Below are 576,716 nucleotides of genomic sequence, written 5' to 3'. Positions count from 1 at the left end.
GTATGGAGAGAAGGCAGGTACGGGATACTGAGTTGGATGATCAGCCATGATCATATTGAATGGCGGTGCAGGCTCGAAGGGCCGAATGGCCTACTCCTGCACCTAATTTCTATGTTTCTATGTTTCTAAGGTCAAGCTGAGAACCTACTAGGGCGAAGTTTTGGAGACAAGTGGACAAATGAACTGTAAAGTTCAGCATAATGGTCAGTCAGTAACACTGCCCATCATAGTGGCCTGCTACAGAAATAAACCAACCCTCCTTGGAAAGGATTGGCTGAGTAGAATAGACTGGAAGAACATTTTCAGCGTCGATTTGTCCAAATCACGTCTTGAAAACGTCATAAGCAAACATGCAAACATTTTTGCTGACAGTTACACGGGAATAACAGGGTGCTCTGCACACATTTGACAAGCAAGATGTGAGACCTGTGTATTGTCGACTAAGACCTGTACCATATGCACTAAAGCAACAAGTGGAGGAAGAACTCGACAAGTTAGAGCGTAATGGAGTACTCGTGAAGACAGACCAGAGTAACTGGGCAACGCCAATTGTGGCCATACCCAAGGCCGACAAAACTGTTCGACTATTTGGTGACTACAAAATCACAATCAACCAAGCCGTTGATGACGAACAATATCCGTTACCAACCTCGCAAGATCTGTACGCAGAACTTAGCGGAGCAAGAGTCTTCACTAAACTGGATTTGTCTCACGCTTACGCCCAACTCAATGTCGACAAGGAAAGTCAGCGGTACTTGACTATCAACACACATAAGGGCTTGTATTCATATACAAATCTGCCGTATGGTGTGAAATCCTCCCCAAAAATCTTTCAGTCTGTCATGGACAAAATGTTACAAGTCATTCCGCACTGTGTGTGCAACCAGGATGACCTACTGATATTCACAGAGGGCATGGTAGAACATTTGGAAATCCTCGAGCAAGTTCTCACACGACTCAACTGCCACAATGTCAAACTGCGACAAAGTAAATGTGCATTTGCGCAGTCAGAGGTGGTCTATCTTGTACTCAAAGTAGACGCCAACGGACTTCGCCCTGTGAAGGCGAAAGTTGAAGCAATAGTGAATGCTCCAAAACCCAACAACGTGTCAGAGCTACGATCATTCCTTGGGATGGTGCAGTTCTATGCACGATTCCTTCCAGATTTAGCAACTGTGTTAAAGCCGCAACATCATCTGCTACAAAAAGAAGTGAAATGGACGTGGGGAAAGGAGCAGCAACATGCATATGACATCTGCAAGGAAAACTTGACAAGTGACAAACTCCTTGTTCACTACGATACGGCACGTGAGTTGAAACTTGCGTGTGATGCTTCAAGTTAGGGTGTAGGTGCAGTGATCTCCCACGTAATGAATGACGGACAGGAAAAGCCTATTGCTTTTGCATCCCGCACCCTATCACCGAGTGAACGCAATTATGCACAGATAGAGAAGGAAGCACTCAGCAATGTGTTCGGAATCAAGAAATTCCATCAGTTTCTTCTCGGCAGACCATTCACCCTAGTGACTGATCACAAGCCACTACTAGTGATACTTGGTCCCAAGTCAGCTATACCTTCCATGGCAGCATCAAGGATGCAGCGCTGGGCAATTTTGCTGTCCCAGTATGACTACAAGGTTGAGTACAGAAGCTCCAAGTGCAACGCAGTTGCAGATGCGTTGTCCCGTTTGCCCCATGAGAACTCTGACGTGGGAAGTGAGAACTCAATCTACATACTGCAAGTTGTAGATGAAGACTTTCCAGTGACTGCAACATAAATTGCAGCAGAAACAGAGAAAGACACTGTGCTGAAGTGGGTCTATGAACAGACATTGAACGGTTGGACTGAAATCGATAGTGGATTGAACTCAGTTCTGAACTCAGAGCTGAAGCCTTTCCATAATCAACGCCATGAATTATCATGTGAGCAGGGATGCAATAAGTGGGGTTACAGAGTGGTTGTACCAGAGTCTTTGACAAACAAAATTATGAATGAACTTCATGCCGAACATCCTGGCATAGTAAAGGGCCTGTCCCACTTTCACGACCTAATTCACCACCTCTGCTGAGTTTGCCCTACTCATACTCGCAGCATGGTCGTCACGAGGTCGTAGGAGATCGTAGGAGGTCGTAGGTAGGTCGTAGGTAGGTCGTGATGCTAGTTGTAGGTACTCGTGGCATCAAGTAGGTCAGGGCATTTTTCTAGCCTGATGAGAAATGTCCATGAGTAAAAAAAGGTCGTGAATTAGGTCATGAAAGTGGGACAGGCCCTTAAGCATGAAGTCAATTGCCAGAAGTTTTGTGCATTGGCCTGGTATTGATAGTGACATCGAGTCACTGGTGAGCAAATGTAGCGTCTGCCAAAATTGCCAGAGTAAACGATCAAAAACACCACTGCAACCCTGGTCATGGCCAAGTAGACCTTTTCAGAGAGTTCATGTAGATTTTTGTGAAAAGGTTAATGATCACTTTCTGGTACTAGTAGATAGTCATTCCAAATGGATTGAGGTTAAGCATATGGGGTCAAGCACTACTACTGAGTGTACCATAGATGAATTGAGATCCATTTTAGCATGCCATGATTTACCGGAAGAAATTGTTTCTGATAACGGGCCTCAGTTTCATTCAGAACGGTTCAAAGAGTTCATGCAGCGGAATGGTGTAAAACACACACTTGTTACCCCTTACCATCCAGCCTCCAACGGGGCAGCGGAAAGGTTTGTTAGAATAGCCAAACATGCTCTCAAGAAACAGGTTTTGCAGGGTAGTTCAAAGCTCAGCATGAAACATCGTTTGGATAGTTTCTTGCTGAAGTACAGAACCACACAACACACAACACACACAACAACAGGTTACTCACCTGCAGAACTGTTGATGAAGAGAAGGCTAAGAATACGCCTAAGCCTAGTACAACCCAATTTGGCCTTGAGAGTTGAGCAAAAACGCTATTTTGACTCCCACAAAAAGGAGAGGTACTTCGAGCCAGATAAGCAGGTTCATGTTCTCAGTTTTCCCAACGTCCTGTCAAGACAAATGGGATGTTGGGAAAATAGTGGAAGTGTGTGGAACAAAAAGATACTTAGTTGAAATTGGAGAAAGGATCAAAAGTGTTCAAGTTGATCAAATGATTCCAGCCAAAGATGAACCTAAAACTGAGCATGAAGTCCTAATCCCTGAGTTTTTATCTGAAAGTGAGTTGGAAGAGACCACTGTGATTGAAACACAAAGTTCAATTAGTACAGACAAAGAAACAGATTCCTCTGGTCAAAGTCAGGGTACTAAAACAGAGCCCTACAAGCCTACAGTTGAGTCAACACCTAAACCTGTTACACCTGTTACTGTTAGACGATCAGGCAGGATCCGTAAACCAGTAGTCAGATTAGGTTTGTAAGTTAAGTAATTCACTGTATAGGTAAAATGAAAATGTGTAGATATGTAAAATAAATATATTATGTTATCATTTAGAATTTCATGAAAACTGGTTTAAATCGAGTATCACAACAACAAAATTGTAACTGAGGGCACCCTCCTGAGGGCAATTACAGATGGACAATAAATACCAGCTCTACCAACAAGATCCCAATCCTGTAAAATGAATAAATATAAAGAGTTTGAAAGGGGTTTGATTCCAGAACCTGCTGAGTTGAAAGCAAGATTGCTATTGCCGAGTCAAGTCTAACTGGAGATTTGATGCTTAATTTGATGTTGGCTTATTCGTACCGGATCCATAACTGATTAAGTGCATGAATCTGGGAAGTTTGTTTCTCCATCTTTAAGTACATTCTCTGATGTTCACTCTCACCCATCTCCACTCGAAACTCAATAGGTATACCAATGGGCCAGGCATTAGTCAATCAGGTAACGCCAATGTACAGACCACCATCTCCTAATGCCCAGGCACCAGCCCTCCTTTCTTCCAATGCCCCAGTTTTAGGGGCGGCATGGTGGTGCAATGGTAGAGTACTGCCTCATACTGCCAGACCCCGAGTTCGATCCTGATTACAGGTGCTGTCTGCATGGAGTTTGTACGTTCTCCTCATGACCGCTTGGGTTTTCCCCGGGTGCTCTGGTTTCCTCCCACACTCCAAAGACGTGGAGGTTTGTAGGTTAATTGGCTTCGGTAAAAATTGTAAATTGTCCCTAGTGTGTAGTATGTGCAGTGCCGGATTTACGTATAAGCTAAACAAGCTATAGCTTAGGGCCCCCACTTTCTAGGGGGCCCCCCGAAAAAATTGATGGGCCTCGAGGTCTAGGGGGGCCTCCGGCCAAGGCAGAACACCTACCGTTCAACTCTGGGCGGCCCCCCTCTCTATCTCTCTCTTTCTCCATCTCCCCCCGCTATCCATGTCCGGGCCGCCGGGCTCCGCTCGCTCCTCATCCGCCGACACGGCAGGCCGTCTTGCACATGCGCACAACCACGGCCAGCACATCATCGGCCGCCCTGCGCATGCGCACTGCAACGGCAACTGGTCGGCGCTGGGCACTTTCTCCCTCGCTTTGAATTGTGGGAGATTTGGCCGCCATGGCTGTCCAGTCGTTGGGGGCCTCACAAGTGGAACAGCTTAGGGCCTCTCTTCATCTAAATCCGGCACTGAGTATGTGCTAGTGTAATGGGGATGCTAGTCAGTTGGACGGTGGGCCGAAGGACCTTTTTCTGTATCTGTAAACTAAACTACGATCATGACACTTACTTTCAATGATGCTCAAAACTTCAGATCCACTCTGAACCACTGATCCATAACTTGCCTAACTTCCCGTACCTGCTTTGAAAGGGTTTTAGTGTAGTATCTTTTCTATTGCAAACAATGTACCAGATTTCAAGTGGAATAGATTTTAAAAAACAACAAAATACATTTGTTGGCAAAAGCACAAAACTATCTAGATGCAGAAATATATTAAACAACACAACTATGAAGAAAAATAGATTTGGGCCCATTATCATGTTGTATGGAACAATATATAGGCCAGCCACCTCATATAAACATTGTGCTACCTAAATACTTTTTTCTTCTTTCTTCTTTAATCATTTTAGATAGCCCCATCAAAAAAAACAATTCCAATTCCAATTCTGGGTAAAAGACTGCATTTACCTCATCTACTCCTCTAATAATTTTGTAATCACTATATGATCACCCCTCATCCTCTAATAATTTTGTAATCGCCATCTCAATATAAGAACATAACCTTAATTCCTTTAGCTTTAATTTTAATTTATAACGTAAAATTCTCAGCATTGGTCTCACTTGTTAAGCCTGCATTGCCTTTTTTCTGAGCCTATTATATAGAGGAATTTTAAACTGCTCATAAAAAATGGGCATCTTTTGATTACCAAGTGAATGGTAACAATGACTTATTAAAGCAGCTATGAAATAGAAGGAAATCCCTCGACCACTGTATTGTTCCATACATAATCATATTGAACCCAAATCTATTGGGCTTCAAAGCTGTGTAGTTTAATATATTTCTGCATCTGGGTATTTTTTGTGCTTTTGCCAATAAATGGCTTTTTTTTTTAATTCTTCCCAAAACTTGTTAGTTGTCTTACTATATAATTATCCTGGCCAGGAAACATCCTTTATAGAATTCTGCATTTCTCCATCAGTTTAATATTCCTTTTTTTTGACATCATGCCCTCCTCATTTGTAATTCACATTTGTTAATTATTTAAATTGTTCCTAAAATGTCTTTCTGGCTAAATACTGAGAAATCATTATTAATTGTAATTTATTGCTGCCTGCCTTTAATGCCTAGGCTACAGTATTTAGAATACCATCTTCCTCAATGTTGACAACGATTTTTGACCCTTTCCTCTGTGCTCCAGAACTGCCTCTTTACAGAGCTGCTGTTAGCTGGAACTGTGTTTAGAAACTGAATATTTTTGCTCTGACATGAATGTATTGACATGATACATGAATGCTTTTGTTATGTGTAAACCTTTGAACTGAAAAACTATTGTTGCCTGAATCTACAAATTGTTTAAAGCAGCTTTGCATTGTGTTCAAAAAAGCTATTGGATTTGACTGACCTATTGTTTGTGACTCCTGGAAGTACATGCAATGTCTGGGGCTGGTGCAGGAATGGGGAATCATTTGATGATGCTTAACCTTTATTAGGCATGCAATGGAACTAATGATATAACGTTAGTCTCCCATCCCCTTCCTCTTTGTTTTATCTAATATACTCGAGTTTGACTTGATTGTATTTGGGATTCGATCTTGACTGTAGGTGCTGTCTATACAGAGTTTGTATGTTCTCCATGGGTTTCCTCTCACACCCCAAAAGAAGTACAGGTTTGTAGATTGATAGGCTTCTGTAAATTGTAAATTGTCTCCAGTGTGTAGGATAGTGCAAGCGTACTGGGTGATCGCTGGTCGGTGCAGACTGGGTGGGCCGAAGGGCCTGCTTCCACGCTATATCTCTAACGTCTAAAGTAAAGCATTTATGCATAGTATTATTATCTGATCAGATTGGATAAAATGCAAAACAAAGCTTTCCACAGTACCTCAGAACACATGATAATAATAAACCTAAACCTGAACTTAGTCACCTGTGATAGTCACTACTGGCCTAACCTTCAAATGACTGGCTCCTTTCAAGGTGATTTGGCTCGGTGTTCTAATTCAGCTGGTCCACTACATGTGTTGTATCATTGATTTATTGTTTGCTTGGCCAGTTCCCAGCACATCAGAATTTGGTGACTTGGGTTCTTTCTCTGGCTCAGGTCCACACCAGGATTTGGAGTCTCGGGCCCAGCCACACCCCTGAGTTTGGTGCTTCAGACACTCCTTTGACCCAGTTACATCACCTGGCAGGATCATCTACTAAGATCAGTCTGCGAACGACCCCAACCAGAAACATCATCTATTCATGTTCTCATGGGATGTTACCTGACCCAGCACTTTGTGTCTTTTTTTTTATCTACCGGGAAGTAGACTAGGAAAATAATTTCTGGTAGTGTACAGCATTGACAATGGCCTCTGAATGATGATCTAAGTATGGTAACGATAAATTATCTTTATTAGGGGCAACACAGTGGCGCAGCCGTAGAGATACTGCTTTCCAGCATCAGAAAACCGGGTTCAATCCTGACTAGGGGTGCAGTCTGTACGGAGTTTGTACATTCTCCCAGTGACCACGCGGGTTTTCTCCGGGTGCTCTGGTTTACACCCATAACCCAGAGACGTACAGGTTTGTAGATTAATTTGGTTCTGTAAATATTGTAAATTTTCTCTAGTGTGTAGGGTAGTGCAAGTGTATGGGGATCACTGGTAGGCATGGCACGGTGGGCCGAAGGGCTAGTTTCCACACTGTACCTCTAGTCTAAGTCTAAAGTCTAGAGCAGCCATGAGGTAGAAAGAAGCTTTTCAAGCACTTAACTGAGGTGTAAATAATGTTACTAAGCCAACGCATAAGGAAGAAACCAGAATATTTAATGCAAAATATAATCTGTGTAGGTTTGACCCTGCAGCATCACAGGTCCCTGCATACCCATTCCCGATATGATTTTGAGGTATGAAACCAGATAATAGAGCAACATTGCAGAACACACTCTAATGTACATTCTCACATGAACAAAACTTAACTATATTCTCTTGGAAAAGCAATAGTGTTGTTGTTGTTGTTCCTCCTCCTCTTCCTCTTCCCCTCCCTCCTCCCTCCTCCCTCCTCCCTCCTCCCTCCTCCCTCCTTCCTCCTCCCTCCTCCCCCCCTCCCTCTTCCTCTTCCTCTTTCTCTTCCTTACCAGCTTGCTACATATGTCAGCAGGCAGATGGAGATGACTACATCCATCTTCCTTTGTGCAAAGCGTGCTCTCCTCTTCATTGTGGTGACTTCTGCTGTATTGGGTGTCCTTGCTACACAAATTTGCCACAGTGTTTTCTGAATTACAATGACTACTTTATGTTGTGCTTTCACTGTGTTCATTTATCCATTTTTGGGTTGTGGATGCTACAGGCAAAGACAGCATTTGTTACTTGACCCTAATTGCTCTTGAGATGGTGCCTCAGCAAATATAATTATGTGGATGGTACACAATGCAGCCCAGTGCACCAGTAGAGAGTGAGAGAGTGAGAGAGTGAGAGAGTGAGAGAGTGAGAGAGTGAGAGAGGGAGATTGAATGAAAATAAAAAAACCCTGTAAATGCTAGAAACACTCAGCAGGTCAGCAACATCACTGGAGATAGAAAGAGATTTAATATTATTTAATGTATCAGAGCAAGGATCCTTCATCAAAACCAGAAGAGAGAGTAAATGATTTGTGTGGTGGAATGAGTACTAATCAAACACGCTGCTTTGGCCTGGATGATGTTGAGTTTGTTGATTGTTATTGGAGCAGTATTCATCTAGTTAGTTGAGGTATTCCACTAAACTGAGTTATGCCTTGCAGATAAAGGTAAACCGTTGCGGATGTGGAAAAGGAACACACAGAGTTAATTTGCACATCATAATTAAACATATATAACAAGACGACAACATTTCCACACCACGAGCTAGTTTTTGTTCGTATAGTTAGAGGTATAAATAAGGAATAAATGGCCTATTGGAAAATTCTCAGAGATAATCTAAGGTCATTGGATTTACTGCAAGGCTGTCAAGGGGCTGGTTCAGTTCAAGAAAATGTTGAGCAGGAAATCCAAATAGAGATATATAGGAAAAAGTTAATTGATCTATTGTATCAAAAGAAGTAGCTATGGGGTTGCTACAGTTGGAAAAGGAATACAGTGGCCTAAAAGAATAAGGGAAAAAATGACTGCACCCTCTGGAAAATAAAGCAGCTACAAGGCAGAGAAATTGAGGCTCTGATTAGGAAAAAGAAGGAAGCATGAATAATGTATAGGCAGCTGGGATCAAGTGTATGTCTGGAGGAATATGGAGGATTGAGGAGCCTACCTAAGAAGAATGTCAGGAGGGCAAAAGGGGGTGCATGAGATAGCTCTGGTAGATAAGATTTAGAAGAATCCACAGAGATTTTTTGTATATTAAGGGAAAAAGGGTAACGAGAGAGAATAAGACTCCTCTGAAACCAAAGTGGTTGCCTATATGGGGAGCTGCAAGAAATGGGCAATTAATATTTATCCTCTTTTTGCACCACATAGAAAGGCATGAAGACCAAGGCACTTGGTAAAGTTAATGGAGATGCCTTGAGGAAGTCTGTCAAGGAGGTGCTGGATATCCTAAGACTATGAAGATAACTAATTCTCTCAGGTCAGACCAGATATATCCAAGGAGACTGGGAAGCGAGAGAAGAAATTGCAGGTGCCCTGGCTGAGATCTATGAATCATCATTCGACATGGGTGAGGTGCCGGATGACTGGAGGGTGGCTAATATAGTGCCTCTATTTAAGAAAAGCTGCAAAATGAAATGCTGAAGACTATAGACCAGTAGGCCTAACATCTGTGGTAAGCAAGTTACTGGAGGGAATACTGAGGGACAAGTTCAAGAAGGGGAAGGATGGGGGCTAATTAGGAATACTCAGCATGTTTTAATGTGTTGGAGATCCTGTCTCACAATTTGAGTATTTTGAAGATGTAACCAAGCAGGTTGTTGAGGGCAGGGCCATATACATTGTCTATAAAGCCTTTGATAAGGTTTGGAATTTTGGGAGAGTTAGCTAACTGGATGCAGAATTGACTTTGTGGTATGAAGTAGAGGGTGGTGGTGGAAGCTTGTTTTTCAGACTGATAGTCTCGGGCTAGTGGAGTGCCTCATAGGTCAGTATTGGCCCATTAGTGTTTGTCAACTATATAAACAATTTTGATGAGAAATTACAAGACATGATTAGTATTTTGCTGATGGCACTAAATATAGGGGTATTGTATATAGTGAAGATGATTTACATGAATTACAAAGGGACCTTGATCAGCTGGGCAAGTGAGCTGAGGGCTGGCAAATGGAATATAATTCAGATAAGTGTGAGATGTTGCATTTTGCAAAGTTGAACCAGGGCAGAACCTTCACAGCGAACAGTAGGGTCCTGGGGAATGTCGTAGAGCAGAGCGATCTAGGAGTACAAGCTTCCTGAAAGTGGCAATGCAGGTAGATAGGGTGGTGAAGAAGGCTTTTGGCACGCTGGCCTTCATTAGTCAGGTAACCGAGTAAGAAATCGGGACATTATGTTACAGTTGTACAAGATGTTGTTGGTGAAGCTGCACTTGGAGTATTGTGTTCAGTTATGGTTACCCTGATATTGGAAAGATGCCAATAAACTGGAAAGAGTGTAGAGAATATTTATAAGAATGTTGCCAGGTCTCGAGGGACAAGGGAGAAATTGGCCAAGCTAGGACTTTATTCTTATTAACGCAGGAGGTTGAAGGGTGATTTTATAAAGCTATATAAATCGAGATGGATAGGGTGAATGAATGCACTGTCTTTTCCCAGGGTAAGCGGTTTAAGATGAGAAGGGAAAGATTTAATAGGAACCCGAGGGGGAACCTTTTCACACAGTGGGTGGGTATACAGAGTGGGTTGCCTGTTAATAATTTGCTGAATGTTGACTTCATGATGATGGAATGGTCTGAATAAATGACTTGGAAATTGTGGACAACAGTGTGCAAAACATAAAAAATATTATTAATAGGGTAGTAGGTATATGGAGCGAGCTGCCAAAGGTGGTAGTTGAGACAGGTACTATGAAAGCATTAAGAGTCACTTGGACAGGTGCATGGGTAGGGAAGTTTTAGAGGAATATGGACAAAATGCAGACGAATGGGACAAGCGTAGATGGGACACCTTGGTTCGCATGGACAAGTTGGGCTGAATAATAGGTTTCTGTGCTGTATGAATATTACATTTTGTAATTTTCTTTGGGGGGGGGGGGATTTCTGAGAACAAGATATAACCATCAAAACCATCAAAGCTGATAATCCAGCAAATGAAAGAGGCTAGCTCCCAGGCAGCAAGACATGTTCTTAATTAAGACTTTGGTATGACAATCCAGTCCAGGAGGATCCACTCCGCTGTACTAGTGACAAATCCGGTCCGATCCAAAGCCCTGTACTCCAGGTCCTGTGTTGCCTGCTGTCTGCCAGTCGCTCAGTCTCACTGCAGGGAGGAGTGAGTGAATGGGTGGGTGGATGGATGGTTGGATTGCAGCACATCATCGTTTCCCGGCACTACGGGGCTGTGCGCCGACTGAGAGTCGTTATTCAGCCGTGAAGAGGCAGAAGCCGGTGGATGCAGCAAGACCTTCGGTTGCAGCGTGCAGTTGATCTGGACTGATCACCACGAGCAGCGGCCGTGTGTGGTAGGTGCGTTTGCAGCAGCAGCGGAGGCAGTGCCGGCTGCCGCTTCCCCATGGGCTGTGTGTGGCCTGTCTTACACCTTTAAATGCCGCTATATGTCAGCCGCTGTCATTGTAAACTTGATGTCCATTGTTTGCCTGAAGGAAAGGCTGATTCTACGCCGCAAAGTTTCGCGTTACGTTGTGTGTGAAGCCGTGGAGCAAGGTGAATGTAAAGGTTACTGGAGGCTGCAAGTAGGATGCTGGATACAGCAAAACTAAGAGAGTACGGAGACAGCAATGCAGATGCGGTAACGACAGGTTAAATGCGAAATTTCTTCTAGGATAAAATGCTGGCACTGTAACAGAAGCAAACACTGCTTTATGTGGACATTTTACAACATGCAACACGACCCTTTAAATATTTAGTTTAATTTGAATCATGCTAAAATGTAAATCAAATTAAATGCACTAAATATGAGTGACCAAAGCTCAATGTAAAGTCTGAAAAGTGGAGTCATTAATTACAGATTGAAATCGGCCTTGCAACTTTGATAAACGAGTGGCAGTTTAAATTCATCAAGAATCTTGTGCAATTGACTTCTTAATCTTTTAATATCGTTCTTCTTAGCAAAATAAGAAAAGTCAAATGTCAAACAGTCAGAAGCCATATTATGTTAAGTAAGATATTGAGCTCTGAATCTGATTCTAGTTATTGTCCTGTTTAATACATGTTTTCCCTGTATTTACTTACTTTAGCTAAACAGTGACTTTGATATGGCATGTGTTGTGATGTCATCATATTAAAAGAGGATGGTCTAATATTAAGATTTATTTTTAAGCCATGAAGGTTAGCCAAAAATCTAATGGAAGGTTGCTGAGAAAAAAATATTTATCAATAAATCCTGGAAAATATTATTAGAAGAACAAATATATAATTAATACTTTACAGCAAACATGGTGTATTACATCAACAAATTTGTGTGTTAAGAGAGTACAAAACGAAATAGATGTTACTTGTATCATGTACTTTACTTAGCAATTGTCTTGTGCATGTTCTCATAAGTAATCCGGTACCTGCAATACAGTTTCCACACTCCTGCATTGCCCAAATGCAACAGCAATTCATTTAATGCAGTGATACTGCACATTTACTGAGGCAGTGCACTATATATGGTGACATCCCCCAGGGATTCATTATCAGGTTCTCTGCTTTTTTTGGTGACATATGGATTTGGATTTGAACATGCAGGATATAGTTGCACAATTTGCAAATTACACAAAATTCAAATGTATTTAATTGACTTTAAGAGATTTGGAAGGATTGGTGAACTGGACAGACCACATGACAAATGGTGATGGACACAAAATGCTGGAATAACTCAGCTGGTCGGGCTGCATCTCTGGAGAAAAGGAATGGATGATGTTTCAGGTCAACACCCTTCCTCAGTCTTGTGTGTGAGGAAATATCTCAACCTGAAATGTCACCTATTCCTTTTTGAGTTAATCCAACATTTTGTGTCTATCTTCGAGGTAAACCAGCATCTGCAGTTCCTTCCTACACTTAACATACAGAAGTGATTTATATTGGTAGTGGAAAGCCATGGTGGTAAGGTAAATGATACAACTTTAGGAGTACTGGGGCAGCAACAAAGAGAAGCAGGAGAAAGCACTGATTGGCTCTAGCCCGAGTGGGAGGAGAGTTAGAAGTGAGTCAGAGGGGGAAAACAGTTTGAAGCTGAGGAATTTGGTTTGTAAATTGGTAAATTAGCCAATTTATCAGTCAATATAAGCAAGACGGCTCTTAGGGAGCGGCATTGAGGGAACGGCCTTGTGAGAAAAGTGTGAGTCTTTGGCTCGAGAGTCTTCGGCGAGGAGGCTGAGGTGAGGAGGCTACACATAAAGCTATGAGAGGACGGAATGTGGTGAACACATGTCGGGGCAGATGAGACAGTGAGGCTTGCAGATTGTGGGAGCCCAGGGACACAGATGGAGCCTCTGGCTGCTACAACTGTGGCAAGTGCGTCCAGCTTCAGCTCCTAATGGATCGTGTTGGGGCACTGGAGAAGCAGCTGGATGACCTCAGGGCCATCCGGGAAAACGAGAGTTTTCTGGACAGGACCTACAGTGAGGTAGTCACGCCGAGGTTACGGGAAGAACCAAGGTATGTGACGGAGAGAAAGGGTGGAAATCGTGGAGTGCAGAAGACTCGGGTGGCTGTGCCTAATGAAAACAGGTACGCCCTCTTGGGAACTGTCCGGGGAGACAATGTTTCCAGTCCGAGCGGCGGACACGTCGGTGGCTCCGATCCTGGAGATGAGACTCGACCGGCGAGACCGACGTTGGGCAGAACCCCAGTGGTGGGTGACTCCATTGTTCAAGGAGCAGACAGGAGATTCTGTGGCGGCCGACAAGATGCAAGGATGGTCTGTTGCCTCCCTGGTGCCAGGGTCCATGATGTCACGAGCCGAATTCTGAACATTCGAGAGAGAGAGAGCGAAGGTGAACAGCCGGCAGTAGTTGTGCATGTAGGCACAAACGACATCGGGAAGAAGAGGAAGGAGGTTCTCCAACATGACTTCAGAGAGTTGGGAAGAAGACTGAAAGGCAGCACTTCTAGGGTGGTTATCTCTGGATTGCTTCCAGTACCTCGTGCTGGTGAGGACAGGAACAGGGAGATAGGGGATCTGAATGTATGGCTGAGGGGCTGGAGCAGGGAGCAAGGATTTAGATTTATAGACCACTGGGATCTCTTCTGGGGTAGGGGTGACCTGTACAAAAGGGACGGGTTACACCTTAACTGGAGGGGGACCGACATTCTGGCAGGCAGGTTTGCTAGGGCTACACGTGTGGGTTTAAACTAAATAGTGTGGGGGAGGGATTGACAAATTGGGAGTATAAAGATGGAGTTGAAGGGGAAGTGGCTACAGGAAAAATTACAAAAGATTCTCGAATTAATGGGAAGGAAAGCTTGAGAATGGACAACAGAGTAAGGTCAGGGCCAATTGCGAGGGGGGAAGTGACTACGGAGGTCAAAGTACTGTATATGAATGCGCGAAGTATAAGGAATAAAGTGGAAGAGCTTGAAGCTCGGTTAGAAACTGGCAAGTATGATGTTGTGGGAATTACTGAGACATGGCTGCAAGAGGGCCAGGGCAGGGAACTGAATATTCAAGGGTATACATCATATTGAAAAGACAGACAGGTGGGCAGAGGGGGTGGGGTTGCCCTGTTGGTGAGGAATGAAATTCAGTCCCTTGCAAGGGGTGACATTGAAACAGGAGATGTGGAGTCAGTATGGATAGAACTAAGGAATTGTAAGGGTAAAAAGACCCTAATGGGACTTATCTACAGGCCCCCAACCAGTAGCCTGGACATAGGGCGCAAGTTGAGTCAGGAGTTAAAATTGGCATGTAGTAAAAGTGATGCTGTGGTTGTTATGGGAGATTTCAACATGAAGGTAGACTGGGAAAATCAGGTTGCTACTGGACCCCAAGAAAGGGACTTTGTAGAGTGCCTCCATGATGGATTCTTAGAGCAGCTTGTATTGGAGCCTACCAGGGAGAAGGCAATTCTGGATTTAGTGTTATGTAATGAACCGGATTTGATAAAGGACCTCGAGGAGCCATTAGGAGGCAGTGACCATAACATGGTCAGGTTTAATCTACAATTGGAGAGGGAGAAGAGTAGATCGGAGGTGTCAGTGTTGCAGTTGAATAAAGGGGAATATGGGGCCACGAGGGAGGAGCTAGCCAAAGTTGACTGGAAAGATACACTAGCAGGGATGACAGTGGAACAAAAATGGCAGGTGTTTCTAGGAATAATACAGAAGGTGCAGGATCAGTTCATTCCTAGGAGGAAGAAAGATTCCAAGGGGAGAAAGGGACGACCATGGCTGACAAGGGACGTCAGGGACAGTATAAAAATTAAAGCGAGGAAGTACAACGTAGCAAAGATGAGCGGGAAGCAAGAGGATTGGGTAATGTTTAAAGAACAACAGAAGATAACCAAAAAGAGAATACGGGGAGAAAAGATGAGGTACGAAGGTAAGCTAGCCAAGAATATAAAGCAGGATAGTAAAAGCTTCTTTAGGTATGAGAAGAGGAAAAAATTAGTTAAGACCAAAGTTGGACCCTTGAAGACCGAAAAAGGTGAATTTATTATGGGGAACAAGGAAATGGCAGATGAGTTGAACAGGTACTTTAGATCTGTCTTCACTAAGGAGGACACAAACAATCTTCCTGATATAGTAGTGGCCAGAGGATCTGGGGTGGCAGAGGAACTGAAGGAAATCCACATTAGGCAGGAAATGGTGTTGGATAGACTAATGGGACTGAAGGCTGATAAATCCCCAGGGCCTGATGGTCTGCATCCCAGGGTACTTAAGGAAGTGGCTCTAGAAATCGTGGATGCATTGGTGATAATTTTCCAATGTTCTGTAGACTCAGGATCAGTTCCTGTGGATTGGAGGGTAGCTAATGTTATCCCACTTTTTAAGAAAGGCGGGAGAGAGGAAACGGGGAATTATAGACCAGTTAGCCTGACATCGGTGGTGGGGAAGATGCTGGAGTCAATTATAAAAGATGAGATAGCCGCACATTTGGATAGCAGTAACAGGATCGGTCCGAGTCAGCATGGATTTACGAAGGGGAAATCATGCTTGACTAATCTTCTGGAATTTTTTGAAGATGTAACTAGGAAAATGGACAAGGGAGAGCCAGTGGATGTAGTGTACCTGAACTTTCAGAAAGCATTTGATAAGGTCCCACATAGGAGATTAGTGGGCAAAATTAGGGCACATGGTATTGAGGGTAGAGTGCTGACATGGATAGAGAAGTGGTTGGCAGACAGGAAACAAAGAGTAGGGATTAACGGGTCCCTTTCAGAATGGCAGGCAGTGACTAGTGGGGTACCGCAAGGCTCGGTGCTGGGACCGCAGCTATTTACAATATACATCAATGATTTGGATGAAGGGATTCAAAGTAAAATTAGCAAATTTGCAGATGACACAAAGCTGGGTGGCAGTGTGAACTGTGAGGAGGATGCTATGAGAATGCAGGGTGACTTGGACAGGTTGGGGGAGTGGGCAGATGCATGGCAGATGCAGTTTAATGCGGATAAATGTGAGGTTATCCACTTTGGTAGCAAAAACAGGAAGGCAGATTACTATCTAATAGTGTCAAGTTGGGAAAAGGGGAAGTACAACGGGATCTGGGGGTCCTTGTACATCAGTCTATCAAAGTAAGCATGCAGGTACAGCAGGCAGTGAAGAAAGCGTTGGCCTTCATAACAAGAGGAGTTGAGTATAGGAGCAAAGAGGTCCTTCTGCAGTTGTACAGAGCCCTGGGGAGACCACACCTGGAGTATTGTGTGCAGTTTTGGTCCCCTAATTTGAGGTAGGACATTCTTGCTATTGAGGGAGTGCAGCGTATGTTCACCAGGTTAATTCCCTGGATGTCATATGGTGAAAGAATGGAGCGGCTGGGCATGTATACACTGCAATTTAGAAGGATGAGAGGATATCTCATTGAACTATATAAGATTGTTAAGGGCTTGGACACGCTAGAGGCAGGAAACGTGTTCCCGATGTTGGGGGAGTCCAGAACCAGGGGCCACAGTTTAAGAATAAGGAGTAAGCCATTTAGAACGGAGACGAGGAAACACTTTTTCTCACAGAGAGTGGTGAGTCTGTGGAATTCTCTGCCTCAGAGGGCGGTGGAGGCAGGTTCTTTGGATGCTTTCAAGAGAGAGCAAGATAGGGCTAAAAATAGCGGAGTCAGGGGATATGGGGAGAAGGCAGCAACGGGGTACTGATTGGGGATGATCAGCCATGATCACATTGAATGGCAGTGCTGGCTCGAAGGGCCAAATGGCCTACACCTGCACCTATTGTCTATTGTCTAAACCTTGAGTTTATGTTCATTGAAGGTGACAAGACAAGTTCAGAAGGGTGATTTTTGTTGTTGTTGTTGTTGTTGTTGTTGTTGTTGTTGTTGTTGTTGTTGTAAAGAAAAGCAGACAAAGTCCTCATTGTTAACCCACACTTGCCTTCTATGTAGGTATCTGCAGTTCCTTGTTTATCTTTCCTTGGTGTAGAGCACACAAACAAAGAATCTTTGGTTAAGAAGTTGTAAATACTGGTTTGGCCATTATACTATATACCACACTATTTGGAAAGATGTTCAGACCTTAGAAAGTTTGCAAAAAGAATATATTAGAATGCAATCTGAGATGAGGTTCTAAGAGTTGTTAAGTAGAAACCAGACAGGATGGAAATGTTCTTGGATCAGATTGATAAAGAAGAGATTTGACAGAAGGTTTCAAAAGAGTACAAAGGGACACAAAGTGCTAGATTAACTCAGCAGGTTAGGCAGCCTCTCTGGAGAACATGGATAAGTGATAGGATCAGGATCTCAAAAGAATGGTAGGATTTGATAAGAAGCAATGATTTGCAGTAGCAAAACTGTTTGCCAAGGGTTGTGGATTTAAGGTAAACACTAGAAAAGCAGAAATAAATTACACAGAAGTTTATGATTTGCAATGCACTGCCTGAAAGCAGATTCAGGATGAAGTTTAAATAAAATAATTCGGATTAATTATTTAAAGGGAAGTTCTAGCTGTACTATAGCTGGAAGAAAGCTGTGGAAATAAGTCCCATGGCCACAGTAGCCTCTAATTCCATGACATAAGGTAAAAAGGTATTAAACACTTTACCGTTCCAGAAACATGGATATTTGAAATATTGATGATTTTCAAAACTTTCACAATATTCTTTCTGTTGACCTCTTAGTTGCCAATAGGATTGTTTGGGTATTTACATAACTCTGACATTTTTTAGGTAGTATCTCTCCATCAAATTCATCTGAGAAAAATATTTGTAATTCATTGCTTCCTGATTTGGCCAGAATAACAGTGAACAGGTTTATTTTCAATCAAATGAACAGGTTTATTTTCAGGAATGAACGAGTAATTTTTTATGAGGATGTTGCCAGGACTGGAGGTCAGGACTGGGAGAGGTTGGGCAGGCTAGGATTTTATTCCATGGAGAGCAGGAGGATGAGATCGTATAGAGGTGTATAATATAATGAGGGGAATAGATAGGGTAGATGCACAGTCTTTTACCCAGAGTGGAAGAATTACGAACCAGAGGTCATACATTTCAGGTGAGGGGGTAAAGATTTAATAGGAACCTGTGGGGTAACATTTTCAACACATGGGTATATGGAACAAGCTACCAGAGGAGGTAGTTGAGGCAGATATTATATCAGAATTAAAAAAAGCATTTGGACTGATACCTGGATAGGAAAGGTTTAGAGGGTTAAGGGCCAAATGTGGGGTGGAGGGCCAAGTGTATGGGGCATCTTGGGTCAGCATGGGTAAGTTGGGCCAAAGGGCTTGTTTCCAGGCTGAATGACTGTAATAACATTTCTGGATGATTATGTTGCCGAACATGCATTTGAAAGGATTTCGCATCTTCAATTATATTTAGCAGAACAACTAAAGTTACAAAATAAATCAAAGTTACTACAACAGAGCTGTAGATGTTATTCCTAATGTTATGTGTAGACATTGGTTAAAGTATGATTGATGCAGGTCCATGCCAAGGGGATGTTATGAGCCTTGAGAGAGCTTTGTCTTATTGGTGAGCATTGCAAAGGGAAGACACAGTGTTTCATGACCATTTGTAAAGGGAAGTTCAGATGCCATTTTTAAGGAGGAATTGGCTCAATAAATGACAAGGAAAGAATAGTAATTAGCAGTGATATGAACAGATTTAACTGTGAATAACCATATAACAATTACAGCACGGAAACAGGCCATCTCGACCCTTCTAGTCCGTGCCGAACACATAATCTCCCCTAGTCCCATATACCTGCACTCAGACCATAACCCTCCATTCCTTTCCCATCCATATAACTATCCAATTTATTTGTAAATGATAAAAACGAACCTGCCTCCACCACCTTCACTGGTAGCTCATTCCACACAGCTACCACTCTCTGAGTAAAGAAGTTCCCCCTCATGTTACCCCTAAACTTCAGTCCCTTAATTCTGAAGTCATGTCCCCTTGTTTGAATCTTCCCTACTCTCAGTGGGAAAAGCTTTTCCACGTCAACTCTGTCTATCCCTCTCATCATTTAAAAAACCTCTATCAAGTCCCCCCTTAACCTTCTGTGCTCCAAAGAATAAAGCCCTAACTTGTTCAACCTTTCTCTGTAACTTAGTTGCTGAAACCCAGGCAACATTCTAGTAAATCTCCTCTGTACTCTCTCTATTTTGTTGACATCCTTCCTATAATTAGGCGACCAAAATTGTACACCATACTCCAGAATTGGCCTCACCAATGCCTTGTACAATTTTAACATTACATCCCAACTTCTATACTCAATGCTCTGATTTATAAAGGCCAGCACACCAAAAGCTTTCTTTACCACCCTATCTACATGAGATTCCACTTTCAGGGAACTGTGCACAGTTATTCCCAGATCCCTCTGTTCACCTGCTTCTTCAATTCCCTACCATTTACCATGTACGTCCTATTTTGATTTGTCCTGCCAAGATGTAGCACCTCACACTTATCAGCATTAAACTCCATCTGCCATCTTTCAGCCCACTCTTCCAACTGGCATAAATCTCTCTGTAGACTTTGAAACTCTACTTCATTACCCGCAACCCCACCTATCTTAGTATCATCTGCATACTTACTAATCCAATTTACCACACCATCGTCCAGATCATTGATGTACATGACAAACAACAGTGGACCCAACACAGATCCCTGTGGCACCCCACTCGTCACTGGCCTCCAACCTGACAAACAACCATCCACCATTACTCTCTGGCATCTCCCATTCAGCCACTGTTGAATCCATCTTGCTACTCCACCATTAATACCCAACCATTGAACCTTCTTAACCAATCTTCCATGAGGAACCTTGTCAAAGGCCTTACTGAATAAGCCAAAGCATGTTTAGCAAGTGGAGTAGAGTGGACATTCTATTTAGGTTTCCATCTGATACATTCATGTTTAGGAAGCCAGTTATTAGACAATGTTGTTCACTCTGCATGCTCCAAGAAATGGCTGAGTGCACTATATATTGCAGAGGTCATGAGATGAAAAAATTGATAATGAAGGCTTGAGCTGCATACCAAATTGTGGCTTTAGCCAATTTGTTCCCATACTGACATCTCCTCAATAAGGTCAAGATTGACCAAGTACGGCCTGGCCAGAAAATGCAGGACAAATGTAATCCAGCTGATCATTGCGTAATTAGTCTACTTTAATTATCAGCAAACTGATGAAGGGCTTCATTGATGGTACGTTGAGTGCGTCTTTATCACCAATTGCCCAATGTATCACTCAGTTCCAGACCTCTTCACCGCTGTTGTTCAACCATGTATCGAAGAGCTGAATTCCAGACGCGTGAGAGTGACAACCCTTGATATCAAAGCCATTTTTGACCGTGTGGAATCAAGGAGTGCTCTTAAAACAAATCAAAGGGCATCAAATTTAAAACGCGTACTTATTTCCGTCTTTGGTTTGGTTTATTATTATTGTCACCTGTACCTAGATTCAGTGTTAAACTTTGCATACAATACATGAGTACATCAGGCAGTGCAAAAAAGGAAATAAACAGCATGCAGAATATAGTTACAGCTACAGGACCGACAAAAAAAAGTATAACGGCTGCAATGAAGTAGATTGGAAGATAGGGAATTCAGCCTCTGCATATGAAATGTGCGTTCAAAGTTTTATGACAACTGGGAAGACGCTGTGCTTTAATCTGCTGGTGCTTATTTTCAAGCTTTTGGATTTTCTGCCCGACGGGTGAGGGAAGGGAAAGAATGTCTCGGGTGCGAGTGGTCCTACATTATGTTGGCTGCTTTCCTGAGATAGTGTGAAGTATAGATGGAGTTGATGAGGTTGAGGGGGAGGAGAGGCTGATTTGTGTGCTGGACTGGGCTACATTCATAACTCTGCTATTTATTGTGTTGGGCAGAGCTATTGCCATACCAAGCTGTGGTGTTTCCAGATAGGATGCTTTCAATGGTGCGTCTGTAGAAATTGGTAAGAGTCTTTAGACTTTAGAGATACAGTGTGGAAACAGGCCCTTCGGCACATGGAATCCGCAATCATCCTGTACACTAACCGACACACTAGGGGGCAATTTCTACAACTTGCCAGAGCCAATTAACCTACAAACCTGTACGTCTTTGGAGTGTGGGTGTAAACCTGAGCATTTGGAGAAAACCCACACCGTTACAGGGAGAACGGAGCCTTCTGATGAAGGAGAGTTGTTCTGATTTCTTGGTTGTAGCATCAGTGTGGTTGGACCAGGACATTGGTCCTGGACAAATATTTATACCTACAAATGTGAATCACTCAAGCATCTCCACTTCAGCACCATTGATACAGTCAGGGCACGCATTGTGAAGTTGATGACTTGCTCCTTCATAAAGGTTCTCTTGAAACCAGGTTACTCAGTTCTCTTATCTCCTTGTGTAAGAAAGAATTGCAGATGCTGGTTTAAATTGAAGGTAGACACAAAATGCTGGAGTAACTCAGCGGGTGAGGCAGCATCTCTGGAGAGAAGAAATGGGCGACGTTTCAAGTTGAGACCCTTCTTCAGACTGATCAGTTACTCCAGCATTTTATGTCTACCTTCTCTTATCTCCTTCCTGTACTCCGTGTCATAGATATTTGAGATATTGGCCTCTATAGTGGTGTCGCCTGCAAACATATAAACGGAGTTAGACCAGAATTTGGCCACACAGTTGTGAGTGTGTAGGGAATATAGTAAGGGGCTAAAGATACAGGCTTGTAAGGCACCGGTATTGAGAATTATAGTGGAGGAGGTGTTGTCGCCTATCCTTGCTTTTTTGTGGTCTATGGGTCTGGAAGTCAAGGATCCAGTTGCAGAGGTTGAGACCTAGGTCCAGGAATTTGGAGATGAGCTTGGTTGGGATTATGGTGTTGAAGGTGGGGCTGCATTCAATAAATGGGAGCCTGATGTGCGTGTCCTTGTTATCCAGGTGTTCAGGGATGAATATAGGGCCAGGGAGATGGTGTCCGCTGTGGACCTATTGTGGTGTACGGTGAACTGCAGTGGATCAGGGCTGTCTGGGAGGCTGGAGCTGATGTGGCCCTTGACCAGCCTCTTAAAGCACTTCATGATGGTAGATGTTAGAGCCACTGGACTGGAGTCATTAAGACATGTTAACTAATTTCAGTTTAGTTTTGCTTTGGCACTGAGTTGATAGTGGTCTTCTTAAATCAGGTTACATACCTTGCATACAGTTGGTTGTCTTTGTCAGCGGCCAGTCATCTCCACCCAAGGACATCCCTGTGGAGTTCTTTGAGACGATGTCCTGGGCCCAACCAAGTTCAGCTGCTTCATCAATGACCTTCCTTCTATTACGTGGAGATGTCTAATGATGATGGCACGGTGCTCCATTTCATTCACAGATTCCCAGCAAGTGAAGCAGCCTATCCCTGCTTGCTGCAAGACTTGGACAGCATTTAGGCAGGGACTGATAACTGGCAAATAGCATTGTACTGCACAAGTGCTGGGCAGTGAGTTACTCCAATAAGAGTTTGAAGATCTTGTGGTGTGTAATTCTCCTCCTGACATTGCAAAGCCTCTCACAAGGGCCAAGTTTAGTGTGATGGATTACTTCCCCCTCTCCTCGATCCAACAACACCGAAGAGGCACATTACCATTAAGAACCTTCTTTTGTCTGAAGAAGGGTCTCAACCCGAAATATCGCCTATTCCGTCTCTCCAGAGATGCTGCCTCACCCGCTGAGTTATAAACATTTTGTAGTTCTGATTCTTTCCCCTCTGATTTTACCTTTCGCTTGAAGTTCTGACACCTTGAAAAAAGCTCACTAGGGTTTCTGCAGATTGTTAGGTTTGGCTTCTTGATGTTTGCGTAAATTGCCCTCCAGCCAATGTTCTGCATTATACAGTGCCCTCCATACCAAACCAAACACATACCAAACCGACTATGTTGATGCCCATATACTGTGCCCTCCATAATGTTTGGAACAAAGACCCATCATTTATTTATTTGCCTCTGTGCTCCACAATTTGAGATTTGTAATAGAAAAAAATCACATGTGGTTAAAGTGCACATCGTCAGATTTTAATAACGGCCATTTTTATACATTTTGGCTTCACCATGTAGATATTACAGCAGTGTTTATACATAGTTTCCCCCACCATAATGTTTGTGACACAGCAATGTAACGTAAATGAAAGTAGTCATGTTTAGTATTTTGTTGCATATCCTTTGCATGCAATGACTGCTTGAAGTCTGCGATTCATGGACATCACCAGTTGCTGGGTGTCTTCTCTGGAGATGCTTTGCCAGGCCTGTATTGCAGCCATCTTTAGCTTATGCTTGTTTTGGGAGCTAGTCCCCTTCAGTTTTCTCTTCAGCATATAAAAGGCATGCTCAATTGGATTCAGATCGGGTGATTGACTTGGCCACTCAAGAATTGGCCATTTTTTAGATTTGATAAACTCCTTTGTTGCTTTAGCAGTATGTTTGGGATCATTGTCTTGCTGTAGAATAAACCGCCGGCCAATGAGTTTTGAAGCATTTGTTTGAACTTGAGCAGATTGGATGTGTTTATACACTTCAGAATTCATTATGCTACTACCATCAGCAGTTGTATCATCAATGAAGATAAGTGAGCTAGTACCTTCAGCAGCCATACATGCCCAGGCCATAACACCCCCACCACCGTGTTTCACAGATGAGGTGGTATGCTTTGGATCTTGGGCAGTTCCTTCTCTCCTCCATACTTTGCTCTTGCCATCACTCTGATACAAGTTAATCTTCATCTTATCTGTTCACAAGACCTTTTTCCAGAACTGTGGTTGCTCTTTTAAGTACTTAAGTACTCTGTATTTCTGTTCATGAAGTCTTCTGCGGACAGTGGTCATTGACAAATCTACACCTGAAGTGTTTCTGATCTGTCGGACAGGTGTTTGGGGATTTTTCTTTATTCTCAAGAGATATCTTCATCAGCTGTGGAGGCCTTCCTTGGCCTGCCAGTCCCTTTGTGATTAGTAAGCTCACCAGTGCTCTCTTTCATCTTAATGATGTTCCAAACAGTTGATTTGGTAATCCCAAGGTTTGGCTGATAGAAACATAGAAATTAGGTGCAGGAGGAGGCCATTCGGCCCTTCGAGCCATTCATTGTGATCATGGCTAATCGTCCCCTATCAATAACCCGTGCCTGCCTTCTCCCCTTATCCCTTGACTCCATTAGCCCCTAGAGCTCTATCTAACTCTCTCTTAAATCCATCCAGTGACCTGGCCTCCACTGCCCTCTGTGGCAGGGAATTCCATAAATTCACAACTCTCTGGGTGAAAAAGTTTTCTCTCACCTCAGTCTTAAATGACCTCCCCTTTATTCTAAGACTGTGGCCCCTGGTTCTGGACTCGCCCAACATTGGGAACATTTTTCCTGCATCGAGCTTGTCCAGTCCTTTTATAATTTTATATGTTTCTATAAGATCCCCCTCATCCTTCTGAACTCCAGTGAATACAAGCCTAGTCTTTTCAATCTTTCCTCATATGACAGTCCCGCCATCCCAGGGTTCAATCTCGTGAACCTACGCTACACTGCCTCAATCACAAGGATGTCCTTCCTCAAATTAGGAGACCAAAACTGTACAGAATATTCCAGATGTGGTCTCACCAGAGCCCTATACAACTGCAGAAGAACCTCTTTACTCCTATACTGAAATCCTCTTGTTATGAAGGCCAACATTCCATTAGCTTTCTTCACTGCCTGCTGTACCTGTAAGCCAACTTTCAGTGACAGGTGTACAACGACGCCCAGGTCTCGCTGCATCTCCCCCTTACCTAACCTAACCTAACCCCATTGAGATAATAATCTGCCCCCTTGTTTTTGCCGCCAAAGTGGATAACCTCACATTTATCTATATTATACTGCATCTGCCACGCATCTGCCCACACACTCGACCTGTCCAGGTCACCCTGCAACCTCCTCTGATGTCTCTAACAGTTTTATTCTTGTTTCTCAGTCTCATAATGGCTTCTTTGCCTTTCAATGGCACAACTTTGGTCCTCGTGTTGATTAACAGCAATAAAAGTTTCCAACGGTGATGGAAAGACTGGAAGAAAGACTAGGAGCTGAGAGCTCTCTTATACTTGCATTAAGGAGGCAATTTAAACACACCTGAGCAATTACAAACACCTGTGTAACCATGTGTTCCAAACATAGTCCCCTCCCTGAAATGGGGGGGACTATGTATAAACGCAGCAGTAATTTCGACATGGTGAAACCAAAATGTATAAAAATGGCCTTTAATAAAATCTGACAATGTGCACTTTAACCACATGTGATTTTTTTTAAATTACAAATCTCAAATTGTGGAGTACAGAGGCAAATAAATAAATGGTGGGTCTTTGTTCCAAACATTATGGAGGGCACAGTATATGGGAATCAACATAGTCGGTTTGGTTTGTGTGTGACTAAAAATAAATGTTGTTATCATCTCCTTTTCTCTTGTCGCTGCTGTGGGCATCCGGAATGTGGGGAAAGAGTGTGGCAGCCTCTGGTGATAGGGAAATTAGATCAAAAGCGGCGCATTCATTTGAACTGCAGTGAAGTATAAGTAGAGTGGAATATGCCTTGGGTAAGGGTGCACATGCAGTAGAGAGAAGGCTCAATAATGGCCCTTTCCCTCTGTCTCACTGGGAAATGGTGAGACTCCCAGTGGATCACTGGACACTTGAAGCACATAATAATGAACCAACTTCCTGCCTTTCTAGCCAACTTGGATCTGGTTGTACTGTGCCCCTTTCTCAATTATGTGTCAGCAGAAAAATGGAGAAGGATATTGAAATAAGGATGAAATGCCTAAAGGCTTAAAGTTGTCCAAAACCCAGATGATAACTGTGAGAATGAACAAAAACGTGGATGCATTTTGAACAGCTTTGCAACATAATCTCAGGCCTGCAGACTTTTTAAGGTTCACCTGCCTCTCTGCAAGAAATGCCTGGCTATTTTTTTTTTGCCACATTCAAATTGACCAAGAATGAGATGCAGATGGATAGACCAAACCCAGACCAGAGAAAAATATTTACAGATGCCTTCATTAAATTGGGTTTTAATGGCAGCATACAGGCAAGGTCAGTTACCTTTCAGGACGTCGATACAAGGTTCAGAGGATCTGGTATGATGGAGCACACCTAGGATGATCTCAGAGGGACTTTGAGGTTTTTTTGTACTAATATTATTTTTAATTTATTGAACTATTTATTATATTACTTATGAGTACAGCAGTTACATTCCTGTTATGCTACCGCAGATAAGAATTTCATTGTTCTGTTTGTGGTACACATGACAATTATACACACTAGTCTCTTGATTCTCAGCCTTATAGAATTCAATCAGAATTTCACGGATACTAATACAAAGTTTTTAAATATAGGAATTCCTTTAATAGACCTTTCTTCTTGGACATTTAAAGTGTTGGATCAAACAGAATCCTCGTTGCACAATCAGTTAATTTTGGCATTAATATGCATTATACCTTATTATAATGTAATTTTGGTTATACCATTCATTGTATTCTTAATTTTTTTTTTAAAGTCCCTTGAAAATATTTCCATCACTTGCAGTTGGCATTTCCAAATTGTAGATGAATAAAAGGTGCAAGGGACGCAACAAGGGAGATTGGAAGATCGTTGATGGTTCATCTGTAGAAATTAAGAGTAACTGGAGGCGTGCCGAATTTCCCTAGTCTTCTGAGGAAGTAGAGACTTTTGGGATGCCTTCTTGGCCAGAGTGTCAATGTGGGTGGTGCAGGCCAAATTGATGGTGATATTTACTCCTAGGAACTTGAAGTTCTTTATCAATAGGGCTGAAGTGGAGTTGGTAAAGGCTGGGGTGTGTGCTCTACCCCACAGATGTTATTTGAATACATTTCAAATAATGAAACCTACAGAAGTGAAATGAACTGAGAAAATAAGTGAAATAACCTTGGAGAGATCAAGCAATATTGATGGTTACTCATGTGAAACCAGCCAAAATATAGATGGGGCACTAATTGCAAGAAGATAAATTAAAGTGCAGAATATAGTGTTGCAGGGGATAGGAAAAGTGCAGATTAGAAAAAAAAGTGCAAAAGCCATAAGGAGATGGAATGGAAGATCTTTCTATGGTGAATGCAAAGTGTGGGTGGATTATGTGTCCTATTTTATTGTCAGGTACTGGATTTACACTGAAGAGAAAAAAACATCAATCAAAGTAATCCCCAATTTAGGGTAATGTCTAAGAGTGGAGGTTGCTGAGTGTGACTTGATTCTGGAATAGTGAAGGAGAGGCCGTGTTCCTTGTTGAGATTCATCTCGAGCAGCTGCAAAAAGACTGATCTGTAATCAATGGACTGTTCCCAGGGGAACGCACTGAGACAAACATCGAGTACCGTTAGAAGACCATCAGCTCGGTGAAGGACACACCTTGGCCTTCCCGAACCACATTGATTTTCCGATGTAAGGAAATGTCGACAAGTGGATACTGCTGACTGGCATATTCAAGAGTACAGATGTACATGCTGAGGGTGCACTGAAGCTTAGTGCAGCTACTGCAATGGTTTTGAGGAGAAGGACTGTATTCTAGGACACTTGAGACTGAAGGGCTCGACTGTATGTAACGGCCTCTGAAATGCTTCATGGGGAAACTCTTCATGTGGAGAAAACCTGAGTGACGTTGGTGCATAATAATAAAATGTATTGATTGTCTGGTATAATTATTGAGGAGAAAGATGTGCCACATGTGCATTTCCAATATATACTATGAATAAAATATATAATTGAAATAAAATACAAGAAGCCAAAAACACAGATTAAAAAAGTCTAGCCAAGATTCGGTAGCCAATATATTTTGGAGCTAGTTTTCTGGTCAGCAGCAAAAATATGGATCATGCAGTTGATTGGGCTGAATTTTCCACACTCGAGGAAATGTAGATGTTGGAATCTTGCGTAAAACACAAAGTACTGGAGTAACTCCGCGGGTCAGGCAGCATCTGTGGAAGGAAAGGATAAGTAGCATTTCGGGTCGGGACCCTTCTTTGGACTAATTGGAAAATTGGGGAGAAGGCTAAACTGGCAATTGATAGTGAATGGGGTTGGTGGTTGATTGGCAGATTGGTGGACAAAGGCTAGAGATGTGAAGGAGACAAGAGGGTGTTGGATAAGGAGAAAAGGAACAAAATGGAAAGATACAATACGATACGGTAGAACTTTATTTATCCCAGGGGGGAAATGGATCTGCCAACAGTCATAAAAGAACAAAATACATGAAACACAAAATTAAAGTGATAAGTGGAAAGGATTGGGGATGTGCAAAGCAAAGATTGGGGAGGGGTCAGTCTCAGTCTACCCCATGACAGAAGAGGAAGGAGTTGTACAGTTTCATAATCACAGGAAAGAAGGATCTCCTGTGGTGTTTTGTCCTGCATCTTGGTGGAACCAGTCTGTAGCTGAAGGTCCTGCTCAGGTTGACCAGTGTGTCATGGAGGGGGTGAGCTGTATAGTGGAGCATCCTCCCCTCCCTAGAGGGGCAGGATAGTGGGAGAAATGGGTGTGCACCGGGGTAGAGGTGAAGAGGAAGGAACAGGAAAGGGAGATGGGAAGGGGGGGGTTGTTTAAAATTGGAGAATTCAGTGTTCATACCATTGGGTTGGGAGCTAACCAAGTGTAGTTGTGGTCTGTTTTGCTCTTCTCAATTTGAGTTGCTGGAGAAGTGGCTTGTCGAGAACCACACCAGCAACTGTTTCAAAATAAATGTATTCACCACCATTATAATTGCAAATTCTGAGCTAGACCAATCCAAGTTCTATGATTTAATGATTGATGTGCTTTTTAACATTAAATCCTCTGCCAACTTGTATTGCCCTGGGATTTTGTTGTGCCGATCTTGTACCTGAACTGTTTGGAAATGCCCGTGCAATCTATTGGGATAAGCAAACTAATGAGAATGAACAGAATGCAAAGCTATTCATCATCATAGACATTCTGTCACTGGTCCTTGCAGTATGTTTTACACTTGTATTGCTGGATAATCAACTGGCAAAGCAAATACTTAACGTGCAGTTTTCATTGGCGCAGTTCATCTCACAGAGCTGTTAATGCAATGTTCTCCGCCTTCATATTACAGTTTCCCTCTATCTTTCCTCTCCTGCTTTTATGCCAGTCTGTCTTGTTCTTTCTTTCTCTTGTGAATCACTCCATAAATGTTCCCTTCCCTGTCTTCTCTTGCTCAAATCTTTCCTCTTTTTCCTTGAGGAAGGTGGGATCGAGTGGTTGGGAAAGAAGCCACTAAGAGTGATTTTTCACCATCCTTATTTTCATGTGGTCTGTCTGCTGCTATTAATAATTTACCTGACCCAGTGCAAAGCACTTGTTATTAAGTGGTTTGCAAGCCAGATAACAAAGTATAGCCTGTAGTCTGAACATCTCTTTTTTCGCTCATAAATTTGGCTCCCTTTTGCTTATTTCCCATTTTCGGCTTTTGTTACAAGATGACTTCATAGAAGTCAGTCTGCACATTTTATTTTCAAATAGTGCTCCAGTTTCGGATGAGTTTGTTAATCTTTGACTGGTCATGCATCACAAAGCATTGTTCCATTTTATCCGAGTGTGTGAGGGGAAGCTTGATTTACACCAATCACTTCAAAATAAGATGCTTCATTCAAGAAAACACGATTCAGGATTAGGTCGTCACGTTAACACTGCTTCTTAATTCCTCCTCCTCTCTCTCACTCCCCTACCTTGTTAATTTTGAATGACTTGTTTAATCCTTTAACCATTGACCTCTCCATGCACTGTCACTGAGCATCATGTGCATTATTTTTATTTCAAGGCTGGAAGTCCATCACTTCAGACTGCATGCTTCCTCTCTGTCCAAATCCATTTTAATATTTTGCCTTTTCAATTCAATTTATTTTGCGATACCAAGTTAGAATGATGAAAAACATATTGTTGGTCAGCTCATTCTTTGTGTCTCTCGCCATTTCTTCCTCTCCCACCCTTCATGACCGCTTACACCCCTTGTCTTACCCAGCATTCATAAGTACAATGAATCATAATATTCCTCTGATTATACCGTTGTAATATTTTAGTTCTGAATCATGATTTTTTTAATATGAAGAATTTTGGTTAAATGGAATCATGTTCCGCGCGACTCAGTCAAAAGGCTAATAAAACTCGTCAAATTAGAATTCTCTTTGAAATTATAATAGATCAAACCGTTCTGGTGGCACCAATGGCACAGAGGTAGAGTTGCTGCCTTAAGGGCCCGTCCCACTTACGTGTCCTTGGCATGCAAATTACACAACCTCGTGGTCGCGTTGAGCCGAGACGGTCGAGCGAAGGTCGGGCGCGATTACATGCGTACGCACAGCCGCCTGGAGCGCGTGACGTCATTTGAAGATGGACACAAAGCTGGAGTAACCCAGCGGGACCGGCAGCATCTCTGGAGCGAAGGAATGGATGATGTTTCGTGTCGAGACTCTTCTTCAGTCTGAAAATAAGGATCTTGACCCGAAAAGTCCCCCATTGCTTCTCTCCAGAAATGCTGCCGGTCCCGCTGAGTTACTCCTGCATTTTGTGTCTATCTTCTATTTTCTTGGCCCCGCTCTGGGAGTAGAAGTGGGGGCGGATTCGGATCCGCAACGGTCGTGTGCCCCAGGCCGAGTTCGGCGATCGTTTGCCTGCTTCTGCTACTGTTGAAGGTGAGACGTTGCATCGCGCCAGGGTCTTGGGCCTGTCCCACTTTGGCCGTCAGTTCCGCGACAGGCTGTTGGCGCGTGAAGATTTAATTCACTGCAAGAATTTCGGAGCCCCGTGCGATGTCGGGACGGGCCCCGCACAACTCCATACCCCTCCGCGATTCTAAGTGGGACCAGCCCCGCGCGGCCATACGGTGCCCGTACGCCTCAAGCGACCACGAGGTCGCGTAATTTGTGAGCGAAGGACGTGTAAGTGGGACAGGACCTTTGCAGCGCTTGCAGCGCTGGAGACCCAGGTTCGATCATGACTACGGGTGTTGTCTGTACAGAGTTTGTACTTTCTCCCCTTTTGTACTTTGTGGGTTTTCTCCGAGATCTTCGGTTTCCTCCCACACTCCAAAGACGTACAGGTTTGTAGGTTAATTGGTTTGGCAAATAAAAAAATCGTCCCTAGTGTGTGTAGGAAAGTGTAAATATGCGGGGATTGCTGGTCGGCGCGGTCCCGAAGGGCATGTTTCTGCACTGTATCTCTAAACTGAACTAAACTAAACATACAACAGCATAACACAGGAACAAGCAAGTGTTTGGCGAAACGGTCGGCGAGTCTACGCTTGGTTTCGCCGATGTACAGGAGGCTACATCGGGAACACTGGACGGAGTAGATGAGGTTAAAGGAGGTGCACGTGAACCTCTGTCTCTTCCTGACCTGCTGAGTTACCCCTAGCATCCGTGTTTCTACATTTTCATCCAAGTTTTTGTATCACTAACAGCAGAGGTCCCAGCACTGATCCCTGCAGAACACCACAAGTCACAGACCTCCATACCATGTGTTTGCTGATTCTGAATACAGACTAACAATTCATTGTGGATCCATTACATCTTAATTTTCTGGATCAGTGTACAATGAGGGACCCTGTCAAATACTTACTAAAGTCCATGTAGACAGCATCCACTGCCCTATCCTCATCAATCACCTTCATCACCTCAAATAAATCCAGTCAAGTAAGCAAGACATCATCCGCTGTGGAAAAATCCACCCTGAATTTGCAGACTGAGAGAATTTTAACGTGAAATAGAATGTTTTTTTTTTTTAGGGGCAAATAACATGGTAACTTTAATTATTTTAAAAAGAAAAACTTTGTATTCTGTCCTGAGCATTAATTCAATGAAACGGTGCACAGCTGTGGTCAGACAATCAGACTCTAACCAACCATGAAGATACTAAATCTAATCAACTGCAGGTGCCAGTGTGGGTTCCCAGCTGTGTAAATACTGTTTGAAATTAGCTTGTAGCTTCATTTTTAAAAAAAGTCGCAATCTTAGTTAAATTTGCTCATAGAGATGTCTTAATTTAGAAAGAGGTCATTTGCTCCCACTGTGCTTTCTTTATAAAAGTGCAGATCTGAAGATAGTGGAGAGAGTGCCATAACATGCTTGGTTTGAAACTGTAACTGAATGCCAAGACTGAAATTGCCCATGATCGAGAATATTGTGTATACCACATGAATTATACTGGGTTTTCAGTTTTGAGGCTCTGTAATTTGTCTGAAAGGTTAATTTAGCTCTAATACAGCATGCTCTGTATTTACTTTTAAAATAACACACAAATCTGTGATAGGATCTCTCAGTATGACAGCTGGTGGCATTTTGAATAAAACATTTGAAAACAAGAACAGTGAAAAGAATATCAAAAGCATAACTGAGAATATGAATGTACAATACAGATAATTGGAGCATTCAGAAGATGAAAACTAAACATGCGGGAAGTGGGGAATTTCACGCTAAGCTTTTCTGTCTGCTCATTTGAATATGAAAAGGGTATGAATGCACTGGATGAATGGTACTGATCATTGGATCATAAAATGAAGGAAGGCAGGTTCAAATGTGCGGAGGTAAGAGTAGACGAAAGTAGCAACATGAAATTTCAAATCGGTCAAATGCAAACTTGGTGCAGCAAATAGTTCAAAACTAAACTAAATGTAATGTGCATTTACCCCATTGTTTTGTGCAGTTGAGAAGCCAAAGATAGTATTGTGATCTTGACCTAGTACTTGAAGGTGATCTGGATAAAATGCAAGGTAAAGGCATGTGGTGCTTTCAGCAGCTCTTGATCCAGGACTCGGGAGGGACTAAGCGGCAGTTATATAGCTTTTATAATGGTTAGGAATTTAGCTTGGCATCAGGTTCAGCACAGAAATTGTGGGCCCAAGGAACTGTTCATGTGCTGTACTGTTCTACTTTAGTGTAGAGATACAGCGTGCAAACAGGCCCTTCGGCCCACCGATTCCACGCTGACCATCAATCACCTCTACACTAGTTCTATATTATCCCACTTTCACATCCTACACACTAGGGGCAATTTACAGAGGCTAATTAACTGACTTTAAAAGAGACACCTTTTAAAGTTTTAAATGAAGGATCATCCATCAGAAGAAGACTATTTCACTGTCCCTCTGATTAATTTTACCGATTGTATGTATGCCTCCTTGTCACCTTCCCCTCAGTTTGCAATGAACCATTATTGGGAGAAGGGGAGTGAGAGAGAGTAAAAATTTGTTTTGCCATCTGTGGGATCGAACGTGTGTAGTTAGTTACATCAGACATCAGACATTTGAATTTTATTATGTGAGTTCATTAGTATATCGAGATCCATAATTCAGGTATTTATACATATTATATCAAGAGATTCAAGATTCAAGAGAGTTTATTGTCATGTGTCCCTGATAGGACAATAAAATTCTTGCTTTGCTTCAGCACAACAGAACATAGCAGGCATGATTACATATTTACACGACATGACACGACATATATTCAGGTATATATACATTTTCAGGTATAACCCAGGGACGAGCTGTATTTAAAACCTATGTCTGAAAATTATTTATGCAGGGTGATTTACTTATGAATTGAACTTAGCAAGGAGTAGTGCAGGTTTAAAATCCTTCAAATTATTTCAGAGATTTTATGTGGACTGAGCATTTTGAGCTGTGATAATCCTTTCCTTCATCTGTACCAACTCAAAGATCACAAACAGAGGATCACTCTTGAGCAGCCTGCTTTTCATCATACTCATACATTCAGAAACTCATTGGAAAACACTGGCATTCTGTTGTGTTAGTTGCATGGAATTGATCTATTGGAAATTAAAAATAAAACTGGTGGAATTATTTGAAAAAACAGAGTGTGTTTCTCAGTGTACTGAGCGTGATAGAGTCATGCAGCATGGAAACGGGCCCGGCTTGTCCATGACAACTAAGATGCCCATCTTCACATCCCACGTGCCCACGTTTGACCCATACCCCTCAAACCATTCCTATCCATGTACCTATCCAAATGTCTTTGAACCTCTTCACCAATACTATTTAAAAACTGAATAGGTTATTGTGTCTAAGAAATTTGTAATTATCTTGTTGCACAATGATTGTTATATACGTATATAGCACAATATAAGCATGCATAACAGAAATACATTTTGTAAAGTGCTTTAAGATGCTTGACCCAAAGAGCATTATATATGCATGTTATGCCTTGTTTTCTAGTTTTGGCAAGGTTTATGGTAGATTACATCATACCTTGAGTAAATTGGACCAACATGGTGTGAAATTGGAACTGTACTTCAGTTTTATTAAATTAAGAAGTTAAATCGGTGGAAATCAAAATGCAGTTATACTCAAATAAAGTAGAAAATGTTGGAAATAATCAGCATATCGGGCAGCAAGAGTGGAGAGTAAAACAAGTCAATGTTTCAGGTGAATGACCTTTCATCAGAACAAAAGTTTTCTGTTTTTATTTCACAATTCTGTACTTTGCAACTACTTTTAATTGTAATAATTATGGTACTTTCTGGCTCCTGTATGAAATGTCTGAATTGCTTTGGTTTGCACGATGGTTTCCAGAAATGGTTGCGTGCACCATTTTCTCTTTGAGCCTGACCAAGGCAGCGCAAATTGAATGTAATAAGATCACTCGTGTTTGAAAGAATAGCTAATCACAGTGCAAGTTCAACTTTCGGAGAAATTCTTGTTGAAATCTCTAATTTTTGTGATTTCAGTAAAGGTTGTAATTTTCATGGATAATTATTGGTGTTGATAAGAAATGTAATTATAATTTTGCCATCAATAAACTCTTAAGAAATTGTGTTTTGGCAGGAATGTCAATAATTTGTGTCTGTAAGTATGTACTATCAAGCTTGATATTTAATTAAAGTAAAGCGACATATATTTTGATTCACTCTTTTCTGGGGCAGTGTGGTTTATATTGTTTTATATTAGAATGCTTGGTAATTTAAGAAATTTCTTTATAAAGCTTTATATAAATCTCGATATATGGTACGTGCTGCCATGGGTGGTGATGGAGGCAGATACAATAGTGGCATTTAAAAGAGATAAGTTTGGATAAGTACACAGATATGAAGGGAATGTAGGGATATGGATTGTATGGAGGCAAATAAGAGTTGGTCTTCATATCATCATGTTTGGCACTGACATTGTGGGCCAAAGGGCCTGTTCCTGTGCTGTACTGTTATATGTTCTATAATCTTTGAACGGCTAAAGCATATACTTCTAATACTTACCAATGCTTTGTAAATTTCAGAAGTTGGAAGCAAAGAAAACAATGGGACCAGAAGTCTTTACTTCTTTGTGTTATTTAGACCAAACACAAACTGGCTGTGCTCGAATCATCTAATTAAATGTTTGGAACAACTTTTACACTTTACTCTGGGTGTAATATCTTTGTATTTTTACTTCATACGCAAACCCAATCATTCACACTGCATTCTGATTTTTGGAATTTTTAATTTTGTGTTCATTTACTTAAGGTACCTCACATGTAAGATGAAGCCATGCTTGTACATTTGCTGGGTTTTCCACATCGATGGTTTCAAAGGCAAGGTGTTTGTAAAGATACCACAGTTCCTCTGAAATTAGATAATTTATTGGACTAGTGTGATTTCACCCACCATCCCAGTTACATTAAGAATCATTTTTAAAGACCAACATTTCCCAAGGCCTGGTAACTATTCTCCTTCAGTCTTGCATTACTCCTTTAATCGTGCGCAAGGAAGGTATCTCCGACAATTACCATCATCATTGTTGTAGATCAATACCTTGTTTTATTTTAGCTTTCTGACATTTTTCTGAAGTTCAGCTGTTTCTCTGGGTTAGTTGATTCTCAATATACAGTACTAGGATTTGGATGGAACAGCATCAATCTATCTCCGCAGGTGAGAGGGAATATCTGAGATAGGACTTCTGTGGGTAAATGAGCCGTTACAGGGTGATTATGATTTTTTGTGTTGTGTATTGCTAAAGCAAGGACATGCACAGCAAGTCAGGTTGTACCAATTTTTTTTAAATGAAGAAAAATCAGAGGTAGATGATGTAGCAGAAATGCCCAATCCTGGTGCAGACACAAAAAAAGTTAACTGAGGTTGGAGAATTCAACATAGATTCTGGAAAGTTGCAATGTTTCCAGATGGAATATGAGGTACAATTGCTCAAGCTTGCTTTGAGTCTCAATGTTAGTGTCAGAGGCTACAGACTGAGAGTGGGACGGAGAAGTGTAAGCAAGTGCTGCTTCACCTGGGTTCCTGGATGGTGGAAAGGCAAGAGGTGACAAGACAAATATTGCACCTCCTGTAGTTGCATTGGGAAGTACTATAAGAACACTTGCATCATGTTTTGAGTAAATTGGATCAACCTGGAAGAGCAGTCACAAAGGGCACAATTGCTTTGAAATACTGAAGAGAGAGGGAGAGGCAATATGTGACTGGTAGTGGAATTTTGTTGCAGCTGGTGGAAATTCCTCCTCTGTTCTTGCACCATCAGGCGGAGGAGGTGCGAACTGAGACACAAGGGTGATTTTGCAAACTCTCATGACATTATACGAAGGAGTTTAGTTTAGTTTATTGTCACTTGTACCGAGGTACGGTGATAAACATTTTGTTGCGTGCTAACCAGTCAGCAGAAAGACTATACGTGATTACAATCGACCCATCCACAGTGTACAGATACATGATAAAGGAAGTAATGTTTAAAGATAAAGTCCAGTAATGTCAGATTAAAGATAGTCCGAAGGTCTCCAGTGAGGTAGATGGTAGCTCAGGATAGCTCTCTAGTTTTGGTAGGATGGTTCAGTTGCCTGACAACAGCTGGGAAGAAACTGTCTGAATCTGGAGGTGTGTGTTTTCACACTTCTGTACCTCTTCCTGATGGGAGAGGGGAGAAGAGGGTGTGACCGGGGTGAGACTCGCCCTTGGTTAAGTGACTGGGATGAATCTCATCCTTGATTAAGACTTGTCCTTGATTGGGTGGTGTAGGAGGTTCTCTGAATGACCTAACCTTTGCCTAAATAAAGGAAACACTGCAAATAAATGATCTTGTTGCTTTAATGCAGGTAAAAAGGACATTTAATGAAATGGAGAGCTGTGAAGGACGATTTAGATGTCCGTGTCAATTAAACGTATATAACTAGGTGTGTTTCCCCACATTTCCTGTAATTACGCTAGGGATTCCACAGAGGAGATACTGAGAAACTTTTTTATTGTAATGGAAAGAGTTAGAATAATATAATATGAGTAACCATTCGGGAGTGAAATCTAGAAGTACCATTTCTCAGTGGACCTTGGAGAATTGGGAGTGCTAAATGTTGTCAATTAGAGTTTGTAAAACAAATTACAGAATATTGTTCAACACCCATTCCGGTATCTTTATTTCAGTCAGTTATGTCCTACTGTAGTTTTTAAAGCCTTTACAAATGAAGAAAAGAATTTCCCTTTTTTATTCATGGACAATAATTTTGTAGATTATACATAATTTTTGTTTCGGTTGATATTTAGAATTAATCGGAACCTTAAAATTGCTTTTGTTTTGTCTAAAGTGTCAAATGTTTAAATACATTCACTTAAAATCTATCTTAATAACTGTTCTGAATTAATGTGAAGGTTGTAGCTACAACTTAAAAGAAAACTCTGCAGTTTCTTTAGATGAACAGTAGTGTTGTTTTTCTAATTGCCTATGGATATAAAATTAATTAATTCAGTTGTAACTCTTTGATCTTTGTGGCAGTATAATTAAGCCACTTCATTTGTGCAGCTAAAAATATTTTCTTAGTCATTAGGGAATAGATTTGTTTGGTCAGATATTAATAGCATGACTACTGATGTGTACCAGCTAGGTAATGTTTTATCTATAACTCAAAATATAATTTTTCTTGACTAGTTTAAGCTTGTTACTTTGGATAGATGTGATGTATTTAAGTTTGAATCAGACTTTTTCAGAATTTATTTTGCGTTAAATGTTGTACCCTTGACCCTTTATCTATGCACTGTCGATGGTTTGATTATAATCACATATAGTCGTTTCTTTGACTGAATAGAATGCAAACAAAAGCTTTTCACTGTAGCTAGGTACACATGACAATATTAAACTAAAGTAACACTTTATTGCTCAGATCAGTTCTATGCTAATGTAATCATTATTTGTAGATCATGACTTTTAAATGTGATTTACTGCAATTTGTCCAGTTACATTTATCAACAAATTAATTTAATCATTTTAAGGCCATTTTCTAAAATGCTAATTTTTAATTTAATCCTGTAATTTAGTCATGGCCTCAATCAGGAAAATGTATACATGTACACATCAGGGGCAATTTTGCAGAAACCAATTAACCTAGAAACCTGCACATCTTTGGTATGTGGGAAGAAACTGGATCACCTGAAGAAAACCCACACGGTCACAGGGAGAATGTACAAACTCCATACAAACATCACCTGCATTCAGGATTGAACTCGGTTCTCTGGCGCTGTAGGTAGCAACTCTATCACTGCGTCATTGTGCTGCCCCTATAGCCATATATTCCCATAACATTGCAAGACATGCAATTTCTATCAACTTCTAACTTCCCCGACAGCTTCCAGGGTCCCGAGATAGCATCTGTGCAAGGTATACCTAAATGTAGACTCGCTCTGTGGACTGTAACAATTATTTCTCCGTCTCATCACCACACAGACTGCTTGGATAAGCAATTCCAGTTGTGGGTGGCCACTTAAATTCCTCTCCTATTTGCTTTCTGCATCATAATGTATTATGTTCGATCGAAAAGCACAGATCAATTACAACTGCCGATATGAATAGATTAGAGATCTAAACACTCCTGTTCTTGTTGACATTCGACATATTTATGTCAGCACATGTGTCACTGATCGCCAGGGAGGAGTATTAGTAATTATTAAAGGTATTAGTAATTGTTACAATTCTCACTTACTGGCCTGGAAAGTGGAGTTGTTGCTGGCATAACGCCAGTGTTGATGCACTGTTCTCAAGTGCCTGGGATGGATTCTGTGAGGTGTTTGTTTCCAAGCAGCATAACATTCCAATCTGAAATCATCACACCGTTCACCATTGATTTCTTTGCATGCTAGGATTTAATGATCTTGGGGACTTCTGTCTGGTTGCACAACAGACATCTGTTCTGCATTCTAGATTGCGTTATCGAGGAATTGGAACAGTGTCTCTCTCGCCTGTAAAGTGATTATAGTAATTTACACTTGTAAGAACCGGGCAAATTATTTTTACATTTTAAATCTCATTTTAAATCTTGCTCCTCTCACCTTAAATCTGTGCCCTCTAGTTTTAGACACCTCAACCTGGACAAATAAAGTTATGACTGTTATGCTTATGTATGCCCCTCATGATTTTATATGTCTCTATAAAGTCACCCTTCAACCTCCTACGCTCAAGGGACTCTCCAGTCCCGGAACCATCCTTGTGAATCTTCTCATCACTCTTTCCAGCATAATGATATCCTTCCCCAATTGTTTGGTGACCAGAACGGTACACAATACTTCGATTGGGGTCTCGTCAACATCTTGTATGGATGTAATATGACGTCCTATCTCTTGGGCTCAGTGCTGTGACCAATGAAGGCAAGCATGCCAAATGCTGCCTTCACCACTCTGTCTACCTGTGTTAGCACTTTCAGAGAACTGTGCACATACACCCATGAGTTTCTCTGTTCTACAGCCCTCTCCATGGCCCTGCTATGTAATGATCAAGTCCGTCCCTGCTTATACTTACCAAAACTTTGCATTTGTCTGAGGCTACAGGTGGAGCGGAAGGTTGGAATTGGTCAGTGGGGGCACTGCGAGATGGGTGCCCTGCCAGCAGCGTGTCAATCATTCCTACTTTTTGTTTTTTTTAAGTATGTCTAAATGTGTGTTTTAGTGTCTCTCGGTGTGTCTTGTGTGGGGGGTGGTGTGGGGGGTAAGGGGGAAACTGCTTTCGGTCGCCTCCTCCACGGAGAGGCGACTTTTCCATGTCTCCTCCCTCGCGGCCTAACACCAAGTATTGGTGCGGCCTTTCCCGGAGTCGGGCCCGGAGTTTCAACAGCGGGCGCAGCATGGACTTTTTCCGATCGCTGGCCCGCGGACTGTTCAGTCTGAAGCCGCGAACTGCGGTGCTTCTAGCCGCTGGCACGGCGTCCGGAGCCTGGGATCCCTCGTTGGGGACCCCCGGAGAAGAAGAACTCCGACCCGCCAGCCCGCGTCCTATAACACCTTGAAGCCGCAGTCTGCGGGCTTCTAGCCGCTGGCGCGGCGTGGACTTACCATCCGGAGCAGGATCCCTCGCCGGGAGTCGCTGGAGAAGAGCTCCGGCCTGCGGTCTACGTCATCCTGAAGCCGCGGTCTCCGGTAGGGAAGCATCGATTTGGGACTTACCTTCCAGACGAGAGGGCCTGTCATCTTGCCGCTCACAGCGGCGGATGCGGAGATTATGGCCCCGACCACGGGGGAAAATGGAGGAGGACTGACTTTGTGCCTTCCACCACAGTGAAGAATGCTGTGGTGGATGTTTGTGTTAAATTTTATTATGTATTGTGTATTCTTCTTTATTGTACCGCTGCTGGCAAGTTCATTTCACTGCACTTTATTGTTATTGTGTATGTGATGAATAAATCTTGATTGATTGATTGATTGATTGGATGGAGGGTGCATCGGCCCCTCATCAGCATGTGCGAGTTCTGCTCCAGACTCGGAGCAGAAAGTCAGGGATACGGAAATCTGACCTCCAATATGTTTTAGATTTCCGCATTACACTGAACAGAAGCCAGAGTCAGGAAGCCGCTGACCTATACAATCCAGTAATTTTATTTTGCATTGTCACAAGGTCCTTGACATCTTTCCTAAAATATTAAACCTAGAATTAAACATTATACTCCAGCTGAGACCTAACCAACTCTTTAGCAGAACTTGCACACGTCTGCATTATTATACTCGATCAATAAAACCAAGGAATAGGAAGGAACTGAAGATGCTGGTTTCCACCATAGATAGACACAAAATGCAGGATCAGGTAGCATCTCTGGAGAAAAGAAATAGGTGACGTTTCGGGTCTGGACCCTTCTTCGAACTGAAATGTAGAGGTGTGGGGGGGAGGAACTGGAGGCAAGAAAAGGCCAGAACAAAATAGGGCTGGCAACTAGTGACCTCAGGAAGGGTGGAGTCCAACGTGGCCCATTGTTGTTTGGGGAAGATGTGCTAACGACAGGGATACAAGGATCCGAACAGCGGTAGGATGATTAGGGTGGGGGGTATGTGTTCCACAGCTTCGGCTGTGTTCAAAGCACTTCAATTAGTCGCTTTGCTATTGCAGCCCTTAAACGTATTGTATTGTTTATTTTGCATTGCTTCTCCTCATCCTGTAAATACAGTACACGTCACATATTTACATCTGCACCTTTTGGTAGTCTGTTCACAATCCCCTTGAGACCTTTATTGCTCTCATTTCCCAGTACTTATGAATTTTGTCATCTGCAAAGTTTAGTATCTCTTGTGTGCTCAGTGTCAGGTTATTGTTACAGTATATATCAAACATTGTAGTGGGCCTAATATCTGGAAAGGTCTTGTCTACTTTCTATCTTTTGGTCATTTTCCTCTGTTGGTGTCTTTTCAATACCTCAGGGTTCAATTTAGTGCTGTAAATTGTGTGGTACTTTAGCCTCTCTATAACTCTTTCCTCTTATCCCTCTGCTTTATTAAAGAACATTCAAGTCAGTCATGCAAGATGTTCGCTGTCTTTTTAAAAAACCCAATGCATTTCCTGCTGAGAACTAATAGTTTGTACAGGTGCACAACCTTTTATCCGAAAGCCTTGGGACCAGACACTTTTCGTAATTCAGAATTTGTCGGTCTTCGGAATGGAAATTTTTTAGCGTAGATTTGAATGGCTGGCTCAGTGGTAGAGTGCTCGGCTCATATCCGCAAGGTCGCGAGTTTGCGCCTTGATCCTGGCAGTTACTCGGTCGCGAGTTTGAGTCTTCAATGTAGTTTTTTCTTGCAGAATAAATGTTTGTATGAAATGCAGTGTAGGAGAGGTGTACTGACTGTGTGGGCAGAACTTTGGAAGTGATTGCCCACCAGTCTAAAAAGCCGCTGTGTCTCCCTGTCCCTGGGATAGCAGGGGGCGATCAAACAGCACAATACCCCCCTCCCCCTCCAACTCCAGAGGAATCCGCTCCCCGATGGGCCGCTACAGCGACAAGTGGCAGTTTGCCCACAGCCCGAGCTGCGCCCCCTCATCCGCCACCCCAAGAACAAGACGTACCTTGCACACCATCAGCTTCTGCCCCTACGTGTTCCTCTGGAGTTGGAGCGGGGCTGGGCTGGAGTTGCTGCTGGCTGTGGGTCTCTGGGATCTCCGTGCTTGCAGTGGGCCTGGGGGTCGGTGTCCCGTTGGTCCTGTCGTCTCCGGCCACCCCCCTGGACTGGAGCTGAGACTGGGAACTGTACCGCCCTTGCCCCCTCCCTCTGCAACTGCAAACAACCCCACTCTCCTGCATGGGCGGTACAGTTCCCAGAGGATGGCAGGTGGCCGGAGACGTCAGGACCAACAGGAACCCGCTCCCCGATGGGCCCCTAGGATGCCCCGAGCTGCGCCCCGTCATCCGCAACCCAGGTTCCTCTGTAGTTGGTGCGGGGCTGGGCTGGGCTGCTGTTGGCTGTGGGTCTCTGGGATCTCCGTGCTTGCAGTGGGCCTGGGGGTCGGTGTCCCGATGAGGGGGCGCAGCTCGGGGAACGGCTTCTGGTGGTCCTGACGTCTCCGGCCAGTTTGCAGTTTTCCTCTGGAGTTGGAACGGGGCTGGGCTGCTGCTGGCTGTGGGTCTCTGGGGTCTCCGTGCTTGCAGTGGGCCTGGGGGTCGGTGTCCCGTTGGTCCTGACGTCTCCGGTGACTGGCACTGACCTGCTGGTATCGCCGACTTGAAGACAGTGCAAAGCCCCCGCGCCGGTGCAATGAGCGGGGAGCTGGAGAGGGGAGGGAAGGGGTCACACACATGGCCGGGAAGCAGAGGGGTGTAGGTGGGGTGAAACTGAAGGGAGCGCCAATCTGTTGCTCGATACACTGTGTATCGTGAGTCTACCGTGGGAACGTTTTAACTCAGCGGGCAGGCAGCAGCATATTGTCAATTATTAACCCTCCCGCGCAATATGCCCTCACCTTCTCTTTTATGAATGGGGATTTAGTTCCCCTTTCTTCGAGGACCGACCGAGGTTCCGCTGTCACCTCTGCGGGCCGCCCTCGGTGAACGTTTTCAAGGACCTTTCTTCAAGGACCAAAAAAATGGCCGCTATTCGGAGGTTTTCGTTATTTGGATCTTCGGATAAAAGGTTGTGCACCTGTATTAGATTTTCTATCACTGCTATTTTATCTCTTATCTATCTTGTAGTTGCAAGGTTTGTCCCACTTTTGAATGGGATCCTCCAATGACATGTATCTTCTTTTCTGAAGCCACCTCTATATCAAGGAGGGTGTGAAGACTGTACCTAGTGCAAGCAGTTCCCTGACCACGAGGAACAGTGGAGGAAGAGACTGACCTTGGTGCCTTCCCACACAGTGGGAAACTTTGATTCTGCTGTGTGGGGATGTTTTATGTTAAATTCTATAGTGTGTGTTCTTTATACCCTTTCTGGCTTAATCCCTCCCTTCACCACCTCCAGTTTAAATTCCAGTGGAATATTTTGGAGGACCCAAGAACCAAGAACCAAGTGAGGCAGGGGATATACGCTTGCTTAACATTATTAGAGGGCTTGTCAAAGGCATACCATTATTGACAGAGTTGATGCTAAGAGGTAATTTCCCCTGGCCATTGTCTACAACTAGGGGATCTTATCGATTTGGTTCTGAGATGAGAAATTTCCTTGGTCAATGGGTTGTTCATCTTTTGAATGCTGTAGATCCAATGCTCAGTTCTAGATTCCAAGGCAAAGTGCAATTCAGACTGAAATTTGCCATGAGCTTCATATGTGATGGAGCAGGCTCAATTGGCCATAAGCTTACTCTTGCTCCTTGATGTGTTGTGCGTTCCATCTAGATCAGGCAGTTTGGTTTTTGAGATCAGCTGACCCTTTCCTCTATATTTAAGATTAACTCTGTTTTTTAGGTGTTTCCATTACAGTTGATTCATTAGCAATGACATCTTAATGAAGACGAAGCAAAGTATTAATTTAGAAGACAAAGGACACTGCAGATGCTGGAATCCAGAGCAAAAACAGAACACTGGAAGAACTCAGTGGGTCAAGAAGCATCTGTGGTGCAGCCATTGTTTTGGAGTAGGGGTGTGGTATTGATCGTGGGATCATTCCTGCCCAAAGTTGGCTGGTGTGCTGTGGGGAGTGTATGATGAAACAAGAGGAACTGCAGATTTTTACACAAAAACTCTGAAAGAGTATCACAACCCAAAATGTCACTTATCCATGTACATCAGAGACGCTACTTGACCCACTGAGTTCTCCAGCATTTTTGTGTAGAGTGTATGTGTGTGACCATGATCCATTGCATGCTCAGTTTACGGAGCTAGACTTGGCTCCCATCATCTTGGGTCTTCTTTCCATTGGAAATAACTGGTGTGCATCCCATATTAAAAGACATAGCATGCACTTATCTTCCACTCCCTAGATCTGGAGTGAAAGCATGTTGTTCACGATCCCAAGGGACTGCCCAAGCAAAAGGTGAATGGAATATGTTCTTTAAACCAAAATCATAAACTAGTGATGTAGTTGAGTAAACAGTAAATCTGCAGTTTCATATATTGATCTAATAATCATTTAATAAGAACATCCTTTGCAAAATCTTATTGCTTGCTGATTGATTAAAACTCTATTCAAGCATGCTATGAAATTTGAAACTCTGCTGCATTCATATTATTTTTTGGCCTTCTTGCTGATGGATTCCAAATGACTCAGCTTTTGCACAGTTGCTGAGCGAGCTGGCTGTAGCAGCAGATCCATCTTTGATGTTTTACGATAAACAGCATTATCTAGTGTCCTTGATGGAGCTCAATAAGCAGTGTATTCGGTGCCGAGATGATGCAGCAGTTCCAATGGTTTGAACTCCATCCATCCGAAACAAATGTTAATCAGCAACTCTGACTAGCTTGGATGCTTTCTATTCTGTAAACCTAAAATAGACACACCATTATTTTGTCATGTGTCTACACCAAAGAGTTTTTACTTCTTTCTCGGGTCAGGAAATAGTTGCATAAACTCATTAGCAAATGATTTTATGTGCTGCTGAGTTGATATTTCCAATCCAAGTGTGGATTTTTGAAAATTGTATTGGAAGGGAAAGCTGAAGGAACTGGGATTATTTTCCTGGAAACAGCGAAGGGCCAGGGAAGATGTGATGGAGGCGCTCAGACAATGGGAACATGATGGGCCATAGTGGAATCTGATGGGTAGACCCAAGGGAAGCTGGGGAGATGCCCTTCCTGTTGTTGGATGGGTCAAAAAACAGAGAGCGTAGACTTAACGTGACTTAAGGAATAAACAGAACGCTCTCCCTAACATTTCAATGGTTTTTTATTGTCACGTATGCCCTGCAGAGTAATATTCTTTTTGCACAGTTTGCTTGATGCAATCTTCTGTTCTCTGCATTCATTTAGTTTGAAAAACAACCAATCGTTGAGACTTGTTTATCGTGACATGGTCAATTTCTTTGTTTTACTGCCACTATCCCTTTAATTCCATGCATTGCAACTTTGCTGACAATCTGGTTATGTGGCACATAATCAAATGCCATGTATATGTTCATATACGTCACATCGATTGTGTTCTACACATCTCAATTAACTAAAAACAAAACTCAAATCAAGTGATCAAGTAAAATTCGCTTTTTATGAATCCCTGCTCATATAAATTATTGTTAATTTTTTATAAAACTACCACAACATTTGATTAAAGTTGCTATTTTGTTTTGGGCCGGTTTATCTATTCATCCCTTTTGAACAAAACATCAGGCAAAGTAATTGAATTGTTGCGACAAAGTAATATTTGTAACAATTTCTGAGCTGGGTATACAGGATTGTAGAGAATTTGCGACTGCATTATAGAATTGATTTGAATTAGTGCTGACTTTGCCTCATGTCATCTACTTCTGATGATTCAGGCACTGCTCATTTCTGATTTGCCACAACCCTGTTGTCAATGAGTTTCATTGAAATATGGCTGTATAGCAGCTGAGAAATTGAACATTTACTCTCTAAATGTTTGGATAGCATAACATTTTGTTATTCCATTATTATACTTTTAAGTTTATTAGCACTACTTTCACATAGCACTACAATCTTACAACATTATATTGTTTTTCACTGGTATTCATGATTGAATTCATCATTACTGTGTGTGTACTGTTTTGCTGTGAACTTCGTCTGATTGTACCTTGGTGTATATGTCAATAAATCAGAAATTGAAGCTGAACAATTGGAGCATTGCATCATAAACATGACATTGCTTATTTGCTTCAATGGGGATAAAAGTTTCAACAATAGTTTTGGTTTAAACTATGGGCAATTTAAATGGAAGAAAACAGCTATTTTCTAAAATCATTTTCCGACTGTTTTGCAACCTAATATCAGTAAAGAGTGACGGGGAAGTGTATTATTTCATTAAATTTATCCTAAATCAAAGCTACTAACTTTTACAGTTAAGTCCTTGTAGGATAGTTTTTAGCTGTAGCTTTTAATATTAAATGAGGTGGTAAATGAGATACCCTGAGAGGGGTACCAATTCCCCACAAAAAAACATGTGACATTCTGGTAAATAAAGTTCAATTAATTTCAATTGGCAGGATTAGAGCTGTTTGAGTGTGTGCAAGAGGGGCAGAGAGACTACAGGCTGGTTTTCCTGAAGATCTTGTGGGCATGCGTGAGTGAGTGAGGTATATTATTTCATTATGTTTATCCAAAGTTAAGGTTCAAAACTAGTAACCTGTGCAGTTAAATTATTGTCGACTGGGCTTTAGCTGAAGCTTGCAGTTTCAGCTGAGAAAGTAAGCCAGGTACCTTGAGTAGTTTCAGGATCAGACCTTGACCTGTAATAACCATTGAAAAGGTCCCATTGCACTTGTCAGTCTAGGATGGTATGTTTTACAGAGGGGCTTGGTGGGCAGTGGATGGTACATAGTCAGAGCACATTGTTCACTTTCATACTAACCACACAGTTAAAAGAGGATTGATGTCCTGCAACTTCAGCTTGAGAGCTGGATAGCAAGATCGCACCTACTTTCTCTGAATATAGAATATACAAATGTCATGAACATTGGTGGTGCTGTTTATACTGAGGAGGATAGTCGTGTGCTGCAGATTTACATTGATCTGCTGGTGAGATGGTAGAACAATGGCAGAGGGATTTAATCCCGTGAGGTGATGTTCTTTGAGGGTAGAACATGCACAATGAATGGGAGTACAGGTCCTCCCGTACTACCATTCATTGTCTATGTACTACCCTCGGGCTCTCCTTCCTGAGAACCGCTTGTAACCCGGACAGTTTACAAGTTGGAATTGGGGCTACAAACCAAATTCCCACATGGCAGAGGTCTGCAAGGTCATCCCATCAGTCTCCCAAATGCTTGTGTGCAGATGTGGGCTGTACATAAGTCAGCTGTTAGTAACTTGGGGAGGATCTGGAATGAGGAATGGAGAGACCTTGGTGTGCAAATCCAATGATCCTTCAAGTTGGATGCAATGTTCCAATTGGTCGGCTTCTATTTCTGATTTATTGACATATACACCAACGTGCAATGTAATTCCTTGATCAGAAACAAGTTTCTTCAAGTTGATGAAGAAGGCATTTACAGGAGTAATGTGCATAGATCTGGCCATAACCGTATAGGAAGACAGTGATTTTACTACAGAGGATGCAAACGAGGTTCACCAGGATGGGGCATTTAAATTATGAGGAGAGACTGGATAGGCAGGGTTTGATTTCCCCGAAGTGGAGGAGGCCGAAGGGGAACCTAATGGAAGAGTACAAACTAATGAGGGACATAGATAGAAAGAAACATCTCTCCATAGCAGAAACATCTTGAGGTCATAGTTTCAAGATAGGGATAAGATGTTTCGAATGGAACAGAGGTTTTTTTTTTCAGGTGGTTAGAATCTGAAAGACTGCCTGAGGAGGTGGTGAAGGCAGAGACACACAACATTTAAGAAGGATTTGAACGGCCAATGCATTGCAGTCGATGGACCAGGAGCTAGTAAATGGGTTTAGTGCAGATGGATACTTGATGGTGGGCATGGGCATGTAGACTGTACTTCACTCTGGTTCATATCTCTCTGACATGAATTACTTCATAATTTACACACAATAGTTATCAAAGGCACTCAGCCAAAGAAATAGTGAGATTGTTGCCCTGGAAGAAGTGAACAGCAGTGGTGCTTCCTCAACATATTGGGTGGGTGGAGGAGATTCCCACAAAGGCAGGTATAATCGTGCCCGTTGTCCTTAGAGTACAGGAGGCTGAGAGGTGATCTGATGGAGGTGTATAAAATCATGAGGGGAATTGATAAGGTGAATGCACAGAGTATTTTACCCAGAGTAGGAAAATCAAGGACCAGAGGACATGGGTTTAAGGTGAGAGGGGAAAGATTTAATACAAACCTAAGAGGCAACTTTTTCACTATGAGGTTGATGGGTATGTGGAAAGAGCTGCCAGAGGAGATAATTGAGGTAGGTGAAATAACAACATTTGAAAGACATTTGGATAGGTACATAAATAGGAAAGGTTTATAGGGATATGGACCAAATGCAGGCAAATGGGACTAGCTTAGATGGGGTATCTTGGTCGGCATGGATAAGTTGGGACGATGGGCTGTATCCATGCTGCATGTCTCTACGACTCTTAAGCGCCCTTTAGATAGGCACATGCGTCTGCAGTGAATGGAGGGATATAAATCATGTGCAGGCAGATGAGAATAATTAATTGTTTAAGAAGGAACTGCAGATGCTGGAAAATCGAAGGTACACAAAAATGCTGGAGAAACTCAGCGGGTGCAGCAGCATCTATGGAGCGAAGGAAATAGGCAATGTTTCGGGCCGAAACCCTTCTTCAGACTTCTGAGAATAATTAACCTTGGCATCATGTTCAGCCCAGATCGTGCGAGCTGAAGGCCTGTTTCTGTACTGTACTGTTCTATGTTCTAAAGATCTAGCTTCTACTATGGCCACGATCCTTCTCTTTTCCAATAGTTGCTACTTTAAATTTTGCTTCAAGCTGGCGCCAACCCAACACCCAGCAGTTGTGATCTCATTGAGCTGGCTAAGCTGCCAATTACATTATAGATCTGTCACAGTCAGAAATCCAGGAGGATTTTTTTCTAAAATGTAACACAGTGCTAAATAATGGTGGAAATGTGCATAAAATAAAAGTAGCAGCTGAAAATACATTATTTCAAAATCCCTTCTGTTTTTCACATTTTTTTGCTCAGATAGTTTTGCCAAGTGGTAATTGAGGCACAATATCCCACTGAAACAAATTCCTTATAATAAAAATAATCAATTTAGTTTAAGTGGGATTATCTTGTTCGTATCTGAAATCCCTTTGAATCTGTTGGAGAGGACTACAACTGTGCAGTCTGTGAAGACTATGTATCAAAGGCAGGAGTTAATAGGATATTATAGTGGCAGATTATTATATCGTGCAATGAATTCTTCCCTCTAGCCACTATGTTGAAGACAAGGGGGGTAAGGAGATAGTGCCGTTACGCATGGGAACTCTCCACGAGACATTCAAAGCCATCCAAAGATAAATCTTCAAAACGCAGTCTCTTGATTAATAGTTTCTTCATTGTCGAAGTAAAACAGTGAAATATTCATCCAAACTTCTTCTTTTAGTACATTTTAATCTTACTCGGTCAAACTCCGGCATGTGGCTCTGAAATGGTAGAACGCCCTGACATGGTTGAAAGCTATGTCATCGCTCCATGCTTCTTCCAAACTAAACTAAAAAACTACAAGCTTCTGCGCAAGAATCCCAGCAGCATACACGCCTCTGACTACGTAAATCCCACCCACATAATTACAGGCAGATAAAATTTAAAGGCAAATGCCATCATTTATAACATACTAAATTAAGCCAAATGGCCACTACAGATATCATTGTTAATCGAGATTGATGCAAAAATCCCTATGTTTCTACCTGTAACATGGAGCAGTCACAACACAATAAATATCAATGGTTTCTTCTTCATTGTTTCCACTTAGCATGGGCCGTTAGGTTTTATAGACAACATGTGAATGCTGCTCCTTCAGTGTATTCTTGAAGCCATACAGGGCTAGAGTAAGTCTTGGGCCAGGTTGACCTGGTATCAAACTATGGAACAGCAGAAGAAAGCATGAAGGTGGTCAACAGTTAATGGGGTAAAACTGCAACTTCACTCATGCGCGCTGCATGTTCAATAACTGAGCACTGCAATTTGGTTCCAGTACACATGTACTTTTATTTTTACTTTTGTTAATAGCTGGGTGTTCACATGAAAATTAGTTATTGCTCAAATCGGGTATATTATCTATGCAAATTAATAACAAAAACATCCATGTCCAGTTAGCTTTTAATATGGTAACATGAAAAATTATATACGTGAAAAAATAGTGAACCGAAAATAACTTTTAGAGAATGCAGCAATGGGGAGGCAGTAAACGTCATTTGAAAATATTGAACAAATCACTTTATAACTATATAAATTTAGAATACATTTCTGTATTTAGGAATAAGCTTTAGGCTGTAATGCAAAATCCTATTTGTTAAATTCATAAGACATTGGAACAGAATTAGGCCTTTCAGCCCATCAAGTCTACTCTGCCATTTAATCATGGCTGATCTATCTTTCCCTCTCAAGCACATTCTCCTGCCTTCGCCCCATAACCTTTGACACCTTTATTAATCAAGAACCTGTCAATCACTGTTTTAAAAATACCCAATGACTTGACCTCCACCATTGCTTATGGCAATGAATTCCACAGTTACACCACCTTCTGGCTAAAGAAATTCCACATTTTAAGAAGGAAAAATGATTTAGATGCATTATAATCCATGTTATGGTGATGAATGAAATAAATTTTGCAAGTAGACCATGCCTAGTTTTTAATAGTGCAATACATACTGAGAGACGGAAATTAGCTACTGATTGGCTACAATCTCGCATATTTACATGCAAATGTTCATTAATATGCACTGTCCCTATAAACAAATTATCTATCTATTTAGATAAATTAAAATGATCTATTTACATGATTCGTCTGTTGAAATCAACCTTTCATTTATTTTATGGTTCAGTAAAATTGCTTTGATTCTGTAAATGTCTGCAAAAGTTGATCCATCATTTTTTTTGTCCTCTTCTCAGGTTTGAACTGGTAAACAAGGAGACAAGCACATTCTGTATTTTTTCTTTGCTGGTGTGCTGATGGGAATAATGAGATAATTTCCCCGTTTAACCGAAGGCCATTGTGCAACTACAGCCGTGTACAACACACCACCAACAGTAGCCATGAGCTCGGAGGAGAAAAACATGTCACCGGCTCACAAGGTATCAACTCCCACTCACAGGAGTGCCTCGTCGTCATCTTCCTCTCAACGAGAGAGCAGACCGGTAAGGAAACGTAAAGTCCCTCTTCTGTACATGCACTCCTGCTGGACATGCAAGTTTTGAACAAATCTGAATCTGTTTGAATGTTTAAGAATTCACGAAACTGACTCCTGATTTAAGCAGCCTGTCTGAAATATAGTGCAAGAGTCATACAGTGTGGAAACATGCCATTCGGCCCAACTTGCCCATGCTGACCATCATGTCCCATCTAATCCAGTCACACCTGGCTGCATTTGGCCCATATCCCTCTAAACCTATCCATGTACCTGTCCAAAAGTTTTGTTTAAACGTTGTGACGGTACCTGCCTCAACTACCTCCTTTGGCAGCTCATACCTACCACCCTTCGTATAAAAAAAAGTTTCCCCCCAGGTTCCTATTAAATCTTTCCCCCCCCTCACCTTGATGAATTCAATGACTTTGTTCACTCTCCAGAACAATGTATGCTGCTTGACACTACCTCTGATTGACCTTTGCTTCTCCCTCTGCAACCATTCTATTAACAGTTTAAAAATATTGAGGTGAAATTTTATGGTTCTTGTGGTCCCGTAGATGGCTCTGTCGCTTGGCTTTGATGGCTTTTGAAGTATAAATTTTCTGTGGCAACAATAAGTGTGGACGTGTACACGTTAATAGCAAAAATAGGAGAGGGATCTACTCCATTGCTGGTTTAGTCTTTTTTAGGTGGGAGGTATGAACGGTGATTTGTTTAACTGTGATGTTTATATTCGACTTAAGTGATCATACAAAGGAGAAATTGTGCATTTTGGTGCTGATCGGAAACATCACCTAATCATGTTAACTAGACATGCCGCCTGACCCATTGAGTTCTTCCAGCACTTTGTGTCCTTTTGGACCAAGTCGTCTGCTTGAAAACAGATGGTTCTGTGTGGAAATGTCTGCACTTTCCTTTGCAACCACGAGGGGGTTTGAGACTCCTGCCTAAGTGCGTGTGAATATGCACGACCCAAACTCCACACCGATCGGCAGCTACAGGTTGCCTGAGCTCTGATACTGGACTCCTCATCAAATCCGTAGGAAAGAACTGCAGATGCTGGTTTAAATCAAAGGTAGACACAAAATGCGGGAGTAACTCAGCAGGTCGACAACATTTCTGGAGAGAAGGAATGGGTGACACTTCGGGTCGAGACCCTTCCTCAGACTGATATCAAGGGAGGGGGCAGGACAAAGATAGAATGTAGACAGTAATGACTAGTGGGAGAACTGGGAAGAAGGAGGGGATGGAGGGAGAAAGCAAGGGCTCTCTGAAGTTAGAGAAGTTAGACGAGCACCAGGCCTTAGTCTCAACCACCATTACTGATTTCATCACTTCCGGCTCTCTGCACTCTAAAGCCTCTAACCTTATTGTTCCACAGCCCCGCACGGCCCGATTTCATCTTCTCCCCAAAATCCACAAACAGAACTGTCCTGGCAGACCCATTGTTTCTGCTTGTTCGTGTCCCACCAAATTAATTTCCATCCTATCTACCAATCCCTCCCTACCTATGTCCAAGACACCTGAAACGCTCTTCGTCTCCTCCATGACTTCCGTTTTCCAGGCCACCATTCCCTCATCTTTACTATGGATGTTGAGTCACTCTGCAACTCCATCCCCCACCAGGAGGGTCTTAAAGCCCTCTGTTTCTTCCTCGACCGCAGAACCAGCCAATTTGCGTCTACCAATACACTCCTCCGCCTAGCAGAGCTGGTCCTTACCCTCAACAACTTCTCCTTCGACTGCTCCCACTTCCTCCAAATCCAAGGCGTAGCTATGGGCACTCGCATGGGCCCCAGCTGTGCCTGCCTCTTTGATGGGTACGTCGAACAATCACTGTTCCAGGCGTACACTGTCCCTATCCCAGAACTCTACCTCCGCTACATTGATGACTGCATTGGTGCTACCTCCTGCACCCATGCGGAACTCACTGACTTCATCAACTTCACCACTAATTTCCATCCTGCACTCAAATTCACTTGGACCATTTCCGACATTTCCCTACCATTTCTAGATCTCACCATCTCCATCACAGGAAACAAACTATTGACTGACATCTACTACAAACCCACTGACTCCCATGACTATCCTGACTACATTCCTTCCCACCCTGATTCCTGTATAGACTCTATCCCCTACTCCCAATTCCTCCGTCTACGCCGCATCAAGTTCAAGTTCAAGTGAGTTTATTGTCATGTGTCCCTGTATAGGACAATGAAATTCTTGCTTTGCTTCAGCACACAGAACATAGTAGGCATTTACTACAAAACAGATAAGTGTGTCCATATACCATGATATAAATATATACACACATGAATAAATAAACTGATAAAGTGCAAATAGCAGAAAATGGTTATTAATAATCAGAGTTTTGTCCGAGCCAGGTTTAATAGCCTGATGGCTGTGGGGAAGTAGCTATTCCTGAACCTGGTTGTTGCAGTCTTCAGGCTCCTGTACCTTCTACCTGAAGGTAGCAGGGAGATGAGTGTGTGGCCAGAATGGTTTGCCCACGATGAGGTGTTCCATACCAGGGCATCGGAGATGTCCTCATTCTTTAGGAAACTGGGGTTCCCCTCTTCCATTATAGATGAGGCTTTCACTAGGGTCCGCTCTTGCTACCTAGTGAGAGCCTCATCTATAATGGAAGAGGAGAACTCTGCTCTCTGCTCTTGTTCCCCCTCCCCCCATTAGTAACAAGGACAGAGTCCCCCTTGTCCTCGCCTTCCACCCCATCAGCCGACGCATACAGCATATAATCCTCCAACATTTTTGCCACCTCCAACGGGATCCCACGACTGGTCACATCTTCCCATCTTCACCCCTTTTAATTTCCGCAGAGACCGTTCCCTCCGAAATGACCCGGTTAACTCGTCCCTTCCCACCCTTCCCACCACCTCCCCAGGTACTTTCCCCAGCAGCCGCAGTAGATGCAACTCCTGTCCCTTTACCTCCCCCCTCGAATCCGTCCAAGGACCCAAACAGTCTTTCCAGGTGAGGCAGAGGTTCACGCACCTCCTCCAACCTCATCTACTGTATCCGCTGTTCCAGGTGTCAACTTCTCTACATCGGCGAGACCAAGCGCAGGCTCGCCGATCATTTCGCTGAACACCTTCGCTCACCCCGTCTTAACCTACCTGATCTCCCAGTGGCTCAGCACTTCAACTCCCCCTCCCATTCCAAATCTGAACTTTCTGTCCTGGGCCTCCTCCATTGTCAGCGTGAGGCCCAGCGCAAATTGGAGGAACAGCACCTCATATTTCGCTTGGGTATTTTACATCCCAGCGGTATGAACATTGACTTCTCTAACTTCAGATAGCCCTTGCTTTCTCTCTCCCACTAGTCTTATTGTATCCGACTACATTCTGTCCTTGTCCTGCCCCCTCCCCTGACATCAGTCAGAGGAAGGGTCTCGTCCTGAAGCGTCACCCATTCCTTCTCTCCAGAGATGCTGCCTGACCCGCTGAGTTACCCTCTGAACCGCATTTTGTCTATGCTCATCAAATCCAACAGCTGACCACAAATTTGAGCAGTTTCCCAAGTTTGGTTACAGTTACAATGTTAGTAAGAAAACGACTTGCAGTTTTTCAAAGAACTCAATGATGATTTCAGCATTCTCAGATAATCAGCCTTCCCAGTGTGTGTCAGAATGGGCTTTTTCGATGTAAGCTCATCAACCTGTAATGTTTCTCTCTCTCTCGCTGCACAAATCATGCCGGCCCTGCTAAAGATAGTGGGTTCCTTGATGCCAATGCAGCCATTGAAAGAGGTGATTAGAGCCGGCTGCATACTGTGCCTATTACATAGTGTAGGCGACAGGAAATAGGCATGCTGTTTGCATTAATGAGTGTGGTGTGGTTGTGCACTATGATCTCCACATCCTTTCTATAGAAGCCATCCAATTTAGCACTCAATTCTGTAGAAACTGACCGATTTTGAATTTTTAAGTTTAGTAATGACATGTCAATTAAATTGAAGACTTCATAAGTTATAGGAGCAAAATTAGGCCATTCGGCACATCAAGACCTCTCTGCCGTTCAATCATGGCTGGTCTATCTTCCCCTCTAAACCCCATTCTCCTCATAACCCCTGACACCTGTACTAATCAAGAATCTATCAATCTCCTCATTAAAAATATCCATTGGCTTGGCCTCCACAGCCGTCTGTGGCAATGAATTCCACAGATTCATCATCTTAACATATTCTGCAGTAGATAAACTGATGTGAACCTTTTGTTCTTGGAAAATAATTTTCCTTTCCAGCCAGAATAAGTTATTTTTTTAGGCAAAACACTTTGATAACAGCACATGAGTTGTCATGGAACACTGTCAAGCAATGATGAATATAGATGAGGAAACATATTGGGAAATAATTTGGGGTTAGAATTATCATTGACAAATTCCCATAAGTTTGGATAGGTGCCTCTATTTATCCTGGTTTTAGTTGACGACTGAACAAATTTGCTTCGCTTTTTTGGTCTTTTAGTTGCTAATTATGTTTTATGGAAAATATTCCTCTTCTCTAGAGGAAGCATTTTAATAGTCATTCATCTTTTAACACCTAAATATTTCCAACTATCTCCACGCAGGAGTACATAGAACATGGAACAGTACAGTACAGGCTCTTTGGCCCATAATGTCTGTGCTGACCTTGCTGCCAGTTTTCAGTAATCCTACCCGCTTGCACATAACCTGTTTCCCTCCATCCCCCACCCTGTTCTAGATTAGTTGCAAAGGTAGGCCAAGGGGATGGCAAATGGAATTAACTGCGACATGTGTGAGGTATTGCACTTTGGTTTGTCAAACCAGGGCTGGATTTACACAGTAAATGGTAGAGTTGTGGAAAGTGTTGTGGAGCAGAGAGATCTGGAAGTACAGGTGCATGGATCTCCGAAAGTGGTAAGTTGGGTGGACAGGGTGGTGAAGAAAGCATTTGGCACGTTTGCCTTCATTGGGAAGGGTATGAAGTAGAAAAATTGGAATCATGGTGCAGCTGAACAAGCTGTTGGTGTGACCACACTTGGAGTACCATGTTCAGTTCTGGTCAATCAGTAATAGGAAGGATGCCATCAAGTTGGAAAGGGTAGTCCATATCTGGAATGAATTATCAGAGGAAGGTATAGAAGTGGATATAATTATGATATTTAAAAGACATATGGACAGATATATGGATAGGAATGATTTAGAGGGTGATGGGCCAAACACAGGCAAATGGGACTAGTTCATTCCACCACCTTGGTTGACATGGACAAGATCGGCCAAAGAGCCTATTTCAGTGTTGTTAAGTCTTCGACTCTCAAATGCCTCCACATCATGCCTGTAATGTGGCGACCAGAACTGCACACAATACTTTAACCAGTATTTGAAACAGCTGTAACATAACTTGCTGTGTTTTATACTCGATGCCCAAACTAAAAAGGCAAGTAGCCACGCACTGCATTTACCACCCTCTCGACTTGTGTGCCACTATCAGGGAGCTATGGACATGCACCCCAAGATCCCTCTCTACATCAATGCTCCAAAGGATCCTGCCATTTACTGTATTTACTTTATGTTATTCTTTGTTAATAACATTCACAATTTGTAAGCATATTGCACACTGAGATTGGTGAAATGCATTATGACTGTTATCCAAGCAGTCAGCTACTTGTAGGTAATCTTATCTCTGTATCCAAAGCCTGCTTCAGGAACCTCTACTCTAAATAACATTTATGTTTTAATATGAAAATAGCTATTGATGTAGTTGCTGAGTTTCTATCAGTGATTGCAATTATTTTCCAAGCTGTATCTGTAACTTGTTAAAATCTTAAGTTTGATAGATGTTGCTTCCTTTCCATGCCTGTGCTGGTCCAAGTATTGCAACCTATATTACATGATGGAATTCAATAAGCTGAACCAATCTTGACCCAGCCCACACCTTGAATAGACTTCCTTGTGCTATTCTTGTGGCTACACATACCGTTTCTGTGGCTGTGCAGCTCTCAACAGCCTTGACCAGTGATCAAGCATCCTGCTTTCAACTGTCTGGGGGCTATTTGATGGCCAGTTGATTTGAGTTGAGTTAGCCAACATGGAACCAGGCCCTTCAGACCACCACGTCCATGCCGGCCATGGATAACCCATTCACACAGCTTCTGGGTTATCCCATTTTTGCATCTAATCCTTATACACTAGGGTTGATTTACAAAGACCAATTAACCATAAACCTGCATGTCTCTGAGATGTGTGAGGAAACGTGAGCAGCGGGAGGAAACCCCCAAGGTCAAAGGGAGAACGTGCAAACTCCACACAGATGGCAACTGAAGTCAGGATTGAACCCGGGTATCTGGTGCTGTGATGCAGTGGATCTACCAGTTACGCACTGTGCCGCCAGTAATATTATACGTTATGTTGTTGTCCAATTGCATTGGCTCATTGAAAATTTTACATTTATGATTACTCATGAAATTTGTACACCTTTCCTCCCATCTCCGAGGTACAATGTCTCTCTTCACCATGACCCTGAACCAAACTGATAGCTCTCCCAACCCCCCACCACCTGTCTTGCACCTGCCTAGGCCCATGTGCTGCCAGGAGCAAAGTCTCATACTTAAACATTTTAATCATAGGTTTTTGATGTTATAGTATATTAAATCAACCCATTAATATTGGTGGGGGGGAGGGAGGGGTGGGTGGCTGGCTGGTGGTTGGTGGTTATGGTGAGGTTATGGTGATGATAATCATATAACCATATAACAATTACAGCACGGAAACAGGCCATCTCGGCCCTTCAAGTCCGTGCCGAACACTTTTTTTTTTCCCCCTAGTCCCATTTACCTGCACTCAGACCATAACCCTCCATTCCTTTCCCGTCCATATACCTATCCAATTTATTTTTAAATGATAAAATCGAACCTGCCTCCACCACTGGAAGCTCATTCCACACAGCTACCACTCTCTGAGTAAAGAAGTTCCCCATAATGTTGCCCCTAAACTTCTGAAATTATTATAATTTTTTTAACTAAGTTTGTACGTATTCTATAGCGGCTACAAATATTAGAGTTGAAACCGTCATTGTGCTTCGTATTCGACATCCTTCAGTGATTTTTGCTTTTTATTTTGCTGTCATTTACAAAGCCAGTAATAACAATTGACAGTGTTATTTGTAAACCATAGATGCAATGTCAGGTACCAACTCATCTCAATTGCTTTATTGCAGAGTAATTGTTTTTGTGATAACTTGCAGGATGGTGACAATTGGGAAATCATTGAAGGATTAAAAATTGGACAGACGAATGTCCAGAAACCAGACAAACACGAGGGGTTCATGTTGAAAAGAAGAAAATGGCCCTTAAAAGGATGGCATAAGGTAAGTTTGAGCGAAAGGCATTCTCAAGCAAGCTCAATTTATTAGTTATTGCTGCCTGAGGATTCAAAATACTCTAAAGTTTAAACATATTCTTGCATTGTGATTAACAACCCTAATTCCAAAAGAAAGCTAGGAAATACTTAATCAGTTCGTAAATTATAGCAGCAGTATTGGGTGATTCGGCCCATCAAGTCTACTCCGCCATTCAATCATGACTGATCAATCTTTCCCCCTTAACCACATTCTCCTGCCATTTTCCTGTAACCCTTGACACCCTTACTAGTCAAGAATCGATCAATCTCTGTCTTAAAAATATCCATTGACTTGGCCTCCACAGCCATCTGTGGCAATGAATTCGGCAGATTCACCACCCTCTGACTAAAGAAATTCCTCATTTCTTTCTAAATGTGCGTGAGCAGATCAGGCAGTATCTGGTGTGAGTGAAAGTCAATATTTAAGATTGATGACTTTTCTTCAGAAATAAGTTAGAAATAAACCAGGTTTTAGGTTGCAGAAAAGGGAGATCAAAGAGTGGTGCAGCTGTAAAGTTGCTGCCGTAAGGCCCTGTCCCACTTACGTGTCCTTGGCACGCTAATTACACGACCGTGTCGTCGCGTTGAGGCGTGACGGTCCCGCAAGAGTTGCGCGCGTCATTATGCGCCCGCACAGCCATCTGGAGCGCGTGACGTCATTTGAAGATGGACACAAAATGCAGGATTAACTCAGCGGGACTGGCAGCATCTCTGGAGAGAAGGAATGGATGATGTTTCAGGGTCGAGACTCTTCTTCAGTTTGAAAGAAGGGTCTTGACCTGAAACGTCATCCATTCCTTCTCTCCAGTGATGCTGCCGGTCCCGCTGAGTTACTCCTGCATTTTGTGTCTATCTTCAATTTTCTTGGCCCCGCTCTGGGAGTAGAAGTGGGGGCGGATCCGGATCTGCAACGGCTGTGAACCCCAGGCCGAGCTCGGCGATCGTTTGCCTGCTTCTGCTGCTGTTGGAGGTGAGACATTGCATTGTGCCTGGGTCTTGGGCCTGTCCCACTTTGGCCGTCAGTTACGCGACAGGCTGGTGGCGCGCGAATATTTAGTTCGGTACAAAATCCCGGAGCGCCACGCGATACCGCGCACAACTCCATACCCCTCCGCGCTTCTCAGTGGGACCGACCCTGCGCGGCCACACGATGCCCGTGCGCCTCAACGCCACGACGAGGTCGCGTAATTTGCGTGTCAAGGGACACGTAAATGGGACAAGGCCTTTACAGTTGTTGGAGGTGCAAAGGGATTTGGGAGTGCTGGCGCAGAATTCTAACAGGTTTAATTTGCATGTTGAATTGGTAGCAAGGATGCATTGAATTGGTAGCAAGGATGCAAGAATATTTTAAAAAGGGATGTAATGCTGAGGCTTTATAAGTCACTTTATGTCACTTATTGAATTTGGAGTATTGTGAGCAGTTTTTTGTCCCATATCTGAGGAAGAATGTGCTGTGTTGGAGAGATTCCAGAGGAGGTTTGTGAGAATGATCCCTGGGATGATTGGGTTAATGTATAATGAGCGTTTGATGGCTCAGGGCTTGCACTCTCTGGAGTTTAGAAGGATAAAGGGGGGGGGGGTGGGGGATCTCAGAAACTTACTGACTAGTGAAAGGCCTGGATAGAGTGGATGTGCAGAGGTTGTTTCCACTAGTGAGAGAGTCTAGAACCAGAGGGCATTATCTCAGAATAAAAGGATGTCCCGTTAGATAGGAGATGAGGAATTTATTTAGTCAAAGGGTGATGAATTTGTGGCATTCTTTGCCACAGACGGCAGTGGAGGTAAGTAGTAAGGTTATCAAGGTTTATGAGGAAGAAGGCAGGAGAATGTAGTTGAGAGGGAAAGGTAGATCAGCCATGCTTGAATGGCGGGGTAAACTCGAAGGGCCGAATGGCCTGCTTCTGCACCAAGACTTATGGACTTATGAACGTACAATGCAAGAGACCCAGGTTTTATCCTGACTATGGGTGCTGTCTGTATGGAGTTTGTATGTTCTGCCTGTGACCACGTGGGTTTTCTCTGGGTGCTCCTGTTTCCTCCCACACTCCAAAGATGTAAATTGTCCCTAGCGTGTAGGATAATGCTAGAGTGTGTGGGGATCGCTGGTCAGAGCGGACTCTGTGGGCCAAAGGGCCTGTTTCCGTGCTGTATCTCTAAAGTCTAAAGAACGTAGAATCAAAGCAAAGTGAGCATGAATGAAGCATATAGTCTTGGTGCCAGCTGAAAGAGGGTGATCTAGGGTGTTAAGCCACAGAAAGTCTGTCTGCAAGAAATGTAAATAGTGGATATATGACAACAAAGAGATAAAATAAAAATGCTGCAGTGGGATAGTAGATGCTGCAAACATTAAACAGAAACAGCGAATCTTGGAAATACTCAGAGGTTTAGGCAACTTCTGCAGAGAAAAATTAAAAAGTTAAAGTTGCATCTTGATGCCCTTTCTTCTGAACTAAAAGTTTATTTTGATATATCCCAGTTCTGATATAAACGGGAAAGATTAGTTATGCAATTTTTTTTAATGCTTTGCCGAGTCCTGAGGACTGTACTGTACTTGGAAGATGAGTTGCTGTTCATCGGGATCACGTTGGGTTTTGTTGGGAGAGTGTCGGAGCACACAGACAAATCATATGGGGAAAGGACTGAAGGATTATGGTGATGGGGCTGGAAGTTCAGGGCTCCACACTGAATCGAACAATCACAGATGATAGTCAACATAGATCATAAATAGCTGAGCGTAACTTGGGAAATTGCATTTTCAAAACTGTCACCATCAAATTTTAACCCAAGATATTTATTTAGAACTGGTTTGCAGGCATTGCAATTATAGTTTGGATATATTAACTTCAAAAGCATATTTTTTGTTGCTCAAAGGCCAGTTTAGTTTATTGACGTGTACCGAGGTACAGTGAATACTTTTTTGTTGCGTGCTAATCAGGAAAGACAAAGCCTGCTTAGTATCAAGTCATCCACACTGTACAGATACATGATAAAGGGAACTACATTTAGTGCAAGGTAAAGTCCGATTAAAGATAGTCTGAGGGTAGTTAATAGCTCGGGACTAGTCTCTAGTTGTTGATAGGATGGTTCAGTTGCCTGATTTAGTTTAGTTTAGAGATACAGCGCAGAAACAGGCCCTTCGCCTGTCGAGTCCGGGCCGACCAGCAATCCCCGCACATTAACGCTATCCTGCACACACTAGGGACAATTTACACATACACCGAGCCAATTAACCTACATACCTGTATGTCTTTGGAGTGTGGGAGGTAACCGAAGATCCCGGAGAAAACTCACGAGGAGAACGTACAAATTCCGTACAGACAGCACCCGTAGTCGGGATTGAACCTGGGTCTCCGGCGCTGTGAGGCAGCAACTCTATCACTGTGCCGCCCCTGATAACAGCTGGGAAGAAGCTGTCCTTAAATCTGGATATCCAAGGCACTTTGTTAATGTTGTACTAACATGACATTTTTTTTTGATGAAATGTTTGTTAGTCCTTGGTATCTGTAACTTCAGAAAATTGGTATGTTTATCCATTAATCAAAATTTGTCTCTTTGCAGCGCTTCTTTGTCCTTGAAAATGGAATGTTAAAATACTCCAAGACACCAATTGATGTGAGTAGGAATTGAAATGCACTCTCAACAAAGCAATAAATCAAAAACAAAACTGCAGATGCTGGGGTTCCGAAATATAAACGCAACCTCTATCTGAGCAAGTAACTAAGGATTCTAGACATGAAACATTGTTTTCTGTTTTTTTATCTGCAATAACTTTTGATTATACCAATTAACTATTCAGGTTCACATTGTAACTTTTAAAGTTTTTTGTTTTTTAATTTTAATTTTAATTTTTTTTATATAATATTTTTATTAGAAGCATATACATATACATTTGTTTTATTATGTGTATAAAAGTGTGCCACATCGATTTAGATAATCAATTTTTATAAATGAGTCGTGTTTAATGGTGGTCAGTTAAAGCAGATTAATTGACCATGGTGCCATTGAGCGCAGTTGGATTTATGCACCTTTACCAGTCAGTGGTTTGTGTACAGGAGTTGGGATGACATATTATAACTCTACAAGTCTACCAGACTTGAAGAATTGTGTGCAGTTCTGGTTGCCCTTCCTCTCGGAAGGATGTCATGAAACTGGAAAGAATGCAGAAAGATTCACAATGATGTTGCTAGGACTGGAAGGCGTGAGTTGGAAGGAGAGCCGAGATAGGCTGACTTTTCTCTGGAACAGATGAGGTTGAGGGGTAACCTCATAAAGGTATATAACATCACGAGGGGTGTAGATCAAGTGGATGACCATAATATTTTTCCCTGGGTAGAAGAGCCTGTAACTGGAGAACATAAATTTAATGTGAGGGAAAAGGTTTAAAGAGGACATGAGGGACAACCTTTCACACAGAGAATTGTGTGTATATAATATAGAACAAACTGCCAGAGAAAGCTGTCGAAGAGATTTGGATAGGTACATGGACAAAAAAGGTCTAGAGGGACATAGGCCAAATGCAGGCAAATGGGGCCAGTTCAGACATACAGTACATCTTGATTGGCATGATGAGTTGGGCTAAAGGACCTTTAGTTGTGTTGAATGACACCACCTCATAACACACCGAATGTAATTTAGATATAACGGGGGAGAACTCACCCTTGGATTCTGGCACCAAAGGTACTGTTTAGTTTCTGCAGGGTATTATTCTGCTTCTGAAATTAGACTTCAGTGAAACCAAATTTAGAAAATATATGCCTCAACAGTGACTGTAATGGCCTGTTTCCCAGTGGTAATCTTGGCTTATGTACAGTGCCCTCCATAATGTTTGGGACCAAGACCCATCATTTATTTATTTACCTCTGTACTCCACAATTTGAGATTTGTAATAGAAAAAATCGCATGTGGTTAAAGTGCACGTTGTCAGATTTGGGACACCTGGCTGCACAGGTGTTTGTAATTGCTCAGGTATATTTAATTAAGTTGTCTCCGGAGATAGGGATGACAGTCTCTACCAAAAGATGGCCGCGCCTCACCTGTTCCCGGCTGCTCGCCGTCTCTGCTCACTGCCACTTGTGTTTGTTCTGTCTCTGTCTCTGTTCGTGTCGCTGTGTGTGCATAGTGCACAGTCATTTATTTCTTACGACCGTCGGACACTGCTGGACATTGGTGGAAGAAGCCAGGCGCTACTGGACATTGGTGCCTCGGTGGCGTGCTCTCGAGGCCCCGGGGCGAGGACTTTCCATCGTGCCGTGCATCGGAGATTTCCTGAGGGAGCCGTGAATGCGTGCTGCAGCTGTCCCCGCAGGCGCAGGCGAACCAGGAGACGGGGAAAACGGGCAGGTGTCTCGGTGAGGACGAGAAGGCTCGCCCGCTCTCACTCCTGCTCGATCTCGGCATGCACATCTCCTGCACCATGGCTGTTAGCGCTTCCTGGTCCCGCTGCGAGGCCGTCGTGCCTCCGGTTGGTTTACCCAGACCCTTCGCCTCCACTCTGGCTGCCGGCTACTCCCGGTGCGGGGCTGTCATTCCTCCGGCTGGCTCCCCGGGGCACCTCACATCCACTCTTCCCAGACCTGTCGCGTCAGCTGGCCGTCCCTGACCGAGTTTGCCCGGCGTTCCAGCTGCACTGTACCCGAGAGAGGAGGAACAGGGGCGCTGGAGTCTGTGTGGACAATCTGCGGTCGGTGGACTACACACCTCTACCAACTCTACCAACTGCTGCAAATCATGCTTTTAATACAAGTATGGCATTACTGAACATTAGATCACTAGTAGGCGTCATTTTTAATCAATGATTTTATTATTAAGCACAATCTTGACTTTATCTTTTTAACAGAAACATGGTTAAGTGTAAATAATAGTGACACAGTTTTGATTGAATCAGCACCTCCCGGTTTTATTTTTATAAATGAAGCCAGAATACACAGAAAAGGAGGTGGAGTCGCCATTTTATATAAAGAGACTTTACAATGCAAGAAAATGTCCTGTGGAAATTTCAACTCCTTCGAATATGTCGCTGCTCAGCTGAGTTCTCCCCAGCGAACAATACTTTTAACTATTTACAGGCCACCAAAATATGATGCACAGTTTTTTGATGAGATTGCCAAATTACTGTCCATTGTATGCATTGATTTCGATTGTGTTGTCTTAGTGGGTGATTTTAATATTCACATAGATAATGCAGAGGATGGAGGTACAAAAGAGCTCCTGAACATTTTGGACAACTTTGGACTTAATCAGCACATAACAGAGCCGACTCACAATAGGGGGCATATATTGGATCTGATTATTTCCAAGGGTCTCGACATTTCTGATGTTATGGTGACTGATGTTGCTCTTTCCGATCACCACTGTGTATTTTTTTAAACGACCATCTCTGCTAGCAGTATCAGAAAAGAACCAGAGGTGATCGAAAGGCGCTGTATCAATGAAAACACCGGCACATTGTTTGCTCAGGCCTATACACCACCACCAACTCTGCCCTCGGCCTCTGTCGATGACCTTGTGGATGGTTTTAGCTCCAATGTTATGACTCTTATGGATGCTATTGCACCACTAAAGACCAAGGTTTTATCTGGAAGGAAAAAGTCACCATGGAAAAATGCCACAGCAGTGAGATCCCAAAGAACAAAGTGTAGACAGGCCGAACGTAGGTGGCGAAAAACCAAACTACAGGTCCACTACGACATCTACAAAGACAACCTCCGTATCTATAATCAGGAATTGAAAGGGGCAAGGCAGTCCTTTTTCTCAGAGGTTATCAACAAAAATAATAATTCCCGCACCCTGTTTGCCGTTGTCGATAGACTGACAAACCCCTCATCATCAGTCCCTCCTGAGCTCCTGTCCAGCAACTCGTGCAATGACTTTGCAGATTTCTTCACCGATAAAATTCTGAAGATAAGACAAACAATGTCTAGCTCCACCTCAGGGAACATGGCTTTGTCACCTATACCTCCAGATTCACTAATTAATCTACAACATTTTAAACTTTTAGATTGTGCATCTCTGACTGAAACTGTTCAACAGCTAAAGTCCACTACCTGCTGTCTTGATCTGCTGCCCACAAGCTTCTTTAAAAATATTTTTAACAGTGTAGCACCAGAAGTACTGAACATAGTAAACACTTCCCTTCAATCGGGGCATTTTCCTGAAGCCTTAAAAACAGCAGTGATCAAGCCCCTATTGAAGAAGCCTAATTTGGATGCCTCAGCTATGAGCAACTACAGGCTAATTGCCTCCTTAATGCAGGTATAAGAGAGCTCTCAGCACCTAGTCCTCCAGTCTTTCCATCACCTATGGAAACCTTTATTGCTGTTAATCAACACGAGGACCAAAGTTGTGCCAATGAAAGTTAAAGAAGCCATTATGAGATTGAGAAACAAGATTAAAACTGTTAGAGACTTCAGCCAAACTTTAGGCTTTCCAAAATCAACTGTTTGGAACATCGTTAAGAAGAAAGAGAGCACGGGTGAGCTTACTAATCGCCAAAGGACTGGCAGGCCAAGAAAAATCTCCACAGCTGATGACAGAAGAACTCTCTCTATAATAATAAAGAAAAATCCTCAAACACCTGTCCGACAGATCAGAAACACTCTTCAGGAGTCGGGTGTGGATTTGTCAATGACCACTGTCTGCATTTCATGAATCGAAATACAGAGGCTACACTGCAAGATGCAAACCACTGGTTAGCTGCCAAAATAGGACGGCCAGGTTACAGTTTGCCAAGAAGTACTTAAAAGAGCAACCAGAGTTCTGGAAAAAGGTCTTGTGGACAGATGAGACGAAGATTAACTTATATCAGAGTGATGGCAAGAGCAAAGTATGGAGGAGAGAAGGAACTGCCCAAGATCCAAAGCATACCACCTCATCTGTGAAACACGGTGGTGGGGGTGTTATGGCCTGGGTATGTATGGCTGCTGAAGGTACTGGCTCACGTATCGTCATTGATGATACAACTGCTGATGGTAGTAGCATAATGAATTCTGAAGTGTATAGACACATCCTATCTGCTCAAGTTCAAACAAATGCCTCAAAACTCATTGGCCGGCAGTTCATTCTACAGCAAGACAATGATCCCAAACATACTGCTAAAGCAACAAAGGAGTTTTTCAAAGCTTAAAAAATGGTCAATTCTTGAGTGGCCAAGTCAATCACCCGATCTGAACCCAATTGAGCATGCCTTTATATGCTGAAGAGAAAACTGAAGGGGACTAGCCCCCAAAACAAGCATAAGCTAAAGATGGCTACAATACAGGCCTGGCAGAGCATCACCAGAGAAGACACCCAGCAACTGGTGATGGCCATGAATCACAGACTTCAAGCAGTCATTGCATGCAAAGGATATGCAACAAAATACTAAACATGACTACTTTAATTTACGTTACATTGCTGTGTCCCAAACATTATGGTGCCCTGAAATGGGAGGGGGGGGGGGACTATGAATAAACACTGCTGTAATTTCTACATGGTGAAACCAAAATGTATAAAAGCACCCTTTATTAAAATCTGACAATGTGCACTTTAACCACATATGATTTTTTCTATTACAAATCTCAAATTATGGCGTACAGAGGCAAATAAATAAATGATGGGGTTGTGTCCCAAACATTATGGAGGGCACTGTATTATGTGTAATATGTCATTCTTTTATTGTATCTGTGTTTTACAGCACACATTTTATCACCCAACTGACTATTAACAATCATCATGAAATAGGAAAGACTTAAGATACAATTGCAAATATTATATTGGCTTCCATGATGAAATGAGGCATTTTGCAAATGTTTTTGTAATACGGAGCATTTGTATCCAGTCAGTCCACATTTGTGTTTTGTTTTGGAGCTTTTTTTTAACCAGATCAGCAACTTGCATTAAGTTCACTTTTCAACATTGTCTGTTAGATTCAGAAAGGCAAACTTCATGGAAGTATTGATGTTGGGTTGTCCGTCATGTCGATCAAAAAGAAGACACAAAGGATTGACCTTGACACAGAAGAACATATATATCATCTAAAGGTTTGTAAGTGTAGAAAGTAAGTAACCCTGTTTACCATTTAAAGGTGTACAAATGCAGAAAATGCAAATGAAGAAAATGCAGCTTCCAGATGCGTAAACGTACAAAAGGAAAATTCACTGACACTTTTCCACGTGCAGGTAAAATCTCAGGAAGTGTTTGACGCTTGGGTTACAAAACTGCGGCATCATCGACTGTACCGTCAGAATGAAATAGTGAGATCGCCCAGAGACGCCAATTTTCAAGTGTTCCCTCCATTACCAAAACCTGACCTATCGCCAGCTCTAAACGCTGCTGTACTAGACGTAAAGGTGTGTAATTGTAACTCTTATTTGGGGTATTTAATGCATAGGTTACATTTCCTCGTAAAATGTGAAATAACGCTATTCATTGAATTTAGATTTAGATATTGTGTAGCTTCTACTTCGTTAAGCTCGTGTGATGTGGTGAAATTTTTGTTCAGATAAGATGGATTGTATATCATAAGGTCATAAGTGATAGGAGCAGAATTAGGCCATTCGGCCCATTAAGTCTGCTCCGCCATTCAATCATGGCTGATCTATCTCTCCCTCCTAACCCCATTCTCCTGCCTTCTCCCTATAACCCCTAATGTCGATCTAAGTCTTGCCACACACTCGGGGTACTTTGTATTGTACTTGATTGTATGCATAAAGTTTTATTTTTCATACCTCATTTTCAATTATGTTTATTTATGATTTGCTCCAAACATTAACAAAGTCTCACCACTGGGCAGATGCTGTATTTCAATGTAGAAACAAGGAACTGCAGATGCTGACTTACAACAACAAAAAAGCCACCAAGTGCTGGATGGTCAGGCAGCATCTCTGGAGGACATGGGCAGGCAGTGTTTCGGGTCAGGATTCATCTGATTGATTCTGCTGTATCCTATCCATGTTCTCTGGAGATGCTGCTTGACCTGCAGAATTACTCCAGCACTTTGTGTTGCAATCTGTTTTAATGTACCTTCCAGTTAAACGTTTCAGCTAAAGGTTTGATAGGTGTATAATTTAGAAGGAATTTCTATTAAATTTCAAATCAATGCTTCTCATTTCTCTGTGGGTAAATTTGAATTGACAAATAAGAGGGTTTTTTTAGTCTACAGCAAGAGTTCCCAAACTGGGGTAAATTTCGCCTAACCAGGGGGCAAATTTGTTGAATCTCGATTTGTACATATGCTTTCTCATTGACTGACTGTGTTTGGTTCTGGTAAACCGGTATCTGTTCATCATTAGTTGTTCATAAATAAGTAAAACATTGTTATGTGCTATTAAAGTTGCCTGGGGTAATCGGGACAAAAAAGATTGGGAACCCCTGGTCTACAGCCTTTGCTGGAAAAATGGACGGCCATTGAACAGTTACAGAAAGTCTTTTGAAAGATAAATTATATTTTAGCATAGTCAGGATCTGTATTCAGATATTTATGCAATCTCATGTGAAAAGTGTCTTTATTTTGTGTGGTTTTCAAAATTAATGATTGTTATGGAGATTAACTAAATAGTTGTTTAACTATAAGGAACAATGGTACGGATGTTGGATTTTATCTACCAGATATTTTTGAATAAAGTCGTTTTCCATGCATTGAAAGGCTTGTCATATCTTTAGATAATAACTATTCGGTTATTGATAGACAATCAGCATAGTTATGTCATTTTGCTGAGGCACAGATTAATACTGTGGAGAAATTGCCTTTTATATTGTAATCATTTATGATACCACAACATGTATTTATTACTGCAATGGTTTAAACTGGATAAGATAACAATTTTTTTAAAACTCTGATACCGTAGCTTATTGTAAGCTGTATGAAATTTACCATACACGTTATAACCAATGGGTTAATGGTGGCTTCTCTCTTGGATGAGCTTTCTGTGGGTTGTTCTATAGAACGTTACAGTACAGCACGGGAACAAGCCCAAGAGCCCACAATGTCCGTGCCAAACATGATGCCAAATTAAACTAATCCCTTCTGCCTGCACATGCCCCATGTTACTGAGCAAATTAGCTGAATAGTGGAGATTCAATTTTAACTAATGTAGTGGATTTATATAAACACTGAATTAAGAACATGGCATTATGAAGGTGGTAAGAATTATTTTTTTGTATAAATCTTAAAACATGGTCAGTTAGGTAAACCGCTTAAATACCTTGACTCCAGATTGTTATCCCCACTCATTTTGCTGACTGATACTTTTAAACAAAGTTAGATGATTTAAATTTATATACAACAACTAAATAAGTCAAAAAGAAAGACAAACAACACAGTTTAGTATGAATCTGATGAAGGGTCTCGACCCGAAACGTAACCTGTTTCTTTTCTCCAGAAATGCTGCCTGTCCCGCTGAGTTACTCCAGCATTTTGTGTCTATCCACAGATCAGTAAAACCTTTGTGTGAATGGAAGTGAGATGGTATAAATGTAGATAAGGCAGATAAAGAGGCAAGTTTAGAAAAAACTAAAATTATATGAGTTTGTTTAAATACCGCTCTATCCTTCCTTTTGCGATAATCTCATCCATTTTGGATCAATGATTAGATCTATTATTTAAGGTTTTGATCAGTTTCCACTGTTCACGCTGAATAACGTTTTTAGTTTATGTCCCATGGTCTCTTTTTATGTGCCCGCTAGACCCAGCAGAACAGTTTTGCACGTCAGCCCTCCATTCCGTGCAGTACAAGTCTACCTACTTCCTACAGCAACAGTCAAACCAAAGTCGCAGTTTGGTTGCTGGAATCTGAAGAGATGAATAAGTGTGCAAAAGGTAGTGAGTAAAACATAATGAACTCATAACCTACATTGTTGTATTGCAATATGAATATATTGAATAAAGTATCACTATATATTGAATATATTGAATAAAGTTGTGACCACTGCCCAGTCCATCATTGGCTCTGACCTCCCTACCATCGAAAGGATCTATTGCAGTCACTGCTTCAAAAAGGCTGCCAGCATCATCAAGGACCCACATCATCCTGGCCACACACTCATCTCTCTGCTGCCATCAGGTAGAAGGTACAGGAGCCTGAAATCTGGTGCATCCATGTTCATGAACAGCTTCTTCCCCACAGCCATCAGGCTATTAAACACGCCATCAAACAAACTCTGAACTATAACAGCCTATTGCACTTTATCTGTTTATTTACGTGTACATCTATGGTCTATGCTATATAGACACACTGAACTGTTCTGTATTTGTGCTTACTATATTCTGTTGTGCTGCAGCAAGCAACAATTTAATTGTCCTATCTGGGACACATGACAATAAACTCTCTTGACTTGTTTTGGTTTACGTAGATCTTGCACATTGCCAGTCAAGTCTGGTCGAACTCGGTACACTATTACAAAATCTAGAAATTCTACAAAGGACCCAGTCCGCTCCAAATTTCACTGATATGCAGGTATGGTACAATATTTACACTTATTTCAATGCTGATTTAGTGACATATAATATTAACCCAATGCTTAACCCAAAAATTAAGAGACCCATTGTGCTTTGTAGAACTTTTCAGGGTGCTAAGTGTTTAATACTTTTTATAAATTATGTCTGTTTAAATTAATCCTGGCACGAACTATTACCTTTTCAGTATGCACAATAGATGCTGGACATTTTTATTTTTATTTTGGGCTTTCAGTGTCTTGCAGTTTTCTTAATTTACATTATGTTCTTCATTTAATCGAAGCACTGTTCAAAAGTGGATTTAAAAAAGTGTTTCTGGTGTGGAATAGTTAGGGTGTGTGCACAGAGCCTAGGTTAGGGGAATCAAGAATTAGAGGACATGGGTTTAAAGTGAGAGAGGAAAGATTTAATCGGAACCTAAGAGGCAACTTTTTCACAAAGAGATTGTTGCGTACATGGAACACATTCCCAGAGGACAATGTACAATGCAGGTACAATGTTAACATTTAAAAGACATTTGGACAGCTACATGGATAGGATCGGTTTAGAGGGATATGGGCCAAACATGGACAGGTGGAGATGGGAGATCTTGGCCGGTGTCAGGTGAAGGGCCTGTTACTGTGCTGCATGGCCCTACTGTTTTATAGCTAAGTAATATGCTCCTTATTATTTTCGGAAGCATTATCCAAACAGCTGCAGTTACCAAAAGCAGTCTTAAAACAGACGGAATCATCCCCTGGAGTTTCAGTGCTTTATGTAGTCTTAATAGTTTTCAGTTGGGTGCTTCTAACACTCATCAGCTTTTTCATTTTCATATCAGTTATGATTTGATAATTAACTCTGTGTTAATAGGTCAAGGATTTAGTCATGATATTGCTTTAATCAACGCATTCATATTTGCTTTGAATCAGTTTGCGACTGTGAATTAAATTGGCCGTTTTGCGAAGAAGGATCTAAACTTGGAATACTAAATACAGAGTAATAAAATCATGTCAACAATTAAATGATGAAGAAACTGAGGTGACGTCATATAACACAAAAACAAAGCTTAAAGTGACTAATGGTTATCAGGATGCTGGAATTAGATTACAGCTTTCAGATCATTTCCTGATTTTGTTTTGCGTGTGTGTGTTCCCTTGCTAAGGAAAGGGGTGTTTTTTTGCAGCTGTTGGTCTGTACATCAATGCAAACTGGGCACTAAAAGAAACTGAAACTCAGGAGCTATTTGGTCATTAATTTGTTTATTTTTGTCATTATGGTACATTCTGCCAATCTGATTCTACCACTTTTTTCTTGAACAATCGGTTACAAACTGTTCTGGGTTTTGTGCTTGTTAGTAAATTAAAACGCGTGTTTGTCTTTGGCTTAACCCCCTCATTATATCGTAGGCAAATTGCATAGATATTGCAAAGAAAGACAAGCGTGTCACCAGAAGATGGAGAACAAAAAGTGTCAGCAAAGATGGAAAATTGCAGCTTCAGGTATCTTATTCTCCTTACTAATGTAATCACTTGTTAAGCCAGTCTAGTTACCATTATGCCTTTCATACCACAGATTCACAGATTGCTGCTATTTTCCAGTATGAATAAAATAAATTTGGAATACTTTAACTCAAATATGTGTTAACTCAAATATGAACCTGTTTTTCATCTCTTAAGTATTTCAGTGGAAAAGCTTGGATGCTACATAAATTTGGTGTACTGCCTGTGTATTGGTCAGTGAGTTGTAATATTAAATGGGGATTAGATTGTGTATGACCAGCTATAATGACTTGTTCTAAAGATTTATGGACTAGTTTGATTCAGAATGTTAAATTAACACCAGAACAACAGCCAGCTGTAAATTGTTCATTAGTTTCTTTGGTGGTCACCAAGAGTCTGCACAATAAGCAGTGAGCAAAAGTGGATCTATTAAGAGTTAGCATATTAATAAACGGGGTTACTTTCTGTAAACAGCAGTAGGTAAAATTGCTGTCATCAGACAAATCCTTTCATCAAGTGTGAAATATGTTTTAAATCAATTTCTGTTGTTGTAACTCTTTCCGTTCAATTTCTGACAATATAGCAGAGATATGTTTCTGAAACAGTAGGCTGGGGCATGCTAGGAAACTCCATAGTAAACTCCATTATGGGCGCAGTGGTAGAACTGCTGCCTCACAGCAGCCGAGACCCAGGTTTGATCTTGACTACGGGTGCTGTCTGTGTGGAATTTGCACATTCTCCCCGTGACCGTGTGAGTTTCCTCCGGGTGCTCCGGTTTACTCCCACATTCCAAAGACGTGCAGGTTTGTAGGGTCATCGGCTTCTGTAAATTGCCTTTAATATGTTCAGGAGTGAAAGTGGGATAACAAAGAACTAGTGCACAGGTGATCGATGGTTGGCATGAAATCAATGGGCCAAAGGGCCTGTTTCCATGCTTTATCTCTAAAACTAAATCTGTTGGCAGTCATCCCCCTCAGTGTCAGGGCATTTGAGTCGATGCTCAAGTTGTGAATTTGCTGGCTTTGCTGTATCTCACCCTCCTCCTATGTTAGATTTCACACAGATTAAAGTGACAGACCATTAATGTGGCATTAACATTGGGGAACCTGTATTCTGAGCCAATGCCAGATTAAATCTGGTGCAGGAATAACTGCCTGCAGTTTAAGGAAAGGAACAATATATATGAATATGCTAGGTTTTACCTCTTCATAGATTTTCTTTAGGTTCACTGCTTATTATGGATGCTCTTGGGAACCACTTAGAAAGTTAAAATCAAGAAGAATGTACATTTGGCTATTTGTTTAAGAAGGAACTGCAGATGCTGGAAAAATCGAAGGTAGATAAAAATGGTGGAGAAACTCAGTGGGTGAGGCAGCATCTATGGAGCGAAGGAATTGGTGACGTTTCGGGTCTGAAGAAGGGTCTCAACCCGAAACGTCACCTATTCCTTCGCTCCATAGATACTGCCTCACCCGCTGAGTTTCTCCAGCATTTGTGTTTATCGACCTTACATTTGGCTATTGATCAGGCGTTAATTTAGCATGGCATCATGCATGTCCATGAATCCTTCGAACACATCACTGTCATCAATGAGCCCATTCATTTCATTTCACTGGACTGTTGCAGGTAAGAGAGAGGAGTCAGTGTAGGGTAGCTCGCATTTTTCCTGAAATAATTATACAGGCACCCTGGGTTTTGGGGGGGGGGGGGGGGGGGGGGAGAGAGAGAAGGGGAAGGTTTACGTTCTTGAAAAACACGTTCTTCAAAAACGTGTAAATTAAACATATACGTGTCAAGGCTGTCAGGTAAAATTTGAGCATGTTATTCCAAAAATGTGAGGCCGTAATTAATCAGGCTTTGGTATTAAACGAACAAGCGCATTATCCTAAAAATGCATGAATCAAATGCACATCTATATGTTGATAAAATGCAAGCCTTTTGCTGATCAGAGCAAGTCTTTTGCTGGTTTAGTTTATTGTCACGTGTACCGAGTTACAGTGAAAAGCTTTTTTGCATGCTAGCCAGTCAGCAGAAAAACAATACCCGATTTACAGTGTTTAGATACATGACAAGGAAATAATGTTTAGTGCAAGGCAAAGTCCGATCAAGGGTAGCCCGAGGGTCACCAAAGAGGTAGATAGTAGTTCAGCACTGCTCTCTGGTTGTGGTAGGATGATTCAGTTGCCTGATAACAGCTGGGAAGAAACTGTCCCTGATTCTGGTGGTGTGCGCAAGCCTTTAGCTGGTGTGTGCAAGCCTTTAGCTGGTGTGTGCAAGCCTTTAGCTGGTGTGTGCAAGCCTTTAGCTGGTGTGTGCAAGCTTTTAGTTGGTATATGCAAGCCTTTAGCTGGTGTGTGCAAGCCTTTAGCTGGTGTGTGCAAGCTTTTAGTTGGTATATGCAAGCCTTTAGCTGGTGTGTGCAAGCCTTTAGCTGGTGTGTGCAAGCTTTTAGTTGGTATATGCAAGCCTTTAGCTGGTGTGTGCAAGCCTTTAGCTCAGGGGCCTCCAAACTTTCCAGCATGAGGGCCACATTGTATATTTGGCACATTCCATAGGAAAAAATAAAGAAAACCATGCAACCGCAGACATAGACCTGGCAGCGGTCGCTCTTGTTTGACTCCTCAATCACTTCACTCAAGTGAATAATTCATTAAGAATTCTATGTTACTGCACAAATACATTGATGAGCTAAAATAAGAGTCAAGAATCAAGAGTGTTTTATTTTCATATATCCCAGATAGAACAATGAAATTCTTTCTTGCAGCAGCACAACAGAATATGTGAAACCCCAATTCTATAACGTCTATCCATGTACTCCAGAGGTGCTGCCTAATCTGCTGGGCTACTCCAACACTTTGTGTCCTCTTTTTGTAAACCTACACCTGCAGTTCCTGGTTTAGACTTTGGACTTTAGAAATACAGCATGGAAACAGGCCCTTCAGCCCACCGAATTCGCACTGACCTGCGACCACCCTGTACACTATGGACAATTTACAAATTTTACCAAAGCCAATTAACCAACAAATTGGGAGGAGTGTGTGGGAAGAAACCGGAACACCCGGTGGAAACTCATGAGGTCACAGGGAAAATGTACAACCTGTACAGACAGCACCTGGTCTCTGTTTCATTATGTTCTGTCTCTATCTGGACTATACATAATGGACGATTAAAGCAGTCTTGCTTACTTGAACTTTATTGTCTTTGTGCAGTCACCATCCGAACTGGGCCGCGCCCCGGTGTCACCTCTAAACCAGTCCCCCGTACAACAGTACTTAAATAAACAATCCTATTGTTACATCTTTCTTTTTCTTTTTTCAAGTTAGTCTCTTTCCCTTAGGTATTATGTACAACACTTGTACCATATGCTCTGCTCATTTACAACAGATCTAACAACATAAGTAATAATAAATCAACAGTTCAAAACATCCGTTTCCAACAAGTGCATAAACAACACATTTTCATTTCTTTTTTTTTTCATAGTCCATACTCTAATCACTGAGTATAGTCTGTCAGGTAGCGGGGTCTGACAACTTGTCGACCTGACCTGGTGACCGTGGTGACAACTTGTCGACCTGACCTGGTGACCGTGTCTTGGTTCTCTGCTGGGCCATCTGGCGGTATGGCCGCCTCAGTCACTGTTGGTGTGGGTGTGTTTTGTGTTGGTGTGAGCGTGGTGAGATTGTGTCTGAGGTGGCGACGATTTCGTCTCAGAACACCTCCTGACTCTAACTCCACCTCATACGATCTATGGCTCACCTGTTGGACCACTCTCGCTGGTCTCCAACCCTTGTGTGTGTCACAGGGCTGTACTCTCACACTGTCCTCTCTTTTCAGAGTGTCCATGTCTTTTGCTGTGCGGTTGTAGTACTTTTCCTGTCTCTGTCTGTTGTATTTCAGTCCCTGTTCGTCGTGTGTCACCTCTGGCTTCAGCAGAGTGTCCTTTGTGGGAAGCAGGGTCCTGGTCCTCCTGCTTAGGAGTCTCTGTGCCGGGCTTGTGTTGAGGCCCTGGCTCGGTGTGTTGCGATGATCCAGCATTGCCAAGTACGGATCCTGTCTCGCTGCTGCAGCCTTCAGCATCAGGCGCTTGGCTGTCTTTACCGCTGACTCCGCCTTCCCATTACTCTGCGGGTATCCCGGCGACGATGTCCTGTGTTCAAAGCCCTGTTCAGACCTCCCAAAAGTTTGAATAATAATCTACTGTTATCAGATAGTCTTTATTGTGAAAGGAGAAAAGGTCCGTTCCTACCTTGGCCCAGGGTCTGCTGGCCATGTCATGTGGATGTAGTGTCTCTCTTTGTTGCTTTGGGTCCACTGACCTACATATGTCACATTTGGCGATGAAGGTCTTGATCTCCTCGTTCATTCCAAGCCAGTATACACACTCCCTCGCTCGCCTCAGACATCCTTCTACTCCCAGGTGAGAGGAGTGGATCCTGTGAGTGATGTCCACCCTGAGTGCGTCAGGTATCACGGCTCTGTCTCCTCAGAACACTATGCCGTCCTGGAAACTCAGTTCATCTTGGAAAGTGTGGTAGTGCCTGATGTCACTTGGTAAGTCCTTTTTTCTCTTGGGCCACCCTGCCAGTATTCTGTTTGCAACACTCTGTAACTTTGTGTCATCTTGTGTTGCAGCCCTGATGGCACTCAGCCTCTCTGCTGAAATGGGTAGGTAGCTGACCATGTTTTCATCCAATCCTTGGTTCCTCATGAAGAATCGGTACCTTTCCACGGTCTCGTTTACCTTTGGGTTGCAGTACTCATCAAACTGTATGATCATTGAACTCACTGTGGTCCTCGCTGAAGGGCTAGCACTCGACAAAGTTGCCCAAAGTTCTCTGCCTTTTTCTCCGATGAGATAGTTGAATAGCTTGACTTTTGTGGTCTCTTCGGCGTCTGGCATGGTAAGGTCTATGTACAGTGTGAACTCCTCCTTCCAACTTTTCCATGACTTCGCCAAGTTGTTGGAGTCCAAAACCAAAGTTCCAGGGGGTTTTAGCCCTCCCATCGCTGTCAGCTAGCTGTTGTTTTTTCTTTGCCGATGCTGAAGGCTAACTGCTTATCTTTTGTGCTTTGTTGTGTCTTTGGTGTGCTGTTGGCTACGGGCCCACTGAAAACAAACTACTGGCTTCAATTGTTCAACTGCATTTTTCTTCTTTGCCGGCTTCTGTAAGGCTAACGTTAGCCTGCTGCTAGCTAGCTAAACTTTCACTTTTTTTAGTTAATTCTGACAATTTTCAACGTCCACCGCTGCCACCATGTTTCCTTATGTTCTGTCTCTATCTGGACTATACATAATGGACGATTAAAGCAGTCTTGCTTACTTGAACTTTATTGTCTTTGTGCAGTCACCATCCGAACTGGGCCGCGCCCCGGTGTCACCTCTAAACCAGTCTCCCGTACAACAGTACTTAAATAAACAATCCTATTGTTACAGTCTCGGTCACTGTAGGCAGCAACTCTACCGCTGCGCAACCGTGCCACTCCATAAATGTGTTTCATCACTTTTGTGATAAAAGTGTCTAAGGTAAAAGAAGAGTTGTGGATAGAAGAAGGAAATAAGTTGTGGCGATGACTGTCGGAGAAAGAAGGGAATGAGGAGAGTGTGGTCCTACCAAAGTGGACAACAAGAGAGACATTGAAGGGAGATCTCATTTCATATGCTGTAGGCAGCCTGTGAACACTGAGGTGGGGTAGATCACCTTATCACAATATTAAATATGTCAGTAGTGATTTGGTTCAAAGGCAGGACAGAAACCTAATCAGAAAGATCCAAAACTAAAATTTAAGGTTAAAGCACCAAATGTAGGAAGAACTCAGTGGGTGAGGCAGAATCTGTGTTGGGAAGGGCAGGTGATGAGAGAGGGATATAGGTGAAATGGGTTGGAGGGGAGGGGAATGAGGGAGATAAAAGGGAAATGAGGGACTCGGGATCATCTCACCTTTATTCCCCCCTTTTTGCCTCTCCCTGTCCTCTTCCATTTATATACCTCTCTGGCTTTACATTTCACTCCTCCTGTTTCCTTATCTGACAACACTCCTGAAGAGTCCACCAGGGACTATACTGGGAGTTGGGTCCGCATCGACCAGCGATCCCCCAGAGAGCCGAGCTGGAGCGAGCGCTTCCCCCACGCGCCAGCTGCAAGCCCGGGCCAACACCTCCGGCTGCCCCTGGACAGGGACGGGGCACCCGGGAGGGGACGGGGACGGCCCAGCAGCAACTCAACAGCGCCCGCAGCGTGGAGACCCGACCCCGACCATGGACCCCGAACCCACGCAGCAGCACGATCTCGCTCACTCACTGGATGAAACGAAGGTCTGATAACAGCAGATCCGCTCGCGACAATGTTTATGTGCCCGATCACCTGGGCATGAGGAGTCGGAATACCGAACTCGCATACAGCCCGCTGCACAGAACGTGTTAAGAGCTTGCTGCAGGCCGGGTAAAATCTTGTGGTGGGCCGGATGCGGCCCACGGGCTATAGTTTGGAGACCCCTGCTTTAGATGTTGTGTGCAAGCCTTTAGCTGGCGTGTATACAAGCCTTTAGCTGGTGTGTGCAAGCCTTTAGCTGGCGTGTGCAAGCCTACCTGCTTACTGCTGACAGCATGCCATGACCCAACGGATTGGGATCAAAGTCTCAGCCATTCCCCTGAATATTATTCTTTCTCAAGCTCTCTTATAAACTAGTACTTCTCTCTACAACATTATTGTTATTCAAACCCGATATATATAATGTAATTAACAGACATGAGTAAAGAGAGACTCAAAATAATGAGAACAAAATCCCCATTTTAGATTATTCAGTTAATTAGCCTCCTGAATTGTTTTGACTTTCTCTGCCTGACTTTTAATAATTTATATTAAAAAGACCTCTTTGGGGGAAGAGTTTGGCTAGTAGCTATTCTTGTGATCCTTGTAATAATTCAGCAATTTTTAAATATTTAACAACAGTAGAACATTTAAAGGGAGATCTGTACGTTGTGGGAAGGGTGTTAACTATGGATCGCTAACATGACTGGTGAATGTATTTTTAGCCAAATGAGTTGTAGCAACACATTTTTTTTACTACTGAAATGAATCTCCCTTTACGACTGAAATTAATCTTCATCTGCCTCAGAAGCATCATCTCCGGAGGTCGTGTCAGATTTATTCCAGATGTTCTTTCAGGTGGACATTAGAGTTTAGAGATGCAGTGGGGAAACAGGCCCTTCGGCCCACCTGGCCCACGCCAACCATCGATCACTAGTTCCATATTATCCCACTTTCTCATCCGCTCCTGACACACTAGGGGCAATTTACCGAGGTCAATTAACCTACAAACCTCCAAGTCTTTGGGATGTAGGAGGAAACCAAAGCACCTGGAGGAAACCCATGCTGTCACAGGGAGAACATGCAAACTCCGCACAGACAGCACCCGAGGTCAGGATCGAACCCGGGTCTCTGGCATTATAAGGCAGCGGATCTACCAACTGCACAAGTGTACTCAAATAATAAAAACAGATAAAGCTAGAAACACTCTTGAGGTCAGGCAGGATCTGTGGAGAGAGAAGGAGAGCTGCAGATCAATGACCTCATTAGAGGTTATAAATTTCCATCTTTTGGAATGTATAAATTAATATATATTGTATATATACTTTATGCTTCCACTGGAATATATATGGGACGGTCTATTTGTAAGGGGACTGGATCCTACCAACACACTAGCCCGCAGATGCAATAATTGGACTGTTGCAAATAGAGCGCTGCTAGCTTCCTTAATCAATCCCACACCCTGCATACAATCAGTGGAAATGTAAAGTCTGGGCTGACATAGACAGGACAAGACAAAGATTGGTGGCAAAAATGTCAGTATTATTTTGCTTGCATATTTATCCTGCAGATAGAAACAGTGGACATTGGATTAATATTACTTCTCAGATATATGCAGTAATGTAACACAGTACATCACAAGAACAGGCCATTTGATCCACAATGTCTGTGCTGAACAGGGGTAAGAGTGTTGTAAAAACAAGCCTGAAGGCTTTGTGTCTCAATGCAAGGAGCATTCGTAATAAGGTGGATGAGTTGAATGTGCAGATAGCTATTAATGACTATGATATAGTTGGGATCACGGAGACATGGCTCCAGGGTGACCAAGGCTGGGAGCTGAACATCCTGGGATATTCAATATTCAGGAGGAATAGAGAGAAAGGAAAAGGAGGTAGGGTAGCGTTGCTGATTAGAGAGGAGATTAACGCAATGGAAAGGAAGGACATTAGTTTGGAGGATGTGGAATCGGTATGGGTAGAGCTGCGAAACACTAAGGGGCAGAAAATGCTGGTGGGTGTTGTGTACAGGCCACCTAACAGTAGTAATGAAGTTGGAGATGGTATCAAACAGGAAATTAGAAATGCGTGCGACAAAGGCAAAACCGTTATAATGGGTGACTTCAATCTACATATAGATTGGGTGAATCAAATTGGCAGGGGTGCTGAGGAAGAGGATTTCTTGGAATGTATGCGGGATAGTTATCTAAATCAACATGTAGAGGAACCAACAAGAGAGCAGGCTATTTTAGACTGGGTATTGAGTAATGAGGAAGGGTTAGTTAGCAGTCTTGTTGTACGTGCCCCCTTGGGCAAGAGTGACCATAATATGGTTGAGTTCTTCATTAGGATGGAGAGTGACATTGTTAATTCAGAAACAATGGTTCTGAACTTAAAGAAAGGTAACTTTGAGGGTATGAGACGTGAATTGGCCAAGATTGACTGGCAATTAATTCTAAAAGGGTTGACGGTGGATATGCAATGGAAGACATTTAAAGACTGCATGGATGAACTACAAAAATTGTTCATCCCAGTTTGGCAAAAGAATAAATCAGGGAAGGTAGTACATCCGTGGATAACAAGGGAAATCAGGGATAGTATCAAAGCGAAGGATGATGCGTACAAATTAGCCAGAAAAAGCAGCATACCGGAGGACTGGGAGAAATTCAGAGACCAGCAGAGGAGGACAAAGGGCTTAATTAGGAAAGGAAAAATAGATTATGAAAGAAAACTGGCAGGGAACATAAAAACTGACTGCAAAAGTTTTTATAGATATGTGAAAAGAAAGAGATTAGTTAAAACAAATGTAGGTCCCTTGCAGTCAGAAACAGGTGAGTTGATCATGGGGAACAAGGATATGGTGGACCAATTGAATAACTACTTTGGTTCCGTCTTCACTAAGGAAGACATAAATAATCTGCCGGAAATAGCAGGGGACCGCGGGTCAAAGGAGTTGGAGGAATTGAGTGAAATCCAGGTTAGCCGGGAAGTGGTGTTGGGTAAATTGAATGGATTAAAGGCCGATAAATCCCCAGGGCCAGATAGGCTGCATCCCAGAGTACTTAAGGAAGTAGCTCCAGAAATAGTGGATGCATTAGTAATAATCTTTCAAAACTCTTTAGATTCTGGAGTAGTTCCTGAGGATTGGCGGGTAGCAAACGTAACCCCACTTTTTAAGAAGGGAGGGAGAGAGAAAACGGGGAATTACAGACCAGTTAGTCTAACATCGGTAGTGGGGAAACTGCTAGAGTCAGTTATTAAAGATGGGATAGCAGCACATTTGGAAAGTGGTGAAATCATTGGACAAAGTCAGCATGGATTTACAAAAGGTAAATCATGTCTGACGAATCTTATAGAATTTTTCGAGGATGTAACTAGTAGCGTGGATAGGGGAGAACCAGTGGATGTGGTGTATCTGGACTTCCAGAAGGCTTTCGACAAGGTCCCACATAAGAGATTAGTATACAAACTTAAAGCACACGGCATTGGGGGTTCAGTATTGATGTGGATAGAGAACTGGCTGGCAAACAGGAAGCAAAGAGTAGGAGTAAACGGGTCCTTTTCACAATGGCAGGCAGTGACTAGTGGGGTACCGCAAGGCTCAGTGCTGGGACCCCAGCTATTTACAATATATATTAATGATCTGGATGAGGGAATTGAAGGCAATATCTCCAAGTTTGCGGATGACACTAAGCTGGGGGGCAGTGTTAGCTGTGAGGAGGATGCTAGGAGACTGCAAGGTGACTTGGATAGGCTGGGTGAGTGGGCAAATGTTTGGCAGATGCAGTATAATGTGGATAAATGTGAGGTTATCCATTTTGGTGGCAAAAACAGGAAAGCAGACTATTATCTAAATGGTGGCCGACTAGGAAAAGGGGAGATGCAGCGAGACCTGGGTGTCATGGTACACCAGTCATTGAAAGTAGGCATGCAGGTGCAGCAGGCAGTGAAGAAAGCGAATGGTATGTTAGCTTTCATAGCAAAAGGATTTGAGTATAGGAGCAGGGAGGTTCTACGGCAGTTGTACAGGGTCTTGGTGAGACCACACCTGGAGTATTGCGTACAGTTTTGGTCTCCAAATCTGAGGAAGGACATTATTGCCATAGAGGGAGTGCAGAGAAGGTTCACCAGACTGATTCCTGGGATGTCAGGACTGTCTTATGAAGAAAGACTGGATAGACTTGGTTTATACTCTCTAGAATTTAGGAGATTGAGAGGGGATCTTATAGAAACTTACAAAATTCTTAAGGGGTTGGACAGGCTAGATGCAGGAAGATTGCTCCTGATGTTGGGGAAGTCCAGGACAAGGGGTCACAGCTTAAGGATAAGGGGGAAATCCTTTAAAACCGAGATGAGAAGAACTTTTTTCACACAGAGAGTGGTGAATCTCTGGAACTCTCTGCCACAGAGGGTAGTCGAGGCCAGTTCATTGGCTATATTTAAGAGGGAGTTAGATGTGGCCCTTGTGGCTAAGGGGATCAGAGGGTATGGAGAGAAGGCAGGTACGGGATACTGAGTTGGATGATCAGCCATGATCATATTGAATGGCGGTGCAGGCTCGAAGGGCCGAATGGCCTACTCCTGCACCTAATTTCTATGTTTCTATGATGCCAAGACCATCTCTTATCTACCTGTACACAATCTATATCCCTCCATTTCCTGCATAGCCATATGCCTATCCAAAAGTCTCTTAAATGCCACTATTGTAGCTGCCTCAACCACCATCCCGGACAGCGCGTTCCAGGCACATATCACCCACAGTGTAAAAATAAATTGCTACGCAGATCTCCTTTAAACATAATTCGAAGAGATTCACTAGCAATTTCAACACAAATGGCAGTTAGGCTAACTAGGACTTGTATAGACCAATTAAAACTTAGTATGTAAAGCGCAAATTAATTGCTTTTCTAAATAACCACGATAGAAACAAGATCAGTCAATCATAGATTTTGCAACATCATTAACAAGTTTGTTTAATGGATTCTGTTTTCTGGATGTGAATGACGTTGACTGTATTACAGAGTAAACTTGTTTAAATTTGCAGGTTCCCTCCAGTGCTACCGTGTCTCCGCTTCGTTTACACTCTTCCAATCCTAATCTATCTGCTGACATTGGAGAATATCCCATACCACCAAGTCCACTGGCAGAGTTCCCCGACTCCTCCGCGGATTTCACTAAACTTCAAGAAGAGTTTTGTCTTATTGCGCAGAAAGGTAATTTTATTACGTGGATCTCTTTTTAGTTTAAGTTTAATTTAGAGATACAGCGTGGAATTGAGCTCACCGAATCTGCGCCAACCAGTCATCACCCATACACTAGTTCTATCTTGCACACTAGGGACAATTTACAGAAGCCAATTAACCGACAAACATGTGTGTCTTTGGAACACGGGAGGAAATTGAGCACCCGGAGAAAACCCAGGCGGTCACAGGGATAATGTACAAAGTCCGTACAGACCTATAGTCAGGATCGAACCCAGGTCTCTGGCGCTGTAAGCCGGCAACTCAAGCGCTGCACCACTGTGCCGTTTATGTTTTATAAACACATTTGTGATTTATCATGAGCCAAGTAGGCCATTAACACAATGCAAGGCAAAATAAATGTAATAATGGAATCTGTGAATTAATAGTCTTTTTACTGCCGCTTCTTTAAATAAAAATGGAAAAGTGTTGCATCTTTCCTCAAATTTTCAAAATTGACATGATTGATGCCAAGCTGTTACTGATGCCACCTAGTGCCTTTGAGAAGTTATTTTAATATTTCATTTACAAATTACATTTTCCAGTGATGTGTTAGTGACAATTGCAATAGATGCTGCACTCATGAAAATGTTTTAGGTTTAGGTTATGTCCATTATTCCTATGCACCAAGGTATGGAGCAAAGCTTTGTTTTGCATGCTATCCAAACATATAAATTATACCATGCATAAATACAAACAAGTACAATAGATAGACCAACGGGGAAAATACAAAGTCCAAAATATAGTTCTCAGCATTATAGCACATCGGTTGCATTGACAAAGTCCAATGTCCCCAATGGGGTAGAGGTGAATTAGACAATATCCTAGCTTAAGGTAAGACCATTCAGAAACCTTATAACAGAGGGGAAGAAGTTGTTCCTGAGTCTAGTGGTGCACATTTTCAAACTTCTGTACCTTTAGCCAGATGAGAGCAGGATTGAAAAAGGAATGACCTGGGTGGTAATAATGTTAAATTAGGATAGGTGATGTTTTGGGTCCGAACCCTTCTTCAAATTGAAGCAGGGTCTGAAGAAGGGTTCGAAGCCAAAACGTCACCTATGCTTTTTCTCCAGAGATGCGGCCTGACCCACCGAGTTACCCTAGTACTTTGTGTCTATCTTTGGTATAAACCAGCATCTGCAGTTCTTTCTTCCTACACTAAGTCTTTGATAATGTTGGCTACTTTTCTGAGGCAACGTGAAGTATAGATGGAGTTGATGGTTGGAAGTCTGGTACGAATGTATGAAGCAGTCCTTTGACTTGAAGTGGTTTTAAAAGAGCCGCCTTTCAATCTTTAACAGATACTAGATCAAGTGCAGACCGGTTGGGTCTGCTCCCCCGGTCCCCTAGCCGTAGCCCCCACGTGAGGCGTGGTCCTCCAAGTCAACCCGTTGCCGAAGGTAAGTTTCGAGCACTCCTCAGCAAAGATAGAACGTGAGCCTCCACCAGCACTGGAGATGAAAAAAAAATTCCGAATAGCATCTTCCCAATTGCAATACCAATTGACCCTCCCCCTCCTGTTCTGCCAGGAGCTATGATGGCAACATTGTTGCAAATGTGCACTTGCTGTGAGATGCCATTGTGCTGAAAAGTTCAGTGTTGCTGCCAGTGTTCCTGTCTTGCAGCTTTGTCTCGGTGTCGATATTGAAGAAATCTGATAAGAATCAAAACTGGCCATTTAGTTTGGGTTGTATCTGATGCAAGTCTTTTCTGTGAAGTGCATCATTACTATTTATCTGACCTTTATTGGTTTCCCCAGACAATTTTGCGAAGGCATTAGCTTTACGTAGCGCAACTTCAATATTTTAAATCCTGTTGCGTCTATAACCACACTTGCATTCAAACACTGTTTAAGCAGATTCCTTCCCTTATGTCGTTGGTGGCCATTGTTGAATGGACAGATCACAAACTGGCAACAAAGGTTTATTGAGGGAATTCTGCTGATATTGCATATGATCTTGTATAAACAACTAGCTTAATAGAATTGAATGTTTCTATCATTTTAACTCTCTGTAGCATTGTTCTCTATTTTTCAGTGCAATGTCTTTTAAAGTCTGCCTTCAACACGGTAGCAATAGAAAAGGAAAAGCTGAAGCAAATGCTCTTGGAGCAAGAGCATTCTGGCCACAATTCCCAATTCTTCACTCTTAGGAGAACACTCTCCCAGGTACAGTATATAGAGCAGATTGTACATCCAAGAAAGTGACCATTTGATTCTGCGTGCAGACAGCTTTGTGGGCTTTTTTTTCCAGAGATGCAGCGTGGAAACTGGCCTTTCATCCCACCGAGTCCACGCTGACCATCGATCACCCGTTCACACTAGTTCTGTGTTATCCCACTTTCTCATCGACTCCCTACACATTGGGACAATTTACAGAGCAATTAACCTACAAACGCACAGGTCTTTGGGATGTGGGAGGAAACCGAAGCACTCGTGGTCACAGGGAGAAAGTACAAATTCTGCACAGACAGCAGGCGAGGTCGGGATCAAACTCTGGTTTCTGGCGCTGTGAGGTAGCTGCTGCACCACTCTGCCATCGGTAATTTAAACTCCAATGAAGTCATCCATTTTGATTTGTGCACCTGTGTTTCAAAGTTCCACGATCGATGTGACACACATCCCAAAGGCACTTGGTTTTGGTTTTCTATAACATACAGTGGACTTACTCGTGACGTCGGAAAAAGGATTTCATTTGCAATATTAAGCAAGCCGTGGCATTCTGAAGAGTGTTGTGACTAGCTCTTCTAATCATTGGTGCTCCAACTTCCTCCTCCCAGTTTTGCTCTCCCTCATTTTTGTTCCTATCAGAAGATGAGTGATTAACCCCCCCCCCCCCCCCTCTGTCTTCTTTCCCTACTGTTCTCTCTGCAGTGCAGTCTTGTTCAGAAGACTGCCCCATCAACATGCTGGGAACACTTCCACCTTCAGCAGCTGCTAGAGCCATTGCCTCACAGTCCCAGAGACCTGGGTTCAATCCTGACCTTGGGTGCTGTGTGTGTGTGTGGAGTTTGCACGTTCTCCCTGTGACCGCGTGGGTTTCCTCTGGGTTTTCTTCCACATTCCAAAGATGTGCAGGATTTTATTTAGGTTAATTGGCCTGAGCGTGTTGAAAGTGGATGCAAAAGTGGGACAATATAGAACTAGTGTGAATGGGTGAATGATGGTCAGCAAAGAATCGTTGGGCTGAAGGTTTTTTTTCATGCTTTATAAGCCAAATAGCATCTTCAATGTTTCCGTAGTTGCTCAGTAATGTATTTGGTGGCTCTGCTGCTCTGTTTTTGGTGCCATTACCCAGATTAGGGTCATGGAGCTGTATAGCATGAAAATAGGCACTTCGAGACTCGTCTTAGCAGGAAAATCAGAGCAATTTTTAAAGACATGGTCTCCTTTTATTGATTTATTACAAGTATAGTATGGTGCAACACAACTCTGGAAATAAACCGATTCACAAACTGGGTGATGGGTGTGGTGAGATATGAAGCAGGTATATCCCTACACAAGGGCCCCTTTTTTTTCCTCTTGTTTTCTGTTTCTTTTCTCTTTTTCCTTCTTTTTAAAAATAATTTTATGGGGTTTTGTCTCTATTTTTCTACAGGCTATCACTTGTTCACCCCTGGACTGCCCATCGGGTACTCTAGGGGTTTACACATCACTACTTCCTTCACTCTTCACTCTTTCTTTTTCTCGCTCTCTCTCTCTTGCTCTACCTTTTTCTTGTTAAATTTAAAAGAGAAGTTGTACACGATATGTATTTTGTCATATGCCACGGTTTATACTACTGTACATTGCTTCTAATAAAAATACAAATTTAAATTAAAAAAAATAAAATAGGCACTTTGGCGCAACTCGTCCGTTCCAACCAAATTGCCTGCCTGAGCTCGTCCCGGTTGCCTGCATTTGACCTATATCCCTCTAAACCTTGGAAAACACACAATGCTGGAGTAACTTTCTGAAGAGTCCTGACTCGAAATGTCATCTATCCATGATTTCCAGGAATGCTGCCTGACTCTCTGCGTTACTCCAGCATTTTGTGCTTTTCCTTGGTAAACCAGCATCTGCTGCTCCTTATTTCTACATTCCTCTAAACCTTGTATATCCATGCACTGTCCAAGGCTGGAACGCCATTTCCTCTGCAATAGAGAATCATTGGCATACAGCATGGAACCGGATCCTTCGGCCTAACTTGCCCACGCCGACCAACACTAGGCCCACCTGCCTGCATTTGGCCTATATTCCTCTAAACCTATCCTATCCATGTACCTGTCTGAATGTTTCTTAAATTTGTGTTAAAAAATGCAGTTACCCCTCAGGTTTCTATTAAGTCTCCCCTCCCTTCACCTTAAACCCATGTCCTCTGGTTCTCGATTCCCTGCCTACTTTGGGCAAAAATCTCTTTGTGTTTGCCCGATCTTTCCTCACATGATTTTGTACACCTCTATAAGATCACCTCCTCATCCTCCTGTGCTCCTAGGAATAGAGTCCTAGCCTGCTCAACCTCCCCCTATAGCTCAGGCCTACATCCTGGCAAAATCCTCGTTAATGTTATCTGCACGCATTCCAGCTTGACAATGTCTTTCCTGTAACACGGTGCCCAAAACTGTGCATAATACTATATGTAGCCTCACCAACGTCGTGTATAACTGCAACATGACCTTCCAACTTCTATTCTCGATAGTCTGACTGATGAAGGCCAATGTTCCGAAAGCCTTTTTGAGCACCCGATCTACCTGTGACTCCACCTTCAAGGAACCATGCACCTGCACTCCCAGATCCCTCTGCTCCATAACACTCCCCAGAGGCTTACCATTCACTGTGTTGGTCCTGCCCTCGTTAGGCTTTCCAAAATGCAACCCCTCACATTTCTCTGTGTTGAATTCTATCAACCATTCCTCAACCTAGCTGGCCAACCTATCAAGAACCCGCTGCAATTTTTGCCTTCCATCTTCACTATCTACAATACCACCCACTTTTGTGTCATTCTGTTACCTGGACGATGGGCTTGCCTTCTGTAGCAATCTGTTGAGAGATGTTGAGTTTGAACGTTTTCTGGCAGCACCTAGGCTTGCTGGTGAAAACTCTCCTGGGCTTGCTTCTCGAGATTGTGCACCAGCTGTGACATACTTGGTGTCTGATTAAACATTCCAGATTATTGAGTGTTGTGTGGAGAGCTGTGCGAACAGCTGGTGCGAACTTGCGCCAGTGGGAATCAGCCAGGGAGGGAGATCCATATGCTCACCATTAGGGAAATCAGCATTATTGTTGGCACTGATTGAATAATCTGTCTACCCCGTCTGTACCCATCAGGTGCCTATTATGTTCATTTTGGTCACCATGTTATAGGAAAGATGTTGTCAAGCTGGAAAAGGTGCAGAGAAGATTTACGAGGATGTTGCCAGGACTCGAGGGCCTGAGCTATTGGGAGAGGTTGAGCAGGGTAGGGCTTTGCTCCTTGGAGCCCAGGAAGGTGAGGGGTGATCTTATGGAGGTGTACAAAATCATGAGAGGAATAGATGGGCTAAGTGCACAGAGTCTCTTGTCCAGAGTAGGGGAATTGAGATCCAGAGGACCCTTTTAAGGTGAAGGGGGAAAGATGTAATAGAAACCTGAGGGGTAGCTTTTTTACACAAAGGGTGATGGGTGTATGGAACGAGCTGCCGGAGGGGGTAGGCGAGGCAGGTGCTATTGCAGCATTTAAAAAACATTTAGACAGGTACATGGATGGGATAGGCTTAGATGGAAATGGGCCAAATGCAGGCAGGTGGGACTAGTGTAGATGGGACATGTTGATAGGCGTGGGCAAGTTGGGTCGAAGGGCCTGTTTCCGTACTCTATGACTCTATGATTCTATCCTGTCTATGGGCTTCTAGAAATGTCCGGCAGGTTACTGGAAAGTTCTGGAGTTGAAAAAGTTGAGGGTGGGAGACATTCACAGACACTGGTAATCCACCATCAGCAGTGAGCAGACCTTCCTATGGGAGTGTGTGGGTGTTTGTTCCATCTCCTGTCATAAGTCTATGGAAGTGCTGTCACCCCCTAATAGCTCAAGCAAGTTGGGCTTCTGACTGCAACTGCTGTGCAGTGATTAAGGCCTCCTTCATCTCACCCATGTGTGCATCTCACCAATGTACATCTGCTCTTTGATTATTTTGATCCCGCCATACTTTTGTTATCCTGTGTAGGACTACACTGCTTGTTCTGCATACTATCCAGTCAAATCGTACAGCACAAGGGTGCAATAGATCCTCCGCATGAAGAGAGTCACCATGTTCCGCTCTTGCAACTAATCGAGTCTTTAGAAAGTACGACCTTGTTTAGTTTAGGTTATTGTCACGTGTTGCATGCTATCCAGTCATGATTACAATTGAGCCGTCCACAGTGTACAAGTTGGCCCATCTTGGTCCAAGGAGATGTGCAGTTCCTTTATGTTCTCACTCTAAGGCCAGTGTCCTGGCGGCACTGGTCGATAAAGCAGGAGTCAGCACGGTGCTGTCAGCTCCTTTCACTGCTGCTCTGTGCAGCTGCCGCATGCTCCGCTCGGTTCATTCACTCTCTCGGCAGCCTCCCGCAGTTTCCGCAAGCAATCCGTCTGTCACCTCCAGCAGCTGCCCCTCCTCTTCCGCTTGCCGAGGTTGCCATGTTTACTATCACCGTCTTGACCTACGATGGTCTGCCTCTTCAGTCAAACATGTCCAACAAACCTTCCATTCTGATCTTGTCATTTGAAATCCTTTACAGTGCAAAAACACTACATCACTCTCTGTCAAACATTTGCCAAAGAGAACTGAAACACCAGCTGCTTCAGATGGCACAGTGACGAGTTTAAATAACTGCATGAATCACTGCCAGACTTCTTTAACCTGACGTTTTCACTTGTCCTGGAAAATCCATAATACTTATTAAATTTAGAGCCAAGTTAAAACCATCTCATCTAATTGCATATATATGTCCTTGGCTTTCTCAAGTGGTTAACTCTTCAGCCATGGCCGGTGTGTTGCTTGCTTTTCTCAGCCAAAATTAAAAGAAAACTGCAGATGCTGGAAATCTAAAATAGAAATGCTCTTCAGATCAAGCAGCATCTATGATTGGGAAACAGCTAACGATTCAGATCGAGCATGATTTGTCAGAACTGCGCAACAAATAAAACTATAAAACTATTAAACCTGACAGTGGCTGCCTCAGTGCTGGGGTTTGATATCATGGAGTCATACAGCGTGGAAACAGGCCCCCCGGCCCAACATGCCCACACCGACCGACATGCCCCATCTACGTTAGTCCCACCCTGCCTGCTTTTGGCCCATGTCCCTCTAAACCTACTCCATCCATGTACCTGTCTAAATGTTTCTTAAACATTGTGACCATACCATCCTCAACTCCCACCTCTGGCAGCTTGTTCCAAGCACCCATTACCTTTGTGTAAAAAAAAAATTACCCCTCTGGTTCCCATTAAATCTCGCCCCCCCCCCCCCCCCCCACACCTTAAACCTATATCCCCTGGTTCTCTATTCTGCTACTTACCCGATCTATTCCTCCCATGATATAATTTGAAAAATTAATAATGTTAATCCCTCAGAATGTGAATCGCTCTCTGCAGGATACCCAGTCTCTAACCTCTTGCAGCGTCGGTGTGTAGGTGGCTAGTGCAGTGGGTAAATAATTTGCCGATAGTTCATTATCAATTGCAAGAGATTAGTCTCTCTCTTGTTGGAGATAATCATCACCTGGCACTTCTGTGATGTTTTGCAGCCATAGAGACAGAGAGTCATACAGCACGGAAACATGTCCTTCAGCCCAGCTCGTCCATACCCCATCAAAGCTAGTCACTTTTTCCCACATTTGGTTTGTATCCCTCTAAACCTTTCCTATCCATGTACCTGTCCAGATGTATTTTAAACTTTGTTATTGTACCTGCCTCAACTACCTCTTCTGGCTGCTCATTCCATATACCCACTACCCAGAAATGTTACTCGCCATTTGTCAGCACAACCGTGATGCTAGCAACATCTTACACATGCAGACATTGACTGCTTCATTCACTGAGGTGCACCGGCCTCTAGTTCCCTGGGTTATCCTTGCTGCCCTTGTCTCTGGTCTTCTGGAACTTCACCATGATGATGAGGATATCATCACTTTCCTCCCTCACTTCCCACACGCCTGGAAGGACCTCTTGCTCAGGTCCAACTCCTGATCTTCCCGATTTCCTACGTTCAAGTTACATAACGGAAAGATAACCAGCAGTTCTCTATGGTATTGTTGGCAAGGGATGAGTATAATCCAGCCTAACATGCTTCCCTGAATCCCAAGGGATCTGGGCTGACAGATCAACCATTCATGTGGCATCGCTTTGAATGTCCCTTGTAAAAAAAAAAAAGATCCAAATACACTGCATCCACTTGCTCCTTTTTTATACACCCTGGTAGTTAACATTTCAGTTTGTCACTGACTAAAGTGCCATATCACCACTTCCATAATAGTGTTTTTTTGCATTTTCCAATCTTTGACATAGAAACATAAAAACATAGAAAATAGGTGCAGGAGTAGGCCATTCGGCCCTTCGAGCCTGCACCGCCATTCAATATGATCATGGCTGATCATCCAACTCAGTATCCTGTACCTGCCTTCTCCTCATAGCCCCTGATCCCTTTAGCCACAAGGGCCACATCTAACTCCCTCTTAAATATAGCCAATGAACTGGCCTCAACTACCTTCTGTGGCAGAGAATTCCAGAGATTCACCACTCTCTGTGTGAAAAATGTTTTCCTCATCTCGGTCCTAAAAGATTTCCCCCTTATCCTTAAACTGTGACCCCTTGTTCTGGACTTCCCCAACATCGGGAACAATCTTCCTGCATCTAGCCTGTCCAACCCCTTAAGAATTTTGTAAGTTTCTATAAGATCCCCCCTCAATCTTCTAAATTCTAGCGAGTACAAGCCGAGTCTATCCAGTCTTTCTTCATATGAAAGTCCTGACATCCCAGGAATCAGTCTGGTGAACCTTCTCTGTACTCCCTCTATGGCAAGAATGTCTTTCCTCAGATTAGGAGACCAAAACTGTACACAATACTCCAGGTGTGGTCTCACCAAGACCCTGTACAACTGCAGTAGAACCTCCCTGCTCCTATACTCAAATCCTTTTGCTATAAATGCTAACATACCATTCGCTTTCTTCACTGCCTGCTGCACCTGCATGCCTACTTTTAATGACTGGTGTACCATGACACCCAGGTCTCGTTGCATCGTCCAAATCATTAATATATATTTGACATGCCATATATATATGACATGCTAACCATCCTTTTGATTCTCTGCTCTCCGTGTCTCTCAGGTCGTGATTATTAGTATTATTTTTGCTAGTTGCCATTTGGGATAATATCAGAATCTTGGAATTCCTGGAAGATCCAAATCTTTGTTTTTTAAGACCCCTTAACGTTCTCATTACGGTCTCCTTACTATTATAGCTTTAACCCCTGATTCCACAATGCCTCTGTATTTTGCGTGTTGTGCTACAAAAGCAAATACAAAATGTCCTTTCAACATCTCCACATTTCCCTTACTTTCCATTATAATTAATATTCTCCGAGCTATTAAAGACCTGTGTTTACCCCCACTACTGTTGTTAATTACTTGTAGAATCTGTTACAAACTGTTTCCTTTTTTTGCTCGAGTTTATTCTATCTTATCCCTCTTAATCATTTTTACTAATTTCTAAAATGTTCTCATTCCTCCGGGTTGTTCTTTTGCTAACTCATTTGTAAGCCTCTGTTAATATTATTAATGTCTCAAACCACAGGTGGATCTCATTTCACATTGATTATTTTTTGTGTTTCAAAGGAATATAAATATTCTAAATGCTTTTCTTATCATCTTGCCTTTCGATCTAATTTCCCAGTGTTCGTTTATGAACTAATTTCTCTTTCCAATACAGTTAGCTGTTTAGTTTAGAGATGCAGCATGGAAACAGTCCCTTCAGCCCACTGTGTCTATGCTGGCCATTGATAACCTGTTCACACTAGTTCTATGTTACCCAACTTTTGCATTGACTCCCTACAAACCCGGGGAAATTTACAGAGGCCAATTAACCTACAAACCCAAACGTCTTTGACATGTGGGAGGAAACCAGAGCACCGAGAGGAAACCCATGTGGTCACAGGGAGAACGTGTAAACTCCACTCAAACAGCACCTGAGGTCAGGATCGAACTTGGATCTCTGGCACTGTGAGGCAGCAGCTCTACCAGCTGCGCCACTGCTGCCCAGTTGTCTGAGGTAAAACTTGAAGACAATGGGGGATGTCCGAAATTCTTCATTGAAATGATGCATTCAGCTTTTATTTCCATAAGCTATTGTACAGCCAAGACTTTAATTTATTGGCCTATTTGAAAGCTGGCACTTTTCAGCATACAGAGGTCCCTCAATCCCGCATTGAATTGTCAGCCAAGATTGTGTGCTGGTTATTACGGAGCAGCACTTAAATCCACCAAGAAGGTGCAATGTGAATCTGCTGCTCTTGTAGATATAGACAGCTGTCTCTTTTCATGAAACTGAAATATGATAAACTGATGCATGTTCCCTGGTTTATATAAAGTGATTTGTTGGGGCAGATTGCGGTGGGTGCAAAAGCTGCTGGTCTTGGAGATCTTCAAAGCTCGAAGTGTTGAAGGCAGCAGTGGCTTTCCTTGCTGACATTACCCTAATTCTTTAAAGCGATAGTTGATGGAATTGTAGGTGATAAAAAACAGGGCACCAGGTGTGAGGTTATCAGTTGCTCCCTCTAAGACATTAGTCTAATAAGGCAACTTTGACCTTACTCCAATTTGTGTGCTAATTCATTTCTATCATGCCAGTGAACATCTGCCCTCTTGCTTCTCCTGTGTGACATACAAGGGCTTGTTAAATGTTTGTATGAGATTAGAGGATGTTTCACAGTCCTGTGATCCTCTATCTGTCTTGTCGTTAGCACTACAGCCGGTGCTTTTCCCAGAATATTTTTGATTTGATTATTTTCTGGTCCCGAGCTCCTGTGGCTTGGTTATGGATTAATTGGAATATTGTCCATTGATCAAATAACCTGGAGCATAACCAAGCCTTGTGTGGGATTGCTGAACACCACACGAAGGATCAACAAAGGAATGAACATAAGAAATATAGTTCAAAGGTTCAGTGGTGTTTTTATTGTCACGTGCAATCACACAATTAAATGATTTTCTTGATAACAGTCCAGTACAGTATAGCCATATCTAAGCACATCCTCAATTAGCAAGTGTAAAGAAATAGTCCACTGAGCCTGCATGCAAAAGATTAAATAAGTTTGTGCTCATACAATATTTCAATCCGATTTTGAACACTTTTAACATTTTGCCTCTAAATCTATTAAACCCCAAAAATGTTTTTATCATTACAATTTTTTTTTTAGCTTTTCTTTTATTTTGAATTTTTTTTTAACTTTCAGCCAAGCGACAAGATTCATGTCAGTATCCCATTGTCACAGCAGGACTCCAATGGGAGCAGGCTCTCCATGTCTGAATCTGTGTCGGAGTTTTTTGATGCTCAAGAAGTACTTCTATCAGCGAGCTCTTCAGAGAATGAGGTACAAGAAACACATTGCATATTTTCGTGGATGTAAAACCTATTTTGGCGGGAAGGGATTGGAAGTTTAACAGTAACTCTTTTTGTTTTCAAAGTATGGAAGCTGAAGATTTTGCAGCATTTTTTAACATAATAATCAAAAGGCATTTATAGGACCTCATGATGTTCCAAAATGGCTTGCAGTCAAAGAACTATATTCCTCCACACCTCCCCAAAATGCATTCACTATCAGAATGTAGGGAGTGTGACTGTCAGTTTAGTGAGACAATGTCTTGCAGGCAACAGTGTGGTTAATTGAGACTAGTTAATCTGTTTTCATTAAGCTGATTGCTGCGTAGGTTTTAGTCAGGATACAAGATAAATCCTCTACACCTTTTCCAAATTGTTTTGGAGACTGTAAAGACACGTGATTTAAAAACTCTGAGAATGCCTCATCTTATTATGTTGTCGGAAATAATGTAACTCAAAAGCCAACCCACACTCAGCATGCACTAGAATACCAATGTGCAATGGTTCAGTGGTTCTTTATTGCCACATCTGGACCGAGGTACTGAGAAATTCTTTTTTTGCATTCAGTTTGATAAGCTATTACTATATACAAGCACAATCCCAGATTAAATACAAAGTGTATAGAAGGTGCACTGAGATCACAAGCTACAGGCGCCAAGTTTTGGTGCCATTTTCAAGATCCAAGCTGCAATTATTTTACACTAATCTCTGGTGTGGGAATTGAATGTACAACCTTCTGAATATCCTTAATCATGGAATGAAACACTTATTAAATGATGATTACAACTTGCACAATGTTCTATTCCCTAGTTTATTTGCAGGTGTGCTTAAGCCTGCCTGAAAAGCTAATTGTTAATAATAAAGAAGTAATTTAAATGTAAGTACTTCATCATATTGTTATGCATTAGTCAGTTCAGGTCATATCTCTGAAGCACTTGGCATTATATTATTCCCATAACAGAGAATACATTACAATCTCGTGTCCCTATAATAAAAGAATGTCACTTACAGACACGTCTAACAAGGTTTTATAAAATGTTCCCAGTAGGTCTCTGTGCTCTGGGCAAATTCTGTTCTCCCCAGGTGTGTAGCACCTAAAGATAGTGCCAACCTGAGGTGGGCTGTGTTGAAAGTGTTGGTTTAGTTAAGAGATACGGTGCGGAAACAGACGCTTCGCCCACCGTGTCCACATCGCCAGCGATCCCCGTACACTAACACTATCCTACAACTATACTATCCGTGCTGTAATTGTTATATGGTTATATGGTTACACACTAGGGACAATTTACAATTAATAGAAGCTAAATTAACCTACAAACCTGTGTGTCTTTGGAGTGTGAGAGAAAACCCACGCAGTCACAGGGAGAACGTACACACTCTGTACAGACAGTACCTGTTGTCAGGATCGAACCTGGGTCTCTGGCACTGTAAGGCAGCAACTCAACCACTGCGCCACTGTGCCACCCTCAAGCATGTCGACAAGTTACAGTGATAATTGAAGATGGGATATAAATCTCATATCTATATACAAATAATCAGTTCTATTTAAAATTCTGGAGTCAAATGCAACATTGTCTTATGTTTCTTATGCGAGAAATCAAATGTGACCTTTTTGACCCTAGGGATCCGATGACGAATCTTACGTTAGTGATGTCAGTGACACTATTTCTGAAGATAATGCCAGTGTCGCAGAGAATGCTTATCGGCGATGTATGTATGAGATAATGCTTTTGTGGCAACTAAGTTTAAAAAAAGTATATGCATATACCTGTATGCATTTGGGCCTGTGTTATCTTTCATTTATTCATCACCACAGATATTCCACAAAAGGTTTCAAAATGTATGAGTGGCATAGAATTATGGAATGTCATTAATATTGAAGAGGAACCTGTTAAAATATAAGAATATGGAGACACTTTAGACTTTATTTTAGACTTTAGAGATGTACCATGGAGCCCACCGAGTCCACACCGACCAGCGATCCCCATACACTAGCACTATCCGACACACTAGGGACAATTTACAATGTTACCAAAACCTACAAGCCTGTATGTTTTTCGAGTGTGTGAGGAAACTGGAACACCCCGAGAAACCCCACGCAGTCACAGGGAGAAAGTACAAACTCCGTACAGACAGCACCCATAGTCAGGATCGAACCCAGGTCTCTGGCGCTGTAAGGCAGCAACTCTACCACTGTGGCGCCCTGGTTAAAGAGAAAGCATTAATCTCGGATATGGAATTGAGATTTAGGATGGGCTTTTTATGATGTGTTAAAGGGGTTCGCAAGATATTTGCAGTTTGGGAATAATTTGGCAATATAAGATATTTGGGCTAAGAAGGTGAAATTGTATTAGCATTTGTTGAATTCATTCAGAGAACAGATATGATTTTCATGTGGCCCAGCAGATTGGAAATAGATGGAAGAAAACTGCCAAAATGGCTTGAGGAGGGGCAGGTTGAGGATATTGCAGCAATACATTGTAGAAATGAGGAAGAAGCTATTCCCTGTACTGATTCACAGGGCTCGGTGCAGTTTTATCACCATACGTTATTAACTGCCTACAAAACCAATAGGAAAAGGGTTAAAATTTAATGAGCATCATTGTGATGTATTTTAATTTATAATGCAATGGTGACGTCTCAAAACAAATGCAGCAGCATGAAACTAAATTTTAAAACATAAGCTTAAGCTTTTTACTCTTTTGCGTAATGCCATTCAACATATAAATTATGGGTGATGATGAATGATTGAGTCATAAAATTGTATTCCAGCAAATAATTGTATTTAATTACCCAGGAATCTTAAATTCCTTGTCAGGTCCAGATATGATGTGACCATTGGGAACGCAACAAATTGGTTTCTATAGTTACAACCACTTATTTTAACATGAGAATATTTTGCAGGCATATAAATGATTATAAATTAAACTGGTGGATACAAACTGTAATATCTATCCTTCAGACTAATTGTTTTATTTTGCTACCAGATTTCTGGAAAATCCCTGGGCCAAAAGTAAAATATTCATAACACCGAGGAAATGGTAGTTAAATCTTTCAGCTAGTTTATGAGAGATCACCTTTTATGTTTGTGTCTGATTAACTTGTTGCAGTTTCCGATGGTGAACTCTTGGGTGGCGCATTTCGAAATGGCAGACGCACATGTCTTCCAGCCCCGTCGCCTGACACAAGCAGTATCAATCTGTGGAACATCCTGAGGAATAACATCGGGAAAGACCTGTCCAAGGTCTCCATGCCTGTTGAGCTGAACGAGCCCCTCAATACTCTACAGCATCTGTGCGAGGAATTAGAATACTCTGAATTGTTAGAAAAGGCCGCTGAAACTGATGATCCGTATGACCGAATGGTAAGTCAGCGCTTATTGGTTCGGTGATTGTTTTGCGTGTGGTTAAATGTCAGTACTTAATTAAATATTTTGCTGTTTATTATTCATGTTCAAAAGTACTCGGAGCAAAATTAGGCCATTTGGCCTGTCAGCCTTCTCCCCATAACCCTAACACCTTTATTAATCTGGAATCTGTCAATCTCCACCTTAAAAATATCCATTGACCTGGCCTTCACAGCGAAATTCCTCTTGCCATGGCCTCGGGTCCGAAACTCACCCACTAGTGCAAAAGTCCCCAGAACTACTTTATCCAGGCTTTTCACTATTCGGTAAGTTTCAATGAGGTTCCCGCCCCCTCCCCATCATCCTGCTAAACACTAGCGAGTACAGGCCCAGTGCCATGAAATGCTCATCATATGTTGACCCAAACATTCCTAAGATAATTCTCGTAGGTTACAGTGCACTCAGAACCTGACCTATTTACACTGGTTAGATTAGGCTAAATTATTTCTGTTATGTTGAATAGCCATTTAGTTTTTCACTTCCACTTACTAAAATGTCAAATGATGTGATTTTTGGTTACTAATTTACTTCCACACAAAGCACAACTGATCTTTTCGGAGTCTAAGTGGCTAGTGTAGAAATATAATCAATACATGAGAACCACACACATAATGCAAATGGTAAAAAACAGCAGATAATTTGAAGAAAATGAATTGCAGAGTTTTTATACTCCAATTGAGAAGTTTGTGTCATCCAGGCCTTTCACTATTTCGTAAGTTTCAATGAGGTCCCCCCCTCATTCTTCTGAACTCCAGTGAGTACAGGCCCAGTGCCATCAAACGCTCATCGTATGTTAACCCATTCATTCTTGGGATAATTCTCGTAAAGCTCCTCTGGACCCTCTCCAACACCAGCACATCCTCCCTCAGATATGGGGCCCAAAACTGCTCACAATGCTCCAAATGTGGTCTGTCCAGTGCCTTATGAAGCTTCAGCATTACATCCTTTCCGATCAACTTTAATTCATAAAACAAGATCGTCAAAAAAAATGGGCGTAATTGAACAAAATTAAACATGTTGTCAAAATTGAAACAGATATTGAATGAAATAATATTATTTTGCCACATTGAATATGCACATTTATGAAGCAAATTGCAACATTAAACAAATGTTTTGTTTATGCTTACAATCAATACTGAATGTCTTTATGCTTTATTCCGAAGTGAATTATTTGACCTGAATAATTTACACTGATATAATGTAACAAAAGATAGGATGAATATAAATTCTGAATATTTGTGCACCAGGCTGTAGTTCTTACAGCGATATGAATACATATCTATATTTTTATTCCAATTTTCCAGGTGATGATTGCAGCATTTGCAGTTTCAGGATATGCAACAACATATTACAGAGCCACATTTAAGCCCTTTAACCCAGTCCTTGGAGAGACATATGAATGTATTCGAGAAGATAAAGGATTCAGGTTCTTTGCAGAGCAGGTGTGGTTCATAATTTAATCCATTGCTATATTAATCCTTATTAGTTTCACGAGAAAAAAAAAAGTTTTGAACCCAGCTGCTCAACTTTGTTATCAATTCATCATCGATTTTCAATTACAGGGTAAAAATGGAGAACAGTTATTGAGAACTTTCTCCACAAATTTGAAATTGAATATATCAATGTTTTAAGATGTAAACAAATCATGAATGAAACATTAAATAATCTTGTCTGCTGATACTGAGCATTTTCAATACATTAACACACTCTAGGTAAGTTTATGATGTTGTATTAAATGCACAGAGCAAAAATTCATCTACATCAAAAACAAAATTAGCAATCAAACCAAGAGATTTAGATCAGGTTTAGCAGCCACAGTTAGTTGGAGTACCCTATTGTCAATGATTATTACTGTTGCCTCTCTTTAAGATTTAGCTCTGGACTGCTGAATGAACAATGTTATGGTGCAGACAGGAAACATTTTGGGGGTTTGAGTTTGCTTGATGATGTTATTCAATACTACTTTTCATTAGCCGTGTTGCTGATGTTATGAAGGAGACTGATAAAATGGTGATTGTTGGGTTAAATTTACTCTGTCTTTTGTAGATAGGACGTGCGTGAACAATTTTCGGTGTTATAGGGTCAGCGTCATTGAGCACGGAAACAGGCCCTTGACTCATCCATGCCCATCCAAGATGCTCCATCAGAGCTAGTCCCACTAATCTGCATTTGGCCATATCCCTCGAAACCTTTCCTATCAATGTACCTGTTCAAATACCTTTTAAATGTTGTTATAGTACCTGCCTCAACTACCTCCTCTGGCAGCTCATTCCATACACCCAACACCCTCTGCGTGATAAATCTTTCCCTCTCACCTTAAGTCTATGACAGCAGGTTCTTGATTTCCCCTATCCTGGGAAAGCAACTCATTGCATTCACCCTATCTTTTCCAAGTAGTGTTCTTGGATAGATGCAATAGATGTACTGAATATTTTACTATAGGAAGCCAAATGGTGTGCAGGTCTTGGGTGCAGTGCAGATTGCTGCACATTGAACCACTCACTCACAGCTCAGTCGCCCATTGTGCGAGGTAGGTTGACATCAGTGGTAGTGGATATGCGGGGCATTTTACTTCTATCCATGAGATGTTGTGTTTTGTACTGCTTGTGGATGTGGCCTTCATAACTTCTTTAGTTCAAGGAGCAGAATTAGGGCCATAGGGCTATTTAGCTCATCGTCCACTTCGCCCATCAATCATGGCTGACCTATCCTTGCCCCTCAACCCCATTCTCCTGCCTTCTCCCCTTAACCCCTGACACCCATACTAATTATGGGTATCAGACTGCTTGGAGTCTATAGTTCAGGGACTCGGCAACGGACCTGAATGAATACGCCACAGTGGTTACAGACTTCATAAGGAAATGTGTGGAGGACAGCGTTCCAACAAAAATCTTCTGAATGTTTTCTAACCAGAAGCCTTGGATGAACCATGAGTTCCACATTCTTCTGAAGACCAGGACTGGGCATTCAGGTCTGGCGATGCAGAGGTCTATAAGAAGTCCAAATTCGACTTTGGTAGGGCCATCAAAAGGGACTTCCTCTAAGCTGGAGGATGAGACGGATGTTCGGCAACTGTGGCAGGGCTTGAATGACATGACCTCCTACAAGGCGAAATCAGGAGGCAGCTCAAATGACAGCGAAGCATCACTCCCTGACGAGCTCAATGCGTTCTACGGCTCCTGGGCCTGGCCAAGCTGGCCATCCGCGAGTCACAGCGCCAGGGGGAAGAGGGCTCTGCTTGAGCCAGCTGCCTGTCCCTTTTCCGGGGTTACGTCCGCGCCCAGGTGGTACTGGAGAGGGATTATGCGCTGTCCACAGGCACCCTGGGGGATTTCCGAGTTCATTGGGCAACGAGGGGAGTTGTGTGTATCCTGGACAAGGAATGTAATATAGTTGTTTAGTAGTTTACTTGGTATATTTGTTTTGTCTTGTACTATAGTGGTGCGATCTGTTTTGTTTTATTGTGTTGTAAATACTATTTTAATGTTTGAATAAATATTTTTGATTTAAAAAAAAATAAAAAATAAAAAATTGGTTACCAAGCTCACGGAACTGGGCCTCTGCGCATCCCTCTGCAATTGGATCCTCGACTTCCTCATCCACAGACCACAGTCTGTTCGAATTGGTGGAAATACCTCATCCTCAGACACCACTGTTGTTGGACGAATCACAGATGGGGATGAGTCAGAGTATAGAAGTGAAGTCGACCGACTGACCAAATGATGTCAGCACAACAACCTGGCTCTCAACATCAGTAAGACCAAGGAACTGATTGTGGACTTTGGTAGGGGAAGGATGACAATCACAATCACAATCCTGTTCACAGCAATGGGACGATGGTGGAGAGGGTCAATAACTGGTCAAATCCCAGGGCGTGCATATTTCTGAAGATCTTTCCTGGACCCAGCACACCGATGCAATTATAAAGAAGGCACATCAGCAATTGTACTTCCTGAGAAGATTACGGAGATTCGGCATGTCGAAGAGGATTCTCCTAAACTTCTACAGGTGCACGGTAGAGAGCATTCTGACTGGTTGCATCGTGGCCTGGTTCGGCAACTTGAACGTCCAGGAGCGGAAAAGACTACAAAAAGTTGTGACCACTGCCCAGTCCATCACCGGCTTTGACCTCCTCACCGTCGAAGAGATCACTCTTAGTCGCTGCCTCAAAAAGGCAGCCAAAATCATCAAGGACTCACACCATCCTGGCCACACACTCATCTCACCATTGCCATCAGGAAGAAGGTACAGGAGTCTGAAAACTGTAACGTCCAGGTTCAGGAACAGCTTCTTCCCTACAGCCATCAGGCTATTAAACACAACAATGAATAAGTTCTTCCCCTGTTATGTACAATGTTTACATATTCACATATTCTGTTGTGCTGCAGCAAGTAAGAATTTAATTGTCCCATCCAGGACATATGACAATAAAACACTCTTGTCTTAATTAAGAATCTGTCAATCTCTGCCTTAAAAATATCCATTGACGGCCTCCACAACCATCTGTGGCAATACATTCACCACAATCTGACTAAAGAAATTCCTCCTCATCTCCATTCTTAAGGTACGTCCTTGTATTCTGAGGCTTTGGCCTCTGGTCGTGGACTCTCCAACTAGTGGCAACATCCTCTCCACATCCACTCTATCCAGGCCTTTCATTATTCAAAAGGCCTTGTGCTGTGCAAGTCGTAGGTTAGTGCTTCATTCATATTTGCAATTTACTTCCATCCCTGCTCTTCCTTTATAGCTGCTTGTCAACCACCTGTCAAGTACTAACTGAATTCCCCCTCAATTATTTCATGATCCAAGCTCCAAACCATGGCCACTCTTGAACAGACTCCACCCCCAGCTGCCCTGCTCACCCCAATTCCAATCCCCAGCCCTCCCCCCCCCCCCCCTCGTTCTTGCCAGGTCTTGAAATAAATGTTGGTATTTTGTGCAGTGCCCCTTTGCATTTCTAATAAGATGTAATTTTCTAAGTGTGGCTTTCTATCGGAGCTATTTTTGCCAGCGTCATAAAGATGTGAACAGTGAGGATGAAGCTGAGCAGTTTGCTGCTTCATGTCTATTTGTACTCCATACTACAATGCGTATTCAGTGACCATGCGATGTGCGGCCAGTGACTGTGTAAACAAAAGGCACTATATTTACTCGGTTGGTCTGCTGAGCAGGTCAAATTACTTGCAAGCCTAACCCCAGACGCACAAAACAGATTCTATTTCAAACCCAGTCATGGTATTACCAAGTAGATGGAAAAAAAATTCAAGTGTGATCTTGAAAGCTGCTTTGCAAAATGCAGCATCCCCACTAATGCCTGTGAATGCCATGCCCATGACTGCTTTAAGTTGAGAAGGAGAAATCAGGCTGACGCTACCAAACCCTATTTCACGTGTTAGCATCCATAGAACAATCTTCTTCTTGCAAATGAAACATAAACCAAAGGAATAGTTAGATCTCAAGCTGGGTGTTGAGTAGCCAGATTGTTGTCTCTGCATCAATGAACAATGCAACACAGGAACAGAGCCTTCGGCCCATAATGTCTGTGCCAAACAAAAAGGCAGCCAGCATCATCAAGGACTAACACCATCCTGGCCATTTCACTCCTGCCATCGGGAAGAAGTTATAGGAGTCTGAAAACTGTAATGTCCAGGTTCTCAAGTCCTTGTTTACAATAGTGGCATTTAAGTGACTATTACAAAGACACATGGATATCCAGGGAATGGAGGGATAGGGATCATGTGCAGGCGGAGGATATTAACTTGGTGTCAAGAGTGTTTTATTGTCATATGTTCCGAAATGGAGCAATGAATTTCTTCCCAGCAACCATTAGGCTATGGAACACTACAAACACCCAACTAAACTCTAACTGCAAACTGCCTGGCTTGCATTAGGAACTTTGGGCCTTGTTTTGTTTACACGTTTATATCAGTTTAAAAAAACAAACTAGATCAAGTGCAGATCCATTGCGTCTGCTCCCCCAACCCTACCCGTACCCATTCCCTACCCGTATCCCCCACGGGAGGCGTGGTCCTCCCACTCAAGCCATTCCCGAACGTAAGATTCCGGCACTCCCCTGCCTCCCTGAGCAGTGGGCTTTAAAAACATTCTAATTTCACTTCCCCTGCGTGTTGCAATAGCTATTCGCCGTTCCCCTCCTGTGAGGTGAAAAGTTCAGAGTGTTCCTGTGTCGTCACTGCTAGCTGATTCATTGTGACATCATCAGTTGAAGCTAGTCGTTTGATTAAAAAAAAAATTTAATCAGTAAAAGGTCGAGAAATACAGCATAAAATGTTCAGTGAAAGCGATCTCTGCCTAGAGGGGAAAAATGTGAATCATAATATGTAAAATTCTTCTTAAAGTTGGCATTTGTAATAAAACCTTAATCGCAAATAACGACAATTTTAGGACGAAATCTTCAGTGAAGCTGATCACTGTTAGCCGAGCCATTGTGACGTTATCTGTGAAAGCTGGTCGTGTTAATTTCAAAGTCAATTGATGTTTTTAAACTTCATTAATGTCAAGAAATAAAGCATAAATGCTCAGATAAGGTGATCTCGGCCTAGAGGGGAAATATGTGAATCGGAATGTGTAAAAATGTTATCGTTACTGTGTAGTGTTTTTGCGAAGATGTATAGACAACCACATATATATATGTACACACACACACACACACACACACACACACACACACACACACACACACACACACACACACACACACACACACACACACACACACACACACACACACACAAGATCAGAGTTTTAATAAGTACTAGACCAAGTGCAGACCTGTTGGGTCTGCTCCCCCAACGCACCCGTTCCCTACCCGTAACCCCCACGGAGGCGTGGTCCTCCAACTCAAGCAGTTCCAGAGTTTTAATAAGTATATGATATGATATTGAACTTATTTTGTTTGCCAATTATGTATTGAGTACTGGGTTTACATACCTGTTGTACTGCTGCTGCTGCAGGTAATATTTCATTGTTCAGTTTTGGGACATGTGACAATAAAACACTCTTGACGCCAAGTTAACATCCTCTGCCTGCATGAGATCCCTATCCCTCCATTCCCTGGATACCCATGTACCTATGTAAAAGTCTCTTAAATGCCACTAATGTAAACAAGGATTTAAGTATTGGCAGACTGAATTCACCTCCTCCAAACTACCTTTGTTACCTCCTCATTTATGTTGCTCCTGCCTCATCTGTGTAAAATCTGTGGGTCCTGCATTGGCCTCACAGGTTGCCTCAGAACTGAAGTGGAACAATATTTTAAGTGTCACTATAAATTTTGCAGTTACATATTCCGTCTTCAATTTTGAGAGAACTGGTCATGGAGACGGAATATGTAACTGCAAAATTTATAGTGACACTTAAAATATTGTTAGCATTCGATGCCTTAAATAAGTACGTATTTGAAAGAATTGATTTCCCTGACAGTTGCGTATTTCCTTTAATGAATGTTGTTCAAAAAAAGTAAATGTACGTCTTTGCCCTTGTCACTTTTTCACTATTCTTATTTTTCAGGTCAGCCACCATCCACCCATTTCTGCCTGTCATTGTGAATCAAAGAAATTTGTGTTTTGGCAAGGTATGTACAATGTAACATTGATTTAAACATAAACAGACAAGAAGACTTCACTTTCTACCCTGTTAATTGGGATCTTAAATGGAATAGATGTAATTTCTGTGCAGGTGATTTAAATTGTATTGGGTTGCTGAAAAAATTCCTGAGTTTTCATTCAAGTCTTTTTCTTCCAGTTTTTGTTTCATTATCAATATGGGCTCACAACTATTTTTTAACCTATTCTATAATGTAATAACAAAGAACTGTAGATGCTGGTTTATACTAAAGCTGGACACAAAATGCTGGAATAACTCAGCGAGTTCGGCAGCATCTCTAGAGAAAATGGGTAGGTGATCTTTTTGGTCCCTTCTGAAATGTCACCTGTCCATTTTCTCCAGAGATGCTGCCTAACTGGCCGATTTACTCCAGCATGTTGTGTTCATCTTTGCTAACCTATTCAATGCTGGTGTCCACAGGCATTTTAGTATTTCTAGCATAGTTGTCATATTTAACACTAATTATCACAGTGGTGGAGCTGCTTCCTCACAACATAGGAGACCGAGGTTCAACCCTGAACTCCGATGCCGTGTGTGTGGAGTTTGCACGTTCTCCCTGTGACGGTGTAAGTTCCCTCCCAGTGCTCCGGTTTCCTCGCATCCCAAGACATGCAGGTTTGTAGGTTAATTGGCCTCCGTAAATTGCCTCTAGTGCGTAGGGAGTGGATGTGAAAGTGAGAAAACAGAAATAGTGTGAACACGTGATCGATGGTCGGTGGGCTGAAGGGTCAGTTTCCATGCTGTATCTTTCCATTCAATCAATTTAATCTACCCAACTGCTTTTATGTAAAGGTTTGGTCACAAATGGCTTATTTTGTCTCATGTAAAATTAATATACAGTAAGCATCCATGAGAAAGAACATGCTTTTAATTCTTATGTTTTCAAACTTTTAGATGTCAGATGGAAGAATAAATTTTGGGGCAAATCCATGGAAATACTTCCAGTGGGAAGAGTGAATGTCATGCTACCTAAGTGAGTTTTTGGTGTAAATGATTTATTATGTAACAATGTAGCAAATTACTTGATAACATTTATGCTTCCCACTCAAAACATTAGTGTTAAACTATTTTTTACGGGTGATATGTTGAAACTGATGGGGAGGTGGGGGGGAGGGGAGGGGGGGAGGGGGAACGATGGGTAGATGGAAAGCGATGGTGCTGACATTTGTAGGAAGCAGGGGATGGTTATTAGTTTAATGATTATTAGTGTGCTTTTAGTAAAAGTATCCTCCCTCACAACATTCGATGATAAATGTTTCTTGTTGCAAACATTTCCTCCTCTAATCTGGGAGGTGCCTGGCACATGAAATATCACTGTCAGAGCCACCTTCATAGTTGTGATGAATAAAGTTAGGACTGGATTGTGTTTAATTTAATCAGTGGCAGCACAATTGAGTGCAGAGGTCTGAAAATCTACTCCTCCCTGCATATGACCTCCTGCTGAGAATTCCCCTACTTCTTTCTCCTTTATTGCAGTAAGTTGTCCTTCTCTCTACTCCCCTCTTGCTCATTCTTCACTCATGTTTCATGCAAGGAGAACGTCAACTATGCACACATGCACTGAATTTCTGGGTAAAGTCTTTAAGCAGCTGCCGTACCACTTCTCGTCAGCAACGGGACTAAGCAGCCGCAGCAGCAGCAGCAACCTTGCGTAATCATCCACCAACTAACTTTACAATTCACGAGCCAAGGTGACATCCTGCAGCTGAACAGTGTTGTGAGGTTGACGAGTGTGAAACTCCAAAATGGTGGCCACACCACCACAATCTTAGTGTTTTTACATTTGCTGATTTTGTAATTTGTCCACAGATATTGTTAACGACTTGAGATCTATTAACAATACTACTTCGTAAATGTGTACATCTGCTCCACTGGAATCATTTTAAAATACAAAAGGCTTTCAGAACATTCTGTAGAAACAAGGAACTGCAGATGCCGGTTAATACACAAAAGGACACAAAGTGCTGGAGTAACACAGCAGGTCAGGCAGCATCACTGAAGAGTGTGGATAGGTGAAGTTTCGGGTCACCTAATGGCCTGAAACATCATTCATCCATGCTCTCCAGCGATGCTGCCTGACCTACTGAGTTACTTCAGCACTTTGTGCCCTTTTCCAATACATTTTGATTACATAACTCACTTTGTCCCTTGATGGTTTTGATCTGTTCCTAAAATTGGATGCAGTGACTTTTTTAAAACATTAATTTTAATTGGAACTTTATTGATACAGGTAGAGTGTTCTCAAATTTTGCACCCTCTCCTTGATTTGTGCCTTTGGTCAATACCTTCCTCTCTCACAAGAGTGAACAGGAAGCCACCTGTACATCGTTTACTTGCCTCTCTATAACCGGGTGATAGAGAATGCTCAGTATTACATCCTTCTGTAACCAGGAGATACTGAGCAGGCACAACTAGATGTTATAGTGTATTAAGAATTACCGTAACCTGCTGAGCACAAGGGAAATGCTTATTTCTTATACTGCTAACTGTTGAATACAGTACTCTTTGCTAAATAGAGAATAATTCTTTGACATTTTAGATATGGAGATCAGTTTGAATGGAATAAAGTTACCACCTGCATACATAACATTCTTAGCGGTCAACGATGGATAGAGCACTATGGAGAAATTACCATTAGGAACACAAAAAACAACTCATGCATTTGTAAACTAAGCTTCATTAAGGTAATTATCGATACTTCTACATTTATATTCAAAAGGCAATTTATATTAAAATACAATTTTGTTACCTAAGAGAATGCTTCTTGAATGTCTTTTAATCATATCTATTCAACATGGAACCAATGTGAGGTAATTTTGAATTTGTGGAATATAGTGTGGAGTCTGGATCATATATGATGAAGGATTTGCTTGATCTTAGCCTTGTGTGTGGCTGCAATAAACTATTATTTGCTTGCTCTACATGCAATGGGTGCTCTATTGGAATATAATGAAATAGGAAAAGGCTAATTAAAATGGATTAGAGCCACTGTTACTGTGTTTTCTATTAATGATTTTGTCTGTAACATTCCCTGCTTAATCTATAAGGCTTTACCTTTGCATTAATATACATTTTTATCATTGATAACAGATTTCTCAAAATTGCACATGATGTGATTTGAAACGGTAGATTAAGATTGGGCATTTTTGTCTTTATCATAGACCATTAACTGAGAAATATTTTTGGAAAATGACTGGTATTTAGCACATTTCTTCTTAATTAAAAAGAAAATTGGCTTATTTCAGAAATTACCCAGAGTAGAGGAATCGAAAACCAGATATAAGGGTTTAAGGTGAGTGGGGAAAGATTTAAGAGGAACCTGAGGGGCAGCTTTTTCACACAAAGGGTGTTGGGTATATGGAATGAGTTGCCAGAGAAGGTAGTTGAGGCACTATCACCACATTTAAAAGACATTTGGACAGGTATATGGGCAGGAAAGGTTTAGATGTGATAATGGGTAAACACGGGCTGGTGGGATTGGTTTAGATGGGGCATCTTGGTTGGCGTGGGCAAGTTGGGCCGAAGGGCCTGTTTTCATGCTGTATGATGCTAAAAAAAAAGGACAATTAAATGAATCGGCATAGAATTACCAATTATCCTTTTGTTTGCAAAGGGAAATTACTGGAGTTCAAATGTAAATGAGGTCCAAGGATTTGTGATGGATCAGGAGGGGAAAGTGGTGCGGCGGATGTTTGGCAAGTGGCATGAAGGCCTGTACTGTGGCGTTCCACCTTCTGCCAAATGCATATGGAGACCTGGTGAGTTCACTGAGTCATGTCAGATTATTTTTTTTACAATTCTGCCTGGAGGAGCAACTGATGATACATACTTGACATTTGGAGTGTAAAGACTGCGGTTTATTTTCTTCATGTTATCTGCAGCTTATTACCATTTGCATTGTGTTTGTCATTCTCCTGTATTGATTAAATTTCTACTCCAGCCACTTTGACTAAGTGATTTACGTCACTTTGTGAGGTAAATCAGTTGTGTTTTACATGGAAGTAAATTGGTGACCAAAAATCGCATCATTTAACATTTCAGTAAGTGGTAATGGAAAACTAAAAGGCACAAAATGGGCAGCACATTTAGTGGCACAGCAGCAGAGTTGCTGCCATAGACCCGGGTTCGATCCCGACTATGGGTGCTGTTTGTACAGAGTTTGTACATTCTCCCCGTCACTGCGTGGGTTTTCTCCAGGTGCTCGTTTCCTCTCACACTCCAAAGACGTACAGGTTTTGAGGTTAATTGGCTTCGGTAAAATTGTAAATTGTCTCTAGTGTGTAGGCTAGTGCTAGTATATGATCGCTGGTCAGTGCGAACGCGGTGGGCTGAAGGGCATGTTTCCGCACCGTATTTCAAAAACATCCATTCAACATAACAGGGAAATTCTAACCTAATCTAACCAGTGTAAATAGGTCAGGTTTTGAGTGCACGCCTATTTTTTTAAAATACATTTAGTTTTAAGCACCCTTTTGAAGGGAAACTAAAATCTTGTCAGAGATTTTAAAATTACCCCTGATATTTCTGTGGCTGCCTTTGGGGACAAATGAACATTATTTCGGTTTAAAATGATTCTAATATTATTACTGCTACAAGCCATTCCACTTCCAGAGATTCTGTCGGAAAATACATTTTTGAAAATTGCAGATAATTTTACATCTTGAATTGCACTCCTGTTGTATTAGGTGTGGTGAATTGGTGAATTACATAAATCCACTAAAAACTAACAGCAAATGTATCTTCTCAATCCCTGCCAATGTATCTGCCCTGTGCATATATTCAATGCATTCCCTCTTATAAGCAGATTTATCTTCACTTCACTTGTGCTTTATGATACCAAGTGATTTTGAGTATCCTGTTCTTCTTTCAACAGTGAGGAAAAGAAGAGGCATGTCGGGGTATGACATGCTGTAGTTGCAGTGGACTGATGTGAAGCCAAGTTTATAGGCAGCGTTCAGTTCATGAGTGTATTGTAGAAGTATTATGTATAGCAGTGACCTGTCCTATTGACTGAAACACATGCTTACCTGGTAGAATGTGAGGGGGAACTTGAAACAACCAATGAATAAGCAAGTGGGAAAACATGCAACTACAATCTTAAGTGGGGCTTTCTGAGCCTATTGATGCAAATCCCTGACTGTCTTAAACTGGAATGACGCTGTCCACCGGAAAAGTATTGTGCCCATCTGGATAAAAACGTTTGCTTTTCCAGATAAACACTTGAACCCACCGGGATAAATGCCTTTGCCAAGCCTGTATAATAGATGGAAATGTAATGGTTAGAAATGGGAACAACCAGCGCTCGCTCGTTAAAGTTTTACGATTACGACATGGCAGTTAAAATAAATCTAAGTAGTTTACTGGACCATTTGAACTCTTCATAAGCCAAGCTTATCGTGTACTGTGAATATTCTGTTCAGATTGTAAATTCTGTTTTATCAGTTCACATAGTGAGCAGCACAGTGGAGCAATTGTAGAACTGTTGCCTCACAGCACCAGAGTCCCGAGTTCGATCCTGACCTCGGGTGCTGTCTGTGTGGAGTTTGCACGTTCTCCCTGTGACCTTGTTTTTCCAGGGTGCTCTGGTTTCCTCACACATTCCAAAGATGTGTGGGTTTCTAGGTTAAGTGGCTCCTGTAAATTGCCCCTAGTGTGTAGGATGCGAGGCTTGGGATAACATAAAATAAGTGTACAAGTGATTGATGGCGTGGACTCGGTGGGCCGAAGGACCTATTTCCATGCTGTATCTCTAAACTCTAAACTAAACTGTAGCTTTTTCATGCATGACTCTGGTAACTATAAATCATTAGTCAGGCCGTATTTGGGAAAACTATATGTAGTTCATATTATCAGGAGGTTGTGAGTGGCTGTGTGACGGGATTTGGTGCAGATTCACTAGGATGAGTGTATCAGCGATGAGAAGAGACTGATTAGGCTGGGTTAGTTTTCAATAGACAATAGGTGCAGAAGTAGGCCATTCGGCCCTTCGAGCCAGCACCGCCATTCAATGTGATCATGGTTGATCATCCACAATCAGTACCCTGTTCCTGCCTTCTCCCCATATCCCCTAACTCCGCTATCTTTAAGAGCCCTATCTAGCTCTCTCTTGAAAGTATCCAGAGAACCGGCCTCCACCGCCCTCTGAGGCAGAGAATTCCACAGACTCACAACTCTCTATGAGAAAAAGTGTTTCCTCGTCTCCGTTCTAAATGGCTTACCCCTCATTCTTAAACTGTTAAACCCATTTCCTTGAAGCAGAGAGGGTGGAGAGCATCTTGATAAAGGATTACAAGATTATTAGGGGTATAGATTGGGTAAAAACATTTCGCTAAAAGTAGTGTCTACAACCAGTGGGTTTATGGTTAAGGTGATTAATAGAAGGGATTTAAGGAATTTTGTTTTTCACCCAGAGGGTTGTTGAAATCTGGGACACACTGGAAGCTGCGGGTTGATCTTATAAAGGTGTATAATGCTGAGGGGAATAGATAGGGTGAATACACAGTGTCTTTTACCTACACTAGGAGAATCAAGAACCAAAGGACAGGTTTAAGGAGATGAAGATTTAAGGTGAAGATTTCATAAAAACCAGAGGAGATTTTTTTTTCCACTCAAAGGGTGGTGGGTATATGGAACAAGCTGCCAGAGGAAGTAGTTGAGGGAGGGACTTGAACAATGTAAAATATATTTGGACTGATATGTGGATAGAAAAGGTTTAGACAGTTATGGGCCAAATACAGGCAGGTGGGACTAGTGTAGATGAGGCATTTGGTTCAGCAGGGGCAAATGCTGCATGGTTCAATGTGATGGAGCAGGTACTATCACAACAGTTAAGAAGCATTTAGATGAACATTGGAAATACTAAGGCTTCGAGGGTATGGGCTGTGTACTGCGAAGTGGGGTTAGGTTTTGGCCTGAATGGCATGGACAATGTGCCGAGGAGTCTGTTACAACACTGCACAAACCTGTAACTCTAGTACTCTGCAAACCAACTGTGAAAAGTTAAGATATTTAACTTCTAACAGCATTTAAAGTTAGGCAATGCATATTAATTAATTCAACAAAACAATGAACGACTAACTGCAAATGATCCTGAAGAAGCAAATTGTCTAGAATTTGATTAACAACAATATAAAACTGCTATTAATAAACCTTAGACTCTGAGGTTTTCTTGATTCAGAGCAACATAGTAAACAGTGGCAATAAAAGGGAGAGCAGTTGGAGGAAGCATCAGTGCAGGACAATGGACAGTCGGCATTTCACATCTAGTAAATATGGAATTGCATAAATATTTAGCTTTTCGTGATCTTGTTGCAGTAACAATGGTTTGAGCCCTGTGCATTTGTTTGCATGTCAATAAAGAGTTAGTTTAGTGTATATGCTGCATATAACAATATATTTTATATAACATTATATTCTGCATTCTGTTTATATCCTCTTTTGCTCTACCTGTTATACTCACCTCTAGTATGATCTGTTTGGATTAAGTTCAAAACAAAGGTTTTAATTGTGTCTTGATACATGTGACAATAATAAAGCAATGCCAATATGCATCTTAACTCCACAGGCTCCATGCCAACAAACAGTGACATATATTATGGTTTTACAAGATTTGCCATCGAGCTGAATGAATTGGATCCAGTAATGAAGGAGTTCCTCCCACCTACTGACGTGAGATTTAGACTAGATCAGAGGTAAAAAGAACTAATTGTCTAATTTCTATATAGAATTTTGAATTTGCCTTGGTGGATGTTGACTCCATGTTCAGAAAGTTGTACTTGGAGTGATTAACACAGTCTATCCAATGATAGAAATGGAAATGTTGACTGTCAGTAAGTTTATTATAGATAGACACAAAATGCTGGAGTAACTCAGCGGGACAGGCAGCATCTCTGGAGAGAAGGAATGGGTGACGTTTCAGGTCGAGAGCCGTCTTCAGACCCGAAACATCACCCATTCCTTCTCTCCAGAGATGCTGCCTGTCCCGCTGAGTTACTCCAGCATTTTGTGTCTATCTTCAGTTTAGACCAGCATCTGCAGTTCCTTCCTACACAGTAAGTTTATTATGTTGTGTTAGGTTCAAAGACTGATTCAGCTAATTTTCATACACATTCTGGTGATTACTGTTTGCAGAAGCAATATAAATGTCAGTGATGGAACTGGAGGTTAAGAGAACAGCTCTACACTAGACAGATCGACTAATCCTGATTTCTACTGTCCAGAGATTTGAAACTTCAACATAGTGGCTGGGGAAAAGAGTCATGAATATTAGGGCGGCAGTGGCGCAGCTGGTAAAGCTGCTGCCTCACAACGCCAGAGACACAGATTCAATCCTGACCTTGGGTGCTGTCTGTTTGGAGTTTGCACGTTCTCCCTGTGGCCACGTGGGTTTCCTCTGGGTGCTTCGGTTTCCTCCCACAGCACTAAGACATGCAGGTATATAGGTTACTTGACCTCTGTAAATTGCCCGTAGTGTGCAGGAAGTGGATGCGAAAGTGGGATAATATACTAGTGTGTGAATGGATGATCAATGGTCAGTGTGGACTCCGTGGCCTGTTTCCATGCTGTATCGCTAAAACTAAACATGTATATCAAGAGCAGGAAAGGACACAAAGGGCTGGAGTAATTCAGTGGGTCAGGGTCACTGGAGAAGATGGATAGGTGACGTTTTGTATTGGGAGCCTTCTCCAGACTGATTGTGAGGGGGGTAAAAAAAATGCTAGAAGAGCTGAACAAATCATGGCGTGTAATAGGTGAACATAGGCAAGCGTGATGGGCAGATGGTTGGACAAACGCTAAGATAAAAAAAACAGGTGTGGGACAAAAGGATTGAAGAATTACGAATTTTGAAGCCAGAGGAAGGAAGCGGGGAGAAATGGGTGCGAGTGCAGGTGTGGTGGGGGTGGAAAGAGAGAGGGACATAGAAGAGAAGGGGATGGGAGGTTGTTAGAGGTTACCTAATTCATTGTTCATACTGCCGAGTTGTAAGCTGCCCAAGAGGAATATGGGGTGCTGTTCCTCCAGTTTGTGTGTGACCTGGGGTGGGAGATTGCAACCTTCACGTGGTCCGCCCTGTTTCGACGAATGCAATCAACCCGGTGTGCACAGTCAAGTAAGATCAAATAGAACAAGTTGTCCTACAACTTTAGGCTGTGCACGCCATACGCAAGAAGAAGAAGAAGTGTGTGACCTCACTCTGACAATGGAGGAAGCCCTGGACAGTAAGGTCAGAATGAGAATGGGAAGGGGAGTTAAAATAGTTAGCAACTGGGAGATCTGATAGGCCTTGGCAGATCCAGCGCAAGTGTTAGGGGAAGTGGTCGCCGAGTCTTCCTTGGTCTAGCTGATGTACAGGCTACGTCGGAAACACTAGATGAGGTTAGAGATGCATGTGAAGCAGACGTGAGTTAGAGATTCACATGCACCTCCTCTACGGAATTTAAAACGTTAAAGACAAGTTTATTTGATCTGGTCTTGCCTATTGGTGACTTTGAACTCACTAATAAGGTTGGCCTGTACCTGCATCTTAAGTCTTTGTACAATTATTGATGGACGATAAATGTCCATCAATAATTTCCACTGTTATTTATGTCTAGTTATGAATAAGTTTACAAACAAAAACAAATCCTAATTACAAAATTAGATGCACTGCGTGGGAAAGGAAGGTTTTTCTTTCTGTCTCCTCCATTTGTGGTGTTATGCACCAACGTATTCACAAAATATTAAGGAAATGTGAACTAATTTGGTTTAAAAAATAACCTATCAAATATTTATCTTCCGAGGCAATACTTGGGCTTGCATGTTTTTTCTCATCAGATACTTAGAAGAAGGAAATATCCAAGCCGCTGCTTCTGAGAAGCGCAGAATAGAAGAACTGCAAAGAGTGCGGAGAAGATTAATAGAGGAAAACAATACCATTTATCAGCCTCGCTTTTTTAAGTGAGTGATTCAGTTTGTTTGTCTCATGTTATATGTACTACCTGCTGCTTTTAAGTAAACTAGTTATTGTAGGAACAGACAGTAGTTACTGCATGAATTGTCAACCAGATTGAGTAGTTTACAGATAAAGGATATCTTTAAAGCAGAGATTGATATGTTTTTGATTGGGGAAAGATGTCAAAGGTTCCAGGAAAAAGGCAGGTAATGGGGTTGAGAAGCAAAAATAGATCAGCCATGGCAGAATAGTCTAAATGGGCCGAATAGCCTAATTCTGCACCTATATTTTATGGTCTTACAGATGCATTGACAAATGTACTTTTTGTTTTTTGCAGGAAAGTTTCTGAAAGTAATCAAAGAGAATCCTGGATGAGCATTGGAAACTACTGGGAACTGCGAAAGGAGCCAGGGTTTAGTAAATTAGAAAGCTTAACACTCTGGTAATTTGAAGAAGTAAAAATAACATTCTTCACAAGAAAACAATAACTATGCATAAGTTATTATTGCTATTTTAATTCCTACTGCGTTCCTGTGGTTTAGCTGGTCATACGCGGAGGTGCGCCTATTTAATAACGGGCATAATTATAAATAGGTCATGACCCAAACACTGCTGGTTTAAAATATTGTTTTCCACTAAAGCTGTGAATTTTTGGTAAATCAAAAGTTTAATTTAAAGTGAATGCACAAGAATAGGGATGGCTGTTTGACAGTCATATATTTATTAAAATAATATAATCTTAATGAAACATTAATAATTATCATGGCTTTTTGCAAGTGGTTTCATCGTTCATTTTCATGCCTTAAGAACAGTGAACATATTTTTTGTTCTGAAGATCTACTGAAACTCAACTCATTTTCAAATTGAATAATTTATCATATCAAAGGTTTATGCCTGGAGTACAAAAACATACACTAGTGTGTTTAAACATAATGATTAAGTATGTCACATTCGGCCTTTGCAGCTTTTCAGGCAACCTTTATTTTCAATTGGTTTTCCATTTGTGTCAACTTTTTAAAGTTACCGTACAATATTTTTTTCAATAATATTTAATCACTGATTAATGTGTTCATAAAGTCCGGCTATCTATTAACATCAGTCTTGAAAGTGCAAATAAGAAGCTTTGTTCACAAGTAATGCATACAAGTACATGAAGTATATGGAGTTTCCTGTCAGCAGACATTTGTTAGCTTATTTAGTCTGCTGGGTGTAAGCAATGGTACTGTGCAATAAAAACCTGCTATTGAATGCCGTGTTAATGGAGATATTAATTTAAATGGAAGTTATGCATAGAAACAAATCCACAGTAGCAGTAAGTGGAGTAGGACAAGATGTTCCTGAGTAAGGCTTTCCACACAGGCTCAGTGCCTGTATTTTCCATCCTCCTGAATGCACCATTTGCAGTTCAGCAAAGCCTCGAGTGGTGTAATGGGGTGACGAAAGCAGGCCAGAATACTGCTCACTCAGAAATCTCCTCTGAATGTGCCCTTGAAGGCCAGTAAACACCTCCCCCCCCCCCCCCCTTTAAAAAAAAAGTAAAATCAACTAAAGCACTCTAAAAATATAATTTACCTTTTTTGTCCCCCCCCCTGCAGTCCTTCAATCCCACTCAAATGAATGGGGTTACAGATCCTGCACTGGGGCGTGTCGAGCACAAGATACAAGAACAGATTCCCAACAAACTTCAACAAATGGGGAAATCCCAAACAATAAGTCGAGGCGTTCCAAATCTTGCAGTTCTTTGCAGCAGTTCCACACAGATACCGAGAAAAATCGGAGTCAGTGTTTCCGAGCACCCAGATATTCTCAGCTATTTCAGAATTCATATAATGGTAATCAAGCTGAAGGTGTTCTTAATGCCTCATACTTGCCAAATTTATTTAAAATAATTTCCAGATAGCTGTTCATTTGATGTAGCCGTTAGCATTTAACTAGTCAATTATTATAGTTATATAATATATAGTTATTCTCTATATACATACAGCCTGATTTTAAGTAAAATGAATGAATATGGCCATTTAAGTGCTGAAAATTTGCACACAGCTGTTATTTTTTAAGTATTTCTGACCCTGCGCAGCCAGCTAGCAGATTAATAATTTAACATAATCTTTACACAATAATACAATTAATGCTCAGAATGATCCTCTTCCTGAAGAAAATGTATCAAAAGATCATAAGGCAATTTATAAACGTTGTCTATTTTGATTATTAATCCATGGAATTGTTAATTTTTTTTAAATCAGCTGCTGTGACAAGTAAATGGATTGATGTAGTTTACTTTGATTTAAAAACAATTGTTTCTTACATTGCTTCTACTTAGCAACAGTTGACAACTGAAAATGTTGTTTCCAGAGTAGTGTAGGCATCAGCCAAATGCTGGTCCCATAATTTTTGGTTCTTTATCTTCTAAGGAACATTGAATATGATCTTTTATTTTCAAGTTTGTCTTTTCATTTGCTCAAGATTTTCTCCGGTTGCTTCACCAAGAATAAGCATTTTATTTTAGAATTCTGGCATGATGAAAATAAAAAATATATACTTTTTGTGTGAAAATAATATAACTCACACTCTACTGAATTGAACAGATGCATTTAGAGATTGCTAATCACAGAGATGAACCATAAAACCATATATAAAGTGCATATAAACTTTTAAAAGAGTTGACTTTTCTAAAATTATTTCCATTTAGAAAATCTTAAATCTTAAAACATTGCACTATAACTTTATCTATGTTTACACCATGTATGGATTTCAATTCTTCAAAAGTATTTTCAAATAAATGCATCCAGTAGTTAGAAAATGTAAATACTATTAGGTTTTACCATACTTCCGCTATGAAAGCTTTTAAAAAATATTCTGAAAATCGTTTAGCCTTGCATTGTGCTAATTTTGAACGATACTCATAAGAGTATTACTGTGTTAATATTACCCGTCTTTCTTTATGAATAATGTCTTTATTTTAATACATCAATTATGTTGTCTTTTTCTTTTGAAATAATTTAATTTGAAATTTAAATTCATCTTCAAACTCTTACTTGTCATAAATGGCTTAACTTAATCAACTAAATAGTAATATTATTTTTTAAACCACATTCATCTTGTGTGGATTTTTGATGATTAACTTTTATGAACAGTAATTCTACTTGTGTGCCTTAAGGTTCATTTGCTGAAAAATTAAATCTATTGAAGTGTAGTCCTTAGGCCAGAAAAGGGGATATCAATGTAGAGTACTGCGTTTTAATTAATGCTGGTTCAGATTTAGAAACTACTTTTCTTTAGTTTTTCAAAATAAAATCCCTTCCCCTGGAATACATACATTCCCCTGGAATTGGTTAACATTTTACCTGACAGCAACTATGTAACAGAATAAAAAAAAATTGTGATGCAATTAGATATCAGTGCAAGGAAGCAGATTACTGAAACACATTTTGCATAGTTACAGATCTGCAAATTACATTTGTTTTATTATAGTGTTAGATTTTCAAACAACTTAAATATTTGCTCCCTGTGACCCACTTTAATGTGCTCTTCTGCACCCTATCCCAAGCTGCAATTCATTTTTGTGAATTAAGGAGCATTAAAAGGGAAGTACCTTTCATACTAAAGCATCGGGCTTTGCAGAACAAAGTGATCAACTTTGTTAGCTGTACTATATATTTCAACAGGTGTATACCTTTCTGTATGTTCAGGCTGTGCCTGACTTAAATAGATGACAATGAATTTTAATATGTTTGTGTAGAGGATTTCACACAGCTGTGTTCATTGCAATGTAAATTAAGTTGCATGTGCAAATCTAAGTTAGCCTGCTAATGAATTTTACAAATGCCTTACCAAAAGGTCTGGAGTCATAATTTATTGTCTGGTAAAACAAAATAAATCTGACTAAACCTGAAAATGACACTTAAACTGAAGTGCATATTTATAAGTCCTGAAGAAGTGCAATTGTTAACTCATACATATAGATATATTCTGCACACTGCTGCTATGTGCTTGTTCTAATAAAACTGTATGGCACCATTTGAGCTATCGATCATTTCCTCTTCAGCCTTAACTTGTCCTCTCCAGTTAATGAGAAATAGCACATTCGTTTGTACCTTGTTTTGGGAAAAGCAGACTACATTCAAAATAGTACGAGTTCAGCATAAGGAGGTATAGAATCATTTAGCCTCGAATCCTATCTTACTAATTATGATCTTACTAATTTTCTTTTTGCAATGAAGACTTAATTCCGTTTGGTTTTATAAATCATACGTTTCTTCAGCAGGATTACATTGGATCGTAGTGCATTTTACAGCAAATTAATTGAAATGTATTTATTGAGGCACTGTTCATTTGTTAGATTCACAATTCTTGTATACATGAATCAGAAATTGAAATTTAATTCTTGATTGCTATAACTAATGTTATATTTTTAATTAGGCAGCTGTTCAATGCATGTCAATATTGAAGTATAAAACCAGTCATGTGAGCTTGTGTGCTTCTGAATTAGACACTTTGAAATATAAACATTGGGATAGATCACCGGGTTTCAATATTCAATTTTGTCCCAAGTAATTTATGATTTGCTGTAACTTGTTTTACAGAGGGATAGGGTAAATGCAGTTTTTTACTCAGTGGAAATAAAGAAAGTGGACATAGGTTTAAGGTAAGAAGGGTAAGATTTAATAGGAACCCGAGGGGCAACTTTTTTACACGGGTGGTAGGTATATGGAATGTGCTGGTGGGGGAAGTAGTTTGGGCATGTACATGGATAAGTTTAGAGGGATATGGGCCAAATGCAGGCAGGTCAGACTAACATAGATGGGGCATTAGTTATACCGAAGGGTGTGTGTCCACGTTGTATAATTCTGTGACTCTTTAGATGGTGCGCGTTATGATGTTGAGGTTCAAGTATTGTCAAGAGAATTTTTAATTATGATGCGTGGTGGTTTTATATTGCTCTGGTACAGCTTTCATGATCATTTGACTCAAGGGTCTCAGCTAGTCTACATTTTGTGATGGTCCTTCATGGTCAGATAGCAGATTTGGGGTTGTGATGGAACATGACACGACAGAAGAAAAGGTCAAAGTTAAAGGCGGCACCTTAGCAGATTGAAGATGGACATCTCGTAGCGTCCATCGGAGAGGCGGGTAACCCGAAATATAGACCATTCCGATGATTCTTGACTAGCTGACTACCTCTAGCAGTCTGTTACAGTAGAACATTTAAAACCTGCCTTAAAGATAGCTTTGAGCGTCGTTTGTCTGGGAAGATATTACAGCAGTGCTTTGGCAGGATAGATTAGAGGGCTCATCTAGGGAGGCTATTTGGGTGGAACTGAGAAATGGGAAAGGTGTAGCAACACTTATAGGGGTGTATTATAGACCGCCTAATGGGGAGCGAGAATTGGAAGAGCAAATATGTAAGGAGATAGCAGATATTAGTAGTAAGCACAAGGTAGTGATTGTGGGAGATTTCAATTTTCCACACATAGACTGGGAAACACATGCTGTAAAAGGGCTGGATGGTTTGGAGTTTGTAAAATGTGTGCAGGATAATTTTTTGCAGCAATACATAGAGGTACCTACTAGAGAAGGGGCAGTGCTGGACCTCCTGTTAGGAAATGAGACAGGCCAGGTGGCAGAGGTATGTGTTGGGGAGCACTTCGGGTCCAGTGATGACAATACAATTAGTTTCAATATAATTATGGACAAGGTCAGAACTGGACCAAGGGTTGCGATTTTTGATTGGAGAAAGGCTAACTTTGAGGAGATGCGAAAGGATTTAAAAGGAGTGAATTGGGACATTTTGTTTTATGGGAAGGATAATAATAATAATACATTTTATTTGTATAGCGCTTTTCAAGGACTCAAAGTCGCTTTGTAGTAGAGAAATGGAGGACATTTAAAGGTGACATTTTACGAGTACAGAATCTTTATGTCCCTGTTCGGTTGAAAGGAAAGAGTATTAATTGGAAAGAGCCATGGTTTTCAAAGGAAATTGGACACTTAGTTCGGAAAAAGAGAGAGATCTACAATAATTATAGGCAGCATGGAGTAAATGAGGTGCTTGAGGAGTATAAAGAATGTAAAAAGAATCTTAAGAAACAAATTAGAAAAGCTATAAGATATGAGGTTGCTTTGGCAAGTAAGGTGAAAGTAAATCCAAAGGGTTTCTACAGCTATATTAATAGCAAGAGGATAACGAGGGATAAAATTGGTCCATTAGAGAGTCAGAGTGGACAGCTATCTGCAGAGCCAAAAGAGATGGGGGAGATATTGAACAATTTATTTTCTTCGGTATTCACCAAGGAGAAGGATATTGAATTATGTGAGGTAAGGGAAACAAGTTGAGTAGCTATGGAAACTATGAGGATCAAAGAAGAGGAAGTATTGACACTTTTGAAAAATATAAAAGTGGATAAGTCTCCAGGTCCTGACAGGATATTCCCTAGGACATTGAGGGAAGTTAGTGTAGAAATAGCAGGGGCTAGGACAGAAATATTTCAAATGTCATTAGAAACGGGAATGGTGCCGGAGGATTGGCGTACTGCGCATGTTGTTCCATTGTATAAAAAGGGTTCTAAGAGTAAACCTAGCAATTATAGACCTGTTAGTTTGACGTCAGTGGTGGGCAAATTAATGGAAAGGATACTTAGAGATAATATATATAATCATCTGGATAAACAGGGTCTGATTAGGAACAGTCAACATGGATTTGTGCCTGGAAGGTCATGTTTGACTAATCTTCTTGAATTTTTTGAAGAGGTTACTAGGGAAATTGATGAGGGTAAAGCGGTGGATGGTGTCTATATGGACTTCAGTAAGGCCTTTGACAAGGTTCCACATGGAAGGTTGGTTAAGAAGGTTCAATTATTGGGTAAAAAATAGTGGAGTAGCAAGATGGATTCAACAGTGGCAAAATGGGAGATACCAGAGTAATGGTGGATAACTGTTTGTCAGGTTGGAGGCCGGTGACTAGTGGGGTGCCTCAGAGATCTGTGTTGGGTCCACTGTTGTTTGTCATATACATCAATGATCTGGATGATGGTGTGGTAAATTGGATTAGTAAGTATGCAGATGATACGAAGATAGGTGGTGTTGTGGATAATGAAGTAAATTTTCAAAGTCTACAGAGATTTAGGCCATTTGGAAGAGTGGGCTGAAAGATCGCAGATGGAGTTTAATGCTGATAAATGTGAGGTGCTACATCTTGGCAGGACAAATCAAAATAGGACGTACATGGTAAATGGTAGCGAATTGAGGAATGCAGTTGAACAGAGGGATCTAGGAATAACTGTGCAGTTCCATGAAGGTGGAATCTCATGTAGGTAGGGTGGTAAAGATAGCTTTTGGTGTGCTGGCCTTTATAAATCAGAGCATTGAGTATAGAAGTTGGGATGTAATGTTAAAATTGTACAGGGCATTGGTGAGGCCAATTCTGGAGTATGGTGTACAATTTTGGTTGCCAAATTATAGGAAAGATGTCAACAAAATCAGAGAGAGTACAGAGGAGATTTACTAGAATGTTGCCTGGGTTTCAGCACCTAAGTTAGAGAAAGGTTGAACGAGATAGATCTTTATTCTTTGGAGCGCAGAAGGTTAAGGGGGGACTTGATAGAGGTCTTTAAAATTATGAGAGGGATAGACAGATTTGACAAGCTTTTTCCATTAAGAATAGGGAAGATTCAAACAAGAGGACATGATTTGAGAATTAAGGGACAAAAGTTTAGGGGTAACATGTGGGGGAACTTCTTTACTCAGAGAGTGGTAGCTGTGTGGAATGAGCTTCCAGTGGAAGTGGTGGAGGCAGGTTCAATTTTATCATTTAAAAATAAATTGGATAGGTATATGGATGGGAAATGAATGGAGGTTTATGGTCTGAGTGCAGGTAGATGGGACTAGGTGAGAGTAAATGTTCGGCACGGACTAGAAGGGCCGAGATTGGCTGTTTCCGTGCTGTAATTGTTATATGGTTTGGCACCAGTACACAGACCATCAGTCTGTGTGTGTCAACACATACAAGTGAATGTTAATGGTTGTAGCCAATGTTCTTCTGCTTGGATCTGAATAGCCCTCCTGAGGCAGACTGGAGGGATCAAGTGGCTACTTCCTCTCCTATTTCCTTTTGTTCTTATGGACTACATTTTTCTCCAGCGTTTAAACAGCTACAATCTTTCGCGTCGCTGTGCAAAAGTGTTTTTTTGTCAAGTACAAACAAACTTTGATTTATAAGATGGTTAAATCACTTACCACAGAATGTCTCAAACTAAAAACGAAATAAATTTCAATTAATGTTGATTTCTCCCATCACTCATGGAGTAAAATATCATTTTGATCAGTTTAATGGTTTATTCCTCGAAATAAGATAAATTATCCTGGTTCTGCAGATGAACTATCCAAATCTATTTGTGATAATAGTGGCGTAAAGATACATTTAAATATATCACTTTAAGTAATTGCGTAAATATGTACATTTATTTGATATAAAGAAATTACCAACCATATCAAAATGTTCCATCATTAATGTTTGCTAATATATGGCATTGATATAAAATCAAAGGATGCTTCATTCTTTAAAGGAAATCTAGAGGGCTGCAGTTTGAATTTCTTTAAAAAGCATTTCACTGGAGAAAAAAAATGATTGACCTTAAATCTCTTGTTTCATTGTCTTTAATGCTTTGCCTGCCAGCATTTTACCTCCCTACCTCAGAAAAGTGTTCCATCAGTCATTTGTCCATGGAAACATTTTTTCCCCCTCAAATTTATTGGCATATTGCTCTGGAAATTCAAGCGCATGGTGACATACGTTGTGCTCCGGGCTTCTTTGCCCTATGGAACAGTGTTCAAACACAAGGTACACAAGATTGCTGGGGAAACTCAGCGGGTGCAGCAGCATCTATGGAGCGAAGGAAATAGGCGACGTTTCGGGCCGAAACCCTTCTTCAGACTGATGGGGGGTGGGGAAAGAAAGAAGGAAAAGGGGAGGAGGAGGAGGAGCCCGAGGGCGGGCGGATGGGAGGGTGGGAGGAGACAGCTAGAGGGTTAACTTGTTATGTATGAAAGCGTGGTGTTATGTTTGTCTTGAAGCTGTCGTGGCACTGTAATTTCCTGAAAAGGATTATTAAAGGAATAATCTAATCTAAGGAAGGGGAGGAGACAGCAAGGGCTAGCCAAATTGGGAGAATTCAATGTTAATGCCATAAGGACGCAAGGTCCCCAGACGGAATATGAGGTGCTGTTCCTCCAATTTCCGCTGTTGCTCACTCTGGCAATGGAGGAGACCCAGGACAGAGAGGTCGGATTGGGAATGGGAGGGGGAGTTGAAGTGCTGAGCCACCGGGAGGTCAGGTAGGTTATTGCGGACTGAGCGGAGGTGTTCGGCGAAACGATCGCCCAACCTACGCTTGGTCTCACCGATGTAAATCAGCTGACATCTAGAGCAGCGGATGCAGTAGATGAGGTTGGAGGAGATACAGGTGAACCTTTGTCGCACCTGGAACGACTGCTTGGGACCTTGAATGGAGTCGAGGGGGGAGGTGAAGGGACAGGTGTTGCATTTCTTGCGGTTGCAACGGAAAGTGCCCGGGGAGGGGGTGGTGCGGGAGGGAAGGGAAGAATTGACGAGGGAGTTGCGGAGGGTGCGGTCTTTGAGGAAGGCAGACATGGGGGGAGATGGGAAGATGTGGCGAGTGGTGGGGTCACGTTGGAGGTGGCGGAAATGGCGGAGGATTATGTGTTGTATTTGCCGGCTGGTGGGGTGAAAGGTGAGGACCAGAGGGACTCTGCCCTTGTTGCGTGTGCGGGGATGGGGAGAGAGAGCAGTGTTACGGGGTATGGATGAGACCCTGGTGTGAGCCTCATCTATGGTGGCGGAGGGGAATCCCCGTTCCCTGAAGAACGAGGACATTTCCGATGCCCTGGTATGAAATGTCTCATCCTGGGAACAGATGCGGCGTAGGCGGAGGAATTGGGAGTAGGGGATGGAGTCTTTACAGGGGGCAGGGTGGGAAGACGTGTAGTCCAGATAGCCATGTGAGTCAGTGGGTTTGTAATGTATGTCGGTCAGGAGTCTGTCCCCTGCGATGGAGATGGTGAGGTCAAGGGTGGGAAGACATGTAGTCCAGATAGCCATGTGAGTCAGTGGGTTTGTAATGTATGTCATACAGTGTTCAAACACAGGTTGGCTGCATCTCCAACATCTGCCTTCCAGTAGGCAAATGAAAGGACAACATTCCTTGGGCCTTTCAGCTCAGGTTGGAAGAAATACTTTTCCCAGTATCCTATTCCTACATGTCAGGTACGTAGAGACCGAGCTGTATGAGCCAAGCAAATGGAGTGCTCAGGCATTTGAAAGTAAGAAATCAGATCCTGAGAGTACAGGACCCTATGTATTTATTGTAATGAGTTAACAATCTTTCATTGTGTCCAGCTTTTAATGTTTTTGAGGCATTCAAAATTACATTAACTGACTTTTTTTTCAGAGAGCAAGTTCCCTGCTGCATTTGTAACTCAGGCCATTTCGCGTGCAAAATAGGAACTGCGTGCCTCGATTTCGGGACCACCGTTTGTAAGCAAATTGAAAACTTTTACCAGTACATTCATCTTTACAGACTTCCTACAGAATTAACTCAGAGCAACTCAATGCAAACGATCTACAGATAAAGAATGTCACATTACTAGGCAATGGAAAACCTGAAAGCTGAGGTTCAGGCTTTGAAAATAAATCAAAGCTTCCAAATGGTTTTCTTGAGTCACGTATAGAGTAAATACTGAAAACATTAATCATTTACATAATTACAAATTATTCTGTAGTCTTAACAATGATACGTATCACTAACAGCAATTGTTTAATACAAAAGGTTAGAAAACAATATCACTCCACATTCCGTTCTCTAAGAATCAAACTCTGAACAGCCACCTAGGAGCGTTACAAGTCAAACAAAACAATTTACACGGGCCGAGGTGAGCTTTACTGTGGGTAGAAGTTGTAGAGGGCATCTGGTCATGATTGGGGGGGGGGGGGGATTTAAAGAATGTTAAGTCTGAAGAAGGGTCTTGACCGGAAACGTCATCCATCCACATACTCTAGAGATGCTGCCTGATCTGCTGAGTTACTTCAGCTCTTTATATCCTTTTAGGGAATGAGGGAAGATGTGTTACGCAAGGCTGCAAGACATGTCCAGCAGGTAAGGCTGTATTGATGCAGAGAGATAAGGACAATATTACAGATGGAAGACTTAGTGGTCATGGCTCTGTCCCGACAAAGACGGAGAAAGTGAGATGCCTGAAGTTGCAGAATTCAGTGTTGTGGCTGAAGTGTTTCAACAGGCACAGATGGAAAATGAGTTGCTATTCCTCAAGGTAGACACAAAATGCTGGAGTAACTCAGCGGGTCAGGTAACATCTCTGGAGAGAAGGAATGGGTGACGTTTCGGGTCAAGACCCTTCTTCGGACTTGCTATTCCTCAAGTGTATGGTTGGCCTTGTTATCAGGGAATAGGCCACACAGGTCAGGATGGGATGTGGAATTACCATGACACACAATAGGGAGATCCAAGGCACCCCTGACTCGAATGTAGGTGCTCCACAAAGAAGACACCCAAGTGTGGTTTGGTTTCTCTGTCCCGTAAATCCATGTTGTGAGCAATGTCATGCAATTCACACAATTAGAAGAAAGACAAGCGAAACACTGCTTCACGTGGAAGGACCTTTTGGACCTCCGGCTGGTGGTAAGGAAGAGAAAACAAAGGTAGTTGGAGGCTTTGGAGAGGATACATTAGAGGTTTACCACAACGCTGCCTGGATTAGAGGGTATTCGTTGTCAATAAAGGCGGGATTGTTTTCTCTGGAATGCCAGAGGTTTAAAGGTATAAAATTGAGAGGCAATGTTAGGATAAACAGTCTGATTTTTCCCAGGGTGGAAATGTCAAAGCCTATATGGCATAGTTTTAAAGTGAGGGGCAAAGTTTAAAGATGATGTGTGGAGCAATTTTATTTTATTTACACAGAATGGTGGGTGCCAGCTACTGGGGGTAGTGGTGGAAGCAGATACAATAGCAACATTGCAGAGGCATTTAAACAGGAACATGAACAGGCAAGGGATTATGAGATATGGACTATGTGGAGGCCGATGAGAGTGGCTGAATTTGTATCATATTCAGCACAGATGTAGTGGGCAGATTACTGTTCTATGTATGGAACCTTCCTTTGTGCCTGGGTGCTTGGGAACGTACTGCAAGGTCAGTTTTTTTTTCATTTACTGAGTGAACAGGCAATGGCCAGGATTTTATTAAAGGATGTTGTGCCGAAGGTAATTGAGAAAAGTTTAAAAACTGTAGCATGAAAACTGTCACGGCTCTTAAAGCAAATATTGGTATATTCTTCCCCATTTTCAACCAAGCACAAATTAATTACCTTTAAAAATCCTGGAAAATTTTTATACATATTTCCAAGTATAAATTGAAAGTTCTATTTACAAAAATATCCTGATAGTGTAGATAACACATTGTTCAACAACTATTTAGGCCTCAAGTTCATACATACCATTTTTAATCAAATCAGTTTTTCAGCTATATGCCATTTTTCTATAACTATTTTAAGTATGCTGATAACAACATAGTTCTCTTCAGTTCCCCATCTGAACTATGTTGCACAAGACACAGGGCTACATGGCAGGCTATAGTTAACTACAATTGACAACCTAATGTCTGTTTTGTGGCTTTTAAAAGTTCCAAATGTTTGATGGTTGAACAAATGAGACTAAATACACAAAGGAGTATTTGTGCATCTGATTATTTTATTTTTCAGAGAATAATCAGACCGTCATTCAATTTGGCTGTGCAGTAGAGCAAGGGTAGAAATTTAAAAATGAATTGCTCAAAACATTACTTCTATAAAGTACTTTGAAAAATCCTTTTATTATTTCAACGAATTAGACTTGATACCATTGAAACTTTGCACGTGTGCGTACACACAACCAAACTAGAAGCCGAGATTCGTTCGTGTAACTTACAAAAATACTTCTCTTTAGAATTGGTTACTTATTTTAGACTTCTCTGTGGATATATTTTTCTCTTAATTTCGTCCAGCCATAATCTTCACGTACTGGAGTGCGTTGTGAGCAGCCTCGTTGTGGGCATTACCACGGGAAATCCCTGTACCATGGCACACAGTAACTGGGAGTGTTGAGAGTTCAGCCAAACACTGATATTGACCATTCACAGTTAGTTCATCTGATGGGGGGGGGAAGAGAAAAAAATCCCAAGTGAATCAGTCTAAATAATTTATCCAACCTTTATATAGTAGACATTGTCAATGACATTATACTGCTAGTTCTGTAATCACAGTCAAATTAAAATAATGGTACAAAACTCACACTAAAATAAAGAACATTACTTTTTTGGTACATACATTTTCAAAAAAATATTTTATTGGATATGGATTAAAAAAAGGCACAGAGGAGTGGAAGCCGTAGAAATGGATGTAATTGCCACTTTTAAATGACATATTTGATCAGGTATATATAGAGGGGTTTAGAGGGCTATAGACAAAATGCAGGCAAATGGTTCAAGTCCCTAAGTGTAGGTCAAAGGGCTTGTGTCCATACTGTATAAATCTGCATCAATACATAAATGTAGCTATGAAAATACATTTGGGATATATAACATTTAGCCAACGTTTGAAGATGGAGATGACAGTCATTGTGCAGATAATGTACATCTTTTCAAAGCAATATTAGCACCAGTCCTAAACGCAGTGGTCAATCTAAAATTTTAGAAATAACGCTCATCACAATTGCTCTCGTTATTCCACTTATAATGCTTGTAAGCAAATAAACAATGACAAGAGCTCCTGTTTAATATACATACCTATATCAAGGTAGGTGACATCAAATCCTTGTTCTTCCACCACTTCCCCCAACATCTGGGTGTAGTCGGTGTTGGGAATGCTGAGTGGGCTTCTCTTCAGTTGGTTAATTTTTTCTCCAGGTGACCTCCTTACAAGGTCCCAGGTGCCCCTTGACCCGTTCCATTCATTTCCTGATTTCTGAGCACAATCATGCTTGAGGTTTGACTATTTGACATTTAATAGGATTAGCTGATTAGACTCGAGAGCAAAATTAAAGTGAAACATTTAGAATATAAAATTGTTTAATTCTATTTAGATTATTTTAGTCTGAATGCGTTGGTAAGAATATGAAATGAATTTCCTTCAGGTTAAAATAAATAAGGATTTAGTCTTTAGAGGCTGGGAGAAAGGGACTAAGTTACGTGGATTGATTTCAATGGAAAAGTTTGGATAAATACATTAATGTATCAATTGGAACAGTGGCTGATTTCAGAACCAGGTCATCTTATTTCTGTGAATTTATAAAAAATTTCAGTTTATCTCCCTAGAGATGAGAAAAGACCTGATAGCTAAACCCTTCCAAAAGACATACTCAAAAGCCTGAAGCCATCTAATTTAATTAGCATGGTTATTTTGGGCACCATGAACATTTTCTAGGGAAAATATGGAACTACACGACTTATGATTGAGTAGTAAAAATGAGCTAAATTGAAGACAAGTAGTTCTTTCTAAGGTTTGTACCAATGTTTGAATGTAAACTCAAGGAAGATACAATTAAAATTTAAAGGCTCATGGTATTAGAAGCTGTCTGTTTCTCTTTATGCTAAAAGTCCCTTCAGATACAAGACAAACAAGACTGGAATATGGAGCAAACAACCAAATGCTGTAGAAACTAGGCATGTTAAATATCTTCTTGAATCCACAGATGATGCTTGACCCACCAAGTTCCATCAACGATTTTGTTTTTGTCCCTTCAAGCTCCTTGCTTGAGATGATGATGTCGAAATGCTTGTGAATTCAGCTTGGAGAAATGCAACCATATCTTGTCAGATGACTGCAAACTGCTGTTTTGTTTCAATAAAACTGTTATTTTGGTACTCTCAGGAATGTACCATGCGCTTCAAGAATTGAGCGATTGGAGGGACTCAGCGAGTCAGGCAGTAGCAACGATCAACTATCCCTATACCTCCACCACTGCTACTGCCTGACCTGCAGAGTTTCTCAAACGGTATATTCCTTTGTTCCAGATTCAAGCATCTGCAATTTCTTGTCTCCATTTAACAACTGTTTATCCAACACTACTATTGTATTGATACTTAATTTTAAAGTGAATTTAAATGTTTATTCAATCAGCAGCATTACACACTAGGGAGTGAGAGAACAAGAGGTCCCAGTGTGGAGATTGCAAGCACCATATTGCCAGCCAGATGACCCTTTGGGATTTCCTAATGGCTGCGTAGTGGACATTGGCTCATTGCATCTCTCAAAATTTACTCTTACCAACGAAACGCCTTCAGTTTTAAATTCTTCTCCCCCATTCCAGCCTGTAGGAATATTCTGTAGCTTGGCAATCATCTTTGTTGCAGCTGCCCTTTTTGCTAATTTCTTTGAAGTACCAAAACCTGCAAAGTAATTCTGCTACTCAAGTTAAGCAGTTTAAAAAAAATCTAAGTACACAGAAATTGAAAAAGCTTAAACTTTTATTGCATATGAAAATTATTTATTTATCTATAATTTGCTTTAAATACTGCCTTTTATGTTGAAAATCAGGTTGTGAAAAGAGCCCAAAAAATTAAAGGGAAATGGAATATTCAAATTAGTAGAGAGGTGGGGAGTCTGTCTCCTCATTATCCCCTTGCCCCAAACAGTCTTGGATAAAATCCCTCCTCCTTAGATTGTGCATAATCCCGACTAATTAATATATGATTGGGCATGCCATCATCTAATGTTTCGCAGGAGTTTGAAACCCAATTTATATTTGAGGCATGTGTAGAAAGCAAGGACAGGCAAAAACTACGCATAAGGTGGCAATGGAAAGACTGAAGAACAGTTAACTCTTTCAAATAGAATTCTAACTACGTATGAAATGTACTCGTAGCTCATTATGAACCCATCACAAAATACTCGCGATTAATGTGGATATTTCAAATCATTAACTCCATATTCTAATCTAACTAAATACGGGTAATTCTGCAATACCGTGATTACGTTCCTGAGAAAGTTTGTGCGTTTTTGAGAAACTGTGTTTATATAAAAAATGTATTATAGAAAATCACATTATAACATCAATCTTGTCAAGAGGGAAAAGGGAGTTAGCTTTAGACATGCAATTTAAAAAAAAATCCCCACCCTCTCCACATTTTGAAAAATAAAGATCACTTTAAAGGCTATGTTTCTTTTTTTTACATTGATTAACAGAATATCATTGCATACGTGTCAATAGAAGTGATGACTTGTCAATTTCTTTAACTATCTGGCGTGAAACTGACAGATTACGTTCTTGAGAGACAATGGCGTATGATGGCTGCAGGGAAGATTACAGGGAAAGTTTTTTCCCCTCCAAGACAGCTTTTTATCTGCTTGTCAATTTTAAAAGTAACCTTTATAAGTGGTTCGCAATCGAAATCGCACTACAACCAATATGGCCCATGTAATACAAATACCATTCCCAGTTCAATCATATCCAATTTGCTTTAAGGAAACATACATTATCAGCCGAACTACCTGTAAACAATGTTAAATATCATAAAATAATGGCTTTGCACCAATCGTTTACATACTGCAAAAGATAAACTTTAAAGGCATGCTATCCTACACTAAAAGTTATGTAAAAATATCACTTGTAATTGGAAAGAAGATTCTGCCGAGGTTCCTACCTGTTTCTTCAAATGTTTCTACCTTGCAAACGATTGCAAACTCTCTCTTGTGAGGAGGCCCCAATTCTTCAGCAATGCTGTAATCTGGAAGTCTCCACCCTTTCTGTACCACCAGTTCCTAGTAAACTATATGTTAGCAATTGATCCACACAAATCTATAAAAAGCCCTAAGCATCTGTTATTATAATGAATTATAGAGATAAAAAATACAACTGCAAATTGAATAAAAGTAAAAGAAGAGGTCTATCCTCTGACTAACCTGAAGGGCACCAATGGGGTTGGGAGGATTTTGAGCTTGCTTCAGGGAAGTAATGGGTTCTGGATCTTGTAAAGCGTAGCTGGAAAGAGTGTAACATGTGTATTGCATAAAACATCCAGTCCAGGAACATAATTACTGTACTTCATTTTTAACATGTTGATCTCTTGTACTGTTAAGAGCAAAAACACTTCAATGAATAGAAATCAAGCTGCGTTTACAGCATGTTGCTAAATAGGTGTAAAGGTCATGCAAATTAAATATATAAGTTTATGAAATTAGCATCCTTCTCACCTTATACCATCGTATATTGTGTCCTGTGGACTTCCTCCGTTCAGAATATTAAGAACCGCTGCTGCTGCTTTGTGTTTTGCAGCCTTCTTGCTCTGACCCTGGCCTACAACCAAGGAAATCCCAATTACATCCTTTCTATGCACTTTTGATTCTACACATTAGACTGAACTCATACTAAAATTATACACCAATGCAACATTGAGTCATTGCTACATTCAGCTTTATGCAAAGGATGCAGATCCCATAAATCATTATTTAAACTTTTGGAACAATTTTGTGGTGATTGTGCACTGATCTATAGTTCATCCATTGATCTCTTAAATATCTAAAGAACTTCTCCGGATGCTCTGGTTTCCTCCCACACCACAATGGCGTGCAGGTTTGTAGGTAATTGGCTTCTGCAGATTATCCCTAGTGTGTAGGATAGTGTTAGTGTACGGGGTGATCGCTGGTCGGCACAGACTCGGTGGGCCGAAGAGCCTGTTTCCACACAGTAACTCTAAAGTCCAACTTTTCCAAAACACTCTGCATCCGAGTTCGCCATGTATTGCTTTAAGATTTGGTCAATCCAAGGTGCCAGACCTGTCAGAATTGAGGAAATTACTTTTGCTTCTCTGCAACAGTTTCTTCTAGTCAAATTCAATAGCCCTACCAGAAGTGCAGCATGTTAATTTTGCACGGGATCATTGGGCTGTTTGTGCCCGTACTCAGAAATCAATATTAGTTCCTGCTTAGGTGCCGGATCTAAAGAACCCGGCAGTAAACATGGTTACGTGGAGCCACAAGTTGCTGGAATCATGAATACCAGAAGTGTGCTGGAGGAACAGAGGGACAGACAACTTCTGAGGAGGTAAACAACATGCTGGAGTTACACAGTGGGTCAGGCAGCATCTCTAGAGAACATGGATAGGTGACAGTGCGGGGGAGGGGGCAGAATGAGGAGAGAGAAAGCCAGAAGGAAGGAGGTGCAGGACAAACCGGTAATAGGTGAGATGGGGACGGGGGTAGATAGGTAGAGGGTTGGCCCAAGGCATCATCTGTCCTGAAACATCAATGGACAGGTGATGTTTCAGGTTGGGAACCTGCAGGTTGATTTAGGTAGAGGGTGGTAAACCTGGCAAGTGATAGGTGGATACAGGTGAAGAGGAGGGGGGTTATTGGCAGATGGGTAAGTGGCAAAGGCTGGAGGTGAAAAGGAGACAAAAGGGTGTTAGATATGGAGAGGGGTGAAATGTAAAGACACAGGGAGGGATATAGGGTTGGAAGAGGGAGAAGCTTGTGGGCAACAGCTGGAGGGAGGGGAGGAGCAATTTATAGACATGGATGTTGGTTGATCATGGTTATCCAGAGCTGTAGGCAGATTTGGAGCTTCCTCCATTGTTCAGGCATTCCAAACTTCTGTCAAGTGAATGGAAAAGCTGTTAAAACAGAAAGCTATCATCTTTCCTCTTACTTACTATCAAGATGCATCACCTCATACTTCTCCCATGTCAAACTTTCCCATTGCACAAGGATATTATATTGCAAGGTAGAGCACACAAATAGGATTCTGTTGAGTTCTAGTTCAGTGCCTATGAAAACACTGGACAATGTTTGATCTCTATAGCAACTCAATCACAAATATGTAGATACAAGGACTGCAGATGCTAGTTTACAAAAAGAGATTGAAAGCTGGAGAAACTCAGCAGGCCAGGCAGCATCCTTGGAGAACATCGATGGGTGACTGAAACAGTCTGACGGGTCCCCACGGGGTGGGAGATTGCAACCTTCACGTGGTCCACCCTGTTTCGACTAATGCAATCAACTCAACGTGCACAAACGGAAGATCAAATAGAACAAGTTGTCCAACAACTTTAGGCTGTGCACGCCACACGAAAGAAGAAGAAGAAGGATCCCCACCTGAAATGTCACCTACATTCTCCAGAGATGCTGCCTGTCCCACTGAGTTACTCCAGATTCTTCCCAGTTGTTATCAGGCAACTGAACCGTCCTCTCACCAACTGGAGAGTGGTCCTGACCTCCCATTTACTTCATTGAAGACCCACAAACTATCTTTAATCAGACTTTTATCTTGGACTAAATGCTATTCCCTTTACCTGTACTGTGGACAGCTTGATTGTAATCACGTATAGTCTTTTCACTGACTAGATAGTACGCGACAAAAAGCTTTCCCTGTAACTCAACACATGACACAATAATAAACTAAACAGCATTGTGCGTCTTTTTTTTTCAAAATCAGAAAGATGCACGCAAGTAATGACTGATTTGGGTCAATTTTCTTTTCACATACAAGGAGAATTAGCAGCATGAAGTAAAGCAACAGTTACTGACCTTTGCAGCTCACTTCTCCCACGGTTGCTCTGAAGGTGAAGCTGGGCAGGTGAGCTTGACCCTCGGAATTCACAAGCTCATACTGAGGCGTTTTGCCATTCTTTGTGCAGTATTCTTGCAGCAAGCTGATCGGGGTCTTCCCAGGATTTGCTACAATCACCTGTTCCAAACTGAGAAGGGAACATTTTAAACAATGTGAAAGGTGGACGAAACAATAAATAAATATTAAAGCTAGTAAATATTAAAATTTGCTTTCGGAGCATGCAAAGCCAGGATTGACTTAGTAACATTCAAACAACTCATCCCGTGGCCGTGGAACAGAATTAAAACTACCAGCACAAGTGATGAAGACTAGACATTAAAACATTAAACACCAAATTGCAAAAATGCAGTTACTGTACAAGATAAGCAAACATTAACAAGGTGTCAAATTGAAGTCGTCATTTTATTGAAGTCAGTGTTGGCACACAGGCAGCAATGCATCGCTCCAGGGGAGGTAGTGTGGGGCACACAGGTAGCAATGCATCGCTCCAGGGGGTGGTACAGCAATGCATAGCTGCAGGGGAGGTGGTACAACGAAGTATCATTCCAGCGGAGGTGGAACATCGCTCTATGGGGGGGGGGGGGTACAATGATGCATCACTCTAGGGGGGGGTGGTACAATGATGCATCGCTTTATGGGGGGGGGGGGGTACAATGATGCATCGCTCTATGGGGGGGGGGGTACAATGATGCATCGCTCTATGGGGGGGTACAATGATGCATCGCTCTATGGGGGGGGGGTACAATGATGCATTGCTCTATGGGGGGGGTACAATGATGCATCGCTCTATGGGGGGGGGGGTACAATGATGCATGGCTGCAGGGGGGGTACAACGATGCATCGCTCTATGGGGGGGGGTACAATGATGCATGGCTGCAGGGGGGGGGTACAATGATGCATGGCTGCAGGGGGGGTACAACGATGCATCGCTCTACGGGGGAGGGTACAATGATGCATGGCTGCAGGGGGGGGGGGGGTACAACGATGCATGGCTGTAGGGGGGGGGGGGTTACAATGATGCATGGCTGCAGGGGGGGGGTACAATGATGCATGGCTGCAGGGGGGGGGGGGTACAATGATGCATCGCTCTATGGGGGGGGGTACAACGATGCATGGCTGCAGAGGGGGGGGGGGTACAACGATGCATGGCTGCAGAGGGGGGGGTGTACAACGATGCATGGCTGCAGAGGGGGGGGGTACAACGATGCATGGCTGATGGGGAAGCAGCGCGGAACACTCGCTCCCGGATGAGCGCAACCACTTACCCGGTGCATCCAGAGCTCCTTTTGGACGCGGCTGTAAACCTCTCCTCAGACATGCTGCTTCCCAGCGTTAGGATTGTAGCCGCGCGGAAAAGGTGCTCTGTGTCCCCGGGTTTGGAACGATCCCCTCGCCGGCGCCCTCGGCCTCGGCCCAGTCCGTCTGCTTCCGGCGGAAAGGAAGGAGCGGGGAGGGGCCTCCGCGGCGGCGCATGCGCCGAGCTCCGACTGAGGGTGGCTGCGCGGGGGCTGATGGGAAGCTTACAGCCATGGTGACGTGAAGCTTGGTGAGTGAGGCCAGTGACGTGAGGCCGCCGTGATGACGTGTGCTCATGGTGACGTAAGGCCGCCGTGGTGACTTGATGCCATGGTGACGTGAGGCCGCCTGGTGACGTGAGGCCGTGGTGACGTGAGGCCGCCTGGTGACGTGAGGCCGTGGTGACGTGAGGCCGCGGTGACGTGAGGCCGCCTGGTGACGTGAGGCCGCCTGGTGACGTGAGGCCGCCTGGTGACGTGAGGCCGCCTGGTGACGTGATGCCGTGGTGACGTGAGGCCGCCTGGTGACGTGAGGCCGCCTGGTGACGTGAGGCCGCCTGGTGACGTGAGGCCGCCTGGTGACGTGATGCCGTGGTGACGTGATGCCGTGGTGACGTGAGGCCGCGGTGACGTGATGCCGCGGTGACGTGATGCCGTGGTGACGTGAGGCCGTGGTGACGTGAGGCCGTGGTGACGTGCGGCCATGGTGACCTGGCTACCTTGGTGGCCGTGGCGCCGCCGTGGTGACGTGGCTGCCGCGGTGACGTGGTGAGGGCCAGCTTCACGATGCCTTCACGGCCGTCATTAAATATGTCACAATGGCTGCTGATGACGTTCCAGTAGGGCCATGGAGCACGTCACCATGGCCGCACGTCACGACCGCCGCGTCCCCAGGCAATGCCTTCCCGCCGAAGCAAGTCGCCCCTTTTCCCATCACACTCTCCCAAGCAAAGCACCTCTTTCCCCGCCAGACTCTCCCAAGCAAGGTGCCTTCTCTCCCTCCTCCCCTCTCTACCATTCCCATAAACTGGACAAGGCCTCCTCCACTCCCCTTGCAACTCCCTTTTCTCCAATCTTCCTTTACCGAACTATCTGCCAAATTAATTCCCCCTCTCCCCCCAAACTGAATCTCCTCAGGAACATATCCCAGGTCCTTTAAGATGCAATCCATCAAGTCCATACAGATTCCACCTCCTTCAGAAGTGGTTTCCATGTCCCAAGAATCTCCCTCCTGCACCACCTCTCCAGACACACATGTATATACTCCAAATTGTACATTCATTGGTCTGTGGCCCAGAGAGTAACCCAGATATTATCTTATTTGATGTCCCTTTCCTCCTTTAGATTTTTGTTTTTGGGGTATGGCGTGGGATGGAATAATTGGAGTACTCTCCAAGAACAGCATCTAGGCGTGAAAGGTTGAATGGCATTTTCATTAACTGTCTCTTCTAATCTGTAAATTAGACCCTTACAATTTATAAAAGTCAATTTGTGCATTCTGGAATCACTCTATGTTCAAAGAACTAAGTGGAGAGCTGGTAACATCAATCCTTTTCCTGGAATCAACTGTTTCTAACTCAAGCCTCCAGTCCCAACAGCATCCTTGAAAATCTTTTCTGCACCCTCTATAACTTAATCACATCCTTCCAATAGTAGGTGATCAGAACAGCACACAAGATTCCAGGTGCATTCTCACCAACGTCTTGTACAGCTGGTACATGATGTGCCAACTCTTGGACTTAATGTCTCGACCGATGAAGGCAAGCATGTCTCGCATCTTATTCACCACCCTCTATACCTGTATACCACTTTCAGAGTACTATGTACTTGTACCCCTAGGTCTGTAGTACAACTTTCTGTGGGGCGCTGGCATTCACTGTTCATAGTTAAATTCCATCTGCCATTTCTTTGCTCACCAGTATAGATGGGACATGTTGGTCAGCGTGGGCAAGTTGAGCCAAAGGATATGTTTCCACGCTGTATGACTATGACTTCCCAGATGATCTTGTAACCATAGACAACCATCTTCACTGTCCACTACACCACCAGTGTTGATTCATTCACAAACTTACCAATTATGCCACCTACATTCTCATCCATATCTATATTACTAAAACTCTGTTCTTGACCGGTTTTGGCTTTCTGTGCTGCGGTTTCCGAGAGTACGCCGCCACCTACGGCCGTCATTTTTGGCCACCTCGCTCAGAGCCCCCCTCCGCCGCATGTGTGCTGAGGATTTTTCCCGTCGATGAAAATTGACAGAGATATTAATGTTTTTACAACATTCCCCATTCTCTCTGCTGCCCCCGCTGGAGGGAGGGGGAGGGACTATAAAACCAGGTAGTGGTGTGCCTCAATCAGTCTCTGCAAGTCGTGTGCCTCAATCAGTCTCTGCAAGTGGTGTGCCTCAATCAGAGCTTTGAATGACACTGACAAATGTCTACAGCACTGTGAGTACCCTTAATTTGGTTTGAAAATGAAAATATGGTTAGAGGTAAAAAAGCACTGCCTTCAAATGGTTGTTTGGGGTTGGGTTGAAGTAAAAAGGCACTCTCTCTCTCTCTCTCTCCCCCCCTCCCTTATCATCCCTCTCCCCACACCCTCCCTTCCTTCCCCCCCCCAGCTCCCTCCCCCTCTCCCCCCCCCACACTCCCCTCCCTCCCCCACCCTAACCCCCTCCCTCACACACCCCCCCCGCCCTCCCCCCCCCCCACCTCCCCCCCCTCATCTCTCCCCCCTCATTCCCCCACCCTCATCTCCTCCCCCCCTCATCTCCTCCCCCCCTCATCTCCTCCCCCCCCTCATCTCCTCCCCCCTCTCGCTCCCCCCTCTCTCTCCCCCCCCTCTCTCCTCCCCCCTCTCTCTCTCTCTCTCTCCCCCCTCCTCCCCTCCATTAGCGTGAGTGCGGGTGGGGGGGGTAGTTAGTGTGTGATGCTGCATGCCGCCTCCCCCCCCCACAACCGCACGTTGGGGGAACAGACCCAACGGGTCTGCACTTGGTCTAGTTATTACTATATATGGCAAATAGCACAGATTCCTGCAGCTCGCCATTGGTCACAGGCCTTCAATCAGAAAGCACCCCTCCCCTACCATCCTCTGACTTCTTTCTCCAAGCCAACTTTTTTATCCAGTTGGTTTCTCACTCTGAATACCATGTCATCTCAGCTTCATCTTGGTCAGTTCCAAAATCTAAAGCTTATCTAAACTTTGAATTATAGTCACTAACATCAATCATTATTAAATCCAAACTAATTACTATAATATTGTAGCTTTAAAACAGAAATCCTGACAAAAATATATTTTCCGGTATTTACACACACACTTTCAAATCATGAAACACTATTCTTTGTGGCATTAAAGCACCACAAAGTTTTAGCAATTATCATTTGCACGCTACTATTACATGCAATTAAAAAGTCTATCGGCTTGCTAATTTCGTTGAACTCGTCACTTGATAATTAGAACGAACTTGTAACTGTAACTCTATTGTCACAAACATCCTTATCAGGTTACCCGACCTGCTTATAATTTATAAGTTAGAGCTCAAGTACAAAAAAGTGTGCAGTCGTCAGAATGGAAATGGCCGACAACAATTTCAGAGCTGCTGCGACTTCATTAATTCATTTGACTCCTTGCAATAGTTAGGTTTTGATTTCCACATTCTAATTCTGGGCAAGATGCAACCTCATCAAGGCAGATAAGGCTTCCAGCTGATAAGAATGTTTACTGCAGCCACTAAGAATTTTGTGAAACAGATTGGGGATACAGGCAGATTGAAACCTGTTCCTGATCTGAGCGAGGCCGACAGATATCAGCCACTCAGTCTTGTCACAAAACGGACAAAATCCTTTCCATGGAAAAAGAAGAAATACCACTCCACGCCATTCACGCTGAAGGACATTCTTGTCGGGGAAAAGGAGGTGTCAGCTGGTATGTATTTATTTTATAGAAACAAGGACCTGCAGATGCAGGTTTACAAAAATAAAAGACACTAGTAACTCAGTGGGTCAGGCAGCATCTCTGGAGAACATGGATAGGTAACTTCTTCAGAAGAACGGTCCCCATCCTGAAACGCCACCTATCTATGTTCTCCAGGGATACTGCCTGATCCGCTGAGTTACTCATGCACTCTGTGTATTATTTTCCTTCTGTCTAAATTCTGCTGTTTGCTGTAAGAAACTGTGTTATTGCAAAGAAATGATTAAACTGCTTAACCTCCCTTAGCATCTAGCATCCTATTACCAATCATGATTCAATACACAAGGTCAAATATAAAAGACACAAAATATCCATGAAAGTCATTTGGCAATCCTCCTTCCCATTTAGTAAATGTCAATTTATTTGGAAGCCTATTCATTTGAAAGGAGTCCAAGTTTTCAAAAGAACACTGATGATATTCAGTTCTCCCACAGCACCATCTCTTTAGCCCCACCACCATTTTTGAAATTGTGTTTTCCCCCAGATACGGTGTTGGATGTGCGGAAATTTAACTCAAGCAGATACTGGAAAGACCAACACCACTGGCTTTAATCTCCATAACAAATTCATCTTCTCCATCCATCTCCATAGAATACCCAAATGTGGACCAGTAACTGTTGCATCTTATTTGACTCGAGACACTTAACTGTGTCATTCCCAAGACCACCATCTCCATTACATCACATGACTCTGCCTTACCCTGTTCATCTGCTGCTGAAATCCATCTGCTCACCTTTGCAGATGTTGGTTTATACCGAAGATAGACACAAAGTGCTGGACTAAATCAGCAGGTCAGGCAGCATCTCTGGAGAACATGGATAGATGACATTTCAAATCAGAACACAGCAGGACATTTTACAAGTTGCATGTCACTCGAGTTTAATATATGGTTACAAAATTGCAGTTTATTATTCCTTCAGTTCTATTTTTTTTATAATAATCACAATTAGAGATTATTTTTATTGCAATAATCAGTAATCTTGTGCAGGATTTCCCCAACCATAGTTGCATCAATAAATTGCAACATATCTAAAACATCCTGATAAAAATGTACATTATGTTCAAAACACAAAAAAGAAAACAAAGATAGTTAAACATCTGTTTGTTATTTAATAGGTGTCTCTTCATATCAGCTGCTCAATTATGAAGATAAGTCAGATGTTTCGCTCAGAGGGAAATTAGGCAATCACGTTATTAATGACGTTGGATTCAATATTAATGGATCATATTCAGTGGCAATTAAAGCTTCATTTGGAATAGTAACAAAACACGAGGTTGAGGTGCCAATACTGCTCCGGGAGATCATCAACAGGTATTTTGGCCATTTTCCAATCTAATTTAATGGTGATATTTTTATGGTACTTTTAACATTATTAAAGCACCATCAAATAATTATTGAATGGATACATTAACAAAGAAGAATTAGTGCATCGTAAACATTACATTTGCATTGGTACTAAAAAGTGAATGGAACTTTCTCCTTAATGCCAAATCTAATTAATATCTATATTCTATATCTATATTACTAAAAGTCTGATCTTGACCACTTCCTGTTGTTCTGCATATTGATTTTAGAAAAAACGCTGCCATTTACGGCTGTGATTTTTGGCCATCTTATTCAGAGTCCCCCTCCGCTGCGCAGGACAAGAGGATTTTTCCCATCGATGAAAAATAAAAGACTTATTAGTGTTTAAAAAATGTTTAGATTCTCTCTCCTGAAGGCCACGCCCTTTCCGGAGGGACTATAAAACCCGGACGTGTTGAGTGCCTCAGTCAGTCTCTGCAAGATGGGGGAGCGAGAGGGTCACATCTCTCAGTCTGAGCTGTGAATAACACTGAACACATGTCTACTAAACTGTGAGTGGTTTTACTGATCTGTCAGCTCTTAATGTGGTTTGAAAATATAGTTTGGAAATGCTAAAGCTGTGTTGCCTTTGGTTTGGAAATGCTAAAGCTGTGTTGCCTTTGGTTTGGAAATGCTGAAGCTGTGTTGCCTTTGGTTTGGAAATGCTAAAGCTGTGTTGCCTTTGGTCTGGAAATGCTAAAGCTGTGTTGCCTAATTAAAGTTGCCTTGCCTAATTAAAGTTGCCTTGCCTTCTATATAATTAAAAGTCTAATCTTGACCACTTCCTGTTTGCGCTTTATATTGATTTTAGAAAACACACTTCCACGTACGGCTGTGATTTTTGGCCATCTTACTCAGAGTCCCCCTACGCTCATCAGGTGCTGAGGATCTTTCCTATTGATGAAAAATAAAAGAGTTATTAGTGTTTAATAAATGTTGAGATTCTCTCTCTTGTCAATCACGCCATGAAGGCCACGCCCCTTCTGGTGGGAGGGGAGGGACTATAAAACCCAGAAGTGTGGGCGTGGCTCAGGCTCTGCAAGATGGAGGAGGGAGAGGTCACGACTCGCTGTCTTTAGTGGCCTTGCACCCTGTCTTTAGTGGCCTTGCACCTATTCCATGAAATTGAATTTCATGGAATAGCCGTGAGTCAACTGCCAGCCCACCAGCCGTGAGTGAGTGAGCTGCCAGCACAACAAGGTTATTGATTGGGGCCATGATCACAATGAATGGGGGTGCTGACTCGAAGGGCCGAATGGCCTCCTCCTGCACCTATTTTCTATGTTTCTATGTTTAACAGGCTTGAGTGACTGAGCCGCCAGCCCAAGAATCCATTCAGCCCACAATAATAATAATAATAATAATAAATTTTATTTATGGGCGCCTTTCCAGAGTCTCAAGGACACCTTACAAAAATTTAGCAGGTAGAGGAAAAACATGTAAGGGGAATTAAATAAATAGTAGAGACATGACTAGTACACAAAGTAAAGACAGAATTCAATTCAAAACACAATATGAGGCAATTAATGCACAGATGAAAAGGGAGGGGGACGTGGGGCTAAGGATAGGCAGAGGTGAAGAGATGGGTCTTGAGGCGGGACTGGAAGATGGTGAGGGACACGGAATTGCGGATCAGTTGGGGGAGGGAGTTCCAGAGCCTGGGAGCTGCCCTGGAGAAGGCTCTGTCCCCAAAACTGCGGAGGTTGGACTTGTGGATGGAGAGGAGACCGGCTGATGTGGATCTGAGGGACCGTGAGGGTTGGTAGGGGGAGAGGAGGTCAGTGAGATATGGGGGGGCCAGATGGTGGAGGGCTCTGTAGGTGAGGATCAGGATTTTGTAGGTGATCCGGTGGGAGATGGGAAGCCAGTGAAGTTGTTTGAGGACTGGAGTGATGTGATGCCAGGATTTGGTGTGAGTGATGAGTCGGGCGGCTGCGTTCTGGACCAGTTGGAGTCGGTTGATGTAGGTGGAGCTGATGCCAAGGAGAAGTGAGTTGCAATAGTTCAGTCGGGAGGAGATGAAGGCATGGATGAGTCTTTCAGCAGCGGGAGGTGTGAGAGAGGGTCTGAGTTTGGCGATGTTGCGGAGATGAAAGAAGGAGGTTTTAATGACATGGCGGATGTGAGGCTCAAGGGAGAGGGTGGAATCAAAGATCACGCCAAGGTTGCGGGCCTGGGGAGATGGGGAGACAGTGGTGCCGTCGATGGTGAGTGTGGGGTTATTGATTTTGCTGAGTGTGGCTTTGGAGCCTATGAGGAGGAATTCTGTCTTATCGCTGTTGAGTTTGAGGAAGTTATGTTGCACAATGTCCATACTGGCCCTCTGGAAACCAGTCCCTTCAGCCCACAACACCCATAATAGCAGTCCAGCAAGCCCCCCCCCCCACTGGCCACCAATATTGGAATTGGTGGAGAGGTGGAATATTGCGTTGGGGGGCCAGCCCTCCCTTGTGATGCTGGGACCCAACGGGTCTCACTTAGTCTAGTATATTACTAAAACTCTCATCGTGTTCGTTACTATGTCTGTGATTCTGTCTGTATGAGTGTCTGTCCATGTGCTTCTGGAACTACGCCAAAACCGTACACGATAGCGCTACCATTTTTGGCCCACCTTACCATTTTCCTGTGTTTTATCAAAGTTTTGTTCAGATTGATGGTATATTTTACAAGTTATTCACATTTTAAACTTTACAAGAATCAGTTATAGAAAAATCACTTGAACTTGCACTGGCAGTAAGCAGGGTATGACATCACAATGGGATCTCATTTTCATTTAAAAAAATCAGTTTAAAAAAAAGACTGCCCATCAGCAGTGTTCCACCACACAATGACATCACAGTGGGATCTCATTTACATAAAAACTCAGTTAAAAAAAAACCCAGCAGCTTCCACCTCACAATGACGTCAAGGGGGGTAGGGAGGGGAGAGGGGTTATGGAGGAAGGGAGGGAGTGACTGAGGGTAGGGGAAAGGAGAGGGAGGGAGAGGTGAGAGAGGGAGTGGGGGAGGGGAGGGGAAAGAAGAGGGAGGGTGAAGAGGAGGGGATGGGGTGGGGGATGAGGTGAAATGAGCTGCGCCTGCACAGTTTGGAGCCATGGGTGAGTGGTGGAATATTGCGATGGGGGAACCGGGTTGCGTTGGTGGAACGGGTGAGTGGTAGAATATTCCGTTGGGCCCCACTTGGTCTAGTAATATTATTAAAAACAGCAAATTCAAATGATCCAAACATTAAGTCTTCAAGAGTTTTAATCGTGACCATTAATTTGAGCTTAACTATGTTATGATCATCTATGTTATGATCACTACAGATATGATCATCTGAACAACTTAACCTCAATAGAAAAAATGAACGATTTGGATCTCTGGTTTCATCATTTGTAAAAAAACTAACGTGTTGAATTTGCCTCAGAAAAATTGACGTGGAGCATTGCCTTGTTCGCCAGCTGAAAGAAAGGCAACGTGCTGTACTTTGTGTTGTCATGGAGAGCATCCGCACCACCCGGCAATGCTCACTCACTGTGCACGCCGGCATGAGGGGAAAAACAATGAGGGTAGGTCCCACCATCTGCTCCATCATAGTTAGTAGCATGGTTACTGTTCATATTGTGCTTGAGTGATGTCTCAAATATGTTTAGTTTATTGTAACGTGTACCCAGGTGAAAAGCTTTTTGTTTCATGCTGGCCAGTCGGCGGAAAGACTATCTATATCATATACTTATTAAAAGTCTGATCTTGTATGTGTGTATGTGGTGTTTTTACATCTTCGCAAAAACAATACGTGGTAACGATTACATTTTTACATATTCCGATTGACATATTTCCCGTCGAGGCCGGGACTACCTTATCTGAACATTTTATGCTTTATTTGTCAACTTATTGTCGACATTACTGATTAAAAGTGTAAAAAAGTCAAAAGACTTTGAAATTAAAACCACCAGCTTCAACTGATGACGTCACAATGGCTCTGCTAACAGTGATCTTCCTCAGTGAAGTTTTTATCCAATATTTGACACGTTATTTGCAATTAAAGCTTTAAAAATGCCAACTTTCACAAGATTTTGGCAAGATAGGGGGCGCCGTCCGGTATGGTATGGCTGCCCAGCCTGCAGCTGTCCGTCTTTTCATCTCTTCTTTTTATTTTTAGTTAGTTAAAGTGTTTTTGTTATGGAGTTCTAGCCTTTTTTATGTGGGGGGTGGGGGGAGGGGGGGGGGAAGGGGGAAACTACCTTTCAGGGTCCCTACCTGGTCGGAGAGGCAGCTTTTCTCCGGGCTGCACCGTCGACCCGTCCTCGCGGCCTACCAGCGGGCCTGGAGCGGCGTTTCCTGGGGGGACCGCCCAGAACCTCGGCTTCAGCGGCGGCACAGCGCTGGAGCGCTATTGAGGAGCGGGCGATGCCTTGCCCGGGTCGCCGCGCTGGAGCTCTGGTGAGCTGAAGACCGCCGAGTAAAAACATCGTGGAGCTGCGGGTCTGCGGAGCGGCCAGCCGCGGATGGCGGCGCTGAACTTTTCATCGGGAGCCTGAGATCTCGCGACGAGATCGCCAGTAGTGGAGCTCCATCCGGCGCGGCCTTGTTGGCTTCGGAAGCCGCGGTCTCGAGTAAGGAGGCGGCCGTTCCAGGTGTCCCAAGCCGCTGAGAGGATTCTCCCGACGCCGAAGCACCATCACCCGGCGAGAACGGCCTGGAACATCGGGGCTCCGTAGCGGCGACTGCGGAGGCCTCAATAGGCCTGACTATGGGTGGACATGGGGATGGGACTGGACTTAGTGCCTTCCCTCATAATGGAAACCATTGTGGGGGGATGTTTTTTTATGTTAAAGTTCTTTATTATTGTCATGTTTGTATTCTTTTTTTACGTGCTGCATTGGCAACAAGAATTGCACTACACCTAGGTGTATGTGACTAATAAAGAAACCTTTGAACCTTTGATTTTTATATATTCTGATTCACATTTTTCCCCTCTAGGCAGATCATTTTTCACGGAACATTTTATGCTTTATTTCTCGACTTATTACTGATTAAAATAAAAAATAAAAAAATACCTGAAATTTCAAACCGACCAGCTTCAACTGATGATGTCACAATGGCTCGACTAGCAGGGGGAGGGCGAATTGCTATTGCAACATGCAGGACAAGTGCAATTGGAATTTTTATTTTAAAGAGCACTACTGAGGGAGGCAAGCGGAGTGCTGGAATCATACATTCGGGAACGGCTTGAGTTGGAGGACCCCGCCTCTTGTGGGGGCTCTGGGTAGGGAATGGGTGCATTGGGGGAGCAGACCCAACGGGTCTGCACTTGGCCTAGTATATTACTAAAACTCTCATCTTGTTTGTTTCTAAGTGCGGACGTGTGATCCTGAAATTACGCCAAAACGATACCCGATAGCGCTAACATTTTTGTATCACGTTACTCACAATTGTCTTGTGGTGTGTTTTCAACAAGTTTCATTCAGATTGGTGTTATATTTTACAAGTTATTAACATTTTTGGCTTTACAAAACATCACTTTGAGACCAATAACTTCAACTGCTCTGGCAGTTGCTGGCAGTTACAGCTATGATGTCACAATAGGATCTCATTTGCAACAATGTTGCAATCATAGAACACTGAGTCCTGGCAGAGTGAGGCTGAACAGGAGGGGGAGACAGGGGAAGTGGAATTTGATTTTATTTTAAGTCCTGGCAACAAGTGCTTGCATTTTCTTTTAAAGGTTTAAAAAGAGGAAGGATGAGGAGCTATGGGTGAGTGGTGGAATATTGCATTGGGGGAACGGGTTGTGTTGTGGGAATGGGTGAGTGGTGGAATATTGCGTTGGGGGAACGGGTTGCGTTGGGGGACCAGACCTCCCGTGTGACGGGGACCCATCAGGTCCCACTTGGTCTAGTACAAGATTATAATCAATCCGTCCACAGAGTACAGATACAGGATAAAGGATAAAGGGAATAATGTATAGTACAAGATAAAGTTCAATAAGGTTTGATTAAAGTGCTTTAATTACAAAGTAATTTACAAAGTTTAATTATTCTACTTAGTTACTTATTGTAACTTTGTCAGTGCCTTTGTGTATTTTGTTTGCAAAAAAAAGAATTTCACTCTACCCAAGTACAAGTGACAATAAAATATCATCATCATCATCAGGGACACTTTGGGGTCAACTAGCTCTATTTATTTGAGAGAATCACAAAATGTTAGATATTCTACTGCTCTCCTTCCTTCACCATCACTCACGTTTTCTCCCATTGGTCCCACCTTTACATTTTTGTTCTATAATATTCTCCACTACAGTATTTTACACTTTTAAAATTCTCTCGCATTCTCAGATCCCTCTGCCACAAACATGGATTATTCAGTTGCTTAGTTGAAACAAAGAAGTGCAGATGCTGGTTAATACATAAAAGGATATGAAGTGCTGGAGTAACTCAGCAAGTCAGGTAGTATCTCTGGAGCATATGGGTCTGAAGAGGGGTTTTGACAGAAAAGGTCGGCTATCCATGTTCTCCAGAGATGCTTCCTGACCTGCTGAGTTACCCCAGCACTTTGTGCCCTTATTCAGTTGCTTGATTGCTATAAAGTTTGTATAACATTAACAGTTACAGTTCAACTGGGTGTTTTACCATGCTTAGGGACAAAAAGAGTTGAACTGACTTTGATGGAAAGGAAACTTGCCAGGAATTTAAGTGGTAGGCCAATCTCATAACATTTTCTTTGTTTACACATATCCACAGGCAACGATGAAACAACAACCCATTCAACAAACACAAATTATTGTATTGAAGATAGACACAAAATGCTGGAGTAACTCAGCGAGACAGGCAGCATCTCTGGAGAGAAGGAATGGGTGACGTTTCGGGTCGAGACCCTTCTTCAGACTTTCAGCATTGAGTTTTGAGTTACTCCAGCATTTTGTGTCTATCTTCGATTTAAACCAGCATCTGCAGTTCTTTCCTACACAAATCATTGTATTAGTATTTTAAAGCTTATAGTAAGATGGCAACCATATTTGTGCTTGAATAATAACTTACAGATAGGGTCGATGTCCTTCAGGAGTTATTTTAATGTGCTGATAGAGAGAGGAATGTAGCTGGGAGGGAGCTTCATGAAGAGATTAGGGAGTGTTGGGATAATTAGAGAAGTCCAAGATTGGAAGTGACACCAAAGCCCATCCCTCCAATCTCGTTATTACTTATTTAAGATAAACTGAACCACCTCAAGTGACGACACGCTTCTTCTTCTTGTGTATGGCGTGCAAGCCTAATGTTGTAGGACAACTTGTTCTATTTGATCTTATTTGATTGTGCACACCAGGTTGATTGCATTCGTCGAAACAGGGCGGACAACGTGAAGGTTGCAATCTCCCACTTTGACGACACATTCAGTGTCAGACATCAGATTTAAACATTATTAAGTCTAAATTGTAACTTTGCAATTTTGTAAGATGGAATTTAATTTTGTTCTGAAAGTCAAGAGCGTTTTATTATGCGGAATGGAACAATGAAATTCTTACTTGTAGTAGCAATGATACAAAATTTTGAGATTTTAAAAATCAAGTCTGCAATTTATCCCATCAGATAAAGCATAAAAAGAAGTTTAATTTGACACCTAATTCACTTTCATATCTTCAGTATTAAAAAAGGTATGGCCATTTTCATACTCGGAAATTAGCATCTTGTTCCCTATTGATTTTCCATTGACTTAACACAAAAGCTGTGATCAAGGACAGTGAAATGGCCATAACTTTATTAAAAATTAAGGGAACTGAAATACATTTTCAGTTATTATAGATAGAAGCATTCTGAAACAAATATTAAACAATCTTACTTGGATGACCTGGTTACCCAATTGAAGCTAATTCCAAAATTCAATTACTAGATCTAAACATCTATCCATTTCTTAAGGAAAGATTAACATTTTTAAATAACCTAAGTGTCCAAAGAACATTCACACAAGAATTCACAATAAAACATGATTTTAATTTATAGGCCAAATGGAAGGGATTTAGTGTTCAATTGCTGTAAATTAATGGCCATTTAAATCAGCTTGCAAGTGGGACGCGCTGGTTTGGAACGCTGCCATTGCGGTGAATTAGAAGCCCATATGGCATGAAAAACAGTGCGGGATTGAATGGGCCCCCAAGTCAGCTACTCGCAACATAAAATTTTGTATAAAGGGATCTTAAGAATCCCTTTTTAATGTAAAAATAAACAACCTTGCGTTGTCCCCTACATGAGATCCGTCCCGTTGTCGGGGTTCGCGGCTTTAGAGAATGATTTTTAATCTACTCTAACAATTAAATAACCCAATTTAGTTTAAAAATACCTGCAGCGAACAAATTTTGCAGCGATTTTCCGTCAGCAACTAAGTAGGCTGAACAACATCGATTTCAACAGCCTAGAGAAAATCGCGTTTTAAACCCGCCCCCCTCTCAAAGGCGCCAAAGTCGCGCACACGGGCAGCCACAGAACTGCAGCGCCGCTGAAGGTAAGTTTTGCAACATACCTACTTGTAGTGAAATTCTTAATTGTATAAATGTCGAACATTAAAAAGAAAAATAGAAAAGGCTGGCTCAGTTCAAGCAGCATCTGTGGAGAAATGAACAGAATTACGGTTTCACTGTTTCTACGATTTTCTGTTTTTATTTCAGGCTTTCTGCATTTGAAAATGTATGCTTTTCAATTAAAGCTGACTGTTTGTTCTGTTTATGGTGCTCACTCTAGTTTCAGATCGATAATGGACAAAATCATAAGGGTTGGGACAAAGCCCTTATCATCCCGGCACACACAACAATTGCATTTAGTGTCTTTGAGCTATATGTCCATTTGGATGGCCATTTTGGTAAGTAAACCTTCAACAATATTATTGCCGCCACTTTTAACATTGTAGAATTTATCAATGAACATGTAACCAATTAATAATCTTTATTTAATTTAAATATAAGGGAATGAATAAGCCTGTACAAGCTGACACATGTATCTGTAAGGTATCATTCAAGCACAATTATTCAAGGACCAATGATCAAAATTGTTGTCCTTTTGAAATACATAAATTCTCAACAGGTGGGTGGATAAATTTGCCATTTGGAGCGACATGGAATAATGTGCAAATTGTTTATGGTGAAACTATAGTTGCAGCTGTACAAGATGTTGGCGAGCTGCACTTGGAGTGTTATGTGCAGTTCTCAGGGCCATCTTAATGCATGGGCAGGCTGGGCAGTTGCTCGGTGCCCCACGAGCATAGGGGCCCAATGCTAATCTATGTCTGGTAGAATGTTATTGTAATAATAATATAATAAATTTTATTTGAGGGCGCCTTTCAAAAGTCTCAAGGACACCTTACAGAAACAAGAGTAAAAAAAAACATATAATCGGAATAAAATAAATAATAAAGACATCACCAATACACAAATTAAAGACAGAATTCAATCCAAAGACAAAAAAAATCAAAAACACAATGTGAAGAGAGAGCAGCAGCAGCCAAACCGCGCTAGCGTACACTCTCCCTTCCGACAGCCATCTTGGACACAAACTTAAATATTCACTTACATACAAAAATCATCCCCCCACAATGGTTACCACTGTGGGGGAAGGCACAGTGTCCAGTCCCCATCCCCAGTTCTCCCAAAGTCAGGCCTAATTGAGGCCTCCGCTATTGCCTCTACGGAGGCCCGATGTTTCTGGCCGGGTGCTGTTGCCCCGGCGTCGGGAGAGTCCTCTCAGCGGCTGGGCCACCTGGAACAGCCGCTTCCTTTCCGGAGACCACGGCTTCCGAAGCCGACAAGACCGCGCCGGTTTGGAGCTCCCAGGCTCCCGATGTTGAAGTCGGCGCCGCCCGCTCTGCTCTGCAGACCCGCAGCCCGGAGGTGATGAACTCGGCGGTCACAGCTCACCGGAGCTCCAGCGCGTCGATCCAGCGCGGCGACCCAGGCAAGGCATCGCCCGCTCCGCGGTAGCGCTCCAGCGTTGTGCCGCCACCGAAGCCGAGGTGCTGGGCGGTCCCCACCAGGAAACGGCGCTCCACGCCCGCTGGTAGGCCACAAGGACGGGTCGACGGGGCAGCCCGGAGAAAAAGCTGCCTCACCGACCAGGTAGGGACCTAGAAATTTCGTTACCCCCTTCCCCCCACTTTAAAAAGTCTAACTCTCCAACAAGCAAAGCACAGGACTCACTAAAACTGCAAAAAAAAAGTAAATTAAACGGACGGCTGCTGGTTAACAGCCGTTCCCCAAGATGGCTCCTCCTCCAACACTTGTAGAACATGAAAACGGAGAAGAACATCGCAAGTGCATGACGGCATATTTGATTCGGCATAAAGAAACTGGAAGTATAGGGGCCCCAATGCATTGCTTTGCCCGGGGGCCTAGAATTAAGACGACCCTGGCAGTTCTGGTTTCCATACAATAGGAAGAATGTGATTCAGCTAGAGAGGGAGCTGCAGAAAAGACCCTCAAGGATGTTGCCCTTACGGGAGGGCTTGAGTTACAAGGAGAGACTAGATAAGCTGGATCTATTTTCCATGGAATGAAGGAGACAGAGAGGACCTTACAGAGGTTTATAAAATCATGAGGGTATACAAGGTAGATGTCACAGTCTTTTTCACAGGTTAGAGAAGTAAAAAATTTGAGGGGCATAAGTTTAAGGTGAGAGTGAAAGATTTCAAGGGTACCCCAAGGGCAAGATTTTTCACACAGCAGGTTGTGGGTATATGGAACAAGTTGCCCAACTAAGTGGTCAAGACAGGAATAATTATATTTTAAAATATATTTGGACAGGTACATGAGTAAGAAAGGTTTTAAAGGGATATGGGCCAAATACTGGCAAATGAGACGTGCTCAGACAGACATTTTTGATCGGCATGGGCGAGTTGGGCCAATGAGCTTGTTTCCATGCTGTATGACTTTGACTCCTAAAGCAGGATTACATTTAATCTAAAAAATGCTGCCCAACTGTTCAAATCTGCATCTGCTTATTTTTCATTTAGAATTGTGCGTAACATCCGAATCAAAAGGTGGGTTTGAGAAGGAACAATTAACAGACCAATTGGGTGGATTAATGAACCGATTTTCAGTGTGGAAATTGCGGAGATGTCTGTCGGACTTCTTTTATGGCAGCCCGTTCAGATCAGGTGAGATCTCCCTCCAATACTGGAGAGCCATTTTAATATATTACACCAATTTAAAAGTATAATTCAGGTCTAAATAGAATAAACACATAATTCATTTATCACATTGCAGTCCCATGGCATCCCACACCTACTGATGGTGTATTATATTACATAGAATATGTAATAAGAAGCTGCAATCTTAAATACAAACAAAGTGCTAGAGGAACTCAGTGGGTCAGGCAGCACCTGTGGAGGGAAATGGACAGACAACGTTTTGGGTCAGGACTCTCCTTCAGACCTGAAACGTCACCTGTCCATTTCCCTCACAAATGATGCCTGACCTGTTGAGTTCCTCCAGCAGCTTGAGTATTAAAAGAACAATACAAAGTGCTGGAGTAACTCAAGGGGTTTGCAAAGTTGTTGCATTAATGCAATTTCCCTACAATATTGTTTAGATTCAGCATGTGATGTCTGCGTCCTATATTGCACCCCATCAACAGACAAACAACAGCAGACCAGGCACAGACCCCTGGTCAGAGGCCTTCAATCCGAACTACAACCATTTACAACTGACTCCTTCCTTTGAAACTAATTGGCTAACTCACTTTAGATTTCATGTGATCTAACCTTCCAGATGAACATACCATGCGGGACCTTGTCAAAAGCATTGCTAAATTCCACACAGATAAAGTCCACAGCCCTTCCCTTATCAATCCCTCTTGGCAACCTCTTCAAAAAACGATAGATACCAGATTTGAGACACGATTTCCCACGCACAAAGCCATGATGCAATTATGTTATAAATGTGCTCAATAATGGAAATAGGATAAGTGAATTGCCACATTGAACAGCACGGTGGCGCAGCGGTAGAGTTGCAGTCTTACAGTACCATAGACCCGGGTTCAATCCTGACTACAGGTGTAGTCTGTACAGAGTTTGTACGTTCTCCTTGTGACCTTGTTGGTTTTTTCCCGGTGCTCCGGTTTCCTCCCACACTCCAAAGATGTGCAGGTTTGTAGGTTGATTGGTTTCTGTAAAACAATTGTCCCTAGAGTGTAGGATAGAACTGGTGCACGGGGGATCATTGGTCAGCGAGAGCTTGTTGGGCCAAAGAGCCTGTTTCCATGCTGTATCTCTAAACTAAACTTATCACCTCTCACTTTACATTTTATTATTCCAGATTTAACATCAAATGTTCTACTTTGCACTGAAAACCAATTTACACAATTTCCACCATTTCAATATTATTAATTGTTTACCTTTAAAACTACTCATACAATGAAGATCTGTAGTTTTTGGATGAACTGCCATGCATTTACTCACAATTATGGTCTTCGCTTACAAATGTGGAATCATTCATATTACTGAAATTCCCATGATGAGATCACAGTTGGTACAAATACACTCTGTAATCACACTGGCATCTTTCATCATCTTGGCTCTTATGTTTTGGCTTCTCCAGTTGCAAAGCAGAACTGATTTGGCAGGCAAATGCTGATTACAGTTTTTGGTAACATACTGCATGCCAAAGGAAAATGGGAAGTATAATTTGGTGCAGTTTTCATTTGGCTAATCATGACTTCAGCCAAAGCTTTGCTCAACTCATCATTTACAAAAAGGATAGTAAATTATCTTTTTACTCAATAAATGTTTCATTCAGATTACTGGATTTCTGTAGTCAAAATGAAGCAATTCTAAGCAACAAGAAATCTTGTATTCCCATAATTACATCATTAAAAATCACTGTTGAAACAGAAATATTAACATCAGTTATATCATACGATCTCTTGGAGCTCAATAAAAGTTTTGTTGGAAGTTACCAAAAGTCCCCTTGAAGACTACAAATTATTCCGCATGTACACCATGTTACCCCGAATGAAGCAACAAAGATGTTTTTAAGCATGTTCGATCAGCCCAGAGGATGTTTTGCGCACTGGCTGGGACACATCTACAGTAACTAAACCCAGATGATGCCAGATATCATCCTGGCATCGTACAATGGAAGGTAATTTGGACCTCCATTGTCACAAATTCTGTCTATGTGATTTTACATGCAAGCTGCGACAAATCGAAATGCTTTTTGTAGCTAGAAGCCTTATGTCATCTATTAGTAGCATTTATTCATTAGGAGCACACATTTTGTAAGCAGATGGGATGACAAGTTAGACTTAATTTGCTTTGAAATGCCTTTGTCATTATATACTTCCCTCTCTGCAATAATGAAAATATTAGACATTTATAAGGGCGGGGACTTTTTTGCGCTTTTCCTGTTGAAAGCTACCTAGACCAGAGGAAACTATAGGTTTAGTTTAGAGATACAGCGTGGAAACGGGCCCTTCGGTCACCAAGTCTGCACCAGCCATTGATCACCCATGCACAAATTCTATTATTTTATTCATTCCTCCCTTCAAATAGTCAGCACATGTAGAAAATCAATTCAAATTTCTGAAAATAACAATAGATAATAAGTGCAGGAGTAGGCCATTCGGCCCTTGATGATTGGCTGATCATCCACAATCAGTAACCCGTTCCTGCCTTCTCTCCATAACTCCACTATCCTTAAGAGCTCTATCTAACTCTCCCTTGAAAGCATCCAGAGAAACATAGAAACATAGAAATTAGGTGCAGGAGTAGGTCATTCGGCCCTTCGAGCCTGCACCGCCATTCAATATGATCATGGCTGATCATCCAACTCAGTATCCCGTACCTGCCTTCTCTCCATACCCTCTGATCCCCTTAGCCACAAGGCCCACATCTAACTCCCTCTTAAATATAGCCAATGAACTGGCCTCGACTACCCTCTGTGGCAGGGAGTTCCAGAGATTCACCACTCTCTGTGTGAAAAAAGTTCTTCTCATCTCGGTTTTAAAGGATTTCCCCCTTATCCTTAAGCTGTGACCCCTTGTCCTGGACTTCCCCAACATCGGGAGCAATCTTCCTGCATCTAGCCTGTCCAACCCCTTAAGAATTTTGTAAGTTTCTATAAGATCCCCTCTCAATCTCCTAAATTCTAGAGAGTATAAACCAAGTCTATCCAGTCTTTCTTCATAAGACAGTCCTGACATCCCAGGAATCAGTCTGGTGAACCTTCTCTGCACTCCCTCTATGGCAATAATGTCCTTCCTCAGATTTGGAGACCAAAACTGTACGCAATACTCCAGGTGTGGTCTCACCAAGACCCTGTACAACTGCAGTAGAACGTCCCTGCTCCTATACTCAAATCCTTTTGCTATGAAAGCTAACATACCATTCGCTTTCTTCACTGCCTGCTGCACCTGCATGCCCACTTTCAATGACTGGTGTACCATGACACCCAGGTCTCGCTGCATCTCCCCTTTTCCTAGTCGGCCACCATTTAGATAATAGTCTGCTTTCCTGTTTTTGCCACCAAAATGGAGGACCTCACATTTATCCACATTATACTGCATCTGCCAAACATTTGCCCACTCACCCAGCCTATCCAAGTCACCTTGCAGTCTCCTAGCATCCTCCTCACAGCTAACACTGCCCCCCAGCTTAGTGTCATCCGCAAACTTGGAGATATTGCCTTCAATTCCCTCATCCAGATCATTAATATATATTGTAAATAGCTGGGGTCCCAGCACTGAGCCTTGCGGTACCCCACTAGTCACTGCCTGCCATTGTGAAAAGGACCCGTTTACTCCTACTCTTTGCTTCCTGTTTGCCAGCCAGTTCTCTATCCACATCAATACTGAACCCCCAATGCCGTGTGCTTTAAGTTTGTAAACTAATCTCTTATGTGGGACCTTGTCGAAAGCCTTCTGGAGGTCCAGATACACCACATCCACTGGTTCTCCCCTATCCACGCTACTAGTTACATCCTCGAAAAATTCTATAAGATTCGTCAGACATGATTTACCTTTTGTAAATCCATGCTGACTTTGTCCAATGATTTCACCACTTTCAAAATGTGCTGCTATCCCATCTTTAATAACTGACTCTAGTAGTTTCCCCATGTTAGACTAACTGGTCTGTAATTCCCCGTTTTCTCTCTCCCTCCCTTCTTAAAAAGTGGGGTTACGTTTGCTACCCGCCAATCCTCAGGAACTACTCCAGAATCTAAAGAGTTTTGAAAGATTATTACTAATGCATCCACTATTTCTAGAGCTACTTCCTTAAGTACTCTGGGATGCAGCCTATCTGGCCCTGGGGATTTATCGGCCTTTAATCCATTTAATTTACCCAACACCACTTCCCGGCTAACCTGGATTTCACTCAATTCCTCCAACTCCTTTGACCCGCGGTCCCCTGCTATTTCCGGCAGATTATTTATGTCTTCCTTAGTGAAGACGGAACCAAAGTAGTTATTCAATTTGTCCGCCATATCCTTGTTCCCCATGATCAACTCACCTGTTTCTGACTGAAAGGGACCTACATTTGTTTTAACTAATCTCTTTCTTTTCACATATCTATAAAAACCTTTGCAGTCAGTTTTTATGTTCCCTGCCAGTTTTCTTTCATAATCTATTTTTCCTTTCCTAATTAAGCCCTTTGTCCTCCTCTGCTGGTCTCTGAATTTCGCCCAGTCCTCCGGAACCAGCTTCCACCACCCTCTGAGGCAGAGAATTCCACACACTCATAACTTTCTGTGTGAAAAAGTTTTTCCTCATCTCCATCCTAAATGGCTTACCACTTATTTTTAAACTATGGACCCTGGTTCTGGTCTCCCCCAACATTGGGAACATGTTTCCCGCCTCTAGCGTGTCCAAACCCTTAATAATCCTATATGTTTCAATAAGATTCCCTCTCATCCTTCTAAATTCCAGAGTATACAAGCCCAGCCGCTCCAATCTGTCAACATATGACAGTCCCGCCATCCCGGGAATTCACTTCGTGAACCTACGCTGCACTCCCTCAATAGCAAGAATGTCCTTCCTCAAGTTTGGAGACCAAAGCTGCACACAATACTTCAGTTGTGGTCTCACTATGGCCTTGTACAATTGCAGGAGGACCTCTTTGCTCCTATACTCAACTCCTCTTGTTATGAAGGCCAACATGCCATTCGATTTCTTCACTGCCAGCTGTACCTGCATGCTTACTTTCAGTGACTGATGAACAAGGACCCCCAGATCCCGTTGTACTTCCCCTTTTCTCGGCTCATGTTGTCGACCTCCCCGTGGTGAGCCCTGTCAACTGAGCTCAGTCAGGCGAACGACAACAAACAGAGACAGCAGCAGCGCTGCAGCTTGGCGCCAACCCGGAGCATGTGCCCTTTTTAGGGTGGGCACCTACGGATGTCAAACCGGATGGCATCACCCTGCTGCACACTTCTGCTGCCTCAAACGCACGAAGAAGACACCATTCAGATAACAATCTGCCTTCCTGCTTTTGCCACCAAAGTGGATAATCTCACATTGATCCACATTAAACTGCATCTGCCATGCATCTGCCCACTCACCCAACCTGTCCAAGTCACCCTGCATCCTCATAGCATCCTCCTCACAGTTCACACTGCCACCCATCTTTGTGTCATCTGCAAATTTTCTAATGTTACTTTTAATCCCTTCATTAATATATATTGTAAATAGCTGTGGTCCCAGCACCGAGCCTTGCGGTGCCCCACTAGTCACTGCCTCCCATTCTGAAAGGGACCCGTTAACTCATAGCCTTTGTTTCCTGTCTGCCAACCAATTTTCTATCTTTGTCAGCACCCGACCCCCAATACCATGTGCTCTCATTTTGCCCATTAATCTCCTATGTGGGATCTTATCAAATGCTTTCTGAAAGTCCAGGTACACTATATCCACTGGCTCTCCCTTATCCATTATCCTGGTTACATCCTCAAAAAATTCCAGAAGATTAGTCAAGCATGATTTCCCCTTCGTAAATCCATGCTGACTTGGACTGATCCTGTTACTGCAATCCAAATGTGCTGCTATTTCATCATATTATTGACTCCAGTATCTTCCCCACCACCGATGTCAGGCTAACTGGTCTATAATTCTGTTTTCTCCCTGCCGCCCTTCTTAAAGAGTGGGACAACATTAGCTACCCTCCAATCCACAGGAACTGATCCTGAATCAATAGAACATTGGAAAATGATCACCAATGTGTCCATGATTTCTTGAGCTACTTCCTTAAGTACCCTGGGATGCAGGCCATCGGGCCCTGGGGATTTATCAGCCTTCAGTCCCATCAGTCTACCCAACACAATTTCCTGCCTAATGTGGATTTCCTTCAGCGCTTCTATCACCCTTGATCCTCTGGCCACTAGTACACCAGGAAGATGGTTTATGTTCTCCTTAGTAAAGACGGATCGAAAGTACCTGTGCAACTCATCTGCCATTTCCTTGTTCCCCATAATAAATTCACCCTTTACTCCCCTTGGAATCTTTCTTCCTCTTTGGAATGAACCGATCCTGCACCTTCTGTATTATTCCCAGAAATACCTGCCATTGTTGTTCCACTGTCATCCCCGCTAGGGTTTTTTTCCAGTCAACTTTGGCCAACTCCTCCCTCATGGCTCCATAGACCCCTTTGCTCAACTGTAATACCGACACCTCCAATTTACCCTTCTCCCTCTCAAATTGTAGATTAAAACATCATATTATGGTCACTACCTCCTAATGGCTCCTTTATCTCGAGTTTCCTTATCAAAAATAACATTTCATTTCTATGCATAAAGGCAGGTATCCTACTATGGAAAGCTTAATACTAGTTGGTAATGCTGTTTATAATTCACAATGGTTGCTCATAGTACAGAGAAGTCAAAGTTAGCCTTTGGATTCTCACGAGAAATGTTTTTGGTGACATGCAACAATGGTGTTACTGTTTATGTGAACAGATGAGAAAGTGTTGGATGGCATCAGGAATTCTGATCTTTATTTGGAGGATTTGGTCGCCGACTATTACGAGAAGGCTACGAGTATGACAGATGTTTCCACCAACTACCTTCGGGATAACGCCCACACGCGAGTCAACCTTCTCAACAACAATATTGCCAAAGGACCCTGCGTTCTTTGTGGCATGGGAAGTTCCCGAAGAGAGACAGTGTACGGATGCCTCGAGTGCTCATTCAATGGACAGAAATACGTGAGACTGCATGTAGTGCCCTGCTTTGATCTGTGGCACAAAAGAGTCAGATAATGTACATGGTTTGCTTGGATTGGATCTCCTCGCCCTACATCTCCCTTTTCTCCCCCCACCCCTGTGGCCCCACCTGGACTCACACTAATTTCTCCCCTCCCCCTCATTCCTTCCTCTAGTTTTACAATTCTTCAATCCTTTTATCTCACTCCTTCTGCATTTTCATCTCTGTTTTCTTGTCTAATCATCTGGCTTTCAAAAAAACCCCGTCTAACCTGTAGCAATCTATTACCTGCCAGGCTTTGATTTGCCCTCCTCTTTTCCAGTTTCCATCTCTCCCTGCTACAAACATTCTGAAGAAGGGCATGCTCTCCAGTGATGCTGCCTGACCCATAGAGCTAATCCAGCACTGTGTCGTTTCTTTGTAAACCAGCATCTGCAGTTCCTTGTTTCGGCAACACATTAATGTTATTATTTATTATTTTTAAATATGAATAAGCATATTCTCTCTTGGGTTTTAAATTGCAAGTTGATTGGAAAGGACTAATTATCAAGTATATGTGCAAGAAATTATAGTTCTAAAATGTCATTATTATTTTAATTTGAATAGAGCAAATTAACAGGTGATAGTACAACTCAGAAAATTTTCTCCTTTGTGTTAAAAAAAAAATCAGGATTAAAGGTTTTGTTTTCCTTCAGTTGTACTATATCCTATTGCAGATACAAGGAGGTTCATCTTCCTGCTTAGCAAGGGTATAGTTGAGTGTAATGAGTGTTAGCTAGGTTATTAAATTATTTGAAAGGTATCCAATTGCAAACACACTATCTATCTATTAAAACTGTGTGTGTGTGTGTGTGTGTGTGTGTGTGTGTGTGTGTGTGTGTGTGTGTGTGTGTGTGTGTGTGTGTGTGTGTGTGTGTGTGTGTGTGTGTGTGTGTGTGTGTTTCCATTTTCAGATATTTTTTCAGATTAGATTTTTGGCCTTTGGTTCCTTGGGCCACCAAAACCACACACAGAAACTCCGAGATTTTTTCAATTTTGGTAGAGATTTCACTTTTACATTCGTAAATCCACTCCTCATTAAATTTCGTCGTTTTTATGTACACATTTTTATTTAAATCCTTCCCCCCCCCAAATGTTTCAAAAACTCTTCCACTTCTCTCCCCCCTTCCCCCACCCCTCTCCATCCCCACCTCTCTCCCTCCCCCTCCCCCACCCCCCTCTCCCTCCACTCCACCTCCCCCTCCCTCTCTCCCACAACTCCCCCCTACACCCCTCTCCCTCCCTACTCTTCCACTTCTCTCCCCCCACCCAACCCTCCGCATCTCCCTCCCCCCTCTCTACCCCCCTCCCTTCCCTCTCCCTCCCCACTCTCCCCTCTCTCTGCTCTCCCCCTCCCTCCACACTCTCCCCCTCTCTCCCTCCTACCCCTCCCTCCACACTCTTCCCCCTCTCTCCCCCCACCCCTCTCCCCCCCTACCCCCGCTCCCCCTCCCTCCACACTCTTCCCCCTCTCCCTCCTCCCTCCCCTTCATCCTCCCCTGCCTCTCTCCCCCTCCCCCACCCTCTCTCCCCATCCCTCCCCACTCTTCCGCTTCTCTCCCCCTTCCCCCACCCCTCTCTCTCCCCCTCCCTTCCTCCTCCCCCACCCCTCTCTCTCCCCCTCCCTTCCACCTCCCCCCACCCCTTCCCCTGTCCCTCTTCCACCACTCCCCCTACCCCTCTCCCCCCTCCCTCCCCACTCTTCCACTTCTCGCCCCCCTTCCCCCACCCCTCTCCTTCCCCACCCTCTCTCTCCTCCTCCCTCTCTCCCCCACCCCCTTCCCCTACCCCTCTATCCCTCTTCCACCAATCCCCCCTCCCCCTCCCTCCTACTTCCACCACTCCCCCTACACCTCTCCCCCTCCCTCCCCACTCTTCCACTTCTCTCCCCCCACCCTCCCAATCTCCCTCCCCACCCCTCTCTCCACCCTTCTCTTCCCTCTCCCTCCCCACTCTTCCCCCTCTCTCCGCCTCCCTCCACTCTCTTCCCCCTCTCCCCTTCGCCCTCTCCATCCTCCTTCCCCTCTGTCCTCCCCCCTCTCTCCCCTTCACCCACCCCTCTCTTACCCCCTCCCAGAACCCTCTCTCACCCCCTCCCCCACCCCCTTCTCCTCCTCCCCTCCCCCCCTCTCCATCTCCCTCTCCTCACCCCTCTCCCTCCTCCCCTCCCACCCCCCCCACCCCTCTTCACCCCCTCTCTCTTGCACCACTCCCCGCTACCCCACTCCCCCTCACTCTTCCCCTCTCCCTCCCCACCTCTCTCCCTCCCCACCTCTCTCCCTCTCCCTCCCCCACCCCCTCTCCCCCCCTCTCTCCCCTCCCCTCCCTTCCCCCTACCCCTCTCTCCCCTCTGTCCCGCCACTCTAACATCCTCTCCCCCCCACCTTCCTCCCCTACCCCTCTCCCTGTTCCACCACTCCCCCCTCCCCCTCCCCCTCCCTCTCTCCCACCACTCCCCCCTACACCTCTCCCCCTCCCTCCCCACTCTTCCACTTCTCTCCCCCCACCCAACCCTCCCCATCTCCCTCCCCCACCTCTCTCCCCCCTCTCTTCCCTCTCCCTCCACACTCTTCCCCCCTCTTCCCCTCCCCCTCCCTCCACACTCTTCTTCCTCTCTCCATACTCTTCCCACTCTCTCCCCTACCCCTCTCCCCCTCCCTCAACACTCTTCCCCCTCTCCCTCCTCCCTCCCCTCCATCCTCCCCTGCCTCTCCCCCTCCCCCACCCCACTCTTCCACCTCTCCCCCTTCCCCCACCCCTCCCCTCCTCACCCCACCACTTCCCCCTACCCATCTGTCCCTCTTCCACCACCCCCCTACCCCCTCCCTCCCTCCCCACTCTTCCACTTCTCGCCCCCCTTCCCCCACCCCTCTCTCTCCCCAATCTCTCCCCTTTCCTCCTCCCCCTCTCCCCTCCCTCCCCTCTCCCCACCCCGTCTCCCCCTCCCTCCCTCTCCCCCCCTACCCCCGCCTGTGTGTTTGGGGGGTGGTTAGTGTGAGTGTGATGCCACAGCCTCCCCCCCCCCCGCAAATGCGCTTTGGGGAAACAGACCCAACGGGTCTGCACTTGGTCTAGTATACTTTTAAAACTGTGTGTGTGTGTGTGTCATTTTGCCTTTGAAACGTATTTCCTCAAAAACCAGATGCAAAAACGCGGAGATTTTTACATATTTCGGTAGGGATTTAATTTAAGATTTCAGAAATCCACTCCTCTCTAAATATGCTCAATTATTTCCCCAGATTTTGAATAAAATTGTTCACAAAACTCACTTTAAAAAAAAGAATCACTGCTTGCCAGCTGCTGACGTCACAATGCCCACAAGCCCACCAATCAAGGCCCACCTGCCTCCTGGCCCCGCCGCTGTGGATTAATGCAGCTGCTGTCAACGCGCATGCGCAGTTTTCCACGAGGTACTTTACTCCACCCACCCCCCCCGCTGTTCAAAAGGCGCAGAAAGAACGAGAATGTCTTGCAGCAAAGATCCTAGAGCTGCGCTCAGCTATAGGATCTTTGTTCTGCAGATCGCTCACGCTCTAAACGAGGGTTCTCCTCACTGTCGGCACAACTCGTGAAGCCTCGCCCCTCCCATCCCGTGGGTTTCCAGAGAGTCAGAAGCCGCTTCTGTCTCCGCATTTTGCAGCGCACTCACTCGCCCAGCTCCCATCCACCCCCCCCCCCCCCTCCCTCCTCTTCTCACCTCCTCCCCTCTCTCTATCCGTCACAGGGGACGACCTCCTCTCCGGGGAGGCCCGATCGTCTGTGTCCCCCCCCCCCCCCCCCCCGGCCCGGATCTGTCACGCTGGTGAGTGCGCTTACCTTTGTGGAAGCCACGATTGGCTGGTAGTCAGATAATGTACATGGTTTGCTTGGATTGGATCTCCTCGCCCTACCCTCTGCTTTTCACCGTGCCTCACTCAGGCTGCCGCCCTGCCCCCCTCCTCTCTCTCTCTCTCCACCCCCCTCTCTCTCTCTCCACTCTCTCTCCCCCACCTCTCCTCTCTTCCCCCCCACTTTACCCCCCCACTCTCTCTCCCCTCTCTCTCCCTCCCCTAAACCCCCTTCACCCCTCCCCTACCCCCTTCCCTCCACCCCTCCCTCCCTTCCCCCCACCTCTCCCCCTCCCACCCCCTCCATTCCCACCCCCTCTTCCCTTCCCCCCTCTCAGCCCCCCTTTCCCCCCTCTCTCTCCTCCCATCTGTTGCTCCCCTCCACCCCCCCCCCCCTCTGTCTCTTGTCTTTCTGTCTCTGCCTCTCTCAGTCTCGCCCCATTCTCTCTGTCCTCACTCTCTTACCCCCCCCCCCCCCCCTCTCTAGACGCGACTGCGAGTTGGGGGCTATGCGTCAGTGGATAGGGCGGTTATGGCGTAAAAGGAGCAAATTAATAATATTAATATAATATCAAAGGGGGTAGTTAGTGTGTGTGTGGGGGTGGTTAGTGTGTGTGGCGCCGCATGCCGCCCCCCCCCCCCTCCCCGCAAACGCGCGTTGGGGGAACAGACCCAACAGGTCTGAACTTCGTCTAGTACATTAAAAGTCTGATCTTGTCCGTGTGTATATGTGTATATATATATATATATGTGGTAACAATTACATTTTACCCCCCCCCCCCCCCCGAGGCAGAAACCACCTTCACTGACATTTTATGCTTTATTTCTCGACTCATTACTGATTAAAAAAATTTAAAAATCAAAAGACTTTGAATTTAAAACGACCAGCTTCAACTGATGATGTCACAATGGCTTGGCTAGCAGTGATCAGCTTCACTGAAGATTTCATCCTATATGAGGACCACGCCTCCCATGGGGGCTATGGGTAAGGAACGGGTGCGTTGGGGCGCAGACCCAACGGGTCTGCACTTGGTCCAGTACTTATTAAAACATATGCGCGATTAAAGCTTTAAAAATGCGAACTTTCACAAGATTGTTACATATTCTGATTCACATTTTTCCCCTCTAGGCAGCGAACACCTTCACTGCACATTTTATGCTTTATTTCTCAACTTATTCTCGGCTTATTACTGATTAAAATTTTAAAAAATCAAAAGACTTTGAATTTAAAACGATGACGTCACAATGGCTCGGCTAGCAGTGATCAGCTTTACTTACGTTCTGGAACGGCTTGAGTTTTGAGGACCATGCCTCCTGTGGGGGCTACGGGTAGGGAACGGGTGCGTTGGGGTGTGTTGGGGGAGCAGACCCAACGGGTCTGCACTTGGTCTAGTATATTACTAAAACTCTCATCTTGTTCCTTTGTTTGTATGCGTGCGTGCGTGTGAGATCCCGAAATACCGCCAAAACGGTACACAATAGCGCTACAATTTTTGGCCTACCTTACTCACCATTGTCATGCAAAACAAAGGTGAGGAGGATAGGGAAAAGAAGAGGGAGGGTTAAGAGAAGGGGGAGGAAGGGGGATAATGAGGTAATGGCGGAAGGGAGGAGGGGAGGAAGCAGAGGAGGGTGGGGAGAGGGAGGATAATGGAGGAGGGGAATAGGGGAAGAAGGAGAGTGAGGTGTTCACAATTTATTGCCATTTTAAACTTTAAATACGTCAGCTGTGCCTGCGCAGTTGGGGGCTATGGGTGAGTGGTGGAATATTGCATTGGGGGAACGGGGCTCAACGGCTCCCACTTGGTCTAGTACTATATTATAAATGCGCCATATATTCATATTCATATGTCTCTGATGAGAGAGTTCATTTGACAACCAGTTTCGCCTATTTCACTGTTTGTAAACTTACCATATTGAACTGTCCAAAAATTCCTCAAAGGACAGTATTGATGTGAAGAATACCCCTGATAGTTCAGCAAGCATGTAAAATAATTCAAAATCTTTAATAATTCATTCTCCCTGCCATCTAATTCGGTTTTTTTCCCAAATGCAAGCTCCAAATGTCTATCTTTGATATAAGATGTGTAATTTATTTTATTTACAGTCTGCTGGAAAGTATAATTAGTCTTTTCTTCACCCACCATCATTTGCCTGTAGGTCTATCCTGTAAAGTCTAGCAGCACCACCTTATAAAGCCTACAGTTTCAAAGACTTCATAATACAGGAGCCTAAAACATCCAAGCCTCCAGTTTGTATGACCAGTTTCTCCTTCTGAAAACTCTTCCACATCCACCCATTTTGTACTTAAAGTTTAACTTAAATTTGTCTTTGAATTAGAACGAGAGGACTTCACTCATATAAAATACGAGTAAGTGGGACTCGTTGGGTCCCAGTCACATGGGAGGCCTGGTCCCCCAACACAACCCATTCCCCAACGCAATATTCCACTACTCCCTATTACCCCAACGCCGTATTCTTTGTTTTAAACCAGCATCTTTGGTTTAAACCAGCATCTGCAGTTCCTTCCTACACATACTTAATTAACTATTCATTCATAGTTAGCAGAATTGGTTAGTCAGTTCCTACTCTCTATCCCTGGTTGTGTCCAAAATGCAAACGCTAAAGATGATAAAAACTTTATTACCAAGTTCTCTACATAGCTATTCATTCCAGTTATAATTCTATTGATTCATTCATTTTAACCCGACTTGACTTAGCGAACTTTTACTCTTTATCCCTGGTTGTGTCCAAAATGAGCAGCATGTTAGGCCAGTTAGGAATCGGCTCAAGAATTCTGGGTCCAGGGCCCCATAATAGAAAACATGCTTCAATAAACTGGAAGGTGCTTGCATAACTAAACCAATTGCCATATGTTTCACAGTTGGTTTGCATTACAGAATATTTAACAACATAAGCCCAAGGAGTAACAACAAAATCCTATTAAAATCCAAGTGTGTATTTTAGAATCACATGTACTTACCACCAATGCTGCCAACAGGAGACTAGATACTAGACATACAGCCATTTATGAATGAACATAATTTCATTAATATACCATATCTTCATGAAAAATGATTACATTGACAAGACTGAGAAATTAGATGCTATCTGTCACCCAGCATTCTTTTAACAATCCCTCCAAAGCCCATGTTTATACCTGACATCCCCGGTGCCTGTAATGGACCAATATTGCAGTCAGATGAGATCAACTGAAGTTCATAAAACATAGAGCAGAATTTGGCCGTTCAATCATGGCTGATCTATCTTGCCCTCTCAACTCTATTGTCCTGCCTTCTCCCTGTAACCTTTGATATCATTACTCATCAAGATCCTATCAATATCCACTTTAAAAGTACCCAATGACTTGGCCTCCACAGCTGCCTGTGGCAGTGAATTCCACAGATGCACCACCCTCTAGCTAAATAAATTTATCCTTAATTTTCTAAAGACACATACTTTTATTCTGAGGTTTTGCCCTCTGATCCTTAACTCTCCCACTAATGGAAACATGCTCATCATATCCACTATCCAGGGAGTGCAGCATAGGTTCACAAGGTTAATTGCTGGGATGACGAGACTATCATATGTTGATAGAATGGAGCGGCTAGGCTTGTATCCTCTGGAATTTAGAAGGATGGGAGGGGATCTTATTGAAACATATAAGATTATTAAGGGGTTGGACACGCTAGAGGCAGGAAACATGTTCCCGATGTTGGGGGAGTCCACAACCAGGGGCCACAGTTTAAGAATAAGGGGTAAGCAGTGGCGGACTGGGTCTAAAAATATTGGTTGCCAGGAGACAAAGGGGCCCACTTCATCAGGGGCCCACTTGATATAGGGGGCCGACTTGCCATCGGGCAAGCTGACACATTGGCCAGTCCGCCACTGGGGGTAAGCCATTTAGAACGGAGATGAGGACAAACTGTTTCACACAGTGGGTTGTGAATCTGTGGAATTCTCTGCCTCAGAAGGCAGTGGAGGCCAATTCTCTGGATGCTTTCAAGAGAGAGTTAGATAGAGCTCTTAAAGATAGTGGAGTTAGGGGATATGGGGAGAAGGCAGGAATGGGTTCTGATTGTGGATGATCAGCCATGATCACAGTGAATGGCAGTGCTGGCTTGAAGGGCCAAATAGCCTACTCCTGCACCTATTGTCTGTTGCCTTTCAATAATGGGTAAGTTTCAATGAAAATCCCTCTCATCCTTCTAAACTCCAGGGAATACAGGCCCAGAGCAGTCAAACGGTCATTATATGTTAACCCAATCATCCCAGAGCAGTCAGTCATTATGTGTTAACCCAAACATTGACGTCTGAATATTTTAACTACATACAGAAAAGCATTACCTTTTTTTAAAACAAGCCCGTGGAAATAATCTCAGTAGCATCGAGAAATTTGAAAAGGAAAATCCGTTGTTCCAAATACCAACCTCAAATAATAAATAAAACACAAGCTTCCTCCAAACTCACCCCCGTGGCAAACCTGCAGATCCCACCCGGAAAATAATAGACTCCAGATCTCATGCCCGACCCTCTGTTGATGGCACAGTCACTGAATAAAAGGCACGGAAATAAACACACTCCCATCCTGGGAACACTCCCTCGTCACCCCCCTGCGACCACACAAAGCGTTGTAAACACTCTGCAAAGCTGACGGTACTCACTCTCAGCCAAGGCAGCGGCGACCACAGCACCGAGCAGCGTTCAAACGCGGCACGAAAAACAAAGCGATGTCAGAGGATGATCAGCTGGCGCGCACCAGCTGATTGGCGAGCTTCCCAATAAGGTTGAATTAAAGGAACCCCGTTTTTACTAGTTTAAAATAATTTAACCACTTTATAGTTTACAAACCGAAGGAAGGTTAAAATAAGGATAGTTGAATTAGGACAACATTAATAATAATGAGCTTTAAGGGCAGTTGAAGAGCTCGAGGGAGTCGGAATGTTTTCTGGATATCTAGGTGTTCATAACGTAAAACGTCTTAAAAAGTACTAACTTTTCACGTTTTGGCAGCATTATCATGATTAGCATTTATTAATGGACTCATTGGCTTGGCCATTTCAGAAGATATTTTAATTATGTTAAAGTCCAAGTGACGTGTAGAAGAAATCCTATAATTATTCTAGGGACGAGAGATCTATACCATTAAACTAAACTGGGGGAAAAGTGAAATTTGATAGAAAATTATGACTGGTATGGTGTAAACTGAGAAATTGTTCTGCTTGGGAGATGGTTCAATACCGTGGAAACATGCAGTCAAAGTGTTTGGGGGCCATGGGAAAAAATAAAGAAATGTCAGTTTTATAAATTTACTGAACGATAGAGAGATAGATAGAGAGAAAGAGAGCGCGAGAGGCAGAGGGCACAGAGAGAGAGAGGGAGAGGGGGAGAGAGGGGCAGAGGGAGAGAGAGAGGGCAGAGAAGGAGAGAGGGCAGAGAAGGAGAGAGGGCAGAGAAGGAGAGAGGGCAGAGAAGGCAGAGAGGGAGAGAGAGGGCAAAGAAAAACTATCGCACCGTATAACGCGCCGCCGACCCATTCTGGCTGCCGAACACCCTTGAACCCATCTTCACGGCGGCCTTGTGATGTCTCGGCTCCGACAATGCGAGGAACCTACCCGGTAACAACACAAAGAGCAGCCCCGGGCCACCGCGCTCCCCGACTCGACGTCTGACACACGATCTGTCCTGCGCTGAGCTTGCTGCGGGCCGGATGTGGCCTGCGGGCCATAGATTGGAGACCACCTGCAGATGCTGGTTTAAACCGAGGATATACACAAAATGCTGGAGTATCTATGCGGGATAGGCAGCATCTCTGGAGAAACTCAGATTGAAGAAGGGTCTCGACCCGAAACGACACCCATTCCTCTGATTCTCGATTCCGCTACTCTGGGCAAGAGACTCTGTGCGTCAACCCGGTCTATTCCTCTTATGATTTTATAGACCTCTATAAGATCACCCCTCATTCTCCTGTGCTCCAGGGAGTAGAGTCCTAGCTTGCTCAACCTCTCTCTTTAGCTCAGGCCCTCGAGTCCAAGGAACATCCTCGTAAATCTTCTCCACACCCTTTCCTGCTGAACAACATAACATGGTGCCTGAAACTGAGCACAATACTCTGTGGCCTCACCAACGTTTATATAACTGCAGCACGACCTTCCAACTTCCACACTCAATACTTTGACTGATGAATGCTATTGTGCTGAAACTCTTTTTTGACCACCCTATCTACCCGTGATGCCACTTTCAAGGAACTACGCACCTGCATTCTCCTGAGCCCTAGCATTCACTGTGCAGGTCCTGCCATTCACTGGTTACATTACACAAAAAATGTAAATATTCAGGCAGAGCAATATCATTAGGTGGACTGGGTTTACTTGCATTGAATAAAGTATTTCAATAGCTTGCATAAGCTACGAGAATAACAGTACCACTGTATACCGAGTTAATTTTGTTCTTAAACTAAAGCTATGGAACTTTAAATCCAAAAAGTAAAAATTTAGGAATAACATTTTAAAAGTAGTTTGCAAACATTAAGCCGATCAAAAAGGTCACATATTTCAAATTTTATAGTTCCGAGAGTTTTATAATTTGTTAGGCATCAATTTTAGGAATCACAGTGAATACATTGATCCTAAAAACTATTTTAAACTGTTTTGCAAGCAATGATATTGTTTTTAGTTGCCATTTTGGTGATGGTTTGCCAGCATTTAATATTCCTTATGAATTTTCTATTCCAATTTGGTCAATAATTACAAGTGTTTACTCACCCATCCCCAGTTTTACAGATAAACAAAAAACGTTTTCACTCCAGAATAATTTCAGTTATAAATGTGAACTGGAAAAAGTGTTTTCCTAAGGAGAGTAAATTGATCAGCAACTGAAAATTATGGATGGCTCCTGGTTGATTAACTTATTCCAGTGGAAATGCATGGCAGAGACCATTCTTGGGTTGCTGACCAGTTAACGTAACATCTTTATACAGCCAAACCTTCATCGCTCCATTGATTGACATGTCCACGGCTACATAATTAATCTGTGATTCAACATCCAACAACGAGTCATAAAAGCGATTACAGTTCATTCTTTCGAAATATTTATTTGAGTGATCAAAACAGTACAATGTCATTTGAATTCTAAACAGCAGTTATTCAGTTCTACTATTTTTTTTGCGAATATCTACATCATGCTTAGGAAACATTTTAGGTATCAAAGGATAATGATTTGCATTAAGTGTTTTTCCTGTTGCAGTACCACAGAACATATCAGTTAAACATTCGTGAAGATGCAAAATAAAATAAAAAACACTGCACTTCACTTTAGTAGAAATTTAATTTTACAGCACAAATTTAAAGTTCATCATGCTGGAATACATTATATTCCCTGGCAGAAATGTACCCATCACCATCTTGATCATTCTTTCGAAGAATATCATCGAGGACTTTATCTTTATATGTAGGATCTTGGATCCTGTTATCTCTCTTAAACTCTTCGTACACATATGACCTTAACTGAAATTATAAAAGAAACGCATTTCAAATCTACACAATTAAATACGAGACGTAGAAAACACCGCAAAGATACAAAAGTGAATGCTCCTTCAAGATCATTAAACAACATTTTCAAATTGAATAGTCATGGATATTGTTAATAAGGATATTCTAGAAGATGTGTAAATAGATTTTCAAAACATTTAATGAAGTAAACCAACATAATGAGAGGCCATGGAATTAAAAATGCAGTGACAACATGGGGCGGAAGTCAGAGATGAGTGATTAACAGTTGTTCTGCAGACTGGTGGGATGTATATTTAACATTGGCGCTGTCTGCCTAGGGCACTGCCTGTGTGGAGTTTGCACATTCTCCCTGTGACCACTTGGGTTTCCTCCCACATCCTAAAGATGTGTGTTTGTAGGTCAATGGGCCTCTGTAAAATTGGACCCAGGTGTGTAAGGATAACAGAACTAATATGAATAGGTTTTGTTTTGTTTAGAGATACAGCGCGAAAACAGCCCCCTTGGGCCCAAGTCCGCACCGGCCAGCAATCCCCACACCTTAACACTACCCTACACAGACTAGGGACAATTTACACTTATTCCAAGCCAATTAACCTACGTCTTTGGAGTGTGGGAGGAAACAGAAGATCTTGGAGAAAACCCATGCAGGTCAAAGGGAGAATGTACAAACTCTGTGCAGACAGCCCCCGTAGTCGGGATCGAACCCTTGTCTCTGGCGCTGCAAGCTCTGTAAGGCGGCATCTCTACCGCTGCGCCACCATGCCGCTAATAAGGTGATCAGTGTGAACTCAGTTAGCAAAAGGCCTGCTTCCATGTATCTTTCAATCAAATATGCCCCCATTGGGAATGGCAACAATTCATTACAATCCACTGTTTGCTAATTTTCTATTAAAAAAAATCAAATGCTGACCATAGTTCACACTAATAGATCTTTACGGAACTAGCATGTAATGTTAAATCTAAAGACACTGGGATGTGTGTCAGGTTGGGAGGAATGGAGGCAAGGGTCAGGAACCTGGCATAGGGTAGGGTAGTTTGAAAAAGTGGCCAACTGTGTTTCTGCTGGCCAGAACAAAAAGAGGCCATGCAGTCTAATCCAACTTCCCAGTTTTATTTTTACATCATTGGTGGTGACATTCAGGAGAATATGTTTCTTGTGGAACTTTTTACTTGAATATTATGTTCATCAGCAGGACAATGCTAATGCTGACAAATGGAATAGCAAGTCACCAGCATGCTGCAATAGCACAAAACTGAACAAATGCAAGATTCTCACATCTGTACCAATGTTTTATTGCCTAAAAATGGGATCACACAATTCCATGTTAGTGTGCTACACAATATGTGGAGGGAATTTAGTGCTTACCCTGGTCTCTTCACCCATCATGCTTCCCAAGTATGTAAGGTGTTGGGTAAAAGTAGTACAAACTACTACTAATCTTTATTCTAATTTTCAGAATCACAATATCTTTCAAGAAGAGCAAAACCAATAAAAATCTTGGACTACGTGCATGTTGCACAAAGTAAAGCTTTTGTTCAATGGTTCTCCATTGCATGAAACTCTTCTGATTTGAGTGGAGTGTGTTTGGAGAACAATTATGCCAAGGCCTTGATTACACTAAATTGCTTGTTTGATATTTGTTACAGAGCACAAATGGATTCAAACTTGCGGCATCAGTTCATTAATCCAGATTTTCGGACACAGTACCTTCAATGACTATGACTTCATAACCAGTGCATTGTGCTATCTGCTGTCCACACAGAAAAACAACAGTCATTTAAAATCTGACAAACCTCATCTAGAGAAAGCAGACGGTCACCATCCAAGTCAATGACATTAAACGCCTCCACACTTCGTGGTCCATTTCTCACTGAATAGAGTTCAACTTCAAATATCAGAGTTGCATTTGGGGGTACTTTACCTACATAGAAGAGTTGAAAATCAAGAGCACTTAATTAATTTTCAGTTCAATTTCTTCCCCGCACTTCTTTTCACTGCCTTTCCCTCCATTCATATGCATTGGATAACTTCTGGTCTTACCTTTAAAGAAAGAGTGCTGCACTCTTGCTGAAAAGAGCACCAAGCTTGTGCTGCAGGGGGGTTTCCCTGTGAATGTTGCTTCATATAGCAACTAGTAAGAATACTCATTGAGTGAGGGAGATCACATGCTGAATACAAAGATGCTTAACTGAGTGCATTATCTATTCAATATACGTTTCGGGTCATAATCCTTCTTCCGACTGAGAGTCAGGGAGGAGGAAAACTAGAGGTATGAAAAGTTACAGAAGAAATCAGAGCTAGCACCGATGACCAAGGAAAGGTAGAGTCCAAAATGGTCCATTGTTGGTTGTGGAAGAGGGAATAATGAAGGGATATATGGATGCAAACAGTGGAACTGGCACAACGACTAAGGCGGAGGAGGGGCAGACAGGGAGGGAATTCAAGTGCTACGTAAAATTGGAGAAATTAATTCATACCACTGGGTTGTAGGCTGCCCAAGTGAATACCTTCTGAATTTTGTAATCGGCAGGGCAGTAATCTGCATATCGCCAACTTGGACAATTTTATATTTTTATCTAGCCAATTAACCTGTAAATCTGTACTTCTTTGGAGTGTGGGAGGAAACGGAAGATCTCGGAGAAAACCCAAGCAAATCACGGGGAGAACGTACAAACAGCACCTGTATTCGGGATCGAACCTGGGTCTCGGGCGCTGCGTTTTGATGTAAGGCAGCAACTCTACTGCTGCGCCACCGTGACGGCCAATATGAGGGGGTGTCCTTCCAATTGGCATGCCCTCCGTGTTTGGGACAAAGAACAATTATTTATTTATTTGCCTCTGTAGTCCACAATTTGAGATTTGTAACAGAAAAAAAATCACATGTGGTTAAAGTGCACATTGTCAGATTTTATTAAAGGGTATTTTTATACATTTTGGTTACACCATGTAGAAATTACAGCTCTGTTTATACATAGTCCCCCCATTTCAGGGCACCATAATGATAGGGACACATGGCTTCACAGGTGTTTGTAATTGCTCAGATGTGTTTAAATGCCTCCTTAATGCAGGTATAAGAGAGCTCTCAGCACCTAGTCTTTCCTCCATTCTTCCCATCACCTTTGGACACTTTTATTGCTGTTTATCAACATGAGGACCAAAGTTGTGCAAAGTCAAAGAAGCCATTATGAGACTGAGAAACAATAGAACTGTTAGAGACATCAGCCAAACCATAGGCTTACCAAAATTAACTGTTTGGAAAATCATTAAGAAGAAAGAGAGTACTGGTGAGCTTACTAATCGCAAAGGGACTGGCAGGCCAAGGAAGACCTCCACAGGTGAAGACAGAAGAATTCTCTCCATAATAAAGAAAAATCCCCAAACACTTGTTCGACAGATCAGAAACACTCTTCAGGAGTCGGCTGTGGATTTGTCAATGACCACTGTCCACAGAAGACTTCATGAACAGAAATACAGAGACTACGCTGCAAGATGCAAACCACTGGTTAGCCGCAAAAATAGGATGGCCGGGTTACAGTTTGCCACGAAGTGCTTAAAAGAGCAACCACGGTTCTGGAAAAAGGTCTTGTGGACAGATGAGATGAAGATTAATTTATATCAGAGTGATGGCAAGAGCAAAGTATGGAGGAGAGAAGGAACTGCTCAAGATCCAAAGCATAACACCTCATCTGTGAAACATGGTGGTGGGGGTGTTATGGCCTGGGCATGTATGGCTCACTTATCTTCATTGATTATACAACTGCTGATGGTAGTAGCATAATGAATTCTGAAGTATATGGATCCATCTTATCTGCTCAAGTTCAAACAAATGCCTCAAAACTCATTGGCCTGCGGTTCATTCTACAGCAAGACAATGATCTCAAAATACTGCTAGAGCAACAAAGGAGTTTTTCAAAGCTAAAAAATGGTCAATTCTTGAGGAGCCAAGTCAATCACCTGACCTGAACCCAATTGAGCATGCCTTTTATATGCTGAAGAGAAAACTGAAGGGTACTAGCCCCCAAAACAAGCATAAACTAAAGATGGCTGCAATACAGGCCTGGCAGAGCATCACCCAGAGAAGAACTGGTGATGTCCATGAATCGTAGACTTCAAGCAGTCATTGCATGCAAAGAATATGCAGCAAAATACTAAACATGATTTTTTTCTTTTACATGACATTGTTGTGACCCAAAAATTATGGAGTCCTGAAATGGGAGGACTATGTATAAATATTGCTGTAATTTTAACATGGTGAAACCAAATGTATAAAAATGGCCTTTATTAAAATCTGACAATGTGCACTTTAAGCACATGTGAATTTTTCTATTACAAATCTCAAATTGTGGAGTACAGAGGCAAATAAATAAATGATGGGTCTTTGTCCCAAACATTATGGAGGGCACTGTAGGAAAGAACTGCAGATGCTAGTTTACACTAAAGATACATCTGTCTTTATACATCTTGTAGGAAAGACAGACACTTCAGATCTTTGCTAATAATGTTTAATGCAAGGACATTGAAAAGCCATTTCCCACGATTGTTTTTCCTGGTCCTTTTTTAGTTTCAATTTTAGATTCTATGGAGAATCTGTGGTGCCTCAGATTCCAGACATCCATAACAAGGTCAATGGTGTAGAAGAGCATTATACCACAGGATCTTCCAAATGGAGGGAGAAACATTGTGCTCATCCAGAAGGTGTACTGGAATCCCACTTTGCAAATGACGCCCAGACATTCATTGCCCAGTGTACGAAGGGCAAGTTTAATAATCTCCACCTGCAAACCTCCTCACAACTACCTTCTTTATTATAAGTTATTATTCTAAAATGTTAAAACCTTATTAACGCAACACCCAGTTGTTTCGAAACTTGCTCGTGCTTATTCCATTTCCACCCTCCAACTACTGTATTATTTTTACTTTGGATAATCTGAGCACCCACTAATCCTTCTGTAACCAGATACTCTCCGACTTAAACATTAGGTGATTAACATAAACTCGCACTTACGTAAACCATTTTGTACACAGTCCATAGTGCAATCAAGGTAGTTTGCATTTCCACAACACCAAACGATTACCGTACTCAAGTCTTCAATCGGAAACATACCAGCAATGGCAGAGGTGTTTACTCACAAGGCCGTGCTCAGCAGCAAGTGCCCCAACTCAAGCAGATAATGGCAGCAGTGCTTACGCAGAAGGCTGCACGCTGCAGGGAGTTCCCCGGATTCAGTCAGATGCGCTGAGCCAGTTAACATATTCAGCTAGTTATTTCGTTCAGTGGATGGGGATGGTGATTCCGACTTACCTAAAATCTGTACTGTGCAAGGGTTCATGGAACATAACCCTTACACAAGTCAGGAAGTGCCCATATATTATCTAGGAGTTTAAGCTTTTTAAAAAAAAACAAAATCTGTTCCTGGTACTTTCATAATACAGGCAAGCTTTTATTTCCTGTCATCTTTTTCCTGAACAATGCAACCCTGGTGGAAATTCTTAACCAAATGCTTACTTGGTCAAAAGTTTATCATTCACATTAGTTAGTAACTCAATCAATTAAGAGTGTACATACCATATTGAAACAAATACATGCATTCTACTCTAAGAAGATAAGAGGGTCATCTTTTGCAGCATGCATGAATACTCTTACATATCACTGGATTTGTAGTTGGATAAAGTTCTTCTGGAAAACTGTACAAAAGGTTAAAAGTCAGAAGTGAGACATTGCCAGATAATTCGACACATAGTCACATAAATAAGTATCACATGCAAAAAGAAAATAAGCACTGTTAGAAATGATTATACAATAAACCAATGCAAAAACAATGCCAACATTCTGTTAATAAAGATGCACGAAAGGTTGTAACAGATAACCATGCATCCTTGCAGTGACGGTGCAAAAGACAATTGTTTTATAGTCGGGTGTTCAAAGATAATTCCTCGAATTAATTTTAAAATAATGTTCATGCCTTGTGATGCAACACAAATTAAAACATGCATTCTTTCCTTAAATCCATGCCAATAGTGAACATGATCTGTCACAGTTTGATGATCCTCAATCTTAAATGGCAAGACCTTCCAGGTAACACATACTAGACTAAATTAATCTCCACATAGCAGTAGTAATATTGGAAAATAAACAGGGCCACCAATTAGCCACTTTCATTGCAAATATTACCTTTGCCAATTATTCCATATGCCAGTGAAGGTGGTATAATTAATTTTCTTTTCTCTCCTTCACACATATCAGCCATACCAATGTCTAATCCTTTTATTACTTGCCCCACACCAAGCAGAAACCACTTAGGATGACCTTCATTGTCTTCACGACTGTAAGGAAAACAAAATATTTCTGATTAAAGATTTACATTTCAATACATCAGAGTAGCAACATCTAAAAGTGAAAATGGTTTTACAGAGAAAATGAAGCACTTGACCACTGTGTAAAATGAAGGCAGAATGTTTTTCCCCATGTAGAATAAAAATTGAGATCCTTGGATATCAAATGTTTATTCAAGTTGTTATTCACCCTCTGGCTAAAGAAATTCCTCCTCATTTTCATTCTAAAGGTACATCCTTTTACTCTGATAATCTATATATTAATAAAACTCTGAACTTGACCGCTTTTGGCATACTGTGGCGCGATTTCTGACAGAACGCCGCCACCTACGGCCGTCATTTTTGGCCACCTCGCTCAGAGCCCCCCTCCGCCTTACGGGACCGGAGGATTTTTCCCATTGATGAAAAGTCAGAGAGATATTAATGTTTTTAAAAGATTTGCCATTCTCTCTGCTGCTCCTGCTGGTGGGAGGGACTATAAACCCAGAAGTGGTGTGCCTCAGTCTCTTCAAGATGGAGGAAGGCAGAGGGTCACGTTTCTCTGAGCTGTGTATAACACTGAACACATGTCTACTCAAATGTGAGTGCCCTTAGTGGTTCTAAAATGCTTGCAAAAAGTGTCTATTGGTTTTAAAATGCTTGCAAAAAGTGTCTATTGGTTCTAAAATGCTTGCAAAAAGTGTCTATTGGTTCTAAAATGTTTGCAAAAAGTGTCTATTGGCTCTAAAATGCTTGCAAAAAGTGTCTATTGGTTCTACAATGCTTGCAGAATGTGTCTTTTTTGGTTGTAAAATGCTTGCAAAAAAATGTTTATTGGTTGTAAAATGCTTGCAAAAAAATGTCTATTGGTTGTAAAAAGCTTGCAAAAAAATGTCTATTGGTTGTAAAATGCTTGCAAAAAAATGTCTATTGGTTCTAAAATGTTTGCAAAAAATATTTATTGGTTCTAAAATGCTTGCAAAAAATGTCTATTGGTTCTAAAATGCTTGCAAAAATGTCTATTGGTTCTAAAGCTTGCAGAAAAATGACTATTGGTTCTAAAGCTTGCAAAAAAAAGACTATTGGTTCTAAAATGCTTGCAAAAAGTGTCTATTGGTTCTAAAATGCTTGCAAAAAGTGTCTATTGGTTCTAAAATGCTTGCAAAAAGTGTCTATTGGTTCTAAAATATTTGCAAAAAGTGTCTATTGGTTCTAAAATGCTTGCAAAAAGTGTCTATTGGTTCTAAAATGTTTGCAAAAAGTGTCTATTGGTTCTAAAATGTTTGCAAAAAGTGTCTCTTTTGGTTCTACAATGCTTGCAGAATGTGTCTTTTTTGGTTCTAAAATGCTTGCAAAAAATGTCTATTGGTTCTAAAATGCTTGCAAAAAATGTCTATTGGTTCTAAAATGCTTGCCAAAAATGTCTATTGGTTCTCCAATGCTTGCCAAAAATGTCTATTGGTTCTACAATGCTTGCCAAAAAGTCTATTGGTTCTAAAATGCTTGCAAAAAAATGTCTATTGGTTCTAAAATGCTTGCAAAAAGTGTCTCTATTGGCTCTAAAATGCGTGCAAAAAAATGTCTATTGGTTCTAAAATGCTTGCAAAAAATGTCTATTGGTTCTAAAATACTTGCCAAAAATGTCTATTGGTTCTCCAATGCTTGCCAAAAATGTCTATTGGTGCTACAATGCTTGCCAAAAAGTCTATTGGTTCTAAAATGCTTGCAAAAAGTGTGTCTATTGGTTCTAAAATGCTTGCAAAAAGTGTCTCTATTGGTTCTAAAATGCTTGCCAAAAGTGTCTCTATTGGTTCTAAAATGCTTGCAAAAAATGTCTATTGGTTCTAACATGCTTGCAAAAAGTGTCTCTATTGGTTCTATCCGCATACAATGAGACTTTATGAGTTGTGTCGAACCGTGTAATACCTTTAAAGCCCTCCTCTGAGCGTAACCAGACCGCCAAGGGTTCTATCGCGACAGCAAACAGAAGTGGTGATAACGGGCAACCCTGTCTGGTACCTCTCTGAAGGGGGAAGTGGGGCGACAGTGTGCCGTTTGTTTGTACTGAGGCCACCGGGGACGAGTATAATAGACTGACCCAAAGAATAAAACTGTTACCGAGGACAAACCTGTCCATCGCCTCATATAGGTACCTCCACTCGACCCTGTCGAAAACTTTTTCGGCGTCGAGGGAGACCACTATCTCCGGGGTCTCACTACTCGGTGAATGGATGATGTTAAGGAGACGCCTAGTATTGTGGGAAGACTGTCGGCCTGGTATGAACCCTGTTTGGTCTAACGAGATACTAGAGGGCATCACTCATTGAAGACGGAGCGCAAGGGCTTTAGAGAGGATTTTGAGGTCCACATTCAGGAGTGAAATTGGTCTATAGCTACTACAAAGCAGGGGATCTTTCTCCTTTTCAAGAATTAGGGAGATAGTAGCCCACGACAAGGTGGGCGGTAGGCGACGATGTAAAAACGCCTCATTGTATATATCTCTCAGGACTGGTGCGAGGAGAGCAGAGAAAGCTTTGTAATATTCTACAGTGAAGCCGTCAGGGCCGGGTGACTTTCCGCTTTGAAGTCATTCACATTTTAAACTTTAATAAATCCTTTTTTCACTTGCCATGCCTGCGTGCTCTTCATCACAATAGTAACCTAATAGGCAGGAATGGCTGAGCTGTCGGAGAGCCACTAAGAGTGCATGGGGGGGGGAGATTGAGGGGAGATGGACTGAATGCGTGTGGGGGAGGGGAATGGCATGGAGCAGAGTGGGGGGTGAAGGGAGGACGGGTGACTGAGTGAACTGCCACCACCAGCTGTGAGTGACTGGGCTGCCAGCCCACCAGCCATGAGTAAGTTAAATGCCAGCCCACCAGCTGTAAGTGACTGAAGTGCCAGCCCACCAGCCATGACTTACTGAACTGCAAGTCCAAAAATCCATTCAGTCCACAATGTCCATACTAGCCCTCTGGAAACCAGTCCCTTCAGCGCACAACAGACTGAGTGACTGAGCTGCCCGACCAGAGTGACTGAGCTGCCCGGCCAGAGTGACTGATGTGCCAGCCCAATAATCCATTCAGCCTACAATGTCCATACTAGCCCTCTGGAAACCAGTCGCTTTGACCCACAACATACATACTAGCGCTCCAGAAAGCCCCCAGCCCTCCCCCCCCCCCCCCCCCCCCCCCCCCCACTGGCCAGCAATATTGGAATTGGTGCAGAGGTGGAATATTGCGTTGGGGGACCAGCCCTCCCGTGTGAAGCTGGGACCCAACGGGTCCCACTTAGTCTAGTTCTATATATTTTTTGTCATCAGAAGCAACTAATTTATTTCAAATTGTATGAATCATTCCTAGCCAAACAAGGTTTGAAATGATAAATGAGGCAATTTATCAAAAGGATTCAGTCATCAGCAATGGCTATAAAGGTCGCAACCATTGATTTTACAACAGGAACCAATAGCAGAAAATGGAACTGTAATCATGTAGGCTAAAAAAAGAATTAAAATGTAAATATAGTAGTAAAGTAGGCAGGTGATAAGAATTCCCAATTGCTGGGAAGCTGGTATGATAGAAGCTCCTGCAATAGTTGTAGAAATTCGAAAGGAGGCAAGAGTGCCACCTGGTGTAGAAGCACAGAAAAATAAAATGCTAAAACCATGACTTCAGAAATTGCGCAAGAGTCTACAGTGAAATGTAGAGATGGTGGAAACCCCTCCACCCGCTCAGCACCCCCCAATCCGGTTTCTACATTTCCCTCTCCACTTTCCTTTCTTATCAGAATTCACAAATGGCACAATTTTGTCTTATCTACTTATCACCTCCCATCTTGATTATTACCACCCTACTCTCCCCCACCGTACACATCTGCAAATCAACCATTCCACATGGATTCACCCATCATCTGCCAGCTCTTGCCCCATTCCTGCTCAGCTCTTTCTGCTATATCCCCTGGACCCCATTCCATCTAAATAAGGGTCCCTACACAAAACATCATCTGTCCATTTCCCTCCACAGATGTTGTCTGATCCGCAGAGTTTCTCCAGCACTTTGTGTTTTGTTCAAAATTCTAAAACCAGATATTAGTGGGATTAATTCAAAACCAAAGGATCAAGCATTATTAGTCATTTAAAAGCCATATAAAATATTGACACAATGAGCAAAAGTGCAATAGGAACTTCAAGTAGTCATGTGTATAATACATGGTGATTGGTGTGCCTAACCAGACAAATATTTCCTTTTCAAAATAAAATGGTAAAAACAGAAAATATCAATATTTGTTTAATTCTGCATCAATGGTAAATTTCAGATCCCATTGGAAGGTAGAATTTGCCTGATGTACTGTTTGTTGTCACCAATTTGTTAAATAGCTGGCCAATAGTTAAGCACTTCAAAGCTGAATTTATTATACTCCCCACTGCCCTCTTCCCTAAAGTCACTGGAAAACCCATTGGTGTTCTTTTACAAGCCAAATGAGCACTTTTAATAAAACATGATTCAAAATTTCAGAACGGAGCTTCAACCTTCAATTCAGGACAAAGTGAGTGAAATCCAATCCAAATGTAGCATCTCTGCTGAAGATGGTGTGGTCAATGGTATTTGAAGCAGCAGATAGATTATGCAAGATAAATTATTTTTATCACATTGAATAAGATGATGTTACCAGTATCTTTAAACATTTTGATGCAGTGACTGCAAAGGTGAGAATATGGAGAAAATATCAATCTGGGAAAATGCAAAAAGTGAACACAATTTAAGAGCAACCACACAAATGGGTTTTTTTCAAGGGGAAGGGTTTTTTAGATGGTTAGCAATTCTGCAAAGGTGAAAGGGTTCAGAGCTAAGATTTGAGGAGCTGATGAAGAGGAACAGTACTTCTGCCAGAGTATAGGGTGATTTCACGAAAGGTCACTGGAGCGTAAATCCCCACTCACGTGACCGAAATTTTTAACTGGGGGACAAGCGTCACTTCCGGTACATGTTAGTGAACGGGAAAACACGCACTTTCACACCCGTTAAAAACATCGAAAACGGCCAGGTTTTGAGCTGCAATTTACTGAGCCAGTCGGGGTGACCGTGAGGAACAGCTACCTAAATTTACAGTCCAAAAAAAAGATAGAAACTAAGGTAAATACAAGAGCGAGCTGAAGGGGTAAAAAAGGCGGAAGTGCTAGCGGACTTTTTTCTTGGAGATTTAAAGATCCAAAATATCGGGAATTATCGCGTTTGCTCGCTGCATTTCATCAAAAGTGGCATTATTGACTTTTTATCTTTATTCATTTGTTATATGAAAAGTATTAAAAGTTAGAAACCCGTCAGTAAAATTGCAAAATCGCCCATGGATCTCGGGTGGGTTTTAACATGCAAAATGAACACGCTTCTGAAGCTCCATTTACCATTTAAATAATCGTAAACTCTCAATGCGTTTTGAAATAAATTTTACTGAGATGCAAGCTTACGATTATTTAAATGGTAAATGGAGCTTCAGAAGCGTTTTCATTTTGCATGTTAAAACCCATCCGAGAACCATGGGCGATTTTGCAATTTTACTGACGGGTTTCTAACTTTTAATACTTTTCATATAATAAATGAATAAAGATAAAAAGTCAATAATGCCACTTTTGATGAAATACAGCGAGCAAACGCGATAATTCCCGATATTTTGGATCTTTAAATCTCCAAGAAAAAAGTCCGCTAGCACTTCCGCCTTTTTTACCCCTTCAGCTCCCTCTTGTATTTACCTTAGTTTCCATCTTTTTTTTGGACTGTAAATTTAGGTAGCTGTTCCTCACGGTCACCCCGACTGGTACAGTAAATTGCAGCTCAAAACCTGGCCGTTTTCGATGTTTTTAACGGGTGTGAAAGTGCGTGTTTTCCCATCCACTAACATGTACCGGAAGTGACGCTTGTCCCCCAGTTAAAATTTTCGGTCACGTGAGTGGGGATTTACGCTCCAGTGACCTTTCGTGAAATCACCCTATTGAGAAATGCCACTTTCAGGTAATAAAGACCCAGAAAAGAAGTTGGCAGTTCAACTATCATCAGTTTTGCAGGAAAAGGACATGGGGCCAGTGCTGTGTTTTATGGGCAGAATACATTTCCAGCAAATACGAAGAGAGACTGGAAAGGAACAAGAAAAATGTACACATTTGGGACTGGTCTGGGAGAAATATTATGTTTTGCCCTAGTACACAAAATAACCAGCAAACGGAAAGCTTTCAGTCTGAGTGACTAGGATCTTCACGAGATCCTTACACTCACTGTAGTGAAAAAAAGAGAATCAGTGTTTCATACAATAGTTGGCATAGTAAGAGAATGCTAGTATTATCTATAAAGAGTCCCAGGTCCGAAGCGTTAATTAAGGCCCCCCCCACCACCACAAAAAATGCTGCCTGACCTGCTGAGTGTTTCCAACTTTTTCTGATTTTAGTTCAGGCTCCCACCATTCTGATTTCGTCATCTATTCTTTGGAGACTCTGGTGATTATTTAATTAGAAGTTTCTGTTTAGCACACAACAATAAGCGTGTTTTCATTATTTTACGTGGCAACGCCTGAGAAATGGAATGGGAATGATCGCAGAGGGAGCAACGAACTCTGGTTTCTAAAGTAGGAGAGTTGCAGACGAAGCGAAGAGCTTGAGAAAAACACAAAGGTGCTGGTGGGACTTAGCGGGTCAAACGGCATCTATGAAGGGAGTGGACAAGTGACGTTTCGAGCCGGGACCCTTCTTCAGTCTTTGCTCAAGATTCCAGCACCTACAGTTTCTTGTGTGTCCGAACAGAAGAACTTACCCATCTTGCAAAAGTCGGCAGTAAACTCGAGAAAGTCGGAAACTTTTCGTAAGTGCATCACTCGGACTACTTGGTGATCCGAGCGAGTGGAGCACAGGGGACGGAGTGTGTGAGCAGATCACCACCCACAGAGCAAAACGGTGCTGACAGATTCAAAGCATCAATATAGAATGAAAAGAATTCAAAAGAACACGCAAAACATCAAATGCAAAATATTTTGTTTTAAAAAAGCGGGGTTACAAAGTGCAAGTTAAAGGTAAGAGGTGGATACACAAAATGCTGGAGTGGAGTAACTCAGCAGGTCAGGCAGGCAGCATCAGACACCAGTTGCCTGACTCGCCGAGTTACTCAAGCATTTTGTGTATATCTTCGGTTTAACCCAGCATCTGCAGATCCTTCCCACACCAAAGGTAAAAGATACCTGCAATAAAACTGCGAGCCGTCCTCGGCGAGGTAGCCATCGTAGTGAGCATTGAGCGCGTCTCCACGCCTGCTCTTCCGATGGCAGTCGTCCGGCCTGTACACAACCTCTATCTTCACTTCTTCTTTGGTGTCGGCGTCAACCTGATTAAAGACGGCAGAGCAAGCCAACAAAAAGAGGAGTAAGGCGGCAGGACGGTTCATTGTGGATAGACAAGGCTGTGCTACCACCGCTGAAGCTGCTCCGGCCCAACTGCCACGTCTCCGTGCCCCGCCTGAGCCCACCGTCGCCCCTGACAACAGCAGGGCGGGCCATCCTCCCGGCCGTCGCCCCTGACAACAGCAGGGCGGGCCATCCTCCCTACTGGTTACCACCCCCGTCAGTCAATCGGCCTGTCGCCCCCGGGAAACAAGAGCCAAAAGTATGCAGGATTGTGTGAGAAGTGTCCAAGAGTGTGTGAGTCTGCAACAACTGCAGCTGCAGGTTTATACCGAAGTTAGACACAAAAAGCTGGAGTAACTCGGCATCTCTGGAGAGAAGGAATGGAGTCTAGATCCTTCATGAGTGTTTGTATCGTCATATGTCCCAGATAGCATTATGAAATTCTTACTAGTAGCAACACGTGAATATTTTTAAGGCAGAAATAGATAGATTCTTGATTAGTACTGGTCAGAGGTTATGGGGAGGAGGCAGGAGAATGGGGTTAGGAGGGAGAGATAGATCAGCCATGATTGAATGAATGGCGGAGTAGACTTGATGGGCCGAACGGCCTAATTAAACAGAAACATAGAAAATAGGTGCAGGAGGAGGCCATTCGGCCCATCGAGCCAGCATTCATTGTGATCATGGCTGATCGTCCCCAATCAATAACCCGTGCCTAGCTTCTCCCCATATCCCTTGATTCTATTCCTATTCCTTATGACCTTATGAACACAACAGAATATGTAAACAACGTCCTCTGTAAGCAATATAATAAAGGAGAAAACAAAGTTTGGCGTTTTCCAATGCATAATGTTTTATGTAAAGCACTTTGAATTACCTTGTTGTTGAAAGGTGCTATACAAATAAACTTGCCTTGCCTTGCCTTGTGCAGATACCGACAATATGTTAGAAATGCTGTTTGACCCGCTGAGTTACTCCAGCTTTTTGTGTCTATCTTCGCTTTAAACCAGCATCTGCAGTTCCTTCCTACACATGCATACATTCAGGGAAACAGCAGGGAATAATTAAAAAGATACAAAGTGCTAGAGCCATTCCAGACAGGCACAAAATGCTGGAGCGACTCAGCGGGACAGGCAGCATCTCTGGAGAAAAGGAATGGGTTTCGGGGGTCGAGACCCTTCTTCAGACCGAGCCGTCACCCATTCCTTCTCTCCAGAGATGCTGCCTGCAGGACCCGCTGAGTTACTCCAGAATTTTTGTGTACCTTCGATTTTCCAGCATCTGCAGTTCCTTCTTGAACAGGGTTACCCTTTCCATTGGTTATCCTGGCACCGCCCCCCTGATGACGTACATTGGTCAATTAACACGTCAATCAGTGGATCTGGCTGCGCCCACGGCGGGGGGGGCGGGACCATCTCGCTGGTCGATCACGTGGTGACGTCACGTCTCGGTCCGACGTGGCTGCGCAGGCGGCGCGGGGTGAGGGGTGAGCGGGCAGCGGCCGCGCCGACGGCCTGTCTGTCTGTGTCTGCCCGCCTGTGTGTTGCAGGCGCCGGTTCCCTGGACGGGTCGGGCCGCCATGCTGCCGAGCGCAGGCTCCTCCCGTGCCGCTGGCGCCGCTCTGAGGCCGCGCCTCCGGCTGCAGGCCGGGCTCGCCGACTGCGTGTGAGGCGGCGCCGCCGCGCCGTGTGAAGATGGAAGGAATACTTTACAAGTGGACCAACTACCTGACGGGTGAGGGAGGCCCCGGAGCCGGCCCGCACCGCACCGGGGGAGCGCCGCCTGGTCCTGTCATCTTGACCCCTGACAGGGACTACACTCTCCATCACTCCCTCATCAGCTCATCCCCGTTGTCCCTTCCCACTCGCCCATCTCCAACCTCTGGCACTTCACCTGAAACTGTAGGAGATGCAACACTTGCCCCAACACTCCCTCACCACCAGCATCCAGGGAACTAACTCAACAGCCCTTCTAAGTGAGGCAGAGATTCACATGCACTTCCTCCAACCTCGTCTACTACATTCTCTACTACATGCGGTCTTGACATATGGTCTTTACATCTGCCAGACCCAACGTAGATAGATGTGTGATTGTTCTGCAGAATTCTTGTGCTATCTGCAATGGCCATCTTGATCCTGTAGTTCCATGTCATTTCAACTTCCCCTTCCTTTACTACACTGATTTGTTGCCTTCAATCTTCCAGGATGATGCCCAGTATAAAACAGATCCACCTGAGCGGCAAGACCCAAAGTTATAAAAATGGAACTTTCCAATTTCAAGTGAACCCCCATCTGTTCACCCAAGTTCAGTCCCCCATTATCCACCTTTTCAATCCTATCTCCTCCCCCACCTGGTTCCGTATGATTATCATCCACATATCTATCTGGTTTGGATTTTTCTTTCTTGATTCACCTTTCCTCTCATTACTCCCCCCACCCATCCCCATAGCCCCATCTGCCCGTCATCCTTATCTCTCCCATTCTCCCCAAATCTGATTGTAACTATGATCATCCTACCTCCCCTCCCACTCGGGTTGCACAGTGGCACAGCTGTAGAGTTGCAGCTTTACAGCGCTAGAGACCTGGGTTAGATCCTGACTATGGGTGCTGTCCATACAATCTTTGTGACTGCGTGGATTTCTCCAGGTGCTCCGGTTTACTCCCATGCTCCAAAGACTTGCAGGTTTGTAGGTTAATTGGCTTTTGTAAATTGTTCTTATTGTGTAGGATAAAACGAGTGTGGGAGATGCTGGTCAACGTGGACTCGGTGGGCCGAAGGGCCTGTTTACTTGCTATCTGTAAACTAAACTCTCACCTATATACTGGCTATTTTCACGGCATTTTCAGTCCTGCGCCTGGTATCTGTCCTGTGAAAATTGCTACGTCAAAGAATTAAATAGTAATGTAAATGTTATTTCTCTTCCTCAGGTTGGCAGCCTCGTTGGTTCATACTGGACAATGGAATACTTTCTTATTATGATTCTCAGGATGATGTTAACAAAGGCAGCAAAGGGAGTATCAAAATGGCTGTTTGCGAAATTAAAGGCAAGTGATAAACACTTTTCCTAAATCAAATTAAATCAGTTAATATTAAATGAAATAATTTGACCTAGATTATTTTATCTTCTGTAAAGAAAATACCACCATCCTTAATCTTCAGCAGATTTGCATAGATATTTTATTTAGCTCTTAGGGTAGGATATCCAGGCACTTTCAGAACACCAAAAACTGATTGTTAACTTTTTGTAGAAATTAGAATACTGGCAGTATTTTTTTTTCTACAACTTTTTTGTGAGTTTAGTTGTATTTAACTATGGAATCACTTCATCACTTGTTCTTCTTTAAAACTAGTACATTCAACAGATAACACACGAATGGAGCTGATTATTCCTGGAGAACAACATTTCTATGTCAAATCAGTCAATGCTGCTGAGAGGCAGAGATGGTTGGTGGCACTAGGCAGTTCGAAAGCATGTCTTGCAGATACAAGGACTAAAAAAGAAAAAGGTAATATTAAATACAAGCAGGATGAAAACATACATAAAGGAAATTCAAAGCTACCTGCTGTAACTATTTGATGAACTGTTATATTAATAATTGAGCAATAAGTAAAGTGGTGGAGGAGTCATCGAGTCAGGCAGCATTTAGTGGACAGATGACATATTGGTTCAGGACTCCTCTTCATACTCATAGAGTCATATACCGTGGAAACAAGCCCTTGGGGCCAATTTGCCCACACCGACCAACGCGCCTCATCTTCATTAGTTCCACCTGCCTGCTTTTGGCCCATATCCTTCCAAACCTGTCCGATCCATGTACCCACTCAAATGTTTTTTAAATGTTGTGATACTCCAGACAGTTTTAAGAAGAGTTGCAACCTAAGACGTTGTCTGTCCACTTCCCTCCACAGATGCTGCCTAGCATGCTGAGTTCCTCCAGCACTTTATTTGTTGCTCAAGAAAGTAAATACAACTCTTAACAACCTTGTTGGTAAACAGTAAAAAGTATTAATTGCACTCTAACTGTAAAATAATTAATTTATAAGTTATATATGGTTTGCAAAATATAACAAATAAATTGTCAGCCTAATACTGGTGTTGGTCCATGTCAGATTATTCGGTGGGTCTTGCTCATAATTAACTATGTCGACGAATTTTGATGTATAAATACGTTTCACTAATTTATTAGTTCACATTGTGTATTATTTTAATTCTGCAGAAATCAATGAGACCATTGAATCTCTCAGAACTAAGATGTCCGAACTTCGGTTGTATTGTGACTTGCTAATGCAGCAAGTGCATACAATACAAGAGTCTGTTAAACAGGATCAGCCAGGTTTGACGCCACCTGCTGAGGTATAGTATCAGAATATATATATATATATTATATACTAGACTAAGTGGGACCCGTTGGGTCCCAGCATCACACGGGAGGGCTGGTCCCCCAACGCAATATTCCAGCTCTGCACCAATTCCAATATTGCTGGCCAGTGGGGTGGGGGGGGGGCCTTTCTGGAGTGCTAGTATGTGTGTTGTGGGTCAAAGCAACTGGTTTCCAGAAGGCTAGTATGGACATTGTAGGCTGAATGGATTATTGGGCTGGCACATCAGTCACTCTGGCCGGGCAGCTCAGTCACTCTGGCCGGGCAGCTCAGTCACTCAGTCTGTTGTGCGCTGAAGGGACTGGTTTCCAGAGAGCTAGTATGGACATTGTGGACTGAATGGATTTTTGGACTTGCAGTTCAGTAAGTCATGGCTGGTGGGCTGGCACTTCAGTCACTTACAGCTGGTGGGCTGGCATTTCACTTACTCATGGCTGGTGGGCTGGCAGCCCAGTCACTCACAGCTGGTGGTGGCAGTTCACTCAGTCACCCGTCCTCCCTTCACCCCCCACTCTGCTCCATGCCATTCCCCTCCCCCACACGCATTCAGTCCATCTCCCCCCATGCACTCTTAGTGGCTCTCCGACAGCGCAGCCATTCCTGCCTATTAGGTTACTATTGTGATGAAGAGCACGCAGGCATGGCAAGTGGAAAAAGGATTTATTAAAGTTATTTTTTGTTGTGTCTCTTGCTGTGTTCTGCTGCTCACTGCCTCTTGATAACACTTTGCTTTTGATATTAAAAAAAAGATAATTTTAATATAGAGAGATTAAGCGGTCAAATTTTAACAAAGAAAATCTGAGAATTTACCTCAAAAGTCATCACGGAGTGTAGGCCGCAAGTCCAACCTCACAGCACTCCAAGCCAATTTCACAGCATTTCAAGCAGAGTGCGCACACACACACACACACACACACACACACACACACACACACACAAAGGCAATCACACACATGCAGCCAGACACACACACAAAGACACACTCACACAGAAATACACAAACACAAAGACACACACACACATAGTCACAAACACGTTCACACAGACACACACACAGACAGACACTCATACACAGAGACACAGTCAAACACACACACATACAGTCACTCACACATACACACTCGTACACAGACAGTCACACATTCATCCACAGACACAGCAACTCATACATACGCACGCACAGACAGACGACACACACTTTAGAAGCAATAGAGATACTATCTGCAAGCATTTTAGAACCAATAGAGACACTTTGCAAGCATTTTAGAACCAATAGACATTTTTTTCAAGCATTTTAGACCAATAGACATTTTTTCGCAAGCATTTTAGAACCAATAGACTTTTTTTGCAAGCATTTTAGAACCAATAGAGACACTTTTTGCAAGCATTTTAGAACCAATAGACATTTTTTGCAAGCATTTTAGAACCAATAGACATTTTTTGCAAGCATTTTAGAACCAATAGACATTTTTTTGCAAGCATTTTAGAACCAATAGAGACTCTTTTGGCAAGCATTTTAGAACCAATAGAGACACTTTTGGCAATCATTTTAGAACCAATAGAGACAATTTTGGCAAGCATTTTAGAACCAATAGACACACTTTTTGGCAAGCATTTTAGAACCAATAGACACTTTTTGGCAAGCATTTTAGAACCAATAGACATTTTTGTAGAAAACATTTTAGAACCAATAGATTTTTTTAGAAAACATTGTAGAACCAATAGAGACACTTTTTGCAAGCATTGTAGAACCAATAGAGACACTTTTTGCAAGCATTGTAGAACCAATAGAGACACTTTTGCAAGCATTTTAGAACCAATAGAGACACTTTTTGCAAGCATTTTAGAACGAATAGACACACTTTTTGCAAGCATTTTAGAACCAATAGACATTTTTGGCAAGCATTGTAGAACCAATAGACATTTTTGGCAAGCATTTTAGAAACAATAGACATTTTTGGCAAGCATTTTAGAACCAACAGACATTTATTGCAAGCATTTTAGAACCAATAGACATTTTTTTGCAAGCATTTTAGAACCAAAAGAGACTTTTTGCAAGCATTTTAGAACCAATAGACATTTTTTTGCAAGCATTTTAGAACCAATAGACATTTTTTGCAAGCATTTTAGAACCAATAGACATTTTTTGCAAGCACTTTAGAACCAATAGACACCTTTTGCAAGCATTTTAGAACCAATAGACACTTTTTGCAAGCATTTTAGAACCAATAGAGACACTTTTTGCAAGCATTTTAGAACCAATAGACATTTTTTGCAAGCTTTAGAACCAATAGTCATCTTTATGCAAGCTTTAGAACCAATAGACATTTTTCGCAAGCATTTTAGAACCAATAGACATTTTTTGCAAGCATTTTAGAACCAATAGACATTTTTGCAAGCATTTTAGAACCAATAGACATTTTTTGCAAGCATTTTAGAACCAATAGACATTTTTTTGCAAGCATTTTAGAACCTAAAAAGACACATTCTGCAAGCATTGTAGAACCAAAAGAGACACTTTTTGCAAACATTTTAGAACCAATAGACACTTTTTGCAAACATTTTAGAACCAATAGACACTTTTTCCAAGCATTTTAGAACCAATAGTCATTTTTTTTGCAAGCTTTAGAACCAATAGACATTTTTTTGCAAGCTTTAGAACCAATAGACATTTTTTTGCAAGCATTTTACAACCAATAGAATTTTTTTGCAAGCATTTTAGAACCAATAGACTTTTTTTTGCAAACATTTTACAACCAAAAAAAGACGCATTCTGCAAGCATTGTAGAACCAATAGACACTTTTTGCAAGCATTTTAGAGCCAATAGACACCTTTTGCAAACATTTTAGAATCAATAGACACTCTTTGCAAGCATTTTAGAACCAATAGACACTTTTTGCAAGCATTTTAAAACCAATAGACACTTTTTGCAAGCATTTTAAAACCAATAGACACTTTATGCAAGCATTTTAGAACCACTAAGGGCATTCACATTTGAGTTGACATGTGTTCAGTGTTATTCACAGCTCAGAGAAACGTGACCCTCTGCCTTCCTCCATCTTGAAGAGAGTGTGAGGCACACCACTTCTGGGTTTATAGTCCCTCCCCCTCGCAGGAGCAGCAGAGAGAATGGCAAATCTTTTAAAAACATTAATATCTCTCTGATTTTTCATCAATGGGAAAAATCCTCCGGTCCCGTAAGGCGGAGGGGGGCTCTGAGCGAGGTGGCCAAAAATGACAGCCGTAGGTGGCGGCGTTCTTTCAGAAATCGCGCCACAGTGTGCCAAAAGCGGTCAAGATCAGAGTTTTATTAATATACTAGACCAAGTGCAGACCCGTTGGGTCTGTTCCCCCAACGTGCGGTTGTGGGGGGGGGGAGGCTGCATGCAGCGTCACACACTAACTATCTCCCCCCCCGCACTCACGCTAATTACCCCCCTTGATATATTAATATTATTAATTTGCTCCTTTTACCCCATAACCACCCTATCTACTGACACATAGCCCCAAACTTGCAGTCACATCTAGAGAGGGGGGGGGGGGTAGAGGTGGGGTAGAGAGTGAGGGCAGAGACAGAGACACAGAGAAAGGGGCAAGAGGGATAGGGGGGTGGAGAGGAGGAGAAGAGGGTGAGGGGGGGGAAGGTGGGGGAGGAGGGGAGGAGAGAGAGAGGGTGAGGGGGAGAGGGAGTGCTGAGAGGGGGGTGAGGGGGAGCAGGGGGGGGTAGGGGGTGTGGAGGGGATGGGTGGAGAGAGGGGGGGAGGAGAGAGGGGGAGAGAGAGGGTGTGCTGAGAGGGGGGTGAGATGAGGGGAAGTGGAGGGAAGGGGGTAGGGGTGTGGAGGGGAGGGGATGGAGGGGGAGAAAAAGAAGGGAGAGAGGGGGAGGAGAAGGAGAGGGGATGGGATGGGAGAGGAGGGGGAGGGAGAGAGAGGGGGAGGGGGAGAGAGAGAGGGGGAGGGGGAGAGAGAGAGGGGGAGGGGGAGAGAGAGAGACTTTTTACTTCAACCCAAACAACCATTTGCAGGCAGTGCTTTTTTACCTCAGACTAACCAACTTTTCATTTTCAAACCAAATTAAGGGTGCTCACAGTGCTGTAGACATTTGTTCCGTCTCATTCAGAGCTCTGATGGAGGCACACCACTTGCAGAGACTGATTGAGGCACACCACTTGCAGGGACTGATTGAGGCACACCACTTGCAGGGACTGATTGAGGCACACCACTTCCTGGTTTTATAGTCCCTCCCCCTCCCTCCAGCAGGGGCAGCAGAGAGAATGGGGAATTTTGTAAAAAACATTAATATCTCTGTCATATTTCATCGACGGGAAAAATCCTCGGCACACATGCGGCGGAGGGGGGCTCTGAGCGAGGTGGCCAAAAATGACAGCCGTAGGTGGCGACGTTCTCTCGGAAATCGCAGCACAGATCACCAAAACCGGTCAAGAACAGAGTTTTAGTAATATAGATATATATATATATATATATGGAATATATGTATTTGTATGTATTTATTTTTATTAGTTATAGCTAGTATCTGATGAAACTGATGAGAAGATCCTAAATACAAATTAAAACATTTGTGTGCAGTATGGCAATTCTCTCTGCTTCAACTAGACTATCTGAGTGACTTAGAAAAATTCATATGTTCGTCCTTCCAATCCAATCATAGAGTGATACAGTGTGGAAACAGGCCCATCTTGCCCACACCGGCCAACGATGTCCCATCCACACTAGCCCACCTGCCTGCGCTTGGTCCATATCCCACCAAACCTGTCCTATCCATGTAACTGTCTAAGGTAGACAAAAGTGCTGGAGAAACTCAGCGGGTGCAGCAGCATCTATGGAGCGAAGGAAATAGGCAACGTTTCGGGCCGAAACCCTTCTTCAGACTCACGGAGCGAAGGAAATAGGCAAAGTTTTGGGCCAAAACCCTTCCAGCTCCAGTCGTACCTCATGGCTTCCAGCTCCAGTCATACCTCATGACTTCCAGCTCCAGTCCCTCCATCTCGTACCTCATGGCTTCCAGCTCCAGTTACCCCGACCACATGTACCTGTCTAATTGTTTCTTAAACGATGGGATAGTCCCAGCCTCAACTACCTCCTCTGGCAGTTTGTTCCATACACCCGCCACCCTTTGTGTGAAAAAGTTACCCCTCGGATTCCTATTAAATCTTTTCCCCTTTACCTGAACCTATGTCCTCTGGTCCTCGATTCCCCTACTCTGGGCAAGAGACTGTGCAAGAGACCCGTTCTATTCCTCTCATGATTTTGTACACTGAGTGACGACATTGTTAAGATTTTTGGTAACCTCTGTGTAACATGGAATAGTGTAGACATCTCTGTTCAGCTGAGTATGAGATTATTTTCTGGCTAATTGTTCTTTTATGTATTATACCTTTTGGTGCTAAGTAATTTTCCCATATGAAATAGTGTTGACTCATATTTGTTAATTTACTGGCCTGGAACCTGTACCTATGTAAGGGGATGGTTCTTTCAATCTGCTAGTATTTTGAGAAATTCATTAATCCCAATTGTGTATCTAAAATGAATGTATTTTTGTTTCTTAGAATATGAATGAAGCCTCTTCTTTGCTCAGTGCCACGTGTAATACCTTCATTACAACTCTTGAAGAGTGTATGAAAATAGCCAATGCCAAGTTTAAGCCAGAAATGTTCCAGTTTACTCACTCCGATCCACTTGTCTCTCCTGTTTCACCATCACCAGTTCAGATGGTTCGGGTATGGTATTATTAAGAGGAACAAATACACATTTATTCCTCTATATGTTAATGTTTCTGCATTTTTTTTAATGCTGCTATTATTTTCTTGTGTAATGTTTAATTGTCGTTTTGTTCCTTCTTGATATAAAATGGACTGATGCAAGTTTAATTTAGATGTTTTGTAAGTTGGTAACTTTTTCAATATTGCAGATGAAACGATCAATTAGTCATCCTGGTACCATTCTTTATGATGGGTAAGAGAAAGGAGTTTTGTTGTTGGTTATTAATACAAATTATATTGGTAATTGCCTGGAACGTGATAAAAATATGGGAGTGCCAGAAGCAAATGGTGCTTTTGCAAACAAGGAGAGGCTGGACAAGCATACAATTAATATGAGAAAAGAGAATTAAGCTAACAAATTTGGATGAGGAGAGGCTAAAAGAGTCTAGAGCTCAAACTGCCATGGACAAGTTGGACCCAATGGGCTGTTTCAACACCATATATTCCCTGTAATTGTTTAATGATGAGATCTTTTGATTACATAATTATCCTGCCCAGGTATTCATGTTGCTCTGGGGATATGAAAGGAGATGTCTGGGCATTTAGAGGATTTAGGATGTGGTTGTTAGGGTCGGAATCGGTGGCGGTGGCGGTGGTGGTAATTAGGCAGATGTTTAAGAACACAAAACCTTTCCTGGCATGGATATATGGATAACTGGTAAATCTCAAAAGGGTTGTGTAAAAGAAGAAAGAAAGTGCAAGATTTATCTGGCTTAACATTTTGATCAATATTATCACAAATTTGTACAAGTAAACTTGCTTTTGAATGTACTGGTGATTGTCATTTATCATAGTATTTAATTATTCTGCATGACTGCGTAATAGCATAGTATTAAATAATGCCAGTATATTGCCTTCCTTCACCTGTGAAGAAAATAAATACTGTGATAATGCTATAAATTTTATTACTAAATTCGAATCAAATTAATCCATCTTATTCACTTAAGTTCCAGTTTGCGTTTTACAATTATTTGACTATCAGAGCACTATCCTTTTAGTACCTTGCATCTTGATTTGTGTCTGATCTTATTCTTGGTTAAGTTTACATTTTGCATTTAGCAGGAAACTGGACGCTCCTCACCAAAAGGAAATGCTTATTGCAACGTTACGGCCTGAAGTGCACAGGAGAATACGGACGTATTCAGATACTGAATCATACAATGATGGTGGTCTGGATGATCCAGAAAGTAAGCATTGAAATAGATTCTGCCGATACATGTATGTAGTTTCAAAAATTGATTTAATGTCATTCTTAGTACAGGTGCACAACCTTTTATCCGAAAGTCTTGGGACCAGACACTTTTCGTAATTCGGAATTTTTCGGCTTTCGGAATAGAAGATTTTTAGCGTAGATTTTAACGGCTGGCTCAGTGGTAGAGTGCTCGGCTCATATCCGCAAGGTCGCGAGTTTGCGCCTCGATCCCGGCAGTTACTCGATCGCGAGTTTGAGTCTTCAATGTAGTTTTTTCTTGCAGAATAGGAGAGAATAAGGAGGGTTAGGCTGGGATCATTCTCTGCGAGATGATCTTAGTGCGGGAGACAAGTGTAGGAGAGGTGTACTGACTGTGTGGGCAGAACTTTGGAAGTGATTGCCCACCATTCTCAAAAGCCGCTGTGTCTCCCTGTCCCTGGGATAGCAGGGGGCGATCAAACAGCACAATACCCCCCTCCCCCTCCAACTCCAGAGGAATCCGCCCCCCGATGGGCCGCTACGGCGACAATTGGCAGTTCGCCCACAGCCCGAGCTGCGCCACCCCAAGAACAAGACGTACCTTGCACACCATCAGCTTCTGCCCCAATGTAAAACAATATTTCTCTTCAGGCGTGTTCCTCTGGAGTTGGAGCGGGGCTGGGCTGGAGTTGCTGATCTGGGATCTCCGTGTTTGCAATGGGCCTGGGGGTCGGTGTCCCGATGACGGGGCGCAGTTCAGGCTGTGGGCGGACTGCCACTTGTCGCCGTAGCGGCCCATCGGGGAGCGGCTTCTGGTGGTCCTGACGTCACCGGCCACCCCCCTGTACAGGAGCTGAGACTGGGAACTGTACCGCCCTTGCAGGAGAGTGGGGTTGTTTGCAGTTGCAGAGGGAGGGGGCAAGGGCGGTACAGTTCCCAGTCTCAGCTCCAGTCCAGGGGGGTGGCCGGAGACGTCATGACCAACAGGAACCCGCTCCCCGATGGGCCGCTACAGCGACAAGTGGCAGTTCGCCCACAGCCCGAGCTGCGCCCCCTCATCCGCAACCCGGGTTCCTCTGGAGTTGGAACGGGGCTGGGCTAGAGTTGCTGCTGGCTGTGAGTCTCTGGGATCTCCGTGCTTGCAGTCGGTGTCCCGTTGGTCCTGACGTCTCCGGCCACCCCCCTGGACAGGAGCTGAGACTGGGAACTGTACCGCCCTTGCCCCCTCCCTCTGCAACTGCAAACAACCCCACTCTCCTGCTCACCTGCAAGGGCGGGGCTGGGCTGCTGCTGGCTGTGGGTCTCTGGGATCTCTGTGCTTGCAGTGGGCCTGGGGGTCGGTGTCCCGTTGGTCCTGACGTCTCCGGTGACTGGCACTGACCTGCTGGCATCGCCGACGTGAAGACAGTGCAAAGCCCCCGCGCCGGTGCAATGGGCGGGGAGCTGGAGAGGGGAGGGAAAGGGTCACACACATGGCCGGGAAGCAGAGGGGTGTAGGTGGGGTGAAACTGAAGGGAGCGACAATCTGCTGCTGCCTGCCCGCTGAGTTAAAACGTTCCCGTGGGAACTTTTTAACTCAGCGGGCAGGCAGCAGCAGATTGTCAATTATTAACCCTCCCGCACAATATACCCTCACCTTCTCTTTTATGAATGGGGATTTAGTTCCCCTTTCTTCGAGGACCGACCGGAGGTTCCGCTGTCACCTCTGCGGGCCGCCCTCGGTGAACGTCTTCAAGGACCTTTCTTCAAGGACCGAAAAAATGTCCGCTATTCGGAGCTTTTCGTTATTTGGAATTTCGGATAAAAGGTTGTGCACCTGTACATAAAAAAAATTTGGAGTGAAAATTTGGGGCCCAATGTAAAACAATATTTCTCTTCAGGCTGTTAATTGACCCTCTCCTACCACTGCTGATTTGTTTTGATACCCATTTTAGTTTTATTTTACCTTTATGAAGTGCTTTGGGACATTTTTCTACATTATAGTTAATTATCAATAGATTTATGAGCTTTGTAATTTAGTTTAGTTTATTGTCACATGCACTGAGGTACAGTGAAAAGCTTTTTGTTGTGTGCTATCCAGTCAGCAAAAAGACTACACATGGTTACAATCAAGCTGTCCATCATGTACAGATACAGGATAAAAGGAATAACTTTTAATGCAAGATAAAGTCCGATTAAAGATAGTCCGGTCTCCAATGAGGTAGATGATCGGTCAGGACTATAACAACATGCAAGAAACTGTCCCTGAATCTGGAGGTGTGCATTTTCATAATTATTATCACTTGCCTGATGGGAGAGGGGGGTGACCGGGCTGAGACCCGTCCTTGATTATTCTGGTGCCCTTGCCAAGGCAGCGTGAAGTGTAGGGAGGTTGCTTTGTGTGAAGGTCTGGGCTACTTTCACAACTCGGCAATTTCTTGCGGTCTTGGATGGAGCCATTCTCAAACCATGTTGTGATACATCCTGATAAAATGCTTTCAACGGCACATCTGTAGAAGCTGGTGAGAGTTGTTGGGGACATGCCGAAAGTCCTAAGCCTAAATAAGTGAGTGGAACAATGTAAATGCTACTACCCAGATTGCTGATTTGGAATTTTGCATCACACCTATGATAGTTGCTGTGAACCACCATGGGACCTACATCAAAGAAAAAGGCCAATGACTTGGGCTATTTTGGGAGCACCATCAGTGGCACATCTAAATGCTCCTGGCTCCGGCTACCTGAGCTTATTTCCCACCTCTGGTGCTGTCTGTGGAATAAGCAAAGTTACTTGAAAAGCTGAAGGGCCCGTTTCTGTGATGTACAATTCTATCATGTATTGCGCCCATTTCTCCCTGTCCCCTCTTTTCCACCCCTTCCTCCCCATCCCAATCCCCTTCCACATATTCTTTCCACTGGCTTTTTATTTCACACTTCTATCCTTATCTGGACTCGCACTTGTTATCTTTTCATCTCTGGCCTTTGTCCAACTACCTGCCATTCAAAACTCTCCTCTCATCTATCACTTGCCAGACTTTGTCCCACCCCTCTATTCCAGCTTTCTTCATCCCTCCGACCCGAAACGTCACCTAGCAGTATTTTCCGGATATGCTGCCTGACTCGCTGAGTTACTCCAGCACTTTGTCTTTTTATTTTAAACAAGCATCTGCAATTCTGTGTGTCTCTGTGATTCTTAGGTTTGTGTCAAATGTATGTCCTTGGCTTTAAACGTTAAGTTAAATTTAAATTTAAACGTTAAGTTGAGATCTTTAAAATCTGTGGACTGAAACAGTTTTTGTGAGTAAAAATATATATATATATTGGTCCTAAAATTGTAAATTAATTGTTATGATTCTTACAGAGATTGCTTAAATTTCTCGAAATTCTTTATTGACTGCAAATGGTGAATTTCCTCCAGTGACCATTCTGGAAGAAAATGCTGCAATCTCAAGGAAGAAAACCGGGACAGAGGGTCATTTTGTTGCACTTTCAAGTTGAATATCTGAATTAAAATGGATTTAAAATATGATCACTGCTAATATTGCTATGCAATTACTGCTAGCATTTAGATATTGCAACAAGAGGGAAATGGTTTCCCAGTTAAATGGTTTTCCCTGCACTTTATAATACGACATCAAGTCAGAAAACCTGAGAAGCTTACCCAACCTTATTTCTATTATATATTTTCAGTAAGTTACAACTGTATTTTCTACAGTATTGTGTAATAAACCCACTGAAGATCAGTGATCATCTGATTTCAGAACTTTGCCATACAGAACAATGGTACCATTGAGTTAATAACAACTGTGAAGCTTCAGTGGTGAAATAAGGACGCAACACATGACTAAAGACAGCATTGCCGGAGGTGTGCACTTTGGGGATTGTTGGCCAGGATTTGAGAGAAGGAATTAAATCCTTGGGGCTGCACAAATTCACTGTATGCACCCGTGTATCCTTGGACAATGAGCATTCTGGAGGAATTGCAGTTGGATGTTGTTTCTATTTACACCTTTTATTTGACTTTGTAGTTAGTACATGTTGAATGAAACCTGTTATGTATATGAACATTGAGTACTGTTGTAGGATGAGGTTTGGATTGTGCTTCATTTTTTTAGTAGCAGACAATTAGTACTGGTTATACCAGAACTCATAGGTATAGAAGCAGTTTCTGAAACAAAGTTAAAACTATTGTGCTCTGCATTACCTTTTTGAAAGAGAAATTAGTAGATTCTATCCACTTAAATATTAAAGGAATGAAAAGGTGTATTTTCTATTCAATAAAAATACATTGATAAAATACAATAGTGACCCAGGTACAATTGTAACTGGCAACTATAGAAAATAAATTACTTTTTTATATGACCATCTTCATTTGAGGTAAAGGGAAAAGTTTTTCATTTGAGTTGAAACCTTCAATGGTTTAATTGGCTAATATGGCAAGCAAAAGTTATTTGGTTTAAATGGTTTAAAATAAACATTTTGTAACTCTTAAACCAGTTATTTCCAGTCTATTTGCAGAAATGTAACCTGTTGTGCAATGGAAGAGATTTCAGAGCTCTGGTGTTTCCTTATCACTTGTGCCATATTTAAGCAGAGGTCTGAAATAAAGCCAGAATAGTGAATTGTAGCTCACACGAATTTGTTACCTGGATTTAAATTAGATGACCGGAAAAAGGATAATTTGTCCCACTTTTCCCTAAATGTAATGCATTTATATATTAACAATTCAATATCAATCATCAGTTAAAATCTTTTCAATCCCAATTACTTTTGTTGCTCTTATTTATATGCTGGGTATGCTGTCAATGCAGTTTATTTAGCAATCTGTTTCTTCCAATATAAACAATATGATTACAACATAGGGTGGAATTATATTACTTTAACACATTTAGTAGAAACAGTTGTAGTGTTAAACTTTGTTTTACTGCCTATTAAACTTAACAACATTCCAGTGTTTTTAGACTCCATTCTCCAAAATGCCATTGTTTTAAATGAAAAATATTTAAGTTTGCAATGTTTGCGTATTTTTCTAATAATAGACAACGTGTTGTGATGATTTCATAATTCCATGATTTATAAAAACTACACTTCAGACATGTTAGTGTTCTAAACATAGATTCACTGATGTGCAGGGTATACACAGCACTTTAATGTCCAAAACCCCAAGGCCTAGTCTAAGAGGAGAATGTCTAAATTTGGTCCCCCAAACCAGCCTTTAAAGATAGAACTAGTATTAAACAAATAAAAGTGTCAACATACTAGTAAATAATGGAATTAATGATACCAAGTGAGAAAGAGTAATTTAATGCTATTAACTATGCTATCAATTTGTTCTTTTGTGAATATTAAATACTGTGAATATTAAGAGTTTGCATGCAGAATTTGTAAAATGGACAGATTTATATCATGCATTTTTGTTTTTAACAAGTCCATAGCTTCAGGCATTCAAGCTTAAAATTCATGATGTTCTAATTTAGCTGATAACTGGAAGCCTCCCGTTTGTGAACTGCCTGGTCTCTGCTGGAGCACCAATAACAAATTTGAACGTTGGTACCCTGGGTCTCAGGAGAGGAAAATCCAACCAGAATTTCAATTACCATCTCTTCTCAACTTTGCCATCCTCTTGGGGTATGTTTTCAGATGTCTGTGAAGATGGAATTATGTGACTTCCCCATTCCAGTCAACTGCCACACCTTTTTTTGTATCCATTGAGGTTTGTTAATATTGCTCTGGCGTTTTGCATGAATAACAGGCCCCTTGGATAAAAATTGAATCCAGAGCTGAGCAGCACAAATTAAAGCTGGAAAGGAGGGAAGAAAATGTCCCACTTAATTGTCTTAAAACATGTAGCACTAAGTTTTATTAGTGATTTTTTTCCGCTGTTATAAATTACAATGAAATAAAATTGTTCACTTTTCAAATTTTTATGCTTTTCACTGATTAACTATAATAGTTTAAATGTTAATACATTCACATCAAGAGAATATAATTGCTTTTAGAGCAGATATTTTGAAGTATTGTAATCTAAATCGGGTATTGTGGAGCCATTAAGATATCAGCATGATTGATTTATAATGTCATGTATAAAATGTGAATTTTGCTCTCGGTCAATGTAAATAACTATTGGGGAAAGGACAATAATACTGCTTTCAGGATGTCCTTTAGGATTTGCTGGTTCGATGTGTGAAATGGCCTGCTTTTTCTCGATGACGGATTTTATAAAGAAATTAAATTGTTCTGAAAATATGTTGATCTAGATTAATATTTAAATATTAGTGTGAAAATAACAGAGAACTTCACTCCAATCAGAACCTAATAGATCAAGTTAAGTCAAATTTATTGTCATGCACAAGTACGTTGAGGGTCAGGACAAGAAAACACACAAAAACAAATTACACATATTTCTAAAAATGACAATGCAAAAAAAATTACTGCAGAATGTTAGATCTTTGCTTTTAATTGTGAATATTATGAAACTAAAGTAACATTGCAAGTACACCAACCTGCTATCATGGCATTCAGTTATGTTAATTTTGATTATGCCAACAATTCAAATCTAGTAGAATCTGAAGAGAATATTGAATTTGCAGGATGATGGAAGTAAGACAGAGATCCAGTAATGGAATGGATAAAACTTGAGCTGTGATTAAGCTTACATTATTTTGGTAGATTAGAAATGTTGGTGTACTGATTTTGCTCATCATCTTTTCAGTTGCTTTTTACAAAGTTACTGAAATAACATGTAATTCCTACTTATTTCATTTTACATTTCCTCCTTTTGTATAACCTTAGAACATTTTCTCATACTGATATTTACTGCTTATAGAACAGTTTGTATTATGGAATAAGTCACTTGTATGATTTTGTTAGAAAGATATAACTAACCACATTTTCTAAAGCCAGATTCTCTTTTTGAGGCTTTTTCAAGATGTCTTTGAGTACGTGTTGAAATTACTTCCCCAAGCCATTATTGAATATTTGCCCAGCTGAATGAATTATAGTCACAAATTACTTAATCTTTACAAGTAAATTTTTAATCTATTTACCGAGGTTTTTTTTTTGAAAGACCCTTTCCCATTTTCCGAGCTTGTGAAAAATTACATATGTAATAATACTGAACCAAATTAACCCCTTCTAAATTTTAGTATTGTTCTGGCCTAGGTTTGAATTTAAATGTTGATTATAATTAAATCATGATGTGGACAATGAGTGGAGTTTAACAAATGTAGAAAATATCATAAACCCTTGCAATTTCTTCTCTTCCATTCTGAATTACATGGTATTATACAATATCTGCTTTGGTTAAAACTTTCAACCAAACACTGCTTACGTATTGCTTTTTGAGAAGTTATATTCAACCAAAGCAACACAAACCCAGCCGGAGAAACGTTTTGTCTGCCCAAACCATTTTCTTAAGTCTGAGAAAATACAAGATAGTTATAAATTTGAGGATTGCTAATAAATTTTTTAGTAATACTCTTGAAAGTAATCAAATTTTGATGTAGATCTACTATTCATGTTAAACGAAAGTCTACATAAAGGATGTAGAGATTCTTATATGTTATATCAACTGGCACACGTTGACCAGCCATTGATTCTATCTATTATTGGAATACTACTAAATGCAGTTCTTAACTGAGTTGCACTGTAGCTCTGTGAATGTATGATCATTGATTAAATTTGATAACTTCTGTGCTCCCAAACAATAACAAGCAATTTATTCTGGCCGTTGGAGCAAAAACAACATTCAGGTCATTTTTTTAAGAAAGAACTTCAGATGCTGGAAAGATCGAAGGCAGATAAAAAAGCTGGAGAAACTCAGCAGGTGAGGCAGCATCTATGGAGCGAAGGAATAGGTGACGTTTCGGGTCGAGACCCTTCTACAGACTGAAACGAAACGTTGCCTATTCCTTTGCTCCATAGATGCTGCCTCACCCGCAGAGCTTCTCCAGCTTTTTTGTCTACCTTCAGGTGAATTTGGTAATTATTTCTTTTATAGCTAAAGACAAAAAAACTTGCATTTTATGTATGTGTGAAGGAATATTTTAATAGAATAGTAGTTTTAATTGTCCACTACACTGAACCATATAAATAAAAACTTTCTTTTGTTGCCTTCTTGTTACTTGCCTTGTCCCAATAATTCTCATGGTCACTAAAGGGAGTTTGAATGGAATAATAATAGTAAGATTAAACGAGAACTTACCAGTTTGAAGTTTGATCTTTATTTTATGAGGAGTTACGTTGAGGGACTACGTGAAGAAGGCCCGTCCAGGCGCACGTGCGTCAATCTTCAAAGCAGCGGTGTGAAATCACAGATGATATATACCGAAGGATAATAGTAAGCTACGTGATACAAACTTAACTTGCCTTTGATCTTTATTAGGGTGGGAGCAGAGGGCACGTAGTCCCTCAACGTAACTCCTCATAAAATAAAGATCAAACTTCAAACTGGTAAGTTCTCGTTTAATCTTACTATTTTACTTCGGAGTCACGTGAGTGACTACGTGAAGAATTTAAAGCTTCTGTGATTTCAGGCCGTAGATTCAATTCCGCCGTATCACTGCATTTTGATTGACTATGAGTGAAAGACAGTCAATAACATGCAACCATAACATTTGTTTAATCAGTTAATGGTTTATTTTATGATAAACATTATGTGTCCCATTTTAATCACTGGGAACATTTAATACTGAATCCAAAACAGTACCACCAAATACACCAGGATCTGCAATCTCTTTGTGGTAATACTTGTAAAACATCCTTTCATTTGCCCATCCTGCGGCCGCGAGGATATGGTCTATTGGAACGTCCAAATCCTTGGCCGCCGATGTTGCCGCCGCCCTGGTGGAATGAGATTTAAATTTGTCAGTATCAATTCCTGAATCCAATAGCACCTTCTTCAGCCATCTTGAAATTGTTTATGTTCACACTTTTTTGTGTGTTTTTTTATTGCTGATAAATAATGCGGATTCTACACCTCTAAGGTGCTTGGTGGTCTAAATGTAGTGTTTCAAATATGTAACTACACAGTCTTTGATCTGTAGGATATGCTGAAAAAAACAATTTACACCCCGAGACTCCTGGTCTGCTCAGTTTTAGCAAGTCATAGACATAGAATGTAATTTCCTCTGTTGTCATTCCCATTCTGCCTACACGTAATTTGTGTAATGTTTGTACTCTTTGGGCTGAAACTAAAGCCATTAACATGACTACTTTCATAGTAATTTTGTCTAAAGACAAATTTGAGATGGGACTCAAACCCCTAAGTAACGTGAGTACATCCCTCACATTCCAGATTTCCGTATATCTCGGTCTGGGAGGTTTAGCATTAAAGATGCCCTTCATGTATCTACAAATCAAGGGGTGTGATCCTAGAACCTGTTGTTCAGATGCTCTCGATAAACAGAGAGGGCACTCCTTGCAGTGTTGATCGCACTATAACTTAAATTTGCATCAAAATGTAATGTTGACAAGAATTCTACAACATCTGAAGTGTCTGCAGTGTGGTAAGAAATGTTTTGTGTTGCACAAAACTGCTCCCATTTCTTAATGTAAGAAATGTACTGCTTCTGGGTACTATCCCTCCAGGATCCTGCAATTATATCCATAGTGCGATCTGATAGTCTTCTTCCAACATATGGCCTTTTTAGAATCTGCAAATTAACAAATCAATACGATCATGTAAAGGATGAAAATCGCCAGTTACAGGGTGCACAAGTAGGTTTTCTTGTCTTGAGATATGCATTATAGGTTCTGTTATCATTTTTAACACTAGTGGATACCATGGTTGTGTGGGCCAATCAGGGACCACCAACAATCCTGAAGCATTATTGTAAAGAAGTTAAGTCTGACACAGGAAGCGCAGAGGGAGGAGAACGCGGCAAGTGAACTGACCGGGGCATGCAGGGAGCTGTGGGGTAATTAGTAATGACAGGCTTGAAACGCAACGGAGGAGCGTAAGGATCTGCAGGGGGAGGCTGAGGCTTGTTAACGGCCAACAGGTGCTGGCGGCTCCGACGGTAGACAGTTCCATCAAAGTCCACCAGGTAAGATCTCGGGGAAGTGTCCACACCAACAACGGTTGCGAGTCGGGAGAATCCGGTGGCTGTCTGCATGCGGACGACCTGGCCAGGCAGTAGTGGTGAGAGCGGGCGGCAGGACTTGTCGTGAGAGCGGCGCTGTACCTCATGCTTGTGAGCAATCCGTTGCTGGACGGCGGCAGGCTGGAGGACCTTGGGCACCAGGGATTGTTGGGCGATCGGCATCGGTGGGCGAAGCACGTGGGACATCAGGCGCTGGGCAGGGGATCGCATGGTAGGGTCCCGTGAGATGTTGCGAAGGTTGAGTAGACCCAGGTAGAAGTCACCATTGGAAAGACGAGACTGCTCGAGCAAATTCTTGGCACTGCGGACAGCTCACTCGGCCAGGCCGTTGCTCTGCGGGTATTCGGGGCTGCTGGTATAGTGAGTGAAGTTCCACTTCACAGCGAAAGCCTGGAATTCTGTGCTGGTGAACAGACGGCCGTTGTCGGTCTGTAAGTGGACCGGGGACCCGAAGGTAGCAAAGTGTCTGCGCAGCTTACTGAAAACCATTTCAGAGGTGATAGCAGGGAGAAGGTCCACCTCGAACCAGTTGGATGAATCAACCAACACATTCGAATATGTCAGCAGCCAGCGAGGTCCAGGGCATGGCAGGCGCAGGCTGCTGCAGAAGTGGCTGGCGCTGCTGATGTGGAGCCAGGGTGTTGCAATCAGGACAGGAGGCTACTCGGGCTTTAATGTACTTGGCCATGCCGGGCCAATAGTATTGTTCTTGGGCATGTGAGACGGTGGCATCGGCTCCGGGATGCCCCATGTGGGCAGCGTTGTAGTACAAGTCGTATAGGGAGGCAGGGACGACGACCTTGTGACCCTTGATGATGATACCGTCCCGGAGCACAAGCTCGTCGCGGACCAGAAAGAAAGGGTGGGCACCCGCAGGCAGTGAGGTGCGTCTGCTGGGCCACCCCCGCTGGATGACAGCTGCGAGCTGTTGCAGGTCGGGGTCGTTGGCGGTGTGCTCAACTAGGCACTGCAGCTGCTTAGAGGGAACAAAGTTGACATTGAGTACCTGCAGATCTTCCTGCTCGTAGGGGTGCCTGTCACAGGAGGACCGGGTGGCCCGGGACAGCGCGTCGGCCACATGCATCTCGGTGCCCCTCTTGTACATGATCAGAAAGTCGAACCGCTGGAGCTGTAGCATCATGCACTGGAGTCTGGCTGGAGCGATGTGGATGGGCTTATTGAGGATGGTCACCAAGGGTTGATGATCCGTCTCGACGGTGAACCTGGTACCGAAAAGGAAGTCCTTGAACTTGGAGCAGGCGAATACAACCGCAAGAAGCTCCTTCTCGATTTGTGCATAGCGCTGCTCAGTGTCTGTCATGGTACGCGAGGCATAAGAGATGGGCTGCAGCGAGTCGTCATCATGGAGTTGTAGGCAGGCAGCACCGAGTCCGAAGCGGGAAGCATCACACATAACTACAATCGGACGTTGCAGATCGAAAAACTTGAGAGTCGGTGTGCTGATCAGCTTTGTTTTGAGAAGGTCGAAAGCCTGCTGGTGTTGGGGAAACCAGGACCAGGCAATGTCTTTTTTCATCAGTTGCCTCAGGGGTGCGCTCAACTCGCTGAGGTCGGGGATGAACTTTCCCAAGTAGTTGACCATGCCCAGGAATCGCTGCAGGCTGGTCACGTCGGTCGGGGCAGGCAGCTCGGAGATAGCGTTGGTCTTCTGCGGATCAGGTTTCAGCCCGTGGGCTGTGAAGATGTGGCCAACATAGGGTACTTCAGCTACACGGAACTTGCACTTTGACAGGTTGAGTTTTAAGTTGATCTGTCTAGCGCGGTCTAGAATTCGTCGGAGGTTGTGGTCGTGCTCAGCAGCATATTTCCCGTAAACCAGGATGTCATCCACGATAATGGCACACAGGATGTAGATGGTCTGTGCATGCAACCTATAATGTAGCTACCTCAATACCACTAACCACGCCTTAGTCATCTCAGTATAACTGTGATATCTTCCCCTTGCTCCGCCTTGGTTCCAGCATGCCTGAAGACTAGATGCAGTCAGTACTGGGACGTGCTTCACATGTGCCTTTATTAAATACTCAGTAAAGTTACAGTGTGTCAGACTTAACTTCTTTACATGGCAGGCCAGCAAACAGTTGCTCCATGGAGCGTTGAAACATTTCGCTAGCAGAGTTGATGCCGAACGGCATCCGCAAAAATTTGAATCTTCCGAAGGGGGTGCCAAAAGTGTTTAAGCCTGAAGAGTGTTTGTCTAGAGGTATTTGCCAAAATGAGCTTCTGGCATCAAGGACAGAACACCGTGGCCTGACCGACCTGGGCAGCAACGTCTTCTACAGTCCTCATGGGATAATGAGGACGTCTATTGCTAGATTTAAGTCTTTGGGGTTGATGCACACCCGTATCTCGTTCTTACCCTTCTTCATGGTGGCGACCATGGTGGAGACCCAGTCGGTGGGTTCGCTGACAACTTCAAGCACTCCCATGGCAACCAAGTTCTTCAGCATTGCTTCGACCTTGCCCTTCATGGCAAAGGACACCCTGTGTGGAGCACGGACCACTGGTACAACCGACGGGTCAGTTGCGATCTTGTACACAAGGGGCAGCTTACCCAGTTCATCATCGAATAGGTCAGGGAATTCAGAGAGTGGATTCAGCATCACCCGCACTTCATGGACAGTACGGTCAAAGGACACCAGCCCGAGATCCTGACACGCCTGATTGCTCAACAGAGTCACACAGTCGCAGTCAAGAATGAAGAACGACAGGTCTCGCGAAGATTTCTTCAGCACACAGTGGAAGGTGGCTCTCCCCACAGGTTTCAGCTCCTCTCCCCCATAAGCACGCAATGTGGAGCGATCAGCAGTTAACAGCTCATTATTTCTAATCCTCCTGAACAGGGATGTTGACATAACATTCACCTTAGACCCCGTGTCTAGCTTAGCAGTGAAGGATTTGTTGTTGACAGTGACTAGTACAGAAGGATCGGGAAGGTGAGATTGATTATGAAGGAGGGAATAAACACTGGCATCTCCCATGGAAGTACTGGGCTCAGAGTCGAGGGCAGTGTCGACAGAAGACTGGGAACCGAATTCGTTATCAACTTGTTGTAGGTTGTTTAAAACTTGTCTGGGAGCTGGAGGAACGTTCCCACGGGAGCGACAGGCAGCTGAGAAGTGGTTCATCTTCTTACAGAAATTACAAGCTTTACCAAATGCTGGACACTGCGACTGCATAGAGTGGACATAATTACAGTTGGGGCACTTCTTGACAAGCGGGACCCGAGCGGCATAAGTCAGCCGCGGTGCAGGATGAACGTTGTCTTGCTTGCGACGGGGCATAGCAAAACCAGTCAGATTAATAGCCCGGTTGTCAGATACCCTCTGCCCATGTAGCGGGGCAACCACCTCAGCTATTCTGCATGCATGCATAGCTTCAGTCAGGGTGAGAACTGGTTTTCGCAGCAGCTCTGCTCGTACCTTCTGATCTAGCATGCCGGTGACTAAAATATCTCTAGTGAGCTGATCACACATATTCTCGAAACGGCACCGCTGAGCAAGGTAGCGCAAGTCAGCGATAAAACATTCAACAGGCTCATCAGGCTGCTGTTTCCTCGTAAAGAATCTAGCCCGCTCCAATATACGGTTGGAGGGCAAGTCACAAATCTCCGCAAACTTGCGTAAGAGACATACCGGGTCGTTGGCAGATTCCGCCGGCTCGACGACCTGGTCGTTGTCATCCAGGACCGCTGGATTGTAGGTGAAAGTCTGTGCCCGCTTCATAGCATCGGGACCGGCAAGGTTCAGCAGGAGTGAGGCTTTGATCGCATCAGGGTCATTTCGGTGCACGATGTTGATGAAGTGGTTGTAGTCCATCACGAAAGTAGCCCATCGCTCCGCAATGTCAGCGTCAAAGACAAGGGGAGAGGGCTTGCGGCACGAGAATGCCATGGCAAAGAGGGAATTAAACACTAGTAAAACTAGGAGCAAATAAAACCCGATAAACAGGAGGCGTGCGTTTAACTTACTGACACCATGTAAAGATACTAAGTCTGACACACTGTAACTTTACTGAGTATTTAATAAAGGCACATGTGAAGCACGTCCCAGTACTGACTGCATCTAGTCTTCAGGCGTACTGGAATCAAGGCGGAGCAAGGGGAAGATATCACAGTTATACTGAGATGACTAAGTCGTGGTTAGTGGTATTGAGGTAGCTACATTATAGGTTGCATGCATAGACCATCTACAATTATCTTGTTTGATCTTTTGTAGACATCTACTTATAAGACAAAAGGGAGGAAATGCATATAAAAACATTCCACCTCAATTTAACGAGAATGCACCTACCCCTGTTGCACCTGGGTCTGGTTCCCACGAAACATATTGAGGTAACTGGTGGTTCAATTTGGATGCAAACAAGTCAATTTCTGGTTTTCCAATTTTTTGCACAATGTTATGGAAAATGTCACGATCTAACATCCATTCTGTATTGTCATTAAATTTCCATGACCTAGTGCCTGCAATTATATTGAATTTACCTGGTAGGTAAATTGCAGAAAGCCAAATGTCTCTCGTAATGCACCAGTGCCAAATCATGTTTGCCAATCTGTCACATGCTTCTGACTTGATTCCACCCATATGATTGACATATGCTACTGCCGTAGTGTTGTCAATCTGAACCTGTACATGCAAATGTTGTACCTTGCGGCAAAGGGCTTTAAGCCCATGAAATACACGTAGTAATTCAAGATAATTAATGCCATGTGTCTCGAGCAAAGGTTCTTCCTCCGCATCCCATCTACCTCCACAGCTTGAGATGGTATCAGCAGCTCCCCAACCTAGTGAACTTGCATCGGTTTGTAGAATGATTCAACCAGAATTTTTCTGTAAGAACAATGAACATTCTTAATCCACCATTTTATATCATCAATTGCTGTGTTTGGTAGTTGCATGGGTCTATCAAAATGCCCGGAATGTCTTTTCAATGCAAGGACCTTTGCTCGCTGCAGTTGTTGGTAATGCAGTGGGCCAAACTGAACAGCTGGAAAAGAAGCAATTAGTTTGCCAAGTAGGCTTGCCACTTGCCTGATTGATGGTTGTTTGTCTGAAATTAGTTTGTTACAACCTTCAATTAGCTGCAGCTTTTTGTCCTTGGGTAAGGTCACTTTCATGTGCTCTGAATTAATAGTGAATCCCAAGTAATCAATTATTTTGTTGGGTGTCAGTCTAGATTTATCTGGATGGATAAGAAAGCCCAAATTTTGAAATGTTAGTTTGACTTTTAAAACTGATGCTGTCGTTGTGGCTTCAGTGTCTCCCACAATTAAAATGTCATCCAAATAAGCCATTATCAAATGGCCTTGGGGTCTTAACAATGCTAAAATCGGTTTTAGCAGTTTTGTAAACAATCTAGGGGCTGAGGTTAATAAACTAGGCAATGCTTTGAATTGCCACAATTGATTCATCCAGACAAATTTCAATTATCTACGACCTTTAACATGCACAGCCACAGAGTAATATGCATCTTGGAGATCTATGCTTGCCATATAGCATTCTGTTGAAATTAAATGCAAAGCATTAGTAAATGTCTCCATTTTGAAATTTTTATACTGTACAAAAGGGTTGAGACTTGTTAGATCTAAAATGATCTAGAAATAATACTAGATATGAATTGGTGGTTTTGATAAACTGTTCTCAATCACCCCTTTTTTACTCAATATGTCAAGTTCTACTTGAATGATTCTATTCTCATCTTTAGAGAACAAAGGTATTCGTCTTGGGATATGTTGAGTAGGGGGATTTTCATTTTGGTAGAATTCAATTCTAAACCCCATTATAATGCACAGTATATAAGCGTCAGTTGTTATTTTATGCCATTCTTTTAGGAAGAATTGTAACCTTCCCCCAATTTGTGAATAGGAAACATCTGATATGTTTCTATCAGAACCAGAACCACCTACCTCAGGGTTTGCTGGTGTCACTTTTTGTACCTTGCCCCTTGTGGGAATACCATGTCCTCCGCGTCCTGGGGTCGTGCGCCAATAGCGTGTATACGGGTACGAGCAACCTGTTCCTTCACCAGCTCCAGCCACCCTTCGGTATGGATATTGCCTTCGAATTATTCTGCCAAACATCGGTGATTTTATCATACCCATCGTTTTTGCTTCTTCGTTTAAAACTTTCAGTTTTTTGGCAAGATCTTCTCCAAAGAGTAAGTATGGCAATTGTATATTAGATGGTTTACAGAGCCCTTCAAACTTAGGATGTATGTTAGGTCTTATCGCAGTTTTACGAATACAGTTTATTTCAAAATGTGCATCACACATCATTCCCATAACATCCTGTTGTGACGTTGTCACATTTCCTTCTTCCAGGTCTCTGGCAAATGCCGTAATGCTTGACCCCATTAATCTTAGTACCCGCTGTAACCTCATTTCTTGAGCGCGTACTGCGGTGCCCATATAACTCCATATTTCACTGTTTAGAGCTGGGACTGCTAGCAGAGCGCAATTCTGCAGGAGTTCATATTTGTTCACAATCTCATCCATCGTTGGTTCTTCCAAATTATGGGAAAGCAGGTAATTTATACTTTCTGCTATATCCTCTGGTAGAGGTTGTCCCTTTGTGTCTGGGGCTATAGAACCTTTGGGCAGCCCTGGTACTTTGCGTTTTTGTGTTGGGCTCTGGTCTTCATATGATTCATTGTCAGAATCTTCTGGATATTCCTCATAATGGGGTTCACCTGGCATTTCTTCATCAGGTATTTCAAGCGCTGGCTCTCTGATAGGCCTACGCTTAGTCGACCCTTTTTTGGGTATCTCAGGCTCTTCCATAGAACCATATTCTGGCTGCCCTCTTTTGGATGCTGCTTCATACGCTGGCTCTCCTGTAGACCAACGTCTGTATTGTCTTTCAGACATGTCTGTTGCTGGCTCTGTGCTAGGCCAACACACATATTCACCATCATCATCAGGCATTTCAGTCGCTGGCTCACTTCTAGGCCAACGTTTCCCAGGACCTCTCCTGGGTGTTCCATACGCTGGCTCTCCTATAGGCCCGCGTTTTTTATACTCCTTCTGGAGTTTGTCTTTATAAATCATTTTACCCATGAGGAATTCCAATTGAGAAACTCTGTCTGACTAAACTTCTGGTTCAGACTCGTCCGAGTCTAGTGGCCTGTTAGTTTTCTTTTTGGCCTTACTCCCTGTGGGCGTTTCAACGGGGCTTTTTCTCCCGTTTTAGAAGTTGCTGGTTTTTCTACCATCGACTTTTTAGTTGGGCGCCTGCTACTCTCAGACATTTTGTCTTCTTGAGTGCTTACTGCGGTGCGCTTTCCCTTATTTCTCCCACCTTTCTCCATTTAGTTGCATACCTTCTCTCATTCCTGACCCTGAGTCCAGCCATACACCCCCCCCCCCCCCCCATTCTACCCTGATCATAGCTGCGTACCTGCTTAAGTTCCCAGTGCTGAACAGTCCCCTGGTCCCAGCTTTGACTGCACTATTGACTACTATTCCAGACCTTGACTCTGGATGCACACTTGGCCTTGCTCCTAGCCCCTCTGTACTGACAATATATCTGGCCCTCACATAAAGCCCCATATCTGACCCCCTGGATTTAACCTATTATGTTCAAGTCGTCAGGTGCTTATCTAATCCGTAATCCAGTAATCTTTTATGGGGCACTTCACAGACCAAATTATCTATAACAAAATTTGCTACATCCATTGGCTTCCTTGTTATCTAACATGCTAGTTACGTTGTCAAATAAGTCATCGATTGGTTGAACACAATTTATCATCCATAAAATTATACTCACTCAGCTGTATAAGTATTCAGTTACCATTTCTTTCATTTTCCTAACAAACTGTCCTGATGTCATTTTCACCCGCAATATTTTCAGTATTTTGCTGTCTTCCTCTCAGCTGGGACTTTTGCGAAATGCAAAGTAACATAATAATGATAAAAAGATCTTTGTTTTGATTGCACCTACCAACATGCATACATTATTATATTCCAGTTAATATGTACCGAGGGCAAAGTTTTGTTCCAATGCTCCCCATTCCCAATTACTTTTACATTGAAGTGATTGAAATCTAAGTGAAGTTTAAATGACATCATAAAAGTCAAACCTCCGGAATGGATGATATTCCATTACGTGGTTGATTGGGGTCAGTATCAGTACAATGACTATATTAAACTTTGAATCTTCAGATGTCCTGGTGCAAGCTAAAACTAAAGACAAGTAATAATCTCCTCACACATTCCCCTGCAAGTATCGCTGTCACTCCTTTAAAATATTCCCCTTCTTTGAACAAGCTCTTAAATATCGCATCTGAATCAGTTACCATCTGATTACACTCCTTGAGGATGTTCATCTACGTGTTCAATTAATAAAACAACGAGATTGGGGATATTTCTATTCAACCAGTCAAAGGAATTTAGGGGGGGGGGGGTGGGTTAGAAATAGTCAGTGAGGTAAACAAACATAATAGTTGAGTGGCAAATGACAATAGTGCTACCTTCCTGTGAGAAAAGGGTTAATAGAGATGGTTGATTTATACTAGAACTCTGAAATATAACTTAGAAAGAAATAAGGTGTCAGCAGAAGCCAGACTGCTGGTAGAAGAAAGTAACAATATACAGAACAGAGAGAAATTCTAGATAAAAAGTAGCAATAGAAATACTTCAGCAGGAGATTTGAAAGAAGTAAGTGAAAGTTGAGAAGTACAAAAGATCAAACAGATCTACGCATGCTTGATGAGATTACATGAATATTAAATCACGCCCATTATGACAAGATGCCTAATTTAAATGCACATGCGATGCATGATAGGGGAGGTATCTTTGACGTTGGGTGGTCGTTCCCGGACGTTCTCGTGGGAATCAGGGCTTTATGTTATGATTGGAAGAAGCTCAATGGGGAGGGATGAGAATGTGAAATAATGTGATAATAATGAAAAGAAATGTATAAAGATAGAAGACATCCTGATCCTCGGTGTGCCTCTAGGGGGCATCAGAGGAGAGGCACCTATTCTGCAGAATATGAAATGAATAGAAACACTTCTTTGCCTGAATTTGTCTCAAGAGCATTTGTGATTTTGAATCTCACAACATGGGGGCTCGGTTTCCGGGATCAAATACTCTGGACAGCTGACGGGAGTAGACGGACGAAGGGAAGGTGCACCCTGCTGAGTTCAGCGGTCTCAGACTCCTTGCTTGCCGCCGCTCACAAACTTACCGGCAACAGCGCCACCGTCAGGTCAGCTGCCGTCACTGCAGCCTGACTACCGGCCACAGTGCCATCCTCTGGTTGGATGCCGTCACTGCAGCCTGACTACCGGCCACAGTGCCATCTTCTGGTTGGATGCCGTCACTGCAGCCTGACTACCGGCCACAGTGCCATCTTCTGGTTGGATGCCGTCACTGCAGCCTGACTACCGGCCACAGTGCCATCTTCTGGTTGGATGCCGTCATTACCCACTTAAGGTGAACCCCAAGGAACAAAGGGGAAATACACAAGGAAAGGCAAATAATGTAGCCTATCTGGAAAACCAGCTGAAAAGGTGGAGAGTTGAAAATGAACAAGAAATGGAAGGCAACCAGTGAACATTATATTATGAACTATTGTGGTGGAAGTAATTCTTCTTAAAGTCAAGCAGAATTTAAGGAGGTGGTGGGATTGTCATTTATTTCCAACCCCCGATTCAGCAAACAGTTGGTCTATGCAGTCCATGTCAATGAACAAAGGACCTGGTTGAAAAGACTGAAATAAGTGATGAACTGACACAAGTGAGTCCTATGACGGAACCAAGCGGGGCCAGAGAATTTCATGCCAATAATACATGTCTTGGGGAACTTTTCCTCGAAAAGTCCTATTAGAAGTGAAATTAATCTGGTGATAAGCCCTAACAGGATTGGGGTCCCCAAGAGAGAGAAAGGGATTTAAAGGAGGATGTCAAGAAAGGTTAGGATGAGGCTTTGACCTCGACTTCGGGAGAGGAATGGAGAGCAGGGGAGAGACAAGACTTTGCCTTCCATCACAGTGAGGAGGAGACTCACTGTGATGGATGTTTGTGTAAATTGTGTTGGTGTGTGTCTTGGTTCTTTTCTTGTATGGCTGGAGAAACCAAATTTCGATTGAACCTCATGTGAGGTTCGAATCATAAATAAAAGGTATTGTATTGTATTGTATTGTATTGTAGGGTTTGGAAGGTATACCCTTGGACAGTATTTGATGATGTGGACAATTTGTTGGTTTGTTCCACAAGTGAAGAGAGAGAGAGAGAGAAATACTTCAGAATATAAGACAGCGGATGATGACCTTGGGAAAGACAGGATATAGTTCAGACTAGATTGGAAAATATGTTGAAATTGTATGGTGAAACGGAAAAAGTACATGTCAAAGAAGTTAAATTAAAATGCAGACAAAGCAGCCGGAACAGCATCTGGAAGATATGCCTAGGGTAAGTCTGAATCGATTTAGGTATGAGCACTGTAGTGTCATTTATGATGAATAAGGTAATTAAGAGGTTTGGTAGACCTACAGAAATCAGCTTTGACAACGGATTGTTTTCATTTGATGAAAAGAATAAATGGAACATTGAAGGTTAAAATAAATAAGATTTGTGTAATGCTCTGCGATTGGCACTGAAGAAATGTTGCATGCAAACTAACCAGCAGGTGGCACAATGGAGCAGTCCCTACAAGGGACCGAGTTTGGAACAGTTAAAGATAGAATTTAAAAAGTATATGAAACAGTTAATTATGATATACAAGTCTATTTATGAACAGGTAAAGTAAAAGCTGTCGGAGATGGACCAGGAGGAAGGACCCTTTACGCCTGAAGACAAGGTGTATGTATGAGTTTTCTAAATCACCGACCGATGTTCATTTAGAAGGTTGAGATACCTAGTACAATTTCAATAATTACATGAGGGCTGTCCCGCAGGTACGAATAGATAATAGCCCTGAGGTAAGTGAACAAGAGGACAAAGAAGAGTAGAGTTTTAACAAGAACGTTGTTTGACATCAATGGTGGGAAATAATGGAAAGGATACTAAAGGCAATATTATAGGGATTTGGATAAATAGGGTAGGATTAGGAAGAATTAGCATAGATTTGTGATTGTGATATTTGACTCATCTTGATTTCTTTACTTAAAAAAGAGGTTATTAGGGAAATTGATGAGGTTAAAGTGGTGAACTTCAGTAAGGCCTTTGACAAGGTTCAAAAAGGAAATAAGGTTGGTTAAGAAGAGGTTAGTAAGGAATAGCAAGATGGATTAAAAAGTGGCTGTATGGGAAATGTCAGAGAGTAATGGTGGATGGATGTTTATCAGGTTGGAGGTAAGTGACTAGAGGGGTACCTCGGGGATGTGTGTTGGGTCCACTGTTGTTTGTCATGTGAATCAATAATATGGATGTTGGTGTGGTAAGATAGATTAAGAAATATGTAGATGATACTAAGATAGGTGGTGTTGTGAATAATGAAGTAGATTTTTTTAAATGTACAGAGAGATTTAGGTCATTTGGAAGAGTGGGTTGAAACATGACAGATGGGTTTAATGTTGATAAGTGTGAGGTGATACATCTTGGCAGGACAAATTCAAATTAGACTTACATGGTAAATGATTGTGAATTGAGGAATGAAGTTGAACAGAGGAGATCAATTAGAATGTTGACTGGGTTTCAGCAACTAAGAGAAAGGTTGAGCAAGTTAGGTCTTTATTATTTGGGAAAGATAGAAGGAATACCCACCATGGTAGTGATGTTTTCTTAAGGAACTGTTTACTGGTAATATCTCGTTCTATTACAGAATTAAAAACCAAGGGGCTGCTGGCACAGAGTCCCCATCTCGACTTTCCAATCCATTCTGTGAAAGCAGGGAACTGGGATCTTGTAAAATCATGGAAAGAAGAAAAGCTGCAACCTAAGTGGACTGGACCCTACCTGGTGTTACTAATCACCGAGACAGCAGTACGAACAAAAGAAAAAGGGTGGACTTTTTAAGGGTCCTGTGGAGGCCTCACCAGACAGTATCAGCCTGTGGACTGTGCGTGAAGGGAAGGAACCATTGACTTTGTGCCTATTCGGATGTTGTATCATTCCCTGCGCTGGCCTTCAGAACACAGTATGACCGGCGAGAGGAGGATAGGGAGGCGAAGAACCTGCTAGCACTAGAAAAGGAGGATATAGTATAAATCTAAAGTTGCGTAGCAAAAAGGAAAATGGTGGATTGTGAGAAAAGGGTTAATAGAGATGGTTGATTTATACTAGAACTCTGAAATATAACTTAGAAAGAAATAAGGTGTCAGCAGAAGCCAGACTGCTGGTAGAAGAAAGTAACAATATACAGAACAGAGAGAAATTCTAGATAAAAAGTAGCAATAGAAATACTTCAGCAGGAGATTTGAAAGAAGTAAGTGAAAGTTGAGAAGTACAAAAGATCAAACAGATCTACGCATGCTTGATGAGATTACATGAATATTAAATCATGCCCATTATGACAAGATGCCTAATTTAAATGCACATGCGATGCATGATAGGGGAGGTGTCTTTGACGTTGGGTGGGCGTTCCCGGACGTTCTCGTGGGAATCAGGGCTTTATGTTATGATTGGAAGAAGCTCAATGGGGAGGGATGAGAATGTGATAATAATGAAAAGAAATGTATAAAGATAGAAGACATCCCGATCCTCGGTGTGCCTCTAGGGGACATCAGAGGAGAGGCACCTATTCTGCAGAATATGAAATTAATAAAAACACTTCTTTGCCTGAATTTGTCTCAAGAGCATTTGTGATTTTGAATCTCACACTTCCCAATACCTAACTGAAGGAAATAATAGAAACAGAAAATAGATGCAGGAATAGGCCATTCGGCCCTTCGAGCCTTCACCGCCATTCAATATAATCATGGCTGATCATCCAACTCAGTATCCTGTACCTGCCTTCTCTCCATACCCCCTGATCCCTTTAGCCACAAGGGCCACATCTAACTCCCTCTTAAATATAGCCAATGAACTGGCCTCAACTACCTCCTGTGGCAGAGAATTCCAGAGATTCACCACTCTCTGTGTGAAAAATGTTTTTCTCATCTCGGTCCTAAAAGATTTCTCCCTTATCCTTAACCTGTGACCCCTTGTTCTGGACTTCCCCAACATCGGGAACAATCTTCCTGCATCTAGCCTGTCCAACCCCTTAAGAATTTTGTAAGTTTCTATAAGATCCCCCCCTCAATCTTCTAAATTCTAGCGAGAACAAGCCGAGTCTATCCAGTCTTTTTTCATATAAAAGTCCTGACATCCCAGGAATCAGTCTGGTGAACCTTCTCTGTACTTCCTCTACGGCAAGAATGTCTTTCCTCAGATTAGGAGACCAAAACTACACGCAATACTCCAGGTGTGGTCTCACCAAGACCCTGTACAACTGCAGTAGAACCTCCCTGCTCCTATACTCAAATCCTTTTGCTATGAATGCTAACATACCATTCGCTTTCTTCACTGCCTGCTGCACCTGCATTCCTACCTTCAATGACTGGTGTACCATGACACCCAGGTCTCGTTGCATCTCCCCTTTTCCTAATCGGCCACCATTCAGATAATAGTCTACTTTCCTGTTTTTGCCACCAAAGTGGATAACCTTACATTTATCCACATTATACTGCATCTGCCATGAATTTGCCCACTCACCCAGCCTATCCAAGTCACCTTGCAGCCTCCTAGCATCCTCACAGCTAACACTGCCCCCCAGCTTCGTGTCATCCGCAAACTTGGAGATGTTGCATTCAATTCCCTCGTCCAAATCATTAATATATATTGTAAATAGCTGGGGTCCCAGCACTGAGCCTTGCGGTACCCCACTAGTCACTGCCTGCCATTGTGAAAAGGACACGTTTACTCCTACTCTTTGCTTCCTGTCTGCCAGCCAGTTCTCTATCCACATCAATACTGAACCCCCAATACCGTGTGCTTTAAGTTTGTATACTAATCTCTTATGTGGGACCTTGTCGAAAGCCTTCTGAAAGTCCAGATATAACACATCCACTGGTTCTCCCTTATCCACTCTACTAGTTACAAATTCTATCCAAAAAATTCTATAAGATTCGTCTGACATGATTTACCTTTCATAAATCCATGCTGACTTTGCCCAATGATTTCACCACTTTCCAAATGTGCTGCTATCCCATCTTTAATAACTGACTCTAGCAGTTTCCCCACTACCGATGTTAGGCTAACTGGTCTATAATTCCCCGTTTTCTCTCTCCCTCCCTTTTTAAAAAGTGGGGTTACATTAGCTACCCTCCAATCCTCAGGAACTACTCCAGAATCTAAAGAGTTTTGAAAAATTATCACTAATGCATCCACTATTTCTGCGGCTACTTCCTTAAGTACTCTGGGATACAGCCTATCCGGATTTTAATCCATTCAATTTACCTAACACCACTTCCCGGCTAACCTGGATTTCACTCAGTTCCTCCATCTCATTTGACCTCCAGTCCCCTGCTATTTCTGGCAGATTATTTATGTCTTCCTTAGTGAAGACAGAACCAAAGTAGTTATTCAATTGGTCTGCCATGTCTTTGTTCCCCATGATCAATTCGCCTGTTTCTGACTGCAAGGGACCTACATTTGTTTTAACTAATCTTTTTCTCTTCACATTTCTATAAAAACTTTTGCAGTCAGTTTTTATGTTCCCTGCCAGTTTTCTTTCATAATCTATTTTTCACTTTCCTAATTAAGCCCTTAAGCCGATAATGGGTTATCGTGGCTGTATGTTGTGACAGACAGCCTGACACCTTGCATGTTATTTTAATATTACACTTATCCCATCCCCCTGGATATTCCAGATTAATAAATTAAGGTTTTGTCAACTAATTACAAATCAGGCTAATTACAAATCAAAAACATTAGCCAACTCTGAAACATGAACCGCTGAGCATTGGGATCCAGACATCATGGACAACTGGCCTCAGTTCCCCGCTCACATCGGGCAGTGTTCTCAGTCTGAACCACGGACCACGGAGCATTTTTGAAAGTGGGGAGGCTGAGCGATCACTGATCACTGGCCTTGGGGGTACCCAGTGAGGGAGTGGAGCAACCGAGTGGGGAGAGGGTGTGGAAGTGGGGTGTCCCCCCTCCCAGGGTAGGGACGTTTTGAAATTTGATGTATTAAAATCATGTTTTAGTGCATTGTAGAAGTATGATTTCAATGTTTTTAGTATTAATTATTTTTAAGAGGTAACTTTTTAAGGGGTAACTTTTTCCACACAAAGGGTGATGGGTGTATGGAACAAGCTGCCAGAGGAGGTAGTTGAGGCAGGGACCATCCCAACATTTAAGAAACAGTTAGACTGATACATGGATAGGGCAGGTTTGGAGGTATGGACCAAAAGCAGGTAGCGTAGCTGGGACATGTTGGCGGGTGTGGGAAAGTTGTGCCGAAGGGCCTGTTTTCACACTGTATCACTATGACTACATTATACCTCCACCATGCATGAATGCTTCAAAATCAAGTGATTGAGTTTTATTGCCATATACTCAAGCATAGAAACATAGAAAATAGGTGCAGGAATAGGCCACGCGGCCCTTTGAGCCAGCACTGCCATTCAATATGATCATGGCTATTCATCCAAAATCAAAACCTCTTTCCGGGTTTTTTCACCTTGATTTCATTAGCCCCAAGAACTAAATGTAACTCTCTCTTAAAAACATCCAGTGAATTGGCCTGCACTGCCTTCTGTGGCAGAGAATTCCACAGATTCACAACTCTCTACGTGAAGAAAGTTTGCCCTCATCTCAGTCCTAACTGGCCTACCCTTTATTCTTAAACTGTGACCCCTGGTTCTGAACTCCCCCAACATCGGGAACATTTTTTCTGCAGTTACAGTAAGTGAAAATCTAGCAGGCAAGCAGGATGCTTTCTCCAACCACCCCCATTTGAAGTCCACTATCTTCCACCGTTTCTACCCAGTGCTTGGTACTTACTTCCAGCAGCCATTGGTTGTCCTCCAGGATGTATCGAGCCGCAGCCTGATCCATGCTGGTCACCTGGGCAAATTTGGCACAGAGACTCTCACGGCAGCGGCGCAACGCTTCCAATGCTTCTGACGGCCCGGGTCTCTTGCACTGAGGCTGCTCCATGGCCGGAATTGCAGTGAGCGACTCGCCAGCCCAGCAAACACTCGACAGCCCAGCAAACACTCGCCATCCCCGCTCCCCGTCCGCACCTGTCCCCATTGCTGCTTCTGCTTCCAACTCCCGTGGCCCATGCAGTTGATATTATTTTCTCATGACAGAGCGTGAGACATTTGTGATTAGCGTGAGAATTTGGCAAAATGCGTGATTCTCACGGTCAATGCATGGGAGTTGGCAGCCCTGTCTCTATATCCCCCTATCACCCCCCTCATCCCGCACCCAGTCTCTCTCCTGGCTCCCCCTCTCGTTCGACCTCGCCCAACCACTCCCCTTGGTTCTCCTCCGCTCACCCCTCCCCCCCCACTCTCGCCTACACCCACTCTCCCACTCTGAGCTCTCTTCATCTCTCCCTCTCTTTCTCGCTATCTCATGCTCACCCCTAACTGTCCTCCCACTCTGTCTCCACACTCCCCCTCTCTCTCCCTCTCTCCCCTCTTCCACTCCCTCTCTCTCCCTCCTTCTCCATCTCCCTCTCTCTCCCCCTCTTGCTCTCTCTCCACACACTCTCTCCCCCCCATTTCTCCCTCCCACCTCACCCTCCCCCTTGCTCTCTCTACCCCCTCTCGCCAGCCCCGCAAACACTCACCAGCCCCGCAAACACTCGCCAGCCCCGCAAACACTCACCAGCCCCGCAAACACTCGCCAGCCCCGCAAACACTCGCCAGCCCCTCAAACACTCTCCAGCCCCGCAAACACTCGCCAGCCCCGCAAACACTCGCCAGACCACAAACACTCGCCAGCCCCACAAACACTCGCCAGCCCCGCAAACACTCGCCAGCCCCACACACACTCGCCAGCCCCACAAACACTCGCCAGCCCCGCAAACACTCGCCAGCCCCGCAAACACTCGCCAGCCCCGCAAACACTCGCCAGCCCCGCAAACACTCGCCAGACCACAAACACTCACCAGCCCGGCAAACACTCACCAGCCCCGCAAACACTCGCCAGCCCCGCAAACACTCGCCAGCCCCGCAAACACTCGCCAGCCCCGCAAACACTCACCAGCCCCGCAAACACTCGCCAGACCACAAACACTCACCAGCCCCAGCTTCCCGCATCTGTCCCCGCCCACTGCTTTCATCCCTTCCTCAGCCCCGGCTCTCCAACACCAGCGGCCCATGCAGTTTATATGAGTTTTGAAATTTTCGTTGATCACAGAATTTCTCACGACAGAGCGTGAGACATTTGTGATCAGCATGAGTGCGTGAGAATTTGCCCAAATGCGTTATTCTCACGCTCAAAGCGTGAGAGTTGGCAGCCCTGCATTGATTTCAACATCTCGGTATTGCATCTGGTTAAAATAGATCTTATTGAAACCTGAATAATTCTGAAGGGGTTTAGATAATTAAAAAATACTGATATTTCCATTTTTATTCTCCACTGGAATTAAAATTGTGGTTGACCATGCTTTTAGCTTTTAAAATTGGACAATTTTTTTAAAACAAAATTACTTAAATGACCCAATAACCAAAAGACATTGGAGCAGAATTAGTTCATTCAGCCTATCGAATCTACTCTGCCATGCGACAATGCTGATCCATTTTTCCCTCTTAACCCCATTCTTCTGCCGTCTCCATGTAACCTTTGGCATTCTTGAAAAAACACTTTAAAAAATCAGAATTTTTTTCAGTTACATTTTCAAAATGTATGTGAACTAAAATTCTTGTGCTTTAGTATAGCCAGGTGATGTTACTAAATGGTTAAAGTATTGTGTGTCACAATAAATGCTTGTAGAAAAGTGATGTACAAAATAAGACAGAACATGTTTATAGGTGCGGAAAACATGCTTTAATTCACAAATAAATTCAGTTTTACTTTTCTAATTCTCAAGGAGGTCCAATAATATAAACTAAACACTACTTATCTAAATAAAGTTATTGCATAGGGCATTATAATGTTGGAACACAGTGTAATTTTCAATGTGGCTAATTTCTGTAGTCAATGCCCTATGAACAAATAACATTAATACAATTCTATGATTACCACACAAAACCAGTGCATCCCATGGAAAACCTCCTTGAGTTAGCACTGCTTCTACATAGGAGAACTTGGAATAGTTTGCTGAAATGAGGGTATGACCAGGTCGATGTATATATACTATCCAAGAAGTCACCATGCTAGAAACAGGGCAATATGGTTATACAAAGTAATGGCCGCATACTTTGTATTCATCATTGATTAATTGTCTATGTTAAACAATGATATGACATAGTCGGTTCATTGGCTGTTGTGATGGTATTTGCAGGAGGGTATTTGCAAATAGCATCACAAGGCTAGCCATCTAATTCCACAAACTTGTAGGTTGTCTTCAGCAGGGAGCCTCTCCACCTGCTGAGGTATTCTTAGACGTCAACATTGTGTTGAGGCACAAATTTTAGTTCCAAGTTAAACAAGGTAATCGTCCTATTCAAACTTTCCCCTGCTAACTATTTGTTTCAGTTGCAATGAAAATCTCATGAAACACAAGGTACAAAACTTGCATAACCGTTTAGACCGGCTATATACAGTATGTACATGTCACAGAAAATGGTTAAAAATTCCTAAATCAAGTGCAATAATTGTTTACTGCACAATCTATCATTTGTTCAGTAATTGTCTAGTTTGGTATAAATGCATGATGTCAAGTCAGGTACAAAAAATAAAATAATATATACAAGTCAGATTCAAGTTCATTACAATGACAATATCTATTAATTTTCAAGTTTAGCTTACAACATGTGTTGTCAGATTCAAATCTTTAAATTGATCTAATTTTAATATTTACAGTGGCAGAATCTGATCCAAATTCATTTGAGAGTCTTAAAGTGTAGCGTCCTGCATCATTTTCTTGGACACCTGTAATAATGAGTGTTGTTAGATCATCTGTAGTTTCAATGTGGAATCGGCCACCTTCTACTTCATCAGAAAGAGGTTTTCCTCCACGTGACCATTTTACTTGAGGCAGGGGTTCACCTGAGAAAGCACAGGCCACTGTTAAAACTTTTCCTTTCTCTATTGTGATATCCGATGGTAAAGCTTCGATTTTAGGAGAAGACCCTGTTTAAAAAAAAGAAACAAAAGGGTAATTTGTGTCTCTGTCCAGCACACTGGATATAATTAATAGGAAAAAAATTAAGGAGCTTTAGTAATAACATCACCTTTAATACTACCGCTAATCATTCGGCCAGTACTTGCTTCCAACTGACTCATACTGGAATGCTCCATAAAAGAGCTGGAGCTCGATGACATCTTTGATTCTTTAAAAGATGACATACTGCTTGAAGACATACTGGCAAACTTCACTTCACTCATGCTGCTGCTGGCCACTTGCTTGGACATTTGCAATGTTTTGGCAGAGAAATGTTCCTGCATCATAGCGGAGGCACTGGCACCGGATTCCAAAACAACCAATTTTGAAGGTTCTTCAAGGAGACCTGTAGAACATAGAGTATCACACATCACACGATAATTGATCAAGGAAAACCATCAAAATATTTGCATCAAATTTAAATTTTAAATCGTGTACAGTATTTTCAAGTGAAACTTTGTTCTATGTTGTACTAAAGGATGTTCTATAAAATGCCAAAATTAATCAGATTCACGGAAATCAAAATTATGTAATAGCAAGTATAATAATTAATTTATGACACTAACCCAATTTATGACACTAACCACAATTAGTTAATTAATTAATTAATTTATGACACATATAGTGAAATAGTAATTTATAGTAATTTATAATTTATAAAATATAGTGATTTATGACCCTTGATTGGGAAAATCAAGACACATTCTGGACCACAAATCATTACATACTCTGTATAATACACTCATATTGCCATATCTGAGTTACTGTGTGGAGATATGGAGTAACACCTACAAAACCAACCTACAGCCGTTATGCACATTACAAAAAAGAGCAATAAGAATTATCAATAACGTTGGATATCTTGAACATACCAATTTATTATTCTTAAAGTCACATACACTGAAGTTCACCGATCTGGTTAAATTTAAGACTGCACAAATCATGTACAAAGCAAGAAATAATTTACTTCCAGGAAATGTACACAAACTGTTTATGGAAAGACAGGGTGGGTATAATTTAAGAGGGGAACATAATTTTTTAACACTCAATATCAGAACAACTCTTAAAAGTATGTGCATAGCAATCTGTGGTGTGAATTTGTGGAATGGTCTGGAACAGGAGATAAAACTTAGCACAAACATAATTCAGTTTAAAGATATGTACAAAAACACTTTTTAAAAAGGATATTGGGATGAGGATAGGTGATTGTGAGTGGGATATTTGTTATACTGATTGTATTGGGAAGGGTGATGGGTTGTATATATGACTAAGATACTGTATAGTACATGAGGGTTTTTTCTTTTCTTTTTTTCTCTTTTTTTGTATGGCTTTGTAAATATTTGATTAGTGTATAAATGTAAATAATTTGGTGTACATATAGCTGCTGGTGCACATATGGTGTGCATATAGCTGCTAAATTTGTATAAGATAATTAGAAGCAGTTGAATAAGGGGTGGGAATTAATAAGCTTTGGCTTCTTCCTGCTCCTTTTTGGACACATACGATTTCATTTATTTATAGATATTGTTTATGCCACTTTATAAATATTCTTGTTTTGTTTTTTGTATGCTGTTTCACACTTGCTTTTTATTCTTTTATTCTGTTCGAAATAAAGAATAAAATTAAATTAAAAAAAAAAATAAAACTTACCAAGTACAATCAAAGAGGCTGTTGCTGAACATTGTCCATGGAAATTCTTTGCCGCTGCTGTATATTTTCCACTGTCAGAGACCGCTGTGCACTTAATCTCTAATGTATACATGTTTTTCAAACGATTGATTTTTATATTTCTTGAGACTGCAATCTGAAATATAGAATAAGTCAAATTATTATTTGGATAATAATTTGGATAACTAGATATTTGGATAACTAGATAAATTAGCATAAACTGAAAATAATTACTTACGGGTTGGTTGTCTTTTAGCCATTCAACCTCTGGAGAAGGATCTCCTGACATTTCACAATTAAACGTCACCTTTTCTCCTTCATTGACATTTTGGGATTTGTGCTGCTTTATGAACTTTGGGGCATTTGATTCTTTTTGCTTAATGGTTAAATCAAATTGACATTTAACTATTCCATGTTCAGTTTTTGCTTCACAGGTGATTGTGCCTTCGTCTCTGAAACTGATGGTTTTGATAGTTAAAGTGTGGTCACTTCCAGATGCACCATATTGATAGTCTTCTGAATTGGCAAGCTCAACACCATTTGCAACCCATTTCACACTGGAAGCATTTGGTATGCTGGCCTTAAGAATGGCCTTTTGTCCATCAACTGCATTAATCTCTACACGTGTAGCTGTAATCTCTGTGTACGATGTTTTAAGTTCCTTTTTCACAATTTGTTCCTGAACTACCTTTGCTTCTCCAAGCGACTTAGCTACAGTTTTTTTCTGAGTAGCTTCCTTTGATTCAGCTAACTTGGTCACTTTGTTGACAATGTTTTTGAATACTTGACCAACAAAGGAAAAAGTTGTTTTGGAAACTCCTCCCTCACCGGTGATTTCACAAGTATATTCTCCTTCATCAGTTTCATTAATTCCATAGATACTTAAGGTGTAGACACCATTTGCAGCATATTTCAATTTGTAATGGCTGTTTTCTCTTATTTTACATCCATCCTTAAACCAAGTTAATTCTTTCACATTCAGAGCTGTGCTTTCAACTGCACATGCTAGTTTTACAGAACCATCATCAGAAACCTCAGCTTTCAAAGCTTGAGAAATCTTAGGTGGAGCACTTGCCGGGATCTCTACTCGTTCTGCTGAAAGCGTCCTGACAGCTGGTGGGGATTTAACTCTTGGAAATGAAGTGACTGGTTCTGGTGATTTGATTCTCTTAGAAGTTTTTGTTCCCTCAAAAGACTTTGTTTGAGGTTCGGGGATCTTTCCCATTGGCTCTGCTACAATACCCACTTCCTTTACTCCTGCCCTTCGTATTGTCAGAGTAAAATGTGCTTCTTGTTTTCCTTCAGAATTTTCTACCATCACCGTATAGCTTCCTTCATCAGATGATTGAACTGATGTAATTGTAAAGGTAGATTTATACTGTGTTGTAACAATAAGTAAGCGTTTAGAAGTTGTAATCATTCTTCCCCCATGCATCCATGTCACAGTGGGTGTTGGCTCACCATCAGTGCCACAAGAAAATCTAACTGATTCTCCCTCTGCTACCGTGACTGATTGTGGTTTTGTTAGTATTTTGGCAGGAAGAGTTCGCTTAGATGCATAAGCTGCCTTTTCCTTTGAATCATAGAGGCCGTAGCTGATCGATTCCTTTATTTCGGATTCTTTTGTTCTAGTTTCTCTTGTCTCTTCAAATTCTGCAGCTTTTCTAATTGTAGATATTTGGTAAAAATCAGTTCTTGTCAGTTCAGGTACAAGTGATTTTGGTGCTTCCTCATCTCTACGGCGAGACAAGTAGGTAAGGTAGTCACCTCCTGTAATATCTAATGTTGCATAGTCAGAGGCCTCTCCTTTATAATTGGAACAAACAACACGATAGGTTCCACTATCTTCAGCTTGACAATCCTGAATTTCCAGTGTCAGGACACCAGTCATATCAGTAAAACGATACTTGTCACTCTCTTGAATTTCTTTACCATTGTGGTACCATCTAACTTCAGATTTTGGCTTGGACAGAATATTTAGAGTAAATCTTGTATTTTGACTGCGCGGGATGCGGTGAGAACGCATTCTCAAAGTTATACGTGGACCATGGTCAAGGCTGAAAGGCTCTTGAGTAATAACTTCATATTTCCCTTCTGAAGTTCTTTGAGATTTTAAAGCAGTTTTCATTGACTCATATCGTGAAAAGATGTCAAATCTAGCAGTTCTTTCATAGCGTGAAAGTGAGCTCCCTCGAGACACAGGGCTGGGTGAACGAGGCCGGGTTCTCTCGGGTGTGGGTGAGCGTCTTTCTAAACCTTCACTTTCAAATTCGGTATGACGTGTTCGAGATCTGATCAGTTCAGAAACAGGTCGCATTAATTCTATGTAAGTTGGGGAAAGTGATCTCCTTCTCCTAAGAAGCTTTGAGACAGATGGGGATTCTCTACGAACATATTGCTTAACCTCGATGGCTTGTTCTTCTTCTTCTGATCTTGTTACAAATATCTCTCTTTCTCGTCTACGTTTGATCCTTGCTTTTTCCTCCTGTTCCATGTACTCAAGTTCTTTTTTGTAGGTAGACAATCTCTGAGTGGTAGCAACTGGTCTAAGGAGCTCGTCGTCTTCTATGTCTTCCATCATTCTTTGTCTTTGCTTTGGGTGTTTATAAACAACTTTGTCATGTCGCTGCCTGAGATCTGTATAACTAGGGCCAGCTTCATATTTGGAAGGGATGTGATATTTTTGGTAGCCGGTATATTTTTCCTCTTTTTGTGCTGTGGATAATTGTGTCTGTTTAGATCTTTGCTGAAGGGATAATAATTCAAAACAGGGAGGGCTACACCTCGGAGGTGATGCAGAAAATCCTAATTCAAGCTCCTCCTGAAGACGTAATCTTTCCTCCTCCACTCTTTTCATTGAGAGATAGTCATCAACAGGTAGAAGTAATTCGTCTTCTGACATGTCCCCAAGTGATCGCCTTCTTGGTCTGTAATAAATTTCGTAGTCAGGTGATGGGGTTCGCCTTCGAGCTGGTCTTACTGTTTCCAGATCATCTTGTGACAGTTTTGGAATTCGCCATTTGGGTTTATACTGATCGGTAAAGCGCGGCAATGGCATAACGTAAAACTGCTCCCATCTTGACAGACGAATTCGTTTTGGCCGTTTTGTTACAATTCGTTCCAATGGTGCTGGCATTTCATATTGGTCTCGCAATTTCCTGTACCATTTCATGTCGGACAAAGGCACAAACTGTTTAATATCTTGATTTTCTTCAATTACATTTGCTGCATGAACACGAGGTTCTGGAATTTCATAAGGCATTCGAAGTCTCTTTTCTTCCTTTCTCCTTTTGACCTCTGAAATTTCATATTCACCTATTACGTTCTTGGTACTGACAGCTGGTTTGTACAATATTGCAGCTTCTTGCAGAGCTTGCTTTGCTACAGCGGTCAATGGAACAGATTCAACATTTGCAAGTATTTCTGCCATTCTAATGGTTTTGTTAATTTGTTTCTGAACATGTTGCTGGCGTTCCTCCTCACTCTTGTATTGACGCTTAACATAGGTCATGCGTTCAACTTTCAGATACGCTTGGCAACTTGCAGATCCAGCACTGTTGGTAGCAGTGAGTCGGTAAATGCCAGAATCTTCAGGCAAAGTATCCCTTACATGCAAAACATAGTAGTCCAGACCTTCATGTACAATTTCAATATTTGGACATAATGACAAAGCCTGTCCATCTTTCTCCCATTTCAGAGTTGGTGCTGGTGTGCCAGATACTCTGCACTCAAAACGAATGCTCTGGCCTTCTGTACATTCTGCATTTGCCAACAAACGTTTAAACATTGGTCTCAAAGTGCTGTCTGCTGGAGGTGGGTGAGGTGTTACAGTTAGTTTGGCTTTGCAGCTGTCATCACCATATCTATTGCGAGCTTGTACTGTGTACTCAGCATCATCATCATTTGTTAACTTGTGAATTATCAGTTGATAGAGACCTTTGTCAGACACAAAAGTATATTTTTTCTCATCTTCACCAGGCTTAATCTTTTGTCCAGATTTCAACCAAGTTACTTTTGGGTCAGGGTGAACAGTTATAGTAACACCAAATCTGACATCTTCTCCAATGTAGGCAGTTTGGTTGTACAAAGGCAGAGTGAATTCTGGTGGTCTTTCAAGAAGCCTCATTGTATCCACTTTACGTTTTACTCTCTTTACAGTACGTTGCATAAAGTATTTACGGATTTCTCTTACACCGCTCACAAACAATTCTGCATAGGAACTATCTTCACCATAGTCATTTACTACTTTGCACCTGTATGTACCATCATCTGTCTTGTTTATGTCTTTAACATACATTGTTGCCAAACCATCCTGATAGGTAATTTCATACTTGTCACTGCATTCAAGTTGCCTGACACCAAAGTACCAAGTGACTTGGGTAGATTGATCGTAATTTTCGATTCTGCAGGAATATTTAACATGGCCGCCCTCTTCAGCAGTAGCGTGCATGATCTGACCAGCAAGTGGACCAATTTCAATTGAAGATATTTTAACTTTAGCAACTGTAACTCCCCTTTGAGCTCTAACAGCTCCACCAGAGGAAATTCGAGCCACGGAAACAACAAGGTTCATTTCCTTCTTTATTAAGGTCTGATAGTACCTTCTGTGTTTCAAAGTCTTAATTACTTTGGTGCTCATTTTCTCTGTCTTCTGCTTCAACCATACATGTTCAAGAGCATCAGCAGCTGTCATCCGACTCTTCCTTTCCTTGACCAACAGGCGATCAATGAAGTCAAGAGCTTCAGTTGTGATGTCCTTGAAAGCTTCATCCTCAAAACTATATTCTGCTCTAATAATGTTGTCAATAACCTGTTGGTTTGTTTCAGCAATAAATGGATTCAGACCACTGAGTAATACATACACAAGTGTACCGACTGACCACATGTCTGTGGCTGCATTGACCACATCATGCTGGTGCAGTTCAGGTGCTGCGTACTCTGAGGCAGTGAACTGAATTCTAATGTTGTCACCCGGTGTGAGTGCCCTGGCCTGACCAAGCTCAACAATCTTAATAAAAGAGCTTTTCCTTGTGGTGTAGATTATATTCTCTGGTTTGATATCAAAAAGCGCCACATTCTGACTATGTAGAAATTCCAATGCTTCACAGACTTGGCGAATGTAGATGATAACTTCTCTTTCAGTTAGTTCAAAGGTAGTAGTATTAATGCGCTCAAAAATGTCAGCACCTGAAATAAACTCGAAGATCATGACTAATTCTTCAAGGCTCTCAAATGATTCATGCAGCCGTAGGATGCTTCTGTGCCTAGCAATATTGAGAATGTCAATCTCTTTCTTCACAAGTACCTGATCAGCACCTTTGATTTTCACAAACTTTGCCATGTATGTTTTCTTGCTTACGTTTTCCATACAGCGATGAACAATACTAAATTGTCCACGTCCCAGCTCTTCAGCAAATGTGTAGCGGGAATGAAGATCTTTAATAGTAGAATGATTAGCTTTGCTTTTAGTAATTGTCAGGGTTTCATCGACCTCTTCATCATAGTTCATAACTCTTGACTTGTCTTCTTTTGTGACTATTGGATCAGTTGGCTCTGATGGCTTGCTCTGTCCAAACTTGTTTTCAGCAATCACACGGAACTGGTAGCTAGTTTTGCCAAATAGATTGACAACAGTGTAATGTGTATCACGTGACTGTGCTACGCGTATCCACATCTCTGCAGTTGTTGCACATTTCTCAATGATGTAGTTAATTATTTTACTTCCACCATCATTAGCTGGAGCACTCCATGTTAAATTGACAGAATCACGTGCAATGTCACTGACTTGAATTCCTCTTGGCATGTCAGGTACATCTGCTACGTCCAGTTCAACTGTTTGCTGATCTATGCCAAATCTGTTCTTGGCACACACAACGTAGAAACCAGCATCTTTTATGTCAACTCCATTCGGGAACACCAGAGATGTAAAAGATCTGGTGACAATTACTTGAAAATGACCGTTATTATCAATGAGATCTTGTCCTTTCTGCCATGTAATTACGGGATCAGGTCTTCCACTGAAAGGAATCTTAATGCTCACAATTTCACCACGGAGAGCATGGACTGCACCCATGCCTTCCAGATGTTTGGGTAGTTGAATCTTGGCTGGGACTAGAAACAAACAAAAAAAGGGTATAAATACTTAAAGGCAAGTGAATGTAAAAGTTAATGAGTAGGAAAGAACTGCAGATGCTGATTTAAATCAAAGGTAGACACAAAATGCTGGAGTAAATCAGCATGGGACAGGCAGCATTTCTGGAGAGAAGGAATGGGTGACGTTTCGGATTGAGACCCTTCTCCAGACTGATGTCAGGGGAGTGGGCGGGACAGATAGAATGTAGTCAGAGGCAGTAAGACTGGTGGGAGAACTGGGAAGGGGGAGGGGATGGAATGAGAGGTAAAGCAAGGGCTATTTGAAGTTAGAGAAGTCAATGTTCATACCACTGGGGTGTAAGCTACCCAAGCAAAATATGAGGTGCTGTTCCTCCAATTTGCGCTGGGCCTCACTCTGACAATGGAGGAGGCCCACAACAGAAAGGTCAGATTGGGAATGGGAGGGGGAGTTAAAGTGCTGAGCAACCGGGAGATCGGGTAGGTTAAGGCGGACTGAGAGGAGGTGTTCAGCGAAACAATCGGCGAGCCTGCACTTGGTCTCAACGATGTACAGGAGTTGACACCTTGAACAGTGGGATACAGTAGATGAGGTTAGAGGAGGTGCAAGTGAACCTCTGCCTCACCTGAAAAGACTGTCGGGGTCATTGGATGAATTCGAGGGGCAGGTAAAGGGACATCTCCTGCGGTTGCAGGGGAAAATACCTGGGTTACTGAGTTACTGAAAGTTAATGAGTTTGAAATTGGTCTTGGAAAGCAGAACAAAACTGGGAGTAGTGAATTAACAGCCCACTTTATACCCCACATGATATTTTCCTTAATTTGACTTTGATATAAAAGAAGAATGAAAAACAAAACCAGGCAACTTTTAAAATGTGGAAACAAGTAAGTAAGTAAGTTTCACAAAAATGCTGGAGAAACTCAGCGGGTGCAGCAGCATCTATGGAGCGAAGGAAATAGGTGACGTTTCGGGCCGAAACCCTTCTTCAGACTGATAGGGGGTGGGGGGGGGGAGAAGGAAGGAAAAAGGGAGGAGGAGGAACCCGAGGGCGGGGGGATGGGAGGAGACAGCTTGAGGGTTAAGGAAGGGGAGGAGACAGCAAGGGCTAGCAAAATTGGGAGAATTCAATGTTCATCAAATGTCCTCGCTCTTCAGGGAACGGGGATTCCCCTCCTCCACCATAGATGAGGCTCGCACCAGGGTCTCTTCCATACCCCGCTACACTGCTCTCTCTCCCCATCCCCGCACTCGTAACAAGGGCAGAGTCCCCCTAGTCCTCACCTTTCACCCCACCAGCCGGCAAATACAACAAATCATCCTCCGCCATTTTCGCCACCTCCAACGTGACCCCACCACTCGCCACATCTTCCCATCTCCCCCCATGTCTGCCTTCCGCAAAGACCGCTCCCTCCGTAACTCCCTTGTCAATTTTTTCCCTTCCCTCCCGTACCACCCCCTCCCCGGGCACTTTCCGTTGCAACCGCAAGAAATGCAACACCTGTCCCTTTACCTCCCCCCTCGACTCCATTCAAGGACCCAAGCAGTCGTTCCAGGTGCGACAAAGGTTCACCTGTATCTCCTCCAACCTCATCTACTGCATCCGCTGCTCTAGATGCCAGCTGATTTACATCGGTGAGACTAAGCGGAGGTTGGGCGATCGTTTCGCCGAACACCTCCGCTAAGTCCGCAAGAACCTACCTGAACTCCTGGTGGCTCAGCACTTCAACTCCCCCTCCCATTCCCAATCCGACCTCTCTGTCCTGGGTCTCCTCCATTGCCAGAGTGAGCAACACCGGAAATTGGAGGAACAACACCTCATATTCCGCCTGGGTAGTCTGCGTCCGGCGGGCATGAACATTGAATTCTCCCAATTTTGCTAGCCCTTGCTGTCTCCTCCCCTTCCTTAACCCTCGAGCTGTCTCCTCCCATCCCCCCGCCCTCGGGCTCCTCCTCCTCCATTTTTCCTTCCTTCTCCCCCCCCCCCAACCCCTATCAGTCTGAAGAAGGGTTTCGGCCCGAAACGTCACCTATTTCCTTCGCTCCATAGATGCTGCTGCACCCGCTGAGATTCTCCAGCATTTTTGTGTACCTTCGATTTCCAGCATCTGCAGTTCCTTCTTGAAGTAAGTAAGTTTATTGGCCAAGTATTCACATACAAGGAAACAAAGAACTGCAGATGTTGGTTAATGGGCCTGTCCCACTTACAGGACCTTTACAGGCGACTGCCGGCACCCGTCATAGGTCGCCGAAATTTTCAATATGTTGAAAATTCAGCGGCGACCAGAAAGACGCTACAACTCTTTGGAGATCTCTCATGACCATAGGAGACCTCTCAAGGCCATACAGCCTGTATGCCCAGGTGAAGGAGGGGGGATTTCATAGGAGGCTGTTTGGAACAAAGATAAGAAAGGAAGGTGAGACAGGTTTGAAGAGTTGCAAATCCAGAGGAGGGAAATTTGCAGGTGAGGGAGAAACACGGGGGTTCCAAACTGAATATGCCACTGGGACCGCTGTTTCACAATGATAATTTTACATAACTCCTCAGACTAATTACAGGTGCTTGGTTGATCAGGAGGGCAGTGTGGTAAAGAAGGTATTTGGCACACTTGCCTTCATTTGGAACATTATTAAGTACAAACGTTGGCACATCATGGTGCAGTTGTACAAGTCATTGGTGAGACCACATTTGAGGTACTACATGCAGTTCTGGTCACCCAGCTATAGGAAGGATGTAAATTGAGTTGGAAAGGGTGCAGAAGAGATTCACAAGGATGATACTTGGGCTTGTGGGCTTGAGTTATTGGGTGAAGTTAGATAGACTGTGACATTTTTCTTTGGCACAAAGGAGGTTAAGGGATGTCCTTATTGTGGTGTACAAGATCATGAGGGGCATGAATAAAGTGAATCACACTTTTTTTCCCCAGGGTGGAGCTTTCTAAAAGAAGAGGGCATTGGGTTCAGGTGAGAGGTGAGTGATTTAAGAAGCTCCTCATGGGCAACATATTCACTCAGAGAGTGGTCCGTATCTGGAATGAGCAGTCAGAGGAAGCTAAAGAATTGGTTACAATTATAACATTTAAAAGACATTTGGATAGATAGGAAAGGTTTAGTGGGCTATGGGCCGAATGCAGGATAGTGGGACTAATTTGGTCTGCATGGACAGGGTGGGCTGAATAGTCTGTTTCCATGCTCTATGAATTTAATCACATCCCAGATGTATTCAGAAATATGACACAATTTTAACATAATTTTTATGATACATACCATCAACATCTAAAGATACTGTTGATGAGATGGAACCTCCTTGATTGATTGCTCTGACTTGATATACGGTTGCATCTTCTCCTGTGACGCCAGTAATTACCAGTTGATAGTAGCCTCCCTTAAATTCCTGGATCTTTACCTTTTCACCATCAGGTTCAATTTCTCTTCCCTGTTTAAACCATTTCACAACAGGTTTAGGATTACCAATAACCTTGCATACGAATGTGGCATTGCTCTTATATTTCACACTTAAATTGCGTATTTCTTCTTTAAACTTTGGTGCCTTGATTGGTATATCACACATTGGAATAACAGGATCGGATATTTCACTCCAATCACTCTCGCCACCAAGGTTTTCACATTTAACACGGAACTCATACTCCATGCCTTCAATGAGGCCTTTCACACTGAGAGCTGTTTCATGTATTTCATCAGTTGTTACAGCGATCCATTTATTCTGCTTTTTCTCTCGTTTTTCAAGGTAATAATTTCTGATCTTTGCACCACCATCACTGGCAGGTGGCTTCCATGAAACCACACACGAATCCTTCGTGACAGCAGCTACTATAGGTTTGGCTGGATTCCCTGGCTTCTCTGTAGACAGAAGTGAAGTGAGATATTTTAATATTCAGGCTGTAACATGTTAATAGACAAACAACAAATTCATTTATGTAGATACTTACCAAATTGACTCTTGATGATGACAACGGAGGAAACTTCCAATGGTTTACTGACACCAAACTGATTTTGAGCAGAGACACGGAAGTAGTAGCCAGCATTGTCGATGAGGTGTACAATCCTACAAGTTGTGCCAGCAATAGAAGAAGATACCAGATGCCATTGTGCATCTTCCTTGGCTTCACGTTTTTCTACAATGTAGTTGGTAATTATAGCACCTCCGTCATCAAGTGGTGGCTTCCAACTGATTACTATAGAATTTTTCAGCAATGCATCAATTGATATTGGTCCTTCTGGCATATCTGGCTTATCTGTATGGAAACATAGATGGTATTAGGCATTTCATTATCATTAACATTCATTGTAATGTAACTTATGCATACATACACAATTGAATATCATTACCTTGGATTTCTACGTTAAATGTTTTATCGATTGTTCCAAATGAATTGCTGAGTTGCACTCTGTATTTTCCAACATGATTCTTTCGATGAATATTTCTCACTACAAGATGAGTGTAATGCTCTGTGTTCTCTATTGAAATATTATCTGAATCTGACAAGAGTTTCTTTTCATGGAACCAGCGAATAGCAGGCACTGGACGGCCAATGTATACAACATGGATACGAAGACTTGCACCAACGCTTACAACATAGAGCTCTTTTTGTGGAAAAGAGGGATGGAATTGTGGAGCAGCCTCAAGCAATACATTGCCGCTGATCTCGATTTCACCAGTATCATTCGTAGCTTTACAGTTATAGAGACCTTCATCATCTTGATCGTCTGTTAAAATAGTGATAGAATGATTACGCCCGTCTGAACTCATCTTATACTTGCGGCTTTGATGCAATTCCTTTCCATAATGGTACCACTTAATATCTGGAAGCGGTCTACCAATGATCTGGCAAGCCAGTTTTGCTGGTTCACCTAGCTTGGCAACAACTTCAGTGATTTCTTGTTTAACTGTTGGTTCTTCTCCCGCTGTTGACAAAGAAGAGGAGACAAATTAGCTAAAGCCATTATATAACACAAAAATTATATTATTTAAAATAAAATATTAAAAAAATACACACATGTCAATTTAGTCTTGATTGCAATAACAGTTCTGCGAGGTCGGCTGATTCCCGTCTCATTCTCTGCAAAGACTCTGAATTCATATTCCGTGGCTTCCAGAAGTCCACCTTGGATAAACTGCCTATCCTTCATTCGTTCCTTACTGCATTTTTTCCAAGCACTATCACCGGACTGACGATACTCAACCCAGTAACCAATAATTTCCTTGCCACCATCACACTCTGGACGGTCCCACTGAATGGTGATGCTATCTTTTGTGACAGATGTAACTTCAATCTCTCCAGGTTGGCTTGGTTTATCTGTGGAAATGTATTTACTTGTTAAAATCGAGTAATTGTGTCATATCTGAAGTCACATCATCATAAATTTCATATTGATGTAGCATATTAATAGAGATTGAATGAAACATACCAAAAGGATCCTTGCATTGAACGACATCAGAAGGTGGGCTTGGCTCACCAAGACCAATGTCATTCTGTGCCAAAATACGGAACTGATATTCAGCATCTGGAATAAGCCCAGAAACAGTGTACATTGCAGTTGTGATGTGAGTCTTGTTTTGTCGCACCCATTTATCTGTGGTAGACTCTTTGCGATCGATAAAATATCCAGTAACACGTGATCCACCGTCATCCTTTGGCCTTGACCAGCACAGGGTGACAGAACTCTTGGTGACATCCAGTATTTCTGGAGGGTTGCTTGGAGGCTCTGGTGGATCTAGAGTGACAGTAGTGAATAGTGACAACCACGCACAAAAATTAAATACATTCACAAGATAAGATGACATTAAGATGACAATGAACAATATTCAACTTACATAGTGGTGTCTTTGGTACAACTGATTCTTCTGATTTCAAAGATTTGCTAATGCCGAATTGATTTTCAGCAGAAACTCGGAAGTGGTATTCCACATTTTCTTTCAAGCCTTTGACAACAATGGCAGTGTCCTTTACTCTAGAATCAACAGTGTACCAGGCAGTTTTGGATACTTCACGTCTCTCAACAATATATCCAATGATATCAGATCCACCATCTTCAACAGATGATCGCCAGCTTACTCTGACAGAACGAGCTTGAATATCATCAAATTCAAGTGGACCTTGTGGAGGATCTGGATTGCCGATCACCTTCACCTTAATGTAAACTGTCTTCTTGCCACACTTGTTTTCAAGAACAAGGTCATATGTGCCTGAATCTTCTCTGACTGATTCTTTTATCACAAGTTCGGTATGAGTCTCAGAAGTTGCAATCATTGCACGCATACTGATATCACGGCCTTCCTTTGTCCACTTGCAGACAGGAATAGGTTTGCCTTTAATGGGCACTGTTAGTTTGATTGCTCCACCTTGTCTAACAATCAGGCCTTCAAGGTATTGATGGTCAAGTTCATAATCAGGATACTCTGTAAGAAAATAAAAATCAAGTGTTATATTAAAAAGCAAGCAAATAATACATTAGTGTCATCCAATGGCTAGGTATACATTTACAAAAGAACAAAACATAATACTCCAAAATTTCAATATGGGTTGAAAACAAAAATTGAAATAGTCTAATCAGCATGTAAATTTTGCGGTAAAAATATGGGTCCCATTTCTTCTTTCATCACTGAGTGCCTGAGGATTAGCTGATGGTCTAACAGAGCATCAAAATGCTTCAAAAGATGGAGGTTTTGTTTCATTTTAATGGCTAGCTGACAAATGTGAATTCACCTGTATAATTCAACACACTTAGCTGAACACAAAACATAAGAATGTCAAAATTCCTCACCGAGCATTTCAGTGACCTTAACAGTTCCTGGCACATCAGCTGGCTCACCAGGACCACCGGCATTAACTGCCATAACACGGAACCTATACTCGGCACCCTGTGGCATGTGAGTCAGGGTGTATTCACAGATCTTTGTTGGAGTAGTGTTGCACTTAGTCCATTCAAACTGGTCAACTTTCTGCATCTCAATAAGGTAGCCTGTGACCTTCGAACCACCTTCCTCTTCTGGTGGACTCCAAGCAGCAGAAATGGATGTTCTGGATGTGTCCGTAACTCTTGGATTTTGTGGTTTTCCAGGTGGATCTACAGAAACAGTAAATGTCATTAGTCATTGAAATTGAAATTTTGATGTAAATAGTATATTGAAAATACTTTTCCAAATGATGCTCAATGATTTGAAATAGAGTACAACTGAGGCAACTGGAATGTCAAAGTTTGACACATGGTTTATGTTAGGTAATTTAAGTTAAGCTTGTAATTGACCATACATGTAGGTTCATATATTTTTGGCTCATGAAAAGAAAATCAGAGCGAGATCTGTTTCTTACCAGCTATTCAATTGGAAGCGCACGTGGGGATTCTTCATGAATATGTTTTGAGATTCTCCACAGTCAGATTACAGCACTTACAAAGCAAACAAATATCATCTGACATTTTTACTACCTCAAACAATTTTACCAGAGATGTGCAGTTAATCCAGACATTGTGGTTTTCAGACATTATTCCCATCACATTAACAAAATGTTCCTATCACGGTGGAAAATGCAGCACTCTACAGTTGCGCATCCACCTCGGCACCAGAAAAAAAAAGCAGTTCATTTAAACATTTTTCATTACTATTATCTACAGGAAATTATTAATATTTAAGAAACTAAATGGAAGAGAGAATCATGAAATAAAGTCTAAACAATTGATTTTTGGTGGCACCTCTATCTTTGTACTGACATTGTAATTTGAATTGATACGTTACCTATCGGGTCCATGGCAACTGCAGATTTGGAAGGTCTGCTTGGTTTGCTGGTCCCTCTAGCATTCACAGCTGTCACACGATGTTCATATTCTAATCCTTCTATAAGGCCAGTGGAACGGTACCTTGTCATTGTCACAAGCACTTTGTTAACTCTCACCCATCGCTCCGACCTTAGCTCCTTGCGTTCAATGATGTAACCAGAAATTGGTGAACCACCATCTTCGATTGGTGGCTCCCAGGAAAGTGTCATACCATCACGGGATACATCAAATACATGGGGAGTACCAGTGGGGTCAGTCACATCTGCAGGGAAAAGAGAAATTAGGTTTGTAGAAAGATTATCACCCAGTGATTCCTAAAGAAATATTTATAAAATATATATTTTAATTATTACTGAACATTAATGATTCTAAAAATTCTAATATTCTATTGTTCAGGAAAAAAGTAGGTTTTCAGACCATTTATTTAATATTTAAATATCAATACTGGTTCATTAATTCATCATTACTGAAATAGTTATTCATTATAAAAGTTAATGGATGAGCATTATGATCAATCTTTACAACAAGAAATCCATTATTTAATATCCTGGCATCTCTAATCATCGCCAATTTTGCACTTACTAATGGCACTCTTGCACTCCACAACGCTAGACTGTACGAATGACCCAATACCAAAACGGTTTGTGGCAGCGACACGGAATACATATTCAGTGCCTTCAGTTAATCTTGTAAATTTGAATGTGTTCCTGGTAACGGATTCAGACACAGGCAGCCATCCTGGGCGATGAGCGTCACGCTGTTCCACAACATAACCGCTGATGGCGGCACCTCCATCTCTCTCTGGTGGTTCCCAACTGATGGTGACAGTGGTAGCATCAATTTCATCAATTTTAATTGAGCCTCTGAGTGGTCCTGGTTTATCTATAAATTAATTGATACATTTAACAAAGATTAAAAAAATATTACACACGACAATGGGCAGCTGTTTAAGATTTAAAAAATAGAATTTGGAAGAAAAACTTACCAAGAATGATCACTTTGATGGATTCAGTCGTAGTTCCGGCAACATTTTTCAGTTCAAGTGTATAGTCACCAGTATCATCTATGGTGGTTTCACGCACAGTAAGATTGGTCATCTTTGCAATTCTTTCTATTTTGGTGCGATCACTTTCTTTCAGTTTAGTACCTTCATAGTACCATGTTGCAGCAGGAGGTGGACGTCCACTAATTGGAATAGATAATTCAATAGGCCTTCCAGCATGTACGTTGACTGTCCTTTGAGGTATGCCTGCCAAATCAATCTTTGGTATCACTGTTGGAAAATAAGCACAAGAATAAGACATATTTATGTATTATTATTGCATTCATCATGTACAATTTCATATCAACATGAGAACATATGTAAACAACAACATTCAATTCAAAGCGGCACATACCTTTTTGATCTTGCACAATGACAGCAGTTACAGTCTCTCTTGGTTCACTGACACCTTTATCATTCTGGGCCCTGACTCTGAACAGATACTGTTCAGACTCATTCAGCGAGATTATGGTATGCTCAAATACTGTGTGCTTTAGAGTTGCAACTTTCATCCACCTTTCTGTGCCAGCTTTGCATGCTTCAATAATATAACCAGTCAGTCTGCATCCTCCATCGTGCAGTGGTTTTTCCCAGGCTAGTGTGACTGTGGATTTTGTGACATCAATTGCATCCAATTTCTGCGGGACCATTGGAACTTCTGAAACAAGGACTGCATCTGCGGTTTCACATGGCTCACCGACACCATAGATATTCTCTGGTGAGACTCTAAAATAATACATTGTACCCTCAGTAAGTCCAGTTATTCTATAAATGGTCTTGCTGCATTTAATTGTCACAGTTTTGAATGCTCTCATAGCAGCTTCCCGTCTCTCAATGATGTAATTGATGACTGGTGCTCCACCATCAATCATTGGAACATCCCATGTGATGACTACAGAATCTCTAGAGACTTCCTTTACTTTAACAGCACCAGGAGGGCCAGGCGTATCTGAGAAGAGAGAAGTTATTTAAAAAATGTTTGCTACTTTTTCAAAGTCTTGGAATAGATGATAATGAAAAAGACTGAATATATCTTGTTTCACATACCATATACTTTGGCAACTATAGTAGCTGACTTCTTGCCTGAAGGATTTTCAGCCTCAATGGTGTATTTGCCTGCATCATAGCGATTCACCTTGTCAATTACAAGCAATGTGTAAGAATCTGTTGTGTCGATATAAGCATGACTGTAGAGGTCAACATTTGGTTTACTCCAGGTTAACACCGGAGCTGGTCGACCTGACACTGACACCATTAAGCGGAGTGAGCCACCAGCTCTGACAGTAACTGTCTTTTTGAGATCATCTGCAAGTTCAAGATCTGGTATTTCTAGAAAAATAAGATAATGAAATAGAGAATAAAAACACATTGCAGTCTTCCACAATAAAATATTCAAAGTGTTATTCAAAATTTACATTGAATAAAATGCTTAGGAGTCGATTCATTTCTAGTCACAATTAAACAGTAGCATATTTTAAGTAGCAGCTATGCATATTTTATTCCAATATTAAAGGCACTGTCAGCAATGTGTGAATAAAGAAAAAACAATATAGATTTATAGATTGTTTTTATAATACAACTTACCTATTCTTTCTACAACTTCAATTACAGCAGATGACTCGCTGTATTCACTGATTCCATTTATGTTGACAGACGCAACTCTGAAATAGTATTTCTTGTTGGTGGTAAGACCTGTAATGGTATATTCTGTATTTCTTATGGTGTCTTTTGTATGTGCTCTATACCACTGTTCCATACTTTCCTCTTTCATTTCGAGTACGTATCCAATAATATCAGAACCACCATCATACATGGATCTTGTCCACGCTAAGCTGATACTGTGTTTGGTTGTATCTACAACTCTTGGTATTGAAGGTACTCCAGGTGTATCTACAATATAATGTAAAAATATTATGTTCATAATTATTTACAGAATTACAACAAGAAACTAAAATAAAATAAAAATCTGACACTTACATGTGGGGTCTTTGCACAGGATGTATTGCGATGATTCACTTGGCTCACTGTTACCAGCGGCATTCACTGCTGAGACACGGAACTGGTATTCACAGCTCTCCATTAGATTTGTTATCTTGAGTCTAGTATCATAAATAGTAATGTCTTTGTTGACTCGAGTCCAGCGTACACTTCGTTTTTCACGTTTATCTACCAGATAATTACTAATTTCCGCTCCACCATCAGTTTCAGGTTTCAACCACTGGATAATGATGTGATCTTTTCCCACTGTAACAAGCTCTGGTTCACCAGGTGGTGATGGAATAGCTGTTTAAAACAAATTGATTTCAATTAATCAACCAATCAATTAATTCATTCATTAATAATCATTACCAAGATTAATAATAATTTGAAAATGAAAAAGAATTATCACATTGTACTTACTGTATGATTTTCTGGCAAAGACTGGTACAGACTCCAATGGCACACCGGATCCATACTTATTAACTGCTCTTACTCTAAAAATGTATTCATTGTTCTTTATAAGTCTTGTAACAACACTGGAGAGAGCCTTGCACTCAGCTTCAACGATGACCCAGTTAAGTCTGCTCGTCTCTCGTCTCTCTACAATATAGTGTGTAATCTCTGCTCCACCATCTTCCTTTGGCATATTCCATGATAAAGTACACTTCTCTTCAGTTAATCTGCTGATGTTAAGTGAACCATCACAAGGTCCTGGTGAATCTATATAGAGTTTGGAACATAAAAATTAGGATGCATACAATGCCAATATTGTACGTTGATGCTTTCATACGTGATTTTTTTTTCTATTTTATTACAGAAAACATACCTTGCACTTTAACATTTACGGACACAGTCTTAGATCCACTTGGATTTTTCACAGTTAGTGTATATTTTCCAGTATCATTTCTGTCACAGAACTTGATAATGGCAACAGCTCGCTTGTTTGTGTACTGTAGAGAAATCTTCTCACAAAGTTCTAGTTCTTTGTTTCCTTTAGACCAATAGACCTTCGGGTCAGGTTTCCCACTAATGAAAGCATCGAGCACCAAGTCTGATCCTGCCCTTATGGTAATAATGTCTCCAAGTAATCTGCTGTCCAGTTCTGCCTTAGGAGGTACTGTAAATCAGAATAAAAAGTAATGAATTCTCTTCCAAAAAGATATTTCTTGCTCAACAGAAAATGTATAGATATATTTTTGACACCAGCATACCATATTCATCTTTGCATGTGACAGGTCCAGTAGATTCAGATGGTGTACTAATGACTCCACTTGCATTCTTGGCTAAAACGCGGAATTCATAGACCTCCGAATCACTTAGTCCTGTCACAGTGTAGAAGGTTTCAGAGATGGATGTGTAGTTGCACTTCAGCCAGCGGCCATCACCAGTTTCATTATAGGGCTTGCGATCTACGATGTATCCAACAATTTTACTTCCACCATCGTGGAGTGGTACAGTCCATTTTATCGAAACCGAAGATCTCGTAACATCTGTTACTTCTGGTCGACCTGGAGGATCTTTACACATTTAAACAAAAGTACATTTCAATTGAAATCTGTAAATATTTGCAAATATAGAAAGTATAATATATGAATTCTTTCATTTTACTTTTGATCTTACCAACAGGATCTTGTGCCATTATTAGTCTAGAAGCTTCACTTGCTTTACTCAAGCCAGCGGCGTTCATGGCATAAACCCTAAACTGGTATTCCAAGCCTTCCACAAGAGTGGATATTTTGTAATGGCAATCAATGCATGGTATTTTGTTTTCTTTCACCCAGAGAATGCTGTTACGTTCTTTCTTTTCAATCCAGTAGCCTGTAACTTTGCTGCCACCATCATGATATGGGTCTTCCCATTGGATTGACATGGCATTAGCAGATACAAAATTCACTACTGGCCTGGTTGGAGGGCTTGGTGGAACTGCAGGACATAAAAATATATAATTAGTAAGTTTTCTCCAGCTTCATTGCTTAATATGCATTATCCAATAAATAGTTAGATTTTTTGACTTACCAAATGGATGTTCTGCAACAACAGGTTTTGATTCCAATGGTTTGCTGACACCAAATCTGTTCTCTGAACAGACACGGAACGTGTATTCCATATACTTTGTCAAGTGGGTAACTTTAATCTGAGTACGTTTTACACTGGAATTGATGAGCTGCCATGTTGTGGTACCAGATTCACGTTTTTCTACAATATAGTTGGTGATATCAGTACCACCATCATCTTCAGGCTCTGCCCATGACAAAACGCATGAATCTGCAGTGACGGATGAGATACTCACAGGTCCAGTCACTGGACCTGGTCGTCCAATAACATTAACAGTTACAGCAAATGTCATGACTCCTGCTGTGTTTTCAAGTGTTAGGTAATATTTTCCTGAGTCACCTCTCATAGCGTCCTTCGCAGTCAACGTAGTTCTCTCTTTTGTCGTTGTGATACTGACCCTTTCAGTTTCCTTTAATCTCATTTCCTCAAGCTTCCACGATACCTTAGGAGCAGGACGGCCACTAATAGGTACATCGATGGTAAAGGTACTTCCTGATTTACAGGTAATTGTTTGATTGGTGATTCCTGATAAATCTGCTTTCGGCTCAATCTGTGGTTCTTTAATAATCACAGATGAAAACGCCTCTCTTGGTTCACTGTGACCTGCATCATTTTTCGCTCTGACACGGAATTCATACTCTTTATTTTCCACAAGTCCATCGATTTGAAGTGTAAGGAGTTTGGTTTGACCACCTTCAACCCAGTGATCTGAATCTTTTTGTTTCATCTCCACTACATAACCAGTAATTGAACTGCCACCATCATGCTCTGGTTTCATCCAAGCTAAAATTGCAGACGTTCTGCCTGTATCGACAATATCTAGTCTCTTAGGTGGTGCTGGTTCCTCAGTGGCTATAATAGGTTCTGGTATCTCATATGGTACACCAAGGCCATATTCATTTTCTGCCATGACCCGGAAAAAGTATGGCACTCCTGCAAGTTCTTGTGCTCTGAAGATCTGTCGGGGGCATTTGCCACTGATTTCTTGCCAGCTGCGTCGACTGGCTTCACGCTTCTCAATTACATAATGACGAACACGGGAACCTCCATCATGAACGGGAGCATCCCACATCAACGTAATTGCACCTCGAGTGACATCTTTGAATGTAATTGGTCCTGGTGGACCTGGAGTGTCTTGTACTTTAACGGTGAAAGTTATAGACTTGCTGCCAATGCTGTTTTCCACAGTAAGAGTATATTTCCCAGCATCGTATCTATCGCAGTTCTCTATTGTTAATGTACTGTTCGTATCTGTTGTATTAATGTGAACATGTACTCCAATGGATGAATCTGCTTTCTTCCAAGTGGCAATTGGAACTGGCCTACCTTGGAAGGCAATATGCAGCTGAATGGTATTGCCAGCTTTAACAATATGTATTTGTTTGAAATTGGCATCAGTCTCAATTTCTGGTGCTGTTAACCTATCTGTAGCATGTACTGACGCAACAAGTTCGCAGCTATCTCCTTTTCCTGCCCCATTAACAGCACAGACACGGAATTTGTACTCTTCACCAGGTTCCAAATCAGTAACTGTGTATTTGGTATTGACACATGCTTCAACGTTAACCTTATGCCAATCTCCAAGACTGGCTTTGCACTTTTCAATTATGTAGCCAATAATTTCCATGCCTCCGTCAAAGACAGGCTTAGTCCATTCTAAGCTTACAGATGTCTTTGTTGTATCTGTGACTCTAACAATGGTGGGTGCACCTGGTGGGTTTACTGGTTCTCTACACTTAATAAGTCTAGAAATATCACTTGAGGGGCCCACTCCAGCTTTATTTTCTGCCATGACATGGAATTCATATTCATTTCTTTCTGTGAGGTTCGTCACTTTGAACCGGTTTTCAGTAATCGGTCTTTTGCTGGAAACTTTGACCCAGCGCAGACTCTTCTTCTCACGTCGTTCAAGAATGTAATGCATAATTTCATTCCCTCCGTCTGATTTTGGTCTTGACCAAGTAAGGGTAATAGTTTGACCTGAAACATGGGTTGGTTCTGGTGTTCCAGGTGCATCTGGCACAGCTGTGAAACAACAAAAGCAAGTTAATTAAGTAGCACTGTTTGGACACGTAAAGACTGGCAAATGTTATATAAAAGATTGGAACATCAATTACAAATTCTGAAAAATACATACTGTATTGTATCTGTGCAATAACTGGCTCTGAATCTATTGGTCTGCCAGTGCCAAATTTGTTGACTGTTGAAATTCGGAACTGGTACTCATTCCCCTTGATTAACTTGGTGGCTGTATAAGAACAGGCTTCACAATTATCGTTGACCAAAGCCCATGTAAGTCGACTGGTCTCACGCTTTTCTATTACATAATTGCTAATGACAGCACATCCATCATTTTCTGGTGGCATCCACCACAATGTCAGCTTCTCTCCAGTGATGTTGGTAAATCGAATTGGTCCAATTGGTGGTCCCGGAGTGTCTGAGGAAAACCAGAAATGTTAGTACCCAGCAAGTGAAGAAAAATATTAAAATTACCAAAACATTAAACTGACCAATTATAAAGAGTACATAAGTTGCCAATAACTTCTAATTACCGTGAACTCTAACATGAATGTCAGCCTTCTGGATGCCTGATGCATTCTTGGCTTCCACAGTATATATGCCACGATGATCTCGGTTGCAGTCTCTGACAAAGATGGAACTGGACCCAATAACGTTGGTGATATCCACCATCAATTTCTTCTCAATCTCCTTTCCATCTTTGTACCAGGTTACTTGAGGTAATGGGCGGCCTTTGATATGTACCTTAAGTCGCATACTCTCACCAGATTTTACTGTCACACCTTCAAAATGTTCAGCACCAAATTCAATTGATGGTGATACTATGAAAGAAACAGATGAGTGATTGCCAGGTCGATGCTTCAAAGGCATTACAAGTATGAACAATACATATGCAAACTATTTAGCTTTTAGATGTACTTACTGCTTTCATCCCTTGTCATAATATTGCCTGATGACTGAGATGGTGGACTGACTGTTCCAACAGCGTTTCTAGCAATTATGCGGAATTCATAACGATCACCAGGGCTAAGGCCTGACACTATATATTGGCATTCAGAAATATCAATAAAGTTGCACCTCAACCAACGACCTCCAACTTGCCGCTTTTCAACACTATATGCCACAATTTTACTTCCACCGTCACGAGTTGGTGGTTCCCACTTAAGTGTTATAGTATCTCTTGTCACATCGATGTAATCTGGTGTACCAGGTGGATCTGATGAAATAATTTTGCAAGTAGTCAGGTAAAGAGAAATCCAATCAATCGTCAACATCAACTATTATGCTTTAATACAAGTAGAATACTTGTTGTATGTTTGAGGAAAGAAATTACTTACCAACTGGTGAGACAGCCAACGTGAATTTGCTTGCTTCACTAACTGTGCTCAATCCAACACTGTTTTCAGAATAAACTCGGAACTGATAGTCCAGGCCTTCAATAAGTCCTAATATTCTGTATTCTTTGTTAAAAATAGGTACTTTGTTGATTTTTTGCCATAAGATGCTGTTCCTTTCTTTCTTCTCAACATGATATCCAGTGATTTCTGAACCACCATCATATAAAGGTGCATCCCATGAGATTGTCATAGCATCACAAGTGATATTGTACACAACAGGCTTTCCAGGGGGTCCAGGAAGTCTGTACTGATGTTTTGCTATAACAGCCATTGAATTCAGTGGAAGACTTACTCCATATCTATTTTCAGCATAAATTCTAAATTGATATTCTAGATCTTTAACCAGTTTGGTAACTTTAAAGGTTTCCCTGGCTGCACTGGAACAAACCACTTTCCAATTGGTTTGTGAAGTTTCACGTTTTTCAATACTGTAGCTCGTAATTTCACTTCCTCCATCATCGTCAGGTGCATCCCATGAAATTACGACACTTTCAGATTTGATTTCATCAAATCTAATTGGCCCTTTCGGCTTCGAAGGAGGGCCAAGAGTAATTATGGTAAAGCTGAATGACTTTCTTGAAACTGCATTATCAAGAATCAAGGTGTACTTTCCACCATGTTCTTTCTTGACATTCTTAATACTTAATGTAAGTTTGTCTTCTGCTTTTGTGTACCGGACTTGTTCACTTTCTTTTAATGGAATGTTGTCTTTCTCCCATTTGATACTTGGTCGAGGTTTACCCTTATATGGAAGATCAACGTGAACATTGTGGCCAATTCTTACTTTAATTTGTCCTCCTGCTATTTCAGATAAGTCAGCTTCAGGTGTAATGACATAATCTTTCACAGTGATAGGTGCAGTAATAACACTATCACTTAATCCTTTTTCATTCTTTGCAAAGACTCGGAATTCAATTACTGTTAACTCCTTTAATTTAGTAACTTCAAAGGTACAGACTTTGGAAATCCCAGTGTGACACCACTCTTGTTCCTCTTTCAATTTCTTTTCAATTGCATATTCTGTAATTATGCTGCCTCCATCATAGTCAGGTTTGTTCCATTGTAACACCACAGAAGATTTTGTTGAGTCTTTCATCATAAGATCCTTGACAGGCCCTGGTACTTCAGTGGCTTTCACTGGTTCTGGAGTGTCACATGGCTCACCAATTCCGTTCTCATTCTCTGCTATTACTCGGAAAAAGAATGAGCACTTTTCTGACAAGTTGGTGATTTTAAAGGTTGTGCTGGAACATTTGGTTGTAACACCAGACCAGGCTCGTTTTGTTGCATCTCGTTTTTCAATAACATAATTGGCAATTTGAGCACCACCATTAATAAGAGGTGGTTCCCAAACTAATGTGATTGTACCTCTGGTCACATGCTTAACATGCAACTTCTGACAAGGTCCAGGAGATGCAAGGACTTTCACATTTACAAATGTTGATTTGGGTACTCCAACACCATTTTCAATTGTCAAAACATATTTGCCAGTATCTTCACGGTTGACCTCAGTAATATTGAGAAGGGTAGATGACTCAGTATTGTGGATGGTGTATCTTTCATCATCGTTGATATTTTTCTCACCCTTTCTCCAGGTAACATTTGGATGAGGTCGACCTTTGAAAGGTATCATAATTTCTACATTTTCTCCTGTTTTTGCAGTTATGGAAGTCCTGAGTGCAACATCAAGATCAATCTCTGGTTCCTCTGTAGAAGGAAATGTAAATATATATCAGGATCTAATATATACACATGCTAATTGTAATTAAGGCATTCTACATATCATAGACTTACCTAGTATGTCTTTAGCCTGTGCAGGTTCCACCATTTCAATTGGTTCCCCTTGTCCTGCAATATTAACTGCGCAGACACGGAAGTAGTAGTTTACGCCATGTGTCAAGTGGAACACAACATATTCTGTTGTCCTGACTTCTCCCTTAGAAGTAATTACTGTCCATTGTTCTTCATCAGCTTCCCTCATTTCAACAACATAGCTTGTTATTGCACTTCCTCCGTCATAGACAGGTTTAACCCAGCCAAGAGTGATGGAAGATTTAGTGCTGTCCACAATCTTCAGTTTGGTTGGTTGACCAGGTTGATCTAGATATAAGAAAGAGAATATTTGAAAGAATTAACCGTAAAATATTGATACATATTGCTTAATCTTTTGCAAATTTTCCATGAATTTTCCATACCAATTGGATCAGCAGCCTTGTAGAAATCAGAAGGATCAGAGTATGGACCCTCGCCTGCTGCATTGATAGCACACACTTGGTACTGATATTCATTTCCTTCTGCAAGCCCAGAAACCTTTTGCCTGGTATCACGGATAGATTCCTTAGTAACCTTAAACCATCGTAGACTCTTTTTCTCGCGTCTTTCCAAGATGTAGCCATTGATTTCATTGCCACCATCGACAGTCGGTCTCTTCCAGCTTATAGTCATTGTTTGTTTAGTTATCATGGTAGCTTCTGGCAATGATGGCTGCCCGGGTGTAACTATTAAAAAAGTTCTCAAATTAACCTTCATGTAACAATTAGGAAGAGCATTCATTGAAAAAAAAAAAAAGTGCTTGTTTTCTTACCAAATGCATTCTTAGCAATAACAGCATCAGATTCCAGTGGATCACCGACACCATATTTATTCACAGCCCGAATACGGAACACGTATTCATTGCCCCTAATGATATTATGCACAGTAACGATAGTATGTTCCATCTTTTCTGAAATGAGCGACCATACAACTCGACTTGTCTCACGCTTTTCAACAATATAGTGGCTGACGGGGGCACCGCCATCATCCGTTGGAGCAGCCCAAGTAAATGTGATCTTTTCAGCTGTAACAGTCTTAAACTCTACAGGCCCAAGTGAAGGTCCAGGTTTGTCTGTGAAACAGAAGCAAATAAATCATGCAACTCCTGAAAAAAGTGTAGTTTTAAAAATAACCTGCAATTTTAATCAATACATTCACATACCTAGAACTTGTAATCTGATTGTTCCTGACGCTGAGCCTAAGGGGTTCTTAAGCCTGACCTCATAGCTTCCAGTGTTGATACGACTGGCATCCTTAATAATTACTGCTGCAGAGTCTGTTGTGTTTTCAATAAAGACTTGTGAACTTGTCTCAAGTTCTTTACCGTTTTTATACCATTCAATAGACGGCAGAGGCTTTCCAGAGATACCAACTTTAATCTTTATGGCTGAATCGGCCTTAAGTTTGACAATATCCATATACTCCAAAGGCAAGTCAACCTCAGGTGCACCTAAGCAGCAAAGTTAATAACAGCAACATTATTAGCAATATTAATCACAAAAGAAAATCCTATATTTGCAAATATAGAGTAAGTTGCAAAACAGTTACCAATGGTATCACGGCAGGTTACAGGTCCAACAACCTCAGACGGATTACTTATTGAACCAATAGCATTCTTCGCAAATACACGGAATTCGTACTGTGCATCTTGAGTCAAGCCTGATACGGTGAAATGAGTCTCAATAACATTTGTAAAGCTGGCCTTTGTCCATCTCCCATTTGGCAAATCATGTTTTTCAACAATGTATCCGGTAATCTTGCTGCCACCATCATAAGATGGTTTTTTCCAGCTGAGGCTTACAGAGGTCTTTGAAACATCTGTTACACGTACATTTGTTGGGAACTCTGAAAGACAAACATGAAAGAGATTTATTCATCTGATTATATTTACAAATACTAGTTTATCACCAGCAATTCTACATTGAAATGAAAAGAACCAAATCACAATTTCAGTGAATACCAACCACAAGCATCAATTGCTAGAACTTGATCAGAAGGATGGCTGACTTTTCCAACGCCTGCAGCATTTACTGCATATACACGGAATTCATAGATAAGTCCACCACTGATAGTTGTGACCTTGAAGTGTGTTGTACGGATAATAGTCTTGTTAACTCTCTGCCATAAAATGCTATTCCTGTCCTTCATTTCTAAATGATAACCAGTCACTTGGTTACCACCATCAGAAACAGGCTCATTCCAACCGACTGTTATACTTTCTCTGGTGACATTAGTAACCCATGGGGTTGATGGAGGACCAGGTGTTGCTGAAAAATACAGGGAATATAGAGTTAGCATTGTGAGCAGATGAAGATTAACAATATTATTTGCTAAGATGAATAGTCATGCAAACAAGAGCAAACAACTTACTATATGGCAACTTGACTGTTACACAAGTGGAGTCAATATGATCACTGATTCCATAACGGTTCTCAGCTTTGATGCGGAACTGGTATTCCTCTCCAGTAGTCAGCTTCATGACTTTGATTAAACTTCTTGCTGCAGTAGCAGATACTTCTGACCAAGCAGCTGTGCTGGTTTCTCTTTTCAAAACAATGTAATTTGTTACCTGACTGCCACCATCATATGTTGGTGGTTGCCATCTCAATACCACACTATCTTCAGTAACATCACTAATGTTTACAGGGCCCACTGGAGGGCCAGGCCTGTCCAGCACTACGATATTAAGGAATGACTTTGTTGTTCCACTGGAGTTAGAAGCAGTAATATCGTAGTGACCAGAGTCACTGGCAACACTTTCTTTCAAGTTCACAATCATGCTTTCTGCAGTCATTTCAGTGTTAAATCGCATGGATGACTTCACACAAATGCCATCTTTGGACCAAGATATGTTAGGCTGTGGCTTGCCAGAAATTGGGATTTCAAATTTTACGTTGGATCCAGCTCGAACATAAACAGTGTTGCGTGGGTAGTTCTTCATGTCAATTTCGGGTGATTCTGAAAATAATTTGAAAAAATATATAGTATTCTTGATTCAATGAATAAATCCTCAAGCTCAAAGTGCTATTGAACTAAAAGTGACCAACATTAATTAGAGATACTCACACTACAGATTGTTATCATTATAATATGAAAAATAATTACCAAGTTGTTCTTTAACTGTTACTGGTAGAACCATTTCCTTTGGGTCACTTAACCCAGCCTGGTTTTCAGCAGAAACTCTAAAGAAATAGTCAACATTTTGTTTCAAACCATGTATAACATGATATGTAGTCTTCACAACAGCACATTTAATCCACTTTTGTTGGCCTTTTTCAAGAGCTTCTATAAAATAGCTTGTGATCCTACTGCCTCCATCATGTTCAGGCTTTGACCATGCAAGTGAAACGCTATCTTTGGTGACATTTGTTACTCCAAGTCGCTCAGGTGGGCTTGGTTTCTCTGAAAAAAAGTATAATACATTTTTAAAGCTTAAATTAAGAATAATGAAAATAAAAATGTCAAAATATTCTTTAACTGAATTTGGGTCATGTGCTTTGGCTTCTCTACTTAAATCAAAATCTTTACTTCCTCCATGTTATTTACACTGTGTAATAACTTGATATCTCAATGTAATGAGTTGGTAAAGACTGAGAGGGTATCATATTAGGAATGAGAAAAGAGAATCTCCCCCAGACTAAAACATATGTATCCTTAAGCCTATGTAAAAAGATATTGATGAACCTCTGTAAAGCACTGATTTTGCCATAACTACAGTATTCAGTACAATGGGAAGAACGTGAAATTGCCAGAGACGGTGCAGAAAAAAATTAGTAGAGAGGATGTGGGAACTTAGTTGATAATAGCTAGACTTGAGAAGCTAACTTTTTTCCCCTTCGAACACTGAAGGCAGAGAGGTTATTTAATGGAGGTATTCAAAATTGTTATGGGCTCAGGTAAAATGAATGAATCAGAAATATTCATTGGTTGAAGAATTGACAACCAGATTTACAGTGATTAGTGAAAGAACCAGGGATGACATTGGGAAAAGCGTGTTCACAATGTGATTTGTCACAACCTGCAAGGTACACAAAATTGCTGGGGAAACTCAGCGGGTGCAGCAGCATCTATGGAGCGAAGGAAATAGGCGACGTTTCGGGCCCAAACCCTTCTTCAGACCTGTCACAACCTGCATTTCACTTTCAAACCGGCATTGGAAAGATATTTGACAGAGAAATAAATTGCTGGGAAAAAAGTTGGATTTGCCATGGATGTGCATGCAAATAGCCAGCACACATTTATTGGGCCTAATAATCATCTTCAAAGTTGCAATAAGTCTGATTCTATATCCTGTCGCTCAAACGGAGCAGAACATATATTCTGATGAGGTCAGCCATTTAAGGAAGTGTCTCTGGCAGTACAAAACATTATATCCCTTACAGAAATAAATTGGAATCCTCATGCCCGAATCAGCCCTCTCTTTGAAGCTATGTATCATAACTATAGAGTCAGTGAAAGACTGCTCCAATCTTGATAATTTAATGGAAACTGGGATTGATTGAATACCACCAACTATTTTTTGTTCAAGAAATTGGTAAAACATTGGTGCTGTGTCAGAAGCAGGAGAGGTGTACTGATTAATGTCCCAATCTCAGCACCCTCTTTTGCATTTTGCTTTTGCACCCATTTTGCATCCTCCTAATCACCAGGTTGATCTTCCTCTTTCCTTTCAGGATTACTTTGAGCATGAATGGAATGTGATTCATTTTCTTCAGGCAGGCAGGCAGGCTGTTTGTGGAGGCTCACCAAATACTGACAGATCACCAATTACGATTAATGAGATCCAATGCATAGTTTTTGATTGCTTTTGCCACTTAGTCCTACAAATATTGAGGCCACATTAGCACATTCACAGCTGAAACTCAGTATGGGCTGATTATTTTTTTAACCCCTATTGATCACTACAATAATTGTTCTATGTCATATTTATATTTAAGGAAGTTGCTATTTTTTTCATTTAGCAGATCATTCATTGTAATCTTGCAATGTTAAAGTAATCAGAGAACATTTGTGAGATCACCAGGGGATTAATCATTCTCACTCTTGGGAAAAAAAACATATTTCTCTATACCAAGATACAATGACTTCATGGAAAAAGCTAAGTTAAAATGTGTGAAATTACACAAAAATTCCATTGCTAATTCTAAAGAATGTTATGTGATTATGCCACAATACATTGTTCAATAACGTAATAAAAATATTAAAGTGGCAATAATAAATGGATAAATTACCTGTTATTTTAACTCCTTCCTTGGCCTCAACAGGTACGCCGATGCCAAACTCATTTTCTCCCCGGACACGGAAATAGTAAATGCCTCCTTCTTGCAAGTCACTGACTTTGTAAGTAAGTCTCTGACAGTTGTTTGTTACAGTGACCCATGCCTTCTTACTAGCTTCATGCTTTTCAATATGATATGTCTTCACACGAGCACCTCCTTCATTTTCTGGAACATCCCAGGCCAGTGTTACAGATTCTTTGGTAACTTCTTTGACAGTAATAGCACCAGGAGGTCCAGGTGAATCCAGAACTTTGACAACCATTGTCAGTGTGGCAGTGGCTAAGACGTTCTGCAATGTTACTGTGTATTTACCACAGTCATTCCTTGTTGCTTTTTCGATTGTCAGCGATGTTTTTGTACCACTAGTCTCTATATTTCCTCTTACCCGGAGATCTACATCAGTTTTGCTCCACATAACATTAGGTACTGGCTTTCCGCTAAAAGGTACAGTTAATGTAAAGGAACTTCCAGCCTTGACAATCAACGTTTTACGCATTTCATTATCAACATCAAATGCAGGTTCCTCTTCTCTTTCTTTAGCAATTTGTGGCTCTGATATTTCACTTGGATCACTGGCACCAACTTTGTTAATGGATCTTATACAGAAAAGATACTCTGCTCCAGATGTAAGTCCATGCACCGTATACTCAGTGCCCTTCAAATTATGAACTGCGGTAGTCCATTCAGTGTCGTCAGACATTTTATACTCTATAGTGTATCCCGTCACTGGTGATCCACCGTCAAACAGTGGCTTCGTCCAGCTAGCAGTAATGCTTGCCTTTGTTGAATCAATAATTTTTGGTCTGGATGGTGGAGAAGGTAAGAAAACTGGATCTTTTGCACAGACCAACATTGATGGTTCACTTGGAAGACTGAGTCCTGCAGCATTTTCTGCATAAACACGATATTCATATTCAGCACCTTCACGAAGTCCTGCTGCTTTTACTCTTAGATCATACACAGGTTTCTTAGTGACTCGAGTCCAGCGTAAACCTGTCTTTTCACGCTTCTCAATAACATATCCAGCAATTGAATTTCCACCATCACTCTCAGGTCTTCCCCAGCAGATAGTCATAGAATTCTTTGTGACATTGCTAATTTCAATTGATTTTGGTGCACTGGGAACTGTGAATGGATCTACAGCTTTTACAGGTTCACTCTCCAAGACTTCACCGACTCCAAACTTGTTGACTCCCATTACTCTAAAAACATACTCATTGCCTGGAAGCAGTTTAGTTACCTTACAAGATGTTGTAGGTAAGTTATCCGTTACGCATGTCCAAGCAAGACGACTTGTTTCTCGTTTTTCTACAATATAGTGATCAATTTCTGCTCCTCCATTCTCTTGAGGTGGTGCCCATGACAATGAACACTTTTCAGATGTGCAGCCAGTTATTTCCAAAGGACCAGCAGGTGGACCTGGTCTGTCCAGTACCTTACAGTTAACAGCTAGGGATCTTGTTCCTGCTACATTCTGCAATGTTATGACATATTGTCCTGAGTCTCTTCTAATGCAGTCCTTAATGACAACTGCAGTGCTGTTGTCCGTTGACTGGATTTCAACTCTAGCATGTCCTTCAAGTTCTTTACCATCCTTTGTCCATGATATCACCGGAAGAGGACGGCCAGCTATATCTGCATTAAACTTAACAGTGTCACCTGCCTTCACAATAATCTCTCTAAATTTGGCATCCATCATAATTCTTGGGGCTTCCATATCGTCCTTTACAGTAATGGGCCCTGTTGATTCAGATGGTTCACTGAATAGTCCTGCAGCATTCTTTGCAATAATATGGAACTCATAGCGTTGATCTTCAGTAAGACCAGTAACATCAAAATATGTTTCTTGGATGTTGGTAAAGTTACATTTAAGCCAGCGTCCATCAGGTAGCTGCTTGGATTCAATAATATAACCAGTAACTTTAGCACCACCATCATATTCAGGCTTAGTCCAAGAAAGTGAAACAGAAGTTCTGGTAATATTTGTTACGGCGGGTTGACCCGGAGAGTCACATGGATCTCTTGCTGCAACAGTTTCAGAAGCTTTACTGGCTCTGCCAATGCCTGCAATATTTTCTGCATAAACACGGAACTCATATGACAGACCTTCTTCAAGACCAGTTACTTTCATTTTTGTGTCATTAATTGGACCTCTATTCATCTTCTTCCACAGGATGCTGCTTCTTTCTTTGCATTCAAGGTGATATCCAATAATTTTAGAACCTCCATCAAAAACGGGTTCATTCCATTTTACAATCATATAACCTTTGGTGGCATGTGCAACGATAGGGGTTGATGGAGGACCAGGCAGTTTAAATGGATATTCTGCGACAATAGCAGAAGATTCACAAGAGTGGCTTTTACCATATCTGTTTTCTGCATAAACACGGAACTGGTATTCGCTTCTTGTTGCAAGTCCTGTGATTTTAATTGATGTTCTTGCTACAGTGGCAGAAACTATTTGCCAGGTTGTTGTTGTGGTGTCTCTCTTTTCAACAATGTAATTGGTAATTTGGCAACCACCATCATATTCTGGTGCTGTCCAAGATATAACCACATAATCAGAACTAATTTCATCAATACGAATACAATTTGGTGGTCCCGGTTTGTCAAGAACAATTACATTAATTAAGAAAGTTTTTGATCCCATACTATTGGCAACAGTTAGTTCATATTTTCCAACATCTTCCTTTAAGGCTTCTTTGATGGTCAAAAGAGTTGATGTTTTTGTTGTCTGAAAATTTAATCGTGTTGTTTGTCTCAAAGGCTGGCCATCTTTCTTCCATGTCACAGTTGGCAAAGGTCTTCCTCTAAATGGTATATCAATCTTGAGGTCATCACCAGCCTTAACACTGAAACTATTGAAAGGAAGCTCAACAGAGGGTTCAATTTCAATATCTTTTGCAATTACTGGTACTCCTAACTGCCTTGGATCACTCTTTCCTTTCTCATTAACAGCTCGCACAGTAAAGGTGTATTCTTCACCCAAGGTTAATCCTTTCACTGTTGTCTCTAGTGCCTTCACTTGGGCACATGAAATCCATTTTTCACTTCCTTTTGTCTGCATTTCAACAATGTAGGAAGTTATTTTGCTACCTCCATCATGTTCCGGTTTCTCCCAGGTAAGTGTTGCACTATTTCTTGTTACATCTACCAATATCACTTTGCTTGGGGGCAAGGGCACCTCAGATGCTTTAACAGGCTCAGCAGTCTCTGCTGGTAAGCCAATTCCATACTCATTGACTGCCATTACACGGAATAAATAAATCCCCCCTTCTTGTAATGAATCAATTTTGAATGTGTTTTTCATACAATTGTTGGTAACAGCAGCATAAGCTTTTCTAGTAGATTCACGCTTTTCAACAACGTAATTTGTTATTTTAGCTCCACCATCAATAAGAGGTGGTTCCCATGATATAGTTACTGAATCTTTTCTCACTTCTTTTATGTGCAGATTCACAGGACTGCTAGGTGAATCAAGTATTCTGACATTAACGAAAGCAGATTTGCTACCACTGTTATTTTCCAAAGTCAAATTATACTTGCCACTGTGAAATCTGTTAACGTTATCCACTACTAACATGGTGTAGGAGCTTGTAACTTCAATCTGGGCTCTCTCACTTAAAGTACCTTCAGCTTTTTCCCATTTTACTTCAGGCTCTGGTCTTCCTTTAATGGGAACAAATAACCTCAAAGTGCCACCAGCTCGTACAGACACCACCTTTCTGAGATTAGCATCCAACTCAATTTCTGGTGCTTCAAGCTTATCAGCTGCAATTACTGTACCAGATATATTAGCAGGTTCGCCTACTCCTTCTGAATTAATGGCGCAGATGCGGATATTATACTCAGTATTCTCCTTCATGTTTGTTAATGTGAAATGTATTGATTGTACACCTGTTGAAGGCGTGCATGTGATCCAGTCATCAGCATTGGTTTCTTTAATCTCCACAGTATAACCCTTAATTTTAGCTCCACCGTCATAAATTGGCTTGCTCCACGCAAGGGATACTGTGGATTTTGTTGTGTCGATCACCTTTGGATTGTTTGGTGGGCCAGGAACATAAATTACATCACAGGCTCTGTAGAAAACGGATGGTTCACTTGTGTCACCTACGCCAGCAGCATTTTCAGCAGACACACGGAATTCATAGAAATGACCTTCTGTTAAGCCAGTAGCTCTAAATCTTAAATCGTTCAACCTCTTCTTATTGCATTTGACCCATCTGATTCCATCTTTGTCTCGCTTCTCCAGTATGTAACCTTCAATTTCAGCTCCACCATCGTCCACAGGATGTCCCCACATCACAACCATAGAATCTTTAGCAATAGCTGTAACCTCAGGCGTTGTTGGTGCACTTGGGGTATGGTACGGATTTTTAGCCACAACTGGTTCAGATTCCAGCGACTCACCAATTCCATATTTGTTTACTGCCATTACACGGAAAATGTACTCATTACCTGGAAGAAGTTTGGTTACTTTGTGACTAATAGCTTGCACGTCAGACGCTACTTGTGTCCATGAAAGTCTGGAAGTTTCTCGCTTCTCAATTATGTAGTGAGAAATATTGGCACCACCATCCTGAGAAGGTGGATTCCAAGCCAGGTAGCACTTTTCTGCAGTAACACCGGAAACCTTCAAAACACCATCGGGAGGGCCGGGCCTATCAAGAACCTTAACAGTTATAGGAATAGATTTCTCTCCACCTACGTTACTGAGCTTAAGTATGTAATGTCCTCCATCAGTTCGTATACAATCCTTGACAGTAAGACTAGTTCTTTGAATGCTGGATTTAATCTCCATTCTTGCAACATTTATATCAATATCTTTGCCATCTTTGATCCATGCTACATCAGGGATAGGTTTACCATGGATGTCAGCATCCAATACAAAGGTGTCTCCTGCATTAACAACGATTATATCTTTGTACTTGGGGTCCATGGAAACCTTTGGAGCTTCAATTTCATCTCTCGCTGTAATTGGTCCAGAGCTTTCAGATGGTTCACTGAAAATACCAGCTGCATTTCTCGCAAGTACTCTAAATTCATATCTTGCATCTTCAGTTAATCCAGTAACTGTGAATTCAGTTTCAATAATGTTTGTAAAACTAGCTTTTATCCAGCGACCATCAGGAAGATCTTTCTTTTCAATAACATACCCAGTAATTTTGCTTCCACCATCATATTGAGGCTTTTTCCATTGTAGAGTAACATAATTTCTTGTGATGACAACTCCCTCAGGACAGCCAGGTGGATCACAAGGATCACGTGCTACATAACATTCGGACACCTTGCTAAGTTTACCAATGCCAACAATATTCTCAGCAGACACTCTGAATTCATATTCAATACCTTCTTCCAGGTTATTACACTTGTATTGTGTATCCTGAAGAATGGTCTTGTTTAATTTTGTCCAGAGAATACTGTTTCTTTCTTTGCGTTCAAGGTGGTAACCTAATATTTTACTTCCACCATCAATCACTGGTTCATTCCATTGCACGTACATAGTGTCTTTTGTGGCAGATGACACAAATGGAGTTCCTGGTGGTCCGGGTAGTTTGTACGGGTACTGTGCTATTACTGCTGTAGAATCCAAAGATGAACTCTTTCCATATCTATTTTCAGCAAAGATTCTGAATTGATATTCAGATCCTGTGGTAAGTTTAGTGATTTTAATCGTTGTCCGTGCCACAGTTGCAGACACCAGGTTCCATGTAACCGTAGTTGTGTCTCGTTTCTCAACTATGTAATTGTTAATTTGACATCCTCCAGTATATTCAGGTGGATTCCATGATATTACAATGAAATTCGCACTAACTTCATCAAATCTTACAGGTCCAATTGGTGGACCTGGTTTATCAAGCACGATAATGCCAATTTCTTCTGTTACTGTTCCGCCAGCATTTGTAGCACTTACTGAATACTTCCCATAGTCATCTCTGTGACTTTCTTTTATAAGAAGGGTTGTAGCTGTTTCTCCATCTTCGACATTAACTCTTGTTGTTTGTTTTAGTGTCTGACCATCTTTCATCCATACAATCTTGGGTTTTGGACGGCCAATAAATGGAACTTCAATCTTCAGAGTTTCCCCGGCTTGAACACTATATGTGTTGAATAAGAGCCTGAATTCTGGTGCTATACTTTGATCTTTGGCTATCACTGGCACAGCCAACAGTCTAGGGTCACTTTTTCCTTTCTCGTTGAAAGCAATCACACGGAACAGATATTCCTGCCCTGAACTAAGACCAGAAACAACTGCATCGCAAGTTTTGGATTGGGTAGCAACACCCCACTTCTCCGATCCTTTAGGTTGCATTTCAACCAAGTATCCCATGATTCTGCTACCTCCATCATGGTCAGGTTTCTCCCAAATAAGTGACACAGTCTTTTGAGTGACATCGACAAGGGTGATCTTTCCTGGTGGTAAAGGTGGTTCAGAAGCCTTCACAGCATCCACAGTTTCAACAGGTACACCAACACCAAACTCATTTTCTGCCATCACTCGGAAATAATAAATAGCTCCTTCAGCTAGATTCTCAATTTTGAGATTGCATTTACTACATTTAGTGGTTACATTAGCATAGGCTTTTCTGGTTGCTTCTCGCTTATCAATAATGTAATTCTTAACCTTTGCACCTCCATCAATAATGGGTGGTTCCCACACTAGTGTAACTGATTCTTTCCTTATCTCCTTTACAGTTAAATGTTGTGGAGCTCCAGGTGTGTCAAGGACTTTTACGATAACAAATGCAGATTTAGTAGCACTGCTGTTTATCAAAGTCAGGATATATTTGCCAGCATCACTTCTATCACAGTTATCTATTGTTAATTGAGTATAATTCAGGCTCTTTTCTATTTGAGACTTTTCAGATAGCTCACCCTCTTCCTTAGACCAAGTGATCTCAGGTGTTGGTCTCCCTTTAAATGGTATGAAGATTCTGATAGTATTGCCAGCTCTTGTTGTGATTCCTTTTCTTAACTCTGCTGTGAGTTCAATTTCTGGTGGTTCAAGTTTATCGTCAGTTTTAACCATACCAGGAACTTGTGCTGGCTCTCCAACTCCAATCTTATTGATGGCACATACTTGAATATTGTATTCCTGATGTTCAATAAGTTTTCTAATTTCAAGGCGAGTCACTTGGAGTCCAGTCTGTGGTGTGCACATTGTCCAGTCTTCCTCATCTGCTTTACGGATTTCCACTATGTATCCTTGAATGTCACTGCCACCATCATAAATTGGCTTGCCCCATATAAGCACAATAGAATCTTTTGTTGTATCTGCAACGCGAGGATTTGATGGTGGCCCAGGCTTGTAAATTGGATCACACGCTTTATAGAAATTTGTTGGATGACTTGGCTCACCAAATGCAGCGGCATTTTCAGCAGATACCCTAAATTCATAATCATGGTCCTCTGCGAGACCTGTGACTCTGAAACGCAAATCTGTTATGTTATGTTTGTTGCACTTTGTCCACCTGATTCCAGCCTTATCCCTCTTCTCCAGGACATAACCAATAATTTCACTGCCACCATTGTCATCTGGTCTATTCCAGCAGATAGTCATCGAGTCTCTTGCAATATTAGTTACTTCCAAAGATTTTGGTGGACCAGGAGGTACAAATGGATTCTTCATCACAATGGGTTCAGACTCCAAGGGCTCACCAACACCAAACTTGTTCACAGCCATTATACGGAAGATATATTCATTACCTTCCAGAAGCTTGGTAACTTTATGCATTGTAGCTTTGACATCTGATGTCACAACAGTCCAAGCCAGGTGACTAGTTTCCCTTTTCTCAATAATATAATGTGCAATTTCACTTCCACCATCATGTTCTGGTGGGCCCCAGGATAATGAACACTTTTCAATGGTGACGCCAGTTACTCGGATTGGACCTGTTGGAGGTCCTGGTCTGTCCAAGACTTTTACATTGATTGAAACAGATTTTGTACCAGCCACATTTGAGGCTTGAAGTATGTACTGTCCACCATCTACTCTGATTGCATCTTTAACTAGAAGTAAAGCTTTAAAATCAGTATTTTTGACCTCAAGTCTTGCTGACGCTTCAACTTCTTTTTCACCTTTGATCCACTGTAAAATGGGCAATGGTTTGCCATGAACATCAGCATCTAACTTAAATGTTTCACCTGCATGAACCACTATTGTATCTTTGTATTTTGGATCCATGGATATTCTAGGTAGCTCAACTTCATCCTTTGCAGTAATTGGCCCAGTGTTGTCAGATGGTTTACTAAATGTACCAGCAGCATTCTTGGCAATTACCCTGAAGTCATACCTGTCATCTTCAGTGAGACCAGTTACAGTGTATTGGGTTTCAATTATGTTTGTAAAGCTTGCCTTCATCCAGCGACCCTCGGGTAAGTCACGTTTCTCTACAATATATCCAGTAATGACGCTGCCTCCATCATATTCTGGTTTTGTCCACTGAAGAGTTATTGAACTTCTTGTTACAATAATTGCTTCCGGGCAACCTGGAGGATCGCATGGATCACGAGCAACATAGCATTCTGAAACTTTGCTGGGTTTTCCAATACCAACAATATTTTCAGCATATACTTTAAATTCGTATTCAATGCCTTCTTCAAGTCCTGTAGTTTTAAGTCTTGTATCCTGTATTATAGTCCTATTGACTTTTGTCCAGAGAATACTGTTTCTTTCTTTACGTTCGAGGTGATAACCAAGGACTTTACTACCTCCATCATTAATTGGTTCATGCCACTGGACAGCCATGCTATCTTTACTAGCAGTTGCTACAAATGGTGTACCTGGTGGACCAGGCTCTTTAAAGGGATACTGTGCTAAAATTGTCCCAGAATCCAAAGCAAAACTTCTACCGTACCTATTTTCAGCAAATATTCTAAACTGATATTCGGCTCCAGTTTTAAGTTTGTTTATCTTCAGACTTGTTCTAGCAACTGTAGCTGAAACAATGTCCCAGTTTGTGCTAGTCGTATCTCTCTTCTCAACGGCGTAGTTAGTTATCTGACAGCCACCAGTAAAGCTTGGAGGATCCCATGAAATTGTGATGCTTTCAGCACTAACTGCATCAAGTCTTACAGGGCCACTTGGTGGGCCAGGTTTATCAAGTGCTATTATTTCAATGGATGCTGCTTTTTGGCCAACAACATTAGCCACAGTGATGGTATATAATCCATTATCATCTCGAATTAATTCCTTAATGCTGAGTACCGTACTATTGTCAGAGTCAACAACATTGACTCTGGTCGTTTGCCTGAGTGGCTGACCATCCTTTATCCAAGTAATGTTCGGTTTAGGACGTCCAGATATAGGAATTTCAATTTTTAGGTCTTGCCCTACCAGAACACTGTAACTACTAAATGTTGGTCTGACATCTGGTTCAATCACAAGATCTTTCGCAACCACTGGCACTGCAAGAGTTCTTGGGTCACTCTTCCCCTTTTCATTCACTGCTATGACTCTGAACACATATTCTTCCCCTTGGGCCAAGTTACTGATTGTCGCCTCAAGTGCCTTTACATGAGCACATGCTGACCACTTTTCGCTACCTTTCGTTTGCATTTCCACAATGTACTGGATAATTCTGCTACCGCCATCATGTTCTGGCTTTTCCCACGCAAGGGACACACACTTCCTTGTTACATCAATCACTGTTATTTTTCCCGGAGGCTGTGGCACTTCAGATACTTTAACTGGGTCAATCGTTTCTGCAGGCAATCCAATTCCATGTTCATTTTCAGCTGTTACTCTAAAGTAATAATTGCAACCTTCTTGAAGTTGTTCTATCTTAAAAGACGTCTTGTGGCAATTCGTGGTAACAGCCGAGTATGCCTTCCTTGTAGATTCTCGCTTTTCAACAATAAAATTTTTAACTTTGGCACCTCCATCCAACAGAGGATGTTCCCAGGATAAAGTGACACTATCTTTTGTTATTTCTTTGACTTTAAGATTTATTGGTGGGCTTGGTGTATCAAGGACTCTCACATTAACAAAGGCAGATTTTGTTCCGCTACTATTTTCCAAATTTAATATGTATTTGCCCGAGTCATATCTGTTAACGTTATCAATGACAAGTAATGTATAACTATCAGAAACTTCAATCTGTGCAGTGTCTCTTATTTCACCATCAGCTTTGGACCATTTAACTTCTGGAGTAGGCCGGCCTCTAATGGGAACAAATAATCTCAAAGAACAACTGGCTCTGACATTAATAATCTTCCTTAGATCTGCATCAAGGTCAAGATCTGGGACTTCCAATTTATCTTCCAAAAGAACAGTGCCAGGAAAGTCAGAGTGTTCACCAACTCCAGCCTTATTGATAGCACAGACACGGAACTTGTATTCATGTTTTTCCTGCAATTTATCCACTTCAAATCTGGTCTGCATAATCCCACTTGCTGCTGTGCACATTGTCCATTCATCAACACTTACATCACACATCTCTACAATGTATCCTTGGATTTCACAGCCGCCATCATAAATAGGTTTTCCCCATGAAAGGAAGACAGAAGATTTTGTAAAGTCAATTACTTTAGGATTGTTAGGTGGTCCAGGTTTGTAGATGGGGTCAGATGCCTTATAGAAGATGGAGCATGGACTTAGTTCACTGACACCAGCAGCATTCTCAGCAGATACTCTAAACTCATAATTATGGTTTTCAATAAGTCCAGTAGCCCTGAAACGTAGTTCACTAATCAGCCGTTTGTTACACCTTGTCCATCGTATGCCTTCCTTGTCACGTTTTTCCAAAATATAACCTTGAATTTCACTACCGCCATCAGATGCTGGTCTGCCCCATGCAACTACCATTGAATCCTTTGTGATAGCAGTAACCTCTGGTGCCTTTGGTGCATCAGGGCAAACAAATGGATTCTTTGCTATTACAGGGCTAGATTCAAGTGACTCACCTACACCATACTTGTTTACACCCATAATACGGAAAATATATTCATTTCCTTCCAGAAGTTTGGTAACTTTGCAACTTAAAGTTTGTACATTAGCATCAACAAGTGTCCAGACTAAACGACTTGTTTCCCTTTTCTCAACAACATAATGTGAAACATCACTACCACCATCCTGTAATGGTGGCTTCCAGCTTAATGTGCACTTCTCGGCAGTGACTCCACTGACAATAATTGGCCCTTCTGGTGGTCCTGGCTTGTCAAGCACCTTCACATTAACTGTTACAGACTTCTGACCAGCTACATTCTTTACCAAAAGGGTGTAGGGGCCACTGTCTACACGGATGGCTTCCTTCACAGACAGGTGTGTCTTAAAGTCAGTACTTCTAATTTCAAGCCTAGCTGTATTTGTAAGTTCGTTGTCTCCTTTCATCCATTGAATTGTAGGTATTGGTTTACCATATACATCAGCTTCAATTTTGAATGATTCATCTGCATGCACTACAATAACATCCTTATATTGTGGATCCATGCTAATTCGTGGTGGGTCTACTTCATCTCGAACAGTGATTGGACCAGTGGATTCAGAAGGTTCACTGAAAACACTCGCTGCATTTCTTGCTATTACTCTGAACTCATACCTTTGGTCCTCTGCTAAGCCAGTTACTGCAAACTGTGTATCAATGACATTAGTGAAGCTTGCCTTCATCCAGCGACCATCAGGAAGTTCTTTCTTTTCAATGATGTAGCCAGTGATTTTACTGCCACCATCATATTCTGGCTTCGTCCACTGCAGTGTCACTGAATTTCTAGTCACAATTATAGCTTCAGGACGACCTGGCGGATCGCAAGGGTCTCTAGCTGCAACACATTCAGATACTTTACTTGGTTTTCCAATGCCAACAATGTTCTCAGCATATACTCTATATTCATATTCAATGCCTTCTTCGAGATTCGTGGTTTTGAATTTAGTATCGGAAATAATTGTTTTATTCAGCTTCATCCATAAAATGCTGTTTCTTTCTTTGCGTTCAAGATGGTAACCTAAAATCTTACTGCCACCATCAATGACAGGTTCATTCCATTGTACTACCATACTGTCCTTCGTGACATTTGTTAAGAATGGAGTACCAGGTGGGCCAGGAGCCTTGTAAGGATATTGTGCAACGACAGATTCAGAAATAAGATAACTGCTCTTTCCATATCTATTTTCAGCTGCAATTCTAAACTGATATTCGGTACCGGTCTTTAAACGTGCAGCTTTGATTGTTGTACGGGCAACAGTGGCAGAAACCATCTGCCAGGTAGTGGTTGAAGTGTCTCTTTTCTCAACAATATAATTACTGATCTGACAGCCACCATCATATTCTGGTGGTTTCCACGATATTGAGATATGATCTGCAGTAACATCATCAATGACGACTGGTCCAGCTGGAGGTCCAGGCTTGTCTAAAACAATAATGCTAAGATCTTCAGATACTTCACCAGCACAATTTTTAAGTTTCACATTATACCGCCCAACATCTTCACGACAGGCTTCCTTAATGCAAAGAACTGTTTTATTATCTTTGCTTTCAGCATTAATTCGTGTTGTCTGTTTTAATGTTTGATTATCTTTCAGCCAAGAGACTGTTGGCTTAGGTCGTCCGATAAATGGTACATCGACTTTCAAGTCTTCTCCTGCTAGGACACTGAAGGTGGTGAACAAAAGCTTAAAAGCAGGGGCAATCAGAAGATCCTTTGCAATTACTGGAACTCCCAGTTGTCGGGGATCACTGATACCTTTCTCATTTTGTGCCGATACTCGTAACATATACTCTTCACCCTGTGTCAGCCCTGTTATTGTGGCTTCAGTTACTTTCACAGTAGTGCATATTGTCCATTTTTCACTTCCTTTGCTTTGCATTTCCACAATGTATCCTAAAATTCTGCTGCCGCCATCATGTTCTGGTTTCTCCCATGTCAAAACTGCACTGTTTCTTGTTACATCCACAAGTGTTACTTTGCCTGGTGGAAGTGGTCGCTCGGATACTTTAACTGATTCAGTTGTCTCAACAGGCAGACCTATGCCATATTCATTTTCAGCAAGAATACGGAAGTAGTAGTTACATCCTTCCTGTAAGTGATCCACCTTCCAACTTGTCTTATGGCAGTTGGCATTCACTGTAGAATATGCTTTTCTTGTTGACTCTCTTTTCTCCACTATGTAGTTTTTAATCTTGGAGCCGCCATCAATAAGAGGAGGTTCCCATGTAATTGTAACAGAGTCTTTGGAAATTTCCTTAATTTTGAGATTTTGTGCTGGCCCTGGGGTATCCAAAACTCTAACATTGACAAAAGCCTTCTTGCTGCCGCCACTGTTCTCCACTGTCAGGATATATTTGCCACTATCAAATCTATTAACATTGGGAATGACAAGGAGTGTGTAAGAGCTTGTATTCTCAATTGAAGCCCTGTCTAGGGGTTCCCCATTTTCTCTTGCCCATTTAATCTCAGGAGCTGGTCTTCCTTTAATTGTAACAAATAATCTCAACGTGCAGCAAGCTCTTATAGTCACCACCTTGCGCAAATCTGCGTCAAGGTCAATCTCAGGAGGCAATAATCTATCTTCAGCTTTAGCTGTTCCAGGTATTTGTGCAGGTTCTCCAATGCCTTCAGAGTTGATAGCATAGATTCGAATTTTGTACTCTTGGTTTTCTTTTAAATCTATGATTGTAAATGATGTGGCCTTCAGTCCACGCTGTGGGGTTACAACTGTCCATTCATCTTCTTCAGGCAGACATGTTTCTACCATGTAACCTGTGATTTCCGAGCCACCATCGTAAATAGGTTTATTCCATGCAATAGTGATTGAAGATCTGGTGGTATCTAGCACTCTGGGGTTACCTGGGGGCCCAGGTTTGAATACGGTGTCACATGCTTTGTAGAATGAGCTTGTTGAACTAGGTTGACTTAAACCAGCAGCATTTTCAGCCTGGATCCTGTATTCATATTCGTGCCCTTCTGTGAGTTTACCAACTTTGTATCGGAAATCAGTAACTATCCTTTTGGTGCATTTAACCCATCGCATTCCTGTCTTGTCACGTCTTTCAATAATATAGTTTGTGATTTCACTTCCACCATTAGAATCAGGATGTCCCCAGCAAACCACCATTGAATCCTTTGTAATTGCTGTAACTTCAGGGTTCTTTGGTGGGCTAGGTGGTACAAATGGATTAACAGCAACAACAGGATCCGATTCTAATGGTTCACCAATTCCATATTTATTTACGGCCATTACACGGAAAATGTATTCGTTTCCTTGCAGAAGTTTGGTTATCTTTAACTTATTTACTTGAACATCTGTAGCCACATTTGTCCAAGCAAGTCTACTGGTTTCACGTTTTTCAACGATGTAATATTCAATCTTTGCTCCCCCATCATCTGGTGGTGGTAACCATGATATCACACATTTTTCAACTGTAACATCTGAAATTGCAATAGGCCCTTCAGGTGGTCCTGGTCTGTCCAAAATTTTGACATTAAACACATGTTGTGCTGATCCTCCTGGATTGGATGCAGTGAGTGTATAAGCACCACCATCTCTTCTCACACTGTCTTTATGGATCAGTGCAGTAGAGAAATCGGTCATCTTTACTTCCACTTTTCCTGTTTCTTCAAGATCATTTCCACCTTTTGTCCAAACCATGGTTGGTGGAGGTTGTCCTCTAACATCAGCCTCAAGTTTAAATATTTCACCAGCTTTCAACAGTAAAACACTCTTGAATTTGGCATCGACCAGTATTTTGGGTTCTTCAACGTCATCTCTGCATATTATTGCATCTGTAGGCTCAGATGGTTTGCTGACTGCACCAGCAGCATTTCGAGCTACTATACGGAATTCATATGTATCACCTTCATTGAGACCACTGATGGTAAACAGAGTCTCTAATACATTGCTGAAGTTTGCCTTAAGCCAGCGACCATTCGGTAAATCCCTTTTTTCCACTGTGTAACCAGTTATCTTGAAGCCTCCATCAAATCCTGGTTTTGTCCATATGAGTGTAATTGAATGCCTTGTAATATTGATTGGAACTGGCTTACCAGGAGGATCAATAGGGTCTAATGCATAAACTGGTTCTGATGCTTTACTTGGTTTACCTTTGCCAGCCATGTTTTCTGCTACAACACGGAATTCATATGCAATGCCATCAGTCAGCCCAGATGATTTAAATGTGGTAACTAAAACCAAAGCCTTGCTTATAGTTTGCCAAAGAATACTGTTTCTTTCCTTTCTTTCAATGTGATATCCTAAAATGCGACTTCCTCCATCAGAAACTGGATCATTCCAGGTGATTGTCATTGAGTCCTTATTAACAGCAATAACTTGTGGAGTTCCAGGAGGTCCTGGCACTTTAAATGGATATGTTGCAACAACTGCCTCTGTGGCAATTGCAGGACCAGTACCATATCTATTTTGAGCCTTAATTCGGAACTGATACTCAGTTCCAGTAGTAAGGTGAGCAGCTTTAAATGTTGTACGTATCACGGTAGCCGCTTTCTCTATCCATGTTGTGCTGTTGGTTTCACGCATTTCAACAATGTAATTGTTGATAGGCACACCACCATCACTTTCAGGAGGCTCCCAGGACATCAAAATATAATCAGATGATATTTCGTCAAATTTAATTGGTCCTTTGGGTGGGCCAGGTATGTCATGAACTTGAACAGTGATGACATCACTCACTTCACCTAGTACATTCACAGCTGTCAATGTAAATTTGCCACCATCACTTCTCACGCATTCATTAATGTTCAGAATGGTTGAATTTGCTGTACTTTCAACATTCACTCTCTGTGTTTGCTTCATAGCCTGGTCATCCTTTTTCCATGTGACTGTTGGATGTGGTCGACCAAGGACTGGAACGTCAACTTTGATATTATCCCCAGCTCTTGCAATCACTAACTTCTGATAAATGCCACGCAAGTCAAATACTGGAAGCATTGTTTGCTCTTTAACAAGAACCGGTCTGCTTTCTCGTGGATCACTCGTTCCAGCTGCATTAACTGCCATGACACGGAACGTATACTCTTCATTTTCATTAAGATTCTTTGCAACATAATCTAAAGTCTTCACTTTTGCTAGAGCCAACCATTTTTCAGAATCTTTTTTCTGTGCCTCAAGTACATATCCTGTAATTTTGCTACCACCATCATGTTCAGGTTTTGGCCAAGCTAGGCTAACAGTATGCTTTGTTATATCCATGATATGCAAACGCTCTGGAGGTAATGGGGCTTCAGATGCTTTTAAAGGATCAACAGTCTCAGCTGGCTCACCTATGCCGTATTCATTCTCAGCCATTACTCTGAAATAGTATTGACACCCTTCTGACAAATTGATGATTTTGAGTGAACATTTCTGACAATTAGTTGCAAAGGTAGTGTATGCCTTACGAGTTGATTCGCGTTTTTCTACAATGTAGTTGATTATTTTTGAACCACCATCAATCATTGGCATATCCCACTGCATTGTAATGCTGTCTTTTGTTATTTCTCTGGCTTTGAGGTTTAAAGGTGGTCCTGGTGAATCAAGGACTTTTACATTTACAAAACCACTCTTTTTACCAGCAACATTTTCAAGACACATTGTATACTTTCCAGCATCATATCTGGTGCATTCTGGAATAAGTAGGAATGTGTATGAATCTGTATTTTCTACAGTGGCACGGCCTTTAACAGGGACGTCTCCTTTAAACCATGTGACATCAGGAGTTGGTCGCCCCTTGATTGGAACGAAAATGCGAATGGTTGTTCCAGCTCTGGTAACAAGAGTTCTTCTTAAATCAGCATCTAACTCAAAATCAGGTCCTGCTTCACGTTCCTTAATTTCAGTGACATCTTCAACTTGTGCAGGCTCGCCCACACCCACTGCATTGAGTGCACTAACTCTAAAGTGATATTTTTCTCCTGACTGAAGATTAGCAACAACAAATTCTGTTATTCGGAGTGCAGTTCCTGTTGTGTCTTTTATCCAGTTTTCATCTCCCTCTTTCTTGTGTTCAACTATATAGCCAATAATGTCAAGGCCACCATCATAATGAGGTCTTCCCCAAGTTAAACTAGCAGTAGTCTTTGTTGTGTCAAACACTCTTGGGTTAGAAGGAGGTCCGGGCACATCTGTAAGAATAAATGATTTATTTAGATTTAACAATGCCTTGATTCACAGATTTTTTTTAGAAAATACATTTAAAAATAATGTAAATGTAATCCTTACATGCAATATCTTTTGTTAATACTGGTTGTGATGGATCACTTGGTGGACCCAAGCCTGCCTTATTCTCTGCAGTGACACGGAATTCATACTCAGTTTCTTCAGTGAGTCCAGTTGCTTTATGTCGTAGATCCGAGATTGGTTTCTTTGTTACTCTAATCCACCTGAGACCTTTCTTCTCTTTACGTTCCACAATGTACCCTGTGATTTCACTACCACCGTCATTAATTGGTCTCTTCCAGCCAATAGTAACTGTATTCTTGGTAACATTAGTCACCTCAGGCTTGGCAGGCGGACCAGGAGGACCTGAAAGAGGAATATCACAACAGCAGTTTACATTTTTGTCAAGCTAAATACATAAAACTAGTGCAAAGCTTCAGATTTAAAAAATAATGTATTACCAAAACCATCCACTATCTTAACAGGTTCTGCCTGTGCTGGCTCGCCAACTCCAAACTGATTTACAGCAGAGATGCGGAAGATATATTCATTTCCTTGTATGAGTTTGCTTGCTACATATCTACAACTTGGAATATCTTCAGCAACCAAAGTCCAGAGTAGACGACTGGTTTCTCTCTTTTCAATTGTGTAAGATTTGATTGGAGAACCGCCATCTTCAGCTGGTGGTAACCAATTTAGCGTAACTTTCTCAGATGAAACGTTGCTTATTTCAATAGGTCCAGGAGGACCTGGAACATCTAACACTTTCACACGTACATTTTCTTCTTTGGTCCCGAATGGATTGCTTGCAGTAATAGTATATTCACCAGAATCTTTTCTAGTGGCATATTTAATGGATAGTGTTGAGCTTGTTGGCATTTCTTCAATGTGGACAATGTCAGAAACCTTGAAATCTTTTCCTCCCTTAGACCACACTGACGTTGGTGGAGGTTTGCCAAGAATACTTGTTGCAGTGATTATAATAGTATCACCAGCTTTAACTGTTAAGCCTTCTTTAACCGTTGGATCAATCACAATAGTTGGTGACACTGTGGAGTAAAGAATATTAATTAATAATACAGCTTTTTTCCACTTTTAATTATGTATTCATGTGGGGGTGATGAGGGAAAATTACATACCATATTCATCCTGGCAGATAATAGTTCCTGTTGTTTCAGATGGCAGACTAATTGCACCTGCTGCGTTCTTTGCCTTGATACGGAATTCATACTTGCATCCCTCAGTAAGGTCATTAACAGTAAAAGCACACTCTTGAACGTTAACATGATTTGCTTTCAACCAAGCCTTTGAAGGCAGGACACGTTTCTCAACCATGTAGCCAATTAGTTTGTGACCACCATCGTACGCTGGCTCAGTCCACATTAAGGTCACAGAGTTGCGGGTTACATTAATTACCTCAGGTTTTCCAGGAGGATCTGAAAATAAGCATTTTATATGTCAATTGATGATGTTGTCATGTATATTATGGAATGTTATATGAGCAATTGTGCAATGGCTTTCACCTACCAATTGGATCAAGAGTAGTTACAGGATGTGATGGAGCACTTGGTTTGCCAATACCAGCTAAGTTAATTGCCATAACTCTAAATTCATATTCAAGACCTTCAGTCAGACCTGGTACTCTGAGATCCCTCATTCTTAGTGGTGTCTTACTTGCTCGCTTCCAAAGGAGACTGTTTCTTTCCTTATACTCCACGTGATAGCCTGTTTCAAAATTAGAATAAATGTTATAAAATGTTCATGTTTAATTATTGGTTTAAAAGGAGATATTTATTCCTTGTACCTGTAATAGGGGATCCACCATTCCTCTTCGGATCCAACCATGTCAGGGAGACAGAGTCATGTCTGACTGCAACTATTTCGGGTGGCAAAGGAGCATCGGGCACATCTTGGGGAAGGGGAATGAGAAATACCAGTCAGTTTTAAAACAAATATCACACTGCAATCAAAATGTTGTTGCAAACTTGATTGATACTTACCAAATGGATGCCTGGCTATGATAGGGTCTGATTTTAGCCCTTCGCCCACTCCATATTTATTTTCAGCACTGACTCTAAACGTATACTCTGTTCCTTCATGAAGCCTTGTAATTCTGAATGTTGTTTTTTGTACAGCAGAGGCACATGTCACCCATTTATTGGTGACATTATCCCGCTTTTCCAAAATATAATTAGTTATTTCTGCACCACCGTCATCCTTAGGAGCGGCCCAGCTTAAAGTAATTGCCTCTGCTGTTACTTCGTTGAAACGTATTGGTGCAGTCGGTATTCCAGGTTTTCCAACTACTTTCATGAAGATTGTTGCTTCTTTACTGCCAGCAGAATTCTTCAAGTTAATTGTGTATTTTCCAGCATCATTCTTTTGACATTCCCGGACTGTAAGGGTTGTATAAACTGCTGAAGATTCCACAGATACTCTTCCACTTTCCTGCAGCTGGTCTTCACCTCTCCTCCACGTTACTTTTGGTGCAGGTTTCCCACTGATTGGAATCTTTATACGGATATTACTTCCCTCCTTGGCAATGTATGTTAGATCAGGGATGTCTTTTAGATCAATACCTGGAGGAACTGTTAAGTTAAAGAGTATAATTTAGTTTAGAAAATACAAATGACAGCTTTTACAATTAGATTTAGAAACCATTGTTATGTGTTAATGATAACCCAAAATGTTTCAATAAGTAAAATCTTAAGGTGAATACACCCTATGTTAAAAGAATTGACAACATTGGGTGATAACAATTTAAAAATATTATTTTAATAGCTTATGGCCACCTTTACAATTATCAGAATCACAAACTCTATTTGGCTTTAATTATGAAGCAAATGTGTTTTATTTTGCTTTGGAACTTTTTTAGCAGTGGTGGAAACAATATGTATATCATACAACAGCAACACGAGGAATAGTGTTAACCTAAGACAATAATAATCACTTAAGATGTTTTGGTTTTAATTTAACCTTTCAAAATGGGTCAGTTAGATCTTGACTAATTAGCACGGTATCACACTTCCATTTACCTATTTGAGATGCACATCTATGTTTCGGAAATTATCTCGGTAAAAGCTTATCTTGAAATGCTGAATTTAACTACTGTTTTGATTTAATTCAGGTAAACTTTCTCCACCTTTTTTCCTGAGGCATTATCCCCTGAGTTCAGCTCAATACTTTAGATGGGGTTTGGACAAATTTCTATATAATGACGTGCAACTTCTTCCCCTGTATTCCAATCCTTACCAGCAATTGACTAGGATTGAGTGTTTTATGTATCTAGACGTAAATCTATTCGAGACAGCCCTACTATCTTGCCATTAATGCTCTTGCACTTGATTTGCCTTTCCTAGGTCACATTTTGCTCTCTTCTGCATAATGTTATAAAATTATTTCTGGAACTCTGTAGAATTAACTGATGAATTAGTCAGACAAAATCGTTTCATCTACTGGTGATGAGGTATCCAATTAAAATCAAAACATCTTAATGGATTATTGTGGTTTTAGGTTAATGCTGCTACTTGTTAATTATATTACATTCCTGGGCCCAGTCTTCTAGTTGGACATCCTCCTATGATTTCCCAATAGTTTGCCATGTACACTGTTACTTGATCTTTTGTGAATCTAGGTGAACGCTTGGTAAACTCTGCACTATTTATTGGTCATCTGTACATGTAGGAAGGCAACACAATAGAAACATAGAAAATAGGTGCAGGAGGAGGCCATTGGCCCTTCGAGCCAGCACCGCCATTCATTGTGATCATGGCTGATCGTCCTCAATCAATAACCCGTGCCTGCCTTCTCCCCATATCCCTTGATTCCACTAGCCCCTAGAGCTCTATCTAACTCTCTCTTAAATCCATCCAGTGATTTGGCCTCCACTACCCTCTGTGGCAGGGAATTCCACAAATTCACAACTCTCTGGGTGAAAAAGTTTTTTCTCACCTCAGTCTTAAATGACCTCCCCTTTATTCTAAGACTGTGGCCCCTAGTTCTGGGCTCGCCCAACATTGGGAACAATTTTCCTGCATCTAGCTTGACCAGTCCTTTTATAAGTTTCTATAAGATCCCCCTCATCCTTCTAAACTCCAGTGGATACAAGTCTAGTCTTTTCAATCTTTCCTCATATGACAGTCCCGCCATCCCAGGGATCAACCTCGTGAACCTACGCTGCACTGCCTCAATCACAAGGATGTCCTTCCGCAAATTAGGAGACCAAAACTGTACACAATACTCCAGATGTGGTCTTACTAGAGCCCTATACAACTGCAGAAGAACCTCTCTACTCCTATACTGAAATACTCTTGTTATGAAGGCCGACATTCCATTAGCTTTCTTCACTGCCTGCTGTACCGGCACGCCAACTTTCAGTGACTGGTGTACAAGAACACCCAGGTCTCGCTGCACCTCCCCCTTACCTAACCTAACCCCATTGAGATAATAATCTGCCCCCTTGTTTTTGCCGCCAAAGTGGGTAACCTCACATTTATCTATATTATACTGCAACTGCCACGCATCTGCCCACTCATTCAACCTGTCCAGGTCACCCTGCAACTTCCTAACATCCTCTTCACAGTTCACACTGCCACCCAGCTTTGTGTCATCCGCAAACTTGCTCGTGTTGCTCCTAATTCCCTCTTCCAAATCATTCATATATATGGTAAACAGTTGCGGCCCAAACACCGAGCCTTGCGGCACTCTACTCGCCACTGCCTGCCATTCTGAAAAGGACCCGTTCACTCCTACTCTTTGTTTCCTGTCTGCCAACCAATTTTCTATGCATGTCAACACCCTACCCCCAATACCATGTGCTCTAATTTTAGTCACCAGTCACCTGTGCGGGACCTTATCAAATACTTTCTGAAAGTCTAGGTACACTACATCCACTGGCTCCCCTTCATCCATTTTACTTGTCACATCCTCAAAAAATTCCAGAAGATTAGTCAAGCATGATTTCCCTTTCATAAAGCCATGTTGACTTGGACTAATCCTTTTACTGCTATCCAAATGCCCCATTATTACCTCTTTAATAATTGACTCCAGCATCTTTCCCACCACTGAAGTCAGGCTAACTGGTCTGTAATTCCCCGTTTTCTCTCTCGCCCCTTTCTTGAAAAGTGGGATAACATTAGCTATCCTCCAATCCACAGGAACTGATCCTGAATCTATTGAACATTGGAAAATGATCACCAATGCGTCCACTATCTCTAGAGCCACCTACCTGAGGACCCTGGGATGCAGACCATCAGGCCCAGGGGATTTATCATCCTTCAATCCCATTAGCCTACCCAATACTATTTCTCGCCTAATGAAAATTTCTTTGGTCGATGTATGAATAATTCCTGAGATATTATGGTCAACCACCATCAATTTGGTTCAAATGCATGTATTATTTGACAAAGAATAGATAATTTTCCTGAAACTCTAGAATATATTATTTTTTCAATGAAAAGGTGTCTAGGTTATTTATCTCAATTCCAGTTATTTTTGCACTGATTAACATGATAACACTCAGAATTCACTGGCTGTAAATACACTTTAAATCATTCTGAGTAATATGATAATGTGTTATATAAACATTCCTTTCTATCTATATCTAGTTTGGTAATTCCTATTATCAAATATTGTTTAACCTACTATTCAATGCATTACATCTGTAATTCAATTTGTATTTATTCCAGGATAAAGTATAAGCATCAATGAATTTAATGTGAATAACATATTATATTGAAGTAAATAACATCAACGTTCCTTTCTTGACATTGAGTATTCATCTCATGCAGTACTGCCACATTTTCCTACACATAACAGAAGATATCCTCAGGAGCATGCTATTAGAATAATGTGAAGAATACTCACCAACTTGATCCTTTGCCTGGATTGTAATTTCACGTGGTACACTGTATCCTGCATCATTCTGTGATCTTACTCTGAAAGTGTATTCTTTCCCTTCTTGCAGATCATTAATTTGAAATTGCATATTCTTGGACCTCATCAACTCACACCATTTATCCCCTTCAAGCATTTGTTCAACAACATAACTAATAATTCGAGATCCACCATCACTTGTTGGTTTCTTCCACACCAAAGTGCATGATTTCTTAGATATAGCTGAAGCTTTCAAGTCTACCACTGGCCCAGGCTCCTCTGCATTAAGAAAATGTGTTGTTATTAGTAGAAAATTATTGCAGTTTTAAGTTTTCTGTTTAACATTCTGAAAAATAATTATGCTACATCCTGAAGTCATAACTTTTTATTTCTTACCTGAAGCTTTCACAGCATTTTTCGTCTCACATGGTTCACCGATGCCATATTCATTTTCAGCTAGTACTCTGAAGTAGTAATATTTACTCTCTTCCAAGTTGATAACTTTGAAACTTGTCTTGGAACATTCAGTTGCTACAGTTGACCATGCCTTTCTTTCAGCATCTCGTTTCTCTACAATGTAATTTTTTACTGGGCTGCCGCCATCAATAAGAGGAGGATCCCAGGATATAACAGCATGATCTTTAGTTGTTTCCTTAACAATAAGATTAATTGGAGGACCAGGAGTGTCTAATTTAAAAGGTAAAAGCAAGTAAGTAGCTGCCTCATAGAATAAAACAATAACAATCAACTAGCTCTAAATTAATAAAATATTACTTTTTATGAAATAATTAATAACTTACCAAGAACCTTTACAATAATTGTGTATGCCTTTACTCCACTGCTATTTTCTAAAGTTAAAATGTATTTTCCAGCATCGTATCTATTCACATTCTCACAGTATAACATTGTGTCATAATCTGAAGTTCTGATATCGAGTCCTTGTCTATCTTTGATGTTGGCATCCATCTTAGCCCAACTAATCTTTGGTGTAGGTCGACCTCTCACAGGCACGTAGATTCGCATTGTGACACCAGCACGGAGAACAAGTACCTTCCTTAAGTCAGCGTCGAGATCTGCTTCAGGAGCCACTGTTCAGAAAAATAAGTAATTAAATCTCTATTACCATATTTAGTATGTGCATCAGTGATGTACATCTAACAGATCACAGAACCAGAGCCATCTGCCTTGCCGTCTTATTGCACCATTGAGAACTCTCTTCATCATAGGGTGGGGAAATAAAGTATTTGAATCTTTTAAAAGCCAAAATAGAATCTTGGTAAGTACGGAACAAGAGATTACAGGGATGGGCAGGAATGTAGAACTGATTTTACAATAAGAGCAGCCATGAACTTATAAATGATGGAAGATACTTGAGAGGCTAAGTGGCCTCCTCCTGCTCCTAATTTGTTTTTTTGCTCTGTACCATGCTACTCCCACCCCAACGAACACCTTTCATTATGGTAGGGAATGGTTTTGATAGTTTTCCATGAATCCCTTCCCATAGTTCTTCCTTGTGCAATACTCTAGTTCCAGGCCCATGAAACAAAAGTGAAAGAAAGTGACAAGCAAGGGAGGTGGAGATATTAACTCGGAAACAGGAAGGGATATGAAACCCAGACAAATTACAAGAATGGAAGTGCAGAATTGTGATTATTCTTTCAGATACTTGTCCATGAACATTTGAAATTATGGTATGAGATTACATTCTGCATTAATTTAGTTGTTTGAAATTGACCAGGGAATCAGCAAAAGGACAGATATCTAATGTGTTGGTTATTTTATGACACATCGTTTAATTTCCTACATATTAATTTTGAAACTTACTCAGTATATCCTTGGCTGTATGTTTTTCAGGCACTTCGCTTGGATCACTGAAACCTATTTTGTTAACTGCGCTTACACGGAACTGGTATTCAGTTCCATCACATAGTCCTGTTGCAGTATAGTTTGTTTCATGGAGAGCCCTTGGAATATTGCATTTTATCCAGTTTTCAGCATCAGCACGTTTAACTTCAACTAGATATCCCAAAATCGGACTGCCACCATCATATGCTGGTTTACTCCACGACAAGCTGATCGTGCTACGAGTTGTATCGATGACTTTTGGGAAAGCAGGAGGTCCTGGGGGATCTAAGTGAAAATAATAATTTATATGAAAAAATTGTTAGAAAAGAAAAGATCACAATAAAATATACCCATATATAGATATGATTATACATCTGCTTACATTGAGGATCAAAAGCAATTGCTGATTTAGAAGGTTCACTGGGTTTGCCTGGTCCAGCTTTATTCAAAGCAATAACTCTGTATTCATACTCAGTTCCTTCCTGAAGTCCTGTAGCTTTAACAGTTCTTTCCAATACTGGCCTCCTATTGACTTTTGACCAGCTTACAGCACTTGCCTCACGTTTCTCCAGTAAATATCCAGTCACAGGAGAGCCACCATCGTCTGATGGTGCTTTCCAGCTAACAGTCATATGATCTTTGGTGATGTTGCTAATTACTGGAGGATCACAAGGCCCAGGTACATCTACAAAGAATACACAGTATGTATTAGATATATTTTAAGTATTAATAAATTAAAAATAAAAATAGCTACAAAGCTAACATTTAAAATTTACCATATGGATTCTTGGCAACAACTGAATTTGTCATTATTGCGTCACCAATGCCATACTTGTTTTCAGCACTGACACGGAATTGGTATTCATGTCCTTCAATCAGCTTTTCTACACCACACTTTGTAAGTTGTACATTAGCAGTAACTTGAGCCCAATTAGGACGGCTTGTCTCACGTTTGTCAACAATGTAGTTTGTAATCTCAGCACCACCATCTTCGAGAGGAGGTTCCCAACTCAATATAACACGATCTGAATATACATTGCCAATCTTGATAGAAGTTGGTGGACCAGGTTTATCTGTAAAAAAAAATCAGAAAATAAGATCTATCAATGCTTAACAAAAATATTTTTCTTTGGAATAAGTCAATTTATTTTAACATTTTGTTTTTCCCCCTTTTAGTCATTAGCTTCTCAAGGAAAAATATTATTTTAATGCATGACTTTCTCAAGAGATATTTGTTATTTATTAAATATCGATAAGCTTGCATATTTTACAAAGCACCTGTACAGTTAACAGTAGATTCATACATACAGTATATAAAGTAGTATAATTTATTTACCGAGTACTTTCAGTTTTGCGTGGGCTGATTTGGATCCACTCTGGTTTTCTGCAATAATTGTGTACTCTCCAGTTTCTTTTCTTTGTACACTAAATAGTTCAAGTGTGCACAGATTCCTTACTCTGGTTATCTTAATGCCTTCAGCGGATGTTATTATCGTGCCATCTTTCTTCCATGTGATTTTTGGAAAAGGCTTTCCAAAGACATTAGCGTCTAGACAAACATTCGATCCAGCCTTTACAGTGATCAGCGATTTCATCACCACACCCAAATCAATTTTTGGTGCAACTGCAAATTGAAGAAAGCATTACTGTGAATATTTGTTTCCATTAATCCACTAATTTATTTTAATGTCTTATATTGTAAAATCAAAAATTAGAATCAAATTAAAAAATGATAGTGATATAATTTTTTTACCATGCTCTGCCAAGATGGTCACTGGGTCTGAAGGTTCGGATGGCTTGCTCATATTAACTGCAGTCTTTGCAATAGCCCTGAATTGATACTGTGCACCTTCTTCAAGACTGGTAACAGTGAATTCCTCATGAGGCACATTTTGGTAGTTAGTATTGCACCGTATCCACTTATCACCAGGCAATTTACAGGCTTCAACATAATAGCCGATCAATTTACTTCCACCATCGTGTTTTGGTTTTGCCCAAACAAGAGATACAGAATTATTTGTCACATCAACAGCTTCAGGTTTGCCTGGTGGATCTGTTGCAGAATAACAATATACGTGTTTTGTTACATACAAAGCCAATAGAATTTAAGTTGCCTTAAATAAAATAATTTAATAACTATTTTCAATATTTTTGGAAAACTTACCCACAGGCGTCCTGGCAGTTTCAAACTCAGTTGGTTTACTTGGTTTGCTGGATCCTGCTCTGTTTAGTGCAATGACTCTGAAGGTATACTCTAGTCCTTCAATTAGACCCGAACATGGATACTCAGTAGTACGGATAGAAGTATCATTTCCTTTTACCCAAAGAAGACTATTCCTTTCTTTACGTTCAATAATATATCCAGTGATGGGACTACCACCATCAGATTCCGGCCTCTCCCATGCAACAAACATGCAATCCTTGTTCACCTTTGAGATACGTACATTCCTTGGTTCACTTGGAACATCTGTGGATGAAAGAAATATTGATTATGGGCATCTCTCAAGCAAGATTTTGAGATCTTAAGATAAATGTGTTACTTCATAACTTACCAAATTGATATTTTGCAATCATTTTTGCAGAGGTAAGTGGCTCTGAAACACCGAATCTGTTTTCTGCACGAACACGCAACATGTATTCATTGCCAGAGATAAGTTTACCAATCCGACAGTTTGTTTTAGTTACAGAAGCTATGGCTGTAACCCAGTCCCCACGGCTTAAATCACATTTTTCAACAACATAGTTTGTTATGTTGCTGCCTCCATCTTCGAATGGTATATGCCAATTAAGACTACATGCATCAACATCAATTTCTGAAATGTCAAATGGAGGCTGTGGAGGTCCAGGAATATCTGCAAAAAAATCCATCCAAAAAGATTAATTACATATCTTTTGTATAAAAAGATTAATAGAAAATGATTTGCGTAACACATGCAAATTCAAAGCATTATGCATTAATATAAGCAAATTTACAAACCCATTATCACTACTCGGATTTTCTGGGTGGCGATGCCACAGCTATTTTCTGCAGAAAGACTGTAATAACCACTGTCTTTCCTGCTAACATCTTTGATGATGATTACAGATGTGTTCTTTGTCTTATGCACAACTAGCCGGCTGGATGGAATCACGCCTTCCTCATTTTTCATCCACTTGCAAATTGGTGCAGGCTTGCCAGCGATATGAGCCTCTATTCTGAGCTTCTGTCCAGCTTTGATAGTTATGAACTCTGGCATGATAATCTTCGGTGCCACTATTAGAAAACATGGCATTAATGTTATCAATGCAGGAAAGTAAATATCTGTTACAATTTTCTTAGCACATGCTGCACGGTTTTTAAATATGCAAATCAAAACTTGATTCAATGTATGCTGCTGGTGAGATTTTGCTGAGTGTAAAATGCACAAGTTGGTCTACAATACTGCTCATTATACATGAAGGACCTTCAATAGTTTCTAAGAGCTATTACATTGCACATAAAACACGAATCTTTTGACATTTGAAAATGTCATAATAGAATCACAGGGGTTGAATGTCAATTACCATCTTCTCATTTCACGTATGATTGAAGGTAAAAGGGAAGTAAAATATCTGTTGAGAACCTTTTTCATTGTCGGTCTGATGACATGGGACTAAATAGAAGTTAAACGCCCTGCTAAAAGTAGAGAGTGGACTGTTTACTTGTGCAATTAATCATTGGAGGTCACAATTACAAATTTCAGAGAGGAACTGATTAAGCACACACTAGCTAGTGAGAATCGGAGATCCTTAAAAGGAACAGCAGTGTTTTCTCTCAAAAGAAGGCACCAGAAAAGTTAGAAGACCTCTCCCAAACCTCATTGCATTAACTTGTCCTTCTGGAATCTGATCTCCTTAAAAGGCTTTAATAACAAGGAAGCCAAAAATTGCAGCAGTTGATAAATCATTGTGAGAAAGTAGCAGCAAAGGTACACATAATTGGGTAACAATACAAAGGAGGCATTAACCGCAAGGTGGCATGTGTTTCATAATTGCAATTTGATTCAAGCTCATTCATGATGTTATGTTTTCAAATGTTTGTTTCAATATTGATATCTTATTCACAAATAAATATTTTCTGTTTACTTACTCAGTTGTTCTTTAATTTCAAAAATTCCTTCGGTTTCCCTGGGTAAGCTGGTGCCTACAATATTTCTAGCGGCAACTCTGAATTTGTATTTAATTCCCTCCTTTAGGCCTGTTACAATAATATTCAGATCCTTGATTGTGGAGTATTGTGTCCATTGTTTCTCAGGTTCACCTTCTTTCTGATATTCAACGATATAACCATCAATCTTAGCACCTCCATCCCTTATAGGTGGTAACCATGCCAGTGAAGCACTATTCTTTGTTATATCAATGACATCCAATTTCTTTGGTGGATCTGGTTCACCTAAAAACCAAATTCAAAATAAGTTATTTTGAGACCAGATGATAAAATAATCTACAAAAATCATGATTAAAATATTTGGCAAACCCCATTGGCATTTTTCTTAAGGTTAATGAGAAAGTGCAAACTTATTATACTTACTGACTGGGTCTCGTGCTATAATTGATTTAGGAATGTCTTTTGGAACCCCAGCACCATAATGGTTGACAGCAGTTACTCTGAAATAGTATTCAGTACCGGGTGCTAGACCCATCACTTTGAAACTGGTTTTCTTCAAATCTTGCATCACTCTGCCCCAGGATTTCCTGTCTGCTTCACGCTTTTCCAAAATATAGTGAGTTACTGGACTACCACCATCATTGTCAGGCGGTGACCATGACAACTGGCATTCTGTTTTTGTAATATCGGAGGCATCAAAGTCAGAGACAGGCCCAGGTGTATCTGGAAGTGATTTAAAAAAAACATCGACATAAGCTAAAAACAAAATAATAGTACGCAGGACACCATTAAGCTGATCAAGTCTATACTGTCAAGTCGGAGCAATTCACTGCCCAACTCGTCTCCTATTTTGCTAAAATATTTTTCTGCCTCATCTAATTCTCCTTTGAAAGCTGCTTTTGAATCTGTTTCCACTATCAAGCAGCACATTCCAAATCCTCATCACTTGAATAACAAAAATAGTTTTTCTCTTGTTCCTTTTTCTAGTTAATCACCTTTAGTCTGTGGTTTCAAATATTTATCTGTTGTCAATTGTTTTTCTTTATTTACTCTACATGCATCTTTCCTGAAGTTAAGCTTTCTCAATCTTCTCTGCCTTAGTTGAACCATTAGAACGTGACTGAAATATGGAATATTTACAAAATGTACTGCAATAACATATCTGACAGAACCTTCGAAACGTGTGACTTCCATCACCACAAGTGTTGGCACGCAGGAACATTGCCACCTGTATGTTCCTCTCCAAGTCATACATCATCCTGACTTGGGAATGTATCCTTCATCATTACTTGGTCTAAATCCAATCCTTGAGAATTGCAGCTGTTCAAGAAGGTAGCTCATTCACACCCTTTCAAGGCCACATAGGGATGGGTATTAAGTACTAGCCTTGCCAGCAATATTCACATCCCAATGAATATTGAAAACAATCTAGTCAAGCTATATAAATTTCAGTAATTGGTTTCCGTTAATTTCCAAAACCACCATATAGGAAAGATACCATTGTGCTGGAAAGAGCGTGGACACGATTTTACAAGGATTTCAATAGACAATAGACAATAGGTGCAGGAGTAGGTCATTCGGCCCTTCGAGCCAGCACCGCCATTCAATGTGATCATGGCTGATCCTCCCCAATCAGTACCCCATTCCTGCCTTCTCCCCATATCCCCTGACTCCACTATTTTTAAGCCCTTGAAAGCAGCCAGAGAACCTGCCTCCATCGCCCTCTGAGGCAGAGAATTCCACATACTCACCACTTTCTATGAGAAAAAGTGTTTCCTCGTCTTCGTTCTAAATGGCTTACTCCTTATTCTTAAACTGTGGCCCCTGGTTCTGGACTCTCCCAACATCGGGAACATGTTTCCTGCCCCTAGCGTGTCCAAGCCCTTAACAATCTTATATGTTTCATCCTCTCATCCTTCTAAACTCCAGAGTGTACAAGCCCAGCTGATACTCTGATACTTATTGTTAATGTGCCCGAAAGCAATTTTTCATTCCCTTTTATCTTAGCTTCAATCTATTCTTGAGTCTGAAGAAGGGTCCCGACCCAAAACAATACCTATCCATTTCCTTTAGAGATGCTGCCTGACCCGCTGAGTTACTCCAGCATTGTGTGTCATTCTTTGGTATAAACCAGCATCTACAGTTTCTTTTTACTATAATCTATTGTTGTACTTTCTTTTCACCCGTCTTATTTCTTCTTATATGACCCCAGTATTTTCTATTTAAACCTGATATAAAACTGACACGTCAGACCCATTTTTCGACTTCATCATACTGTCTAAATACAGTAATCTCAGCATTGGTTCTTTTTGTCATTTCCTTTATGATCATCTGCCCAAACTGCTATTAAATAATCTCCACATTAAAGACTTAGTTGCACCATTACATTTTGGCCTGTCAACATGAAACTCCAATTTGCCTGGGCATTTTCTCCTCAGTTTTCTGGAGCATCTCATGTCAGGTTGCTCCTTGCCCATGTCTATTACAACCCGAATCTTATACTACAATGACCAATATTTGAGATCATCTCCCAATACAGTATTCTCAATTTGACCCATTTCATTACCCAAGATTAGATCCAGCAAAGTATCCGTCCTCTTGGGACAAGAAATATAGTAATCAAATAATTTATCCTTAACGTATCAATAAATCTTCCCCATGATCAAATTGAATCTGGAAAATAGAACACAAAAAAAATGTACTCACCCAGAACTTTAACATTCACAAACACAGCCTTTTCACCTGCTGCATTTACAAGTATCAATGAATATTTTCCAGAATCATCACGAGTACTATCAGGAATGACAAGGAAAGTCATTGTGTCCAGCAGGTCTATTCGACCCTTTCTAACAACGTTGTCGATTCCAATTCTCCTCCAGGTAACCTTAGGTGCTGGTCGGCCTCTGATGGTGGCAAACAATCTGATAGGACATCCTGCTCTGACAGTTAAAACCTTTCTCAGGCTTGCATCCAAATCAATTTCTGGAGGTTCTGAAAAAGATCAATTTTATGAAATAAATTATTTCCTTGGTGAAAGAAATGTTATCACATTAAACATATCTCCATATGCACATATCATTATACTGCAATGGAAAAAAAGGCCAAAAGTACGCATACCTAAAATCTCCTTTGGAAATATTGCTTCTTTAAGTTCAGCAGGGCGACCAATTCCGACTTGATTCTGTGCAGAAACCTTAAATTCGTATTCTTGTTTCTCATTAAGGCTGCTTGCAGTAAACTGAGTTACAACCAGCTGAGCTGCAACATTACATCTTGTCCATCCTTCTTCAGGAGACTTACTGACACCCTTTGGTCTCATTTCAACAACATACCCAGTGACAAGAGAACCACCATCATATACAGGCTTTGTCCAGCCAAGAGTAATGGAGGTCTTTGTACTATCGATTACCTTAAGGTCACTTGGAGGACCAGGTGGTTCTGTGTACAGAACAAACAGAAAATAAATTGAGAATGTCAAGTGTTTTATGAGAAAAAACAAATTGTGCTCAGAATATTAAATTAGTGATAAAAATATATACATACCCATAGGATCCTTTGCTAATATTGGTCTTGAAGGTGGGCTTGGTTCTCCTAATCCAACTTCATTTTCAGCTTTGACACGGAACTGGTATTCATGTCCAGGAACCAGATTTGTAACTTTCATTCGCCTTTCTGGAATTGGAGACTTGGTGACAGGCACCCATCTAACAGATCTTTTTTCTTTCTTCTCCAAAATGTATCCTCTAATTGATTTTCCACCATCATCTTCTGGTGGATTCCAATGGACAGTCATTTCATCCTTGCTGACTTTAGTGATCTCTGGTGCATCTGGTGGACCAGGTCTACTAAACTGTGTCTTGGCTACAATTGGCTTAGTTTCTGCTGGTGGACCTGTACCTATTTTGTTTTCTGCTCGTACTCTGAAGAGGTATTCATTTCCTTCAATCAGACGAGTGACATTTGCATAATCATTAATAATTGAAGTTGAAAATATAGACCAAACCATTCTTTTGCTTTCACATTTTTCTATAACATAGTTTTGAATTTCACAGCCACCATCATCTTCTGGGGGGTCCCAGCTGACTTTACACCTGTCACTTGCAATGCCAGATACTTTCAGATTTCTGACTTCACTCGGTACATCCAAAACATTCACAGTAGCATACGCTGTAAAGGAACCAGCTGGATTGGTTGCAGTGATTGTATATTTTCCACTGTTCTCTCGCTTAGATTTAATTACGATTAGTTTGCATGCATCAGCAGTCGTTTCGATCTTAACGCGAGGTGATCGGCTAAGATCAATTGCATCTTTGTCTTTTACCCAAACAACTTCTGGTTGAGGTTTGCCTCTCAGAGCAGCCTCAATTCTGAAAGTTTCACCTGCTTTCACAATTAATATTCCAGTGAGTTTTAGATCTAAGACTGGTTTTTGCATTTCTAGTTTGACAATAATATAATCAGTCTTCACCCAATTGCTTTCACCGCCTTCGTTCTTGGCTTGAACTCTAAACTGGTAAGTCTGGTTCTCAATACATTTGTCAACCATGAAATGTGTCTCTTTAATACTTCCTTTGTGCATTCTTTCCCATTGATTTGAGTCCTTTAACATCCTTTCAATATGATAGGACAGGTTAGGGCTACCACCATCATAATCGGGTTTCCTCCATTTAAGTAGGACAAACGTTTTTCCTACATCAGCAACATGAAAGTTTTCTGGTTCCCCAGGTTTTTCAATGGGATCAATGGCTAAGATTGGCGTTTTAGTTTCAATTGTTGGACCTAATCCAACTTTGTTTTCTGCACATATGCGGAAGAAGTACTCATGATTTGATGTAAGTTGAACCTTGACTACGCGTTTCGTCAAATCAGATGAGATCAACGACCATCCTCTCTGGCTGGGTTGACGGGATTCTGCTATGTAGTTAGTAATTTCTGAGCCTCCATTATCATCTGGATTGTCCCAGGAAAGCATACAGGAATCTTTGGTGACATAGCTTGTCCTGATATTCTTACAAGGGCCTGGTCTATCAAGGACATTGACATTAACAGCAGCTTGCACTTGTCCACTATTATTTTTAGCAACAATATGGTATTTACCATGATCTTCTCTGGTTGCCTCTTTAATAAAGAGCTGTATAACAGGATAGTCATTATGAATCTCTACACGTTTGCCTGCAACAAATACCTTGCCTTCTTTTGACCATGTAATTTCTGGATCTGGTCGGCCTTTGACACGTCCTTTTAGCGCAATAGTTTGTCCAACACGAAATGTGATTAGATCACGACAAACAATATCAAGTTCCAGCTCCGGTGGATGAAGAATATCTTTTGCAATAACAGATTCTGGCAGCTCCCTTGGTTCACCTTCACCAATAACATTGGCGGCCTTTATACGGAATCTGTATTCATTTCCTTCAATGAGGCCGGGTACTCTATAAGCACACTGTGCGATCAGATCGTCTTTGTTAATTCTATTCCACTTTGTCGTGTCTGATTTCTGACATTCTACAATGTATCCTAAGATTGGACTTCCTCCATCATTGGTGGGCTTTGTCCAGACTAAGTCAACAGTTTCTCTTGATTTGTCTTTCAGTTTAGGATTGATTGGTGGTCCGGGTGGCCTTATTGGACGAATTGCCGAGACTGAATCAGAGATCGGTGACGGTTTGCTTAGACCAGCAATATTTTCTGCAAATATTCTGAATTCATATGAATTACCTTCAAAAAGTCCAACAGTTCTCATTTTTAGATCTAGAATTGGAGTCTTATTCACTCTGATCCATTTACCAGTTGTTTCTCTGCGCTCCATTATGTAACCAATAATTGGACTTCCACCATCATACTTTGGTATACCCCAAGAAACTGTTACTGCATTTTCTGTGATATCATACATAGCTGGCTTAGTAGGTGGTCCTGGAACATCAAACATGTACTTAGCTACGGTTGGTTTAGACTCTAATGGTTCACCAATACCAATTTTGTTTTCTGCTCGAACACGCACAATATATTCACAGCCTTTTTGGAGACGTGGAATTTTAGCTTGGGTACTTGTACCTCCAGAGCTAACAATACCCCATGTTTCCTTCTTAGTTTCTCGTTTCTCAACAATATAATTCATAACAGGACTTCCACCATCATCCTTAGGTGGACGCCAAGAAATTATCATGTGCTGCGGTGTTACTTCAAGAATATTGGTTGGTCCAACTGGAGGGCCTGGAATATCCAGGACCATCAAGTGTAGAGCCACCGACTTACTCCCAGCTGGATTGGACACAGTAAGTACATATTCACCACTATGTTTTCTGGTGCAATCCTTAATTGTTAGGACGGTAGAGCGGTCGTCAGTGTCAATCTTGTAATTGCCTTCAGATTTAAGTTCAGTACTATCAGTGACCCACTTCACTGATGGAGTAGGAATACCTCTCATTAAAGCAGGAAGTCTGACTGTGCTACCAGCTTTCACAACAAGACCTTCAATCAAACTTACATCAACATCCACCGAGGGTGACACTGTAATACAAAAGCATAAGTGAATCAGTACATGTGATGGGAGTGCCAATGAATTAAAGAATAAAAACAATTGAAAGAACAAAGAAAGTAAACAACCAACCAACCTAATTTCTCATGACACAGTACAGGCACAGTTGTATCTGGACGACTGAGCCCGGCAGCATTTTGAGCTTTAACACGGAACGTGTATGTCTTTCCCTGTTCTAAACCGGTTACAACACATTCAGGTATAGTAACAGTTTTAAATATATTCCAATCTTTTGCTCCTTCTTCCTGGTATTCCACTAAAAATCCTGTGATTTCTGAACCCCCATCACGATCTGGGTAATTCCAAACAAGTCCAACCTCAGTCTTGTCCACATCAACATGGTGTAAGTTCTTAGGTGGGCCAGGAGGAGCTATAAATATAACATAACCAGATTAGTTAAACCCTGTGGATATAATTATTATGAGCTTTCATACAAAAGTCTCAGCAAATGACAACTTACATGTTGGATCAATCGCCTTTATTGGCTTTGTTGATTCAATAAAGCTGCTTCTACCATATTGATTTTCAGCCGCCACACGGAACAAATACTGGGTGCCTTCCATTAGGTACTTAGCCATAATGCTGTGCTTTTTGGTTGTGGATGATATAGGGATCCATTGAGGTGCTGCTACGTCTCGTTTTTCAATTATATAGTTAGAGATAACAGCACCACCATTGTCTTCTGGTTCTTTCCATGTCAGATAGCAGGAATCACTTCTAACTTCACTAATATTTAAGTTACGTGGCGGACCAGGTTTATCTGAAAAAGATTAACAGTTTCCTATTATTTTAATTACTGGACAAAACAAGTTGATTAAAAATGTTCCAATAAATCTCACGTTCCATTCATTTTACCTAATATAGTAACAATACAAGCAGCACTCTTGCTTCCAGCTTCATTTTCAACAGTTAACGAATAACATCCACTGTCATCTCTGGTGGTATTAAGAATTTCAAGCTTGCTACTGACTGCGGTACGTTCAATATCAGCTTTAAGTGGTACTTCCTTGTCATTCTTTTTCCATGCGACCTTTGGAATCGGCATTCCTTTTATGGTTGCACTGAGGGTTAAAATGGTTCCTGCTTTTATGTTTACAGCTCGAGTCATGTTGGCATCTACAAATAATTCAGGAGCCTCTGTAAAGGAAATAAGAAAGTTTTACGTGTACACAGTAATAGCACACATTAGGATTAATAGCAAAACTTTTCAATGTGGAATGATTCACATGGCAATCATATAGATCACTTACCAAGTCTGTCTTTTGCTTGAACAGGATCATGAACATAAGCTGGATCTGATTCACCAGCTTGATTGACTGCTAGAATCCGGAATTTGTACATATCACCTTCAGTAACACCCGACACCTTAAAATTAGTGTCAGGACAGGAATCTGGTGTTTGATTAGCTTTCTTCCACTCTTCATCACCAACTTTCTGGTATTCCACTAAATATCCCAGTATTTTGCCTCCACCATTATGGCGAGGAGGTTGCCAAGATAAATCGATGGTAGATTTAGTTTTATCTACTGCTTGAGGAGTAATAGGTGGGCTTGGCTTACCTGAATGAAGAGTAAAAGAGTGGTCATAATATGTCTTGCAAATACATCACGTGATTATTTTAAAAAGAAAGACATGGCGATAAATTGTATGTACCTATTGGATCTTTTGCAAAGAAGGGTTTAGATGGTGGGCTCGGATCACCAACTCCGATTTCATTTTCTGCTGACACACGGAATTCGTATTCACAGCCTTCAAGGAGATCAGTCACAGTGAACTGAGTATCTGGGTAAATTGGCTCTTTGGATACTTTCAACCATCGATGGGACATAGTTTCTTTCTTTTCTACAATGTATTTAATTATAGGCTTGCCACCATCCCGTGGTCTATTCCAAACCACCAGAGCAGAATCTTTCTTAATATTTTTTACAACTGGTTGTTCTGGTGCTTCTGGAACCCCTGCAGAGAAAAAAAATAATTAAATTAATAACCAGGATTCCTTACTGCTACACACATTAATAATAGAGGGGACAAGACACACTTGCTATTATCACACGTGCATAACATTTTATTTTAATAGAAATTGCTATATGTGATCCATAACCCTCCATATCCATGTGCTTATTTAAAAGCCTCTTAAATCCTAGTATTGTATTCCACCACCAACCCTGGCAGTGCATTCCAGACATCCACCACTAAAGTCTAAATCAGGCAGCATTCTGATAAAGTGTTCAAGTTAGAGAGGAGGTTGTGAAACTGTCTCCGATAAATTCTGATAAACCTCCTCTGCATCCTTTCCAAAGCCTCCACATCCTTCATATAATGGGAAGACCAGATCTGCACATAGTGATCCAAATGTAGCCTAATCAAAGTTTTATAAAGCTGTAACTCGACTTCTGACTGTTACACTTAATGTCCTCACTGATGAAGGCAAGCATACCATATACCTTTTCTATCACTCTATCTACTTATGTTGTCACTTTCAGGGGGTTATGGACTTTGGTATTGATATTGATATAGGTTTATTATCAACACCTGTACCTAGATACAGTGATTTATTTTGGTTTGCATGCTATTCAGTCAAATCAAATCATACTAAACATGAGTACAATCAAGTCATACACAAGTATAACAGCAAGTGCAAAGAGCAAAATATCAGACTTTGACCCCAAGATCCCTTAGTACATCAATGCTAAGGGAATAGGCATTAACTGTATACTTTCACCATTACATTCGACCTCCCAAATTGCAATATCTCATGCTTGCGTAATTCATTCACCATTTCCATTTTCCATTTCCATCTCCATTTACCATTTCCTTTTCCATTTATGTAATTGATCTATATCCCTCTGTATCATTTGACAACCTTCCTCATTGTCTGCAACTCCACCAATTTTAGTGTCATCTGCAAATTTAATAAATAGCCTATCTACATTTATGTTCAATCCTTTATAAACAACAGAGATCCCAGCACGGTTTCTTGGGGATCACCAGTGGTTATGGACTTCAAGCCAGAATAACATCCTTTCACTACTACCCTCTATTTTCGATGGGTAAGCTAGCCCATGCATTTTAACCTTCTGGATCAGTATTTGCTTTTTTTGTCTTCTGTTTAATCTATTAGAAAATTATGATGTCTAGTACTTACTGTAACGATCTTTAGCTTTAACTTCTTCTGAAAGCAATGGCTCACTGATTCCATACATGTTTTCTGCATAGATACGAATAATATACTCTCGGCCCTCAATTAATTTTGGAACCTTGCAAGTTGTCTTTGTGGTTGTTGAAGTAACAGTCATCCAGATCTCTCGGTTTGTATCTCTCTTTTCAACAATATAATTAGTGATTGCACTGCCTCCATCATCAAGTGGAGGATTCCAGGAAATATCCATGTGATCTCTGTGAACTTCATTGAAAACAACCGGACCAACTGGAGGTTGCGGACGATCTGAAAAATGTAACATTTGGTTTAATCCTGCATTATAGTTCAATATTACAATAATTTAATCTGAAAAAGGTTAGAAATAGTTAACTTACCAACTACAATCAGTTGACACAGACCCTTTCGTACCCCTGTGCTATTCTCCAAAGCCACACAGTATTTCCCCGAATCAGCACGAACACCTTTCAGAAATTTGAGGCATAGCTTTGATGGAGTTGTATTAATTTTTAAGCATTTTGTCTCTTCAACTGGTTCATTATCCTTAAACCAAGAAACTTTGGGTGTTGGTTTCCCTTTATACTTTCCTGTCAAGCTGAAAGATTCACCGACACGCACAATAAACTTGTCACGGAAATCCAATTCAAGTGTTGGTGGTTCTAAAAATAATAACACACTATTATTGCCATGTTGAAAAATATAACGTGAATTTTGAATTTAAAACATATCTGGAATTAATCTTACCAAGCTGATCCCTGCAAGCTATTGGTTTTGTACAGAATGAAGGTTTGCCTTGTCCAACAGCATTTATTGCACTGACGCGATACTCATACGTATCACCTTCTTTTAAGGCACTATGCGTAAACATTCGATCTAATAATTTCTCTTTAGTAACTTTGGTGAACTTCTCTTTACCAATTAAACGACACTCAAGAGTGTACATTGTAATGTCTGAGCCACCGTCATACTTTGGAGGCTTCCATTTCAAGCTAACTGATTGTTTTGTAACTGCTGTCACTTCAAGATCTTCAGGACGTTCAGGAACAGCTACAAGTTAGAAAAATAGAACATTTAGTGTATTCAGTGACTAAAATAGATTTATTTGATATCTGAAAATGGGAAATCTTGAAACTAAAAATGTTACTTACACATTGGCTCTTTAACTACAATTTCTTGTTTTGTCGGCACCCATGGGCCCATGCCGATGATATTTTCGGCTGCAATTCTAAAGAAATAAGCATTTCCCATTATCAGACCCTGGACAACAGCATTCTGTCTAGTGACTGTGTATGAGACAGGTGACCAGCCACGACGTTCAACTTCACGCTTCTCGATGATATAATTGGTGATAGCAGAACCACCATCATCTTCTGGAAAGAACCATGTTAATTTGCAAGAATCTCTTGTCAGGTTTTCACAGCGGAAAGGTTCACCAACTGGCCCAGGAACATCTGTAATTAAAATTAAAATATTTTTTCATGTTCTTGGAAAAACAAAAGATTGCATTGTGCAAAATCAGTGAATAATATTTACCCAAAACTTCAACAATAATGGTTTTTCTTCTTTCGCCTCCTGCATTCTTAGCAATAAGATTGTATACTCCTTGATGCTTGCGCTGACAATTCTTTATAACAAGAGCAGAACTGATCACCGTGGTTTCAATCGCAGCTTCTTCTGGGATTGGCTTATCATCATCCTTCCTCCAAGTGATCTCTGGAGGTGGTTTGCCTGATACATATGCCAACATACGAATGACACCACCCGCATGCACCACAATTTTGTCTCTCATGCTGGCGTCTAAGTTAATATCTGGAAGAACTAGAATACAAAAGTACAATTTCAGATATTTAATATTGCCAAAGTGAGGTACTTAGATAAAAGAAATACAATTAATTTAAATATATAAAATTCATTTTTTTCACCTGTTCTATCCTTGACTTCAATGGCATCAGAAACCTCTCCTGGATCACCAACACCAGCAGCATTTACTGCCCTTACCCTGAATCGGTACAAGCTTCCCTCTTTCAATTTTGGAACAACAAACTTTGTGCCTCTAATTTCCTTGTCTTTAACCTGTAAAGAACCAGGAGAAAAGGTAAATGCATAAGCCAAAATTGTGAAACATTGTTTCGGTTTAAATGAAAGCAGGCAAGCATCATTCTTCTATAATAGGTAAATGGCAGATGGAAGGAAAAACCTAGCTAACCTTTTAAAGTTTTTTCACATTGCTCTGACATTTCTGATTTTGTTTGAAGGATTTAATGAGGCCAGTGTTTAAAAGGTGCAGACTAAAGACTACAATACACATTAAAGCTAATTTTAGTCATTGTCCTAAAAAATAACCATCTACAGGGATAAGTGGAGATATAATCAGTGGACCTCGATTCTGTGCCTTTGGATATGGGAGGGGATAACAGAAGCAAAAGGTATAAGGTGGCCCAAAAAATGGTAAAAAGGTATTTTTGTTTCAAGGGCCTTTCAGAAGATTGAATTTAAAGGCTCAAAGGCAAGTGAGAGGCTCAGGCTGCATGTTTGCTTTTACCATTGTTTTAAGACCAGGTCATTGGGCAAAATTGCATTGGCATTGAGACTGAACCATTTTAATGATTTGACCGTCAATGTTTAGACACTCCAAGGAATGGACAGGCAGACTGTCATGGTTATGCTCAACAGCTGCCTGGCATAGGGAGAATTAAGAACTGGACAGGGATGGGGCAAGTGGTGGTGGGGCCAGAGAAAACGAAAATTAGATCACATCCATGTCTAAAAAAATGTAATTCATTAATTTTAATTTACCTTCTCCCACTCTTCCTTTCCTTCCTCCTTAAATTCAACAAAATAGCCAGTGATTCTGGATCCACCGTCTTTTGTTGGTGGAGCCCATTCAAGATCTACAGTTGACCTAGTCCAGTCTGTCACCTTAGGAAACGGAGGACCAGGTGGTGCTGTTTTTAAAAAAAAGAAAAGTTATGCGCATCAGAAAACTTAAGATTTAAAACTGGATTCATAAGACATTTAGTCATTACTATTCAATATTTATTAATGTATTGCTATGTTTGCTTTACATTAATAAAAAGCACTGCTTGCAATATGGCCATGAATTTCTAAAGGGCTGCTAGCATTACAAAAGACAATTAGGTTCCATTTTCCATAGAATTGTTTAAACAGTTGCAAATGTGCTTCAATCTCCAGGAGAAATTGTGCATACAGTATATAAAAATCTCAAAATACCAATCAAAAATAAAAATGCTCACCTATGGGATCTCTTGCCATTATTGGGTCGGAAGGTATGCTTGGAGGCCCAACACCTGCTGCATTGATGGCAAACACACGGAACTGATAAAATGAGCCTTCTATAAGGTCAGTTACATGATGGGATACTCCAAGTGGCATAATCCTAATTGGATCGCGATTTACCCTGTTCCACCTCTTTCCAGAGGTATCTTTACGCTCTAACCAGTAGCCAGTTACTGGAGAGCCACCATCATATTCTGGTTCTTCCCAATTGACTATCATGCTATCACGTTTCACACCACCCACAGTTGGTTTGTCACAAGCTCCAGGTACAGCTGTTAAAAAATATATAAGTTTTAATATACAAGGTAGTAATCCTGAAGTCAAATTTTGAACATTTTACTTTATAAGAAATTTTAGGGAAGTATGCATAAAAAAACAGATTATATTTATTAGAGTGATCACAATTAGACACCCTGCAATTGTTTGTTAAAATTTGAACAGAAATACCACTAAACTGAGAACTTAGAAAATACCACTAAACAATTTTACAAGTCCATAAAATTGGATAATATTGGATATACATATAATGTTAGCAAGATCAAAGTATAAAAAATGTAGGAAAAATTATTTCGATACATACTAAACAAATTTCTTGCTGTCTCCGGTTCGCTGTCAAGTGGTTCACCAATACCATATTTATTCTGAGCCATAATGCGGAATAAATATTCGTGTCCTTCCAATAACTTGGGGACTTCGCACATGCACTCCTTAACATCGCTGGTAACGTGAATCCAAGACTTCCTACTTGCTTCTCTTTTCTGAATAACGTAGTTGGTGATCTTGGAGCCGCCATCATCTTTTGGAGGTAGCCATGAAAGAGTCATTTTCTCAGCACTAATTCCCTCAAATTTAATTGGACCCAATGGAGGACCAGGGTGTCCTAATCAATAAGAAACAAAAACTATAGTTTATAGTAAAATGACAGGAATGCATAAACAAAATGAAGAATTTATGGAAATAATATAAAAATTACCAAGAACATTGAGTCTCATTTCCTTAGAATCAGTTCCCAAGCTGTTTGTGGCAGTGAGAGTATAAAGACCAGTGTCCTTCCGAAGAGACTGATGAATAAGTAGAGTGCAACCATCCTCAGTCACAATTTTGTTGACATGCTGATCGTATTCTACTTTAGATTTTTCTTCTGGTTTATTGACAGGTGCTTTGTACCAAGTCAATGTTGGGAATGGTGTGCCCTTCACTTTGGCAATGATGTTAATGTCTATATGCTGTTCTGCCTCTAAGAATTCTTTAAGTTCAATTGCAGGTGGACCTAGACGTGAAAATATTAATTGTGGTTTAGAAACATTTACATTTTGAATTCATTATATTTACATTGGTCTGTTATGATGTAATTATGTAAATACTTACATGTCTGGTCTTTCACAATTATAGGCCCAACAGAGTTACATGGTTTACTGATGCCAGCCTCATTAACTGCTTTTACACGGAATTCATACTCGCCACCCTCAGTGAGATCTTCTACTGTAAACTTGGTTTCTTCCACATCACGTCTATTGCACTTTTTCCAGGATTCCTTCTTTTGTCCCGTTGGATCCACGGCAAGACTTTCAATAATGTAATGTGTTACTGGAGCCCCACCGTCATTCTTTGGAGGTCTCCAAGTAAGTGAAACTGTGTTCTTGGTAACCAAAGCAACTTTGAGTTTTGTTGGTGGCTCAGGAGGATCTGAAGTATAAAAGTAAATTAATCAAAAAATGGCTAACTGAAGTTGTGCGGATATCTGAAATATATTAGTGTATATTATAAACCAGAAACTTACGAATTGGATCTCTCGCTCTAGTCCTCTGAATAGTTTCCACGGGTGGACCAACGCCGAATCGGTTTTCTGCACGGACACGGAAGAAATATTCCTGCCCATCAATAAGATCAGGCACAAGATATGATGTGCCTAAACAGGAAGTATTAACTTTTACCCAAGCCTTTCCTTCCACAGTCTTTTTCTCTATAAAGTAGCATTTAATTCTGTCTCCACCATCATTGTCTGGAGCCTTCCATGAAAGTCTGCAGGAACTCCTTGTAATATCAGTCACTTTGAGATCTTTTGGTGGTCCTGGCATATCTATTACATGTAAAAGATAATTTAAGAATCATATCAAACTACTGCAATTCATTCTATTTCAAATAAATTGAAGAAAACAATTACATACCAAGAACATTTACTCTGACATGTAATGTCTTTTGACCAGCCTTGTTCTTAGCAGTAATACTGTATCGACCAGAGTGGGTTCTATTGCATTCTGGAATAATCACAGCTGTCTTAGTATCTGCACATTGAACCTATAAAAGGCAAAGGGAAGAATTATAATTCAGTAAAATGCAAATATCATTTTTGCAATTCCATATTTGAGACTTTTACAAAAGTATCATAAATCATGTTATTACCTGAGCATCAGCTGGTACTCTATGCACTTCATCCTATAAAGAGTAAAATATCAATTGTTACAAGTTTTGCTTAATCTAAATTTGTTTAGGAGAGGATTTCACGTTACGCTTGCCCTGAATTCCTGTGCCATTATGTCATGCTGGATGTTGTTATACCCATGGTGTACGTGGCATCATTTTATATTGTCTTGATGCTGATCTAAACCTAACATCATACATAACACAACCTAACTGATTGGAGATGAATCAGTTGTGTTAACTGCACAGATCTGTCAAAACATTAGCGCCAATGTAATTCAAACCTCATCTAAAATGGGGCAGCTTGCTCTCATGCTGGCTTGCCATAAAATGTAAATTTTATTTTAATGAGAAGTTTAAATATGAGGGACCCAGAGAAATTCCTAGAAAATAACCATTGAGAATGGATGGTCTATTACTTGGTTGCAATCCTCTTTTGGCAGAGAACTTTTGCCAGAAGTGATATATGTGGACCTTCATGCGATGCTCCGGAAAAAAGACATCTGAAGATTATCTTTTCAGAATTTTGTTCTAGGTTATGCTAATCTTACTGAAGTTACAACTGCAGTGGATTCAGATACAATCACAGTTTAAGAGATACTTAGACAGGAACTTAAACAACCAAGGCATAAAAGGATTATGAACCTTATGTGGACAAATGAAATTAGTGTATGTGGGCAAAAAGGTCAGCACGGATGTGGTGAACCAAAGTACCAGTTCCTGTGCTGTGCAACTCTTTAACAAACTACATTTCTCTTTGTGGTCAATGAGTGAAAAACGCATTTTATTACTGAATGCTATGTGCTCAATAACTGAGTATCAATGAGGTGAAAATGGACGGGAGCCAATCAGCTGTGATTCTGATAGCTAAGAATCTTGTGATATTATATTCATGTAGGATTCTAAATGAGTCAATGCCCTGGCTTCCAAAAATAGGAAAAAAGCCTGCTTTACTTTGCTGATTGGGTTCTGGCACAATTCAGCTTTATCAAGTGCTGAATAGCCCAAATAGTGTTCCATAAAGGCAGTGCAGAGCCAATTAAAAAAAAAACTTTCTCAGAAAATATTAAGTTCTAATTTTTTTGTGAAGTGCTTCACATAATTACTGCTGATTATCACATATCCAGATTTTCCCACACACGTTCACCTGCACTCCCTTTACCAATTTCTTTGAGCTAACTCATCATTGGCGCTATCTGGATTTCATGAGAGGCCTGGTGCATTAAAATACCACAATGGCACAGAATCACCTCATCTATTTCAATGAGGCCGAATGTCGAATTTAGTTTGGCATCCAAACCTAACAAAATCGAGCAAAAATTGACCTGAGCTGGTTAGCAAGTCAACATTTCCAATCTGTTTAAACAGAATTGAAGCACTTTTGTTAACATACTTTGGGGGAAAACAGGTCACAGTTTCATTAAAATACACCTTTTATTGGTAGATTGCTAATTTAAGACTAATATTTTTCCCACCCTCAGATAAAGTATCCTTAAATAATCCACCATGACATTAATCCCAGAAGACAATGATCTGCTGAGAGTAAGATGATTTTACTGAGTGTGCATCTTATTGTATGAGAACCAATTGGGATTGTTCTATTTGTGGCAAGTGAACATTTGTGAGGTTTCTTTCTACCAGAATGCCAGCTGGGGGCCCTAATTAATTAGTCTTCCAAATGTTGAACAATTGGTGATTATGTAGTACAAACTACAGAAAACAACATTTATGCTTTGAGCTGTAACCGATTCTAGAATTAAGCTTTGAAAATTTGATCTAATATGTTGAAGACATGTTAATATAATTACTTTTGACTTCTAATCAATTCCTACCATTACATATTTGGATGAAATGATACAGGGTGATCAGATTGATATTTATTTTTGTTTTGGAATGTGTTACATTCTGAAGATTCCATAAGGAGGAAAATTAACCTTTGGATACATTTAAATAATTGGAGCAATACATTACCTTTTGTTATTTCCCTATCATAATATCCTGGAGCACACCCCTCATATATCCAAAGGATACAGAAATTAGATGTCTCCCAGTCTATTCAGGAAACCTAAGTGATTGCACTTACATATAATTCAAATATTTTTACCTTGATAACTGTTTTAGTTGGTCCTTCAAATTCCCAACTGATCTTTGGAAAAGGACGGCCTGTTACAATAGCTGGGATTCTCAGAGGCTTTCCTGCAAGACAACTAAGGAAGTCTTGTGCACCAACATCCAATGTGACATCGGGTTCCTCTGCAAATCACAAAGAAAAATATGTTGGGATGTCCAACAAAATGTACATTTGAACAGTCGTAAGAATCTAAAAGTGCTTACCTAGTGTTTCCTTCATAATTATTTCTGAAGTGGATAAACCTGGTTCAGATTCTCCTACAGCATTAACAGCTTTAATCCGGAACCTGTATTTCTTGAGTGCTTGTAAATTGGGCACTTCATATTCACATTTAGGAATTAATTTATCTGGCTCTGATGCTCTTTTCCAATCAGGTGAACCTTCTTCCTGCATCTCGACAATATAACCTTGGATTGGGCTGTGACCATCCTTTTCTGGGGATTTCCATGCAAGCTTTATAGTATTTTTAGTTTTGTCAGTGACTTCAGGACAGGAGGGAGCACCTGGAGGATCTTTGGGGGAGAAACAGAACATGTAATGCATATGCCAATGTCCATTTTTTGGTAGTGTGAATGAAAACAATTTGATAGCTTAAATAAGAGCAATAAAATAAAATAATTTACATTATGGTACATATTATTTGATAATTAAAATATCAGCCTTTAATTTATGAGTGTATGTGGATTATTTAAGGCAATTCTGATTTTAGTAAAAGTTCCAGATTCGGATTAGTTTTTTGTCCTATACATCAGGGTGTAATGAAATTCCTTGTTCACATGAAGCTAAGGATAATGATAGAGACAACAATAAATACCACAAAAAATGCATTGCAGGAGAATGATGGAAAGATTGTAGTGCGATCTGAAGTCAAGCCGAATAATGTACCAAAGTAGAATGAATGAGGTAGAAGTAAATGTAAGAGTACAAAGCAGCACCCCTGGAAATGGGGGTGAGAGAGATGATTGGTTCAGCTGCCTGATAGTAGCGGGGAAGAAACTGTTTTGAAGTCTGGATGACGAGGCTTTAAAGCAGATATATTTCCCCCCAGAAGGTAGGAGTGAAAAGGAAATGGACAGGGTGGCAGGCATCCTTCACAATACTTCCAGCCTTCCTGATGCAACGATTTTGAAGATGGACTAATTATGTAAGGAAACAATGAACATGTGATGGACTGGACTGTGTTCACCATTCTCTGCAGGTTCAAGTGGTCAAGAGCAGAGCAGTTGCCAGAGCAGGATGGATTGCACCCCCTCAGAATACTTTCCATGGTGCATCTGTAGAAGTTCAAGAGAATCCTTATGCCTATGAAAGTAAATATGCTGATGTGTTTTCCTCATCGCCACATTAGTGTGAAAAGACCTAGTCAGTTTGCTGGTGACATGGACGCTTAGGAACCCGAAGATGTTGACCATCTCTAGAGCAGCTACATTATTGAGGACAGGAATGTGTTCACTCATTACCCCCTCCACTCAGTTCTTATAATTAGTTATTTATTATTATTTTTTTTTAAATCTCAGAATTAGAAATGCATAACTGATAAACATAGATTTATTAATACTTACACTTAGGATCGGATGCCAAAACTGGATCGGAAGGTTCACTTGGAGGTCCAGTTCCAGCAGCATTTACAGCCATCACTCGGAACTGATATTCAACGCCTTCTAATAAGCGGAGGACAGTGTAATCTAGGCCTTTCACAGCTGGCTGTGTCAGAGGAGCTCTATTGACACGTGACCAATACACACCATCTACTTCTCGCTTCTCGATATAATAACCAGTGATTGGAGCACCCCCATTGTCTAGAGGCGATTTCCAAGATACAAGCATAGAAGACCTTGTAACATCAGACACATTTGGTTTACTTGGTGGTCCTGGGAGGCCATATGGATCCTTGATTGTCACTTTTTCAGACATGCAGCCATCACTAATTCCATATTTGTTCTCTGCTCTGATTCTAAACTGATATTCTCCATCAGTTATCAGTTTCCATACCTAAAATAGATAAAACTTTGATTATATATATATATATAACATTTGCTAGATTATTGTTAGATGTAGTTAAATATATAAATCTAATACAGTAATATGAAAAAGAACATTACCCCATATCGTCTTTCAATAATGTATTTTGTGATCTCCTCCCATTCAGATTTCTTTGTGCTAGCATCACGCTTGTCAACAATGTAGTTAGTTATTTCACTCCCACCATTGTCCTCAGGTGCATCCCAAGTTAGATAACAGGATTCAGCTTTAATATCAGAGACTTTAAGGTTCCTTGGAGGTAAAGGTTTATCTATGGTTAAGAAAAAGGAAAACAAAATAACACTTTAACACCATCATTAATTTGGACACATTTTTGTATAAATTTTGAAACATTTTCTTGTGCTGTGTTTCCTCACCTAGAATATTTATGTTAACAGTCTGAGATGCTGTTCCCAGGCGGTTTGAAGCAGTAATGGTGTAAGTATCTGTATCTTTTCTGATGGTTGTAGGAATACTAAACTTCGTTAATGCGTTTGTTCTTGACACTACTTCAATATCTATCTTCTGTCGGTCAGTTGATTTTTCCACAAGAGTCTCTCCTTTGCTCCATTCAATTTTGGGAAAAGGGAGACCTTCCACCTCAGCGGGAATTTCAACTGATTCTCCAACTTTAACAGCTATTACGTCTTTCTTCATTCTTAATAGCAGTCTTACTATTGGAGGCACTATTAGGAAAATAAATGAATGAAAGAACAAAAATATTGATCAAAGTTGAAAAAATGATTTTTGACATGATATTTTTTAAATAGGTTAATAGCACTGAAAATAATAATTGAATGCAGTTACCTTCATCATCTTGCACTATTACATTGAGAGTAATTGATGGTTCACTTGGTCCAATTTCATTAACAGCTCTGACACGGAAGTCATACATGTTTAAGTCCTCAAGATCATCCACCGTAAAAGTTGTGTCTCGACAAATCTGTTTGTTAGCTTTCTCAAATTCAGGCTGATCGTGTCTTTTCTTTTCAACAAAGTACCCTAAAACAGGACGACCACCATCCGTTCTTGGAGGTTTCCAGGTGAGTGTAACGGTTGACTTTGTTCTATCAGCATACCTAAACGTCTCAGGTGATGTTGGTGGACCTATAATTAAAGAGTATGTTTAATTCAAACATGTAACAGAATGTCCAGAAATTATTTAATAGTCTTTCTTTTTATTTCTCTCACCTAGAGGATCAACTGCAGCTATTGGTCCAAGTATGTCAGTGGGACCACAACCATATTTATTTTTAGCACAAATTCGGAACATATATTCCTGTCCTTCAAGAAGACCGACAATATCACATTTGGATTTTTCTGTTTCAATAGGTTGCCTCCAGGAATGCATTTTAGCATCCTTTCTTTCAACAACATAGCCAATTATATCACTACCACCATCATCTATAGGTTCCGACCAGTTAAGTAATATCATCTTTCTTGTAACAACTACAGGTTTTAGATCCAAGATAGGCCCAGGAACGTCTGGAAGAAAAGGAAGCACAAACCAGTGAGATATAAGATTATAATATAAAACACCAACCTTTTTTTACTTTTGTCTCTTTACTATGAGCCTTACCTACAATATCCACTCGAGTCCATGCAGCTTTGCTACCACTCTTGTTTGTTGCAGTAACTATGTATCTACCAAAATCACTTCTTTGTGAATTATGTACAATTAATTCTGTCGTTGTACCAACTGTTTCAATCACAGCAAGTTTTTCATCAAATGGTCCTCCTTCTTCCTTGTTCCATTTAATTTCTGGAGTTGGTCGACCTGTTACGATTGCAGGAAGTCTAAGGACTTCTCCAGCCTGTTTTAGAACACCATTTCTTACACTTACATCAAATTCTATCGTTGGAGGTACTGGAAAACAAAAAAAGTACTTTTGTAAATAGGAACAGTAAAAATACTGAAAATCATAAATCTAAGTAGTTGCAAGATTCGTAATACCTTGTGGCTCCTTTACGGTTACAACTTCAGTCTGACCCGGAGCTCCTTCTCCAGCATTATTGACTGCCGCCACACGTACCATATAATCTGCATCTTCTCTAACTCCCAAAACTGTGAACTTCAGATCTTTAACTAATCTATCCGTGCAGCGAGACCATTCCCTTGATCCCATAAGTTGCTTGTCAACATGATAACCAATAATATCCCCTCCACCATTGTAGATGGGGGGGTCCCACTTTATTTCTATTGATGTTGCTGATGTATCCACGATACTTGGTATTGGTGGCCCAGGTGGCACTTAAACAAGAAAGAAAGAAAGAAAATAAATGAATAACAGCCTGATATTTTTTTTTAAATGATTTTCAAGTTTGTTAAGTTAATACTTACAAACTGGGTCCTGTGCTCTTTTGGGATCTGACGGTGGACTGAATTTACCAGGACCAGCTGCATTTTCTGCACAAACTCTGAATAGGTAATTTAAATCCTCCATAAGACCTTCAGCTGTAACCTTTAGGGCATTTAGTAAGTCTTTATTAACTCGAGTCCAGTGTGTGCTGCTAATTTCTTTTCTTTCAATCCAGTAGCCTAAGATTGGGCTACCATTGTCCTTTGGTTCCTTCCATGTAACAACCATACTATTACTAGTGGTATCCTCCACTTCTGGTTTATCGGGTGCTTCAGGAGGATCTAAAAAAAAGGAATAATGAGGATAAGTAAATAGCAATACTGATAACAATAAACCATTGCCAAATAATAACAAAAAGAAAAAAATAGAAAATACATTGTATTACTGAGTTGTAATTACAATGTATTACATTGTATTATATTCTGCAATATAATGATGGATACAATTGTTCTTAAATTATGGTTTTGAGAAACAGAAGTGAAAGCTTACCAAATGGATTTTTAGCAACAAGTGGTTTTGAAACACATGATGGTCCAGGACCAAATTTATTTTCTGCTGCTACACGGAAAATATATTCTTTTCCTTCAATAAGTTTTGTCACATGATATTTGCAATGTCTAAGAGTTGTTGTTATAGTAATCCAGCCAATTCCAACTTTGGAATTATCTTTCTTCTCCAAGATATAGTTAAGGATTTCACTACCGCCATTGTCCAACGGAGGATCCCATTTACAGATGACAGAATCATTTCTGACTTCCTCAAATATGAAATTGATAGGTGGTCCAGGTGTGTCTGGAATGCCAAATACAAAATGCTTAAACTATGCTCTAAATATTTACATTTCTTTAGCAATTTCTTCGCAAAATGTCAGAATATCAATGAAAGAATTTAGGTAACATCTCACCTAAGACAATCACTTCACAACTTGCATGAGCAACACCATGAGCATTTTCTACTTTGATAGTATATTTTCCATGGTCTTTTCTGATGGAATCCCGCACCATGATTTCAGACTCTCCTGCATGGCTGTTGTCAAGAGTTAACCGTTCTGGTAGACTGAGAGAGAAAGGCTCTTCCTCTACAACCTCCTTCTTCTTAGATGGTAAAATTAATTTTGCCACTCTTTTCTTGATTTCCTCAGGTCTAATCACTTCATCATTACGAAGCCATGTTATAGTTGGGTAAGGAGAACCGGAAATACGAGCTAGGAGATCGATCTCATCACCTTTTCTTACATTCAATCCAGATGAAATATTTCTGACAAAGCTCACCTTTGGTGGGTCTATACAGAAAAAGAAATAACTATTAATAAAACCATTTTTAATCTAATTTTACCTTCAAATTGTTTGTTTCATCACTTAGAAATGTATAGATATGAAGGCATCAAAATGACTTGAATGAATGATTTTTCTGAGTTTTGCAAAAGTCACTCACCAATGGGGTCCAAGGCTTTGACTGGTAGAGTTATTCTTGAAGGATCACTAATTCCAGCAATATTTTCAGCACGTGCACGAAACTGGTATTCATTTCCCTCCTCAAGATTCTTTACAGTATAGGACAGAACAGGAACCAAATACTCATTGCATCTCTCCCATTTGTCACTTCCTTTTGCAATCTTTTCTATGATATAACCCATGATTTTACAACCACCATCAAAAAGCGGTGGTTTCCATGTGAGTGTTGCTGATTTTGATGATGGATCATTCACCTCAAGATCAACTGGTGGGTCAGGGCGTTCTGAAGGAAATTTACAAACATAAGTTTTAACAATACTTAAAAAGTTCTGATAATTAAAAGCTTGGAAGGCAATATCATTAGCCATTATTATTTTCTGAAATACTTACGCTTCTGATCTTCTGCAATAACTGGGTTGCGAATCTCAGTAAATTCACCACCACCAATCTTATTCACAGCTTTTACACGGAAGTGGTATTCACTATTTGGAATAAGATCCTTTACTTGCCAGGCCAGTTTATTTTCACCTGACATTACTGGTGTGAAAGTTCTTCTTCCAGCCTCCCGACGTTGTAGAACATAATGTAAAATTGGACTGCCACCATCAAAGTCTGGAGGATCCCAGCTTATCTTGCAAGAACTCTTGGTGATGTCACTTGCTTTTATATCTTTACACAGACCAGGCAATCCTTAATGTAAAGAAAGAAGATTATATGGTCAAAGGATACCATTTGATTTATTCAGAAACAGTGTTTCAGGCAAGAAAATAATTAAGAAAATCTTGCTACATTTCATTTCAAATTATTACCTATGACTTTAACGTTAATGGTGCCTGTTGTTGAACCAAGTTTATTTTCCAATGTAATTGTGTAGACACCCGCGTCAGCATGAACACAGTTAGCAATTTCAATGGATGCCTGTGTATAATCACTCTGCTTGGTCACTCTGTCATCCATTTTGAGCTCCTTTCCATTCTTAAACCAAGAAATAGTTGGCATAGGCACAGCTCTAAACGGCACAGGGATATTCAACTTCTCGCCCTCCACAACAGTTATGTCTTTGCTCTGCACTTCAATACTTGGATTACCTATAAAAAAACAAATTTTTAAACAACATTTAAAATAGATAATGTTTTTAACAGAGTAAGAAGATAGTTTTTGAATGGGATAGGAAATATTTCAAAAGATTGTTCTTACAGTCTGAATCCTTAGCCGTAACATTTTCCGAAATTTCCGACGGATCACTTGTTCCAATGGCATTAACAGCCTTAACTCTCAGGATATATTCTTTATCAGGAATTATGCCTTCTTCTGCTTTATATTTTAATTCTTTTACTGGCCGAGAATTAATTCGCATCCACTTCTCTGTTCCTGCTTCACAAATTTCAACATGATAGCCAATAATAGGACAACCACCATTTTTGTCTGGAGGTTTCCATTCAATAGAAATTTGCTCTCTGTTTGCATCAGTCACGTGTAACTCAAGAGGAGGAGATGGTGGACCTAGACACAAATAACATTACAATATTATCTGCTTATGTCCAAAATTTCAAGCACATTTCTGTAATGACACGTTTCATATCAATTTATACTCACTAGTCGGATCTTCAATAGATAGCAAATCAGTAGGTTCACTTGGATGGCCACAGCCAGCTTCATTTTCAGCACGGACTTGGAATTGTACTTCAGTGCCCTCAATTACATCAGTGACTCTATAATTACATTCTGGTCCAGCAGTCTTGCCAGCTTTAACCCAGCGAGTCCCTAATTTCTCTTTCTTTTCAATTACGTACCTATGGAATGATTTAGTAACATTTAAGTAGTAAATATATTCAGAAGGAAAGAGACTCAATTAATGCAAAAGAAACATTTACTGTCTTGGTGAAAAGATGTATCATATAGAAAAATAACTAAAATAACCTCAGGATTGGCCTTCCACCATCATTTTTGGGAGCCTCCCATTTCAGTTCAACATGTCTTTTGGTTACATCAAGGACTGTAAGGGCATAAGGCGGCCCAGGTGTTGCTAGAAAGAAACATTAATACATGGTGAGATAAATTAATCAAAAGATGTCATTAATTATTCACAAGGAACATTATTCACTAGAAACATTACAAACAAGCTTACTGAAGGTATCTTTTGCAAGAACTGAGTCTTCCAATTCGCAGTATTCACTCTGACCAACTGCATTTTCAGCAGCAACCCGGAATACATATAGTGAACCTTCCGAAAGAGGCGTAACTGTGGATTTGATGTCTTTTATTGTTGTATCAACAGTTTGCCAGCCTTTTCGTCTTACATCTCTTTTTTCCACAATATAATTTGTGATGGGAGAGCCACCGTCTTTTTCTGGCGGTGTCCATTTGAGATCAGCAGTATTCTTAGTGATGTTAACAACTTCAAGCCAACGTGGAGGTGAAGGAGGGTCTGTAGAGAAGAAGACATTGCTTATCATTAAAACTGCATGACTTTTGATATTAACTGTCATAGAAATGGTATATAAGATGAGTGTAACTTACTCAATCTCTCTTTGCACAACACAGGATCGCTGGGTTCACTTGGGTCACTTTCGCCAGCTTTATTAACAGCTCGTATACGGAATGAATATTCTTGTTTCTCCATAAGTCCTTTCAGGAAGTACTCAGTCATGGCAATACCTTCGGCTACTCTGACCCAGTCTTCTGTTCCACTCTTCAGCAATTCAACAATGTAAGATTCAATCTTTGCCCCTCCATCATGCTCTGGTTTATTCCAATTTAAGAAAGCGGATGTCTTCATGACATCTTTAATATTAGGCTTTCCAGGAGGCCATGGTGGGTCTATAAATTAATTTGTGATAATAAATGAGCAAATCCTATGTAATAATATAGTCAATTCCATCATATATTGTGCAGCATACATGTTGCCTTGAAAACAGCAAGATATGCTTCAAAAATTGTAGTGTTAGATTTTTCAAATATAGTTGCTGACTATATATAATATTCTTATAGTCATGCAGAGTCGAGCAATATTTCAGCATAGCACATTAAAAGGTATGACATTTCATTGGTTAGCATAACTGTACACATACCAATAGGATCCTTCACCAAGATTGGGTCTGTTTCTAAGCTAGGTTCTCCAGGACCAGCTAGATTCTCTGCCAGAACACGGAATTTGTACTTCTTCTTTGGTGTAAGTCCCTTTAATCTGTGGTGAAAAAATATGTTTAGGTACATGATCATTTGTTTGCAATTAATTTAGCTATTGTTTTACATCTGAAATAACTGAAACAACTTATGCACGTGATGTCTAGTTAACTATTTGCAGCTATCAACCATCACATTCTACCATGGACAAAAATAGACTGATTCATTCTATTTTGCCATTTTGTATTTTTTCTTTCCTCCCATACAAAACTAACCAATCAGAAGTCACCATTCATATATTTAGCTACAAATAAGATATGTAATACCTCCATATATACACATGGGACATTTCAAACATCAATAGTTTCCTGTTCATCTTACTGCTATATCTTTGTATTAGCTCACAAATCAATTTGATCCCGAGACTAACTGTTGATGTGTTATGGGAATAGTTAATGCCCAAGCATTATTACCCAACTAGTCAAAACTACTAATCTGAAAAGGACCTTCTATCATGTCTTACTCATTTTCTTATCTTATCTATGAACCTTGAAAACTCTGCATCCTCCTCATAACTCATACAATCACCCAGCCTTACATTATCAACAGACTACATGTAATTCCCTTACTGAATTTAGTAATACAGATGGTGAACAGCTATGATCCCAGCCACATGTTCTTTGCCACATGCTGCTAGTTACAGCCGAAGGAAGTGAAAGTAACACATTTATCGCTATTGCTTTCTTGTTGCTTAATCAACCCTCCAGCCATGCAAGTATATTATCCTCAATCTGAAATGCTTTAAATTTCTATAACAATTTTTGCATGGAATCAAATCAAAGGCCTAGATAAGGTAGATAGAATCATTTACAGATTGTTAAAAACAAGTCATAGGTTTAAGGCGAGATGGAGGAGTTTTAACAGAGATCTAAGAGGAAAGTTTTGTGGTATTTATTAAAAACTGAATATGTTCCATGAGTTTAATTAAGGGGATGAATATAGAAGAAATGTGTTTAAATGAAGAATTATAGCAAATGCATGTTGGGCAAAATAATAATGAACAGTTATAACAAACAAACATTACTGACATATGAAAAAATAGATTTGCAGACAGTTCTCAGAAATTGAACCCTTATGTAATATGGGAAATGCCTGTATTATTTTCCAATTGCTCTTTCATTTTAGTAATAGACTCCTGTCAGGTTTACATGATACTTGCAGATAAAAACCCAACAATGGATTAATTAACATGAGCGCATTTACAGCCACATTTTGATCCTGCTACTGTATTGATGGATTCTTAGTACCTTCTGTTAACCTATTGTTTTGAGCAAGGGAAGGCAAAACAAGGACGAGGTAGCAGCCTTCTTCTTCATAGAGGCAGTCTGACTCAAATTTTAGTTGATCTCCCGAATGGGATTATAACAATGGTGTTGCCATCGAGCCAGGCAGGAGAGAGGCCATATAGGCGTGTAAGCAAAATTAATTTCATTAGTTTCTTATGGCCCCAAAAAACAGAAAAGGAATAGAGCTTTGTTTTGTTGAGCCAGGAGGTAAGTTTTGGAAGATCAATTAGTCCTCAAAGAATAAGTAAAACTATCATGTTATCACGGCTTCAGAGTTTTTGAAAATTAGGTTCATGCATCATAAATACCTGAAACTAGTGTCTTTGATAGGTATCTTGTTGCATCTTTGCCATTTATCATTGTTGACATCATATTTTTCAATAAAGTATCCAGTGATTGGGCTACCACCATCTTCTTCAGGTTCATACCACGACAGCATCAGTGAATCTTTAGTAATATCTGAACCTTTTAAATTTGTTGGAGCACCAGGTGGATCTAATGTACAATCATATATCCATGGGTTTTAAAAACATTTAAGTGTGAAATATGTAAAAACAGAACAAATGTCTCAATTATAATTTACATAATTGTACTGTATTTTCCTTACCAAAAGCATACTTCGCTATTATTGGAGCATGCTGAGCTGGCTCTCCAATACCATACATGTTTTCAGCCAAAACTCTGAATGTATATTCTTTTAGTGGTTTAAGATTTGTTGCCTTGAATTTAGTTTCTTTGATAGTGGAAGAAAGTTTGTTCCATAGCTCACTGGTTCCAACTTTATATTCCATAATGTAATTTGTAATGCGTGAACCACCATCATCTCTGGGTGGATTCCATGTCAAGTTACAGGATTCATTTGTAATATCAGTGATATCAAATGCAGCTGGTTGACCAGGCTTGTCTGTAAACACAAAATGTTAAAATATGTAGATATTTTTCCCATAGGCAAATTATAGATCTGATTGTAAATAATGATTGAATAATTAAATTACCTAGAATGTTCACTTCCACAACTGCAGTAGCACGGCCACTAGTGTTTACTGCTTCAATAATATAGGTACCACTATCAGATCTCATGGTATCTGAGATTGTTACAATGGAACGATCAGATTTGGTGTCAATAACTATTCTGTTGTCGGGCTTCAGAAGGTGTTCAGCCTTTGTCCAAGTAATTCTAGGATCAGGTTTACCAGAGATAACAGCTGGGAGCTCAATCTTTGTGCCAGCCTTCACAGTAATGCCAGCAAGCAACTTAACGTCAAGATGAATCTCTGGACTCGCTGTAATAAACAAAGAAGACATTACTAATTTGGTAAGAATTGATCCATTTAAAAAAAGAAAACTGTAGGTCGTTTAGTTTTGCCATCTCCATTTGTGGAGACATATTTGACATTAATATATGAATCATGAATATCAATTAATTGCAAATTAGAAGCATCAGTAAAGTGTGCTAATTACACAACCCATAACTGTTGCATCGAACAAAAAATTATCAATAATACTCAGATATAGCATCACTAATTTAGGTAACCTTGAATTATATTCTTTACCAAAATATTTCTTCATGAATAAAATAACTTGCAATAGTGACTTAATTTATTACAATGTTAACATTTATGATATAAATCTGTCTACATTTATTAAAAGGATTGGAATGTATTATTAAAGGACTGGCTTTAGTAAAACGGTGATTTGGAAACATTAGTTTTATATTTGTTAGTAACTATGTACCTTTTGGATCAATAGCTAGTATATCATCTGTAGGTATACTAGGTCTGCTGGCACCTTGTTTATTCAAAGCTTTAACCCGGTATGAGTACCATTGACCTTCTGTGAGGCCGATCACTTCCGTCCTATTCAACATAAATGCAGCATTAGTGTTTATTTTGCATTAATTAAAACATAGTAAACATAAGAAAATTAGACATATAATCTTACTTCAATTCATTAACTGGTTCTCCACATCGCTCCCACTTTTCACCACCACGTTGACATTTCTCTAATAAGTAGCCTTTAATTTTTGAACCTCCATCATATTTTGGTGGGTCCCATGTAAGGAAGATTCCACTGGCGCTTGGATCTCTCCATCTGACATTTTCTGGTGGATCTGGAACAGCTGAAAAATGTATGGGATCAAATTAAAAACTTTTTCACAAAACTTTCACAAAGAATACTATATAATGAAAATTATTTTTCATTATCAGATCTAAAACAATCAGGGATGTGTGTGTGTGTGTGTGTAAAAAGACAGGGTTATTTTAATTGTGTCAGAACTCCAGTGGCTGGTGGCATCAATTACATTCACTACCATTCTCATATCTCTAGCTAATTTCCAAATTCTCGGTATGGTGAAAGTTTCCACTTATATTAAAGGTGCAAAAAGATCTCAATGATCAGAAATCTGGAATCTTAGTAATGTTTCTTAAATGTGTTGTCAATTTGCCTCCTGATTTACTTATAGGCCACAAAATTACCCCAAAATGCTTTCCCCCTTTAATTTTGATCAATAGATGATACACTCCAGATGATACAATGGACAGACATTGCTCCATTTCTTTCTCCTTCCACTTATCTTTAGCAACGACATCTGTTCTTTGTAATCATAAAGAAGTGTTTTCAAATATGTAAGATATGAATGTCCAATCGTCCAATGCTAAATGTACATTTGTGTTCCTGGGCGTGCATATCTCTGAAGATCCAGCACATTGATGCAATAATAAAGAAAGGCCATCAATGCCTCTAATTCTTTAGAAGGTTGAGGAGATTTGGTATGTCGATAAATACTCTCTTGACCTTCTACTGGTGCAGAGTAGAGAGCATATTGACTGGTTGCATCATACCCAGGAACGAAGAAGATTGCAAAAAATGGTGCACATTGCCCAGTCCATCACGGGTACTGACCTCCCCAACATCAAAGGGATTTACAGGAGTTACTGCCTCAAAAAGGCAGCCAGTTTCATCAGAGACCCATACCACCCTGGCCACATTCTATTTCATTCCTGCCATTGGGAAGAAGTTGTAGGAGCCTGGAAATTGTAACATCCAGGTTCAAGTGAAGCTTCTTCCCAACAACCATCATGGGCCTGTCCCACTTCGGTGATTTTTTTGGGCGACTACAGGCGACTGATGCAAAGTTTTCAACATTTTGAATTTTTTTCGCTGACAGTGGCGCCAATTTTTGCTGTCGTAGGTTGTCATAGGTATCGTCGTAGGTTGTCTTAGGTGCTGTCGTATGTGAATTCCATTAAAACTTGTCGCCTAAAGAGTCGCCTAAGTGGGACAGGCCCATTAGGCTATTAAACACTACAACCTCCAAATAAACACCAAACTACATGGATTTAGGTTCAGTGTGTTTGTCTTTGAGCTATTCGGGAAATACGACAATAAAACTCTCTTGTCTCTTGACATTTATTTGCTGTGTAAATATATTGAATGTTCAAAATTTGATGTGTCAGTGTAATTTAACAAGAGGCATACATTACAAGAGTGATTTGAGAAGCATCTTGAGCTTGCAATTCCCAATGCTCTAATCTCATCAATGAAAAGCCTGCTAAACCAGTCTAGAAAAAGACCTTGTAATCCTGTTTTGTTTCCCTATTTATTTTTCACCACAATGTTCTTGAATGGTGGAATATTATTAAATATATTTAAAAGAACTGTGCAACTTGCACTAAATAAAAGTCAGAGCAAATCTATTTGATTGTATTTTAAACCTAACATCTTACAATTTAATAAATATGAATGAAAGTTAAATACTCACTTGCAGGAGCAGATACATTGACGGGTTCATCGTTAAATGCAGGTTCACCTGGGCCACATTTGTTACAGGCAGAAATTTTGAACAGATAGTCTCTGCCTTGTAAAAGGTCAATGACAGTAAATTCCAAGTCTTGCACCCTCTCAATAACCTGGAAATCACAGAAGATGACAATGATATAACTGGAGTTTACACCCCAGCGGTATGAACATTGACTAATCCAATTTCAGGTAGTCCTTGCTTTCTCCCTCCTTCCCCTCCCCTTCCCAGCACCCTCACAGCCTACTGTCTCCGCCTCTTCCCTTTCTTCCCCCCCCCCCCCACATCAGCCTGAAGAAGGGTCTCGACCCGAAATGTCGCCTATTGTCGCGCCATAATGTCGCGCAATAGATGCTGCCTCACCCGTTGAGTTTCTCCAGCATTTATATCTACCTATGATATAACTTGAAATCACTCACAAATAGATTGCAGCCTCTCCTTTTAATCCCAGCACAGCAGAGAACAATGGTGAATAATCACCACATGATGTTCAGGCTACGTATTCACCAAGAGGCAAGAAAGGATTTTTTAACCTTATTTGGTTTGCTATCTGATCCCAACAAACCATTTAAATCGAGTGGGAAGCTCTATGCTAGCTTTTTCAGGCAACTTCCACTCTCATAAAAAGAAAAGTGAACTGGAAAATAAAACTGGCTAAACTAGTCCTGCTTACAGCATTAGGTGTGTTCGAGGAACCCCTAAAATCCCAAGACAAGATTAAAGGACAAAGATTTAACACAGACGCTGTATTTTCCTTTCTATAGTGCTCTGTGTTTCATAAGTAATTTGAAGAAAATCTGACAAACCTGACCTGATACATATATCTGCCATTTCCCGTTTTGTTTCAAATTTTCAGCATGTGAGTTTTGTTGCTTTCCAAATTATGGAGCTAGATTGACATCAGTATATTTACATTTTTATTTGTTTCCTTCAATATTACAGTCTGTGGATAACTTACAAAAAGTGCTTGCTCTCGTAAGCAGTGATTTATTTAGTTACCCGTCTAATTAGGTAACTTTAATGATCAAAGGTGTCAACCTTAAATCATCAGTTTGTAAATAACTGAAGAAATGAATTTAAGATTACTATGGTTTATTACTTACCTTGACCCAAGTCTTTCGGTTAACTTCACGTTTTTCAATAAGATACCCAGTCAATGGACTTCCACCATCATTTTCAGGCTGATCCCATATCAAATGTACTGTATTCTTAGTAATTTCTGAAACTTTGATGTCTTTTGGTGCACTTGGCCGTGCTGAGAAGTTAAAAGAATAAAGAAATATAAAATTCAATAATCTTGCATGCTATTTATTATTTTCCTTGTCACCGATTTCTTCCACCTCCCAGTTATTCACTAATGTTAAGCAAAGTCATTGTGTCTCGTCTGATCAGGAGCTGAGCCTCAAACTGCATGATCATGAACTGCTCAATATGGTTCACCTTCATGCCAAGCTTGCTACCGGCATAATTTTGTTGCTAGATCTACACTCTCTCTCGTTTCGTTATTCCTCTTTGGTCAGTTGTCAGACCATATAAACTCTGATGGTCAAATACTCCACCATTCAATTGTCCACAACCTACATTGAATTGTAAATAACAATTCCTTTCATAAAATTCCTCCATAGCTTAGCTCATGTAACAGCAATCACTACTAGGCTTACAGCACATTTATCAGCAGTCTAAAATTATTATGGGATTGGACACGCTAGATGCAGGAAACATGTTCCCGATGTTAGGGGCGCCCAGAACCAAGGGCCACAGTTGAAGAATAGGCGGAAAGTAATTTAGAACTGAGTTGAGGAAAAACCTTTTCCACACAGAGTTGTGAATTTGTGGAATTCTCTGCCTCAGATGGCAGTGAAGGCCGATTCACTGGATGCATTCAAAAGAGAGTTAGATAGCGTTCTTAGAGCTAGTGGAATCAAGGGATATAGGGTGCAGGCAGGAAAGGGGTACTGATTGTGGATGATCAGCCATTGAATGGTGGTGCTGGCTCGAAGGGCCAAATGGCCTACTCCTGCATCTACTGTCTATGTATCTATTTACCACTTATTCTCAGCCTTTGGGATTTTCCTTTTTCTACACCATCAACACCTTCTGGTGGTTTAGCTCACTTTTTAGAATGCATTCTTTCATTTTCTTTGACACTCAGTTTTATTCTCCATTTTTATAAAATCTTCCCAAAACCCATTTCTTCAATTATGTTTTTAGTTACTTCTATTTTTCATTTTGTAAACTCTGCACTTGTTTCTTTAATGAATCAATTTCCCTCCACTCTTCAGAAATCATCTTTGCAGCTTTCATTGGTAAATAGGTTTAGTTAATCTAAGTTATCTTCAAAAGGTTAAATAAAAATGCAATTTCAAATTCTATATTCGGATTCTTACCAATTACGTTCACGTCAATTTCCCCTGTGACAGATGACATGGCATTTTCCAGTGTCAATTTATATAATCCCTTATCTGGACGCTCACTGGGAGAAATAATCAGTTGTGTATATTTTGCAGTAGTTTCCATTTTCACACGATCATTACTTTCAAGAGGTTTTTCACCCACAGCCCATGTTGCCAAAGGTATAGGGTAGCCACTGATAGGAACACGAATCTTGAGTGGTTCTGGAACAATAACCTCAAGACCATCTTTGAACTCTCTCAGGTCCATAGAAGGAGCCACTAGAAGATAATACATAATCAGGTTTCAATTGATATACAGTATAAGCTACTGAAGACCAACCCCCCCTCACTTTTATTACCCATCATATACTTTTATTCACAAGGTATATGCATTACCGTGGGGGTCATCAGCTGTTAGTGGGCCAAGAGCATCAGCTGGATCTGATAAACCTGCAGCATTTTCCGCAGATACTCTGTAATAATATTTCTTTCCTTGTTCCAAACCAGTTATCTGTAGGAACAAAAAATAAAAAGCACATACGAATATTTAAAAAAAGCAGTCAGCTAGAGATATATCTGAAATATGGACAAAATAATATCTATCCATGTGTGAACTTAAAATGTATACTTGACTTTACACAAATTATTGCAGTATTTCCTGAATCCTATCCTATCCCCAAAAGTTATTAATATTCAGGGATTAATTTCTCCATTTTTGTTTCACAGATGCCTAAAATACATTCCAGACAATAGACAATAGACAATAGATGCAGGAGTAGGCCATTTGGCCCTTCGAGCTAGCACCGCCATTCAATGTGATCATGGCTGATCATCCACAATCAGTACTCCATTCCTGCCTTCTCCCCATATCCCCTGACTCCGCTATCTTTAAGAGCCCTATCTAGCTCTCTCTTGAAAGTATCCAGAGAACCGTCCTCCACTGCCCTCTGAGGCAGAGAATTACCCAGACCCACAACTCTGTGAGAAAGTGTTTCCTCGTCTCCGTTCTAAATGGCTTACCCCTTATTCTTAAACTGTGGCCCCTGGTTCTGGACTCCACCAACATCGGGAACATGTTTCCTGCGTCTAGTGTGTCCAAACCCTTAATAATCTTATGTGTTTCAATAAGATACCCTCTCATCCTTCTAAATTCCAGAGTATACATGCCCAGCCGCTCCATTCTCTTATACAAGACAGATTTCAACACATACAAAATATTATAGTCTACAACCCATGTTTTGCAAAGTCCTTCAAACTCACCATTCCATTGAACTTCAGCTCCTGAGCAAAATAATTTCAAAATTCTCTTCAAATAGTACTTCTTACACCTCTCGCACCTGAGAAACGCTGAATCTTATCTGATCTGATGTACAAGGGAATTCAGTCCCCATGTACGTCAATATTAGTTATCAGCTTACAATTTGTCTCTGACTAGATGAGAGATTTGGCAGGTGAATAGCTCACTTAATATTAGAAATGGGCGAGCAATCGCTTTCAAATCCTCCTAAATCAGCATGTTTTAACAAATAAACAAATAAAAAATAATACCTTGAATTTTGTTTCAGGAATAAGTCTGATATTGCAGGGGATCCATTTATCTGTACCTTCTTCACATCGTTCAATAAAATAGCCCAGAATTGGGCTTCCTCCATCCTTTAGTGGAGGTTCCCAATTCAATTGCACTGAATCTTTTGTCTGCTTTGAAGCAGCAAACTCAATAGGTGGGCTTGGTTTAACTAAAAACAGGGAAATCAAATTAATTAATGGAAGATCAAATTAAGAATACAAAGCATTTATTACAATTACACATTTTTCTAATCAGATACTTACAAATTGGGTCCATAATTTTTACAGGTTGTGAAGCTGCACTAGGTTTTCCTCTACCAGCTCTGTTTTCTGCTCTGACACGGAATATATATTCTCTGTTTTCGACCACATCATTTATCTGAGCAGAGAGCTCATGTGCATCAGTAATCATAGTTGGCTCCCATTTAAGCGAGGTTCGGTCACGTAACTCAACAACATAGTTTGTGATTTTGGCTCCGCCATCGTATGTTGGTGGTTCCCAAGTAATGGTGGCACCAAATTTGTTCACATCTTTCACTTGTACATTAAGTGGTGCATCAGGTACATCTGACAGAAAAGATAACACAATTAATATGTGATCATTTTAATATGTAGAAATCATTTGGAGAATAATTAAAATGAGTTACTGAATTGTCCCCGACACTTACCAAACTTATTTTTAGCTTGAACTGGTTCAACAGTCTCCACAGGTTCACCTGTACCAACTCTGTTTCTTGCACTAACACGGAATAGATACTCCAATTCTTTTTGGAGACCAGTCACTGTAAATTCAGTATTATCAGCTCTATCTGTAGCTAAAGTCCAGGTTTTACGCTTCACATCACGTCGTTCTACAACATATCCAAGGATTTTGCTACCTCCATCACTTTCAGGCTCATTCCAAGCAAGGCTGACTTCACCATCAGCAGTTTCCATAACTTTCAAATTCTGTATTGGGCCAGGCACATCTGTAAATTGACAAAAAAAGAAAAATGATATTTCTAGAACAGTTTTTAGACCCATCTATAGACAGAAGAATAACAAAAAAATACCTACCAATTACATTCAGATTTATATATCCTTCACCCTTTCCATGCTTATTCTGAATCACAACCTTGTATCTTCCCTTGTCATATCTCCTTGGGTCAAAAAGCCGATAAGAAGTCTTATCTGCAGTTGTGTCAATGTTTTGATCGGGCAGGCTGACATACTCAGATGTAGTACTGTCTTCCTTGAACCACTCAGCTTCAGCGCGTGGATAAGCATCATATGGAAGTGTCATTGTGAAAGGTTTTCCAGCATCAGTCTCAAGATTTAAATCAGACGTCTTGATTTTTGGTATCGCTGTAATGCAAATATTCATCAGTTAGAAAGATATCAATTCACTGTATCCAGCCATAGGAAAGGTAATAGTTATCATTAATATTCCTAAGATTCAAACTAACTTACCTGCAAGTTCCAGTTTGGCTCTTGCATCTTTATCCTTGGCGATAAACCTATATTCTCCTTGATCGCGTGGTCTTATGTCACAGACCTGCAATCGGTGAACCTTTCCTTCACTCATCATTTGATGTTTATCACCCTGCACGATTATCATATTATTTCTCAGCCACTTGACTTCAACTTTATCTTTATTCAGTTCAGCTTCAAAAATAACATCCGAGCCCGGAGCTTCAAAAATATCCTGCGGAGGTCTGATGATTTCAACTGGGATTTCTGAAAGAAGAATAATAATGTAAACTTGCATATTCTCAATTTTCTTAATTGTTTCAGTAACTTGTTTTTCTTACATCATACTTGCCTTCAACAAAGAGTCTAGCCCTTGAACGTCTATCTTCTACACCACAGGAGTATTCATATTCATCATCTGGTCTACATTCCCTTACAATAAGTCTGTGTAAACTACCATCTTTTTCAAATTGATACCTAGCAAAAGACACAAAAATACAGATGATAACATATATTATTTGTGAAATAGCAATAATTGGTCAATTATTTCCCCCAAACAAATGAATTAAAACATACTTTTTATTTTCTCTGAGTTCTCTGCCATTCCTATACCATTTCACAGTTGCTTTCTCTTTGGACAATTGACAGGTAAAGATTGCATCTTCAAACTCAATGACAGTTTGATCTTGAATATGCTCTATGAAATCTGTTGGTGCCTCTGTGATGATAAGTTCAGCAACTGATTTGTCTTGTCCAGCAATTACAGTATATTCTCCTTCATCTTTGAATGCACATCCTCTTATTATAAGAGAGTGCTTTTTCTTATCAATTTTATACAGAATTTGTTTGTCAAATGCAACTTCCTCTCCATTTTTCATCCACTGTAGAGTGACATTTTCACGGTTCACTTTGCAGCTGAAGGTGACAGATTTCTTTTCCATTGTTTCACAATCATCAAGAGGTTCAATGATTTTCAGATCCTCCTCTGCATAAATTAAAAGAGGTCATGTGAAATGCAAGCAATATTAATTTGAAATGAGCAAGAATGTTTCATGTGCTATAGTTATTTACCGTGCACTTGTAATGATGCTGAACATTGTGCATGTTCTCCTCTATTATTTGTCAATGCTACTGTAAACGTTCCTTGATCCTCCATTTGTGAATCCCTGATTCTGAGAGTAAAGACTAACTCTTTGTGGATCATGACATATTTTGGGCTATCAAAGATAGTTTCTTCATTTTTTAACCATTTAGGTCTGGCACCTTCAGTGTTAACTTCACAATTAAATACAATTTCTTGTCCTTCTCGAGCTACCTGGTCCTTGATAGGAGTTATTATCCGAAGATTTTCTGGGAAAAGAAACAAACGTTGATTAAAAACAAGTAAAATAATCTTGTTTTAGCACATTGAAACCAATTTGGAGCTAGTATCAATGTTAGTGATGTAATCTGCCTCAAGTGATTACCTAGGCTGCAGAACATTTAACATAGAGAAACTGAAAATAATTTTCTATTGCAAAATAGAAAACAAGAGCATGGTGGCAGCACTACATCAAAATATTAAATTTGTACATTTGATCCGCCTCTGTCTGGATATTCGTCAAATGGAGGGTGTTAAAATATTTGCTTAATATATTTGTCTTTAATAAGATAACTAAATGTGAATGCAATGCTTACATTTCTTGCAAATTGCCACGTAGGTTACACGACTTACCAATAACTGTGAGTTCTGCTGTTGCTCTCGAGGAACCAATCATAACAGCATAAGTTCCTTCATCTTTTGGGATGGAGTTCTTGATAATGAGCCTTCGTTTTTTGCCATCAGACACAATCTCATATTTATCATCAGTTTTAAGTTCTTCATCCCCTTTAAACCATTTCACTTCGTAACTGTCCTTTGATACGGAGCAGACAAAATTTGCCTTGTCTCCTTCTAGAACTTCCAGATTCTGCGGTTTGGAAATAAACTCTGCAGCCAGTTCTATAATAAGAAGTACCAAGAAAATTATACTAGGCAATATTAATTCATATTAGAAAAGTAAACTCATATTAGAACAGTACATACCATTAACTCTTAGTTGACAAGATGTCCGAGCTCCATTTGGCAGCCTGCAGTTATATTCACCATCATCTCCTGGATTAGTATTCTGAATTACTAAAATTCGTTTTCTGCCATCTATACGTTGTTCATATCTGCCAACTTCAGGCAACTCTGTATCTCCCTTGTACCAAGTTACATCAGCATTTGGTTTGGAAACTTCACAAACCAGTTTAATTGTCACTGTTTCAGTAACTTCAGCATTTGTGAGGTTCTTTGTAAAGGTAGCTTCCTCTTCTGCAAAACATGGCAAGTGGAAATCTTTGCTTAACTGAACTGGTTAATCTAAACTGGTTTCTGAAAGTTAAAATAATGCATAGCTTTGATTTGATTGATTACCTAAAACTGTAAGCAGTCCAGACGTCTTAGCAGTCCTTGCATCACATTCATATTCAGCTTCATCGTCAAAGCTGCTTTTGTGGATAATTAACATTCTCTCCTTGCCTTTAGCAACAATGTCACACTTCTTGCCTTTTCTTACTTCAACACCATCTTTAAACCAACGCACCTGAAATTTGAAATAAATTCATAGAGTGGTGTTCAGAATAATTTCATACTTTCAGAATACAGTATAAATAGGTTATAAAATCAACGGCATTATTCTCTAAACATACAAGTATAGATTCCTTTATTGAGTTGTAGAAATCTATCAGTGATTAATTTTACTATTTGGTGCCAAACATCTTGATAACACTAAGAAACTTATTTTTAAAAGGAAACAAATGTTTATATCCTTAGCAATTTCTTAAAAAATAGTAAATATAACATTATTAATTGGATGAGTACATATTTGATATTTACACGGATTAATTTGACCAGTCATTAAGAACCACCCAATGTTTCTGGTGATTCTTGTGGAACATTGCAACTGAGCATTGATTGATACAAAAAGTGACTGATTTACTTCATCCTTAAGTATGGGAAGACAATAATCAGCATAGTTTGTAGTCCACACCAATGCTGTTTAACATTAATATAGGTTTTTGGTGTAACAGCACTAGATCAATCACTTATTTTGAATACAAATCTAGAGCTCTCTCACTCTCTCTGTGTTTGACAATGCATATTCAGGAGGGGAAGGGGTAGGTAGGGGTGGGGATGGTGCAGATGTTGATGGGATTTGAATTCTCCTGTTTTTGATAGCTTACAATCTCAGTTCCAACTGGTACTACTAAACATGGCAATTGTATTTGATGAAGGATTTTCTCACTTTGAAGGCAAGAACATAAAAAATTAGGAAATGGTAGAATTAGGCGATTTCACCTCTTGTGCCCACTCTGTCATTCAATAAATTCATGGCTGATCTTCCAGCAGATTACCAGTTTTCTGCAGGAATCCCATAATTTTGTTAACATTTAATGATCTGTGCCTTGAATATATTCAGTGATTAAACTTCCACAGCTCTGTTGGGTAATAAATCACTCCTGGGATTATGACATTTCTTCTCTTATCTGATCTGAATGGCAACCCTTTATTTTGAGATTGTGATCCCAGGTCACACCGAGAGGGAGAATAGAAGGAGGACCTGGCGTGGGGGGACCGCCGAGAGGAAGAATAAAGGGGGACCCAGCGTGGGGGGACCACGGGCACTAAGGGGATTACAAATGGAATACGTTGTGTTGCAATGGTATACTTTGCAACTTTGTCAGCGCCCTTTTTGTGGCAACTCTTTGCATACCTTGGGTATGAAAAACAAAGAATCTCACTGTGACATTTCACATGTGATAATAAAGTATCATTCATTCATTCAGGTCTTTCACACACCAGCCAGCAGAAACAATGATGCGGCATCTACCTTATAGAAGTGGTTTATCTTTCTAGATTAATTTTTTAATTGATATTACAATGGCTACCCCGTCCACTGCAATCTTCAACAGATATATATATGCAGCAGGTAATGTTAGTGTTAAAAAATATATTGAATCATAATTGTTGAAAGAACACAAACTTAAGCCACAAAATAGAGTTAAAATGGAAGCTCAGGAATTGATTCGCCAAGTCTCTATTTCAAGCTTCAGGCTTTTAAACTATCAATAAGAAATCTTTACATAATACTTCAGCACCAGAAAAAAAGTAGTGTTCATAAGAGATAATAATTGTGCACATTTATATACATGTTTTTCCCCCTTGAGAAAGGAGAAAAACATAATAAATTTAGTAGTAACCAAATGATAGGGAAATGCTGAGGAATTTTAGATATTCTTGTGAATGTCAGCACAGGCAATTTGCAGGTTATGTGAGGGTTCATTTCCTGAGAAATGTCCATAAGCCAATTTATCCATGTCAGAAACATCTGTTTTCCATTGCTACCTGTACAAACTCGTTATAATTTTTGTATTTCATTGAATAAGCACCTTAACTCCTTAACCGCTTCATTACTTCTTTGCCCACCACTGTGCAGCTATGTACAAATCCAATTCAATTTACAAATTCGCAGGCGGCACCATCATTGTGGGCTGGATATCAAATAATGATGAGAGTACAGGGAGGAGATTGAAAACCTCATGACCTGGTGTCGAGACAACAACTTTCCCCTCAATGTCAGCAAGACAAAGGAAATAGTGATCGACTTTAGGAAGCGAAGCGATACACATACTCTGGTTTGCATTGATGCCACCAAAGTAAAGATGAGAGTCTAGGACTAGAGGCCACCGCCTCAGAATTAAAGGACGTTCTTTTAGGAAGGAGATGAGGAGGAATTTCTTTAGTCAGAGGGTGGTGAATCTGTGGAATTCTTTGCCAGGCAAAGTCAATAGATATATTTAAGGCAGAAATAGATTCTTGATTAGTACGGGTGTCAGAGGAGAAAGCAGGAGAATGGGGTTATGAGGGAGAGATAGATCTGCCATGATTGAATGGCGGAGTAGACTTGATGAGCTGAATGGCATAATTCGGCTCCTATCACATAATCTTATCATTGAAAGCTTCAAATTCCTAGGAGCAAATATCACCAACAAATTGTCCTGGACCACCTACATTAAAGCAATGGCCAGGAAAACACAACAATGAATCCACTTCCTTAGAAGGCTTAGGAAATTTGGCATGTCCACAACAACTCGCACTAAGTTCTGCAGATGCGCCGTAAAAAGCATTTTTTCGGGATGCATCACAGCCTGGTTTGGGAACAGTTCTACTCAATACCGCAAGAAATTGCAGTGTATTGTGGTCGCACTCCAGATGACCACACAAACCAACCTCCCTTCCATTGACTCCATTTACGCCTCACACTGCCTTGGCAAGGCCACCAGCATAATCTAGGACGAGTTACAGCCCTGAAACTACTTTCTACCTCATTGGAGACCCTCAGACTATAGGCTGATTGGACTTTTCTGACTTTAACTTGCACTAAATGTTATTCATGATATTCGCTTTATCATGTATCTGTACACTGTGGATTGCTCAATTGTAATCATGTATAGTCTTTCCGCTGTCTGGTTAGCACGCAACAAAAGCTTTTCACAGTACCTTGGTACACGTGACAATAAACAAATTACTTAACACTAATAATTAAACTAATGGAACATATACTGGATCTAGTAATTAATGACTATCATGAAACATTTTATGATTACTGGCTTGAAAAATGTTTGGGAACATTTTTGTAAGTTTGGTTTTCTGTAAGTCAGGTCATTCATACCCTGGGAAGCTGCTGGAAATGGAAAGAAGGCTTTTGTGGGGCAGGAATGTACAATAGCAATTGGAAAGCAAAATCAACAGTGTTTAGATAAAACATGTAAGGGAGCAAAGAATATTTAGTTTATCTAAGACATATTTATCCCTTTTGTCAGTGACTAAACTTCCATAGTCCTGTTGGGTAGTGAAGTAGAGAGAATGCAAAGTTTCTGAGATGACTATAACACTATTAAAAGGATGCTATGAAATATTCAAATAATTATAAAAAGTTACTAAAATTAAATGAGCCAGTTAATGGAATAAAGGAAACATGACTAGTTTAATACTGTTCGCCTTAAGAGAAATCAAAGGAATATAGCCCAGCTCGCTATCTTATACCAGAGTTACATCATTACTTTGTGTAGTATATCAATAAGTTAACCTAAAAAAAATTGAGAATATCTATTCAAAGCTACATGATCTTATCGATTTATTCCAAGCATTTCTAAATAGGTCAAATCAGTCCCTGTATATACCCATAGGGCAAAAAGTAGTACAGGAGCACCACCGATTTTCTGGTAACTGGTGGGCCGACACCTCCTTAAATCCGGACAGAATTATGAAAACACACTTGAAATCCCCACCGAAAGTCCCTTCGAAAATGTGGCGCTTAGGTAGGTTGAGGTAATCGATCTCATCCTCATTGGGACTTCTGCACCTGATTGGCGGGTCACAACTTGCTCCCTGCGGCCAGGGCTCTGGAACTCCGGCTCGGCTGGAACCGGTGGGTCCGTTCCCATGGCTGAAATCCGCGGCCAGACTTCCAATCGATGCATTAAATTTGTCCCCTGCATTTTCCTCAAATTTATCTCCATTTGATTGTACTAAATGTGTTATATGACAGCAGCAATATATTGCATTTTCTGTACATAATTTTGTTCCAACTTAATGGATCAGAATTTCAGATGCTTCAGACCAGAGATGAATTTCTGTGCAATGCTATCTCGACATTTGCTTAAATATAAGTTACTGACTTATTAACATCATTTAAAAACACAAACAGATATGATGATTTAAATAAAGACAAACCTTTGCACTTTCACGAGAAACTTCACATACAAATTTCGCAACCTCCTTTTCTTTCACCTCAAGATCAGTGAGTGGCTTTGTAAATTCAACATGAGGAGCTATGAAAGAAACAGACTTTCTTATTGGCAGTCACATTACAATTTATAATGTCATTAATGAAGATCTGAAGAATATAGCAAAATAGCAACCAATAATCAGGCAAATGTCATTTTGATCTTACTAGTTTCTCTATTTTCCTATACCCTATCTTATGTTCGTATAATATAATTTCCAGGTCTGATCATCCTGAAACCATGTATAAGTAATGTTACCACATTGAATTTGGGTCTGCATAATTTTTATGCTTATTTGGGTGAACAAAGTCAAACCATCTTTATGCTCTCATATTTGAAATGTGCATCATTTATTTATGCATCTCAGTTCAATCGCTTAACAGTTTTCACAGTCATGGAGCTGTACAGCGGAAACACTCTTTTTGTCAATGAGGACCAAGTTGGTACATTAGGCTAGTCCCATTTAAATAGTTCTTTCTTACATCAAGCCTATGCCCTATAGATTTAGAATTCTTTAACATGGGAAAAAAGCTGTTCACTTTATCCATGATCTTGTATACCTCAATAAGGTCCACCACTCATCCTCTTACATGCTAAAGAAAAAAGTCCCAGCCTATGTAATCTTCTCTTATACCTCAAGCCCGCAAGCCCAGGCAACAACTTGGTGAATTCCTTCTGCGCTCTTTCCGGTTTAATAACTTCCATCCCAGAGCTTGGTGACCAAAACTGCAAATAATACTCTAAGTGCAGTCCCACCAAGGACTTGTACAACTGCATCATGATGCTCCAACATTTGTAATCAATAACTTTCCCAATGAAGGCAAACATGCCAAATGCCTTCTTCACACTTCCACCTGACTCGTCACTTTTAGGGAACCATGCACATGTACTCCGAGATTCTGTTTTGCAACACTCTCCAGGGTTCTGCCGTTTACTGGGTCAGACCTGCCCTAGTTTGACATACTAAATTGGAATATCTCACACATGTCAGAGTTAAATTCCATTTGTCATTCCTTAGCCCACCTTCCCAACTGATCTAGATTTTGTATCCAAAAAGGCATATGTGCTTTCAAGGGGAATGGGCACAGGAGATTCCTGCACTCCATCCTATTCCTTTTATCCTTCCTGGTGGTCACCTATTTATTTTCTGCCTGCATCTAAGGTGTGATCACCTCACTGTATCTCATTTCGCAGAAAATCCTGAGGTCATCGAACTTCAACTGCGTTTTCCTCACGGTCAGTCAGAAGCTGCAGCTGGGCGCAATTCTCACAGATGGAGTCCAGATGAAACTGGAAGATTCCCTGACTTTCCACAGCCTGCAAGTGCAGCATACCAATGCTCTAACTGCCATCCTTACTGCACTTTGATGAAAGAAGGAAGTCACTTTAAAAAGTCCTTATCTTGATGTCACCCTTTGTTCTTCCCATTCGCTGAAACCTCTTGAGTCAATGCCTCAACACTAACCCTCAAACACAGCACTTAGCTTTTACTATGATAGTTGAGGGATAATTTTTTAATAATTTAAGAACTCTCTGGCTTCTTGCTTGTTTTAAAATGATTACTACCTCTTTCCCCAAGTCTTTCCCTTTACTTATGATCTATCTTTATACTATATCCCTAATTCCAGCACAATTTAAGCACACTCCCAGTGATACATTTCTTTGCATTCTAAGTGCCCTGTGAAAGAACTCTCTTCCCCACAATGCTCCTTCAAACACAAGTTTAATGCCTTAATCTGCTTACCCTATGCCAATTTATTTGGGACTCCGATAATAATTCTAATAAAATATCCCCAATCCTGTTCCCTAATTTACTTTTTAGAACACTACAAAAAGGGCCTCTTACTTATTCATTCCTCTTCCATTTATATTTGAGAGTTTCCAACTCACAGTACAGCTCAATGTTTTTGAACTGAGTCAGAGACATCCAGATGACATGAAATTGCTGTCCACAAATTCCCACATTCTGCAGTTCAGAGACATGATCTACTCAGCCATTGCTTCCTGTGTACTACTTATTTTAGGTCAGTTTGATTTCTTTACACACTAATTTGATTAAGCACTGAAATGGCAGGTACATTTTAAAACATATTTACTCCTTAAAAAGCACATGAACCACTATTTAAGCTGGAGGCAAGTGACTACCTTCATTTCCCTCTATATTAAATTCTCATCTAACCAAACTCTCTACTCTGAACATGGTATACTATAGACTTACGTTCCACAGTGAGAAAACAGGAAGTCTTGAAGCCTTTTGCATCGCAAGTATATGTTTTGGAATCTTCAGGTTTGCAGTCATGAATAATAAGCCTTCGCACTCTTCCATCAGCAATGAAATCATGCTGTTTGGTTTTATGAATTTCCTTTCCATCCTTAAACCAAATAACCTCGGCATTCTCTCTGGACACCTCACACTCCAGTGTGGCTGTGGTTTCCTCTTCAACTGTTAGGTCCTCCAAAGGTTTTGTAAATTCAGCTGGTGGTTCTGTGAAATATTTCAATGAAAGTAATGCAATGCCAAATGTACTGTTGTGGAAGGACAATATTTTGATATTTAATTGAATTGATGCATTACTTACCTAGAACAATAAGCTTGGCAGATGTTGTAAAGTCCTTAGCAGTAAGTTTAACTTCACCAGCTTCATCAAGCTGGACGTCTCTTAGAGTGAAAGTGTGCCTTCTGCCTTCAGCGCGAGTAACAACCTAATTCGAAATAAAAGATTAAAACTGTTAGCAAACTGAGAATATGAGTATTTGTCATATGAAAAATAACTAGGCAATTAACTACTGGCAAGACAAATTATCTAGTTCAAATGACCACTGGTTTTTAATCCTAATAATCTTTTATAATTCTCTAAACTCTGAGGTATTTATTGAAGTCATTAACAAATGTAATAGCTACAAAACATTAAAAATTGCATTTAAGTTCCATACATTTTAGTTTCATAAATGTTTGAACTATCTTTAGCCTTCTCTTTATTATATGCTAATATTTTTCTGGATAACAAATGTATATAATTAAAAGCTGAATAACAATTATATATTTTTTTGTTATTCTATTTTTCAATCTGATTTTAATACTCCAGAATTAATAGTCCATTATCTTAAGTAGTCTAAAAGATAACAACGGATCTATTTTTCATAGCAGCCAACCATGTATACAGTTTTAATTTTTATAAAATGACACTGCACTACGGTAAAATTGGACAGTACTGATTTTAATGATCCTTGCTTAAATGCTATTCTGAGGTTTCATTAAGATTATTACGATTTGAACAACACAGTAATGTCTATGCCCTAGTGGTATATGTATGTGAATGCTATTTGTTGTCAAACTGTCTATACCCTGCACTTCAGGTGTTTCAAAAATTAATCTCTTGCTCCTCATAAGATCATAAGTGATTGGAGTAGAATTAGGCCATTCGACCCATGAAGTCCACTCCGCCATTCAATCATGGCTGATCTATCTCTCCTTCCTATCCCCATTCTCCTGCCTTCTCCCCATAACCTCTGACACCCGTACTAATCGAGAATCTATCTATCTCTGCCACTGAGTTTGCATGTGGCAAATAATTCCACAGATTCGCCACCCTCTGTCTAAAGAAATTCCTCCTCAAGTGTTCAAGAGAGTTCAACAGACATTTATTGTCACATGCACCAATTTGTACAGTGAAATTTGGGCTACATTATAGTCATACAAATAAAAAACACAGCACATGTTAGACTTTAACATAAACATCCCCACACAGCGGAATCAAAGTTTCCCACTGTGAGGAAAGGCACCAAAGGTCAGTCATCCTCCTCATCTCCTTCCTAAAAAAAGGTTATTTAATTCTGATGCTTTGACCTCTAGACCTACACTCTCCCACTAGTGGAAACATCCTCTCCACATCCACTCTATCCAAGCCTTTCACTATTCCGTGCGTTTCAACGAGGTCCCCCCTCATTCTTCTAAACTCCAGCGAATATAGGCCCAGTGCCGTCAAACGCTCGTTTGTTTCCATGCTACATTTATATTTCAATGCTGTCAAATTTCAGATCAGTACAAATATAGTTTTACAGGGCACCTAACTGAACAAAATTTGTAGATTGAAGTGGTATATATTAAATCATTTATATAAAGATAGCAAATTACATAAGTACATTTAGGACATTTAATCTCAAAATGATGGCTCTGCTAATGTTTCTGTAAACCATAAACACCATCATTAAGATAAACAAAAATAGAGTTAGATCATGAAGTAATTTCATTTTAGTATTGTATAACAGATTTCCTTCTTTTGTTTTCTGTGGATGTGAATTAATTTAAACAGAAACTATGGAATTAAGTGGTAAAATATGTTTAATTCTATTTGATGGAAGGACCTTGTTTTGCAGAAAAATGTCAGTGCCTTTATATTTTTGTAAAATAATTTAAGTATATTACTGTATAAGCTGTTGACAACAAGAGACAAGTGCTTTTCGACGAGGTTTTTAATTATTACCTTTCACATTAAATGATCTTTAGAGGTATAGACATCATGGTTTTATGTGCAAAACAAGAATAAGAGAACATTATTGAAATGTATAGGTCTTTTTGGGCCTGACTGGTAGATGGAGAGATGATGATTCCCTTGGTTCAGATGGTTGGAAGTAGTGTTCACAATCTCAAAAGGCTTAGTCGCTGAATTATATGATCTTATTGGATTAGGGGAAGCATAAGAGGGTGAATAAAATTTTACTGATTCCATTTTCCAAAATTTTATGATTGTATTTTTTTTTCATTTTTAATCGAACACTTTCCAATGAGTCAAAAAGTCAACATAACATTTTAATTGCTGCACTTAAGTATTTAAGTGATTCAAAATAACCAGAGAGGAACTTGGTTTATTATATTACAATGGATTATGCAAACACAAAAGTGACAATATAAAATATATATCAACATACTCTGTCACTGGGCTCAAGTAACTTGTTCTTCAAGAACCATTGGACTTCAATTCCTTCATAGGATAGTTCACAATCGAAAGATGCCGAATGTCCAGCAGTTACAGTCACATCCTTGAGGGGCTGGAGTAAGCTGATCTCTCGAGCTTTAGATGAAAAAGACATTTTATATCTCTTAGCTTCAGGGGAACAGTCCCTTTAATTTTGTTTTCAGCAGACTACAACCCTTTAATTATCTATATGAACAAACTGAATTTAAACCCTATAGTGCACATTCCATAACCTGCAAAACAACACAACCAGCAGCAAGTCTGAAGCACACAGGCACGGAACTCGCTATCAAAATATGGAGGGAACCGGGGGACAGGGGGGACACCATTTTTTGGCGGCTGCGCGCACATGCGCACACTCACACACACATGCGCGAGGCTTCGGAGGCTCAATCCAGCACTAAATGCAGATCAACTCTGCCTGTCTCGCCGGGTTAACCTACAAGCCCTGACTGGACTGACGGGATACCAGCGCTGCTTCTCCACGCTGGACATATTTCCCGCAAGCCCAGGCAGGTTAACCTGGTGGGACAGGCAGAGTTGAGCTGGGTTTAGCGCTGCTTCTCTGCGCTGGCTGTGGGCCTGGGGGTACAGCTCGCGTCTCACTCCCGACCTCTCTGGCCACCCGTGGGGGGGGGGGGCACTCGGGTGGGGACGGGACAGCGCCGGAGATCCGGCCGGGATCGATCCTGGCTGGAGATGAGGCGCAGGTCTGTGCCACGTCTCCCTCCCCCAATCACCGCACTCTATCCTCAGTCCCAACCCCCCCCACTCCTCCCTCCTCCAATGATCGCGCTGTATCATCATGTCCCACCCCCATTGCCTAATGACCGAAATCTCTCTCGTCCAATCGGCGCCCTCGATCAGTGGTCCCAACTCCACTGTCTCGCAGAAAGCGGAGATTTTAAGATCCGGATGACAAAAACTTGGGTGGGATGTCCCCCACCTCTCAAAACATTGGGGGGACGTGTCCCCTCTGCCCCCCCCCCCCCCGGGTCTTCCGCCCCTGGTGCACATCAGAGCTATTATCATTGTTACTTTAAGGCCAAGTGCCTAAATTAACACCAGAAATAGTTAAATAACTGTGACCAGCTTCTGACTGCCATTTTCAAAAATGCAGGCCTAGTATATACGTGACGTCCATATGCAAACCTGCAACTTTAACCACAAAAATATCGGTTGGTTTTAGATGGGAGGCTTGCAGCTGTTCATTAAGTTCAGTTCACTATGAATATTCATTAGTAAAAGGCAAACATAATGTTGGGAAATCGTAAGTATCAAGTGCAGTTTTTCTTGACTAGTAACAGTAATGATGAATTAACGTTAATCACATATCTACCTTTGACCCTCAAATGAGCACTGGTTTTGGCATTAGCAGCCTGGAATTCAACTTCACCCGCTTGATCCATTTGCACGTTGTAGAGTATAAGAAAATGTTTTGTGCTTTCCTTTTTAATTTCACAGTCCTGAATTGGAATTAAACAAAGTCAAAGTGTTAAGGAAGGAATACAAAAAGGTAAAACTTCAATAAAAAACAATTTCCAGCATCGGCAACCCTTGCATCTCTGCAAAACTTCACCAATTGCTAATGTTAAAACTTACAGCAGTAGGACGCAATTTCTCCCCCTTCAGCTTCCAATTGCCATGTACATCATCTTCAGAAATTTCAGTCTCAAAACGTGCAATTTCTGTTTCTGTGACTTCAACACTGTACAGTGGTCGCAACATCTTAATATCACGCTCTGAAACGCAATAAAATGTAATCAAACATTTCACCCAAATGTGTTTAAAATACCATTATTTATTTTCTTCATGGTTCTGAGTGCTATCCGTAAACAACTCCAAAAGACACTGAATAATAGGCTTTACAATGGTATGCAGCAATTTTTACCTTCGATGTTTAGATTGGCTGATGTGTTATCAGAGCCACAGTCACAAGAATATTGCCCCTGATCATTCTTCATAGCTCGTTTCATGATCAATATTCGTTTCCGACCATCTGTTTTTATCTGAATATTCTTTGAAAGAATCAGTTCTTTTTCATCCTTAAACCATTTAACTGGAGCAGCAGATTTACTGACTTCACACTGGAAGACAACTTCATCTTTTTCTACAGCTGTGTAATTTTGTAGTTTACTGATAAAGTATGGGTCACCCTCTGTGAAAATCAAAAAGTGAATCAAGTTAGAAGCAGTGAAGATTAAATAAAGCATTTTAGTTCAAAGCCTAATTAACAAATAACTTGTGTGTTTAAATACATATCATTTACCAAGGACTGTAAGTTTAGCCTCTGAACATTTGTCCATTGCTTCAATTTTGATGAGAGAAGTATCATCAATGGTCACATCCTTGAATGTGATGGAATGGATCTTAGGCTCGTCTTTCATTGTCACTGTTCGACTTGGATGTAGACGGATGTCATTTTTGTACCATGCAACCTGAATGCTTTCATGCGAAAGCTCAGCTACAAATTCTGCAGTTTCACGTTCCTTTACAGTCTGGTCTTCGAGAGGTTTGTTGAATTCAAGTCGTATACCTGTGAAAAATTAATGATTTGAATTTAATTCTACATTAATAAGAAAATAGCTTTAACTGGAGACGTTACAGTTTTGGTCCTTTTACTTGCCTTGGATAATTAGTTTGCCACTTGTCCTCTTATCCTCTGCTTCGAACATGTATTTTCCTTCATCGTCAAATGCAGCTTCTTTAACTACTAACATATGCTTCATCCCTTCTACTAACATTTCAAATTTATCATTAGGTTTAATTTCCTCACTTCCTTTTAACCAACGGAAAGTCTTAGCCTCTCTGGACACTTCACATTCAAACTTTGCTTCATCTTTCTCATATACTTTTACATCATTAAGTGGTACAATGAAGGTGAGTGGAATTTCTGGAGGGAAATGCAGGAAATTGAAAAAATTAGACCGTTTATGTTAAATGCTGAAATCATTCATGCCATTGTTAAGAATATACAAGCTGAAACTACATTTGCTAAACACACCAAAAGATAAATATTTGCAGCATTTTCAAGTGAATTACAAATTACCTTTGACTTTCAAATTTGCTGCAGATTTAGCATTTGCAGCCTGGAAAGAAATTTCTCCAGAATCACTTAGTTTGCAATTGTAAAGGGTCAGAATGTGTTTTTTGCCATCCTCAACAATCTCGCATTCCTGTAAATAAAGTAAAGGCATATTTGGATGTCAATATTTTATATTAAAAATTGTGCAATCATTTCCACCTCAAATACATATCTATATTATATATATATATGTAATTAAAATTAACTAGCACAATTCTGAGCAAAAATTATTCTCGCAGAATTATTCCGAAAGAGAAAGGAACAATTAAGTTCAAACCAAATAAAGAAAACAACGTACAGGTGACATGAGCAAAGTTTCTCCGTTCAGCTTCCACTGGAGATGTACATCATCTTCTGAAATCTCCACTTCAAAGCGGGCTGTTTCATCTTCGAAGATTTCTAGACCATGCAATGGGCGTACCACCTTGATGATACGAGCTGTAATCACATTAGTGATAAAAATTGTTGTTTAAGGTGCACATTTAGAAAAAAGCTGATAATGAGATAGCTATACATACTCATTCATAAAGTATATACCTTCAATGTTGACAGAAGCTTTTGTCTTGTCAGTTCCACAGTCACATTCATAATCACCCTTGTTCTTATTGTCAACTTTTTTGATTGTCAAAATACAGCGTTTCCCAATAACTTTCATTGAAATTGTTTTTGATGCTTTGATTTCATTGCCATCCTTTAGCCATTTAACTGGCACTTCTTTGCTTAGTTCACATTCAAGACTGATGTCATCTCTCTCTACAGCAGTATAATCTTGTAGTTTCACAGTGAAATATGGGTCAGCATCTGTGGATCAAAGAAAAAGTTACTATTTTGCCTGAAGAAAGATTGTTTCTTTAATAGAATGTACATTGTTAAGACTTCCAACAACAACATATTTATTTTAAAAATATTTTTAAATATTTTATCCTCACCATTATGCTAAGATCTGAACACATTGATTAACAGCAGAATTCAAAACAATCGCTTGACTCAATCCTCACCTATGACATTCAGATTACATTTCGTGGCGAGCTGGGCAACCTCTGCCCGTATCTGACATGTGTCATCACGAGTTACTTCTTTAATTTCTAACGTGTGCTTCTTCCCATCACTGGTAATCAAATTAGTTCTGCTTGGATGAATCTTGATTTCATTCTTGTACCAAGTCACTGGGAGATTTTCATGTGAGAGTTCAATTTCAAAGTGAGCCGAGTTGCCTTCTTTGACTGTCTGATCTTTCAGTGGTGTAATGAACTTCAATCGCATACCTGAAGTATAAAGTCATAACGAGCATTTATATTACAGTAGTTTAAGATCAAATAATTAATTATTCAATTCAAATCAAAATCTTGAAAGGTACATGAACTGCTATTATTTGCCGATGGGGCAAAAACTGCAGATGCTGAAAATCTGAAATATAAAACAGAAAACGTTGGAACTACCCAACTGGTAAGGCAGCATGCATGGAATAACAAACAGAGCTAATACTTAGGTCATAGACTCTGTGTCAGAACCGGGCAAAAGAGAAACCAAGCTAGTTTTGTTTTGCAGAAAGGATAGGGGGAAAATAAATAAGAGGAAGGGAATATCTCTGATTGTATGCCGCTAGGATTGTGATGGGAGAGCAGAGTTTGAGGAAATAAATATGTTTAGGATTCAATGTTGAGTCCAGGCTCCAACATTCCTACATCAAATCAAATCAAATCAAATCAAATCAAATACGTTTATTGTCATTGCACAACAACTGGACAGCGAAATTTCATTGCATCTCCTTCAGTGGTATACATAGAAGACATAGGATAAAAGATTAAAAGAACAAAAACACAAACAACCATTGACTCTAATATACCGGCAAGATCAGTAAATGAAATTAATAAATAGATAATAGATTTTTTTTTTTTAAATTGCGCATTATATTGCACCATGAATTGGGTTGTGTTGCCCGCCGTGTTGTCTATCTGAGTTTAGTTCTTTTATGGCACATGGGTAGAAACTGTTAATTAATCTACAAGTGCGGGCCTTCAGAGACCTGTATCGCCTCCCAGAGGGCAGCAGAGTGAAAAGGTGGTTGGCTGGGTGGGATGTCCTGTTTGATGTTTGTGGCCCGGCATAAACATCGGTCCCTGTAAATGTCATCCAGGGAGGGTAGTTGAGTGTTTGTGATGCTCTGTGCTGTTTTAATAACTCTCTGTAGTGCCTTCCTTTCAGCCACAGTGCAGCTAGCCAACCACACATTCCTACATGGAAAATGAGACACTGTTCCTCCTTAACCTATCTCTATAATAACTGTGTTCCAGGACTCTGCAACTGAAAACAAACTTTTCTTTACTATCCATAAGACCATAAGACATAGGAGCATAATTAGGCCATTGAGCCCTTCTAATCTACTCCATCATTTAATGATGGCTGATCTATCTTTCCCTCTCAGCCTCGTTCTCCTGCCTTCTCTCCATAACCATTTAACCCTTACTAATCAAGAATCTACTAATCGCTCTTTTAAAAATACAAAATGACTGGATCACCACAGCCATAAGTGGAAATAAGTTGCACAGATTCACCACACTCTCTGCTAAAGAAATTCCTCCTCATCTCCTCGAAAAAAACCTTGCCAGTTATTTAAAAACATTTTTTCATCTTAAACATTAATTTGGTTTCTCTTTCCATAGCTGCTGCTCGATGTTTCCACATATTTTGCTAGTTTGTGTATGATGGAACTCCAGATGCTGGTTTACACCAAAGGCAGACACAAAATGCTTGAGTAACTCAGCGGGACAGAAGAAGGATCTCGACCGAAATGTCACCCATTCCTTCTCTCCAGAGATACTCCCTGTTCAGCAATTTGTGTCTGTTTTGCTAGTTTTACTTGTCAGCTTAGGTTCATTGTTCTATCCTCTGAGCACTACAAAACTGAAACAAGCACTTCAGTGCAATATTGAGGGATTGCAGCTTTTTGGGAAATATTCTTAAACTTAGGACTATATGCCTCCTCAAATGGAGTTGAAAGAGAGTAAGGGAGTTTTTTCCTCGTCTCATGGCCAACATTTTTCTCCTTGATTACCATTAACTTAGTTTATGGTCATAAATTTATAACAATTAATGGGAATATTGTGTTTTCTCTATGTTACTTCTATGACTCTACTTTAAAAAAGTATTTCAATCACTGAAAGTAAGCATGCAGGTACAACAGGCAGTGAAGAAAGCTAATGGCATGTTGGAACTTCATAAAAGGAGGAGTTGAGCTTAGGAACAAAGAGGTCCTTCTGCAGTTGTACAGGGCCCTGGTGAGACCACACCTGGAGTATTGTGTGCAGTTTTGGTCTCCAAATTTGAGGTAGGATATTCTTGCTATTGAGGGAGCGCAGAGTAGCATCACGAGGTTAATTCCCAGGATGGCGGGATAGTCATATGTTGAAAGAATGGAGCGACTGGGCTTGTATACACTGGAATTTATTTACACTGGAAGGAAGAGAGGGGATCTTATTGAAACATATAAGATTATTAAGGGATTGTACACGCTGGAGGAAGGAAACATGTTCCCGATGTTGGGGGAGTCCAGAACCAGGGGCCACAGTTTAAGAATAAGGGGTAGGCCATTTAGAACGGAGATGAGGAAAAACCTTTTCACACAGATAGTTGTGAATCTGTGGAATTCTCAGAAGGCAGTGGAGGCCGATTCTCTGGATGCTTTCAAGAGAGAGTTCTTAAAGATAGCGGAGTTAAGGGATATGGGGAGAAGGCAGGAATGGGGTACTGATTGTGGATGATCAGACATGATCAAATGAATGGCGGTTCTGGCTCGAAGGGCCGAATGGCCTACTCCTGCACCTGTTGTCTATGCACCTTAAGAAATCTTGAGTCAGTGAAAGCTACTAGGTTTCACAAACATTTGTCATTCAGGTTTAACATACGCAAATGTAGAAATATTTCAATTAGATGTTACAGGCACATTCAATCGAGTTACAGTATAACTATGTTAGAAGACAAAATGTACCTGTCACAGTGAGTTTTGCAGTTGATTTCTTGCCTTCAATTTCAGCAGTATAATCTCCTTCATCATCAAATGTTGATTTATTGATAACAAGAATCTGCTTCTTTCCATCTGTGACTAAATCATACTTTTCACCACTCTTAAGTATGTCACTGCCTTTCATCCACAGAATTTTGGGAACCTCCTTGTTAAGTACACACTCAAACCTTGCCTGATGTTTCTCTGGAACGGTCACGTCTTTCAATGGTGTCGCAAAGTCAACTTCTATTTCTGTGAACATATTATTAGTTAAAGTTAAATTAAGGAAAACAAACTGGTCAGTCCAATCACAAAGAAAACTTTGAGATCAACAGCTATCGTTGGTTACCTTTTACTCTCAAATGAGCAATGGATGTTGCATTGCGTGCCTTGAAGACAACTTCACCAGCTTGATCTAGTTTGACTTCATGAAGGATCAAAAAGCGTTTATTACCATCTGATTTCATTTCACAAGTCTGTAAAATAAAGATCATAATTTATTGTTTTGATAAGCGGACTATGTCCTCAAATTAACATTTTTCACAATAATGTTTGAGGATTTGGAGAAAGGCTTACAGGTGATGGGCGCAGAATCTCTCCCTTCAACTTCCACTCAACTGGAACATCCTCAGAAATCTCTGTTTCAAAGGTCGCTGTTTCTTTCTCATAAACCTCCACACTTTGTAGTTCTGTAAGTATGTCTATCTCTCGTTCTATAAGTACATAAAATATATTTTTTCTTCATTAAAGTAGAAAGCTTATATCAGACCACAAAATGTAAAACATTTTCATGAGTTCCCGACTTACAGAATCATCACCAAGCTGTATTAGGGGATATCAGGACAGATAACTAAATGCAGGAGATTAAATGTACAGAGCAGGTGGAGTTTGAATATATGTGGCAACCACAGCTGTGTTAATGTTTGAAGCAAATGGTGAAATATGTTGCATGGTCTTAACATAACTAAGCTTCAGATAATGGTGTGCAGACGCTCCTCCGAGATATTGCTGGAGTGAAACTTTGACATCCCCCAAAACACAAAAATTAATTCAACAATTTTACATTTGATTACATTTCATTGTTTAAAACTAAATAATTAAAGAAAAATCTCTTCATCCCCATACTGCAGGTCAGATCTGATGCAGGGTCATCACAATAAGACTGGGTTCTGCTGCTGAATTCCATCTAGGGCGCAGCTACAGAAGCAGTAGCATTTGTTACACTGTACATCTCCCATGACTCACGGCAGATCTGTAGGACTTGTTTCATTTCAAACAGCTGAAGCAGCACAAGACCAGTGCAGCCTTTAGACCTCGTCATCAGCTGTGAGGATAGAGTCAGGATAGAGACCTGATGCTGAAACTCGTAAGGATCATCGCCTGTCTCCAAACACGACTTCTATAGATGATGATGAGTGAAAGGCCACTGTGTATTTACCCGAGTGACAAAGTCAGCTCATCCCAGATGTTCAACAATGGATTATTACAGGGCTCAATACTTGTACCTATACATTTCAATGTCTCAACATGCTAGCAACAGAGTTATGCAAATTGTATAAGTGCTTGACCTTGTTTTAAACACAGAAGGGGCTACTGAGAATGACACTGTGTCCTCTCTGAACAGGGACCTAAGGATCATGAAGGAATATTAATGGAATTAGAGATTGAAGTTAAAACCCATAGAAACAATAGCCATTATTGTTAATGTTTCTTGTTGAAAACTGTGCTGCCAACCAAATTTCTAATTCAACAACAATGTGAGAAACACACCACCAATGTTGGAATATAGTTAGAAATGATTGATTCTAGGTGTTCTCACAATTAAATTTGGAACCCTGGGCATGTCGCTGTATCAGATGAAACATAGGCATAACTCCTGTTCCTTGTTTTGACAAGTGATAATCCACTGGTTCAAGGGGGTAGCTCATTTCTACCTTCTCAAAAGTAGTTAGGGATGCTCAATTAATGCTAACTATACCAACCATTTAAAAACAAGTGAGATTTACAATATTGATTAAAAACTATGGCAAAATGAATTAAATATTTGGAACCTACAATTATTATTAACATGGATATAACCAGTAATGGAAGAGCAAGTATATTTTTATATTTATATTTCTGCAAGTAACAGAAGACTTACCATCAACTATCAGATTAGCTGAAGAGGCTTGTCCTTCCACTTCTATTGTGTATTCACCAATATCATCTGGACTTGCATTCTTCACAATGAGAGTAAGAATTTTACCCACTTTCTTAATTTCAATTTTGTCATTGGGTTCCATTGGAATCTCCTGATCACCTTTGAACCATTTGATATTTGGTGTGTCTTTAGCAATTTCACATTCAAAAACAGCAGTTCCCTTTTGCTTGACACGTTGATCCCGAACAGGTTTTACAAACCATTTCCTGACAATCTCTGGAAGATTAAAAAAAAACAAATTGAAATTAATTCTCAAATTATTTATTTCCTATTGCTTAGGTATATGAAAGGAGGAATTTCTTTAGCCAGAGGGTGGTGAATCTGTGGGATACATTGCCACAGACAGCTGTAGAGGCCAAGTCATTGGGTGTTTTTCAAGCAGAGATTGATAGATTTCTGATTGGTAAGGGTGTCAAAGGTTACAGGGAGAAGGCACGAGAATGCTGTTGAAAGGGAAAAATAAATCAGCTATGTCTGAATGGTGGAGTAGACTCAATGGGCTGAATGGCCTAATTCAGCTCCTATGTTTTATGGTCTTATAAGCATCCATCTGGCTGAGTTATCCAGCAGCTCTGCATTTGTTTTATCCAACTCTACTAACCTTGCACATTAACTTTTCCTGCACAACTTATGTTTGCAGTCTCAACTGAGTACACTCCAGCATCTTCAAAGTCAGAACTTGTGACAGTAATGGAGCGCTGTAACCCGATGACACTAATTGCATATCTGGTCTGTGTGTCATCAATTGGTACACCATCCTTCTTCCAAACCACAGGTTTGTCTTTAGTCAGCTCACAGGTCATATATAGGGGCTGTCCTGTGAAGATAGTGGTTTCTTCTTCCAATGTTTTAAAGAAGGCCACTGGTGATTCTAAAATAGTTAGGAAAATAGAAAAATATCAAAAAATGTGCAATGTCTTCAAAAGCCTTTTGTAATGACTAATCCTTCAAGCTTAATAATTTTGACTGCATAGACTTACTAATGAATGAAACAATGAGGAAAAGTATGTAACAAGATTTGCTTAATAACAATTCCAGCAGGATTCTTAAATTGCAGCTTTTATAACATAATGAACAGTCTTGTTTTTGGCTTGTGTCATGCAGGAATGAAAAATACCTTTGACAATTAGCTTTGCTGTGGACGTCTTTTCTTGCTTGCCGAGGTGGCCTACGCAGGTATATTCACCCATATCTGAAAGCTGAACATCAATGATATTCAACTTTCTATCCTTGCCATCAGAGGTGAATTTGTGTTTTGGACCTTCTCTTATAGTGCTCCCATCCTTCATCCAAGTTGTTAATGCTGTTGATGGTGAAATCAGGCATTCGAATAGAGCAGAGGTGCCTACTGACTCCGCTTCGTCCAGCACAATATCTTGTAACTCTTTGACAAATTTCAGCGGGACTGCTTTAAGTTGGAACCCTGCAAATGGCGGTTCCTCTGAAGGTGGCCTCCCTCCACCTGGTTTAAGTGCCCTCTTGTCTGCGTCTCCAGGTGATGGTGTCTTTCTCGCTAAAATTCAGAGTTGAATATAAATATAATGGATTTTATTGGGTTTTTTTGCATGCTTATGAAGTGGATTTTATTTGAACCTAACATTTGGATGCAATGTGTCACTTTCAGTTGATAAATTCAATGACGATGTAAGCTGAGCAATGAAATTGACTAGCTAATATGGGACCAAGCTCACCATTCAAAGTCTATGCATTCCATCATGCGATAATGATTTCAGATGGCAAGATTTGAATCACACACATCCATTATAATTTCAGCTTGAATAGATTTGCAATCATGGATTCAGATATTACCGAGTAATCTTGAATAGTAACAATTGTGTATAGTCCAAAACACTGCATTTTCCACATATTAAGAGGAAGACACATGCATTAAAGTACCAAATATAATATTGCACTATCAATCTAATTATGAGCATGGATTATACTATTAATTTTTTGCTTACTTTTAGGGAAAATCTTCCCCCATCAACCTTAGTTGCAAAAGATATACAGCAGCTGTATGCAAATACATTACTTATGCTCAAGTAAGTTGGATTAGTTGCGTTCCACATGTTACGTTATGGAGCTGCAGGCATGTTATAGGGGGGCAGTACATGCAAAATTAAACAAGTTGTTATTCAATTTGCTCAGCCACTTTGTCAGTGGAAGGTCAAACAAATGGTTTGACATTAAATTCTTAAAATAACATTAATATGGCAGAGTAATTAATTTTGTTTACTCGGACGTAAATGAAATGTAAATAGGGTGCCCAGAAAAGCATTAGAATTTATCGATATTGTACTTTGAATCAGTATTGCAAATACAGTATGTGCACTTGATGTTTTGTGGTGCATGAGATACAAATATGAATGTTTACAATCAGGCATGTATTCTTATTGTGACTAAGTGCAACTTAGCCCATCTCACCTCGTAATAAGCCTCTACCCTTGCTGGCTTCTTCAACTGGTGCCTTAGCATCTGTAGTGAGATTGTAACATAATTATCAGTGCATCATTACTGTCTCACAAGTCAATAATTGTAAATTTTTTCTCATAATTAGAGGATAAAATGATGAGGCTAAAAAAGTGTATTGCATTTAAATGCAAAATATATCATATATAATATATATTACATATATTACGTATGAAACTATAAATGCCACACAAAAAATAATAAAAAATGATACTTTCATTTTTTTAATATACTAAACGAAGGTGTATTCATGCAACCAGAGGAGAATTAACATGAAAAAGATGTATTTGGTTAGAATGAGAGAAATATAAAACCATATGATTTGAATGGTAATCGGTCTTTGCCTTACAAAATATAATGAAATGATTTAATTAATTCATAATCCTGTTAATAGCAACATTAAAGCAATTTAAGACAATTTATCCTTGGGAGCCATCAGACTATGTGGACAAAACATAAGCCACAGACATGAATTTACATTCAACACGACAGCCACAATACATCATGCACATAAACACAACTCGCATTGCCAGGAGAAACAAATACGTTTAACAAAGATGAACACACACAACATAAAGGAACATTTATCCATTTTTCAAAGCACAAGATATGAAAAATCAGTTTGGTGGGTGTGCAGCAGTCCTCTCACCTCGTCGTCTGTAAGGCTTTGAAGGAGTCTCAACTGCACCTTCATGCAATTCTTCATCATCTTCATACTCCCAATCAGCTGATGAGCCACCTTCCTCCTCAGTTAATTCCCATTCCCAGTCTTCTTTGCCCTGTAATTCCTCTATTGACATTTCTTCTGATTCTATTTCATAGTCTTCTGATGATGATATTCTCTCAGACGGAAGTTTTTTCATCGGTACTATCTCCTGCTCTTTATCTGTAGGACTCTCTTTGTCAGCTTTAAGATGTGCGGCATCTCTGGGAGTGAATATTTTCTTTACAGGAATTTGCTGTGGCTTTTCTTCAGCTGCAACTTCCCTTGAGGGAACCTTCTTCAATTCTAGATGATCTTTTTGATCTTCCAAAACTGGAGTTTTTCTCTTTCCAGTTTTATATTGTACTGTATCAGACAAATCTCTGGGAGTCAGTACTTTCTTCATTGGTATTTTGTGATGCTTTTCTTCCACAGCAACACCTTTCGAAGATACCTTCTTAATTTCAATATGATCTTTCTCAGCTTCTGGCACTGGAGTTTTTCCCTTTCCAGATTTATAATGTACTGTATCTGACAAGTCCCTGGGAGTCAGTACTTTCTTGATTGGTATTTGATGCATTTTTTCTTCTGCTGCAGCTTCCCTTGAGGGAACCTTTTTAAATTCTATATGATCTTGATCTTTCAAAACGGGAATTTTTTCCTTTCCAGTTTTATAATGTACACTATCAGACGTATCTCTGGGTGTCAGTACTTTCTTCATTGGTATTTTCTGTGGCTTTTCTTCCACAGCAACACCTTTTGAAGAGATCTTCTTTATTTCAATATGATCTTTCTCTGCTTCTGACACTGGGACATTTTCCTTTCCAGTTTTAAGGTGTGGAATATCAGGTGTATCTCTTGGGGTCAATACTTTCTTCACCGTTTTTTTCTGTAGCTTTTCTTCAACCAGAATATTTTTTGATGGGACTTTCTTCAGCTCTAAACAATCCTGCAGTTCCTCCTGTTCCTGTAAATCTGTTTTTTTATTTTTGTCAATTTTAATATCTGCAACTGATTGTTCATCTTTAGAATCTGCTGTAAGCTTTTTTGTCAATTTGTCAATCTTTTGTGGTTCTTTTTCACCTAATGATTTTCCTCTTGAGCGAATATCTTTCTGGCGGACCATTTCTCGTTCTTCTTTTGTAATAGGAAATTTCCCTTCACTAATTCTTAAAGGAATTTCATCATCTTTTTCTTCACAGGGAAATGTCTTAGGAACACCAATTTCTTCTGCAGTGAATTCAGGTACTCGTTTTGATGCAGGTGTTTCTAAAACGATCTCCCTGGGTACTCCCTCAATTGGAAAAAAATCTGTATCTTTCAATATTTCTTTTTTAGGAGATGGTTCACTTCTTATTTTGGGAATACCAATTTTTGTGAGATTAGGTGTTTCTGTTTTCTCCCCAACAGGCTGAGGAAGTGTTCTACTTATTTTCAATGTCTCATGCTTTTCTTCTTCTTCCTTTTCTACAAAAAATTTACTAGGCTTTGTCAATGGTGGGGTCCTCTCCTTCTCTGTATCAGGAACTTCAGCCTGCCTTATTAATTTTTTCCCCCTATCTCCTATCTTTACAGAAGCTGCTTCCGATCTAGTTACAAACATGGATTTCTCTTCATTTTTTCCAGCTTTAGGAACATCAACCTTTTCCAGAATCATTTGTTCGCCTGTATCTTTTTCATCAATGCATATTTCATTAAGTTTCTTTGACACACCATGTTTTTCTTTTAAAGCTTCTTTTTTAGGAGTTATCTCAAACTTTTTGAATTGCACCTTATCTGCTTTTTCCTCTTGTCTGGAAATATAATCGAGTTTCTTAGATGGTGCAACTGGTTCTTTATCCACTTCCTTCAGTGCTACCTTACTCATTATTTTTGGTAATATTTTCAAAGCTTCATCTTTTACAATGGAGATTTCCCCTTTATCTTTGTCTATTTTATGAATCTCATCAACCACCTGTACAATTACTTCTCTTTTTATTTCTATCTCTTGTAAAATGAAACCTGTTGTTTTTGGCAAGGTATAACATTCATCAGCTTCAAATTCTTTAGGGCTTTCAGTAGACCTCCTGAGTTTTAACCCTATGTCTTTGTCATCTTCTATATGAAATCTTGCTTCTTCATCTTTCTCTTTCTCTGGAATCTTACTACGTTTCTTCAAAATTGAAATTTCTCTTTCTTCTATTTCTTTTGGAATATGCACTGCAGGTTTTAGTTTCAAAGATGACTTGGGTTGTTCTGCGGCTACAAAGGTTTCATATTCAATTTAGTGACAAATTAACAAAGAATTTTGCAATCTCCTAAAAGAATAGTCTAACATCAAAACAGTCTCCAAACCACACTGGTTCACCAAATAAAAACAGACCATGAAATCTCTCCATAGTCAACAACATTTCAAAATGAACACATTAACAGAAAGAATCACAAGACAAGTTACATAAATTGTAACTACTTCAATGGACTGAAGAGACAATTTGATACAACTAGTACACAACATTTAGGATCCAGGGGAAATCTATATAATTTTAGTTTTACACACAAAATTGAACAAAGATTGTATATGTTGAATATTTTTAAGTTTAAATACAATAAGGTTTGAGAAATTGTACCTTTAAGAGATTTCTTGACTGGTCCTGGTGCACCGATAGGAAGTGTAGTAATAGGCACTTCTTCAGTTTCTGTCACTTTGAAAATAAAAAACAACAATTTTATTAACCTGAAAGTCAAATCTTAAAGTTCAGTATTATGTGGAAATGGGATCCTCCTATTAATAATAACATTTAAAAAAATGTATGCATCCCATTGGATGACATTATAATTCTGTTTCATTTTCCTTCTATTTAAATCACATTAAAGTCATACACCTTATTAAATATCTCCGATAACTAACATCCTGACATTTTCAAAGAAGCAATCACATAGATTGAATTTCAAAATTATCAATTAATATTTTCAGTTATGATTACATTTTATTACTAATTAGATTGCAAAAATATCTCCTGGTGGTAAAATGAAAATGAGGGACAGTTAAGTTCATGAAAAATTAAGAAGAATAAGCAGCATTAATTCAGCAATGAAATGATGAATTGAAAGAAGCATGAACAACAGCAAATGAGGAAATATGATGAAATGTAGAATGTTGGATGGATTTTTCACATGATACAAGATGATGAGTGACACTCATTTGTATACCTTCCTCTGGTTCCAAATCTTGTTTCACTGGAGCAGTTACTAAATCAGCTTTAGGTTCAATCTTCTCGGCAACTGTAGTCACTTCAAAACATATTATTGTTCAAATGTTTAGTTTTTATCCATATGATCTAAATCACGAACAATTTTAACTCCAAGTAACTGGACATGTCCTATACTCAGTTATAAAAGTAATTTTGGAACATCGTTAATAAAGGTCGGTTGAATGGCCATTTCTTAATCGTGTAATGAAAATTTTAAAAGGAACAATTGAGTGTTAATTATTTATATAGTTTTAATATTCATGCACAGGCAAAGATAATGGCTAAAAAATGGCAAATATATCTATAATAATGTGGCCTATGAAAATCCTCCAAAAATCTACATCAATCATTATAAGCTTGTTTGGGCAAGAAATAAGATAATTACTATAGAATCTTACTTCCTACACATTTTTATCTGGTTAATCCAATTTTGGCCTTTGTAAGCCAACATCCACATTTTACTGAGGGATGGTAAGAAACCTTATATCCAGTAATAATTGGAGAACCTGTACTTTGATCCCATTAACAGATTCGTTTTGTGAAGCATTCCTAAAATGCTTAAGCTTGTAAACTTTTGTACTCCATAATAAATGTCAACAATAAGATATAAATCAAGACAAGAAAGAAGAGATCCAGGGCAACTAGATAACTTGGACATAAAATTATTACGACAAGCTGCGTGCCTTGTAAGGAACGTCCTTAAAAATCAACATTCAACATTTCCTATTCACTTCCACTGATTGTGAAATGCAGCAGCTGCTTTTAAACAGAATCTTCTAATAAAGTAATTTGATACCTTTCTGTGTAATAATTTGCATCTTCACTGGAGGTGCAACTTCAGTACGTTTTTCACGTGGAATCTTCTTATCAGCATCAATAATTCTACTGGGTAATATTTTCTTGTCAACTTCAACAACTTCATCACGTAAAATCTTCTCTGTGGACTTAACAACTTCATCAGTTAAAATTATCTCATCAGCTTCATGTAAAATCTTCTCATCAGTTTCAATTATTTCTTCAGGGAACATGATCTTGTCCACCTGAATAGTTTCTTCAAGTAAAATCAATTCATCAGACTCCGCACTTTCCTCATAGAAAACAGATTCACCAACTTTGATAATTTCCTCACTTAAAATGTCTTCATCGGTCTCAACACCGTCCTTGGGTAAAATGATGTCATCAACCTGATTTGTTCCTCTGTATGGAATTCTTTTGTTGGACTCAATAATTTCTTCATAATAAATAATTTTGTCAACTTCTGTAGTTTCTTCATGTAAACCTTTCTCGAAAGCTTCAGAGAGTTTGAGGAAAAAGTTTCATAATTTTAGTTCAAAGTTTAAAAATTGGGTGGAAAGAATATAAGACCAACAAACTTTACCACATAAAATGAGGTTATTTTTTTATAAAAATGGACACAAATATCAAGATACAAATATAATATAGACAAAACATCACACAGATAAGACTAACACCAAAACAATAAAAATGCAAGAAACAGGAAAGATCATGATGAAATGAGTTAAAACATGGAAATGGAATACACTAGTTATTGAATGAAATCCATGGAAGATTGAGGTTATTATCAGTATCACATGTGGCATGATCATGTAGATGAAGGAACTGTTACTTCAGTACCTTTTACTGAAATAATCTTGTGTTCTGCAAAGGTGGTTGGAGTAATCTTTTCAGGCATAGGTTTTCTGGCAACTTCAAACATTTAAAGACATGGTTAGACATTATTCAAACTAATCTAAGCTACATTCAAGATCTTTTTTAATAACAAAACACAATAGTAACAATGATATATGTATCTCCCAAAATGAAAGAGCAAATGTATATGGAATTCACAAAACTGAAAGGTAATTTGGCTCACACCTCTATCATGATGCCTATCCATATTTTAACCTTTTCCTCTCCTAATCCCATCTGCATCAATCCACTACACCACTAATTTACCAACCATGTTAACAACCTTTGTGACTATTTCATATTCATGTCATATAGTGTTTGATTCCCTTACTAATATAAATATAAATATTTTCCCAGAATCTACCTTATCAAACCCTTCAGAAATATGGAATACAATGATCGAATTTTTCTGAAGTCTTTCCCAACAGTTGCAGCCTCCCAATTTCATGATTATTCTTCCAATCCTTTTAGTTTATGAAACTTTGATATCCTGTTTTAAAGCGGAATCATGCACTGGATTTCAATGTGCAGTCTATTGGTTTCTTCATAACTCTACCAATAGTCATCTGCTTTTCAATTTAATTCTATTGAAATTAAACATTGTCTCTTTTGACTCAGTGGCTATTTTTATTAATCATTTGAAATGTGGCTTGGGGCATTACCTACTTTAAATCTACTTTAAAAAATGTATGTTAATTCTCAAACTTATACATTTACCTGTACATGTATTCCATTTTTACAATGTGTTAAGACATTTTTGAAGCACAATAACACAATAATAAGACCGACAGGGTAGACATAAAATACATGACTACAAATATACAGATTAAGACAAACATCCCAGCATTGCACTGGTAGCACTAAAAGAATAGCAATCCAAAGATGTGACGTTCCGAGGTAGGTTATTAAGAGAAGATTCCTCTGTCACCCCGCTATCATACCCCCCCCCCCCCCGCCCCCACCTCACTTGGAAAAAAAGTGAAATATGCAACTTAATTCTGAGGTTCAAAGCAGAACTTGTGTATCAAGGCAGGCCTTTCCAATTTTTCAAGACAGACTACTATTTTTCAATCACATTAAACACCAGCAGAAATCACTGGTGTTGTGCACTGGTTGTGCACAAAGAAGAATTTAAAATATATTACTCATTTAATGCTTTTGAAATTTAGTTTGATTGAAGATAATGGAAGTGAATTTCCAAAGTGAAATAGTGCACAAATGGATACATTTCTACCTTTATTTCATTCTCATTCTATATTTCCCATAATCAGAAAATATGCTACACCAAATGACAGACAGAGAAAACAATTAGCACAACATATATATATATAACTGCTTTTTCAACTGTCTTTAAATAATTAAAAAAGACTGCATATTCTTTTTAAAAAGAAAATCTTATTTAGCATTAATAAAAAGTTGATAAAGCTGATAATTAAATGAAAAATTAGTAAGCATCAGAAAAGTATATTTTGGAATATATTTTTAAAAATTGATTTAGCAGAATTCAATAAAATATAATGTTTTAAGAATGCAGTACAGTATGATTTTATGCCTATAAACCTATAAATATCACTAAATTTCTAAAAATGCCAAGAAATTCTACAGGCAAGGAAAAGGACATATAGATCCTTAAGTCTGTTCTGCCAATCAATATCTTAATTTTGTATATTTTTAGTTCGAATCATTTTCCCAAATGATTAATTGATTAGGTTGATTAATTCAATTTGTTTCTTAGGCCTTCAAATTGGAATACATTCATTGCGTTCTTTGAGATGAGATTTATATAATCAATAAGTACATTCTGAAAAAAAATCTCAAAGCAGCTATTATATAGTTTGTGATAAAGGTAAAAATGTAATAAACATTTTAAGACAACAAAAGTGCACATTTACAAAACATTACTGACATGTAAACAAAAGAATAATTTCTACAAGCCAGCCAAGCACTGGTGAAGTTCAGAGTAGAAAAAGAGCATTTTTTCTTAGCACACATAAGTGCTGGTTCTGTACCTTTTTTAGCCTTTTCTGGAATGAGTTGGGCTGTTCTTGAAACAGTGATAAGTGCAGGTTCAGCCTTCTTCTTGACAATTTTAGGCTCTTCAAATATCATTAATTTTCAAATTGAGTATTTGGTAAGATAAACAAATATAGGCAAAAGAATAAACGAACAAATATAGACAACAGAATAAACAAACAAACAAACAAATAGAGAAATAAATTGATTAGTACAACCTGGAATAGCTGACATCTAGATTTCAGAGGACATTATAATTATGTACAAAAGGCTGGAGTATCTCAGCAGGTCAGACACCACCTATGACAGGAAGAGGTGACATTTTGAATCTAGACCCTTCTTGACCCAAAATGTCACCTCTTCTTTTTCTCTAGAGTGATGTCTGACCCGTTGAGTTACTCCAGCTTTTTGTGTCTATCTTTGGATTAAACCAGCACCTGCAGTTATTTCCTACACATTATAATTATTTATAATTGGAAATGTTTTTAAAATTTGAAAATAATTTTCACAAAACAGGCTTGTCTTATAACTTCATAATATTTAGAAAACCCAACACAAAAATTTGAAGAATTGAAGTTAGACATTTTCTCTTCACTTCTGGAACCGCGTTTCACATTGAAAATGCACAGAATGAATGGAAAAAATATACCCCTCACAGATCCAATGTCAAACAAGGTCGGAACAGTTTTAATCCAATTCTTGGTAACCATTGTACTTCAGTGCAGAACTCTCATTTATTACTGATAAATTGTTAATCTATCCAGAATTTACAAAATAATTCTTGTGATTTTAATGTTGAAATTAAGATCATTAGATCTGGAAGCTGATTATTAGTGCAAGAAATGGGAAATTATTTAGTCTAGAGCATGGATATTCATCCATGTCACATAATATCTGTGTGGGATCCTTGTCTACCTGCACTCACCTGCTCTGGATGTGGAGGGCTGATCTCCCAGACCCTCTGCACCTGAGAGTTGGACTAGGAGGTCCAAATGATGAATAGGTCTCAATCAGCATAGACCTGTAGCCTAGCTTCCACAACATCCCTGGCAAGGTTTGGCAGAAGACAAAGCTATGGTGGAGCTTTGCTTTGTGTCAAAGTTCTCAAACATTATTACAGTTTTTAAATACCACTGATATTCGAAGACATTTAATGACAATTAATATTGAGGTAATTAATTAAAACTGATAGTAGCATATTAAAGAATATTGTTAATTAAACACATAAAAGCACAAAAACAAAGCAAAAGTAAGAGTCAAGCAATTGCTCTGCGAAATGCTTGTATGAAATATGTGAGTAAAAGCTATCTTTGAAAAGAAGACAAAACGAGGAGTGAAATCAGCCATCTGTATAATTGGTGCTCAGCAGTGCTCTGTTTTGTGTGCCTGTGGAAGTTTAGTTTTGCCCCACTTTCTTGGTGTGTTGTTTTACCTTCTTCTGGTTCCGGTTTCTCAACTTGTGGAACAGACACAGGCTTAACTTCTTCAGCGACTGGTTTCTTCAGAATCCCAGCAACTTTCAAAAGACATATTATATTTTTAAATTTAAATGATAAAAAAAAGCAAAATTTAACAAAATAGAAATTCATGCTGTACACAAAGCATGGACACAACAAAGCACGCATAATACACCTCTAAGATTGACTTTTATACCTATTTAAATAAGAAACTGGTTTCATTGTAAAGTGTGAACACCTCATAACTTTTCCACTATGTGCAATACCCTTGATTGTGCAATAGGGTTTATAACAATAACAACACATAAATATATCAAAAGAAACAAGGGCAGAGAATAGAATTAATAATTAGAAAGTAGCAAGGTACTTATTTGTTACATAATATTTTTTGCATTTAAACCAACAAAAAGATATCTACCTTTTTCTGGAGTAAGCACTTTCTTCAGTTTCAGTGGTTCAGGAGTTGGCTTCTTGGGAACTTCGGGCACTTCAAGAAATATTACATTTTTAAGATTATATGGAACTATTATAACCATACGTACCAATAAAACAAGCTCACATAACACAAACAATGAGGCAGTACTATTCAGTACCTAATATTTAATCTTCTCCAGAAAACAAACTGGATGAGAAATTGCTAACTGTAGTTATGGAGAAAATGGTACATGATTACCTTGCAAACAACACGCTAAACTAGTCCAAAAACAGTATTGGCAGGAGAGCTAGGATTTGTGAACTTAGAAAGAGTTAACCTTTCAGGTTAATTATTTTTTATCAATAGAATGGTTCAATGATAATTGTTCAATAGAATTTATAACAATAATACATACAATGCCCTCCATAATGTTTGGGACAAAAACCCATTGTTTATTTATTTGCCTCTGTACTCCACAATTTGAGATTAGTAATAGAAAAAAACTTGTGGTTAAAAATGCACATTGTCAGATTTTAATAAAGGCTATTTTTATACATTTTGGTTAGTCCCCCATTTCAGGGCACCATAATGTTTGGGACACAGCAATGTCATGAAACTGAAAGTAGTCATGTTTAGTATTTTGTTGCATATCATAGAAACATAGAAACATAGAAATTAGGTGCAGGAGTAGGCCATTCGGCCCTTCGAGCCTGCACCGCCATTCAATATGATCATGGCTGATCATCCAACTCAGTATCCCGTACCTGCCTTCTCTCCATACCCTCTGATCCCCTTAGCCACAAGGGCCACATCTAACTCCCTCTTAAATATAGCCAATGAACTGGCCTCGACTACCCTCTGTGGCAGAGAGTTCCAGAGATTCACCACTCTCTGTGTGAAAAAGGTTCTTCTCATCGGTCCTTTGGATGCAATGACTGCTTGAAGTCTGCAATTCATGGACATCACCAGTTGCTGGGTGTGTTCTCTGGTGATGCTCTGCCAGGTCTGTATTGCAGCCATCTTTAGCTTATGCTTGTTTTGGGGGCTAGTCCCCTTCAGTTTTCTCTTCAGCATATAAAAGGCATGCTCAATTGGGTTCAGATCGGGTGATTGACTTGGCCACTCAAGAATTGACCATTTTTTAGCTTTGAAAAACACCTTTGTTGCTTTAGCAGTTTGTTTGGGATCATTGTCTTGCTGTAGAATGAACCGCCGGCCAATGAGTTTTGAGGCATTTGTTTGGAACTTGAGCAGATAGGATGTGTCTATACACAATGTGAGCCAGTACCTTCAGCAGCCATACATGCCCAGGCCATAACACCCCCACCACTGTGTTTCACAGATGAGGTGGTATGCTTTGGATCTTGGGCAGTTCCTTCTCTCCTCCATATTTTGCTCTTGCCATCACTCTGATATCAGTTAATCTTCGCCTCATCTGTTCACAACACCTTTTTTCCAGAACTGTGGTTGCTCTTTTAAGTACTTCTTGACAAACTGTATCCTGGCCATCCTACTTTTGCGGCTAACCAATGGTTTGTATCTTGCAGTGTAGCCTCTGTATTTCTGTTCTTGAAGTCTTCTGCGGACAGTGGTCATTGACAAATCCACACCTGACCCCTGAAGAGTGTTTCTGAACTGTCGGACAGGTGTTTGGGGATTCTTCTGTCATCAGCTGTAGAGGTCTTCCTTGGCTTGCCAGCCCCTTTGCGATTAGCAAGCTCACCTGTGCTCTCTTTCTTCTCAATGGTGTTCCAAACAGTTGATTTTGGTAAGCTTAAAGTTTGGCTGATATCTCTAACAGTTTTATACTTGTTTCTTAGTCCACAGTGGCTTCTTTGACTTTCATTGGCACAACTTTGGTCCTCATGTTGATAAGCATCAATAAATGTTTCCAAAGGTGATGAAAAGACTGGAGGAAAGACTAGGTGCTGCAAGCTTTCTTATACCTGCATTAAGGAGGCATTTAAACAAACCTGAGCAATTACAAATACCTGTGAAACCACGTGTCCCAAACATTATGGTGCCCTGAAATGGGGGGACTATGTATAACACAGCTGGAATTTCTACCTGGTGAAACCAAAATGTATAAAAATACCCTTTAATAAAATCTGACAATGTGCACTTTAACCACATGTGATTTTTTTATATTACAAATCTCAAATTGTGGAGTACAGAGGCAAATAAATAAATGATGGGTCTTTGTCCCAAACATTATGGAGGGCACTGTACATATTTCAAAATTGTCAAAGACATAGAATATAATTAATGATTAAAAAATAGCAAAATATCTACTTTTCACAAAGTATTTTTTAGGCAGTTAAATCTGCAAAAAACCTACCTTTCTCTTGAGTAACTTCTTTCTTTGGTTTCAATGGTTCAGGGGCTGGCTTCTTCGGAACCTCAGGCACTTCAAGATAATTTACAATGTTGAGATTAAGTATAGCTATTATAACTAAAAGCACCAATAACAAATAAAAAGAGCACAAATATATGTGGCAAAAAAGTGTGATATCCAGTATTTGCTATTCTCTAGTACTGAAGGAGAACTGACTAACCACCAAGAACGAGTGCGTAGGAAATGTAACATTGTTAATCTATGTTCATTCATTACTTTATGGGCAACAGATTAAACTTGTCTAAAACCAGAAAAATATGTTGACCATGCTTTCTAAATAATCAAGACATTTATTTTCCTACCATATCTTCAGTCCATCTAATGCCCTGTCCCACGGTATGAGTTCATTCAAGAGCTCTCCCGCGTTAAAAAAAACAAACAAACTCGTGGTAAGCACGGAGAATGAACGTAGCGGGTACGTCGGAGCTCGGGGACATCTCTTAGCAGCTTGTAACGCTAACCACAGGTAAGCTCGGGAAGACTCGTGAAGATTTTTCAACATGTTGAAAAAGGTCCACGAGAGCCCCGAGTACCGACGAGCGGCCATTACCGTAAATCTCCGAGTTCGAATCAAGGCAAACTCGGGAGAACTCTTTGAATGAACTCGTACAGCGGGACAGGGCTTTTAAGATTTGTAATACCCTCAATTGTGGAATAGAGTTTATAACAATAATAACTGTTAGAATATATCAAAACAGTCAAGGACAGAATTAATAGAATCAAACTAATGGATTAGTAGAAAGGTACATATTTCTCACAACATATTTTTAGCATTTAAATCAATGAAAAGATATCTACCTTTTTCTGGAATAACCTCTTTCTTTAGTTTCAATAGTTCAGGAGTTGGCTTCTTAGGAACTTCAGGCACTTCAAGAAATATTATATTTTAAGATTAAATGCAACTATTATAAACCTAAAATCATAACCGATATAACAAGTAAAGGGAGCATAAATATAGTTACAGAGAATCGTGATAGCTAGTACTTGGTATTATCCTGTACTTGAGGAGAAACTAACTAACCACAGAGAACAAGTGTGCAGAAAAGGTAACATTGTTAATTTATGCTCATTCATGACCTTACGGAAATACATTAAACTTGTCGAAAACCAGAAAAAGATGTTGGCCATACTGACCAAGGATCAATCTAGGTATTTTTTGAAAAATCCCCATTGGCTGCAAATCATAATCATCCAATGGGATAATCCTGACATTTATTTTCCGACCAAGTCTCCAGCCCGACTAAAGATTGTTTATACCTTTGATTGTCCAATAGCATTTATAATAATAAGAACACACAAATATATATAAACAGACAAGGACATAGACTAGAATTAATAATAAAAAAGTAGAAAGGTACTAATTTAGAGTCATGAAGTTAAAAAGTACTACAGTGTGGAAACAGGGCCTTCGGCCCAACTTGGCCACACCGGCCAACATGTTCCATCTACACTAGTCCAACCTGCCTGCATTTGGCCCTTATTCCTCTAAACCTGTCCTATCCATTTCTCACGACATATTTTTAGCATTTAAATCGACAAAAAGAAACCTACCTTTCTCTGGGGTAACCTCTTTCTTTGGTTTCAATGGTTCAGGAGTTGGCTTCTTGGGAACTTCGGGCACTTCAAAATATATTATAATTTTAAGATTAATACAACTTCCGTAACCTAAAATTATTACTAATATAATGCTAAAAGAGTACAAATGTATTTGATAGGAAATCATGATAATTACTACTTGCTCTTCTCCTATACTGGTGAATAGCGCCCTATGACTAACTGAGAACAAGTGCGCAGAAAATGTTACATTATTCATCTATGCTTTCATTACTTTACAGGCAACAGATTAAACTTGTCAAAAATCAGTGAAAGGTTTGGCCCTACTGACCATGCTTTCTTTATCGTCTCCATTAATCTCTACTAATCATTATTCACTTCTGACTTAGCATTGATGTAAACCATAATGGCACAAGTCAAGTTTGAACATGTTGGTAAACGTTCCATTATGATAGCTGCATCACCAAAACATATTCCAGGTTGCTCACTGCAGCACATTCCTTTTTCTTGCAAGAAGTGGTAACATAAAAACAGGTATCAACCTCCATGGAAATGGCAATGCTGACCGCACTACCTAAATTATTAGATCTTTCCAGAATATGTGGATTCCAGTATTCTGGAAAATGCCATATTCATAACTGTTTAGAGGCAAGGTCACCTTGACTACAAAATCACAATTGTCCTTGCCCCAATTTGTGGTGGAAATTTGCCTAAATCTGGCCTGTTACCTGGAGGTAAAGTTCCATGGTTAGAGGGAAATGAGAAGAAATGGTTTCCTTTATTTCAAGTTATAAAGTATTAACACGAGCATGATGTTGTTTCAGTAACAAAAACAGCTCGATAAATCATTTTGGTTAAATTAATGATTGCTACTAAAAATACTATTTATTCTTTATGCAAAGATCAAATGATGTTTTATGTTTACTATTTGAATGAAATCAGTGAAGTTATATAGGCATCCAGTCAATGTCAACAATGATCTGAGTGATTTTTGTAAATTCTCCGATGACAGCAATGTTATAATCAGCCAATGGAGTAATCCAAAATTTATTTTCCTACCATGTCTCCAGCCCTTCGAAAGATTTTTATACCCTTAATTGTCCAATAGACTTTATAACAACAATAACACCCAAATATATAAAAAACAGACATGGACATAGAATGGAATTAATAATTTAAAAAGTGGCAAGGTACATTTCTGACAACATACTTTTAGCGCTTAAATCACAAAAGAAAACATACCTTTCTCTGGAGCAACCTCTTTCTTTGGTTTCAATGGTTCAGGCGCTGGCTTCTTAGGTACTTCGGGCTCTTCAAGAAATATTATAAAATTGATATTAAATATAACTACTGTAACAAAACATAACCAATATAAAAAAGAGCACAAATATGTGTGACGTTAAATCCTGATTCCAAATACTTTTAGAGTTTCCTTTATTGTCATTCAAACTTTTAGTTTGAACAAAATTGCGTACCTTGCAGTCTTAACAGAAATTAAAGTAACAGAACACACAATGAACACAGTTTAACATCCACCACAGTGAGTCTACCAGGCACCTCCTCACTGTGATGGAAGGCAAAAGTCTTAAAGTCCTTATCGGTGGGCGGCGCGACTCTCGTCAGCAGCGGCCTCTGCAGTCCGTCTGTGTTTTATTATTTTTTGTCTCATTTTTATGTAGTTTTTGTTATTTTTTTTGTTGGGGTATGTGTGTGGGGGGGTGGGGGTGGTGTGGGGGGGAGGGGGTAACTTTAAAATCTTTCCCCTGCACGGGAGACCCGACCTTTTCTTTGTCGGGTCTCCGTTGTCGTTGGGGCTGCAACGTGGAGCGGCCTCCAGCAGGAACGACCTGGGGTTCCAGCTGCGGAGCTGCCGACTACTCACCGTCACGGGGCTGGCCGAGTCAGGAGCGGGTGGAGCTGTGGTGGAACGCTGCTGCCACCCGACCTCCGGAGATTCGGAGGCTGCAGCTGCGGGTTTGGCGGACGGCGGCACAGGGAGCCCGCGGGTCCCTGCTGGGTGACCGCTTTTCGGGGCTTCCGCAACGGCGACTTCTCCCGCCCGAGTTGCGGGGTTGAAGAGCACCTGGAGCGGGGCCTTACACCATCGCCCCGCGCGGCTTGGAATGGCCGCGGGACTCTGCGGGCGCACGCCGGGGGCTCTAACACCAAGACCCGGTGCGCGACCTTGCATCACCCGGCGTGGCTTTAATGGCCGCGGGACAATCGCCATCGCCAGCCGGGGGCTTTGACTTTAACTCTGACTCTGACATGGGGGGGAGAGTGCAGTGGAGAGATAAGTTTTTTTTGCCTTCCATCACAACGATGTGATGGATGTTTGTGTAAACTGTGTTGTGTCTTGGGTCTTTTTGTTTTGTAATGTATGGCTGCAGAAACGACATTTCGTTTGGACCTCAAGGGGTCCAAATGACAATAAATTGAATTGTATTGTATGTATTGTATTGTATTGTATCTCTTCCTTCCTTGGTCTCCCTCTGCGTTGAGGCGATCCAGGCTTTCAATGTTGGGACCCCCGCCCGGTGATGGTAAGTCCCGCGGCCGAATCCGAGCTCCGCGAACGGGCCGATTCAAACTCCGCGGCCCGGGGCGGACGAAGCTGCCACCATCCAGTCCAGTGGACGAAGCTGTTGTGGCGGGAGCTCCGGTGAATCGGTCACCAACCGTGGACTTGCAAGCTCCCGATGTTGTCGTCCACTGGGCCCGCGGCCGAAGCCTCCGAGGCTCCGAAGTCGGGCCGCAGCCGCAGCGCCACCACAGCCCCGAAGTTGGCCAGCCTCGCGATGGCGAGTCCACAGGCTCTGCCTCTGGAGCCTCGAGGTCGGTCCCAGTTGGAGGCCGCCAGCTTCGCGATTAGGCCTCAGCGAGGACGGAGACGGAGACGGAGATACGACCAAGAAAAGGTCGCACCCCCTTGAAGGAAGAGGCTAAAACAAGTTTCCCCCACCCCCCACACATACACAACTAAAAATAAACTAAAACATACATCCAACAAGACAAAAGAAAACAAAAAAAAGGAAAAGACAGACGGACTGCAGGCGAGCCGCAGCTGCATGGCAGCGCCGCCCCTTCCGCTGCTCTTCCCTTGTGCTGAAGGATGAGCCGACTAACCTCTGAGAACGAGTGCGCATAAAATGTAACATCATGAATATATGCTCATTCATTGGGCAACAGATTAAACTTGTCTAAAACTAAATGTTGTTGGCCATATTGACTATGCTTTCTGATCAACTCCATTGAACTCAACTTAACTCTGCCATTCGTATACTTCACCTCAGACTCAGCATCAATTTTTGCAGCAAATCTTATATTCAGCCAATGGAATTATCTTGACATTTATTTTCCTATCCTATCTTCAACCCATCTAAAGACTTTGTTATATCCTTGGTAGAGTTTTCAAAAATAATAACATAAATATACAAAGACAGACAAGAACATAGAATAGAATTAATAATTAAAAAAGCTAGGTATTTATTTCTCACAACATGTTTTTAGCATTTAAATCAACAAAAAGAAACATACCTTTCTCTGGAGCAAGCTCTTTCTTTGGTTTCAATGGTTCAGGAGTTGGCTTCTTAAGAACCTCAGGCACTTCAAGAAATATTATAAGATTAAATATAAAGAATATAACATGATTATAATCAACATATCAAGTAAAAACCGCCCATATATATCTGAGAATTGTGATGCCTAGAACGGCTTAGAATCCAGCTAAGATTCCAAGGATAGAAGAAATTGAGAAGAAATGGCCTCTTTCTATTTCAAGTTATAAAGTCTTAACACAAGCATTATTCTTTTAAGTAACCAAAGTCAGCTCCCTATATTATTTTGTTTACATTTTGTTTCCTACTAAAAGTTCTATTTATGGTTTTTGCAAATATCAAATTTTGGGTGGGAATCCTTTCTTCATAATCAGCCAATGGCATTTATTTCCCTGTCCTATCTCTAGCCCTTCTAAAGATTTGTTATACCCTTCATTGCGCAATAAAGCTTATAACAATAATGACACATAACTATATGGAAACAGACATGGACATAGAATAGAATGAATAATTAAAAAGAACCAAGGTACTAATTTAGTCATAAAGTCAAAGTGTCTTATGGCCCTGTCCCACGGTACGAGTTCATTCCGAGAGCTCTCCCAAGTTAAAAAAAAATCAAACTTGTGGTAAGCACGGAGAATGATCGTAGCGGGTACGTCTGAGCTCGGGGACGTCACTTAGCGGCTCGTAACGCTAACGGCAGGTACTTGGGATGACTCGCTAACGGCAGATAAGCTCAGGAAGACTCGTGAAGATTTTTCAACATGTTGAAAAAAATATCCGCGAGAGCCCCGAGTACCGACGAGAGGCCATTACTGTAAATCTCCGAGTTCGAATCAGGGCAAACTCGGGAGAACTCTTAGAATGAACTCGTACCGTGGGACAGGGCTTTTACAGTGTGGAAACAGGGCCTTCGGCCCAACTTGCCCACACCGGCCAACATGTTCCATCTACACTAGTCCAACCCGCCTGCATTTGGCCCATATTCCTCTAACCTGTCCTATCCATTTTTCACGACATATTTTTAGCATTTAAATCGACAAAAAGAAACCTACCTTTCTGTGGTGTAACCTCTTTCTTTGGTTTCAATTGTTCAGGAGTTGGCTTCTTGGGAACTTCGGGCACTTCAAAATATAATATAATTTAAAGATTAATACAACTTCTGTAACCTAAAATTATAACTATTATAATGTTAAAAGAGTACAATTGTATGTGATAGGGAATCATGATATCTACTACTTGCTCTTCTCCTATACTGGAGGGAGGAACTGACTAACTGAGAACAAGTGTGCAGAAAATGTAACATTATTAATCTATGCTTTCATTATTTTACAAGCAACAGATTAAACTTGTCAAAAACCAGTGAAAGGTTTGGCCCTACTGACCATGTCATCTCCATTCAACTCAATTTATCTCTACTAATCATTATTCACTTCAGACTTAGCATTGATGTAAACCATAATGGCACAAGTCAAGTTTCAACATGCTGGTAAATGTTCCATTATGATAGCTGCATCACCAAAACATATTCCAGGTTGCTCACTGCAGCACACTCCTTTTTCTTGCAAGAAGTGGTAACATAAAAACAGGTATCAACCTCCATGGAAATGGCAATGCTGACCGCACTACCAGAATTGTGAGATCTTTCCTGAATCTCTGGATTTCAGTATTCTGGAAAAAGCCATATTCATAACTGTTTAGAGGCAAGGTCACCTTGACTACAAAATCACGGTTGTCCTTGCCCCAATTTGTGGTGGAAATTTTGCTTAAATCTGGCCTGTTACCTGGAGGTAAAGTTCCATGGTTAGAGGGAAATGAGAAGAAATGGCTTCCTTTATTTTGTTATATAGTATTACCACAAACATTACCACAATAAAAGATATTATTATTATTATTAAATTATGATAGCTACTAAAATATTTATTATTCTTTATGCTAATATCAAATGATGTTTTACATTTACTATTTGAATGAAATCAGTGAAGTTATCCATTCAATGTCCACAATGATCAATCTGAGCGACTTTTGTAAATTCTCCGATGACTGCATATGTTATAATCAACCAATGGAATAATCCAAAATGTATTTTCCTACCATGTCGCCAGCCCTTCGAAAGATTTTTATACCCTTAATTGTCCAATAGACTTTATAACAACAATAACACACAAATATATAAAAACAGACATGGACATAGAATGGAATTAATAATTTAAAAAGTGGCAAGGTACATTTCTGACAACATACTTTTAGCGCTTAAATCACAGAAGGAAACCTACCTTTCTCTGGAGCAACCTCTTTCTTTGGTTTCAGTGGTTCAGGCGCTGGCTTCTTAGGTACTTCGGGCTCTTCAAGAAATATTATAAAATTGATATTAAATACAACTACTGTAACAAAACATAACCAATATAAAAAAGAGCACAAATATGTGTGACATTGAATCGTGATTCCAAGTACTTGCTCTTCCCTTGTGCTGAAGGATGAGCTGACTAACCTGTGAGAACGAGTGCGCAGAAAATGTAAGATTATGAATCTTATGTTCATTCATTGGGCAACAGATTAAACTTGTCTAAAACTACTAAATGTTGTTGGCCATATTGACCATGCTTTCTGATCAACTCTATTGAACTCAACTTAACTCTGCCATTCATATACTTCACCTCAGACTCAGCATCAATTTTTGCAGCAAATCTTATATTCAGCCAATGGAATTATCTAGACATTTATTTTCCTATCCTGTCTTCAGCCCATCTAAAGATTTTTTTATACCCTTGGTAGAGTTTTTAAAAATAATAACATAAATATACAAAAACAGACAAGAACATAAAACAGAATTAATAATTAAAAAAACAAGGTATTTATTTCTCACAACATGTTTTTAGCATTTAAATTAACTAAAAGAAATATTATAATTTTAAGATTGAAACAACTATTTTAACCAAAAGTACCAATATAACAAATTAAGGTAGCACAAATACACATGGCAGAGAAATGTGATACCACCTAGTTTCCCTTTCCCAGTAAATGTACTGGGGGTGAAATTGACTAGTCACTGAGAACCAGAATGCCGAAAATGTCATATTAATCATCTGTGTCATCACTTTGCAGTCAACAGATTAAACTGTTCTAAAATCAGGAAAAAAATGGGAATGCTTAGCAGGTCAAGCAGCATCTCTGAAGAGAGACAGGTCAACAGCCTTTAATTGAACTTTCACCTATTCTGGATTAATTTCATCAACTTGAAATGCTAACACGTTTCCTCTACCCACCAGTGCCACAAGACCTGCAGTGATTTTGCAATGTTTTCTGTTTTAAATTCAGTTTTCCAAAATCATTTTTTCATTTGTCTTTTAATAAATGTTCACTATTACGTTGTATATTGGTTGCAGATTTTGGGAATGGACCTCATAATGTCCATGACTTAAGCAATATAAGATGTGGAAAGTAAATGAAGGGATGCACCTACAGAGACAGCCAGCCCTCAAGGCACTGTCGTACTTAGCACCATTGCAAAACGCAGAAACAATGCTCAGTTGCTTGGGTATGCTGATGATATTGTTACTTGTTGCAGCTTTACAGAACCATTAATGCAATAAATATACCATAATCAATAATACAATAAATCAATAATCAGTAATAATTGGTAGTCAGACCATAATAGTGCAAAACTGAAACGTGTAATGCGTCCAAAACCAAATTTCATTATTGCTGAGATAGGATTGTGGTTAATGTTGCGCGATGTTCAAGAATCTGTTGGTTGCTGGAAGGAAGCTATTTTCGAACATGGTTCACGGTTTATCGTCATCCCAATCGTAGTGGTGAGATAGGTAGACACAAAATGCTGGACAGTCAGGGAGAGAGGGAAGGCAAGGGCTATTTGAAGTTAGAGAAGTACCTTGCTTTCCCTCTCTCTCCATTTGTACGAGTTCTCTACTGCCAGCAAATCATTACCGTCCAATAAAATAATCCTGACATTTATTTCGCTATCAAATCTCAGGCACATCTACAGGTTTGTTACACCCTGATTGTGCATAGAGTTCATAGCAATAACACATAATTATATGAAAATTGACAAGGACATAGAACAGAATTAATAATTAAAAAGTTGCGGGGTCCTTATTTCACATAAACATTTAAAACAATTTATTCAACAAAAGAAACCTACCTATTTTTGGCGTAACCTCTTTCTTTGGCTTCAATGCTTCAGGAACTGGCTTCTTAGGAACTTCAGGCACTTCAAGAAATATTGTAATTTTAATTAGCAACTATTGTAACCAAAAAGACTAATATTACAAGTTAAATAGCATACAGAAATGTGATATAGAAATGCAATACTAACTAGTTTCTCTTCTCCTATAAATGCACTGGAGGTAAAATTGGCTAACTACTGAGAATAAGCATGCTGAAGATATTACATTATTAATTTGTGCTCATTCATCACTTTGCAGGCAAACTGGTTTAAAGCCAGAAAATTATGGGGATATTTAGCAGGTTAGGTAGTATCTGTGAAAAGAGGAAGGTCGTAGGTCGATAATCTTTCTTCAGGATAATAAACTGAATGTTCACCATTAATGAACATTCACCTATCAACCTGAATGTTCACCTATCAACCTGAAACACTAATACGGCTTCTCTACCCATCAATGCTGCTGGACCTTCAGAGAATGTGCAGCGTTTTGTGTCTTAAATTCAGTTTCCAGGAATCTGCAGTTATTGATCTTTCACCGAAATTTCATTGTTACGTTGTTTACTGCTGCATATATTGTAAGCCCCCTTAAGGCAATGCAAGATATGGAAAGGAAATAAATGCAGTACCCACAGAGATAGCAGGCCTTCAATATATCCATCAGTAGATAGTTGGAACAAGTAACAATGGAGACTAATGGTAAAACTATTGCTTTAAGAACATGAAAGCAACACAATAAAAAAAAAGAATAACCCAGAAAGTGATCTCAACTTCCTTCAAATCCCACAAGTCACGTTCACTGCTTACTTCATTAACTTACTTACTGATAATCTCCATTCACCTTTATATTGGCTATTGGAATGAATTTAGTAAAGCCATAAATATAAGTACTGAGTCATTGACAACAATCTCTCTAAGAGATTTTCATAATTTTCATTGCCAGCAAAACTATAAACAACAAAGTAATTTTCCTGCTATATCCCCCTTAGTACATTCATACTAAGGTCCATCTAAAGGTTTGTTATACTCTTGATTGTGCAACAGAGTTTATAATATTGATTATAACACATAAATACTGCAAAACGTACAAGGGAATATAATAGAATTAACAATTAAAAATAGCAAGGTACTTAATCCACAAAATGTTATCTACCTTTTTCTGGAGCAACTTCTTTCTTTGGTTTCAATGGTTCAGGAACTGGCTTCTTAGGAACCTCGGGCACTTAAGAAAAGTTATGATTTTAAGATTAAATACAACTGTCCTAATATAATACATGAATATAACAACATAGCACTAACACGTGACAGCAACATTCACTTGACATTTAGTGTTCTGCATTAAACATATTGGAGGGCAAAGTAGCCAACCAACAAGAACAGGAATGTTGCACAGGGGACATGAACAATCTGTGCTCATTCATTACTTTGAAGGCAACAGGACTGGTTTGAAAACAGTAAAAGATGGTAATACTTGGCATGTTTGGTAGCATCTAAGAAGAGAGTAGTTAACCCTCGAAATCGATGGTGCTGATGGAAGGTCAATGAACAAAAGTTTCACATGCCTGAAACATTCATTTTGTTTCACTCTCCCTGAATGATGCCAGATCTGCCGAGAAATTAAACTTCTTGGTTTCATTTCACACTTCAAGTATCTAGTTTTTATTCCTTCCCATTAATATTAACTGGTACGTTACCATAGAAGGGTCTCAACCGAAACATCACCAATTCCTTCTCTCCAGAGATGCTGCCTGTCCTACTGAGTTACTCCAGCATTTTGTGTCTATTAACTGGAACGTTGTTTACTGACTTCAGGAATAATTTAATAACATTAAAATAAAAACAATAGGATGTATAGGCCACTCAACTGCACAAGGTTACCCTGTAATTCACTGTCAATAAGTGCCCCAGGCATCATTTCTACCTACGTCAATTCCCCATCATCCTTAATTCCTTGATCTTTCAAACAATGCCTACTTAATTGTTAAATACCCCCAACAACTTAGCTACCTCATTCCTGTGGTGCAGAATTCACAACCTTGTGCAAGTCGAAGTTTCCACACACCTCAGTTTTAAATGACTACCCTTTAATTATGTGGCCATGATCCTGTAAGGGCTCTGATAACATTTATGGCAAAAACAACATACTGGCAACCTGTTAAAGGAGAAATGCAGTCAGGCTGCAAGATACTTTTGGAGATTCCTTTCAAAAGTCGATCAAGGCCATGATAAGTTCAGCAATCATGTTTTATGTGAAAGAATGTATTCCAAGATTTTCAAGCTATATAAGATACCAAAACAAAATGGCTGGAGTCCTGAAGCATGAATATAGAGATTTAGGCATAAAGTTAAAAAGCAAGACCTCAGACGTAGTAATTCTAGACTACTCCAAGTGTATAAGATAGTGAGAGTAGGAATAGGAAGGGTGAATGAGACAGATAAATGCCTGGATGAGGAGCTGGTGCAAGGAGCAGGGTTCAGATCTTTGGACAACTGGGATGACTTCTGGGGCAGATGTGACCTATACATGAGGGATGGGTTGCACCCGAATTGGAAAGGGACTGATACCATAGCAGGACGGTTTGCAAGTGCTATGAGGTTTAAATTAGATTAGCAGGGGGGGATGAGATCCAATGCAGTAGAGAGGCAGGTATAAGGATGGAAGTCAATGCAGAAATCAATGACAGCAAGATAAACTGACAGGACGGGCAGGAGTAACAACAGGGAGTGAGGAAATATGTTTGGATTAAATTGTACTTTTTTTCAATAAAAGAGGCCTGACAGGTAAGGCAAGTTAATTCAGGGTGTTGATAGGTTTGTGCGACTAGGAAATTTACAGAACTATTCCAACTGTTACAGAAGCCTGACTATGTGCGACTATTACAGAAACCTGGCTAATAGAGGTTCAGGACTGGCAGCTTAATGCTCTAGGGTACAGCTGCTACAGGTGAAATATAGGGCGGGGGGGGGGGGGGATTGTTTTATTGATTAAGGAGAACATCACAACAGTAGTCCAAGATCACATTATTGAGGGACCAACCAGTGAGGCTATGTGAGTGGAGATGAGAAATAAAAAGCGGATGATCACCTATTTGGGATTGTACCGTAAGGCCCCAAATAGTTAATCTGCAAGACTAATAGGATTCTCATGGTAGGGAATTTTAACTTTCCCAATATAGACTGGGACTGCTAATCTATAATTAGTGTAAAGGGCATAAATGGGGTGGAATTTGTCAAGTGTGTTCAGGAAAGTTTTGTCAGGCAGGGGAGACGGCAACACTTGACATTCTTAGGGAATTGGGCAGGACTATTGGACTATTGTCTATTGAGCAATTTGGGACCAGTGGCAACAGTTTTACTGGCTTTAAAGTAATTAGGGATAAGGACAGGGTTGGTCTACAAGATAAAGTTCTAAATTGGGCAATGCCAACTTTGATTGTATTACACAAGAACTTGCAAAAGTTGAATTGGGGTAAATCCAAAATAGCCTATTTTGTGAGGTGAAAACAGCCAATTTGTAAAATAATGATCTTCAAAAGGGTTGAAATTAAGATTACTATCTTTAAGTTCACAGGTCTATAAAGCTGCAGCAAGTGAAGGGCCTGTCCCACTTGGCCGTCATTTGCGTGTAATTTACGCGTCACGACACACGTGATGCGCGCATGGTGCGCATTGACATAGGCAGTGACGCGCGGCCGCGCGCGACGTCGCAGGATTTTGTGATGTACAAAATCTTCGCACGCCATCTGCGTGACGCGCAAATGACGGCCAAGTGGGACAGGCCCTTAAGACTTTAATTATTCCAGTGCATTATATCTAGTGCATTATAAGACAAATAAACACGATTGAACTGCTGAAAGCTGTATAAACCCCAAGTTTTCTTGTACCTTTAGGTTTAGCATCCTCTTTTGGAGTGGTAGCTGGTTTCAGTTCATCAATTTTCTGCTTAGGAACCTCTGGCACTTTAAAGAACAATAGAATCATTTAATAATGGGTTGCTGAAGAAACTGTACAACTTTAATGATTTACATTTGACTTTTATCCACAATAAAACATACAAAAACTAGACATAACAGAAGGCTATTGGAAAATGTTCTTTAAATTAATAACTTACCTATATTAATAAGTAAAACCATGTTTACTTATGAATGCAGTATACTGTTTTTTTGTGTTAATGCAATTAAAAAATATCCTATGCTATTTCTCCAGTTAAATGAAAAAAAAACACAATTTATTCATGTAATAAAATATTCATGTAAAAGTGGACGAATACAATTACTAATATCTGTATTTTTGACCCTCCCTTCACCACCTCCAGTTTAAATTCCAGTTGGAATATTTTGGAGGACCAAGAAACCAAGAACCAAGAACCAATCCACAAATTATTGGATATATTCTCTATTGTACAAAATATGTCATTGACATTTACAACGTGGATAACACAAAGACACAATATATCACAACACAAATGGACACTACACAATGATAATGAAAACTGGATTTAAGTGTGCACAAAGATGATCCAAAGGGACATGGGCAAGACCAGAACATTATCAGACATCAAAAGAATTTAACTCAAATCCTTCCTTTTAGCATATACCTTTTTTTGGTGGAACTTTTACTTTTCCTGGAACAGCAACTTGCTTCTCCACTTCAATAACAGGCTCTTTCGGAAGCTCTGACATTTTAAAGAATATTATTATCATCTTAGAGTAGGATTATTTTAGAATTAGTTCATTTCAAGATTGAGAAAATGATAGTCTAAACTAAGATGAGTGACAGACAAAAATAAAAATAAAATATTGTATTTTGTCTTGTATAAATATAACTACTGATTAATAGAAACTATCGTACTTGACATTAGTTTTTTTACAGACAGTAAGATGAATTGTACATACAAATAAGAAACATAAACTATGTTAACTATCACGCTGCAGCACAGTAGGGTTAGATGAAGAAACAAATTAATGAAATTCATGCTGGAACAAGAAGCACTTTAAGTAAAATCTTATCATGACTTGCAGACAAAAATATAATATTTGCTTTTAAATTGATGCAAAGAACAGGCCCCATAACTTATGGGCTTTATATGGGATGTTCCCATGTCGTTAATACCTTTGGTCAGTGTAATTTCCTTCCATGATTCTTCAGCAAATGGTTCCTTTGGAACATCTGGCACTTTAAAGAACATTATTGATTTAAGATGAGTTTCAGGTAAGAATAACAATAAAGCTAATTAAACAATCCAGGCACTTATAAGACATATACTATATGTATACCTAAAACACAATGTAAATGCAGAATAATTGTTTAATCAAAGGTAGCAAATCATTGTAAATAGTAATAATGCCAAGCTTCAGGATTGGTGAAGTGTTTTTGAGAAGAGTGTACTTGCTATCATTATCTTCATGAGAAAGAAAGTTTACTCTTGATTTTCAGTTTGGTTAAAAATAAGAAGTACTAAATCATTTTCTGGATAGGATCAAAGAAGTGCCCATATTATATAAAAACTTGATTTTAAGGCACAAAGAGGAAAGACTAAGAAATTTTTGTACAGATTTTTTTAATATACCTGTTATCAGAGTTGTCTTTTCTCTTGTAATTTTAACTGTTTGGACTTGTTCAGGTTTGGGTTTCTGTGGAATCTCCAGAACTGAAGAATAATAATTGATCATTATAGGTTTATTGATCACTTATGTGACTCAGATTTGAGTACAAATTAAGAAAACATGAAACATACACAGCAGACAATATTGATATAGTTGCAATTTTCTTGTACAGGACATACATATTAAAACATTTTAGATGAATATTTTTTAGGAATTTAAACATCAAATAATCAGAAGAATAATTTTATGATGTAATATCTCAGCCACAATAATAAAAAAATAAAAAATCATTATTAATTGTATTAAATTATAAAATATTATTTTGTATTAACCCGTTAATTAAGTTTAACTGATAGCAGTAAGATGAACAGCAAAACATTTTGTTTAGTTTATCATTTCTATGACAGTACAAACAATACAATCAGACAATACAATACAATCAGATGTATTGCGTACATGCACATTGAACAAAATTATAAATGAAAAAATGGCTAGGATTTTTAGGGATGGACTTAGAAAGATGGAAAGCAGGGATTACTTTCATAATATAGCATGAAAGTCTGTAAGAAATCCCAAGCATGTTGTACCTTTAACAGGAGCAGCCGCTTTTCTCTCATGAACAACGTCTTGTTGGAATTCTTCAATCACAGTCTTCGTATAAGCTTCTTTCACTTAGAAGAATATTGTTGTTGTTTAAAGATGCAATTCATTCAATAAAACATAAATAGTTTTGAAACCATTGAAAACAAGAGTCAAGAGTGCAGAATCAAAGCGTAAATGACATAACAACATCAACGAACATTTTATTTTAGAAAGACATGGTATTTAAATGTCTATGGACCAAGTAGGTAAAGATTTATGTGGAACAGTGAGACCATGTGCCACTGGCAAACTCAATAGTATGTAAAATTGAAGAAATAGGTCTAATTTGGTGATAAATCAGTACAAAATCCAGTAGGGAATTTAAAATGTTCAGTTTAAAATTGAGCATAAAACAATAAGGGCTCTGTAGTGAGAAGATGTTTTAACTATCCACTTACATCTTATACATCCCAGGGATTCCTGACAAACTTGATGGGTGGCAGGAATGCAAATGTATTATTTTGCTCTGTGAAGTTTAGATGGCTTTATGATTGTAGAGATCCAGATGTTGGGATTGGGGATTGCACAACACTATGTTGGGGAGTTCCCTATCCTGCCTTCTGTCATTATGATCTGGTACAAACTCTGAGATTTCTTGATTTCAGAGAGGTTTGTGGGCCATGGATTAAGAGACAAGGGGAAGGCATTGAATTTTTTAAATATTTAATATTTTGCTTTAGTTTATAATAATTTTGTCATTTATGTATTTTTGTTAATTTTGTGTATTTCTTCAATGAAAAATAAAAAACTAATTTATTTAAACCGCATTTCCCCAATAAAACATAAAAAGCGCACCCATATATAAAGAATAACATCACATTGCAACTGAACAGAAAAATACACAAAATGTGGCAAACGACAATTAAAGAAGCAAGATTCTATTTATGATGTGTGGAGTTCATCAGGAGAAGTATAAATTGTTCACACTTCGTTGTGTAAAGTTTCTATGGATGCCTTCCTTTCATCTCATACCTTGCATTGTCATGATCTCTTCTTTTCTTGGTTTATATTCTTCTGCCATTGGCTTCTTAGGAATGTCTTGCACTTTAAAGCATATTTTTTTAGGATGAGATTCATTTAAAAAACAATTTAAACATTCATGAAATCAGAATGACATTTAACATACGGGACAAATAGAACACAATACTTCAAACAATATATCGAAGCCAGTTAATAATAAAAGTAATATTATAACTATGCTAGGAAAATTCTGTCAGGCAGGGGTAAAATCCTCATGTCACTAATTGAAAACCATCAAAACATGTTTTCCAGTAATGTTGCCATTGTCTACAGTATCTCAGAGCATATAGTACACAGGATACATAGAAAATGATGGAAATACTTGGGAGGTCAGGCAGCATCAATGGAAAGAGAAACAGAATTAATATTCTAGATAGAAGAAATGTCATCAGAAGTACAGATGAAGGATCTTTGACATGAAATTTCTGCTTTTTTTTGCACACATGCTGCCTGACCTGCTGAATATTTCTAGACTTTACTGTTTTTATTTCAGAATAGCAACAACGTTTTTTGTTATACGCTAATTCTACTATTAGTTCCTGTAATCATGAATGAAATACAGTAACTACTTGTTATCTACTGATTTCCAATCCAAAAAAAAAAGTATACAGGCAGGGTTGGTTGTGTACTATTGGGAAAGATAGTGTGTTCCTTCAGAATCCTCCCTAGTGGTGTTCAGTGAATCTTGTTTTCCATGACACAGAATACATTTTCTGTCTTGTGCAAGCACGTAATGCAATTTTAAATATTTCTTGCTGTTATAAGACAAGTAATATCATGTTGTGGCCCAAATGTTGTTCCTGTGCTGTACTTTTCTATTTTTTATACAATGTCCAAGGGAGATTGAGCGCTGGGAAAGGTGTGTAACCAGAATACGGATATGTCCCACCAGAGCTAGTGTTGGGGTCAGGATCAGGGTAAAAAAACACATTGGGGGTCAGGAAATGGGTAGGTTTGCAGAATAAGGACCAGAGTATGGGCCGGTTTACAGCTGAATCTTACATAACAGTTGTTAACCATTCTTTTATTCTTGGGGTGTGGGGCTGGAGGGAAAATCAACCAACAATGTTTAATTATTTTGCAGTCTTATTGTCATTGATACCATCTATAGTGGTATCTGCATCTTAGTTATCCGCGTGAAGTCAATTCTCTACTCCAATGCAAATAATTAATGTAATAATCATGTTTGAGAAAAATTCCTGGCACGATTTCCAGTAACTGCATTTCAGAAATAGGTCACCACCTATTAAATTTTGCTGGATGTCCTGAGGAAGTGGAAAGAGTAACATAAATGTCAATCACTATTAACATTCCTTTCCCACTGCTCACTTTCTCTTACACATTCTACGGAACATAGAAATGTATAGCACAAGAACAGGCCCTTTGGCCCACTTTGTCTGCATCGAACATGATGCCAATTTTAAATAATGTCATCCACCTGCACAAGATCCATGTCCCACCATTCCCTGCAATCAACATATTTTGTGTTATCTAGAACTATGGAGCATGGTCTAGAACTTAGTGGGGGGTACAGCATGGTCTCAGGCCAATTGATTGGCCATTTGCAGCTGAAATGTGGAAAAGATGTCTTCACACAAAGGAATAAGGTTATAGATGTTCAGTTGCTGATATATTCAATGCTTAGGTAGATTTTAGGTATTAGGTGAATTGAAGAGATCAAGTAAAAAGTGGGTTAGGTGTCCAATCAGTTATGATCTTAATGAGGAGCAAGCTCATGGCGAAGTATGAATGATATTGGTTCTGTCACTTTGATTTCTTATGATGTAACAGCTTTTACATCTATAATACTCACTTTAATCATATTTGTCTGAACAATATAATTTCACAGTTAAAAGATGTAATTGCAAAATATGAATCAATAGTGATTTCTCTGAGTTAACATCTTATATTAGAGAGAGATATAAAACACAATTTACAACACCATAAAACCATACAAATAACATTTTGGAAGCCAATTGACATCAACAAGACCCAAAAGACCCCCAAAATAAAAAAAAAGCATTAAAATGGAAGAATGATTTTTCCAAAGTATTTTTATACCTGTTACTGTGATAGTTTCTTTTCTTAGCTTAGTGTCCAGCTGAGGTTTTGTATCAAATTGCTTCTTCTCCAAGTCTTGAAAGAACATAATTAAGATTTATCAAAGATAGCATCCTTAATATTGAAGCTATTTAAAAAAAGTATAACATAAAACATACAGGACAGACAAATTTAATGCATGATGTTAACCTCTCTTCTTATGACAACATAAAGATTATTTCCATAGATATTACACCTGATGTCATTGAAGTAATTACTGTTGATCTTTGTGTATCAGTATTTTATCCATTAATTTCAAATCAGTATATCAGAACATTTATAAAATAGAGCAAAGACTTCTTGAGATGTTTCTGTGTACATTTATACCTTTTCTTGTGATGATTTCCATTTTTCTTGAAAGAGCAAATATCTCAACTTCCTCCGATATTTCAGGTTTTGAAATCTCCGGCACTTGAATAAATATTGTGTTTTAAGAGAAAGTCAATTTAAGAAATTTATGAAAGACATTTGAATAACGTCTACACAAAACATACATCACAAAAAGTTTCAAATCAATATTATTCTATTTGGACCTCAGATACAAACATTAATTTGCTGTATGGCTGATAATGAAAATCATCTACCTGATCAATTAGAATCTAAATTTGACAGTGTAACTTGTCAAATTATTAACTGTGTATTTGACAATAACAATGTTTTATTACAATAATAACATAAGCCTCCTTCAAATGTTATTCATTCAAGGGTGTATTCGTTGAAACACAACTGTATGAAAAATAGTTTGGAAAATAATGGGCTGAGTCAAGTAGACCTGGAATATGCTGTGCAACAGATACTTATGCATCTATCATTCTGCTCGTAATCATCTTTGAAATAGGAAATTCACCTCTCTGATCCATTGCCATACAAACTGCAATTGACCAATGTTTTTTTTTCCAGAAAAAAATGATAAACTGACTTGATTAAGGCTTTAAAAATAAACATAAGAAAGAAGATGTAGAGGAATCAAGTTAACCACCCTGAATAAAAAAGTCACTCCTAAACCAAAAAAATAACCTCTTCACTAACAAATTATGAAAATGTAGAACTTTAAGGTGATTAAGTTGGATGACCACAAACATTTGCTGGCTCAGAAGGAAAGAATTGAAGATATTGTCGATATATGGTGAAATGGCAGGAGGAAGATTGTGTGAGGCATAAATACTAGCAGAGATCCTTTAAGTTGATTATTTTGTATACATAATTTAAAATTGTATGAAATTCCATGTACATAACAACTAAAGCACACAAATAACAAACAATGAAAGAAAACAATGAAAGAAAACAATAAAAGATTCATTTTTAGATTGATAAGACCAGGATTTCCATACAAATTGAAAGGATTGTACAAAATTCCACACAAGAGTAAAGTGTTCCTGGGGAAAGTATTAAGATTATGATGAAGCAAATATATTGTTATATTATGAGTATCTTTGCAGATTTGTACCTTTGATTGGTGCAACTTCTTCTTTCCGCAGAAAAATGGTTGCTTTTTCTTCTGGTATTACTGGCTTTTTGGGAACCTCTGGCACTTAAAATGATATATTTGTTTTAAGATAAGATTTACTTAAAGCACACACATATAAAAAAGAGTTGACATATAAATACAAGGTCAAGAAAAACATTGCAGTTAGCCAATGAGCTCAAAATAGTTTTTGTTTCTGGAGAAACAATATAATGAATACACCAAGAACAAATGATCTAAGTAAAAGAATGGAATATACATTTACTAATTTATTTTAGATATGCTACCATCTCTATAAATATAAAGCACTTTCATTCAAATATAATGTGTCAACTAACGTTGTAATACTTATACAAAATGTAAAATTTATTTTGGATTTGAATTAATTTAAACATCAATAGGCAATTATTACCTTAACAAAAAATATGCTTATGATTTACTCAGAAACCTTCATCAAAACCCTCTGTACAAATCTTGAAGGGTTTTTTTTCCAATTTATTTGTATCAAATTAACAAAAAGGGTAGTTCTATTGATTAGAATTGTTATTAAGTAAAACTAAGTAAAATAGGCGGTTTGGTGGTGCAGCGATAGAGTTACTGCCTTACAGTGCCTGAGACCCAGGTTCAATCCTGACCGCAGGTGCTGTCTATATGTAGTTTGTATGTTCTCCTCGTAACCTGCGTGGGTTTTTTCCTGGCGCTCCCACACTCCAAAACCGAACAGGTTTGTAGGCTAATTGGCTTGGTAAATTGTAAATTGTCCCAAGTGTGTGTAGGGTAGTGTTAGTATGTGGGGATCGCTGGTTAGGCGGACTCAGTGGGCCAAAGGCCTATTTCCACCCTGTATCTCTACTTATCTAAAAGGTCTTAAAAATATATATATAATTCCAAAATTTAAAAAAATACTTTGATAAATAAATATAGAAATAATGGGGAAGATGTAGCCTAGGCTACTATCTGGCATTTTTTCATGAATTCTCTTTATGGCCAATGTTACCAGGTTGGTATGTAGGGAGGGACCAATGTCAATCCCTTGAAGTATCTGGTTTCTCGTGGCAGGGTCTGAGTGGCAGCATGGCCTCTGCTGCAGTGAGAAAGCTCTATCCTCCAAAATAAGGATTTTATAGATAGCAAAGGTCCACTCCTATTTGTCAGCTACAAAAACGTTAGAAGGCATTTTGATTTTTTAAAAATTGTTTCTGACTTCTAGAGGCTTTAGAAATCCAATAAAATTACATCATTAATATTAAGGAATAAAATTAAAAATTAAGAACCTCTGAAAACATAAGTTAAAAAAATTGAAGTGATGTAATCAAAAATGTAACCGTCTCCCAATTCACCACCATAATGGGTGCTTGGGTCAAATTACAGCAGGATCTAACGGGAAGGCAGGGATTCTTGTCAGAACTGTTGTGATCCGCTCCAATGAACTCAACATATGAATTTCACATTGAATACAGGATTTGAAGATTCAGCATGAAAGGTACAAATTATTTTCATTCTAACTGTGAAAAAGTTGCTTTGTGAACTAAGTTATTGCAAGCCTGAAATCTGTATGTGTACCTTTAGCTGGAGGGACTTCCTCTTTTCTTGGAACAGTAACGGGTTTAACCTTTTCAGCAGGTGCCTTCTTGGGAACCTCTGGCACTTCAAAGAACATTATTGCTTTAATAACATGATAAATAAGCCTAACATTCTTGATTACATGACATTAATCAGATAAGCTAACATAACTGAACAAGGAATAAAAATGAAAAATGTTCTCTTGACTGAGAATCATTATTGGACAGATAGAAGATTTAACTATTTGATTAATTTACCAATATCAGAATGGTGATTTCTTCAATCTGTTCACTTTACCATAAAATAATTTGACTCAGTTGTTTGCTGAGGTCCCATTTTCACAACAATGAGTTTTGTAAGACCATAATTTCCATTTGGAGCTAAAGTGCATGTCAAACACTAATAATCTGGTTCAGACCCTTTGCATTTTTAATACCTGGCATTAGAAGAATCTCTTCTTGTCGTGTAATGGAAATCTGTTTCACTTCTTCAACTGCTTTCATGGATATTCCTGGAACTTGAAAGAATATTGTATTTTTACTATTACTATTCAGCTGGGATTATTTTGATAGTTTGGCAGATGTCTGCAATATAGATAACATGAAAAATGCATAACACAATTGACTAATCTAATGATTTGCAAATAACATTGTTTTCACAATCGTGATATTTCTGTCTGCTTTCATATTTAAATAAATTACATTTCTATGAAACATCTGTATGAATTTGAAGTTAAATTTTGATTTAATAATAATAATTCAATACATTACCGCAGACATATTTAGGCATTATCAATACATGCAACCAGTGTTATTGTGAATACCACAAAAGATTCAATGCATATGTTCAATTATTTTAAACATGATAAAACACGTGTATTGAGAAAACTAGGAACTATAAAATTCTGAAATATCTTGCACGCTCAGAACTTTGGTGGTGCTGGAGTGGCAGATTTTCTGTACAATTGTTCCCATCAACACATTTTTATTTACAATTTTAAGATTTACACTGTAATATAATACATTTTCCAGTGAATCCAGCAAGTTTAAAGGGCAGGTGTGAAACTGGTCCAGGATGCGTTTAATGAAAATGTGGGAAACATGGCCCTGTTGAGTTTAAAGGGAACATGGGACCTCGTTCATTCATTCCGATTATAGGGGCTAGGAGAAATAAGGCCCTGATGAGTTTAAAAGGGAGCTGAGGAAACAGGAGGCAGGGGGAAAGTTGCTGAACCATGGGGATCTTTGAAGAATTAGCATGGCAGATTATTGGAACTTTAATCGTAGCAATTAAATAAAAAGCAAACTTTTTGAGAACTTGAGACCATGAAGTATGAAGCAAATTAATGTAAAATCTGTGATGTATTCATTTTTACCTTTAGTTGGAACAACCTCATCTCTTGACACAGTAAAAGCTGTAATTTCTTCAGATATTGTTTTCTTGTGGATTTCTGACACTTTGGTGAAATTTAAGCAACAAATTATGACATGAAACACATAACGTGGATAATGTTGACTTAAAGTGATATTTCCTTTTGTAACAACAAACGAGCACTACGATACTAAAATAATTGTAATATATTCAGAAATGAAGCAATGTATCTTCACTTTACATCTTTTCAAATTAAATGTCCGGTATTAATGATACGATTATTGTTCAAAATGATCACGTTCACAAATAACTGACGTTAATTTCTGCATACTTCCAAATGTTGAATAAAATGTTTAATGAATAAATGAGCAATCTAAATGAATAAAAGTATTAGATTGCTATTTGCTTAAATTAAAGAGCGTGAATAACCTAAACAATATGAAAAAAAAACGAGTGAAAATAGTTCAATACATTAATCAATATATGAGTAGAGAGGCTACAAAAAGAAATGGTACTGAAGAGACAAATATATATATTTTTTCATAATTGTCAACAGAAGTGCACCATGCAGAGATAATGTTGGGTAATCGTACCTTTTTTAGGAGAAATCTCTTCTTTTCTTAGCATAATTCTATCTACATCTTCAACAACTGGCTTCTTAGGAGCCTCCGGCACTTTAAAAAAAAAACAAAGAAATGGTTTAAAAGAATGTACGTTTCTGTCTAATTTATTGTTCAAACAGGGGAGCTGACTGGGGACATTCTTCAATATGATTGCAGTTTAACTTCATACAAATACCAGGGCCTTTGTGTCAATGTCTTTCATCAGTGATGTGTGGTAAAAGTTACAACCATTGAAGCATATTAATAAACCCACAATTTACAAACCATCCTTATTTAACTTGAGTGAGTCAGATAGCAAACCTGTTCCATATAGGCAGTTTATTGGATGAGGTATGTGAGACCTTTTGCTAGTATTTGCACCCAAACCTTTAAATCATGTCTTCCCTTCCTTTGCCATGGGTGTCCATAAGTCAGGAGGGAATACTTCACCTCCTTTTTATAATAGTCACACCATCAAGATATGACAAAGTTCTCTCATTTATTTTTCCTGTTTGCCTTGGCTCACCCCTTCTGCCATTATGCTAATTAAGGTGAGCTGACCCTAACTCTTTTCTATTTTTCTTGCAGAAGAATTTGATATACAACTACAAGAATACAATTAGTATTGTAAAATGAGAATCACAAACCCAAGAGCTGTAATTGTCATGTCAAACGACAAAACTATCAGCATAAGAATTTACAAGCTTTTCCCTTATCTAACTCTTTGTCGAAGTTAATTGTACATTAATTGTTAATTGTACATTTTACTTAACATTGATATTCTATTTTTTTTAGGGTAAAATATAATTTTCCAATACCTGTTTCAATCCAATTTAATTGATGTATTATTGTCAACAGAATAGTACTAATATAATCTATATTATCCATTGACTTGCAACAATAGGAAATCAGAGGAATTCCAAGTCTGAATTTAGTGAATTTCCTGAAAATAAGATAACCTTAATAACAACAATAAACTAAGGACACATATAGTATAAAACCTTATATACATTTTACCTGTTATTGGTAATGTTGCCTTTTTCTTTTGGACAGGAACTGGTTCCACTGCTTCTAATGACACATTAAATAATTTATTTTTGATTTAGTAATAGGCTATCAAAAATTAAAATGATTCAGTTTTCTAATGAAATTCATGTAAAACGGGTAGAATCTTCCATCACAGTACGCTGCAAACAACCTTTCAGGCACATTACTGGAAACATATGAAATTCTACTCTAAAAACATAATCCATATATTTAATAGTATTATTCACTGTAATTTGGGGTTGGTGGCACTGCTTGTCAAACATCTAGTACAGCCATCTTGTATTATTGGGAAGATGTTTTGCGGCATCATCCACAAACTCATTTCAGAAACTGCTTACCCTCTGAGGCTGAACTAAGTTGGTTGCAACTTTGAATTGTCATTTTTATATCAAATGACACCGGTCGCACACAGTCGACTATATCAAATTTTGATATGTATAAAGTATATGTTTTAATGTTTAATTAGCTATAATGCAAACGGAAAAAATATTTCAAGGGCAGGGACAGCAAAATAGTTAAAGAACATGAAGAAGAAATTAAAACAACACAACATTTAGGGGATGAACATGGATCAGGACATCTGTATTATGACACACATAAAAAGAAACTCTCTTTCATCAAAGATAACGATGATTGTACAAGGAATTATTCTACTATAAAGCATGTGCTGTCTTTTGTACCTGTTATTGTAGTAACCGTTTCTATTCGTGTAACTGATCTCACTTCTTCCACAGCAAACTCAGGAACTTATGGACAAAAGAATATCAAAAATGTGGACTTAAAAGAAATGAACATACAAATACACATTACATTAACTAGAAAGATGCTGCAAACACATACAGCATTGTGGTAATCACATCATAATTTCTCATTCTGCATTATGGTCGGTAATATGAATCTAGGAACATAAGCCATGTTTTGTTCTATATAACCAATCATAATGCAAGTATCAAATTTATTTTGTGAGCAAGGACAACAAAATATAGCACAAATACAGAAATAAAATTGGAAAACAGCACAAACTGGAAAAAAACAAACAAATAGGAAGGCATTGCTTATCTGAAAAGTTTAAAACAAAAATATTTTTCAAGATAATGATGTTTCTCCAAAGAAACAATACATGTATAACATGTATGTCTTCGTTTGTACCTTTCAATGGAGCAGTTGCTTCTCTCCGTGTAACTGGTTTCACTTCTTCAGGAATAAACTCAGGAGGAGCAATAGCTTTTTTCCGTAAAACTGGTTTCACTTCTTCAGGAATAAACTCAGGAGGAGCAATTGCTTTTTTCCGTAAAACTGGTTTTACTTCTTCAGGAATAAACTCAGGAGGAGCAATTGCTTTTTTCCGTATAACTGGTTTCGTTTCTTCAGGAATAAACTCAGGAGGAGCAATTGCTTTTTTCCGTATAACTGGTTTCGTTTCTTCAGGAATAAGCTCAGGAGGAGCAATTGCTTTTTTCCGTATAACTGGTTCAGCTTCTTCAGGAATAAACTCAGGAGGAGCAATTGCTTTTTTCCGTATAACTGGTTTCACTTCTTCAGGAATAAACTCAGGAGGAGCAATTGCTTTTTTCCGTATAACTGGTTTCACTTCTTCAGGAATAAACTCAGGAGGAGCAATTGCTTTTTTCCGTATAACTGGTTTCACTTCTTCAGGAATATACTCAGGAGGAGCAATTGCTTTTTTCCGTATAACGGGTTTCACTTCTTCAGGAATAAACTCAGGAGGAGCAATTGCTTTTTTCCGTATAACTGGTTTCACTTCTTCAGGAATAAACTCAGGAGGAACAATTGCTTTTTTTCGTGTAACTGGTTCAGCTTCTTCAGGTACATACTCGGGAATCTCAGGCACTTTAAGAATTTTGGACAAAAGAATATGAAAGATGTAGAATGTTTGAATATGGCAATACACATAACATTAAACACAATGGGAGTCACAAATACTTGACACAGTTTACCATTTCATGTTAATCGCATAATAATCTAATCTTCTCAATCATTTGATTTTTTTTATATAGATATATCTATCTTACAATGTGTCGTAGATTAAAAGAGCACCAAATACCAATCTTAATTAAATGCAAAATTTAGGGATATTTTACATTTCAGCTATCAATCCACTTGTATCTTTTAAATTCAAATCTCCTCTCCAAGTTTTCCAATTCTTCTGGTTGTACTATCTAATTTTATTATGATCAGTACTCAAATCACCATGTACAGCTATGGGTGTTTTTAGAATCACTTTCCAATAAATCTACTTTGTAAGATCATCATACTTTTAGGATGATATTATGTTTATGATTGGATATCCTATGCATGCTGTGAAAGCATACCTTCTTGCTAACATTTAAAATTTATTTTCAAAATACCTTTACAAATGTTAATTCTGCAGTTATAAAGGTTTCAGGTTTAATATAAAGTGTCACAGAGTGATGGGTATACTCAGATAATTTTCAGGGCATGAAATTTCAGTCTGAATATTTACATTAATGTTATTTTTCAAAAAAGTTACAGTTTATTAATTTCTACTAGACCAATAATCACATCCATATGTTGTCATGTGCATGTGTGCTTTGCTAAATGTTACTAATATGCAACTGATTTATTCTTACATTATAAATATTACCATCTGCCATTGTAGAGAAGTCCATTGACCTGATCATCCTGGCATCTACTGACTTTGTATTTCTTGCTTTGCTATGAGATTGCAGGAGGATGTTATTTCTAGGGGATATTTCCTACCTGAGATTCACTTTTATGTGTCTTGTTTAATTTCCCAGTCATGCTACATTGCATAATGCCTAATAATGCACTAAATGCATTGAAGGAATTAGTTAATGCAAATTCGAAATAATAGGTCCTTCCATACCTGTCATAGTATCTCTGTGTACTTATAATCTGAATTGTTTCTGTAAAGTGCCAAATATCTGTAAAATTACAGTGAAGACAATAAAATTTCAACCCAAGTTAACTGATATGTAATGTATGATCCCTTTAAATAGTTAAGGTTGGTTTGGAAAAAGAGAGACCCATCTCCTGCTGTTTCGCACAGGTTGTGTCACTGGAGTTTGTGATATGGCATAAACTGAAGAAATTAGCTCCTAAATAACAGTACAGTTGCCAAACAACATCTTACACTGATTGACAGAATGAGATGCCCACTGGGCATAAATTTGCCTTGTAGTTGGTGCTTGTCAATATAATGTTACACATTAAACTGATACAGATGCACAAACAAAGAACGAAACAACATATTGTAAAACAAAATTAATAAATAGCAGAGCACTGAAAATTTGAGGGCTCTAAAAGAGAACAAATGTTTCTACGGTAATGAGAAGATTGTACGTTCTCCCCGTGACCTGCATGGGTTTTCTCCGAGATCTTCGGTTTCCTCCCACATTCCAAAGACGTACAGGTTTGTAGGTTAATTGGTTTAGTAAATGCCAGAAATTGTCCTTAGGATAGTGTTAATTGCTTTTTTGTACGGCTTTGCAGTGTTAATGTACGGGAATCGCTGGTCGGCGTGGACCCGGTGGGCCGAAGGGCCTGTTTCCATGCTGTATCTCTAAACTAAACTAAAAAACTAAAACACTATGTATTGAAAAATAAATATTAGAAGAATGCATGTGCCTTTTGTACCTTTTATTGGAACAACCTTTTCTTTTTGTTTTACTCGTTTCACTTCTTCAGGAACATATTCTGCAACCTCAGGCACTTCAAGAGATTTAATTTTTGGAGAAACATATTAGACATAAACGTATTTTGACACAGCAATACATATAACATTAACCACAAAATAAACAACAGATAAATTACATGATCTGTTATCTTGAGAAAGCAATTCAAGATGCTCTCATCTGTATTATGGTTTAGAAGAATTCAAAATGTATGAAATTCTAATGTGGCAGGGTCTCAACCCTCTGCCTCCACATATACTGCCTGACCCACTGAGTTCCTCCAGCAGTTTGTTTTGCTCCAGATTCCAAGTACTTCAATCTCTTGTGTCCTCAAGATTTTCTGTTATCAGTTTTAGAGAACAATGCTAATGCCTCCAACCACATCTGTATATTTTAATTATATGTATTATACTACTTTTTATTGATAAATAACTGAAACATAAATATCGCAATACTGCATTTCCAGCAGCAATCTGGAAGGAACATAAGAATTATTTGGCTTTATTAAGGGCCTGTCCCACTTTCCCGAGTTATTCACGAATTCTCCCGAGTTTTCAAACTCGTGGAATGCTCGTAACGGGTCCGTAGGAGGCCGTAGAAGTCCGTGGATATATCGTAGCGGCTCGTTATGCCAGCTGTAGGTACTCGCAGCATCAGGTAAGTCAGGACGTTTTTTTGGCCTGATGAAAAATGTCCACGAGTAAAAAAATAGCCCCGAGTACCTACGGCTGGCATAACGAGCCATTACAATATATCCATGGATGTATATACGTGAATAACTCAGGCAAGTGGGACAGGCCCTTTACCTTGATAGCTACTATCAATGCTATCCTAATCCTGTCCTCATCTTGCTTTGAAGGTAGAACTATAGTTCTAACAGGTAGATTATGTTATTGTAGACATCCCTAAAGAGGTATATGGTAACTTACTAACATTCAGGTAGTCATAAGGTCATGTGATAGGAGCAGAATTAGGCTATTCGGCCTATTAAATCTACTCCACCATTCAATCATGGTTGATCTATCTCTCCCTCCTAACTCCATTCTCCTGCCTTCTCCCTATAACCATTGACACCTGTACTAATCAAGAATCTACCTATCTCTTTAGGTAGTTAATTATGTCACTGCAAAGAAGACATAGCCTCCTGTCAGGTGCCCCTTTCCCCTTCTCCTCCTCCAATTCCTCCCTTCCCCCTTCTACTCTCCCAACAGTTTGCCCTCTGTATGCAATGGGAACAAAAACCTAATATATCATTCCAAGAGCAACCGACATGTGCAAATGTCGGAAGACAGCACACTGCTTCAGTGCTTGATACACAACTCTGTGTACTGCTGTAAATGTAGCCAACTCTAGATAGCAACAATCATTTATAAAATTGCAGTATTAGCAAGAATAAAAAAATCCAAGAATTTATGTACTCATTGGTAGACAAAAATGCTGTAGAAACTCAGTGGGTGAGGCAGCAACTATGGAGCGAAGGAATATGTGACGTTTCGGGTCGAGACCCTTCTTCAGACTCATTCATTACTCATTGATCCCTTTAAACTGCAATATATGGGTGTGTCAAGACTGTGATGGGGTGAGGGTGGGAATGTCTTCCTGCTGTTTGATGTTCACTCAGATGCCTTTAAAAATATATGCTAGCCAATTAAATGAGCTCTAAATTGGCACTGCTGGTGTTACAATCAAATTCACACAGTTTCAACTGCTGCCTATGTTGCATACTTTTGGCTGGCATAATATTGTGTTTGGCATGTTCATGTTACAGATACGGGGTAGATTTTTAAAATATCTGCAGCACCCAAACAATGGTTACAGCTGAGCTAAATGTTACTCTCTGTTCATAAGCATGATGAAAGTATCACAATCATTTTAATTAGAAAGCAGCATGAAACATATAAAACAACACAAAGTTACAAGCTCTAAAATTACAACAACCATGAAATAAGATTAGCACATAGAAAGGCAACACATTTTTACAACAAAGACTATCCAAAATAAGATAAATAAATTGTTTATTCAAAGAATGATTCCAATATAAAATGTCTTCTTTTGTACCTTTTATTGGAGCAACCTTTTCTTTACGTGAAACTGGCTTCACTTCTTCAGGAATAAACTCGGGAACACCAGACACTTGAAGAAAGTTAATTTTTTGACAAAAGAACATCAAAGATGTGCGCATTTAACATTTTAAAACAATATACCTAAAATTAAACATGGAAGCTGTGATTAAGACATGACACTCTTGTACTAATAACACCATTGTTTTGTATTTTGGATAATGGTTGAGTTTAGATTATTGCCACTTGTACCGAGGTACAATGATGAACGTTCTGGTATATATTATTATTGTTTTAGGAAGCATAGATTATTAATGGGAGCTGCAGCCCGTCATGCCATTACACATTGACCGCTGCACATTTCAATGTCCAGTTCTGGGCAGCCCAAAGGGACTTTTACAATGTAAATCTCACCACTCCCTGCAGAATGATTTCTACAAGTATCACAGCAATTATAAAATGAAAATAACCCAAACTAACTTATAAGATTTGTTTCAATACAACTGTCAGAGGCGTGGGATGACTTAAGACATTTTGCTGCTTAATACTTAATCAGCCATTCATGTCAAAGTGTGTGCGAATTGCAGCACTGAGCTCCGCATCACAAGTCCTGGTGCTTAATCTACATTAGCGAAATTGATTCAATGGGTTGAAGCAAGGCTTACCATAATATTCCTATGGTAATGCTAGTGCAGCCATATATATTTATGAATACATATTATTTAGAGCAATGAGCTCCAAATTAGAATCCTGATGCCCTATCATCGTTTCAAACTGCGGGGCATTAAAATCTACCTATATTACATTCTTACAGGCAGGCCTCAGTCATTTACAATAACACAGTTATTGGTGTAAGTCACATCAAGATATATATATATGTATGTAGAACTGATGCTATTTTGATGCACAAGCACCACCCATAACATCCAAACAATGGTCACTATTAAGACCAATTATATACTATGCTTTTTTTTTACTAAAACGTAGGTATTAAAATTATTTCAGCTACAAAGACAACACAACACAGTAACAAATGGACCAATTACAATTACAGCAAACAATTAGATCACATTTCATGTAATAAGATTAACATGTAGCAGAGCATTGGCAATCCGTAACCTTTGAACAGAAATACTTCACAAGACAGTAACAAAATGAATTCACTGTGATCCCAAGAATAATTCAAAGAAAGAACATTTCCTTTCTTTTATACCTTTCACTGGAGTAGTCTTTTCTTTTTGTGTAGCTGGTTTCATTTCCTCAGGTACAAACTTGGGAACCTCAGGCACTTAAAGAAAAGTTTGGAAAAGAAATTGCCAATGATGTGACAAGATCGGGGACGCACACAACATTAAACACAAAATAAACCATCTACTATTTTGTGCTAAATCACACAATAATGTTGTATTTTGGTTCTAATGTACAAAAAGGTATTGTTTGATGAAATGGCATTAGATAATGAAGTAATTATAATCCACCTTAATTAGACACTAATACATAGACTAATTGATTGCTTTGCAACCCATCACTTCAGGTAATTCAAACCTCAGGTAACACTAAATATATGTTTTTTCTATGGACAGTACATAGCCTCTACATACATTTGTGGTGCCCTTAGAGTTACTTTCCAACAAATCTGACTTTTCATGTTTTTGGAACAGATCGTACTATTTACTTCAAGATATATTTGACAAGTTGATAGCTTAAAACCGTACTGAACATTAATAATTTTTCAATAAAATGATGATGATTTTACATAATTACTGATTTAGGTTACTATAATATGTTGCAAGGCTGTATGCCCACTAAGCTGACTCATATCTAACTGAACTATAGATACATTGGAAACATCGCAAGTTATAGCCTGGTAGGATCCAGCTGCATAAATATTGATTGCGGTGTTGGGCCAGGCAACCATTGACAATTATGAGAGTGCAGGCGAGATAATTACTTCCATATAAGTACAGAGCTGTATGAGTACAGAGCATAATTATAATTTTAAATGGTTCTGTTGGGAGTTGAGTGTGGGGATGACAAGAGTGCATGGGTAGTGCAGATTACTTCACACATTTAAAATAAAGACTGGTTGGAACACAAGGCTCCAAAAATGCAGTGTTGGTTTCCAATCATCAATGAACATCAGTTGTCCCAATGATCTGCTTATGGGCATGTTTTCATGCATTTTCATGGATTTGGCATTCAACAAGACTGAAATTACCTATTTGGCGTACAAATGCCATGTGCATCATCAAACAACTACAACTACCCAATTTGATGTCAGAGATTTTCGGCTATAATGTAATGATTATAAAACTATCAAAATTATTTCAATAAGGAAGACAGATTGACACAGCACAAGTGGCACATATGCACAAACAAAACACAAAGTAAAAGAACTCTTAACTGAACTACTTTATAAGATAGTGCCATATTGGCAGAAGCATTTATCCAAAGGATAATTAAAACGTGTGCGTTCCTTTGTACCTTTAATTGGAGCAACCTTTTCTTCTTGTGGAATTGGTTTCATTTCTTCAGGAACAAACTCAGGAACCTCAGGCACTTTAAGAATTTAATTTTTGGACAGAAGAATATCAGAGGCACGCACTCAGAACATTTTAAAATAGCAATGCACGTAACATTAAATGCAAGGAAGCAACTAATATGTGATGCGTCCATTATCTTGTGGCAATCATATAACTATTATGATCTTGGTATATGTAGATTACACCTTATGTAGCCTATTAAATAATTCAAGTAGAAATGCTTGACTGCATATTAATTACAAGGTATTTAGTGATAAACTCAATTCATCCAAATTATTTAGATGAAAATTGCACTATTTTCCTGAGACAGCTTTGTGTGTTGTTATGTCTGGCAGTGTACATGATTTATCTAGAGAACACTCCTCCAAATGAAGTAAAACAGAAAATGCTAAAAAAAATAACACTTAACACTAGGCACATCTATGGAAAAAGACACAGTTAATGCTTCAAGTCTGAGACCCTTCACTAAAACTGAGAACGTGATAGTTTAGTCCAGGTAGTAGAGAGGGCAGGGGAGTGCACACTGAGGAATAAAGAGTTAACTGCACACTTTCATCCTTTCAGAGAAGTTCCCTTTAAGCCATCCATTCCCCTACTCTTTCTGCTATCTAGATTGGCGTTAATTTCTCAGTTATGATGAACTGTCTCGAACCTGAAACATTAACTGTTTCTCTTTCCATAGATGTGCTAAATCTGTTGAGTTATTCCAGAATTTTCTGTTTACATTCCATTTAGTGGAGTGGGATCTTTACATAAATTATGCGCTGTTGATTTTCTGTTTTTATTTAGATTTCCAGCATCTATAATTTTATGCCTCACCATTACTATTACTAATACAATATGCCTACTTAATTTAAAGGAAAAGTGAGCTACAAGAGCTACAAAGTACAAATCAGGCTCCACGTAAATGTACAAGCATATGAGCATACAATACAAGTGCACACAAACAAATACATATAAACATACAATAGAAACACACAGACTAAAGCCAATTGATTGTGTGATTACTTCTTCAAGGAACATATTTAAACCTTTGGATGCATATTTCCATACCTCTCATTGGAGGAACTTTTTCTTTTCTTGAAACAGTAAGTGGCTTAACTTCGTCAGAAACATCTTTCTTGAACACTTTAAAAAACAGTTTTATTATTAGATAAAGCACAATGAAACTAATGGACATTATCTACAAGATGTTTGAAAAGTGAAACTAAACATATAGGACAAACACATTATATAAAATTAGACCACAAGACACAATCAACTGATAGGAAGAATATAAGTGGTAAATGGATTCTTATGGGTTTTGAATTTCATAGTGGCTCTTTCATGAAAGAAAATACTAATACAACATCGTATTTTCAAAAAAGGAGAAATTAGAATTAAATTGCAAATCAAAATGCTTGAGACAGTAAGAGGACAGAGTGCACCTCTATTAAAATAGAACCCAACCATATGTGTTTTCTTAAACAAATATCTTGTGATACTGATTATACATGATTAAGGTGATTATGTATGCAAGTCAGTGATTCATTTTTATATATAGTTCCTGAAGTCTGCACTGATTTCAATAGATTAAAAACATTGGAAATAATGTCCTGCGAATTGTATACTTGTCAAGTTTTAAATTATATATGAGAGAATTCTTGTGCAGAAATGCATAAATTGTTGAGATTCCTAACATGGCTTCAACAAACAGGATTTCTACTTCATTAAATTCATTGAGTTCGTTGAGGAAGTTTCTGAAAGACTGGATAGCGATGGTCTGTTGATGTTGCATAAATAAATTTCTGGTTCACAATATTGCACCACATGGAAGGCTACTTGAGATTAAAAAATAGGTGGGAACAGTGGAACCAAATTGGACAGGTTAAACTTTTGCTTTATGAAACCCTAAAGCGCAATTTTTGGCATTCTGTTAGGTATTCCTTTGCAGAAGATAAAGAATAATTTCAAGATAGGCATTATTTGAAGAAAAAAGAATCTTAAAGAATAAAATGATTAAATAAACATATTAAAATATATAAAACGTTCTAGTCACTTGGAACTATCTTTTGCATAAGCTTCCTCTTCGTAGGTGATATGTTCAGCCTCAGCAAATTAAAATTAAAAAATGTTTATGTTACTAATAATTCAGACAAAAGACATTTGCAAACATATTAAAGAAATAAGATGCTTATCTGTTACAATATATCTGATCAAATAAAATCACTGAATTGGGCAATGAATACCTGAAACTTGAATAATTTTGCCTATAATTCATCAGTGATAGCAGCTCTTTGACATCCCATCCTAATATTCATTCTTCAAATGTAATTCTAGATAATATGCACTATTAATCAAGGTAACATAATTGTGTCTCTACCTTTCTGATAATCAACTTCATCTCCCTCCAGAATTGTGTAAGAAACTTCTTCATAACTCTTGGATATTTCAGTGACTTTAAAAGAGATATATTCTGTTAGTTTATATCAGTAAGAATATGTTTCATGCATGACAACACTTGAGATGAGGCAGTATAAGTTTACGGAAATAACATATCAATTTAATTTGAGCAAAATACTATTTTGACCCTCTTCTATTTATGTTCATTTGTTCTAAGACATATGTGTGATAGCAAATGGTCATCTCAGATGAGGAACTGTCTTCGGGGAAGTAAAGAGAATAACTAAATTAATATTAATAGAGATAAATAAATTATCACCAACTAAAGCTTACATGGGCACGTCTTATTTCAAATAATTCAGCCTTACTATAGTCACACTCAGTGACTCTGCAAGGTCAGTTTTCTCACTGACTTGCATTCTTGTTGAAAGGAAAGTGTTCTTAGAATAAAATCATACGTTAAAAATATGACACCTACTAAGAAAATCAGCTATCAAATAGCAGAAATTATACCTCAGGTTTTACTGGCAAAATGATATATTAAACTACTGAAAAGGTAAAATCACGTCTTTAATAAACAAGCGTAGGATCTCCATTTGCATAGCCATATTATCAGAGCCGGTTTCTAATGATAAGAATTGAAATATTTGAAAGATGAATAACGCAGAGATAGCCTTTGTGTCTGCCAGATTGAGGCATAAAATATGAGGCAAGGACAGCAATTTCTCTGTGGAAGACAACCCTTTCAACTGGGAGTCATATTAATGCAATTAATGCATTTTTAAGCATTCCAAAGCTCACTTCAATTTTTATGGGTTTAGTGACCTCTTCATGACATAAGCAATGAGTAAAAGTTGATAAAGATTGGCATAGGGGTGCAAAAAGTTCATGTGATAAGAGCAGAATTAGGTCATTCAGCCCATTAAGTCTACTCCGCCATTCAATCATGGTTGATCTATCTTCCCCTCTCATCCCCATTCTCCTGCCTTTTCCCCATAACTCCTGACATCCATACCAATCATGAATCTATCTATCTCTGCCTTAAAAATATCCATTGACTTGGCCTCCACAACCTTCTATGGCAATGCTTCAGGTCATCATATGTCTGTGTTCACCCATAGTCAATTAGCCTCACCATGCATATCTGACTCATGTAAGCCCATATAACATTTCCCGGGGCTCTAATTTAGGAGCTGTTTTGGGTCACTAATTTGGAGGATGCATATTATTGATTTTATTGAGTTTGGGCATGGGGCCCAATTTTTGGCAAGTTTAATTTCTGTTTATCATCAATTGACTCAAATATTTTGAATTGGGCATGGATGCTATTGGGGCCAACTGGATAAACAAGTGTTCCAAGAGTGCATGAGTGGATAGACATGTTGGCTGTTGAAGGCAAGGTTGGGAACGGAATGCATGGGTTGTGGCTGAGCTACTCCAGCATTTTGTGTCCAACTTAGATATATAAATAATACTTTCTGATGCTGAACCAAATAATCAAATATGTTACCTATTTCTTCTGTCCATTCTTCTGTAAAAAAAAAAAAAGTAAAACTATGTCAATATTTAATGACACCAACATAATTCAAGTGGATGTATATACACAGCTAACTAAAAAGAATACATTGGGAGGTATAGGAAAAATAGTAACTTCAAAACTACAGCTAAAGAAGCATCCTAAATCCAAATTGTAGTTCTTAGATACACTTTTTGCAAAATAAATTTACGAATAAATTACAATGGGTCCTCAATTTGACGACACCAAAATCATACAAGAGGATCAAGTCTGAAGAAGGGTCTCGACCCGAAACGTCACCCATTCCTTCTCTCCAGAGATGCCTCCTATCCCGTTGAGTTACTCCAGCATTCTGTGTCTACCCAAGAGGATCAATATGTGTGTTGAGCCTGTGAGTAAAGCTGATGTAGCAAATGTGAAGAATGGCCAGGGAGAGAGCAAGGAACAAACTTTTGCACTATATTTGCGGCCCTAGTGGAGGAGTTGGAAAGCAGAAAGAGGTCGCCATTCCCAGATAGTTACAAATGCACCAATAGACTTTGATGTTAAAATATGTATTCACGCCCATCACTCTTTAATGGTTGAAGGGCATATCTAATGAAATATTTAACCCAAAGAGAACCATGACGGAAAATCATTGCAAATGTTGATGTGCATGCACCAATGTACCAAATCTTTATGCTGAATTAGACTCCATACTTTCCAGAATTGAAGTAGTGGACCATCCCATGAGCAGCTTTCAGGTCCAATCACAATTCAACATTTAAAAGGGCAATGCTGCTTCTTCTAAAGTAGTAACAGCAGTAATGACTCAGAGACTTCGAGTGGAAGAACAAGGCCAGCCATTGCTATGCATGTAAAGTTAACAATCATATCTCTGACAGATTACTACGATTGCTGGGGTGCTGGTTGGACAGAGTAGCAGTAGGTGTACGAAGCATGAACTTATATATTCTCTCTCAAGGCAGCAGCAACCATCCACCCCTGATGCCAACCAATTTTTGGTGTCATCTTTCAAACTTGTGCAATACAGTACATGTTTTGAGAAAATGCAATCATTAACTGCAGTTTCTACACCGAGAAGCCTACATGGTCATCATCTAAATACCTCTTGCCTTGTTTTAAGAAAGTTCTGCAACCATTACTTGTCAACTGAGATTGAAGTGTGTAAGGGTAGCAAGAAGGCCAAAGACCAAAGACACTAAAGAAATGCAGATAGATAATTAGTTGATAAGACATGGGAGTAGAATTAGGCCATTTAGTCTGTTCCGCCATTCGATCATGGCTGATATAGTTTTCTCTCTCAACCCCATTCTCCCACCTTCTCCCTGTAACCTTTAGCGCCCTTATTAATCAAAAACCTATCAGTCTCCACTTTTAAAATACTCAATTACTTGGCCTTCTTTGGTAGTTAACTGGAAATAAGGAAAATGGCAGAATTTCTTTATAATTTCTTTATAATCCCAATTCCCTTCCACTAGTCTTGCCCATACTACCAGTACCTAATATGCCAAAGTACATTGGGCACATTTATTCATCTAATTGGTACAGTAGTATCCTATCAATAGCTGCTTTCTATCCAAATTACAATGCAATAAATGTTTCAGTTGAGGCCAAATGTATTTGATGTTAGATTCCTAAGTAAGATTCCTAAATTTTACCTGGAGATGGTTTTCTTTCTAATGGAATTCCAATATCAGGAACATCTAAAGAATACAAAAGCAAGATTTTTTACTTGTTGATCATGTGGATTTATTTTCTCTATATTTTTGAATGATTTATAGCAAAATATTAAATTTCCATTATTTTGAGAAAAAGTAAACAAAAATAGATGACAAATAGAACTAATACTGTTCATGATTTATCCCTACCTTACTGAAAATTTGATAATAGGAATATGAAATTTGTATGAATACATACCAGGTTTCCTTTGCTGTAATTTGATTTCTGTAATAATCAGATTTTAAATGATATATTAGTTAAAGAAACATTACTGTATCACTGAATTTTTTTTTTTAATTGTCAAATGTTCCTACCTTGACTTGATACGTAGAGTTCTGCAGTACTTTTAGCTTCACCCCTTGGTTCAAGTTGAGCAATTACAGAATAAACACCTAAAGAAATTAATTTTGTACTATATTTATCTATATTTCAATGGAAAATAGTATTTCATGGAATTACATAATACATATAGCACTGAAACAAAAGGCCTTAATGATGTCAAGGGAGGTGGTAACAAATTTCAAGACTTATACGTAAAGAACTTCTCCCAATCTCCTTATTTGATTATTCTAATGGCTTCTATTTTGGAATTCCTCACATATGACATCTTATCCATTATTTATATTCTTCCTACTTACTTCTGAATACCTCTATCGGGTCACTCGTTACACTTCGTCATTCTTTCTTATTCCGATAACAAGTTCTGCCTTCATTTTGTAAATCATTTTTGTACTTCTCAGTGCTGATCAAGGTTCAAATTAAATTTAACATAATTTCTCTGATTCATATTGGCTCACTGTAAGTTAGCCTCAGGAGGTAAAAAACAAAATAAATAACCACAGTAATGGAAATAAGATTAAATTATTACAATGAACAAACCTTCGTCTTCTGTTGTGACATTATGGATAGTCATAAAATGCCGGCGCCCTACTCTTCTGAAGCTGTATTTTGCACTTTCTTTCAGCACCACCGTATCTTTAAACCAGGCTACAATGGCATCATCAAAAGACACTTCACACTCAAACACAGCTGACTCATGTTCTTTCACTACAATATCCTGAATTGTCTTTGTGAATTCAATTGGGTGAGCTATAACACATAAAAACAAAAACAAAAATTCATATTAAAAATCCACTCTCAAAATACGATTAGAATAACCCCATTTTATAGAGCTACAAACCTTGAACATTCAAATCAGCAGTTGTCTCTTGATCTTCAAACCTGCAAGTAAATCGGCCTTGGTCCTCTGGTTTCAAGTCACTAATAGTGACTTTCTGCAACTTATCCACAACATCTATGGAATATCTGCCCTGCCCCTCAATTCTCCTCCCATTTTTAAACCACTCAGTTGTTAGATTTGGTAAGGAAAACTGGCAAACCATGATACAAATATGGCCTTCCTTTCCGGAAAGATTTTCAAGATGCTGTTCAACAATAGGTTCTGGAGAACACAAACCGATTTAAGTAAATTAGATGAGTTCAAAAGTTTCCAAACAACATTTAGAAATTAAAATATAAATATAATAACAACTTACCAACAACAGTTAGTTTTGCACTTGAGATATGTGGGCCACAGACAATGCGGAAGTTGCCTTGATCTTGCAGAGCACAGTCTTTAATCTTTAGACGATGAATGTCACCATCAATGCTAATTTCATACTTGCTATTCGATTCCAATTTTTCAGTCCCTTTATACCAGGAAAGTTTAATTTCAGGATAATTTATTTTTATGGCACATTCAAACTCTGCATCTGCATCTGTACGTACAACCTGATCTTCAATATCCTTGATTAATTCAATAGGCTGTAGAGAGAATAAATAAATATTTATTTCAAAAAGGGAACACCCCAATGGAATATGATTTTAGGATTTATAATGATGGAAATCTTACCTCGACTTTTTCTATTCTATGCTGGATATATTGAATTAATTCATTAAACTCCTCTTCTTCAGGACCTCGGTCCAGCTCTTCCATCTCCTTAATAAAGCACCAATTAAAGATAGTTACGAAAAAGCATTAATGTAAGACACCTATTCTCCCTAACTGTATAATGTCATATGGCACTGATAAACATAATCCTACGCACCAGTCTGTGAGTTTCATCTCCTTTGCTGGCTTTCAACAGTTCAATGGCTTGAAGGAGACCACGGAAATCAGTAATCCCATACATACGAGCATACTTTTCATATTCCTTCGGATCAACATTCCTTAAAAGTTCTACAATATCAATATCCTTATCTGCTTCTTCTTCCTTTTTCTTGGATGGTGTTCTTTTGAGATAAATGGCAAAATTAATTCATTATTGTTCTATTTTAATAATTGCATGCCCAAAGGTACATAAATCAATGTATCAATACTAAATTCAGTCTATTATCATCAATTTGTCACTTAAATGTATCCACTCCATTAAATAGGTCATCATGAAGAAAAATATTAAATTGAAGAGAGATTCAGTTACATTATGCAAATAATCAAGTAAGAATCAAGTAATGAAAAATCAAAACTTTGTTAGTGATACCTAAATCAAAATACTTACTTCTTCAACTTTGCTCTAAAGTCTGTTTCAACTATAATTTCTTTTTTCTCTTCAACTTCTAAATTCATACCACTTTCAATTTCACCAAATTTATTGGATGCAACACATCTGTAATGTCCAGTGTCAGTTTTTATGACATCTTTGATTTCTAGTTTGGCATCTTGCCCCTTTTGTTGGATAATAAATCGACCACCATGGTTCATTTGCCTCCATTTGCCTTTCATCCATTTGACATTTGGAATTGGATCACCACCAACCTTGGCAATAAATGTTGCTATTTCCCCTGAAATGTAAAAATGACATTTAAATATCTTGCATCTTGCAAAAATATTTCTTTTTAACAAACACAATAACAGGAAAAATGTTCAACTTACTTTCTATTCCTTTAAAGTTCTTTGGTTTCTCAATGAAGAAGATCTGGTCAGGTTGTGGTGGAGAAACCACTTTCTTTATTGCCGTTTTTTCTAAATCAGAACAAATTAAATAAATTTCATAGGTCCAATTCTACTGTAATTCAGTACATCATTTCTCAAAAGTAAGTATTATGAATGTATGCTCTGTACAAAAATCAAATTTATCAAGCGTGAATGCAAAAAAGTTTAGAACATTAGTACCATCATTTTGATTGTGGCACAAAATAGTTTCTATGCCAATGTAAATTTGTCGATTTTGCCTGACCTATACCTAGCAATGTTACAAAATTTTGAGATTTAAAAAATCAAGTCTGTAATTTATCCCATCAGATAAAGCATAAAAAGAAGTTTAATTTGACACCTAATTCACTTTCATATCTCAAGTATTTAAAAGGTTATGGCCATTTTCATGCTCGGAAATTAGCATCTTGTTCCCTATTGATTTTCTATCGACATAACAAAAAAGCTGTGATCGTGGACAGTCAAAAGCCCATAACCTTCTTAAAAATTAAGAGAACTGAATGAAATTTTCAGTTATCGTAGATTGAACCATTCTGAAACAAATATAAAATAATCTTACTTGGATGACCTGAAATTAAAGCATATAATTAGTTAGTTACCCAAGTGTAGCTAATTTCAAACTTCAATTACTAGATCTAAACATCTATCCATTTCTTAATAAATGATTAACATTTTTAAATAGCCTAAGTGTCCAAATAATATTCATAAATAATTCACAATAAAACATGATTTTTAAATCTCATTTACATTAATTTATAGGCCAAATGGAAGGAATTTAGTGTTCAATTGCTGTAAATTAAAGTCCATTTTAGATCAGCTTTCTAGTGGGATCCTGTGAACGCGCTGGTTTAGAACGTTCACATTGCGCTAGATTTGTGCCCTCAAATGCCCAGAAAAATACTGCGGGATATAATGGGCCCAAAATGAGCTACTCGCAATATTAAACTTTGTATAAAGGGATCTTAAGAAGCCCTTTTTAATGTAAAAATAAGCAGCATACCTTCTATTATTTGCTCTATGCGACCCTGACAGCTGCCGGTGGTCGCGGGTTTAGAGATTGATTTTTAAACTACTATAACTATTATACAAGGCCTTTAAAACTAATAATAGCTTTTGCGACGGGGTCTTCCAGCGATTTTTCGTTAATAATTAACTAGGCTGAACATCTTCGATTTGAACAGCCTAGAGAAAATCGCGTTTTAAACCCGCCCCCCTCTAAACGGCACCAAAATCGCGCACACCCGCAGCGACAGATTTTTAGCGACGCTTCAGGTAGGCTTTGCAACATACCTACTATACCCTGAGAGGAAGAGCACAACTTTATATTCCAGAGAGTTTTCTTATACTTAAGTATGTGATCAGGTCAGTTCCTCAGTTTAGATTTACATTGCATGAACCTCTGTATAGCACCATAATTATAAAAAGTAATACTTGCATATAGATCTCCATCTTATAATTCATGGCTTAATTCATCTCTGATCTAAATACTGATCATCAATTCAACAATCAGGGTTGATAATATATTTGCAACATATTTAGAATAATGTTATGATTTTCTTTATGTGGAAATGGTAAGCCATTTGACTTTATACTTCATCTCATTTCTTTTCAATTAATGGTCCATCTAAATCATATTCACAGGTTGACCATTCCTATTTTGTCCATTCACGTTCAATTTTGTATCATTACCTCTTTTTTGAATATTTTTGAATTCACCTGACATCATTGCACCTTTGACAAAAATTCAGATTTGAAAGTACAGACCAGTTCAATATAATTTAAATTGACTAGATGAACCACAAGCAAGGACAATTTGGAAGAATGGATTGTTCATTTGCCCTCATTGCTAATTTCTCTTTGCAATGATGACAGGATTTTTTCATGCGATGTAGAATTAGGTTACTAAAATATAAAGTTATAAAAGTTATTACTGTGCTTATGAAGATATATCGCATATATTATATATTAGAAATGCATATCGCAAATTTATTCTGATGCATGCCCTGTATGAAAGACCATGGAACATGGAACAGTACAGCATAGGAATAGGCCCTTCGGCCCACCATGTTTGTGCTGAACATAGAAACATAGGTGCAGGAGTAGGCTATTCAGCCCTTCAAGTCAGCACCACCATTCAATATGATCATGGCTGATCATCTAAAATCAGTACCCCATTCCTGTTTTTTCCCCATATCCCTTGATTCCTTTGCGCCCTAAGAGCTAAATGTAACTCTTGCTTGAAAACGTCCAGTGAATTGGCCCCCACTGTTTTCTGTGGCAGATAATTCCACAGGTTCACAACTCTCTGGGTTAAGAAGTTTTTCCTCATCTCAGTCCTAAATGGCCTACCCCTTATTCTTAAACTGTGACACCTGACCCAACACCGGGAACATTTTTCCTGCATCTAGCTTGTCCAATCCTTTAAGAATTGTATATGTTTCTATAAGATAACCTCTCATCCTTCTAAATTCCAGTGAACACAAGCCCAGTCAACCCATTCTTTCATCATATGTCAGCTTGCCATCCCAAGAATTAACCCGGTGAACCCACGCTGCATTCCCTCAATATCAATAATGTCTTTCCTCAAATTAGGAGACCAAAATTGCACACAATACTCCCGGTGCGGTCGTACCAGGGCCCTGTTCAACTATAGTAGGACCTCCGTGCTTTTAAACTAAAATCCTCCCGCAATGAAGGCCAATAGCTTTCTTCACTGCCTGCTGTACCTGCATGCTTACTTTCAGTGACTGATTTACAAGCACATTCAGATCTCGTTCCACCTCCCCTTTTCCTAATCTGACACCATTTAGATAATAATATGCCTTCCTGTTCTGCCACCAAAGTGGATAACGTCACATTTATCCACATTATACTGCATCTGCCATGCATCTGCCCACTCACTCAACCTACCCAAGTCACCCTTCAGCCTCAAAACATCCTCATCGCAGCTCATACTGCCACCCAGCGTTGTGTTATCCGCAAACTTGGAGATGTCACATTTAATTCCCTCGTCTAAATCGTTGTAAATAACTGGGGTCCCAGCACCGAGCCCTGTGGCACCCCACTAGTCACTGCCTGCCATTCTGAAAAGGACCCATTAATTCCTACTGTTTGCTTCCTGACTGCCAATCAATCCATGTCAATACCCTACCCCGATATCATGTGCTCTAATTTTGCACACTAATCTCTAGTGTGGGACTCTGTCAAAGGCTTTTTGAAAGTCCAGATACACCACATCCACTGGCTCTCCCTTATCCATTATACTTGTTGCATCCTCAAACAATTCCGGAAGATTAGTGATGCATGGTTTCCCCTTCATTAATCATGCTGAATTTGACCGATCCTGTCACTGCTTTTAAATGCGCTGCTTTAACATCTTTAACTAACTACTCAAGCATCTTCCCCACTACCGATGTAAGGCTAACTGGTCTATAATTCCCCGTTTTCTCTATCCCTCCTTTCTTAAACAGTGGGGTTACATTGACATATGTGTCCACCAGTTATCGATATACCCTCCAGTCCACAGGAACTGATCCAAAGTTGAGAGAACATTGGAAAATGATCACCAATGCATCCATGATTTCTAGGGCCACCTCCTTGTCCTTTATCCTATCTCCAATAAAAATGGAAGAGGGTACGTTCAAAATGCTCCTGATGTTGTGCACTTTAACCTCTGAACCAAACACCACCTATTGGATTTTAGGAGTTAATATTCAAAATAATCATTGTACCACTCTTGAATCCCCAACAGATTGCAATTTTACAAATTCACATCAGTACATCGTTTGGCATAAAACTCATGCATTTTCTCTACATAATTAGAATTCAAGTATTTCTTTCCCCATCTTTCTATCGTGGTGTGGATCTAATTGTAATATTTAATTAATATAGATATTGTTGATAAAGCCATTCAGGAACAATAGAGAAAGATTCAATTAACGAGAATAAGGAATCAGCCACACATCCATATATTTGTTACTACTTGGCAATGGCTGGGACATGTTGGTTTATATGCAAAATTACATTTGCAATCATAGAAATTCCCATTCAGAAAGGCAATTGGGTCTTTGTGGTTGTACCAACACAATAGCTACACATTGTAATTACATTAATTGTAAGAAGGTGGTGGGCAGACCTACCCCCATGTTTTACAAATCAAAAATATTGCGCTCTTATCTATTTTGATATATATGTGTGGTCGACATATGTGTCCACCAGTTATCGATATACAAATAATTCATCAAGGTATAAAAAAAATAATTACACTTGAACATGAAATTGTACTACTGTGAACATGTTAATAATTACTTATATGATATATCTCATGCTTTAAAATTATATGCATCATCATTTCATAACAATAATTAGTTATGTTTTGTTTTATGCTTAGCAAACAAAAAGAACATAACATTCTTCGGTATTGCAACTAAAAAAAGATTTCTGCTGCAATATGAAAAACATTTAGTAAGTATTGAAACACAGAAGTGATGATATTGAGCTTTGTAACGAACAGAGCTACAATTAAATATAAGTCTGTCTTCTCTATGACACAGAATATAAAATGCATTAGCTCAGTAATAAATCACATTGGCTATCTAACAACAAGTAAAAACAAATTGTGATTAAAAATCAGAAGTCAAAAAATGCAATAATGTCATAATAGTTCTTTATGAATTTATAAGCAAGAGGCAATGTTCTTTTTTTATTAGGTATCACAAAACAGCAAAGGGGTCTTGGCCTATGCAGTTACACCATCTGGTTTAGTTTAGTTTAGTGCCACATGTACCGAGGTACAGTGAAAAGCTTTTTTGTTGTATGCTAACCAGTCGGCATAAAGACTATATATGATTACTCTTTAGAATCATCAAGTCAAGGAACGACATATGGCAGCTTGGCACATACAAGTCCAATTAGTTTATGAATTCAATTTGTGAATTGAATTCATTTCATAAATATGACCATTGATTGTTGGTTGTTTCAGCCATCAAGATCAAAACTACATGACCGAGGAATCTTCCTTTGTCCTTCAATACAATAAAGATATTGTATCTCAAGGCAACTTCAATTTTGCCTTAATACATAAAAGTTCAAGAAGTTGAATGTTTAGCAAACCATGATTTTACAAATTTGTGGCATCCATACATCACTCACATCATAACAAATAACAATTTAATTCATACCTTGGATTGTTAGCTTGGCTTTGGAATTGTCAGTTCCAGCCTCATTTGTGGCTTTACACAGGAAGTCACCACTATCTGTTTTGGCAACTGTTTTAATTTCAACTGTGGCTGTGCCATCTATGAAAGTGATGTTCAGTTTTTCAGATGGTTTTATTTCTTTCCTATCTTTGAACCATTGGACATTAATTGGTTCCGACCCATGAACATGACATTTTAGCTGCAATAACTCTCCTTCTGTTATTGTCATTGGTTTAAGTGGAATATCAAAGACAGGTGGTTTCTTCAGTTCTAAAACAAAATAAATGTCAATAGTTAATACATTAAAATTTTCATTATCACTTTTATTCCCTCTTCCCCTTGAGATTTTGCCATTTCCAGACAATCCATTTTTCTTTTCATCTTAGCGGCAGACTAGCTCAACATTATAAATGGCCTTCAATAATGCAAGGGATATATGCATTTTTGTCAGGCAATACATTTATGTTATCCTTTAGAACTCATCCACTACACAGAATTTCAACTACTGACCTAGGGGCTAGTGGAATCAAGGGATATGGGGAGAAGGCAGGCACGGGTTATTGATTGGGGACGATCAGCTACGATCACAATAAATGGCGGTGCTGGCTCGAAGGGCCGAATGACCTCTTCCTGCACCTATTTTCTATGATTCTATGACCTATCCAGGAAATGATGAAAAGTGCCCAACAACAAAAAGTAGATGACATAGTATGATGCCCCTGTCAATGGCAGAATGAGGCTAGCTAAAGTTCCTCAAGAACATTACTCACCACCACCTAAAAAGTGACATTGGGGATGCACCATAAATGCTGGCCTTACAACGTAAAAATGAACAACGTATAATTTCTATATAATTTCCACAGCGTTATTGATTAAAAGGCAGACTTTAAACAAAATCTGTACAAGAAAAGTTAACAACATGCAAAGATTTAAGAATGTCCATTCGACATTAGAATAATAAATGGTATCAAGACTAAACAAAAAACGATTCAACAAAACAGAATTTGCCAGTGTAAACTTCCCCATTCCTTATAATGATGAATATCCATCACTGACCTTTGATCAGTACGGACACATTAAACTTTGCTGTGCCTGCATCATTCGCCACTTCACATATGTAGATACCAGAATCAGCAATCTGTGCTTTCTTAATGTTCAAAATGACAAGATTATTTTTAAAGGATAATTCATAATTTCCAGTTTCCAAGACCTCTTGCTCATCTTTGAACCAGGTTACAGATAATGGTTGTGAACCTGAAGCACGAGCTTCAATTTTTATAGATTTTCCTTCTGAATCCTGTATTGTTTCAAGAGGTTTTTTAGTAAAGCTTGGTGGAATTTTACGATCTGTTGGAGAAAAGAGTAGCATCATAAATATCAGACAATTCTAATGAGCCTGGATCATGCTAACTTTTGTCAGTAGTTTCAATTGGATCTGCTGCCAATGAAATGGCAGTTCAACTAATGTTCCATCCTACTGTCATTTAAGTTGGGGAAATTGCTTCTTGGATTCAACAAAAGATCAAGCCAACTGCAGAACTGTATAGACTTAATGCAGATTGTTAAGTAAACATTTTAGGAGGAAATGTGTTACTTTTTAATTTTGTATCTGCTTTATTTTTATGTTTATAATTATTTCTAAATACTTTTGTGTGTTTAGTTAACATCTTTATTTTTGATTAAGTTAAAAATAATTTTGTCATCTTTTTAATTACTTGCATTTAAAAATAGTATCAATGTATTTCATCTCCAGCTTTGTAAGCTGCCAGGAATTTTAGAGGCAGGGCATTTTTTCTCTGCCACCTGATGAAATATTATAGGACTCCAGAATGAAGACGAACAAATTGGAGCCTCTGCAATGAGTGCTAGTAAGACGCAGAAAGACTACTGTCAGTGTCTCATGCACAATATGATCCATAGATTATTGATCTCATATCATCAGAGGTATTAATCTTCCATGAGAAAAGTATTGGTATCAGAATTTCAGCCTTGTTCTTGTTGAGCATGTTATTTGGTTTAGTACTGCCATTATTTTTTCATCCTTAAACATTATAATTGTACCTCAAGAAAGAATGGTTGAAGAAGGTGTCTTTTTAAAGTAAAGAATAATTAATATTAAGAAAATCTTTTTACTTTTAATGTTATATCTCATAGATTAGCTTTTTTAACCCATTGGCATTCCACTTACAAACATAACAAAACTGGTTAAATAACTGGCCAAAATAAATTAAAAAAGATGTAAAATTAAATATTTTTTTCATAAATAATAAACCCTGTTCTCATAAGATATACTAGACAGTAAGGTATTATAATTATTATTGAGCAATAACCTTTCACGGTCACTTGAGTTTTGCAGGAATCCTTTCCAAGATCATTGCTGGCCTCACAAATGTATTGGCCAGCATCTCCCTTGTCTGCTTTCAGCATTATCAAATGAGCTGTATTTTCCACATAAGTTATCTTGTAATTGCCACCCGATCGAATCTCTTTGTGATCTTTCGACCAAGTAACTTTAATTGGGGAAGAGCCAATTAAGTGGCATTCAAGGTCCACAGTTTTTCCAATTGTAACTTCCACTTGTTCTAGCTTTTTGTCAAATAGAGGAGCAACTCGAGACTCTGAAAAAATAACAAGAATTGTAAATGTATAAACAGTAAAATAATAACATACAGCAATAAGTGTGGAAAGCAGATATTGAAGAGTAAATACCAGAAAATTAAGGTAACTGCTAATTAAGCAAAGAATCAGAACAAGTTTATATTTAACCAAACATAGAGGGGCAACTCTATACACCGGAAACATTATAGAAAAGAGTTGTAAAAGTTATTACAAAAGTGTGAATTACAATAAGGTCTGTCAATGACAGATCAAAGCAAATATTAAAGTTAAGATCAATGTTCATTAATTATAGGTGCCTTGATAAATATTTAAGCCAACATACCTTTGAGAGCTAGTGTCGAACTACATGAAGCAACCCCAACTACGTTGGAAGCTTTGCAAGTGTATTCACCAGCATGATTCATCTCAGTATTAAGAATTTTAAGAATTGCTTCATTCTCTATGAAAGATGTAATTAAGTTTGTTCCAGGCAGCAATTTTACACCGTCTTTAAACCAAGAAGTTTCAATTGGAGCTGAACCAGCTATACAACACTCAAATGTGGCTGGTAAATCAAGAGTTACTTCCATATTCTCCATTTTTCTTAAGAAAGAAGGTGGAGTTTTATGCTCTGTAAAATAAAAATAGTCATGGAGTAAGACCATTCAACCATCCTAACGCTCAGTGATTCATGTACAAAGATTTTGAGATCTTCACACCAACGATCGCGTACTATGAAAGCAACAGATAAGAAGCTTGACATCCACTTGTACAATGCAGCCAACCACGATAAGCCAATTTAAACATGAATTCCATAGAAACATAGAAAATAGGTGCAGGAGTAGGCCATTCGGCCCTTCGAGCCAGCACCGCCATTCAATATAATCAAGGTTGATCATCTAAAATCGGTATCCCGTCCCTGCTTTTTCCCCATATCCCTTGATGCCTTTAGCCCTAAAAACTAAATCTAACTCTCTCTTGAAAACATCCAGTGAATTGGCCTCCACTGCCTTTTATGGCGGAGAATTCCACAGATTCACAACTCTCTGGGTGAAAACGTTTTTCCTCATCTCGATCCTAAATGGCCTACCCTTTATTCTTAAACTGTGACCTTTGGCTCTGGACTCCCCCAACATCAGGAACATTTTTCCTACATCTAGCCTGTCCAATCCTTTAAGGCTAGATGCAGGAAATATGTTTCTATAGGCAAGGCAAGGCAAGGCAAGGCAAGGCAAGGCAAGGCAAGGCAACTTTATTTATATAGCACATTTCATACACGAGGCAGACTCAAAGTGCTTCACATAAAAACATGTCATACAATAAAATGAAATAATAAAATGAAATAAAATAGAAGAACTAAAAGAAAAGAAAAGCAAAATTAAAAATGCATTATAAAAAGTGCAAAAGTTAAAAGTGCAATGTAGTTAAGATTTAGCTGAAAGCTAAAGTAAACATAAAAGTTTTCAGTCTTATTTTAAAAGTGGTCAAAGTTGAGGCAAGTCTTAAATCTTCAGGAAGTTTATTCCAGCTATTTGTTGCATAGTAACTAAATCCTGCTTTCCCATGTTTTGTATTTACTCTGGGAATCACTAACAGATTGGTTTCAGAAGATCTTAGCAGTCTAGAAGGCTTATATAGTGGAAGCATGTCAGTGATATACTTTGGTCCTAAACCATGTAGTGATTTATAGGTGAGCAGCAGGATTTTAAAATCAATTATCTGACATACAGGGAGCCAATGTAAGGATTTAAGAATTGGTGTAATGTGTTCAAATTTTTTGGTCTTTGTTAGAACTCTAGCAACAGTGTTCTGAACAAGCTGTAGCTGCCTGACAGTTTTTTTCGGAAGACCTGCAAGGAGACCGTTACAATAATCTAGCCTACTAGTAATAAAGGCATGTACAAGTTTTTCTAAGTCTTGAGCTGACATGAGTCCTCTTAATCTTGCTACGTTTTTGAGGTGATAGTAGGCCGATTTTGTTACTGATTTGATGTGACTGTCGAAATTTAAATCTGAATCCATAAGATTCCCTCTCATCCTTCTAAATTCCAAACAACATCACGGCACTGTGACTGCAGTGTGTGTCATCTACAAAATACACTGCAATCACTTGCCAAGGCAAATCTGACAGTATCTGCTAAAGCCATGAACTCGAGTAGAGTTCAAGAAAGAGCACGGCACCAGCTCACAATATTTTGACTTGAAAGATATTGCTGTCATAATCACTGAGTTTAATTTGTGGAATCCCCAATGGCATTATCAGCTGCCTTTTCTGGAAATCTATGGCATGTTCAAGAAGGTGAATAACCACCACCTTATCAAGGGCCATTAGGGATGGACAATAATTATTGGCCTTCCTAGTTATGCCCAATCCTGAAATAAAAATAATTTCTACTTATATTCTGTAGTAAATCACTGGTTGAAAAATACTATTTAAATGGAATGTTGACAAGAGGTGTTTACAATAGGCAAGGATATTAAAATTCATTGCACACCAGTATAATGAATAATAGAAAACACAATTAACAGGAGCAGGAATAGGCAATTCAGCCCCTTGCACCTGCTCCAGCATTCAGCGATGTTTTGAATGAACATAACAATTGAGACTTCACAGTCCTCTGGGCTGGAGAATTCCAAAGGTACACCACACTAGAGTAATATTTCCTCATCTCAGCTGAAATGTCTTATTTGAGGCCCAAACATTGTGGTTTAGACTCCTCAATCAGGGAAAACAGTCTTTATTTCAAATCATTTTTTAAAATTCTTGAAACATCACTTTTCATTCTTTTAAATTCTATAGGACATAATCCCATCTCTCTTCGTTCGATGAAAGCAGAATTCTTGGAATCAGTTTAGTGAATTTTTCTTTCATTCTCTCTTTGGCAAGTACACCTTTGTTGAGTAAGGAAACCAAAACTGTAACCAATTCTTCAGGTGCGATTTCACCAACTATACAATTGCAATAAAAGTTCCTTACTCCTGTGATGCAATTCTCCCATTGTAAAGGCTAACCCCATCACATGCTACTCTTGCATGTTGGTCTTCGGTGGCTTTGTACAAGCACACACAGGTCCCATTGATCATTAATACCACTCAATCTCTCTCAATTTAACAAATACTCTACTTTTCTGCTACGTTCGCCACAATGGATGACCTCACACCTTTCCACATTATATTCCACTTGCAACATTCATGCCCGCTCTTTCAGCTCGTACATAGCTTCCCCATATGACATAGTCCAATGAACACAATCTCCCCTAGTTTACTATCATCAACAAATTTTGGAATTCAGTGTTTGGTCCCCTCACCCAAATTGCTGATATAGATTGTGAATAGCTGGTGCCCAAGCATCAGTTGTAGTGTTATTACTGGATAGTGCTCCTACCTAATTGAAGCCTGTCAACCTGAGAAAGAACTGTTGATTCACATTCCTTGCTTTCTGTCCGATAATTAATTCTCAATCCATGTCACCATATTACTCTAAAATCCATGTGCTCTGATCTTATTGACCAACTGCCTTAATGAAAGCATAAATCTAATCCACTCGTTTGTCTTTATCTATTCTACTGGTCACATCCTTAAAGAAGTCCAGTGAATTAGTCAAACATAATTTACCTTTCATAAATCCTTATTGATTATCCTTCTCAAGGTGTTCTGCTATTAAATCTTTCAATGTAGTTTCCGGTACTTTTTCTACCACTGATGTTAGGCTAACAGTAGTACCCTGTTCCTCTCACTCTCCTTTCTTACATAGTCATGCCATATTTGCTACTCTCCAATCCATAGCACTAGGTCCAGAATTCAGCTGTAAAAAATGATAAGCAGAACTATCCCTGCTTCTAAGGTTGCTGCAGTAACTCAGCAGGACTAGGCAGTATCTCTGGAGAGAAGGAATGGGTGATGTTTTGGGTCGAGACCCTTCTTCAGAATCCTTGCTTCTAAATCCACTTCCTTCAAATCTCAAAAAAGATGTAGATCATCCGTTCCTTTGTATTTATCATCTTTCAAGTTCACTAACTCTTTTAGTACTTTTTCTTGTCCAATACTGTAATACTGTGCCTTCAGTTCTGCATTTTTGCTGGACACTCTATTATAGGTTGTGTATCTTCTTTTATGAAGACAGGTGCAAAGTGTCTCTTCCATTTCCTTATTTCCCAATATAAATTCTGCTCCCTCAGTCTGTAAAGGCCCACATTTTGCCATATTTTTTTAACCTAACCTTCAATGTCTTTAGAATCCATTTTTATGTTTCTTTACAATCTACTCACAAATCCATGTTGTCTTTCTTGATCAATTTCTTTACTGAACCCAGCTTTACTAAGTTCTAAAATGCTCACAATTTTCAAGCTTACTGAAATTTCTGTCATGTATATAAGGCTCTTCATTTTATTTGATAATGTCTTCAATTTCTCTTGTGAACCATGGATTAATCACTTTGCCTTTGGGTTTTGTATCTTAAAAGGAATATATTTCTAACAATACTTAAACACAAATACCAATGAATATGACTGAAGAAACAAAAGCATTTGTAACCCTTACAATAACTAATCCCTTCACTAACCTTGAATCAGAACAGACACATGAACTTCTGCAGTGCCTGCTTCATTGGATGCTTCACATGTATAGACACCAGAGTCAGCAAGCTGTGCTTTCTTAATGTTCAATTGTACTACATTATTTTTAAATAATAATATGTAATTTTCAGTTTGCAAAATTTCTTGCTCATCTTTGAACCAGGTTATAGATAATGGTTGTGAACCTGAAACACGAGCTTCAATATTTATGGATTGTCCTTCTGATTCCTGTATTGTTTGATGAGGTTTTTTGGTAAAGTTTGGTGGAATTAAATAATCTGCAACAGAAAGAAGTAGCATTGTGAATATCATATAGAACTAACCGGCCTAGGGTAAACTGACTTTTACTGATGTTTTCGCTTGAACAATTGGTAGTCAATCATTGAAATTATACTTTTCAGTTTCCAGAGTATTAACATGGACTTCTTGTTCGTTCACTGTAATGCTCAACCCAAGAAGCAGAATTTGACATTATGTTGGGGAAGTTGTTTCTTGGATCATGGGCAAGGTTCAGACTTGCTGCAAGATCTGACACAATGTTCATTTTAACGAGAATTGCAGAGCGAAAGGTTTGTAGCTAAAATTGTCGTATTTAATTTTGTATTTCCTTTAGTTCTTTTGAGTGCTTTGATGTGTTTTAGGTAACATTTATATTTTTAAATTATTTTACGATTAAAATTTTTTTTTAAAAGAATTCATTATTTACTTCAATTTAACAGTTTTTAATCTACCTTTAAATGTCTGCCAATTAAAAACTAATAAAATAATTGACAAGCACTTCAGTTGGTAAAACCTGTTGCCAGCTGATAGCACGTTTCCAGAAAAGGGCCTCTTTTTTTGAACAATCGAATACGAATGCTGCTGGACTCCACAGTGTGGAAAATCATTAGGATAGGATCTTTGTTTTGGACCCTGGTTAAAGCAACAGCAAATTAGGTAGGAACCAGATTAGATAATCGGATCCTTAGATATTTTATTTTTTTTCAGTGATATTATACTTCTATGACTGAAATGTGATCACTCGCCCACTCACTGTATACATTCAAGGCTAAGGCGTACAAATTACAAGCAGCTCTTGCCACGTTGCGAAAATTTGTCCTTACAGAATTCACTAATCACCACCCAAAGTTTTGCAGCACCACATACTGGAAAATACCAATATGGCAACAACTCCCACCTCCCCTCGTAATGTAGGGATAACCTGCACTGGGCACTTTCAAAACAAAGAGGACTAAGAAATTGGACAGGAAATTGGATGAGATACATAAGTTCAGCCTTTTTCTTATTAACTGATGGAGCAGACTGTATGCCCTCATCTTGCTTTCATTCTTGGTTCTTAAAAACTAAGCATACACATCAGGAAATAAATTGAAACTGATACGTTAACAAAATAAAGAATTAATGATATTAAAATATTACCTCTATTTTTTTATATTACTTTTCATAGATTTGTTTTTTAAGCTGTTACCAGGAAAGCCAAAATAAGAATTCTACATGCAAAATAAAAACTGACCATGATTTGTTAGCATAATTTTGAGATTGCAAAAGAAACATTCTCCTGTGAAATTCATAAAGCATAGGCTCATAAGATGTACTTATAAGGAAATAAAGACAATAACTGTATTGATCAATACCTTTCACAGTCACTTCAGTTTTGCATGAATCCTTTCCAATATCATTGCTGGCCTCACAAATGTATTCACAAGCATCTTCCTTGTCTGCTTTCAGAATAATCAGGTGAGGTGTATTGTCTACAAAAGATATCTTGTAATTGACACCTGATCGAATCTCTTTGTCATCTTTCAGCCAAGTAACTTTAATTGGAGGAGAGCCAATTAAATGGCATTCAAGGTCCACACTTTGCCCGGTTGTAACCTCCACCGGCTCTATTTTTTTGTCAAATACAGGAGCAACTCTATATTCTGAAAACATTGTAAAAAAAAGTTATATTCTATTCTAAAAGTAACAGTTGCAAAGTAATAAGGTCTATCATTAAAAGGTCAAAGCAGATATTAAAGTAAAGCTGAGATTAATGTTAATTAAGCTGCCTCGGTAAATTTTTAATCCAACATACCTTTGAGAGCTAGTTTCGAACTACATGAAGCAACTCCAACTATGTTGGAAGATTTGCAAGTGTATTCACCAGCATGATTCATATCAGTTTTAAGAATATTAAGAGTTGCCACATTCTCTATGAATGATATCATTAAGTTTTCTCCTGGGAGCAATTTTATACCATCTTTAAACCAAGAGGTTTTAATCGGAGCAGAACCAGCTGTACAACATTCAAATGTTACTGGTTGACCAATAGTTATTTCCATATTCTTAATTTTTCTTACGAAAGAGGGTGCAATTTTGTGTTCTGTAAAATAAACCATTATGTGTGACCATTCTGACTTTCTGCATCCGCTCACGGTGATTCAAGTATTAGAAACCCAGGTCACTCCGAAAACACACTTTGCAATCTCTCAACATGACAAATCACTTGCGAAGCTTAATATTATCTCAGACAGTTCCTGCCCATCAGTGTGCACAATGCACTGCATTTACCTGTCTCGGCATCTCTGACTGAACTTCTGCACTGTCTTCATTATTCACAAGTGATAGGTTGCAGGGACTTCCCAAGTATAACAAAAAATGTGCACATCACTAAGGCACTCTCTTTAATATAACTCTCCAAATAAACATACATTTACCCTATAATGTTCTAAAAACATTCACTCGCATCAGTTTTTTAAATACCTATAAGCCAATGATATTAGTTACTTCAATTGAATGCGATTATACTTGCAAGATTTGAAATCACATGATGCAACTGTGTGAGCAAACACTGCATCATAGTAGAACAGAGCATAGCATGGAGCTACTTGGTCAAAGTGGCCTGGTTTTATCACTATATTTATACATTGATTGTACCTCAATATATATATATGCACACTGATATTTGTCCATAAATAATTAAGATAGGGGACAACATTATGATTAGATGGAGAGCAAATCCACTAATAATGAAGATAGACACAAAAAGCTGGGGTAAACTGGCAGCATCTCTGGAGAGAAGGAATGGGTGACGTTTTGGGTCGAGACCCTTCGTCAGACTGATAATGAAGACTGATTGTATAGATTCTCTATTGTTAGTTGAAAGACAAAAACTAAATGGATATGGGTAAAAACAACTGACAGCAGGCAACTGGAAATTAGAATAATGCTCATTGCATGCTTCTTATAACTGAATAATATCAAGATTTTGAAAATAGTGCAATTATTTTACAAACAAACAATGAAATTTACAGGTATAAGCTTCCCCGACCTTTGTAATCACAAGTAGCCATTACTAACCTTGGATCAGTACAGACACATTAAACTTTGCAGTGCCTGTTTCATTGGATGCTTCACATGTATAAACACCAGAATCAGAATGCTGTGCATTCTTGATGTTCAATATTACTATATTATTTTTAAAAGATAATTCATAATTTTCAGATTGCAAGATCTCTTCCTCATCTTTGAACCAAGTTATAGACAATGGTTGTGAACCAGAAACACGAGCTTCAATTTTTATAAATTTTCCTTCTGTTTCCTGTATTGTTTCAATAGGTTTTTTAGTAAAGCTTGGCGGAACTTTACGATCTGTAACAGACAGGGGTAGCACTATGAATATCTTAAACAACAAGCTTGCTGAAGCATGCTAACTTTTGCTAACTGGAACAGTTTCCAATTAAGGGCCTGTCACACTTGGGCGTCATTTGCGCATCACGCAGGTGGCGGGCGAGGATTTTGAGAATCCCCAAATCCTGGGGCGCCGCGCGCTACCGCGCATCACCGCGCCTATGCCACCACACCTCACCACGCAACATGCACGCCACGCGCCATGCATCGTGACGCATAAATGATGTAGCGTAAATGACGCACAAATGACGCCCAAGTGGGACAAGCCCTTTAGTCTTTGAAATGGAGGTGCATTGGCAACACCTGTGGACTTATTGATGTGGACTTATGAATAGTTAACTTTACCATGGGTTTTCAACACATTTATGGTCGGGAAGTCGGTTCTTAGATCAGGCACAAGATCTAATTTTGTGAAAATTCTGATATCCTAATACTTTTAATAGGGATTGTAGAGAAAAAAATTGAGGCAGTAAAGGGGCATGCATTACCATTAAATTTGTTTTTAATTGTTTTAAGGTGGTTTTATGCTTGCTTGATGACTTTGTTCATCCCTTTTTAAAAAAAAAGAATCACCTATTCCAGTAGGTTTATTTTAACAGTCTCTGAATATCAGACACTTTTAAAATGAAAAAGGTCAATTACAACTATTATAGCCAGTAAAGCACCACTCCCAATTTTGTCAGTTGTCAAGAGTTCCTTAGAGCATCCTTACTGTTCCATAGAATGCTTCCTACTCAATAGGTAGAGAACCATTAAGGTAGGCTCTCTACAATAGACCCTGTTAAGGGCTGATTCAGGCAAGCGGGCAGATTAACATAATATGATCTATCTATATATTTCTAAATTATTTTGTGATATTATTCTTTCACAGGACAAATGTAATTGCTTGAAAACTGAATATATTCAAGACCAAGGTCAATGCTTATTGGGTCCATTGAAATGAAGAGTTATGGGAAAGTGCAGGAAATTGAAGTCAATAGAAAAGTTAAACTTTGTTCTTCTTGAATGGGGGAACAGGCTATTTTGTTCTCCTAATTGTAAACCTCATATTGTTTTGGTTGTTGAAAACTATTAATATGCCTCAGGAAATTAATTTTTCAGACTGATATGACAGTAAAATACATATTTAAAGATCAGCATTAAAATAATTCCACTACCTTTGACTATTTTACAAAGTTTGATTATTTTTTAAGTGTCTTCAAATGTATTCAGGAAAAGCAAAATAAAAATTGCACATGGACAACATAATAAAAATTGGCCAAGTAACCAGTAAGGTAGACAAAAATGCTGGAGAAACTCAGCGGGTGAAGCAGCATCTATGGAGCGAAGGAATAGCTATTCCTTAGCTCCATAGATGCTGCCTCACTCACTGAGTTTCTCCAGCATTTTTGTCTACCTTCGATTTTTCCAGCATCTGCAATCTTTCTTGAACAAGTAACCAGTGTGAATCATATTGAAGATGTGAAAAAAACATTACCCTTTGAAATTAGTTAAGTCTGGGCTCTCAGAGTATATATAAAGAGTTGTATTTGTTATTGATTGATACCTTTCACAGTCACGTCAGTTTCGCATGAATCCTTTCCAATATCATTGCTGGCCTCGCAAATGTATTGACAAGCATCTCCCTTGTCTGCTTTCAGAATAATTAGGTGAGGTGTATTTTCAACATAAGATATCTTGTAATTGCCACCTGATCGCATCTCTTTGCCATCCTTCAACCAAGTAACTTTAACTGGTGGAGAGCCAGTTAAGTGGCATTCAAGATCCACACTTTGCCCAGCTGTAACTTCCACTGGTTGTAATCTTTTGTCAAATACAGGGGCAACTCTAGGCTCTAAAGACATAACAAAAATATAATTATATTTGATTGTAAAAGTATAAACAGCAAGGTACTAACATCTAGCAATGTTAGATGAAAGCAGATATTAAAATGTCAATATTATAACATTGAAGAAGTCAAATTAGTAATTATTTAACCCATTTTACCTTTAAGAATTAATCTGGAACTGCATGAAGCATCTCCTATTATGTTAGATGCTTTGCAACTGTATTCACCAGCATGATCCAACTCAGTTTTAAGAATTTGAAGAGATGCTACATTCTCCATGAAAGATATATTTAAGTTTTCTCCAGGGAGCAGTTTTATACCATCTTTAAACCAAGAAGTTTCAATAGGAGCTGAACCAGTCGTGCAACACTCAAATGTTATTGGAAGACCAAGAGTTACTTCCATATTCTTAAGTTTTCTTACAAAAGAAGGTGCCGTTTTGCGTTCTGTAAAATAAACCGGAATGGAATGAATTAATATAATGAGATTATGAAGCTTTAAAAGTTCAAAGAGCTCCAGCATAAATATATACATTCTCCACAAATACCAATTAATCTACCAAAGAACATCACCTTGTACAGTGAACACCGCCTTTGATGAACATACACCTATTTTGTTTTCAGCTTTGCACATAAATTCTCCACAGTCATTCATTGTTACTTTCTTCAATTCCAATTTTGCAATATTGTTTACAAATTCCATTTTGCAATTTGGGGTGGCTCTCAGTTTTGTGTCTCCTTTGTACCAGGCTACTTTAATTTCAGGTGTTCCACTAAGTGTGCATTGAAAAGATCCTGAATCACCAACTGTTATTTCCAGAGGCTCTAAATGTTGGACAAATGTTGGTGGTTCTAAAAAGAAAAAAACGTATCAGTGATTGAAGAAAATGTACATCAAATATTTTTTTAAAGAAACGAGAAAAGCTTTGATTTTTAATCTGCAGCTAAAAGAAATTGAAAGGAAACAAACCCAATATGTTCACTTCAGCATGACAAGTGTCAGTTCCAGCATCATTTTCTACTTCACACATATATGTTGCACCATCGTCTCTGATGGTGTTGAGAATCTCCAAAATACAAGAGGTTTCAGTGGTAGTTATAATATGCTTTTCAGACTGGACTATATCTAACCCATTCTTCTTCCAATGTACTTTGATTTCTGGGGTACCAGAGTATATGCAGTCAAGACAAACTGATTTTCCCAGTATCACAATAGAATCTTTCAATTTTTTCTGGAATACTGCTGGTTCTGGTGAAGAGAGGAAAACAGTTGCAAAAATATATACTTGTAACTCCAGCAAAATGATGTTACCCACATCTATACATTACTAAAACTCTCATCTTGTTTGTTATTATGTCTGTGATTCTGTCTGTTTGTCTGTCTGTTTGGCTGTGATCCTGAAATTACACCAAAACTGTACATGATAGCGCTACAATTTTTGGATGACCTTATTCACCAGCGTCCTGTGGTATGGTATATCAAAGTTTTGTTCAGATATATTTTACAAGTTATTCACATTTTAAACTTTAAAAATGTAACTTTTCACTTAAAAAAATTCAATTGCACTTTATCTGCCCCTGCCTTTACAATGTTACAAATGACAGGACACTGAGTCCTGTCATTTGTAACATTGTAACGGGCAGGGGCAGGGGTAGTTGAATTGGATTTTAGTCAATCTTTTAAAAATTAAAAAGAGGGAGGGTGAAGAGGAGGGGGAGGGAGTGCTGGGGATGAGGGGAAATGAGCCGCACCTGCACAGTTGGGGGCTATGGGTGAGTGATGGAATATTGTGTTGGTGGAATGGGTTGTGTTGGGGGAACGGATGAGTGGTGGAATATTGTGTTGGGGGAACGGGACGCAACTGGTCCCACTTGATCTAGTAATATATATTACTAAAACTCTCATCTTGTTTGTTATTATGTCTGTGAGTGTGTGTGTGTGTGTGTGTGTGTGTGTGTGTGTGTGTGTGTGTGTGCGTGTGTGTGTGTGTGTGTGTGTGTGTGTGTGTGTGTGTGTGTGATCCTGAAATTATGGCAAAACGGTACACGATAGCACTACACATTTTGGACCACCATGCTCATCATTGCCCTGTGGTGTTGTGTACCAAAGATTTGTTCAGATTCATGTTCTATTTTACAAGTTATTTACATTTTATCCCGTTAAAATGGTACAATTGATAGGACACTGAGTCCTGTCATTTGTAACTTTGTAATGGGCAGGGGCAGGGGCTGGGGCAGGGGAAGTGGAATTGTATTTTTAAAAGTAAAAAGTAAATGTTTTAAAGTTTAAAAAGAGGGAGGGTGAAGAAGAGGAAGGGGAGTGCTGGGGGATGAGGTGAAATGAGCCGCGCCTACACAGATGGGGGGGTATTGGTGAGTGGTGGAATATTGCGTTGGTGGAGCAAATGCATTGGGGGAACGGGTGAGTGGTGGAATATTGTATTGGGGAACAGGACCCGGGAGAGGGAGTGCTGGGGAATGAGTGGGAATCTGCCGCACCTGTGCAGTTGGGAGCGGGTGAGTGGTAGGATATTGCGTTGGTGGAACGGGTTGCGTTGGGGGAACAGGTGAGTGGTGGAATATTGCGTTGGGGGAACGGGACCCAACAGGTCTCACTTGGTCTCGTTCTTCTTTAAAACTCTATTCACAAACCTTTCACAAACAATTTTGTTGTACAAGAATCTTCACCAGCTTCGTTCCTGACTCGGCAAATGTAATCTTCGCTTTGGGAAGGTTCTACATTTAGTAGCTCAAGTATTGATATTGAGTCACTGAAAGAAATTCGACATTTTCTTCCTGTTACTAGTTCAGTGTTCCCTCTAAACCATTTTACTTTCAATGGTGCTGTCCCAGTAACAACACATGCAAATTTCACTGTTGAGCCAGGTAACACTTCCTGAGGATCAGGTTTGCTCACAAATGAGGCTGGTTCTAAAGAGGTGGAAATAAAATAAGATGTTTAAAATTAACGGGGAATTTAAAATTCAAGCATTTTGCTATAAACAAAATTACATTAATTTTTTCTTTAGGTCTAAGTCTAGAAGATTAGCATAATCAGGCCATTTGACTATCAGCATCAATGGTGCTGAAGTGAGATAGCAAAGAGCATCAAGTTCCTTGATATTATTATCACCAACAATTTACCATGATGTTGCGGGAAAGGAAGCACACTAACGCCTCTATTTCCATAGAAGAAGAAGGAAATTTGGCATATCCCCAATGACTCTTAACAACCTACAGATGTACAGGTGAAATCATCCTTTTGGGAGCCATCAGAGTTTGGTTTGGAAACAACTGTCTGAGAGAGCTAGAAATTGCAGAGAGGTGTGGATATAGCCCAACCCATCATACAAACTTGCCTCTCCCTCCTCGATTCCTTTACGCTGCTTTCTGAAAGCAGTTAACATAATCAAGGACCATTTTCACCGTAGTCAGTCCCTCCCAGTGGGCAGAAGATACAAACGCTTGAAAGCATGTACCACAAGATTCTGGTACAGCTTCTTCCTCAGTGTTATCAGATTACTGAATTGTCCTCTAATGAGCTTGGGTGTTAGGCTGATCTTCATTACGGACCTTGCATTTTTTTAATCTGCATTTTCTCAGTAACTGTAAGGCTATAATGCTTTAACACTATATTCTGCATCTTAGTATTTTTCTCTTTGTGCTACATTGCTTTTGTGTATCATAGATAGTACTCGTGTATAATATGATTTGACTGGACAGAATTCAAGCAAAGCTTTTCACTGTACATTGGTACACATGACAATAATAAACTATTAATACCAATACCAATACAGCCCCTCCAGACAAATGAACTGTAATTAGTTAAATAACTTCAAAGGGATTTACAGGAGTCGTTGCCTTAAAAAAGCAGCCAGCATCATCAGAAACCCACATCACCCTGGCCACACACTTATTTCACTCCTGCCATCGGAAAGAAGATATAGGACCTTGAAAACTTTAACATCCAGGTTCAGGAACAGCTTCTTCCCTACGGCCATCAGGCTATTAAACACTACAACCTCCAAATAAACTCTGAACTACATAGACTTGGGGGCATTGGTTTTGTCTTGTTGCACTATAATTGCACTATTATTATGTTTACAAAGTACTATGTTTACATATTCTGCTGTGCTGCTGAAAGCTGAAAGTAAGAATGTCATTGCTCTGTTGGGACATATGACAATAAAACACTCTTGACCTGTGCATTTTGGAATCTTTTGGTCTCCGTGACAGAATTCACTTCTCTCCATTCACCTCTCTTTTCTACAACTTAAAACATGTTTGATTTCTGACCTGCCTGAATTTAATGAAAAATCATCAATCCGAAACATAAACATAATTTCTCTCTCCAAAGATACATGTATTTCAATCAGTTTCTTTTTCTATTTCAGATTTCCATCATTTGCAGTTGATAGCTTTACATCAATTAGAATGTCTCCGAGACCTTTTTACTCTGTTTAGGTTCAGCACCATGCAGCATTTATAATAAGTATACTCCAATGTGTATGCATATCAAACAAAAATTATTTTGAACGCTAGAAATTATAAAGCATGACTCATACACAAAGAATATGAACAATTTGAATTGCATTAAGAATTAAACTAACCTTTTACAGTTAAAGTACCACTGCATTCATCGCTGCCTGCAGCATTGGTTGCTTTACATACATAATTGCCAGCATCTGATAATTCCAAAGTATTTATTTTCAAATCACACTTATTTTCACCGAATATCAGATTATATTTTTCTCCATGGACAATCTCATGTCCATCTTTGAACCAAGACATTGCAATTGGTGGTGATCCAGACACTTTGCATTCCATTTGGAGGGGAGAAGCCAAGATACCATCCACTTTCTTTAATTTTCTAATAAATGTTGGTGGAATTATACGGTCTGTTTAAATCACAACAATTAAGCATGATTAGATCACGATTTAAAAAAATGATTTAATAAGCAATTAAGGAAAGTGTACAAAGAGAAAAAATGGAGGCCAAACCTAGAACGCTGATTGATAATTTGCAGCTGCTGCTACCAACATTATTCTGGACTTCAAAAGTATATTCACCACCATCTAACTTCTCTGTGGACATAAGTTTTAGGCTGGCAATTCCATTAAGAAAACTAATCTTGTATTTTCTGCCAGATACCAATTCTTGTCCTTCTTTCAACCATTTCACTTTGAGCTCAGGTGTGCCTTTAACAATGCATTCCAAAGTCACCGGATCTCCTGAAGTTGCACTGACAGATTCAGTTTTTTCCACTATTGTGGCAGGTTCTGAAAGAAGTAAATTAATTTTTACAAAGTATTCTTATATTTTGGCATATAGGATAATGCTCTCAGGAATTAGCTAAATTCTAAGAACATCAAATATATTGACAGTAAACTACTGACCCAAGAATGATAATGCAGCAGAGCACTCTTGCATTCCAGCATCATTTTTGATTTGGCAAACATACATTCCAGCATGTGCTGGCTCCATTTTTGAAATATGCAAAGCCACAATGTTTTGTTCATGGCTGATAGTTATGTCTTCATCATTTTTAACTTGTTTCTTTTCTTTGAACCATGTTACTTCGATTGGTTCTGAACCTTTAACAGTAGCTTGTAATGTCACAGACTCTCCAAACACAGAAGAAATGTTTGAAAGTCTCTTCACAAATAGGGGTGGTTCTGAAGAATTAAAGCAGTATATGTTAAGTGTGCAACATAAACTTACAGAAATTATTTCCCAAAACTGGTATAGCAAAATTTAAATATAAAACATGGAAAATCTACTGACCTTTTAGATTTAATGTGCCAGTGCAATTAATACTCCCCACATCATTCTTGACCATGCACATGTATTCCCCTATGTCAGGTGACTCCACTTTAAGAATATAAAGACTTGCTACATGATTTTCATAAGTAATTTTGTACTTTTTACTTCCTCGGATTTGCCTTTTATCTTTGTACCAAGTAACTTCAAAAGGAGATGTACCACTGAATTCGCATTGCAGAATGACATCAGAGCTTTTTATTACATCCATCGTCTCAAGCATTTTATTGAAAACAGGTTGTTCTGGAAGAAGAGCATAAGTTGTATCATTTTTGTATTTATGATGAAATAGTTATTTATAACCAAGAAAGCCTTTATCATTTGTAACAGAAAATAACTACCTACCTTTGACATTTAGTGCTACACTGCAGCTGACACTTCCAGCGTCATTTTGAGCATCACAAATGTAATCACCACTGTCTTCTACACCAGTATCATTAATTTCAAGAACTGCTATAGAATTATCAAAATGTATTTTGTATTTGTCACCATCTCTGATTTCAGTATCATTCTTGAACCACGAAATTTTGATTTCAGGTGTGCCAGTCACTTTGCACTCAAAATGCACTGATTCTCCCTTCTTCAGGACTTTGGATGGTTCCAGCTTCTGGATGAAAGATGGAGGTTCTAGGAAACCAAAATACAACACATTTAGTGCTTGAGTTACAAGAAGATTATGTTTTGGAAAGTAGAATTGTGAAATGTGGAAGGAATTTGAATCATTAACACAAATCATATGAGAATGCTCCAAAAGTTTTGAAAAGGCCCATGTATATTAACTAGAATTTTACTGTATTTCATATAAAGAAAATTTAAAGAAGAGTATACATTATATTATTGAGATCACGAAGAGCACAAAAAGATAATGTAGAATTGATATGATAAAGAGAATAAGATGATTACACAATTAAACTCAAAGAACAAAAGACACTAACAAAGAATACACATAAAACGAGATTTGTACAAATTGGAAGACTTGGAATCTGAAAAGACATTAACAGCAAATAACAAACAACACTGATAATATACACCCACACAACAAAGAATTCCACACCTGTTACAAACAATTTTGCTGTACAAGAATCTGTGCCAACATCATTGGTGACGTGGCAAGTGTAATATCCCGTATTAGAATGTTTTACTGAATAAAGTTGCACAAAACTGGATGAAACTTCTGTCACAATGCAACATGTTCCATCAGGATTTAACTCTTTGTCATCCTTAAACCATTTGAAAGACAGAGGAGGTGTTCCTTTTGCATCACTCTTGAACAGCACTGTAGAGCGTGGGGGAACCTCCTGTGACATTGGTTTTGTAATAAATCTTGGTGGCTCTAAAATTCATTGAAGAAAAACATATTTGTTGCAAGAAAGAGCATAAATTTCTAAATTTTGAATTTTGAACCATTAATAAATTTAAAATAGTTATTTCAATCATAAGACATTTAAGTGTTAAAATATGACAAATCTGAAATTTTGCCAAATGTATGAGTAAAAATGCAAAGGCAGTCACACCTTTAACAGTCAGTTTGCTACGGCATTCATCAGTTCCTGCTATATTTGATACTCTGCAGGTATAAATTCCACAATCAGCGATTTCTAGTTGATTAAGTTCCAAAGATAAGGTGTTATCTTGCTGTGATAGTTTATATTTATTACTATCCATGATCTCCTTTCCATCTTTATGCCAAAGAATGGTCATTGGAGCAGAGCCAGATACTTTGCACTCCATGCTCACAGAAGAGCCTAGTGCAATGCCCAAGTCCTTCAATGTTTTTGTAAATGTTGGAGCAATCAATTGATCTGTACAATACAGAACACAACTTGTAAGCTTGAGATGCAAAAGTCAACCTAAAAGAGCAAAGTTGCTTTGATTACTGTATTCTATTTTTCACATACAAATAAAAATACTAACCTAATACAGCCAAGGAAGCTTTGCAGCTGTCAACTCCAAATTCATTCTGGACCTCAAAAGTATATTCACCACTATTCGACTTCTCTACTGAATGAATCTTTAGACTAGCCACATTATTTTCAAAGCTCAATTTACATTTTCTGCTGGATGTGAGCTCCGTTCCATCTTTAAACCATTTAACATTTAGATCTGGTGTGCCTGCCACAGTGCACTCCAAAACTGCTGGATTTTGTACAGTTATGTTGCATGATTTTGCTCTCTCAATAATTTTTGCAGGTTCTGTTAAGAGAAAATATTATGCTAATTGATTACAGTAATTTAATATTTTAATCCTGTCTTCTTTTTAACATTAGTATGATAAATAAATTTGAAGAGAAATAAAAAAAATATTTACACATCAGCCAATCATATTTGTTAATATTCCTGACCAACCTGTTACTATCAATGTGGCATAGGATTTCTCAATCCCTGCATCATTTTTGGCCTGGCAGATGTATTTCCCACCATCTTTTGCTTCAACTGCTGCAATTTTCAGCATTGCAAGATTGTTTTCAAAGGAAATAGATATATTTTCATCTTCTTTGATATCTACATTATTTTTCATCCAATTAATTGATAAAGGCTCTGAGCCTTTTACAAGACACTGAAAGCCAGTAGAATTTCCAACAAACGTTGTAACATTTTCAATCTTCTTCACAAATGATGGGGGTTCTAGTTGAAGATAAAGAGGTATACATATAATTATGAATGAAATGCTCTACCCTCTTTCCAAATTATAGTATAATGGCAAAATATGCTGCATTATGGAACTGATCATTAAAAAAGTTTAAATTAAATGTACAAGTTAGCTGCAAAAATCGCAATATGCCTCCAGTATTCCATTTTACTTGAAACTGGTGTATTCCTTTTTACTTGAAATACATTTGCTAAAAATGACAAAAGGTACACCACTACCACCATGTAACTAACCTTTTAAACTGACAATACAACTGCAGGAACAGCTTCCCACATCATTGCTTGCTGTGCATTTATATTCGCCAACAAGTGAGACATCCACCTTCAAAATATGAAGGCTACTTAAAACATTCTTTGTGATCATCTTGTATTTTTCACTTGGTGGAATCTTTTTATTGTCCTTGTACCACATTACGTCAAAGGGACCTGTACCAGCCAATTCACATTCAAGAATAACACCATTGTTTCTTATAACCTCAGCAGACTGAAGTTTCCTTCTAAAACTGGGAGGTTCTAAAATCATGATAAAGAAATCAAAATTAAAAAAACTCCTTGCTCAAAAAAGTAGCTGATGTAATTTGTTAAGAATTTGGACATTATTACAGACCTTTAATTTCAACTTCGGTGCTGCAGTTGTCACTGCCCGCTTCATTTCGTATTTCACACACGTAGTGGGCACTGTCCTCTAGAATCATGTCAATAATCTCAAGAATTGCCACAGAACCATCAAATGATATTGTATATTTGGCACTGGCAATAATTTCAGAACCATTTTTATACCAGGAAACTTTGATTTCAGGTGTTCCAGTTACAATACACTCAAAACGTGCTGAAGCACCTTCCTTCATTATTGTTGAAGAATTCAGTTTTTTAATGAAACTAGGGGGTTCTAGAAATCAAAATATTATAAATTAAAAAAAACATATACAGGATATTCTATAGTACTTGAAACCAATTAAACAATTATAAATAACTGTTTAAACAAGATTCACTGCTCAAGTTACTAATTTAAGAAAATCATGTTTTAATATCATAATTAGAGCAAACAGTATTTTGTTTTTAAATGCTATTAAGATTCCTTCAATGTTTCAGTTTAGTTTATGATCAGGTATACCGAGGTGAAAAGCTTTTGTTGTGTGCTAACCAGTCAGCAGAAAGACAATACGTGATACAATCGATCCATTTACAGTGTATAGATACATAACGGTATAACGTTCAGTGCAAGGTAAGGCTAGCAAAGTCTGATTAAGGATAGTCCGAGGGTCATCAAAGAGGTAGATAGTAGTTCAGCACTGCTCTCTGGTTGTGGCAGGATGATTCAGTTGCCTGATAACTGCTGGGTAGAAACTGTCCCTGAATCTGGAGCTGTGTGTTTTCACACTTCTATACCTTTTGCCTGATGTGAGTGGGGAGAAGAAAGAGTGGTCAGGGTGTGCAACTGATTATGCTGCTGGCTTTGCTGAGGCAGAGTGGGGTATAAATGGAGTTAATAGAAGGGAGGTTGGTTTATGTGATGGTCTGGGCTGCGTCCATAATTCGCTGCAATTTTATGGGGTCTTAGATGGAACTGTTCCCAAACCATGCTGTGATGCATCCCAATAAAATGCTTTCTATGGTTCAACAGTTGGAGTGGGGCAGTCTAGTAAAATGTCTTCAAAATTGTCATAATTGTCACTTTAGGATTGGATGGTACAATTAAATTACAGTGGACAGACCCAGGGGCCACAGTCTTCGAATAAAGGGGAGGTCATTTAAGACTGAGGTGAGAAAAAACTTTTTCACCCAGAGAGTTGTGAATTTATGGAATTCCCTGCCACAGCGGGCAGTGGAGGCCAAATCACTGGATGGATTTAAGAGATCGATTTAAGAGAGAGTTAGATAAAGCTCTAGGGGCTAGTGGAGTCAAGGGATATGGGGAGAAGGCAGGCACGGGTTATTGATGGAGGACGATCAGCCATGATCACAATGAATGGCCGTGCTGGCTCGAAGGGCCAAATGGCCTCCTCCTGCACCTATTTTCTATGTTCTATGTTGGACACTGTCTAATTTGCCAGTTTTTCAAAAATTAAACATTATATATTAGTATTCCCCAACATTGGTATGGTGCTTTGCCTTAGTTAACAGAACAAAATTGTAGTATGGCATGATATAGAATAACAAGTCTAAAAATTTCAATGCTTTAAGACTACCATACCTCATTCTCACAATGGACAGCAGTGCAATATACTGCCACTTAAGTACAGTAACCGTCAAGAAAAAGAAATTTAAACATTCAAGATGGTAAAGCAAGAAAACTGTTTTGCATATATCAAAACAGGAGAATAAAGCCATAATTGCGCACCTTTAACAAGCAGGTTTGCAGAACAGGCATCTGTACCAACATCGTTGCTAACTTGGCAGGTATAATTACCCGCATCCGATATTTTAGATGAAGGCAATTCTAGGAAATATAACGAGCCTTCATTCCAAATAGAATATGCCATACTATGCATCAATTCTCTGTCCCCTTTGAACCATTTTGTAGATATCGGTGTGCTTCCTCTTACAACACCTCTAAATTGCACTGAAGAACCAAGTACAACATCCTGGGACATTATTTTATCTGTAAAGCTTGGGGGCTCTAAAAAAATCAATAGAAAATGTTTGATTAACTCAGGGTTATATATATATATGTATAAACTGGATGAAATGTTCAGATTATCGTTAAATTTATGAATTACAGAGCCTTCAAAAGTGTAAGAATGCTAAACAAAATTTAGAATTGGCGGATTCACTTATTTAAATATTTCACTATTGCAGCTAATGACAAATGCAAACTCTTTTGTAAAGAAAGCCAATATTTGCTTTTCATATTGACGAGAAAGAAATGCGACAAAGGAATATTTCAAACCTTTTACACTTAAGACAGCACTGCATTCATCTTTTCCTGCTGAATTTGCTGCTTTGCAAGTGTAAATTCCATCATCTGAGAAGTCTAGTTCAATGATTTCTAATGAAATTATGTTCTCTTGAAATAGCATTTTGTATTTGTTACTAGCCGGTATTTCGTTGTCCTCTTTGTACCAAGTAATGCTCATTGGTATAGAACCAGAAACTTTGAATTCCATTCGCACTAAAGATCCTAAAGTACTGCTTATTTCCTTTAATTTTCTTGTTAACAATGGAGGAATTATTTGTTCTGTTCATATAAAGGGATAAATAAAAAACATTAACGTTTCTGTGTCAAATATTACAAAATCTGTGATAAATTCCAGTATTGTCTGATGTTTTATGAAAAAAAAGCTATTAACAAGAAGTAATTACTGACCTAATACAGTCATAGGAATATCGCAGCTGTTAGCTCCAAACTCATTCTGGACTTCAAAAGTATAGTCTCCACTGTCATCCATTTCAACAGACAAAAATTTTAACCTGGCTATCTTATTTGCAAAACTCAATTTATATCTTCTGTTTGACTCCAGTTGTTTTCCATTTTTGAACCACGCAACATTTAATACTGGCGTACCAGCTACGGTACATTCCAAAATTGCTGGGTTTCCTGAAGTCACTGTGAGTGGCTCCGTTTTTTCTATGATATTTGCAGGTTCTGTGGAAAAATTACATCATTTAAATTACGAGAACATTATTATTTAATCGAATTGCTTTTGTAAGCTAATAAATTTTAGCAGAGCAAGCTGTCAATAGATGGGATTCCTCACAACAAATTAGGACCAATGTAATTTTGCATTCCTGCTGAAGGTGTATCGTGTTAAATTAGATTTAGCAATCCCAGTCAAGATGCTGGCAGCATTGCACTGATTGTATAAATTTAGCCTTAACCGGATAATCAGTTATCAATCTCATTCAGAAACACACTTAGAAACATAGAAAATAGGTGCAGGAAGAGACCATTCGGCCCTTTGAGCCAGCACCGCCATTCATTGTGATCATGGCTGATCATCCCCAATCAATAACCCGTGCCTGCCTTCTCCCCATATCCCTTGATTCCACTAGCCCCTAGAGCTCTATCTAACTCTCTCTTAAATCCATCCAGTGATTTGGCCTCCACTGCCCTCTGTGGCAGGGAATTCCACAAATTTACAACTCTCTGGGTGAAAACGTTTTTTCTCACCTCAGTCTTAAATGGCTTCCCCTTTATTCTAAGACTGTGGCCCCTGGTTCTGGACTCACCCAACATTGGGAAAGTTTTTCCTGCATCTAGCTTGTCCAGTCCTTTTATAATTGTATATGTTTCTATAAGATTACCCCTCATCCTTCTAAACTTCAGTGAATACAAGCCTAGTCTTTTCAATCTTTCCTCATATGACAGTCCCGCCATCCCAGGGATCAATCTCCTGAACCTACGCTGCACTGCCTCAATCACAAGGATGTCCTTCCTCAAATTACTTGAGCAATAAGAACAAATTGCCTCTTTGATACAATGGCAGTGCTCTTTTGAAGATTTGATGATGATTGATTGGGTACCATAGAAAATTAGAAATGAAACAATATTCTACTTATGATGCTGCATCCAGTGCTAGCTGCTCAACATGGAAATGTCCCATTTCCAGTTACAACATCCCTCACTTTGTTGCGCACTATTTAAGTTTCGTTATAATAGTTTTTGTGGTAATATAAATTCCATGAAATGCGTATTATGCAGATAATACTTGTATTTATAATTTCTTACTAACCCATTACAATCAAAGTAGCAAAGCATTTTGTTGTTCCTGCATCATTCTTTGCCTGACAAATATAATTTCCATTGTGATTTTCCTCAGCATTAATGATCTGCAATGTGGCAATATTATTTTCAAAGGAAATTTTAATATTTTCATCTTCCTTGACACGTTTGTCATCTTTTTTCCAACTTGTATTTATGGGTCCTGATCCTCTTACATGACATTGAAACACAGCTGAATTTCCAGAAAATACTGTTGCATTTTCTATTGTTTGTAAGAAGGTTGGTCGCTCTAATTTGAAAAAAATATCTTGTTATATTTAAACCATGAATGAAAAAAGTCAGTATTACTTAATATGTAATTGTTAATGAAATAAATAACATGCATATCCAAGAAACTCGAATAAGGACATGACTGACCTTTCAAACTGACTGTAGAACTGCAAGAACAACTTCCCACGTCATTTTTTACAATACACTTGTATTCGCCAACATCTGAGGTATCAGATGTTAGAATGCAAAGGCTGACTAAAGAAATATCGGAGATCATTTTGTACTTTTTACTGCGACGAAGTTGTTTATTGTCCTTATACCACAAAATTTCAAAAGGACTTGTACCAGCCACCTCACATTCAAGAGTAACATCACTAGATTTAACTACCTCAGCAGGTTCAAGTTTCTTCACAAATGTAGGAGATTCTGAAGAGCAAATACGATAATATAGTTTACAAATCACAGGGGCCGAGGTTCAGGTTTACAAAATGATTCCCAACAACAACCATTGAAGCAAAAGTCTGAATGATTTTTATTTTAATGTGTTAGGGATAAGCTACAGCTATCATTCAACATGGATTAATAAAATGTAATATGCTGGTAACTTTTTGCTTCATACATTTCCACAACTTTAAAATAATATTTAGCCATATCAGTTTTTCCTCAGGTGCCCATGAATCTAATCTTCAATATAAATTAGTTAGGGAAGGGTGCGGATACGAGTGCAAGAATTGGAATTTATATCATATCAGACAACAGGAAACTAATGATGCAGATGAATAAATATTGCTAGGAAAGTAGCAACATCATCAAGAGAATTTAAACATCTTTCGATATAGGTACAGAAGAAGTGGGAGAGCTCCTTCTGCCCAAATAAAGAAAGTCTTGGTCTCCAAATGAGGGCTTTCCACTTAACCAGCAGTGTTCCAGAAATTAAATTCAGTCTTTAGGAGTCAGTTTTGGAACATTCTATTAAAATGATTAGATATAGGTTCACAAATCAATTGTCAAGCTGTTACTTTTAATGCCCATTTCAAATAGCAGAACAGTCAGTGTTTAAAATAAAGGTTCTAATTGAACAAAAAGGTGAAACATGACTGGAAAGACTTATTGACCAATCATGGACAATGAAAATGGGAATATTTACACACCTTTAACAGTGACCATAATGTCGCAAGATTCACTGCCAGCTTCATTTTGGGCTTTGCAGGAATAATTCCCAGTGTCATCCAAGTTTACATCAGCAATCTCTAAAATTGCCACCGAATCAACAAATGTCATTCTGCATTTTTCATCGATACTAATTTCACGATAATTCTTGAACCAAGCTACTTTGATTTCAGGTGTGCCAGTTACTTTACACTCAAAAATTGTTGTCTCTCCTTTTTTTAATATTGCTGTTGGATCTAACTTCTTAATAAAATATGGAGGTTCTGTTAAAAAAAAGTTATTACAAATCATGAAACATATTAAAATACAAAAAGATAACTATTCAACATAACAAACAGCTTAGATACATATAAAACAAAAAAGAATGAAAGAAGACAATGCACGGCACAAAAGGAACATTAATAATAAAAAAATCACAAAACATATTAAACACAAATACTGCACACAACATTCAAAATCATTCCACAATGGTTAAACATGTAAAGACAAATTGCACACCTTTTACAAAGAGTCTTGCTGCACAAGTGATACTGCCAACTTTGTTGCTGACTTCACAAATATAGTCTCCTGAATCAGAAACTTTGGCTGAAAACAACTCAAGTAAACTTGTTGAGCTTTCATTTAAAATGAAACAATCAGCTCCGGACATCAATTCCCTGCCATCCTTCAGCCATTTAATAGTTACTGGAGCAGTTCCTGTGACAACACTTCTAAAATGCACTGTAGAACCAGGTAAGCTTTCCTGCGACATAGGTTTTTCTATAAAGCTTGGAGGCTCTGAAAGTCAGGTGGAAAAAATACAATTGGTTCCCAAGAGTACATTGTTTATACTATATTGTACATTAAAAAAAATAAAAAGTTACTAATAAAATAAGAAATTACAATAATTTGCAATCAAATTTTAAGCTCTAAATATAGTAGCTTTCCTTAGAGTAAGAGGCAAAAATCAAAAAAATTAAGTGTATAAATACAAAAAAGATATAAATTAAGCTGGAAGCAAATTCATCTTTCAAACCTGTTATATTTAAGAAAGCACTGCATTCATCACTTCCCACTGAATTGGTTGCTTTGCAAATATAAGTTCCATGATCTGAAATCTCTAGTTGATTCACTTCCAAAGTTGTTGTGTTATCTTGAGATAATATTTTGTATTTCTCATTAGTTGTTATTAAAATGTGTTCTTTATACCATGAGAAGCTCATTGGAAGGGAACCAGAAGCTTTGCATTCCATTTGTATGAAAGACCCTAAAACACTGTTCATTTTGCGTGATTTTCGTTTAAACAATGGGGGAATTAGTTGATCTGTCCAAGGTAAAATGATAAAAGCATAGCCAATCAATTCATACAGCAAATATTAAAATTAATCAAAATCTATAATGCTTTTTAAAGTTTTAAGAATTATCATGTGTATTGATATATTGATATGATATATATAGTGACTACTGAAAGCCAAAATTAATTTCAAATTTCTCACAGCAGTTGCTCTTAGATATCCCATCATCACTAATTTCCAATTGGAAAGTTATAACATTATCTTTATATAAATTTGTGTTTTATGCAATTGCAATTTCCTTATTTAATAACCATTATTTTAAATGCATTAGTTATGTAGATTAGCTGACTTCCAATTGTAAATAAAATACTAACCTAATACTGTCAATGAAGCTTTACAGCTGCTCATTCCAAACTGATTCTTGACTTCAAAAGTATATTCAGCAGTGTCATCATTAGACACAGAAGAAATCTTTATGCTGACCACATTATTCTCAAAGCTGATTCTGTGTTTTCGACAAGACACCATTTCGTTACCATCTTTAAAACATTTAACATTTAGTTCTGGTGTACCAGTTACAGCACATTCCAGGTTTGCTGTATTTCCTGCCGTCACACTGATTGACTGTGCTTGTTCTGTGATTTTTGCTGGTTCTATGAGAATAAAAATCTCTTTTATATGTCATTCGCATTAATTTCATTTTGGTCAATGCATGGCAAAATACCTGCATTGAATTATAATGAGAAAAATGAAATGCAGGGAAATAACAAGCTATTAATTGTCCACTGACCTGCTACCAACAATGTGGCAAAACACTTCTCAGTTCCTGCGTCATTCTTGACCTGGCACGTGTACTTTCCAGCATGAGTTTCTCCAACAGCATTTATTTGAAGAGTAGCAATATTATTCTCAAAAGACAAAGTAATATTACCATCTTCTTCGATAACATCTTTATCTTTCATCCAAGTTAAATAAATAGGCTTTGAGCCTTTTACTTGACTGTGAAATACAACTGAATTGCCTGATACTGATGTTATATTTTCAATCTTCTTTATAAATCCTGGGGGTTCTAGTTAAAAATAAATAATAACATGACTAAATGGAGTTATATCACCTTTTCATGACAGTTTACAAATAGTTCAGCATTGAATTTCCAAATAAATAATTAAATGATTCTGCCATCATCATACACTTCAGAAGGAAATATTTTCTGATGGACTTGTAAAACTGACCTTTCAAACTGACTGTAGAACTGCAGGAACAACATCCCACATCATTTTGTACGATGCACTTGTATTCACCAACATCTGTGGTATCAGAATTTAGAACGCAAACACTAATTAAAGAACCATCAGAGATCATTTTGTATTTTTTACTGCGTCGAATTTGTTTATTGTCTTTATACCACATAACTTCAAAGGGAGCTGTACCAGCCACCTCACATTCAAGAGAAATATCACTGGATTTAACTATCTCAGTGGATTGAAGTTTTCGTCTAAAGCTTGGTGGTTCTAAAAAGTAATCACAATAAAAAACATCTTAATGAATCAAGATACTATCAGTATCCCTGAACAAGAAAGTAAAGAATTTATAGTCTCAATGAATTATTACAGACCTTTAACTTCAACTTCAGTGCTGCAGCTCTCACTACCAGCTTCATTTTGTGCCTCACAGATGTAGCACGCACTGTCGTCCAGAATCACATCAATAATCTCAAGAACTGCCACAGCATCATCAAATGTCATCATAAACTTTTCACTGGCCATAATTTCATCGCCATTTTTGTACCACGTAACTTTAATGTTAGGTGTGCCCCTTAAACTGCACTCAAAATGTGCTGAGACTCCTTTTTTTAGGACGGTTGGCGATTGCAGCTTTTTAATGAAGCTTGGAGGTTCTAAAAGCCAAAATATTATATATTTCAACATACATTTATATGGTAATCAAAACCAACGAATGTGTATGCATAAATAGTTGGCCACAAAACACTAATCAAATTCTCCAAACCTACTCAAATTGAGCCCCCTCTTAAATCAGGGAAACAATATTCCCTTTTTCATGTTCCCCATAACTGCATCCAGTAAAATTGTTTATTACTCAGTCATGTGATGTGAGACCAGGCTATAAGAATCCTTAAAATCTCCATCATTGTCCTTAATTTCACTGAGGAAAATTCTCCTTTTTGTTTCCTGAAGCAAGACAGAATTCTCCACCACTAAATCGTGCTTTATCTTGCAGTTCATGGGGAAACTCCAGGACTTCCAAAAGCACTGAGTCGGACAATCAACTGACATTTGAATGCCACAAGGCCACCAAGCCCACTTCGTTCTTGCAAGTATGCATTTCTTTGGCAATATCCAGTCAGCCATCAGGAAGATAAAATGATGTTGTTGAATGTACGAGGTAACAAACACAGTCAAGAAAACAAAATAATGTAACTAAATTTTCAAGGTAACAAAGCAAAAAAAAAACTATTTATACAACTCACAACAGAGTATAAAAAGCCAGAATTGCGCACCTTTAACAAGGAGATTTGCAGAACAGTCATCTGTACCAACTTCGTTGCTAACTTGGCAGGTGTAGCTACCCGCATCAGATATTTTGGCTGAGAGCAATTCTAGAAAGTATGTCGAGCCTTCATTCCAAATAGAATATGCCACACCATGCATCAATTCTCTGTCCCCTTTGAACCATTTTGTGGATAGTGGTGTGCTTCCTTTCACAACACCCCTAAATTGTACCGTAGAACCGAGTATAACTTCTTGAGATATTATTTTATCTATAAAGCTTGGGGGTTCTAAAAATCAATTAAAAAAGATTCAATTAACTCAGATTCAAATTTATACTAGAAAAAATGATCAGATTAAATTTAACTTTCCAAATAAGATGCACTAATATATTCTTTAAAAGTTTAAGTGTTCTTAAAATAAAGATAGATGGTTAATTCATTTATTTAACTACTTCAGTACTTTGTCAAACTACATATAGAAACTCTTTGTAAAGAATGTATTTACATTTGAGAAAGGCATGTAGGAAAGCAACTATTCAAACCTTTTATACTTAAGACAGCACTGCATTCATCCTTTCCTGCTGAATTTGCTACTTTGCAAACGTAAATTCCACCATCTGAAAAGTCTAGTTCATTGATTTCTAATGAGATTGTGTTCTCTTGAAATAGCATCTTGTATTTGTTACTAGCTGATATTTCTTTGTCCTCTTTACACCAAGTTATATTCATTGGAATAGAACCAGAAACTTTGCTTTCCATTCGCACAAAATACCCTAAAGTACTGCCCACGTCCTTTAATTTTCTTGTAAACAACGGAGGAATTATTTGTTCTGCTCAACATAAAGAAACAAAATGATAAAAAAAACAATGATGTACTTCTAACTTTGTAATACACTATGGCAATCAAAAGATATAAGAGACAAAACATCAACACAATTTGCATACTGACCTATCACAGTCAAAGAAATACTACATTTGTTGGCTCCAAACTCATTCTGGACTTCAAAAGTATAGTCTCCACTGTCGTTTATGTCAACAGCCAACATTTTTAGACAGGCCACCTTATTCACAAAACTCAATCTATATCTTCTGTTTGTTTCTAGCTGCTTTCCGTTTTTGAACCATGCAACATTTAATACTGGTGTTCCAGCTACTGTACATTCCAGAATAGCTGGATTTCCTGAAGTTACTGTGAGAGGCTCAGTTTTTTCTGTGATATTTGCAGGTTCTGTGGGAAAAATATATTATTTACATCAAAAATTAAGCAATATTTTTCCAAGATTATGATAATAAATTTTGTGGAGAATAGACATCACTGTGGATTTGTAGGTCTCTTGAAGGTTCAAATCTTCAAATCTAGATAATACTATGATAATAAATGTTTCTACTACATGCTGACCGAATGTGTTCGTTGTTAATACGTTCACCATACAGTGCCTCACAAAACAGATATTTTAGGGAAAATAATAAAATAACAAAACTATTATATTGGAAGCACTTTTCCTAAGATTTGTCAATGGCATGTACAAGATAAGAAGGACCTACATTCCAAATATTACCAAGCAACCTAGTAAATGGCTACTCAACATGGAAAATGTTCCATTTGTTAACCATAACATAATATTTACTTTAATATTCATATAATTAATTCAAAAATTGTAATAATTTTACTGTGAGAAATACTCAAATCAAAATCTATTATTTGTGGGCAATATTTATGTTTATAATTTCCTACTAACCCATTACAGCCAATGTGGCAAAGCATTTTGCTGTTCCTGCATCATTTTTTGCCTGACAAATATAATTTCCACTGTGATTTTCTTCAGCCTTGACGATCTGTAATGTGGCCATATTGTTTTGAAAGGAAATTTTAATATTATCATCCTCTTTGATACGTTTGTCATCTTTTCTCCAGCTTGTAATAATAGGAACTGAGCCTCTTACAAGACATTGAAATACAGCAGAATTTCCAGAAAATACTGTTGCATTTTCTATTGTTTGCACGAAGGCTGGTCGCTCTAGTTTAAAGTAAAGAGAATATACCAGGTTATAACTTAAAATGAAACTACTGATATTTAATAATTTAAAATATTCTGCTTTGAAACATACAATATTACATAATTGAATAAATATCAAACAATATCCAGTTACGATTACTTCTTAGAACTGACCTTTCAAATTGACTGCAGAACTACTGGAACAACTTCCCACATCATTCTTTACCATGCACTTGTATTCCCCAACATCCGAGCCATCAGATGTTAGAATGCAAAGACTGACCAAAGAACTGTCAGAGATCATTTTGTATTTTTTGCTTCGCCGTATTTGTTTATTGTCCTTATACCACAAAACTTCAAAAGGAGCTGTACCAGCCACCTCACATTCAAGAATAACATCACTGGCTTTAACTACCTCAACAGGTTCAAGTTCCTTTGTAAATGTGGGAGGTTCTGAAGAGTAAACATGATATCATGATTTACGAATCACAGCCCACTTTTTCCAAGTTTACACAATGTCTCTCGTAAAAAGCCATTGGCAGCAAGAATGTTACAATGCATAAACGGTTAAAATAACAATTTAATGATCTCCGGAGCAGCATGCCCATTGCAACTGCCAATGAATAAATACAATAGCATAATACTGCTGAGTCTGGGTGATGCACCTTGGAAGGGCTAATAAAGGGCAGGACATATGGAATGCAATGAAAATACCTGATGGGAGAACTAAAAATAGAGAGATCTCAATGTACAAATCTAAGGATTCTTGAAGTGGCATATTTAATACTTGGCTTCATTAACTAGGATGTGATACAAGAGCAGAGATATTTTGGTGGAACTGGTTAGGCCCCAGCCAGAGCAGAGGCACAGTTCTGGTGCGTTACTATCTAAGGATGGCGCAGAGAAGATTGACAGAGATGTTTCTTTGGATGGAGTGTTTCAGTTATCAGGACATTGAATAGATTGATTTTTTCTCTTCCTTGGAGCAAAAGAGGCTGGGGACGTAGGGGTTCATAATGATGTTCAATGTTATGACGGGCATGGATTGGATAAATAGTAGGACATTTTTCACATAGTAAAGTTATCTAAAACTACAGAGCAAAGATTTTGGGTAAAGAATAAGATATTTAGCGGAGATCTGTGGAAGACATTTTCATCCAGAGTTGGTGGAACCTGGCTGAGTGGAGGCAAGTACTCTCACTCACTGTAATGTATCTAGATTAGCTAAAGACCAAGTGCTGTTAAATGGGATTATATTGATAGGTGAAATTGGCTTGACATGGCAGACCGAGGTGCCTGCTTTATGGTTCTATGAATAATTTAAAAACAAAATGAAGAAAAGGAACTTCTTTTGGCCTGCAAAGAAACTCTGAGCCTCAAAGTTCATGGATGGGATACCCATAACTCAAAATATGCCAAGGCATCCAACTATGTATAGTTTCTATGTATAAAACCGTCTATATATCTAGTTTCCCTTTCCCCTGACTCTCATTCTGAAGAAGGGTCTCGACCCGAAACGTCACCTATTCCTTTTCTCCAGAGATGATGCCTGGCCCGCTGAGTTACTCCAGCATTTTGTGTCTATCTTAGGTTTACCAGAATGATGCTTGGATTAGAGGGTTTCAGCTGCAAGGAGAGGTTTTGTGTCTAACTTTAGTAAATCACCTAAAGGTCCTGAAGTTGTGATGTATTCAAGAGAGAGTTGGATATAGATCTTAGGGCTAACGGAATCAAGTGATATGGGGAGAAAGCAGGAACGGGTTGCTGATTCTGGATGATCAGCCATGATCATATTGAATGGCAGTGCTAGCTCGAAGAGCCGAATGGCCTACTCTTGCTCCTATTTTCTATGTTTCTAACAGAAGTCTGGACTGCTTCAGCCAGCTTCCTATTGATAAATCAAATCATTTTTTAACATTATAGAAAATATTCATATCTTATTTTATGGATCCATCAGAATCAAAAATGAACAATTAGATGATAAATGTACCAATCAAAAATTTATAAGAATCAGCTCCTTATGTCAAGGTTCTCATTATTCCTTAATTAAATGTTTTGGAATATGACTGGAAAAAGATGGTGGACCAATGATAACATATAACTGAGAATTTTTACACACCTTTAACTGTGACTGCAATGTCACAAGAGTCACTGCCAGCTTCATTTTCGGCTTTACAGGAATAATTCCCTGTGTCATCCAAGCTTACATCAACAATCTCTAAGAATGCCACAGAATCAACAAATGACATTTTATATTTTTCATTGAAACTAATTTCATGTTGATTCTTGAACCAAGTGACTTTGATTTCAGGTGTGCCAGTTATTTTACACTCAAAACTTGCTGTATCTCCTTTTTTAAATATTGCCGATGGTTCTAACTTCATAATAAAATATGGAGGCTCTGTAGAAAAGAACGTTGTAAATGTAACTATACATACAAGTGTCCAAGATGAATCCATTCAACATAAAGAAAACCACGTGGACAATGCAAAAAGAACAAAAGAAAACACGAACGAAAGAACAAAAGAAAGCGCAAAAAAATAACAATAAAAATAACAAAGAGAAAATTATATAACAAATCAAAAAGTTCATGCCCACATGTAAACATTCCACAATGGTGAAACAAGCACAGATAAATTGCACACCTTTGATAAAGAGTCTTGCTGCACAAGTGATACTGCCAACTCTGTTGCTGATTTCACAAATATAGTCACCCGAATCAGAAACTTTGGCTGAAAACAACTCAAGTAAACTGGTTGAGCCTTCACTTAAAATGAAACAATCAGCTCCAGACATCAGTTCCCTGCCATCCTTCAGCCATTTTATAGTTATTGGAGCTGTTCCTTTCACAACACTTCTAAACCGCACCGTGGAACCTGGTAAGCTTTCCTGAGACATAGGTTTTTCTATAAAATCTGGAGGCTCTGAAAGTCAGGTAAAAAAAAACACCATTGCAATTTTATGAAGAAAAGTTAAAGGTCAGATCTAAAATTAATTAAAATAAACTGCAAGCAAGTTTAAATGCTTGGCATGTTAATTTTTGTTGCTATGGTAGCAAGCAAGCATCATAAAATGTAGAAACGTATAAATATGAATAAGATATAAACTGAGCTGAAAGTAAATTAAACTTTCAAACCTGTTATATTTAAGAAACCACTGCATTCATCACTTCCAACTGAATTAGTTGCTTTGCAAATATAAGTTCCACGATCTGAAATCTCTAGTTGATCAAATTCCAAAGTTGTTGTGTTATCTTGATATAATAGTTTGTATTTTTCATTAGATGTTATTAATTTGAAATCCTTATACCAAGAAAAGACCATTGGAAGAGAACCAGAAACTTTGCATTCCATTTGCACAGACGATCCTAAAACAATGTCCATTTTCCGTAATTTTCGTGTGAACACTGGAGGAATTAGTTGATCTGTCCAAGATACCAAAAGCACAGCTGATCAACTCAAAGAGCAAATGCTTTAAATTAATTAAATCAATTATTTTTTTGTTCCGAGTAAGAAACTTTTGTATGTATTAGCATGTTTCAATAACGCACTCAAATAAAATCCCAAAACAGCTGATGTTCATTATCCCACTATTATGGAACATGGAATTTGCAATAATCAATGACCATCCTCATTGCTAACTGCCATACAACATTTTGGATTTGTTTATTGGATTTCCCACACAAGAGTATTCAGCTCATTCCCTCATGGCAACACTCTCCATGACAGCAAATCCATGGTGATGCAATGGGATTGCATTAGAGAGTGGAACCAAATAGCCTTACCCACAGAAAAGCTTGAAAAAAATTTGACAACTTGCTATGCCTCATTCTTGGCTTATTAAGTGCCAATTGCTAAACACTCTTGCTGAATGTTGCTGAGACAGACATAATCAGATTTTTTTTTTTAAACTATTGAAAACCTTTTTGAACTTTAAAACAGTTCAATATTTAAAAAATGTTTTTAAAGTTTAAAGAATGAATCTGCCTAAAATACTCAAATAGATTCCAATATATCAATTACCTCAAATACCTCACTCCTTCAATGTTTCTCGATTGAAATTGCTGAAGGGAATATTGAATTTCCCTTCAATAATTTAAAGGGAGTAACACTGCCCGTGTCTCCAGGCATATATTCAATTTAAAAACGAATTTGAATTGCTGACTCCAAACGTGAGGACTTGCATCTCTGTGTGGAAATTGCAAAGTTGCCAACAGTTATTATCGAGGTGAATCCAATATTTCCCTGCAGATGTGGGCTATTACAAAGACCATGGCGATCAATAAACCGTATGAAGACAAAAGAGCATGCTGATGTTGGAATCTGGAGCAACATTGTGTATTTCTTGTGAGTACCCAGCTGAGAAGCTCCGAGCTTGGCAGTGCTTGAACGAGAGACCATCCAAGAATACCAGTGTAAAGCCTTACTGCCTGGAGAGTTGCGAGACCTAACCAACATACTCGATTCAGAAAGAATCTGTTATATAGTGTTTCCCAAAAAAAACTACAGCCTTTATATTTGCCGATGATCAATGTGAACACAATTTCATTAGTTTTAAGCAAAATTTCAATTGGCACATTATTTAAATTAGTCAAATTCAAATAGCAAATAAAACACTAACCTAATACTGTCAATGAAGCTTTACAGCTGCTCATTCCAAACTTATTCTTGACTTCAAAAGTATATTCACCAGTGTCATCATTAGAAACAGAAAGAATCTTCAGGCTGATCACGTTATGATCAAAGCTGATTTTGTGTTTTCTGCTAGACACCATTTCATTGCCATCCTTAAGACATTTAACATTTAGTTCTGGTGTACCAGTTACAGTACATTCCAGGTTTGCTGGATTTCCTGCTGTCACACTGAGTGACTGTGCTTGTTCAATGATTTTTGCTGGTTCTATGAGGAAAAATAAATCTCTTCATTATGTTACTAAAATTAATTTGACTTTAGTTGGTGCATTTAAAAATAATCTGATCTCACCACTGATAGCTAACCAATATCTCACTGACCTGCTACCAACAATGCGGCAACGCACTTCTCAGTTCCTGCGTCATTCTTGACCTGGCACGTGTACTTTCCAGCATGATTTTCTCCAACAGCATTTATTTGAAGAGCAGCAATATTATTCTCAAAAGACAAAGTAATATTACCATCTTCTTGGATAATATTTCTATCTTTCATCCAAGTTATGTAAATAGGCTTTGAGCCTTTTACTTGACATTGGAATACCACTGAATTGCCTGACAATACGGTTATATTTTCAATCTTCTTTATAAATCCCGGGGGTTCTAATTTAAAACAAAGGATTATAAAACATGAATTTTCATTTCGGCTTTTCATTATGGTGTTGAAATGTTTTAATCCAATAGTAAGAATTCCTTCAAAAATAATTGAGCACTGGATTTAAATAGAAGAAAAATATATTTCCACAAATGCAATAACTAACCTTTCATACTGACTGTAGAATTGCATGAGCAACTTCCCACATCATTTTTTACTGTACATTTGTATTCAGCAACATCCGAGGTATCGGGTGTTAAAATGCAAAGATTGGCTAATGAATTGTCAGAGAACATTTTATACTTTTTGCTGCGTCGAATTTGCTTATTGTCCTTATACCACAAAACATCAAAGGGAGCTGTACCAGTCACCTCACATTCAAGAGTAATATCACTAGCTTTAGTTATCTCAACAGATTCAAGTTTCTTTACAAACGAAGGAGGTTCTGAAGAGTAAAAGATAACAATGTGGCTTAGAAAACAATCAAATGCCAAAGAGTTCAATTTCTGTTTAAAATATTGCTTTACACACCTTTAACCTGAATCACAATGTTGCAGCTGTTAACACCAGCTTCATTCTGTGCTTCACATGAGTAATCTCCACTATCTTCCTCCTTTACATCAGCAATCTCAAGAACTGCCAATGAGTTTTGGAATGATATTGAATATTTGTCACTGGTTCTAATATCTTGGTTATTTCTATACCATGTTACTGTGATTTCAGGCGAACCAGTAATTTTGCACTCAAAACGTGCAAATTCTCCTTGCTTCAGAGTTGATGAAGAAGGTAATTTTGTAACAAAGGTCGGAGGCTCTGAGAAATGAAAGGTAGCACACTTGAATATTGGAACTACAAAGTCAAATAAAGTAGACAAAGGTTATGGAATCACCTTCTGGTAAACGTTACTCATCTTTGAGTGTAAGAAAGCTAAGGATCAATAACAGCGTTAAAAATGTAACACAGAGCTTATTTACTAATGAAATTAACAAAAATTGCAAACCTTTGATGAATACATTTGCAGTACTAATGACTGAACCAGCTTCATTGGCGAGTTGACAGTTGTAAACACCGGCATCAGTAATTTTGGTAGAAATTAGCTCAAGGAAATGTGTTGTTTCTTCATTCCAGATCGAACATCTTGTGCCAGGTTTCAATTCCCTATTATCCTTAAACCACTTAACAAATAGTGGAAGAGTTCCTTTCACAATACTTTTAAACTGTAGCGTAGAACCAAGCACAATATCTTGGGACACTGGTTTTTCTATAAAGATCGGTGGTTCTAAAAGTCATTTAAAGAAATGTTATTTAGTAAGATAAACAGAAGTAAAAATACTAATACTTCTAAAATTAGTTATACTGCTCTAACACTTTGTTACTGAACACATAGTCAAAATATTTTAGGAAGTTGAAATATGTATAATTTATCTATATTGAAAAGAAAACAAAGAAATGGACAATATTGGTAGAAATATCGCAGATCTGATTCCCCCACCCAGGTTTCACTGCATATCCATACTAATTTGTCTGGATGTGGAAAACATAACTTGCTGGCCTGATGCATCCGAGACTCCACTGGCATGGTTTGGATGATAGCAAAGCCGCCAATGATTCATGAAAAGGCAGCAAAAGCCCACTCTACAGCTCTGCCATCAGTAAAAGTCACGAATGACTTTAAATAGTTTTGAGCTGTTTACAGAAATATTAAAATAAATTAAAACAAATTAAAAATTAAAAGATATCTGGAAGATAATAAAGGTATTAAGCTAACATTAAGTAATCAAGTAACTCAGCCAATTTGCCTTCTAATGCAAACGCTTTCAAAGCCCATTATTGAAATTAACAGTCTCAGGTCTTGTGTTTATATGGAGTCCAGAGCAGAGTGAACCATTACATTTGGATTTACGATCATTTAAACAGATAAATGCAGTGATTCTGGGCCTCTGCTTTTAGCCAACAATTTCAGCCTATTTTAACAACAAAAAATTAGCACAGAAGTTGATCAAAATAAGGGTGTCTTCAAACCTTTTACATTTAGAAATCCACTGCATTTACTACTTCCAGCAGCATTTGTTGCTTTGCAAGAGTAATTTCCACCATCAGTGATTTCAAGTTCTTTGATCTCCAAAAACGCAGCATTTTCTTCAAATGAAATGTTATACTTGTGACTAGTCATTATTTCTGTGTTATCTTTATACCAAGATATGCTGATTGGAAGAGAACCAGATACTTTGCACTCCATGTGCATTAAGGATCCCAAATTAGTATCCATTTTCTTTAAACTTTTTGTGAAAGATGGAGCAATTATCCGATCTGTATAACACAGAACAAAATAAAAATCTTGAAACATCCATTGTAAGATTTTTGAGTTATCCCCCCGATCAGAAACTGGATGGTAACAGAATTACAATGTAAGAGGTGGAAGTGTGGCCTACTGCAGAGCAGAAATGTGTGTCAACTGATGTAATGTAATTTCCGATCTCATGATACACTGGTAATTCGATGGAATACCATAAGCTATTGAGCAGAAGAGGTGGTAAACATGCTCCACTCAATAACACTTGAATGATGAGCACAATTGTGACAGTACTGATCATTATATACACAGTAAACCTTCTCTGGAATGGACCATCGGGAGGGGGGGATGAAGTCCAATATTGTCAATTCTCCGTCATAATCGAGTAAGGTGTTATAATTATATGTAGTTGAAACAAAGAACTGCAGATGATGGTTAATACACAAAAGCACACAAAGTGCTGGAGTAACTCAGCAGGTTAGGCAGCTTCGCTGGAGATCACAGATAGGTGATATCAAGACCCTTCTTCAGACAGATTCAGTCTACTGAGTTACTCCAGCACTTTGTGTCGCTTCACCTTAAAACTAGGTGCCGATACCACTATTCTACACCAGCAGGCCCTTCTTCAACGGTTCATTGTGGCTCATGTTGTAGCCCCTGGGTGCAGCTCTCTCTTCAGGCTGCTGCCAATGACAATAAAAGCTCAATAAATGCTTCTAATGTGGAGTATGTCAGCGACTCCAAGGGAGGAGGAGAAGGAGGTCCGGAGTGGGGGGGGAGGTGTTAAGGAGAGGCCGAGTAGACAGAGCGATGGGAGTAGGAAGCAGCGGTTGTGCAGGGAGCGGACAAAACCAACGCCAAATGGAAGAAGCAGCTGCAGGTGAGAGGGGAGTGAGCCCCATGGTGAACAAGCGCGTCCTGTAGGTGGCGGCGGACTGAAGAATGCACTGTTCCCAGGGCTACATGAGCCGCAACAACAGCAGTATAACCCGGACCACGGGGTGGGCGAAGAAGGGCTTACATCGGACAGGGACCCTCGGACACCTGTGCTCTAGGCGGTGCGAGTCAGGGGTCTGTCCTCTATAACCGAAATCCGTTAAAATGAGGATTTCGGTTATACATTATGTGTGGATTCAGAAGACAATATAAGTTGAATACATAAATTTGATTTAAAAGTATTTAAAGTATAATTTTCTTAGACTGTCTTAAAATTATACTGAACCCTTTCAGCTGCTATTATAAAATGTACTATCAATAATTTCAACACATAGAAAATCACCAACCTAGCACTGTCAATGAAGTTGTGCAGCTGCTGTGTCCGAACTCATTCTGTACTTCAAAAGCATATTCCCCACTATCATCCTTATCAACAGACTGTATCTTTAGGACTGCCACCTTATTCAAGAAAGTCACTTTATATTTCCTGCTGGATGCCAATTCATTTTGATTCTTGAACCATCGAACCTTCAGTTCTGGAGTACCAGCAACAACACATTCCAAGATTGCCATTGTTCCTGACGTTACACTTAAAGGCTCTGGTTTCTCTACAATTTGTGCAGGTTCTGCAAGAAAAACCATACATTCTCAATTGATGACGTAAAAAAAACTTTTTTCTCTTGCACTCATCATACATGACTGAAATTTACAAAGGTCAAGTGCATCATACCAACCTGTTACTGACAAAGTTGCAAAACACTTCTCAGTTCCTGCATCATTCGAAGCCTGACATGTGTACTTTCCACTATGATTTGATTCAATAGAAGCAATGTGCAGTACGGCAATACTGTTCTCAAAAGATATCTTAATATTTTCATCTTCTCTGATTTCGTCTTTGTCCTTCATCCATGTGACATATATGGGAGTTGAGCCTTCTATTTGGCTGTTAAAACTGGCTGAATTTCCAGACAATGTGGTAACATTTTCAATCCCTTTCACAAAGGAGGGTGGTTCTGATTTAGAGTTAAGAATTGTGTTAATTCGATGTAAGAATCAGACTCTCAGAAACTTTGCATGTTACAGCCATAAAATCAAGTAGCAATGAAATCCAAAATGGATATATTAAAAATATGAAAATATAAAATGGCTGGCATTTAATAACTGACCTTTTAATCTGACTACAGCAGCACAAGTACAACTTCCCACGTCGTTTGTTGCTTCACACTGGTATTCACCAGCATCTGAATTATCAACTTTCTGAATAAAAAGACTAGATAAAGATTTTCCAGTCGTCATCTTGAATTTTATACTTGACTGAATTTGCTTATTGTCCTTATACCAAATCACATCAAATGGACTTGTACCAGAAATGTCACATTCAAGACTGATGTCATTTCCTTTCACTACCTCAATAGGTTGCAGTTTCTTGCTAAAAGAAGGAGGTTCTTTTTAAAAGAAAGAAAGGAAAAGAATTAAGGTACCTGATCAGATAATACACATCACTGGAAAATAAGTTTTCAAAATCTATCATTACATTTTATGATCACGCACCTTTAACAGTAACTGTAACATTGCAGTTGTCAAAGCCAGCTTCATTCTCTGCTCTACAAGTGTAATATCCACTGTCTTCCACACTGACATTATTAAGTTCAAGAACAGATTTTGAATCAACAAAGGACATCCTGAATTTGTCACTTGGGAGAATTTCACTTTCTTGCTTGTACCAATTTACTTTAATCTCCGGTGTACCAGTTATAGTACACTCTAGAGATGTTGAACTTCCTTTTTTCAATAATGTTATACGATCTGGTTTCTTAATGAAGCTTGGAGGCTCTATAAACCAAAATGCAATGAAATTAATGAGTAAATAAAACAAAAGATTTTATGTAAACTCAATAAATACGTTGGAATAATATAGTTGATTAGCATGACAAAAGCATTGTCATAAAGATCATGTAGAAAATGTGTCATCTGTCATTGATTTATGATTTACATTTTAAACGACATGAAATGCAATTCACTAACACATGTAAAGACCACTGAAAAATGACACATCACATGCTAAAAATGGTTTGGAAAGTTTGGAAATGGTTTTCCTCGAGTCCTATCCATCCATATCAAAATCTTAGCTCTGTGCCTAATCTCCACAAATGATATGCAGCACTAATCTTCACTTATCATGATTATCATGGTTTTCACTTACCATGATTTTCAAACAATGACAGCTGGGCAAGTGGGTTGAGGAATAGCTAATAGAGTTTAATGGAGGTGTTGCATTTTGGGAGGTCAAACAGGGAAAGACCATCATGGTGAATTGTAGGTGCCCTGTGGAGTGTTGTAGAGCAAAGAGATCTAGGAAAATAGCATCAGGTTTATAGGATGGTCAAGATTGCTTTTGGTTCATTGGCTTTCTTCAGTCAGGATATTGATTATAGAAGTTGAGATGTTTTGTTACAGTTGAACAACACCTTGGTGAGGCCGCATTGGAGTATTGTGTTCAGTTCTTGTCAACTTGTTATAGGAAGGATGTTAAGAGCGCAGAGAAGATTTACCAGGATATTTCCAGGACTTGACAACCTGAGCTATAGGGAGAGGTTGGGCAGCCTAGGACTTTATTCCTCACAGTGTAGGAGGCTGAGGGGTAATCTTATAGGTATATAAAATCATGAGGGGAAAAGTTATGGTGAATGCATGGAGTCTTTTACCTTGAGTAGAGGAATCAAACACCAGAGGACATAGGTTTAAGGTGAAAGCGGAAAGATTTAATAGGAACCTGATGGAACAAGCTGCCAGAGGAGTTTGTTGAGGTTAGTACTGTAACAAAGGTTTGAGCATGATCTGTTGAAAGGAATTTATATGAGTCACACTATTCTGCTTAATTTCAGGGGAATATCTCCTTAATTCTTAAAAAGACAAGAGTGAGAAAAATAAGGAAAGACACAGCAGCGGACCCTCCTGAACATACAATGCTACAGGGATGACTTGGCACCATTAAGATTGGATGGTGCCTCTGCAGTAGAAATTGGGCAAAACAGTAAACCCAAGTTGCGTCCTCACTATCAAACCATGCCTATTTATGGACTGCCTCTCATGAAGTTTTCTTTTGTGATAATTCTACTATCTTAACTTTAATGTTCTGTGAATTATACGTCTTTGTTCATGCTGCATTGAATTGGTCAGCACCGTGTACTCAAATATACATTTAATTATAGAAGTAAAATTGCAAGAAGGAATGATTTTCTAACTAAAGAACTTGACACTAAACAATCTTTACGTTTATCTTGTTCCATAGCATGTGCGCAAGGTTTATTTTTTACATAATTGAAGTGCACAATTGTTATCTAGCAAGAGAATAATTGTAAAAATAAAATATTCCTGACTGCTTTCCATTGACTTGCTCACACAAAAAAAAGTTGAAGATGAAAAATATAAATAGATATTGAATTTGCAGATTTCAAAGGCAGCATATGGTGCAAGCTCCTAATGGGCGATTTTCCAGGCGACTGCCGGCGACTGTCAGAGTGGAACACAAACACATCGAAGGCAGGGGGAGCTCTGTCTAAAATTCACACGGTGCAAAGCCAAGGTGATACAGACACACACCGCGATGAAAAGGAAGGTTGGTGTTGTAATTAAGATGGTTAAAGCACAGTGTACGGTAAGTCATTAAAAAGAGGTCGAAGGGTGGGGGGGGGGGGGGGTGGTGGAGAAGGGGGAAGAAAGAGTGGAGACAACTTTAAAGAAGTCAGACAACTTTTAAGAAGCCAGAGATACACGGCTGTGAAGTTCGGCGAACATTTAACATTACCGGTCGGTTATCCTTGGTTCTGAAAACTACTGCTTACGTTTTTTTTCCCCAATGAAATTCACCGGTCAGCACCGGCTACAACCTACACGAACCTACGAGGACCTTCGACCACCTGGCAACCCACTAGGACCTCCTGGCGACCCACCTACGGCACGAGAATTCTTGCTACTCTCCATGGCGGCTTCATTCTAGTCGCTGCTAATTTTTCAACATGTTGAGAAATTCACGGCGACCATAATGAGGCCGCAACTAGTTCCCAGAATGCGGGAACTCCTCACGACCATGAAGGCATCTCCCCGGCAACATGCGGCGACCATTTTTGCGACTGCATAGTCTCCAGCAGTCACCTAAAAAGTCGTCCAAGTGGGACAGGCCCATTAGTTTGGCCATAAAGTCCTGAATTTATATAAAGCTAATTCAAATTTCCAATTAAAAACAAAGATTATGGGGCATGCCATTGCATCAGTTTACATAAAGACATAAACAACAAAAGGTAGAAAAATATAAATGGTTCATCAGTCTAATAAAAGTAGCTATTAGTATTAATGTGGAAAGAAGATTCAGGCTGAATAGAATGCAGTCTGGATAAGTATAAATTGAAAAAAAGGGGAATCTTCACAAAGTTATTTTTTCAAAAGAAACAATGAAATGAAACCATTTACATCGCTACAAAGAATCAATAGATATTCCACACCTTTGACAAAAAGACTTGCCACGCACGATTCAGTGCCAACTTCATTGCTGACTCGGCAAGTGTATTCACCAGTATCAGCGACTTTTGCTGAATGGAGTTGGAGCATACTTGTTGAACCTTCTTTTGAAATGTAAAGTGAATTACTCGGCACCAACTCCTTTTTGTCCTTGAACCATTTGATGGTTATTGGTGGAGTTCCACTAATAACACTCCTAAATTGTACTTTGGAACCAGGTACGACATCCTGAGACAAAGGCTTCACAGTGAAATATGGTTGTTCTAAAAATTCCAGAGGAAAACTAGTCATTATCACAATATAATAACATAAAATACTTTTTATGAAAATGGAAATGTTATACCAAGAGTGGCATAAGAATAAATGGGTATGTGCAATACATGCATTCTCAACATGTTTGTTAAAGCACTAAATTAAATGAATGACAAGTACTGTTTTGGATAACTGAAGGTTATTAGTCAATCAGCTGAAGGTTATTAGACAAACGGGTTAATTTTGAAGTAATTAAGATATTGATTGCAACATTACAAACCTTTCACTGTTAGGGCACCAATGCTCTGATCAGTTCCAGCAGCATTTGTTGCTCTGCAAGTGTATGTTCCACCATCTGTCATCTCTAATTGATGGATCTCCAACTGTGCAATGTTATCATGGTAAGAAAATTTATATTTTTCGGTAGCTGATAATTCTTCATTGTCCTTATACCAAAGCACACTCATTGGAATAGAACCAGTGATTTTGCATTCCATCTTAATAAAAGAAGATTTGATGCCATCCACATTTTTTAAGTTTCTTTTGAATATTGGTGGAACTATGCGATCTGTCCAACACATGGTGGGAAATCAAAGATTATTATTTCTTCCAAATTCTTTGCAGATTCTTTTAATTATTTCAATAAGTGCAATGAAATGGAAGGGTAAAAATACCAACCTAATACTGTAATGGAAGCTTTGCATCTGCTGTTACCAACGTCATTCTGGACCTCACAGGCATATTCACCACTATCCTCTTTCTCAGCTAATGGAATCTTTAAACAAGTAACCTTATTTGTAATGCTGAGTTTGTATTTTCTCCCAGTAATCAACTCTGTGCCATTCTTAAACCATCTGGCTTTAATTTCTGGTGTTCCTGTAAAAGTGCAGTCCAGTGTTGCTGGCTCTCCTGCAGTTACACTAATAGAGTCTGCTTTTTCTATTATACTTGCAGGTTCTGTGACAATAAAAAAATCATATTAGAGCAAGAATATAAGAAACAATAGAAGACCATTAATTTTCCTGCCATGAGCTGAAATATGGAACTAATCAAAAAAAATCACACTTTCGACAATCTTTGTAAAGGCTATAGTGCTTATCCAAGCCTCCTTGTGTTCAGGAGATATGGACAAACAAATGTTGTTTCCATTTATTGTGTCAAACTGAATTGACGAAGTTGTTGGGAGCCAATACACATCAACTGTTAGCGACCCACTTTGTTTGAGACTTTCCCACCTGCTTTGCAAAATACATAAGTCTGAAAGCCACATACCAACCTATCTAAACTTTCTCCATTCTAGGCTTTCTATCAAGTCCTGTGGCAAAGCAATGGTGTGGAGGAAGGAGAGCAGCATTTTGTAACTATTCCCTCAGTTCTATGTTGGAGTTGGTTAATGTGCAAAGGAGAATTCATTTCTTTGAATACACACATTTAAAAGAATTAATAAAATAAAAATGTATGAATTATTTAATTTCATTTTACTTTAATGTTTTTAAGTGCCCTACAGTTTTAAAGTTTTGTTTTACATTTTAAAATAATTAAATCTAATTAACTATTTTTTAAATATTACTTACTCTCAAATATATTTAAAAATTGATCCAAACCATTGGACCATGATAAACAGCCATAGGCTGCAAGGGTATTCATAGTGAGAGAGGTTAGACACAAAAAATTAGTTGTTTTCACACCCTTTAGGATGTTATATGGCATTATGGTAATATGAAAGTTATATGGCATTTTGAGCATTGACCTGTGGCCTTATTAAAATACTACTTAAAGATAAGGGTTGATAAAGAAATAAAGGGAACAACATTGAAAGAAACAGAATGAAGGAAGGACACATTAAATAATTTAAAAAATAAATTGAAAGAAAGATTAGATTAATGGAGTTTTTGAAGGAAATAAAACTACCATGTTTTGAAATCTCTGAGTAATTTACTGCTTGCAAGTAAGTTAATAGTTTTAATTGAATAATCCCTTTCTGACCCAAGATTAAACTTCATGTCACTACCATAAATCAAATAATTTCAAATGCCCTTGCAACATGAAACACTAGTGCAAATCATCCAGCAATGTATGACTTCAACAACTAATAGTATATCTTTTCCTGCCTCAAATCCCCAAAGTTTTATGCATTCAGCATTCTAGCCCTAAATTTACTTTTTCAAAGACTTTCTTTATAGTTTAACCATTCTAAAAATTATATTATTTGTTTTCAATGTCTTACAACATCATTCCAAAAATTTAAATAACTCAGAACACTGCAAGCTGTTAATTTTTAGAAATAGCTGAATTATTAACACTGAGGATAGCATTCTTTAAACTAACCTTTCACAGTTAAATTTGCAAAACACTTTGTGATTCCAGCATCATTCTTTGCCTGACAAACAAACTTTCCATCATGATGTTTTTCTACCGTAGTAATCTGCAGTGTTGCTATATCTTTTTCAAAAGATATTTTAGTATTAGTATCTTCAGTAATATCATCTTTATCTTTTTGCCAGGAAATGGAAATTGGGCTTGAACCTTTCACAGTACTTTGAAACATAGCAGGCATTCCCAAAAGTACTGTAATATTTTCAATCTTCTTGAAAAACGATGGTGGTTCTGTTTTTAAAACGAAGCATTTAAAATATAAGACTCTCTAAATAGTCAGTGCAAAGACAATTTTTAAATAGGAAAAACAAAATTAGTTTTATTGTAATATAATGGAAAATGAACTCTTGCTTCACTAACCTTTCAGAGTCACTGTAGAACTGCATGAACAACCTCCAACTTCATTTGATACCTTGCATTGATATTCACCAACGTCCACGGTATCACATTTAAGAATATGCAAACTAACTAAAGAGTTTTGACAGATTGTCTTGTACTTTTTGCTGGGCCTAATTTGTTTCATGTCTTTATACCAAGAAATTTCAAAGGGGGCTGTACCAGCCACCTCACATTCAAGAATAATATCAGAGGCTTTAATCACCTCAAGAGATTCAAGTCCTTTAGTGAATGATGGTGGTTCTGCAAAAGAACAAATAATAAATTCAATCTAAAAATGCCATTTGACCTCTAGACCCAAATATATAAGCTCCACAAATATCTTGAGAATGTAAACAGAGTACAAAATGATGTGATATTTTCACAGACCTTTAACAGTTACAGTAACACTGCAACTCTCACTACCAACTTCATTCTTAGCTTCACAGGTGTATTCGCCACTGTCTTCCACAACACCATCAAGAATTTCAAGAACTGACAAACAGTTAACAAATGACATTCGGTATTTGTCACTGGGATGAATCTGCTTGTCTTTCCTATACCATGTCACTTTAATTTCAGGTGTGCCAGTTACTTCACATTCAAACCGAGCCGAGTCACCACTTTTCAATAATTTTGATGGCTCTAGCTTCCGTGAAAATGATGGTGGTTCTATAAAAATCAAGATGCCATGAAGAATACATTTAGAAGATATTCATAAGAAGTAACAAAGATGAGACAAAAAGCATATGTTCATATGCATATCACAAAGCTTATCACTTCAAAGTGATTATAACTTCAATTCCTCTTATTACTGAGAGCATACCCCAGAATATTTGGGATATTTTAATACAAAGAACAAAGAGTAATAAGATGCTCAGTCACTCTACACCTCCATGCCCCACCAGAAAGGTCTTAAAGCCCACCATTTCTTCCTCGACCGCAGAACCAGCTAATTTACATCTACTAACACTCTCCTCCGCCTAGCAGAGCTGGTCCTTACCCTTAACAACTTCTCCTTCGACTCCTCCCACTTCCTTCAAATCCAAGGCGTAGCTGTGGGCACTCGCATGGGCCCCAGCTGTGCCTGCCTCTTTGTAGGGTACGTCGAACAATCACTGTTGCAGGCGTACACTGGCCCTATCCCAGAACTCTACCTGCGCTACATTGACGACTGCATCGGTGCTATGTCCTGCACCCATGCAGAACTTACTGACTTCATCAACTTCACGACTAGTTTCCATTCTGCACTCAAATTCGCTTGGACCATCTCCGACATTTCTCTATCGTTTCTAGATCTCACCGTCTCCATCACAGGAGACAGACTATCAACTGACATCTATTACAAACCCACTGACTCCCATAGCTATCTAGACTACACTTCTTACCACCCTGCTTCCTGTAAAGACTCTATCCCCTACTCTCAATTCCTCCGTCTCTATGCCGCATCTGCGCCCAGGATGAGGTGTTCCATAGCAGGTCATCAGAGATGTCCTCATTCTTTAGGGAACAGGGGTTCCACACTACCATTATAGATGAGGCTCTCACTAGGATCTCCTCGATATCCCGCAGCTCCGCTCTTGCTCTTCCTCCCCCCATTCGTAACAAAGACAGAGTCCCCCTTGTCCTCACCTTCCACCCCATCAGGTGTCGCATACAGCACATAATCCTCCGACATTTTCGTCACATCCAATGGGATCCGACTACTAACCACATCTTCCCATCTGCACCCCTTTCCACTTTCAGCAGAGACCGTTCCCTCTCCGCAACTCCCCGGTCAACTCGTCTCTTTCCACCCAAAACACCCCTTCTCCAGGTACTTTCCCCTGCAACCGCAGGAGATGCTACACCTGTCCCTATACCTCCCCCGGAACTCCGTCCAAGGACACCGACAGTCTTTCCAGGTGAGGCAGAAGTTCACTTGCACCTCCTCCAACCTCATTTACTGTATCCTCTGTTCCAGGTATGGACTCCTGTGTATCGGCGAAACCAAGCGTAGGCTCGGCGATCGTTTCGCTGAACACCTCCGATTGGCCCGCCGAAACCTACCTGATTTCCCGGTTACTCAACACTTTAACTTCCCCTCCCATTCCCACACTGACCTTTCTGTCCTGGGCCTCCACCATTGTCAGAGTGAGGCCCAGCGCAAATTGGAGAAAAAACAACTCATATTGTGCTTGGGTAGCTTGCACCCCAGTGGTTGGAACATTAACTTCTCTAACTTCAAGTAGCCCTTGCTTTCCCTCTCTCTCCATCCCCTCCCCCTTCCCAGCTCTCCTACCAGTCTTACTATCTCCGACTACATTTTATCTCTCTGTACGGCCCACTCCCTTGACATCAGTCTGAAGAAGGGTCTTGACCCAAAACGTCACCCATTCCTTCTCTCCAGAGATGCTGTCTGTCCTGCTGAGTTACTCCAGCATTTTGTGTCTACCAAGGAGTAAAAAGATACTGAATAAATATTAAGCAGAATACATATATTTTTTTTTAAATCACCTTTAACAAAAAGATTTGTTGTACAAGAAATTGTTCCAGCATCATTGCTGATTTCGCAAATGTAATCATCCGCATCAGATGGTTTCACTGAAAAGAACTCAAGATAGGTTGTAGAAATATCCTTCATAATGAAACAGCTGCCACCAGTCACAAGTTCTGTGTTACCCTTGTACCATTTCATTGACATTGGAGGTGTTCCATTTACGACAGTCTTAAACTTCACAGTTGTAGCAGGCAGAACTTTCACTGATGCAGGTTTTAATATAAAGCTTGGTGGTTCTAAAATTAAAAAATTTAAAATAGTACATAAACTTCATAGTAATCAAACATATTAACCAAGTAAGTTTTCCCCCTTTCCGTTTCCCCCTTTTTTGAAAATGTGCCACAAGATATGCAGGCAAGAGATGAGTGGTCGACTGGTCCTTCAATTAATTGGGATCAAAAAATGAATATTATTTTATCACTAATGAGGCATATTCCATGGAATTGCCTAATGGATTAGTGAATTTATCTGCCAAATAGTTAACTAACACAAACCAGCAAATATAATGATCAATTGCTAATGTGTGGTCAGCTAGCTGATCTCTGGAGGGTGATTGTGGCATCCTTATAATCACAGCAAGAAATGAGAAAAAAATGAGGGAAAGTGTTTATTCCTAATATTTGACTTGAATGGAAGTTGAATAATGGCAGGAAGGAACTGCAGATGCTGGTTTACACTGTAGACACAAAATGCTGGAGTAACTCAGTGGGATAGGCAGCATCTCTGGAGGGTCACCTTCTGATAGGTCTCAAGCTGAAATGTCACCCATTTGTTCTATCCAGAGATGTTGCCTGCCCCACTGAGTTACTCCAGCATTTTGTGTCTCTCTTGAATAATGGCAGAATACCGCTCTGCAGGAACAACTGCTCTAGTTGAATAGCTTATTGATTTTCTGCGCCAAGCATCATTTGAAATTATGGACCATCGAATAGGAACCAAAAGATAACATAAAAACTTCCTTGGCAGAAAAACAGCAACAGGTTTCAGAAAAGAAAAAATGGCCCAAAATATAGGCAAATTTCAACATATTTATCAATGAATATGTCATTTAAATGACAGTAAAACTTATTTGCACAAGGTCAAAAACCATATTGACAAAAGAGTAAATGTCTGAATTAAGTTATGTGTTCACACCTTTCACATTTAAGACTCCACTGCATTCATCACTTCCTGCAGCGTTAGTAGCTTTACACGAGTAAGTTCCACCATCCTTAATTTCTAATTGTTTAATCGCCAGAACAGCGGTGTTGTCTTGACATGACATTGTGTATTTAGCACTGGCTGATAACTCTTTGTCATCTTTATACCAAGAAATCCCAACTGGGACAGAACCAGAGAATTTGCAATCCATGTGAAAGGTCGCACCCAATATGCTGGTCATTTTCCTTAATTTTTTAGTGAAGGTTGGGGCAATCATACGATCTGTCCAAGGCAAAGCAACATGTCAATGATATCTGAATTAATTAAAGAATTTGCTAAAATTATTGAAAAAATAGTAATTATAAATTATATACTAACCCAATACTGTAATGGAAGTTTTGCAACTGCAACTCCCCACATCATTTTTTATTTCAAAAGTATATTCACCACTGTCCTCATTTTCTGCAGAAATAATCCTTAGGCTAGCAACTGTATTTATTAAACTTGTTTTGCACTTTCTACTGGATATTATCTCCTTCCCATTCTTGAACCATTTAATTTTTAGTTCTGGTGTGCCGGCTATTACGAACTCCAAAGTTGCTGGATCTCCAGCAGTCACACTAATTGGTTCCGCTTTCTCTATGATATTTGCTGGGTCTAAGGTGAAATAAAATGGTTAACATTAACAACGCTTGGCAATGTAAGGCATGTTGTTTTATAAGACAAACCAATACATTATCAAACTGACCTTTCACTATTAATGTTGCTAAACACTTTTGGCTTCCTGCTTCATTTTCTGCATGGCAACTGTATTTTCCACTGCAGTCCATTTCAACAGTACCAATGTGAAGAGTACCAATATTGTTCTCAAAACTCATTTTGACATTATTACTTTCTGTGATAACATCCTTATCTTTCATCCAAGTTAAAGTGATAGGTAGTGATCCTTTTGTACTGCATTGAAACATTGCTGAGGTTCCCAAAATTGCTGTTGCATTTTCAATTTTCTTCACAAATGATGGGGGTTCTAATTTCAAAGGAAGGTACAAATAATGTGGTTGTAATTTAAAAGGCAGGTACAGCTTACATGTTATACATCCATCTATTGAATCTTATTAAAAAATTTAGGTTAATGTGACATCTTTCTTGCAATTTCCAGAAATATTACTGACCTTTCATCTTTACCGTTGCACCACATAGACACTTTCCTACTTCATTAGACACTGTGCATTGATAATCACCAACATCTGGGAACTCAAAAAAGCTAATGTGGAGATAAGCACGCATATTTTGGGAAATCATCTTGTACTTCTTACTAGGTCGGATCTGCTTTCTGTCTTTGTGCCAGACAACTTCAAATGGAGTTGTACCAGTCAGCTCACTTTCAAGAGTACAATTGAATCCTTTTACCACTTCAGTGGGATCAAATGTTTTGATAAAAGAGGGAGGTTCTAAAGAGGAAGGCACAAAATTCAATTTCAAACTACCTGTTCAAAAAGGTTAAAGAAATAAACAATATGAATTTTTCAACAGCAGCAACATTGTACGAACCTTTGACTGTAATGATAGTGCTGCAGCTATCTGTACCAGCTTCATTTTGTGCTTCACAAACATAATCCCCACTGTCTTCCACATTTATATCATTAATCTCAAGAACAGCTGCAGAATCACTAAATGATATCTTGTATTTTTCCGAGGAATTGAGAATCATATTGTTTTTGTACCAGGTAACATTAATTTCAGGCGAACCTTTCACTTGGCAATTCAAATGTGCTGAATCACCTTTTTTCAACAGCAGCGATAGTTCTGGCTTTCTTATGAATGAAGGTGGTTCTGAAGGTAAGTTTAAAGAAAAATATTAAGAGATGCCAAAGGTAAAAACATTTAGAAAGAACTAATATCACCAAGACAATCTTTAAAGAAAAATTACAACGCTTAAATTCATTGCTTGTAATTTAAGGAAAAATTCTGGCTAGATTGATTCAGTTTGCCTTGTTTTCATGTTATCATGTCATCAACAGAACCCTTCATTGATTCATTGTATCTCATTTCAAATTATCCAGTTCTATGTGTAATGTTTTAAGTTATAAAATTGAAATAAAGTAGCAAGCTAACAATAAAGGCTAAAAATCCACATGTTCAACACCATCAATAAGAGTAAGAAAATCCTCGCTGCAAGGTCATTTTGCAGTCATGTAAAAAACGCAACTGCCTAATTTAGTAGAAATTCAATGAATGTACATTGTTCACAGGATTGACTCCTGGGGTAGCATCATTACGTTACAAGAAGAGATCAAACAGACAAGGCCTGCACTCTGCAGTTTAGAAAAAAAGAAGAAATGATCTTATTGAAGCATTCAAACTTCTTACAGGACTTGACATGGTTGATTTCAAGATGATATGTTCCCAAGTTGGCATATCTACAACCAGAGGTCAGTCCCAAAATAAAGAGATCCGAGATGGTGATAAATGTCTTCACCCGCAGCATTTGGGATTCTCTGTTCAAAAAGGTCCCGGAGGTTCAATTGATAACTATATTCAGGTCAGAGATCAATAATATTTAGATAATAAAATAATTGTTAGATATGTCATTAGAGCAGGAAAACAGGACAGAGGCAAATGAGCCGTTATAATACTGAATGGCTGAGAGATTCCAAGATACCAAATTATTTGATTCCAGCTCTATTTCTTATATTTCCTAATCATGTAATAAGGTAGAGGATGAGGTTATATTTTAATGAATTTCTGTGATATAACATATGTCAAAATGAAAGAGTACTTGAAAAACCCCTAAAGATGAAGAGCTTGTGTAAATGGTGAAACATCAACCTATATTTCTAAAGTGCCTTTAACATAGTAAAATGTCCAAGGTCTTTCACAAGAGTTATTAATCAACAATTTGACACAACCATACATTAGGCAGATAATATAGAGATTAATTTTACAAAGTCTCTTTAAAAAGGAAAGAATGAAAGAGAGGCAAAGAGATTTAAGGACATTTCCAGAGCTTGTTGCTGAAGGCATAACTGACAAAGGTGAAAAATGAAAATTAGGGATGTTTAATGGGACGAAGTTGAAGATTCAGAATTATCTCAGAGGCTTGAATGGGTCATGGAGAAAGGTTGGATAATTAGGGCTCTGAAATAGGATTGACAATTTCAAAACTGAAGGGTTGCTTAACTAGAAACAAATCAGTGAAAGGTGAAAGGAAAAAATGCTGAGCGGAACTTAGGATACTATCAAGTCTTTGATGATCTCAGTCTTATGGGGGAAAATATCAGGGATTCCTTTGGAATCATCGTACAGAAGAAACAAAACAAAGTTGAGATATGCTTACAAAAGAATGAAGTTTTGGCAAACCTCTTTTCATCATGATGCGTTAACCAAATCACTGTATCCGAACTATGATTATATATATTAAAAATATACAAATTATGATAAACATACTCCTTGTATTAACCAGAATTAGTCTTCGCCATCTAAAGACGGCACAGTGACACAGAAGTTAATGGTGCTGCCTTGCAGCTCCATTGCCCCAGATCCCATCTCGACCCCCAGTACAGTCTGTTTTTAATTTACATTTCATCTCTGTGATTGTGAGAGTTTGTTCCAGATGTTCCAGTTTCCTCCCAAACCCAGGTTAGGTTATTTGGCTACAATAAATAATTCCACCTATCAGTGAATGCTAGGAGATTCACAGAGAGTTAATGGGCATATGAAAATGAGTTACAGATAAATAAATGTGGGAGTGAATTAATGACATTTTTCAAAGAGCTTACATAGACACGTGGGGCCAAATGACCTGCCACTATATCAGAAGATAGAACCAAATATAGGAGCTTTGAGGCAAGAATTTTTTTCTATAATGAAACCTTAAAAAAATTACTTCTAGCAGCCACATGTTCTGCTAAAAAACAGCTAATGATTTGCAACACTCCTTACCTTTAACTGTTAATAGTGCCGAGCAGGAATCACTTCCAGCTTCATTAGAAGCCGTACACACATAATTCCCTTCATCTTTCAGTCTAGCTTTCAAGATTTCCAAAACTGCTATTTTGTCTTCAAAAGTAATTTTATAATATTTGCTTGAGTGAAGGTCTAATCCGTCTTTTTTCCATGAAATTGTTACTGATGTGTCATCATTCACTTGACATTCAAGACGTGCACTGGTGTTAATTACAGTCTGAGTAGGTTCAAGTCTCCGAGTGAAAGATGGTTTATCAAGTACAATTAGATCAGAGTAACAGATATCAGTGCCACAATCATTGGTCACTTTGCAAGAATAGGTTCCTTTGTTCTGAACATTTAAGTTACTGAATTCCAAAGTATGTTTGTTGCCTTTAGAAAATATTTTATAGTTGTCTTCATCTGTAACATCAATACCATTCTTCTGCCAAACAGTATGGATCACAGGTGATCCAGACACTGTGCATTCAAGTCTTGCCGTTTTACCTACAAATGTTGTAACCGATTCCAGTCTGGTTATAAAGCTCGGTGGGGTAAGTTCTGCAAAATGAACATTTGGATTAGGTTTTCAACTGAATGAGGGAATTAGACTTTAAGATATTTAGGTTAGGTAAATTTGCTCAAAATGTGTTTAAAAGAGAAAGAAAACTGACAATGCCTTTGTTGGATTTTTATAAAGTTTACCATATGATTCCAGATTATATTTTAGAACAATTTTATCTAGATATCAAAACTGCTTTGGATGATATTACAGGAAATAATGGAAAGAAAACTAATGTTCCTGTTATATAAAGCTGGTGATAAAAAATGAAGATATCTTTCACTGGTTTAATTTCAACTCCACACAACTTTGAAAATAAAATTATTCCACACATTAGAAAACCACAGATATCGTTTTATGTATGAATAGATGCACAAAAATGCCAATTAGGAGAAAGAGTGAGCCACTTTCACTTGAGCATGCTCCACAATTGATTGTAATCTCATGTCTGTATTTAGCTATATTTAAGAGGGAGTTAGATGTGGCCCTTGTGGCTAAAGGGATCAGAGGGTATGGAGAGAAGGCAGGTACGGGATACTGAGTTGGATGATCAGCCATGATCATATTGAATGGCAGTGCAGGCTCGAAGGGCCGAATGGCCTACTCCTGCACCTAATTTCTATGTTTCTGTCTGCTTATTTATCAAGTATCTATGTACCTCTACTTTAAAATATTTAAAAATAAGAATAGTTTCACATTGTTATCCACTTAACAGATCTTTGCACGCTCACTGAACCTTCTATATTCCTATCCTATATTTGTCTATATTCCTTTGTAGATTCCTTCACAATTTCCTATCCTATCCATCTCTGTGCCACCAGCAAATTTAGCAACCATACCTCCAAATTACTATTTAAATAATGAAACAATCATTTTGGTTATATGAAAATAATTATAGTTAAAACTATGCAAGCCTTTTAAAGCCAAATACAATTGAAAACTACATGTTGAAATGAAACATAACAATCAAAGCTTAATCTACTTACCAGTCACAATCAATTTAGCTGTGCTGCTTACACTGCCAATTTGGTTTGATGCTCTGCAAGTGTATTCTCCACAGTCAATTAACTGGGGCTTCAAAAGTTTCAAGATGGAAATATATTTCTTGTTCATAATGTTGTATTTCTCACTGTCACGAAGTTCAGCTCTGGCTCGGAACCATTGGAATCTCACATCAGGAATAGGATCAACCTCACATTCAAACTGAGTGGCGTGTGCAACTATCACCTCCTGTGATTCAATCTTCCTTTTGAAAACCGGAGGCACTGCGGATATAAATTTTAAAAACATGTTACAACATTGCGATAACAAACTCTTAATTCTTTAAGCATAAAGTGTAGAGGTGCCCCCTGAAATTCAAAAATGAAGGACGTTAGGGTGATAGAAACTAACAATCCATGGAGTGACTGTGGAGAAGAAATGATGGTTAAAAGGTGTTAGCTGACCAGTGGCTGTGCTCAAGGCAGTAAATGATAATACTTCAATGAATGAAATTCAAAATGTATTGTCGTGAAGTGCATAGATGCATGCAAGTAATTGATATAAAATGATTTTTTCCTGGAACAAAGTGGTTGACAAAATGTGATATTAGGAGGAAAAATATCAATATGCAGTTGTCTTCTTGTTATGATATAGTGATGGCAATGATAAATATCTAGCATTTCCTCAAAAGTGGATATGGGGATGAAAGCAATATTGCATTAGTAAAAACTTAAAAAGATGGGTGATGTTAATTAATTGTTAATGTTAAAATATTAGAGGGTCATAATTGAATATTCACAGTAGTCTTTTAAAACATGAAATTAACTTTAAAAGCTCTTTATTACTGTCAGTGAAAGCTTATGAAGATCACATCAATAAGAATCAATTTCACATTACATTTTTTGAAATCAAGATTTAAAAGTAGCAATTCCTAATTGATGAAATAAACTGATGTGGTCTTATCAAGCTTTGACGTCTCATATATAGATACTAAATGGGTAACAAAATTACTATTTTATCATTAAAATATGGGGAAGGTAGGGAAATGGAAGAACGGGGTAGGAAATATTTAGTTACATTATTTTATTAGCATTAACTAAAAACAATGGTTAACTATTTTGTTAGTTGAACGGATTAGATTCTAGAGTTCATAATAATAAAGATTTTATCCCCATAATCCAACCTCTTATTACAACTGTGAGGTGTGCAGAAGTTGTTGATTTTCCTGTTTCATTCAATGCCTCGCAGATATACTCTCCTTGATGTTCCTCTTTTTGTACTTTGTTGATTATAAGTGAGTATGTGTCAAAATCTTGAAAACATTTGAACTCATTTTTTGAGGAGATTTTCTCTCCATTGATATACCAATTTACAGCTTTAACGTTCTGTATGACTGTGCTAAATATCACTTGGCTATCTTCATCTGCAGTGGCATCAGTAAGCCCCTTAATAATTATTGGATTGTCTTTAGTAGCCTTTATTAGTATTTCACTCTGCATTTTCATTTTAGAAACATGAGTAGCTAAATTGTCCTCCGTTTTCTCCTCTATTTTAAGAATCTTTGTCGGGGGTTCTCTAAGCACAGACATGGAAGGAGTAATACCAATGCACACTGTTTCTAACCTATCAAATGACTTTGGGATTGCACCTAGCTGCTCAGCTATGAAAGCCTGCTGCTGCTCACGAAAGATGGAACGAAAAGCTGCTGTCAGTTCCTTTTGTAGGTCAGCTTTCTTGAGGTATTCTGCGTCACAATTCAGAGTTATATCTATTGGTGGATTTGCATTGGTAATTTGATATGTATGTACAGTGTATTTAGGTTCCATTTGAACTTTTAATTCCTTAATTTTTAATTCTTCTATGGAGCTAAAAGTAATGGAGGAAATTGCATGATGCTTACTTGCTAAAGCAGTTTTAAATGCTTCCTTAAACTGTGCACCTATACCTAAAGTGATGGTTTGGGGAATTGTAATCTTAAATGCCAATTCCTTCTGGAGTGCTCCATCTTCTTGTATTACATGGGATTGTAGTGTTTGATCCGGCTGTTTCTTCAACTTCAGCATTGTTTGTTCTGATCTTTTAATATCCGATGAATGTTCCTTTTCAATAATCTGTTTTTCTTGAAGTGGAAATCTTACTGCCTGTTCTTCTTGGATTTTTACTGCAAAATCTTCTTCTGCAGCCTCGAGCATATTGGTACTTTTCATAGACACAGTCTTTTCTTGAACCTGCACAGAAGCTGAAGGTAATTTTGGTTCATACTTATCCCCACAGGTTTCTACATTAATGCCTTTGAAAATAGCAACAGAACCATCTTCCACTAACATGCTGTCTGTTGTTGTGCTGAACTGTTTGATACTGTCATCAGACTTAGTTATCAATGCATGCTGTTCTTTCTCTTCAATTGTAAAAATGGTCTCTTTGATTTTTTGTACAGGTTGAGTCGCAGATGGGAGATACTTTTGAGGAAGAGGATGAGTTTTGGCTTCAGAATGTAAACTTTCAATTTTCATTTCAAGGGATTTAGATTGTTCGTCCAACAGTTCTGTGTTTTCTTCTACAACCACAGCATTGCTGTATGCCGTCTCAAATTTACCTGCTGCGATATGAGCAGCTGGTTTCACTTGGGGTAGCATACCTTCTTTATGAAAAATACACATACTTTTTATGTGATGAGAATGTAAAGTGGATACATGTTCTTTTGTTGGTTTAATTTCTATGCTGTTCTTTACATCAGATAACTGAGTTGTGTATTCATAAGGTACCAGGTGCTGCTCTTCTGCTAGTAATGAATGTAGAGAAGTTGGACTCTTTCTCAGATCAGCTTTATCTTCTATGGGTACTTCAAAAGTAAAAGACAATTCTTTGGGTAGAGTATCTTGTTCCTTGACAATCTGTAAATGCAAAGATTCCTTTTCTTCCGTTTTTGATGTCATTGAGATTGCACAATCTAATCCAATTAGTATTTTGGTGTATTCACTTTGAAGTGGTTGTTTCTCTTCTGTATTTAAAGCAGTTTTCACAAGTTTATCTTTCATTAATAAAGCTTGTTGTGATCCAGCTTTTTGTACCTTCAAGATAGACTCCTTTAGGGTTGACTTGTGGCTTTCAGTAACAGATGCCAAGAATGGCTTTGGTAATTCTTTTAATGACTTTGATTCCTTTCCAGCATCTAATGGTTGTATTTCTTCTGTAATTTCATCCCTTATTTTTTTCTTTTCCGTTGATACAGTTGTACAAACCTCCATTTTGTTTTCTTTTTGGATTTTGCCTTGATGCAATGTGGGAACCTCAAATACAAACAAAGGTTCTTTAAGGGGTTCTTGAAGTTCTTCAACTTTGTAACTGTGTATAGTGTACCTTGGCTCTGTTTTTGGCATTTCTACAACATTAAGAGTTGTAGATTTTGGGCTAAAAATTACATCTTCTTTCTCTGGCATACCTATTTCCGCTGTCACTGGTTTAAAAGTTGCAATAGACAATCCTTTAATATTAAAGATAGCTTCCTTTGGAATTTCAGTCTTTTCCTCAACTGTGGGTATACAGTTTTTTGATTGTACTTCTGTGCTTGGTACTTTGAATTCTGGCAGGCCTTTGATCGGTTCATGGTGTTGCTCAATAAAGCCCAGACTCTCCTGTGTCACTTGAGAATGCATTATCGTCTGTTTCATTCCTGAAATAGCTGTTTCTGTTGCAGAGATTTTTTCCTTGTTCAAAATGGCCATCTGTTCACTGCGGACAGACTGTTTTTCTTCAGAGGCTATTGTATACGCCAATTGATCCCTCTCCTGTAATTCAGCCTGAGTATCACCAGGTGATTTTACGGTGAATAAACAACACAACTCAACGGCTTGATCACGAATGGTCCTATCGTAAAGCTTCTGAACCATTTCTTGCGTTGAATGCTCATCAACAAAAGTATCGCTCATCACAATTAATTCTGCAGTGCAAGTTGTTTCTCCAAATGTGTTAAATGCTTTGCAGGAATACAAGCCACTATCCTTCTTTTGTATATTATGAATAGTTAATGAACCAGAACCATTGGAGTTGTAACTCAGGTTATATTGCACACCTGGAAAAATCTGGTTATTTCCCTTATACCATAATACCTCTGGCATTGGTTCTCCTGTCACTACATACTCAAATTTACCAAGCATCCCTTTTAGACACTGCAAAGATTTAAATTCTTTGAAAAACTGTGGTGCCTCACCCTTGGATACATATTTGTATACTGCTTGTTGTACTAACACAGCTTCTTTCGATAGGGGCTCTTTGTTTATCTTTTTTTCTGGCAGTTTTGCAACTGGAGGTTTTGCAGCTGATTTCCTAAACCCTCCCATACCTCCCTTTGGTTTGATTTTCAGATATGCACTACATGATGTTTTTCCAAGTACATTACTAGCTGTACAGGTATATTCTCCCTCATCTGTAAATTTGGTGTAAGCCATAATTAGACTATATTCCGCCTTATCATAAACAAACTTGTGATTTGATGAAGGTATCAATTTTTTATCATTATAAAACCACTGAATAGTGGGTTCTGGGAATCCACTGATAGTGACAGAGAATTTAGCTACATCTTCCACAAATACCTCCATACTAGAAATATGCTTCATGAATACTGGCACAGATTTTAAAGGCTCAGCCTCAGTTTTTATGTCCAAAATGTTTGATGAAACTGGAGTTTCAGGCCTGAGTTCAAATGTTTTGTCAGACACATGAAGTTCACTTGTGTAGAAATCTTCCCTCTTATCTTCAGCAGTGATGATTACAGCGCTAGAAAATTCTGTATAAGAAATAAGATGGTTAAATTTAGAAAGCAAGTCGACTGCAAGTATTGCTCAATACTGGAATGAAACAAAAAGTACCAGAATTATTAATTTGTCATTTTTGTGCCAAACCCCTTCTCCTTCAAAATGTTACATTTCTATAACATTTTGTCTCCTTTAAATATTTATCATTAATCTAGGTATATAAGTGTGTGATTGTATAAAGAATTTGCTCAGACAATTTAGGAAGTTTATTTTGCCTGAAGCCAATCTTAATAGCACACTAGAGGTTTTAAGTGAAATTTGCTTTAATATACCATTTATTCAAATTCATAGATTCAAAATGTGTGTCCTCTGAGTATTTATTTGTGAATTAAAATATTTAATACATAATCTATATTTCCATATCTTAATCAAAGTTAATGAAAGAGGAACTGTAGGTTGAGATATGATCGTAGTGGCTGACAACCTGCAAATCCACTCACACTCCAAAACATGTTATTATTATGCAAAAATGTACTGCATGCTACAAATTTTCAAAAGACATAGAAGTAATTTCTAATATAAGCTTTATTCCATCACTGAAATACAAATTTGATTGTTAGGTCACATTAAGAGAAATCAAGAGATCATATATTCCTACTTTTACCTTGGTAACAGCAAGATTAATACAATAATTTTCACTATCATCAAAACAGCCAAATGCTATTGATAAATCTCTGATTTAACATCTCTTAACGAAGCAGCAATGAAATGTTAAAAATTCAGTGGCTCCAAGCTATTATGTAAAAAACCCCCAACAGTTCTAGGTTGCTCTCCAAACAGGAAGTATGTGGGTATTAGCCTAGAGTGCGATTACATCAACCGTGTTGGCCTCAAATTGCGTACCAATACATAAACATCAGAACACTTAGCTGAGTAATATGAGAGGTAGCTACTACCACCCTGGAACCACAACCCAGTACAAGTTGCTGTCTTATGGAGAGATGGGATAATCAAAAGAAAATATATCTCATATACCAAACCAGCTGTATATTTACATGACAGCAGACCAGAAGTTTGTGTACACATTACTATAACCAGCAAATAAGAAACATATTTAACAGAAACCCGTAGAAGGAATGAATAATTGCAGCATTAAATGTTTATTTTCACTAAAATACAAACCTTAATTTTTATACTTATCGTGCTTTATACCATGTCAAGTGTGGCAGACAAGACAGGGAAACAATGCATGCTTTCATACAACTAGGTTGTCATACTGAGATCAAAAGAAACATATGTATTAATATATTCATGCTTATATCATGAAAAGTATCTTTTTCTATTTTGTAATTTCAATAAATTGAACCTACAGAATTCAAACCATTAAAACTTGTTCTTTTTAAATATCAAACAATTTAAGCAGTTTTGACGAGTTGGCTTCATTTTAAAATCAACAATTTAGGAAATAAATATTAAAATGATAAGCAAAGATATGATTCACAAATATACAGATGCCATTTGATTGTTTGCAAACTCATGAAAGAGTGCATTTCTGTTTTTACTCATAAATTACCCTAAAATCATCTGTAGTATGCCATTGCTGCAATCTCTGAACCAATCCAATGTAAAATTTGACTGCCTGACTAAACCCTCTAGGACCCCGTAAACTCCATCATGTCATCAAGTGGACTCTCTCCAACACCATATATTGTAAAACACATAAATACAGCAGCAAAAGTACTCTTAAACTTTACATCCTTACATTTCTGATGCTGAACAACCCAAAACGTTGCTAACCTCCAAAAACTAGCCTGAAGCTAACAAATACAATAAAGTAACAAAACCATTGAATTAACCAAATTTTAAACAAGTAATGTATGACATAATGTGTTCAAATTAACTGCACCACAGAATGACACAATGTGTTTTTTTCCAGGATTCCTTAACAACAAAAGATATCAGAAAGACAAGTTAAAATAGCAGTCACTTTCTCCTGAGTAGGCTAGGAAAGTGAAGGATAGCGAAATGCACTGTGTACTTTCTAACTGTACAGATCTGGAAATAGATTACTTTCTATTTTTGATAAGGAATACGATGAAAGGTTAAAAAGAGACGAGAAAATAATAGCTAAAAGTTGATTATTTATACTGTGAATTCAGGCTTATAAAGATGTAATTTAAAAGCCGCAGGAAATACGCTTGATAGGCAACTAAAATATTTATTTTTAAGTCAAGGATTCCCTGCAAGAACTGTAACCTTTCTTAGATTGTTCTACGCCATTTTTTTTGTTTATCCTCTCTACTCCATCACATGGTATATAAAGAGAACATGCTTACATACCTCAAAGTTATGAGGACAATTTTCCAACATAATATGTGTGGCAGAAAATGTCATATAATTGTCCAATCCATAAATAATCTGAATTTTAAGTTTTTAAATTGAAATACTTTCCACATCATACCTATGTTCAAATCAATCAAAATAGAAATTAGGAAGTGGAATTAATCAGTTTGATCAGCCATTCAACGAGATCAAACTTCCAGTGATACTAAAACCTTCTGATAACAGAAACAATCAATATTACATGAAAAATCAACAACTGACAATGCACAATTGTCAACTCTAGATAATGATTTCAAACTTCTATTAATGTCTGCATGTCTTTCAATATTTACTATTGAAAGACCTGGTTCCAATTTTAAGATTATGCCCCTCATCCTAGACTAGCCATAGTGGCCATCAACCTCATCAGTTGGCCTTGCTATTTTAAGATCATAAAGTCATGTGATAGGAGTAGAATTAGGCCATTCGGCCCATCAAGTCTACTCCGCCATTCAATCATGGCTGATCTATCTTCCCCTCTTAACCGCATTCTCTTGCCTTCTTCCCACAACCTCTGACACCTGTATTAATCAAGAATCTATCTATCTCTGTCTTTAAAGCATCCACTGACTTGGCCTCCACAGCCTTTTGTGGCAAAGAATTCCACCGATTCACCACCTTCTGACTAAAGAAATGTCTCCTCATCTCCTTCCTAAAAGAACATCCTTTAATTCTGAGGCTATGGCCTCTAGTCCTAGACTCTCCAACTAATGGAAACATCCTCTCCACATCCACTCTATCCAAGCCTTTCACTATTATGTATATTTCAATGATGTCCCCCCTCGTTCTTCTAAATATTTTTAAATACGCCACGTCTTAAACAAGAAATAGAGAACCATGAACTAGATGGAACTGACTTTCAGTAATTTGGGTGAATGGCTTCATATTTTACTCACAACAATAAAGCTATACTGTTTCATCTTTTTTTGTGAATATTTTATCAAATAGGACACTTAAATTTATTGTACTGTTAAATTAAAAACTTAAGAAAACACCTCAGCCCGATGTTTTTTTTCTTAAACTTTCCTGCTAAGTGTCCATAAGTTAGTCATTTTCCATAAAAAGGTATAATAGTCCTCAAGTAAGAATAAACTTTCATACATTAATGCACACCTTCGGTTACTCTAAATTTTAACAAAAATATTCACATAGCATGAATGGAAATAGTGATAATGTCAATATTTTAACTAAACTTTCCATTGAAAACAGCCCGTGAATTAAATATTTTAGGAAAGCCCTTGCTGATGCTGTGGGATGTTCTGTTGAATACAAACATATCTTGAAATTAATATCTACTCCTCTTTAAGCTGGGAATAATGGAACTCAATATTAAGTTCCTCAACACACTTCAAGGAGAAACAATGTCATGGGCCAAATGATAAGGAATTTGGATTAATAGAAATGTTATACATTGATACCGTATTGGTTTCAAAAAATTATCGTACATATAAGATGAAGCCTTGGCTGCAGTTTATGTAAAAATATTTTGTGATTCAACAGAACTGATCTTCTGTCACCAGATGTAACATTATCACTGTTTAAAGAGTTCGATCATTAATGGATTAGTTGTTCGAGTAAAATCCCTCAAGTTATCAATATTTTTCCATAAACTAGCCTCAAGCATAGCCATACATTTTCATGTTCTTAATCCAAAACATTCACTATTTTCACACTAGGTATTTTTCAGCTATTATTTCAAACTTTCAAATAAAAGCTTTCCTACCGATTCATCACTCCAGAGTACAACAAGAAGTTTGTTTTACATTTTTTCAGCCATATCAAATATAATTCTTAACATTAAGATCAATTTAATTTTCATGCTTGAAAGTAGCATATCCTTAAACATGCTATTTATCAAAAATATCTATAAGCATCAAATTTAAATTCTAAATGTATAAAGGACACTCTGAAAGATTTTATGCACAAAATACTTTTAAAACAGCAACTGTGACTGCATTCCCAGCTTTGCTAACAGCTTTACACTTGTAGATTCCAGCATCACTTTCCATAACATTGACAATGTTCAAGTAATGTTGCCCAGAATCTTTCTCCCCAATGCTATAGTTGGTACCTTCAAGTATTCTCTCATTCCGATACCAAATTACAGTAGGTTTTGGAGTACCAGTCACACAGCATTGAAAATATGCTACGCTCCCCACAGTTGTGTTGCAATCAAGAAGAGAAATCACAAACTTGGGTGGAATCTCTGTCACTTGAAATTCAAATGAACATGTTTCAGAAGCCTCTGCTTTAAACTGAACAATTTCATCTTTGGCAGGTTCAGCAAATACATCAAAGTTGATATTCACACATTCCTCACCTCCTTCCTCGCTGCCTTTTTCTGTTGCAGCAACAAGTTTCACTGATTTCTGGGAATCATCTCTACATTGTTCAAATTCAAACTCAACCTCAAATTCTGAACTCTGATTGTCATCCAGCAAAGAATCACCAACAACAACATCTAATTCCTGGGAACTTTCTTGAGCACCACCCAGTGATAAAGCAGCTACAGCTTTTCTAGTTGCCATGTATGACTTTGTTACTGCAAGATAACCCCTACATGTTGCTTCTCCAACACTATTCACTGATTTGCAACTGTATATGCCATTGTCCGAAGGACAGACATTAGTTATTTTAAGACTATGATTAGAATTATCTTTTCTAATGTATTTAATGCCATCTACTGTTATATGTAAATCATCTTTGAACCACATTATTTCTGGAATAGGAATACCTGTCACAGAGCATTCAAATACTGCATCTGTGTTTTCTGGAATCTCAAGATCAGAAATATGGCAAATAAATCTTGGGGGCATTTCAGTGATTTCTAAATCAATTTTCACATCTTCATTTTGTTTTGATGTTAAGTCTATAGTTTGCTCATCAGCAACCATCATAGGAAGAACATCTAGTGAGATGACCATGTTTTTATTGTCAGCAGAAAATTCAGGAATTGTAATAATTTTTATCAGTTTTTCAAATTCCTTCACATCATGTTCATCAAGTTCAATTTCCAGAAGAATTTCTTGAGGCGAAGGAGATCTTGATGTTTGTTCTTGCTGCACATCAAACTCTATGACGTGTTGATGAGTCACGGGTGGTGGCAATGCAACGAACCTTGCATCTTGTGCTAAAACATCCACTTGAGCAATACTTTTGGCTTCACCTACAATGTTTACAGCATTGCAGACATACTCTCCTTCATCTTCTCTTTGCACGCTATGAATCACTAATATACACAAATTTCCTTCCCTTTCTAGTCTTATTTTGTGATTAGGCTCTAATAATGATTTTCTTCTATACCACTTAACATCTGGAATTGGGCAACCTATTACTTCAGTTATAAATGTAAGTGAACCCCCTTCGTGAATCTTTTTTCGAGCAAGGGGTTTAATAAATGCAGGAGGCATTTCATTTCCTTTTGCTTCAGCTTCCTGTGGTGGAGTTGTAAATGCTTCTGATCTTTGCTCTTCAGCTGTTAGACTTGAACATTCAATAGGTGTTGTTTCAATACCCTCATCTACTGGTGATCTAAAATATTCTGGTGGTGTATAAAATCTCTCTAGTAAAGTACGAGAAGCATTAAGTGAAGGCAATCTTTCTTCAGGAGTTACATAGCCAGGTGATTGAGGTGGAGTATGAAATGACTCTGCAGATACAACAGATCTGAAATTTTCAGAAGCCAATGGCGGTGTATAAAATCTTTCATTTTCTGCTACTTCATCACTAACTGTACTACTAATTTCAAATGACATTTCAGATTCAGGGGAAAGGGACCGTGTCCACTCTTCATTTTGATTGTAGTAGTCATAAACAGCAGAAAATGTTACATCTTCAACTTCCATTGAAGTTATTCCAGACTCATCATGCTGAAATGCCTCATTATTTTCCCAATCATGAACTGGTGCCTGCTCCTGCCTTTCAGTAAGGAGGTATTGTGCAATGGAAACATTCTCACTTGCCTCATCCTTCTTAGAACTTGTTTCTACCGAATCTACACTTACATCACAATTGTTTTTTTGACTTAACTCCACCTCTGCCTTATTTTTTTCTGTTTCTCCTTTCTTACTTTCAACTACTTGCTTGGTATTGTCTTCTGAAAATAAACTATCATCATGTATTTCTCCTAAAAATACACACCTATCATTTAATTCTGCTTCTTCATCCAACTTCTGAACTTCAGATAGCGTCTGCTTTTTATCAAGACACTGTAAATATTGGCTAATAGAATACATTTCCTCTATTGTTTTTTCTGGCATTTTTTGCCCTGTCACACCTGTCTCTCTGGTCATTGTATCAATATATTTATGTGGAAATTCATCAGCATAGGAAGTCAGTGATTCTGTGATTATTTTATTATTTTTCTGTCTTGTAGGTGAACTGTTACTTAAAAATTCGTTATCAAAAGAACTCAATGAATCCAAAGCAACTTCAGTATGCTCGTCCTTTAAAGATGAATCTTTGCTTGAAAATCCAGCTGCAGTGGGTGGAACAAAAGCACCACCTTCAGAAATAACATGAATTGGGGGGGTTTCTACACTACATGGAAGAGAAGTATTTCCTTTCTGACATTGCTGTTCAATATCTTCATCCTGGTCCATTTTATTTAGAAAACAGCTAACAGGTGATTGTGTTTCTTCATCAGAAGACTCATTATTCTTCAGATGGTAAATGAAACTGTGCACTACAGGTTCTATTATGAGATTAGATGTACTCTGTGCTTCCCCAACTTTATTTTTTGCAATACATTTATACTTTCCTGCATCAGATTCTGAAACACCATTAATATATAATCTAAACGTTCCCCCACTCCCTTCAAATTGGTACTTGCTCATATCATAAGGTAAAGCTCTGTCATTTTGAATCCATGTAACAAAAGGTTTGGGCTCACCAGAAATTAGACATTCAAACATCACTGTTTCTCCTTCGGTACAACAAATCTTATCTAACTCTTTTACAATACGTGGAGGTTCACACATTACATCAAAAGAAAATTTAAATTTATGTTTTGTTGATTGGGAAGAGGATTCGTCAGATGAATCCATGGAAGCAACCTCGTCCATCTGAAATAACTCTCTCCTTTCTTCATCGTGCTCTGGTGTTGGAGTTGGAGCAGTTATTTTAATTTCAACGGGAGAAGAAAGGGTAGATAAACTTAATGGACGTGGTTTGGGTGCTGCAATACTCGGTATTTGCAGGGTGGATTTTATTACAGGAACTGGTGGAAAGTAAGACTCAACTTCCTTTTCAACCTGGTGGACTTGATCGTCTTCCAGTGTTTCTGTCACATGTATATTAAATGATTTCAAAGATTCTTCAAGCAGCCCAGGGTCTGGAAAATGAAAATAAAAAGAAGAATTCAGATTTTCAATTATCTTCTTACAACATTTAAAAAAAAAAGATAATTGTAAAACTAAAGTATGATGAATTTTACCTTGTACTGTAAGGACGCAGGATGTTGCTGCAGTACCATGTTGGTTGAATATTACACATGCATAAACTCCTCCATGTTCTTGGCATATGCAGCTAATACTCAATGAGGATTTATTTTCTGTGGAGTAAATATGATAACCCCTGTTCTGCGGAATTGGATGTTCATCCTTGTGCCAAGTTACCAGAGGTTGTGGGTGTCCATGAAATTGACATTCAAGGACACAGGTAGCTCCTTGTTTAATTTTAGGAGACGCAATATGCTGAAAAAATTCTGGAGGACAATGTTTGTTTAGGTTAATGGAAGGAGTCCCAGCTTTTGAAGATTCGTTCATAGCTTTATATTTATAATGATGGTCTTCTGCTGGAGTCTCTTTTATTAATGAACTGAATAAATCCAAAGTCTGTGTTTTTTCTTTTAAGGACGATGTTTGGGTATGTGTCATAGTTGGAGAAAGGCATTCAACTTCCCTTTCATGTTGTTTCTGATCAATTTTAGTTGCATTAATCACTGTTGGCTCTCTGAATGCTGATTGATCGGATATTATTTGGTCACTTTCTAGTTTCTCTGTTGAATCTTCTTTGTGAGTACTGGCAAATCTTTCAAGAGTTTTCATATGGTCTTCCTTAAATTCAAGGTTCCAAGGAGAATCTCTTCTAAACACCGATGAAACTGAAATCTCTTTTTTGTAAACTGAAGTCTCTTTTTCCTCTGATAAAGGCGAAGCCTTCATCATCCATGTGGAATTCGGAACCTTTGCTTCAGATTGTGATTCATTTTGTCTGATTTCATCTTCATAAATCTCCTCAGCATCCTTTGCTGCTTTTAAGGACTGAAAGTACATTTTGTTATTGTTGTCAAGTTTCTCTGGTAAAACCTTCTTTTGTGCTTGGAACAACATTCCACATTGCTTTATATAATCAGCCTTGTGGTCTTCTGTAGGTTCAGATGTACTTAAAGAGGTTGGCGCGTCATTTCTATCAGGTGAAAATGGGTGGATTGTGTTATTAATCTGTTTTTTATATTGTGGTTCTTTCTGGTTCTGATTGATATTAGAAATGTTAATCACCTCAACAGATGTGCAAAGATTAGATGCTTCAAGGACCTCGTCAGATTTTTCAGCAACAAGGTTCCTCATTATACTAACAATACCACCAGCAAATTGGGCAGGAGGTATCTTAGTACCTTCATTAACCTCTGATATATGTCGAGATTCTCTCATTTCACCCACAGTTTCCTTTAGGTATGAACTGACAGTTGGGGAAGCATCTTTGTTCTCTGATACAGAAGGCGCCAAACTTAAAATAGGATCTTTAACCTTGCCTTCACACTGTTCATGTTGACTGATTTCAGAAACACCAATCACATGAATTTGTTTTACTGCTAACTTGGATTGAACAGCCATTTGGATTTCATGACAATCTTCAGATTTTGTTACTGGATAGTCCGATTCTACATAAATAAAATGTCCATAGCTTCTTTCAGATGCTGGTTCATCTTTTTCATGAACCTCAGATTCCTTTGGAGGTTTCTTTATTCCCACTTGAAGTTGTTTTAGCACTGGGCTAAAAAAGGCTGATGCTTCTCTTTTCTTTGCTGTCAAAGGCGAATGCCTCATGACATGGACAGAATCTATAATCTCTTTTTCATATTGGCTTTCTTTCTGATTGATTTTGAGCACATCAATCATCTCTGATGAAGAATGATCAGGTATTTCATGAACAACTCCTGCTTTTTGGGTTAGTAAATCATTTTGTTTGCCAGCGTGTCTTATAGATGTTTCATTTTTTACCTTTGTAGTTTTATTTGGAATATGTTTTGTATCTTCTTGTGTGTTTTTAATTAAAGAACTAGTGAAACTTGATATTTCTTTTTTCTCTGGTAATGTAGAGGGTAATATTGTTTGGGAATCATCTTTAATTTTGCCTTCAGATTGCACCACTTTTTCATTTATGTTAATTACACTTATTGCCTCATTTTCTTTGGATGCCAATTTGGTTTGATAAACAGTTCTGCAATCAGATCCAGGCATCTGTTTTTGAAAGATAATTCTAGGTAAATTGTCAGAACTAATAACACGGTCTTTTTTTGCTTCACATTTACCCAAGGTTTTGTTTATTTCTACTGCATTGGCATCCAAAGGTGGGCTGGCAGGAACTGAGATGTTTTTTTCTGGTAATAAAGAAGGAATCAACTTTTGTGCGCACTCCCCCATTATGTCTTCCTTTTCAGTGAAACTAGATTCATATTTTTCTGTTGCTCTGAAGTGGTCAAACATGAAATGACTGCTTCTAGTTTTCCTTGCAAGCGAGTTTTGCACACTTTGATCAGAAAATATGGCATTATTTTTATTGAACTTGTATTTCTTTTGAGGTTCTTTTATCTCCACCAGAGTTTGCTTTACTGGTGTTAGAAACTCTTTCTCCTTCAATAAAATGTCTGTACACTCAACTGTATCTGCAAACTGTTTAACTACCTCAGTTTCTCCAGCTGCTTTAGTTTTTCTGGTTCCAGGTATGAAATAATCCAACGTCTCCCCAGAAACATCTGATTGGAAATCTCTCTGCACACTAATAATTTTTCCAAATAGTTGGTCTGAAAATTCTTTCTGAAAACTACGTTTACCAGATTCCTGTGGTTCCAAACAATATTGATCCTCATGCGACTCTTCCGTCTCTTGGGATGAATCACCTTTCAATATTTGCTCATTTAATGACTTTATGACTTCTGTTCTGGAAGATTCTTCAATTATATTTTCTTCAAGGACATTTTTAAATTCTGTTTCCAGTGAAGGAAGCCCTAATATCTGTTCCGTCTGTTGTTGTCGTTCAAGAGGTCCTTTCCGAAAGTAATCACCTGGAGACTCTGTCTGCTCGTACACAAAACGACATTTACTATCTGCATGGTTCATGCAGTTAAGATCTCCCATACTTCTGCTGCGCTCTCTGTCTAAATAAACATGACTGTATTTTTGATTGTTTTCAGTTGATGTATCTAGGTCAAATGAAGCTTCAGAGAGTGCAAGAGAAAATCTCTTTTTTCTTTTAGCTTCACGTAAAAGATGCAGTTTAATCTTAATATCTTCATCGATCAAGCTATCTTTGTTGAGAATTGTCCCACATAATCTAGGTGAATATATAACTGCAGACCTATTAATAGCAGGATCATCATATTTAGTTGCTGTGAATGTACTTTCAATATACATTGTACGCATCAGTCTACTTCTAGAATTTGACTTATTTTGCAAAGCTCCTTGAAACTCAAATTTCTTCTCAAAAGGAGACCCAACATGCCTAAGATCAACTTTAAGTCTTGCGTTCCGATTTTTAACCAAAGTGTCCATGCTTTGGTGAGCCATCACTGATCTTTTCACAAAATTTAGATAGTTTTCATTTTGCTCCTCTTTAAGTGCAACAAGTAAAGATGCAATTGATTCTGCTGATCCTTCGGAGTTTATTGCAAATATCTTGTAGCTCCCGGAATCCTTCTCTTCTACATTATTGATTTCCAAACTGGAGCTATGAATGTGCATTGTGCTTTCTGTTTTAATAACCTTTCTTGAATCTTTACGAATAGGTCTGTTGTTATGAAACCATGCAACGTTTGGTGCTGGGCTGGCAACCATTTTGCATTTAAAAGCAGTTTGCTCTCCTTCCATTACAGATTTGAATTTCAGCTTTTCTGTAAAAGATGGCCTGAAATGCTCAGGCCAAGAACCTACAGAAGATGTTCTACTTGCACAACGTTTAGCAGAAACTAGACCTTGATCTAAATAATCTTCAGCATCAGAAAATGCATCCCGCATGTTTTCTCTGTTTTCCAAACGTTTTTCTCCCATCATCAAAAAATAACTCTGTAGAAAAAAGAAGAATCAATTGAATGGTTTCTCAGAAATCAGTTAAAATATTAAGAATTAAATGTAATACAAATCTGAAACATGAAATTACAAACTTTATGCATTAGCATTTTTTACAATTACTATAAAAAATTCACTCACCATATTTGTTCGAATAAACGCAAGACCATTTTCTGTTTAAAAGTTTCTGAGCAGGAAAAATCGCTCGTTCTTTGTTCTTTCTTCAGACTGTAGCAATTTCTTGTCAAAAATCATATTAGAATGTGTATTTTGAAAAAAGCATAAAGTGATCTCATGACAGAATAGAATTTTATTTTAAGTAAAATCTGTCTCTGTAATGAGTTGGGGACATCTAGATTATTACAAATTCTTACCTGACTTGCAAACAGCAGAATAAACGCCTTTCTGCTCCTTTTGGTAGTAGATAATTTTTTTCAGCCAGTTTGATTATAGATTTAAATTTGAATACAGATAGAGATAAATTCTTTATAATTTATCATACATTGCATGAGAAGGCGTTTATTCGAACTAATACAGGTGCTAGATTAACAGTGTTATGCAAAAAAAAGCCAACATACATAAATATACTACTATCTGCAAGTCAATGTAAGTACGATTCGATTGATGTCATGTAAATTAGGAAAATAAATGCAAAAATGTATAATATTCTAATCAACTATTAGTTAGTAAAATATTGCTTGCAATGTCTTAACGTATAAGATGTAATTCTTAGTGTTAAGCTCATCAGAAACTCCGAAGAACAGAACTCTGATGAAACTACAGAACCAAGAAAATAAAATATTAATATGTACGATTTTGGGATTTAAGCACTAAACATTAAGCACAGCCCATTCAAGCACTTTTCATTGTATCCTTCATATTCACGTATACCCACATATACCACGTTGTATATCAATTTTAATAATAAGCAAATCTGCACTGAAATTCAGTTTGATTATGAGCAATTAACAATGGGAAGAAGTAAAGTTGCCTGTAAAATAAATAAATGTAAAGGATTTTTATATCAAAATGAGAATGACAATTTAACAACAAATCACATTAACACATGCAATTTCATAATGTTTCATAATGTAGCACGTTATCGAGATGAGAACAAAGCAGATCGGTCAGAGGATTTTAAATGGTATCTCGCAAATATATCAAATAATAAAAACATTACCTCTCACTTCCATTTCAATCTGTTGTTCAATTTTGTCTTGAATCTTTCTTTCTGCAGTAAATTAAAACAAATAAAATTGAGTATAATTTCAGAAGTGCAATCAACATTGGTTTTACAATTTGTAAATAAAAGTGCAAAAAAGAAAAATGAACTATGAAATATGCAAAACCATACAATCATACATGCAAAATAGCAGAGATATATCCGTTGATTGCAGCTTTCAAAATGTATCACCAAACAACTGGTTGATTGAATCACAAAGCTAATTCAGACAACCCAGGATTTTGTAAACAAAAATCTGTTTTGCTCTGTAACAAAACATTAAACATGCCTCACATGCCTAATCCATTTTAATGTAAAAAGGAGTGCAATAATCCACAGCGAAACAAGATGACTTCGCAAAGATTCTTTCCATGACTGTGCTGAGATGCATGATAGAGTCACATGGGGAAGGATCAAAGCATGCAATTGCCAACCTGTCACACTAAGTAGAGTGTTGCACGCTGTTTCTCCTGCTGAATTAACCGCTTTGCATGTATAAGCACCACTGTGACTCTGGCTGACTTTCAGTAACTTTAAACTGCATAGCAACCCATCATGTTTTATGGAACACATTGAAGATTCTTCAACCATGCGTTGGTTGCACAGCCAAAGTACACAAGGCGATGGTAGACCCTTTACAATGCAAAACAGCAAAACATCTTCTCCATCTTCTGCAATGATTTCTGGTGGCAACTTTTCTAAGAATGCTGGTGCAATTGCTCCAATGTCTATTAATTCATCACTGGGCACCACGTCAGGATAGTAGTCTCGGCTTCTTTGCTTTTCTGTTCTAGTTGGTCGTTTGGTTGAAGTAGGTGGTGAGCTTGATGGTTTCTTTAGAACTTTTGATTTGCTTTTAGATGTGATATGAGGCCTTTGTTCAATTTTAGAGATATCTGAACTGCTATCAGTGGGAATTTTAGCACCTGTTTGGGGTTTTGTTTCTTCAGCTATGCAAGAATAAAATTAGGATAAATGTTAAGTGATTTAGCAATTTCAGCAAAGTAAATACTTGAAAAATATAAAACAGCCCGAAATAATGTGTTCAATAATTCATGCAGACTAGTGTGATGAAATGTCTAGTGTTAAAGTTTGTATAAATCACTAGCTAACATCTTAAACAAATATATTACTGTTAATAGGTAAACTCAGGATCTTCTTAAATAGATACTATATTAATTTTGGGTAAGAAACAATGAAGTGGATGAATCAGGATGTTGTCTTTAAATAAAATTATAAACAACCACCTTCGACTGTAAGTACGGCAGTAGTCTTCATTTCACCACCTTGATTTCTTGCAGTACAGCTATACTGTCCCTGATCTTCTATGTGCACATTGAGGATGGTGAGAGACATAACATTTCCATTCCGAGATATCTTCAGTCTTCCTGATTCTTCCAATCTTCTGTTTCTGTGACTCCATATAATCTCTGAGAATGTTTCTTCATTAAAAGAACAGATGAACTGTGCCATCTGACCAGTTTTGACTCTAAGATCACTAAGTTCAAGTAGAATTGCAGGGACTTCAAGGCCTGGTTTGGCTGCAGCAATAGTTACTTTTGCTTTACATTTCGCCTCACCATGAGGATTCACAGCTTTGCAGTTATAAACTCCTGTATCCTCTTCATTCGTGTTTTGTATAATTATCTCAGACAAAGTTAAAGCTTCAGCTTCTGTTATAGTTACAATTTTTATTCTTTTAGCTTCCACAACTTCTTGGTCTTCTTTGTACCATGTTATTTCAGGTTTTGGGATTGCTAGAATTTGACATTTTAGAGATGTTGTTTCACCTAACATAACTGTGATATTTTCCATATCTTGTAGGAACTTTGGTGCAACTTGAGAGCCACTTCTGATTGCTTCAGCCTTGCTAACTTTTTGAGATTCTCCCCAGCTTTCAGAAGAAACTGTCTTGGTGGATGAAGTCATGGAGATACTTTCAAACATCTGAACATTGTACGAATGTTCTTGTTGTAAACTGATTTCCTCTGTATAGTTCTTTGTATGCTTTAAGGTCATAGGACACTCCATATGCATTCCTGATACTTCAAAAGTCTTTGAAGAGATGGATTCCGCTACAGCTTTTCCAGAAGTTATGCTCTGACTATCTATGCTTTGCACTTTGTAATCTGAGTAACAAAAGACAAAATATTAATCATGATATTAAATCATGACTGACAAATTAAAGAAAGCAATAGTTTATGTTGTCCAACGGGCAACCCAGCATGCTGGACACATGCTTAAGAAGTGCAATTCACTTGATGAGGAATATACCCATGTTCTCTTCCTCAAAAACATCTGCAAATTCTTTGGAAGAAAATGGCATTCATTTGAACAAAATGATGATTTAGTTCTTCTCTTGCAAATATCCAAGATGCAGATGAATTAATGCGTCAATGTATCAAAATGAAAGGCTTTCATACTGGTGCATTAAAGTCGTCAGGTTTTTGAATAATGAGGTGACATGGTATGAAATTGAAAGCTAAAGGAAATAATCAAATGTACTCTTGAAGATACTATCTTTTCAGAATAAATATTGACCTCATATACTATGTATGTATATTGTCCAGCATGTTCTATACTTTGCAGAAATTGCTAAGCCAATAATTATAATGTAAACATTGTTCTGAGAATTATCAAAATAAAGTACTAGGTCTTCTCTTGGCTCTATCATATGTCCATCATGATGTCATTACGCTTGGATTTGGGAAGTAAAGTAACTTTTGCCGCTGCCCCATACTGCATTTGCCTACTCAAAATAAACTCTGTAAAGATAGACCTCTGGGCAGAGGATGCATCTTAAGGGAACCAAAATAGGACATATGTCACTAAGTCTTTGTTCTAATTTCTTCAAACTTTTTATACCTTGCAGAGGAAATCTACCTTAACTTGTTTGACAGGTGTTAATGATAGAACCAAAATACCAACTTGAAAAAATGTATGCTCAAGTTATTTTAGCTGCATTTGAAATGGACTATGAAAATTTCAGTCTTTGATATTTCAGTCTTTAATAATCTTAAAACTTAAACTAGTGCAAGAGGTGACCTAGTTTTAACTCAAGAAAATTCAAACAAAATGATTTTAAAATGTTTTATTTCTGTATATATTTACAGTTATAACATATTAAGTTGTTTTAACAAAAAAAAAATCTGCATTTGAAAACGGTATAGTCGTGTTATAGTGGAATTCCAGTGTGCACAGCAGCTGGTCTCTGTTTACCGTAGAGGTGGATGGAAGAACTGGCCATGAGATGTACTACAGAAGTGGAAGCAATGTGGCTGGGTGAGTTGCTTGATGAAGTCTATGCAGCGCCCTCCATAATGTTTGGGACAAAGACCCATCATTTATTTATCTGTACACCACAATTTGAGATTTGTGAAGGAAAAAATCACATGTGGTTAAAGTGCACATTGTCAGATTTTATTAAAGGCCATTTTTATACTTTTTGATTTCACCATGTAGAAATTACAGCTTACAATACATAGTCCCCCAATTTAAGGGCACCATAATGTTTGGGACACATGGCTTCACAGGCGTTTGTAATTGCTTAGGTGTGTTTAATTGCCTCCTTAATGCAGGTGTAAGACCGTTCTCAGCACCTAGTCTTTCCTCCAGTCTTTCCATCACCTTTGGAAACTTTTATTGCTGTTTATCAACATGAGGAACAAAGTTGTGCCAATGAAAGTCAAAGAAGCCATTATGAGACTGAGAAACAAGAATAAAACTGTTATAGAGACAACAGCCAAACATTAGGCTTACCAAAATCAACTGTTTGGAACATAATTAGGAAGAAAGAGAGCACTGGTGAGCTTACTAATCGCAAAGGGACTGGCAGGCCAAGGAAGACCTCCACAGCTGATGACAGAAGAATTCTCTCTATAATAAATAAACCCCCAAACACCTGTCCAACAGATCAGAAACACTCTTCAGGAGTCAGGTGTGGATTTGTCAATGACCATTGTCAAGACAATGATCCCATACATACGGCTAAAGCAACAAAGGTGTTTTTCAAAGTTAAAAAATTGTCAATTCTTGAGTGGCCAAGTCAATCACCCGATCTGAACCCAATTGAGCATGCTTTTTATATGCTGGAGAAAACTGAAGGGGACTAGCCCCCAAAACAAGCATAAGCTAAAGATGGCTGCAATACAGGCCTGGCAGAGCTTCACCAGAGAAGACTCCCAACAACTGGTGATGTCCATGAATTCGCCAACTTCAAGCAGTTATTACATGCAAAGGATATGCAACAAAATACTAAACATGACTACTTTCATTTACATAACATTGTTGTATCCCAAACATTATGGTGCCCTAAAATGGGGGGACTATGTATAAATCCTGCTGTAATTTCTACATGGTGAAACCAAAATGTATAAAAATGGCCTTTATTAACAACTGACAATGTGCACTTTAACCACGTGTGATTCTTTCTATTACAAATCTCAAATTGTGTACAGAGGCGTATAAATAAATGATGGCACTTTGTTCCAAACATTATGGAGGGCGCTGTAACTGATGAAAAAGCTTCAGGAAATGGTAGGTACTAAAATAAGGTAGAATGGTGTTCAGCAAAACAAGCACAAAATACACATGCTTTCACAAATGAACACTGTTGCTGGCCAATTGTGCTGATGTAGAAATGAATGCCGCAGGCAATGATAAAAAACATTATTAAATTAAGAAAACAACTGCAAGCAGGAAAGTGCTTCAAATTTCACATCAGCAAAACAGAAATGTAAATATAACATAAGAAGTAGCAAATATAAGCAAAATTTTTAATTACCTTCCAGTTTTAATTCAGCAGTGCATGACACCTCTCCAGCAGAGTTGGTTGCGATACATGTATATGTTCCTTCATCCTCCGGGTAGGCTTCAGCAATTTCCAATTGGTAAGTGTCTTCAAACTGAACCATCTTGAAGAATCTTGATTGCTTGATCTCCTTGTGTTTATTGTACCAGGTGATCTTTAGATCTATGTTTAGAATAAAATGTATTTTAATCAGAAACATTGTCACAAACTGGTGACTATAGATCCAAAACTTACTAACAGAAGTGATACAATTACATCAAATAATGCAACTGTATAATACTTAGTATTTGATGTAATGATGTTGAAATTGAAATAAGGTACTGAATATTCAAAAAATCAGTTAAGCAGTGGAATTGTATATATAAAAGAAGTGAGGGCAGAAGGCAACAGGAATCCATGAGTTAAGTACTAAACTAAGAGCAGAAGGAACTCAAAAAAGTGATGCAGGTTGAACACTTATTTTCCGGCAGCCTCGGTTATCTGTTTCTCTGGACCAGCAGAGGTCATGTGATAATGAAATGACAATATACCCCTGGCCCACTAATGACACCACTCCCGTGTTTCCCAAGCACCATCAAGTGCCAGAAACTTAAATAGAACAAATATAAAATGTAAACTGAATGTGAAAGAAATGACCTGCATCCCTGGCTCCCACCAACTCCCCGGGCGTTTAGAGCCCTGGGACAGCAGGTGAGAGGGAAGGGCATCCCACGATGACCAAGTGTGTTCTGTCAGTAGGGGCACACTGAACAAAGTTGTCCCCAGGAGCCACAATGTGAGCCGCAACAATAGCTGTGAGCCGGTGAAGAAGGGATCGCATAAAGTGAAACGACATGAAGGGCTGGACTAACACTGCTCACTGAATCAGTCTGAGGAATGTTACTTATCCATGTTCTCCAGAGATCCTGACCCACTCAGTTACTCTAGCACTTTGTGTTCTTCGGTGGGTGAAGAAGGGCTTGCTGATGCACCTTGTGAGTCGCGAGTAGGTCGGAAGCCGGGACTCTAAACAGCTGGGGAGATGGTGCGAGGCGGAGATGGGTCGGTAGGTCCGTCCTCTATAAACGACATCTGTTATAAGGGAGTCGTTCAAAATAGGGTTTACAGTATTGTCTTTGTGAAACAGTTAGGAGAGAAGATTGATGGCATAGTTGATTCTTTCACTACGGAGGGACACAACCAGAAAAAGCACTCACTACTCGCAATGCCATCTGCGGCCACTCAGGGAATTTCAATTGAGCTCTCGTAATTTTGTCTGGATTATAGGGGACGGCCAGTAAATCGATGTTCAACCTGCACCATAATCAGCTGGGAATGTAGGGGATTAGCAGAAAATGCTAGAAATATTTGACAAGGAATAATTCTCAGCAAATTCTGCATTTCCACATTTAAATATACATGTGCAGTCTCCAAAATCCATTCCAATTAATAAAATCTTAATACTTGACCTGGGTATAAAAGCACAATTTGAAGAAAAGGACTATTCCACAAGACCGACAGAAAGACAAGTATATCTAAAGGCCCATGTCCCTTCTACAGAAAAATAATAATTGGCTATTGTATCACTGTTTGTTTCACTTAGTCATGCACAACTCAAACACGTCATTTGTCTATTTAAATCTTGGAAAGCACATGATATTACTATTGTAAAAGAAATGCATAAAATAAATATATTTAGGAAGATTCAATCTAAAAATAAAAACATTTTGATCCTCGTATAATTCAGCCAAATTACTGAATCAATATATCACATCAATATAACACACTTAATTAACAATACAACATCCTTAATTGACTAAATCGCCATTGGTAAATATAATATGTATTCAATTGCTTTCCAAATATTGTTCTCCGAGTAGTTTGTTTGCTGAGTTACTCGAAGGTAGACACAAAATGCTGGAGTAACTCAACGGGACAGGCAGCCTCTGGAGAGAAGAAATGGGTGACGTTTCAGGTCGGGACCCTTCTTCAGACCTCTCTCTGCTTAGTTACTTCAGCTTTTTGTGTCATCTCTCATTTCCTTGTCCCGCTGAGTTACTCCAGCTTTTTGTGTTTATCTTCAGTTCGTTGTTGGTTCTCTAATCTCCTTGCCTGTTATTTGTCTTTTTACTTTATCTTGTTTGGTGAATTGGTAGTATTTTCTTAAGCAATAATGACTTTATTTCTCAGACTGACGGATTAGAGGGAAAATTGGAAAAGAGAGGTGAAAGGTGGGGCAAAGTCTTGCAAGTGGTAAGTGGATATAGGTGAGGGGACACAAAAATGCTGGAGAAACTCAGCGGTTGCAGCAGCATCTATGGAGCGAAGGAAATAGGCAACGTTTCAGGCCGAAACCCTTCTTCGGACTGATAGGGGGTGGCGGGGAGAAGGAAGGAAAAAGGAGGAGGAGACAGCCCAAGGGCTGAGGGATGGGAGGAGACAGCAAGGGCTAACAAAATTGGGAGAATCCAATGTTCATGCCCACAGGATGCAGACTCCCCAAGCGGAATATGAGGTGCTGTTCCTCCAATTTCCGGTGTTGCTCACTCTGGCCATGGAGGAGACCCAGGACAGAGAGGTCGGACGGGGAATGGGAGGGGGAGTTGAAGTGCTGAGCCACCGGGAGGTCAGGTAGGTTCTTGCGGACCGAGCGGAGGTGTTCGGCGAAACAATCGCCCAACCTCCGCTTAGTCTCACCGATGTAGATCAGCTGACATCTAGAGCAGCGGATGCAGTAGATGAGGTTGGAGGAGATACAGGTGAACCTCTGTCGCACCTGGAACGACTGCTTGGGTCCTTGAATGGAGTCGAGGGGGGAGATAAAGGGACAGGTGTTGCATTTTTTGCGGTTGCATTGGAAAGTGCCCGGGGAGGGGGTGGTACGGGAGGGAAGGGAAGAATTAACAAGGGAGTTGCGAGGGAGCGGTCTTTGCGGAAGGCAGACATGGGGGGAGATGGGAAGATGTGGCGAGTGGTGGGGTCACGTTGGAGGTGGCGAAACTGACGGAGGATTACTTGTTGTATGTGACGGCTGGTGGGGTGAAAGGTGAGGACTAGGGGGACTAGGTGAGGGGAGTTTGATTGGCAGATGGGTTTCACAGGGAGGGGAAATAAGAGACATAAAAGGGGCACCTCAGGGGCGAGAGATGAACGTTTGGAGGAGAAAGGAGCATAGGTGGCAGGGTGGTTTATGATGAGGAGGGAGAAATATGTGCACTACAAAGTGCGCACAAGGAAAAGAGAGGGGATATTACTTGAAATTGGAGGATTCAATGCTCATACTGTTGGGTTGTAAGCTACCGAAACAGAACACGAGGAGCTGATCCTCAAGTGGCCTAATGCTAAGGACAGAAAGTTCAGTATGGGAATGGGAAGTTAAAATGGTTAGCAACTGGGTGATCCAGCAAGCCTTGGTGGACAGAGTGCAAGCATTCAGTGAAACGGTCGCCTAGTATTTGATTGGTCTCGCCAATGAATAGGCCACGTTGGGAGCACAGAATGAAGTAGACAAAGTTTGAAAAGGTGCGCGTGAACCTCTGTGTCACCTGAAAGGGCTGCTGGGCTCCCTGGAAGGATGTGAGAGAGGTGTAGGGACAGGTGTTACATCGCCGGCAGTTGCAGAGGAAAGTACCTGGGAAAGGAGCAGGTTAGGTGGGGAGGGATGAGTGAACCGAGGAGCTGCAGAGGGAATGTTCTGTAGGGAAAGCAAAAATGGTTGGGGATGGAAAGATGTGAACGGTAGTGGGATCACTATGAAGGTGGCAAAAACTTCAGAGAATTATGTGTTGGATGCAGAGTCTGTAGTGTGAAAGGTGCAGACAAGGGGAACTTTATCCTTGTTCCAACATGGGGGAGGGGGAACAATAGCAGAACTGCAGGACACAGAAGAGACATGGCTGAGGGCTCCATCCACAGCAGCAAAGAGGAAACCACATTCACTGAAGAAGGAGGACATCTTGGATTTTCTAGAATGCAACTTGGACAGATATTGGGAATAAGGATTGGTGTCCTTGCAAAAGACAGGCTGAGAGAAGTGTAGACAAGGTGACTTTCATTGGATTGCTGTGGAATTGAGAATATGAGAGTCGATTGAGGCTCTTACTACTTTTATTATTTTTCTTTACGCTTTACTACGAGCATTAAAGTATTATTTCATTGTGGAGATTAAGTTTATAGTGAAGAAAGCTAATGACATGTTGGCCTTTATAACAAGAGGAGTTGAGTATAGGAGCAAAGAGGTCCTTCTACAGTTGTATAGGGCCCTAGTGAGACCACACCTGGAGTATTGTGTACAGTTTTGCTCCCCTAATTTGAGGAAGGACATTCTTGCCATTGAGGGAGTGCATCGTAGGTTTATAAGGTTAATTCCCGGGATGGCGGGATATGTCATATGTTGAGAGAATGGAGTAGCTGGGCTTGTATACTCTGGAGTTTAGAAGGATGAGGGGCTATCTTACTGAAACATATAAGATTATTAAAGGTTTGGACACGCTAGAGGCAGGAAGCATGTTCCCGATGTTGGGGGAGTCCAGAACCAGGGGCCACAGTTTAAGAATAAGGGGTAAGCCATTTAGAACGGAGACAAGGAAACACTTTTTCCTCACAGAGAGATGTGAGTCTGTGGAATTCTCTGCCTCAGAGGGCGGTGGAGGCCGGTTCTCTGGATACTTTCAAGAGAGAGCTAGATAAGGCTCATAAAGTTAGCGGAGTCGGGGGATATAGGGAGAAGGCAGGAACGGGGTACTGATTGGGGATGATCAGCCATGATCACATTGAATGGCGGTGCTGGCTCGAATGGCCTACTCCTGCACCTATTGTTTATTGTCTATTGTCTATTCTTCAGTTATTTTGTTTCCTACAGAAAACAGCCTGGATTACTTTTAGATTTTTCTGTTTTAGTAAAAGCGCTTCTGTTTTTTTAATTGCTACTTTGTTTCCTTTTGTTTAACTTCTTGTTTTGATCAAAATAGATACTGGAAAGATTGACACAAATTCCATGAGGATCATGAGCAACTCTAGTTACTGCTGGAAATTATGTTAAAATCCTGATATAAGATTCTTGATGAAAGATTCCAATATATTAAAAATGATAAATTCTGTATTGTCAGTTTGCGATCTAGAACAGGAACAATTTGAAGTGAACCCAAACATTGTTTGTCTTAATGTGAATGTTTCCCACTGAGAATATAGTCTGGACTTCCAAGCCTCATGAATAACATTTATTTTTATGGACCTTAAGTATAATATATGTACAACTTTCATAATGTTAGCTAAAAAAAAGTGAAAATAAATCAAAAATTGAAGAGAAAACATTCTCACGCTGCACGTCTCTGACAACACTTTACGTACATTGTATGCTTGTAAAAAAATGGAAAGATATTGGCATTTTTATTTTGAATCAACACGAAAGAAACAAAATTAGCTGTGGGCTAGTGACCACTCTAAAAACAAATTTATTTTTAAAAACCTGTTTTAATTTAACTAGTGTTATGAACTATGAAATTGAAATGCCATCAATAAGCGAGTTTGGTATTACAACTGCGCATTCCCAGGTCAAGGGTTATTCGGGATAAACATTCTCGGCAGCTGAGCTACCATGTGTGTACGTGCCTGCGTATTCATTTCAATGAGATCTATAAATAACTATATCCGTCAAATATGTCAGCAGTAGGCCACAGCGTACAGCAGGTTACACAAATCCACAATTGTATCTATTTAAATTATTGACTCAAGAGAGCACCAGCCTTGAAAACGCACGAATGCCTGGAACGAACCTGTCAATTATCAAATCCCTGGTATTAACCTGTCACACCCATTCAAATTCGATATTGATTTACATGAATTAGAAGTTGTGCGGTCAACCAATTTGAGACAGTCATTACATTCCTATCTAAACAACTTTCCCAGATTGAAGGAAACAAGGAGAATATGCTGTGTGGGGGTAGGTTGGAAAGTTCAGATTGGATTCGAACAGGCTGGTTAAAGTTTCAAGGTAGGTTGTCTTAAATAGAGATGCTGTCGCTTTAACCTCTGGGGTTGGTTCCAGTCTGTCAGGGCACACAGTTGGGAGCTGGATCCAGGTGAGCGGGCGGTGATAATTATGAGAATTTGCAGCCATTTGAACCGCAGCCAAACTAGAGGCTTCACTCAGGAGTGGGTCCCCTGTTCTCGCTCTCTTTGAAGTAGGCGCCACCCGCCCCAGCGAGTGGGAAAACACAGAGCCAACCCGTAATAAGAGTGTGTGCATTTTCTCAGTCAGACTTTGTCGACAGTTGGGATGGGGGACCTGGGAGAGAGAGAGAGCTGGCGATGCCACACAGACGGAACAGTTTAATAACGTCACATTAAAATCCACCCTTCGGCCACCTGCAACCTGGGCTGATCTGATCTGACAGCCCTCTCGCTAGATCGCTGAGTGCAGAACCTAACGCAGAACCTCTCTTTGGGTAACACCTGCACAAAGAGCCTCTGCTAACAAGAGCTGGCGAACTGTGCTGGTCAACGTGCACCGGGCGAGATGGCTGGGGGAAACGCACCGCAACCACCGCAAACTTGGAACAGCACAGACCCTCCACTCAATCTATCCAATGCTAAAGGGTAGGCATTTTGCAGTTAAATGTCTTATATAGGATTGGCGGCTCCGTCACAGGGCCAACCCTGTACTTAGTTTTCCTCTAAGAATAATCTTTGCCTGAACGGTACATTCACACCGCCTGTAGGTAAAGCATCAGCCTACATCACACTGATACAGTCGCTGCCTGCCTCAGATTAAATATATTTTTACACATAAATTATGAATAAAGATAAGAAAATGTTTCAAACACAAGTAATATTTTCTTATTCCAGTAGCAAACATAGAAACATAGAAATTAAGTGCAGGAGTAGGCCATTCGGCCCTTCGAGCCTGCACCACCATTCAATATGATCATGGCTGATCATCCAACTCAGTATCCTGTACCTGCCTTCTCTCCATACCCCCTGATCCCTTTAGCCACAAGGGCCACATCTAACTCCCTCTTAAATATAGCCAATGAACTGGCCTCAACTACCTTCTGTGGCAGTGAGTTCCAGAGATTCACCACTCTCTGTGTGAATTTTTTTTTTCTCATCTCGGTCCTAAAGGATTTCCCCTTTATCCTTAAACTGTGACCCCCTTGTCCTGGACTTACCCAACATCGGGAACAATCTTCCTACATCTAGCCTGTCCAACCCTTAAGAATTTTGTAAGTTTCTATAAGATCCCCCCTCAATCTTCTAAATTCTAGCGAGTACAAACCGAGTCTTTCCAGTCTTTCTTCATATGAAAGTCCTGACATACCAGGAATCAGTCTGGTAACCTTCTCTGTACTCCCTCTATGGCAAGAATGTCCTTCCTCAGATTTGGAGACCAAAACTGTACGCAATACTCCAGGTGTGGTCTCACCAAGACCCTGTACAACTGCAGTAGAACCTCCCTGCTTCTATACTCAAAACCTTTTGCTCTGAATGCTAACATACCATTCGCTTTCTTCACTGCCTGCTGCACCTGCATGTCTACTTTTAATGACTGGTGTACCATGACACCCAGGTCTCGTTGCATCTCCCCTTTTCCTAATCGGCCACCATTTAGATAATAGTCTACTTTCCTGTTTTTGCCACCAAAGTGGATAACCTCACATTTATCCACATTATACTGCATCTGCCATGCATTTGCCCACTCACCCAGCCTATCCAAGTCACCTTGCAGCCTCCTAGCATCCTCCTCACAGCTAACACTGCCCCCCAGCTTCATGTCATCCGCAAACTTGGAGATGTTGCATTCAATCCCCTCGTCCAAATCATTAATATATATTGTAAATAGCTGGGGTCCCAGCACTGAGCCTTGCAGCACCCCACTTGTCACTGCCTGCCATTCTGAAAAGGACCCATTTATTCCTACTCTTTGCTTCCTGTTTGCCAGCCAGTTCTCTATCCACATCAATACTGAACCCCCAATACCGTGTGCTTTAAGTTTGTATACTAATCTCTTATGTGTCATAAGAGATTATAAAGATTAAGAAAATAATAAATTCTTTAACTTTTTGAATATCTCATAATTGCAGATTAATGAACTGAACTAGAATTGGGACTGTGTAAGTAGTGTGTGAACAGCAGAACAAGAAAGGAAGCGATTGAGTTGACAGAATTCTAGATTAATTCCTTGGTAGAATAGTTAACAATTTATACGCAGTTTATACAGCGCTGCATTCGCTTTGTTTTTAATCCCAAATGACCTCTGACAAATCCCATAATTCCTTGCGTTTATCAAGATACCGAACTCGCTTATTGAATGCTGCCCGGAACCACACATGGACAATCCCAGGTAGAAACAATGTATGAGGGATCTGCAACATGTTTGAGATTCTATGAAGCCAATCATTCTGTAATTGATAGTGTTAGTATATTGTAGGATAAAATGCAATAAACAAAATAAAATGCATTTGTAAAGTAACAGGAACAATTGCAAGTGAAATATAAACCATCAAGCTATCCATATCTGTTAGTTAAAATGACATCAAAATCATCCAACTTTTACACACAAAATTCTCTTAAGGTATCTACACCCAATATCAAGACCCAGAAATGGCTCAGATTTGACCCTAATAATCAAATGCTACATCAGGATGCACTTTATCAGACAATTTCAGTTATTTTAAAGGTTAGCAAAATAAAACAACTGAGATTATATAAAAGAGATACACAAGTCTTATAGATAATTGCAACAGGTGACCAAATATTTGTCAGGAAATATGTGGAATTCAAAGCAATGGTTTATCGTAGCATTGTCCCACTTGGTGATTTTTTTGGCGACTGCCGGCATCATTGACTGACGTATCAGGTCACCAAAAAATTTGCGGCGTGATGCAGCGTGATGACGTATGATGCGCGGTGTTTTTTCAAGTGTCGCAACATTTTTTTTGTCGCCGCTGGATTTAAATGTTCAAAATCATTTGGCGACACTGATATGTCGCCGAAAAAAATCGCCAAGTGGGACAGGCCCTTTAATAGTTACATGGAGATCTTATAATAACTCTCTATTTCGCAAAAAGTTTATTCATTTGGTTTTAGATATAGCAAGTATGATAGAACAATTTGGAAAGGAGAATCAAAATGCTAATTCTGATGCATTCCAGTATATTGCATGCATGATAAATGATAATTGGTTAATAAAACAAAGCCATCATAAAGTCGTAAGAGGAGGAATACATTTCTGCCTGCAGTGAACTTTAATAAAATTGACTATGTAATACAACCAAAATCTCACCAGAGGGGAGGTTTAAATTTAGATGACTAATTAGATCTCACAGGGTATATCATAGATGTGACGATGCTAGTAATAATACACAACAAGAGGTAACATTAAGGTTGCTGGATGTCTTGGAGTGGCTGCAGGACATTCTCAAGGGGAAAGGTGAGCAACCAGATGTTGTGCACATTGGCACAAATGACATGGGGAGGAAAAAGATAAGTTCCTGCAGAGTGAATATAGGGAGATAGGCAAAAGGTTAACAAGTAGGACCTCAAGGGTAGTACTGCCATGTGCTAGTGATGGCAGAAATAGGGGATAGAACAGATCAATGCGTGGTTGAGTTGATGCTGAGAGCAGGGATTCAGGTTTTTGGATACTGGGACACAGATGACCTGTGCAAGAGGGACAAGTTCCACCTGAACTGGTGGGGTCCAATTTTTTTTTTTGGGGGGGGGGGTTAAACTAAAGTGTAGAGGTGTGGGAACGAGTAAGCAAATGAAAGGACTGCTGGGAAGATAGAGGTTTGAGAAGTTAGACTAAAGGAAGGACAGGCATAGAGAGGTTAAGGAATATGGTAAAACTGATGGACTGATGTGCTTATTTCAACGCAAGGAGTATTGTGAGTAAAGCAGATGAACTTAGACCCTGGATCAGTGCTTGGAACTATGATATTTTGGCCTTTATGGAGACATGGTTGCAAGAGGGATAGGACAGGCAGCTCCACATTTCCAGATATCGATGTTCCAATGTGATAGGGAGGTAAAAGAGGTGGAGGAGTTGCTCTGCTAATCAGGACGAAGTCACGCTGGCACTTAGAGGGGACATGCTGGAGGTTTTGTCCACTAAGGCAATATGGGTAGAGTTCAAAAATAAGAAAGGTGCAGTCACTCTGTACTATAGTACTATAGACCTCCATATAACCAACAGGAGATAGAGGAACAAATATGTAGATAGATTATAGAAAAATGCAAAAGCAACAGGATTGTCCCGGGGGGAGACTTTAACTTCTCCAATGTTAACTGGGTCTCACTTGATCGAAAGGCTTAGAAGTGGCAGAATTTGCAGAAGATGGGTTCATGAAACAAGATGTGGAAAGTCCAATTCAAGAAGAGACCCTACTGGACCTTGTACTGGGGAAAGACCCAGGTTACTGATGTTTCTGTGGAGGAGTATTCTGGAAACGGAGATCATAACTCCATAAGTTTTAAGATAGTTATAAATAAGGATAAGTCTGAATCTTTTAGGAGGATACAAAATTAGGGAATTACAGATTACAGCATAATTAGGCAGGAGTTGGAGTGAGTAAATTGGGAGCAGTTGTTATTGGGCAAGTCCACTTCTGACATGTGGGAGCAGTTTAAAGGCCAACTGATCGGACTTCAGGACAGCATGATCGAGTAAGGAGGAAGGATAAGGAACAAGGATAAGATGCAATGTAGGGGACCCTTGGATAACCAAACCTACCAAATTTGATCAATTAGAAAAAGGAACATGTGTACGATTTAGAAAGGTGAAATTAAACTTGTTGAATATAAAGTAAGCAGGAAAGAATTTAAATGGGCAATTAGAAGAGCCAAATGTCCCAAGGTTTTTATATGTACATTAAAAACATGTGGGTAACCAGGAAGAAAATAAATGGGACCACTCAAGGATAAAGGAGGAAATGTATGCTTGGTGTCAGAGGATCTAGGCAAGGTACTAAGTACTCTGCATCTGTATTCGCCAAGGCGAAGGACATGGAGTTAATTGATATTAGTGTGAAGAGTACTAATATGCAAGAGCAGTTTGAGATCAAGAAGTAGATGCTGTCAGTGCTCTTGAAGAGCACTGAAGGGAGAGAAATGTTCATGGGCTGGAAGATGGGATTAGTTTATCTTGGCATCATGTTCAGCATAAACATTGTGAGCCTGCTCCTGTACTGTGCTTTTCAATGTTCTATGCTCCAAATTGACACAAATCTGTAGATTAGATTTACTTCACTTGTCATAGTCCAAATGACCCTTGTTTGCAATATGCAGCAATGATTATGAAACAACAATGGAAAAATAAGTGACAACACCTAATGAAAAGATTCTTCTAGGCAAGATTGTGAAAAGATGGTTAGAAGTGGCTAATGCCATAAAAAGTCAAAACAGTTACCTCGAGGTTGATTTCTTAGGCAGATGCCTTCAGTAATAATGCATTAACTCCTAATGAACCAAACATTGACTAACAATTATATTTAAGGCAGATCTTAAAAAGAAAGCTGTATGCTAAGGTAACTACCAGACGTCATTTTCAAGATCAACTTAAGGATACCATTAACATTATCCTCTTTTCGCTACAAAAACTCTACTGTCTGATCAAATGTGGAATTTCCATGGAGTAAAAAAATAATTCTTGAAGTGTTGATAAACTTAAAGTTATTTCACATCAAAGTAACCTTGTTATTGAAATTAACAACACAGAACTAACACAATTAATTGGATTAAGGTGCAAGGATATAAAGAATAGACTGGGGTTTGAAGGGACAGGCTTTTGACAATAGTTGTCAGGGGCAAAATTATTTTGTATTATAAAAGGTTGAGGGCAGGGAGATGGTTTGAGGCAAACCTGAATAAATTGAAAGGAGTCAAGAGTCAAATTTAAGAGTCATGTTCCTGTGTTAGTCTGAAGAATGGTCCTAACGCAAAACATCACCTATACCTTCTCCCCGCAGATGCTGCCTGTCCTCCTGAGTTACTCCAGAATTTTGTGTCTATTTCCTGTGTTAGAGCATTAGCATAGAAATGCTGCAGCAATTAAAGTCATTTTATTACATTTATTAGAATCTAACGTCATTTATTTTTCCTTCTAATATCTTATCTTATGCCTACTTAACAGTAGCGTTACTTGGTTTCAATAAACTTTTACCAAGAGTTTTAAGTTGCATTGCTTTGTGATACTTCGATAGGTTAAGGATTTAGGCTCCATCTGAACTAGAGAAAAGACAAAAAGTGCTGGAGTTACTCAGTGGGTCAGGCAGCACCTTTGGAGATGAACATAGATAGGTGTTGTTTCGGGTCGTTAACCTTCTTCAGACTGAGATCTATGTTCTCCCAAGTGGAAATATGAGGGGCTCTTCTTCCAGTTTGCACGTAGGCAGTGGAGGAGGCCAAGGAAAGACAGGTCGATATGGGAATGAGAAGGAGAATTAAAATGGCTAACATCAAGGAAATCCAGCAGGCCCTCATAGACAGAGCGCAAACATTTGGCAAAGCAGTCAACTAATTTACACTTAGTCTCACTGATGCCGAGGAAGTCACAATCGAGAGCAGCAAATGCAAAAATGAAGTTGGAGGGGGATGCATATAAACTTCAGTCTCACCTGGAAGGTCAGTTGAAATCTTGGAATGGGAATTGAGGGAGGAGGTGTAGGGACAGGTGCTGCACCTCCTGCAGTTGCTGGGGTAAGTTGCTAGGGGAGCAGGATGGGTGGGGGAAGGATGAGTGAGCAATAGAGTCATGAAGAAAGTGTTCTTGATGGAAAGCAGAAAGAGGTGTAAACAGGAAGATGTGGCTGGTTATGGCATTTGCCGCTGAAACTGGCAGAAATGTCAGTGAATGCTGTATTGGATTCTGGTGGGGTTCAAAGTTAAAGAAACTCTATATCTGTTCTGTCCAAGGAAGTGTTGCTAGAGCAGAACTGTGGGAGATGGAGGAGACATGATAATGCTGCATCTACAACTACAGACTAAACCACTTTTTCATGAACACCAAATTCTCCAATTTTGGGTAACCTCTGCCCCTTCTCGCTGACCCAGTTTCTCTCCACCCCCACCGCCCCTCTTTCGTCATCCATTTCCTTTCTCCTCCATCATCTACTCATCTGCCATCCCTCTGTACACTGGGCCTCCCACATTTCCCCCCCACCTCCCATTCCCTTATACCTACTATCCTTTCCTCCGTTTTACATTGCACTCCTCATTTTCCTTTCTGTTCAGATTGCACAATTTGCACTCTCTCGGTTTGGTTACTATCTCTACACTTTTTATCTCCACCTGACTCATCTGCCAATCAAACTCTTCTCAGTTAGATCCACCTGTCACTTGTCGGATCTGGCCTCACCCCCTTCCCCTCACCTCTTTCCACCAGCTATCTCCCATCAATTCCATCAGTTTGAAGAAGGGGCATGACCCAAAATGTTGTCGATCCTTTTCCCTTCATAGATGCTGCTTGACCCACTGAGTTCCTTGAGCAGTTTGATTTTTTGTTCAAGATTCCAGCATCAGTAATCTCTTGTGTCTCCATGAAATTAAAATGTAGTACCTCAATAGGCGGTAATTGTTCTGTTACTACTTAGGCCACATGCTAATTGTACACAAACAGATTTGCGCTAGGCCTCACTCTGACAATGAAGGAGGACCAGGACAGAAAAGTCAGATTGGGAATAGGAGGGGGAGTTAAAGTGCTGAGCAAATGGGAGATCAGGTAGGTTAAGGCGGACTGAGCGAAGGTGCTCGACGAAACGATTGCCGAGCCTGCGCTTGGTCTCGCCGATGTACTGAAGTTGACACATTGAACAGCAGATACAGTAGATGAGGTGGAGGAGGTGCAAATGAACCTCTGCCTTATCTGAAAAGACTGTTGGGGTCCTTGGATGGAGTCGAGGGGGGAGAGGTGTTGCATCTCCTTCGGTTGTAGGGGAATGTACCTGGGGAAGGGGTGGTTTGGGTGGGATGAGACAAGTTGACCAGGGAGTTGTGGAGGGAATGGTCTCTGCAGAAAGCAGAAAGGGGAGGAGATGGGAAGATATGGCCAGTAGTGGGATCCCGTTGGAGGTGGCGAAAGTGTTGGAGGATTATATGCTGTATGCAACGGCTGATGGGGTGGAAGGTGAGGACAAGGGGGACTGTCCTTGGTGCGAATGGCGGGAGGGGGAGCAAGAGCGGAGCTGTGGGATATCGAGGAGACCCTAGTGAGAGCCTCATCTATAATGGAAAAGGGAAACCCCCTTTTTCTAAAGAATGAGGACATCGCCGATCATCTAGTATGGAAAACCTTATCCTCAGCGCAGATGCAGTGTAGATGGAGAAATAAGCGAGTTCGGCATTCCGACTGTGCATGCCCAGGTCATAGGTCACTCGTGATAAACATTCTCGGCAGCTGTGCTGTTGCGAGTTTGCAGGCTGCGGGTGCTGTTGAGTTGCTACTGAGCCGTCCCATCCCCTCCCGAGTTTCCCGTCCCTGTCCAGGGGCGGCCGGAGGTGTCCGGGGTGGCCCTGGGCTGGCATGGCGCCGGCCCGGGGGGTTTGCGACCCCGGACTTGCAGCCGGTGCGGGGGGGGAAGCGCTGGCTCCATCATTGCGTACAGTTTTGGTCTCCTAATCTGAGGAAAGACATTCTTGCCATAGAGGGAGTACAGAGAAGGTTCACCAGACTGATTCCTGGGATGTCAGGACTTTCATATGAAGAAAGACTGGATAGACTCGACTTGTACACGCTAGAATTTAGAAGATTGAGGGGGGATCTTATAGAAACTTACAAAATTCTTAAGGGGTTGGACAGGCTAGATGCAGGAAGATTATTCCCGATGTTGGGGAAGTCCAGAACTAGGGGGTCACAGTTTAAGGATAAGAGGGAAGTCTTTTAGGACTGAGATGAGAAAATCATTTTTTACACAAAGAGTGGTGAATCTGTGGAATTCTCTGCCACAGAAGGTAGTTGAGGCCAGTTCATTGGCTATATTTAAGAGGGAGTTAGATGTGGCCCTTGTGGCTAACGGGATCAGGGGGTATGGAGAGAAGGCATGGATGGGATACTGAGTTGGATGATCAGCCATGATCAGGCTCGAAGGGCCGAATGGCCTACTCCTGCACCTATTTTCTATGTTTCTATCTCGGCTCTGCCTGTACGGTCGGATTAGCCGTCAGCCCTGGACTGGCTGAGCGTCAGCCCAGAGCGGTGGTAGCTCTGGACTTGCAGCCGGCATGGAGGGGGACGCTGGCTCTGGCTCGGCTCTGCTCCGACTCCCGGGGGATCCTGTTCCGCGGCAGGCCGGGGACCATCGGCTGTGCCTCTCTCATTGTCCAGTGGCTGTCGGTTGGCCCCCTCGGTGTCGGCGGGTGCTGAGCGCCAGTTATCGGCGGGGATACACACGGGGTGCTGCGGTGGCTCGGCGGGTCAGGCAACATCTCGGGAGAAGTGTCTCGACCCGAAACGTCCTTTTCTCCGGGGTTGCTGCCTGACCCGCTGAGTTGCCGTAGCATATTGTGTGTGTCCCCGTTGATGGCTGGTGCTCGGCTTTCTCCAGCTCAGGGGGGTTGGCCGGTGGCCGCTGGGTGGGGCGGGGGGGGTGCGACTGGCAGCCCCTGGCCCGTCGGGGAGCGTGTTCCTCGGGAGTTGGAGCGGGCTTGGGCTGGAATTGGCACTCCTTCTCTGCGCTGGCTTTGGGACTGGGGCCACCGCTGCTCCGGGCCAGTGTCCTGTCGGTACGGGGCTGTCAGTTGGCCCGGCAGGGCAGGCGGAGTTGAGCTGGGGTCGGCGCTTCTTCTCCGCGCTGGCTGTGGGCCTGGGATCGCCGCTGCTCCGGGCCAGTGTCTCGTCGGTCCGGACGTCTCCGCCCCCCCACCCCCCTCCGATGACGGTCCAGTGGCGTTTCGGCAGCGCTTGAGGCGCCGGGTACCCGGGTTCGATCCTGGCTGCGGATGAGGTGCGGGCCTGTGCGCGCGCAGCTGCTGAGAATGTCTCTCCGCTGGTCCAGTCTCTCCCACTCGCTACTGCCCCCTCTCTCTCGATCTCCCGTTACTTGGCACCCCCGGTCCTCAGATTAAATGCAGCCAGCGCTTTGACCTTTGACAAATCCCATGATTCCTTGCATTTTTCAGAATACCAAAGTCTTTGTAAAACTTGTAGAGTAAAAGTACTGTTTGTTTGGGATTACCTGGCATTAATTACAATGTAGTCATAAAATCAGAGTCATAAAGCACGGAAACTTCAGGCCAACCCGGCCATGCCAACCTAGTTTATGATCATTTTGGAGACTAATTTGTGGAGCTACAATCATCTACCAGTTTGAGAATGGAAAAAAAAAATCAGCATTTCAACTCTTAATTACTGACCTGTGACCTCTGTTGGTCTATGTCATTGCAGTTTAGTTTATTGTCACATGTACCGAGGTACAGTGAAAAGTGAAAAGCGTTTGTTGCGTACCTACCAATCAGCAGAAAGACTATACATGATTACAATCGAGCCATCCACAGTGTATAGATACATGTTAAAGGATTAATGTTAGTGCAAGATAAAGTCCAGTAAAGTCTGAATAAAGATAGCCAAGGGTCTCCAATGAGGTAGAAAGTACTGAAGACCGCCCTCTAGTTGTTGATAGGATGGTTCAGTTGCCTGGTAACAGCTGGGAGGAAACTGTCCCTGGATTTGTATAGATAATGTGTCAGCACAGGTGAATCTCAGTTGTGTTAGCTAAAATGGTCTGGCACATACATATCAATTCAGGTAAATGAAAACATCCCTTTGGAAACCAATTTCAGCAAAAGTCACCACTTTGTGGTTAAGAAGAGAAAAACAAAGAGACGTAAAGCTGAAGTTTGTATTTCAAACTTACCTGTTCCGGTAACACGGCACATAAATTGAGCAGATTTTCCTTCAGTGGTAGTAGTGTCTTGAATTGGACTTATAATGGTAGGTGGATCAGCAGGTACATCTGCCACAGGTGAAACAACTTCTGGAACTGAAAATAATTAAATAAATTAATTGACTGCTTTTAAATATTATTCTGGTTATTCCTAAATGACATACGAGTGAATGTAATCTAGGGCAATGTGTAAGACTTTCCAAAGAGCAGTGAAATTTATTGCGATGATAAAATTATGCAAAACATAAAGCTACTATTTGTAGAAAATAGAAATAAGTTACATTTAGTTATCTGCAAAAATAGATAATGACAGAAACAAAATAAATCAAAACATTATGCAACCTATTTTCTCTTGTTTTGACTTCAAAGCATACCGACAAGTTTACTATTCAACTGCATGCCAAAGACAAATTTCACCTCCTCACGACGGGCAATTATAAGAAATTCCCACATATCATAGTACTAAATACATCAATTATTTCAATTATACCTTCAATATCAAGTGAAGCACCACTAACAGCGACCCCAGCTTCATTTTTTGCTTCACAAGTGTAGGTGCCAGCATCTTCAGGGAATGTTTCAATCAGTAGCAAAGTATACTGGTTCTCATCATGAAGAATCTTGCGTTTAAATCCAGAGGAAAGCTTTTGACCATCTTTGTACCAAGATACTTCTAATTTTGGTGTACCAACTATTACTCCACAAAATCGTGCGGGTTCTCCTGCTTTCACAGCACAAGGTTCCAGTTCCACATTGAAAGACGGTGGATCAGGAGCTACAAACAAGAAGGTTCAAGATTTCAGCATATTTCCACAAATTGATAAAATTTTGGTCTTTCACACGTGCAATGTTACACACTTTCCTGAATTTGCCTGAACTAATTAGAATATGTTAAAAGCCATTTAAAAAATATCAATTTACAGAACTAAATAATTGGATATTTAAAGAAAAACACAATATGATGCCTTTATTTATGGAGAGTTAATATTCAGCTTCAATTAACCACCTTCATTTTTGTTGCATTTCTTAAACAGTTGTTCGAAACAAATTGAGATTTACTTGAATAAAATTTTGTCTTGGTAGTTGTGGGCCAAAATTCAATTTTGGCAGGTGCACAAAACAGGTTCAGCAAGGGACGGCTTAATATACCATCCACACTCTTATCCATTTTTATTGATGTCAATGGAAAGGACCATTAAGTAAATATTAATATAATTTGTGGATCGCATTTCACCACTCCTCCCTCTGCTAAAGATGAATAATGGAAATGAAAATGTTTTAAACCCCTTCCTCAGTATTTACAAATATATTAATAAAGGCCACCAAAGCCCCATGCTTTCCCTTTGGATGAGCATCAATTCTGATTGTCCCACAGCAACATTCTTGGCATTTAGACCTGATCTCATGAACCTCTTTCCTGTCCCACACATCTCGTGACAATTGTCTATTGAGTCTGTTAGAAGATAACAATGAATGCCACTCTGTAAATTTTCCTCAAGATTAACAGCTCACTCAAAGCAAACTTGTTGTGACCAACTGAATAATTGATCATATATCCTGCCTTCGACAAAGACTTCATGTAACAGCTAGCATCATCTTGCCTTTCACTTAAATCTGTTTGCATGACAGTAATTTTAACATCTTCATTTCACCATTGTTGAGATGAAAGTGTACACATATAAATATTTTTTGCATTGATATATACACAAATGCTACAGTTTCCTATAATGCCTCTGCGCACACACTTTGTTGCAATCTATTGTCCTCTCTTTAATGCCAAAGCAAATTCAACTTGGTTTATTACCAAAATATCCTTGTTTGTTTCCATCCTTTATAACTACACTGACTGATTCCTCGCCCACTATCTACTTCAATTTAACCTCTTCTGTTTCCCCATATTCTACTTTTCTACTATCAACCTTTCCCTCCACATAAATTTACTAATCCATAGACAGTGCAATTTCCACAACATATTATGGCTTCTATATCCATGTGTGCATCAACATCTCACAAACCCTATTCCTTTCCTTCTGACCCTGGTAAAAATAATATCAAGGTATATTTGCAATTAAAGGCTTTAAAACTTTCAGCCACTGTTTTTCATCTGCTGAGGTTTCTTCCATTTATAATTTTCTGTTGTTATTTTTTCTCTCATCCATCATAATTATTTTCAAGGTTAGGATCCTATCTCATTATACACATATTATCTCCTTATTATATACTCCGTCTGACAAAGGAAACATCACCCATTCCTTCTCTCCAGATATGTTGCCTGTCCCGCTGAGTTACTCAAGCATTTTGTGTCTGTCTCCTTATTATTACCAGCTTCAGCCGATGCATTCTTGTCAGCTTCCTATTTTCCGCTTTGTAAACTGTAAAATTCTGATGAAACCCTGCTTTTCTTTCTTCATAACTCCTGAACCGCACTACATTGATTGGCTCACTTATAAAGCCCCAATTCAATATTCCCACTGTTTAATTTATTTCATTCATAAAAATATCATAACCTCTTCCAATCTGTCCCATCAACTTCAAAACCACAAATATTCTTCAGCTTTGGTCTCCTGAACACCTTACACTCACAAAGTACATCGCCTAAAGTTCTACTATTTTCTTCCTGAAGTTCTAAGCACCTCCATTCTCTAGTGCTGCTTTTAGAATCTCTTCATAAATTACCTGAATGAAAAAACTTTGTTCAAGCATATAGTTTTGTCTAATTAAAGAGTTACATTTGTAGAGTTGAAAGTGTTGCAAAACAGCCAAAATCTATTGTTATTCTTGTACATACCATTAATATGAAGTGTTACAGTACTTCGATTCTTTCCTGCAACAAAGACGTATTCTCCAGAATCAGAAACTCTTGTTTCAGTAATGGTCATTCGATGCACACGTCTTTGAATTATGTATCTGTATCTTTCTTCAACTTGGAAATTGATTTCAATTCCATCTTTGAGCCATTGAGCCTCAACCTCATCTTCATTGACTTCAAATTCAATTACAGCTCGCTTTTTCTCAATTATCTAAATATGAAGAATCATTTTGTTAAAATTTTGCATGAAAATATCCAATAACTGCCTGCCTATCACATATATTATCAGTTTTCTACTTCTTATGGTGTTTGATAACTGTAAAAGTTAGGGATTCTAAGTAAAAAGTAAGAAACACATTAAGAAACACGCTTTGTAAATATTTGATTAGTGTATAAATGTAAATAATTTGGTGTACATATAGCTGCTGGTGTACATATGGTGTACATATAGCTGCTAAATTTGTATGATATTTATAAGCAGTTGAATAAGGGGTGGGAATTAATAAGCTTTGGCTTCTTCCTGCTCCTTTTCGGACACATACGATTTCATTTATTTATAGATATTGTTTATGCCACTTTATAAATATTCTTGTTTTGTTTTTTGTATGCTGTTTCACACTTGCTTTTTATTCTTTCTGTTCGAAATAAAGAATTAAATAAATAATAAATAAATAAATACCTGAATATCCGTGGAAATGGGTTTTGAAATCAAAATGTGTCGTCCTTCCATATACAAATTAGCAGTAGAAATACTTCCACCTGCTACAGCTGTGTACTGGCCAGCATCAGACATTTTTGTAACAGGAATGGTGAGACGATGGACAAATTTTTCATTGTGAATCTTAATTCTGTGGAAAAAAAGCAATAAAAGTGAAATTGTAAGTTCAGCATTTTAAATTTAGCTTTGGACAAGGCCAAAATTACTAAAAGTATAGGAAATGGTGGTGAGGCCAATGAATGATGTAGAAGAAGCATGATTTACAGGAATACCTGAAGTTTTGGGGTGGTGCAGCAGGTTGGAGGAAGAGTGGGAATTTAAGTACATTGTACATGAGTACAGTGCAACAAAATATTGGAAGGCACTAATGTACATCTGTTGCTTTAAGTAAATACAGGTGATATGGACATTGAATTAACAGAGCAGGAGTTCAGTGAAATAACATTTTCCTGGAGGATTGTGGTAACTGATGATAATGAGCCTCTTCATGGTGCCATTGCCTAGGTAACCAACGCCTTAACTGAACAAGGGATGCTTTAGCATAATATCGCCAAACCCTATCCGAAAGGTCATTTACGCAATATGTAAAGTTTATGATGATTATGTGGGGAAGGCAACGTCAGAAGCAATGTTCCATGTGGCTTCTTGCTCTGGATTGCCTGAGACATAACCGTAATTTGGTGATGCTGAACTTTATTTCTAAATGTATATAAAAGTGCTACATTTTACACAATTGTCAAGAGAATGAGCAATCTGTTACCAGTAAGGCACGCAAGCCTCTCTCTTCCACCCTCTCTGCCCAGTAGATGAAAGATCAATTGAATAAATAATTTTGTCTGAACATAGAATGAAGTTATGTCAATATTTATCTTGCTCCACAACATGTACATTCGGGATGGGATGGGTGGGAGGAGTGAGTGGGGGTATTGCTGGTGGGCCAGTGTAGATTTGTAGAGCAGTGATGTTGTGAGAGGATAAGCAGCAGAGTTTTACCAAAGTTATGATTTTATAGTTTAAAGAGGGCATAAAGTGGGAAGTCAACAGGCAAGCATCGGAATAGTCACGTTGAGGATACGAGGTTAACTGATGCATAGATTAGATACCTGTCAGAAGGCTGTATTTCTTCACCATTCTTCATCCATTGTAATGTAATGTTAGGTTCTGAAACTTCACACTCAAAGGTGGCTTTCTTCTTTTCAGTGATTTTGATGTCTTTGATATGTTTCCTGAATTCAATTTGCCGAGCTACAAAAGAAAAAAAATGCGGATTAAATACAGTGAATAGTAGGTTAAACAATATTAATGTGATGCATATTACCAAACCTAATCATAAATAAATAATACAAGTTATTACCAGTCACATATAAAGTTGCTGCAGATGATGCTGATCCAGCAACAAAACTGTACTCAGCTGCATCACCAAAGTGAACATTCCGAATTGAAAGTATGTGATTTGATTGCTTTGTCTTTAGTTGTGTCCTCTCAGTTGATTTGATCTCTTTACCATTCTTGAGCCACTTGTAAGTTATACCTTCAAAATTCACTGTTACTTCAAAGGTAATTGTATCTTTCTCTTGGGCATTCATGTCCTTTAACATAGATGTAATTAAAATGGCTAAAAAAAAAAAGAAAACCATGTATTAGCTACAGTCACTTGACATACATCATTAATGACTTTGATAGAACACACCCAAATGATTACATATGCAATAATGAAAAATGAACTTTAAACATGGATACACAGTATATATCAATGAGAAAGTCTTACGTTTTACTGTCAAAGTAGCAGATATTTTGTCATTTCCACAGATAAAGGTATACTCTGCAGAGTCTTCATGGCTTGTGTTCATTATGATCAGCTGATGGAGTTTGCCTTGCACAACTATTTTAAACTTGTCAGTCATTTCTATTTCCACACCATTTTTCAACCATGTGGCTGGGACATTGAAATGTGACACCTCACACTGAAAAGTTGCAGTTTTTGTCTCTGGAACCTCAATGCTCTTCATTGTCTTGGTGATATGTACAGCTTGAAATAAATTTAAATGAAAATTAGTGTACAAAAATCATGGATTTGTTAATTAGTTTATTTAAATTTCTCTTTTGTGAAACAGAAAAATATAGTTTTACACTCACATTCCACATAAAGTTTGGCTTTACATTCCAGTTGCCCAATGATGGCTGAGTACTCGCCAACTTGTGCTGAGGTGATATTCTCCAATATTAGTTTGTGAACTTTCCTTTCTGAAATTACTTTACATTTGCTACTTGGCTTAAGTTCGACATTGTTGAACATCCATTTTACTGGCACATTGTCATGTGACACACTCAATTCAAATGTAGCTGTGGAATTTTCCATGGCAGTAATATCCTTTGGTTTCTTAATAACCTTGATAACTATTAAGACAAAACCGTAGCATTATTCAATGTCTACTCATTCAGATAAATATTTCAGATACGATTATAATGTTTGCATGAAGAAAAAATACATACTTTAGTAACTTCAAGAACACAATTTATATAGAAATAATGGATAATTAATGAAATTGGAACAAAATAAATCATGCAATATTTTACTAATTATTTGTAATCCTATTATTTTCAATTTTAATTAAATCTTCACTTTAGGGAGGCTCTCTAGCACTGCAGGTGATGTGGCTGCCTCTTAGCTCCAACAAATTGTGTTTGAATCTGATCTCTGGGGGGTGGGAGGGGGGGCTGAGTGTGTCCCAAAAACGTGATAGTTATTAAGATAGCTACTGTTGAATGGGTGGGTGATCAAGTAATCTGTGGGTTCTTAATGGATAAATGTGAGAGAATAGGTCATAAGGAGATAATTGGAAGAATGGGATTGGTTTGAGAGCCACCATTGACTCCATGGGCTACATGGCTCACGCCATATCATGGGAACATACATTAAAACCACTTCAGATAGCCCTTGCTTTCTCTCTCCATCCCCGCCTCTCCCCAGTTCTCCCACTAGTCTTACTGTCTCCGACTAGATTCTATCTTTGTCCTGCCCCCTCCCCTGACATCAGTCTGAAGAAGGGTCTCGACCCGAAACTTCACCCATTCCTTCTCTCCAGCCCATTCCTTCGCCTCAGGGATGCTGCCTGACCCGCTGAGTTACTCCAGCATTTTGAGTCTACCTTTGATTTAAACCAGTATCCGCAGTTCTTTCCTACACATATTAAAACCATTGAGCTAATACCCACATTATACTAAGCTATATAGGTTGGTCACATTATGCACATTTCAAACAATGCAAGACTCCTAAAACATATTGAAAATGCATGAATGCATTAGTATTTTTCAACAATATTTCAATATTTGTATTATTCAATATTTGATGCTTCTATACCAACTAGGACTGGTGCAGAGACATCACGGTACTGTCACATTTCTGCTCCCCCAACCTAGAATCCCTCTTTATAAACTGCAAACCCTTCTACTCTCCGAGGGAATTTAACTCCTTTATTCTCGCTGGAGTTTACATTCCCCCCCATGCCTGCGTATGTGAGGCGCAAATGCAACTCGCTGACCAGGTAATGAGGGTAGAGAGTGACTTCCCGGACTCCACGGTCATTGTTTTGGGGACTTTAACAAAGCTAACCTCAGCCGTGACCTTCCAAAATACAGACTTCATGTTACCTGCCCCACCAGAAGGGAGAGAACACTCGATCACTGTTATACAGCAATCAAGAACGCATATCGCTCTATTCCCCGGGCGGGTCTGGGTCTCTCTGATCATTGTCTAGTTCACCTTATTCCGACCTACAGGCAGAAGCTAAAAGCTGCTAAGCCTGTGGTCAGAACAACGAAAAGGTGGACAAGCGAGGGCATTGAGAACCTACAATCCTGCTTTGACTGCACAGATTAGAATGTGTTCAGGGAAGCAACCACAAGCCTCGATTAGTATACAGACACTGTATCATCATATGTCAGCTTTTGCGAGGACAGTTGCATTCCAACTAAGACCCGAGCATGGTTCAACAACAACAAGCCCTGGTTCACTACAGAACTCAGGCAGCTCCGACAGTCTAAAGAGGAGGCCTACAGGAGCGGGGATGCAGACCTGTACAGGCAGGCCAAGTACAAGCTGAGAAGAGGAATCAGAGCTGCCAAGGAAAGGTACTCTGAGAAATTGAGGAGCAAGTTCTCAGCTAGTGAAGGGCTTGCAAGAAATTACCAGCTACAAGAGGAAAGCCCCCCGCTCTTTGGACAATCGTCAGCTGACCAACGATCTGAATGAGTTTTACTGCAGGTTTGAAAATCAGAAACGTAACCCTGGTACCTCACTCCCCCCCTCCCCAACCAACACAGCCAGACCCCAGTCTACAAAGAATGGACCCTGCACCCTTTCCTTCCCATTCACCACTTCACACCTGCTTAAGGCAAGACTCCAGTATGAAAAGACTGGACCATTTTCCACCCCGACCAACACTTCACACCCACTCACAGCCTGACCTCAGTCTGCAAAGACTGGGCTTTTCTACACCCACCCCCCTCCAATCACCAGTTCACACACAATCACCCACATCCTCTGTGCTGCACAACATAACTTATCCAATATCAACAATAAAAATAGAGGAGGTGGAGAGGCTTTTCAGAGGACAAAAGAGCCGGAAATCTCCAGGACCTGACAATGTTTCCCCCTCTACTCTTAAGCTCTGTGCCAAACAGCTGGCACCGGTCTATACAGACATTTTTAACCAGTCCCTGCAAACATGTACTGTCCCTGCCTGCTTCAAAGTCTCCACTATTGTCCCTGTACCCAAAAAGGCAAGGATTACTTGGCTTAATGACTACAGGCCTGTCGCACTGACCTCTGTAGTCATGAAGACACTCGAAAGGCTTGTGCTCGCCAAGCTGAAAAATATCACAAACTCCCTGCTGGACCCTCTGCAGTTTGCATATCGGGCCAATAGATCTGTGGATGATGCAGACAACCTGGGCCTGCACTTCATCCTACAGCACCTAGACCGCCAGGGGACCTATGCGAGGATCCTGTTTGTTAATTTTAGCTCTGCATTCAACACCATTGTGCCAGAGCTACTACACTCCAAACTTTCCGAGTTGACTGTGCCTGAACCACTCTGTCAGTGGATAACCAACTTACTGACAGGCAGGAAACAGCATGTAAGGCTGGGAAAGCACATCTCGGACCCGCAAACGCTCAGCATAGAAGCACCGCAAGGCTGCGTACTCTCTCCTCTCCTCTAATCTCTCTACACCAACGACTGCACCTCCCCTGACACCTCTGTCAAGCTTCTCAAGTTTGCGGACGACACAACCCTGATTGGACTGATCCAGGATGGGGAGGAATCTGCCTACAGACAGGAAGTGTCACAGCTGGCGTCCTGGTGCCGTAGCAACAACCTAGAGCTCAATGCTCTTAAGACAGTGGAATTGATTGAAGACTTTAGGAGAGCTCCCCCTCCCCTCACCCCACTCACCATCAACAACACCACAGTCACATCTGTGGAGTCTTTTAAGTTCCTGGGAACCATCATCTCCAAGGACCTTAAGTGGGGGGCTACCATCGACTCCACAGTCAAAAAGGCACAACAGAGGATGTACTTCCTGCGGCAGCTGAGGAAGCACAATCTGCCACAGGCAATGATGGTCCAATTCTACACGGCCATCGTAGAGTCTGTTCTCACCTTCTCCATCATGCTCTGGTTTGGCTTAGCCACCAAGCACGACACCTGGAGGCTGCAGCGAATCGTCCGATCAGCAGAGATTATTGACTGCAACCTTCCCTCCATTGATGAACTGTACACTGCAAGGCCCAGGAAGCGAGCGGGCAAGATCATCTCTGACCCCTCTCACCCTGGCCACAAACTCTTTGAATCACTTCCCTCCGGATTGTCAAAGCTGCCACAGCCAGACATAAAAACAGTTTTTATCCACGAGTAGTTGCTCTACTCAACAGCCAAAAATCTGTAGCCTCCCTTTGATCTGGTATTTTGTTGGTTCACATGCTTGATCAATGGTGTTTTATCATTAATGTTTTATTATTATTAATGTTTAGTGTTTTCGGAGTCATTCGTAACTGTCACTGTATGTCATGTTGTTACTTGTGGGCAGAGCACCAAGGCAAATTCCTTGTATGTGAATATTTGGCCAATAAACTTACTTACTTACTTAAGGCATAAAAGAAAAGAAAATGTCATTACTTACCCTCTACGTGAAGTCTGGCATTTGCTGACACTCTGCCAAGTTTGAAGGTGTACACAGATTCATCTGGGACAACACACTTCTTAATTTTAAGTGTATGTACAACCCCAACTACAGTAATCTCGAACTTGTCGCTTGTTTTGATTTCTTCACCATTTTTAATCCATTGTGCTCCAGTAACATCAGCATGTGTAAGTTCCAACATAAAGATTGCATCATTGGTTTCTGTGACGGTCTGATTTTTCAAGGTCTTCTTTATCTTGACAGCTGTATAAACAGAATTTTGTAAATTTGTATTTGCATTAAAATCTCAATTATCTTTAAAGAAAGTAGAGGTGGAGAGAGGGGGAGACGATGGGAAGGGGGCAGAGGGGGGAGGGAGGGGGAGGGGGAGAGAGAGGAGGGGGAGAGAGGAGAGAGGAGGGGGAAAGAGGGGGAAGGTGGGGGAAGGAGGGGTGAGAGGGTAGAGGGGAGAGAGGAGGGGGAGAGAGAGGAGAGGGGAGACAGGAGGGGGGGACAGGATGGGGGAGAGAAGAGTGGGAGAGAGGGGGGGAATTTTTGGAATGTATGCGGGATAGTTATCTAAATCAACATGTAGAGGAACCAACGAGAGAGCAGGCTATTTTAGACTGGGTATTGAGTAATGAGGAAGGGTTAGTTAGCAGTCTTGTTGTACGTGCCCCCTTGGGCAAGAGTGACCATAATATGGTTGAGTTCTTCATTAGGATGGAGAGTGACATTGTTAATTCAGAAACAATGGTTCTGAACTTAAAGAAAGGTAACTTTGAGGGTATGAGACGTGAATTGGCCAAGATTGACTGGCAATTCATTCTAAAACGGTTGACGGTGGATATGCAATGGAAGACATTTAAAGACTGCATGGATGAACTACAAAAATTGTTCATCCCAGTTTGGCAAAAGAATAAATCAGGGAAGGTAGTGCATCCGTGGATAACAAGGGAAATCAGGGATAGTATCAAAGCGAAGGATGATGCGTACAAATTAGCCAGGAAAAGCAGCATACCGGAGGACTGGGAGAAATTCAGAGACCAGCAGAGGAGGACAAAGGGCTTAATTAGGAAAGGAAAAATAGATTATGAAAGAAAACTGGCAGGGAACATAAAAACTGACTGCAAAAGTTTTTATAGATATGTGAAAAGAAAGAGATTAGTTAAAACAAATGTAGGTCCCTTGCAGTCAGAAACGGGTGAGTTGATCATGGGGAACAAGGATATGGCGGACCAATTGAATAACTACTTTGGTTCCGTCTTCACTAAGGAAGACATAAATAATCTGCCGGAAATAGCAGGGGACCGCGGGTCAAAGGAGTTGGAGGAATTGAGTGAAATCCAGGTTAGCCGGGAAGTGGTGTTGGGTAAATTAAATGGATTAAAGGCCGATAAATCCCCAGGGCCAGATAGGCTGCATCCCAGAGTACTTAAGGAAGTAGCTCCAGAAATAGTGGATGCATTAGTAATAATCTTTCAAAACTCTTTAGATTCTGGAGTAGTTCCTGAGGATTGGCGGGTAGCAAACGTAACCCCACATTTTAAGAAGGGAGGGAGAGAGAAAACGGGGAATTACAGACCAGTTAGTCTAACATCGGTAGTGGGGAAACTGCTAGAGTCAGTTATTAAAGACGGGATAGCAGCACATTTGGAAAGTGGTGAAATCATTGGACAAAGTCAGCATGGATTTACAAAAGGTAAATCATGTCTGACGAATCTTATAGAATTTTTCGAGGATGTAACTAGTAGCGTGGATAGGGGAGAACCAGTGGATGTGGTGTATCTGGACTTCCAGAAGGCTTTCGACAAGGTCCCACATAAGAGATTAGTTTACAAACTTAAAGCACACGGCATTGGGGGTTCAGTATTGATGTGGATAGAGAACTGGCTGGCAAACAGGAAGCAAAGAGTAGGAGTAAACGGGTCCTTTTCACAATGGCAGGCAGTGACTAGTGGGGTACCGCAAGGCTCAGTGCTGGGACCCCAGCTATTTACAATATATATTAATGATCTGGATGAGGGAATTGAAGGCAATATCTCCAAGTTTGCGGATGACACTAAGCTGGGGGGCAGTGTTAGCTGTGAGGAGGATGCTAGGAGACTGCAAGGTGACTTGGATAGGCTGGGTGAGTGGGCAAATGTTTGGCAGATGCAGTATAATGTGGATAAATGTGAGGTTATCCATTTTGGTGGCAAAAACATGAAAGCAGACTATTATCTAAATGGTGGCCGACTAGGAAAAGGGGAGATGCAGCGAGACCTGGGTGTCATGGTACACCAGTCATTGAAAGTAGGCATGCAGGTGCAGCAGGCAGTGAAGAAAGCGAATGGTATGTTAGCTTTCATAGCAAAAGGATTTGAGTATAGGAGCAGGGAGGTTCTACTGCAGTTGTACAGGGTCTTGGTGAGACCACACCTGGAGTATTGCGTACAGTTTTGGTCTCCAAATCTGAGGAAGGACATTATTGCCATAGAGGGAGTGCAGAGAAGGTTCACCAGACTGATTCCTGGGATGTCAGGACTGTCTTATGAAGAAAGACTGGATAGACTTGGTTTATACTCTCTAGAATTTAGGAGATTGAGAGGGGATCTTATAGAAACTTATAAAATTCTTAAGGGGTTGGACAGGCTAGATGCAGGAAGATTGCTCCCGATGTTGGGGAAGTCCAGGACAAGGGGTCACAGCTTAAGGATAAGGGGGAAATCCTTTAAAACCGAGATGAGAAGAACTTTTTTCACACAGAGAGTGGTGAATCTCTGGAACTCTCTGCCACAGAGGGTAGTCGAGGCCAGTTCATTGGCTATATTTAAGAGGGAGTTAGATGTGGCCCTTGTGGCTAAGGGGATCAGAGGGTATGGAGAGAAGGCAGGTACGGGATACTGAGTTGGATGATCAGCCATGATCATATTGAATGGCGGTGCAGGCTCGAAGGGCCGAATGGCCTACTCCTGCACCTAATTTCTATGTTTCTATGTTTCTAAGGGAGGGGGGGGTGTAGGGGAGAGGAGGAGGGGGGTAGAGGGGGAGGGGAGGGGGGAGAGAGGGGATGTGGATGTGGATGTGGATCTATCGCCCCATATTAACCCATTTGATCAGAGAACCACTATAACTTAACGTAGGAAAAAGGGTCTCGACTAGAAACGTCACCCATTCCTTCTCTCCAGAGATGCTGCCTTGCCCGCTGAGTTACTCCAGCATTTTGTGTCTATTTTCACTATAACTTAACCTTTGCCTCATTCTTGTCCTATGCATCCATTCCCCATCCTCTCTACAACTTAAAATTTATTTTCTTTGTTTCCTAGCTCTGACGATAGATCCACATTATACATTAACTTTAAACATTAACATGAAACATTAACTTTATTTCTACTTTCCAAATGCTACCTGACCTGCAGACGTTTCTGTTTTTTACTTCTAACATTTGTAGGTTTGTTTTGATTTTCAGCCATTGTGTAATTGATTGAGTGCCTAATTTGACTGATTACTCCTTTAGCTCCTGACGTACATTTTTATTTGGATGTTTAGTCGCCGTCTGACCCAGCAAAATGAATTGTAATCAATTCTCCCAAATAGAGAACTAACTTTCCTTACACAGCATGCAAGGAACCTTGGCCATAGTCACCTTGCCAACCACCGATTATAGCTGTAGTTATGGGGGAATAGTTTTGATGAACACATCCCTTTTAAAATATAGATACAATCAAACTCTATTTGCCCAGAGTGCACAGAGGACAAGTCTTCAACGACAATAACCATGAGGAATAAAGTCTCTTCTCAGCTTTTGTCTTTACTTTTCCCAGCAGCCTGCCCTGTTTTAGGGAACCTTTGCTAATGCACCCAATCATTTTGAAAACAAATTCCAATTAACACAACTATATCTGGAAGCAGACAAAATGTGGAGGGAGGAACTGCAAATGATGGTTTAAACCAAAGACAAAAAGCTGGAGTAACTCAGCGAATCAGGCAGCACCTCCGGAGGAAAGGAATAGGTGATGTTTCGGGTCGAGACCCTTCTTCAGACAGGGGAAAGGGAGGTATTTGACATGTTCTTCCGATTAAAGTTTAAAATCCCAACTTTCACAAGATTTTTAAACTTTTTGATTCACATTTTTCCCCTCTAGGCAGAGAGCACCTTCACTGAACATTTTATGCTTAATTTCTTGACTTATTACTGATTAAATTAAAAAAAAATCAAAATACTTTGAATTTAAAATGACCAGCTACAATTGATGACGTCAAAATGGCTCGACAGGAACCCTCTGAACTTTTCACCTCACAGGAGGGGGAGGGCGAATTGCTATTGCCACATGCAGGGCAAGTGTAATTGGGGGCTGCGGGTAGGGAATAGGTGCGTTGTGGGAGCAGACCCAACGGGTCTGCACTTGGTCTAGTATATAACTAAAACTCTCACATTGTTTGTTTGCGAGTCTGCCTGTCTGTGATTCAGGGATGCCCAGAACTACGCCAAAACGGTACACGATAGCGCTACAATTTTTGCACCACCTTACTCACAATTGTATTGTGATGTTTTTTTTTAATCAAATTTCATTCAGATTGATGTTATATTTTACAAGTTATTCGCATTTTTAACTTTACAAAATCCCACTTTGAGAAATATTTATTCCATCTGCGCTGGCAGTTACAGCTATGATGTCACAATGGGATTGTAGCCTGCCCTCTACAATGTTGCAATACCAGGACACCGAGTCCTGCTAGCCCTAGCAAGTGCAATTGCATTTTTTTTAAAGTTTAACATGAGGGAGGTTGAAAAAGGGCAAATGAGCCGCCCCTGCACAGTTGGGGACTATGGGTGAGTGGTGGAATATTGCGTTGGGGGAACGGGTGAGTGGTCGAATATTGCGTTGGGGAATGGGTTGCGTTGGGGGACAAGGCCTCCCACGTGACAGGGACCGAACGGGTCCCAATTGGTCTAGTTATAACTATAATCCAGGGCAATTTTTTAATTAATAGGTCCTTCTGGTAAACATTTTTTCTATTAACAATTACATGATTATGCCAATTACATTAAAAGTTTTATTTATACTCTCTAAATATAGAGAAGACATGAATAATTATGGTAATACACTGACCTTCAACTTTAAGTTTTGCAGAAGTCTTAGAACTTGCGACTTGGTATGTGTATTCAGCTGTATCTTCTGATTTAGTTATCTCAAAAATGAGACGTCGAGTGACTCCGTCCACTTCACTTCGGATAATGTCACTGTAATTCATTGGTTTGCCATCCTTTAACCATTTGCCTTCAGAGGATGCATTAGCAACTGCACATTCAAAGATAGCTTGCTGTGATTCAGCTACAGTTTGATCCTTAAGTGGTCTGCTGATGGCACCCCCTGTAGATGTTTAAAAATACAGGAATGAAACAAAACAACCAAGAACAATTTTAGAAACTTAACATACATACACATTTATACTTAGAGTTGCAGAAATTAACAAATGGCATATTTGATACTGAAAACATACTCTGTTAGAAATCATGTCCATGGGAAATGACAATGGTACTTTGTCACTCCTTTTCTGCTTTTGATAACATTTTTTCTCAAATGCTTTTTGAACATAAACAAGACTAATAGAACTGTCCTTGCTTAGTTCCATATCATCTAATGCAGTGGCTTCTCTATTCTCACAACAAAATGGATCAGTGATCCAACATCTCTTCTTCTTTAACTGTAGGCTGCTTATCAAGAACATCAGTTTATCTCTACCTCCCCAATATTTCGCAATCTCTAGCTTGTTTATGTTGTGAGTGCTGACCTAATGTCAATGCTTAGATGATCTACAACTTTTTGCAACGTAATATTGGGAAAGCAAAGCTAGCTGCATAATTTTGTTACTGATTCAAAACCGCTACCCAGATATTTCTAAAATTGAAGCAGAATATTTGTCATCTTGATACTTTATTCAATAAGCTTTAACCCATCATCATATTCAAAAACAAGATCATGACTTCGATCTCCACAAAAGTATCTGCCTCTATCTAAATCACAGCATTCGCACTGAAACCTGTGGCTTTACTACTTTTCAATGCTTTTCTTCTGACTTTATCTTCTCATTCACTACCTTCCAGAGACTTCAACTAATAAAATATTTCTTGTCCTTTCACATAATGAGTGCTCTGTTCCAAATCACTCACTAAATTAGCTTCAGTCTATATTTACTTTAAAATCTCATCTTTGTCTATCCATCCATGATGTCAGTTTACCCTATTGCAAGATGAATATTCATGACAGTTCCACAATCATGAAAATGTATTTATGTAGACATTTTCAGAAAAGTCATAAAATTAATAATTAGCAAACAGAAAATATTTCCCATTTCCCTCCCTTTATCTTTTATCTTGAATGTGAAAACATGCTTGTCTCTGCCAATACTAAAAATTCTACTCATTAACAATAATACTGTTGGAATTATTTTTATCTTTAGAAATGGTTGGCATGGGCAGTTGGGCCATCCATGCCATATGATCCTTTGACTCTAAATGTATTAAAGCAAGTAAATTTCCATGAAGAAAATTTAAAAACAAGGTTTTACATTAAAATATGTGTTTAAACTTTGCGTTAGTAAATAAATGGTATTCCAGTAGTTTTGAGATGAATTTGAATTATTTTCTTGGGTATGCGGGTGGTACACAGATTTTTCTTTCATTGAATAAAAGTTTAAAATTGAATTGTTCAGAAGAGGGAGGAAGTGTAGAAAATCTAGGAATATGTATCAAAATGAAATTTAAAAAGTGACTTGTTATTTCTATTCCAAGAAACAACGAAATAGAAAGATTTAGATAAATAAATGTATTTCAGAGTTTGAGGAAAGGTAATGGTAAAGGAATATGGGATGAAATGTATTTCAAGACGATTATCTGAAGCCAGGAGGAAAGAAACAGAGTGGCCCTGTAAAATCTATATACAAAATTCACAGATTAATCTTCCTTGCAGAAGCACGGGAGAGTTAGATTGAGGATTTTGTAAGCAGACCAATTAGCCTTTCAGATTCTTCATGTTAAAGTGATTTACTCAACCTCAGATGAAGAAGTAACATTAAATAATAAGAATATTGCAGTATGCCACAAAAGGGGTAAACGTGCAGCAGACCTGGTTTATGCCAGGGTTCCTTTCCTGAGAACTATCCGTAAACTGATTTTTGCAGAGGTCAAAAATGAACTATTTAATGAATCGATTTACATGAACATTTATTTATTGTCCACTCCTATGTTGTTACATCTGTACAGAATTAAAACATCCCACATCCAATGATTAGATCGATGAGCATAATATATCAATGTATGTTACGTTGTTTTATAAAATATATTTCATGTGTCAATAGAGGAGATTTGTCATGTCAGTTTCCAAAGCAAATCTCTTAAGTAGCATCCCACTGTGAGCAGCAACTGTGTTCTTAAAGTCCCAGATTACTGCAAGAAAGTTACAAGTAAACAAATTTATTTTGAAGACTGCTTGTCTTTTGAATTAACTAATGGCTCCCTCTTTTACAAAACAAATATGTTTGCATTTCTGTAACTGTTCTGCATTCCTGCCTTGAAAATGCTTTGAAAATTTATGGGTGAATTTGCATAGCCAGATTATATATACGTGCAGAAATATACACGTGCAGAAATTTGAAAGCATGATCAATTGAGATGACCACTGGTTGGAAGAAAATTCTTTCATTATACATAGAGAAAGAAAGTCCATGCCTAGCTTTCAAGAGAACAGTCTTCTCAAGAGAACTGGGATGTCTGAACAAGTATTAATGAAGATATTGAAAAAAACATTTAGTTATTTACATTAAATATTAGTATACATTCATGAAATATATTTTATATGTTGATAAAATAAAATTCTTAATATTTAATGCCAGATATCTTAATTTGATTATAAAACATTTTTTTAACATTAGTGATTAGGTTATCATCTTGATTGTACTTGATGATTAAGCAAACTATTAGCGATGACGCCATTTTTTATTTCAACGAATCAAATTAGCAAATATCTTAAACAAATGTAAAATAATGTGCACGCTGACTATTTTCATTACATTGTTCCAACAATTAGGAAATTTACAATATTTAGAATAAGCTTTCAATTTATCTCCATGAAGAGATGGCCATGATATTTAACATTGTTAAATTAACATAATATCAAAGAATGGTTTTGTACCTGAAACTGTAAGGTTTGCTTTTGATGTCTTTTCACCAGCTATAAATGTGTATTCCCCTTCTTCATCTTTCATTACATTCAGTACAGTCAATTTGTAAAGTTTGCCTTTTGCTACCACCTTATATTTAGGACCCGTTTTGAGCTCCTGTTTTCCAAATATCCAAGCTACATCAATCCCAGTATGAGACAACTCTGCTTCAAATGTAATATTCTGTGTCTCTGAGCATGTCATATTGTTAAGTCCTCTAATAATTTGAATTCCTATACAAAAAGATACAAATCCAAGTTTCAGAAAACAGTCTTTTCAACAAACAAAGGCGCAAGTTCTTAAACAACTTCATAATAATTTGGCACATACTTTCAATTGTTAGGTTGCAACTTGTTTCAGTTTTGCCAATGACAAGTTTATAGCATCCTTCATCTGAGGCAAATGATCTGCTGATCACCAAGCGCTGTTTAGCCCCTTTTGCAACAGTTTGTATCCGATCACCAAACTGAATTGGTTGATCATTAAAGTACCATTTCACAGAAGTAATATGTGCAACTGAAACTTTGCACTCCAAAACTGCTTTTGTTCCCTCAAGAGATGTGTGATCTTTAAGAGGGATCACAATATCAATACCTGGAAAATAAATAAAATATGCGTGTCATTTTTTTCCAGAAATCTCTTGATCGCATGAATGTTGTTCCATGAAAAAACTATACAGATGTTAAAAAATAGAATACTTACACTGTACAGTTAAATGTCCAGATGTTAAGAGGTCAAAATAAGTAGCAAGAAATGAATATTTGCCAGCATCTTCTTTAGTTGCATCCTCAATCAGCAACATGTGTGATGTTTTATCTATAACAATGTGAATACGTTCATTAGCTTGGATTTCTTGGCCATCTTTCTGCCAAATACCTGCAACATTTTCTTGAGAGAATTTTACTTCAAGTTGAGCAATATCGCCTTCACAAACAGACTGATCTCCAAGCTCTTGAAGAATAGTCACGGCACGTGCTGCAAATAACAAAGATGTTTTTGTCAATAATGTTTTGGCAATATTTTTTAAACCTGATAAATTTACATCCTCAAAACAAATATCAGTGCATATCAGAAAATACAAAAGGGTGTACTTTATAATTTTTCATGCAAATTAACTTACGTTTCATTTTCAGATTGCAACTTGTCTTTTTGTCATGTACTACAAAACTGTAGCGACCCTGGTCTTCCCTGGAAACATCCTTAACTGTCAGAGTGTGCCGACCACGACGAGAAGAAATTGAGTACTTGCTGCTAGAACAGATCTCTTTATCCCCCTTATACCATTTTCCTTCAACATCTTCAGATGAAACAGCACATTCCAGTTCACCAGAGAATGACTCTGGCACTTCTATATCTGCAAGCTCTTCAATTAATTCAATTATAGTTCCTATGGCAGATAACAACATATAACTTTTAAGTAATTTCATCATTGCAGTTTTTAATATCTTGACTCACATAATGAAATTACATATTGCAGTTTGTAAATCTGGCGCTCTCAGTGGAAAGCTATGCTTCAATGTTATGGATCAAAGACATGGGACAACATTACATTATAACTTAACATGGTATTGTTTTGAATAGGAATTTGTGATCCATAAAGGCATCGTATGTTGATAATATGGCAATATCTAGGGAAATAACATGTATTTATATAGCACCATGTCTAAGATATTCCAAGGCACTACGGCGCAGCGGTAGAGTGCTGCATTACAACTAATGCAGCGCCGGAGACCTGGATTCGATCCCGACTACGAGTGCTGTCTGTAAGGAGTTTGTACGTTCTCCCCGTGACCCGCAGGGGTTTTCTTCAATATCTTCGGTTTCCTCCCACACTCCAAAGCCGTACAGGTACGTGGGTAAATTGGCTTGGTATAAATGTAAAATTGTCCCTAGTGTGTGTAGGATAATGTTAATAAGCGGGGATCGCTGGTGGGCGTGGACCCGGTGGGCCAAAGGGCCTGTTTCCGTACTGTATCTCTAAATTAAACTAAACAAGAGAATTAGGGCAAAGTTAAATCCCAGGCTACATAAGGAGATGCAAGGACACTGGACAAGTGACAACCTGTAACCTTACAAAAACTCAAATTCTGGCTACATGCATCCCAGTTAACTCATTAACAATCTGGACCCAAAAGCAGTAGAATCCCTTTTGTAAACTATTCTGTTGCCTGCTCCCATTCATCTCATTCTGTTTTACTTTGAAAAAGTAAAACAATATTGGTATGCAACTTAAGCTTTTTCTCACCTTCCACAATAAGCTTAGCTGTTGATTTTATTGAAGAATCTTCAACAAGGGCACACGTATATTCTGCAGCATCATTCATATTAATGGTCAATACAGACAATAAATGAATTCTCCGATCAGAATGCATTCGGTATTTGTCACCAGAAAAGATTTGCACATCGTTCTTAAACCACTGTACTTTAATAAATGGTTCCGATAATTCACATTCAAAGGTTGCCATGGTATCTTTCTCTTTTGCATTGACATCAAGAAGCTCCTCAGAAAATGTGATCACTTGTATGGCTGTAGAGCAAAATTAAAATAAAGTAAATGCAAAGTGATTTCCAAAAACAAAATCAAGAGTTTAATCCACAAATTTAAGTACCTTGTACAAGCAGAAAAGCGTGGCTTGAGATTTCGCCAACAACGTTGATTGCTTTTACCATTATACTGGCAGAATCTTCAGGTATGACATCTCTAATTACAAGTTCACAAACATTGTCTTCAGGCCAGTACCAATAGATTCGTCCAGTTTTTTCAATCTTCACACCATTTTTAAACCATTGGCATTCAGGGTCTGGTTTGCCAACTACTCTGACACGGAAATGACATTCATCTCCAATAGCTAGAGTCAGACTCTGAATGCGCTCTAAAATTTTGGGAGCCTCCATACTTGGCGATAATTTAAACCTATCAGGTTTGAAAGTTGGAATGGTGACTGTGCCTTCAGGAGGAGGTAATTTCTTCTCTTCCTCAGGTACCTGTTTTGTAAAATGGAGAAGTTCTTCCTTTCTTTTTCTCAGCATATCTTCATAAACTTCATCCCGTCTACGCGATTTGAGTTCAACTGCTGTAATAGCTTCATAATAACCTTCCTCCTTTCGACGTTTAAACTTGCTGCGCAATTCTTCCGTTTCCTCTGTTAATTTTTCATGAACAATTCTTTCAGTCTTTTTAAGCATTACCAATTCTTTAGCTGCAGCATCTGTTGTTTTATCTACTTTTACAACTTCAAAGAATGGCTTGGCTGGTTCTGATATGCTGGTTTCAACTTTCTGTTCAGGAGCTCGCCGTAAGACCGATCTGAAATCTTCTCTTTCATTGATTTCTAGTTTCACTGTGTGTTCCACAACCCCCTCAGGATTTTCTGCTGTAACTTTGACATTACCTGAATCATAGGATTTGCTATCAACAATTTCCATATAATAGATACCATCATACCGTAGTCTAAACCGTTTGCTTTTGCGGATAAGTTGTCCATTCAGATACCAATTGACCTTTGGTTGAGGATAGCCTATGACACGACAGCGGTAACGGGCTGTTTCTCCTTCCAGTACTCTTGCTGGTTCTGGAAACAAAACAATTTCAGGCTTTGTTGTCTCTTTTATAAGATCTTCTGAAACACCTGTAAGTGCTCCTTCACGGGCTAGCCTTTCAAGTTCTTCAAATCGCTGCATTCCCCTTCTGCCTTCAGGTAACTGTGATTCTTCAACTAGGCTCTTTTCATCTTTCACAATGAGAGTAGCTGATGTCTGATCAGCACCATACTTATTTGAGGCTCGACAGGTGATAATACCACTATCTCGAGGATATGCTACTTCAAAGTCAAGACTACAATATCCAAATTCATTAATCATGCGAAGTCTGTTGGCTGCAGCAATAGGTTTACTATCATGCAACCACTCAACAATCATCGTTGGGTCACCAATTGGTGTTAGTCGGCATTCAAAATGTGCAGGCCCAAAACACTTAAGCCTCACAGAGTTAGTCTTCTTTTTGAAGCGAGGTTTCTGCTGTTTTTCCTTATCATACAGATCACCTTCCTCCCATTGTTCCTGACCATAACGCAGATGGAGGGGTTCCAGTTCAGGGGCTGATATCTCCTTCGCCTTATATGTTCCCTTTGGAATGATTAATCGCCTTTCTGGTTCAGGCTCAGCATATTCAAGATCAACATTGACTTTGCATCTTGTTGTGTCACGACCCGCTTTGTTAATGGCAGTTGCAGTATACCACGCAGCATCATAACTAACTGCAGAATCAATTTTGAGTGTACCTTCTCCTTTAGTACCTTCAATCCTAAAATACAAACAAGCAAAAATTATAAGGGGATAAATGTGACAAATGTACTTATGAATATTAACATTTTACTATCAGAATTGCAATATACTTACTTGATATGAGGATACTTATGCTGGGCAATAATATCACTGTTTTTCAGCCATACAATATCAGGGTTTGGATTTCCAACAGCTTTTACTCCCATTGCAATAGGGGCACCTTCTTTGACACTGACATTTTTCAACTTTTCCATAAACTGTGGTCTCAATAAATGTTCTTTAGCTATTAAAATAAGTTTTAAAATAAAGCAACTTAAAAACTTGAATCTGCCATGACACATGCACCGTAAAACTTAAAGTTTTTTTTTAGTAAACGCAACAAACAAATATAATTTTTCACTTGTATTGTATTACAAAATAAACTTGATAAAGCAGTCACTGGCATATGTTAATCTGAGATTTAATGTAGAGGTCCAAGGCTTATTAAGCATTCTATCCATTTAGCCTTACTAATCGGAGATTTGTTACAAAGGTTGATACTTTGTGTTAAGACTGAGAGCAGCTACTATCTCATTAATGGAAAAACTCAACCCGAGGAGTCAAATGGTCTATTTTTGACCTGTTTTTTCTTCAAGTATGGTCATTTATAATATGGAGCTTTCAGACAAAATTAATTAGGTTCAACCAGGCCATTAATTTCATTGAAATTAAATCTGTTCACATTCTCCCATTACACCATCCTGTGCAGAGCTTAGGACACTGTTTACATGGTATACTGTAATGAGAACTAAAGGACAAGGTCTGGAAAAATGTTAACTTTTTTTACAAAGTGGATATTTCTGTTTTTCTGCCAGAGCAATCCACCATATATTCTATACATATTTGAACTTAAAATATAACTTTCAACCTGCCTTTCGCTCCTCTAATGCTCACATAACAGACTTTTTCTCTTGAATTGCACCAGAAACCTACTATCCCAATTCAATAGTTTCTCAGTGCCTTCTAAATAATGCACAAGGAGGCAAATAATATTGTAATAAACTGGTCCCTCACTGTGCAGTAATCTCAGCTCATCTGCACAGGGACAGGAACAAATATGTTGTTCATTATTAATCTGCATCTGTCTGTTGGAATAAACAGTAAACATTTCTCGCACCAAAAGGTGGCCTAAAATCCATATGAGATTTTTTTTCATTGAATAAGATAATGAAGTTTTTGTTACCTTCTACAGATAGTGTCATAGAGATAGAGGTTTTGCCGGCCCGGTTTTGTGCCACAACAGTCCATTCACCAGAATCAGCTGGCAGTGCAGGAACAATGATCAGCGACTGAATTCCATCTTCTTTCACCACAATCTTGTGAGTATAATCATTCACAATCTGGTGTCCTGGATCAGAACAAATCCCATTAATCACTGAAATTCCCCATATTTCTTGCATGCATCGATATGAGAACGTACAATTCTTACCATTGTGAAACCAGAACGTCTCAGGCATGGGTCTGCCAACAACTTTTAGGTCAAATCTAGCAGTTTGCCCTTCAGAACATTTGAATGATGTAGGTTTCAGAACAAAAACGGGTTTATACAATCTCTCAAGTTGAGTTTCATCTGTATCTTCTAGCCTACGTGCTGGTGACCGACTTGGAGATCGTGGGGACACGGATCTAGGGAAAGGGAATAAACAATGAATGTTAACATTTTTATTTTGATATCACACACTTATTAACTTTGCAAATGTCCAATTGCAACAGAATATGAATCAATGCTTGCAATCTATACAAAGAGAGAATGTCTAATAAATAGTACCGCATTCTTCTCATCATTTCTGTAGTTGATAAATAAGTTTGGGTTGCTGGAACACCAACAGGTTCTATGAACAGCTTTCCAGAACAAATGGCATTTCCCTTAATGTTGCTGGCCAACACTGTGTAGATGCCCTCATCCTCTGGCAAAATTGTCGAAATTCGCAGATTTACTTCGCCATTCTGAGAAGTCTCCATGATATAGTGATCCCCATGTTTCAGGCGCCGACCATCTTTGAACCAGACAATCTAAAAAAAACATAAATTAATACCATCTGGATATAACTCATTAAAATTACATTATGCAAAACATATTAAACATACATTCTATCCAAATAATATGATCTTATATTGTAGCATATAGAACATGCAGCACAGGATACCCCTCAGCCCACAATGCCGAACCTGTTGCTAAATTAAATTAAATCCTTTATGCTGAGCTCCATATCCCTGCACATTCATGTGGCCATCTAAAAGCCTCTTAAATGCTCTTCTCATATCTGCTTCCACCACCATGTCTGGCAGCACCTACAACTCCCTGTGTAAATAACTTGCCCCACACATCTCTTTTAAAATGTCTCCATCTTACTTTAAAGCTATGCCCTCTAGTATTTCACATTTCCACTCTGGGGTGAAGGTTCTGTTTGTTGACCCTGTCGATGCCTCTCATAATTTCCTAAATTTCTATCACATGTCCCCTCTGCTTCTGTCATTCCAGAGAAAATAATCCATGTTTGTCAAACTGCTCCCTATAGCTATTACTCTTTCAGTAACTCTCATGATACTGGCAACCTCTATTACACCTTCTTCAAAGCTTCCACATCCTTCCTGTAATGAGGCGTCTTGAACTGCTCACATGACTCCAAATGCAGCCCAACCAAAGTCCTATAAAACTGCAACATAATGCCCTGCTTCTTAAACTCAATGCTCATATTTGGATTCTAATGCAAATATTACTCACCTTAGGCATTGGATGGCCAGATAATTTACAATGGAAGGTAACTCCCATTCCATCAAGAATTCTGTAACTTTTCACTGTTGAAACAAATCCTGGTTCAATGGATTCTTCAGTAGAAATATCTAACATCATTTCTTCGCCATCTTCTTCAAGAAGTTCTTCTAAAGTTATTCTGATGATTCGGTATTCAATTTCTTTAATAAGTCGTTCTTCAAATGAAGAAATCTGGTACTCCTGGAAAAGTGATTAGAATTAATTTCAACAGATGTTATGTCATAGGGTGAAATATGACAAATAAGCAAAACATGAAATAGAAATCATTTAACCAACACTTACTAAGGACATTAAAATGCACATAGAACATAATGAAACAAAGTTAAACCATTTGAATATATTGATGTGATAAAAAGCAATGCATTTTCCAAACAGATTTTTCTGGGGTATTTTGATGCAGGCTTTACTAGAAATTAGTTGGAAAATCACAGCATAAAAAATAGACAAATAAAAAAATTTGCAGCATAAATTTAAAGCAAAGGACAATGTTAGGTTAGCATAGTTTGGAACGAGGAGTTCAAAGTGGTGCTCCCAAATATGAGCACTACATCCATTTTTACTCTCAATGTATACAATAAAATTCTGATGATTCAGCATTTGCGGGTCTTTGGTGGTTGTTGGAATGGTAGATTTTCTAGACTATTGAACATTACTCCCATTAATACCACTAGCATACCTTTAATTTATATTCTTTATATGTTATACAGATATTAAATAAAAATTATGCAGTAGCATAAATAAAGTTTCCAGTGAACTCAGCGAGTTTACAGAGAAGCAGAAAACATTGCACTAGTGACCCTGTTGCTTAGCTACCAGATTTCCATATAATTAAAAAGCAGATCAGTCAGATGCATAATCATGGATGATTTTGAATTACCAACTGAATAAAAGTAGAGACCTTGACAAAAGGTGAAGAGGATTATAAGAGCAGGCACATAAGCAGAAAGGGCAAAATGTGATAGCTATAAAAACAGAGATGCACAATAGACTGTAATGCATATTGGAAAAAATAGTGTATTTTAGTTGTAGAGACAAATTGCAAGTTCCATCAAAAAGGCCACAGTCGCCTATCCCAAAAAAGTAATAATGTGAAACTATTTGAATGTATTGATGTGATAAAAAGGAATTCAATACACAAACAGATTTTCAGAAGTATTTAAATGAAGGTTTTATAGAAAACTTGGAGAAAATAACAGCATTTAAAAAACATAGAAAATAGAAAACAAGGTTGCCCATTCCAAAGTGACATCCTGATATAATTATATGACATCCTGATATATCCTCAGTCTGAAGAAGGGTCTCGACCCGAAACATTGCCTATTTCCTTCACTCCATAGATGCTGCCTCACCTGCTGAGTTTCTACAGCATTTTTGTCTACCTTTGATTTTCCAGCATCTGCAGTTCCTTCATACACATCCTGATATAATTTCACAAATTTAAAATGAAACCACAGAACGCCTGGCCACTAGTAAAACAGTTCACAAGGAGGAATTGCAACTATGGAAGGTAGTGTGCACTTGAGCACTCCTATTCTTGCTGATCCAAATAAATAGTTCCGTTATTATTCTGGGGCTCCTTCAGAGATAAAATTGGTTAGGTGTGTTCACTCTGTGTGCTCCAACAAGATGTGTTCCCAAATAGCAACTGGAGAATCTATATATAGCCCAGGATCAGAATTTGAATGTTAAATAGGGTCAAATACCTGAAACTAGTGGATAGTTTGTCCACACAGGCCTTACTCTTATAATCCTCTTTACTTTTGAAAATATCTCAATTTTTGCATAGATGGTAATTCCAATTATGTTTTTGCAGCATCACAGGTAATATTGCATAGATGCTATACATTATTACATATTATCTGCATTACTATGGCGAGAGAATGACTGTCAACAAATATTCTAAATGAAGCAGAATAATTGAGTTTCTGATAAAAGGTTATTATTGTGACAAGTAAATCTCTTTTACTCTCCATTGATGTCCTACAGCTATTAACTATTCACAGCATTTTTGATTTTTACTCCAACATGACTAGTCCTTGATTATTGATTACAATTATTGATTTGCTCAACCAATCATGCATCTGCACCTGTGATCTCGTCTCCTCTCAGTCATCTACATTGCTAAGGTCCCGATTTTTACTCAAGAAAACAAAAATAAAACTAAACCCGCCCTATCACAGACATTCCCCGTGTTTTTTTCCCTTCCCTTCCCCTTACTCTCTTCACCTGTATCTATTCATTTTCCTAGTTCTGGCGAAGAATCACTGAACCAAAATGCTGAGCTTCTTATTCGTACAGTGAACAAAAGGCTTTTCCTATCACCTGATTTAGCTCGATTAATCAAGTTTCATCAGTCCTCATTCAATTATCTAGAACAGCCCACGTGACAGAATGATCCTATATCCTTGATACTCCGTTACCAAGCATATTGGAGCCTACCGGGGAGAAGGCAATTCTGGATTTAGTGTTATGTAAAGAACTGGATTTGATAAAGGACCTCGAGGTCTTAGAGCCATTAGGAGGCAGTGACCATAACATGGTCAGGTTTAATCTACAATTGGAGAGGGAGAAGAGTAGATTGGAGGAGTCAGTGTTGCAGTTGAACAAAGGGGGCTATGGGGCCATGAGAGAGGAGCTGGCCAAAGTTGACTGAAAAGATACACTAGCAGGGATGACAGTGGAACAAAAATGGCAGGTGTTTCTAGGAATAATACAGAAGATGCAGGATCAGTTCATTCCTAGGAGGAAGAAAGATTCCAAGGGGAGAAAGAGACGACCATGGCTGAGGAAGTACAATGTAGCAAAGATGAGCGGGAAGCAAGAGGATTGGGTAATGCTTAAAGAACAACAGAAGATAACCAAAAAGACAATATGGGGAGAAACGATGAATTACGAAGGTAAGCTAGCCAAGAATATAAAGCAGGATAGTAAAAGCTTCTTTAGGTATGCAAAGAGGAAAAAATTAGTTAAGACCAAAGTTGGACGCTTGAAGACCAATAAAAGGTGAATTTATTATGGGGAACAAGGAATATAGTAGTGGCCAGAGGATCTGGGGTGACAGAGGAACTGAAGGAAATCCACAATAGGCAGGAAATGGTGTTGGATAGACTAATGGGACTGAAGGCTGATAAATCCCCAGGGCCTGATGGTCTGCCTCCCAGGGTACTTAAGGAAGTGGCTCTAGAAATCGTGGATGCATTGGTGATAATTTTCCAATGTTCTATAGACTCAGGATCAATTCCTGTGGATTGGAGGGTAGCTAATATTATCCCACTTTTTAAGAAAGGCGGGAGAGAGAAAACGGGAAATTATAGACCAGTTAGCCTGACATCGGTGGTGGGGAAGATGCTGGAGTCAATAATAAAAGATGAGATAGCCGCACATTTGGATAGCAGTAACAGGATCGGTCCAAGTCAGCATGGATTTACGAAGGGGAAATCATGCTTGACTAATCTTCTGGAATTTTTTGAAGATGTAACTAGGAAAATGGACAAGGGAGAGCCAGTGGATGTGGTGTACCTGGACTTTCAGAAAGCATTTGATAAGGTGCCACATAGATTAGTGGGCAAAATTAGGGCACATGGTATTGGGGGTAGAGTGCTGACATGGATAGAGAAGTGGTTGGCAGACAGGAAACAAAGAGTAGGGATTAACGGGTCCCTTTCAGAATGGCAGGTAGTGACTAGTGGGGTACCGCAAGGCTCGGTGCTGGGACTGCAGCTATTTACAATATACATCAATGATTTGGATGAAGGGATTCAAAGTAACATTAGCAAATTTGCAGATGACACAAAGCTAGGTGGCAGTGTGAACTGTGAGGAGGATGCTATGAGAATGCAGGGTGACTTGGACAGGTTGGGGTAATGGGCAGATGCATGGCAGATGAAGTTTAATGCGAATAAATGTGAGGTTATCCACTTTGGTAGCAAAAACAGGAAGGCAGATTACTATCTAAATGGCGTCAAGTTGGGAAAAGGGGAAGTACAACGGGATCTGGGGGTCCTTGTACATCAGTCCATTAAAGTAAGCATGCAGGTACAGCAGGCACTGAAGAAAGCGAATGGCATGTTGGTCTTTATAACAAGAGGAATTGAATATGGGAGCAAAGAGGTCCTTCTGCAGTTGTACAGAGCCCTAGTGAGACCACACCTGGAGTATTGTGTGCAGTTTTGGTCCCCTAATTTGAGGAAGGACATTCTTGCTATTGAGGGAGTGCTGCGTAGGTTTACAAGGTTAATTCCCGGGATGGCGGGACTGTCATATCCTGAGAGAATGGAGCAGCTGGGCTTGTACACCCTGGAGTTTAGAAGGATGAGAGGGTATCTCATTGAAACATATAAAATTGTTAAGGGCTTGGAGGCACTAGAGGCAGGAAACATGTTCCCGATGTTGGGGGAGTCCAGAACTCCTCCCCATGCATCTGTTTTCCTTTTCACTTTTCTGCTGCTAAACTTTGATAAGAATAAAGTCAAACATAAAAGGTTAATTAAAGACAAGCAGGGTTACAGTTTCAAGTTAAAGATTATTCATTAATTCTTAAACCACTGTTCTGATAGACCAAGGGGATGCTGAACAATCAAAGCAGAAGTATCAGAAGTGATAAAGGGTCTTCTACCTGAAACATGAATGCTACTTTACCATCTATGAATGCTTCATGACTTATTATTTCCTGCTTTTTCTATTTTTATTTCATATATCCAGTATCTAAAGGTTTTTAATTTTACAAAAAAGACAATGTATTTGTTTCACTAATTATTCTCCCAACAACTGTCCCAGGTAAAGGAAAATATTCATAACCATATCATAACTCAGAATTATTCAAGCCCATGACTTCCTCAAAACCTACCACCATAGTTTCTTCATCTCCATGCATAGCACGTGGACCCGTCTTTTTTTATGAATACTTATAAACCTGTTCCTTTTTGCGCATTCCCAATGCTTTCACCATATTAATGATGACTGTGGCTTCAACTATTTGGATGACAAAGACTAAATTTTCACTTTGACTTTTAAGCCTCCACACCTACTTTAAGGCTCTTCTCAGAACAAAACCCTCACCCTTTCAAATTGTTCCTTCAGCTCAGCATCTTTTCCCCCTAGTTTTGCAGGCCCTTAGGCCCACCGAGTCCACACAGACCAGCGATCCCCACACACTAACATTATTCTACACTAGGGTCAATTTACAATTTTACCAAATCCAATTAACCTACAAACCTTGGAGTATGGGAGGAAATTGGAGCACCCACAGAAAACCCAGACAGATCACGGGGAGAACGTACAAACTCCGATCGGACAGCACCCATAGTCAGGATTGAACCCGGGTCTCTGGCGATGCAATGCAGCAACTCTACTGCCCCAATATGGATTCTATTTTAATTGCCAGGTAAAGCCTGTAGACACAATTGGCCTTATATTGCTCTCATCATACAAAGTTAATAGCCACATTACTGGTGAATCCTGCATTATGACTATTTGGGATATAGAAATTTGCCCTTATGGAATTCATAGAACACGACCCCCAAAAATCCAAGATATAGAATAAAATGCGCTTTTATGGTTAAAAATAAACTCAAAATGCAAATGAAAAGTAAATTGGTCCTTTTTATTTTTTCAACTGTCATTTATTGATGTATTTGCCAATAATTTGGCAGATTTTCTTTGGTTGATTTTGCAGACTTGCTTCTGTGATTGCTTAATTTTCAAATATGTGAATCAAGTTCTAAATAACTAATAGACTGTTAATCATTGAGCAATTCTCCATTAATAAAAATTATATTATGCTAACCAGTATATTCTTTCAATTATGATTATCTCTGAATATTACCTTTCATAAATGGACTTTAACAAAGATTCATAAATCATTTTATAAATGTTGAAAATGGCTAGTAAAGTCATTTTATCCAAAATTCAACGTTATGGACAAGAGTACTTAGAAAATCTTAATTTAACCGCAATAATTAGATTGGCTATTAGCATTCAGAGTTTTACCATGAGAAATTATCTGAGATATGTTCAGGCAAATAAATTAGAAAATAAATCTTGCCTGGTCAGTTATCATCATGGTTGTAGTTTTTCCCATCCTCTTCCTGATTAGTGCTTGTTCTTTGTCATATTCCGTCATTGAAATCACTGGTGCTACATCTGCAACTTTCGGTTCTTGAACATACTCTGTTACTAATTCTGTCTGATAAATAACTTCCTGGTGTTCAGTTAGGTAAAGCTCATAATCAGCTAAAAAGACAGGGATACACAATAATTGTAAACTATGTATTAACTACTTAAATGTTAACCAAAGCTTGCTTGGTATCATCCCTTTAAATGTAGTTTCACACCCTTCTATCGACAATTCACACTTTAGGCCCGCATATCTACTATATTCGGGTATACAATCCAAATTTCAGATCATAACAAATAACTTTACTGTGTCCTGATGACCTACTAACCATCAGATTACTAATTATATAATACTAAATTTATAACAGCCTATTCCCACGTTGTTCTTTTCAACATCCTAATATAGAAAACATCTATTTTACGCTCTATGGATGAGACATTTAGCTGGAATCAGAATTAATCAAAATCAATCTTAAACACAGACGATTTGGCTCACCACATTTGTGATTGCTCTTTCAGAGTGCCACAAGTATAGAGTTCAGTATGAAAAGATTATTTGTGAGACATGGCAAATAAATTTGCAGCAAATAGTGAGATCATTCATGATATGCATGAAGAAAGGGACCTTGGAGTATATATTTACAATTTCTTAAAAAGGCAGCAGGACAAGTCAATAAGGTGCTTCAAATAACACACTGGATGGTTTATTTTGTTAGCAAAGGCACAGAATGTAAAAATTGAGAGGTCATGGCCCAATAGTGTACAATACTAACTGTGTAAAGTTCTGGTGAGACATAATTGGGAAAATGCCTTTGCACTGATAATGGTGGAGAAGAAACCTGCAACGATATTGCGTGGACTGGAAAATTGCTACCATGAGGATAGATTAGATAAGCTAGGGTTTCTTTCTTTGGAATGGAGGAAGCCAGAATGTACAACATTCTGAGGGTCTAGTTGGTGTAAATCAGAACAACCAATTTCCCTTAGTGAAGAAGTGAAAACTAAGGGAGAAAGAATTAAAGCAATTGTTAGATGTATTAGAAGGGATCTGAAAAAAAGCATTCACCAATTCATGGGAATCTGGAATGTATTGTTTGATGGAACATAATTTTAACCAAGTAGTAAAAATACCGAACTTTTAAGTTAATTTAATTAAACCAAATAAATTAGTCATTACCTAAATAATCTCAAAAAAATCATCTTAATTAACTACCAGCCCAAATAAGCAGATTTTTCTTTTGTACAAAACATTTTAAAACATCAGCTGCTTTAATGAATACAAACCTTCCTCCAGCAGTTGAACTGATTCTGAAATTTCTCCATGTTTATTACGAACTACAACAGAATATTCACCAGCGTCATCTGAAAAAGTCATAGAAATCTCTAGTTTGCATTCTCCTGTTTCCTTCTTGTAGGTTACTTTGTACCTAGGGAAAAATAAAATGTTTTATACTAGGTATCAAGCAAGAAAAATAAGCTCACAGTATCTAACCCCAATACTTCTGGCACAAGAATTCAAATATGCCTCACCAATGGCCACCAAGGTTGAAATAACTTCTATGTTTTTTAAGTTTATCTCAGCCCACATTTATCTTTACCACGACTGGCCAAATTATTCAACAGTTATTTATTAAGTTCAAAAGAACATATACTGAACTAGTGAAACATTAAACATGGGTGACATTAATGTAATCCCAATTTCAACTTCCTCCAAATAATATGTAATGTGCATTAGTCTTTTTATATGACAAGGTAATAATTAATTCTGTTTAGATGGCCATGTTCCAAAGACAGTTAATACTCCAATTTAATACAATGAAAAGTGACATTTAAAATGGCTCAAAATTGATTAACAGAATCTTATACCTGTATCCAGTTGTTAACGGAATTCCAGCTTTTCTCCAGTAAATGTGGGGTTTAGGGGTACCTCCAATCTGACAATCAAATATCACACATCCACCTTCAATTAATTTCTGTGGTATTAGTTTCCGGATGAAAAATGGGGCAACTCCAGCAGCACCTTCCACTGATTCAGCTGTGGCACTGGTTGTCGTCACAGTTTCGATGCTCATTTCAACTCTGGAAATTAAATGTGAGATCAATTTTGATATGGTGGATTACTATCAATGGATTATATTATTTATGTTACTGCATATTTAATATGCAGATCTAAGAATGAAACAACGAAAGGAATATGTCAAAAATGAAAATACAATACATTTGTTTAAAATCGTTAAGAAAGTGAAACACTTCTGCAGTATAAATACCGTTTCTTTTCCGAGACAATTTGCTCAGTTGCTGCCAAAGCTTCTTCTCTGCTCTCAATCTCTTCTGTCACTGTAGAAATATAAATAAACTATTTTACATCTGTTTTTGTCAGAAAAATATTTATCAGCTTTGACATTATTTTAAAGTACAAACCTTGAACAAGAAGGTAACATGAACTGCTTGCAGAACCAGCATCATTGGTAGCTGTACAAGTAAAGTGACCGCTGTCTTCTGCAAAGGCTTCCCTGATTGTTATACGAGCAATGCCATTTTCAAAGGTTATTTGAAAATCAATGGAACTTTCAATGTGATAGTCTTCTCTAAACCACATTATTGTTGGGGAAGGATGCCCTGTGATTTCACATTCTAAAGTCACAGATTCACCTTCTATTACAGTCATGTTTTTCAAACCCTGAAAAAGATATGGTACCATTAATTGTAGCGTCATAGATTCAAAGAGTTATGCAAAACATAATCAGGACCTTTGGCCCATTTGTTCAAGTTACCTAACTGATCTAGTTCTACCTAGCTGCGTCTGACCCATATCACTCCAAATGTTTCCTATCCATGTACCAGTTTGTGTCTTTTAAATGTCGTAATTGTACCCACATTTACCAGTTCCTCTGGTAGCTTGTTCCATATATACACCAACCACTGTGTGAAAATATTGTCCCTCTGATTCCTTTTAAATCTTTCCTCTCACACTTTAAACCTATACACGCTAGTTTTAGACTCCCATACCCTAGGGAAAAGATCGTGGCTCTTCACCTTATCTATGCTTTTCATTATTTTATTTACCTCTATAAAGGTCAAGTTAATGCAAAACACACAAGACCCAAAATGTTATTTTATGTGAATTAATTGCTTACAGAAACAAAACTGGGTGGGGTAAGTGAAATCACCACTGGAACTGCAGCAACAACAGTTTCTGTGATCTAAAAGAAAACAGAAAGTAAAGTTATGAATAAGAATTAAAAATCTACTTGTCAACTTGTCGAATAGTTTTTGAATAATGTGTTATATTAAATTGAAAATTGGAAAAGAACTTCCAGCAAAGGATTTCTGTCTCCAGGCTAATCACACCACACGGTTTTCTAATTTCCATTAATTAAAGAACTAATACAATTTTAGGAGGTGGTAAGGGTTCCAGAGAAGAGAGGGATAGATGAAAATGGTGTTAGCTTTGTCCTTGATCAGGAATGAAACATTTTGTATGATTTGTTATTGTTAATGTGTTGGGAACACACAAAGCTATTACATTTTTTTAGCACATCCAGATAATTAACAAACCTGCTCTTGTGCTTCATATTGATCTTCATGTTCAACATCAAATTCAGCTTCAAGTGAACCTGAAAAACTTAAACCTAGATGTCTGTGCATCTCAGTATCAAACCGTGTTTCATACATGTCTGTTTTTTCGCTAAAGCGAGGCTTGGGAAAGACTGTCTCCTGTGTCACAGTTTTGGCCTCTTTTAATACAGGGGGTTTCACTGGCTTGGTGATCTTCACAGCAGAGGACGCAGACAACTCTTTCTCCAGAGTAACAATAGCCGTTCCTGCTATAGAAACCTAACCAAGCCAAGAAGAATAACGTTACAATATTTACAATTTATCTTAAGGTTTTAAATTGTGGTCAAAAATGAAGAGATGGGTGGGATTATTAAGTTAGGTAGATTAGATGTATTTTTTGAAAACTGTTGCATGAGCATTAAAACAAAGTCATCAATAGGAGAATGGAATCCGGTATAGAAAACATTGAAGTAGTTTGAATGTTATGTCCAACCAGCGTCCTTCAAACATAAAATGTTAGAGTCTAAACACTTGTAGAGTTAATTATCTACAACTGTTAACACTAAACTATTAGTACAAATGATGTTAAAAATGTACTTGTGAAAATGAAAATGAATAATGATAGCAAAAAAAACTCAACATGGCCCAGAATTTGTTGTGCATGGCTCATTAAGGCTCATTTTCAGCTTAAAAATTATTTGTCCAAAAATAACTGAAAATGGAGCTTGATACCGGTTTGATAACTTCATATGGTATCTAGGATGTCTGTGAATGATGAAATAAGTATTCCACCTCTTCAATCAATGACTCCTACAGATAAAAAAGAGGTTACTACTGAAATGGAGATCTGAGCCAAATGTGTTACAAATTAAAACAAGGGAAAATTATGAGAGATTAAAATAATGAAAAGGAAAATTTTATAATTAAAAACTTGCAGAGATAAGATCCACAATTTCAATTCCCATTGTGGCTCGTTAATCAAACTTAAATGGCTTTGTAGGAAGTTAAATCTTAGCATGAAACTGATCCTCAGATTATTAAGTACTAGCCATAACTTTCTTAAAGTTTGATTCAAAGAAAGCAATTGTTTTTAACTCCTGAGGGAGCTGATGGCAAGATCCAATTATCTTTAGACCAATAGCTGAGGAATGCATAAATCTGCAATAATTTGTGGTGAGTTGCATTGCTTTACACATCTGTTCCCCACAACAAATTGGTATCGTTTTTTATCTCAGTTTTTAAGAATGACTTCATTACAATTGCCATTAATTTCCTTGCAAATTCTGGGCCAATACATTTAAGGAACTTTTTTTTATCAAGATATAAAAATATAAAAATATACTGTCTGGCAGGGAAATAGCAGCTAATCTAAGATGTTTAATGCCTGTGAAAAATAGTTTGGCATAGTTTATCTCAATAAAATTAGATTCTTTAAATCCATTGGAAAAATTGCGCAAGTGACTGGACTGTCAAAACCTTTTCCCAATATTCAACAATGTCACAGTCATATCCATTATTAAAGTTAATTGTATGGTTTACCATGATATAACCTAATCAATTAACTGCTACAATCAAAGAAGTAGCCGTTGTCTCTCCTGTGCCTATATTGTGTGCAAAATGGCACAATACAAGTTTATTTCAAGGACAAAAAGCATGTTTGAATGACATCACAACACAATTTTGGACTATGTAATTGTGGCTGCCAAAAAAATATATTATGCTCCTTTATATACAAATATAGAGCATGATATCTGATTTAGGTCCCCTTTGGGGAAACTACATAGTGATTTGTATAATAGGAATTGAGTCAAGAATATTTTCCATCAAATTGACAAGACTCTTGTTAACTGGACGATACAGAGTTTCCATTCCTGCATTTTCAGATTTCCGATGGCTCATTTTAAATCTTGTTTATTTAATATTCTAATATTTTTTTTTTATTTGCCTGCCATCCAGAAAATTTCCCCTTACCTCTTGGGCTGGTTCAGGTTTGGCTACAGTTATTTTTGAAACAGTGAAGTGAGGAATTGCACTGGAAAGTTTGTGGTCCAAATGTACTGTAGATTCTGATGCTCTTTCAATCTATAGCAACCAACAAAACCTCTATTATGTTAATCCACCATGTACTAATAAAATTAAAAATAAAAGTTCTCTCAAGATGATTTTCATAGTTAACATAGATAAAATAATTGTTGTCAACATTAACTCAGTGTTTTATGAGTTAAACAAAGTCTAACCTGTGAAATGTGTTTTTCAGCTTGTTCGCCATAGGAAATTTGTGTTTCAGTTGGCACAATAACTGTCTCTTTTCTGACAGTTGTGGTGACAACTTGTTGTTCAGCAGGGGGTGCTCGTTTCTCAGCAGAAAACTCAGTGGCACTTTGACATAGACCACGCTGTGCATATTCATACTCCATACGTGTCTCTTCTGAACGCGCTGCTTCACCATACACAGGATGTCTAGTACGTGCTTGATCCACAGCAGCCAACACCTTAGCCACAGCTTCAGCCTTTTTGCCAACCTCAATCTGCAGACAACAAGGGCTAAGTCTGCAAAAGCACTCATAGTCTAATCTTAAATATCACAAGATTAACTATGAACTTCAAAACCAATACCATGTTGAACTTTCTGTCACATTAAGGTCAATGCCTTATTGACAAATTACTCTGTTTTAAATAAATTGTTACTTTCAGAAGCAGATTGATTTTTTAAATTCAAAATGAATTAAAATGGGAAGTAATTGATCCCTAATGCCCCTGTCCCACTTAGGAAACCTGAACGGAAACCTCTGGAGACTTTGCGCCCCACCCAAGATTTCCGTGCGGTTCCCGGAGGTTGTAGGTGGTTGCCGGAGGTTGCAGGTAGAGGAAACAGGTAGGGAGACTGACAAAAACCTCCGGGAACCGCACGGAAACCTTGGTTGGGGCGCAAAGTCTCCAGAGGTTTCTGTTCAGGTTTCCTAAGTGGGACAGGGGCATTAAAGTGTAAATATTTGCGTTGCAAATTGGTATTGTTTTTCACAGCAAAACGCACACTACACATTAACACCCAGTACAGATTTTAAGCATACCATCTAAAAGTACATGACCATTACGTGCATGGTGGTTCACGCTTTATTCGGGAAGTGACAATGAAACTCAGAGATACAAGAGTAAGAACGTGAGAGTGTGAAATTAAAGGAGAGTGAAGTAGCAAATTGGAAGGGCACAAATGCAGAGGAGTACCATTGAAAATTAACTATACAACCACAAGGGAAAAGTGTCAAAACTAAGTGTTACATTTAAAAAAAACAATACTTTCATGAGAACGTTGTAGTGATCGTTATGAGGCTAAAGTCTATAGATGGAGACAAATAAGTGCATTTGAAGTTATTCTTTTGTGATTCAAACTACCTGATCCTCAACTGGTTGTGGTTGATCTATGGACACACACTCAGAAGTGCTTCTTTCTGTGGCATTGGTTACAGAAACTGGTTCACGTACTCTGGCTTGGTCAATAGCGGCTACCACAGTAGCTACTGCTGTCGTTTTCTCAATGCCTTGTTCTAACTGAATTCCATGCAGCAAAAAATACATTTTATTATAGGTCATGCAACTAAATAACTGAAAGATAATTTACAAAATAAATCTGCAATGGTGCAATATATAAAATGCAATTGCATACAGATATATTTGAAGCGTAAATATGAAAATAAAATGTCTTTACAGTTCTAATGATTTCTTACACATCCAAGCAAGAAATTGGTTAATTTTCCACAGATCTATATTAATCCATCTTCACAGAAAGTCTCAAAGTTATCAAACTCAATATTTCTAATATTCAGATCAGACCACTGTTCCTAATTATTAAGTTTTAATTTTGCAGCATGTGACATGCTTGATAAAAATGTAATATGCTTACCTGCTGCCCTGCACCTGAAACACCAACAGCAACACCAGTCATTCCAACAGCTGTGGCAATTCCTTCATCTATGGAGACTTTAACAACAGCAGGAGCTCCTTCAACAACTCTTGTTGATCGTTCAACTGTGGTAATTCTTGGAGCAACAACAGATCGTTCAACTGTGGTTATTCTTGGAGCAGCAACAGATCGTTCAACTGTGGTTATTCTCATGGCACCAGCAGCACCAAGGCCTCCTTCGATTGTGGTCACTCTGGAAGCTCCTGACGCACTAGCACTTTGTTCAATTGTAGTAACTTTAGCAGCATATACTGCACCAGCGGCACCTGCTGCACCAGCAGCTCTTGCTGCACCAGCGGCACCTGCTGCATATGCTGCACCAGAAGCACCTGCTGCACCAGCAGCACCTGCGGCACCTGCTGCATATGCTGCACCAGCGGCACCTGATGCACCAGCGGCATATGCTGCACCAGAGGCACCTCCGGCATATGCTGCACCAGAAGCACCTCCGGCATATGCTGCACCAGCGGCACCTCCGGCATATGCTGCACCAGAGGCACCTCCGGCATATGCTGCACCAGAAGCACCTGCTGCACCAGCGGCACCTGCGGCATATGCTGCACCAGAGGCACCTGCTGCACCAGCTGCATATACTGCACCAGCAGCTCCAGTGATCATCATTTGACTATGGACTCCATATCTCCCTTCCCATTTTTCTTCTCTGTGAATCTGTGTAGTACTTGTAGTAGATCTGCTTTCTCTTATTTTTGTTTCAGTTGCCGCAACATAACCTCCCTGCTTCCAAGGCGGTACAGCTTCTGAAGTGACAACTGTAGTTGCCTGAGATTTACGAGTGAGTAGTGGCGATTTCACTGATCTGATAGGTGATGTTGAGAGTCTTCCAGCTGGAGATACAGATCTGTAAAATAAATATTAGCCACATTTATATTTAATATCATAGGCAAAGGGTCAGATGCATTTGTGATTCAGTGGTATATTTCTCAATTTCCAAATGGTAAATGTGCTTTTGATAAAAAAGACTACTCAGATTATTCAATCAACATAGATTGTAAAGACCTATATTACTGAAAAAGGAAATAAATGACTTTATTTTATTATTCTTACTGTTACTCTTAATTTCACAGATTGCTTTCACAAAAAATAAGATGAAATTTCAGTGTAACAACCTGCATAATGAGCTGCATAACAACTGCACATTTATTAAACATGATTTTCCCAGTGATTTATGAAAGATAACTGTTTAACTGTTCGGTTTTATTTTTGTTTTCTTTCCTTACCGTATAGGTGAAGGTGCTGGAGCTCTCACATGACGAACGGGTGATGGGGATTGTTGCCGAGTGATTTTGCCAACAAAAGCTGTTGGGGTTGGAGATCTAGATGTTGGTTTTGGTGGGATGCGTGGAGGAGTCTTATGATGTAGATCTGCTCTTCCATCTACAACCATTTCAATTGTTGAAGATCTCCCTTCAAATTGAGTTTCCATTTTCTAAAACATAAAAACACTGTATTAGCATATATGCAAATGGCACAAATTTTAAATGTGAACATTTAATTCAATGTTAAGATACCCTTTCAATTTGGGTTTGTCTTGCTTGAGAAATTTCAGTTGAAGTAATAATTGTCTTTGTCTTTTTAGCAGGTACAACTTCTTCATCGGCTGTTAAAAAATTAAAATGTTTCAATTACTGTAGAAACTGGCACAATATTGTTTCGATATGCAAAAAAAACAAACAACAAATACCTTGTGTGTGGAGCTCGGCTGTGGAGGTGGCACGTCCAACACTGTTTATGGCAGTCACCGAGAAGGTTCCAGAATCCTCCATGAAAAGCTCGGCAATAATTAAACTGTACAAGTCACCATCTTGTACAATCTGGAAGTCAGGAGAACTCTGGATTTCTGCTCCTTCCCTGTAGAACTTCACCACAGGTGTAGGGATTCCAGTCACACGAACATCCAGTCTAACTTTGGATCCTTGTCTTGCAGTCATACTTTGTAATCTTTGTATAAAGTTGGGAGGTGCTGTTTCGGCTGTAGAATGTAGAGGAAAATTGCCAAGTTTAAATGTATACTTACTTAAAGTGTAATGCACCAATCAATTTTTTGAAAAGTTTTGCAATATAATGCATAACACACTTTAAATGTGTTATTAACTCCAAAGGTTTTTGTTTATCCTGTGTTTCTAATTCAGCATTTATTATTAATTCTATAACCAGTATTTTCCCTTCTGTGCATCTTGGGTCTATACATGTCAAAATACCAGAGATAATATTATGGGTACATAGTCACCTTAAGCAAAAAAAAAGATATTGCCCATCCTCTATCTGTTATGGTAGGTGTCTGATTAGGAGGTTAGGCCAATTTATTATTGGCAGGTAGTTTCTGCTGCCAGTTTGCCATTCAAGGAATGTTCCTTACATTCATCTCCAATTTATGAACTCCATCACGTAATCAATTTTATTTTTGAATTTTATTGGAATTTAAAATTCAAATTTAAGAGGGTTTATCTACACATCACATTGTTTTCATCCTTTAAGTGTAGCAACATTATTGAAGGTTAAAGAACCATTTCTGAGAATTTGTTTAAGAAGGAACTGCAGATGCTGGAAAATCGAAGGTAGACACAAATCTGAGAATTTCAGAGAATTTAATCATATTCCATCTTAAATATTTATCCTGTATTGGAAAATCTAGCAGGAAGAACAAGTTTATGGCGTATCCTTTTCTTGAAAATACTTTACATATATAAAGGTACGTGTGGGTGGAAACATTTTATATCCTACAGTTCACTAATTGATTAATTTGCATGTATACTCTGGCTTATTACATCCAAAAGCTTTACACTAATCATGGATTTTGGCCTGGCTCTTAGATCTTACCTCATGTCCCTACTTAATTTCCTATTGTTATATTTAAAGTAGCAATTGCTGAAGTGTGTTGCATACATGCTAACAAAATCATTTTACAACAAATTTGCTTTTAACGAATTGTGAATATATATATATATTTTAAACTTAATAGCTAGTAACGTGTGATGATGTTTTTTTCATCAATTAATTTAAATTTGTGAATATAACATTTAGACAGGGGTAAACTATGGTAACACTACAGAATCGGACCCATTTTTTTCACAAATTGTAATAATTCCTTTCTTTATCATTGTTAAGGTGGCTGGGTACTTGATGGCTGCTAAGGCCATTAAGCTGGAAAGAGTGCAGAGAGGATTATGAGGATGTTGCCAGGAATTGGGCACCTGAGCTAGAGGGTGAGGTTGGGCAGGTTAGGACATTTTCTTTGAAGCGCAGGAGGCTGAGGGGCGATTTTATAGAGTTGTATAAAATCATGAGAGAAATAGATAGGGTGAATGCAGAGCCTTTTACCCAAGGTAGGAGAATCATGAACTAGGGAATATAGGTTTAACATGAGAGGGGAAAGATGTGGTCAGAACCTGAGGGGCAACCTTTACACACAGAGGGTCATGGGTGTATGGAATGAGCTTCCAGATGCAGTTGAGGTGGGTACAATAACAACATTTAAAAGATATTTCGGTTCGTGGATAGGAAAAGTTTAGAAACATATGGGACAAATGCGGGCAAATGATTCTAGCTTAAATGAGGCATCTGTACCTGCACGGACAAGGTGAGCCTTAGGGCCCAGTTTCTGTGCTGTATGACTATGATATTATGGGCTACAGTGCCTGTGTGACTTATTATCTAAAGAAATCTCTAACAGTGCAGCACTCCCTTCAAAGTGCATTGAAGTGTCAGCCTAGATTAATGTTTCAAATGGTTATGTAAATTTCACATCAGGTAGTCCCATCTATTCTAATTAACAATCAATTACTTGCCTATTTTGCGATACATTGGTAAATGAAAACAATAGTACTAAGTTAGTAAGCATCTAACGCTGATGAAATCGATTACTACCTTCTGTACTAAATATTGACAAAGGTTTTGAAAAAGGCATTTTGAGGAACAAAAAATTTAAGAAGGCATCGTTCACTGATTTGGAGGTGAAAATTCATGAGGCAACTTATCTTGTTTAAAAAAAAGGGATCTTTGATATGAATTAGTATAATTACACGATATCACGGGAACATTTAAGTTTGGACAAGATAGAACCTGAGATGATGTTCCCCCTTGTGATGTATCCAGAACCATTTAAATTGTAGATGTTAAAGAATTTCCGAGGGTCATAAATATTTGGAATTTTATACCTCATTATTGTAAAGACTGAATTTTTGAATAAAGTTAAAGATTAGGTAAATTTTAAGGACATTGATGGTTAAAGGGATAAGCAGGAGAGCAGAGTAGAGGCCATAATCAGAGCAAGTTTGATTTTATTAAATGCGGAACAGGCTCTTTGGGTCGATTTGTTCACTCTTGCGAAGTCATTACATACCATGACATAAAGAGTCAATTTGCAAGACACCAATGTATGTGAAGTTGTCTTCATGCAGCACTGGTCGATCTATTGACTGTCCATGTTTTAAATTGCAAGACATTTGTGATTTTTCAGACCACTTGTGTGAATGGCAACCTAACTATGCAAAGTTGTGTGTGCGCATACATGTTTGACAAACAACTTGAACAGCAACTGGGAGGGCAACGCCACACTTTTAACTGTTGGAATGATTCAATTTATCCCTGTCCTCGCCATAATTTTGTTGTGATTGCAGAATCACAGCAGCAACTTGCTTCAGAAAACGTGAAATTGTGTGAAACTGACCATGTTTGCAAATGTACGCGAGGGTGCTTGATGGTTAGCATGGGCATGGTGGGCCGAAAGCTCCCTTTTGTGCTTCCAAGATGATTCCAAGTTGTTTGGCCGTGCGGTAAACTATATAGTGGAATGTGTACTTTTTTATTTTTATTAGACAGTGGTGTTTCCGACTTTCCAGTGACGCTTTAAACGACCCCCCCACGCCGAGGGTGGGGCAAGGGTTGGGCGTCAACATGGCGTCGCCTCCACGTGGGTCGGGACCGTTACTCCGCTCTGTCATCTTTGGTTACTCCTCCCTCGATTCAAATGGGGAATGTTCCAGGTGGAGCGTTGCTCAAGCGGCGGCTGCAACCACCACCCACCTACCTGTAACCAGCAGCTCTGCGGTACTAGTCGCTTGTCCCGATCCGTTGGTGGCTCGAATGGAGAACCTGCCGCCGTGTGCGGGAGTCACGCGGGAGATCGTCAGCTTCGCGCGGCCATCGCTGAAGGAGATCTCCGCGCCCGGCAGGGCGGCGGCGGAAAGGACCTGGCCATCTCTGAACCAGCTCACTTCGGGAACTGGCAAACCTGCCAACACACAAGGCATCAGAGTCTGCAAACCACTGCATGCTGACAGATGCACACAACAAAAATGCAGCATACTAGATTTTAATAGGCCTTCATAATTCACAAAATTAAATAGTGTAACAATAAAACAACATCAAAAAAAGTTTGTATGGAGACGCTTTTGGTGAGCAAAATATCTTGAAATAAATTGAATATGTTTAATTTTATTATGGTAACATTTATTTATCTGAATCATAATTTAACGTAATAATTATAAAGGAGAGTGTACACTTTATAAAGTTACACAATTTTAAAAGTATATAGATCCATAAATCTTGAATAAAACAAAATGCTGGAGCAACTCAGCGAGTCAGGCAGCATCTGCAGAGGGAGTGGACAGGCGATGTTACGAATCAGGACTTTTCTTTGTGTTTTGCGATCATATAAAGTATTTAAAAAAACAATGATCCGCATTCTTAACGTACTCAAATCTTGTGAACCCCGATTTTAATTTCCAGCGTCACGTTACTTTAATGTTAAATCTACTTGAGTTGATGAACAAACGACATTAACTTACCACCAATATGCGCTTCAAAGGTTGCGGCACTACCCTCTAGTGCCACAACACTTTGAAGCGGATGTAAAAATGTCGGAGCTTGTGTTGTCATCTTTATTGGCACCCTTAAAATATAGAAAAAAACGAATTTGTTAACAACTAAATTTCTTAAATATGTTAAATTAATTACATTAAAAATGTTTCCTAAGTTCAGAGCTTGTGCCCACGTTTTGTATCTGGTTGGTAAACGTTGCATTCCATTTGTTTTAGGCAAGTTCAAAGAAAATAAGCCAAAGTTTTAACGATATTCGTTTCAGCATGAACGAATTTTTTTTTGGAGTTTTACTTTTGGTTTAGCTTGCAATTTTCTCTCGAGCTGATGGCAAACGTTGTCATTTATATTCAGATCACCCTTAGAAATGTTAGCATCTTTTTTTAACTGGGTGACCACAGCAATGTCCTCTTTAAATAAATTTGGAAGGCGAGTCATCGTGGTTCGAATAAACGCGACTGACACGCACTGAAGAAAAACAGACTTGGCCGTCAATTATACTTTTATGTATAAAACAAGTAATATCGAAGACTACAATTATGGAACACTTCGAAGTAGAGTTAAGTGTTTTGAACAGTATCTCGGACAACCATGTCGTGGCAAAATTAATTCCGATTGTGCCGTTAATTGGTCGATTAAATATTACCAGAATGGAAATTAATAATGCACCCAAATATAGAAAATGTATATTTGTTCCACTATTCTCGACATTTTCTGCAATACGAGTAACATTTGTTTCGTTGAGACCAAATAGTTTAAGACATTTAACAAACACCATTACACTTTAAATAGTTGCTGAATTTAAACTCTTAAGTCAAGACGATATTCATTGTCAGTCAGATTTATTAAAAAACTTTATATTCGGGGTTTTTTTTGAGCAAGTTAAATATATTTGGAACATAAAAATCTAAACTTGAGATAAGTAAGGATATCCTAGCTTGTGACTGAATAGCCATGTTCTAAAATTAGCTGTCAGTTTGATTGACACCTCCAAGTGTAACATAGTGGGATGACTCAGCTCCCAGACGATTCCCTTAAAAAGACATCACCCTCGGCTACCAGATTCATACGATCAGTGCTATTCTTAGCAATTCTTAAATTATCTGTCAATAGCATAACCTTGAATACTTTTAACTACAGACGAAGCTCAAATCAAACAAACTTTAACCACAGCATACAAATTATCTTAATTCAATTAAACTATCTTCCATATGTTATTATCTAAAGTTCAAAATGATTAATGTGCTATAGATAAATACACTATGTTTAAAACTTTTTGGGGAAAGCAAATATGTTTTTATTGATTACCATGCAAAATAGCATTTAACTGTCAGATCTTGGAAATAAAAAGCTCAATTAGAAGTAATACAGATATACTAACCTGAAGTGCCAAGAGATATGGGGCAAAGCCCAAAGCTTTGGAAACTACCTTCTTGTTCAGAATGTTTCCAACAATCCAATGAGAGAATGGGACATCCTCATACGAGAAGGAAACAAAGCTACACGGAGGTTGTGGACGGTTTAGTTGTATCTTAAGTTTTCCAAGCAATCCCTACACCCGAGGCAAGGCTGGGAATGCCTGGACTGCTCAGAAGTGTTAACATGGTGGTTTTACCTTATATACTTCAGAAATTATGCAGCGTATTTCCTTGGACACTTCTGATTGGCTGCTACACCAGGGAATCATGGGATCACCGAACCAATTTAGGCAACCCAACAGCACCAGTCACTTCAGTTTTCAATAGACAGTGCTAATGTTTGCATAATCTGTGTTCTTAGTATCACAAGCAATTGAACCACAAAGATCAGATTCAATTCAGGCTGTGGATATTTGTTGTTTGTTTTCTTGCCTTTTACTTTTATACATTCCAGCTATCACTAAACTAAAAACCCTAATGACAGTGATGCCTAGAAACAGAAGTCCTGTTACCATCAATCACTAATGACATGCTGATACCAACAAATGCATTTGTCAATCACCAAGTCAAAGTAGCAAACATGTTATTTTAAAGCAGCTGGTCAAGGGGGTTATTATATTTAATTATTTACTTTGATACAATCCCAATACAGAATTTCACATTTATGTTGCTATTTCTTTCTGCAGAAATTAAAATAGAAGCTACTGACCATATGTGGCAAGTCATTCTGAGTTAAATAAAATTTCAGAGGATATGAAATTCAATCTTTCTAAAAAGGAATGAATCTAATTTATGTATAAGCTGCAAAGAACTTTAATCCAAAGTTTAATAATGACAATTTCAGCCCCATTGCAATTAGGCAAGCCTCTTTCTTTATAATACAACAATTGAACAAATAAATAAATCACACATAGTAGAAAAACAAATGTTTCATCTTGGCGCATTGTAAAAAGAAAAGTACCATGGTATAATACTGTGGTGAGTGCTCTTTTGAGATAACGTGCTCTTTTGAGAGAGCTTGTTTTTGCATCCAATGTTAAAATAAGCCCCCACCTCGTTTCCAAAGTGATGTAAAAGGGTGCATTACATTATTTTGAAGAAGTGCATGGAAATTATTCACAAATATTTTATTTACCTCAATAATCTTGATATTTTAAACATTATCGCATTCCTGTTTGTGAAAGTATACTTTGTTGTCTGCTGTGTTTCTCACACTAAGACACTACTTCATAAGTATGCCAATGTCTGCCAAGTGCTTTGGGACATCGTGAGGTCATGGAGGAGTATTTCTATGCTTCTAAATTTTGTAATGGTATAAATACCCACAAAGACAGGAATTTATACTCTTTATAGACATTATCTTAAAAGTGACTTAACAAGAAAGATGGGGTAGATTGTCAGAATATTTTTCACAGGGTGGAAATGACAAATACTAGAGTGCCTAGGTTTGTGAGCAGTGAAGTGTAAAGGAGATGTGCAGGACAAGTTTATTTTACACAGAGAGTGGGAGATTCTTGTACATGTTGCAAAGAGAGGTAATAGCAGATACAATAGCAACATTTAAGAACCAGCTAGAGATTCACATGGGCAGACAGGGAATACAGAGATATAGATCATATTCAGGCAACAATAAATAGTTAGATTGGCACCATGGTCTGATTGCCCAAATGACCTCATGGTGTGAAGAAACCATTCAGTAATTGTGTAATATTATGTACAATAGAGAGCTAAGGATGTGAACACATTGTTTGATGAAATATGCTCACATATCAAAGTTATGTATTTTTCATTTGTGGATTCCTGATTTAAATAACCTAATTTCTCACAATTTCTCATACTTCCCCAAGGAAAGTTCCAAAGAATTTCCTCCAGTTCATAAAAACCCAAGGGAAATTTTTTTTAAAAGTGACTTACTTGATAATTCCAGTATTGCAAGCTGGTGATCTGATTCCAATCATTTTAAAAAAATGGAGGTTCCAAAGAATATTTAACTCTCTACATTTCGTCCTGTAATGTTCAAAATAAAAATTACTTTTGATATAACTTCTAGCCTCGGCATTTGTTCTTTATATTCATTGTTTGGGAGAAACCAGTCTCAGTTGGGCACTTAAGCCGATACCCAAAATACATTTTGGCCACCACATTATGCATCTGACAGTCAAGGCAATTTCTAGTTCATTTTTATTTACTAGTTAACAGATGCTGCATCTGTGAATTATCTTGTAATCTTTCAGGAAAGGAGGTGAAGAAACACATCTGATTTATACTGAAACTGCAAATGTACAATATAAGGTAGACAAAAGTGCTGGAGAAACTCAGCGGGTGCAGCAGCATCTATGGAGCGATGGAATATACAATATATCCTGCAGGTGTCTCAAAGAAACATCTGTCATTTTGACAAAAAGGATGAAGTCAAATGTGAGAACACAGATGGATGGAGGAGGGAAGGGTGGCGAGATGCGGACAGTTTTTAACTTCATTCATTAAAGTAACAGAAGGCCCATTGCCTTCACAAATGGAAGATGGAGATATAAGGGAATGAACGTATTGGTCAAAATAAGATATATGGAACTGCAACACTGGAAATTGTTAAAATGAAGGCATTAGAGGGTTCTTGATATGTCTAAATAAACTGGACAATGGAAACATGGAGTTGAGATCAGGTGAAATAAGTTACATGGGGCAAGTACATGTCTGCATATGGATCTTGAGAAGGAGGTAGTGACAGGGTTAAGAAAGTAAGAAACAGGAAGGATGATCTGCCAAGGAAATGAACATAGAACAGTACTGCACAGGAAAGGCCCTTTGGTCCACAATGTCTGTGCCGGACATAATGCCAAGAACAAATCTTATCTGCCTGCACATAATCCATATCCCACCAGTCCCTGCATATGTGCATGTCTATCCAAACGTCTCTTAAATGCCACTATTGTATCTGCCTCAACCATCTCTCCTGGCAGTGTGTTCAAGGTACTCACCACTCTTGGTGTAAAAAAAAAACCTGCCCTGCACATCTCCTTTCAACTTTGCCCCTCTCACTAAGACTATGCCCTCGAGTATTTTATTTACCCAGCCTGGAAAAAAAGTTCTGACCATCTACCCAATCTATGCCTCAGTTTTATATACTTCTAATAGAAGTCTCCCTGCAACTTGCGACATTCCAGAGAAAACAATACAAGTGCGTCCAAGATCTCCCTGTAGCTAATGTCCCCTAATTCAGGCACCATTCTCATAAACCACCTCTGTACACTTCCCAAAGGCTCCACATCCTTCCTGTAATGGCACAGCCTCAGAATAAAAGGACATACCTTTAGAATGGAGATGCGGAGGATTTTATTTAGCCAAAGGGTGATGAATCTGTGAAATTCATTGACACAGACAGCTGTGGAGGAAAGTCTTGTGGTATTTTTAAAGCAGAGATTGTTAGGTTCTTGATTACCAAGGGTGTCAAAGGTTACGGGTAGAAGTCAGTAAAATGGGGTTGAGATGGACAGATAGATCAGCCATGACTGCATGACAGAGCAACTGAATGGGGCAAATTGCCTTATTAGAAACATAGAAACATAGAAATTAGGTGCAGGAGTAGGCCATTCGGCTCCTATGTCTTATGAACTAATGAATGGGACGATCAGAACCGTACACAATCCTCTAAATGCAGCCTCAGCAAAGTTCTATAGAGTTACATCAAGACTTCCTTACTCTTATACTCAATTTCCTAACCAATGAAAGTAAGCATACCATATGCCTTCTTTACTATTCTATTTACTTGTGTGGCCACTTTCAGGGAGTTATGGACTTGGACCCCAAGATCCCTCTGTACATCAATATTGTTAAGGATTGAATGAAAGGATCATTGTATACTTTCCTCATATATTAAGCTTCCCAAAATGCAACACCTCATACGTGCTCGGATTAAACCCCATCTGCTATCTCTCCGCCCATTTCTGTAGCTGATCTATATCCCGCTGTGTACTTTGACGGACAATATTTACATCCAAGTAATTCATACATCTCACAAACAGAAGAGGTCCTAACACAGATAGCAGAACTCCATTGCACAGACCTACAATCCTTCCACCATAACCCTGTGTCTTCTATCAGTAAGACAGTTCTGAATCCATACAACCAAGTAATTTTAATCCCAAGCATCTTAATCTTCTGGATTAACCTCACATGGGGAACTTTATCAATTGCCTTGCCAAAATCTAATTAGATGACATCCCCCGCCCTACCCTCATTGATCAATGAATTTTCCAGTTTTAGGCAACTAACCAACCCCCAAACCCCTTCTTCACCTCAAACTCAATCAAGTTAGTAAGGCACGATCGTCTATGAACAAATTCATGCTGACTGTTCCTAATTAACCTATTCTCTTCCAAATAGGAGTAAATCCTATCCCAAAGAATCCTCACCAAAATCTTCTCTATCACTGATGTGATGCTCACCAGTCTATAATTCCATAGATTCTCTCCACTTCCCTTAAACAAAGGAACAACATTAGCTACTCTCCAGTCCTCTGGAACCTCACCTGTGGCTTGAGAAGACACATAGATCTTTGTCAAAGCTCCTGCAATTTCATCTCTTTGCTCTCTTAATAATCCGGGTTAGATCCCATCAAGTGCCCCAACACCTCCTCCTTCTTAATCTCACACTGCCCTTGCACATTAGTATTCTCAATACTGATCTCACTGTCCTCCATGTCCTTCTCCTCGGTGAAAACAGATGCAAAATACTCATTTAGTACCTTGCCTACATCACCTGACTCCAAGCCAAAGTAAACTGCTTTATCATTGAGTGGTGCTGCCTCCCCCGTGGTTACCCTCTTGATTTTACTATGTATAAAAAGCTTTGGGATTTTCTTTAATCCGACTCACCAAAGCCATTTCATGGCCCCTTTTTGGCCTTTCGAATCATCTGCTGAATTTTTTCCTCCTTTTTTATATTCTTCAATGGCCCTGGCTGATTCCATCCTCTTAAACCGTGCATGTACTTCCACTTTTCTTTTTGACCAAATTTACAACTTCTTTGGTCATCCAAAGTGTTCTTACTTTGCCATCCTTATTCCTCCTCCCTATTGGAACATGTCAGTCCTGAAGACAGACACAAACAGCTGGAGTAACTCATTCCTGAACTTCGACCAACTGGCTGTTAAACGACTCCCACATGTCATATGTGAAATTACCCAATAACAACTACTCCCAGTGTATCATCCTGAGGTCCTGCCTAATAATATTGTGTTAATCCAATGTAGTACCTTCCCATCAAGGTCCAGCCTTCTCTCTAATCAAAACAATGTTAAAATCTATGGAGTTGTGATTACTATCCCTGAAATGCTCTTCCACTGTGACACCAGTCACCTGGCCAGGCTCATTTCCCAGCACCAGGTCCAGTATGTTCCCCATTCGGGTTGGACAATTCACATATTGTTTCAAGAAACGTTCTTAGATACACCATACAAATGCTGCCCTGTCTAAGACTTTGACACTGAGCAAGTCAGTCAGTATTGGGGAAAACACGAAAGTAGACTATTATCTGAATGGTGGCCGATTAGGAAAAGGGGAGATGCAACGAGACCTGGGTGTCATGGTACACCAGTCATTGAAAGTAGGCATGCAGGTGCAGCAGGCAGTGAAGAAAGCAAATGGTATGTTAGCATTCATAGCAAAAGGATTTGAGTATAAGAGCAAGGAGGTTCTACTGGAGTTATACAGGGTCTTGGTGAGACCACACCTGGAGTATTGCGTACAGTTTGGTCTCCTAATCTGAGGAAAGACATTCTTGCCATAGAGGGAGTACAGAGAAGGTTCACCAGACTGATTCCTGGGATGGCAGGACTTTCATATGAAGAAAGACTGGATAGACTCGGCTTGTACACGCTAGAATTTAGAAGATTGAGGGGGGATCTTCTAGAAACTTACAAAATTCTTAAGGGGTTGGACAGGCTAGATGCAGGAAGATTATTCCCGATGTTGGGGAAGTCCAGAACACAGTTTAAGGATAAGAGGGAAGTCTTTTAGGACCGAGATGAGAAAATCATTTTTTACACAGAGAGTGGTGAATCTGTGGAATTCTCTGCCACAGAAGGTAGTTGAGGCCAGTTCATTGGCTATATTTAAGAGGGAGTTAGATGTGGCCCTTGTGGCTAAAGGGATCAGGGGGTATGGAGAGAAGGCAGGGATGGGATACTGAGTTGGATGATCAGCCATGATCATATTGAATGGCGGTGCAGGCTCGAAGGGCCGAATGGCCTACTCCTGCACCTATTTTCTATGTTTCTAAGTTAAATTCACCCACTAAGACAACCCTGTTGCTCAGGCATCTTTCTGTAATCTGACTACATATTTGTTCCTCTATCTCCTGCTTGCTATTCGGGGCCTATGGTACAATCCCATAAGAATCCTTGCACCTTTTTTATTTTTACGGTCCACCCATATTGCCCCAGTGGACGGACTCTCCTGTATGTCCTCTCTGAGTGCTGCTGGCACAGTTTCCCTGATTAGTAGCACATCTCTTTACCCTCCCTCTCCATCACTCCTCCAAATTTCAGACCTACTTCTCTCGTTCCCACTTCCCCCGTTCTTCTAGTTTAAACTAGAGCAAATTACAGGTTGAGAAATGACAGCTCAGCATTTATTACAGGGTCGTGGTCCAGGAAATAAAAGGAAAGTAGGCATTCAACCTCCACAAGGTAGAAGTTGATCCACCATTTGCCATCTCAGTCAGTAGATGGATTGATTAAATCAGTTGGATCTTTGCTAATTGACTGCTACAAATTAAGAGTAATTCATACCAGCCATTTCTCATAGAAAGATCTTTAGTTAATGTTATCACCAGATATCATTGGCCAAGTCTTAGAACTTCCTTTTTGTATGACAAGACCTGTTCTGGGTACTGACAATGTCGATGAATCAGAGTGTGAAAGTAGACTCTTCACAGATAGGTCAGGAGGTGTCTTATGGGCCTGTCCCACTTAGGCGACTGGCAGGGACTAATTTTAATAGAATTCACCTACGACACCTGGCGACAACCTACGACAGTACCTGCGACAACCTACGATAACCTATGACAACACCTATATCAACCTACCACCGCAAAAATTATCGCCACTGTCGCCGAAGATTTTAATCAATGCTGAAAATTTTGCGGCAATCACCTGGAGTTGCCCAAAAAAATCGCCTAAGTGAGACAAGCCCATTACAGGCAGCATTTAATCCATTGTTTATTGCAGGGCTTTGTTGTGTTCCTGGTGCATGGATGCAAGGTTCTCAATACTATCCTCAATAATCCTTCTCCACCCTAGAGATGGGCTGGAGATTCTCAGGAGTCAGTGTGAACATTGCATTTCCTCAATCTTTTATTCTGTCTCCTGGTAATCTCTCCCCATGTTAGAACTCCGAATAGAACATCTGTTTAGGGAGTCTGGTGTCAGACATGTGAATGACGTGGTTTGCCCAATGTAGCTGACGGAGTGTAATTAGAGCCTCAGTGTTGGATATATTGGCCTAGAAATGGGCACAGACATTAGTTCACTTATGCTTCTCATGAATTCGGAAGATATTGCATAGACTGTGTGGGTGGTATTCATCCCATGCCATAAGTACCCCATTTATACTTTTTCTTGGGCAATTCCTCAGGATCAAATATCACTTCTACCCTTGCTTTTGTGGGATCTGAAGTGGCTTATAAGACCACTGTGGAAAGAACGTGGATCCTCTTCCACAGATAGAGGAGGTTGACATGGTAGTGAGGTGGGGGAATTGTGATATAGTACACCTCTTCTGCTGCTTCTGGAAGGCCCTCTTGATGCAAGGTCTCAAGGTTCTCAGTATCACCCCCAAATGCTTCATTTCAAGTCAGACAAGTCATGAGCCAGAGAACCTCAGGTGACAAAGAAGATGATCTCTTTCTTTGAGGAGGCTTTGAGCACATCTTGTTTGTTTTTTTCCTCTGCCTAGGAACCTATGATGAAGGCAGAGCCCAGGATGAAGTGCCTGTTTTGATCTATTGCACATGCAAACAACATGGTCTGGCCAAAATAGCTAACAGATTGTAATCAGGTACCCAATATTGGGGGTATTTGCCTGGAAAGGATATTGGCTCATTTATGTTTCCAATGAATTTGGACGATTTCTGTGTAGGCAGCAATGATGGTATTTTTCCAGTGCATTGAGAAAAAAATTGCCAGGTGATCCAGGTTTCAGAAACAAGTAAGAGAGCAGGAATCACTGTTGCTCAGTAGGTCATGATATTTGTGTCAGGTCTGAGAAACGTTTGAACAAAGTGCTCAGATTTTGACCCACCAATGAGGAAGTAAAGCATTATTTCCAGGTTAGTGGCAATGTTATTTAGAGATGAACTTCTAAATGCTGCAGTACCCGTTCCCCTGCATAGCCATCTTGGTGGTAGGTATCCTGAGTTTGTAAGGAGACATTAATGAAACTTGGTAATTTTTTTAATGCCACACTGGTTTTAAGCTATACATACTGCAGCCACATATTACCATGGTGGAAGTTAGAGAATAGTCAGGCTGGTTGTTGAGATCCTGATTAAGACAGTTCCGAATGGTGTCAAGCTGCCTTTATTCAAACATATGATAAGTATTCTTCATAATTGAATTGGACTAGAATGTCTTTTGACTTTCAAGAAGTGAGCTACATGTAAAGAATAGATACAAAATGCTAAAGTAACTGAGAAGGTCAGGCAATATCCCTAGAGGACATGAATAAGCAGTGTTTTGGGTTGGGATCCTTCTTCCGACTGATTGTAGTAAAGACGAGAAAGCTGGTAGTGGGAACAGGACACACCAATGCCCAATGATAAGCAGGTACAGGGAATGGGGGTGGGGGGGGGGGGGGGAGAGTTGAATAGGATAAAGCCAGAGATGAAAAGGCAAAAGGCTGTGAGATAAGGAGAGAAGGGCGTGAAATGTGAAGCCGGAGCAATGGGATATTAGTGAACAGGATGGGGAAAAGGGGAAGTGGGCATCTAGGTGGGCCACAGGGAAGAGAGGGGGGAAAGGGTTGTTGGTTACTTACCTAAAATTGGAGAATTCAATGTTCACAAGCTATCCAAGTTGAATATGAAGTACTATTCATCCAATTAGCGTGTGGCACCAATCTGGCAATGGAGGAGGCCCAGGATATAAAGTTCAGTATGGGAACGAGAAAGGGAGTTAAAATGGTTAGCAACCGGGAGATCCATCAGGTCAGCAAAACAGTCGCCTTGTCAAAGTTTGTCTCTTAAAAAGCAGGCAACAACAAACTGGTTAAAGGTAAACCAAGGCAATCTTTAATCGATTTCGTCAGACGGGAGTGGCAAGATCTACAATGAGCACAAACGTTGCTCAGTACTTCTCGGGCTCCACTCACAGAACAAAGGAAAGTTAGTGCAATTATACATTTTTCTTATCAGTAAAACACTCCTACCAAGTCTGAATATGGCATGACTGAAAGATTCTGTAGCCTTTCAGAATACAGGAAAAGCTAGGTCCAAATCAAGCTCATCCAATAACAGGTTATTTCTTATCTCTGGAGCGTCAGCTATTTTTTTTCAATCGTGGCTTCTTTATGGCCTTGAAAGAAGCACGTTATTATGCAGGTTTCCATCTTAATGTCTTTATTAAAAAGACAATCTGTCCTCCATATTGTGTTCCATATAATTTGCAAAGTCATTCAGACTTGCCACCGAGCCATTCTTTTGTTCTACTAATAATAATAATAATAAATTTTATTTGTTGGGCGCCTTTCAGACATCTCAAGGACACCTTACATAGATTAACAGGAATATAAACATATAATCAGAGTAAAATAAATAATAAAGACATCACAGAGACACAAACTAAAAACAGAATTCAGTTCAAAAACAGAAAATCAAAAACACAATATGAAGAGAGAGCAGCGGCAGCCAAAGCGCGCCAGCGTCCACTCTCCCTCCACGGCAGCCATCTTGGACAAAGACTAACAGGATTACATTACAGACAATGTCCAGTCCCCAACCCCAAGTTCACCCCAAAGTCAGGCCTATTGAGGCCACCGCAATTGCCTCTACGGAGGCCCAATGTTCCTGGCCATTCTCACCGGGTGATCTTGCCCCGGCGTCGGGAGAGTCCTCTCAGCGGCTGGGCCACCTGGAACGGCCGCTTTCTAGTTGGAGACCGCGGCTTCCGAAGCCGACAAGGCCGCGCCGGTTTGGAGCTCCCAGGCTCCCGATGATGAAGTCGGCGCCGCCCGCTCCGCTCCGCAGACCCGCAGTCCGGAGGTGTTGAACACGGCAGTCTCAGCTCACCGGAGCTCCAGCGCGTCGATCCAGCGTGGCGACCCAGGCAAGGCATTGCCCGCTCCGCTCCACGAAAGCGCTCCAGCGCTGTGCCGCCACTGAGGCCGAGGTGCTGGGCGGTCCCTGCCAGGAAACGGCGCTCCAAGCCCGCTGGTAGGCCACGAGGATGGGTCGACGGGCAGCCCGGAGAAAAAGCTGCCTCACCGACCAGGTAGGGACCTAGAAGTAGAGTTGACACCTACCCCCCACATTAAAAAGTCCATATCCCCTACGAACGAAAAACAGGACTCACTAAAAACTATAAAAAAAAGCGAATTAAAACGGACGGCTGCTGGCTAGCAGCCGTTCCTCAAGATGGCTCCTCCTACTAGACCATGCTTTTGTAGAAGAACGACTCCATTTTGTAAACTATATTAGATTTGACCATTAACTCTTTCATTCCCTCCTTTTGATCAAACATGATAACATTCACAGTCCTCGGTAGGTACACCCAATGGCCGCAAGGATTAGAGCAATGATTAGCAGAATGATAGAGCCATAATAATAATAATAATAATACATTTTATTTATGGGCGCCTTTCAAGAGTCTCAAGGACACCTTACAAAAATTTAGCAAGTAGAGGAAAAACATGTTAAGCGGAATGAAATAAATAGTAGAGACATGACTAGTACACAAATTAAAGATAGAATTCAATTCAAAACACAATATGAGGCAATTCAAGCACAGATGAAAAGGGAGGGGGACGTGGAGCTAAGGATAGGCAGAGGTGAAGAGGTGGGTCTTGAGGCGGGACTGGAAGATGGTTAGGGACACGGAATTGCGGATCAGTTGGGGGAGGGAGTTCCAAATGTATCAAAGTACCCCAAAGTCCACCAAACCAAAGGTATGGCCACTAGTTCAATCGTACCCCGAAGCCCATCAAGCCTATGGCATGGCAACCAGTTCTCACTTTCTTCATTGACAACCATCCTGATGAAGCTTGTTTAGGGTCGATGGATCAGGTACCACCTGTAGGCGGTGTAATCCTTTCAGCCGATATTGGAGTTGTGCCATAAAGTTCGCACCTGCCGGAGGGTGTTGCCAGTCTCTTCGGAGAGCATTGCACAGGTGTGCCCCCCCCCGCACTCTCGGCCTGTGGGGGGGTTCACCACCTTGAGCGAGATGCATATCCATGGGTTTGGACAGCTTCTCCCAGTAGGCTTGGGTGGCCTGCTTCCACATCACCACTTGGAATGGTTGCTGGACTGGAAGCCAAAGCCATCGTAGATTGTGGTCTGTGTTGACATAGAAGGTGCCACTGAAGTTGATGGCGTTGAACTCCTCAAATCCGACAGCAAGGCCAGGGTCGGAGTTGCGCTTTGCAGTAACTCCCTGCCCTTGCAGTGCACTACCCAGTTAGGAACGATCTGCATCGTCCCCTTTGGAACGTCCTCAGGTCAGTCTCACTGATGGAGCTGTTCTCGGGGCACATGTCATAGATATCTGGGATGTTGTTGTCAAAGTCGTCCTTGCAGGTGTCTCCTCTGCTGTCACCATCAGCATCGATCTGGTCAGGGTTGGGAACAAAACGGTAGTTGTCCTTCTCATCAGAAAAGCCATCATTGCCATCCTCATCAATGTCCTGATTGTCATCACACTGATTACCCACCAGGTCTGAGTCATTGTCTTCCTGGATAGGGTGATGCATAATCTCTTTCAAGAGGTCCATCTGTTTCAAAATGTTCAGCTTCTCTCTCTCTCTAGACCCTTGGTCATACGATAGAGCTCAAAATGCTTCAAGATTGTTGATCAAATGTGGTTTGTCTTTCTGAAGTTGTGACCAAAGATTTTGTACTTCCTCCTGATCTGTAAAGATGTTCTTTCTTCTGTATGGATCAGCTTTACATGGCGCTGCAGGTAGCGATCAATCAGAAACACTTTGTTGCATCCTGGGTGGGGGCAAGGTCTTTCATGCACCTCTTCATGCTGCTCTTTTATATGTTTCTTAAGTCCAGCAACCCTTATGCTGACATCGATACATGGTGGGGAAATCTTCCCTTTCCAAGTTTGACTTTGGTTTTCGGCCACGTTTTTGTCCAGATTGTTTCTTCACATCCTTAATATTGCACTTCTTAAGTGGTAACTTACTCTTCTTCTTCCAATATGGTCGAAAAGACTCATCTGAAGAGCCATTCTAAACTTTTATTTCTCTGTCATCTTCACTTGATAAATACCTTTCAGAAAGATCACTGGACTCCAATCCATCCATAACATCATTTCTTATAGAACAAGATGCTTCATTGCAGTTAACTGTTTTTTTTTCACATTTAATGGTTGAGTTGCATCTTGTACCTGAAGTTTTTCCCAAGAGCACTCTGTATATTCAGGATCTGAGCGCAAGAACATATCCTTCTTCAATGGGGATTACGAGTTGTCCCATCCACCGACCATGAAGGGGTTCCACTGTAGGTACAAGGCTGAAAGTCTGCCTACACTGGGAAATGTTGATGCTTCGCAACATTATCACCCTCACCATTTTCAGTCATTGTTCCATTCCGAGGTGAAAGGGTTATTGAACCATCCAGAACTTCCTCCATTGAGTCCTTATTTCTACTGGATGGGCACTGTCCCTCATTCAAAACAACGCTGCGAATTGAATGCATGTCAAGGATGTTACTGTGGCCCTATGGACATCTCCACACAGTGCCGACTACTCCTCGATACTCTGCTGTTAAAACACTCTGTACATGTGGCTGAGAACCACAGCTACTACCATGATGGTGAGCCCAGGTGACCAAAATCTGTAGACCCTGTGGGCTTGCAACCAAGACACCGTCGTTTAACATCTGCTTAAAGCCACCAGACACAGAATTGCTTAACGGAGATTGTAAAAGTGATTGCACTGATGATGTTTCAGTTGCTACAACACATCTGTTAGCCTTTTGTCCATGTTGTACTGAAGCTACTGGTGAAGTATTCACTTTTTGAATGAAGGTTTTCAAGATAGTCCAACACTTATAAAACTGAGCTTGACATTTCCTACAGATATACTGTGGCAAATTGAATCCTGCCTCACCACAACACCAACTAGCTTCTCCCCTCTGTTATCAGCGTCCTGAACAGTCCTTCCAATTGCTAGGATTCTGCCTGATTCACCTCTACCCCATTGCAGACATTGGACTTTGTCTCTGGAACTGGTGTGCTATAATGCTCAGAACTATATTCTCCACACTAACCTTTCCTTTGCTCTACCTATTTTAGGTGAGCCTGGCTTGATTCAATTTCAATAGGTTAGTTTTTATCTGTATTCTGGGTCAAGAGATGAACAATCGACATATGAACATTCAAATTGTGAGCCTTCTCGAAGTGCTACTCACATTGGTCACAAGCAAATTCAAGTTCAGCTTCTGCCGTGCCTGGTCATATGGTATTTCAAGGATGCTCTTTGCCTGCACTGGAAACCACAAACTTCGCACTGCAAAGGTTTTGCTCCAGTAAGGCACATTTGGTGAACTGACAGGTGTTTCCGCTGTTTGAAAGTCTGTCCACATTCATCACAAATGTAGTTTCTTTTCACAAATGGAGTTGTTCTTTCTCCCAAGTTGTCTATCAACAGCGTGTGAAACCAGCATTCTTCTTCATCAATGCCAACTGGCTGTCTGATCCATCCCAACTCAGCCCCTCACTTTGATCCTGGCTGGGATTTACCTCAATCAGTTCTGTAACTGAATTGCACTCCAAAATCAAGGCTTTTCAACTCCACAACCTGATTGCTCTCCTTCAGCTGCTGTGTGATGGAAGCGAGGATCAATTTCAGACTGGGCATAGGTGAGCACAATTGTCATCTGTGTCGGCTCGGTCTGTAGTTCTGGGATAAGCTGCCAACTTTTTCTGGTTACTTCAAGAACCTGTGGTAATGGATCCATCTTGGTCAGTGTTATAAACGTAAGGACAGTTGTCAGCCTTATTCAGGACGTCTTGGTGCAGGGGTTGTTCCCCAAGTCCAGCCCATCTGGGCCAACCTCAGGATAAAAAGGAGGGTTAATAGCCCCATTGTCCTTTCTTGGTTCTCCTCCATTTACAGTCAATCGTATCAGATGTCTCCAATGGGGGTAATCTTCAATCTTCACGGCGGTTGGTGTTGTAGTAGCACCTGGTACAGTCCCCTTCAACACAGTCCCAATTTTGTCCGATCCCACTACCTTATCAGTACGTAGTCTCCCAGTGGTATGGACTGTGTCTGTGTTTAACTGGCAGTGGCTTCTGTGTTTCTAATCCCTGTGAATGCAAGGCTGACAAGGTTGTGCTTAATTGCTGTGCGTAAGTAACTAATTCATCGCTGAGGGCCTGCAGGTCATTACTAACTTCCTACACTCTTTAGTGTCCTATTCATTCCCTCCACTAATCCAGAATTCTACGGATGGTGGGGGATGTGAGATCACTCTTTAACTACCTACAAGGCGGACCCTTTAAAAATAGATCATTATTTTTTTAAAACAATTTAAAAATATTCCCAATTGTTCCAATCTATTTCCCCAAATTTACAATTTCAAATTAGCAGATTTTGTTCTGAGATAAAGGCATCTCCAATCTCATCTAACACATCTACCTGGATGCCACGTGGCCATCGTGGGATTCAGGTCTCTAATTGAACTCAATTCAATAAGGAAGAAATAATAAGAAAATGAACTTAAAGTTAAGAGAAAACAAAGAATAAACAATTATTTTTCATAGATTGCAAGCTCATTCAATGACATCCTATTTCATCTGACAAACTATTTCATCAAAAGGGGCATATATATGAATATATAAATATAGCCTGGGACTGGATGTCAAGTATCCCGATAAGCTTTGGGAGAAATAAAACAGACAGAGCAAAATCATGAACAAAGGAGAATAGAGCTGCAAGTATCTAGGCAGCATTGCCTTGAAAAGAACAGTGAGCTCTCTAGTCTGATAAGGGACAGAACTTGGATGAGTGACAACTCAAAAGAGCAGGAAGATCTATCAAGTCTGATAATGGACACAACTTGGATGAGTGACAACTTGAAAGAACATCTTAGAATACTTTGAGGGAGCCTTGGGTTAGGACAAATACTTCCCTTCGAACGTTAAACGAAAACTAGTACAAAACGGCGGGCAAAACATACATCAGGTACACAAATTTGTCATAGAGGAGTGAGCCAGAGTGGTTCAGCCCCCTCGTTTCCAAAAAAATTGTGTTGCACATTAGAGGCGTCCCTCTGTATCAATTTTACATTCCCCTCCCTTGTCTGACAGAGCCGTTTTGTTTAAAATATTTTTTTTTTCTGTGGGGACCAATGTGCAGAATTGGCAAGCTAGGGCATTCCCATGGGAGATTTTGTGAACTGGGACTGGGAGTGCTTAAAAAAGTCGTCATCTTGTTGGAGTGAGAAGTTAAAATGAACAAAGCGAGTAGGTTAGTGTAATGGTGGGCGGGCTAATGTTCACAATGGGAGTGGTCTGAGCTGTGATTGGACAGTGATCCAGATTGTGATTGGCCAGTCCCCCCTCTTCTATAGACAGGGTCGCCATGCCAGACATAGGGTCTCGAGAGGACTTACTGGTACCGGGTTTGCTCTTAACTACTAATTGCTGTTCTCCGAACTCTTATCAGCGCTTTCTTTCTCTGCCTTTCTCTACCTCCAAATCACTACTTACTTAGTACACAAATTGTAACAAACGTTTTCAGCCTGTAATGCCCAATCCTGGCTACTCTCTCTGGTAGCAAATTCACAGCAGTCTTTTCAAAACACTGTCTCTTCAAGACACATTGTCTTTTCAATATACTTCTTTTCAAGACACCTTGTCTTTCCAATACACATTAGTAACAAAAAAGTTTTAGTCTGCCGTGCCCAATCCTTTACTATACCCAATTCAATACACAAGCCAATCCTTTACACAAGTGGTCTTACCTTCGCTGTCTGCTTCTAAGGATCTTGTCTGGGAACCAGATCAACCTCAGACTGAGGGACCATCGTTTTTTCCGGGAGCTTTTCGGGAGGTCGGACTCAAAGGATCCGACTAGAGCTCAGTTTTCTCCCCTTCAGATCCTGGTCAACTGCACACGCTTACTCAGTCATTTGTTGCTGGTCCCAGTGAGATCCCTGCCGACTAATGCCAAATGTCAAAGTTTGTCTCTTAAAAAGCAGACAGCAACAAACTGGTTAAAGGTAAACCAAGGCAATCTGTAATCGATTCGTCAGACGGGAGTGACAAGATCTACAATGAGCATAAACGTTGCTCAGTGCTTCTAGGGCTCCACTCACAGAACAAAAGAAACTTACCGCAATTATACATTTTTCTTATCCGTAAAATATTCCTACAAAGTCTGAATAAGGCGTAACTGAAAGATTCTATAGCTTTTCAAAATATAGGAAAAGCTGGGTTCAAATCAAGCTCATCCAATAACAAGTTATTACTTATCTCTGGAGCGTCAGCTATGTTTTTCAATCTAGGCTTCTTTATGGCCTTGAAAGAAACACGTTATTATGCAAGTTTCCATCTTAATGTCTTTATTAAAAAGACAACCTGTCCTCCATATTGTGTTCCATATAATTTGCAAAGTCATTAAGACTTGGCACCAAGCCATTCTTTTGTTCTACTAGACCATGCTTTTGTAGAAGAACGACTCCATTTTGTAAACTATATTAGATTTGACTATTAGCTCTTTCAGCCTCATCTATGCTTGGTCTTGCCGATGTAAGGGAGGCCACATTGAGAGCATCGATCACAGTAGATGAGGGTAGAGGAGGTTCATGTTCTTGTTCATGTCATAGGAGCAGAATTGGCCCATTTGGCCTATCGACTCTATTCTCTCATTCAATCATGGCTGATCATACTGAGGATTTCAGTATAGGAGTAAAGAGGTTCTTCTGCAGTTGTATTGGGCTCTGGTAAGACCACGTCTGGAGTATTGTGTACAGTTTTGGTCTCCTAATTTGAGGAAGGACATCCTTGTGATTGAGGCTGTGCAGCGTAGGTTCACGAGATTGATCCCTGGGATGGGGGGACTGTCATATGAGGAAAGATTGAAAAGACTAGGCTTGTAGTCACTGGAGTTGAGAAGGATGAGGGGGAATCTTATACAAACATATAAAATTTAAAAGGACTGGACAAGCTCGATACAGGAAAAATGTTCCCAATGTTGGGCGAGTCCAGAACCAGGAGCCACGGTCTTAGAATAAAAGGGATGCCATTTAAGACTGTGAATTTGTGGAATTCCCTGCCACAGAGGGCAGTGGAGGCCAAATCACTGGATGGATTTAAGGGAGAGTTAGATAGAGCTCTAGGGGTTAGTGGAATCAAGGGATATGGGGAGTAGGCAGGCACGGGTTATTGATTGGGGACGATCAGCCATGATCACAATGAATGGCGGTGCTGGCCCGAAGGGCCGAATGGCCTCCTCCTGCACCTATTTTATATGTTTCTATGCTTCTATCTACCTTTCATTCTCAACCCCATTCTCCTGCCTTCTCCCCATAACCTTTGACACCCTTATGGGCCTGGCCCAGTTAGGCGATTTTTCAGCGGACTGGCGGCGACACACACACACACAAACACATTGCTTCCTTCACTAGCCCGTATTGCAGGCGGGGGACAGGGCAAGCAGGGGGGAGCGCTGTCTAAAAAATTCACACGGTGCACAGCCAACGTGAAACAGACACACACCGCGATGAACAGGGAGGTTGACACCGTAAAAAGACGGCTAAAGCACAGTGTATGGTATGTCCTTTAAAAGAGGGGGGGAGAGGGGGGAGAAGGAGTGGAGACGACTTTTAAAAAGCCAGAGATACACGGCTGTGAAGCTTGGCGGATATTTAACATTACCGGTTGGTTTCTGAAAACTGCAACCACCCGCGAACATGTGCCGACCACCTAATATCCTGCAGTCGCCTAAGTGGGACAGGCCCATTACTAATTGAGAACCTGTCATTCTCCATTTTAAAGATACCGAAGACTTGGCTTCCACAAGGAATTCTACAGATTCACCACCCACTGGCTAAATACATTCCTCCTCATCTCTGTTCTAAAGCTAGGCCCTTTTATTCTACACTGTGCCTAACTCTCCCACTAGTGTAAATACCCTCTCCACAACCACTCTATCTAGGCCACAGTCTCAGCTGGAATGGCTGCTGGGGTCCCTGAATGGATGTGAGGGAGGAAGTGCAGGGACAAAGATTACTTTTCTTGTAGTTGCAGGAGAAACCTCCTGTGGAATGGGTGTTTTGGGTATCAATATGCAAATCATCTGTCAATCAAACCCCCCTCATCTGCATCCACCTATCACTTGCCTGGCTTTTCCCGCCACAACCCCTTTTGCAGCTTTATACTCTACTACAATCAATATGAAGAAGGGTCCTGGCCTGAAACTTCACCTATTCAGGTTCTCCAGAGATGCTGCCTGACCTGGTGTCACTCCAGCACTTTGTGTTTTCTTTTGTAAACCAGCATCAGCAGTCCCTCTGTCTCCATTTTAGGATTTTTCAGTGTATGACCTGTGCATGTCATCACTGTATTCATGTGACAGGTTTAATTAAATTTCAGGTCAGTGGTGATGCCGCACCATTCTCCCCTCCACTACCAATCCTAAGAGCGTGATTTAAGTATGGAGTGGCATTGACTGCAAAGAGAACAAGTCTCACCAATTTTTGAGATAGTCATTGCCTTGCATTAATGTAGCATGGAGTTACCTGCCACTTTGCAGCTCATGTCCAAGTGCTGTCCAATCTTTGGTGCAAGTAGGTATAGCTTGTTTAATTCCCTGAATAGTTTTAAATAAAACCAAAAGCTGAATACTCTCAAATATTAAATGTATACCTGGAACACCAGTTCCCTATATAGCAATTTAAGAAACATGTGCAGGAGTAAGCTTGCCAGCCCCTCAACCCTGCTTTGCTATTCAATAAGATCCTTTACCTCAGTGCCACTTTTTTGATGAACCCCGTTTCCCTGAATATATGAAAATTATCAATTTCTGTCTTAAATATGCATTGTGATTAAGCCTCTTTAGTCGTTGAGTCAGAATATTCATCACACTTTGGGAATATTTCTTCTCAGTTCTGTTCTGAATGATTGTCACTGTATTCTGAGATACTGAATTCTGTTTCTGGTGACCAGAGTCAGACAAAACATCAACTCAACATGTTACGATGCAAGAGATAGACACAAAATGTTGGAGTAACTCAGCTGGTCAGACAGCAACTCTGAAGAAAATAGAGTGGTGACGTTTCTGGCTGGAATCCTTCTTCAGACTGATTGTGTGTGGGTGGGGGGAGGGAGCTGGAAGCGAGAAAAAACCAGGACAAATCAAAGGCGGCAACAGATTACCTCGGGCAAGGAGGTTCCCTGATAGGCCGATTGTTGGCTAGACTTCGCCAAAGATCCCAACCCGCATTCCGGCCTCCTCTGACCATGACCACTGACTCCCCACCCTAGAGCATTGGAACTCCGTGATGTTGTTGGGGGCAATGATGTGGCGCACCAATTAAACTGTCAATGCAGATACCACCAAAATCCCTAGCAGCTATTCCCCATATCGTCATGTTACAGACTGATGAAAACACGTTAAGCTTCCAAGTTGTGAATAACCACACCAGACACTACAAAAATGGGAAGTGGACCTTTCCCATTCATCCAAAATTAAAACATATTCTTGGAAATGATCTCCATTGCCTGCATGTGAGGTTAGCATTCCTTGAGGACTGAGATCTGACATCTAGGCTTATAATGGGATTATTTCAAAAACCTTCTCTAGATGAAATGCACAATCCACCTCTTCCAACCAGAAGAACGTATTGCATAAAGCACCCCATACTTCATTGAGTGACAGTCGTTCTGATTCATTATTCACTCTATCCCAAATTCCTGTATTTATGTTGGTTTTTGCACAAAAACAATGCTGTGATTGAATTCAAATTGGCATGACTGAAGTGATGGATTTGTCCCTGGTCAAACATCGGAAAGGCTGCTTCTTTTCCAAGACAACTCCCAGAAGCTGAAACAAAGGCAAGCTGGTTTATCTATGCATTCCAAGCTAATATATGTACCCTTCGTGAGATTTCTGTTTCCACCTTCCCGCCCATTTCACTACGCTTCATAGCTTTGCTTATGATGTCCAAAACCTCCTCGTCTTATGTGGTTGAGACTGTGATGGCCAAGGTTTTCCCTCTGGATAATTTCGAATACTCCTGACATGAGTAACCAGTGAATTATTTCCTGAAATGAAGTATCTTCACTGTCTGTCAGAAGCTCTGGTGAGAGGCTCAAGATGATAGGATAGACAGAGTTAATTGGGATGATTATTTTCATATTGTTTTATCTTTTTTATCTGGAACCTCACAAAGGTCAGTGTGAGAATGGACAGAGGGAATTGAAGTGTTGGGCATTTGCCACAGCACGTACCTCCACACACCTTGAACTACTTTGCTATTCTCCATACCTCAACTGTATTACCAACATTAATCCTCATGCATAATTTATGCAGCAAGATCTTACTCCGGCTGATGACACCTCTGTATTTGGAGTACTCACAGAGAATTTGGACGCTGCGTTCCAATTTTTTTAGTTTCGCTGAATCATTCTAACCTCTGCAGCTCTGGCAAGTCCTGTTTTCATGCCTTTAAAAGCCTTATCAAATGAGTGCCAGGAAGTAAGCACAGTAGTTCGAGTTCTGCACTTGTAACATTAGGCCAACGGGGGAACTCAAATCAATCAATTTAAAATATTAAATTTTTGCAGGAAATCATGTTGGAAAGTGGGGAAACTGAATAACAGTTTCAATGCATTGCAGTGAAAAACTTAAAATATCTTAGATATTGTGAACTACAGCTAATCGGAGAGGACATCAAATTTTAATTTTGGGTAGTCACAGGTAATGAGAAGCTAAAATTATTTCAAAAGAACTTTGATATGTATCTGTCATGTAACAGCTGAAAATGAAATAGGAATTTTTAGCAGTAAAAGTTATCCTGTCGTCATGTTATGAACACCCCCTCCCATGTTCTGTGTACTACTACAAATGACAAGAGTAACAAAGTAATGGGAATTAATTTGTTGCAAATTATTTATTTTCCCATGTTGAAAATATGTGAGTGAGTTGTTGAATCATTCGCTGCAGTTGTTCCAAAAGTTGTATTGCTCCTTGTTAGGGCAACAAAGGAGGAGGAGGAGAATGTGGCATTGCTCACATAATCCACATTCTTATGAAGAATATTTAAAATAGTTACAATCCAGTATCCATTCGGTATTATTTCCAAAAACGCATAAATTTGACAAAACATTAAGCTGAGTCCACCAATGAAATATCACCGTGCATGAAGATTTATAAAATATGGTTTTGTATCAGGTTATTGTCATAAATTGTTAATTCTCTTTAGGTTGAGTAGTTTTCATATTATAAAATTAATGGGTGGCACAGTAGCGCAGCAGTAGAGGTGCTGCCTTATGGCACCATAGATATGGGTTTCCTCCAGGTGCTCCTGTTTGCTCCAAAACTCCAAAGACGTGCAGGTTTGTAGGTTAATTGGCTTGTGTAAATCGTCCCTATTACGTAGGATAGAAATACTGCATGGGTACTTGTTGGTTGGTGCAGACTCAGTGAGCCGAAGGGACTGTTTCCATTCTGTATTTCATAACTAAACTAAACCTAATAACTTTTTCGCTCTCAATCCGATGTGATTGCAGTGGAAAGAGCGCGGAGGTGGTTTCTGGACATTGTAGGAACTGGAAAATCTTAATTATGAGGAAATATTAAATAGGTTAGCATCGTTCTCTTTATTCTAAAGAGAATGCAGAAGGTAGGTTTGATTGAAGTGCATAAAATTATGAGTAGTCTCGAAAACATAGGTAGAAATAACCTATTGCCTATTTCAGTGGCGGTGTCAAAAACCTTCAAGGTTTCAAGGTCTCACGGTCAGTTTATTGTCACATGTATCAATTAAGGTACAGTGAAATTTGAATTACCTTGGGACAATTAATTAAAGTAGCTGGTATCATTGTAGCAGAAGATTTAATTACATTCAAACAGTATTGAAGAGTTACGGCCTATGGGGTCATATGGTGCAAATGCTGGGAAGTGGGATCAGGCAGTGTGGTGCATTTTTGACTGCTTTGAGCATAATAGGTCAAAAGCCTTCCTTATGTGTCAAACATTTTCTGTGCTTCACTAGGTACTTCATCGTCCCCCTACTTCAACAGTGAGTCTTGCAAATGAACCATCATTCCAAATGTTCCTGTCAATCTAAGTGTGCTTACTTGACATTTAAAACAGATGCAGATTAAATTTAGAAGTTTGTTGACCCATCACTAGTGTTAACTATGTATTGAATTTCAGGCTACTGAGATACAAGTAAAATAGAAAGGAATTCTGAAACAGTCCTTTGAAATGAATATAATTAAGAGTAAAGAATATGGTAAGACTTTAAATCCTGTAGTGTCTTTGGTGATTCTCCCTATATTTAAATGGGCCAGTAACCGAAAACAAGACAAAATCACATGATAAACCCTATCGCTCCATTCATAGAAACAGAAAATAGGTGCAGGAGTAGGCCATCCGAGCCATTCAATATGATCATGGCTGATCATCCAAAATTAGTACCTCATTCTGTTTTTTTCCCCATATCCCTTGATTTCCTTAGCCCTAAGAGCCAAATCTAACTCTCTCTTGAAAACTATCCCAAATTGGATCCTTATCTAAATGGTTTTTTGTCATCCACTCCATGCAAATGTACAGTAGTGAGGCTCAGCTCATTAAATCTATATTCTATACATTTGGTATAAACATAGAATTTCCAATTTTAGGCAACAACTCAACCCTTACGCCAACCCCTTTACCCTCCTCTCTTCCCTGTGTCCCACCCAGATACGCACCCATTTCCCCCACTATTCCACCCCCCCTTTCCCTGTCCCCTTCTACCAACATCACTTCCTCTGGCTTCACACCACTATTCTTAAGCCTGTTGTCTTCTTTTCACCTATGGCCTTTGGCCATCCATCTACCAATCAAACCCCCCATTACCTGAATCCACATCACTTGCCAGGCTTTGTCCTGCCCCTAGCTCTGTGCCCCCAACTACAATCAGTCTGAAGAAGTCCCAAGCCAAACCATCGCCTAACTGTCTTCCAGCCTGACCCGCTGAACTGCTCCAGCACTTTGTGTTTTTAGATACAGTTTGAGGCATCCATATCGGATATCCTAAAATTAATATTCACAAATTTTAAGATTGAAGTTGGAAATAAACAGATATTCAGCATTACCACATACAAATGTGCATCAGTTTTACTACTTTGTCTTTTTGTGTGAAGGTTAAGCCTTTAACTCTCCAGTTGTCATCTGACTATATTGTATATACTGAATCCAACAATTCAACTGTAATAATTATTTACTCATTTATTATATTTTGATGTCACAATAACATAATGTACTATAACTGGTACTGAAATGCAATAAAAAGACCAGTACATTAAACATTAAACGTATTCAGATAACTGATTAAAAAATCATAATTGTGTAATACAGTACCATAGTACAATTTTGCTTTACATTAAATGTGAAAATAAAGGAAATATTTGAAGAACACATAATATCAAGATGTAAATAATTTTACAAGCTGTCAACTTTTCATTCGGTGTTACATGCGGTATTTTGTGTACTGGCTTTATTCACTGTCTGTTGGTGAAGAACTGCACTTTGGTAATGTCAAAGAACAATAAATAATTTATTAGAACATATGCTCTAAAAGCAGGACATGAGTGTTTTAATCGCCAGAGTAGAAGTTACAGGAATCACTAGCATGGACATTTCATAATTGTATTTTACACTTGGGTCTTGCCTTTTACAAAGTATTTTTCTTTACATTGTTTTGTAGAATGTATGTATAATTTATGTTTTAGTGTGTTATCTAAGTCGATGTGCCTGTGATGCTATTCAAAGCAACATTTTCATTGTACTTGTACCATACCATATTTGTGCATATTGTAGTGGCCTGGTCAAGGTCAGGAAAAGGCCAGACGCCAGGCGGGTTCAAACAGTAGTCTTTTAATCCCAACAGCAAGAGTACACCACACACACACCTCGAGAGCACTAAACCCAGGGTCGTCTGGAAACCCCGTGGCAGACCAACGCCCCTGTCCCTCAATCGGCGAGGGGGATGATCCAAGGAGTGCCCTACCCCCCAGGGACCGCCACAATATGGTAAAAAACCTGACTTGACACGATATATTGGCCTTCCTATATTTGTAATTATGTTCTCCTAGCTCCAAGTTATTGCCGCTCTTATTTGATTGCCCAACTGGCTAATTGGCATGGAGACAGATTTGATTATCTGAGTGTTCATCAAACATAGAATACTTTAGTGTAGGAAGGAACTGCAGATGCTGTTTAAACCAAAGATAGACACAAAATGCTGGAGTAACTCAGCGGGACAGGCTCAGGAAAGAAGGAATGCTGTCTGCCCGCAGTGTTACTGCAGCATTTTGTGTCTATCTATAGAATACTTTAGGTTGACTATAGGTGTCAGATGGACATACACTGCCCTGCCACAGGCATTCATGGCTCTGAGGATGTCTCTAACAATGGCCCAACATCTGTCAGCATCCAACACCAATGGAAGAGACAGGAAGTTGAAGTACTGAAAATCAAAATGTAATGCAAAAAGATCAGAGACCACAGTAAAACAAAAATCTCCATTGTCTTTGCATTGAGTTTGGAATGTGACATTGTCCAAGTACAAATGCCAGTGTTTCATTACTATCTGACCTTTAACAAAGTTATTCCAGTACAGGTACATCACTGCTATTTACCTGACAATATCAAAAATTGTCCACAAAATGCAGGTTATTTATACTTTGACCACTTGCCTCTTCAGTCTACTTTCAATCATTCTACTTGCAATTATCAGCAAAGCAAAAGAAGGCATTGATTCAGGTGGGATAAATCACTGATAATTTGCACAATGTTTCTCAGTTTAGTCTCTGCCGTGACTAGTTTACTCTAGCACTTAATACAGATTTGGCTCTAGCACAGACAAAATATGTGAAATTGAGAAGCAAGAGTAATTGCCCATAACATCAATCGTTATGGAGACTCAGTAAAATTGGACATGGGAATCAGGGCAAAGCTCTCTACTGTCTGCACAAAAGATGATAGTTCTGGTTAAGGTTATCCATCAGCCGTGGAATATTAACAGACATTCTTCAGGGTAATATACATTTTTAGTGGTTTCAGTAACTTTCCGAAGGCCAGAAACAGGGTTCGTTGCTGACAATGCTTCATGTTCAGTGTCATTTGCAACTATTCAAAGAGCAGAGCAGCCTGTGATTGCATTCAGCATGACAACCTTCAGCCATGTGGTGCTAAGTGACATGTAGCAATTGTTTCCTTAACGTTATTGCCATGGGAGAGCAGACAGGTTCTTGATTTAACATCTCATCCATAAGTAAAACCAAAAATTTCAGGATTTAATTTTTAATCACTTCAGGATAAATAACATTATCCTGTTGTGGTCAGCAGCTTGACTTGTTTATATTACTTCAATTCAACGGAAGAGCATTGAAGCAAAGTAATCATGTAGTACTTCAGCCATAGGTTTGTCATATCTAAAATTGCATTTCAGTACTTTGCATTGGTCAGGTACAGTCCTGGAAGATTCTCTGACAGCTGACATAGGTTTAGAATGGCCTCTACCACTTTAGCATTTATTCAAAGACCTCGCCTGTGGCAATTTTTGGGCCATCTCCAACCAGGGGCCTGCAATCTGAAACAGCCCCCCATCTTGCATTTCCAGCGAGCTGGAATATGATGTTACAACTATGGGCAGTAGAAACTGGGAAAGTTGTGCCTCACCTGTTCTGTAGATAAATCATGTCAGTCTTTTTTCTGTGTTATACCTAATATTTAACAAGGTAGAGACTGCAACTGAAAAACTGTGACAAATACTTCTAAATGATCCATGGAAGCTCATTAAAATGTAAAATAGAGTTATTTTTAAACATTTTTCTGAATCAGGAAGTTCTATCATATCAAGCAATTGAAAAATGAAACGAAATGGAATGCTATTTTTGCTACTTAATAAAATATTCCGAGGGTTATTTGCTTTGCTCGGTGATGAATAATGTTGTATATCACATTAATTTTCAGACCAGCATTTCCTTGTCTTTTTCTATGGTTTATGGGTCAAGATAAATTTCTG

The 576,716-nt window shown here is 39.7% G+C and overlaps 7 protein-coding genes across 18 annotated transcripts; 3 read left to right on the top strand and 4 right to left on the bottom strand.

Moving 5' to 3' along the window:
* The first annotated feature begins 11,017 nt into the window (after positions 1 to 11,017).
* Positions 11,018 to 121,308, top strand: osbpl6 (oxysterol binding protein like 6). Of its 2 annotated transcripts, none has more exons than XM_033023861.1 (22): positions 11,018 to 11,242; positions 51,672 to 51,917; positions 59,129 to 59,251; positions 62,842 to 62,895; positions 68,187 to 68,300; positions 68,439 to 68,609; positions 70,945 to 71,077; positions 71,611 to 71,714; positions 73,102 to 73,194; positions 84,543 to 84,711; positions 86,775 to 86,905; positions 96,183 to 96,320; positions 97,951 to 98,038; positions 99,439 to 99,692; positions 101,039 to 101,176; positions 107,265 to 107,328; positions 108,255 to 108,333; positions 109,900 to 110,044; positions 110,974 to 111,118; positions 114,925 to 115,051; positions 117,174 to 117,296; positions 117,629 to 121,308. In XM_033023861.1, exons 2-22 carry the CDS (start codon positions 51,816 to 51,818, stop codon positions 117,735 to 117,737), a joined length of 2,604 nt encoding a protein of 867 aa, XP_032879752.1. In that variant the 5' UTR covers positions 11,018 to 11,242; positions 51,672 to 51,815; the 3' UTR covers positions 117,738 to 121,308. The 2 variants fall into 2 exon arrangements, with proteins under 2 accessions (XP_032879752.1, XP_032879753.1); XM_033023862.1 differs by having other exon boundaries at positions 11,018 to 11,246.
* A 6,384-nt stretch (positions 121,309 to 127,692) lies between these two features.
* prkra (protein activator of interferon induced protein kinase EIF2AK2) lies at positions 127,693 to 138,373 on the bottom strand. 2 transcript variants are annotated; one of them, XM_033023864.1, is made up of 8 exons: positions 138,187 to 138,373; positions 136,879 to 137,048; positions 134,548 to 134,650; positions 134,257 to 134,335; positions 133,998 to 134,115; positions 132,622 to 132,743; positions 131,142 to 131,319; positions 127,693 to 130,505 (listed from the first exon to the last, which is right to left on the bottom strand). In XM_033023864.1, the coding sequence occupies exons 1-8, from the start codon at positions 138,237 to 138,239 to the stop codon at positions 130,348 to 130,350; spliced, it is 981 nt and encodes a 326-aa protein (XP_032879755.1). In that variant the 5' UTR covers positions 138,240 to 138,373; the 3' UTR covers positions 127,693 to 130,347. The 2 variants fall into 2 exon arrangements, with proteins under 2 accessions (XP_032879755.1, XP_032879754.1); XM_033023863.1 differs by having other exon boundaries at positions 131,142 to 131,346; positions 138,187 to 138,372.
* Positions 138,374 to 141,227: 2,854 nt separating this feature from the next.
* On the top strand, positions 141,228 to 162,499 carry pjvk (pejvakin). The gene is made up of 6 exons (XM_033023859.1): positions 141,228 to 142,146; positions 143,311 to 143,506; positions 146,948 to 147,089; positions 152,253 to 152,370; positions 154,513 to 154,656; positions 161,441 to 162,499. Exons 1-6 carry the CDS (start codon positions 141,936 to 141,938, stop codon positions 161,740 to 161,742), a joined length of 1,113 nt encoding a protein of 370 aa, XP_032879750.1. The 5' UTR covers positions 141,228 to 141,935; the 3' UTR covers positions 161,743 to 162,499.
* A 10,115-nt stretch (positions 162,500 to 172,614) lies between these two features.
* On the bottom strand, positions 172,615 to 186,902 carry fkbp7 (FKBP prolyl isomerase 7). Its single transcript, XM_033023858.1, has 4 exons — positions 186,595 to 186,902; positions 179,237 to 179,388; positions 174,858 to 174,985; positions 172,615 to 173,057 (listed from the first exon to the last, which is right to left on the bottom strand). Exons 1-4 carry the CDS (start codon positions 186,795 to 186,797, stop codon positions 172,896 to 172,898), a joined length of 645 nt encoding a protein of 214 aa, XP_032879749.1. The 5' UTR covers positions 186,798 to 186,902; the 3' UTR covers positions 172,615 to 172,895.
* Positions 186,903 to 188,208: 1,306 nt separating this feature from the next.
* Positions 188,209 to 204,313, top strand: plekha3 (pleckstrin homology domain containing A3). Of its 5 annotated transcripts, none has more exons than XM_033023856.1 (8): positions 188,210 to 188,490; positions 189,684 to 189,800; positions 190,107 to 190,262; positions 190,974 to 191,110; positions 196,705 to 196,875; positions 197,067 to 197,110; positions 197,977 to 198,104; positions 201,829 to 204,313. In XM_033023856.1, the coding sequence occupies exons 1-8, from the start codon at positions 188,451 to 188,453 to the stop codon at positions 201,858 to 201,860; spliced, it is 825 nt and encodes a 274-aa protein (XP_032879747.1). In that variant the 5' UTR covers positions 188,210 to 188,450; the 3' UTR covers positions 201,861 to 204,313. The 5 variants fall into 5 exon arrangements, 2 of the variants coding, with proteins under 2 accessions (XP_032879747.1, XP_032879748.1); XM_033023857.1 differs by having other exon boundaries at positions 201,429 to 204,313; XR_004412544.1 differs by lacking the exon at positions 197,067 to 197,110 and having other exon boundaries at positions 188,209 to 188,490; positions 197,980 to 198,104; positions 201,429 to 204,313.
* A 21,780-nt stretch (positions 204,314 to 226,093) lies between these two features.
* ttn (titin) lies at positions 226,094 to 550,423 on the bottom strand. Of its 6 annotated transcripts, XM_033023845.1 has the most exons (298): positions 550,214 to 550,423; positions 548,802 to 548,905; positions 548,042 to 548,245; positions 544,697 to 544,984; positions 544,524 to 544,612; positions 544,233 to 544,441; positions 542,935 to 543,853; positions 542,427 to 542,582; positions 541,271 to 541,561; positions 541,005 to 541,115; positions 539,034 to 539,312; positions 538,613 to 538,678; positions 537,897 to 538,155; positions 537,743 to 537,812; positions 537,342 to 537,554; positions 536,760 to 536,902; positions 535,405 to 535,592; positions 529,311 to 529,541; positions 528,354 to 528,598; positions 528,015 to 528,211; positions 527,769 to 527,933; positions 526,661 to 526,829; positions 524,872 to 526,565; positions 524,508 to 524,789; positions 523,383 to 523,649; positions 522,965 to 523,237; positions 522,593 to 522,856; positions 522,235 to 522,495; positions 519,154 to 519,414; positions 514,058 to 514,321; positions 510,011 to 510,271; positions 509,643 to 509,903; positions 509,229 to 509,489; positions 508,978 to 509,119; positions 507,836 to 508,004; positions 507,136 to 507,367; positions 504,838 to 505,122; positions 504,318 to 504,443; positions 487,465 to 487,653; positions 483,929 to 484,810; positions 483,116 to 483,631; positions 482,640 to 482,690; positions 465,042 to 465,320; positions 463,491 to 464,054; positions 461,100 to 461,381; positions 460,721 to 460,999; positions 460,297 to 460,575; positions 459,927 to 460,205; positions 459,543 to 459,830; positions 458,366 to 458,644; positions 456,260 to 456,541; positions 455,855 to 456,133; positions 455,447 to 455,725; positions 453,797 to 454,075; positions 453,399 to 453,686; positions 452,851 to 453,129; positions 449,900 to 450,181; positions 449,515 to 449,793; positions 449,083 to 449,361; positions 448,696 to 448,974; positions 447,142 to 447,429; positions 446,120 to 446,398; positions 445,651 to 445,932; positions 445,286 to 445,564; positions 444,849 to 445,127; positions 444,457 to 444,735; positions 442,973 to 443,260; positions 442,482 to 442,760; positions 441,956 to 442,237; positions 440,011 to 440,289; positions 439,579 to 439,857; positions 438,789 to 439,067; positions 438,382 to 438,669; positions 437,849 to 438,127; positions 436,946 to 437,227; positions 436,563 to 436,841; positions 436,121 to 436,399; positions 435,705 to 435,983; positions 435,072 to 435,359; positions 434,555 to 434,833; positions 434,038 to 434,319; positions 433,034 to 433,312; positions 432,627 to 432,905; positions 431,261 to 431,539; positions 430,844 to 431,131; positions 430,295 to 430,573; positions 428,561 to 428,842; positions 428,188 to 428,466; positions 427,651 to 427,929; positions 427,219 to 427,497; positions 426,819 to 427,106; positions 426,359 to 426,637; positions 425,650 to 425,931; positions 425,269 to 425,547; positions 424,881 to 425,159; positions 424,485 to 424,763; positions 424,094 to 424,381; positions 422,136 to 422,414; positions 420,454 to 420,732; positions 420,057 to 420,335; positions 419,643 to 419,930; positions 419,203 to 419,490; positions 417,327 to 417,617; positions 416,062 to 416,349; positions 415,622 to 415,909; positions 413,975 to 414,265; positions 409,757 to 410,044; positions 409,146 to 409,433; positions 407,872 to 408,162; positions 406,798 to 407,085; positions 401,558 to 401,647; positions 401,184 to 401,466; positions 400,734 to 400,917; positions 400,538 to 400,624; positions 400,182 to 400,449; positions 399,827 to 400,087; positions 399,526 to 399,735; positions 398,961 to 399,038; positions 398,845 to 398,871; positions 398,586 to 398,630; positions 396,919 to 396,939; positions 395,389 to 395,463; positions 394,080 to 394,154; positions 392,968 to 393,042; positions 391,697 to 391,771; positions 390,482 to 390,556; positions 388,386 to 388,460; positions 385,896 to 386,597; positions 385,427 to 385,492; positions 384,717 to 384,770; positions 383,691 to 383,771; positions 383,102 to 383,182; positions 382,163 to 382,243; positions 381,727 to 381,810; positions 380,146 to 380,229; positions 379,026 to 379,109; positions 378,660 to 378,734; positions 376,551 to 376,622; positions 375,524 to 375,607; positions 374,900 to 374,980; positions 374,443 to 374,505; positions 373,928 to 374,005; positions 373,215 to 373,289; positions 370,484 to 370,552; positions 369,310 to 369,378; positions 367,424 to 367,492; positions 366,203 to 366,271; positions 365,128 to 365,196; positions 362,833 to 362,901; positions 361,588 to 361,656; positions 360,835 to 360,903; positions 359,980 to 360,048; positions 357,645 to 357,713; positions 357,202 to 357,285; positions 355,766 to 355,852; positions 353,703 to 353,774; positions 352,864 to 353,358; positions 352,027 to 352,107; positions 351,444 to 351,518; positions 348,784 to 351,078; positions 348,090 to 348,140; positions 346,783 to 347,178; positions 346,267 to 346,536; positions 345,606 to 345,881; positions 344,042 to 344,178; positions 343,815 to 343,941; positions 343,451 to 343,717; positions 340,461 to 340,727; positions 340,000 to 340,263; positions 339,761 to 339,900; positions 339,427 to 339,553; positions 339,004 to 339,270; positions 338,647 to 338,913; positions 338,269 to 338,535; positions 337,980 to 338,119; positions 337,717 to 337,843; positions 336,331 to 336,473; positions 333,981 to 334,104; positions 333,620 to 333,886; positions 331,349 to 331,446; positions 326,987 to 327,155; positions 326,615 to 326,884; positions 326,264 to 326,530; positions 325,621 to 325,899; positions 325,126 to 325,534; positions 324,902 to 325,026; positions 324,550 to 324,816; positions 324,157 to 324,444; positions 323,769 to 324,068; positions 323,365 to 323,667; positions 323,083 to 323,270; positions 321,931 to 322,045; positions 321,529 to 321,813; positions 320,245 to 320,396; positions 319,106 to 319,253; positions 317,284 to 317,461; positions 317,077 to 317,198; positions 316,338 to 316,625; positions 315,950 to 316,246; positions 315,651 to 315,837; positions 313,942 to 314,057; positions 313,391 to 313,690; positions 312,999 to 313,298; positions 312,791 to 312,896; positions 312,467 to 312,663; positions 312,068 to 312,373; positions 311,680 to 311,958; positions 311,261 to 311,560; positions 310,851 to 311,153; positions 310,321 to 310,698; positions 309,906 to 310,208; positions 309,398 to 309,697; positions 309,011 to 309,307; positions 308,636 to 308,923; positions 308,248 to 308,541; positions 307,864 to 308,163; positions 307,434 to 307,742; positions 307,137 to 307,327; positions 306,597 to 307,026; positions 305,238 to 305,546; positions 305,008 to 305,156; positions 302,886 to 302,918; positions 302,651 to 302,780; positions 302,263 to 302,562; positions 301,851 to 302,168; positions 301,456 to 301,752; positions 301,063 to 301,362; positions 300,440 to 300,754; positions 299,982 to 300,130; positions 299,108 to 299,258; positions 298,719 to 299,003; positions 298,334 to 298,636; positions 297,930 to 298,232; positions 297,563 to 297,844; positions 297,174 to 297,473; positions 295,682 to 295,984; positions 295,279 to 295,587; positions 294,884 to 295,165; positions 294,489 to 294,788; positions 294,105 to 294,398; positions 291,034 to 294,000; positions 290,608 to 290,928; positions 290,197 to 290,481; positions 287,914 to 288,213; positions 287,473 to 287,775; positions 286,342 to 286,617; positions 285,917 to 286,216; positions 285,529 to 285,831; positions 285,118 to 285,417; positions 284,701 to 284,988; positions 284,141 to 284,437; positions 283,747 to 284,049; positions 283,344 to 283,649; positions 282,320 to 282,607; positions 281,916 to 282,206; positions 281,511 to 281,798; positions 277,646 to 278,233; positions 277,450 to 277,554; positions 277,173 to 277,370; positions 276,785 to 277,081; positions 276,107 to 276,694; positions 275,709 to 276,011; positions 258,506 to 275,611; positions 256,380 to 256,676; positions 255,645 to 256,232; positions 255,239 to 255,541; positions 254,823 to 255,119; positions 254,437 to 254,724; positions 254,047 to 254,346; positions 253,658 to 253,960; positions 253,257 to 253,562; positions 251,403 to 253,169; positions 250,988 to 251,281; positions 250,599 to 250,886; positions 250,184 to 250,483; positions 248,008 to 250,071; positions 247,612 to 247,914; positions 247,203 to 247,508; positions 246,818 to 247,108; positions 246,412 to 246,711; positions 245,989 to 246,294; positions 245,596 to 245,901; positions 245,059 to 245,340; positions 244,367 to 244,960; positions 243,955 to 244,242; positions 243,552 to 243,851; positions 242,929 to 243,231; positions 241,959 to 242,261; positions 241,009 to 241,593; positions 240,603 to 240,908; positions 240,191 to 240,490; positions 239,523 to 240,098; positions 239,123 to 239,428; positions 238,440 to 239,033; positions 229,302 to 235,174; positions 229,046 to 229,199; positions 227,466 to 227,741; positions 226,094 to 227,364 (listed from the first exon to the last, which is right to left on the bottom strand). In XM_033023845.1, exons 2-298 carry the CDS (start codon positions 548,890 to 548,892, stop codon positions 227,066 to 227,068), a joined length of 105,231 nt encoding a protein of 35,076 aa, XP_032879736.1. In that variant the 5' UTR covers positions 548,893 to 548,905; positions 550,214 to 550,423; the 3' UTR covers positions 226,094 to 227,065. The 6 variants fall into 6 exon arrangements, with proteins under 6 accessions (XP_032879736.1, XP_032879737.1, XP_032879738.1 ...); XM_033023846.1 differs by lacking the exon at positions 353,703 to 353,774 and having other exon boundaries at positions 227,032 to 227,364; XM_033023847.1 differs by lacking the exons at positions 352,864 to 353,358; positions 353,703 to 353,774; positions 355,766 to 355,852 and having other exon boundaries at positions 227,032 to 227,364.
* LOC116975121 (titin-like) lies at positions 470,358 to 481,685 on the bottom strand. Its single transcript, XM_033023852.1, has 3 exons — positions 481,601 to 481,685; positions 477,607 to 481,456; positions 470,358 to 477,504 (listed from the first exon to the last, which is right to left on the bottom strand). The coding sequence occupies exons 1-3, from the start codon at positions 481,601 to 481,603 to the stop codon at positions 474,089 to 474,091; spliced, it is 7,269 nt and encodes a 2,422-aa protein (XP_032879743.1). The 5' UTR covers positions 481,604 to 481,685; the 3' UTR covers positions 470,358 to 474,088.
* Positions 550,424 to 576,716: the final 26,293 nt, after the last annotated feature.

This window comes from Amblyraja radiata, chromosome 7, assembly GCF_010909765.2.
Source record: "Amblyraja radiata isolate CabotCenter1 chromosome 7, sAmbRad1.1.pri, whole genome shotgun sequence".
In the NCBI taxonomy this organism is placed as follows: domain Eukaryota; kingdom Metazoa; phylum Chordata; class Chondrichthyes; order Rajiformes; family Rajidae; genus Amblyraja; species Amblyraja radiata.
The sequence above is the reverse complement of the archived record's forward strand: the minus strand, read 5'-3'. Positions and strand labels throughout refer to the sequence as shown.

What these genes read in the sequence shown, in the direction of transcription:
- plekha3 (XM_033023856.1), top strand. Translation starts at nt 188,451, where the DNA reads ATGGAAGGAATACTTTACAAGTGGACCAACTACCTGACGG. An exon ending in AAGGACTAAAAAAGAAAAAG is followed by an intron (nt 190,263 to 190,973) that starts GTAATATTAAAT and finishes TTAATTCTGCAG; the next exon opens with AAATCAATGAGACCATTGAA. An exon ending in TGGTCTGGATGATCCAGAAA is followed by an intron (nt 198,105 to 201,828) that starts GTAAGCATTGAA and finishes ATCTGATTTCAG; the next exon opens with AACTTTGCCATACAGAACAA.
- fkbp7 (XM_033023858.1), bottom strand. Translation starts at nt 186,797, where the DNA reads ATGAACCGTCCTGCCGCCTTACTCCTCTTTTTGTTGGCTTGCTCTGCC. An exon ending in GGCTCGCAGTTTTATTGCAG is followed by an intron (nt 179,389 to 186,594) that starts GTATCTTTTACC and finishes TTTTCCTTACAG; the next exon opens with TCGTGAAGACAATGAAGGTC. An exon ending in GTCTGCTTTCTCTAGATGAG is followed by an intron (nt 173,058 to 174,857) that starts GTTTGTCAGATT and finishes TTATAATTTCAG; the next exon opens with TTAAGGTCATATGTGTACGA.
- osbpl6 (XM_033023861.1), top strand. Translation starts at nt 51,816, where the DNA reads ATGAGCTCGGAGGAGAAAAACATGTCACCGGCTCACAAGGTATCAACT. An exon ending in AACATATATATCATCTAAAG is followed by an intron (nt 68,301 to 68,438) that starts GTTTGTAAGTGT and finishes TTCCACGTGCAG; the next exon opens with GTAAAATCTCAGGAAGTGTT. An exon ending in GATGAATAAGTGTGCAAAAG is followed by an intron (nt 71,078 to 71,610) that starts GTAGTGAGTAAA and finishes TGGTTTACGTAG; the next exon opens with ATCTTGCACATTGCCAGTCA.
- ttn (XM_033023845.1), bottom strand. Translation starts at nt 548,892, where the DNA reads ATGACAACACAAGCTCCGACATTTTTACATCCGCTTCAAAGTGTTGTG. An exon ending in AGCTGCAGTTGATCCTCTAG is followed by an intron (nt 308,164 to 308,247) that starts GTGAGAGAAATA and finishes CTTTAATTATAG; the next exon opens with GTCCACCAACATCACCTGAG. An exon ending in AATCAAGACTAAATTGACAT is followed by an intron (nt 240,099 to 240,190) that starts GTGTGTATTTTT and finishes CTTTGTCAACAG; the next exon opens with CGGGAGAAGAACCAACAGTT.
- pjvk (XM_033023859.1), top strand. Translation starts at nt 141,936, where the DNA reads ATGTTTACTGCAGCCACTAAGAATTTTGTGAAACAGATTGGGGATACA. An exon ending in CCATTTGGATGGCCATTTTG is followed by an intron (nt 152,371 to 154,512) that starts GTAAGTAAACCT and finishes TTTTTCATTTAG; the next exon opens with AATTGTGCGTAACATCCGAA. An exon ending in TGGCAGCCCGTTCAGATCAG is followed by an intron (nt 154,657 to 161,440) that starts GTGAGATCTCCC and finishes TTATGTGAACAG; the next exon opens with ATGAGAAAGTGTTGGATGGC.
- LOC116975121 (XM_033023852.1), bottom strand. An exon ending in CTGCGTCCTTACAGTACAAG is followed by an intron (nt 477,505 to 477,606) that starts GTAAAATTCATC and finishes TTCATTTTCCAG; the next exon opens with ACCCTGGGCTGCTTGAAGAA.
- prkra (XM_033023863.1), bottom strand. Translation starts at nt 138,239, where the DNA reads ATGTCTGAGGAGAGGTTTACAGCCGCGTCCAAAAGGAGCTCTGGATGC. An exon ending in ACCCCATTGGTGCCCTTCAG is followed by an intron (nt 134,116 to 134,256) that starts GTTAGTCAGAGG and finishes ATAGTTTACTAG; the next exon opens with GAACTGGTGGTACAGAAAGG. An exon ending in AGAAACATTTGAAGAAACAG is followed by an intron (nt 132,744 to 133,997) that starts GTAGGAACCTCG and finishes ATTACTTTGCAG; the next exon opens with GTTTTGGTACTTCAAAGAAA.